This window comes from Macaca nemestrina, chromosome 2 (assembly GCF_043159975.1).
Source record: "Macaca nemestrina isolate mMacNem1 chromosome 2, mMacNem.hap1, whole genome shotgun sequence".
Lineage (NCBI taxonomy): Eukaryota > Metazoa > Chordata > Mammalia > Primates > Cercopithecidae > Macaca > Macaca nemestrina.
In genome coordinates this window covers 147,587,771-148,078,829 of record NC_092126.1, presented here as the reverse complement: position 1 = coordinate 148,078,829, position 491,059 = coordinate 147,587,771, and the positions used below count along the sequence as shown (strand labels likewise).

Below are 491,059 nucleotides of genomic sequence, written 5' to 3'. Positions count from 1 at the left end.
CAAACTCTTGGGCTTTGCCTACTGAGTCAGAAACTCAAAGGATGAGGCCCAGCCATCTGTGTTCTAACGGGCCCTCCAGGGGATTCTGATGCACGCTACAGTTTGAGAACCAAAGATCTATGTCATTATTTCTCAAAGTTTTAGATAGGAATGCAACAGTAGGTGATTCCAAGAGGTATCTGTTCAGCCTAAAAACAAAACAGAATCGCTATCAAGAAAGTAATTTCCTTTTCCAATCTCTCATGCCTTCTGTTAACAACATCATGGGAAAACACTCAGTTTGATCCTAGTAGGGCTTTAACGAGAAACAGCCATGTCTCCTCTTTTGGACAAACAGAAGAGACTCCGTTTAGTTTCTGGGCTTTGGCTGCAATAGAATTTAAGTCGAGTGTGATAATTTGGCTCATTCTCCCTTACATTTATTTTTACGGTTACCTTCTTTTTTTTGGCAAGTGAAACTGATTTTCCATTTGCTAAGGGGGTGTAAATTATTTTTTATGAAAACTTTATATAAAAATGTGATTCAATTTAAAGAAGAAAGGTAAATAGTAGTGCCAGTGGTATGTAGAAATGGAAAACATAATACAGACACTGAATGAATGGAGTTTGTGAAATATATTTAAGACAACAAATGTGTGTGTGTGTGTGTGTTTGGTGTTGATGCATGAATGGATGCATTTGTATTTGTCCTTGCTTATTGATTGTTTTTTTTGGGAGAATAGACCACAGATATATACACCACTGCAGCAAGTACAAGAGCAAGGAAAAAAGTATCCAAATAAAATGTGTTCCAGGCTACAACCTGTGACCTGTTGGTGGAAGCAGCGCTCACTATAACGAAATCCTATATAGCAAAGGGACTCATGTGGTACTTTGGGCCAGTTGTGCCAGGATTTTGTGATACCTTATCTCCTTAAATACAGGGCTGCTGAGATATAACGAGAGCTGGAACACAGGTTTTGTAATCTCTTCAGGCAAATAAGAAAACAGTTGTGGAATAGGTGACAATTCACAGCATGCTTTCACCATACCATGTTCATAGAAATGCTTTTCATCACTTTATTTTGAGTCAGAAAGTGCCAAGATTAATTGATGATGTATACACATCAGTGTGAGCCGGCATGCTACAGGAAGGGGTTATTCAGGGGTTGATTTTATTGCACTCCTTTTCCTCCCAATATTTTATTTATAGGTAAAGTGTGATTAAAAAGAATATAAAGGGCATCCTCCAAGGCAAGACCTCTCTTTTTTGACCTCAGCACATAAAACACATTTTATAGCTTAGCTCAGAACACACACACACACACGCACACACACACACCACCATCACCACCACCACCACCACAAAAGTTTTGTGAAACATCCTTATAGCAAGAGGTGCACTCTGAGAGTTTTCATTCTATTTTAGCTCATTAAAAATGATTTCCCATCTTGCTAGTGGTCTCATTAGCAGATAGGAAAGCATTGCTCTGACTCAAGGCTCTTGGAATTTAGTGTGCACAAGGTTTACCAGCAAGCTTGTTAAAATTCTGGGTCTTGAGAATTCCTCTCTTCTTACCCTCCCTCCCTGGGGATACTGATTCAGTAGGTTTGGGGTATAGCTTGGATCTGCAGGATTTGATAAGTGAGTTAGAGGATTCTGAGGAGGGTAGAACTTGGACCACACTTTGAGAAATACTACTTGAAAGGAAACAATAATATAAAAAACTTTATGCATCTTGTGATCTGAATTTGGAAGTACCTCCATTACCTACTGGATAAAGTTCGATGTCGAATGACATTCAGGGCCCCTCATTGCCTAGTCCCTACTGAGCTTTTCAGGTGTATCTCCATCTTCAATCTTGCTGTCCCCCCACGCTCCTGTCCTGTATAACCAAACAACATCAGACCGTTCATCATTTACACAGCACATACTTTGATGTGGACTTTCATTTCTTGCAGTATGGCACAAAAGATACCTTGACTTATCCTCCTGTTGTAAACAACTAAAAATTCTGGATAACATTTAAGACCATTAGAAAATACGTTTATGAGTGAGCAAGTTAAGGAATACTCAGAGGCCAAAAATGAAGAAAGGTAAGCAGAGCCCCAAACTGGCTTGTGTTTGCTTCATAGACACTTGCTGAACTCGGTGAAATTTTTTTTTTTTTTTTTTGAGACAGAGTCTTGCTCTCTTGCCCAGGCTGGAGTGCAGTGGCACAATCTCAGCTCACTGCAACCCCTGCCTCCTGAGTTCAAGCGATCCTCCTGTCTCAGCCTACTGAGTAGCTGGGACTACAGGCGTGTACCACCATGCCCGGCTAATTTTTGTATTTTTAGTAGAGACAGGGTTTCACCATGTTAGCCAGGCTGCTCTCAAACTTCTAACCTCAAGTGATCTGCCTGCCTCAGCCTCCCACAGTCCTGGTATTACAGGCGTGAGCCACCGTGCCCAGCCTGAACTGAGTGATTTTTGAGGTTTGGTTTTTTCATGGTCTCAAGGGGACAGAACGGGACATGTCTTCAGGGGACAGAAGATGAAGCCCAGAACCTGTCCAAGGTAAGAGTCTAATAGGACTCCTCCCATAAAGTTATGTCCTTAAATGATCAAGTGTAATGGTGATTTAGTGTGAGGGTGATTTGGAAATAAATCTGTCACCTAAAGGATAAAAACAATTGTCTATCTTGAACACGGGGGCTGGTTGTAGGGGACCCCAAAAAAATCTCTGAGAATTTGTAACCACAAGTAAACTGTTTTGAGGATCTATAACATGAATTCACACAACCAAAGTGATGTTCATGTTCTTAAGGTGCCTAGCAGAACCAAATGCATATTCCCATAGAAGAACTTGTCTGTTCCCAGATCTCAAGGAATTCTTTATGATGAAGTTTTAAGAGATTTCAGTTCATGATAAAAAATTACAAGGAAGCAAGGCAATAAGTATTGAGCCAGCAGAAACAACAGATAGCAGAATCAGATCCATGGAGACTGCAGATAGTATAATTATCAGTGACAGAATATAAAAGAAGTATTCAAATATGTTAAAAGAAATAAGAAATAAAATTGTGAATAAAGAATTAAACTAGGTAAACTAGGCCGGGGATGGTGGCTCACGCCTGTAATCCCCAGCACTTTGGGAGGCTGAGGTGGGTGGATCACTTGAGGTCAGGGGTTCTAGGGTACTGTGGTCAATGTGGTGAAACACCGTCTCTACTAAAAAAATACAAAAAATTAGCCAGGCGTGATGGTGCATGCCTGTAGTCCCAGCTACTCGCGAGGCTGAGGCAGGAGAATCGCTTGAACCCGGGAGGTGGAGGTTGTGGCGAGCCAAGATCGTGCCACTGAACTCCACCTTGGGTGACAGAGTGAGACTCCATCTGAAAAAAAGACAGAATTAAACTGGAAAAATGACAATGTGTGGCCGGGCATAGTGGCTCATACCTGTAATCCCAGCACTTTGGGAGGCTGAGGTAAGAGAATCACTTGAGCCCAGGAGTTCAAGGTCAGCCTGAGCAACATAGTGGGACCTCTGTCTCTACAAAAAATTAAAATAATTAGCTGGGTGTGGTGACATGCACTATAGTCCCAACTAATTGGGAGGCTGAGGCAGGAGGATTACTTGAGCCCAGGAGTTGGAGGCTGCAGTAAGCTATGATCACATACTGCATTCCAACTTGGGTGACAGAGTGAAACCTTGTCAAAAAAAAAAAAAAAAAAGACAAAGTGAATTTTAGGAAAATAACTTCTAGAAATGAAAAATTATAGATTCCACAGTTCATTAGACACGGTTGAGAAGATAATTCGTAACCTAGGGGAAAGTTTTGGAAAAATTATCTAGAGCTGTGGAAGATAGAATGAAACAAGGCTGGGTGTGGTGGCTCACGCCTGCAATCCCAGCACTTTGGGAGGCCAAGGTGGGCAGATCACCTGAGGTCAGGAGTTTGAGACTAGCCTGGCTAACATGGTGAAACCCATCTCTACTAAAAATCCAAAAATTAGCTGGGTGTGGTGGTGTGCGCCTGTAATCCCAGCTACTTGAGAGGCTGAGGCAGGAGAATCACTTGAACCCGGGAGGTGGAGGTTACAGTGAGCTGAGACTGTGCTATTGCACTCCAGCCTGGGCGACAAGAGCGAAACTCTGTCTCAAAAAAAAAAAAAAAAAAAAAAAAATAGAATGAAACAATTCAATATTGTTTTATTGAATATTGAAATGTATAATTAGTATTCCATAAGAAGAGGAGACAAAGAATAATGTGGAGATAATATTTGAACAGGTAGTGGTTAACGATTTTTCAGTATTGGTGAAAGATACCTGTCCATACATTCAGGAAGCCCTGTAAATCTCAAGCAAGATAAATAAAAAAAAAAAAAAAATTCACACCTACGTATGTCACAAATGAAACTGCAGAACATCAAGATGAAGAAAAGATCTTAAAGCAATCAGAGTGAAAGGCAGATGACCTTTAAAAAACGATGATTATTCTGACAACTGTCTTCTCAATGGCAATAATACAAACCACTAACATGTCTTTTAAAAAATTAAAATTTTCATGTATTTAGGGGGTACAAGTGCAGGTTTCTTGCATATATGTATTGCATAATGTTGGAGTCTGGGCTTTTAGTGTTTCCATCACTCGAATAGTGAACATCGTACCCAATAGGCAGTTTTTCAATGCTTACTGCACCTCACCCTCCCGTCTTTTATAGGCTCCACTGCCTATTATTTCACTCTGTGAGTCCATGTGTGGCCATTGTTTAGCTCCCTCTTCTAAGTGAGAACATGGGAGAAACCACTAAAATATCTTACATACGCTAAGGGAAAATCACTGTGAATGTAAGATTATATATGCAACAAAAATATTATTCACCAGGAAGAGGAAAAACGTTTTCAGCAAAATCTGAGAGAACTCATCACCAGTAGACTCTTTCCAAGTGAAATTCTAAAGAATGTACTTTAAGCAGAAAGAGGACTAAAATGCAAGAAGAAATGAGGATCAAAAGAGTGTTAATGTACTGGGTGTTGTGGTTCACGCCCGTCATCCCAGCAGTTCACGAGGGCCACGTGGGAGGATCGCTTGAGCCAAGGTGTTTGAGACCAGCCTGGGCAACATGGTGAAACGTTGTCTCTACTAAAAATACAAAAATTAGCCAGGCATGGTGGCACCTGCCTGTAGTCCCAACTAATCAGGAGGCTGAGGTGGGAAGATTGCTTGAGCCCAAGAGGTCGAGGCTGCAGTGAGCCATAAATGCGCTACTCCCATCCAGCCTGGGTGACAGAACACGACCCTGTCTCACACACACACACACACACACACACACACACACACAAAAAAAAAAAAAAAAAAAGAGTGTCAGTGTGTGGACAAGGCAAACGAGTATTATCTCTAGAAGATAATAACGATGTCTTGAAAGGTTAAAAAAACCAAGATAGGCTGGGCGTGGTGGCTCACGCCTGTAATCCCAGCACTTTGGGAGGCCGAGGCAGATGGATCACGAGGTCAGGAGATCCAGACCATCCTGGCTAACACGGTAAAACCCTATCTCTACTAAAAATATAAAAAATTAGCCAGGCATGGTGGCGGGCACCTGTAGTCCCAGCTACTCAGGAGGCTGAGGCAGGAGAATGGTGTGAACCCGGGAGGTGGAGCTAACAGTGAGCTGAGATCGCGCCACTGCACTCCAGCCTGGGTGACAGAGCAAGAGTCCGTCTCAAAAACAAAACAAAACAAAAAAAAACAAAGTGACTAAAGTTAAGAAGTCATAGTCTTTATTTTTAATGGGGGGTATCTTTAAGGTACTGATCAATCTTGGATTAAAAAAAAAAAAGATGGGGTCTTGCTATGTTGCCCAGGCTGGTCTGGAACTCCTGGCCTCAAGTGATCCTCCCACCTCAGCCTCCCAAAGTTCTGGGATTACAGGTGTAAGCCACCGTGCCCAGCCAACCTTGGATTTTGATATGTATCCATACTAACATTTCTAAAATAGTGTGTGTTGGGGGCATGCTGGAAGAAATCTTTCCTCACCCATTACCAGGTTCAAGGTTGAGGCCCCTATAACAAAAGACAAATGAATGAGAAAAAGGTATGCAAATCTATTCATTATAAGTGTTATGTGACACAGGAGCCTTCAGAAACGAAGACCAAGACACAGATAAACGTGTGTGTATGTGTGTGTGTGTGTGTGTGTGTATGAGAGATAGGGTCTTGCTTTGTCACCCAGGCTGGAGTGCACTGGCATGATCACAGCTCACTGCAGCCGTGATATCCCAGGTTCAAGTAATCTACTTACCTCAGCCTCCCAGTAGCTGGGACTACAGATGCACGCCACTAAGCTCAGCTAATTTTTAAACTTTGTTTTTAGTAGAGATGAGATCTCACTGTATTGCCCAGGCTGGTCTCTTGGGATTGAGTTTAATCGATCCTCCCACCTCAGCCTCCCAAAATGCTGAGATTATAGGAGTGAGCCACTGCACCTGGCCAACTTGTGTATTTTAATGCTTAGGTTTGATTTTCACTTAACAATTGTTTTTTTGAGATGGGGCCTCACTATGTTGCCCAGGCTGGACTTTGAAGAACTCCTAGGCTCAAGTAATCTGCCTGCCTCAGCCTCCTGAGTAGTTGGGACTACAGGCACATGCCACCACACCTGGTTTTACGCTTAGGTTTGATGAAGAGTGGACAGATATGGACAAGTATGATTGTGGGACAAGTAAGTGTGTGATCTAATGGTAATAAACTGGGGGGAACTTAGCAAGGCCTGTTTGTTCAGATTTTCCTCTGCATCCCTGTGTCTTCAGAGACGAGGACATTTCCTTCCTCCAGGTATAGGGAGGATGCCTCTCAAATATGAGCCTCCTCCTAGGTAGGTTGGGGAATTCTTTTATGGCCTGCTTTAGAGGAGAAAAGCAGGGGGTCAGAGAGAAGCTTCCTGCTTCTGCTGTTTTCTCAAATGCCAAGGTGTCATGTTTTAGAGTAGCGAGTTCTGAGCCCCATAATTCATCACTAAAACAATAGAATGGTGGCCATCTCTTCACTACACAGCCTGCCACTCTAACGCCAGTGGACCCTGCTGCTTCGGTCTGTGCTTCTGGACAGCAGGATAGTCTGTCCACATAGGGAGGAGTATTTTAGTCCTGGCTTTGTTGGGAATTGCCAGTAGGTGATAATAATAAAAGCATACAAACTTCTAGTGGATTTTGTCCTCTTCACTCCCCTAACTCCTGCACTGTTCCTAGATTTTCACTGATTACTTTTCTCTTTCCAAGTAGTGATCCCTGTGAGGTCTGATTATTCAATTTGCAGATGTCTGGCTCTTAGCTTCTTTTGCTTAATCTTCTTCAGGTCATTTCCTTAATCAACAACATTACCTTAGGGCAGTGGTTCTAAAAGTATGTGCCACAGACCCCTAGAGTTCCCCAAGGTCCTGTCAGGGTGTCCCCAAGGTCAGATCCTTTTTTTTTTTTTTTTTGAGACAGAGTCTCATTCTATTGCCTAGGCTGGAGTGCAGTGGTGTGATCTTGGCTCACTGCAGCCCCAGCTTCTCAGGCTCAAGCGATCCTCCTGCTTCAGTCTCCCGAATAGCTGGGACTACAGGTGCGTGACACCATGCCCAGATAATTTTTGTATTTTTTTGTAGTGATGGGGTTTTATCACGTTGTTCAGGCTGGTCTCAAACTCCTGAGCTCAAGTAATCCGTCCGATCAGCCTTTTAAATATTGGGATTACGGGCATGTACCACTACACCCGTTTCAGAACTATTTTTATATTAATACTAAGACCATCACTTGCCATTTCACTGTGTTGACTTTTGTGCTAGTGGTGCAAAAGCAATGGTAGCTAAAGCTTCTGGCACCTTAGACATCAAGGTGATGACACCAAACTTTACTAGTAGTCATCGTATTCTTTGCCACACACACGGTAAAACAAAACAAAAACCTAGTTTCACTTAAGAATGTCCTTGGCAAAGCAGTACACATTATTAATTTATTAAATCTCAACTTTTAGGCACACACCTTTTTGGTATTTTGTGTCATAAGAAATACACATAAAGCACTTGTGTGGCATACTGAAGTAGGATGGTTGTTTCAGGAAAAGCACTTGTGTGACTGTTGAGTTGTGAGCTCAACTACCAGCTTTTTTCATTAAACACCTTTTTTTTTTTTTTTTTTTTTAACTCGGGAGAATTAGTGACATACAACTCTAAAGGAAGATTTGTGCTTCGAAGGAAAACTGCATGGTTTGTTGAACATCCTTAGTTGATTCTGATTCTATGGGAGCTATTTTACAACTCTGTTAAGTTGTAGATAACTGATGGCAATGCAAAATAAATCTTGTCTATAAATGTTAGGCAAATGAATTTTGCCTGGTGGAGGGACTGCCCCTCCCCATCCAGTAAAAAAACCAGTCTTGTGTCCATGTGTACTTTCGTTTTAACCTTTCAAAATTCCTTAAGAATTTGTGATTGTTTGGTTTCTCCTTTGAACTGGTTTAAATATCTGTCTGGTTTCCTCATTATGAGTTTAAAAAAACTTTAACATGTTCATTTTGTGTCAGTATAAGAGTCATGGTTTTACTTTTTTTGTTTTTTTTAAAAAATTATCTTTTAATAAAGACTATAATTGCTCTAGCTTGGGTATTTAGCAGAAAATTTCTCAGAAATAATTAACGTGAGTCTGTCAAGGAAAACAACTGACAGTACTTGTTACTGAAGATCACATTCGAGCTTTCAAATGAAAATTAGAATATCCGCTGCGCTGAGCCTGACAGCTTCCCAGTACTTAAAAACTTAAATTATGAGGTTGGTGGTGACGTTAGTGAATGTGATGCTGGATAATAAAATGTGACAGTGTTTGGAAGATCTGCATAATTCAGTGAGCCAATATTTTCCAAATGACCAATGCATGATGTTACAAAATCTTGCATAAGAAAAAATCCATTCAAAGTACATGATAGGCCAATAGATTTTAATGTAACAGAGTATGAAAAGTTCATTGATATGGTTTCAGATTCTACATGCAACTATCCTTTAAGAAACTACCGGCCAGACGCAGTGGCTTATGCCTGTAATCCCAGCACTTTGGGAGGCCGAGGGGGGCGGATCACCTGAGGTCAGGAGTTCAAGACCAGCCTGGCCAACATGGTGAAACCCCATCTCTACAACAATACAAAAACTAGCCAGTATGATGGCGGGTGCCTGCAATCCCAGCTACTTGGGAGGCTGAGGTGGGAGAATTGCTTGAACCCACGAGGCAGACAGAGATTGCAGTGAACCGAGATCATGCCATTGCACTCCAGCCTGGGTGACAGGGTGAGACTCCATCTCAAAAAAAGCAAAAAAAGGAAACTATCACTTGCCGAATTTTGGTATAGTGTCAAAGTAGAAAATTCACAATTATCTGAAAAGACTATTACAATATTCCTTCCCTTTCCAACTATATCTGTCTGTATGAGATATTTTCTTCATACCCTTATTCAATCAAAACAATATATCTTGTCCGGGCACAGTGGCTCACGCCTATAATCCCAGCACTTTGGGAGGCTGAGGCGGGTGAATCACTTGAGGTCAGGAGTTCGAGACCAGCTTGGCCAACATGGTGAAACCCTGTCTCTACTAAAAATACAAAAATTAGCCAGGTGTGGTAGTTGGCACCTATAATCCCAGCTACTTGGGAGGCTGAGGCAGGAGAATCGCTTGAACCTGGGAGGCAGAGGTTGCAGTGAACTGAGATCTTACCACCACACTCCAGCCTGGGTGACAGAGTGAGACTCTGTCTCAAAAGAAAACAAAAACAAAAACAAAATATATCATAACAGCTTGAATGGAGAAGCATAAATGAGAATAAAGCTCTCCTCTATTAAGCCAGATATTGAAGAGATTTGCATAAATGTAAAACAATGCTATGCTTCTTATTAAATATACATTTTCTTAAATTTTGGAAGATAGTTATATTTTATAAAATATGTAATTGATGTTCACATGTAATGAGTTAATAATTGTTATCTTAAAGTAAACTAAGAAGCAGTTTTAAAAGTCTTAGTTTTAATTTTTAATTTGGTAACTATTGATACATAAAACCTGCATAAACAAAATCTTGGGAGTCTTCAATAATTTTTAAGTGTTGAAGTCCTGAGATCAAAATGTTTGAGAACTATGACCTTAGAGAAAAAGATTGTTAAATTTGAGCTGGTTGAATGGTCGGCTTATGTCAGAAGACAGGGTTTGGAAAGAGGTAGGATTATGGATTAAGGTAAAGTTGAATTCCCTCCCGTACTGTGCAGAAGTCATTGGCTTTGCCATTAATAATAATAACAGTATCAGGTCAAGTGCAGTGGCTCATGCCTGTAATCCCAGAACTTTGGGAGGCTGAAGCAGGCGGATCACTTGAGGTTTGAGACCAGCCTGGCCAACATGGCAAAACCCTGTCTCTACTAAAAATACAAAAATTAGCCAGGCTTGGTGGCGCATGCCTGTAGTCCCAGCTACTTGGGAGACTGAGGCATGAGAATCACTTGAACCCGGATGGCAGAGGTTGCAGTGGGCCCAGATCATGCCACTGCTCTCCAGCCTGGGCAACAGAGCAAGACCCTGTCTCAAACAAACAAACAAACAAACAAACAAAAGTATCTACTAATTTGGAGGCACCTATTGTGCGCTAATTACACTACATAAATTACTTTGTTTATTCTTACACCAAGAATAGGTTTGCCCTTTCATAGTAATAGTAATAATAATAATAATAATAAAAGTAAATACATCTAGGTTCAAAATAAACCCAGATTCAAAGAAGTTGAGTGACTTGCCCAGAGTCTAACAACCAAGAGGGAATCCTTATTTTGTTCTTCTCCATAGCCAGTAGCCTTAACCAGGAGTCTACATTATCTCCTGATTCTGAGTGGCTATGGTCAAGTCTAATTTTCCTGAGTCTGTTTTCCAATCTGTAAAACAAATGGGATCAGAAAGAGTTTCACCTACCACGGGCCAAGTCCTCAGCCCTGTATTGAGAGCATATTGCACATTCCCCTGCCTTCAGGAAGCTCCCAGTAGGATGTTCTTTAAATCTGGCCAAGCTCTCTGATACTGGAATTTTCATAACCCATATTCTTAATGCTATCACTGTGACTCCTAGGATGTCAGTGGCTTTGTGGTTGGAGAGTGAAGAAACCTAAGCAGAGAATGCAGAGATTGCCAGTTTATTAGTGTGGAGAGGCAAGATAACAATCCAGTAGTTAATTCATTTTGCCACTGAATCCTAGAGGCCGGGAACTAGAAACCTAAGCATAAAGCCTCCACTGCTGGAAGACTCCCACCCCCTGCCCCACAATTCAGGAATTGCTTTCAGCCAACATTACCTCTGCTTTCTGAGCACAAGCCAGGCTATTGTGCTGGAAATAATCGGTGTTAGTCTTACTGGAGTGGCTTGCGTTGCCATAGTTACTATTTGGGTTCTGTGCACCTAAAATTTCAAGTATTTAACAGGCAAAAAGAGTTAGCTTATTTTTCTCTTTTTGTCTTTGGAAAATCAGATTGGAGAGAAAGCAGATTCTACATCCTGTTAAATGTCTGTGTTGAGTGGGTACTGTCATATCCGGCATTGCAGAGTCATAGTTAACTCTCAAGCAGTGAAAAGCAGCTTGGCCATGGCCTTGAAAAATGGAGTTATCAGCATCCTGCTGAGGACCCACAGTTACTGCCTCCTGATGGATGGAAATGCAGATTGTCATTGCTGGTTGTGCAGCTAAAGAAATTGGGTGAGGCAGCTGGTTATTTATGACGGAGCAACACAGAGCTGGTCAGTAGTTTCCCCAGTTGCCACCACGCTGTGTACGTGGCAACCTGCCCCCCAGCACTGAAGGCTGGGACAGAAGTTTGCAAAGAGATGGGAAGGGGAGGTGGGGACGAACCGGTGTGTGCGTGGGGGTAGCAGCACAGCAGTAGCAGAAAGGGAGCAAACTTGGCCACTCAGCACCGAGAGTGTGCAACACATGAAGACTCTGCTTTCAAAGCCATCATGTTTATTCGTGCTGCCTGTTTGCCTGTCTGGTTCACAGGCTCTGAATCGGCCTACAGTGGTGCCTAGAAATAGTCCCCTTTGCTTGGTCGCCATGAGTCAGACTGGTCTTTATGTGGCTGTCTCCTAGGAACCCAAAGCTATGCCACATGGCTGGAAGCTGTGTTTACAAGCTTTTCATCCGTCTTCCTTAACTTGTGGTTGCTATGGTTTCCTTCGCCTGCTGGGCTGGCCCTTTAAGGGGGACAAGCTGTCCACTCAGCCAAATGCCAGAGGCACCGGCTCCAATAGCTTCGGTCTTTTGGCCATGGGCTCTACCATATCTCATCACCTGCTCATTCTGAGCCCCAGACTTCTCCCTCAGTGAGGCTGACCTTGACCTTTGCCCTGTCATGTGTCCATTGTGGGGTCTGCCACCTTACTGCCTGTCCTGGCACCCTCTGCATTTGCCACAGTCAGGGTGTTTGTGGCTGGGCGCAGTGGCTCACGCCTGTAATCCCAGCACTTTGGGAGGCCAAGGCGGGTGGATCAAGAGGTCAGGAGTTTGAGACCAGCCTGGTCAAGATGGTGAAACCCCATCTCTACTAAAAATAAAGAAAATTAGCTGGGCGTGGTGATTGGCGCCTGTAATCCCAGCTACTCGGGAGGCTGAGGCAGGAGAATTGCTTGAACCCGGGAGGTGGAGGTGGCTATGAGGTGAGATTGCGCCACTGCACTCCAACCTAGGCAACAGAATGAGACTCCATCTCAAAAAAAAAAAAAAAAGAAAAAAAGAAAAGAAAAAAAATCAGGGTGTTTGTTTTGCTTCCTCTTGGACTGACTTCTCAATAGCTTGGATTTTGCTCAGATAGAGAGCCCTGTCTCCTCTGCCATGGTTATAATGACTTACTTAGATACAGAGCTCGTGTTCACCTGGAGGTGCCATCCTATCCTCTGTTACTTTGTCATGGACACCTGTTTATCCCCTTTTCAGGTAATAGCACTTTGTGTTTGGTGGATCCACCCCATTCTCAGCTTATAGGTGTTTCTAGAGGGGCTTATCCCACCCCTCTTCAATGATTGGTGCAGGGATGAACCATAATCCAAGCCAGGCCAATGACAATTAATCTTGGAACTTTTGCTAGGAGAAATAAGTTTTTCTCTCTGTGGTTGTTTAGGGTATTGGATGTATCCTTTTTTTTTTTTTTTTTCCTGTTGCCCAGGGATGAGTGCAATGGTGCAATCTTGGCCTCCCGGGCTCAAGAGATTCTTGTGCTTCAGCCTCCTGAGTAGCTAGGATTACAGATGTGCACCACCACGTCTGGCCAGGGTATTGGATGTAATTCTGATGTGCTGGGTGATGTGGAGGTGGGGGCTACTATTTAAAAGAGAATTAATCAACACGCAGGAGAACAGGGCTAAGAGTTCAAAAGAGAGCCTGTGACTTGACATTGTTCACATGCCTCAACTGTAGTCCAGATACCTGAGTCAGAATAAACTCCCTTTTAATGCCAATGCCTATTGAGGTTGGGCTTTTTGTCACTTGCAACTGAAAGAGTCTGATACCTCCCCATTCATGAGGACACCAAGATTCAGAGAGTGAGGTAATCTACTCAGGATACCCAGCTGCTGTGATTTGACCCCGTTTCTCTTGGCTCCCATGACTATGTCTCTCCCACTATGCCTACTTTAAATAGTAATCTTACGTTTGTGACACATTTCACAAGACACAAAGCACTTTCTCATGACATACACCACCACACCAAATTCTACTGCTTTCACCGTGTGCTTCCAGCACAGGGCTATTATTATTATGATTAGACACACAGTATTATCAACCTCATTTTCCAGATGAGGGCATTGACAGTTGGTCACATGCACACTTGGCTGGTGAGTGGCAAGTGAGACTCTCTGCTTCAAGTTTGAGTTAATATTCATGCCATTTCCCTACATCACTTCCTGGGTATGCCATGGAGAGTAATTGCCTTAGCTGGTGGCCTCTTGTCCCTTGCTTTTCCCCCAGGGAGCCTTGATCAGTGCATATCTTGGAGGTAGTTGCTTTTGGAGGAGGCCTGACACAATGGAAAGGGCCTGAGACCTGGTGATCAAACAGACTGAAGTTTAGGTCTTGCTTCCCCCACTTACTGGCTTTGTAACTAACTTAGTCCACTTGGACTACTATAAGAAAATACCATAAACTGGGTGGCTAGTAAACAGCAACAATGTATTTCTCATAGCTCCTGAGGCTGGGAAGTCCAAGATCAAGATGCCCACAGATTCTGTGTCTGGTCTGGTTCATTGATGGCATCTTCCAGCTGTGTCCTCACATGGTGGAAGGGACAAGATAGCTTGGGCCTCTTTTATAAAGGCACTAATCCCATTCATGAGGGCTTCACCCCCTTGAGCTAATGTTTTCCTCAAAGTCCTATCTCCTAATACCATCATCTTATTAGGGGTGTTGGGATTTCAACATATACATTTTGGAGGGGACGCAAATATTTATTTATTTTTATTTTTGAAACAGAGTCTCACTCTGTCACCCAGGCTGCAGTGTAGTGGTGCCATGTCAGCTCACTGCAACCTTCACCTCCCGGGCTCAAGTGATTCTCCTGCCTTGGCCTCTCAAGTAGCTGGGATTACAGGTGTGTGCCACCACACCTGGCTAATTTTTTTTTCTTTTTGAGATGGCTTCTCACTCTGTCATCCAGGCTGGAGTGCAGTGGTGTGATCTCGGTTCACTGCAACCTCCGCCTCCCGGGTTCAAGCAATTCTCCTGCCTCAGCCTCCCAAGTAGCTGGGATTACAGTAGCGTACCACTATGCCCAGCTAATTTTTGTATTTTTTTTTTTTTTAGTAGAGATGGGGACTTGCCATGTTGGCCAAGCTGGTCTCCAACTCCTGACCTCAAGTGATCTGTTTGCCTTGGCCTCCCAAAGTGCTGGGATTACAGGCGTAAGCCACCACCCCCGGCCTGGTATACAGATATTTAGACCATAGCAGTAACCGTGGGCAAATTACTTACTTTATCTGAACTCCTGTTTCCTCTTCTGTAAAACCTACAAGTCAGAGAGAATAATGTCTTGCAAGGTTTTTGTGAGGATTAAATGAAGACAATGCATGTGAGTTGGAATAACATCCACAATTAACACTAGTTGAGCATTTATGACATGTATTGACTCACTTAACCCTCAAGCTAATCTTCTATAATAGGTATTATTCTTATCTTCATATGTTATATGAGAAAATGAGGCACACAGAGGTTAAGTGACTTGCCCAAGGCCACATTTCTTGTGAATGGCTGAGCAGTATTCAACCCAAACATGCTGGTTAAGAGCTCTGAAACACAGCATTGTGATGCACCTAGCTTAGTGCTGCTAAGCTGCTCACTGGTAAGTGCTCAGATAATGACAGACTCTTTTTCCATTCCAATTCCATTTCTTTGGAGACCTTAACCTCCAGTGTTTAGGACAGAATTGAAGCAGTGGAACTAGTGTGGAAGACGGACACATTTGATAGTACAGATTAGAGCAGGGCTGGAGGCCCAATCAGGGAGGTAATAATGGTCAAAAATCGGCCAGGCACGATGGTTCACGCCTGTAATCCTAGCACTTTGAGAGGCCAAGGTGGGCTGATCATGAGGTCAGGAGTTCAAGACCGGTCTGGTCAACATAGTGAAACCCTGTCTCTACTAAAAATACAAAAAATGAGCCGGGTGTGATGGTGTGAGCCTATAATCCCAACTACTCAGGAGCCTAAGTCAGGAGAATTGCATGAACCTCGGAGGCAGAAGTTGCAGTGAGCCGATATTGCGCCATTGCACTTTAGCCCGGGCAACAGTGGGAGAGCATCTGTGTTTTGATATTGACTAAGTCTTGATGGTGATAACCTTGATTCATTCATTCAGTACATGTTTATAAACCAATGGAGGCCCTTCCTTCCTTCCTTCCTTCCTTCCTTCCTTCCTTCCTTCCTTCCTTCCTTCCTTCCTTCCTTCTTTCCTTCTTTCCTTCCTTCTTTCCTTCCTCTTATTTTTTTGTAGAGACAGGGTCTCTCTGTGTTGCCCAGGCTTGTCTCAAACTCCTGGCTCCAGGTGATCCCCCTGCCTCAGCCTCTGGTAGTGTTGGGATTACACGTGTGAGGCATCATGACTGGCTGAGAAACTAATATTTCTAGCAGTAGATTCTACCCTCCCTTAGTGTCTGCCTCACCTTTCAGGAGACCTGTGGAGGTGGGCTGTATTAGTTTGTTTTTCATGCTGCTGATAAAGACATACCTGAGACTGGGTAATTTTTAATGCAAAAGAGGTTTAATGGACTCATAGTTGCACATGATGGGGGAGGCCTCACAATCATGACAGAGGGCAAAAGGCACATCTTACATGGCAGCAGGCAAGAGAGAATGAGAGCCAAGTGAAAGGGGAAAGAAATCCCTTATAAAACCATCAGATCTCATGAGACTTATTTACTACCAGGAGAACAGTAGGGGGGAAACTGCCCCCATGATTCAGTTATCTCCCACCACATCCCTCCCACAACATGTGGGAATTATGGGAGCTACAATTCAAAATGAGATTTGGGTGGGGACACAGCCAAACCATATCATGGGTGAAAATTTGAATCTGCTGCTTGGGTAAGAATGGGTGTGAGCTCCTGAGCGTTAGGTTTGAAGAGCAGATAGATGGTTGTACTCCATTAACCAGACACCAAGCTCTCATTTGGCTGAGTGGGTTGGCACTCTGAGGCTGAAAATGGAATCGTTTTGAGACAGTAGAACATATTTTTTAGAGGCTGAGATAGAGGGACAGGAAGAGAAGGAGGAAAAACAAAGTAGCTGGCAGAGAGAGGACTTTGAGGGAAAAGAAGAAAAATATTTAAAGGAACTTTTATGAAGTTCTCCCATGTTATGCACAATGTAAACTTTCTTTCTTGTCTCCCCAAGAATTTTTCAGTAAAATAGACATTTCTTGTTAATGTTGATAGGGACAAGAGGCAGGGAAACTCTGGGCAGAAGAGGGCAGGTCCCTGGTGAGGGCTCTACCCTCAAGCCTGGAACCTCAGCTCAAAGTGAGAACGTACATCCCTGTTTTCCTGCTTGAATGTTGCCTTTACCAAAACTGCCAATGGCCTGTCTCACCCCTCCATCCTGTGCCCATAAAATCCCCAGGCTCAGTTGGCAGAGAGAAGAGAAGCAGCTGGATATCAGAGACTATGGCTGGACATTAGAGAGAAGTGGCTTGAATTCAGAGGGACAGCTTGATGATGTAGCTTTGGAGAAGAGTTTGGCTGGGGATGGCCAGATTTCAGGGGAAGATTACCTTCCCAATCTGTCACCTTTTCAGCTCCCCTTCCCACTTAGAGACACTTTCATCAGCAATAAAATCCCCCTCATTTACTACCTTCAATTTGTTTGTGCAACCTCATTCCTTCTGGACGCCAGACAAGAAATTGGGTGCGGGTGTAAAAGGCTGTCACACTGACCCTCCACCGAGCTGTTAACACTTAAGCTGTCCTCAGACGACAAAGCTAAAAGGGCACTGTAACACTCCTTCTGGGGCTCAGGGGTCACAGGCACTTCCCCCTAGATGCTGCTGTGGGGCCGCATGAAGTTTTGCTTCTGTTGGTGCCCAAAAGTCCTTGCCCTGGCTCCTGCACCTACTCACCTGCGTGCTCCCCCTTCCGTGATGGGTGAAATCCAGCAGGTCTGAGTGAGTGGAATTCGCTCCTGTCAGTGCCGAAGCAGCTGGCTAGTTCCAGTGCCCCTGCACTCCAGTTCCCACCTGTGAAGGGGTCAGGGAAATATTCTGCTTCAGTGTTTTGTAGAGTTTAATTTCTTTTGAAGACACCTTGAAATACTTAGTGGGACTGGGATGAACACAAAGTCACCCACCAGGATTTTGCCATTTTGGGTCACATATTTTTGGGACACTTCCTATGTACCAGGCATGATGTCAGGTACTGAGGTGACAAAGATAGCTAGGACATGGTCTCTGCACTCAAGGAGTGTAAAGTGTTTTGGGAGAGCAGGTGTGGAAACAGATTAGAGTGGAAGACCTTTAATCTAGAAGACTGAACATCAGAGTTATTCTAAAAGAATATGAAAAGTGATCACTTGCATAAAGACAGACATATAGACTGTTGGAATACAATTGAGAGTCCAGAAATAAACACACACATATATGGCCTAATGATTTTCAACCAGGGTGCCAAGAACATTCAGTGAAGATAGAACAATCTTTTAACAAATGGTTTTGGAAAAGCTGGACATCCACATGCAAAAAAAAAAAAAAAAAAAAAAAAGAAGTTGAACCCTTACCTGACACTATATACAAAAATTAACTCCAAATAGTTGAAAGACTTCAATGTATGACCTAAAGCTATAAAACTCTTAGAGAAAATCAGGGGAAACCTTTATGACATTGGATTTTGCAGTCATTTCTTGGCCGTGACACCAAAATCACAGGCAGCAAAAGAAAAAATGAACTGGACTACATCAAAATTTAAAACTTTTGTGCATCAAAGGACATAATCAGAGTGAAAAGGCAATCATGGATTGGGGAAGATATTTGCAAATCATATATCTGAGAGGGGTTAATATCTGGTATATATAAAGAACGCCTAAAACTCAGCAATGACAAAAACAAACAACTGGATCAAAAATTGGGCAAAGGCCTTGGATAGACATTTTTCGAAAGAAGATATATAAATGGCCAATAAACACGTGAAAAGATGCTCAACATCACAAATCAATAGGGAAATGAAAATTAAAACCACAATAAGACAGGGTTCCCTAATCCTGTTAGGAACTGGGCCACAGAGCAGGAAGTGAGTGGCAGGTGGGTGAGCATTACCACCCAAGCTCCACCTCCTATCAGATCAGCCATGGCATTAGATTCTTATAGGAGCGCAAACCCTACTGTGAACTGCACATGTGAGGGATCTAGGTTGCGTGCCCCTTATCAGAATCTAACTAATGCATGATGATCTGAGGTGGAACAGTTTAATCCCAAAACCATCTCCCTGCAACCTCATCCTTGGAGAAGTTGTCTTCCATGAAACCCATCCCTGGTGCCAAAAAGGTTGGGAACCACTGCAATAAGATACAACCTTGCACGCATTAGGATGGGTACTATCCAAAACAAACAAACAGATACCCCCTTGTCCCAAAATAATAAGTGTTAGTGAGGAAGTGGAGAAATTGAAACTCTTATGTATTGTTAGTGTGAATATAAAATGGAGCAACCACTGTGGAAAAAAGTACTCAAGTTCCTAAAAAAAAAAAAAACCACAGAATTATTATATGATCCAGTAATTTCACTTCTGGGTATATACAAAAAATAATTTAAAGCAGAGACTCCAACAAATGGTTATATACCAATATTCATAGCAGCATTACTCATAATAGCCAAAAGGTAAAAGCAACTCAAGTGTCCATTGATGGATGAATGGAAAAAACAAAATTTGATACATCTATACATTAGAATATTATCCATCCTTAAAGAGGAAGGAAACTCTGACCCATGCTACCACATGGATGAACCTTATGGACATTGTGCTGAGTGAAATAAGCCAGTCACAAAAAGACGAATACTGTTAAGATTCCACACTCATATGAAATACCTAGAGTAGTCAAATTCATGGAAACAGAAAGTAGAATGGAGGCTACCAGGAGCTAGGGTAGGAAGGATGGGAAGTTTAGGGGATCCAGAGTTTCAGTTTTTTGATGAAAAACTTCCTGAGATGGATGGTGGTGCTGGCTGCACAACGATGTGAATGGCTTAATGCCACAGACCTGTACACTTAAAACATAATTAAGATGGTAAATCTTATGTGTATTTTACCACAAGTTTTAGAAATTTAAAAAACTTTAAAAAGTGATTACTCACTTAAAAATCACACCACTGTAATGACTGACAACATTTTGTACTATGAAGGGATGGTGCGATCCAGGGGGCTATGAATGACTGGTGGGTAAGGTCCTAGCTGCCCAGTAAAGGCAGATTGTAGTGGACAATGTCCAGACATTGCAACAGATTTGTGGCAACTGAAGTTGTAACTGGTTTTGGACATTCAACTGTTTTGGCGGGTCATATGACTTTAGTTTGATTGTTGTGGTCTTTTGTGATTAAGATAGCCATATTCCAGAATGACTATAATTCCAGAATGGAGCAGTTCTCAGATCTTCCATACACATTATTTCTGTTCTGATGACAACGTGAGAAATGCCATAAGAGATAGAGACAGGTGCAGGATACCTATTTGTTCATTCATTCTTGAGACAAGACAGAGGTGTAAATTACTGCTTCTTTGCTACATCCTCTGCCATGCTGTGCTTTTTTCTTAGTGCATCATGCTTTGGCTGTAGGGTTTTTTGTCTTATTAATGGGGCACTTTATGTTCAATGGGGAAGCTAATTTTCCTAGTTGGGTTTCCTAGGGGAACAGACCTCAGATTGCAGATTTGTGCACAGGTTTATGAGACACTTCTCAGCAACAACAACTGTGAGGGAGTGAGGGCGGCAGGCTTGGAAGAGGCCTCAGCCAATCCTATGGGAAGTTCTGAAACTGGAAGCGTCCTTCTGAATTATCCACAGGGAGGTAAGGGGTGGGATCTTCTGCCTCACGGTCCTCGGACACAGGCTGTCCTGGGGAGGGAGAATGATCTGGGGTGAGATAACGCTCCTTGGCTCAGGACAATGCTTGAGGAGTGTTTTAGCTACGAGTCCTCAATAGCTAACACTTTATTTATTTTTTTTGAGACAGGGTCTTGCTCTGTTGCCCAGGCTGGAGTGCAGTGGTGTAATCTCAGCTCACTGTAATCTCTGCCCTCCCGGTTCAGGTGATTCTTGTGCCTCAGCCTCCCAAGTAGCTGGGATTACAGGCACGTGCCACCATGCCTGGCCAATTTTTGTATTTTCAGGTAGAAATGGGATTTCACCATGTTTTCCAGGGTGTCTTGAACTCCTGGCCTCAAGTGATATGTGCGCCTTGGCCTCCCAAAGTGTTGGGATTACAGGCGTGAGCCACCGGGCCCGGCTGATAGCCAACACTTTAGGCATTTGAGGGAGGGTGTGCCTTAGTCCAAAAGCCCAGGCAATGAAAAAAAAAAACAAAACAAAAATCCTCTGCAGGGGGATCTGAGCAGCACAGCACACACATGTATGCTGTACCAGTCTTCCGCTTTTGTCTTCAGCCGTTATTGGTACCAGAAGTAAGACATTTCCTGGAAAGGTAGCACAAAACAATACCAGAAGCATGAATAGGAGTTGACTTAAAAAAAAAAAAATCTCGGCCAGCTGCGGTGGCTCACACCTGTAATTCCAGCACTTTGGGAGGCCGAGGCGGGTGGATCACGAGGTCAGGAGATCGAGACCATCTTGGCTAACATGGTGAAACCCTGTCTCTACTAAAAATACAAAAAATTAGCCGGGCGTGGTGGCAGGCACCTGTAGTCCCAATTACTTGGGAGGCTGAGGCAGGAGAATGGCAGGAGAAAGCTCCCGGGAGGCGGAGCTTGCAGTGAGCCGAGACCGCACCTGGGTGACAAAGTGAGGCTCCGTCTCAAAAAAAAAAAAAAAAAAAAAAAAAAAAAAAAAAAAAAAAAATCTCTTGCTTAAATAATAACAGTAAAAATGAAAAAAGTAAGTATGAAACTCCAACCTCCCTTCTGAATTACTTGTTTTCACTTGCTGTGTTATTATCTGGTCAATATCCATCTGTACATATCAATTTTACACAGTTATGATTATAGGTATTGTGTATATAATATTTGTATTATGTGTATGTATATAAAAACGGCACTTTTTTTGTTGATCACAGTGAGTTTGTTCGAGTTAAATTTGATAGAGAGAAACATGGATATTAAATGCACAAGTAGATTAGTTTTGATAAGTGTATGCACTTGGGTAACTACCATGCCAGTCAAGGTAAACATTTCCATTACTCCACATGGTTCCCTTGTGACCCTTTCTGGTCAATCTTCACCCCCATAGGCCACTACTGTTCTGATATCTATCACCATGGATTAGTGTTGTCTATTTTTGAATTTTAGATTAAAGGAAGCAGAGAGGATTGACTCTTTTGATACACATATATGTAAAGAACGACTTTTTTGTTTCCATAATACTACTAATGTGATTTTTCTAATTATAAAATACGTATGCTTTTATTATCAATATTACACAATGCAGAATAGTATTATGCAGCATTCAAAACAACTGTGCTCCGACCTATTTCCTATAGGTGACCACCGAATCTTGGTATATTTTCTTACAGTGGTTCTCAATGTCTAGTCTCCAGACCAGCCACCTCAGCAGAACCCAGAAATGCAAATTTTCAGCCCCACACTCCAGATCTACCGACTCGGAAACTCTGGGGTTGTAGACTAGCCATGTGGTTTAAGAAGCCCTCCAGATGTTCCTGATACAGCAGTATTTGAGAACCATTTCCTTATGATTTCCTTCCTTCCTTCCTTCCTTCCTTCCTTCCTTCCTTCCTTCCTTCCTTCCTTCTTTCCTTCCTCCCCCATCCCTTCCTTCTTCTTTCCTTCCTCCCTCTGTCCCTTCCTTCCTTCCTTCCTTCCTTCCTTCCTTCCTTCCTTCCTTCCTTCCTTCCTTCCTTCCTTCCTTCCTTCCTTCTTTCCTTCCTCCCCCATCCCTTCCTTCTTCTTTCCTTCCTCCCTCTGTCCCTTCCTTTCTTCCTTCCTTCCTTCCCACATTTTTGTATTCTACTTTTTCATATGACATGACAGCTTGTTAGGAACATTACTATGCCATGACAGGTAATGAGTTAATTTATTCAGAGTAGGAGAAACTGGTGTGGTATTCAAGTGTAGAAATGAGGGTAGATGTGGCCTCCTTGGGCTTTTGCCCTCTCTTGGGATAACTGTTTCTCAGCCTGGCCACATTTGTGGAAGGCCTCCTTACTCCCTCTCATCCCCACACAGCATGAGGATGCTGGAAATGTGTTTGGGTGGAGAGGTTCAATTGTATGTGGGAAGATTTACAAATAAACCTTGTCTCATTTATAGCAGGTGAATAAGAACTTTATCCAGGCAAATGACACAGAAGGCTGGCGCTTGTGGTTCCCAAATAAGAGTTGGTCTCGAGAAGTCTAGGTGGGCGGACATGGATGTGCCAGTGTTAGGGGAGACATCCTGAAGGAAAGATCACTATGTGGCTTTGTGGGAGACATTGTCTGGGTCCTTGGTTCTGGTTCTGGTTGAACAAGGACCCTCCTCTTGCCTCATAATACAGCACTTCTGGGGAGCACTGTGTCCACTGGTGGACTCCAGACTGGCAGGCGTGACTTTGGTCCTCCTTGGGAAGTGCCCATTGACTTTTCTTTCTTGCTCTTACATGACATTTGTTAGGCCGAAAGAGGAGAAGGGACTTTATCCACAAGCATATACTCCCCAGAGTATAGCCCTCCACACAAAGGCTTTCTATTCATCTTGCAAGAAATGACCTTTCAAGATGTAACCTGGGAGCATCCAGAGATTTGGGGAAGTGACTTGCCCAAGGTCACACAGTGGGCATGTTCTGTCAACACTGAGATTCCAGTCCTAATCACCTAACTCCAAATTCTGCCCTCTTTCCACTCTGTGGCGCTGCCTCCTGGAGCAGGCATGGTTCTGTTCTTCTTCATGGTGGACAGGGCAGTAGGAAAAGGGACAGTGCTGGACATCTCAGAGAGCAAGAGGCACCTATATCAGAACTTCTGGGGAAAAGGAAGGAAGAGAACATGAAATTCTGTGTGATGTAGCGCATAAATGAGTGGGTTCTGGGGCCAGTGTGACTTGATTTAGAATCAGAGCTGAGGTTCTTCCGGGTTGTGTGATGTATCAGTTATTGATTGCTGTGTAGCAAATTACCCTTAAACTCAGCAGCTTGAAAAAACCCACACATTTATTATCTCAGAGTTTCTGTGGATCAGGAATCCAGGTGTGCCTTACCTGGGTCCTCTGCTTGTGGGTTTCTTACAAGACTGCCTTTGATGTGTTGGCTGGTGCCTGGTGCTGAGGTCTCATATAAAGGCTTAACTAGAATGATCCTGTCTTAGTCTCCTGAGGCTCCTAAAACAAGATGTCATAGACTGGGTGGCTTAAAAAGCAGACATTTCTTTTGTTACAAGTTTGGAGCTTCTCAGTCTGAATTTAGAGGTCAGGGTGCCAGCATGGCCAGGTTCTGGTGAAGGCTGTCTCTTCCTGGTTTATAGACAATTGCCTCCTTACTGTGTCCTCATATGGCAGAGAGAGAGAGGGGGAAGGTGGGGGGAAGAGAGAGAGAGACAGACAGAGAGAGAGAGAGAGAGAGAGACTCTCCTCTCTGGTCTCTTCTTATAAGGGCACTAATCCCATCCTCAGGCTCCAACCTCATGACCTCATCTAACCTTGAGTATCTCCTGAAGACCCTGTCTCCAAATGCCATTACATTGGGAGTTACGGCTTCAACATGTGAATCTGGGGAGGATAAAGCTCTGTCCATGGCAGATCTGCTTCCAGGCTGACTCACATGGTTGGTGGCAGGATTCAGTTTTTCCTGGGTTGTTGGATAAGGGCCTCGGGTCCTTGCTTCCTGTTGGTCTGAGGCCATCCTTGCTTCCTTCCACAGGGGTCTCCCCAGCATGGCAGATGGTTTAACTCTTCTGTATCCCCTCAACCCTTTTTAACATGTAAAACGGCAATAGCTGTAGCTATCTTAGAGTTGTCATGGGGATTCCCTGAGGTAATGTAGAAAATGGCCTTGCACAGAAAACAGCACCTTGTTGGGGCTTCCTAAATGGCAACTATTATTCCAATTATTATAATTTTTAGGGCACCTGATATTCAGAAGCTTGTCTATTGTCCAGACAGCATATGGGGATATACCCCTGACCCCTGCTATAACACAAAGACTTCCCCAGTCTTTGTGCTTAGAAGGACATTGTCCTTAGAAGGACAATTTCTAAGCACCAGAGAAAATACATCTGAGACCACGTGACTGGCAGTTCTCAGAGGTGTGACCTGGGAAATACAATGGTTGCATTTATTGTCCCTTCATGATAAGAGCAGGACTTAGCTTCTCAGAGTAGGCCCCAAAGTGTTCTTCACATCCTCGGGAACAAACCCAACTGCAACCACTGCATGCGGAACAGCCCCAACTGCACCCACAGCATCCAGAACAGACCCCAACTGCACCCACTGCATGCGGAACAGCCCCCAACTACACCCACAGCATCCAGAACTGCCCCCAACTGCACCCACTGCGTCCAGAACAGCCCCCAACTGAACCCACAGCATCCAGAACAGACCCCAGCTACACTCACTGCATCCAGAACAGCCCCCAACTGCACCCACTGCATCCAGAACAGCCCCCAACTACAGCCACAGCATCCAGAACAGCCCCCAACTACACCCACTGCATCCAGAACAGCCCCCAACTGCACCCACTGCATCCAGAACAGCCCCCAACTACACCCACTGCATCCAGAACAGCCCCCAACTGCACCCACTGCGTCCAGAACAGCCCCCAACTGAACCCACAGCATCCAGAACAGACCCCAACTACACCCACTGCGTCCAGAACAGACCCCAACTACACCCACGGCATCCGGAACAGCCCCCAAATGAACCCACAGCATCCAGAACAGCCCCCAACTGCACCCACTGCATCCAGAACAGCCCCCAACTGCACCCACTGCATGCAGAACAGCCCCCAACTGCACCCACAGCATCCAGAACAGCCCCCAACTACACCCACAGCCTCCAGAACAGACCCCAGCTACACTCACTGCATCCAGAACAGCCCCCAACTGCACCCACTGCATCCGGAGCAGCCCCCAACTACACCCACAGCATCCAGAACAGACCCCAGCTACACTCACTGCATCCAGAACAGCCCCCAACTGCACCCACTGCATCCGGAACAGCCCCCAACTACACCCACGGCATCCAGAACAGCCCCCAACTGCACCCACAGCATCCAGAACAGCCCCCAACTGCACCCACTGCATCCGGAACAGCCCCCAACTGCACCCACAGCATCCAGAACAGCCCCCAACTGCACCCACAGCATCCGGAACAGCCCCCAAATGAACCCACTGCATCCAGAACAGACCCCAACTGAAACCACTGCATATGGCACAGCATGAACTCTCTGGGAAGTTCGACTTGAGCCACTTTTGTAGTTGACCTCATCTTTCAACCATCATTTCTGGTTTTTGTCCCATGTTTGTTAATATCTGAAAGCATCTCTGTCTGCTGTTTTCCCAACCAATCCTGGGCACAATTAACAAGGTATTTTCCAGAGGCCTTGGGAGCTATATCTTTCTCAGTCATCATTTGGGGCCATTACAGGGAGAAGTAGAAGTCTTATTGCTGTGGGATAATGTAGATATCCTAAATCCTCGCTAGGTAGAAACAAGACCAGACTGAATGTCTGTTCTGAATTATCTTTCTCTACTTAAATGGAGTCCAGGAGGAACCCTTACTTGCAAAATGTGTATTATTCAGCCCGATGCTGAGTTCATTTCCTAAAAGAGATTGGGTCCAAATAACACTTTAATTGAATTCAGTTTCTTGACCTAACACTGACTTGGTTCTCCCTTCTGTGCCTTCCAACATTACACAAAGGAGGAGGAGAGGAGGAGGAGGAATAGACAAAGCGATTCACATGGATTTATAGGCCAAGCCACTCACTTCCACATTCCATAAAGCCCAAATGACTGCATAGGAAACAGCTGCAGCATTTACTGGGGCCTGGTAAGGCCTCATTACCATCCCACCTCCTCACAGGGGGTATTGCCTCCAAATGGAGTGCAGTGGAGGGAGTAATTGACTCTGCTGCCCTGGCACCTGGTGTTTCTGCCAAATGCCTAAGGTCAGTGCTGAAAACAAAAACAAAAACCGGATGGAAGGAGGCCTCAGGGCCTCCAGTGAGAGTGGGGAGCAGAGCTGAGAGATGGTCAGAAGGGATTTCATTTGTTTGTATTTTTCTTCTCTCACATAAGGAATGTTTATTGATCACCTACTATATGTCAGGCATAGTTGTATGCACTGGGGATACAAGAACAGACACAGCTCCTGCTTAGAGCAGGTACTCTAGGTGGCTCTGCCTAAACAATGACCCCTTGCCACATATGACTATTTAGATTTTTAAAATTATTATTATACTTTAAGTTCTGGGATACATGTGCAGAACGTGCAAGTTTGTTATGTAGGTATACGTGTGCCATGGTGGTTTGCTGCACCCATCAACCTGTCATCTACATTAGGTATTTCTCCTAATGCTATCCCTCTCCTTGCCCCCCACCCCCTGACAGGCCCTGGTATGTGATGCTCCCCTCCCTGTGAACACCATGTGTTCTCTTTGTTCAACTCCCACTTATGAGTGAGAACACGTGGTGTTTGTTTTTCTGTTCCTGTGTTAGTTTGCTCAGAACGATGGTTTCCGCTTCATCCATGTCCCTGCAAAGGACATGAACTCATTCTTTTTTATGGCTGCATAGCATTCTATGGTATATATGTGCTACATTTTCTTTATCCAGTCTATCATTGATGGGCATTTGGGTTGGTTCCAAGTCTTTGCTACTGTGAATAGTGCTGCAATAAACATACGTATGTATGTGTCTTTATTGTAGAATGATTTATAATCCTTTAGGTATATACCCAGTAATGGAATTGCTGGGTTAAATGGTATTTCTGGATCTAGATCCTTGAGGAATCACCACACTGTCTTCCACAATGGTTGAACTAATTTGGATTCCCACCAACAGTGTAAAAGTGTTCTATTTCTCCACATCCTCTCCAGCATCTGTTGTTTCCTGAATTTTTAATGATCACCATTCTAACTGATGTGAAATGGTATCTCATTGTGGTTTTGATTTGCATTTCTCTAATGACCAGTGATGATGAGTGTTTTTTCATGTTTGTCGGCTGCATACATGTCCTCTTTTGAGAAGTGTCTGTTCATATCCTTTGCCCACTTTTTGATGGGGTTGTTCATTTTTTTCTTGTAAATTTGCTTAAGTTCCTTGTAGATTCTGGATATTAGCCCTTTGTCAGATGGGTAGATTGCAAAAATTTTCTCCCATTCTGTAGGTTGCCTGTTCACGCTGATGGTAGTTTCTTTTGCTGTGCAGAAGCTCTTTAGTTTAATTAGATTCCATTCATCAATTTTGGCTTTTGTTGCAAATACTTTTGGTGTTTTAGTCATGAAGTCTTTGCTTATGCCTATGTCCTGAATGGTATTGCCTAGGTTTTCTTGTAGGGTTTTAATGGTTTTATGTCTTACATTTAAGTCTGTGATCCATCTTGAGTTAATTTTTGTATAAGGTGTAAGGAAGGGGTCCAGTTTCAGTTTTCTGCATATGGCTAGCCAGTTTTCCCAACACCATTTATTACATAGGGAATCCTTTCCCCATTGCTTGTTTTTGTCAGGTTTGTCAAAGATCAGATGGTTGTAGATGTGTGGTGTTATTTCTGAGGCCTCTGTTCTGTTTCATTGGTCTATATATCTGTTTTGATACCATTACCATACTGTTTTGGTTACTGTAGCTTTGTAGTATAGTTTGAAGTCAGGTAACGTGATGCCTCCAGCTTTGTTCTTTTTACTTAGGATTGTCTTGGCTATACTAGCTCTTTTTTGGTTTCATATGAAATTTAAAGTATTTTTTTTTTCTAATTCTGTGAAGAAAGTCAATGGTAGCTTGATGGGAATAGCACTGAATCTATAAATTACTTTGGGGAGTATGGCCATTTTCATTATATTGGTTCTTCCTATCCATGAGCATGGAATGTTTTCCCATTTGTTTGTGTCCTCCCTTATTTCCTTGAGCAGTGGTTTGTAGTTTTCCTTGAAGAGGTCCTTCACATCCCTTGTAAGTTGTATTTCTAGGTATTTTATTCCCTTTGTAGCAATTGTGAATGGGTGTTCACTCATGATTTGGTTTTCTGTTTGTCTTTTTTTGGTGTATAGGAATGCTTGCGATTTTTTTCACATGGATTTTGTATCCTGAGACTTTGCTGAAGTTGCTTATCAGTTTAAGGAGTTTTTGGGATTGAGATGATGGGATTTTCTAAATATACAATCATGAAATCTGCAAACAGAGACAATCTGACTTCCTCTCTTTCTATTTGAATACCTTTTATTTCTTTCTTCTGCCTGATCACCCTGGCCAGAATTTCCAATACTATGTTGAATAGGAGTGGTGAGAGAGGGCATCCTTGTCTTGTGCAGGTTTTCAAAGGGAATGCTTCCGACTTTTGCCCATTCAGTATGATATTGGCTGTGGGTTTGTCATAAATAGCTCTTATTATTTTGATATACAGTCCATTAATATGTAGTTTATTGAGTGTTTTTAGCATGAAGGGATGTTGAATTTTATCAAAGGCCTTTTCTGCATCTATTGAGATAATCATGTGGTTTTTGTCATTGGTTCTGTTTATGTGATGGATTACATTGATTGATTTGCATATGTTGAACCACTCTTGCATCCCAGGGATGAAGCTGTCTTGATTGTGGTGGATAAGCTTTTGAATGTGCTGTTGGATTTGGTTTGCCAGTATTTTATTGAGGATTTTTGCATCTATGCTCATCAGGGATATTGGCCTGAAATTTTCTTTTTTTGCTGTGTCTCTGTCAGGTTTTGGTATCAGGATGATGCTGGCTTCATAAAATGAGTTAGGGAGGAGTCCCTCTTTTTCTATTGTTTGGAATAGTTTCAGAAGAAATGGTACCTGCTCCTCTTTGTACCTCTGGTAGAATTCAGCTGTGAATCTGTCTAGTCCTGGGCTTTTTTTGGTTGGTAGGCTGTTAATTACACCTCAATTTCAGAACTTGTTATTGGCCTATTCAGAAATTCGACTTTTTCCTGGTTGAGTCTTGGGAGGTTGTGTGTGTTTAGGAATGTATTCATTACTTCTAGATTTTCTAGTTTATTTGCATAGAGGTGTTTGTAGTATTCTCTGATGGTAGTTCATATTTCTCTGGGATCTGTGGTGATATCCTCTTTATCATTTTTTTTCTTGTGTCTATTTGATTCTTCTCTCTTTTCTTCTTTATTAGCCAGGCGAGCAGTCTATCTATTTTGTTAATTTTTTCAAAAAAAACCCAGCTCCTGGATTCATTGATTTTTTTGAAGGTTTTTTTGTGTCTCTATCTCCTTCAGTTCTGCTCTGATCTTATTTATTTCTTGTCTTCTGTTAGCTTTTGAATTTATTTGTTCTTGCTTCTCTAGTTCTTTTAATTGTGATATTAGGGTATCAATTTTAGATCTTTCCTGCTTTCTTCTGTGGGCATTTAGTGCTATAAATTTTCCTCTAAGCACTGCTTTAGCTGTGTCCCAGAGATCTGGTATGTTGTATCTTTGTTCTCATTGGTTTCAAAGAACTTATTTATTTTTGCCTTAATTTCATTATTTACCCAATAGTCATTCAGGAGCAGGTTGTTCAGTTTCCATGTAGTTGTATGGTTTTGAGTGAACTTCTTAATCCTGAGTTCTAATTTGATTGCACTGTGGTCTGAGAGATTGTTATGATTTCCGTCTTTGGCATTTGCTGAGGAATGTTCTACTTCCAATTATGTGGTCAATTTTAGAATAAGTGCTATGTGGTACAGAGAAGAATGTATATTCTGTTGATTTGGGGTGGAGAGTTCTGTAGATGTGTATTAGGTCTGCTTGGTCCAGAGGTGAGTTCAAGTCCTGAATATCCTTGTTAATTTTCTGTCTCATTGATCTGTCTAATATTGACAGTGGGGAGTTAAAGTCTCCCACTATTATTGTGTGGGAGTCTAAGTCTCTTTGTAGGTCTCTAAGAACTTGCTTTATGAATCTGGATTCTCCTGTATTGGGTGCATATATATTTAGGATAGTTAGCTCTTCTTGTTGCATTGATCCCTTTACCATTATGTAATGCCCTTCTTTTTCTTTTTTGATCTCTGTTGGTTTAAAGTCTATTTTATCAGAGACTAGGATTGCAACCACTGTTTTTTTTTGTTTGTTTGTTTTTTGCTTTCCATTTGCTTGGTAAATCTTCCTCCATCCCTTTATTTTGAGCCTATGTGTGTCTTTGCACGTGAGATGGGTCTCCTGAATACAGCACACCGATGAGTTTTGACTCTTTATCCAATTTGCCAGTCTGTGTCTTTTAATTGAGGCATTTAGTCCATTTACATTTAAAGTTAATATTGCTATGTGTTAATTTGATCCTGTCATTATGATGCTAGCTGGTTATTTTGCATATTGGTTGATGCAGTTTCTTCGTAGTGTTGATGGTCTTTACGTTTTGGTATGTTTTTGCAGTGGCTGGTACCAGTTTTTCCTTTCCATATTTAGTGTTTTCTTCAGGAACTCTTGTAAGGCAGGACTGGTGGTGACAAAATCTCTCAGCATTTGCTTGTCTGTAAAGGATTTTATTTCTCCTTCGCTTATGAAGTTTGGCTGGATGTGAAATTCTGGGTTGAAAATTTTTTTCTTTAAAAATGTTGAATATGCGCCCCCACTCTCTTCTGGCTTGTAGGATTTCTGCAGAGAGATCCACTGTTAGTCTGATGGGCTTCCCTTTGTGGGTAACCCGACCTTTCTCTATGGCTGCCCTTAACATTTTTTCCTTCATTTCAACCTTGGTGAATCTGACGATTATGTGACTTGGGGTTGCTCTTCTTGAGGAGTATCTTTGTGGTGGTCTCTGTATTTCCTGAATTTGAATGTTGGCCTGTCTTGCTAGGTTGGAGAAGTTCTCCTGGATAATATCCTGAAGTGTGTTTTCCAGCTTGGTTCCATTCTCCCTGTCACTTTCAGGTACACCAATCAAATGTAGGTTTGGTCTTTTCACATAGTCTCATATTTCTTGGGGGCTTTATTCATTCCTTTTCATTCTTTTTTCTCTAATCTTATCTTCATGCTTATTTCATTAAGTTCATCTTCAATGTCTGATATCCTTTCTTCCACTTGATTGATTTGGCTATTAATATTTGTGTATGCTTCACGAAGTTCTTGTGCTGTGTTTTTCAGCTCCATCAGGTTATTTATGTTCTTTTCTAAACTGGTTATTCTAGTTAGCAGTTCCTGTAACCTTTTATCAAGGTTCGTAGTTTCCTTGCATTTAGTTAGAACATGCGCCTTTAGCTCAGAGGAGTTTGTTATTACCCACCTTCTGAAGTCTACTTCTGTCAACTTGTCAAACTCATTTCCCATCCAGCTTTGTTCCCTTGCTTGTGAGGAGTTTTAATCCTTTGGAGGAGAAGAGACATTCTGGGTTTTGGAATTTTCAACCTTTTTGCTCTGGTTTTTCCTCATCTTCAAGGCTTTATCTACCTTTGGTCTTTGATGTTGGTGACCTTTGGGTGGAGTTTTTGCATGGGTGTCCTTTTTGTTGATGATGCTATTGCTTTCTGTTTGTTAGTTTTCCTTCTAACAGGCCCCTTTTCTGCAGGTCTGCTGGAGGTCCATTCCAGACCCTGTTTGCCTGGGTATCACCAGTGGAGGTGCAGAACAGCAAAGATTGCTGCCTGCTCCTTCCTCTGGAAGATTTGTCCCAGAGGGGCACCTGCCAGATGCCAGCTGGAGCTCTCCTATATAAGGTGTCTGTTAACCCCTGCGGGGAGGTGTCTCCCCATCAGGAGGCACAGGGGTCAGGGATCCACTTGAAGAGGCAGTCTGTCCCTTAGCAGAGCTCAAGCACTATGCTGGGAGAACCTCTGCTCTCTTCAGAGAGATTTCTCTGTGATTTCTTCACTTCAGAGCTGGCAGGCAAGAACGTTTAAGTCTGTTGAAGCTGCTCCCACAGTTGCCCCTTCCCCCAGGTGCTGTGTCCCAGGGAGATGGGAATTGTATCTATATGCCCCTGACTGGGGCTGCTGCCTTTCTTTCAGAGATGCCTTGCCCAGAGAGGAGGAATCTAGAGAGGCAGTCTGGCTACAGCGGTGTTGCCATGCTGCAGTGGGTTCTGCACCTAGTTTGAACTTCCCAGTGGCTTTGTTTACACTATGAGGGGAAAACCACCTACTCAAGCCTCTGTAGTGGTGGACGCCACTCCCCACACCAAGCCAACCTAAAAATTCAGTTTTGCAGTCACACTTGCCACATTTTAAGTGCTCAATGGCCACCTGGGGCTAATGACAATCGCATGACAGGTTGACTTTAGACTGATTTCAAGACAGTGAATCTTAGCTTGCTGAACTCCATGGGGGTGAAGTCCACTTAGCATGACCACTTGGCTCCCTGTCTTCAGCCCCCTTTCCATCGGAGTGAATGATTCTGTCTCTCTGGCATTCCAGGCACCACTGGGGCATGAAAAAAATCTGCTGCTGCTAGCTCAGTGTCTGCCCAAATGGCCACCCCGTTTTACGCTTGAATCCCAGGGCCCTGGTGTAGGCATCCAAGAGAATCTCCTGGACTGTGGGTTGCGAAGACCATGGGAAAAGCATAGTATCTGGGCTGGATAGCACTGTCCCTCATGGCACAGTTACTCATGACTTCCCTTGGCTAGGGGAGGGGGTTCCCTGACCCCTTGTGCTTCCCAGATAAGGCAACGCCCTACTCTGCCTCTGCTTGCCCTTTATGGGCTGCACCCACTGTCTAACCAGTCCCAGTGAGACGAACTGGGTACCTCAGTTGGAAATGCAGAAGTCACCCACCTTCTCAGTCTTGCTGGGAGCTGCAGATCAGAGCTGTTCCTGTTTGGCCATCTTGCCAGCCCTACCTCCGACCTCCAGCTATTTAGATTTAAACTCATTAAATGAAACCAACCTAAAAATTCAGTTCTGCAGTCACACTTGCCACATTTTAAGTGCTCAATGGCCACCTGGGGCTAGTGACAATCGTATTGGACAGTGCAGGTACAGAAAATTTTCACCAATACAGAATATTCTCTTAGATACATTGGTCTAGTGGAGGTGGGGTGTGGAGAGTCTGGAAATAGTCATTAAGTGAACAAACAAATATGTAGCTGGGCGTGGTGGCTCATGCCCGTAATCCCAGCATTTTGGAGGCTGAGGCAGGAAGATCACGTGAGCCCAGGCATTTGAGGCCAGCCTGAGCAATACAGTGAGACCACCGCCATCTCTACAAAAAAATAAAAAAATTAGCTGGGCACCTGGTGTTTCAGGTCACACCTGGTGTTTCAGTACGATCTGTAGTCCCAGCTACTTGGGAGGCTGAAGTGGGAGGATTGCTTGAGCCCAGGAGGTCCAGGCTGCAGAAGGCCGTGATCGTGTCACTTCATTCCAGCCTGGGTGACAGGACATGACCTTCTCTCTAAAAAAAAAGAAAAAATTACCCACTCCCCCCACCAAAAGTAAGTATATAAGATAACTTCAAATGTGGTAGCCCTATGAAAAAAATGAAACAGTGAAATGTGCTGGAGTTGTTTTTTGGACAGGGTGGTCTGGGTGGGCCTGTCTGAGAAGGCAACGCAGGAGCCAAGACCCGGGGAGGATCTGAATGAATAGAAAGTACTGGGAGCACTGCAGAAATATAAGTAGGTGAAGCATGGCCTGGAGTAGGGAGCAAGAGGGAGAGAAGCATGAGATGGGCTCAGGAGCGAGGCGGATGTGCAATCCCATGGCCTCATGGGGAGAAGCATGCATTCAACTCTAAGTGCAGGGAAGGCATCGTGGACTGCCCACAGGAAAGTGTTATGATCTGATTCACATGTGAAAAGCTCACTCTGGTTCCAGGGTTGATCGCAAATAGGAGGGAGGCACGAGCAGAGACAGAGGGACCAGTAGGGAGCTCCTAAAGCTGTTCAGGTGGGAGAAGACGGGGCCTTGGGATCACGGAGAAAAGGCAGTAGCTAACCCTAGAGGGAGGCAGTATTCATGTTGTAGCTCAGTTCTGCATCCGAAAATACAGGGGGCAATGATAGCACCTAGTATGTGGTGCCACCAATATGAGTATACAGAGAGCTAGTGTCTATAAAGTGCACAGTCTTTTCAGTACGATGGTATGTGGCATCATCTTGTCTAACCCACCTTTGTCTCTCAAAATATTTTCTAGCTCCTTTTCTTGCCTGTTCTAGTCTGGTTTCCACTCTACCACTAGAGTTGCCTTCCTCAAAGGCCAATCTGATGTCAGTTCCCTTCAGCACTCCTGGGGGAACACAGATGAAACTCCGAGCTTCTTAGTACAGCCTAGGAGGCTCCTCACGCTTCAGCCCATGTTACTGTCCAGCATCACCTCTCCCACTCTCCGCCTGGCACTCTGCTCCAGCTACACCAATTGTCCCGTTGGCTCATGCAGTTCCCTTAGCTAGGAATACTTTCCCTCCCCTACTTGGATGGGCTCTCTCCAACTCTGTGTTTCTAAGCTCAGCTTAGAAATTTTCACCTCCAAGAAACCGCTTCTGTGTTTCCAAGTCTAGGTCAAGTGCCCTTACATGACATCCCATGGGACCCTATACTTTTCCATCATTTTGAATTACAATTGCCTGTTTACTAGTCTCTTCCATTAAACTGAGGTCTTCGCAACAGTAGGGACTATTTCTGTCCAGTTCATGATTGTGTGTATCTCAATGCCTAGACTATACCAAGTGCTTAAGATATATTTTGTTCAGGCTGGGCACAGTGGCTCATGCCTATAATCCCAACACTTTGGGAGGCCAAGGCGGGTGGATCACAAGGTCACGAGTTCGAGACCAGCTTGACCAAGATGGTGAAACCCCGTCTCTACTAAAAATACAAAAATAAGCCAGGCGTGGTGGTGGGTGCCTGTAATCCCAGCTACTTGGGAGGCTGAGGCAGGAGAATTCCTTGAACCTGGGAGGTGGAGGTTGCAGTGAGCCGAGATCGTGCCACTGTACTCCAGCCTGGATGACAGAGTGAGATTCTGTCTTAAAAAAAAAAAGAAAAAAAGAAAAAAAAGATATATTTTGTTAATGAGCGAGTAAATGAATTCGTAAAAATCATCTATTCATAGCATTTGGTAGACCACTTTCTTTTCCTATGCCCTTCTTTTTCACATTGTTATTATTATTTTCAAACAACCATTCTTTAGGCTTCCTAACCTGAGTGCGTTAGCTCAGGGTGCCATAATAAAATACCACACACTTGGGGCTTAAAAATCAGAAATGTATTTTCTAACAGTTCTGGAGGGTGGAAATCTGAGATTAGGGTGCCAGCATGGTCAGGTTCTGGTGCAGTCTCTTTTCTTGGCTTTCAGATGACCATCTTCTCAGTGTGTCCTCATAGGGCAGAGAGAAAGAGAGAGAGCTTGCTTTGGTGTCTTCCTTCAAAGGGCACTAATCCCATCATAAGGGCCCCACCCTCATGACCTTATTTAACCCTAATTACCTCCCACAAAGCCATTTCCAAATAGCATCACATCGAGAGTAAGAACTTCAACCCATGAATTTTAGGGGGACATAAGCATTCAATCCATTGCATATCCCATGCCTTAGAATTAAAAAAATAAGGTGTAAATTCTTTTGTGTTGGACTTACATAGGGGCAATATATAACACCTTTCTTTCCCATTTACGTTCTGAACTAACTGAGAAATAGATAAAGGAAGTAGACATATGGAGATTTGTATTTAACAGATGCTTATGTGGCACTTACTGGGTGCCAGCTAACAACTTGCCCAGGGTCACACCGCTCATTGGTGGTGGAGCCAGGCTTTTTTTTTTTTTTTTTTGAGACGGAGTCTCGCTCTGTCGCCCAGGCTGGAGTGCAGTGGCTGGATCTCAGCTCACTGCAAGCTCCGCTTCCCGGGTTTACGCCATTCTCCTGCCTCAGCCTCCCAAGTAGCTGGGACTACAGGCGCCCGCCACCTCGCCCGGCTAGTTTTTTGTATTTTTAGTAGAGACGGGGTTTCACCATGTTAGCCAGGATGGTCTCGATCTCCTGACCTTGTGATCCGCCCATCTCGGCCTCCCAAAGTGCTGGGATTACAGGCTTGAGCCACCGCGCCCGGCCGGAGCCAGGCTTTAAACTCAGCTCTAGAATCTATTCTTGTTATTCTGTTTCTTAAAGTGTAAACTTTAAGCTAGATTGCAGGACATGGTTTAGGTATGTGTCCACTAGGCCAGCTAAGTCTCCATCACCAACTTAGACTCTCTCAGGCAGTTGAAAAACCAGAGGTCTCCTCCACAGGGGCAGAATGCAGGCAGAGCTGAAAAGAAGATTAATGTGTGAACTTAGTCTCTCCCAAATTTACCAATCAGCTAAGTCACTTTTTCTCCCCTGGGGAGGAGTGGATGAGGGATGGGGAGTGAATGGCTGGAAATGTGCATCAGATTAAGGTCTCATCAGAGGAACAAATGTTCCCTTAAACCCGGTGGAAGCCATCCTGCAAATATCAGCTCTAGAATCTGTTCTTGTTACTCTGCTTCTCAAAGTGTAAGCTTTAAGCTAGATTTTAAGATGTGGTTTAGGTGCATGTCCACAGGGCCAGCTAACTTTCCATCAGGGACCTAGACTCTCCCAGGCAGTTGCAGAGCCAGAGGTCTCCTCCACAGTGGGAGACATTTAAAGCCTTCCCTGTCATCATTGGAAATGAGCAAACTTTGCTAGCAATGTAGTCAAGGGCTTGGGTGTTTGAAGTCTTTCCTTCTGTTCTTGCAGAATTAGAATCTGGGGCTCAGCTGTGAATTGCTGTCACTGAAGCTGTTCAGTCCTTGGATGCACATGGGGACAGGTGGGCTGAGTAATGGGAATGTTCTTGGAAAGCCAGAGGACCTCTGCAGCATTGCCTAGCAGCTCAGTGACAGGTCCTGATGGCCAAGAGACTGATTTCCCATCCTTTCCTAAGGAAGTGGGGACTGATGAGCAGAGCATGTGTGAGGCCTATGAGGTTCCTGTGTGCTCTCGGTAGAGCCTGGTACCTGGGTGGATGAGAGAACAAACACCAGATGCAGGGTCAGGTGTCTTGATTTCTTGCCCAGCTCTCCCATTTGTTGTGAGCCATGGGATGCTGGAAAAGTCATTCAGCCTCCCTGTGCCTTCATTTCCTCATCTGTAAAATGGGAAAAATATAACCTATCTCAAAGGACTGTGTGAGGATCATGATACTAAATGACAAGATAAGCATCAAAGCTGGATAATTTCAAGTTGTTATTACTCCATCTTCCTTCTTTTCCACATTGTTTTTGTAGCAGACGCATGTTGACTTTGCCCAGCCTCCTCCTCCTGGAATAGCACCCTGATCCTCCTTTGAGAGCTCCTGGGGCTCACCTCTTAGGGCCGGATTGTTTGGGACTGACCCCATCCCAAAATGCCAGGGCAAGCCCACGCTCCAGGCCTGGCCAAGCAGAACATGCCTGGCTCCAGCGATTGGTTCAGGAATAGCTGGGGCCCCAGCAGGGGCCAGTTGACCATTCCAAAACTTTTGCTGGAACTTCTGGGAGAGGCTTTGCCTTCCTTGCCAGGATTGCCAACCTGTGAGAATGTAAGCTTGGGGGTTTTGGGGGCCATCTTTGCCATCTTACAGGGAGAGCCTGCCACCATACAGAGGCAGAATGGAGAGTGGGAGGAAGACACAGTGTCCTGTGGGCATTGTTAGAGCCCGTGTTTCCAGTCATGCCTGACTTATGTTCATTGTGAGTGAGGTGGGCTAACATTTCATGTGTATTCCCCTTTCTGTGAGCTGCTGTTTATATCTTTAACTGATTTTTCTACTGGGTTGTTGGCATTATTCTCATAGATTTGTAGAAACTTTCTTTTCTTTTAGTAGTTATTTTTTGTTGAGGTCAAATTCACATAACATAAAGTTTCCCATTTTAAAGTGTACAATTCAGTGGCATTTAGTCCATTCACAATGTTGTACAACTGTCACCTCTGTCTAGTTCCAAAACCTACCTACCTTTCTTTCTTTCTTTCTTTCCTTCCTTCCTTCCTTTCTTTCCCTTTCTTTGTCTCTCTCTCCCTTCCTTCCTTTCTTTCTTTCTCTTTCTCTCTTTCTTTTTTCCTTCCTCCCTCCTTCTTTCTTTCTTCTTTCTTTCCTTCCTTCCTTCTTTCTCTTCCTTTCTTTTCTCTTCCTTCCTTCCTTCTTTCTTTCTCTTTTTCTTTCTTTCTCTCTTTCCTTCTTTCCTTCTCTCTCTCTCTTTTCTTTCTTTCTTTCTCTCTCTTTCTTTTCCTTTCTTTCTTTCCTTTCTCTCTCCCACCTTCCTTCCTTCCTTCCTTCCTTCCTTCCTTCCTTCCTTCCTTCCTTCCTTCCTTCCTTCCTTTTCCTCTCTCTTTCTTTCTTTCTTTTTTCAGAGCCTTGCTCTGTTGCCCAGGCTGGAGTGCAGTGGCGCAACTGCTGTCACAGCTCACTGCACCCTCCACCTCTTGGGCTCAAGTCATTCTCCCACCTCAGCCTCCCAACTAGCTGGGACCGCAAGCATGGACCACCATGCTTGGCTAATTTTTGTTTTTTTGTAGCGAAGAGGTCTCTCTGTGATTCCTAGATTGGTCTCGAACTCCTGAGCTCAAGTGATCCTCCTGCCTTTGCTCCACAAAGTACTGGGATTACAGGTGTGAGCCACTCTCCCAGTCCCAAAACATTTTAATGATCACCAAATAAACTTGGTACTTCGTATTAGGCAGCTACTGCCTGTCATCTCTCTTTCTAGCCCCTGGCAACCACTCTTCTGTGACCATAGAGATGGAATTTTCTATGGATATATCTGTTCTGGGTATTTCATATAAATAGACTCATACAATCTGTGTATTTCTTTAACTTAGCATAATATTTTTAAGGTTCCTCCATACTGTAGCATGTATCGGTACTTCACTTCTCTTTATGGCTGAGTAATATTCCAGCATATGGATATACCATGTTTTGTTTATCCATTCATCCACTGATCACTGATGGACATTTGGGTTGTGTCTATCTTTTGGTTGTTGTGAATTGGGCTCCTGTGAATATTCACGTATGAGTATTTGTTTGAATTGATATTAGAAAAATTATTCCTTGGCCTATGATAGGTCTTGCAACTATTGTTTCTCAGCTTGCCATTGGTCTTTGACTTTGCTTTTGTCAAGCAGAATTTTGTAAGTATTGTTCTGTAGTTGAATTTGTCAGCTTTTCCAGCGAATGGGTTTTGTGACACAGTTGGAAAGGTCATCCTTACACTTGAGGTTATAAAACAACTGTACCATCAAAACCTCTGCTTATCCATGTATTTCCTTAGCAATGAAACAGGGATTGAAAACAGCCCTACTTGCCATTCTGTCCCCTCCCAGGGTTATCGTGAGGACCACAAACGACAAATGATATGAAAGAGCCTCACAAAATATAAAGCAATATACACACACTAGGCATGTTGTCGTCATCACTATTAATTCTATTAAAATCTGGCATCAACTAGCTGAGTTCTGCTTGTTGCTTTCATTTTGCAGAGCGGGGCTTGAAGGGCAGAATTCTTCACTGAGCTGCCCGAGGAGGCATTCGCTGGTAGCAATGTGGAGAATGTCACAAAATTAGTCATCTCGGCAAGGGGGAGGTGTTCATATTTGACCAGAAAAATAAAAGTACCTTAAACCAAAAACTATTCTGGCCACTTTTTCTTCAGATGAAGCCTTTTTTCTTTCTACCAGGAAAAGAAACCAGTTCAGTGAGTTTTGCATTGTTCAGCTGTGATTGTAATTTATGCCTCACCAGTGGTCACTTGTGACATGTTTTCCTTATATTTTTAACCCCAAATTCTTTTTTTAAATGGAAAACTTTATGTTGAACTCTGTATTGAAACAATGTAATTATAGGGAATGAAAAAAACAGGTTATTCCTTGATAGCAATTATTCCTATGCTGATTCCTCCGGGATAGAATCGTGCACTGTTTAAGTCCTTGGGCTCTGCTATGAGTCAGACCTGGGCTTCAGTGCAATTAAGTTACTGGCTAGCTTTATGATCTTGGGCAACTTGCTTCACTGCTCTGGGCCTCTGTTTACCCAACTTGAAAACAAGGATGATTTACAACACTGGACTCATGGGGCTGTAGCAAAAAAATCAGTGATAAAATCTACATAGAGTGCTTGGCCCTGTGCTTGTGTGGAGAGAGAACTTGATACATCCTAGCTATCAGTATCATTCAGGAATATCTAAAAGAATTCAGGAGGTGACCCCCAAGGAAATGGAATAAACACTTCCAGGGGCTCCTCTGTCCTTAGTGGGTGGCATAGATCAAATCACATGGTAGAGGCCCTCCCCTCACACCTACCACATTTATTTGGGGACAAATTTGGTTTCTGTTACTACTACGTGAAGAGTAAACATTGGGAATAGCAGTTGGTTCTCAGACAGCAAGAAAAAAGCGGCTTCGCAGAGGAGTAGTCACAGGAGGGCAGGAGGGCTGGGGTGAGCTGTGGGGAGGACTGGAAGGGTGAGCACCTGGTGCTTGGGGCCTGCCCAGGTCACACCCACGTCTTCTTGGAGATAGACGATTCCAGATGATGTGGGTTCATTGTGTGTGGTGATGGATTTTCAGGGGACACCGATCTTTTCCTCTTTTTTTTCCTCTCTTCCTTTTTCCAATCTGGGTATCTATAGAGCCCAAGCTATAGTTCTAGGTTCAGCTTGGCTGGGCCCTGATTTAGTCCATTTTGCATTGCGGTAAAGGAATACCTGGGGCTGGGTAATTAAAGAAAAAAGTTTTATTTGGTTGGGTGTGGTGGCTCACTCTGCAATCCCAGCACTTCGGGAGGCTGAGGTGGGAGAATTGCTTGAGACTAGCCTGACCAACATGGTGAGACCCCATCTTGAGAAAAAAAAAAAAGAGTTTTATTAGGCTCATGGTTCTGCAGGCTATACCAATATAACACCAGCATCTGCTTGGCTTCTGGTGAGGCTTCAGGAAGCTTCCAATCATGGTGGAAGGTGCAGGCATACCACATGGTGAGAGAGGGAGCAAGGAAGAGGAACGAGGTCTCAGACTTTTCAACAACCAGATCTCTTGTGAACCCATTACCGTGGGGTGGGCACCAAGCCATTCCTGAGGGATCCATCCGCATGATCCAAACACTAGCCCACCAGATCCCACCTCCAACATTGAGGACCACATTTCAACAGCCCTAAAAAAGAAATTGTGTCCGTGAGACTTCTGCTCTATGCCAGGCACTTTAAATCCATGATCATGTTGGATCGTGTGCCATGGGTGGATCACTATCCTATGACAGATGAGGAAACCAAGACTCAGAGAAGGTGTATTCCTCCATGAGCCCCCCACACAGCTGGTGCATAGTAAAGCCACACGGTAAACCACCATCTGACTTCCTCCAAACCCCAGCCTCTGTCAGGTGTCACCTCAGAGTGCTGCACCATCTTGGGCCTCAGTTTTATGTGGCTTTTTGTGACATTTCTGTGACATTTCCGTGGCTCAGAACCCTACACATGGGTCTCCTAGAACTATTTGTGGATTTTAAATTTTAATAATGGTGAAAATAGCTGACATTTACTGAGTTCCTGCCACCAGTGGGCACACAAGTAGGTTGAGCCACTTGCTCAAGTTCTCATGAGCTCAAGGCTTGTGGCAAAGCCAGGAGAGAATCCAGTCTGTCACACTCCAAGGCGTATGGTTTTAACTCTCATTTTTCTTGAAGAATCTAGGCTTGCAGCAGGGATGTTATTCTCTGTGCCTATCTTTCTCAGGTGACGTGGGTTTTTTGCAGGTTTGAACTAGTTAGAAGAGGATAGCAAAGGGCCTGAACATGTCCAGAGGAAGTGTGAAGCAGTGGGGTGACGGCAAGGGCTGCGGGCCAGTGGCATCTATTTCTGAACTTGGTGACCTCCTGCCTCCAGGCACGAGGCTATAATAAGCCCCGTGATTCACCAGTTGGACTTCTCCCTGTGGTTGCTCCAAGCAGGTCTTGTGCTTTGCCACCTGTGGGCCCCAGCTCACGCTGCGTGCTCCAGGAGAACATCCTGCCCCGCCTCACTCCCCTTGCCATGCCTGCCTAGGGACACCCAATGAAGCTGCCTAGGGACACCCAGTGAAGTCCTCCAGGAAGCCTCGATGGACTAACATGGATAACCTATTCATTTCTGAGCCCAAACCAAATCATTGATTATATACTCAGATAAAAGCAAATGGAAGACTATACCTATTTTGAGAAATTTGGGAACATTTATCTCAGGGGACACTCAGGGGCCAATACATGTTAGTGACAATCTTAGCATATGAAATTCCAGTGGTCAGCGACTCTTAAGTGCTTGATTCAATTTTTACAGAATGAATCTTATTCTACCTTAAGTCCACATGAAATGGGTTTGGTCCCCCTTGTAGGATGCAGGAGACTTTTAGCCTGAGTTGGAAGGCTGGTGACCTTGGGTAAGTCACTTCCCATATCCAAGCCTCTGCTCCTTTGTCTGTGAAAGGGTGGTGCTTATACCTTTGTTGTTGGGTTGTTGGGGGATATAAAAGGGTAATAACAATTGCTACTGTTTACTGAGTGCTTACTATGCACTAGACAGTGTGCTAAGCTTAGCTTTGCATTCTTCTTTGATCTTTTCAAGAGCTCCTCTCATTCCTGATGTCCCTTAACCTGCAATATTTTTTTCCCATAGTCCTTTACATTTTGTATGATATTATATAATATACTTATTATGCTTATTTTTGGTCTTCCTCTCCCAGGGCCTCTTGCCTCGTACAACTCCAGGGGGCACCATTCACAATGCATTCTACTCCAGCGGTGCTTTTTACTAAGAATATTAGCATGAATGGTGGAAACTCCTGGAGTTGTGTGATGTGGAGCCCTGGGAGCTTCAGAAGGTCAGGGATTTTTGTGTGTGCCAGTTCTGATCATTGCTGTACCCAGAATGGTGCTAGACCTATAGTAAGCATTCAGCAAATATCTGTTGAAAGAATGAATAACAAAGCCTCCAAAGAGATCTGATTTTACTGTCCAGGAAACTGAGGCTCAGTCTGACTTATGAATTTGCCCAGAGCCCCACAAGCCAGCGGCCCAGCTGTTCTGCCTCCAGTGTGCCTGCTCTGCATGGCTTTGCTAAGCTGCATGCCTTTAACTCCTGGCGTTGTCTCTGCCACCAAGTAACTGCTCAACAAATATTGATGCTTTTTCCTACATGGGTCAGGCCCTCTGCTAGACTCTCCCAGCAGAGTGACAAACCATCATATAGCTGTTGATTCCAGAAATTGAATTAAATTGCACAATGCAAAAAAAGGGAGGATCTTAAGTTTTTGGAAGAAAAATCCCTAACCCAAGTGCTAATGTTTGGAGTTTGCAGAAGCCTCTCAAGACTTACCAACCCGATTATTTTTCCTGCTGCCTTCCCTTTTGTGAGCGTTTCTTCCCCTTTTTGCTTGCAGTGAGTTCTGCTCTCCTGTAGGCTACAATGTGTCAGTTGTTATAAAATCCGGGAGGCGGAGTCTAGTGACGTGAGCAGTGGGGGAGAGCTCAGCCAGCCCTGCAGGGTGAGCAGTCCAGCCTTGGGTTCATCGGAGCTTAAGCCTTGCAGCAGGAAAACTTCCATCTCGTTCTCCTGGCTTTGATCCTCACTGGACATCAGACCAGAGGCACCAAAGGGAGGGAGGATGCGAGATGACCGGCCCTTTGGCAACCTGACCATCGACTTAGCAGAGCCTTCAAAAGCGAGCCCGGGGCTGGCTGCAGGACCGAGGAGGCGCCGCGCCTCTCGTGGATGTGTGTGTGTGAGTGATCCAGCGAGTGTGTGTGCGTGTGAGGGTGTGTGTGTATGCCTGTGTGCACAGCACAACTGTGTGCGTGTCCCGGTGAGTGTGCCTGTGCACGCGTGAGTGTGTGTATGTGTGCATGTGTGTATGAGTGCTCTTGGTTGTTATTATTATTTTTGGAAGAAAAATCTTTGAAAATCTGGGGCAGGTTACTGTGCTCCTAGGGTGATTCTTCTTTTGCAAGAGGAGCTGACCAGAGCAAGCTACTAGAGCCATTTCTCGGCAAGTAAAGAGATTTTTCCTCCCAGACGGAGAAGGATTTTTCTCCCTGCTCTGCAGCCAAGTGAAAGAGATTAGTCCCTAAACCTGTGAAATCGACCAGAGCTGTGTGATTACCAGGGCTTGAGAGAGGACTCGAAAAGAAAAGGAGAAATAAATCAAACAGCCTGTCAGTTCCTTTGGCCACGTCGGAAGATGTCATCTCAAACTAAGTTCAAGAAAGACAAAGAGATCATTGCTGAATATGAAGCCCAAATAAAAGGTGAGATGCGGGCTGGGAGAGTTTTCCTTCTCCTCCCCTTTTGTTTTTCTCTTATTCTGGTTCCCACCCCCCACGGCCCCCCGTTTTCCTTTCTGCCATTATGAAATGTTATGCATCAATAATCTTTTTGTGAGGAGGAACAGTGGCAGCCGCACAAGTCCGGACTGGTTTCAACTGCAGATAGCGCTGGGGCTGGGAGTGTGGATTATGGAATGGGCAGCAGTCTCTGCATTGCAGGTGTGTGAGAGGATCCTATGCCTGACTTTAGGAGTGTCGCCGATACTCCATCATCTTGGCGGTGACATGTCACTCTAAGGCCATTTTGATAGTCATTACCTCCACCCCTTCCCTGCCACGGTAAAAGCCCTTTAATATTGGGGTATATTTTTTACCATCTGCTCTTTTTTCCTCCCCCTTTTTGGTTTCTGTTGGTGGTGGTGGTTTTGCCTCCGCCTCTTTCTCTGGGCTGGAATTCACATGCATGTGCATAGCGAGGCAGCATCCCTGGGCGGCACTTCTTTGTCGGTGTCTCTGGGCTGGCCTGGGTTGCCATGGATTAACTGTTATGGGGCATATTGATCCAGACTAATGCAGGCATTTAGGCATAAAGAGGGAGCTTGGTGCAGAAAATGTATTATCTCGCGGTGTGCAGCCCAATCACTCTGTGCCCTGGTGTTTAGGGTCATCAGCTTTCATTCAAAGCCAACACCTCAGCATGCCGTTTGGGCTGGTCAGTGCTGCCTAGCTTCCGGGGTTCCAGGAGAAGCCTGCCGGGAGGGCGAGATGACCTCTGGCTGCTGGTTGCAGCTTCTGTGCCACCGGGTGTATACTTCTTTCAGAAGCCGCTCCCTAAATCCACGCTAGTTAGGCGAAAAAGGAAAGCGAACACAATTGCATGGCTAAATGCAGGCTTGCCGCATCCTCATTCAGGCCAGACTGGGGCTTTTCCCACCACTACACGTTCTAGGCTTAGCTTTGGCAAGGAAAATCTAAGAGCTCCATCCACCATGCTCCTCCTTTCTCTGAGGATGTGCCCTGTGGGAAGCCTGGGCCCGTGCCTCCTGGCGTCCGTCTTCTTTCTGCTCGTGGCTCTCCTTGCTGCGACACCGGGTGTGTTGTGGCCTCTCCTAGAAAGAGTAAGGACAAAATACATCTTCAGTGGACCTTGAGGCCTATCTTTGAGGTTATGCACAGGCTGTTGAGCAAGTTGGGTATTTGGGGCTCAAGTGACCTGAGGTTGCCACGCCTGCTTCTGGGCGCTGCTGCAGCTGAAGACTCAATGACCCAGGGAGCTGGGTGGCCTCCTTAAAAGCAGCAGGAAGGCCGGGCACTGCAGCTGCCCTACACGCTTCAGATGCTTGGGAAACTTTGGGAGTGGAGCAGCCACGGCGGGAGGGCTCTGTTTCTTTTCCAGTCTCACCAACAGTCTTTTTGCCTTTTAGTTCTGGTCAAAAACCCAGCGTGCTCATCACCTCTGGGCAGATCCTAGGGCAAGAGGAGCAGAAAACCCTGATCTTCCCTGGTCTCCTGTCTTCGGTTTTTCAGTTCAGTGTGGAAAACAGTGACTTGTGATGTCTCAGCCTTGCTGAAAATGTAGAAATAAGCCTTTTATTGGTCAGAGATTTGAATTCACCCAACTGCTCAACACGAAAGCCTAGTTTCAATCTTTGAATAGACTCTTTTTAGGGAGTTTATGTTTTATAAAATGAATTTGGCCAATTATTATTATTTTGTAAAAATTAAGGTTGCCATGAAAATGCCATGAGAGAGAAGGGGATGTTGAGTTTTGGACAGTTCAGGTTTTATAATCATTTTCTTGATAGGAAATGTGCTTATCTCATTTTGGAAGGATTGCTACTACTGGGCCAGTAAACTTTTCTTCAGGGCCAGTTAGGCATTAATTGCCCAGCTGATCCTTTTGCTTTTTACCTTTCATCTTTAACAACTAAGCAGCAAGTACCATGAGTTTTATCAGAAATGCACCAATTACCAGGCATTTCATCAGGAAATGTGTCCAAATGATCTTGTCTCTTCCAAATACTAAATTTTTTTGCATTCTGGTTAAAGGAGTTACATGTTATTCCTTTAGAATTGACACCCACAAGATTCAGGTCAGGATATGGCTGTACCTGAAACCCTCTGGAATCTTTTCTTTTAAAATTCTGTGTGTTAATCATCATCATAATTATTGATGTGTGTTCAGGGCCCTGCATTTTCTATGGCTAACTCCCAGACATCACTTACTCTTGGCCCACACACACAATGTACAGTAGGGTTAGTGTGAGCTCAGTTTCAGAGATAAGGAAACTGAGGCCCAGTTAATGTTAAATGACTTGCCCAAGGTCACAAGGCCGATTTTCTCCCAGGCTTGTTTTCCCTGACACATTGTTTGCCCGAAGCTGCCCCTTGAAGGATTGATGTCAGCAGCAGATGGCAGTTTTGTGGGGGGACTGGCAGCTTCTTGATGGAGTTCCATTGTTTACCCTCTTACTTTCATCCTGTTGCCTTTGTTGCATGCCTCTGAAGAACATTTGACCAGTCACCAAAAACAGTGCCCGAGACCAATTACCTTTCTCCCTGGGAATCATCTGGCCAGTGGGATGCAAACAGTCCACCTAGTCAGACAGATTTTGTGCTTTGTGAATTTTGTGAAGGGAAGTTCTGATTTTTAAAAACAGTGCTGAGTTCTTTGTTGACTTATTCCCTTTTATCTCTTTTTCAATAATTTACAGACCTAACAAAAAGGAATGTTTTAGAACAGTATTTTTTCTATTGTAAAATAGAAAGATTCATGCCTTCTCTTGCCTCATCAGATACTTGAAGCCCTTTGATTTTGAAGCAGTAATAAACCATATGCTTGCACATTTCTAGTGATGGGGAACTCACTACCTCCCAAGCCCACGTAGTCTGTCATCTTTGGACAGCTCTGGCTCTTGTAAGCATTTTTTCATTTTTCTTTTGAGACAGAGTCTCTCTGTGTCATCCAGGCTGGAGTGTAGTGACATAATCTTGACTCACTGCAACCTCCGTCTCTTGGGTTCAAGAGATTCTCCTCCCTCAGCCTCCCGAGTAGCTGGCATTATAGGCACGCGCCGCCACATGTGGCCAATTTTTGTATTTTTAGTAGAGACGGGGTTTCACCATGTTGGCCAGGCTGATCTCAAACTCCTAGCGTTAAGTGATCCACCCGCCTTGGCCTCCCAAAGTGCTAGGATCACAGGTGTGAGCCACGGTGCCTGACCCTTGTAAGCATTTTTTCTTATGTTGCATTAAATATGTCTCTCATCTACTTACTGGTTCTATAGTTCCTTTCCCTTTGGACTTCATATAATAAGACAGATGTGTCTTCCCTTGGATTGCCCACTGGGTCTGTGAAGCCCCTGACAATGATTATCCTCATATAATAGGATGGTTCATTACCACTTACCGTCTCCACTTTCCTTTGGCTCTGCTGCATCCTGGGTTGCAAACCTCAATGTCGTTGGGTGCTTGGCAGATAGAATAAATGGATAAAGGTGGCCATGTGAAACGATTTGTGGCAGCTGGCCCACCACCTCAGTGCAGGCAGTAGAAGAGGGGGTGGTGATGATTATGACGGACTTTAGAGTACATGTCCTGTCTAAATGGGCAGTCACTACTTAGGTTCAACCAGTTATTGCTATTTAGGAATGTAGGTCCAGCCAGATTTTTCAATTTTTCAACAGATGCCAGAAATCTGGAAGAAAGCATTATGTTTTTAAAGAGGTTTTGCCGAAAGGACCTCCAAAAGATTTTATTATCAGTATCCTATTTCAAGAGGGGCACTGAGTTCTAAATGTGATTCTTTAGATGTGGCCAAAGACAGAAAACAACTATCACCTCCTTTCTGCTGTCTGCAATACTACTATTAATATAGCCCAAGGGTTGAATTAGCCTTTGGTGCTGCTCGACCCCTCAGTGCACCATGTATATTATGTCTGCTGTGTTTCTCCAATACATTAGCCTAGGAGCCTTGTCAGAGAGAAGAAAATGAAATGAATTTAACGTGACTTGTTCTTCGTGAGCCCATGCTGGTGCCAAATGGACATTACTTCCTGTCCTAGGTGCTCATAAGTGTCCTTAACAAATGTGTTTAAGAACCTTGCCGGGAGTAATATCACATTATCTAGTCTGGAACTGGCAAACCATAACTTTTTTCCCCTTTTGAAAATCAGAACATTTGCCAGGCTTCAGCTTTTTGGCATCTATCCTATTCTCTACAATTCCCTCAAAGATCACTGATAAAATTCGGTGATCTTATTTGCAGGCTTTCTCAGTATCCCGGGGCTCTAATTCATCTTGCTGCCAGACATGATGATCAGTTCTGCATTTATTCAGAGTTCCTATTTCCATTGCAACCTGATAGAAAATTGAAACAGAATTGCAATGATTGACTTTGGTGCTTTATTATTATTATTATTTTTTGGTACATATTCATCCATCTTCTTAGTAGCAAAAGTCTAGCGTTTTGAGGAAGAAGGGCAGGTACGGAGGATGACCACAGAGGGGCATGTATTTATCCATTCATTTCTGGATTAATTCAACAAAAGTTGATTATCTACATTGTACCTAGTCTTGTGCTGAGTATTGTGAGAGACACAAAGTATATGATACATTCTTTGCTTTCTAAGAGTTTTCTTGGAATATGGTGATAAAAATGAGAGAAAGAAATCAAAAAATCCCAAACACAAAAAACTTCGAGAACCAGAATGAGCTGAATCTTAGAGCGTATATCATACAGTGATTAGAAGACCACCTTAGGAATGCTCGCTGATTTCAACAGGATTAAATGAAGAAAGCAGGCTGGATTGGGCAAACAGTGGGGAGTAGTGGGGACTGTGGCCAAGTGGGGAGTTCATCTAGAGAAGGCAGCTGCTGCTCCAGCCTGCCCTTCCTAGGCAGGAATGTGAGCCCAGAAAGGTCAGTTCCTTCAGTGTTTCAAGGGAATCTGGATTTTTAAGCAAAGTCTCTTGATTTTTAAATGGTGGCTTAAAAATTTAAAAACACTATGCTTCCTGAACAAACATGTTAGTAGAACAGTTTTAGCCTGTTGGGCCACCAGTTTCCAAAATCTGGTCTACAAGTTGAAGTCTGCACAAGGCCTTGGTGAGGGGCCTCAACCAATTTTCCTATTTCGTCTTCAGTCATTTTCTCTGTGATAGGCTTGTGCTCTTATAAACGCAAAAGACCAGTCCGTTCTTAATTTTTTTTTTCTCTCTCTCTCTCTTAATTTTTTTTTTTTTTTTTTTAGGCAGAATCTGTCTCTGTCACCCAGGCTGGAGTGCAGTGACACAATCTTGGCTCACTATTACCTCTGCCTCCCGCGTTCAAGCAATTCTTGTGCCTCAGCCTCCCGAGTAGTTGAGATTACAGGCACGCATCACTATGCCTGGCAAATTTTTGTATTTTCAGGAGAGACAGTGTTTCACCATGTTGGCCAGGCTGGACTTGAACTTCTGACCTCAAGTGATCTGCATGACTGGACCTCCCAAAATTCAAAATGCTGGGATTACAGAAGTGAGCCACCACGCCTGGCAACCAATCCCTTTTCTCTGAATCCTCCATACCCTTCCCCTCCTCCAGATCTTTCCCATTTGTGCCTTTACTCTCCTTAACCCCTGCCTCCCACTCTTATTTGCCTCAAATACTTCTGATTGCCCTACAATGTCTACTCAAATGATGCCTTCTTCCACTATGCCTTCCTAACATTCCTAGGCAGAATTAGTGGTTCCCCTCATAACTCCCCCTCTATTCCAAACCTTATAATCCTTAATTGAAATTTTATGTTTAGGTCTTTGGTCACGAACTCTTGAGGGCAGAGAGGCTTATGGTCATCTTTGTTTCCCCAACGTGCTTGGCATGTGGTTGGTTGAAGGAGTGGCTGATAAGTTACTAAAATAAGTTTAGGCTGGGCTCAGTGGTTCACGCCTGTAATCCCAGCACTTCGGGAGGCCAAGATGGGTGGATCACTTGAGCCCAGGAGTTTGAGACTAGCCTGGGCAACATGGCAAAACCCTGTCTCTACAAAAAATACAAAAATTAGCCAGGCCTGGTGATACATGCCTGTAATCCCAACTACTCAGGAGGTTGAGGTGGGACGATTATTTGAGCCCAGGAGTTCAAGGCTACAGTCAGCCATGATCATACCACTGTACTCCGGCTTGGGTGACAGAATGAGGCTGTCTCAAAAAAAGAAAAAGTTTCAATTTTTTCCTTTTTTTTTTTGAGATGGAGTCTGGCTCTGTCGCCCAGGCTGGAGTGCAGTGGCTGGATCTCAGTTCACTGCAAGCTCCGCCTCCCGGGTTTATGCCATTCTCCTGCCTCAGCTTCCCGAGTAGCTGGGACTACAGGCGCCCACCACCTCGCCTGGCTAGTTTTTTGTATTTTTTAGTAGAGACAGGGTTTCACCGTGTTAGCCAGGATGGTCTCAATCTCCTGACCTCATGATCCGCCCGTCTCAGCCTCCCGAAGTGCTGGGATTACAGGCTTGAGCCACCGCGCCTGGCCAAAAGTTTCAATCTTATAACTCATAGCTCAATATTTTTTTTGTTTGTTTGTTTTTTTAGATGGAATCTCACTCTGTCTTCCAGCCTGGAGTGCAGTGGTGTGATCTTGGCTCACTGCAACCTCCACCTTCTGGGTTCAATCAATTCTCCCGCCTCAGTCTCCCGAGTTTACAGGCACTTGTCACCATGCCCAGCTAATTTTCGCATTTTCAGTAGAGAGGGAGTTTCACCATGTTGCCCAGGCTGGTCTCAAACTCCTTACCTCAGGTGATCTGCTCACTTCGGCCTCCCAAAGTGCTGGGATTTCAGGCTTGAGCCACCGCGCCCGGCAGGAGAGGAAATATTCTTAATGGTTTGCTCGATTTCCTTGTATATCCTTGGTAGAGGAGATGTTTCTTAGTGGAGATTTGGTGAAAACTGTCATGTTGACAGCTGTCTCAGTGGGATGTGGTCTAGGGAGCACTTCCTTCCAGGCCCCTCCTGGTCTGGGGAAATTAATGGATCTGAGAGTTCATATTAGACATTTTTGGAGTTTTTACTACTAGAGTTTATATGTTGGGGATAACCTTTCCTTTCCAGAAACTCCTATTATTCATTCATTCAGTGACTTTGTAAGCCATGCTTCAGGCTATATAGCTTTATGTAGCAGTGGGAGGTAATTCATTTTTTTTTTTTTAGCTTCTATGTCTCAGTCATATATGGAGTATCTCGTTTTGTGATTCCTGTAACTCTGTGAGGTAGTCATTATTTTCATTTTATAGATTAAAGGCTGAAGTTCAGAGAAATAAAACAAATTGCACTGGCTTGCACAGTGAACAGTGGCAGATCTAGTTTTAAATCAGCATCTTCCTCACTTTCCAGGCTGCAGGAAAGCAACACGCATGCCAAGGCAACAAGGATCTGCAACCCGGGGGTTCCTTCAGTCGGGGAAGTCTGGGGTGGGTCTTAACCTTTGACTTCCTTCCCCTCCCGACACTTCCACCCTCCTGCTAATCCAGCCTCTCCTAGTTTGCACTTGATGCCACCGCGGTGTTGTCAGATCCCTTCAATCCCACCCCGGGAAGTCACCTTTGGGAAAGTGTCCACTGCAAAAGCCCCCGCACGGCTGTGATGCAGGCTGCCAGATCTGCCTCTCGCCAGCCAGCCCACTCCGCCACCAACCTGGAAATACGGAACTAGAAATTGTAGGTGTCTTCTAGTCCAACTCTATTTGTTTTTCAGATGTGGAAGTTATGATTGGAGAGGGGCTCTGGCTTTCAGATTACTTTTAGACCGTCTCTCCATGACGGTGGAAGGTTGATCTGCTTGGTTCATCGCTGTAGCGTAGTGCCCACCATCTAGTTGGTGATCCATACATTTTACTGAGTCGAATTGTTCTGGTGTGTGATGGTTGCCTGGGGAGGCAGAGCTGAGTAGTACCTTGGAAAGAAAGATGAGGCAAGGGTGTCTAGCAGGGTAAGGATTGGTGAGGTGAGGAGGGGATGCGTTTAGGTTGCTTCCTGAAATGGAGTCCTTTCCTTCACAGCTATTAGGAAGGGGATGGGGTTGACTTTTTACAGGTGCTGAGCTTGAGAACTTCTGGCTTAATACAGGGCCCAGGAAGCTGTCTTGGGCTTGATTTCACTTGGAAAAGATTCATTCTTGATGGCTTGTTGGTGTTCATAAAACATCTTGGCTGGCTAGTAATGGCACTTTAACTCTATTCGCTATTATGCTAGTTTATGTTTGGGATAATGTTCCCTAAGAGTATTCCATTAAATTGGATGTAAAGAGGTGTTGGGTGAAAAAAAAGTAGTTGTGTGCTCTAACAGATTTTGGAAGTTCTAGAATAAACAGAGTGAAATAAGCCTGCTTCCCTCAGGACTTCTGAGAATCTTGCTTGTGTTAAGTGTGAATTGCTGAGTAGGGCCCTTGGAGTTTCCTCAAACTTACTTGATTGTGTAGATCTTTTTTGTGGACCGGCTCACAAGACTCTGTTTTCTGAGTTACATTTTAGAATATGTCAGGCTGCACAATTCGTGGATTATCTGGGTGTTTTTTCTTTTTGCCTCTTGCTCAGTTCCCTAATGTTTTATACTTTTCTCAGAGGGCAGTTTGAAGAGGGGAAGAAGTAAAACAAATGCACATCTAGTTGAGCTAAGTGATATTAACGTTGTGCTTTGAGTTCACCTAGAAAATGTGGATTTTGACATTTCCAATTACAGAGTGCTCAACCATTGATTTAAGTGGTAATTTGGAAACAGTGCAGCCCTGATCAATATGCATTGTGTGTGCCCGTCTGTGCGTGACGGTAATGGGGTGCACGATGCTGCAGCAGAGTGTTCCAGGTTCCTTGAATGGACCTGGCTCTGCCCGCTGGGATTGCATAGCCAGTGCCAGGTGATAATGGCACAAATGAACACAGAGAAGCCCATGTCCCCTTGTGTCTCAGAGTGAACAAACCTCAGCTACAAACCCAGGTGCATAAGGGATACATTTTTCTTTCTTTCTTGGTGACTCAGTCTCCATTTCACATTTCTATTCTTTTTTTTTTTTTTTTTTTTTTTTTTTTAGACAGAGTCTTACTCTGTTGCCCAGACTGGAGTGCAGTGGTGCAATCTTGGCTCACTGCAACCTCCGCCTGTCAGGTTTAAGTGATTCTCCTGCCTCAGCCTCCCAAGTAGCTAGGATTACAGGTGCCAGCCACTATGCCCAGCTAATTTTTGTATTTTTAGTAGAGACGGGGTTTCACCATGTTGGCCAGGCTGGTTTAGAACTCCTGACCTCAAGTGATCCTTCCACCTTGGCCTCCCAAAATGCTGGGATTCTAGGTGTGAGCCACTGTGCCCAGCCTCACATCTTTATTCTGCTGGGGGTGACAGAAATAAGTATAAGTCAATTTGGGGTTTCCCTCCCTTTTCCTCCAGGGTTGTGCCCCAAGATCCAGAGGGACTTAGGCAGCACCAAGACCCTTGTGGGGACATCTGTTGTGGTTTATCGTCAATCTACTTCGGCAGCTACTGGGACATCCTCCTTCTTATTGAATCTTCGGTGGTTGGTCTGTGTCAGCAATCCTTCTTTGTTCCCTCATGTGTCCCCTTCTCCTTGGCTCCTTCCATGCAATTTGCAGGCACCAGAGGCCATTCTGCTGCTCACACACCACACTGGGCCGTGAGGGACCCTGTACATTTGTCTCAGGCCTGTCTTGGCCACACTCAGCACTTGCTTTTCCCCTGGTGCCTCCCTAGGGCTCTGCCTGGGGAAAGGATCTGGCTTCTCTCCTCTCTTAGATTCTGTGAATCTGTTTGGTGGTTCCCTCGTCACCTCCCTCCCTGCGCTTGTTCAGGATGAGTTGGGCAGGGTGCAGATTTTTTTCTTATAGATATTATAGATCCTTGTACCTACATACAGTTTGCTTTACTGCTTTACTCTCCACTTTGGTCTAGGAAATCTTTACCCATGTGCTCGTGTGGTGGGGTGGGGAACAAGGGTGATATCCTGGCTTTGTCATCAGACATCCTCTCAAAGCTGTTTTCCATAAATCTCACATTCTTTCTCTCTTCCCTAAGGACTTTTGAAAAAAAGCCAATAATTGACTCTTTTTCTGTATTATCCCTGAAGCAATGAACACAGAATGCCCTCCCTGACTGAGGAGGGGCCAAGGGGGTCAAGAAAATTTGGAGAAAAATGTTCAATATTTCAAAGTATTAACTATCGTGAATTTCCTTCCTTCTCCATCTCCTCCATCCTGGCCTAGCCTGCCATTACCTCCTGCTGGGACGAGTGCAACCCAAAGTTTCTCAAGGTCTCCTGACTCAGAGCTTCTCACCCACAGTCAACATTTTGGGCTGGATCATTTGTCATTGAAGGTGTGGTTCTGTACAATGTAGGATGTTTAGCAGCATTCCTGACCTGTACCCACTAGATGCCAGTAGCATCCCCGCTCCCAGTTGTGACAATAAAAAATGTCTCCAGACACAGCCAAATGTCCCCTGGGGACAAAATCACCCCTAGTTGAGAACTACAGTTCTAAGTGGTCTCCCTGCTTCTTCTCTTGTCCCATAGTCTACTCTCCCCACAGCAGCCAGCAGTAATCTGTACACTGTTTAAATCTGGCCATGTCACTTCCATGTTTAAAACCCTCCAGTAGCATTTCATTGCATGAGACTAGAATCTAAGCCCCTCAACTGAACTTACAAAGTCCTGTTTTGTTCACCTCTTTTCCTCCTCTGGTCACTCTCCCCTTGTCATTCTATCCAGCCATGCTGGCCTGTACTGGTTTCTGGACTTCTCCAAGTTTGTGCTTGCTTTGGGCCTTTGCACTTAGATTTTCCCTCTTTCTGGAATGCTTTTGCCCTGGATTGCCACTTGACTGGCCCCTTCTTGGTATTCTGCTTTGAGGTTGCATGCCACCTGCAGGCTGACCCATCTTAAGTAGCCGAACAGCAACTCTCTATTGGATCAGCTGACGTGAATTCTTAGCAGAGCACTAAAAGCTATATGATATTTTTCATGCTTTCTTTGTTTCTTCTCTTCACCAGGACTGAAACTCAGTAAGAGCATTAGTTTCTCTTGTTCATTAGTGTTTTTTGGCACCTAGAACACAATGTAGGATGTTTAGCAGCATTCCTGACCTGTACCTACTAGATGCCAGTAGCATCCCCGCTCTCAGTTGTGACAGTCAATGTCTCCAGACATAGCCAAATGTCCCCTGGGGGCGATGGGTGTTCTAGGTGCCAATGGTCACAATTTTTGTTGAATGAACGAATGATTATAGGTGTTCTTATGATGGACTTTGCATACAAGAACACATAGATATTATGTTTTGGGGAACATACTGAGGCAGATCCAGTCTTTCCCCAAACCCTGATTGAGAGGTAATTCAGGAAGATAAAAAATCCAGAGATGGGATAATTGTATCCATGCAGAGCCACCCAACGATGACTTAGAAGGAAATGAAGTGAACAGGTGGCTGATTGTAGGAATACTGCAGGGTATCTGGCATATATTCTATTAATCAAGTTCCTAGTATGTGTCTGAGATGGGGACAGAAAAATAGTTTCATAGTTTTAGGAAACTTATGAGTCTTATCAAAGATAAGAATGGGAACTATATTTCACTAATTTTTGTGTCCCCGTTTCAGACACATAGTTTTATGAAAAGACAGTGTTAATCCCTTCTTTCACTGCTATAAGGAAATACCTGAGACTGGGTAATTTATAAAGAAAAGAGGTTTAATTGGCTCACAATTCTGCAGGCTGTACAGGAAGCATGATGCTGGCATCTACTTGGGTTCTGGGGAGGCTTCAGGAAACTTACAATCATGGCAGAAGGTGAAGGGCAAGCAGGCACATCTTATATGGCAAGAGCAGGAAGAAGAGTTGGGGGAAGGTGCCACACACTTTTTTTTTTTTTTTTTTTTTGAGACACACACTTTTTTTTTTTTTTTTTTTTTGAGACGGAGTCTCGCTGTGCCGCCCAGGCTGGAGTGCAGTGGCCGGATCTCAGCTCACTGCAAGCTCCGCCTCCCGGGTTCACGCCATTCTCCTGCCTCAGCCTCCCAAGTAGCTGGGACTACAGGCGCCCGCCACCGCGCCCGGCTAGTTTTTTGTATTTTTTAGTAGAGACGGGGTTTCACCGTGTTAGCCAGGATGGTCTCGATCTCCTGACCTCGTGATCCGCCCATCTCGGCCTCCCAAAGTGCTAGGATTACAGGCTTGAGCCACCGCGCCCGGCCAAGTGCCACACACTTTTAAACAACCAGATCTCCTGAGAACTCACTCACCATCATGAGAACAGCACCAAAGGGATGGTGCCAAACCATTCATGAAGGATCTGTCCCCCTGATCCAATCACCTCCCACCAGGCCCCACCCCCAACACTGAGGATTACAATTTGACATGAGATTTGGGCGGGGACACAGATCCAAACTGTATCAGTTATAAAAATAGGTTAATAAATTATGACACAGTGGAGTAAGTACTGGGACAGTGGTGGAACCAGGTACTGTGGAAACTTAGAATGAAATTGTAGCTTTACCCGGGAGAGCTGGAGAAATTCTTATAGAAGAAGAATCTTTTGAGCAGGATCTTGAAGGATGACTAGAAGCTCTTCAGGTGGTGAAACGCATTACCTGAAGAGAAGACAGCATGTGCAAAGGTGTGGGGGTCACAAAAGGGTCAGGACACTTGAGAAATGGTGAGGAGTTTGAAGTGGCTAAAATTCTGAGTAGGTGGAATGGAGTGGTGGTGGGAGATGAGGCTGGAAAGGAGAAGAGGTTGAAGTTCCTGTCTGATCATCAGATCCTGTAAGTCTTTGACCTTGAAGATGGTATGGATGAGAGTCTTATTTATTTGTTGTGGTAAAATACACAAACACAAAATTTACCATCTTACCCATTTTTAATTGTGTGGCTCAGTGGTATTAAATGCATTCACATTAAATACCACTCATCTTCATAACTTTTTTCATCTTGTGAAATGCAACTCTGTACCCATTAAACAATAGCTCCTCATTTCCTCCTCGTCCCAACCCCTGGTAGCCACCATGCTACTCTTTGTGTGAATTTGACTATTCTAAGGAAAATATAAGAATCTAGAAGCCCTTACCTGAAATAAGTACTATAAACATTCAATGTATTTCCTTCCAGACTTCACGTCTCTATCAATCAAATTTGTTTTATATGTGTATATAATAAACAGGGGATTATAGATCTTTAATGCAGAGTTATAAAAATAAAGCCGATAGGAAAATAATCATAGGCCCATAGGCTGAGGGCTTGAAATAGACAGAGTATGGCCTAAAAATAAACAGTTTGTTAAGTAAGAATATCAATATGCGTGACCTCCCACGTCCATTTTGATGGTCCTTTAGGGAGGGGACACCACTCTCTTGTGGCCCCTGGCTTGTGTTGGCCACTTCTGTCTCAGGTCTTTGTGATTTGGGTAAAACTAGGGAGAACTGAGCTCACTCATCAAGAACTTGCCCCACTGCCACATTTGTCCCCGCAACTTTCAGCTAGAATTTCCCCCTTCCCATCCCTGACAGTCCCACTTCCCTGTTGGTCCTAGGCAGCAGTTTCTGTCTTTGGCAACAAGTGCTAAAGGGAGAAGCTTGTCTAGGGCAAAGGATTCATCCTCAGCAGCTGGAGACCCTCCTTGCTGGTACCTGTTCCCTGGTCTACCTTTCCTTTCCTCGTTGTTGCTCTCTGCTGGATTTCCTGACCATTGTGATACTTTTTGGATTCCGGATTGCTTGTCTGCCCCTTGCAGAGGTAGCCTGCCATCCCCTTGCTTCTGATTGCTGGTGAGAGCATTTTCAAAATACAGTTAATGTAGATCAGTAAGTTTTCCAACCATTTGTCAAATAGAAAGGCTTGGATTTCTGTAGGCGGGTAGAGTTCTCGCTGAGAGGTTCAAGTTTGGCAGGATGAGACAGTTCCTTAGGGGACCCTCTATAGCTTATAGTGCCTTAAGAGGGCCAGGGAAATGATATGAGAAGACTCTTACCAAGGAAACATCTCAGCCACCTTCAGGGATGTGAAAGAATGGATGTCATGTCTATGATTTAATTTGTACTAAAGAATGTGAACTGGCCAAGCAACATGGCTGTTCTCCAACTCAGCGTCTCGGTAGGACACTTCCAAGCAGAGTTGGCAGGCACAATGTCTTTACTTTGATCAGTGGCCTCTCCAGACAGGGTGTTTTGGATCTCCCAAAGATCTATTACCTTGGGGAAACTGAGGCAGAACAACAGTCATTCTCTGGCTTCTGATATCTTATAGTTGATTACTCCTTGACCTCTTGCTCTGACCATCTGAACCCTTGATCGTTTGCTTGATTGTGGTTGTTTGAATTTATTTGTCCTGTGACCCTCAGCTAATCTAGGGCTCCATTCTTGTCCTGATCCTCCAGGTTCAGGCCCCACCCTGAGCATCTCTGTCTTGCTGGATCTTGTATTTGGCATAATATCACCATTGAAACTCTGCTCCAAAAATGGCAGAGGCTCTACTGCTGTCTGCCAGAAACATAGAATTATGTTACTGGGAATTGTGTGAAAGAAATGCTGAGAATGTGGTGGGCCAGTTCACATAGATTTCGCTTAACAAATATTTATTGAGCTTCTACTATGTTTCCTGCCTGCATGGACTTTATAATTCTGTGGGGAAGACAAAGGATAATTTGTAATTACAAAAGTGTTGAGTGTTATGGAAGGAGTGGTGCAGCGTGCATGGGGGAATCTATAGCAAATGGATCTAAAGGACTGAAAATGCTGTGGGTGATTTTCTGATACTGATTTGTAAAGCTGAATTGTATTGGCTAAGCTTACCTCACCATCATTATTTCCTGAGCTCTTTAGGATCTAGACAGAACCATCTTTCCATTTAGAGAAGGGTCAGAAGTCATCAAAATATTTAAGGGGTTAGAAAGATCAGTGCTTCTAAGAGAAACACACAACTCCAGGTGTAAAAGATAAAAGTGGTTCCAGAAAGGGGATTTTATAATAGCTTTATTCAGGATGGTAAATACCATCGTGGGTAAGTGCTTTTTTTTTTTTTTTTGAGACGGAGTCTCTGCTGCCCGGGCTGGAGTGCAGTGGCCGGATCTCAGCTCACTGCAAGCTCCGCCTCCCGGGTTCACGCCATTCTCCTGCCTCAGCCTCCCGAGTAGCTGGGACTACAGGCGCCCGCCACCTCGCCCGGCTAGTTTTTTGTGTTTTTTAGTAGAGACGGGGTTTCACCGTGTTAGCCAGGATGGTCTCGATCTCCTGACCTCGTGATCCGCCCGTCTCGGGGGTAAGTGCTTTTAAGGTGAAATTAAAGCCAGGGAACAGCTGAAGAAGATTGAAACCCACCTTCACAGGACAGAATTAAGCTAAAGTCACAGAGGTAGATGAGACAAGAAAGTGGAATGTAATGTGGAAGGAGGCAGCTGTGATGCCCTGGGTGGAGTCACCCAGACCTGGGTTCAATCATGGCTCATGGTGAATCAGCTGAATGACCTTGGATGAAAAGTCATTAACTTTTCTAAGTTCCAGTTTCCTCATGTGAAAGAGGGACATAATAACACTTCACTGTGTGTGTGTGTAATTAATTGAAATAACATAAGTCAGAATTTCCAGCACAGGGCTTGGCACACAGTAGCATTAATTAAACGCTGGAAATGTTGGCTAAGCCAGTAAGTGGGGCACCAGCATTCAGAGTCCTGAACGGTGATTCTGAGCCAACAGGTGAAGCCATTGGTAAGTGCACCTGGTTGGGAAGGAGAGTAAGGTGGGGCAGTACTAAAAGACATCAGGAGACATGGAGTTGCCAGCATGGGTAGCTGGGAAAAGAAAATACTAGTAAGTTGTGGACAAGCATGACACTTTCTTTGCCTACTATGTGTGTGTTTCTCCCACTGTGGTTCCTGGACCACCTGCAGCAGAATGACCTTAGAGGAACTTGTAACAAATTCAAGGAGCTTGAATTCTAGGAACCGCCCCAGACCTATTGACTCAGAATCTCTGTTGGGGGGTGGTGGGTGGACCCTAGGAATCTGCATTTTACAAGTGCCCCGGATTTCATGAACTTAACGTTCTTGGCCCTGGTCTATAGTAAACTCACCAGTTTGGCTGTGTATCTTTTTTTTTGAAGGCAAAAGAACATTTAATAATTAAGTAGACTATTGCTGAGTGAGGTGGGAAAAACAACACCCAAAGTGTGTGTGTGTGTGTGTGTGTGTGTGTATGGGTATGTCTGTGTGTATTATAATTAAAAAATAAAAACCCTATGTCCTTACATAGTTAGATATGTATGAAAAGTGTCTTTGGTTTTTGACAACTGGTAATGAGGTTTACCCTTGGGGACGAGGGATGGAACGGGGTGGTAGTGTCAGTGGACAGTGGAAAGAAGACCTTTTAATCTTTATGCTGTTCAATTTTGATTGGCTTCTGGAAAAAATGAGCGTGTGTTCCTTTTCTGATTTAAAATTCCACAAGGTTGACAATAAGTAAGGACTTTGTTGGCAAAATTCCCGCTAGAGAGGATGCTCAGACATCAGCTGAACTGTAAAGGAAAGAAAGTGACACCTGCAAGAGCTATTTAAATTATACTGAACTTATTGTGGTGCTCATTACGTAGTGTAAGGATGATTGCCGAAATGAAATGTAGCATTTTACTGAATTATTCCCCCACATAGTGAGGAAAGTGTTTTTCCATACTCTGTCAGAACTTTGAAAGATGGGTAGAGGAGTGGAAAAGTTCAGCTTAACCTTTTAATTTACCGAGTTTCAGTCAGGAGCCACCGTGATGCTGTGGCCAGAGTCTGGGGTTTAGACTCATAAGACCCGACTTTCCATCTCTGATCTGTCTTTTGAGCGAGTCACATCTGCATTCTTCATTCTGCATCTTGGCTTCCTCATCTGTGAAATGAGGGCGTTATCTACCTTAAAGGGTAGTTACTGTGAGGATCAAATGAGGTGGTGTGTGAGAAAGTAAACTCTCAAGTGCTGCAGAAATGTTCATTATTTCTATTTTTTGTCCCACTCCTACCCTGGACATGCTGCTATTACAGTGGGGTTGTTTATGTGTCTGTCTCTCTGTGAGCTCGTTGAATGCAGAAGCCTTGTTTTATTCATTCCCGAATTCTTGTGCTTAGGGTCTGCCACACAGGAGGCATTCAAACAACTTCTGGAATAGCTATCAAGGAGAGAAAAATACACACACAGTTCGGTGTAGGCCTATAAAAATATTAAGATAGTCTTCCAGAAAACATTATCTTCCATTTCTATTTAAAGGAATTAAAAAAATGTATCCAAATCCACAACAGAAATTATATTGCTAGGAGAAAATAAAGAACTTCATTAAGGAAAATTTAATTGCCCAGTTTTCTAAAGAGACAGAACCGCATCCCTCCGTCCTCATTACGGCCAAATGGGTGACAGCCGTTTCCAAGGGGGGCAAGATGAATGACAAGGGATTGTGAGAAGGCAAATCCTGATACTCCTGGAGAAAAGTCTCCCAAGAAACGGGACTGCACCCCCGGATCACCAGTAACACTATTGTTTGTCAGAGCTGTGGAAGAAGCCTTCTCTGAGCTCCTTGGACAAAAGCCCTTTTTGGCTTCCACCCCAGACCTTGGCGGATAAACCACAAAGTCCCTATTTCCCCTGGAAGTGGGAAAACTTCCAGTGGCTTGACAAAACTGGAAGGATTATCTGAGATTCAATTTGGGGGGCTGTGGTACCTCCAAGACCCTGATAATTATCATCTGAATGGGCAGGGGGAGAATTGAAGCCAAATCTAGTAACAGAGCCCTGGGGTAGACCTGCAGTTAGAAGACAGGGGATTGATCTCAGCTTTGGCCCCTTTTCATGTCCTGCTACAAATGTGCACTTTTTTCTTTTCTTTTCTTTTTTCTTTTTTTTTTTTGAGATAGGGTCTCACTCAGGCTGGAATGCAGTGGCGCCATCATAACTCACTACAGCCTTGAACTGCTCAAGCAATCCTGCCTCAGACTCCTGCGTAGCTGGGACTATAGGTGCATGCCACCATGCCTGGCTAATTAAAAAAAAAAAAATTTGTAGAGACAGGGTCTTGTTATTTTGCCCAGGCTGCCTTAAACTCCTAGGCACAAGGGATCCTCCTGCCTTATCCTTCCAAAGTGCTGTGATTACAGGCATGAGCCACTGTGCCTGCCCAAATCCACACTTTCTTTTTCCCTCTCCCACACCAGTTCCCAAGCACAGACCAGCCAGATAGCACCATTAGATGTGTTCATAACTGTTTGAAGATGTGTTGATTCTGGCATGGAGGTACCATTGTCACCCTAGGTGAAGTCTCCAGTGGCATGCCAAAAGGCTCTCTCCTGTTCAGTGTTTTAATTACTTGGATGAGGATGTGAGCATGCTCATCCAGTTTGAGAATGTCAGGAAACCAAGGAAGGCAGGCTTAGTAATTGGGAACACAGTTGTTGGTATCGAACTGACCAGGGTTGGCAACCTTTTTGCCACTTTCTAGCCGTGTGGCTTTGGGCAAGTGTTTTCATCTCTTTGAGCCTCACTGTCATCATTTGTAATAATAGTAATCCAACCTCAAACAGTTATTGAGCAGGTTAAATGAGACAATGTGTGTAAAACCCTTAGCACAGTGCCTGGCACTCAGTCAATGTCACTGATTGTTATTAATAAACCACAACTGTAAGAGCTGCACTGCAGGCTCTGGAGTCTGGGTTTAAATTCTAGTGCTGCCAGTTATTAGTTGTGAATAAGTTGCTTAACTTCTCTGAGGCTCAGCCTCTTCCTCTGTAAAATAAGGACAATAATACTTACCTTGGGCATTGCTGTAAATAAAGCATTCAGGCCCGAATAGACACATAGCAGATACTCAATAAACCGAGGTTACCATTCAGAGAAAGAGTGAATCCTGTGGCAGAGAAAACCAGAAAGTAGAGCGCTTAGCAGGAGGGGATGGGGTATTGACTCTAAAAATGCAAAGTTTAATAGTATCTTTAGGAGAAAAACCACCCACTCATTGAAAGAAGCTAAACTTTTTTGGATCTTGAGCTCTGAGAAGAATTTCTCCTATAAATAGATAGAAATATGAATGGGGTAGGGACCAACTGGCATTTGGTTAGGATGCCAGACCTCAGGCCCTGACCCCATCCTGTCCCTTTTCCTGTGGCTTTTGGCCCCTCCCCAAGAGATTCTATTGAGATACGTGTGACAGAGGCTGCTGGCTAGGAAATGAAATCTTATCTCAAAGCTGTGGCTGAATGCAGAATTCTGGTGAGCTGTCCTCCATGTGGAGAACGCCTTTGACCTAGGGAGGTTGCCATACAGGCCTCCATCCAGGCCCATACCTGAATCTCAGCTCTATTGCTCCAGGGTAGAGGAAGCTGATCTGGAGTGTGTCAGCCCTGGGGGAGAGCTGGAGTATCCAACCCCTTTCCTATAGGGACCAGCTAGATGACTGCTCCTGCTTCTCTCCCCGGTGTGACCAGGCCTATCCAGCCACAGAAAGAAGAATGTCAAAAGTCTGGACCCACCCAGACTGAACCTTTGAGCTTCTTAGAAGTACAGTATCTGGGAAGTTTGGTCCGTGACTGTATCTTAGAACCTAGCTAGTCCATAATATCACCTTTCCTTCCAGTGGGTGGACTACTATGCCCTTAATAATAACGCTGATTTGGGGAGGAGTAAGTAGAGCTGACCTTTAGCTTCCTTGGTGTCAACATCACCCTCCCTCTTCAACCTTGTTGATCTTTCTTCTGTTGCCCCCAAGAACTTAACAGCCAAACCTATGACCAACTCAGGGTGTGGCTGTTAGCTGTCTCCTACTGCAGAAGAAATCAAGGAAGTCCAGGCTGCCTGCCCAGCACCCCTCCATAGAATGCCTGCTATGCAACCAGGAGCTGGTTAGTGTAGCCCCCAAGGATTTAAGAAGGCCTCTTTAGCTTCCCTCCTCTTCTCCGGATGTTTGAAGCAGTTCAGGACTCAATAGGAGAAAAATTCAACTTATTTTTTTTCTAGACCAACCCTGAGCACCAGTCAAGAAGTGGTCTGTCTATGCATTTGCCAGCATTGGCCAGTGGTGCATTTAGTTGAGATGCACAACAAAATTGGGCAACTTCATTTAAATATCTGCATTTCTGACCCTTTACAAGCAAATCGGATGATCTGGTGGCACTGGGTGCCTATTCCTATGTAGTAACCAATCAGCCAGAGCTGACTGGCAGCTATCTTTTTTAGACAAGGTGTGTGCTCTTGAGCCCCTACCCCTCCCTGTCCCAGAAGCTCTTGGGTCTCCACAACCCCCTTTTCTTACACCCATTGCTGCTGTCATTGGCCTAACCTGCCTGGTTTCTGCATGTGTTTGAGTTTGCCACCTTTGGATTAGGCCAAGAAGTTATGCTTTATTTTTCGTCTCAAACTGTGATCATCAGATTGGGTTGTACAATGAGAATTACATGACAGCGTGACAAGCCATCCAATGTCTGTGATGGAAAACCACCTCCAACTTACCATCATCCTTTCAAACTTCGCCATGGAGACTCCCTGTCATTACTTCCAGTGAAACCTTCGTCATCTCCTTAAGGATGAGTTTGAAGTTCTACTCAAGGGCAGGATGTTCTCCCCCAACAAGAAGTGCTGCTGTATTTGTCTCTGATTGTCCCCCAACCCCTGAGAGGAATGGAGGGAGGGGCATTCAGGTGCTAGAGGTCACTGAAGACCCAGTGATGTGTTAGATGGTGTCCTCAGTCATTCCTATCGTAGCCACCGTAATGCATTTTCAGTAGTTAAAAACACCGCAATGTAATTGGATAATTTTAACACCAAAGCACAATTCACAAGAAGCAATTCTGCCCAAACAGTGTGGCCCAAGGACTCTGCATTGGACTTGGAAGCCAGACAGATCTAGGACTGAATCCCAACACTGTCACTTACTAATTGCTTGACCGTGGGCAAGGCATCTCCCCTCTCCATTCCTCAGTTTCTTCCTCTTCCAAATGGGCACCACATTGGACTCTTGCAAGGATTAAATGACATAACCCATGCTTACCCAATGTCTGGAATGTGGGCCACACTCAATAAGTGCTCTCTGTTATTACTCTTACCCAGATTTTGAGGAGTTGATTCAATCCAAGAGTGAAATTTAGAACATTCATGGCAGAACGGATGACTTGCAGGCAAAGTTAGACCCACTAGTGTGTTTTATTTGGCCTTTGCAGCATTTACAAAAATGAATTCATCATTTCCAACATTTAAAAACCAAGAGAGTTAAAAAAAATCAGGGGAGTTCATGTAAAAATCCAGACTCCTGGCGGCTCTTAGAAAATGGGAAGAACTAGGAACACTGGGCCCTCGTTCTCAGAGGCAAAAATGGGCTGTTCCCTTCCAATGGGACGGGGGCTTGGACTTGTGCCAGTGCCCACCTGGCCCACTTCGCTCATTTCTGTTGCCTGCTTGGCTCTTGCGGGCATGTGAGCTTTTTTTTGATCTGGAGGAATGGATCAACCTTGAGCCAATCCTCCGTAAATATCATTTCCTGCAGATGGGGTTTGGAGAAGGTGAACAGCAGGTTGCATTTCCTGGCAGGGGCCCATGGTGCCATCTGTGTTATCGATGAAATGCAGAGCCATCAGCTTCAACAATTTGAGGGGCAGAGTTGGGGTCATGGTCCTCTGAAAAGCATCTGAGAAATTAACAGATTTGTAGCTGTGAATGGATGGCCACCTCATCACCCCATACAGGTGGGCTGAAATTTAATGAGGAAAAAGTGTAAAGTCTTGCCCTTATGTCTGAAAACCAGGCTGGCCAAGTACAGACTGGGGAGAGATGTGCTTAGCAGCAGCACTTGTGAAAAAGACTTAAGGTTCTCGTTGACAATGAGTTTTGGTATGAGTCACTGTGAGGCAGTTGCCAAAATACCTAATCTGATTCTGGGCTGCGTTTATAGAAGTCTAGTGTCTGGAAGACCTTTCTAACAATTAGAGCTGTCTTGAAGGAACAGGCAGGCAGTCTCCTAAGCCTTGATCTCCCAGGCGTAGGAGGTGCTTGAGGCTGGGTGATGAATCCCTGGAAGACATTGTCAGAGTGGGGATTTAGGCATCAGAGGGAGATTTGTTCTAGGTGACTTAGAAGGTCTCTGCCAATCCTGACATTCTCTGCTTTCTGCAGCCCAGTAGAGGAAAATAATTTCCATAACAAAAGTAAAACTCTTTCTGATAGAGGAAAGCAGGACTCCCTGAAGAGGCTCAAAATGGAAATGTAAACTTCCAGTTCTTACTAAGTAATGTGGACAAAAGATATCACTGCCCCTACCCCACCCCTGACCCCCTGCCTTATTTCTCAGAGTTGGGGGGTTGGGGGGTGTGGGGCAGGATCTGCTCTGCACATTACTGGTTATTTTTTTTTAAAGCTGAGCTTTTACGCAGAGCTTGCAGACTGATGGCACATGGGCCAGATTCAGCCTCAGGTATGTTTTATTTGGCCTGTACTGTGTCTTTTAAAAATGTGAGCTAGATGCCAACTTGTAAAAATGAGGAGATCTTGTATAAAATGTGGACTTCCCAGCACCTTTTTAAAAAGCCAGAAGGTCTGGCAGTGCTGGGCTCGTGTTCTGGGGATGAGCACCGATTGCCCTTCTGTGGCAGGACTTGAGCGCTCCCTTGGTCATGGTCCTAAACTCCCTACCTGATCTGCGTCACCTGTTCACCTGAACTGCCTGGCGCCAATACGTATTGGAGTTCGCCATCCCTGGTGTCATGGCTTGTTTTAAAGGCCCTGCACTGTTGTGACCCTTAAGGTGCCATTGTGGACTCTGCTTGGTCATCCCCTAGCAGAGGGGCGGGCAGCTGGGAGTCCGCGGGGGGATGGGTTTGGGCTAGAGGGAGTGGGAGCATAAATGCTTTTATAGCTGCTTTTAAAAAGTACCTGTGGCTCATATGCAGTCAGCTTCCAATTCTTTCATCTCAGTAAACACCCCCAGCTGTTCTATTGCATGGCTCCAAGGCCCCCAGTGGCTTTCCTTATAATGTCCCAAGTCTTCAGCTTGGTAACTTCCACACTGTGGGCCTGTTCTGGAGCTGTGCAGGACAGTGGCTTCCTCTTCCTCAGCAAAGCCTGCTAGATATTTGCAGACAGTAGTCTCCTGTCTCCCGGAAGCTGCTGACCATCCTGGCCCTGAGAAGACGGTGTTGGGTGCAGAGAGACCAGATGGATTTCCTGGAGGTGGTTGAGACAGAGCTGCTTTCAGGTTGGTCCTGAGCTGGGCAGTTTCTTCTTGGAAGCCCTCAGTGTCACATGAAGCACTGTCCCCTCCAAAGGTCCCTCACTCCAGGCCCAGAACATCTCTGTCATCTGCTGGGGAGAGACAGAGAACTGAATCTTTTTATGAAGTTTGGGGACTTGGTGGTGGAAACTGTAGGCACTTCCCCCAGAAGCAGGAATCTTTGACTGTTAGCTCTAATCTGTTGACTGCTACGAGTTGACGGGAGTGAGGCCTGCCTGAAGACCTCTTGGTTGCCCTACTCTGCAATAGAATTAGCTAGACTCCCACCCTGTTTGAGTCTGTCTCTCTGCTTTTTGGTTCTCAGGCTGAAATTGTCCATCCTGGCCCTTCACAACCTATAGGACACCCTCCGACACCACTTCCCTGCACAGCCAGCCCCTCCCTGTGTGGTTCCGCAGGCTTCTCACTTAGGAGATGCCCTGCTGTTCTGAGTTATTTCTAGTGTAGACATAGGGGTTTGTCTGGCCGTCCATGGTACAGCCATCTGGTGGCAGTTTCATGTTTTCACTGTGGTTGCCTCAGTGTATTCTTTTATTGAGTCATCCTTTGAGTTTCCTTTTTACTTTTCCCTTATCTCTCTTTTTAAGGACTCGCCCTTTCTTGGGGCCTTTCTCCCACAGATATGAAGGTATCTGTGAATTGTGGCACTTTCGGGAAGGTGGTATTTCTTGGGAATACCACCCGGCCAGTCATGGGGCAGGGTACCCCATGATTCCTCGACCTTTGGAAGATGCTGGAGTCTGCATGGGGGGAGAAGATGGGCAGGAACCCTCTGACCTACCTGAACAGGGTTAAGTGTTCAGGGTGGAGGAGGGGCGCGTGGTGTTCCCACACGTCCATCTCCCTTCACACTTTTCTCCCTCTATCCCCTTTTCCACACCACTTGTAAATGGCATGACATTTCAACATGAATGTCATGGCTGCTACCTAATTTGGGGTCCTGACCGGCTCAGCCTTCCCTGGGGGCTTCTAGAGGTCTGAGTCAGAAACAGCCAAGTCTTGTGTCTAAATGAGTTGTTCTATTAACTTGGCTTGGGTAGCTCTTGGTGACGAAATCTGACTGTTGCTGTAGGTATCATGTGGAAGGGTTGCGCGTATGGTGTATGCATATGTCTGTTGCAGGTGTGGGTGGAGAGGAGGGTCAGGCCTTCTTTTCTGCAGGGGCATCTGTTCTTCAGAGCCTCGTGGCTTGTGAAATGGTGTTGCACAAGGAAACAATCTATCTGGAGCCGATTCCACTCCTGTGTAGTGTGGGGAGCTAATCAAAACTTCGAGAGGAGAAGTGCCTGTCTTCCATCCAGAATCAAGATTAATTGATGTTCTTTAATGGAAACAAATCGAATCTCACAGCAACCCTTCCCATTAACCTTACAGTCATGCACTTTTCTATGAAGGCTGGGATGGTTCTTCAGAATCAGCAGGTTCTTGGAAACAGTTGACGCCTTGAAGCTATTTGTGTCTGTCCTCATAATGGCTGGTGGGAAACGAGGAGAAAATGCCTTTGGAACATCTGACGAGTGGCTGGAATGAAGGGATGATTCTTGTTTGCCTTGTGGCTTACACGGCACACTCATGTTGCATTGGATTTGATCTTCCTAGCAACCCCGTAATGCAGGTGGAGTTGGATTGAGTATCTTTAATTTACAGATGAGGAACTCCTCCTGCCTTTGGAGCACCAGTCCCTCAAGATGTCTGCTGAGTAAAGGGCTCTGTGTTCAAATAAGTGTATAAAACATTCTACTGCATCCCCTTCTTAAAGATTCATAGCTCACTTCTATGTATTAGAGGCTCTGATAAGTCCTGTAGAAAAAAAATCTATTTAATTCATTATTTCCTGAACTCATTAACCTATGTACTCTTTTTTTTTTTTTTTTTTTTTTTACAGTGTAATTATGGGCATCTTCTAGACCTACCGACATGTCCTGTAAAAACCAAATAATAAATATTCTAGGCTTTGTGGGCCATATAGTCTTTGTTGTAACCAATCAGCCATCCCTTTGTAGTGCAAAAACATCCACAGACAATAGAGAAATAAGTGGATGTGGCTATGTTCCAATAACACTTTATTTCCAAACATAGGCTGTGGGCCAGACTTGACTCATGGGCTGTAGTTTGCTGACCTCTGTTCTGGAAAAGCATCCTGCGGTGTATCTTTTTGGGAGATGGTGCTTTAAGTGTCCCGTGAGTACCACACAAGGACTGTACTCTCAGACCCTAGCACAGGTGGCATGGTGGCAATGTCTTGCGGAGTGTGGCTCAGAGGCTGAATGTCTTGCTCAGGGTATGTGACTGCTAAGTGCTGTCGCAGAGATGTCACCCAGGCTGTTGACCATAAAATCAATTTATTTTTCATTGTTCTCTTCTCTTTTGGAGTACAAGAAGGGGAAGGGGCAAAATGCTCCTGGGAAGGGGGCAAAATGCTCTGAGTGTCTGCTATGTAGAATCACAGTGATATACATGCTAGGTGCATGTGGATGTTTGTGCACAAGTTGGTATCAGTGTGACCATGATATTTGTGTTATGAAGCACAAATGTGGTTGATGGGCAAGTTATCCAGTTAGAGGCCTTTGTTTCAAAGCACTTAACAGAAGATGCTAAAAAGAAGATTCAAAGGGCAATTTGAATTGAGCTCTGTGGTGACAAATCATCAATAGACTCAGCAACATACAAGAGTTTACTAAACACCTAACATGTTCCCTTGCTTTAATCAGAACTTTGAATTGTAAGCAACAGAAATCAGCTAAAGCTGGTAGCAGTAGAAATACACGGATTTTGTTATAAAGATGCAGGGTATTTTGTAGAATCCAGGTGGGGAAATGCAGTTGGCCCCAGGCTGGCCTGGGACCAGGAAGGAGGGCCAGGGAGCCCTGGTTTGTTCCAGGAATCAGTAGTACACTTCCTCTCATTTTGTCTTCTCGCTGCACATCTGCTTCTTCCTTCCTTCTCAGGAAGTCAGTCATTTCTAGTACTTGAACTACATGACAGGTACACAGTGGTTGCCCATGGCTCCTAACTGTGTGTTTCAGGTGGAGGTAAACACATGGAAAGACTGTTGGCTGTCTTGCTCACTCGTATTCTCTCTCTCATTTGTCTGTGATGCCTCCTCCCCAACTCTGAAGGGCTCAGCCTAGGCCATTCCTGAACCAGTCACTGTGGCCAGTGGGATGGGATTGACAAAGAGATCTAGGTCAGCCGGACCCTACTCCTGTGGATGGGGCAGGCGGTTTCCAAAGGAGAGAGGCCTACTGCAGTCCTGCCCTGGCCAGGCGCTGAGCAGGCACAGAGTTAAGAAGAATCCTTTGATCCCCTGACATTTATAAATGAGTTGGGAAATAAAACCAATGCATAGTAGTAATGACAATGTCACATGTGCTAAGTTGTTTCGTTAGACAGTGGAGAAAATACTAGTATAAATAAGGCACTAGTTTGGCTGTATAGATGTTGAGCACCAAAAGATGGAGTCAGGAGAGGGTGTGTGGCCTGACCTTGTCAGGGAGGGCTGGCTTTCTGTAGCACAGAGACATTCTCTGAGGGTGGGTGGGAAGCAGAGTTCTGACTGGGAGATCAGCATGGACAAAGCCAGAATTGTAATATAAATGCAGTCTGGATGGGAGTGTTAAACTGGAAGGTTCTTTACCAAGAGAAGGGAAAGAACTGTATTTAACAATTTTTTTCATATTAAAATTTTTCTTTAAAAGATAGGGTCTCGCTCTGTTGCCCAGGCTGGAGTATGTTGGTGCCCTCATAGCTCACTGCAGCTTTGAACTCCAAGGTTCAAGCATTCCTCCTGTCTTAGCCTCCTGAGTAGCTGGGACTACAGGCGTGCACCACCACCAAGCCTGGCTAACTTTTAAAAATGTTTTTGTAGAGACAGGGTCTTGCTCTGCTGCCCAGGTTGGTCTCAAATACCTGGCCTCAAGTGAACCTCCTGCCCCAGCCTCCCAAAGTGCTGGAATGACAAGCATGAGCATGCCTGGCTGGAGATAACTTTAGAAAGCAGTGGGAAATATGTTGGGGGAAAGCAGGAAGCTTTGCTGAAGACCCAGTCCCCAGTGGTCTCTTAATTGTAGCAGGAGGGGCTGGAAGCTGGAACTGCTGTTCCTGGGGGGAAGGAGCAGTGCTGGGGAAAGACCCTCAGCTCTACACAGGGAAGGGGAAGTTCAGGCTGGCAGATGGATGTCCTGGCCATGGGGCTGGGACACTCAGGAATAAGACTCAGGCACTGGGGACTAAGGCAGATGCTGTCACCAGCGGGGTGGGACAGAGGTGGGACCTGAGAGGATGGGAGGTGGGATCTGCCCTAGGCTGTGAGGCAGCAGCAGGACTAGCAATGGGGATGGAGTTGCTTTGCCTTTCCTCAAGCCACCCTCTTCCCTGTCCTCTCATTAAAACTTTCCTGTGTGTGTCCCATTTGCTTGGGACCTCAAGGCCAATGACGAGCTAATCATCTAGGGAGCTTTAGGTGCTACCCAATTTTAGTGGCATTTGCATTGGGACAGATGCCTTAAATGCCTTGATCGAAAAGAATGACAGTGCCTGGGATTTTGGGACAAAGACACTAAGCCCAATGTCAAGGATCCCATCTGTGTCCCTTTGTGGAGAGTACTCTTGTTTGGGGATATAACGATCCAACAAGATGACTGCTGTCCAGCAGCATGGGAGCTGAGCCCTGTGCCTAAAACTTTTGGAGCAGCAGCTGTTGGACCATTGCATGACAATCTGGGCAGCATCTTTAGGGAGGAAAGAGCAGGCAGCAGAGGCACCATCTGAGGACCCAGGAGCTGCGGAGGAGGCTTCATCTTGATGTTTGCAGCCCCTCCTGGAGGTAGGTGGACTACATGCAGGACTTTGAATGATCTGGATATGAATTCTTTTTTAAAAATTGCTTTAATTGATGCATAAAAATTGCACATGTTTATGGGGTACCTGTGGTATTCTGATAGATGCATACAATATAGAGTGATCAAATCAGGATATTTAGAATTCCTATCACGTCAAACATTTATAATTTCTTTGTGCTGGGAACATTTGAAATCTTCTCTCCCAGCTAGTACGAAATAGCCAATATCTTGTTTTGAACCATAGTCACCCTACTGTGCTATTGAACGCTAGAATGTATTCCTTCTAGCTAAATATATGTTTGTACCCATTAACCAACCTCTTTTCCTCCCCGCCCCACCCTACCCTTCCCAGCCTCTGGTAATGATCAATCTAACTTCTACCTTCATGAGATCAACACTTTTAGCTCCCACATATGAGAGAGAACATGTAATATTTATCTTTTTGTGCCTGGCTTATTTCACTTAACATAATGACCTCCGATTCCATCCATGTTGCTACAAATGGCAGGATTTCATTCTTTTTTTTTTTTTTTTTTTTTTTTTTTTTTGAGACAGAGTCTCACTCTGTCGCCCAGGCTGGAGTGCAGTAACATCATCTCTGCTCACTGCAAGCTCCACCTCCTGGGTTCACACTATTCTCCTGCCTCAACCTCAAGAGTAGCTAGGACTACAGGCACCCACCACAATGCCCAGCTAATTTTTTTTGTGTTTTTAATAGCGATGGGGTTTCACTGTGTTAGCCAGGATAGTCTTGATCTTCTGACCTTGTGATCAGCCCACCTCAGCCTCCCAAACTGTTGGGATTACAGGCGTGAGCCACTGCCCCCGGCCAGGATTTCATTCTTTTTAAATGGCTGAATAGTATTCCATTCTGTAGATATGAATTCTTGATCTTCTGCTTTCTCGTGGGGTGAAGTTACTCAAGCCCCCTCATCTGTAAATAGGGGTGATAACCTGCGTGCCTGTTCCTGCCACATGTTATGTCTTAGTACATACCTGATTACACTGAACCTCAGGATTCACAGAATATGTCCTAACTCTCACCTGATGCAGGAATCCTCGACAACCGTGAGGCTTCTGATTGGAACTTCCTGTAGTAAGGGGCTGCCCACCTCAGAAACCAGACTATTTGCTTTGTTGGAAAGGCTTGCTAGGAAGGTCTTTCTTGAGTGGAACTGCAAGATGCCTCTCTCCTTTGGAACAATACAGACTAAGTCTAAGTTGGCTGCCTTATGGTAACACTTTCATCATTTGAAGACAGCTTTTGGGCAGGCATGATGGTTCACAGCTGTGATCCCAGCACTTTGGGAGGCCTAGGTGGGAGGACCACTTGAGGCCAGGAATTTGAGACTGCCTAGGGAACATAGTGAGATCCTGTATCTATTTGAAAAAATAAAATTAAAATAAGATAAAATAGGCTGGGTGTGGTGGCTCACGCCTGTAATCCCAACACTTTGGGAGGCCGAGGTGGGCGGATAACCTGAGGGTCAGGAGTTTGAGACCAGCCTTGCCAACATGGTGAAACCTCATCTCTACTGAAAATACAAAAATTAGCCAGGTGTGGTGGTTCACACCTGTATTCCCAGCTACTAGGGAGGCTGAGGTGGGAGGATCACTTGAACCCGGGAGGCTGAGGTTGCAGTGAGCCAAGCAGAGATTACAACACTGTACTCCAGCCTGGGCAACAGAGTGAGACTCCATCTCAAAAAATAAATAAATAAAAATAATAAAATAAATAATAAAGAGTAAAATTGAAAGATAAAAAATTAAATAAAATGGAATAAAATAAAGACAGCTTTCATGTACTTCTAAATCAGGGGTGGGAAATAGTTTCTGCCTGAGGTGCCAACTGTGCTGGATTGCAGTGACGGCTGGCGGGCTGTGTGGAGGAGTATGCTGAGGCTGTGTCAGGGTCAGCAGGAGAGTGTCAGATCCACCCTGGGCTTGGGGCTGGGCATGGTGTATGTGAGCAGTGTATTTATTTTCTCTGCTAAGCACTCATGCTTAGATTCTGCAGTCATGCTTCAGGTGACTTATGCCTTCACTCTCTGGTCTCTTTTTCTGGCCACACTTCAGCTTATCAACATTTAAAAAGCCATCTGGCTGCCATCTCTTCTCCCTAATTCGTTTCTAGGGTGGATTTGACCAATCTGGTTGGGCCAGCTGTGGTCTCTCCTAGAGCGTTGTTTCCTGCAATATCTTCCCAAATAGAGGAGGACCGTTTTTGGATCGCAGTCTGCTAATAAACCTTCCAAACTATTAACGGGTCTCTTAAAATCTGGAGCCCAAGCTAAGCACTGTCTTTCAGAAGTACTTTCAATGATTCGGAGGCTAGCAGGACTAATAATACATCCCTTGATCCTATTAATGCGGCTTAAAGGTTGTGTTAGCTTTTTCCCTGTGTTTGTAAAGCCAAAGCTGTAGTGCACCCCCTGCGTGGGATGGCGACGGCAGGAGAGCCAGATCCAGTGGGGGCAAGATCTCCTCCTGTCCCCTCCCTGCCTCTGTGACTCTTGGTGGCTTGGGGGGTCTGGGGCCTGCAGGGGTGACGTGTGGCCCCACCGAGGTCCAAAGGCCACAGGTCTCATTCTGTCACAATGAAGTTGTCTGCCCTAAAGGTCCCTGGATCACTGTCAGTCTTGATGCGGGAGCAACCTGAAAAAAATAAGGACAATATAGACATTTTCTCGTAAACCTAATGGCACATAATTCAAGACCTGCTCTTTATTATACAAATTGTGGTCTTCACTTCCTGTGTGTGGTGTGGTGTGTGTATGCGTGTGTCAGAAATTATCCTTTCTTAAACAATTGAGATAGTTCTTCTCCCTGCCCCGAATACCCTTTGAAAAGTTGGCCACCCTCTATAGACCCCCTTCCTTTTGCAGGGAGGAGGGAGTTTTACCAGGCTGTGAAAGGTGGTCTAAAAACCACAGCCTTGTCCAAGGTGAGGCCCATCAGAACTCGATGTGCCCCCTTGGAGGGTCTTGAAGAAGCAATCTGGCATCCCAATGAGGCCCCTGTGGCACAGGATTGGGTCATAGGTGACTTTATTAGTAGTTAAAGTAGTTAAATTTCTCACAGCCCAATTTATTGGAAAGGTAGCAATGTTTTCATTTAGACCCTAGGGGTGGGGTATAATTTAAGGAGAGTGGATTTTGATTTAGGAACTCGGTTAATGAGTGCCAGCCTTGTCAATTTTTTTTTATTGTGTCGAAAAGCACATCACATAAAATTTACTATCTTAACCATTTTAAATGCACAGTTCAATGATGTTAAATACATTCATAATGTTGTGCAACTGTCACCACCATCCATCTCCAGAACATTTTTCATCTTGTAGCACTGGAACTGCACCCGGTGAAGAGGAACTCCCCGTTCTTCCCCCATTCCCTGGCAATCACCAGTCTACTTTCTGCCTCTGTGATTTTGGCTCCTCTAGGCATCTCATGTGAGCAGACTCATACAGTATTTGTCCTCTGTGTCTGGTGTACTTTAGTTAGCATAATGCTTCAGGGTTCATCCGTGTTGTGGCGTGTGTCAGAATTCCCATCCTTTTTAAGGCGGAATAATGTCTCATTGTATGCGCATACGCCGCATCGTGTTCATCCACTCCTCTGGGGATGGATACTTGGGTGGCATCTGTGGTTTGGCTCATGTGCTGTGGTCTTGTCAATTTTTAGCCATGACTCAGGAAAGTGACTTAGCCCCTCAGTACCTCAGTTTCCTCATCCATTACATCGAACCTGCCCTCTGCGTGAGACTGAGGTAAGAATCGTTGTTTGTGACAATGCATAACTGCAACAGTCTATCGAGTTGAAGTTATTTCTGAGAGCATTCGGCTAGCATTTCTCAGGGTATCTGCTCTGTGGCCATTGGGCTTTGCCTGCCTGGAGTGTAGGAGGAAGGTGGGAGAGGGTTCAGAGAAGCGATACGGAGATGACTGGGATGGGGCTGCTCCACCGGGTGTTTCGGGTGGGGCAGTTCTTCACTGTGGGGACTGTCCCTTATATTGCAGATGCTTAGTACCTTGACCCCTGCCCATTAAATGCTGGTAGTACTCTCTGCAGTCATTGTGTTGACTTAAACATATGCCCATATTTTTGTATTCCCCTTGGGGGGATGGTCCTGCCTCCAGGTGAGAGGCAGGGCCTGAGTGTTTTAGAAGGGTCTGTGGAAGTAAGAAGAGGAAGCACAGAAGAGGGAAAGCATACGAGAGTGACCTGGTGGGCTGATACATCTGCAGTGTGCATTTTAACAGTTGGTGCTCAGGCCCTCTGAGTGTTTGTATTAGTCACGGTCCTCCAGATAGAACCAATTGGAAAGTATATATACATATATATACACACAGACACACGTGTGTATGTGTATGTATATATATGCATATCTATCTGTGTGTCTATCTACCTATCTGAGGGGATTTATTAGGGAGATTGGCTCACATGATAATGGAGGTTGGGAAGTCCCATACTAGGCCGTCTATAAGCTGGAGATCCAGGGAATCCAGGAGCGTTGGCCAATCTAAGTCTAAAAGTCTCAGAACCAGAGAAGCCAATGGTGCAGCTTTCAGTCTGAGGCCAGGCCTGAAAACTGAGGGGAGGCCGCTGGTTCAAGTCCTAGAGTCTAAAGGCTGGGGACCTGGAGTTCTGATGTCTAAGGGCAGGAGAAGAAGGATGTCCCAGCTCCAGGAAAGAGAGAAAAGCAATGTGCCTTTCCTCTGCCTTTATGTTCTATTCAGGGCCTCAGCTGATTGGCTAGTGCCAGCCCACACTGGTGATCTTCCTTACTCAGTCCACTGATTCACATGCCAATCTCTTCCAGAAGCACCCTCACAGACAGACCTAGGAATAATGCTTTACCAAAAATCTGGGTGTCCCTGCTTCCAGTCAAGTTGATACCTAAAATGAAGCATCAGCATTGAGCAGAGAGGAGCTTGGGTCACAGGAGGACCACAGCTCTGGGAGGGAGGCAGCCATGTGTGTTCAAACGCCAAACTTCCTCCCAACTAGTGAGGGAGTCTTGAGAATATCTTCTTCCACCTCTGGGCGCCATCTGTAAAGCGAGGGCATTGAAAAGGTGGTCATTTTCAACTCTGTGGCTCCAGGATTTGAAGGCCAAACAGCGTAGATTTCAGTGGGCCGAAAGTAAGGACTGCTCACTTCTGGGATTGGGTGGAAAAAGGTAAAATCTAACAAGGATGCTGGAGTGGGAAGAGCTGACCTGCTGAAATTGCGTCCTAGACCTTCTTATTCTCCTTCTTTTGATTGTTTGTTGAAATACAGTTCATTTTTTGAATATGTAAAATAGACATACACTATCATATTCAAAACATAAAAGGTATTATAAGTACAGTAAAAAGTAAATTTCCGCCCCCACCACTTAGCTTTCCTTCCTCAAAGGCCACCTCACTTTATCCTCCCAGGAATACTGGACTCTCATTTTCTTTGAACTAGGACTCAGAAGGTTGTTTGAAATGCAGCTTGGTTGTTATGCCTTTAACTTTCTGGTCTGAAGGGTGAGAAATTCGATCCTCCTGTAGCGTGTGGTTAGTTTCCTACAATGAATTTTCCTTATTAGTCATAGTTTCTTTTTGCAACTCTTGGATAGAGATACAGCCTTTTTCATCTCTCTTTTTATTCCTCTTACCCTCAAATTCCTGGTCCTTCATCTGAATCAAAGGATGCCACAAGCACAGATCAAAACTGAGATAGGACATCTGGATGCCTTCCAGCTTCTCCATCCATGGATTTCACAGGGGCTCATTTTACATAATTGTCTATTTTGATGATTTCTAAAATGGTTTCATAGCTTCATATTTTATTTTGTCTTGGAGTTTAACTTAGTCCTGCAAGTAACTGCTTTGCTCTTCATCTGGTGTTTAAAAGTTTTTGCTCAGTGACTGGGAAGCACTGTTGGATGTTAACAGTAAACTGAGGGAGGAACCCTGGACTCAGAGGCAGAAAGCCTGGGTTTGTGCAAAGCAAGCTTCTTTTTTACTGTGTGACCTTCGGCAAGCTCCTTGGGCTTTCTGAATCTCTGCTTCCTCATCTGTAAATGAGGGTTATGCTACCTGCCCCATATGACTGTTTCTGTTGTTAAATAAGGCAATGAATATGAGTATTCCTTGCAAACTGTTAAGGTCTTGCAATTATAATTATTGTAATTCCTTCAGAAAATATTTATTAAGCTTCTGTTGTGTTCTGGTTACCATCAATCCAGTGGGAAATGAGCTTATATTCTTTTGTGTGTGTGTGTGTGTGTGTTGGAGGTGGGCAGGGGTGATAGAAGACAGGGAGACTGTCAATAAAAGGGTTAAGTAACAAATAGGACCCATTCAGATAATGGTAACCATTACAAAGAAAATAAAACAGAGCAATGAAATAGAGGATGAGCGGAGGGGAATGGTTCCTGATAAGAAATCAGGAAACGTCTGTAAGCTGACATTGAACTGTCATGTGAAAAGCAGGTAAAGAGAATCCAGGCCAGGGAAGCAGCAAGTGCAAAGGCCCTGGGGTGGGAACAACAAGCTTAGGGAATTGGAAAAGAGAAAGGGCGGAGGAAACGGCAAGAAAGTATGTGCATCAGAAATGAACTGAGAACAAGGCAGAGAATGTCACAAGAAGAGGTGGGAGAGGTTGGCCAGGTCATGGTCATGGAGGGCCTTGTGGGCCCTGTTAAGAGTTTGTATTTTATTCTATGTGCAGTTGGAGATTTTAACAGGGAGGTCATGGGACCAATTTTCTGGTTGAGAAAGATCTCTCCTCCTAGAGTGTGGAGAACAGCTTGTTAGGCAAGGGGAAGAGTGAAACCAGTTGGGGGCTATTGCAGTAGCCTGGGCAAGGGAAGATGCCTTCACACCAGAAACAGCACGGACGAAACCACTCTTGGGGTTTGTGGCATGAAGCTCAGGGAGCTGCTTTCGTATGAAAAGGGCAGTCTTCTGGTGTAAAGGAGGATGCCTTCCGTTTTCCCTTTGCTCTTCTAGTTTCTTGCTCTTAGGAGTATGGAGGGAGTTGAGGAAGTGGGCAGGGGCAAATGTTGCATTTTTTTTTGTTTTTTTTCAGATGATGCAGGTTTTGGACTACAGGTGCCTATGATGAATCAACAAGCATTTATTGACTGGAGGAAGGTTTTTATAGGCCTTTGGTTTCCACTTCAGACCAGTCTTTCTGTGGACAAACTGGGCATCCTCCCAGAAGCCCAACAGAGAATAGACTCCATTATTTGTATCTCCAGTGTGCACAGGAGCAGCAGTGATCCCAGAGAGGGCCACCTGTATGGCTATGTAGGTTGTCCCCTACACAAGGGCACCAGGTTGAGAAGTGGGGCCCCAAATCCAGTTGAAGTTCTTCTCTCCAAGCAATTTGCCTGGGCATGGAGCTGCATCAGCAGGGGAAATGGGAGTCTTTTCCAATGGGCTCCAAGACACCATCTGGGCTGGCAGTAACTCTTCCCAGGCCCTGCAGATTTCTGCTTTGTGGCCTGGTTTCCTGGGAAGCTCTGTCTTCATCTACTTTATTCCAGTCAGTCAACATTTATTTTAGCAAATATTTATTGAGTAGCTACTGTATGCCAAGCAGTGGATTTACACTGATGAACAGGAAGACACTCATCCTGCCCTCATGAATTTATAGTCTAGCGGAAGTCATTCCAGCTTGCTTGCTTTCTTTTCTTTTTTCTTTTCTTTTCTTTTCTTTTCTCTTTTCTTTTCTTTTTCCTTCCTTCCTTCCTTCCTTCCTTCCTTCCTTCCTTCCTTCCTTCCTTCCTTCCTTCCTTCCTTCCTTCCTTCCTTCCTTCTTTCCTTCCTTCCTTCCTTTTTCTTTCTTTCTTTCTTTCTTTCTTTCTTTCTTTCTTTCTTTCTTTCTTTCAGCCAGGATGGTCTCGATCTCCTGACCTCGTGATCCGCCTGCTTCAGCCTCCCAAAGTGCTGGGATTGCAGGCGTGAGCCACTGCTCCTGGCCCCAGCTTTCTTTCTTCATGGCAACTGGAGAGAGATGTCTTTCTAGGCAAGACTGAGCTGATCTCAGCCCCTGTTCTTTGAGACATTAGCTATTACCACCTGACTTGGGAGCACCTCTTGGGGTTGGGAAACAATGACCACCATCTACTCTGCACACATACACCTTTGTCTAGAGTTTAGGGGAGCTGGGACCAGCGTGGTTTATGGACTGTTATCAGCTGAACTCCTTCATCCTCTACTTGGGAGCAGCACAAACTCACACACAAAGTGACACTGAGGTTTCCACTGGAAAAGGGGACAATTAATTACTGAGCCTTGAGTCTTCATAAAAACCCTCCTTAAACTAGGTATATTTTCTGTATACCTAGTTTTCTGTATTGCACTTCAACAAAAAGTTAAGAAAACACCGCTTAAGTTTGTCAAACTGCCAGGATCTGAGCTCAGAAAAATCAAGACAGGGCTGAGGCTGGGAGCGGTGGCTCACACCTGTAATCTCAGCACTTGGGGAGGCTGAGGTAGGAAAATCGCTTGAGGCCAGGAGTTTGAGACCAGCCAGGGCAACATAGTGAGACCTTATCTCTACAAAGAATAAAAAGATTAGCTGAGCATGTTGATGAGCACCTGTAGTCCCAGCTACTCAGGATGATGAGGTGAGAGGATGGCTTGAGCCCAGGAGGTTGAGGCTGCGAGGCTGCAGTGAGCCGTGATTGTGCCACTGCACTCCAGCCTGGGTGACAGAGCAAGAACTTATCTCAAAAAAAAAAAAAAAAAAGAAAGATGGGTCAGGCACATCCATCAGGCCTTCCTATTGTCTCTGCATCTTGATGGGATCCTCAGATCACTGGCCCATTTTTCAGCTTAACTAAGTAATCAGATTATTTTATCAGACTTTAAGGAATCCATAAGAAATTGCATTATAAACCGTGGTGTCCCTAGATACCACAAACACTGAGGTTCACACTGGGGGATACCCCTCTCTAGGGCCCTCTTTCTCCCCAGCTTCAAGGTGGTTGGGGAATAGAATTAGTCATAGCTTACTTGGGAAGCTTGGAATGAGAGAAAGTCAGAGTTGGGTGGTTTTCAGATGTTTTTTTCCAGGCTGCGGTGGAGCCGGGAGAATGAGAGATTCCATACATCTTGTGACCAGATGTGGTATCTGCAGCTGGGACTAGGCTGTATCAACAAAACAGAGTCAATTTTCAACCTTCCCTCTTTATGTACCTGTTTATTTTACTATTTACATTGTGTGTGTGTATCTTTCATTATAAAAATAATGCCCACTTCTCCCCCCTCAGCATCTTACTAAGAAAACGTTCAAACGTGTAGCAAAAATACCTAATTAAGAAAATCAGACCTACTGGAAGGGAACCATAAAGAAAGTGAAAGTTTCTGAAAACCCTATCTTCTGGAGAGAACATTGTCATTACTTGTTTGTTATATAATCCTCTAGATTTTTTGTTTTTAGTACGTACTAATGTATACTATTATGATTGCTTTAACAATCAGTTATTATTTATACTATTTTGCATCTTTAAAAAAATTTAACAATTTATCCTGGACACCTTTGCATATGTGAGAATTTATTTATTTATTTATTTTTTTGGTGACAGAGTGACACCCAGGCTGGAGTGCAGTGACTCCATCTCGGCTCACTGCATCCACCACCTCTTGTGTTTCAGAAGAGATTCTTCTGGCTCTGCTTCCCAAGTAGTTGGGACTACAGGCATGCGCCACCACCCCTGGCTAATTTTTTAAAAATATTTTTGGTAGAGATGGGGTTTCACCATGTTGGCCAAGATGGTCTCCAGCTCCTGATCTCATGTGATCTGCCCACCTCGGCCTCCCAAAGTGCTGGGATTATAGGTGTGAGCCACCATGCCCAGCCCATCATGTGAGAATTTATTGATCTACATTATTCTATTTTTTAACATTTTATTTTTAGAGACAGAGTCTCACTGTGTCACCTAGGCTGGAGTGCAGTGGTATGATTATAGCTCACTGCAGTCTCAAATTCCTGGGCCCAAGAGATATTCCAGCCTTGGCCTTCCAAATTCTGGGATTATAGGCATGAGCCACCACACCTGGATATTCTATTCTTAAAAGTTGTTCTACTGAAATGTGAATTATGTACCACAAAATTCACCCATTTTAAGTGTACAGTTCATTGACTTTGGTAAATTTTCAGAATTGTGCAGCTAACACCATAGTCCAATTTTAGAACATCTCCACCCCTAAAAGATTCCTTCTGCTCATTTGCAGTCACTCCCTGTTCTCATCCTTATCTCTAGGCAACCACAGTCTATTTTCTGCCTCTATAGATTTGCCTTTTATGGGCATTGCATATAAATGGAATCATACAACGTCTGTTTTTTTTTGTGTGTGTGTGTGTGTGTGTGTGTGTCTAGCTTCTTTTAATGAGCATAATGTTTTTGAGGTTCATCTACATTGTAACGTAGATCCATACTTTGTTCCTTTTCATTGCTGACTAATATTCCATTTTAGGATATAGCACATTTGGTTTATAGCACATTTGTCAGTTGGTAGACATTTGGATTGTTTCCAGTTTTTGGCTGTTGTGAATAATGCTGCTGTGGACATTTATGTGCAAATCTCTGTGTGTACATAGCCTTCATTCTTTTTGGTGCCTAGCTAGAGTTCCAATGTATGGCTCTACCATCATGCATTTAGCCAAATTCCATTGGTGGCAATTTACTTGGTTTTCAATTTTTTTTGGGATGATATAAATAGTGCTTTATCAGACATCTTTGTACATAAATCTTTGTATGTATGAGGGGCTGTTTTTGAAGGATATATATTTAGAAGGGAAAGTTCTGAATCAATGGCTATAAACCTTTGAAATTTCAATAGCTAATATCAAAGTGGTCTTCTAAGAGAAGTTGCCCCTAATTTATACTGCCACTGTTCTCAACACACTTGTCAATGTGGGCCGGAATTTATATTCTAATCTTATAAGTGAAAAGTCTCTCATTGTCATTTGAATGGGAATGTCTCTCATTATTAGAAAGGTTATTGACCATTTGTAAGTCCTTTTCTTAATTTTCTATTGGGTTGTTGATCTTTTCCTATGGCTTTGATATAACTATATTTTAGAAAATTGGCTCTTTGCTTATAAAATGTACTGTGAATTTTTTTTATTCATCAGTTTATCTTTTATTCCCCCAAAACTGTGTTCATGGCTGTTGTGCTGTACAGATGTTTTATGTTCTTAAGTAATCATGTGTGTTAGGAGAAAAACCCCTGCGAACATTTTACAGTATCACTTAGCTATTTATAATATCCCCAGAAGGAGGTGAGGAAGGTAAAATATTGGTGGGGAGAAACCTGAGGAATGTTATATGTGCTCCATCTACCAAACATCTGGATGATTAGGAGACATTTTTACCTCTCATATAGTTATGTTTGTGTCCTATAAGCCCAGCCTCCAAGTATTAGTGTGAAATCTGAGAACTGAATCTGGATTTTTTGGGGGCCTCCTGGCCCCTTGCTGGTAATAATACTGACAGACACTATTAATTGAGTGCATACTGTAGGCCATTTGTTCCAGTTAATCCTTGCAATAACGCTGGAGATAGGCAGTTATTTCCCCATGGAAAATGACACAGGAATTTGACAGCAACTTGCTCAAAATCATACATACAGCAAATGCTGGAGATGGGATTCAAACTCAGATTAGCCTGACACCCCAGCCCTGGGCTGAACTAGGACTCCCTTCATCCTCCCTTCCTGAAGCATTGAATGAGTTGGCCTAGCACTGACCAATAAGGGGATATTTCAACAGGGCTTTAGAAAAGGACAAGATCCCCAGGAAGGTAAATGTATGGTGAGAAGGCTACTGACTTGAGCATGGCTGGCAAGATCTGTGGGTCCTAGTTTACCCGCTGCCCAAACTCTTTTCTTGTAATAAGAGACAAGGCATGCGATTGCAACAGAGTCCGGGGAGTAAGAGCGGGAAAAGTGGATGGGTTCCTAAGACCTTTGTGGGTTTTCTGTTTGCTACGTGGCAGGAATTAGCTGACTCTTGGCAGTTGGATCTCAGTCTGGTGGAGAGACATCTGGGGCAGTGGGAGAAGAGACTTTCAGGCTCTAGCTCCAAAGTCAAAGTGGTTTCTAGATTCATATTGCTCTGCCTGGGATGTTTTGACACTGGGAGATGCTGTAGGGGGGTTGGCTAGACTGACTAGGACTAGAGATATGGAAGGCCTAGAAAGGTTATGGTCAAAACCCATAAACATCTTGGGGGTCTGGGAAAGGGTAGACATACTCTTGCTCATTCACTGCTTTCTCAGGAAGGCTACTGTGCCCAGTGCAACTGTGGGAGGGGGGGCACACAAAGATGAATGGTTTGTGGGGCCTGCACTCAAAGGACTCACTGTCTGGATAGGGAGATGGGATCTGTTCAGACATTGCTGGAAGTAAGGTCGAAGTGATAACACAAGAGCTTCAGGTAACAGAGCAGAAGGAGCTCAGACTCTGCAGTGAGATAGGCCTGGCCTTGAATTATGTTCCATAAGAGCAACAACAACAATATCCCTCGTGTGTTGCATGGTGCGGTAGACACAGAGTTCCCTCGTCAGGATTGAAGGACATATCCCCAGGTCCGGGGATTTACTGTGAGATGATAGCTCTCAGCTGCCTGCCCTCTTGGAAAACTGCTTCTGCTGAAGAGAGCTGCCTCACCCAAGATCACATCCCCTTCCCAAAGGCCCAGGTACCTCACCTCAACCTGGGACAACTGCAAAGGGCCAACCTCAGCTTCAGTGCTTCCCCGTGGAATCTGCTGAGGCCTTCACTGGCCCTGTGCTGTGGCCTGACTTCTCACTCAGCTCAGTCCTTCTTCCTTCTCCTCCCTCCCGCGGCTTTTGAAACTAACAGCAGACCCTAACACACTTCCTGTATGGTAGTCTGCATCCCCGAGTTTGCTTCCCAAGGAGCCCAATCTACAATACATAGATGATCATGATAGACCTCTGAGTTGGGATTACTTGCTTGATCTTACAGCTAAAGCACTTGAGATTTAGGACTCAATGGCTTGCCCAGAGTCAGCGGATAGCAGATCTCAGGTTCAACCCAAATCTAGTTATTCCCAAAGCCCTCTCTTTCTATATTGCCACTGTCTAGGTGTGTGACTCTAAACAGTAGAAACAATGGGGTTACAAAATTGGCTTGCAGGAACAGAACTCAAAGTTCATTTGGTTACAGCTCCTGTTCTTTAATCTCTGGATCTGAGTTTCCTCCTCTGTAAAACAGGGACAATAGTACTTAAAGCAAGGTGTTATGAGGATGGGGTGCTCAACTCATCCTGATTTGCCTGGGACTTTCCCAATTTCCCCACTGAAAACCTTATATCCTAGGAACCCCCTCCATCCCTAAGCCTTGATGGTGGCTCACCCTATGTGAGGATCAACTTCAGTTGATCCATAGAGTCATTCATTCATCAAATCTTTATTGAGCATCTACTATGTGCCAGGTGCCATTTTAGGATCTAGGGATACTGTATGAACAAAGCAAAGTCCCTGCCCTCCTGGAGTTACCTCAGGAGCGGGAGGCAGACTGTCATGAAATAGACAAATGAGGACATACTATGATGTTAAGCACTGATAGGTGTGATGAAGGAGATCGAAGAGAGTAGGGGGATGCAGGGTGCTGGGCTGGACGCTGGAGAGAATGTCCTGTTTTAGGGAGAGGGGACAAAGGAGGCCTCTGGGGTGAGGGGATCTTTGTGTTAAGACCTGATGAAGGGTGAGCTGGCCATGCAGATCTCAGTGGAAGTGAGGTGGGAGAAACAGTATGTGCCATGGCCCTGGGCATTTTTAGCAGGTTTAAGAAAGATTCAGGAGGCTGCTGTGTCAGGAGCACTATCAGCCAAGGGAGATAAGTAGAAGATGAGGTCAGAGAGGCATCAAGGGGCCATAACCATGCAGGACAGTGGCACAGTCAGGGGGACTTGTTACTGTTGTGCTGAGAATAGATCATGAGTCTATTTGAGGATCAGAGAAGTTTCATGGGGGAAGCCATATTGAAAACATGGGCTTGGGAATCAGACTCCCTGAGCTTCCACACCCGTCAGCTGTGGAACCACGAATTATTCGCTTACTGTGTTTAAGCCTTGGCTTCCTCAGTAGTAAAGCAGGGATAATACAGTACCTATTTTATGGAGTAGGTTTGTTGTGAGGGTGAAATGCAACAATGCACGTAGAGGTTAGCACAGAGCCTGCTTTTTTTTCTTTTCTTTTCTTTTCTTTCTTTTTTTTTTTTTTTACAGCTTTTCGTTGTGATAAAATTTACTTCATTGTTAATATTTATTTACAATATACTGAAGATAAAATGTACAGTTTTCACCATTTTTAAGTGTATGTTCAGTGGGATTGAGTTTGTTCACGTTGTTGTGTAACCGTCACCGCTATTCATCTCAGAACTTTTTCATCTTCCCCAAATGAAACTCTGCACCCATTAAATACTAGCTCCCCTTCTCCTCCACAACCCCCTAGCAACTCCTATTCTACTTCTGTCTCTGTGAATCTGACTACTCTAGGTACCCTGTATGAGTAGAATCATACACTGTTTGACCTTTTGTGACTGGTTTATTTCACTTGCATAATGTCCTCAAGGTTCATTCAAATTACAGTCAGAATTTCCTTTCTTTTTAAGGCTGAATACTATCTTATTATATGGATAGACCACATTTGTTTATTTATCTGTGATGGGCATTTGGGTTGCTTCCATCTCTTGGCTATCTGTATGATAATAATGCACCTGCATTTTGTAAGCACTGACTGGACTTACTTTTGCCATAGTTTTTATCCTGGTTTGCTCGAGCACAGGGAAATGATAGGCACATAGGACCAGGAGGCAGGAGATGTAGGTTCTAGATTTACGTGGGGCTGACTCATTTATTGAGTCTCAGCTGTGTCCTCTGTGAAACGGTGATGCAAATGCTTACTTCAGGAGGCTTGTTTTAAAGACCAATTAGATATACTCTGCAAACGTGATAGTTGTACCATCCAACATGGTAGCCACCAAGCCACATGTGGCTGTTGAGCATTTGAAATGTGGTTTGTCCCATGTGAGACGTGCTGCAAGGGCAAAATCCATGATGGACTCTGAGAACTTAATACAAATAAAAAGAATAAAAAATACCTTGTTAATAATTTTTTTATATTGATTACACATTAAAGTAATAGTATTTTGGATATATTGTATTAAAGAAAATATATCTTAACATTAATTTTACCCCTTTTTAATTTTTTAATGTGGCTACTAGAAAATTTAAAATTACACTTGTGACTTTGTGTTTTGATTGGACAGCGCTGGTGTAGAGTTCAGTGCGCATTTTCGAATCATAATCAGCAACTTTCTGGGTGCCCCTCCCTGGGTCTGGGATCTGAAGGGAGCTCTCTCCCAGAGCTCCAGGCTGACAAGTGATTTACATCACCAAGGTGCTGTAGTCTAAATGGTGATCAATGTTTATGGCCCATGGAAGCTTAAACAAGCCAAGAGTAGAATAGGCCTGGGCATTGCTGCCAGTAGCGTCCAGCCTTTAACGTGCAGTTCTTGGCTGCCTCCACAAAGGGCGGTTTTCAGCGTCACCGCTCTGCTGGGATTTGTGATTTAGCTCCGTGCTCCCCAGCGACAATAGATTTCTTCATTTCAAAGCCTAACTCCTACGAAGGCTGGGGCTGGGGGTGGGGAGGGCCTGCGATCGCCTGGCTTAGGCCTTCTGTGTATGGCTAATTGTATTACCACAGTTTCTTTAGGGAAAAATCATGCATTCACTTAGGACTTACAAAAGAAAAAAAGACCTTAGGGAGAGTCGGTACCTCGTTTGGGTGTAGAATGTTTTCCGCCTCTGGGGCAGAGGAGAAAAGAATTTCTATTTTGCAGCTGGGAGAAAGCTGTTGTGTACACACCCTCCCTCTTCCATTTTATCTCCCAACCGATAAGATCTGCAGGGAGCTGAGACAACCAGTGTTTGTCACAGAAACAGAGATCAGTTCAGAGCCCAAGGCCATGGAGGCAAAGGCATGTCTAGCCCAGGCCCAGGAGTGAGCGGGGTGGCAGTCAGGGAGGCCTGAGGAGTGGCCTGGTGACCTCTGAACTCTCTCCGTGCTCTGTCAACGCCAGGACTTCCTGGCTAAGGCTCTGTCCAAGGCTGTGTGCTCAGGGCTGTGTGTCCAGGCCGTGAGGCTGTCACTGCTGTGGCCTTTCTGGCAGGCCCTCTGCCTTCTCCAGCTTTTCTGAGGGTCACACAGGGACCTACTCCCTTGGAATTTTGTCACAAGAAATATTCTAACTTGGGGTCTAAGTAATTTCCAGGATGGGTTCCTGGTGTTTGATGGTTTCATTCATTCACTGCTGAGGTGTTGGTCCCTGAATAATGGAAACCACAGGGCTGGGAGTGGTGCTGGTGGAGACGAGCCCTTCCTAGGGTGTCAGACTATAGCAGTAAGATCTACATCCTGCTCTCATGTTTTGGTGGGGAAAGGGGAAATGGGCCAGAGATGCTGGCTTAGCAGGCCAAAGACCAGGCCCCATCAGTGGGTGAACCACTTAGGGCAGGGAAAATGGTTCCTGCCCTGCCTACTCTACAAGGTTGTTATGAGGATCAAATGAAATCCTAGGTATGAAAGCCATTTGCACATTGTAAAGGGCTGTGTGAACACAGTATTACCTTTGCTTTTTCTGTAGCACCTAGCTTTATTACTTAATTAGTTTGTTTCCAAATATTTTTGAAACTTTACTATGTTCCAGGTTCTGAGGTGGGCACAGGGGCATACAATATTGAATAAACACATTCCATCCCCTTATAGCTCATGGACCAGTATAAGGGAAAGACAAAAAGCAGGTAATTGCGATTTAGAAGGTAGCAGGTGCGGTAAGGGTGTGGGCAGAGGGTGCAGGAGCACAGAATAGTTCTCGATCTTGCCTTTGAGGGCTGTGGAGGGTTTCCTGGAGGAAGTGACATCTAGGCTAAGGTCTGAGGGATGGAAACAAACATGTGGTCGATTCTCAGTTAATAGTTGATAAATGAACAAGATAGTTTTAAATGGCTGTGAACTGTCAGGATAATTGCCCCAGTGCTTAGTTATCAGTTTATAGATAGGAAATTGATTCAGAGAGGTTAAGTGGTTTCCCAGGGTGCCCACCACCTAAGTGGCACTAGAATCCAAGTTCAAGGTTCAGGGTGATTCTCCTGAGCTTGGGAGAGGGGGTGATTGTTTTGGTTACAGTGACAAGCTGCAGCTGCAGAGACATAGCTGGTGGGGGCATGGGATACGGTGCCCTCCAGTTTGAAGTGGACAGAAATGTCTTTATGAGACTGGGTTCCTGAGAAACAGACTGGGAGTCAGAGACTTCCGTGCCATAGGTTCACTGAGGATTCCTCTTGGGATCGGTGTCTATGGAGGAAGGCAGAGGAGAAGCTGAACTGGGCTGCTGTCGCTTTGAAAGCCTCAGCTGATCCCACAAGGGTTGCTGAAGCTGGGGTGACCTTTGGAGTTGGCCCAACTTGGGGGGAAGTGGCTGAATTTTATGCCCTCCCATCAGCCAGTCACTGTAGTTGGTTTTCCCACAAAAGGAAAGGAAGGCAGCTTACTTCAGTCTATAGAGCATGTTCTGGAGAGGGGATCCGCTGGGAGCTGTCAGCCACCCACACTGTGGGCAGCTGGGGGAATGGTCCTGCCCTCCTGGCATGGGGCATAGACTCCAGCAGGGACAACACTAGAGGCCTCGACTGCGAGGCAGAGAGTCCCAGGCCTGTGGGAGATTCAGGCCCAGCATTAGCTCGGGGGTTCCCACAGAGTGGACAGAGGGTTTCCAGGGGGTGAGCAGAGATGTGGCAGGAATCCAGGAGAGGGCTCAAGGGTGGGGCAGACAGGCAGTTTCCATGTAGAGGTCTGTGCCTCGGCAGGGAAACTTCTTCTCCAGACAAGAGTTCACTGTTAGAGCGCAGGTCTTTGCTAGAGCAGGGCAGGCTAGTGAACGTCAGAGTGGTATCCTGTGCAGGAGCTGCCCCAGGAAGGTTTTCAGCTCCCTGGAGTTGGGGCTCAGAGGCTGATGAAGGCTTAGCTTGGTGTCTGGATAGGCTGTGTCTTGGGAGGGGGCTGAGCTTTCAGCTGGTCCAGCTGTGGAGACAGAAGAGGCCAAGGCTGGCAGATAACACGGGCACTGATACCACTCTTCCTTCATCAGTCCAACTGCCTCAAGGGCGAGCTAATTTGGCTGCTGCTCCCGCCATAGCTGTTTCTATGGATACATTTCAAGCCTCAGTCTGGTCATCTTCAAAAGCATCAAAGGCAGCAAACCCCATCCATGCATAATCTTTTGTTATAGCCCCACAAATAGCTTTTGTTATAACCCTTCCCCCGCCTCCCTCCCCCACATCCTCCAAACCAAAGAAACCGGCTTCGCTGTGGCACAGTCCTCTAGCAAAAGAAGCATTCGACTTTTTCTGGAAGTTGGAAGACCTGAGTTTGAAGCCCATCCTTGCCATTTGTAAAATGCAAATAGTAACACCCAAGGCACGGAGTTGTTGTAAAGATTCAATGGGATTCATGAATCTGAAAATGCACAGCACATTGCCCATTGGTGGGTCTTCATGTGATGTTAGTGTCTTTCCTTTCTCTTTATTTGTCAGTTGGGCAACTTAAGAATTACATCCCTCCAGTAGCACTCAAATCTCTGTACCGTGTCTCCTTGAGTGTTACATGCACTTGATACAGAAGAAGCTCTCCTTGATGTCAGTGTACTCTCCCTGATGGCAAACACCAAGTCCCATGATTGCAGCCTCACAGGGTGTCTCTTGACTGTTCTTTCTGCTGACTCCCTAGTTAGGAAGGAACCAGTTATAGGGTCCTGAAGGCAAATGGGCTGGTCTTTTTCTCCCTTGTCAAGGCCAGGCCTTTGCTGGGAGCAGGCAGAGAGGCACACAGGCTGGGGATGCTCCTTGCCTCTGGAGAGTCTGTTCCAGCAGATGGCTCTGCTGCAGCTCTGCTTAGGAGGTTAATGGATACCAGATGTCTCGTCAGGCAAGTTTTCATTTTCTCCTGGAACCACTTAATTTGGCTGAACATCTGCCTTGGCTTCCAGGCTTTTCTATCACCTGAGCTTCAACACTGGGTCGGTGGCCAGTGGATGTCGGAGGAGCTTACAGTCCCTTTTCCTCAACTTGGGTCTTGAGGGCTGGGGGTGCCAGCCTGATTTGTGGGTTAAAGGTGGTGGTTGAGAGGGCAAGAGTGGGACATGGTTGGCTTCCATCATTGTCCTTGTCTGGTCTGTTGTCACCGAGCCTTCCTATTGGAAAACCAATATTAAGCCAACAAAATGGTGTGTGCCTGATTGGGTAATATATCCATCTGGACCAGGATTGGCTGATTGTCAAGAGCAGAGGGAGGCCTATGGAATTGGCTTGAGGGAGGTGCCAACATGCTGACCCTCATCTGCTCCAGGGCCTCCCTCGGTGCATTTCCAAACCACTGGCAGCTGATCCTCTCTGGGTAGTCGTGACTTGAGTTTTGTTTGGAAAGTGTCATTCTGTTACTGGTACCGCTGATTTTTAAATGAGAGTGTGTGTCAGCCTGGCCTAAGGACCTTTAGTAAGCTGTAGATTGCTGGGCCCCACCATGGGATTCAATACGTCTGTGGTGGAGCTCGGGAATCTGCATTTGAAGCAGGCACCCCAGGTAATATTGATGTACGTAGTCTTTGGACTGCGCAGAACAATATTGCCTGGAACCCTGTCTTTTTGGGATCTGGAAATTTCTTCTGGTTTCTATCCCAGGGAGGCATACACGCGTTCATGGTCTTCCTTATTTGCCTGGGAAACTACTCATCCAGTAAGACCCAGGTCAAAAGTGGCTTCAGCTCTGAGACCTTTTCAGTCCATGCCTTTTTGGGGGCAGAATTACTTGCTTTCTCCTTATTGCTTTTATAACATTTTGTTAGGTACTTTTACAGGATGGCACTATTCACATTTACTATGGTTTTCTGTGTGTTCCTTTTTGGCTGGGAGCTTGTCTTTTTCATCTTTCTATTTGTCCTAGAATATAGCAAAATAGCATGTCATAGGCACCAACAAATACATATTGAGTGAATGAAAGAATCCTTGTCCAACCCCCTAAATATTAATAACATATTCTTACAGTATGTAGGATCTTTCTAAAGTTTATTCAAATGAGACAATTTTAGTTTTGATAATATAGCTTATTTATCTTAAAAACAAAGTATATTGGTGACATTTAAAGGACACATACTTTTTCTTTTTACAACTCATGGTACTAGTCCTCACAGGACACAGTTTACCTTCTTCTTGGCTGTAGCTATTCTCCCCTGCAAGCACACAAGCGATGCCTTGCATACAGCCACCATATTGTCAGCCTCTCCTTTAATCAACTTGCATTTAAATGCCGTTTTCCTGGTTACTAGCCAACCTACAGCCTGATAGTGTGTCTTGCAATTCATAAGGCCTTTCTGAAGGCTTGATTTTTTTTCTTAAGCATTTATACTGTTTTTTCATTTCTTTTTTTGTCATTGTTCCTTTATTTAAGAGTTCAATGGTGTCTGTCTCAATGGCAGATTTCCAGGGGACAGAGACCAAGTGTTTGTAAATCTTTTGGGATGGGGCTTGGCATGTCAAGTAAGAATGAATAATTGTAGAGTGCTCATATAGTTTATAAAGCACTTTCCCATCAGCCATGCTTTGAGTTAGAGAATACGATTGCTTCCCCTGTAGGGACTCAATAACTAGGAAGAGACACAGACAAAATTTGAATGCAGTTCTTTAAATCCTGTGCTCTTGAAAATGATCATTGCAGCACTATTTATAATAAAAAAAAACAAAAGCAAAAACCTATATAATAATGTTACAACTCTTTGATGGAATATTATACGACCATTAGAAATGAGGCCTCTGGAGGTGATGGAGCCACATGGAAGGTATTGCCATGGCAGTCATGTAAAGTCAACAAAGAAAAAAACAAAGGACATTGGAAACCATTTGATTGGCGGTGGGAGGTAAAATGCCATGGCTTAAAAAAAAATCTCAATCAGTGTTGCCAGCACATTGGTGTGATTGAAAAACAGGAACACAAAACCGAACCCTCCACCCCCATTTCTGCCAGTACACATTTGCATTTATGAATGCTTCTGAGGTGCTGATGAAGGGAGAACAACTTTCAGCTGGAGCAGAGAGGTAGCGCGTGTGAGTCGCGGGAGTGTGGTCTGATGCAGATGATTAAGCCCGTTGCAAATGCAGAATTAAGTAACTCTGATAACGGAGCCCTTGAGCATCCTTCTTGGAGATTAAACCTTTCAGGCTTTTAGCAGCTGAGAGGTGCTGGGGATTGGAGATAGCTGGCTTAAAAAGGATGGGAAGGGGGGCAGATATTGGATGGGGACAGGAAGGAAAATGCACCACATTCAGGTCAGGATTCTGTTCTGAAATTGGCTGTCGCTGCGAGAAGTGCTGGAAAATGTCCCATTATCTGGAGAGAGAGGACAGTGTGTCTGCTTGCTGCCCGTCTTTTCTTGCTTGTCTTTCTACAGGCTGGGGTTTTGATTTTCTGTGCTGGCCTGTTCCTCCAGTTTGTGTATGAGTTTTCATTCTTGTTTGGTGCCTGGGCCTGTTTTACATGTGAATGCCCTTTAGAAGAAAGGGCAGTCATTGCCTCGTTTGCTGGGGAGAGAAAGGACCAGGCCTCTGGGCCCTGCAACCTCTTCATTGCACCTATTGACCTATTCATCCCGTGCATATATAGTGTGCACCTTTCCTGTGCTAAACACAATGCCAGGTGCTAGGAGTAGGCAGACATAGTCTTTGCCTTCATGGAGCTTAACAATTAAACAGTGGTTGCTCAGGACTGGATACACAATATGCAGGGCCCTGTACAAATGAAAAGGTAAAGCCCCTTTTCAAAAATTAAGAGTTTCAAGACAGTGCTAGCAGAGCACCAAACCAAGCACTGGCTACTGAATGCTAGGTAGATTGTAAGCCCAGGAAGCTGGCCCTGTGGTTTCTTCAGGGAACCTTGTGTAAGGAGAGGGAGTTATTCCTTCCTTATTACCCCAATCTTCCTTATCATTGAATAGCCTCTGAAGAAGAAGGTATCTTCCTTGACTCAATGGGCCTATGTAAAGAAATAATAAAATACAGATAAAAGGCAAGACAAATATTAAATAAATACTGATTGCCTGAGACATGTAGCTAAGGCCATGTAGACATATAAAGAATGTTCAACCTTTTTGGAAACATCTGAACATAAATCAGATGTGATGACAGAAAGCCTTGTCATCCAATGTCTTGTCCCATGGAGCAAATAGGCTGTGACCAGTCTAATTGATACAGACTTGAAAGACAGTCTCTATAGAAAGGCCTGTGCCCTGTATGATAACACAGTTTACCAGTGTCTGTAAAGCAACAGACAACCTACCTGGAAGCCATAATAAAATGAAGAGTAACTACAATAGGATAGTTTTTGTATTTCCCTGGAATATTATTTTTAAGAGAAAGATTCTACCTAAATTGGGTAATTTGACAAATAAGTTTTGGAAAGACTCATATTCTATTCCCTCTTGGAGACAGACAATTCATATTAAAGTCCTTTGGCTGTGAAGGAAGCCCCTTAAGCTTTTAACACAATGTTATTTGATTATGACACCTCTTTTAGAAAGTAATAACCAATAACAATGTAGAGACCAGGAATTCTGAAGCATCTGCTTTGGAAAATGCCAAAGTATCTGCTTTGGAAAATGCCAAATGCTTTGGAAAAACTTCTAAGACGCATGATCTGGGATCACAGGATCTGGGTTTCAGAGCCACTCACAACTATGGGCAAGTTACATGGTCTTCTGGAGTCTGTTATCCAATCTGTTAAATAATAATACCCACACGACACAGTTGTGTGGTTTAAATGAGACACTACAAAATGAGAAGAAACATTTTGCAAACTATGAAGCTGTCAAGTGTTTAGTGATTATTGAACTGATATTGAAATAAACAGGAACTATTATCTCTGTTTGAAAGTGGGTAAACTGAGACCTGGAGTGATTAAGAAAGGAGGCTAGAGTTCCATAGCCATTTCGTGGCAGAGCCAATGTCCCAATTCACAGTTCTCAGCAGGATGACTTTTAAACCAACTTTGCTTGTAGATTTTAGTTTGGAAAACAGGCCACCTCTTTGACAGGCATGTCCTGTGGAACAGCTAGAGGCAGAGACTGGCATCAAAATGCCAACTTTTCTTTCCTTTCTAGCATTGACATCTGATGTTAGCAGAATGATGAATTCAGGGGTGACAGATTTCTAGAAGATTTGTGTCCTCTTTAGGCCAGTACACCCTGTCATCTATACGAATCCATTTTCTACCCTGAAAACCATCACTGAGGCTGATTTAAAAGGGAAGGTGGCTTTTCTTATCATGAGTGAAAAAGAACCTGGTATGTTCTCTGTTGCGCATCTTTGAATGGGGAGGACAAAAACTTTGGAGAGTTGTGTTTTAGAAAAGAATATGTTATTTTTCTTCCTTCTTTAAAATGAAAATTGTACCAGAGTGGAAAATGTAGAAATGGGAATTAGAAGACCTGGGTTTTAATCCTGTTTCTGCACCTAACTGGCTGCCTGACCTTTGGCTGTTCCCTTACTCTATCTGGGTGCAAGTTTGCTGTCTTAAAATAATAGTATTGGACTAGTTTGCAAAATTTAGGGTTTTTTGTGTCTTATCTTTGCAATTTTGCATGTTTATGTCATCACCTTTATTATTTTCTGCATATTTTTCTTTAAACTGATCCATCTATTCTGTACAAATTGTTTTGGAGGGAAACATAAACTTCTGCAAATAAAATTCAGCATCAATGCTGTATATTGGAGGTAACTCTAAGACAAAAGATAGGATGGTTCAGAGGGTACTTTTTTTGTTATATATATTTTGTCTCAATTAAAAAATTAAAAACAAAGCAAAAATAAGAGCAAAGAAAACATAAAACACAACTATTAAAATAAATATACTGTATTTACTCTTTTACAACTCAAAGCTTTCATCCATCAGTGGCAGTAGATGATCGGAAGACGACCTTCTGGCTTCAAAGGTTTTGGTACAGATGATGTTTCTAGTGCAAACTAGGACACCATACTGCCCTTGCCAGAGAGCCACACATCTTTCTTAATCACACCGTAGCCATGGAAACGCCCCCTCCTCCAACTTTGGCAGTCCTTAATGGGTGGTCCCCAGGGCTCATGGCTTGTCGCTAGGAAAACCCTGCCCCACCCGGCAGACGGACTGGTCAAATGCATGATTGTTGGTTTCACCTGGATTAAACTGCTCTGTCCATCTGGAGGGTTCCTGGCTTTCATTTCCAAATCAAAATCCTACCCACTCTTTGGATCCCACCTCCTGCAGAAAGGGTGCTGGGATTCCTCCAAAGCCACAATAATCTTTTCTACTTTCTCCCTAAATTTTCACTCTGTACAGGTATTTTCTATTGGGTTCTTTTCTTTTTTATTGTTTTTTTTGGAGACAGGGTCTTGCTCTCTCACCCAGGTTGGAGTGCAGTGGTATTATCATGGCTCACTGTAGCTTCAAACTCTTGGGCCCAAGTAATCCTCCTGCCTCAGCCTCACGATTAGCCAGGACTACAGGCGCACACCAGCACTCCTGGCTAATTTTTTAATTTTTTTGTAGAGATGGGGTCTTGCTGAGTTGCCCAGGCTGGTCTTAAATTCCTGGGCTCAACACCAACATGGCATGGGTATACATATGTAACAAACCTACACGTTGTGCACATGTACCCTAGAACTTAAAAAAAAAAAAAAAACAATTCCTGGACTCAAGTGATCCTCCCACCTTGACCTTCCAAACTGCTGGGATTACAGGTGTGAGCCACTGTGCATGGCTTAGGTTGAGTTTTTTAGAAATAGAGCCTGAGACGGGGCCTTGGGTGCATGCTGTTTATTGGTGTGCTTTTCTGGAAATACCTGTAAGGATGTGGCAACAGAAGGATAGGGGAGGGGGAGGAGCTGAGGGAGGAAGTGGCTCCGGTTAAGCCTAGTCTGGGCCTGATCCATGGGAGCTCTGGTATTAATCACACTACCACAAGTTGTTCCTCACCCCTAGATGAGATGAACAGCCAGCTTTTTGCATCCTCATGTCATCAGTCACTGGCCTCAGGCTGGCAGGGAGGGAGTGGGGGTAAACCAGTGTTGTGTTGGACCTGGCCCTTACGAGCTTGCGGTGGTCAAGTTTTTAGGAATGTTGTGAGCCACTATTAACAATTAAATCATATAAAGTTATAATTAAGTAAATAATGCTAAAACAATGGAAATACATATTCAAAAGTCATCACTTCTTAATTATTTTACTACAGTTTTAAAGATCTGTGCACTTGCAGTTATTGTTGGGTGTTGGATCTTTATGGTGGAAATACTATGTGATGGAGAGCTATGTGCATCTCTTCACAACTCCACCTTCAGTGATGTCTTGCTAGGAGCTTGGAGTCGGCCATAATGGGAATATTTACACCAGGGAAAGTGGCAAATACTCAAGCCAGGGCTCCCCCTACCCTATCTGAAAGTGGCTGCTAAACATTTGCCAACACAGCACTGGGTGTCATCTCCCTCATTAGCTGGGTGTGGAGGTGGCAATTCTCCAGAGCACAGGGCAGCTGTGAGCCACTGACAGCCGCCACTCAAAGCAGCCAAGGGATGGTACCTGGCCTGGGAATGGGGATCTGGACAGGGCACAGTGTTCTCTATGGCAAGTTATTTGAAATTTTATTCATGTCCTGACTTGTGGTGTCCTGTCATTAGGTTTTTATACGTTTCTTTGGAGAGGAAAGAACAATAGAAGCCTGGAGCCCTGGATTCTAGTGTTGACTTTGACACTATCTTGCTGTGTGACTTTGGGAGAAGGTCACTTTACATCTCTGTTTTCTCACCCATGAAAATAGTGGATCAGATGACCTCTCAGGAGGCTTTCAGCCCTGCACAGCCTCAGACTATGTGATCCTCTCAGCCATTCCCACCTGGGTTAGGAGCGTGAGTACAGAAACCATGTCTCACTGTACTACCTGCAGAACCCAGCACGTCAAACTTTCCTCCTTGATCTCCAGATTTAGAGACCCAGTCGTAAAAATAGATAACATTTATTGAGCCCCTACTGAATAGAAGACGTTTTAGATCTTAGCTCATCTAATCCGTATATCAACCTTATGACATAGATTTTTTTTTCTATTTTACAGATGAGAAAATTGAGGTTCAGCAATATGAAATTACTTGTCCAGTCACACAGCTAGTAAATGGCCCATTTGGATTCCAGCCCCGGTTGGCTTGTGCTTTCAACCATTTTCCACATTATCCTATTGGAAAAGGATTTAGAAGAGGCTCTTGCTACATCAGGGTCTCCATTTGGGATCTAGAGATTGCTTGGTTTAATCCCTGCTCCCACCTATTCTCTGTCTTGCTCAGTCTCAGTTCTCTTTCTTCTGGGTAGAATGGGTTGTAAGCCCCTTTGCAACTCAGGCCTTTGTAACTGTTGAATAGGCAAATGAAGGAGGAAGGCTCTGAGGATGGAAGCCAGCTGTGCACTTGGCTGATGGTCTGGGATGCACAGAGGTGGGATGGGGCGGGTGAGCAATGGAAGGCTGCTAATGAGCGTTTCCCACTGATGCCTCCGAGGGCGGCTGCAGCCTCTGTGCTGCTGTTTGGGTTGTTGGAGCCATCACAGCACAGCCAGGATTCGCCCTTAGGCTTAGTGACAGGTTGGATCACCTTCACTCAAAAGGCCTGGCCACTCTTTGCAATGTCTAGTCTGTGGTGTGGATGACGGCAGCTGACATGGACTCCTTACCACCTGGAAATGCATATAGTGCAGTTTAGCCCCAGGCTGAGGGGAGATATTCTGTGCAGCCCCCAGAGCCTTTGTTTCTCATGATTTCATTCAATCCTGCCCCCAACCCCCACCCAGCGTCACAGGGATCTTAGTCCCACCTCCCCAGGGTCTGGCCCAGGACCCCTCTCCCCCCACCAGAACTTGGTGTTTGAAACCTCCTCACGTAGCCGTGATTTATTTAGGCCTCTGCCACCCACCTGGGCACCTCCTCTGCCTGGCTCCTGATTTCACAGAAGGTGCTGATGCCTTTCTTGTGATTCTGCCAGCAGAGAAATTGAGGTCAGGGAGATTGGCCAAGCATACTTTTCAGTGGCTTTTAAGGAGGAGCGATCAGTTAGTGATCACTGCGGGCAGAGGGCTAAGGGGATGGCTTCAAGGAGAGAAAAAAGAGCAATTGGATGATTCCTGAATTGTAGAAATGAACACAGTGAAAGTACCAGACTGGGCTTGGGGGTCAGAACCTCCCTCAAGCACCTGAACATCAGCTTCCCCACTCAGGATTTCTCACTTCAATGACTGACTCCATCATCCCTCCAATTGCCGAGGCCCAGAAATCTGGGAGTCGTCCTTGACTTGTCTCCCTCACCCCACAGTCTAATTGGCTGGCAAGTCTTGTTGCATCTATTTTCTGGCTCTTGAGTTTAGTCCTTTGCTGTGGCCACTGCCCACTACCAAGGGCCCATCAGCTCTTACCTGGACTGGTTCAGCCATCTCTTTCCAGGCCTTGGTCTCCCTGCTTCATCTCTGCTCCCTCAGCTCCCCCATCCATTCCCATCTGTAGTCGGCAGTGTCTTTTAGAGGTGTACATTTGGCCTTATCATGTCAGCTCCAGGTTAGAGCCTGGAGTTACTGTGACGATTATCTCCAGGGCGAACTTCAGACTCATTAGCCTTCCAGGAAAAGCAGCTCTTCTTGCTCTGCTCCTGTTTGACTCTCTGTGATGGGGATCCCAAAACTACCTTAGGTTTGATGATTCACTTGAGGGACTCACAAAAATTAGAAAAGCTGTCATACTCATGGTTATGGTTCACTGCAGCAAAAGGAGACAGATTAAAATCATCCAAGAAAAAAGGTGCATAGGTCAGAGTCCAGGAAGACACCAGGCATAAATTTCCAGTTGTTCTCTCCCAGGGGAGTCACTTGGATAGCACTGAACTCTGCCAGCAATGATGTGTAACAAAACATAGCCGGGAAACCCAACTGCCCCTTGGTGTCCAGGGTTTTTGTTGGGAGAAGGGAATCAGTCACCGAGGTATGAGTCACCCATGTGATTGACCTTGGCTACTTAGTCTCTATGCAACCCCTGCACCCCTGGAATCAAACCGATACAGCGTGGGCTGGGACTCCAGGTAAACAAAAACAGGCCTTTATCATGAATGACACTGTTAGCATAAACTATGTGGGGTGGCCCAAAGCCCCGATGATACAAAGATACTCTATTCCATCAGGCATGATATTCCAAGGGCTCAGAGGTTATTTCCTGGGGGCTGGTCAAGGGTTAGTTATTTCTTTGGACCAAGCCAGTGGAGTTAACCCTTAATTGCATACCTCACATCCATGATTCTCTCCAGTATTAGGTCATTCTTGCATTGCTATAAAGGATATCTGAGACTGGATGATGTATAAAGAAAAGATATTTAATTGGTTCGTGATTCTGCAGGCTTTATAGGAAACATGGTGCCGACATCTTCTGGGGAGGCCTCAGGAAACTTACGATCATGGTGGAACCTGAAGGGGGAGTAGGCCTATCACATGGCAAAAACAGGAGTGAAAAACAGGAGTGAGAGAAAATGAGCGGGGAGATGCTACACACTTTTAAATAACCAGATCTCACAAGAACTCACTATCATGAGGACAGTACCAAGGGGGATGGTGCTAAACCATTCATGAGAAATCCGCCCCCATGATCCAATCACCTCTTACCAGGCCCCACCTCCAACATTGTGGATTATAGTTCAAAATAAGATTTGGGCGGCGACACACATCCAAATGATAACATCTCCCATGTATCCCACATTCCAGCCATATTATTTAGCTTGCACTTTCACATGACTCTGCCTTTGCATGTACTGCTCCTTCTGCCTGGAATTCCCTTCTGCCTCATCTTCCCTAGTCTAACTGGAGAGCTCTCACTCATCCCCTCCTGTGTGGAGCCTTCCCTGATGCCCCAGGCAGGCTGAGTTTCCTCTTTCCCGTGTACACAGGCACTGTCGATGCCTGCTGTAATTTGTGGATTCTTCAGCATCCTGTGGATGGGTTCAGATCTATTTTCCACACAATAGGAAACACTATTAGCTCCTTTAGCATGAGAAATATGCAGTCCATTAAAATGTTTATTTTATGTTTTTCCAATGATAAAAGCAATACTTGCTCATGGTAGAGAAATTTGGGCAGCATATTCCTTTTCATCTTTTTCTTTCCAATGCTTTCTGTGTGCAAATCATCATAATCCGGGAGACCACAGTGCTTGGGCCTGGGTTTGCTTCCCCAGGGCTGCTGATGTTGTTCCAGTCTCTCTAAGGTGGTGAATGAGGATGACTCCACACCTGTGCTCTCCCAGCCTCCAGAGACTTGTGGGATGGGCTGGGAACTGAGGACAGAGTGTGGAGGAGGGAGAGGAGAAACTTCTTTTTTCCTTTTGTAGGAAGAAGAGGTGGGGTAGGGATGGAGTAAGGGAAGACTTCCCAAAGAAGTTGACATTTGGGCCAGGACTTGAAGGAACTTTAGGATTTTGCTCAGGGATGGGAGGGAGGAGCTTTCCAGGCCAAGGTCATGGAACAAAGGGGTGACTGGCTGAGCTCAAGGCAGTGGGGCTCCCCGGCCCTGGGATGTGATGTACCACTTGACTTTCCTTTGATCCCACACAGGAGTTGTTTCCAGGGGGCAACCCTTACCAAGCTGCTGACCCCAAGTTCTGTTTTAGTCGCGGGGCTTCTTTGTTTGTTTTGTCATTTGGCTCTGGATGTGTGTGAAATCCTAATTCAGGCCCCAAATAGCTGGCTGACTAAAACCTAATGAAACAAAAAGATGGAGAAAATGTGCACTAAAACATTTGTCAAGTAACCCCAGGTAGCTTCAGTGCATGCCAGCTTTAAGCCTATAAATACATCGATGGGCACCTCTTTCTTTTCTGAAACAGCAAGCCCTAGGGATTGGAGCCAGCCGGTGATATTCCATTATACTACATTTTCAGTTTTAGGGAATCTTTTGAGCAAAATGGGACCTTTTGGGGCCAACCTGTCATACTCAAGACCATGGTGAAACCTATCTGTTCATGCCAAGAGCTCAGCGTCCTACCTGAGTCCTGCTGAATTACCTGTTCTCATCGCCTGCCTTCTAAATCACTCACTGGTGCTTCCTATCAGGGTAACTAGGACTTTCCACTCCTCATTCTGCAGCCTTTGACATCACCAGGGCTGAAAAAGATCACTGGGCCTTCATGGGGTATTTTTCCAATGCGAATTGACTTTGTATGTGTTGGTGAAATTACCAGAATCTTCCACTGCTTGTGTGAGGATGTTTCTAGACCCAGTTCTGTTCTTTTCTTGCCACGTGTCAATCTCTACTTTGTCACTTACTGGTCCTGGGATATTGGATGGGTTACTTGACCACTCTTGTGTGTCAGTTTCACCTGTTAAGTGGGGATGATTATTTCTCAGTGTTCTGGCAGGATTAAATGCGAGTATACATGAACAGCACTTAGGATAGTACCTGGCACATACTAAGCATTTAGAAATGGTTATAGTATTATGACTGTACTCTTAGATCCATCCCCTGTCTTAAACTCTGGATTATAGGAAAATAGGAGATTCAGGGAGAGCTGGATTCTTTTTATCAATTTACTCTGTGATGCGGAGTGTCAATTCTTCCTCTAAGGCCTTAATTTAGACACAGTGAAAATGACGGGTGGATTCAATCAGGAATGACAGAGATGCGAAGGACATGAAACTTCTGGATTTTCTCACCCATTTCCTACTGGTCCCAGGCATGCTCTCAGACTATTCTGAATATAGCCCTCCTGGCAGCCATTGTAAATGGATTAGAAGGCACTTGAGCTGAAATCTGTTTTCTGTCCCTGGATCACAGGAAGCATAGGGAATGTGGGGTGCATGGGAGATGATGTAGTTTGGATGTGTGTCCCTGCCCAAATCTTGTATTGATCTAATCATCTATGATCTTAAATAAAGGGATTGGGGGAGTCCAGTTTTCAGGCTCCACAGATACTTCATCTCCTTCCCATACAGCTCTACCCATTAAATATGACAATAGATAGAAACTGACTTCCAGAAGGGACTTGGGACAAACCATTTGATGGAGAATAAGCAGGGGCTTGCCTTACCAGCTGGAACATTTCCTGAACCTCAGTTTGTCCAGTTTTCTCTGCATAATATTCAAGACAGTTTTACTGAAGGTCTGAACACAATTTATCTCTGGCTTTGGATTTGTTTTTTAATTTGATTTAGCCAAGGAGCAGAAAGGAGACAAGATTGACTGGAGCTCAGGGTTTGTAGGAGAAAATCCTGAGTGGACAGGACCAAATTATGGTGGCTCCTTCTTGACTGTGATGATACGTCCTCCTCTGAATGTCAGAAATCTAGACAAGTGTTTTGTCTTTAGTGGAACATACAAAAAAAGGACAAAGACCCTGTAGCAGTCACTGGTCTGATTCTTTTAGCTTCTGTTTTTTCTTTCTGCCATCCTTTAATGAACCCAGTGGTCTGCTTAGGAATACCACCCTTTCTCAAGTTTCCTCAAATTCTTTCTTCAATAGTGTAAAGAGAATTCCCAATGTGAAGAGAATGGGCAGGGGAGCAGGGAGCAGTAGTTCTTAGGCCAACTTTGCATCTTTCCCTATTTGCATTTATTATCATGCACTAATTATTCACAGAGAGCCTTGCCCTTTGTGGGTTCGCATTAATTTAGATTGCTTTTGAAAAGCAATCAAGGAGGGAATGAAGTGATCACACATCAAAGGGAAAAAGATATGGCACCAAAGAGAGGCAATATGCTTTGCACAACTGGCCATGTCAGGCTGCTCTGAGCTTTCTCCAGCCCAGGGAATATCAGAAAGTCCATCTGAGCTCTCCTAGCCCTGGTGTGGCCCGATTCAGCTTTCTTCGTGTCCATTCTCTCAGTGGATAAGAAGGTGGAGAAGGCATAGGTGGCAGATGATTGCTGGGCAGAGACAGGACACTTTTCCTCGCTCAGCCTCAGCTTCCTCATCTAGAAAATGAAAAGGTGGATTAGATTATCTTTCGTGGCCTTCTCTCTAGGTCTACAACTCTCTGCCAAAGTTGGTTTGAAGACCTATAATTGTGTAACATGACAAATGGACACACTAATTACCTGCTCCTAATTCATAAGGTTCTCCTTGCTCAGTCTTCCCTTGGGCATTATTAGGAACAGAAAGGTGAACTAATATTTCTGTTATCTCTCTCCTGCTTCAGTTATCCGTGCTATTAACCTTGGTCATGAATTTTTCAGTTGTCAACCTTTTGTTTTATTTGGGTTCTTAAAAAAAAACTGTGTGATTGAAGTATAATGTACACATAGAAAAATGCACATTTGGTAAGGGTACAACTAGATCCTTGCTTTTTATGATCACTGTCTTGTATTCTTTCTCCCCTCACCCCCTCATTGTACTTCCTTCTAATTTGGGATGGGCACAGAAAGGGTCTAGGACCAGAGTCGCGTTCCAAATCTATTGATTCCATAGGCTTCTGGCAGAGGGTTGTTTGCTAAATGAGTTTGGGGGATTTGTTGTAAACCTGGTTTCTGTTTCTGTAGTCACTGTCAAGGGGGAATATGAAGAATTGCAGGTGTTCTGAGAGTGTCTTTGATGGGTATGAGTCACATCGTACATGGTCTTGTATGGGACACCCAGGGAATGAGCGTTCGGTGAAATGAGATGGAGGCTGAGGGTAGGACCCTGGTGGATTGAAGAAGTTGGCAGGGAAAAAGGAGGCAGGGCAGGAGAGTGAGGCAGAGTATGCCCTGTCAGCAAGGAGCAACACAGATGAAGCCACAGTAGGGTCTAGATTCACAGAAGCCAAGGGGGCTCGCAGTGTGCACAGAGGGGCAGCCGAGAAGAGACAGTGGCTGGCTTCTTAAGCTGTTCTTCCCAGGGGGAGAGGCCCAGGGCTGGGAAGGATTGCTGGATTTGTGATTAGGAGATTGGCGAAGACTGTGCTTCCTTGAGGAGGTGAAAGGTGCTGTGTGGAGAGAGAAAGGATGTGGAGCACTCAGCACAGCGTCTGGGCATGGGTTGGTACAGTTCTCCCCTACTCGCCCTTAATCACTGGACAGCAGTGATGAAATCCCACCCTGCCCCTTCCTCAGTTAGTCCACTGACTGTGCCCCCTCTCTGCAACTCTTCACCTTGGAGGCACGTTGCCTTTTAGAAAGATCACCATTACAGCTTTTTTTTCTTTTTTAAAATTATTATTATTATACTTTAAATTCTAGGGTACATGTGTACAACGTGCAGGTTTCTTACATATTTATACATGTGCCATGTTGGCGTGCTGCACCTGTTAACCCGTCATTTACATTAGATATATCTCCTAATGCTATCCCTCCCCACTCCGCCAACCCCACGACAGGCTCTGGCGTATGATGTTCCCCTCCTTGTGTCCATGTGTTCTCATTGTTCAATTCCCACCTATGAGTGAGAACATGCGGTGTTTGGTTTTCTGTTCTTGCGATAGTTTGCTCAGAATGATGGTTTCCAGCTTCATCCATGTCCCTACAAAGGACATGAACTCATCTTTCTTTATGACTGCATAGTATTCCATGGTGCATATGTGCCACATTTAGAAAGATCACCATTAAAACTTTTTGCTGAAGGGCAAACTAACACAAGAACAGAAAACCAAACACTGCATGTTCTCACTCATAAGAGGGAGTTGAACAATGAGAACACATGGACACAGGGAGGGGAATATCACACACCAGGGCCTGTTGAGGGGTGAGGGGCTAGGGGAGGGATAGCATTAGAAGAAATACCTAATGTAGATTATGGGTTGATGGGTGCAGCAACCCATCATGGCACTTATATACCTATGTGACAAACCTGCACGTTCTGCACATGTATCCCAGAATGTAAAGTATAATTAAAAAAAAATTTTTAAAAACCCACAAAAAACAAAAAACTTTTTGCTGAAGGAAAAGTAAGAATGTGGGGAGACTTCAGTGCCCACTGGCTATAGAAAGGGCTGTTAACCTTGCTTTGGTGCTGCCGAAATGACAAGCTGTTCCTCTGTAGAACAGCAGATGCCCCTGATGTTTATTCAGAGCAGCTTATCGATTGGTGGACTCAAACTGAGTAGATTTCAATAACTGGAAATAAACATTTACCTTGGACTGCCTAAGGACACAGCATGATTACTCCTGGGGTCAGACGTACATGCAGGGTTTGGGGAGGGCGGGAGTTGACCTGCTCAAGCTGGTTCGTTCTTTCATCTCACAGTTAGCTGAGGTTCTCTGAAGGTCAGGTTCCCTGTCTACAAGATGGGCTAAGTAATACTTCACTGGTGAGTTACATGAGGATTAAACAAGTTTCTGTTTCTCAAGTGCTTAGGGTAGTCCTTAGCGTGTGGTAGGCATTTCATAAAAGGTGATATTGATAATACTATCAGCAAGCATTTATTGAGCGTTCCAGGTGCTGTTATAGAATGAATAATACAGAACCCCTATTCTTGAGGAGCCGACAATGTAACAATAAAGAAAGATTTATACTACTCAGGAAGTAGTCACAAGGCAGTGTGATAAATATTGTAATAGAGGGACACTCAGAGTACTGTGAGAACATAGAACTCTTTGGGAGAGAAAGATAATGCTTCCCTGAAGGTTAAGTCAGATCTTGAAGGCAGAGGGCAGAGAAAAGCCTTCCAGGCATAGGAGACTCCAAGTTCAAAGGTAACAAGGTTTGAGACAATGTGGTGCTCTTTAAGGTAGCATAACTAGTGTGGTGTAGCATGAGCAAAAAGGGCTTTAGCAAGTATTTATAATAGTTTGTGGGTTTGAAGGGGTGACACGGTTGGAGAATGCTGAGTTGCTGGGTTTGGTTGGAAAGTGGAACTTTCCCAACACTTAGCAAGGTTATCCTTGCTAACCCTGTGTGCCTGCCCACTCCTGGCCTCTCCACCAAATCCTCCTGGGAGCATTTGGGGAACGATCAATCTTGGCATCTAAAGCTCATTACAGTCTGTTTCTAATCTTTTTTTCCTCTAATCTCGTACATCAAGACATCTCAATCAGGCGCAGTGGCTCATGTCTGTAATCATAGCACTTTGGGAGGCCGAGGTGGGAGGATCACTTATGCCCAGGAGTTTGAGACAAGCCTGAGCAACATAGTAAGACCTCGTCTCTTAAAAAAAAAAAAAAAAAAAAAAAAAAAATTAGTCAGGCATTAGTGTTACTTGAGCAGCCCACGCCCGTAGTCCCAGCTAGGCGGGGAGCTGAAGCAGGAGGATTGATTGAGCCCAGGAGATTGAGGCTGCCATGAGCTATAATCTTGCCACTGCACTCCAGCCTGGGTGACAGAGTGAGACCTTGTCTCCAAAAAAAAAAAAAAAAAAAAAAAAAAAGAAAGAAAGAAAGAAGGAAAGAAAGAAAAAACGACTTCTCAACATTTATCCAGTGCAGTGCAGTGCCCCCACCCCTGTACAAAGGAGTGCCATTGATATGCCTCTTTCCCACAGTCAGTCCAGTTCACAGATGGCTCCTTCTTCCTCTGAAACCCCTCTTTGACCACTCCAGTCCTGATCCTCCCTGCCCCTTCTTGGAGCTCAGGGTAGCTAGTGCGAGGGGGTGGAATCTGGCCTCGGTCAGGTAGGTAGGGGATAGAGAGGCTTAATGTGGAAAAGGCCTTGCATGGTGTCCAAGGGCACGCAGCCTGTCCATGGGAGGTTGGAATCCAGGTAGGCAAAGGGGTCTGTAGTGATTGTGAAACCACAGATGCCCCAGTCGGTGGATGGAATACTGCCAAGGGGACTCTGGTGCCTGTGACACTTGGGAATCATGTGGGAAGATCCTAATTTTTTATAGTTTTGGAGATGGGGTTTCACCATGTTGGCCAGGCTGGTCTTGAACTCCTAGTCTGGGGAGGGAGGATGGGAAGAACAAGGTACACTAGAGAGGCGACTAATACAACAGCCAGCCCAGGGCTTGGAAACAAGGTGGGATCCTGGTTGCAGCACTGGGGTTTACATTGTGGAAGCCACAGGGCGGGGTCCAAGCTGATTTATACCTTCTGAGCTGATTTATACCTGGATGGGATGGTTCTGGAGCTGGGGGAGGGAGGCTCTTGGGAGGAGGAGTGCAAGGATGAGGAGCCAGGCTGGAGTGGATAACCTCCCTCTTCTCATCTCTCCTGTAAAGCACCTACTTTGTTCTTTACCATTTGTTTGACCCTTAGCCTCCAAATGCCTTTTACATTGTGGCCAAGTCCTCATGGAACTTCCAAGTGGCTCTGCCTAATTCCCATACTAGGCTATAAATACCTTGAAGGCAGGATGTGTGTCTGCGTTTCTAATAATAATAATGACATTAACAACACCCATTTACTGAGCGTTTCCTTTGGATGCTAAGAGATTACATGGATAGTTGATTCCATCCTCCTGTTAAAACCTTGAGGTCATCTGTCAAATCTCTGTTTGACAGATGAAGAAACTGAGCCACAAAAGACCTTAACACCTGGTGTTGAAGGTCCCACAGCTAGTAACTGTGGCAGTTCAGATTCAAATTCAGTCTGAGGCAAAGTCTCTATGTCTAATCCCCATGCTATGCTGTGAAACAAAATCATTCCAACTCATCGAAGCAGGTTTTGTTAAAGGTCATGACTGTGCCGGGCAGTACCATGCTCCTTCCTTGCCATGGCCTCTGGCTTCACCTTGCCCAATATTAATTGATTGATTGAAATGGGAGGAAGTCGAGGGTGTGGGCAATGCAGGGACACCTGGCTTGGTGCCCTTTGCTTTCTTTTTTTTTTTTTTTTTTTTTTGAGACGGAGTCTCGCTGTGTCGCCCAGGGTGGAGTGCAGTGGCCGGATCTCAGCTCACTGCAAGCTCTGCCTCCCGGGTTTTTACGCCATTCTCCTGCCTCAGCCTCCCGAGTAGCCGGGACTACAGGCGCCCACCACCTCGCCCAGCTAGTTTTTTGTATTTTTTAGTAGAGACGGGGTTTCACCGTGTTAGCCAGGATGGTCTCGAACTCCTGACCTCGTGATCCGCCCGTCTCGGCCTCCCAAAGTGCTGGGATTACAGGCTTGAGCCACCGCGCCCGGCCACCCCTTTGCTTTCTTAAGCCCCTTTACAGAGGGGACTCCTGAGAGCAGATGGAATTGTCTGCAGGGAGTATTTTTTTCAAAGGGCCCCCAAAAGCATTCTGCCTAGCAACAAAGAGCCTTTCAGAATGCAGCTCCAAGAGGAGGCGAGGAGCTTGCAAGCTGAGAACCGGGAAGGGCTGGAGTCGCTGCTACATCTGGCTCCACAAAAGAGGCAAGCTGCAGAGGATTGAGTTTCATCTCGGGGTACAGCTGCAGGGGCTGAGGGGCCGGGGCTGGGGGTTAAGGCTAGGGAGACTGAGAAGGTTTTTAGGTGAACGTTACAGTGTGTGTGTGTGTGTGTGTGTGTGTGTGAGTGAGATAGCAAATTTGTGTTTTAGTACTATATATAACACAACCATGTGGAAGGACATGTTCAACTAGTTTCTTAGGGAGCCGTGTGTTCTTAATTAAGAATAGTTTTAAATTATAAAAGCAATGCATGCTTGTTATAAAATTATTCTAGAGGTATATAAAAATTGAAAGCCTTTGCCATCTACCCCAAGTAAGCACTGTTAACATTGTGCTGTGTATTCTCCCAGACTCATGTGTGTGTGTACAATGTTTTATACATGCATAATTAAACATCTGTATAATAGATATGCAATTATAATGACTAGGTTTTCTTGAATACCTACTATATTCCAGGCTCTGTAGTAAGTAAGTGCCAGGTATTCCATGTTTTCATGACCTTATTTAATTCTTGCATCTCTGTGAAGTTAGATATTGTATACATTTATAATCTGCTTACAAAGGGAGAGAGATGTGAGACTCAGTAAGGTGCAAAGAGGTAGAAGCAGGGTTTGACCCAGGCATCGTGGCTGCACCGTGCACACTCTTCCCTGCCAGCACTGGGCCTGCTGTTTATAACAATGTGGCATCAGATCAGCTGTTTTTGCAACTTGGCCATTTTCCTGGTCCCTTCCTGGGCCTCCTCTTTCAGATTCCCAGTGGATGGCTTTTCTCTCTGTTCAATGGGTCTGATAATGCCAAAGCGTTGAGGACTGATAGTCACTGGGTAAGTTTGGGAGACAGAAGAATGTTTCCCCAGACATACTGTGAACCTGTGAATGTTATTTCACACAACAAAAAGGGCTTTGCAGATATAATTAAAGTATTTGGGCTGGGCATGGTGGCTCTCACCTGTACTTCCAGCACTTTGGGAGGCTGAGGTGGGAAGATCACTTGAGTCCAGGAGTTCAAGACCAGCCTGGGCAACACAGTGAGACCTCCATCTCTATAAAAATATTAAAAAAAATTAACCACGCATGGTGGCACATGGTTGTAGTCCCAGCTACTTGGGAGGCTGAGGCAGGAGGATCACTTGAGCCCTAGAGTTCAAGACTGCAGTGAGCTGTGATTGTGCTGCTGTACTCCAGCATGGGTGATAGAGCAAGACCCTGTCTCTATAAAACAAACAAATAAAAATTTTAAAAATTAAAAAATAAATATTTGTATTAGTGTCCCAGGAGTGCTGTAACACAGCATCAAAAACTGGATGGCTTAATACCCACAGAAATGTATGGTCTCATGGTTTTGGAGGGTGGACGTCTGAAATCACTGTATCAGGAAGGCCTCACTCTCCCTGTTGGCTCTGGGGGAGAATCCTGCCTGGCCTTTTCTGGCTTCTGATGTTCCTTGGCTTGTAGATGCCTCGCTTTGGTTCCGTGGCTGTTTCCCCACTGTGTGTCTTCCCGTCACCTTCCCTCTGCGTCTCTGTCCAAATTTCACCTTTTTACAAGGATATCAGTCATATTGGATCAGGACATGCCCTAATGACCTCATTTTAACTCGACCTCTGTAAGACCCTTTTTATTTTTTATTTTATTTAATTAATTTATGTCCCCGAATTAGTAGATACTTTTTTGTTTGTATTTTTTGAGACAGAGTCTTGCTCTGTCACCCAGGCTAGAGTACAATGGCGCAATCTTGGCTCACTGCAACCTCTGCCTCCCAGGTTCAAGTGATTCTTGTGCCTCAGCCTCCTGAGTAGATGGCACTAGAGGCACATGCCACCATACCCAGCTAAATTTTTCTATTTTTAGTAGAGACGGGATTTCACCATGTTAGCCAGGCTGGTCTTGAACTACTGGCCTCAAGTGATCCGCCCGCCTTGGCCTCCCAAAGTACAGGGATTACAGGTGTGAGCCACCACCCCCAGCCCATGTAAGACCCTTTTTAAAATAAAGGTCACATTTTGAGTTATTGGGATGAGGATTCCAGTCTACCTCTTTGGAGGGTTACAGTTCAACCTATAACATTTTTTTTTTTTTTTTTTTGAGATGGAGTCTCGCTCTGTTGCCCAGGTTGGAGTGCAGTGGCACGATCTCCACTCACTGCAAGCTCCGCCTCCCAGGTTCACGCCATCCTCCTGCCTCAGCCTCCCCAGTAGCTGGGACTACAGGCACCCACCACCACGCCCGGTTCTTTTTTTTTTTCTGTATTTTTAGTAGAGACAGGATTTCACCATGTTAGCCAGGATGGTCTTGATCTCCTGACCTTGTGATCTGCCCGCCTCGGCCTCCCAAAGTGCTGGGGTTACAGACATGAGTCACCATGCCTGGCTAACCTGTAAAAATTTTAGAAGATGAAGATTATCCTGGATTATCTGGTGGGCCCAGTCTAATCATGTGAGCCCTTAAAAACAGAAAACTTTCTCTGGCTGGAGCCAGAAGAGCGGGGGCACCAGAAGGGAAAATCAGAAGGTTATGCGTTGTACCCTTCCTGGCTCTCAGACGTTTGTCCCACGCACAGAGACTGGAGAGGCCTGAGGAGCAGAGGACACCCCCTGCTGGCAGCTAGCCAGGAAACCTCAGTCCTACAATTGCAAGGAGTTTGATTCTGCCACAGCCACCATTCATGAAGAAGCAGATTTTTCCTAGAATCTTCCAATAAGAGCTCAGCCTGATAAGACTCTAAGCAAAAAAACCCCTGAGTCAGCCTGGACTTCTGAGCCACAGAACGGTGAGGTAATAAACTTGTGTTGTGTTAAGTAGCTAAGTTTGTGGAAATTTGTTTCACCAGCAAGAGAAAATGATTACCATTACCTTCCCGTTTGGCTGGCCCTTCAATGCCTTAAACCAAAGAAATGGCCTATGTTGGGGATTTCTTGGGGTCTCAAGTTTATCTTCTTGAGTTTTGAATAACGCCACCCACTGTGCAGCACATGACACTTCCTGGTGCATTTCACACATAATTTCATTCTCTCAGCAGCCCTGAGAAGTGTAGGTATATTATGCTTCTTATTTTACAAAGGAGGAAACTGAAATTTAAAGAAGTGATTTTGCTTGAGGCTTCACAGAACTGGAGTTGCAAGCCAGGTTTCCTGCTTCCAAATCACATGCACTTTTTTTGCTACTGCCCCTGGTTGCCTCTGTGTCTCCCGACATCTGTTGTCTGAACACAGTTTCTGCTGTCCAGGGGGCTGGACTTTCTTGTGAGATCATGAACTTTCGTTGCTAAGAAATGACTGAGCAAAGCCGGCGGACGGTGTACTTGGGACGCTGAGGAGAGACTCACTGGCATTTGCAGGAGGTGCTGGCAGGTGCCTCCTGATGCCATATGCAACTCAGGATCTACAATGGGAACTGGGATCTGCTCTTGGGGTTGCATTCAGACAGGGTAAAGCTCTCTGGGAATTGCCCTGGCCAGGGGACAGATTCACAGAGGAGATGAGGTCTGAGTGAGGGTTTGAAGAACACGTAGGACTTAGAGAGGATGCTTGTGTTTGGGTTTCTCGTGTGATTGCAGGGTACGGCTTTTGCCCACGCCTTCTACTCTGGTTGCTTTGGGGAAACTTGCCTGCAGGAACTGGACCAGACTTGAAGTCAGCCTCTGGGCCTGCCCTCCCCACCCTGCTCCCTGAGTTCATCTTGGTAGTTGAGGGTACACGATGCGGTAGCCTGCTTCTGCAGCCAAAAGAAAAGTGGTGGGAGAGGAGGGGGTAAGGGGAATACACAGGCTGAGAATAACTTCCTCCCAGCCTCACTTCCTGTGGCTTCCCGCTCACCCTGCTGTAACTCTTATTAACTCTCCGTGTCTTTCTGTGGATGGGAACCAAACAGCCTGTCTCGAGGGCAGCAGTCTGCATATTAAAAGTTCCCTAGCAATGGCCACTGTCCTTCCTGAGCCTTGGGTGTCCCCTCCTCAATCTTGTTCCCTGCACTGCCTAGGTGACTGACAATGTGTCCTCCCCAGGCCACACCTCTACTTGGCAGCTGTGAAAGGTGGTAGAAGCCATTCTGTCCCTCCCTTTCTCCTGAATGTCTTGGACTGCTGTTCAATTCAGGAGTTCCTTCTAACACATCACATGTCCCTGCACTGTGCCGAGTGCAATGGGGATGCCCCAGAAGTGTTAGCCTAGCAGGCTGCAGCCTGGGAGGCAGTGTGGCTCTGTAGAGAAAGAGAACTCGAGTATTTACCGGGCACCTGGTCCTGTGCTGGACCTCAGGGACACAGCACTGAACAGGACAGCCCAAAGTGGTGTGCAAGCCTTGATTCTGCTACTCGGTAGCTGTGTGGCCCTGGGCTAGTTGCTTGACCTCCACGTCTTCACAGTCAGGTCTTACATAGGCCAACATGGTGCTTTGTAAGTGTGTTGCAAACTGTAACACTCTGTGGAGATGACATTGTTAGGTGTTATGCCCTCAGTTGATTCTCTCAGTCTCCTTGTGAGAGAGGCCTGGAAGAGCTGTTATACCCATTGTACAGATGAGAAAGCAAAACCTTCAGGAGAGTGAAGAGCAGGTGCAGGAATGGGAACTAAATAGTCGAATTCTTGTTGTGACCTTACTCTATTTTATCATGTGGCTGTAACCACCAGGCATCCATTGGTGATGGCATCTGATGACATTTTCAACATCAGCAGCATTAATAACATTTGCCAGGTGCTTACTAAGTGCCAAGAACTAAGTTAAACCCTTTGATGCCTATTATTACCTCTGCTTTCCAGATGAAAAAAATGGAGACTCAGCAAGAATAAATAACTTGCCCAAGGTTGCTTTTCTAGGAAGAGGCAGAGCCAGGCTTCAAACTCAGGTATGCCTGATTCCACAACCTAGACTGGTAGCCTCGGTGGTACCTTCGCATCTCATCCAGGTGCACATCTCTACCTAACATACTTGAAACAACTAGAAATTACACAAGAGAGTAGGAAGGGGATACACTGGCAGGAGTCAGTCCTCCCAACCCCAAGAGGAGTGACCCAGGCAGCTGGGACTGTGCGCATCAAGAAGAGATGGTGTCCTGAAGCCTTGGTGTATGGTGTCCTGAAGTTACTGGGTGGATGGATCTTGTTCGATGGACAGGATTGGAAACTCAGAAGGACAGAAGCTTGTATGAACTGAACGGGGGATTTGGGGGAGGAAGGGGTCAGGTAAGATGGGCAGGGCCTCAGAGGACTGTCAGTGCAGCAAGGGAGGTGAAGTTTGTTTGGGCAACCGTTGCAGCTGTGGCCTGAGGGTTAGCTGAGCTGCCCACGTCCCGGCCACAGAAGGAAATTAGTACCCAGAGACATCTCCGGGTCTGGGGTGGAACGAAGATCCTGCCCTATTTGTTTTTCTTTCTGGGGCCTTGAGGTTAGAAGAGGGGCACAGCTGCTTCTCCCTAGGGCCTGAGAGGAGGAGGAAGGAAAAGGGAGGGGTCCAGGCCATGGGAGGCATTGGGAGCATCCGTCATGCTGTCGGCCTGCTGCAGGAGCACTGGCCTGGGAGTCTGCAGGCCCAGGTGCTGTGCTGCTGTCTGGCTTTGTGAAGTTGGATGATTAATTCCTCTCTGGATCTCAGTTTTTTAAACTTGTAACTGGAGAGATCTATCAGTAAAAACTGTTGGTTGCAAGTGTCAAAAACACAACTCAAACTGGCTGGAACTGGGCATTTATTGGCTCATGTGATTGGAAAATCCAGGGAGAGTCGTGATTATAGGAAGGCTTAGGTCCAGAGATTCACACAGTACCATCAGGGGTCTGTCTCTCTCCATTTCTCAGTGCCACTTTCCTCGGTGATGCCTTCTGTCACAGATAGCCTCAGTCTTTGAGATCTCAAGGTGACTGCCAGCTGCCCCAGGCTTACCTTCTTTTTTTTTATTTTTAATTTTTTTGAGACAGGATCTGGCTCTGTTGCCCAGGCTAGAGTGCAGTGGCATGATCTCATCTCATTGTAACCTCTGCCTCCCAGGCTCAAGTGATCCTCCCGCCTCATCTTCCCTAGTACCTAAGACTACAGGTGTGCGCCATCACACCCTGCTTGTTTTTGCATGTTTAGTAGAGACAGGGTTTCACCATGTTGTCCAGGCTGATCTCGAGCTCCTGGGCTCAAGTAATCTGCCCACCTCGGCCTCCCAAAGTGCTGGGATTACAGGTGTGAGCCACTACGCCCAGCCCCAAGCTTACCTTCTTCAGGCCTATCAACCCACAGAAGGAAAGCAGCTGCTAGTAGTTCCTGCAGAAGTCCTGGGGCAGATGCTTGCTGGTCCTGCTTGGTCTTGTGTCCGTCTCAGGGTCTATGCGTATTGCCAGGAGATGCCCTTCTCCTCTTGGCCAGACCAGGGCTGCATGATCTTCCCTAGAGTAGAAGTTAAAGTTAATTCCACAGAAGCTACAAGGAGTAAGAATGGGAGGGGGTGATTTCCCCTAAAGAAACACGCAAGTGTTGATGCCAGAAAAGAGAGAGTAAATATTGGACAGACGAAAGCTACAGATGCTGTCCTCAGCACCCAACGGCCGGTCTGACTGTCTTCAAATGAAGCCGGGGACCTGGGCCCCTGACAGTGGAGCTCCTCTCAACTGTATTAAGATTATGCAGACCTTTGAGTATACATGAAAGCCACGGACCCCCTTCCTAGAAAGGCACACAGGTCAGACTCTGTGGCATGGCCTCTGAGGGGCTGTACCATCTCTCCTGCCTCTCCCAGGACTGGCCTCCTCACTGCTTCTTGTACTCACCGTGCTTCCTCCCTCCAAAGGGCCTTGAACTTGCTGCTCCCTCTGACCTAGTTAATGCCTCCTTTACATATGTTCTAATTGTATCGTGAACCTCTTCATCCCTATTTCAACCGAAGTCGTAAATTTCTTATAGGATTATGTGGTTAGTATCTGTCTCTCTCACCAGAATGGAGACTCTGTAACAGGAGGGACCTGGCTTTGCTTCCTTTTGTGTCCACATCACCCAGTAGAGTGTCTGGCACATAGCTGGTGCCCAGTAGTTGGTGAGTGAATGTGTGCCCTTGAACACACGATTTTCTCTGAAGTTTTAGTTGCATACACTTCCCTAGAGTCAGTCTCTGAACTTCAGGTAAAGAACCTCAGGATAAAAAAAAAGAGGAAAATCAAGGCATTAGCAGCAAGGCCATTGCAAATGAGGACCTCTCAGGCCAGCTCTCCTGATAATCTCACTGCTACTGACTTATGTTTATGTCTTTTAAATGGAGTTGATATAGTTTGGATATTTGTCCCTGCCCAAATCTCATGTTGAAATGTGATCCCCACTGTTGGGCTAGGGCCTGGTGGGAAGAGTTTGGGTCGGGATGAGGGGGAGGAATCCCTCATGAAGGGCTTAGCCCATCTCCTTGGTGATGAGTGAGTGAGTTCTTGAGAGATACAGTTGTTTAAGAGTATGTGGCTCCTCCCTGCCCCCCACTTGCCTCTGCTTTTACAATGTGATGCACCTGCTCCTACTTTGCTTTCCACCATGATTGGAGCCTCCTGAGGCCTCCCCAGAAGCGGGTGCCACCATGCTTCCTGTACACCTGCGGAATCATGAGCGAATTAGACCTCTTTTCTTGTATATTACCCAACCTCAGACATTTCTTATAGCAGTGCAATAATGGACTAACACAGGAGTCCTATGGATGATTACTCGTGGGTAAAATCTGTGGTCAAATAAATCTGAGGAACACTGTCTAATCTGTGCTCCTTTTGGAGAGTCACAACATACACTAATAACAGTAGTATTTATTTTTTATGATCTTTAGTGTAACTGCCATTTATGAAGGGCTTCCTACATGGTAGGTACCCCATGAGGCCCTTCATATGCATTTTCACACCATCTCATCATAGCCTTGTGTGACAGATGCCATCATCACCCTGTGTTACAGAAGAGAAATGAACATGTGGAGGAATTAAGAATCCCAAGCTAGGCCAGGTGTCGTGGTTCACGCCTGTAATCCCAGCACTTTGGGAGGTCGAGGAGGGTGGATTATGAAGTCTGGAGTTTGAGACCAGCCTGGCCAACGCAGTGAAACCCCATCTCTACTAAAAATACAAAAATTAGCCAGGCGTGGTGGCCCGTGCCTGTAATCCCAGCTACTCCAGAGGCTGAGGTGGGAGAATCGCTTGAACCTGAGAGGCGGAGTTTGCAGTGAGCTGAGACCGCGCCATTGCACTCCAGCCTGGGTGACAGAGTGAGACTCCGCATAAAAAAAAAAAAAAAAAAGAATCCCAAGCTACCTTCTAGGAAACAGAAGATTTGGTGCTCAACCCCTGCCAATCTGATATGTGTCTATGCACTTTAATCCCTCAAGAGGTGGCAAATCACCTTTGCTGATAACGGAGCCCCTTTTCTCTCTAAACATGTAGAAGCATCCCAAGGACCACACCTGATTTGGGACATGCTGGTGAAGTGTTGATTTCTGTTAACTGGGTCTAGAACAGAAAGAATGTAGACCTGGCACAGGCTCAACTCCACAAATATTTCCTGTACCAGGCGTGGTGCTGGAAGTGCCAGGAACGCAGCACAAAGCTGCATCCTCATTGCCTGAGGGTACCCAGAGCCCCAGCTTTTCCCCATAGTGGACCAGCCTTGCCCTGTGCTGCCCTACCTTGAGGACTCCCCATGCTGGGTCCTCCTGGGACCATCCAGCTGTATCTTCCCTCAGGGGAATAGGGCTCTGTGTCGTGTTCATGATGAGTTCACAGCAAAATGCACATTCATTCTGCAAATGTTTATCCAGGAATTTCTGTGGCCCTGGCTTGTGCCCTGTCCATCTTACCTAGGAATTGGGGATACAGAGGCAAATAAAATGCTGTCTCTTTTTCTAGGACACCCAACGTCTAGTGGGGGAGACAGATCAGTGCAGAAGAAACCAAAAGAAATCAAAGTATAAGACAGATGAAGGGCCCTGTTAGAGACAGAAAGCAGCCTGCTGGGGGAGTTCTGAGATACGGACGAGTTCTTTCTTTCTTTTTTCAATTAACAGAATTATTTTGGCTTGGGATTTAAGCTAATGCTTAAATGATGTTGGAACATCTGGCCAGCAGGCAAGCCATTGTCAGCCTCCTAGGTGTTTGGCTGACAGGGCCTGTGTTCCTAAGCATCCTGGGGAGTTCCGGGTGTAGGGGGACTGTGGGAATGAGGCCCAGCAGTGCCTGCATGCACAGAGTGCCATCACCCCCGCTCCTGCACACAGTCCTCCCAGTCCACGGAAGGACGCCTTCCTGGTGTCTACCTTTGCCGAGCCGCTCCCATTTCTCACATGAGCCTCAGTCATTTGCATGAGCCTCAGGAACAAGCCTACGCTTGCTTTCTGCTGCCCTCAGTTTCCTTCTCTGTCAGCTGCGAGTAGTGATTCCTCCTTGGGAGGATCAAATGAGATGAAAAACATGGGGAGAGCTTTGCAAATGTCCCATATTGTTAAAGACCCAGAGGAGTGCCCCTGGAGGAGAAGTAGCATATTCCAGCCCCCTCACTCCCCTCTGGGTGCGACTTGCCTCTGAGGTGAGAAAGGGCAAGGTCAGGCAAGGCTGGAATTCCTTCATGGGTCCTGAAACTTTAGATGAACTCCTGCCTGTGGGTCTTTGCTGGTACATTCGGTGAGATGATCAATATGAAGCCTTCAGCGCAGTACCTGCCACAAAGTCAGTGCTTACTAAGTAGTGATAGCAGTGGTCTTTCTCCCTTCATTCCGCCTGCAGTCTCCTCCTCTCCTCCCTTATTCCCACCACCTTGCTTCCTCCCTCCCTGTTTCCTTCCTTCCTTCCATCTTCACTTCCTCATTTACTCATTTGTTAAACACTTCCCCCCTGTAAAAAATTATTTTAATTGTGATAGAAAACACATACCAGAAAATGTATCATCTTAACCATTTTATGACGTATAGTTCAGTGGCATTAAATCCATCACATTGCAGTGCAGCCATCACGACTGTCTGTCTCCGGAACTCTTTTCAACCTGCAAAACTGAAACTGTACAAATTAAACAATAACTCCTCATTCCCTCCTTCCCCTAGTCCCTGTCTATGAATCTGGCTCCTCTGGGTACATCATATAAGTGGATTCTTACAGGATTTGTCCTTTTGTGACTGGCTTGTTTCACTTAGCATACTGTCCCCAAGGTCCATCCATGTGGTAGCACTCAGCATTCTCTTCCTTTTGAAGACTGAGTTGTGCCCCACTGTGTGCCTAGACCGCATCTGGTTGACCCATCCATCCGTCGATGGACACATTGTGAATGGTGTTGCTGCGAACACTGTGTACCAATAAGTGCGTTTTGAGCGTGATCACATGCCTGGCATTGTGCTGGGCTGCAGTGGGGAATGAACTTGGTTCCCAAGTTCTGGGGGTAATGTTAAGAAGCAAACACCAATAGATGTTTACTAAGAGACTGTAATATGTCCTGTGATGGGAAAGAGCAGTGTTTGGGGAGAGAATTATGGCAGGAGTGGAGGTGGGTGACTGGGACGATGGTCAGATCTCAGGAAGTGGCCTTAAGAATGGGGAGGAGAGGTAGGCAGGGGTGGGGAGGGTCCAGGCAGAAGGAACAACATGTGTGAAGCTACTGGAGTGCGACAGAGTTGGTCAATTGGAAGGATTGGTGCTTAGATTGCGGCTTCAGTGTCTCCTTCTCCAGCAAGCATCCTGCCAGCCTCCAGGCCCAGCGCTCCCCGTCATCTTTTCCTCTCTACTCTTATTGTAGTTCATTCAAACTGCCTCTTTGCTCAGCTATTTCTCCCACTGGCCAGTGAGCGGCTTGAGTGCAGGAACTGTTTTATTTTATGTTTGGGCCTTCCTTGCATATCTTAGTAGATGTCAGTGACTCTCAAGCAGATACTGTCCTGAAGGAGGGCAGTGCTTTCATTGGCAATGCCCCAAGACCATCTAAGCAGGGAGCCTCCCATCATCTGGGGCCTGCCAGAGTCAGGCACAGCCCCGGCATTAGGACTTTGGGCTCAATATGTAAGCCCATCCTCTGTGCTTATGTGGGTGGTACACTAAGCACTTGCAAACATCTGTGTGCTGTGCTGCTCCTTTCGGCCTGCTGAGGCTTTCCTTCCCTGTTGCCTCCTAAGCAGGCAGTGTGGGAAGCGCCCAGCTCAGAGCTGGGCCAGATGTGGCCAAAGCTCCCGGCAGTGCAAGCAGCATCACTGCACCAGGCCAGCTGACTCGGCTGGCCCTGTTGCACAGTGCTTAGGGGCTTGTGGCTGCAAGCCATGCCCCACCACCTCTTCTGTTTGCCTTGGTAGCTTCCCAACTTCCTCTCACATGACTGTTTCTGTTTACTTTTCCCTCTGGCCTCCCTGCCTGCAGCGTCCCTGTGCCACCTAGAGTCTCATCTATTGCGCTAGACAGCCTCTGCAATGGCCCTGCACCAGGGCCTCCTTCCAGGGCATATCCTGTCTCTGTCTCAGCTTTCTAGTTTGCGCTCGCTCCTCTCACTCCCTAGCTCTCTCTATCACTGTGAGTGGAGGGTCTGTGCACTTTGTCATTTTGATCCTATGACGTTGTAGGTGCCCAGGAGAGGGCCAGATCCTGGGACCAAAAAGGGGTTAGTCTTGAAGTCTTGGGTTGGATATTTCACCGTTGCCAGCCCAGAGCTCGGCTGGAAACAGATGAGAGACAACATGTGAGGAGGCAGACAGGAGCTGGGGATCCAGGCTCTGAGCACCTGAGAGGTTTGGGGGAAGGTATTGGTAATGGATTGGATTGTGTCCTCCACCAAAAGATTTTCAAGTCCTAACCCCTGTACAGATGAATGTGGCCTTATTTGGAAATAACATCTTTACAGAGGTAATCAAGTTAAAATGAGGCCATTTGGGCAGTTGCAGTGGTTCATGCCTGTAATCCCAGCACTTTAGGAGGCTAAGGCGGGTGGATCATTTGAGTTCAAGACCAGCCTGGGCAACATGGTAAGACCCTGTCTCTACAAAAAATACAAAACATTTGCCATTAGGTGGGCATGGTGGCATGTGCCTGTAGTCCCAGTTACTCAGGAGGCTGAAGTGGCAGGATTGCTTGAGCCCAGGAGGCGGAGGTTACAGTGAGTGGAGACTGCACCACTGTATTCCAGCCTAGGCAACAGAGCGAGACCCTGTCTCAAAACAAAAAAAAAAAAAAGAAAAGAAAAAACAAAGTCATTTGGATAGGCCCTAATCTAACCAAATAAAAGGGAGAACTGGGACATAGGGACAGACATACACAAGGAGAAGGCCATGGGAGCATGAATCCAGAGATGCAGCAGGAGACGAGATTGCAGGCAGCCGGGACAGAGGCATAGAACAGATTCACCCTCATAGCCTTGGATGGGACCAGCCCCACCGACAAGCACCTTGATCTCTTCCGGCCTCCAGAACCGAGGCAATACATTTCGGCTGCTTAAGCCACTCAGTCCGAGATTCTATTGGGGCAGACCCTAGAAATGAATGCAGTATTTGGATCCCATCAGAGCCTGTCACCTCTGAGTATGGGTCAGTGTACTTTAGCTATCTGGTTCCTTCACATCATATTTAGTTTGGACACACAGGGGCTATTCTATATTTGCCTGCATCCAGGCAAAGATTTTAATAATAATAAAAACTTTTAATAAGACTTTATAAGAATTTTAATAAGGTTCTGATGAGAAACTCTTGGATGTCCTTCCAAGTCATGTAGAACCATGCGAGGGATAATAAGACTCATAATCCCACTCTATTTTTATAGGGCTTTCCAGTTCACAAAAAAAAAAGTCCTTCTCATTTATTATCCCACTTGACCCTCTGGGCAATCCTGTGTTGTTAGCGCTGTGGGCATTCCCGTTTTGGAGAGGAGAGAACTGAGGCTCACAGATGTTCCAGAATTGTCTTAAGTGGCAGAGCGGGGATTTAAACTCAGGCCTCTGACCCAGCCTCACTCTCTTCCCATGCGCTGGAGGCTGCCCCTGAACTTGGAGCAGGTTGGATGTTTCAACGGCAGCTTGGCCTTTGCCTGGGACCCAAGGAGTAACACGTTCTCTTAATTCTTTTCCAGGAGTGAGGGAGAGGGGACATCAGGTTTCCAAGACTTTTTCAGGTTCTCGTGGGGCTCTGTGGAGGCTGCTGGGGCCTCAGGGGTTCTTGGGTTTCCCTTCCACAATATTCTGTTGTGGGACCCAGGCCCCAAAGGCTCAGGTCATCTATAGCAGGGCACAGCTGGCAGAAGCTGACTGCCCAAGGCCAGGATTGGCACTCCTCAGATGCGTGTGCTATCCTGCTGCTGAGGGACAGAACAGGCCTGAATCCCATGGCTTTGTTCCGCCAGCAGGCTGGAGCGTGAGGGCGGTGTGTGGCCCAGGCCTCTTCATGGCTCCCCCAGCACCGAGACAGTGCTCATGACACACCAGCAAGTGAAGGGCTTGGGGAAGAGGAGCAGTGCTGAGCTGTGGTGTCTGAGGCCGGAGGGCAGGGCCTCTGTGGTGTGTGACCCTGGGCCTGTGCCCTCACCTCCATGGGCCTCAGACCCATGCCTGTGAAGTGGCTCCGTAAGAGCCTCTGCCTTGCTGGCTGAAGGTGCAGAGGAAAGGATATGCTGGGAGCATTTTGCAGTGGTTGATCTCAGCATCATTCGCAATCAGAACCACTGGGAATATCCATGAGTCTTCAGAGACCGTGTGCTAAAACCTTCTCCCCATTTGGAGCCATGAAGACCGTTTGAGTGCGACTTCCTAAAAAGCAGCCCACCTCTGCTCAGGTTGCCTCTCTTCTGTCGTGTGAGAGTGTGAGTCACATTCTTTTGCTGCTGGAGAGTTTCTTTCCCCTGGAACCCTCTGGCCCCCACCTCGCTGCTCCCCGCACTACCACTCTGAGGCTGTCATGTGAATGTTTTCCACGTTAAAAAAACACAGAAAGTTCATTCAAGCCAAATACAAAGACAGTGTTACCAAGTCTGAAGTGTATGGAGTTCATTGCACTGACCTGATGCAGGGCTTTGGCGGGCTCCAAAACCTCCCAAGTGTCAAAGAGTTTCGGTTTGTGGATTTGAGAGGTGTGAGACTGGGGGCTGTTTCTTCCACAGACATTCACCCACACATCCCACACACCAGCACTGTCTAAACGGCAGTGATCAAATCTTCTGTCATTTCTTCTGTGCTTCCTATGGGGCGGTGTCAGGTGCTTTACATAGATTAAATCCTCATTTTGTCTTCTTAACAAATGTCAACACAGGCCTGTCTGACTTTAAAGTCCAGGCTCTAAGCAGTTAGGTGTACTGTCTCCCAGTTTGAAGAAACTCCAGCCCAGCCCCCTTCATTTTACAGGAGAGGAAACTGAGGCACAGGAGAGGGGACAGTGACTTGCCTAGAAAGTAGGGCAGGAACCCAGGAACCCTGACTTCCAGGGCTTTCCCCCCTAACCCATCCCCCCCCTCAGAAAGCACTGATCTGCTTCCTTTATACCAGAGGGAACTCCAATTTAGAGATTCTCTAGCAAGCAGTAACATTCCAGGTCCAGGAGTAACCTGAGAAATGTGGTATTGGTTAATTCAAGGCCATTGTCAGCTTCACAAGACGCTGGCCTAACTGATGTCAAGTATGGCTACTTTGAGTTTCCCAAGTGTTGAGACTCATAAGTTTGGCACCTGGAGGGAATTATTTACTCGCTTATCGTGCACTTCAGCTTAGCAGAAATTCATAATTAGTAGTTAATAGCATGGGAACTTCTCACTGTTCCTGGAACATGCAACGACATGTAACTCCTCTACCTTTGTACATACTGTTCTCAAAGCCTTGAATAGTCTTCCTCCCATGCCCACCTTTTCTTTGCTGGTTGAATTCCTACTCACCCTTCAAGAGCAGTTTTCTCACTCACGTCCTGCTACCCCTACCTCCAACCCTGGGCATAAACAGATGTAATGTTTTTACAATCTGCCTCTCCCATCAGACTGTCAACTCCACAAGGGCAGGGGCTATGTCTCATACATAATGATTATAATCGTACTTACAAAGTGCTTCTTTGCAGTCAGGTTCTGTGCTAAGCACTTCCTATGCATTATTTTATTTCATCCTCCCCAATATTATAAGACAGATACTATTACTATCCTCACTTCCTAGATGAACGGATAGATCCACAGAGAGGCTCAGAAACTTGCCCAGGGTTACACAATAGCTGACAGAGCTGGGATTGAAATCAGTGCTACCATGTGCAGTTGTGCTGGCCATGCACTGCACAAAGGTCCACAAAGGTGGAAGGACCAGTTGAGGCTGAAATCTTGCTCTCACCTGGGTGCAGAGCTGTGACTGTTGGGAGGAAGGGACACCTTTCTCTAACTCCTAGACAGGCACCGCAGAGTCTGGCTCCAGAGTTCATGCTCCTAACCACTGCAACATATCAGAATATAGATATGCATATTCATATTGCCAGTCCGTGCCAGTCTGGCTGAGTAGGGGCCCAAAAAATGAATGAACGAGAGATTATGAATCAATAGGTTTTCCCTTTTTCTCCCTTCTCTCTTTCCTCATATCTGCAGGACCAGTTTGTTACTTAACAGCTTACTTGGTTTAAGAAACACATCTTTTAGTTGGCTTGCCTCCAAGCACGTACCAAGAGATGGCTGAAAACCCAGAAAGAGGTCTCCATTTGGAATGTCTTTTATTCTAAGTAATTTCATTCTGCCACCTTTGGGCCTCGGAAAGTTGTTAAACGGATGCTGAAAAGCGCAGGTGAATGGAAACAAAGGATTCATTCTGAAACCAGCTGCAGGAACTGCACGTCCTGCTCATGCATGATGTGCTGGGCCTTGGTTTCAGTGAGGGAGGGCATACACGCACTAGATTCTCCTGCAGGGCCTCAGTTCCGGTCCTGAGCGGAGTGGGGTTGCTTCTGACCAATCAGGTGACTTCTGAGCACACTTGGAGCAGTTGCTAACAGCAGAGCCGATGGTTGGGCTCCTGCCACTGGCAAAAATGGGGCTTTAGGATGAAATGTCTGAGTTTGTCCAGATTCAAGCAAAGGACTAGAGAAGGCCTGGGGCCAGGCTCTCTTTGATGAGCTCTTGGGTTAAGTCAAGACTGCATTTTAGACCTCACTTCTGACTTCGTTGCACTCCTGTTAACAAAGACATGCTGTCACTTGCTAGTTATACCCTTGGATGTGTCTCTTAACCTCTCCGGGTTTCCTTTTACTCCCCTGCAGAAGTGGGGAGAGTGTCACCTACTGCATAGACTTGTAGGGAGTCAAGAAGCTAATGTCTATGAAAAAAGCACTTTGTGAATTGGAAATGGCTGTACAAATGCTATAACTACCATTATTTGTCATTAGGTGGATTTACTTCTTGTTCCCCGGAGGTATTTTCTGCTTCTGCATGCACCCTGGAGAACACTTGGAGGCAGTATTGAGGGTGGAGTAGGGTGGAAAGAAAACAGCGAGGCATGCTGAGGACTGAAAGATATCTAGGCTGGGCTCTTGTGCAGAAGCAGAGAAAATAGTTTTTGCTTTCAATCTGAAGTGGGATGAGTTAATGGCCTTCAGCAGAGGCTGCAGAGTAGAGTTTAGGAGCTGGATTTTCCTCCTTCCTGAAGTTGCATCCTGGACATCTGGGGACGTTTCTTAAAACCAGCACATCCCAAAGACAGAGCCAGCCAAAAGCTAGGGGCTTGGGAAACGAATGCAGGTCCCAACTTCCTGCTCCCCCTTCTAGGTGTTGACAGTGGGGAATTCAGCCCCCAGAACTTAGGAGCAAGGTCAGTGGATGGTCCATGGATATGGGCATGTCAGCACATGTGCAAAGTGAGTCACAGGCCTGGGGAGGGTCGCTGCAGGGGAACACAGATATCAGTAGAGAAGAGGAAGAGAAATGACTCCTGGGGAGCAGCAAATGTCAGCTGTGTAAGTACAGAAGGGAACTAGCAATGGAGAATGAGAGACGGAGTGAAGAGGCAGTGAGGGGAAACCAGCAGGATGAGTCAGGGCCTCTGTGTCTTGATCCAAATTGGAATTGTGGGGAGAGTGAGCAGTCAAGGCAAGGCTACAGTGAGGGCAGGTAGGATGGAGGCTGAAAAAGCCACTGCAGGACCACCCTCAGCCCCGGAGGATCAATCCTCCCCCTTTCTCCTGCCCAGGAGAATCGCTGTCACAGGTGAGAGCCTCTGCTGATGGTGGGAGAGCATCATGTCTCTCAAGGCTGCTGGTTCGCAGAAGAGCCCAAGGACTAGGGGTCTCCAGGAGGCTGAGGAACAGGGATAGTTGAGTCAGGCAGAAACAGAGGAGTGAGAAGTTGTAGCTAGAAAGAGGGGTTTTCTAGTTGAGGATTTCAGAGGTAGGGCAGTTCCTGGGAGTTGACAAGGTCAGGGTGGGGTCATATGAGTAAGATCTAAGAAGGGATGGAATGGAAGACAGTTTGATTAGTGAGGATGAAGAAATGAAGTCAGGGTGATAATTGGTCATCAGCATGGATATTTTTGTGGCCCCGGATGACTGCAAGAGTGGAAGTGATGAGGAAGGCTGTGTGCTGGCAGCCAAGTTTACATTTTCTGTGACTCAGAGGTCAGTAAATAACAAGGTGTTAGTTAGAATAGAGACACCCCAAAGTGCTATGCTTGAATAGGATATAAGTCAATTTCTCTCTGGCTTAAGCTGTCATTGGAGGCTCTGCTCCATGAGGTCATTCAGAGACGTGGTTCCTTCTACATTGTTGCTCTGCCATTTTCCAGGATGTTTCATTCATCTACATGTTGAGGCTGGGTCACCATTACATCCACTCACATTCCACTGGAAAACTCTTAGTCACATGGGCACCCTTAGTTGCAAGGGAAGCTGGGGAATTTTTATTCTGGGGGCAGTGATGAGCCCAGCTAAAATTCTACCTTTGTGAACAAAGAGGAGAACCAAATTTGTAGGACCATCTAGCAATGTGGCCCAGATAGCTTTAAAGATGAGAAGTCATTAATTCAACAAACATTCATAGAACACTCCTGTGTTAGGTACTGGGGTTACAGAGGTGAAGGAAACGGGCATGATGCCAGCCTTCCTGGAGCTCAGACCTAGTGGGGAAGGTTTAACTGAAGTGGGTGGTCTTCCGAGGAGGAAGAAAGATTATAGACTGAACACATGAGAGCAAGGAGATAGAGATTCTTCACAGGCAAAGTCTGTGATGGGAATGGTGGTGTCAGGGAAGGCCTGGGTTTAGGGAATAGGGTAGAAGATTCATTCATTCACTACTTACTCACTCATTATTGTGTTCAACAAGTATTGATTGATGGTGATACAGTGATAAGTGAAAACAGATACAGTGCCCCCTCTCATGGGGTTTTCTTCCTCATTAATCAGATCATCACATGTATAAGATGTATGATTACAACCTGAGATAAGGCTCTGAAGGAGCAGAGTTCAGATCCGCGAGAGGATTTCACAAGGCATCTGACCTAACCGAGGGTTCAAGGGAGGAAAAATGGTGATTGGAAGCTGAGTGGGTGTTAGCCAGGTTAAAGGAATGCTGCAGACCAAGGCAACCGTGCATGCAAAGGCCCTGGAGTTGGAAAGACTGAAGAACGCAGCTGTGGCTGAGCAGGGTAGAGGTGGTGAGGAGGAGGAGCCTTGGGAGGTAATGGGGCAAGCGCACAGGCCTTGAGGGTTCTGCTGAGGATTTTGGCATTTATCCTAAGATCTAAGACAAGTCACAGATGGGTTTTAAGCAGGAGGGGTGACATGATCAGAACCCTGAAAAGAGCTAAGCCTACGTGGCAGTATCTTCACAGTAGAGGAGAAGAAACAGAAAGATCAGAAAGGAAGTAGAAAGAAAGGCTGAGAGAACTGGGAGGAAGGAATGACGCCTTGGTGGGGTTTGTGGCTCACAGGGATGATGGAGGGGGTTTAGGGGCAGAGAAGAGGGACAGGGAAGGGACTCATGCACTTCAGGTTTCTCTCCAGAGCTGGACATGAAGCTTGTGCTGGGGCCTTCCCTGGGAAGGGCCCTGTGGCTGCCTGACTTGCTGGCCAACATGGTGGGCATCTCGCTCCAGCACGGCTCTTTCCCAGACTCAGGTAGCGTGACCCTTCCTTCCTGGCAGGCGAAGACAGCAGGAAGATAGACCTCCACTGGGTGACCCCTTTTTTTCCTCTGAACGTGGCGCTGGAGACTGCCAGTGGACCCAGGCCCTGGGGCATCCTCCTGGCTCAAAGGCCTGACCTTCGACCTCTAGCTAAGCCCAGCTTGCCTCTGCAACCCCCAAGGGGAACCACAGGGCAGGTGCTGGCTCCAAAATATATGGGATCATGGGACTCCACTTACCTGGAGACCCAGAGACAGGGCAGGGAAACAGGCTGGGCTGGCATTGGGTTTGTAGCCATAGGAACCTTCCTACTGACTTATTTACCAAGCATGACTTTACCTGTTTTCTTATCTGTAAAAGGAGGATTTCTCTGTGGGTCAAAGGGAAGATCACCTAACCTCAAGGTGTGGTATGAATACTGTGGACGCCAACAATAGTAGAGACTATCTGAAGTACTGAGTGGCCGTGATATTTACCTGAAATACCTATATCATTTGTCAAGGAAGGTGATATGTGTTCAACCAGCAGGGAGACACTTAGCATGTGATATCAGATGACTCTGAGCTGTTTTTCAGAATAGCTGTGTGCATCTGTGAGTGTGTGTAAATTTTGTAAAATAGTCTGGGTGGGGCTGGGTGTGGTGGCTCACACCTATAACCCCAGCACTTTGGGAGGCTGAGGTGGGTGGATCACTTGAGGTCAGGAGTTCGAGACCAGCCTGGCCAACATGGTGAAAACCTGTCTCTGCTAAAAATACAAAAATTAGCTGGACATAGTGGTGCACACCTGTAGTCCCAGCTACTCTGGAGGCCGAGGCACAAGAATTGCTTGAACCTGGGAGGCGGAGTTGCAGTGAGCTGAGATCACACCATTGCACTCCTGCCTGGGCAATGGAGTGAGACTCCATCTCTAAATAAATAAATAAATAAATAAATAAATAAATAAATAAATAAAATAGTCTGGGTGTCAGGAGATTTGGGGTTCAAGCTCAGCATCAGCAGTAGTTGCTGAGTGACATTGAGCCATTAGGTCCCTCAGTTTATTATGTGATTGACTGCAGTGTTTAAATGCACGAGGTCCTAAAAATGATCTGCCTCGTTTCATATCCTGTCATGCCACTTGCCAGTTGTGTGGGTTGTAATTACAGAAAGAATAGTTTCTTTCTGTTGTGGCCAGGTGTGGTGACTTATGCCTGTACTCCCAGCACTTCGGGAGGCTGAGGTGGGCGGATCACCTGAGGTTGGGAGTTCGAAACCAGCCTGACCAACATGGAGAAACCTCGTCTCTACTGAAAATACAAAATTTGCCAGTCATGGTGGTGCATGCCTGTAATCCCAGCTACTCGGGAGGCTGAGACAGAATTGCTTGAACCTGGGAGGTGGAGGTGGCAGTGAGCCGAAACTGTGCCATTGCACTCCAGTCTGGGCAACAAGAGTGAAACTCTGTCCTCCCCCCTACCAAAAAAAAAAAAAAAAAAGAATAGTAGTTGCTGGGAGTATTAAAGGAGATGCTACATCTGAGGAGCTTCATATGGTGCCTGGAATAGTGGGTGCGCATTCAATGGAAACAATGGGTGCTAAGTCCCAACTTCCTCATCTCCAAGGAGTTGAGCTGAGTCTACCCCAGTGGTGACAATGACAGGGGTTTCCACTGGGAGTGTCAGTGTTTCCTATAGGAATGTTTCCCACTGGTGGAATCCCAGGGTCTCTGACTCACGCCGGCCCTGACTGTGCAGAGACCTTATTTCTACAACCTGTTGCAGCTAGGGGTATGGAGCAGAGATCCTTGCAGTGGTTCAGGCCAGGCTGATCCCAACATCTGGAAGCCCTTTGGGGTCTGCCACCTTTTTTCTCTGCACCCCACCTCCCCTGCCCCCTCTTCTTTGACAGCGGCAGACTTCCAGCTGGGCCTAAGCAGCCGCGTGGCTTAAATTTTGCCCCACTTCAGTGATGAGCCACAGACCAAGACCGAGGGGAAGGCCAAGGGGCAGCCACATTCAGAACGCCTTCGGTCAATATCAAAAGCTGAGCAAATGTCAGGCCAGTCAAGGGACCCACACCCTCTGCTTGTTTTTGAGGGAAGACTGGAAAACAATCTTATTTCCTTCTCTTCTACTTCCTTAGCTGGTTGAACTGCCCTGGAGGAGGCCCCAGGCCCTGCCGCCTTAGCTTGGAGCCGCAGGTTGGAAGTGATCTCTCCCACGAGAGTGGGCGCTGATGCCTGTGTTGGGTTTGGCTCAGACAGACCGGCCCCTGTCATGTGGCTCCATCCCTCTTGATCTCAGCCAGGGCTGCTGCTGTAGGCAGCCTGGGCAGACTGAGGCCTGGGCCAGATGATGCTAACAGTAATTGTTTATGTTTATTGAACACTGACTGTGTCCCAGGAATTGTTCTACCTGTATCAGCCCACATAGTCTTCATAATCACCTAAGAAGCAGGTACGACGACCTCCCTCTTTTTATGGGTGCAGAAAGTGAAGCACAGACAGGGCAAGTAACTTTCTCAAAATCACACAGCTGATAAGTGGCAGAGCTGAGACTGAAATTCAGCCTGCCTCCAAATCCCGACCTTCACCCACTGCCAGACACTGCCTCTGCCATACTGGCTTGTCCCTTTGGGAGTCATTTACACTATTTCAACTAAACCTCAAAACACCCTACAAGGTAAGTACTCCCATTGTTGTTCCCATTTCACAGATGTGGAAGCTGAGACTCAGCGAGGTTAATCGCTTGCCTAGGATCCAGCCATGCTGCTGGGCTCTAGAGCTCATGCTCCTCAGCCTTGCCCACCCTTGGTGCTTCACCGATGGCCAGTTCCCCACGCCGCGTGTGCCCCCACCTGCCAGGTCATCCTGGAACCCTTTTCCCTGTGTTGGAGGTGTTGCCTTCACTGTGGTTTATCTTGTGGGGCTTAATCCCAGGGGCCAGCAAGTGGAACAGAAGGAGCAAGGATCACTCAGGATTCAAAATTGTTGGCAGCAAGTTCCACAGGCAGATGTTGCTTCCAGAGCCCCAAATATTAGGATTGAAATTGCCCATGTACTCCTCAGGAAGGGGGATTCTTTGCAGTTATCTTGGGGGAAGGTGTGTAAAGGGGGCATCTTAATATCCCATTCTCTATTTTTGCTTCATCTTTGCATACACTGAGATTATTTTTATTTATTGAATTGTGGTATAACATAAAATTTGGCGTTTTGACCATTTTTAAGTGTGTAGTTCAGTGACATTAAGTACATTCACATTCTTGTGCAACTATCACCTACATCCATCTCCAGAACTTTTTTTTCTTCCCCAACTGAAACCCACTCCCCACTTTTCTCAGTCCCTGGCACCCAGCACTCCTCTCTCTGTCTCTATGAACTTGACGACTCTAGGTCCCTCATGTAAGTAGAGTCATACAGTATTTGTCTTTTGTGACTGGCTTATTTCACTTAGCATGTCTTCAAGTTCATTCATGTTGTGGCATATGACAGGATTTCCTGTCTCTGAAGGATGAAGACTATTCCACTATACGGATATAGCACACCTTGTTCATCCAGTCCATCTACCATTGGACACTTGGTTTGCTTCTACCTTTTGGCTGTTATGAATGATGCTACATTGAGGTTTTGACAAAGGGTTTGCTTGAAAAAAAATTTGGCTGCTAAAAGAAGTTCGAAAACCCCTGGCCCGGTCTAAAGCTGGGGCAGATGGAGACCCAGCCAGCATGAGTGAGGTCTCTGTGCATGAGGAGCAAAGCTGAAACTGCAACCTTTGGATTCGACATCTAGCTCTTTTCTCCCTCCTGTTGCTGGTACTAATATTTATCAAAGGAAAGGAGAATGCAGCTCTGTCCCAGGCAACTACCCTGCTTTCCCAGAAACCTCCTGGAGCTGCAGAAAGGACTCAATTGAGCATTTATTGAGTGCCCAGGGGAGCCAGTCCAATGTGGAGATAGAGCAGGGTTTATATCCTATCTCTGCCTCTTCCAGCCCATGTGGCCTTGGGCAAGTTGTTTCACTTCTCAGAGCTTAGAGGCAATGTGAAGATCCAATGAGATGACGCGTGTCTGGTGCTTTTTGGTACAGTGCCTGGCACCAGTGCCCAGGAACCAGGAGCTGCCGCTGCATAGGAACCACTGTTGGGGATAAAGCGATGAGCAAGAGAGGCTCTGGCCCATGGGAGTTCTTTTCAGTGCAGCGTATCAGCAGTCATGTGATGTTGATTTGTCCCATTACTGGTGATACTGACATTTATCAGTTGATTAAGGTGGTATCTGCCAGGTTTCTCTGTTGCAAAGTTAATTACCAAGTATTTTGTTCTCATTAATTAATTAGTATTTAATAAGCATTTTGTAGGCACTCCTTTGAGACTGCATATTCAGTTCCTCGTCAAACATTCACCCTCTGGTTTTAGCATTATGTTTTGTCAAATGGTGATTTTTATAATTTCATCATTCCTTCTACCTTTATCATTTGGAATTCTACTGCAAAATAGAGCTTTTACCTCTCCTTTATGTGTGTGTTTGTTTATCCATTCATTTATTCATTTATATCAGCGTGGACTCATTATTTTCTATTTTATTCAATGGTTTATATCCATTACAATCATTATTTATTTTGGTGCTGAAGTTGTATTTCTTTAAATTTTAAAATGTGTGATAAACTTGGGGAACAATACATAGCCTAGTATTATTATTATAAAATAATATTAAGCACTTTGTGTAAACCAGAAACTGTTCCAAGTCTCTATTAACTCTTTACATATATCAGTTCTTTGCATTTATGTAATATTTATTGCTGTGAAATAAATTATTCCAAAATGTACCCGTTTAAAATAACAGTGATACAGTTTCCATGGGTCAAGAATCAGGAATGTCTTAGTTGGATGGTTCTGGCTCAGGGTTTCTCATGAGCTTACAGTCAAGATCTTGCTAGGGTTGCAGTCAGCTAAAAACTTAACTGGGACTGGAGGATCAGGTTCCACAATGGCTGACTACATGGCTGTTGGCTGGAGGCCTGAGTTCCTCGCCACGTGAACCTCTCTATAGGGCTGCTTCAGCATCCTCAGCATGGCAGCTGGATTCCAGATTGAGTGCTCCCTCAGAGAAAGAATAAGGAGGAGTCCACCATGCCTTGTATGACCTAGGCTTGGAAGTCATACACTGTCACCTCTGCCGTATTCTATTCATTTGGAAGCAAGTCACTAAATACATCCCACCCTTAGCAGGAGGTGAAGGATGCTCTTAGGTCTCTTTTAAAGAGAGAAGGTCAAAGAATTTATGGCAGTATTATAAAACCACCACAACATATATTAACCCTTATTCACTCTTTAATCTGCACCATAACCCTGTGAGGTAGGTATTACTCTGAGCAATTAAATGACTTGCCCAAGGCCACAGGTTGCCAGTGGTAACACTGGGGTTTGAACCCAGGCAGCCTGGCTCCAGAGCCTACATTCTCAACCACTACCTGATCCGACAGGGCCTTGAATAGTTTTTTGGAAAGCATCCTGAAGCAGGCTGGAGGATGATAGGAGAGATGAGTGTCCATTCCTTCTCAGGTGGGCCTTATTGGCAGACTCCCTTCCTCCTTCTTCCACGTTCTGCTTTCCATATTCTCATTTTGCAATGTATACCATCATTTTTTAAAAAAAATGGGCAGGGTGGCAGTACTGGCCTCTTCTAGCAAGCACTGGGGAAAGGCTCCATGTGGAGCACCTGCAGTTGGGGGAGGCAAAGTGGGACAAGTGTGAGACACGGTTCTTACTCTCAGGGGCATATTGTCTATTTGGAAGGCAAGAATATAAACACCACATTATTATTATTATGATTTTAACTTTCATTTTAGGTTCAGGGGTATATATGCAGGTTTCTTATATGGGTAAACTGTGTGTCATAGGGTAAATACAAAACTGTTTGAGACCCAGGTTAGGTGACTTTAATTGTTGAGTGGTTATTTAGCCCAGGATCATGTCTTTGTTGCCCTTATCTCTCACTGATGTGGCGGCAGGGGGCCCCTGTTGTGCTTACTGATTATTTGTTAAGTGAAAGACAAATAGATACAACGATGGTGTCCTACAGTGGCCCAGGTGGCAGAGATAAGAAGGAGGTGGGTGGTGAGGCCGGGCGAGCTGGCGCGGGGGAGGTAAGTGATTTGAAGCATTGGTCCCAGAAGGCAGGTCCCATCAGGACAGTCAGGAGATGTGAAAAGCGAGAGGACATATCATCAGGTATCTACACAGACTGATGAGCACCGAGAAATGGGCCGAGGCTGGGAGGATACCAACAGTCAAGAGTTTGGTGGGATGGTGGGTGGTGGGGAGGGTTCTTGGGATAGGCAGGTGTTAGCACCTCGGATCTAGGTGGGCAGGCAAAGAGAGTGATGGTCCCAGGACCCCAGTACAGAACACGAGTTGGAACCTGGAGCAGATGCCCTTTGACCTTTGGTGCCCTTTGACCTTGTTTGGGCCAGAACTGGTATCAGAGGAGCTCCATCTCAGGCACATGAGCAGAGCAGAGACTAGGGTGGATTGGGGAGACTCTTTCTCCTCCGGCTGCCGACGGGCTGTCAGAGAGGCTTGGAGAGTGGGAGGGCGTTTCATTTGGGTCAGCCCACGGCTGTGTTTCCAGCAGGCAGCGGAGGCCTTCCCATGCCGGAGTTATGGGTCATGGTGCAGGTTAGAGTGAGAACTTACCTGCTGTCAAGGGATTTGTAGTGTTGAATCCCACAGGAGAGACTCAGACCTACACTGCAAATGGGATCTGAGGAACGAAACAACTGCGTTAGTCTGAAATTCTGTGTTTTCCCTACTGTGCAAAGAGAGAGAATAGCTTCTTAAACTTCTCTGCAGAGGTGATTTAAGTGAGTGATCTGAGCCCCAGCTTTGCCAGTTTCTGCCTGTGGGACCTGTAGGTGATATAGGATAATTTCCCATCTGGAACATGGGGATAATGAATACCTACGTCCTGGGGTTTTTTTGAGAATCAGTTCAATCACACAATCGAACATGATTGTTCAAACAGCAAAATGCTATGTGAACCTCGGGGAATATGACTGTGAAATAAACTCCACCGGTGACAGCTGAAAGGCCTTAATATTGACAGTGGATATGTCTAGTCACATTAACAGGGGGCTGCATGTGAATGAGCAACCGCCCTTCTCTGGCTTTTGAGCAAAACCTCAAGGAGAACCTGGCTAATAAGACCTCCAATCTGACTAGAATCCCTCCCCACCCACCTCTTTGTAAAGGACCGGCTTCTGTAATAGTATCCTACAGAACCCTCCCAGGTTTGAGTGGACAGGAGAGCCAGAGAGAATCCCTGATTTGGCCACATGGTCCTGCCTCAGTAGGAAACAGCTTTGCTCTTGTACAGTTTGTTAGAAGCCCGAGCAGGCCCTTGGAGCATGGCCTTGGGGTTGTCATGACAGTCCTGGTGGGCTCAGCCAGGGGCAGTATTTCTTGATAATACCTGAAAGGGTTATTTTAGGTGGACTTTCAGAGACAACAAAAAGGATTAGGTGAAAATAACAACAGCTGTTATTCACTGAGTAGTAAAAGAGAAACTTCTGAGTCTGAGTCTCCCCTTGAAGAATCTTCCCTCGAGCTGAAAACTATTCGTCTAGGATTACTTCCTGTGTCACATCATTAGTTGTCCCCCTGACTGTAGCAGTTTGTATTTTAACTGTGTGGCATCTACATATGAGTGGGTTATAGATGTATAAGTTGTCCTCAACTGTTTAGCCTGGGTTTCATTTTCCTCTTAGGGTTCTCTTTAATTCCTGGTATCCCCCAGCATAATTTAGAGAAGGCCGGTGGTATAGTGGTCAAGAGTAGGGGCTCTGGGGACAGACTGTATCATTACTCTGTCATTATCAACTGTGGGCCTTGGGCAAGCTACCGTTTCCTTTCCATAAAATAAGGATAACAGCATCCTGTTTTAAGGCTAAAAGTTGCTAATGTGTGTAAAGTGCTTAGACCGGTATCTCGTGTATAGTGAACACTCAACAAATACGTGTTATTATTATTATCTTTAAGTTGCACTTGCATATTTGATATGGTTGGGCTCTGTGTCCCCACCCTAATCTCATGTGGAATTGTAATTCCCAGTGTTGGAGGGGGACCTGGTGGGAGGTGATTGGATCATGGGGGTGGATTTCCCCCTTGCTGTTCTTGTGATAGTGGGTTCTCATGAGATCTGGGTTGTTTGAAAGTGCGTAGCACTTCCCCCTTCACTCTTTCTCTGCTGCCACCATGTGAAGACGTGCTTGCTTCCCCTACGCCCTTCTGCCATGATTGTATGTTTCTGGAGGCCTCCCAGTCATGCCTTCTGTGTAGCCTGTGCAACTGTGAGTCAATTATAAATTTTCTTTATAAATTACCCAGTCTCAGGTAGTTCTTTATAGTGGTATGAGAACAGACTAACACAGTATTCATTATGCTCAAGAAACATATACCCTACTACAAATAGAAACATCTTGAAAGGTTCAGATCAATCCATGGATCCATACTTGGAATATTAAAGAAAACTAGGGTGCTTAGGGGCTCAGAGTAGGGTCTTAATAAATATTTTTACTTATTTGGGAATGAAGAGTACAGGGGATGCCCCTTTGATGTCTAGGCCCTGCTCTGCTTGGCTGCCTCCTGTCTGTTGAAATACGTGCCCAGACTTTTCCTCACTGTCCTCCCAGAACTAGTCCAAGTCCCTTGGGAAATATGTTACTAGATCTTGCTTCCCTGCCAGTGCAGTTCTTCCCTGCACTGAGGCTCCTGGGCCAAAGCCTCAATGCTTTAGTGACAAGACCAAATGATAGCTTCTCAGGAATACATTAAGGGAAAGCAAATGGGTCTTCAAGTGCCCCTTGAGAGGCAGAGTCCCAAACCAGGCTTATTATTTGAAATTTGGGGTAGGACTTGGGTTCCCTGACCTGGGAAAGGAGGTTAGAAAAGAGCTTCTCTGGATTGATGTCTAAGGCTATGGCAAAGTAATGTACCAACACATGCTTATAGACAGTACCTGGCTAAGCCACCCAGCAGCTCAGTGGCAAGACCCACAATGTCACCAATGTCACCATGGAATTTAAGCCTGGAGCTGCCACAGGGTCTGGTTCTGCACTGGGAACTCTGCTGGGCCAAGACAAGCCAATTGCAAAATGGCAGAAAGCAAGAGAGCTAGAGAGTGAGAGAGAGAGTGAGAGAGAGAGAGTGAGATTGAGAGAGAATGCAACAAACACGAAACAAACCTCCCATTCAACAGAGCAAGACCATGTCTCAAAACAAACAAAACACACGCAAAAAGCCTCCCAACACCCTCCCAAACTTACTTCTGATGATAAGAAATAAGCTAAAGCTAATAATGACTTCAAAGCCTGTATACTGCGGATCCTGCAAGGGCTGAAGAAAGGAATGGCATCGACTGGGCATGGTGGCTCATGCCTGTAATCCCAGCACTTTGGGAGGCCGAGGTGGGTGGATCACGAGGTCAGGAGATCGAGACCATCCTAGCTAACATGGTGAAACCCCGTTTCTACTAAAAATACAAAAAATTAGCCAGGCGTGGTGGCAGGTGCCTGTAGTCCCAGCTACTCTGGAGGCTGAGGCAGGAGAATGGCGTGAACCTGGGAGGCGGAGCTTGCAGTGAGCCAAGATTGCGCCACTGCACTCCAGCCTGGGAGACAGAATGAGACTCCATCTCAAAAAAAAAAAAAAAAAAAAAAAAAAGAAAGAAAGAAAAAGAAAAAGGAATAAGAAATAATTAAAAGCAGGCAGAAACCAAACAAAAACACCGAATATAAAAATAATCAATTAGAAATCAGGAAATATAGAATATAGTTTTATATTTATATTTTTTACTAAAACCTCAATAGATGACATTGACTTGATACTGGATATAATTGAAGAATTAGTGAATTAAAAGCCAATGCTGAGGAATTCATCAGAGACCCAACCCAGGGCAATGAATAAAAATTATGAAAGATTAGTTAAGAGACACAGAAAATAGATGGAAAGATTCCAATATACGCCAAGCAGAGTTCCAGAAGAAGAGAATGGAGGGAATGAAGGACAAGCAATATTTGATAAGATACTGAATGCAGATTTTCCCATAATTGAAGAAAGACATGAGTTCTGGGATTGAAAAATCACCATGAGTGACAAAAATAAATCCACACCCAGACAGATTGTAGTGCAACTTCAAAATGCAGACCTCCAAAGACAGACTCTCAAAGGCTCCAGAGAGAAAAGACAAATTACCTACAAAGGGGCAACAGCTAGCCTGACAACATTCCCATCAGCAACAGCCAGCTGCCAAAAGGCCATTAGGAAGAATCCTGAAAATGCTGAGGGAGTCTAACTGTCAGCCAGAACTCCATGCTCAGCTAAACTAGCACTCGCGAGTGAGGATGCTATAAAGGCACTTTCAAATATACAAAAAGAAGACACTTTAATACACACAAAGGCCTGCTGAAAAAAATACTAAAGGATCAACTTCTTCTAGAAGAAAAGTGAATATTGAGATTAAAAAATAGGATGCAAAAAAAAAAAAAAAAACACCTCTGAGCCTGGAGATTGATGAAATATGTTGGTTGCAAATTTATATAACCATTGATTATAAAGAGAACAAAAGAAAAAAGCAAAACTAAACCTTTGTGCAAAAAAAAAAAAAGTTCTAGAGAGGGCAGTTTCTACTCCCTTTCATTGTTGCAATGTAGGAAGGCAGTTTGGTGTTTCTAGATCACTGGTTTTCTTCAAGATAATCCAGAAAGCCAGAGTTTTATGTGGAATGTCCTGACTTTTCAGAGCTTGCAACAGAAAATTTTAGCACCCTGAGCTCTGCAACACTTGATATGTTAAATAAAACTTCAGCTGGCCGCTCAGCCTGCAGTTGGTGACGCTTCATATCCCTTGGGCTCTCTGGTTTCTATCACACAAACAGGAAAGTCTTCACGGAGGAGGTGGTGCTTGTACTGGGAATTGAAGGAAGGATGGAATTTAACTAACTGGAGAGGAGTAGGGTAGGGCCTTGAGACGTAGAGGTAGGAATGAAGCTGCAGTGTCTTGGAAAACGGTGAACTTGATGAGGGTAGGGCTGAGCAGGGGGAGGCGAGGTGGACTGGGGCTGAGATATTTGAGTCTCGTCCTGTATCCTCAGGCTCTCTCTCCTGTAAGAGCTGGAAGCCAGTCTATTTTGAGTTATGTTGTTTAGCGTCTTACCTCATTCCCCAGGGGCGGCGGTGGTGAAGAAATGAACACTGTTTGGTGATGAGGGTGAGAACGCCAATGAAAAAGGCAAGGAGGAGAAATCCAGGGACATCTGGGAGAGTGTGTGGTGTGATGGGATGCTTCCCAAGGAGCTACGTCATGTGTCAGCCAGGGCTTTAATTAGAAACAGTGATCTGGAAAGCGGGGCTGCAGTGGGGTAATGCACGTGGATTTCTCAAGAGCTTGGGTCTCAGCTCTTGAATTTTCCTAAATGGCAGTGCTTCAGTGCTCAAAGCTGGCTTGGTTTTGTTGAAATCAAACCAGATAAACAAGTGGAGGGGACGCGGGTGGGAGTGGTGGAGGGAAGCTGGATCGTGAGTCAGGAGCCCCGGACTGCTGCCCTGTTCTTGCCGTCAGCTCCTTCAGAGGCAGATCCCATCTTACAGGGGTTTCAATTCCAAAGTCAGCCTGTTGGGCCACAGTCCCTAAAATTGCCCTTAGAATATAATGCACATGATTTAGTGCATACAACACTATATGATAACATGTGTATATGTATAATGTATATAATAATATGTCATAATTAGAATACATATAGCAAGATGTATTATTTAAAAGATATTTTTGTCACTCTCTTTCCCACCATGTATATATTTGGATTATGTTTGAGTTAAATGTTCCTACGTTACCACTGCATTGTATGACTTTGAACATTAAATTTAAAAATCATCCCTTTGGGTCTTAACAAAATAAAATGACTAACCTAGACAAATACAGGCCCCCATCCAGCTCAAAATCATTGACTCTTTCTTTGGCATTGTAGTTGAGTGTCCTTGTTGCAGGAGACAGGGTAGAATGTGGGTAAGGACACGTTGAGTGAATTGGGTTTTCATAATTGTGTGATGACTCTGAGAAGGTATGCCTCAGGTTTTTTTCTTTATGAATCTGTAAAATGGAGATAATAGTATTTGCCTCTCAAGGATGCTGTGAGGATTAAATGATCCTTGTAAAATGCTAGACAAATGCCTAGCATATGGTTTTTGCTCAGTAAATGTTACCTATTATTATTGCTATTGTTATTATTTGCGAAGCACTGTAGTGAGTGCTCTTGGGAAATAAAAAAAGAAGGAGTCACTGCAATTAAAATGGATTTTGCAAAAACTGTACCATCAGTCCAATCAAGGCTCACTCATGCTGGGTGAGGTAACAAGAGTTTATTGTAAGGATATAAAACACAATGTTAGGGCTGTCACAGGTGGGGTTCTGTGCTCCCTGGAAGGTGCTAAGATAGAAATTAGCATGTGGGGCATTTATTGTAGAGTTTGCTTGGGATCAATGACTGTGGAAGCCAGGCAAAGGCAGCAGGACTGGTCAGAGGGAGAAGCTGAGCTCTGATGCAGTCCAATGAAGGCCTCAGCTGACTCCACGGGACACTGTGGAACTTGGAGAGGCCCTTCAGAGTTGTCCCAAGTTATACAAGTTATACCCTCATGTTGATCAGTCGTGGATGTGGGCTGCCTCTGGAAGGCAATCTTTATAGAAGGCTGACAGCTAAGGACAGTCTTCTAGTGCCTGTCCCAGCAACTGGGGTATAAGGCCTTCCTTCCTGAAGGGGAATCTGGTGGCCCATCACAGAGACCATCGCAATGTCCAGGGACTGAGAACAGAGTTCAACCTGTCCTCCTGGTGATGGAACTGGAAGCTTGGGAATGGAGGCCACACTGCTCATCTCTCAGGGGTTATGCCAGGTTTGTCTCTGCTTCTGTCTGCTCCACTCTCCAGCCTCTGTCTCTGCAGACTGGCTTCCTGCCCCTGCTCACTTTGCACTTGGCCCAAGGTGGCCATCAGCTGGGCCTGCATGGCTCTAGGGCTCGTACCCATCGCACTGCCCTCAACTCTTGTGTCTTAGTTCAAATGTTAGAGAGACAGAGAAAGAGACAGATGGGCTGGCTGGGGCCAGTCTATGAGTGGACATCCTCTCCCACCTCTACCTTGGATCACCATCCATTCCTGGTCCAGTTGCTGGAGGGAAGGGGCTGAATCATGTTATGCCAACATGGCTGGCTACCCATACTTCCCCTTTCTAGAGGTTGTGGCCAAGTCAGGTACAAAACATGTGGATGGGACATTTAACAAGGATTTATTGAGTACCTATGATGTGCCAGGCAATGTTCTAGGTACAGGGGACACAGCAGTGAATCAAACAGACAATGATCCCTGCCCTCATGGAGAGTACATTCTACTCAGTGAGGCCCAGCTGTGCAGAAATAAATAAGACACCATTAAGGCAGAGGATGGGGATCTAGAACAGCATTTCCACAGGGCACATGGATGATGTGGGGAGGAGCAGGAGGGGCTCTGCTCAGGAACCCGGTTCTATCCTTGTCTCTTCTCTCCCTTGCAGCTTTGACAGTTCCCTTCCAACTGAATTCCCATTGCCTGCTTCTGCTTATCTCTGACCCTGTCCTGGGCTCTCTGGGCTTTCAAAGGTAGCAATACCTTTCCTTATTTTTGGCTCTCCCTTGAGCTCCTTGCTGGCCGCCCCTAGACAATTCAACCCTACCATGTCTGACAGCCACTTCTCTCCCACCTGCTGACCCTGTTGCCGGGAACTTCACAGTCATCCCTGCAAACTTGAAATGTTCGGATGCCCCTTGGCTCTGCTGTTTCTGTCCAGCCAGTTATCCAGTTGTATAGAGTCTGTTCCTCACATCTGTCTCTTCTTCTCTGACCAATTCTGGCAGGGTCTTCTTAATTGCTCCTCTTGGCTTCATTCTCTCCTTTCCAACCCATCTCATTAGTTGGCCAGATTAATATTCCTGAAATGCATCCCTGATGTCACATCCTCTGACTCATCATTGTCTTCAGGACAAAGTTCAACCTCTTCTCTTGGCATCTCGGAACTTCCTTGATCTGGTTCCAACCTGCCTCTCCAGCTGCCCTTCCACATTCTCTACATTGTTGATGGCTGCATGCCAAACGTCTAGAATGAGCCTCCAGTAAGTTCTGGGCTCCCCACCTCCTTGCCTTTGGACTGCTTCCTTCCCCTGTATGCTTTTCTCCCATTCTCCTCAGTCCTTGATTCATCTTTCTAGAAGCTTTGCCTGATGCATTCATCCAGATATGGCCCATCTTGCCGCCTTCTGGACCCCCTGGACTCCATTTGAATCTCTCTGCCACCTCACCACTGGCTGACTGTACTGCATGGCATTCTGTACCCTCCCCTCCCCAAGCCACCACAGGTAAAGACATAATGTAAGTGAAAATAGAGTCTCACTCTTCTCAACCAGCCTCAAGACAATTTCCCTAGTGTCTGCTTCCAAAAGATTACCACCTCTAAGCTCTGCTTACATAGAAAGTCTGGTATTGACCCAGTTTCTTCTAGACTGGCAAGTCTTTGAGGAAAGGACCGAGGTTCAACCATCATTCAGTCCTCCATAGCATGTGATCTGGGGCTTTCAAATATGGTCCATTAGGGAGTTCTTGGCTGAATGAATGAATGGATAAATGAATGAATGCCACAACACACAGCCTCCTTTGAGACATTCCTTTTCCCTTTTTTTTTTCTTCATAGAGGCGGAACATACTTTTGTTTGCCTCTAATGGGCTGCTTTAGCACAGGGTTGTAGATTTTAGTAGTAAACCTTCAATTCCTGTCTCAGTCCTTGTATGAGAAACAGCAGAGAATCTGCAGCTTTAGGTGGGTGGCAAATGTTCCTTACAGTGGGGCCCACTGTCTAGAACCCAAATGCAAGGGTTTCCCTTGCTGCCCTCAGAGGCTGTCCTGGGCCCTGCCCTTCTGAGTGTACACTGGAAGTGTTCTGTGGCCTTTGCCTTCCTTTCTCCATCTGTGCATGGAAAAAGCTTCTGTGATCTCTTCCGGGTTTAACTTGGCCTTGAAAATAAACATGGAAAAAGTACCTGGGATGAAGATTGGGTCTTCTTGGTGCTGGCCTCTCCAGACTCCCTTTTCCTCTCCCACCTTACTTCTGGACTCCAGCCAGATGGTCACTTGCCTCATCCAGCCTTTTCCCAGGGTGTCTTCTGCTGGGGACATTCTCCCTGACCCTCCTCTCCTCACCCCATAGCTCTTTTCCTCGCCCGCTCCTCTCCAGCCTTTAGATTTCAGCTGAGATGCCATTGCTTTCGGGACCCCCTCCTGATCTCCCTGGCACCCCACCCCTCATCTCATTAGGCTCACCTCCCTATGCCTGCCCTGTGCCCTGCATTTGCCCTATTCCAGTGTTCATCTCACTGGATTGCAGTTGCTTGTCAGTCCTCCTTCGTGGTCTGTCTACTCCATGAAGAAAGGGGCAGGTGTGTTCTTTGCCCACCACTGCTTCCCCAGCACCTGCACAGTGTTGGACACATGGGAGTCACTCAGCAAACACATGGTGAATGAATGGATGGAGCCATGGCTGGCTGGATGGGTGTATGAATGGATGGGGGAAACAGGTGGTAGGTGGTTTGAGCCTGTTAACTACTGCCATAGAATTGTGCATGACAACCATATCACCTCAGTGACATCAGTAACAGGTATTTATTGCTCACATGTCTGGAGTTATCTGGAGGTCAGCTAGGCAGCTCTGTTGAACTTGGCTGGGCTTACTCACATGCCTGAGGTAGGCTGATTGGCTAAGGTGACTAGGGCAATGCAGCGCCACTGCTTTTTCCCTTACCCTCCTGCAGGCCAGCCCAGGCATGTGCTGCTGGTGATGGCAGGGGTGCAAGAGCAAACAGAGACACTCAAGGCATCTCAGGGCCCGACTGGAGCTGGAGTAGCACATTCTATTGGGCAAAGCAAGTTATACAGCAGCTCTGTTTCAAGGAGTGGGGAACTAGATTTTGCCCCTTTAGTGAGAAAGGAATTGTAATCACATGGCAACGATTGTGGGTACAAGGAGAGATTGAAGAAGTGGGGCTATTAATGCAATCAACCTGCCTCATGGGGCATCGAAAGTCCTGGGTCATAGCTTAGGATTAGAAAACGCAGGTGCAGTTAATGAACTCGGCCAGCTCCCAACATGTGAGCTAGATGGGCTCTCTAGCTTCAGGTTTCTTTTCTTTTTTTTTTTTTTGAGACGGAGTCTCACTCTGTCACCTGGGCTGGAGTGCAGTGGCGCGATCTTGGCTCGCTGCAACCTCTGCCTCCCAGGTTCAAGTGATTCTCCTGCCTCAGCCTCCCGAGTAGCTGGGATTATAGGCGCCTGCCACCATGCCCAGCTAATTTTTTATATTTTTAGTAGAGACAGGGTTTCACTGTGTTGGCTGGGCTGGTCTCAAACTCCTGACCTTGTGATCTGCCCACCTTGGCATCCCAAAGTGCTGGGATTACAGGTGTGAGCCACCGCACCCAGCCTTCAGTTTCATTCCCTAGAAATAAGGGAATTATGTTGATGCTGCTCAACTCACATAATTTCAGGGAATCCATTCTTTCTTCAGCCCACTCTCAGATTTGGGGGAAGGATTATAAACTGTAAAGTGCTGTGTCATGGGAAGCAGAATTGCTCTTCCAGAAGCACTTGGCCCATAGAACTGGGGAGGAGCACGGGGTAGTGCAGAAACGATGGACTGTGAGATGAGGAACCTATCTGTAGGCCCCACGTCCCAGACTGCATGTCCCAGGCCCCACGTCCCAGGCTTCTGATATCTTAGGTTCTTCATTGTAAATTGGAGGCCCCGTGGGGTCAAATAAATAATGGGTGTAAATAGGTTTCAAAAAACAAAAAACATCAAGCATTCTGTGGTTGTAAGGTATTATTAGAAACGGGGATACCCTGTTTCAAATAATTGCCAAAGTAGCTATTTGACAAGTCTGGCTTCACCCCATGGCACTTCTTCTGTCTCCCCAGATGAGATGGTTGGGAGTCAACTGTTCTGAAAAGATGCTTCCAGAGTCCAAGAAAATGACAAGCAAGACTTCCTAGATGTTCTTTTCCTGCATGACACCATGAGGCACTGCCCAAAAAATTGCTGGTGCTTGTAGCACACATTCCTCTGCTTGTTGTCTGCCCGGCACAGAGAAATGCTGGGGTTGGTGGTTTTTCTGGGGCGTTTTATTCTTCCAGTCCTGCTCGATCAGCCCCTGAAATAAAAGCCGGTGTTTCTGGAGGAGAAGCAGGCATCTCTGCCCTCATCCCTTTATCCTCCTCCTTCTCTGGCTCCTCCTCCTCCCTCCCTGAAATTGATGCCCTTGGTGATTAGCATTGTCCTCCCTGAGATGCTAGTGGAGGTTCTCTTGGACACTTAAGCTAAACTGGATCCGTGGGTATTTCTCTCACTGGCTTTGGAGTTAGAAAACCAACAAAACAGCCCCTCCCTGGCTCTGGAGACAATCTCAGGGATGGGAGGTGAGGCTTAATGCCTTTCATTCCCAAACTTTGCAGAGGGGCTTCTGAAAGATGGGAGGGAGAGCCCGGAGTGTGGCCCACCATCTGAGGTTCCGGGCCCCATCACAGCCCTGGTGGACCTTGGCCTGCCCATGTCATCTGTTTTAGTGGCTCTGGCACAGGCTGCATTCCTTTCTCCTGGAGGCTTCACCTCTCTCCAGAGGCCACCACTCTGGACGGCTGTGTGGAAACACCTGGGCCAGAATGCATCCAATTCCCGCAGAGCAAAAGGAAGCGCTTGGATGCTTCTTGCTGCGAGCACATTGTTATTTTTCTTTCCTCTCTCATGAATCATTCTGCCTGGAATCTTCCCTGGAAGGGCTCATCTGGCTAATGATTCTGTGCCCAGAATCAGGGATTTTGACGCACTGATGAGCGACAAACAGAGGTGGCTGAGATTTAGGGGCAGAGGAGGCTTCAGTCTGGGCTCACCTAGTCCGGGGCTCAGGTTGTGGCTACAGCACCTGACAGCCGAGTTCATTAACTCAATCTCTGTTTCCCAGTCCTAGGCTCCTGTAGGTTTGTGGTCAGTATTAAATGAGATCAGGTGTGTGAAACTGCCTGGCACAGATGAGTTTTGAATCTGACTGGCGTATGATCAACCCTTGTGCCTACTGACCCCTTACCCCACTTCTCTGGTGGCTGCCACGACCCCATATTCTTGTCCTCTACAGTAGAAGAAATCAAGGTGGGGGCCCGGCAGGCTCTGACTTCCAGAAAGCATTCCTCTTGTTTTGTGTTTACTTCTGCAAAAGTAAGAAGTAAAACTGGGGGTGTGTCCTTGGGCAAGTTATTTAATCTCCCTGAACTTCAGCCTCCTTATCTCAACAGTGTGAATGGCCGGGCACGGTGGTTCAAGCCTGTAATCCCAGCACTTTGGGAGGCCGAGACGGGCGGATCACAAGGTCAGGAGATCGAGACCATCCTGGCTAACCCAGTGAAACCCCGTCTCTACTAAAAAATACAAAAAACTAGCCGGGCGAGGTGGCGGGTGCCTGTAGTCCCAGCTACTCGGGAGGCTGAGGCAGAAGAATGGTGTAAACCCGGGAGGCGGAGCTTGCAGTGAGCTGAGATCCGGCCACTGCACTCCAGCCTGGGCGACAGAGCGAGACTCCGTCTCAAACAAAAACAAAAACAAACAAAAAAAAACAACAACAAAAAAAAACAATGTGAATGGTATTGGGTGTTGTAGGGAAAGTTTTAGAAGTAACAGATGTAGAGTCGGGTATAGATTCAGTACTTGGTAAGTGCTAGCTGGATTAATTTCACATCCTGCATGTCTCTGGTCTTCCCAAACTGTGGGTGTGTGTGGAGGGGGTCCATTTCTGCCACTCATAGCCCACATTGCATCACAGCAGGCTGCCACCGCTGGATGTCAGGCCTCCAGAGGCATCTCACGTGTGCCATGAACAATTCTGCTCATGCTGTGGTTGATCTCTGCTTCCTGCCAAGCAGCCAAGAGGGACACATCGTCCTCGCGCCCTACAGGGTGTGCCTTGTGGGGTTCCCACTCCTCTTCCAGCACCTGGTCCTGGTGCTCTCTGGCTGTGTACCTTCGGATGCCCCGGTGTTCCCATCTGGAGTCTGTGTTGCTCCAGAACCATCCCTGTGCTAAGCCAAGGTGTGGAAGAAGCCCTTCCCTTAACTCTGCCAAGTTTTGTCATAAAAATCTCATGATTTCCCAAGAGACATCTGAATTGGGCCTTGAAGTATGAGTAGGAGTTCACCAGGTGAGGGGTAAATGTAAACTTATATTTCACTTAGAGGCCACTTCTTCTCACAGACTGACTTCCTTTTCATTAATTTTTGAAATCAGTTATGGAAATTGATGCTGGGGTTGCCTGTCTGCACCTCTGGTCTTGCTTGGGGCTATAAAGTCCCTGCTATTATAACAACAGCTTCACATCATTGCCACTCTCATCACCAACTACAGGTGGAGTGGGACTCTAAACTGGACACTCTAAGGGAAATGCTGTGTGTGAACTCCACTACAAGAACCTCTGCATTTGAGACGTGCCCTGTGGCACTGTATGCATGGGGCTCTTATACAAGTTAGCAAACCAGGATTTGTCAGTCAACACGTGGAATGCCTGCTTGATGGAAGGAGCTCAATCAATAAGTCTTAGTTGAGTCTCCCTGTCCCTACCTGTAGTATGGCAGTAGCCTTCTACCTGGTCTCTTCTACTGACCCACCTGCCTCTATGTTGCCCCCAGGTTTTCTATAACATTGACTATGGGGTAAGGTCTAAGCCTCTGAACATGGCCTTCAAGGCTATTCACCATGTGGCTACAAGGAGCCCTTTCTGCCTGAGTGTCTTCCATGCCCTGCTAAACTTCTTAACTTTTAGCCTTGTTGAACCCCTCACCAGTCCCTGAACAGGCCACATACTTCCAGACCTCAGGGCCTTTGCCCACTCACCATACTCCTCATGCCTTCTCTTCTCTCCTGTCACCTGGTGAATTCCTATCCAACCTTTGAGGCCAGGCATGCATGCCCAGTGAAACCTCCCTGGCCCTTTTGCTTCCTACCATCTCCCCTACTTCCTGGGTTCCTTTCCTTCTTGATGTTCTTCTTTTGTGTGTACCCGTGTTTTAGCTCATTGTAATGTTGTGATTTTTTGTATTTGTTAGTGTCTGCCGAAATCCTCAAGGGAAGCTCCTGAGTTTCTCCCAGGGTTGTACATCTTTTCCTAGCACAGAGCCTGGCAGATGCTAATAAATGTTGTATGAATCTGTAAATGATGACTGAATATGGAAATAGGGAGTTCAATATGAACTAGGTTAGCCATGTCTCATGAGGAAGGGGGATTTTGAGTATTTGAGTCAAACATAAAAACTTATATAAAACAGAGAGAAAGGAAGGCCAGGTGCAGTGTGGCTCATGCCTGTAATCCCAGCACTTTGGGAGGCTGAGGTGAGTGGATCACCTGAGGTCAGGAGTTCGAGAACAGCCTGGCTAACATGGTGAAACTCCGTCTCTACCAAAACTACAGAAATTAGCTGGGTGTGGTGGCATGCGCCTGTAATCCCAGCTACCTGGGAGGCTGAGGCAGGAGAGCCGCTTGAACCTGGGAGGCGGAGGTTGCAGTGAGCCAAGATCATGCCACTGACTCCAGCCTGGATGACAGAGTGAGACCCTGTCTGAAAATAAATAAATAAATAATAATAATAATAAAACAGAGAGAAAGGAAAGTATCCCTGAGATTTTACTTGCTAGAGTAGAAGAAAAAGATCCTTATATTAACTTAGAAAAAAGAGAGAGAAAGATTATATGGGCATGAATAACAATGGATTTTCAGATTTAAACATTTATAATGCACATGTAACCTTCATTGAATACTCAGGCACCATGCCAAGCACTTTACATGCATAATCTCATTTAATGCTCTTAGCAAAACCGTGGGGTAGTTATTCAATTTCCACAAATGTGAGTTTACCACAATTGAGATAAATAGGAGTTAGATAGGTGTATTAGTCCATTTTCACACTGCTGAAAATACATACCTGAGACTGGGAAGAAAAAGAGGTTTAATTGAACTTACAGTTCCACATGGCTGGGGAGGCCTCAGAATCATGGCGGGAGGCAAAAGGCACTTCTTACATGTTGGCGGCAAGAGAAAATGAGGAAGAAGCAAAAAGCAGAAAGCCCTGATAAACCCATCAGATCTCATGAGACTCACCTACCGTCACCAGAACAGCATGGGAAAGATAGGCCTCCATGATTCAACTACCTCCTCCTGGGTCCCTCCCACAACATGTGGGAATTCTGGGAGATACAGTCTAAGTTGAGATTTGGGTGGAGACACAGCCAAACCATATCAATAGGAGAGGGGCTGAGGTGGAGAGGAGAAGGGCATTCCAGGCAGAGGAATCTGCCTCGGTGCAAAGGCCCTGAGGCAGAAAAGAACTTGGTATGTTGAAGGGGAAGACAGAAGGCCAGGGGACTGAAAGATAGGGCACAAACAGCAAATGGGACAAGATGGAGCCATGGAGAGAGGTGGAGACCACACCACATAGGTCTTACAGGCCACATTAAGGACTTGGTCTGTTATCCTAAAAGCACATTAAGGTTTTGGTCTTTATCCTAAAAGCAACCATGATCCATTGAAGAAGTTTAGACTGGAGGTAGAGAGGGAGGAGAATAGGAACTTGCTAGTGGTAGCATGAAGTTGATTTTTGCGTTCTAAAGAAGAATTGATCTGAAAATATCAATTTTCAGAGGAAAAGTGATGTGGGGGCTAGTTTAGGAGGAGGCTGTTGTGGTTGTTCAAGTCAGAGACGATGGGGATTTTTAACTAGGATGGTGGCAGTGGAGATGGAGAGGAATTTGTGAATTTAGAAGAAGTGTTGGGCTGGTAGAATGGATAGGACACAGTGATGGGGTGGGATGGACATGGGGGAAGGCAAGGTTGGGGTGATGGCCAGTTTCTAGCTTGAATAGCGGGAAAATCAAGGTGTGGTCTCCTCAGGGAATACTGGGGCAGTGGTGGAGTTTCACGGTGGGAATGGGGGTAACTCGTGGGGATAGGGCTCTGTAGAAGCCTGCCATCATGTACCCTTCCTATGGGGGAGGGTGCTGTGGGCTCGCACCCTATCATGATCATGGTTTTGACAGTGCATCCCAACCTTTCAAACACAGACAATGAAAGGAATCAGCATCGCTGGCATTTGTGCCGCTCTTATATTCCTTGTTGATATTTTTATGTATTCTATTATGGAGTACTTTCAGGATCCAAAAGGCTTGGTCCTGGAAACTTCCCTGAAAAGCCAATCTACATCAGCCTCTTTCATTCAGACGGGAGAACATAAGAGAGTCAAAGCTAAGGGAACAGGCAGTGCAGCGGAAGTTAGAATCTGTTAAGTTGTGTTCTTGCCAGAGCAGACTGCACTAGGCAACCCAATTTGGTGCTGGGGAGAAATGTTTGGAGGTTGAGGGAAGAGGAATGGGGAAGAATTCCCCATTCCATTCAGGGAGGGCTGGAATTCATCTCCCTGTGATCTGGACAGGTAGTGGGCACCTTGGCCCAGAGGTGATTCCTATGGGACTGTTGAGCATATAACCTGATTTTTGGCAAAACAGGGAACGGAGGTGTGTTAGGTTAAGATATTGAGGCTAAGCATGGTGGCTCATGCCTGTAATCCTAGTAGTTTGGGAGACTGAGGCGGGAGGATCACTTGAGCCCAGGAGTTCACGACCAGCCTGGGCAACATAGTGAGACTGCATCTCTACCAAAAAATGAACAAAATTAGCCAGGTGTGGTGATGCATGCCTATAGTCCCAGCTACTTGAGAGGCTGAAGTGGGAGGATCACTTCAGCCTGGAAGGTCAAGGCTGCAGTGAGCCGAGATCATGCCACTACACTCCAGTCTGGGTGACAGAGAGAGACCCTTTCTCATTAAAAAAAAAAAAAAAAAAGGAAATTGCCCACCAACTTGGTTGACATGCAGTAGGCTCTTAGTGCTGGAATGGACCTCGATCCAACTACCTTGCTTTCTGCAGAATTTAAGTCCCAGAGCTTGGCTCATAGTGGGACCACAAAGGCAATCCACTGACCGACTGACCTAGAGTAGTGAAGAGACTTGCCCCAAGTCTCACAAAGAATTATTGCCTGAGCAGGGAACAGAAAGAACCCACTACATCATGCTGCCAAGTGACAAGCTAATAAACACGAGGTGTTTTTCCTCTTTGGTAATAGGACCCAAGACATGAACTATGAGCTTGGCAGAGAGTTTCACATTGCATTAAAAGGACAAATAGATTTATATAGGGGTAGTGAGTACTCACTCTGAGCCCAAGTGTGAATGAATGGATTCCAGCCTAACTATTGAAATTTGCTACGACATTGGGAGATGTGTCTACAAAGGGAGCTATAAGCTTTTTCATCTTTGGTTGATCTTGTGTGAATATTACAGGTAGTGAATGTGTGAGCAAGATTTTTTTGCTAATTCTCAGGCAGCAGAGTCTTATAAAGTAATACTAATCATACCAAGGAAAAGAATCTTGCCCATTTGCGTAACTTTTTACTGCTTACGGAACTCTTTCATATGTATGTATTAATATTACCTAATTTGAATTTACTGCAATTCTTAGGTAGGTTCCATTAATCCCAGTTTACGGATGAGGAAACAGATGAGGTTAATGCCTGAGGCAGGGCTGGAACTAACCCAGAACTCGTTTTTTCAAGTTGGAATTTCAGTATGAAATAGCCTTACTGGATCCAGGGTATGTGCATATTCCAGCATTATCTGCTTTCAGGCTTGCAATCCATTATTAAGCCATTAGGCAACGATAATGATTTTGTATTTTTTTCTGAGGCTTTTCCTAAAAGTTTGCTGGACTCAGCATTTGAGAAGGTGCTTTGCTGGAGCCCTTTTCTTATGTCTTGCCAGCCTCCATCTATCCTCAGAGGCAGAGAGGGTCTCCTGAAGAGTTTATGTGGAAACTTGACCAACTGACAACAGGAATTGATAGTGATGACCAAAAGGGGTTGCTTGATGTGCACCATAAAAATGAAACTCATTCAAACAACCAGGCCCTGCTCGCTGACCTCCTGGAAAATCTAATCTCGGTCCCTGTTGTGGAATGGATTGAGATTTGCTTTGAAAATCTTTGCAGAGTCTCACAAGGTTAAAAACAAAACAACACACGCACGCGTGCACGCGCGCACACACACACACACCCCCCTGAAGTCAGATCCTTCTTGTTTCTTTCTCTCTTTTCCAAAAATCAATTGGCAAGAATTTGCAAAGTTGCCAGAATGAGGTCATGGGTAATAACTCATGTGGTTTTCAGAAACATAAATCACGCAGCCTGATGTAGTGGCTTTCCATCCCGTGGCAAGTCTTACTAAGCAGTAGCTGCAATGTGCGTAAAATATTTGGACGGCATGGTGGCCTTGGATTTTCTTCCATGTGGCATTCTCGTCAGAAGGTCAAGGGAATTCATCCTGCATCCTATTAATGTCAGGTGAATGCACACATGGCCAGAGGCACCCTCTCAATGAAGATTTAGCAGCTCTTAGCGGCTCTGTCCCTGACTGGTCATTTCAGTGTGAGTTAATGGGGTCAAAGTGGAGACAGCTGTGGCAGAGTGGGGGCTGGCCTGCTCTGGGTTTGAATCCAGCAGGGCCAGCAGTAGCTAAAGTGAGATTTGCTGGGAAGGTTGCCAGAGTCATAAGCTGGAGGTGATATGGTTATTGTTTAGTATTAACATGAAAAAATGAATCTGGATATAATTTGTCAGATCTTGTGTTCTTCATATTGTTTTACACTGGGTCTCTAATCACATTTTTGCAACCTTCCTATCCCTGCCTAACCCCTGGGGAGAAATGAGGTTGCCACAACTAGAGGACATCTCACTGTAGTATGATCTAATAATCACTTTCCCGGGGCCAATAGATATTGAGTGTTTTTAAAAATTTACTGCCTCTCCCCTTATTAGAAGAGTAATGCCTATATGTAGAGTATTTGGAAAATATAGAAAAACACAGTGATTACTTAGTAGAGGAGTTGGCAACCTATGGCCCACAGGCCAACCTAGCCCTTTACCTGTTTTTGTAAATAAAGTTTTATTGGAACAGTTGTGTGCATTCATCTCTATATATGTATTCTATGACTACTCTTGTTGGATAATGATAGAGTTGAGTAGTTGTAATAGAGATGGTATGGCCTGCAAATGCTAAAATATTTACTATCTGGCCCCTTATGGAAAAAGTCTGCTAAGCCTTGGCTTAGCACATAGGTGTTTAGTGGATATTTACTGATGAAATTAATTTATCTGTAATCCTACCACCTAAAAATAACCATGATTAACATTTTGGTGTATATTCTTCTATCTCTTCTCTGTGTGTAGGTAGCTATAATTACATTTTAGGAGGACTAAACCCTACATCCTATTTTTGTAACTTACTTTTGTCATTTAACAATATATTATGGGCATTTTCCAAGGCTATTTGTATGCAACATGAATCTTACACCACATAGGAGTTTATTGCGTGGATGTGCCAGAATTATTTAACCAATCCTCTGCTGCTCCATAGTTATGCTGTATCCAAGTTTTCATTTCTATAGACAGTGCTGTGATAAGTCTCCCTGCACATTGTGTGTGTGTGTTTGTGTGTGTGTGTGTGTGTGTGTCTATGCCTCTGAGCCTAGAAGGAGAATTATTCCATTTCATACTACTAATTATTTTTTCACTTAGGCATGCCATACCATTGCACTACATTGGGATTTCCTTGAGGGCAAGTATGCTGTTGCATATGTATTTCTATCAGCTCCTCTTGCCCTCTAACACAGACATAGTAGGTGATCATTAAATGCTTGGGATGGTGGTGTATTATAGAATGGCCCTCTCCTTCTCTCTGCTGGTCTAGATCATGCAAGTCTTGCTTCACGAGGCCTCAGCTGACTCCTCTACAACCCATTGTCCTTCCTTCTTCTGGTCATCTTATATTCAATACCACTCCCCTTTTAGACTATACTGTATATTCTTCAGAGCTCTAGACTGTACTCTGTAATTCTTCGGAGCTTTCAGAGTGGCACAGTGTACATTATATTAGTTTCTAATGGCTGCTGTAGCAAATTGCCACACACTTGCTGACTTAAAACAACACACATTTATTTTCTCACAGTTTGGGAAGCGAGGAGTCTGCAATCAGCTTCACCAATCCAAAATCAAGGTGTGGCCAGAGCCACACTCCCTCCAGCAGCTCTAGGGGAGAACCTGTCCCTTGTCTCTTCCAGTTCCTGGTGGCTACCAGCATTCCTTGGCTTGTGGTTGCATCACTGCAATCTCTGCCTCCGTGGTCACACTGCTTCCTCCTCTTCTGTGACAAATCTCCTTTTTTTTCCCCTCTCTTTCCTGTAAGGACACTTGTAATTGCATTAGGGTCCACCCAGATGATCCAGGATAATCTCCTCAAGATCCTTAATTTTAATCACATCTGCAACATCCTTTTTTGCCATTGAAGGTAACATTCACAGGTTCTAGGGATTAGGAGCTGGATGTCTTTTGGGAGTCATTATTCAGCTTACCACATACATTTCATTTATTCATTTAAAAAGATTTGTGAGGAACCAACTTGGTGGCAGGCACTGATGTTGTGTTAGCTGCCTTTTGTAACAACAGGGCAGAAAGGATTTGCGTATGAAGAACTATGGACAAAAGGGTTGAGCACTGGCCAAGCAGCTGGGAGACACAGGTGCTGGTACAGCTTTGGGGTGTGGCTGTCTGTTCCTCAGTTTCTCCTCTTGTGAATTAAGAGGTTGGACCAATTACTGTTTCTTGAAGTTGAGGCATGAGCACTACTGATCGTACAGGTTGAGTATTCCTTATCTGAAATGCTTGGGACCAGAAGTGTTTCAATTTTGGAGTTTTTGCATTTTGCAATATTTGCCTATTCATAATAAGACATCTTGGAGATGGGGCCCAAGTCTAAACAGGAAATTCACTTGCTTCATATACACCTTTTACACATAGCCTGAAGGTAATTTCATACAATCTTTTAAATAACCTGTGTGTTGTGTATCTAAGTTTTGACTGTGACCTGTCCTATGAGGTCAAGTGTGGGATTTTCCACTTGTGGCATCATGTGAGTGCTCAAAAAGTTTGGATTTTGGATTTCAGGTTTTCAGATCAGGGATGCTCAATCTGTATATATACAGGATGATTTTAGGTGGTACACAGAGACAGAACTAAATAACATTAACTCACGACAACAGATAGTTCTTTTCTTTTCTTTTCTTTTCTTTTTTTTGAGACAGAGTCTCGCTCTGTCGCCCAGGCTGGAGTGCATGGCGCATCTTGGCTCACTGCAAGCTCCGCCTCCCGGGTTCATGCCATTCTCCTGCCTCAGCCTCCCATGTAGCTGGGACTACAGGTGCCCGCCACCACGCCTGGCTAATTTTTTGTATTTTTTTAGTAAAGACAGGGTTTCACCGTGTTAGCCAGGATGGTCTCGATCTCCTGGCCTCGTGATCTGCCTGCCTCAGCCTCCCAAAGTGCTGGGATTACAGGCGTGAGCCACCGCGCCCGGCCAGATAGTTATTTTCTTTTTAGTCCTCTTTCAACCCTTCCTGCCTTCAACCTTTTTGATTACCTCAATGAGAAAGTTGCTCTTAGGTGCTAGCATGTCTTCAACACTTGCTTGAATACTTGCTAAACTCCTTTTATATTAAAAAATTAGGTCTCAAACTGCAGAATCTAAGTAGAATTTAATAACATTATTTTGCGTTCATTGTGTTTATTTTTATAGTTATATTCCATTAGTGGCACATTTTTTTGGGGGGCAGGGTTCCATTTATGGTGGTACCATAAAGCATCCCAGGTAAAAAGTAAGATGATTTAAAGAAATATATTAGACAAATATACAGCAGGTAGTTTTTAGAAGGGGCACATTGTAAAGATGGCTGTGAGGTTTGGGAAAGATTTAGATGTTTCCAGCAGGCCCCCAGTTCTCTGACTTCTATTTTAGCTCTGGGAGGAAAGTATGATTAAAAACATAAAGAGAAACATCATCAGTCAGAGGACGCAGCTGGAAATTCAGCATTAATGAATTCTGATCTCTTCTCATTTAAATGGATCTGATCCTTCAGGGACCATTGGGCAGCAAAATCGTGAATATTAATCTCGTGTTGAAATTGATCACACCCAGCCAGCTTTAACTCAGAGCTTCTGGTAGTAGGCGGTGTGGCCTCACTCTGGCTGTTCTTTGCATTTCACTGAACATCTGGAAGGTGTGGAGGCAACTTCTGTCTGACTTCTTCATGAGAAGGAATGGCTATTATTTGGACACAGCACAGATGCTATGGGGAAACCCTCTCTCCCTCCTGTTCTGCTTTCTGCTGCCTGCTTCCTATTGAGGGGGACTGGTTTAGCAATCTGGGTAGGGGTGGTCAGGGGTCCGCAGAGCTGGATTTCAGCTTTCAGACCACTGTGGGAAGTGGGACTTCTTTCTTTAATTTCTTCAGCCATGCATGTATATCCAATGCTAATTCCCTAGTGTGTTGGGGACCTCATCATTTCCTCTTACATGGAAGAAAATTTTCCTGGTTGACAGCATCATCATTATTAAATAACTCCTATTTTTTTTTTCAAAATACTAGCCAATATACTGTGCTTCCTTTTTGGAGGAGCTGGTGGTGGTGAGAAACAGTGTGGGAGATGCCAGTCATTTCACCCAGCACTGCCTTCCCAGCATATGTGTTCCCCCATCCCCTACAAAGCTGCAAGCAGATAGAATTTGCTTCAGGGAAGCCTTTGGAGTTGATATGCTTTGATTCTCTGCACTAAGCCTGGCCTTTACTACCCTGAATAATCATAAGGTGGCGAAAGACAGAGCATAAAAACCTGGCTCACTTGGTATAGTACATATGGCAGGCTCTCATCTCTCTGGCAACGTGGTACAAGATTTGGGGCCAAAAGATTTCTTAATATTTACATGAAATTAGGCATGTCGCTTCACCTCTCTGTGGCTCAGTCTCCTCCTCTGCAAAACGGGATAATAGTAGTAACTCCCTCCTAAGGCTGTAGCATAGGTTCAAGGAGACAATTCCGGGAAGCACACAGCTTCAAAATGTCTGCTCTTACTTCCTCCATCCTGCAGATGGGAAAACCAAGGCCCAGAGAGGTTAACTGACTTGCTGAAGGTCACACAGCTAGCCAGCGTCAAGGTCAGGCTCTGAACTCAGCCAAGTCTGATCCCAGATCCAGCTCTTGGAACTGCAGCACCCAAAAGGCCTATTGATCAGGGCCAGCCTCCCCAGGAACCGTGGGGATCAGGGATAGACCCAGGAAGCGCCTGGCAGAGTCTCTGGTGGACTCTGGCATCAGACAGGCCCAGGTTCCAATCCTGTGATTCAGGCAGCCCCTTTCCCTTCTTTGGGCCTCAATTTCCTCATCTGTAAAAGGGCGTGACACCCACTGCCTCCTCTAACGTGGTATTATTTAATAATTGAGGATGGCCGCTGACTGGCCTGGCTCAATAAAGGTTAATAAAGGATGGCCTGATGTCACTGCTAGGGGTCGTTGGCCGAATACAGGAAGGGGAGAGGGAGAGAATACAGGGTGCCAGGAGCTTGCTCGCGTCTGTGAAGAGGGAATTCGAAGAGACGACTTAGGAGCTACCTCTCAGCCACCCCAGCGGCTGCACGTGGCGCGGGGCGGGGCGGGGCGCTCGGGGTCCCGGCGACGGTTGCCGCGGCAACGGCTCGCGGTGGCTGACCCCAGCCCTGCATCTGCTGCCCCCAACCCCGGCGCTGGGCGCACGGATCCCAGGGGCCCTCGGGGCCGTCCCGAAAGCCGACTCGCGGTGTACAGGGGACTAGGAGAAGGGCGGCAATGGGGAGCCCGTGCCCGGGCCGCTCACGAATCCTTTGTGCAGGGCCTAGAGAAGGAGCGAAACGCGGGCCAGGCCTGCGGAGAGGGCGGGCGGGGAAGGGGAACCCGCACAGAGAGGCTGGAAGAAGGTGGCTGGTGACACAGCCCTCCTTGCGGGACTGTGGACGCGGGGCGCGAGATGACGCTTGGGAAACACTTAGCTCGCTGCCCAGCGTGCCTGGTGCTCACGGTCCATGACTACAGCAGCCGTCATGGCTCATTTCTTGGTCCCTGCGGTGCCCCAGGCACCACGCGCATACCACCCCTCACCCTTTTAACAACCCCAGAGGGGAAGGTATTATTCCCTATTTTACAGATGAGAAAACAGAGACCGGGCTGAAGCCACTTCCCCAAAGTGGAGAAAACCAGATTTGGAACCTAGGCTGGCTGTCCTCAGAGCTTGTGTGCACATGCCCTTCCGCCGCGCCATTCCACCTCTGTATAGATGCTGTTCGCCTAGGGTCCACCAGGTGCCTGGCACATCATGTGCATTATTTCCAGTCTGATCCTGGCAACAACCCTGCAAGATGAGAATAGTTACTTGCCAAATCCGAAGACAGCTCAGAGAAGATACTGAGTTGACTGCCCGAGGCTTCACAATGTGGATCCGGCAGAGACAATAATCAGCCCTGTGAGAGTGGCTCCAGAGTCCAGGCTCTGCTGGGTGTATCCACTGGGTCACATCATCTCCGCTAGGGCTGGATTTGGAGGGCAAGGGACCCCACCAGGATGCTGGGTTTTGGGCTGAGAGCAAGGAGAGTGAGTCTCCATCATCATGTTTTCTTGAGGGGAGAGGTTCGAAGATTGCATTACACTGCTCTTGTTGGAGAGGTGGTGCACAAATTGGGAGTAATAAAACGTAGTGCCATCCCTGCCTTTCAGGACCATATTTTCCATTTAAGGAGATGAGAAATGTCCACAGAAATAAGTTATAATACATGGTAATTATAGCTAAACTTTTTGAAGCCTCTGATGCATGCTGTCTAATAGAAGTTTCTGCAATGATGGAAATATTCTGCACTGTCCAGGATGGTAGCCACAAGCCACATGTGTCTTTAGCACTTGAAATGTGGCAAGTGCAACAGAGGAATGAGTTTTTTATTTTAATTAAATGCAAATATCCACATGTGGCTAGTGTGTTGGACAATACAGTGCTAATATATGGAAAGCACTATGCCAGGAACTTCCTTTGCATTAACACATATCATTCTCACAACAATATGAGGTAGAGATTATTATCATTCCCATTTGACAGAGGAAACTGAGTCTCAAGTTGCCCACCTGAGCATGTGGCAGGGCCAGGATTTGAACTGGACGGATGAACCCAGAGCCCGCTACATTGCGCTATGAAGCTGAGATTTCTCTCCTCAGAGGAGGGCCTGAGGTCAGGGTCAGGATGTACTGGGATGCATATAATGACAGCCAAGCTGGTGCTCTGTGTGGATGGTACAGAGATGACCATGGTGGGTGGAGACAGGAGGTAGAACAGGACATGATCCTTGAAAGAAGAGGCAGCAGGACTGTCAGAGAAAGTACCCTGACCTGGGCATTGGGTGATGTTAGTTCCTGTCTGCCCTTTACTCTCAGTTTCATCCCTTGCTTTGCCACTTTCTTGGTGGTCCTGGGCAAGTCATTTCTCCTCCCTGAGTCTCAATTGCTTCATCCATAGAATATGAGTGGCAGTACTACCAGCCTCATAGGATGTCATGATAATCAGGCGTGATTGTGCATAGATGTGATGAGACATTGTTGGCTGTAACATACCGGGTGGTTCATCTTTATCAGCTTCTAAAAATTTACACTGGGAAGGTACCAGCTGCCCCTGTGGAGCAGAGGGTGCAAGTACTCCCTTGATCTTGGTTTTCAGGATGTATACAGACTGTGAGTGGTGCCTCTCCTTCCCAGGAGGTGCCAGAACAGTTACTGCATTTTCAGGACAGGGTCCAACGATTAGAATTGGGTGGGGTCTGGGAAGCTACATTTAAAATTGCTCTTTGTGGTCATACTCTCCCTCTTACTAACCCAGGAAAACCGTCTGCAGGCAAGGAACAGAGGCCTCCAAGGGCAAGTTTTGGCATTCCTAACAGGTCAGACCTGTTAACCAGAGCTGCAGGATTTGCATTGGTTTTATCTGCTTTTTCTCCCTTTTTTATGATGAAAAATTTCAAACATTCCAAAAGTAGAGAGAATAGTATAATAAGCCCTTCCTGCTATCTAGCACTAAACTTTAGTGATTAACTCAAGGCCAGTCTTATTTTACTTAAAACCCTACCACTCTCCATCTCCAAACCTAAGGCTCTTTTGGAGCAAATCCTAGCATGTCTGCTTCTAAATAGTTCCTACTCTGTCCTAAAGTTTTCGTCACAGTATAAACTGGTAAAATTTCAGGGGAGGGCAGTTTAGCAATCTTGATATCTTTATGCGATTTTACTTTAAGAACTTATTATATAGATGATATTCCTGCACATGTGCAGAATGAAGCCTGTGTGTGATTATTCATTCCAGCATTGTTGATGATAGTAAAAGATTATAAACAACCTAAATGTTCAGCAAAGGAGACTGGCTAAAAAAAATTTACGGTGGAATTCTAGTGTGCTGTAAAAGGAATGAGGAAGTTCTTTACATAATGATATGTACTGATCTCCATGATGTATTATTATTATTATTATTATTTTATTATTATTATTTTAGATAGAGCCTTGCTCTATTGCCCAGACTGGAGTGCAGTGGCACAATCTCAGCTCACTGCAACTTCCACCTCCCAGATTCAAGTGATTCTCCTGCTTTAGCCTGACAATTAGCTGGGATTACAGGTGTGCGCCATCATGCCCAGATAAGATTTTGTATTTTTAGTACAGACAGGGTTTCGCTATGTTGGCCAGGCTGGTCTCAAACTCCTGACCTCAAGTGATCCGCCTGCTTCGGCCTCTCAAAGTGCTGGGATTACGGGTGTGAGCCACTGCGTCCAGCCTCCAGGATGTATTATTAAGAGAAAAAGATAAGGTACAGAACACTGTGAATGGTATGCTCTAACATGTATAAAAACAGAGGAAAAATATATTTAACATTCTATATATGTAAATTCTATATATATTCTGTCTTATATACAGATATAGATCATATAATATAAATAACATATAATGTATATAATATGTTTTATATATATGCCATTATTTCTGGAATGATGTACACGATCATGGTAGTTCAGTCGTTTTGTGAGAGGGGAACTAGGTGGCTGATAGACAGAGGTGGGAGTGAAACTTTATATACCCTTTCTACCTTTTCAGTTTTGTACGTAATATTAAAAATCCCTATATTTCCTCTTTAAAAATAGAATTCCTTTTTTCTGTAAGTCAAAAACTGCTATAAAAATAAAGTCTATTAATTTCAAAAAGGATATTTACCCAAATGAATTGAAAACATGTCCACACAAAAACCTGCATGCAGATGTTCATAACAGCTTTATTCACAATTAGCAACCAACATGTCTTTCAATAGGTGAATGAATAAACAATCTGTCAACATTATTCCATAGCACAGAATATTATTTGGTGATAAAAAGGAGCTACAAAGCCACAAAAAGACACGGAAGAACCCTACATGCATACTGCTAGGTGAAAGAAATCACTCTAAAAAGTCAACATACTTTATGATTCCAGCTGTATAACATGCTGGGAAAGGCAAAACTATAGAGACAGTAAAAAGATTAGGGGTTGCCAAGGGTTGGCGTAAGCGAGAAGGGAGGATAAGGGGAGGTATAGGTGGAGCACGAGGATTTTTAGGGTGGCAAAACTATTCTGTATGATACTGTAATGGTGGACACATGACATTAGACATTTGTCAAAACCCAGAAATGTACAACAGAAACAGTGAGCCATAAGGTAAGTGACAGACTTTGGTGTATCAGTATTGGCTCTTCAATTGTAATAAATGCACTATGGAATGCAAGATGTTAATAATCGGAGAAACTGTGCAGGGGAGAGGGAATATATGGGAACTCTCTGTACTTTCTGGTCAATTTTTTGGTAAACCTAAAATGGCTCTAACAATAGCCTGTTAATTAAAAAAGAAAAAGACTTTGATCTGAAGAATCTCCCTACGATTGCTGGTGAGGTTGTGATTCTGAGGGACAGTGGGGAGTATGAGGAATCTTGCTGTCCATATGGTGGGTCACATGGGCTGTTTGCCACAGGTGGCAGCCTGGGTGCAGGCAAAGTGATCTTTAGTGAGACTGTTGCTTGGAGAGTGAGCAGGAGTGTTATGGGGATGGGTAGGCAGGCTGTGCATTCTTGGCCTTTGAATGTCAGAGGAGTTTGGCTTTGATCCTATAAGCAATGGGGAACCATGGAGAATTTCATCAGGAGGGTGACACAGGGAGATTGGTGCTTTAGGAGACCTGGACTGAAGAATTAATTCTTACGGCCAGGCACAGTGGCTTATGCCTGTAATCTCAGCACTTTGGGAGGCCGAGGTGGGTGGATTACTTGAGGTCGGGAGTTCAAGACCATCCTGGCCAACATGGTGAAACCCCCTTTCTACTAAAAATACAAAAATATTAGCTGGGCATGGTGGTGTGCACCTGTAGTCCCCAGCTACTTGGGAGGCTGAGGTGGGAGGATCACTAGAACTGGGAAGGCAGAGCTTGCAGTGAACTGAGATTGTGCCACTGCACTCCAGCCTGGGTGACAGAGTGAGACTCTGTCTCAAAAAAAAAAAAAAAAAAAAAAGAGAAAATGAGATCTTCCCCTTCTCTGGGCCTCATGCCGCTGTCTATAAAACCAGGAGACTACACCGCACAGTGAGGTCATCTTCAGCTTTCAGGTGTTGAGTTCAAAGCCTGTCCCACTTTCCAACCCCTTTCCCTCCCTGCCACATCCCCCTTTTAATTTTTCTGCCACTCAGCGCTGTGTTATGGCTAGAACTGTCCCCCGGTGGGGAAACGTCTGCTGAATGAAGTCTGTGCCTTGGGAACAATTCTGTTTTATTTTATTTTATTTTTCTCTCTTTGAAATCTTCAAGGAGAAAACCCAAATCCGTGCCAGCTCGTAGGCTCCTAGCAGCAACTTGGATGGGAATTAGAAAGAACGAGATGGGTAATCAAATGCCCTCAGGGTTCCAGATCAGGGTAGGCTGTGGAGGGTGCTCTGCCAGGGCCATTTCCTACTAGAAGGACTTGATTCTGAGCCCTGCAAACTGATGGAGGGTTCCATGCACAGCCCAGCCTGGGAGGCTGCAGCTGGTTGTGTGAACTGGGGGAGGTTGCTCTGCTCTTTCCAAATTGTCCGCTGTCATCACGATGTGATTTATGAGCTTTTCCTCTAAAATATGAGAACGTTGTCTCTTGATAATGCTCTGTAATGAGGAAGGCTGTGGCTGCAGCTTTTCTAAAAAATAATATCTCTTTAGATCACCATCTTGTTACAAAAAGAATGCAAGAGGTTGAATACAGAGGGATTAAAAGTGTCTTTTGTGTTTGTTTTGTTTTAATATGGAAAACAAGGATAATTCATGAAATGCAGACCAAGAAGTTCCTATAGGGGCCTCGGTCTAGCATCGTGTCAAGGGCATTGTGGTAAGCTTCTGAGGGACCTGGGTTTGACTGCTGGCTCTGCTCTGAACCAGCTGTTAGGAGTACAGGCTAGTGACTTCCTGCTGAGCTGCCACTTCCTTGTCTATGGGGAAAAAGTGGGAAAACACTAGTAGCACTCTCTGCATAGTTATATTTTTATGACTATGTGTTGATAGGACAAGGCTTGGTGTTGTGGGAGTGATGGCACCTCAGTACAGTTCAGTTCAACAGGTAGACCATCTAAGAGGGGACCTGTGTAGTTTGTTAGAGTTCAGAGGACAACGTGTGACCTTGGATGAGTCCCTGATCTTGGTTTACATAAAGCCTTGGTTTCTTCATTATTATAAATCCACGTTGAATGTATGTATGTGTGGGGGGTGAGTGGTGGTGTGTGTGGTATGTGTTGTGTGTTTTGTATGTATGTGTGGTGTGTGTGTGCCATATGTTTGTGTGTGTGTGTGTGTGTGTGTGAGCTGAAGCTTCCATAATCACAACACTTAATGTACTTGGTTAAAAGCATTTGCTAAACGGAAACAGTAGGCTGGTCGTGATAGCTCACACTTGTAATCCCAGCACTTTGGGAGGCTGAGGTGGGCAGATCACCTGAGGATGGGAGTTCGACACCAGCCTGGTCAACGTGGTGAAACCCTGTCTCTACTAAAAATACAAACATTAGTCAGATGTGGTGGCACACACCTGTAATCCCAACTACTTGGGAGGCTGAAGCAGGAGAATCCCTTGAACCTGGGAGATGGAGGTTGCAGTGAGACGAGATGGTGCCACTGCACTCCAGCTTGGGTGTCAGAGCGAGACTCTGTCTCAAAAAAAAAGGGAAATAGTAATTTGCTATACAGATATTGATATCCTGATGACCTATTATGTGCTGGGAGAATCTGCCCTCAGAGCTTAAATTTCATTTGAGGAGATAAGGCAGAGATGGCATGCACACATGAAAGAGTGAAAACTAACAAACAGGAAAACCCAAACAGAACAGCACTAGGCAATCTGAGATTTACTGTACGTGCCATGGGAGTTCAAAAGAGGGTCACCAGGCTGGCAGCCCAGGCCTTCCTGGGAGGAGCAGTGCTTTATGTGGGCTCTGAAGCAGTGGTTTTCAACTTTTTTTTTTTTGCTTACCTACCCTCTACATGAACTTTGGGAAGAAAAATATCTCTTCTGCTTCACACATTTTAAGTTGACATCTAAAATGTCTCATTCTTTAATTTGTGCTAAATAAAATAAAATAGAATATTTTATTCTAAGTTCGATTAGTTACAAAGGATATAATTTTGGCCATGTTTTAAATATTCACATTTTAGGGTAACATTATACCATACCACTGTCTTAAATCTGTATCAAAATGTTGTGGGGAGGGATGGGTGGGGGGACTTACCTCTTTAGTCCCAGCTACTTAGAAGGCCAAGGCAGGAGGATTGCTTGAGCCCAAGAGTTGAAGACCAGACTGGGTAACATAGAGACCCCGTCTCTACAAAAAAATTTTAAAAATGTATCAAATAGAAACTAACATAGCAATTTTTAATTTTGTCTTTTTGTTGAAGCCTCACTTTCATGTAGCAGAATGCACAGATCTTAAGTGAGCAGCTCAATTAATTTTTATCAGTGTCCCTACCACCCACACCAAGGTGTAGAACATCTCCAGTATTCAGAAGGCATGCTTGTTCCCTCTCTCCGTCAATACCCGTCAAACGTGACCACTTTTCTGACCTCTATCACCATAAACTAGTTTTGCACAACCTCATTGGTTCTGGCTTCTTTCAATAAACACAAGGTCTGTGGGTTTCAAACATGTTGCTGTGAGGAGCAGTAGCATTCCTTTTTCATTATTGTATATTATTCCACTCAATGAATAGCTCATATCCAAAAAAATCCATTCTATTCTTACTAGACATTTTGGGTCATTTCTAATATTTGGCTATAAAGATACTGTAAGTATTCTTGTATATATTTTTTGGTGATCATAAGCACTGATTTCTTTTGTGTATGTATCCATGAGTGAAATTTCCTGGTCATAGGATAAATACCATAATACATTGGTTTCTACAATCATCCATCAAAGTTACCTGAACAAGTCAAATGTTTTACACTGCTCCTTTCTTTACCTTTCTGAACTCCTAATTCCCTTTCACTTGCTTCATAACGTTTAATCTTAACATATTTTATGCTTGAAAGTTTTAAGATTATCATCTTCTTTAAAACTCTACTTATGTAAGCTGAAATGGGCATTTTAAATTTTTTCCTTTGAACTCTAAGATTCTTCCTTTTATAATGATTATGTATCATTATGTATCATTACAGTATCACTGTAATGTAATACACAATTTATCAAAATAACATTATTATTTTACACATTTGATAAATCATTAAACAAAGCATAACTTTGTATGGGAAATGGTTCTCATAATGAGATGGGCGGGATGGTAAATGGCAGTGCTTATCAAACTTTAAGGTGCACAAGGGCCACCTGGGAGAGCTTGATAAAATGCAGATTTTTTATTTGGATAGTATGGGCTGGGGCCTGAGACTTTATTCCGAAATTTTTTTTTTAGCTTTATTAAGGTATAATTGGAATGCCACCTAAATGCGCACATTTAATTTATTCATCTTGATGAGTTTGGATGATTCTGTATTTCTTCTCCCTTCCCTTCCCTTCCCTTCCCTCCCCTCCCCTCCCCTCCCCTCCCCTCCCCTCCCCTCCCCTCCCCTCCCCTTCTTTCCCCTCCCCTCTCCTCCTCTGTTCTTTTCTTTTCTTCTCTTTTCTTCTTACAGGAGTTCACTCTAAGCATCGTGGTATGGTCATGGCTCACTGAAGCTTTGAACTCCTGGGCCCAAGCAATCCTCCCACCTCAGCCTCCCAAGGAGTTGTGATTAGAGGCATGTGCTACCACACCCAGCTAATTTCTTTTTTAAATTTTTACTAGGCTGGGTGCGGTGGCTCACGTCTGTAATCCCAGCACTTTCTGAGGCTGAGGCGGGTGGATCACGAGGTCAAGAGATCAAGACCATCCTGGCCAACATAGTGAAACCTCGTCTCTACTAAAAATACAAAAAATTAGCTGGGCATGGTGGTGTGCACCTGTCATCCCAGCTATTCGAGAGACTGAGGCAGGAGGATCGCTTGAATACAGGAGGCAGAGACTGCAGTGAGTGGAGATCGGGCCTCTGCACTCCAGCCTGGCGACACAGCGAGACTCCATCTCAAAACACAAAACAAAACAGACAAAAAAAATTTTACTAGGCATGGGGTCTTGTTATATTGCCTAGGCTTCCGTATTTCTAAAAAGCCCATTGATGATGCTGATGCTGCTGGTCCATGGATCACATTTTCATTTTTTTGAGACAGGGTCTTGCTTTGTTGTATAGGCTGCAGTGCAGTGGCACAATCATAGTGCACTGCAGCCTGGACCTCCTGGGCTCAAGCAATCCTTCTGCCTCAGCCTCCTGAGTGGCTGGGAACACAAGCCCATGCCACTACACCTGGTTAATTTAAAACAGTTTTTTTTTAAGTTTTTATAGAGACAAGGTCTCCCTCTGTTGCCCAGGCTGGTCTTGAGCTCCTGACCTCAAGTGATTCTACTGCCTCAGCCTCTCAAAGTGCTGCGATTACAGGCGTGAGTCTCATGGACCACACTTTAAGTAGCAAGGGTTTATGATCCCTTGATTAAAGGAAGATTTGCAAATACCAACTTTTTAAAAATACTTTATATTATTTGAAGAGAATATAACTTTGTACATTTATTTATTTATGTATAAATTTATGGAGTACAAGTGTAATTTTGTTACATGCATAGATTGTGTGGTGGTGAAGCCAGGGTTTTTCGGGTACCCATGACACAAATAATGTACGTTGCACCCATTAAGTAATTTCTCATTATCCACCTCCCTCCCACCCCCTCACCCTTCTGAGTCTCTGTTGTCTACCATTCCACACTGTACGTCCATGTGCACACATTATTTAGGTCCTGCTTATAACTGAGAACATGTGTAACATGAACATTTTCGTTTCTTTCTTTCTCTTTCTTTCTTCCTTCCTTCCTTCCTTCCTTCCTTCCTTCCTTCCTTCCTTCCTTCCTTCCTTCCTTCCTTCCTTCCTTCCTTCCTTCCTTCCTTCCTTCTTCCTTCCTTCCTTCTTCCCTTCCCTTCCCTTCCCTTCCCTTCCCTTCCCTTCCCTTCCCCTCCCCTCCCCTCCCCTCCCCTCCCCTCCCCTCCCCTTCCCTTCCCTTCCTTTCCCTCTTTCTATTTTTTGAGACAGGGTCTCACTCTGTCACCCAGGCTGGAGTGCAGTGGCACGGTCTCGGCTCACTGCAACCTCCACCTTCTGGGTTCAAGTGATTCTCCTGCCTCAGCCTCCAGAGTAGCTGGGACTACAGGCGCCCGCCACCACGCCCAGCTGATTTTTTGTGTTTTTAGTAGAGACGGGGTTTCACTGTGTTAGCCAGGATGGTCTCGATCTCCTGACCTCGTGATCCACCCGCCTCAGCCTCCCAAAGTGCTGGGATTACAGGCATGAGCCACCACGCCTGGCCAACATGAACATTTTAAATGGTGTGTTTTTCCTTTTGGCATCCAGATGTCTCGACATTTTGGGACACTGCATCATAGATTCTGGACGAGTGAGCAGTTGCTCTTTTTCCTGTAAAGAGAGAACAGGACCATTGTGAAGAGGGGAGGTAGGAAAGGAGAGGGGTTGTGCGTCTAGACTGAGGCACATTGTCAGGGAGTGGGAATGGATGTGGAGGATCTCAGGTTGATTCCCTCTACCTCAGCTTGCATACCCTGTGGGGTGTCTTTGTGTACCCCAGAGTAGTTCTGCCCCAGTTTTGAGTCCAATTCTCTGAAGGATGCTGAAATGACGCTGGCCACCATTTCAGATGGGGCACACATTTAGGCAGGTGAGATCTGATATTCCAAGGAATGGCTTGAATGGTTTGGAGAGTCCACTGGGGTAAAGTCCTGAGAAATGAAATTTGGGACTGCGTGGTGGATGGTCTTGAATTCCATGCTGAGGAGTTGGATTAATACTCCGGCAGAGGGGCGCCGTGGGGTATTTTTGAGCAGGTTGCTGGTATGAGCAGAGTGCTTTGCAGGCTGATCTGTTGAGCAGCCCTTGGAATGGCCTGGAAAGAATCGATGCCTGGGGGCAGTGGCGGTGATAACCCCACAGGCTTGAAGATGAAAATGGCTGTGGTTACTGGCATTCAGCTGTGATTTTTAACTCCAGCTTCCAGCTTTTGAATTGTTGCCCTGGTTGCATAGACCTGGTTTGAGCAATCAGTATTTTCTGAAGTGTGGGATCTGAGAGGTTCATACATGGAATTCAAGGTGATATAAAGCAGGACACAGACATGGCCTTAAATAACACTGAAACCCAAGAGGGAAGAGCATGCCCTTCTCAGCCCTCTCTTAGTCTTGACTACACGTGGAGAAAGTCACACTGCCATTTTCCTTTGGTTGATAAAGAGCCAGCAGCTTAGGCTTAGAGCCTTTGGTAAACAATTGTCTCTAGATAGAATTTTACAATATTTTTGTTTTCATTGAATTATTTCCTATGTCCCAGGCTGTAAGGGGTCCTAGTGTTTCACTTTATTGTATTGATAGAAATCTTTGCATTTTAAACAAGATCATCTCTGTAGGAAAGTTGAGTCAATTTACTAGATCATGTGGAAGAAATAAGAATGCTTGGGGCATGTGAATATGGCAAAAATCATGGTGGTGACATGCAATGATTCAAGTTTTGGAAACATTTGGTTAGACCAATGGCAAAAACGAGCAAGAGTGGAATCTTTGTGCCAATGCTCTGCCAAGCAAGGTCTGGGCTCTGGCTGGGCTCAGAGAGGCTCTGGGTGGTGATAGGAGGGAGTTGCCTGAATTGCAGGGCCCGGGCCAGCAAAAGAGCAGGTCCCAGTGCCCCCGTCCCCACCACCAGTCTCATGCTCCCACCCTTGTGTGCCCGCAGAGATCCGCACACAGCTGGTGGAGCAGTTCAAATGTCTGGAGCAGCAATCAGAGTCGCGACTGCAGCTGCTTCAAGACCTCCAGGAGTTTTTCCGCCGGAAAGCTGAGATTGAGCTCGAGTACTCCCGCAGCCTGGAGAAGCTGGCCGAGCGCTTCTCCTCCAAAATCCGCAGCTCCCGGGAGCACCAGTTCAAGTAAGAAGTTGGGTGTGGGTGCACAGAGATGGGAGGCAGCACTGGAGTGGGCGGACAGTTGGTGGCAAAGCAGAAAGGAGGCCGACCTCGTTGGAGGCAGAGGGCGTGCCTTCAGGGCCCTGGGTCTGCAGGTTACTTATACCTCTAAGCCTCAGTCTTCCTCATGTGTAAAGGCAAGCTAGAAAGAGTTTCTCTGCAGAAGTTTCCTGAAGGGAATAAACGAGCAACCCAAGAAGAGTGTTTGTCACAGACAATAGGTGCTCGATCAATTGTTGTTGCTGTTATTATTATCCTACCAAGCACCGGCACTGAGCTAGCCTCCATTTGTGCCCTGATGAGACCCCTACCTCCCTTCAGGACATCCTGTCCCTATCCAGTTGTCCTTTATTTGGGTGTCAGCCAGCCTTCGTCTGAATTTCTTTAGCACAGTGAATTTCTTCTCCATGGAACTGATGCTCGAACATTCCTCTTCCTTGCTCCCCTGGAGGACCTCAGTGCCCTGGCTCTTTTCCTGCCTTATTTACTTATTTTCGATGCACAAACTGTCATGTGTCCTGATTTCTCATACCCCAAGCTCTGAGATCATGGAGGCCCCATCTGCTTGGGCACTGACTTGGCAGGTCCTGAATCTTCCAGCTACAAAACCTTCTGTGCTTAGAACTCCCTGGCTTCAGCTCATTAAATACAGGCAGGCAGGAAGCAGCAAGTCTCACTTGGACTGTGTCAACCATGAAAGGCTCCACTCAGCAGGCCCCCTGGCCAGCACTGTCTCTCCTTCAGCCATGCTTCCTGGACTCTCCCTTCTCCTTGGGTCATCTCTCCAGCCAGAGGCCCTCAACACCAGGAGATCAGCGACTTGCTTCATCTCACCTGACCTGATCCTTATCCCCCTTTCCCTGGGTCCTGTCCTGTTTCTCTCTCTCTCTTTCTCTCTCTGTGTGTGTATGTGTGTGTGTATGTATACACACATATATATATACACACACATACACACACACACACACACACACACACATATATATATATATATTTTATTTGTTTTTTGGAGACAGAGTCTCACTCTGTCACCCAGGTTGGAGTGCAGTGGCATGATCTCAGCTCACTGCAATCTCTACTTCCTGGGTTCAAGAGATTCTCCTGCCTCAGCCTCCTGAGTAGCTGAGATTACACGTGCACCACCAAGCCCAACTAATCTTTGTATTTTTAGTAGAGATGGGGTTTCACCATGTTGGCCAGACTGGTCTTGAACTCCTGACCTCAAGTGATCCACCTGCTTCAGCCTCCAGAGTGCTGGGATTACAGACGTGAGCCACCACCCCGGCCTCTTCATATATGTGTGTGTGTGTGTGTGTGTGTGTGTATATATATGTGTGTGTGTATATATATATAGTGACAAAGCACACATAATATAAAATTTACCATTTTCATCATTTTTAAATGAACAGTTCAGTGGCACTAAGCACATTCACATTGTTGTGCAACCATCACCACCATCCAACTCCAGTGCTTTTTACATCGTCCTCTACTGAAATTCTATCCGCTTTAAACACTAACTCCCCATTCCCTGCCACGCCTTCCACCTGCTGGCAACCACCATTCTACTTTGTGTCTTTGTGAATTCGACTGCTGTAGATATCTCATATTAGTGCAATTATACAATATTTGTCTCTTTGTGACTGGCTAATTTCACTTAGCATAATGTCTTCAAGGTTCATCCCTGTGGTAGCATGTGTCAGAATGTTCTTCCTTTTTAAGGCTGAATAATATGGTGCAGATAGACCACATTTTGTTTGTCCAGTCATCTGTTGGTGGACACTTGGGTTGCGTCCACCTTCCTGTCCACATTTTTTGCATTCCACACTGGCCAGGGAGCTCTCTTCCTTTAAACTCCCCTAAACACCTCCTTGAGTCCGTGCCACAGCATTTGAACACTCACTTATGTGCCTTCTTTTGGCATTTGGGGATAAGAAATTGGTATATTATACATTTGCAAATACCGTGCTTCTTTTTCTACCTGATCTTCTCTTTTTGTTTGTTTTTTTTTGAGATGGAGTCTCGCTCTGCCGCCCAGGCTGGAGTGCAGTGGTACGATCTCGGCTCACTGCAAGCTCCGCCTCCGGGGTTCAAGCGATTCTTCTGCCTCAGCTGGGACTACAGGTGCCTGTCACCACGCCGAGCTAATTTTTTGTATTTTTAGTAGAGACAAGGTGTCACCGTGTTAGCCAGGATAGTCTCCATCTCTTGACCTCGTGATCTGCCCACCTTGGCCTCCCAAAGTGCTGGGGTTAAAGGCGTGAGCCATCATGCTCGGCCACCCAATCTCTTCTATTCAAACTTTTGCTGCAGGAGGAAGCCTCTGTTAATAACATTTACCCAGGCACAGTCTAGACCCTTTCATACATATAATCTCATTTTTTAAAATTTATTTTTTGGAGAAAATTTGTGTTTTTTCAAACAACAAAGGTAAAATGCTCATTGTATACAATTTAGAAAGTACAGAAAAGAGAAAAATATCACTCATAGTCCCACTGCTCACAACCACTGCTCACATTTTGGAATCATTTCTCCCTTGTCTTTTAAGAATAAAACAAAGATAATGTATTGAACTGAGCACTTACTTTGGTGCCAGGTGGGTATTACTGCCCCATCGTAAAGATGAGGATGGTGAAGCTCTGAGAAAGCAGCTTGTCCAAACATGTCTATGAACCCACAATTGGAAAGACAGAATTGAACCTTCAACTCTTATTCTGCCTCCTTGGCCTGCGATAAGAAAGGGCCTAGGTGTAGCTTGAGAGTAGCCATGACATCTGGATCCTCCCTGGAACCACAGGCACAGCAGGCACAGACTCATAAACCCACAACTCTGGCTGAACGGCCACTGGAGCCACCGTATCTTGGGCTTTCCCCAGCTGCAGACAGGGCTGTGTGGTAGGGCTGGAGTGTCTCTTCTGTCCGCTTCTTCCCCTTGATTAGGAATCAGCTCTCTTCCCATTCTCAGTGTGCACATGGGAAGAGGAGAAAGGCAGGGATTGCGGATATGTGGGGGGGCACCCTATTCCCTTGTATCACCTATAATGAGCTCGGCCAGCCCCTCATGGGTTCATTAACTGAGGCCACCAGACGGAACGGGAGCCCCAGCTGGCAGCCGGGCCATGCAGGCTGCCTGACACACTATGAAAGTCTAATTAGGGTGCCGGCCCAGGCCAGTGCAGCTGGAGGGGGCCCTCTGCACGATGCTAATGTGATGGCAGAGCCATCTTCGCTTCTGGAAGTGGAGAGTCTCTAGGGGCAGGCTGGACTCACCCTTTGACCTCAGGGCACTGACTGGCCTCAGGCTGCCTATTCCTTGGAGCCCAGCACACAGGACCTGTGCTACTCTCTGTTCCCTTCATCTGGGCTGTTCCGAGAAGCCTTGTCTCGCCATGGTAAAGATTCTTGGTTTAATAATGTCCGTCTGCCTGCCAAGTAGCCCCTCAGTGCTTTGAGTGCAGAGCCCAGGACTTGTCATTTTATTCCCACTGCGGTGGGTCTGGTGCTTGGCAGAGCTGGGGGGTGTGTGCATGGGTGGCAGGGAGGAAGGTGGGAAGAAGACAGAAAGGAAGGAAGGGAGAGGATTGGTCTGGTCTATCCAGTCCACTTTGGCTGAGAGATTTGCCTCAGAGATGGAACTGATTTGCCTAAGATTTTACAGCAAATTAGGAGCAGAACTGGGATAGGAAATTAGGTCCTTTGGCTCCGAGTCTATTGCTCCTCCTTATGCTCCATGGGCCGTGTCTCCCTAAGGCCCCAGCCATTCCCTCCCTACCTGGGCAGTTGAAGAATGTGCTGCTGCCCAGGAACACACACTGTGCTGTGTTCAGGGCTAGACTCACCTGGGCTGAGTTCCATGTGGCACGTGATCCAAAGAAAGGCCCACATGATGGCTCTGAAGGTTTCCCTGGGACAGGTTAACATTTAGAGAAAAATATCATCATATTTCTTTTCTACAACACATATTCCAATTCTAACAAACCTCTTTCAAAGCACTCTGACATCCTTGCTCTCTTAAAAACCTGATAACAACCCAGGGAAGTAGAGAGGGAATCAATGGTTTTATGTCAAGCAAACTGAGCAACAGAAAAGCTGAGCCGCTTATTTTAACAAGGACGCAGAGCTGTCGAGCATGAAAACCCAGTGTTCTTGACTTCCAACTCAGGCTTCTCTCTCCAAGAAGCCATGTGGGACTTCATTTGTTTGAAATGTGTGCATTGAGGACCTCATATTTTCCTGGACTGTGCTCAGTGCTGAAGACACAAAGATAGATGAGGTGTGATTTCTGCTGCCAGATACTGAGAGACAGGAACACGGCTTGGGGAGGCCTGGTAGTTGGTATGGCTGGGGAGGCCCCAATCCCATGACTGTGCCCTTTGAGCCCTGCACCTGCGTGCCATCAGCCCGCAGCACTGAGATGTCACTTCTGCTGAAAAGCTTCCTTGATTCCCACCTGGTGCCTCCCTCTGTGTGCCCATCGTACTCTGATGTACTTATTTGCTTATTCCACCAATATTTATTGAGCACCCACCATGTGCCACACCCTGGGTTTACAGTGGTGAACAAGATAGACTTGGTTCCTGCTGTGGTGAAATTTACCATGAAGAATAAAACATTAGAAAGCAGCTAAAAGAAAGACCAGCTATAATCCAATGATTGCTATGATGGAAATAAATACACTATGGAGTATTCTGGTTCTCTCTCTTGTATAACTGCAATGCCCCCAAAATTAGTGTACCTTGTGATTTAATGGATCAAAGATTTGGACAGGACTCAGCTGGGTGATTTTTCTGCTGTATGTGGCATTGATGGCTCAGTGATATTCAGCTAGCAGAGGACCTGGTCTGGATGGTCCCAGAGAGCTTTACTTGCATGCCTGGTTCCTCCATGGGGACGGCTAGTAGGCTGGGCCCTGCTGGGCTGCCTCCCTCTCCATGTAGTGTCAGGGCCTCCTGCTTCAGCCAGGCATCAGACTTCTGACATAGTAGCTCGGGGCTTCCAGAGAGCAGGATGGCAGCTGCAGTTCTCTTAACTGCTAGGCCTGGAGCTGGCATAGCGTCACCCCCCACCCAGATGCTATTTGCCAAAGCTGTCTCAGCCCTAGCTCAGCTTCAGGAAAGGGGAAATAAAGCCCTCCTCTCATTAGAGGAGTGTCAAAGGGTTGGCAGCCCACACCAAGCTAGGACGATGATCAGGAAGGCATCTGGGGGAAGCGTGGTTTAAGCTGAGGCCTGAGAGATGAGAAGGAGCAGCGTGGGGCAGTGGAGGGGGACGGAGGCCAAGTGGCTGGAACTGGTGAGTGTGGGAGTGGGAAGAAGGGAATTGCATGATGTGATTTATATGTTTAAAAGACCACCAGGGTTGGAGGGTGGAGCCGAGGAGCCCATTCATGGGCGTGTGGGTGTAGCTCTCCGGGCAGGGGCAGTGATGGCCTGGGTGGGAACAGAGCAGATGATAGAAGTCAACAGATGCCAGAAAACCTCTCAGAGAGGAATGGAGGAAAAGAGAGGAAACAAGGATGTCTTCTGTTTCTGCCTTGAGACGGGAAGGACTTGGGGAGGAGGGTGAGGCAAGAGCTACAGCCCTGTATTGTCATCGTCTGTTTACTTGTCTGTCCTCCTTTGGACAACCACTGGGCTGCAAGCTCCGAGATGGCAGAGAGGGTGACTCCTGACCCGAGGTCCCTAGCACCTCTCACAGGGCTGACACCTGGTTGTTACTGAATGTCATTGACTAATGAACTAATGAATGAAAGTCAAGTGGTAATTAGATTTGTGTAGGGAGGACAGGGAAAGGGGGCATGTTTGTCTTCTGGCTGCCTTAGGAGCTCAGTGAGGCCATCTGGGTGAAGTGTCACTCACTCATGTGCCTGGCATGGGTCCTATATTGCTGAACGGAGAGTGTGGACTGTGCCATGGTCTCCCTGTTTGGGGAATGGGACCAGCAGCATTGGCATCTTGGCATCACATGGAGACCTGCTAGAAATGCAAGATCTGGGGTCTTTCCCGAGACCTGCTGGATCAGAATTTCTGGGGGTGGGGCCTGGCAATCTGCATTTAACAGGCTCCCCGCCGGCCCCCCACAGGGGAGTCTGATGGCAATTCACTTTGAAGAGGCAGTCTGATGCTTTTCTGGGTAATAAATGGTTTTCAACTCATTTTTGGGCTGTGCTGGCCTTCCCTCCTCTTCACTAGCATCAAATTCATAATCCACTGCCCTTTCCAAGCTAGGCCTAACCTGAGCTTGGCTTTTCCTTCTGAAGGCCTGGAACTGAGCCCTTCCTGAGTGGGACTGTGGTGTAGCGGGCAGCACATATGGGGTCCCCAAACCCGCCTCTCAGGGTAGGTGGATGGTCTTGTCCAAATGAATTTGGTGGCTCCATGAACACAGATGTTTCCTGGGAATGAGACTTTTTCTTCCTCCAGGAAAATGTTCTCTAAAACACCAATACTTTGAGATGTTTGAATGGGAGAGAGAGAAAGAGAGAGAGAGGAAGAGGAGGAAGAGAAGGAGGATAAGAAAGACTGACTTTTGTAATAATTAAGCCTGTTGACTTCTTTCTGAAAGCTGTTTGACCACAGAATTCCCTCTCCCTATTTATTTATTTATTTATTTATTTATTTATTTACATATTTACTTATTTTTGAGACAGAGTCTTGCCATGTCGCCCAAGCTGGAATGTAGTGGCGCGATCACAGCTCACTGCAGCCTCAAACTTGTGGGCTCAAGTGATCCTCCTGCCTCAGCCTCCCAAGTAACTGGGACTACAGGTGCATGCCACCACATCTGAAATTTGGAAAAAAAAATTAATTTTTTTTTTGTAGAGGCAGGGGTCTTGCTATGTTGTCCAGGCTGGACTTAAACTTCTGGACTCAAGCAATCCTCTTGCCTTAGCCGCCCAAAACACTGCGATTATAGGCAGAACCACCCACCACACCTGTCTCTCCCCATAATATTTATCAATATTTCACAAATTAGCACTTCTTGAGACCTAATTTGAAAATCCCTGTTCTAGACAAACGCTGGGGTTACCCTCTGTAGTAGCGACACTCCATGCAAGTAATGCCTTGTATTTGGGGTGACAGAGTCCCCTTCTATTCTAGCTTTCTCAGTTTTTGATACCCCTCACCTTCCAGGGGCTGTACCTGATGAAAATGCTCCATGCAGAGGGTTAAGTGCTGGTTGCTGCTAGTTTAACTGCTGTGAAAAAAAAGCAGCAGGGAGTTCTATTTAAATATGATTTAAACATTTGGGAAAAGCTAGAATTCGGGAAGTGCTGGGTGGCACTTGGCTAGTTAGGGAATAATATTCTATGCAGATATCCTGTGCAAAGGAGGTTTGGAGCATCTTTCAGCTTCACAGAGCAGTTGGGAGAGAGGATTCCTGTGAACAACTAACTTCATTTCCAAGAAAACACTTCTTAGTGGGGATAAAGCATCACAGGATTTTTTTCACAGATGTAGCATTTCTCTAAAGAGATGCTATAATTTAGACTTAGCCTTCTAGGCTATTCCTAAACAGAGAATCACTTTTGTTGCATATAGATTGAGCATATGAATGTGAAAAGGATTCAGAATTAAAATATTTGCTTAGAATGAGGTGGAGATGGAGAAAGCCCTCCAGTAGCGCTTGTGTCTCCATTCACAGCTATTACTATTAATGCAACTGGTATCAAGCTAGTAATGGCTTTCCAGGGTCATACTTTCCAGACCTGCTGTTCTCTCAGCACCGTCTTTCCTGATTGTTTGGTGCCTGTGCTGTGCAGGTCGTTTAATCTTCCAAGCACCCCGCACATCCACATCACTGTGGACCAAGTGCTGTACTGGATGTCTGATAGGCATCATCTCATTGCACCTTCATGGGAAATGTGGTCTGCGAGGAAGGGGCTATCTTTATCTTTCCAGGTGAAGATGCTGAGTTTTCCAGAAATTAAGTAATTTGCCTAGAGGGACATAGCTAGCACAGGTAAGTGGCAGAGCTAGGATTCCAATCTTTGTTTACCTGACTCCAAAATGCAAAACTGCATTTAGCTGCTGACTTTGTTCCTTCACCTTTCTGGGCTGGCTTTGAGCTTCCTGAGAATCACCCATCCATGTTGATCACATCCTCCTTGGATGAGCATCAGGGGTTTGCTATTATCCTCCTGGTCAACTCCTACACAGAGGCCAGCTCAGGGCTTGCCTCCTTGGTGAAGCCCCTGCTGTTGGTTGATCCCAAGTCTACAATCAGCTGCTCCTCTCACCTCCCATGTGAGTTGTGTGGGGCTTGCATCAGATTATCAAGGAGTGATCCAGTTCCTATATCTGGTTCACTCACTTCAGTCTGCCAGCTGCCTGAAGGCAAGGGACCATTTCTAGCCTCCCTCTCTCTGATATATAATTGATGCTTTATCAAAGTTTTTTCAGTGAATGGCCAAATTAACCAAGACACTACCAAATGCTTTCTTTAAATATATTTAACAAATAGACTTATTTTGTGTGGCTGCAGAAGGAGAGAAGTGATGTCCAAGGATAGCATTTTCAGAGAAGCAAACTTCAACTCAACATTAAGGACGTTCCAGTAGCCACAGCCGTCCACCAGTGAAAGGGTTGCCTGGGGAGGTAGTGAGTCCCCAGTGCACAGAGGTATACACACAAAGGCCAGGTATTTTAAGGGCATCATTTCTGTAATATGGATGATCAAAATGAAAGGGGATTCTTGATAACACAGGAACCATAAATATTGAATTATCTTTTCAATTCTCTTTCAAGGTTTCTGGTAGCCTGGAGGAGAAAGACTCAGTTTGGTACTAGTGTGTTATTAATGCCCCCCAATCTCCTTTTTAACAAATAGAGAACAGACCTCAAGATTGAAAATACTGTTTGGTTTTCATTGAATTTACTCTTTTGGTTACCTTCTATTTATAACAAATGATCCTTTTTTTTAAAAGCTGAAACTAGGGAAGTTCTTTGTAAATAAATTTAAGTTAAAAAAAAAAAGACATCAACAGGGAGATATTAAGTGTGGTGGTATGCAGGAATGGCAAAAATCCTGAGGCCAGCATCAAATCACTCTAAGTTCCATTCCAGTTCCTCCTGCGAAGTGAGCATCTTTCATCTTTACCTTCTTTATCCTCCATCATCTTTTTTTTTCCAACCAGGGGAAGGGATTTTAAGATAGGAGGCTCAGCCTGAAGAGTGGATTTTGCAATGGCTGAAGCTCCTTTATCTCCTTCCAATTTTTCCATCTGGCTCTTTCCCAGGTCCCACACCAAATTCCCTGGAATCCTCAGAGACTCTGATGAGCAACTACCAAAGAATTAACTAGGATGTGATTTCTTTATGCATGCATATGCTTTGATATACATATATACAGTTCTATCTATAGATAGAATTTACATATATAAATTTCTATATACATTTAATTTTATACTAAAAATGAAAAATAGATATATAAAATTATATATCTTTATATATTTCACTTTAGTGAAAATTAGATTTTCACTAAAAGTAATATGTACGGGTTTAGTTTTGACGCTATTCTATTAGGCAAATAGGATAATAATAACCTTCGAAGATTATATAGGACCTTACACTTTGCAAATTCCTTACCCAGCCCTTAGCTGCTTAAATCCTCCCAAGAACCCTGGTGAGAGTTGAAGGAGTCAAGGAAGGTGTTGTCGTCCCCAACTGATAGGCAAGGGACCCGAAGGCAAGGCAGGGTGAGCCCTAACTTCAGACCCACAGCTGACAGGTGAAAGAACTGACCAGGTTTTGCATTTTGGAGTCAGGTAAACCCAGATTGGAATGCTAGCTCTGCCACTTACCTGTGCTAGCCGTGTCCTTCTGGGAAAATGACTTAATTTCTCAAAAACTCAGTGTCTTCACCTAGAAAGATAAAAATAGCCCCTTCATTGCAGACCACATTTCCCATGAAGTTGCAATGAGATGATGCCTATCAGACATCCAGTACAGCACTTGGTTCACGGTGATGTGGATGTGTGGGGCTTAGAAGATTAAACGACCTGCACAGCACAGGCACCAAACAATCAGGAAGCCATGGATCAGGGTCTTTTCCTCTGCCTAGTGCTGCACATGCCACATGGTGCACCCATTCTGCAGGCAGATAAACCAAGGCAAAGGGGCTTGCAAGGAAAGAGATGAGGTTGACCAGGCGTTGCCTAGCGAGGCAGAAATTTTTGCTCTGGTACCAAGAATCCATCCGGAAAGTCAAAGGAGAGCTCAGAGATGCTGCTGGACACTAGACACCAACGTGTACCCTCATGCTGCAGTGTGAGGAATGGGATCCCAGAGGAAGCAGTGAGTCCGTGAATCATTCTGCCTTGCGATGGAGGGGGAGTCACAGGGACATTTCACTGGGCCTTGAAGTTCACATAAGAGTCTGCAGAAGGAGAAAGTAGTAATGGAGGAGGAAAACCAATATTTTTAGAACACTTATCATAGGCTGTTTGTCCATGTACATCAGTCCTTAGATCTTCCCAACAACTTATTGAGGTGCTAGTGGTAATAATGGTAATGACAATAAAAATTACTATTATATGCGGGGTTTGACACTAAGAGAATTGCATGTGTTGTGCCAGTTAGTCCTCCAAGCACCACTATGAGGTAGTTGTCACTTCATTTCACAGATAGGAAAGAGAAGATTTAACTATAATAACTTTCCAAGTTCACTTTGTTGGTGAGGGACAGAATTGGCATTTGAACCCCAGCCTCTTGACTCGATAGCACCCCAACTGATAAGCAGAGCTTGCTTTGGCCAGGGGACTCAATGGATGGAATTGGAACCCTTCAGGATGACTCTGTCTCAGGGCTGCCAAATAGTGCCAGAGCCAGGCCCTGGACTGCGCTCTCTGGCTCCCAGCGTGGCAGCCTCACACTCCTCGGGGAACTCCTGGTGGATGGGAGATAATAAAGTAAATATTTATAAAGTAATTTATAAAGAAAAGGGTTACTTAATGGACTCACAATTTTGCATGGCTGGGGAGGCCTCAGGAAACTTACAATCATGATGGAAGGCACCTCTTCACTGGGCAGCAGGGGAGAGAAAGAGTGCCCAGTGAAGAGGGAACCCCCTTATAAAACCATCAGATCTTGTGAGAACTCATTCACTATCACAAGAACAGCATGGGGGAAACCGCCCCCATGATTCAATTATCTCCACCTGGTCCCACCAATGACACATGGAGATTATAATACAATTCAAGATGAGATTTGGGTGGGGACACAGCCAAACCATATCAGGGTGGAATTGTGTCCCCTCAAAATTCCTATGCTGGCGTCCTAAACTCCAGTACCTCAAAATGTGACTTTATTTGGAAACAGGGTCTTTATAGAGATATTCAGGTAAGAATGAGGTCATTGGGAAGGCCCCTAATCCAGCATGACTGGTGTGTATCTTTACAAAAAAAGGAACTTTGGGCACAGAGACCAACACACAGGGAGAATGCCTTGGAAAGGTGAAGGCAGAGATTGGGGTGCTGTGTCTACACCAAGGACACCAAAGATCTCCAGCAACCCACCAGGAGCCAGGAGAGAGGTCTGGGACAAATCCTCCCTCACAGCCCTTGCAAGGAACCAACCCTGCCGACACCTTGATCTCAGGCTTCCAGCCTCCAGGACTGTGAGACAACACATACCTGTTGTCTGAGCCACTCAATGTTTGGTCCTATGTGACAGCACCTAGAAATCTAGTACACAGCCCTGTCGTTCTAGACGCAGCAGTATGCACATCTTGTCGTTCAGGACCCTGGCTGTGCTACATGTTCAGTCTTGTCTGACCCTCATCCAGTCCCTCTCTGCCCTCTGGCCACACTCACCTTCTGTCAGTTCTAGATGATGCCCGTGCCCATGAGACCTTCACACTTATTTCTGGGAATGCTCTTCCTTATCGCTGTGCTGTGTTAAAACCTACCCATCCTTCTAGTCTGAGCTCAGGGGGCACTTTTCACCTACTCAACAAATATTTTCTGAGAGTGCCTGTGTGCTCAGGCTGGCCTGGGCACCAGAGAAGCACTGATGAGTAGGACGGACATAAGCTGGAGAGGGGACAAAGACCACAAGTAAGAAGGAAAAGAACATGACAAGCATCTGGTGTGGAGTGCTGTAATGACAATGACATAGGGTGACGTAGGGTGTGTGGGTGGCCAGGGAGGGCATCCAGGAGGAGAAATAGCTCAGCTCAGGTCTCACTGATGAGAAGGACCCCAGGGTCCCCTGCTGCTCCCTTCCCTCTGCCTTCCCCAGGGGAGGGCAGCCCCTGTTAAAGACTCTCCAGGCTCCATGCATTTCTCCTTCAGAGCCCTTCTTCCTGCTGCCATTTTCTGTTGATTTTTGTGATTATCTGATTGTTATCTGAGACCCCCCCCCACTAGACTGTAAGGTCCACGAAGTAGGAAGTGTGGCTCATTTTGCATACCATTGTATTGTGTGTTCATACACAATAGTGTGTGAACAGGCACACACTATTGACTGAATTAATGATCCATGCTACAAGCAAGTGCAATTAATCCCGAATCCTGCTTGGGGCAGCTTAGGTAGCAGGAGATTACATGCACCTTTCTGACCATAGAACTGATTGAGGTAGCATTTCTGGGAGGAAAGCCCAGTGTGAGGCCTGAGAAGGTCCTGGAAGGGGGCAGCAAGCCTGAGCAGCAGCTTGCCTTCCTCCCAGAGGGACCCTGGTCCCAGGGCAGTGGCTTTGGATTCATCTGGAACATGGGGCTCTGCAAGCTTGGAAATGGGTTTTGTTTGCTAAGCGGAATTTTCCGGCCCTCAGCCGAGAAGCTGGAGAAACTGGCTCACTGCTAATTTCATTTTCCCAACTCACTAGCTTGGCAAGGCCTGGCTCCCCTAGCTGCAGTCTCCTGGAACCTCATATCCAGATCCCCTAGCCAAAGAAAGAAAGCTGTGACTCACCAGAAATGTTCATTGCTATTTTCTGGCCATAAAAAAAGAAAATATATACATACATATGCAAAAGTTCTAACGTGATGTCTTAGTTCAGCAGCTTCTGCCTGCTGGGTCGACACTTGCATGAAAGATCGGAGAAGCAGAAGGGTCGCTCTGAGTGCCTTGGCCGAGAGCACTGGCCCTCATTCGTTCTGACGTCTTCCAAAAATGAGGCTGCAGAAGACAAAAGTGGCTGCTGGCACAGAGAGCTGGATCTCAGGTCAAAGGGGTTCCGCTTTCAAAAGGGGCAAACAACCCCAGGAACAGAGAAGGCAGAGGCTCAAGTTTTCTTCAGCCTTGTGTCTGGCTCTGCCGTCCGCGGCCTTCGTGCTTCCTCCCTCCTGCAGTCCCAGTATGAGCCAGATGGGGACAGGATGGAGTGCATGAGACCCTGCAGGCCCCCTCCAGCCTCACTCTGCACCCTCTTCCTCCTCTGCCTTGCCTCACACTCCACCCAGCCTGTTCTTTACTTAGTTCCTTAAATGCCCCAAGCTCTGCGCCCAAGGCGCCTTTGCCCATTCTGTTCCCTCTGCCTGGAGCCTTCTCCCGCCAGCCTACCTGCCCAGCCCCTTTCACTAGCATCCTCCAACTCTTCCTTTGGAGCCCAACTTAATGACCCCTTCCTTGGGGACACTTCAGTGACCCAAAAATCAGGCCAGCCCCCTTGTTACAGGCACTCGTGGCACAGGCTCCCGTCTGTTCCAGCACATTCTGCACTTCTAACTCTACCCACATTATTGGGCTAGTGGTGGGTGTCTGTCTTTTCACCAGACTCTCTGCTCCATGAAGGCAGGAACTGTGTCTGCTGGGCTCAAGATTGTGTCCCTGGGGTCTGATCTGTATGAAATATTCAACAAAAATGTATGGAATGCATGAACTGCTGAAGAATGACTGCAGAGCTCTCTTCTGGCATTTAAGCCCAGAGTGACTCCATGGTGTGAGTGGCCAGGCCACAGGGGATAGGTGGCCTGCCCAGAGTCCACAGCTAGCATGGCAGACACTGGTGAACACCCATGCCCATTTCCAGGTGGCTTTCTGTCCTCTACTGCTGTGCTGAGTCCCACCTGTGGGCCTTCTTTCTTCTTTCAGTCATGGTGAGACCCTGCCTGGTACCACTGTGGCCAAGGCCACAGATACCAGCTTTCTACAGAGCGACTTTTGACCCTGGTCCTGGAGAGTTCAGCCCAGTCTTTTAGACTACAAATGACCTGCCCCACAGGAGGGAACCAGGGCTAGGAGAAGGTGGGGGTGCAGAACCAGCAGTTCCCATGCTGGGATGGACCTAGAGAACGGGCCGCTGATCGGATGGCAGGCCTGGGACAGCATCTCAGAGAAGGCTGGGCTGCACATTGTCTCATCTTGCCCTCTTTCAGGGAAGCAGGAGGGGAGGCGCTGCCGCGGCTTGGCCCTGCCCCAGCCCTTCGGCCACAACCTTGCCAGGCTTCCCGGGGATTGACCTCTTCTGCCATGTGGCCACAGCATTTGTAAAGCCTTCCTTGTTGTTCTGTGGTTTTAAATAGCATCCAACTCCTTGCTGCTGGCTTCCATGTTTGTCTCTCCAGCCCCAATAGCTCCATCTGGAGGCCCCACGGCCTTTTAAACTCGTCCTGTTCAACTTGAAGTCATCGTCCTCCCTCCCCGCCCCACCCTTGACCTGCTCCTCTTCATCTCCACAGAGGCTCCTTCTGCTCCTCCAGGTGCCCAAACCAGAAACTGGGGAGTCATCCTGGACATCTTTTGCTCTCTCCCAACTTCCAGCTCCAACTCCATCCCATCAATCTCCCTGTCCAGTCAATTTCCTACCTAAGCCTTTCTTGAATCCCTCAGTTTCTCTCCCGGCCCCCAGCTCTGCACAGCAGCCAGAGTGAGAGTTTGAAAGTGCAGTTTTACCCTTTCACTCCCCTCCTCTAAACACTTCAAGGGCTGCCTGCTGACCTCAGGATGGAGCTCGAACTCTAATGAGAGTTACAGGCCCTTTGCCAAGTGGCCCCTGCCTCAGTCTCCATGTTCACCTGCTGTCCTCACTCTCCTACCCCAGAATACCATGCTTGGGCCCTCTCCCTACCTGCTTCTCCCTCTCCTGCTCCTCCCTGGGCCTTTGCTCATCGCAAATGGGCCTTTGAAGGCTCCTCCCTGTGAAACTCCAGTCCAATCTTTAGTTCTGTCTAGAAAGTGTTTCCTCCAGGAAGCCATGCATGCCCACCTCACCACCAGATCTGGGAAGGAGGCTCCCCTCTGTTCCGTAGCCTCCTTCCCATGACAGCATTGATGAGGCTGCCTCACCACTTTCTGTTCCTTGTGAATCTCCTTACTCAAGTGGAAGACTTGTGGGGCAGGATCTTGCAGCCTTGGTTGCTATTGCACTCGCAGCACCTAGTCCTGCCGAGCACAGACACACAAATGCAAGGAGGGAATGAGGGCTGGAAGGAATCTTCGCAGCAGCTGCTCACTTCAACTTGAGTCTTCAGCTGCTTTGGGTAACATCCTCCTCCTTGCCTTGGCTCATTGTGCCTCCTGCAATTCTGTCTTAAAACACCACACTGCCTCCTGGCTTGCAGCTTCTGATAAGGACAGCGCTGTCCTCTCTGCCCTTCCTCTCATCTCATCTTTCTGGCTAAATGACCTAGTTAATGGTCCCCAAACTGTCCCAGCAGTTCCCCATCAGTTCCAGATCACTTGTCTTTTTCCTTCCCTCTGAAACTCACCTTCTGGCTGTGGCTTCCATAATTTTGCACATTTAATTCCCTGGTGCTGTTCACTTCTTGCCTCCCAGGTTCAGCTAAGCCCCTGAAGTAATTTAGGTAACAGCTCAATTATCCCATCTCTCTTTTAATCTTTCCATTTGCATCACCACCTAGGAAGCAGTGAAAATGAGACAAGCAATGCATTTTCTGTCCAAACCTACTGCTCCCCTTGCAGTTCTTATCTCAGTTCATGTCATCAGCATCTACCCAGTCGCCTGAGATCTGAGCCTCTGAATCACCTTCTGCTCCTTCCTCCTCTCTCTGCTCTTTCCAGGAAGTTTCCAAGAGGATCTGCTCTCCTGTTGAGAAGTCTCTCAAGTCCATCCTTCTTTGGCCACAAGCCACACCCAGGCCTCACCATCTCTCTTTTGAACCAAGATTACCTCCTGCCTGGTCCTCTTACCAAAAGCCCCATATCCCTGCTCAATCATCAACCCACCTACCCATCCATCCCTTCATCCTTCAATCTGCCTTCCATGATCATGCCAAAACACATGTTGGTTATATCCTACCTCTGCTGAAATAACTTCCATGACTCCCCACCGCCCATAGCAGACATTCTTATTTATTTTAGAAACCGGGTCTTGCCTATTACTCAGGCTAGAGTGCAGTGGCATGATCATAGCTCACTGCAGCTTCCACCTCCCGGGCTCCAGTGATCCTCCCACCTCAGTCTCCCAAGTAACTAGGACTATGGGTGTGTGCCACTACGCCTGGCTAATTTTTAAATTTTTTGTAGAGATGGAGTCTTGCTCTGTTGCCCAGGCTGGTCTTGAACTCCTGGACTCAAGTGATCCTCCTGCCTCAGCCTCCCAAAGCCCTGGGACTCAGGCGTGAGCCACTGCACCCGGCCTAATGCAGGCATTCTTAACTCTGGCTGCACATTAGGATCTTCTAGAGAGTATAAAAATATGAGTACCACGCGCTACCCTCAGATATACTGATTTTGTCTTGGATGGGGCCTGGGTCTTGGTGTTTTTTTTAAAAACTCCCCATGTGATTCTAGCGTACAGGACAGGTTGAGAACTACGTGGTCTAAAAGATAAGGGGTCCCACCCCCTTAGTCTGGCAGTGTCCCACACAATTGGGCCTTTAATCTGTATCCCCAGCCTCATGTCCTACAGTCCTCCACTAACAAACTCAGAATTCCAGCTCTTCTGAGCTACTTCACTATATTTGTACCCACTGTTCCTTGTACCCACAATTCCACCCTCTCTCTGACTTCTGACCATTTGAAAAACTCCTACCCATCCTTCAAGACCCAGCACAAATGCAACCTTTTTTCATGGGTCTCTCTTCCATAGCATCTGCTACATGGCAGGCACGTTGCTGGGTGCTGGACATGATGACACAATGGAAATGATCTCTGCTCTCAAAGAGCTCACAGTAGGATAAGGGGGAGAGATGGAAACTCCTTAAGTAGAAGTTCTCTAACTTGAGTATGCATCCAAGTCACCTTGAGGGCTTGTTAAAACACAGATTCTGGGCCCAGCCCTAGGGCTTCTGAGTACGTGGTTTGGGGCTGCCCTGAAAACTTGTATTTTCAAGTTCCTAAGTGATGCTGTTGCTGCTGGTTCAGGGGCCGCACTGAGAACCACTGCCTTAGCGTGTGGTCAGGGGAGTGTTCTCTAGGGAGGTATTATCTAAGTTGAACCTCCAGTAATAGAAACAGGCTTTCATGAGAAGAGCAGGGACTGTGGTATTCCAGATAGAGGGAAAAGCGTGAAGACTCCAGTGGGAATAGAAGGGGCCATGTTCCTGGTACCCAGAATGCACTAGAGAAGAACGATGCCTTTTGCAGCTTCTCCAGCAGAACCCATGCTCTGCGTGTGTCTCTGTTATAGACCGGAACCACCTTCCTCTCTAATTCTATTTTTCTGATGCAGCCACTCAGCAGTGAGCCCCTCCAAGGCAGAGTGTGCATCACGGCCACCTTTGGGTGCCCAGAGCCCACCCTAGACCTGACACAGTAGATGTTGAGGGATTCTTAGTTGGTGTCTAATTGTAGTGTCCTGGCTTTTTCTGTAGGCTATAAGCTAAGGAGAAATCCGTTTGTTTCACAGCAGTGTTTTAAATGCTTCATCGTCCCCCCTTTTCCTTAGATAGTTCCCGTCCTTTATCTAAATCTAATTTTCTTCTCTCAAATTTCTGCTGCCTAGATAGATTTTTAGCACATTTGGTGAGAAAAAGAAAAATTCCTTGAATTCAAGGTAGCCCTCCCCCACCTACCTTCCCAAGCCCCAGGAGATAGGGAGAGATGGGTGGTGGGGGTTGGGTGGGGACAGCAGTTCAGAGATCCTTCTGCTTGGCTTTGGGAAGGTGGATGTGGTCATAATGGGAGTCAGCAGAATTGCTGTATTAGTCCATTTTCATGCTGCTGATAAAGACATACACAAGATTGGGAAGAAAAAGAAGTTTAATTGGACTCACAGTCCCACATGGCGGGGGAGGCCTCAGAATCATGGTAGGAGGTGAAAGGCACTTCTTATATGGTGGTGGCAAGAGAAAATGAGGAGGAAGCAAAAGCAGAAACCCCTGATAAACCCTTCAGATCTCATGAAACGTATTCACTATCATGAGAATAGCACGGGAAAGACTGGCCCCCAAGACCATTCCCACAACATGTGGGAATTCTGGGAGATACAGTTCAAGTTGAGATTTGGGTGGGGACACAACCAAACCATATCAATTGCCTTCCTCAAAAACGCTAATAGTGGGAGGCTGTGTTTTCTGAGAGCAGAACCTTGGCCAGCTCCAGGAGGTGGTCCACACTCAGGACAGGGGTGGGACAAGGCAGGCCTGGGTGGCCCTTGAGCTGCCACCTTAGGTGGTGGGAGGGTCTCTCCCCTCACATCCTGCCTTTCCAACATCTCTCTCCACACTGGAAAGGAGTCAGGGAGAGACTCCAGGTCAGAGGACAAGAGCTTTAGCACACGTGCCCTGCGTGGCAGGAAAAGGTTGTTGGTTTGGTTTTGCTTTTGAATTGCCCTTTCTCTTCCTTCCTGGAGAATGGTGTATCCACCCTTTCCTGAGGCTCACAGAGGGGTCTTTACAAATGCAGATGGTCCTCAACTTGACCATGGGTCGACTTCGAATTTTGAGAATTTACAGTGTTTGAAAGTGATACACATTCAGTATAAACCATATTTTAAGTACACATAAAACCATTCTGTTTTTCACTTCCAGGATAGCAGTCAACTAATTACATGAGATATTCAACACTTTATTAGAAAATAGGCTTTGTGTGCAACGATTTTGCCCATCCGCAGGCTAATGTGTTCTGAGCACGTGTAAGGTAGGGTAGGCTAAACTATGATGTTCCATAGTTTGAGCTTACTAAATGCATTTTCAACTTAGGATATCTTCAACTTGTGATGGGTTTATTGGGATGTAGCCCCAAAGTAAGTTGAGGAGCATCTGCAGAGCCAAGAGACAGATTTTCTCTGGTCTCATTAGCATCCTGAGCTTTGGGAAACAATAGTGTAAGAATCTGTGTTTCTCAGACTTGAGTGAGTATCCGAATCCTCTGGAGGGCTTGTTAAAGCCCAGATTGCAGGCCCACCCCCAGAGTGCATGACTCAACAGGTCTGGAGTGGGACTGGAGAGTCTGCATTTCTAACCAGTCCCCAGGTCATGCTTTTGCTGCTGGTCTGGGAGCACACTTTGAGAACCCCTGCTTTAGCATCACACGCAGCTAGAGAGTGCTAATAACCTATCAGTCACTGCAGGACGAAGAGTTTATTTGTCTTGTAGGTACTTGCATTTTCCTTAACTTTTCCTCCTGAATACAGAATCTGAACCCTCTTAGCCCCTTTCCCAACAGCTCCATGGAGGGGCAAAGGCATGTGTTTCCAAGAGCCCAAGAGACAGAAGCCAATCCCTAGGGAAGAACAAATAAGTTAAGAACCCAAGAAAATTACAGGGGTTGAGGGAGGCAGAATGGGGGAGTGGAAGTATCTACTTTTTGTTCTTTCTATTGCATAGTCCCAGAAATCATACAAGTATAATATTTAAAACACAATTGGTTTAGTATTTCTTAGCCCCAGGGGAAGTAGCTTCTTCCCAGAAGGTAGAGGTACCTGGAGCAAGCACCATATTCAGTGGGAGAGTAGAACCGCATAGGCATCAAAGACCTGAGTTCTGGCCACAGTGCTGGTCTGTGACCTTGGAGGATCCCTTCAGCTGTTGCAGCCTGTTTCCCCAGCTGTATAATGTGTAACAACAAGACTGACCTTGAAGGGGCACCATGGCAGTCAAAAGAGCTGAGGTGGGTGACAGCATAAACCACTGTTTGATTACAGTTCCAATGTAGCCAACCTGAGCTTTCTTGGTTTCCACAGGAAGGACCAGTACCTCCTCTCGCCTGTGAACTGTTGGTATCTGGTTCTGCATCAGACCCGGCGGGAGAGCCGAGACCATGCCACCCTCAATGACATCTTCATGAACAATGTAATCGTCCGCCTCTCCCAGATCAGTGAGGATGTCATCAGACTCTTCAAAAAGGTGGGCAAGTAGGCTGCCCCACATGTCCCAGGTCTTTGCCCCAAGTTGGCCCATGGTAACACTATACCAGCCAGGGTGGGATGTGGTTTGGAGACAAGGGAACAGGAGGGGCAGGTGCATTGAAGGATGCAAGTGGCTGAGGGCTGAGCCCGTTTGAACCCTGGATGTACCTTTTAAAGAGTGTGTTGTCTTAGCCACTTCAGCAATCATTGCCACAAAAATAGAAACCTTTGCATGGCTAGGTAAGTAGTACATGTTCACTGTAGAAAATTTTAAAAAATGGAGATGAGCACACACACAAAAATTAAAATAACCTGAAATGGCATTGTTTGGAGATAATCACTTTGATATCCTATGTGTACAAATGCAAACACATTTTCTGAGAGTGCTTAAATGTGTATATATTCTAGTGTACATATGCATTTTTTCCAAGTCAGATCATAATGCATATATGATTTTACTACCTGCTTATGTCACCTAACAAATTACATAACACTATATTACATTTTCTCACATCAATAAGTATATTTCTATAACATTTTGAATGGTTACATAGTGTTTCATTATATAGATGTACCCTAATTTATTTAATCTCTTATTGTTGAGCACTTAAGTTTATTTCTGTTATTTTACTCTTATAAATAACACTGCTGTGAGCTTCTTTGTCACATTCTCTGTTACTTTCTTAGGATCAGTTTCTGCAGTGGGAATTTTAGAGTTGAAAGTATGCTCATTTTAAGGCTTTTGACAGTGTACCTTATTGCCTTCAGAAAGGTTTTACCCATATAAACAACCAGAAGCTGAGTGTGGAAGGAGCACTGAGGTCTCTGTATCCCATGTTCCTTGCACAGTGCCTGGCATATACAAGGTGCTATGCAAATGTTTGTAGAACTAAACTCACTTTTGTGGATGTCAGTTTCCTTGTCTGTAAAATGGGCAAGTTATTTAGCCTCTGTGAAACTCATCCTCTTTGTCTGTCCTGCAGGGTTAAGGTCAGCTACTTCCCAGGAGGGTGAGGGTTAAACAAATGGTGTGCAGGGAGAGTGGCATTATTACAAAGTGGTTTGGGATGTGGCCTCTGGGTCCAGAATTCTTAAGTTCTTGGGTTCATAATCCTGGTTCCATCATTTATTCGCTGTGTATTTTTGGGTTTGTTACTTCAATGCTCTGTGCCTCAGTTTCCTCATTTGTGAAATGGGGATAGAGATGAATACCCATGGGCAGATGGAAGGATTAACAGGCTTGTTGTTCCTGTGTACAGCGTGGAGAGCATCACCTGGCACTTAGTAAATGCTCACGAAAGCTGACTATTATTATGCAGATTTAAGGGACTATTATCACCAAAAGAATCTAGCTCATCTCTTCTTGCCAGGTGCCAGTTTCAGGGGTTTGGTGACCTGAGATTGCTAGAAGCACAAAGAAGGGGACGAGTTGATTGAAAATATAATCATGTCTCCATGGTCTGCGTTTGGATTGTCCACTCTGAGGATTACTTCTATAGCAAAATTGTAATCGCAGGCTAATTTTCTCCTGCCACACAATATGCTTCTGGTCTCCTTCTGGGGTTGTGTTTATGAAATGTGGGCTAAGTTTCATATTTGCATAAGCAAACATAATTAGGAAGGTAAATACAGTGCAAAGAAAAAAAAAATTACACAGTGCTTTGCAAAGCCAAACTGAAGTGATCCAGACGTCTGCAAGTTTGGGGTGGTGGTTCCATTCCCAGCCCCCGCCGGCTGCTGCTGTCACATCTTTTTTCCTGGGTGGGAGTGACTCACAGAGAAAGGGTCATCCAGGCCTTTAGGAAATGAAGGGTCTTTTTCCTGAGCTGAGCCCTGGGACAAGTGAGATAAATCTTTTCAGTTCTCATTTAGGCTGACAGCAGCCTGACTTGTGATGGAGGTTAACAGGGTGGAAAATAATGAAAAAAAATGTCTACAGCTGAGCTCCTGGCTGCCTTGTTACCAGGCCTGTGCCTGTGGAACAAAGGAAATAACCCAGCCCACAGGGGTTTGGAGAGAGGCGCGGACAGAGCCTGGCTGTCTGACTTTGCACAGCACGGCCCCTTTGTGTTGCATCAGTTATACCTAATTTCGGAACAGTGGCCGGCACTCTTTACATAATAATAGTTCCCGCAGACCTCAAAGCAACTATGGAGGCTGCTCTCTGGTCAGACTGGGGATCCTCACGCACTCCATTTTACAGGTGAGGAAGTAAAGTGTTGGGAGGCTGCAAGGAGAACCCAGACTTGGTTGCTTTGGGCCCCTTGTCATTACCAGCAGGAGGCAGCGTGGCTGGGCTTTTGGAGTTTGTTTCAGAACCGCCTATCACTGCACCCTGGGCAAGTCTCTCTGAGTCTCAGTTTTCTCATCTCGGAAATGGAGATGGTAACAATGCCAACTTCACAGGGGGCCGCTTTAATACATAGAGGTGGGCCAAGTATCCCCCAGGCCTGGTATCTAGTAGGTGCTTATTAAATGGTAGCTTGCCAGTGATCCCTAAGAACAGAAACCACTCCCCATGTCTGAGCTGGGGTCCTAGGGCTCTACCAAGCCACATTCTGGCAGTGAGGCTGCAGGAGATGGGAGCGGCTACTAGGCCAGGTGTCTGTCCTGTGCCTATCTTCTGGCCTGGGCAGCTGCCCCGCCTGCCAGCCTCTTACTGATGCGGGAGGTGGTTTGACTTCATAACTTACCTTTTCATGATTCTCTATTTCCCCTTTAGAAGTGGAGTCTGTTCTTATGACTAGAGGCAGCACTTCAAATTCCAGAAGCCCATGCACGTGGCCCTTGCTTTAAGTGTGAGATGTGGATCAGCCATAGTAAAATTAAACTGAATGAGATCCAGGAGGCCATCTTTAGTGATCAGGACTCTTACGGTGGCAGACAGCAGAAATGCAGCTTACCCTGCTTTAAGAGAAAAAGGGATCTTACTAGTCATAAGCCTGGCTTCAGGCATGGGGGGCTTCAGGGGAACAAAGGATGTTACTAGAATTCTCTCTGCAACTCTGCTCCTGTTTTCTCTGTTTCCCTTTTTTTGAGGGGGGGGAGGCTCGGGGCTCTTTCATAGTCAGCCCCCCGCCATGTGATAACCAGAGGCCCCTGGCATCTCCAGGCTTACATCCTCTCTGCTTCAAGTCCCTTTTCACAGAATGGGATTTTTTGGTCTCTGATTGGTCCAGCACGGGTCACGTGAGCACACCCTGGGCTGCTTCTGTGGCTGCGGCGCTGCAAGGCTCTGCCTCACCAGGCCAGGAAGCATACCCGTCCCTGAAGCCAGATGCACTCTCAGTTCCACCTGACCCATGGGACTAAGAATGGGTGAGGGGTGGTTCCCCAAGAAAAGTAGGAGTGCCTTTACAAGAAGAGGGGAGAAATAAAACAGGAGATGGCCACTGGACTCTCTTTTCCAGCCCTTTTATCATCCTCTACAGCAGCTGTACGCCTCTGCTAGATGTCCCTCAATAAAGAATGCTCCTTACCTCTCACAATAGCTCATTCCATGTGGGGACATCCGTGATCAATAGAAAATTCTCCCAAATGCCGAAATGGAATCTTGTAGTGTTTTCACTAACGGGTCCTGATCATCCCTAGAGGGCCAAACAGATCAGACCCACATCGAAACCTGTCAGTTGCTTGAAGGCAGGAATCATGGCCATCCACCGGTCCTTCCTGCCTGTGGGCAGATGTCTCAGGTTCCTTCCATCATCCTCCTGGAATTTGGCTTTGTGTTCTGTCCCCATATCAGTCGCTCTCCCTGAGTCATGCTTCAGGTCTCCTCTGACTGACAGAAGTTACTATTCAGAACCAGTCAGAATACTCTAGGAAGGTCTGAGCAGCTCAGGGCAGAGCAGGGCTGTCCAGTCACTTTATTTCTCATAATAAGACCCGTGAAAGTGTTTGCCTCTTTAATGATTGTTTTACCACATGATTGACACAGTGAACTCTCGGTCAGCAAAAAGTCCCAGGTATTTTTGTACCAATTGTTTTTTAACCTAGCCTTTGACTTCTGCTTTTGTGTTTCTTCATATTTACCCTTCTAAAACTTCGTTTTGTTAAATTCTGGTCAAATGGGATCAGTGTCCTTATTTGGGTGATTTTTCAAGCAGCAGGAGGGTAACTGCCAAGAGGTCCTAATTCCTCCTCTGTGGGAAAAGACTGTTTTGTAACTTCTCCATGTCTTCCTCCTCGGTGTCACCTTCTGTGTGTCAATTCTTTGGCCTCCTGTTTGATTCTTCTCTGTCTTCTTTGTGAGAGGTGGAAAGTGGGGCAAAGGGTTGAGAATAAATTCACAGTGAAAGTGCCCCTGGAGTTGGGTGTTGGCATATGAATAAGAGCCTGCTGAATGGGGAAAGGAGGTTGGGAGTTCAGGGTCTGGAGAAAGGCAAGAGCCAGTGCATAGAGTTTATTGTGATGAAGGTCGAAGGAAAAAACTCAGAACAGAGGCTGAAAAATGGCAGTGCACAACTGAGTTTGGCTCTGACGTATAATCGTCTTGGCCCATACTATGTTAAGAAAGATTAAGCTGACATTTAAGCATTTAAAGATTTCTCCTAAAATCACGATTTTGTGTTTCTTTTGCAAAATCAGAAGCTCTAACTATACCAGCCCCACGTGGACTCACACTTGGCATCAGCTGGCGGTAGCTGAGTGGCCGCCAGCCCCGCAGCCTGGGCACGCTGTCTCTGCCACTCCACTGACCCTGCTACCGCATTTTACCTCACGTGGTTCTTTGATTTTGATTCTCTGGCCCTTTGTACATTTGAGTTTGTGACCCCACCTTTAAACATTACCTAACTGTGGTTCTTAAATTCCAGCGTGCATCAGGATCACCTGGAGGCTTTATTAAATGCAGACTGCTGGGCCTCAGTCCCACAGTTTCCGATTCAGTAGGTTTAAGGTGGGGCCTCAGAACCTGCATTTCTAGCATATTCCCAGGTGATACTGATGCTTCTGGTCTGGGGACCATACATAGAGAATGAGTCCTAGTCCAACCTCCTTGTTTCACAGATGAGGAAACTGAGGTTCGTGTTTGGCAAATGCAGAGTCTGGCTCCAAACTCGGGTTTTCACCTCCAGCTCCAGGACTAAAGCCACTACCCCATGTGCTGCACCAGGTGGGAGGGTCAGTCCGCATCCCACTTGCTCTCCTTCTCCCCACTAACCGTTTCTGAAACTGGGTATTGAAGCCCATTCCATTTCCAGTCTCATTCTGTTTTCTTCAGCTTCCTTAACAATAGCCATCCATTATTCTATGCTCTGATGCCTGCGGAATCTAATTACTTGCCCCAGCCGTGATGTGAATTTGATGGTTGGAAGCTGTGGTGTTAGAAGGAAGCACTAATGAGGAAAGACTCTTTGCAGAGAAGAGAGGCCACGTGGGGCGCTTGTGTTTGAAAGCAGCCATTCACTGTGTGGCAACAAGGACTTGGTCTTGAGTGAGTTGGTCTTGAGTGAGTTTTCTCGTTCCCGCCTCGAAGATGTCCATCGCATTTCATAAATAAATCAGGGCTTTTTGTGTTCCATAATTGCCTTGCTTTGTAACTGAGATCAAAAGCACCAGTGGCCTTGGATTCAAAGCCAAGTTTATATTTTATTTTTTGGTTGCATGAGAGAGTAGAGTGAGGGTGTGCATGCTGGAGGGTCCAGCTATGAGGCCTGCATGGGGAAGGAGAGGGAGAGAGCAGAGTGGGCACGCTGCCAAGGGATGAGGCGCCTTCAGCCAATCTCCACCGTCTCCCAGGGAGATGAAGTCGCGAACGGTCACTCTGCCAGTAGAGCCTGCTAAGCCGGTCATCATCAGGCACTCCCAACTCATTTAATAAACATATATTAGCACTAGCATGACAGTAGGTAAACAATAATTATAGATAACAAACAGTGAGCAAATGCCTGCAGTGTGCCAGGCTCTGGGCTAAGCATTCTATACACATTTAACTCTTCAAACCTAAGAGGAAGATGCTGCCATTATCCCATTTTACAGATGAGGAAACTGATGCCAAGAAAGGTGAGGTTAGGGTGTGTCCAACCCCAGAGTCCATACTCAGATCCAGATGTGTCCAACCCCAGAGTTCATACTCAGTGGTAAAGGCAGGTGCCAAAGAAGATAGAGCCAGGTGCAGTGGCTCACACCTGTGATCCCAGCACTTTGGGAGGTTGAGGGGGAGGATTGCTTGAGCTCAGGTGTTTGAGACCAAAAACAGAGACACCCTGTCTCTACAAAAAATAAATTAGCCAGGCATGGTGACATGTGCCTGTGGTCCCAGCTACTCAGGAAGTTGAGGCAGGAGGATCATTTAAGCCCAGGAAGTTGAAACTGCTGTGAGCTGTGATCACTCTGTTGCACTGGGTGACAGAGTGAGACCATATCTCAAAAACATTAATTAAAAAAAACTAAAGTAGATAGATAAACGACTTAGACACAATGCCCTCCTCTCCCCCAAGGAGCTTCCAGTGCAGTCTGAAAGCAGAGACAGGTGTGAAGCGGTAACTCATTCAGATACAGCAGAAAGGGATGGTTATTGCCACAGAAGTTTGTTCAGAGGGAGGAGAACTTCTAACCTGGGATCGGGAAGGTTAGAGGTGGGGGAAGCAGCATTTGAAGCGGGCCCTTCAGAGTTGTCCTGAGCTACAGCGAGGAGGCTGAGCCTTTAAACCCTCATGTTGGGTAGTCATTGGATGTGGGTTCCCTCTAAAAGAGGTTGTGGGCTTGGGCAGATGATGCCTGTGCAACCAAGGCAGTTCCAAAGTGGCTGACACCTGAGGGTGTCCATTGGCAGCACTTTCCTGCATCTGGGGAATAGGTTCCCCAGGCCTGAAGGGGATCTGAGTGGTGTGTCACAGCGCCCACAGCAGATGTGCAGGATTTAGGGAAAGTGGGAGACGGAATCCACACCAAAGCAGAAGCCAGTGGGAGGAAAATCTGGGTCCTGGATCATGAAGAGGTGGGTAGTCTAGTGCAGTGGCCAAGGCTGGGGCCGGACTCTGATTTCATCTCTGTCTTGCCACTTTCCTGCTGTGTGAGCTCTGCCTAATCCCTTAAACTCTCTCAGTTTTGTCACTTTCAAAGTGGAGCTAATAATAGCCTCCATCAAAAGGTTGTTGTAAGGACTAAAAAATTATGTAAAATGTCTACCCGGTACACAATAAACAATCTATAAATAATATTATAGCTATTAGGCCAGGCATGGTGGCTTATATCTGTAACCCCAGAGCTTTGGGAGGCCGAGGTGGGAGGATTGCTTGAGACCAGGAGTTTGAGACCAACTTGGGCAACATAGCAATACCCCATCTCTACAGAAAAATTAAAAATTAGTCAGGTGTGATGGTTCATGCCTGTAGTCCAAGCTACTTGCGAGGCTGAGGCTGGAGGATTGCTTAAGGCTGGAGGATTGCTTAAGCCTGGGAGTTTGGGGCTGCAGCGAGCCAAGATGGTACCACTGTACTCCAGCCTGGGCAACAGAGAGAGACCCTGTCTCTAATATATATATAAAATATATAATTTATATCTAATATATCTAAAATATGTTATATATTTATATAATACATAATATATATTTATATATAAAATAATGTAAAAAATATATAATATATAATATATAATAATCTATTATATATAATTGATTATAAAATATATTAGCTATTATTGGGATGATTATTTGGACTTTGAGAAGAAATTTAATGAGAATGAGATTGGAGATGGGATGAAGGAAGATTTTTTCAGGGCATACAGGTTAAACAAAGGGTCAGAAATAAGAAAATATGCTCAGGAACCACTCACTAATTAGTTCTTTTTTTTTTTTTTTTTTTTTTTTTTTTGAGACGGAGTCTCGCTCTGTCACCCAGGCTGGAGTGCAGTGGCCGGATCTCAGCTCACTGCAAGCTCCGCCTCCCGGGTTTACGCCATTCTCCTGCCTCAGCCTCCCGAGTAGCTGGGACTACAGGCGCCCGCCACCTCGCCCGGCTAGTTTTTTGTATTTTTTTTAGTAGAGACGAGGTTTCACCGTGTTAACCAGGATGGTCTCGATCTTCTGACCTCGTGATCCGCCCGTCTCGGCCTCCCAAAGTGCTGGGATTACAGGCTTGAGCCGCCGCGCCCGGCCAATTAGTTCTAAATGATGGTAGTCTTGTCTCTCCTTTTATAACCTCTAATTTCTTTTTCTTGCCTTATTGTCTTGGCTAGGACCTTCATCCAGTACAGTGTGGAGGGAAGTGACACCCTTGACTCTTAAAAGGCATGCTTCTGATTTTTTATCATTTAAGACAAAAACTCTTAGCAAATTAGGAATAAATAGGAACTCCGCCTGATAAAAGGTATTATCAAAGCCAACAGCAAGTCACGCTTGCTGCTGAAGATAATTCAGCAAGATGGCTGCTTAAAGATTAATATACAAAAGTTAATAATGCTTCTGTGTGCCAGCTACATCCAATTAGAAAATGTCATTTAAATGTATACATTAGAAAACAAGAATAATTAAAAACTGATGCCATTGCGGCTACAAATTAGCTGTATCACAGAAGTTTTGATAAGTGATGCTGTCATTGTCATTCATATATAAATATTTCGTAATTTTCATTATAATTTCTTTGACTACAAATTATTCAGAATTAGGTTTGGGTTTTAAAAAAATTTCAAAGGTTTTGTTTTTAAAGGCTTCTTATTTTTAGTTTCTAAATTTATTGGATCATAAGAAAATTAAGACAATAGAAATTTATTTTTGTTTTTTGTGTTTTGTTTTGTTTGTTTATTTTTTGAGATGGGTTTCACTCTGTTGCCCAGGCTGGAGTGCAGTGGTGTGATCATAACTCACTGCAGCCTCGAACTCCTGGGCTCAAGAAATCCTCTTGCCTTAGCCTCCTGAGTAGCTGGGACTACAGGGGTATGCCACCACACCCTGCAATTTTTTTTTTCCAGTTTTTGTAGAGACAGGGTCTCACTTTGTTGCCCAGGCTGTTTTTGAACTGCTGGCCTCAAGCAATCCTCCCATCTCAGCCTCCCAAAGTGCTGGGATTACAGGCACGAGCCACCGCACCTCGCAAGGTTATGTGTTTTTTGGTATTTGTTGGAGCATTGGCCTTATCAGCTATCAAGTCTTCCTCTGGAGTGATAGTCAGACATTACTAGAGCAGGGCTAAACCAACTGATCAATTGGACTGAAAAGAGCCCAGAAACAGAGCCCTCCATATATGGAAACTCGGTCAACGACAGTGGTGCATTACGGATCAGAGGGAAAAGGATGACTACTTAGTACATGGGGCTGATTCAACTGATTGTTTGTCCTTTTCTTATTATTTGTAAGAGCTGATTTTATACATACATATACATATACATTCCTCATGTGGAAAAATATAAGGCCTTTACCTTAGTTTACAGAAATATATTCTGGAAAGCTTAAGGTGCTAAAGGTAAAAAGCAACACTTCAAGACTTTTGAAAGACAATGTAGATTACATTTAATATTTAAAACCTTGGTATGGGAAAAGGCTGCTTAAAGAAAGCATTAAAAAGCACAACCATAAAAGAAAATATTGATTAATTTCATTATATAAAAATAAAAAAATCTTCCATACAACAATAAATAAATAGAAAATATGGCCAAGACAAGGAGAAGATATTTGGCATACACAGAATCAATAAAAAGTTAATACCCAGAATATAAAATCAGCTCTTACAAATTAATAAGAAAAGGAAAAACAACCCAGTAGAAACATAGTTGTAAGTGACTCACACCTGTAATCTCAGCACTTCAGGGGCTGAGGTGGGAGGATTACTTGAGGCCAGGAGTTGAACACGAGCCTGGGCAATATAGGGAGACCCCGACTCTACAAATAATAATTTTTGTAAAATTAGCCAAGTGTGGTGGTGTGTGCTTGTGGTCTCAGCTACTCAGGAGGCTGAGGTGGGAGGATCTCCTGAGCCCAGGAGGTCGAGGCTGCAGTGAGCTATGATTATACTACTGCACTCCAGCCTGGGCAACTGAGCAAGACTCTGCCTAAAAAAAAATTAAAAAGTGAAACTTAAATGGTCAGTGATATAAGAAAAGATGCTCATAATTACTGGTAATCAGGAAAAGGTAAAAGAAAACAAAATGAGATACAATCTGACTCCCAGTTGGTAGGTAAAACAATCCTAAGTGCTGGCAAGAATGTGGAGCCTCAGGACCCTCATACATTCCCAGTAAACATGTAAATAAGTCCAGCTCCTTGAGAGAATAATCAGGCAGTATCTAGTAACAGGGCAGGAAGGGGTACAGACCTTTTGACCCGACAATTTTACTTCTAAATATAACCCAAAGATATTCTAGCATATCTGCACACACACAAAACTGTATGAGAATGTTTGCTGCAGTGGTGTTTCCAATAGAGAAACAGAAATAACCTAAATGTCCATCATTAGGGAAATGGTTAAATAGGCTGTGGGTAGTTGCATCATGGAATCTTATACGATAGTGAAGATGAGCTAGATCTACAAGTATCAATGTGAATAAAACTTGAAAACTTAATGTTGGGTGAAAAAAGTAAGGTACAGTATGATGTTTTTATAAAATTTGGAACACAGATGAATACTTTATATGGTTCATATGGTTAGACACCTGGCTGAAATAAAGCTATGCAAATGTAGAATGTGTAAGAATACGCAGCAGTCTCAGAATTGTAATTGAGGAAAGAGGGAGCAAGGAAGGAGACCAAGAACATTTCCAGTGTATCTGTAACATTTTGCTTCCTAAAAATAATTTTGAAGCAGAAATAGCAAAATGTTGTTATCTAATTTGAGTGGTGTGTTCCTGGGTGTTTGTTATTGTTCTCTCTCCTTTTCTGCATATTTTAGATGTTGGAAGACTGAAATTAAAGATAAAAATAAGGAAAGTGAGGTTGGAGACAGGTCGAGGACGCCTTTGGGTGTCAGAGTGAGAAGCTGGGGTTTATTTTCTAGACATTAGAGATCCACTGAAGGTTCTTGAATGGAGGGGTGAAATGATCAGAGACAAGTTGAAGGATGATTAATTTGATACGGTATGTTTAATGGCTTTGAAAAGAGATTTTGGATGGACGGTGCACGTTATTATACATATACACTTGTATATATACACTTGTGAAAGATAATGGGGCCTGGATCAGGGAGATTGATACAGGAATGCGAAGGAAGGAAGGAAAGGAAAAATGGATGAATGGATGAGTGGGTTGATGGATGGATGGATGGATGAATGAATGAATGGATGAGTGGATGAGTGGGTTGATGGGTAGACGGATGGTTAAAAGAAAGGATGGATGAATGCATGGGTAGGTTGATAGATAGATGGGTGGATGGATAAATGGATCAGTGGGTGAGTATATGGGTGATATGGGTGAATAGGCAAATGGGTGGAGAGGTGGATAGATGGGTGAATACATACATAGAGACATTTTTGAAATGCCAATGCAATCCTCATTTACATCCTGTCCACAAATAATTCAAGTGAAACAGAAGATCAGGTTATAAAATGACAAGGAGGTTAAAGTGATGTCTCAAGTCAGTGATTCAACGGTAATAAGTGATCAATAATGCTTTGAAACCAACAAATAAACCTAACAACATCCATAGTCATCTTGAAGATAAGTAGAGTGGGAGGAAGCAGCTCAAAACTGAGCAGCTTCAGGTTTTCATAGATACTGGCTTTTCAGGAAGACAGCCCTGTCACTTCCCATGACATGTATGCAGGCTTTCATCTTACCCTCAACCATAGCTCCTGATCTGTGAGTGACTCTTAGAGAGAGAGAGAGAGAGAGAGAGATTATATATATAAAATATAAAACATCGACGTCAGGAACACAATCAAGAAAGATTACTCCTGAGTATGTGAGTATGTTCTGGGCCCACAGAGATTCAGCCCAACTTTCCACACCATCCCCAGCTACCTCGGCTTGGAAGCCAGGGTGGGGCAGGATTGAGTAACAGATGACAGGAGATTCTGCAAGATGGCACAGGGCACTGTATGTTTTCTGACATTTATGATGATCTAAAGCAGAGCTGTGTAAATATCAATATGTTTTCTATACTAAGGCAGAAGAGTATTCATGTTTTATAATTATTTTTATAAGTTTAGGGAAAGAAGACCTTAAAGGTGCTTAGAGTGCTAACTTTCCGAATGGAGGCAACTCGGTTGAGAATATCACATTCACTAGCTCTATGGCCTTGGGCAAATTACTCACCCTTCCTGAGCGTCTGTGTTCTAATCTTCAAAATAGATTCAACAATTGTGCCTCGCATAAAGGGCTGATCTTAGGCTTACATGAGGTATTGTCTCATAAAGCAGTTAGCATTGTGCCTGGCACATGCCAAGAGATCAAGAAACAATAACTATTTTTTTTTTTTTTTTTTGAGACGGAGTCTCGCTCTGTCGCCCAGGCTGGAGTACAGTGGCCGGATCTCAGCTCACTGCAAGCTCCGCCTCCCGGGTTCGGGCCATTCTCCTGTCTCAGCCTCCCGAGTAGCTGGGACTACAGGCGCCCGCCACCTCGCCCGGCTAGTTTTTTTTTTGTATTTTTTAGTAGAGACGGGGTTTCACCGTGTTAGCCAGGATGGTCTCGATCTCCTGACCTAGTGATCCGCCCGTCTCGGCCTCCCAAAGTGCTGGGATTACAGGCTTGAGCCACCGCGCCCGGCCAAGAAACAATAACTATTATTGTTATTATCCACAATGGTATGTATTAAAAGTACATTAGTAGTAATTATACTAAGAATTATTATTAAGTATTATCATTATTAATAATATTTAGTATTATCAGTAGAGATCCAGAAACTTCTACCATGACCATGTCAGATCACTTTTCATAACCATTCCAAGGTATCCTTGGACTTCCTCAGGCCTGTTATGTAAAGCAGTTCTGAAAGTGAAGCTTTCAGCATAAACAGGGTCCCAAAGCAAGGCTGGGAGTAATTGCAGGGAAAGGAAATGCTGGCCACAGTGCTAGACTCACTGCCTCCGTGCATGCCTGGGCTCCTGGGTGTGCATGAGTGGGGCTCACCACTGCCAAGAATGTCCAAGTGGTTCCAGGGCCTTCCTGCTTCTTTGCAGTCTGATATCCCAGCCCTGGCAACAGTAGGAAGAGCTAAGGACTCGAATCTGCATTCTTAAAAAATGAGTAGATGACAACATTTGGAGTTCAGCAACAGGAGGCATAAATTAGTGTGGGAAGGGAAGGAGAATAGGGAGGAGTCCAGGAGCAGGGAAAGGAAGAAAATGGGAGGCAGAGGGAAAGAATAAAAGGATTAGGATAGAGGGTGGGCAGGAACCCGGCTAAGGAGGATGTTTGAAAGCAGAGGTTCGCACCCGGATGGAGAGCCGATGGCCCGGTTATTGGTAACCAAAGCCCTGGCTAGGAATGGGAGTGAGCCATTAGCTGTTGGAGCTGCTGTGTTCGGGGGCTGACCTTCCAGCACAGGCTGGAGAAGCCTGATCCTCTGAGACACGCCTTTTAAACCTTTGCTTTGGAAATAAAAACACAATCGCTTTGGGAGATGGCCCGTGCTTACATATATCATGTATTTAAATAGGGAACATCTGTGGGTCTCAAGTTTTGTGATTTGATGAGAAAACAAGCCAGAGTGTGGAGAAGCAGTGGGTAGGATCTGTCGGCATCTAGGACTGAAAGAGACAAAGGATTTTGTTGTTGTTGTTGTTGTTGAATTGTGTTTGTTTCCTGTTGTTGTTTTTGAATCCCAGAATTAGGAAAATCATGAAATGTCCCTAAGAGTAACCCAACATGAGAACATCTACTCAAGCAAAGAGTGAGAAAACAGAGACAGGGGCTGGCTGAAGTAGCGTTTGATGAGACAGGAGAAGAGCGGCCCAACACAGATAACTGAGAGTTAACAAAGGCCACCTGTCTTACTCCTGCATTACAATTTTCTAAAAGATTGTTTAGGATGGTCTCATTGGGAGAAATGAAAGGGGTATGTGTGTGTGTATGTGTGTGTGTGAGGTGTTGTTCTTAAAACCCAACATTTTAAGATGGTATTATATTTTAGACATAGAGAGTGACATTAGCTCTGGAAATGACCCATCTTTGAGTTAGTTTGAGGGAGATAGACACATGCCCTTTAAAAACAGAGTTTTTTAGGCCAGGTGTGGTGGCTGATGCCTGTAATCCCAGCACTTTGGGATGCTGAGGCAGGTGGATCACCTGAGGTCAGGAGTTCAAGACCAGCCTGGCCAACATGGTGAAAACCCGTCTCTACTAAAAAGACAAAAATTAGCTGGGCCTGGTGGTACATACCGGTAATCCCAGCTACTTGGGAGGCTGAGGCAGGAGAATCCCTTGAACCCGAGAGATGGAGGTTGCAGTGAGCTGAGATTGCACCACTGCACTCCAGCCTGGGTCTCAAAGCAAGACTCCATCTCAAAACAACAACAACAAAAGAAATAGAGCTTTTCGAATGTAACTCATAAAGTCCTAGGACCTACTATGAGGTTTTTGAGAGTTTTTCCTAAAAAGCATGATGATCCCTGCATTGAAACCAAAATCAAATCATACAGGGCAAGATTTTCATGGCAAAGGAATTGATTTAATTCAGAGCTGTGTGTGTCAAGAACTTTGTCAGCTGATTTCATCTTGACATGAATTAATATTTGCTTGATTTTTTTTTTCAAAGAAATAAGGGTCAGCGGTGACCATCCTTTACTCCTCTCTAGTTTCCTACTGCTCCTGCACAATGATGAGCTTATCCGCAGGCATTTACAGAGCGCTTTTTGTATGTAGGTGTTCGTAATCGGCATTGTGGGACATTCTCCGAAGCCAGGGTTCTGGTCTTTAGGGAGCATGTGCTCTAATTGTTGGGAAATTAGTCCTTTTGCAGGAACTCTTTGAAAACTGATGCTTGGTGGAGGGTTTTCAGAAGGCCGTCTCATTCAGTGGTCGTTTTGGTATCTACAGACTGACATAAGCATGGATTACCTTAGTATGCTTTCAAATAAGCAAAAATGAAAATGTATGGTATCCTGTAAACTGATGAAATACAGAAGTGAATCTTGTTTAGGCACCACTAGATCTAGGGACTGAAAGGCTCTGGCTGTCTGCCCTAGTGGGCCTGGTACTGCAGGCAGTGCAGTACTCCTGATGACCCCTTTAGCAACCCCAGGGGAGAGATGATCTGAGACTGTGGTTATGAGAAAGCTCCCAGGGATGATTCTTCATTGGCTTAGCCTGGAACACGTGTTTGTCTCTGATCTGATCACTGAAGGCAAGGAGCTGGAGCCTGGTCAGACCCTACCCCTGCCTGATGATCTTGTGTGGCCAGGCAAACAGGAGCCTGTTCCACCTACATCTCATCTTCTGTTAGCAGAAGAAGGAGGAAGGGAGAAGCAAGACATGGCCATCATGGCTGGTTTATTCCTAGCAGAGAAGGTGGGCTAAAGAGGATGAGATCTGCTTGTAAGTTGGGGCAAGGCCCAGAGATGCAGATTTCTGCGCAGGTGATGAGAAAGTGCGTTGGCCAGGTAGGTGATGTCTGGAGGGCAGGGCCTCCTTTGTATTTTCCTTGTGGTCTGGACTCATCTCCATTACAGCCTTGTGATGACTTTTTTTCACTGTGGGTCTGCATCTTGAACTAAGTCCTAAGGAAGTAGATCATAGTAAGTTGCTATGAGTGCCAACTTTGGAGTCAGACCAGTCAAAAAGCTGAATCTTGTCTCTGCGGCTTTCTAGCTGTGCAACCCTGGAGAAGTTGCTCAGCCCTTCTGAACCTCCAGCCCCCCCACCCTGCTTATCTGTCAAGTGGGAATAATTATAGCAGTTCCTGTAAATATTTAAATTAGATAATGCATGGGAGTGACATTGGATAGTATTCAACAAATGGAGTCAGGCGCTGTGGCTTATGCCTGTAATCCCGGCACCTTGGGAGGTTGAAGCAGGCCAATCACTTGAGCCCAGCCAGGAGTTCGAGACCAACCTAGGCAACATGGTGAGACTATCTCTACAAAATTAAAAATATTAGCCAGGCATGGTGGCATGTGCCTGTGGTTCTAGCTACTCGCGAGGCTGTGGTGGGAGGATCACTTGAGCCCAGGAGGTCGAGGCTGCAATGAGCTATGTTTGCACCACTCTACTCCAGCCTGGGTGACAGTGAGACCCTGTCTTTAAAAAAAAAAAAAAGAAAGAAAAAAAAGGAAAAATGCATTTTTTAAAAAACAAAACAAAACAAAACAAATGGGAAGTGCTCCATAAATGGTAACTGCTGTTGATAAAACAGTGCTTAAGAGGAGGGACCGTGTCTCATTTAGCTTTTTGTCATTAGTGCCTAGTTTAGGCTGGTATATACTGGGTAGTCAATAAACACCATGTAAATGGAATCAAAGCTAGTGAAACATGGACCGCAGAGGGACAAGAGGCCACCCCTTTCCTGAGAGGCCCCACTAGTGTCTGGTCATAAACTCAAATACCTCTGTGGGCTATACAGAGGACATGGCTGGGTGGAGGGAGAAGCTGGGCACTGTGGTCACCTGGACCAGCAGTAGCACAAACTCGGACCGAAGGGGCCACCATACTTGAAACAGGGGCTTGGCATTGCTGGATCTTCTAGCATTACCAGAGACACTGAAAATCAGGACTCGTGCAGGAAATTTCCTGAGTTTTCAACACTGGGAAAGCATCCAGATGTTCTGAAAGCACTGAATGGCCAAACAAAACATGTCTGCAGCCAGAGAAGCTGCCACTTGGAAGCCTTGGTCTAAGGCACTATTTCTCAATCGGCTAGGAGAGGGGGAGTTTTATCCCCCAGGGAACATTTGGCAATGTCTGGAGGTAATTTTGGTTGTCACACTGGGGGTTGGGGGTAGGGAATGCTACTGGCATCTCACGGGTGGAGGCCAGGGATGCTCCTAAACATCCTCCTATACACAGGACAGGGAATGCCTGGCCCTAAGGGAGCTGAACTGGCTTTAGCTACGGGCAAAGAGGCAAAGGAACTAGGCAGGGCTGGGGTTCCCTGCACTCATGGTGACTGGCCCTTGAGGTTGGTCAGCCTCATTTTACTGGCTTATTTGAGCATGAAAGACAGGGCTGTGCTCCATCAACCTGGGGGAGGCACAGCTACCACGGCTGAGCCCTCCTTGGCCCCATGTCACTGTTTTCCACTGTCCACATACTCCCTGTGCATGAAGGAAGCAGCCTGCCACCCCTACCCCTGCAGGCAGGAAAGTAATGTGGAAAATGTGGGCAGTGAGAGCGAATACATGATCACTTGGGTTCCTAAGGGCTGGGTGTGGTGTCTGCTGGAGATCACAGGGTTTGGGCTTCCTGTTATGGTGAAAAGTTTCATTTGAGTTCCTCATTCAGTAGTTTCTGGAACCATAGTTGAGAATATTTCCCTTCCCAATCAACCCCAGCCAAAAATAGAAAGAATGCCTTTGAGTCCTGTGCAATTGAATATTTACTCTGTGGCCAGCCCAGGGCTTGATGCTGGGGAGTTGGTGAGCAGAGAGGCCTGGGCAGGTTCCCTCTGGCGGCTTATAGTCCTGGGGAAGAGACACAAGAACCCGATCTCCAGCTCTTCCCATTCAACGCACCCTCCAATCACTGGTGTCTTCACCTTCCTGAAGCATAGCCCTGGTCATCTTAAACTTCTGCTCAACAACCCCCAGTGGCTCCCAGTCCTGCTCTGAAGGAAGCCTGCACTCTATCCACCTCTGTGATCTGACCCAACCTCTGTCTCAGGCTTATCTCCTGCTCACCTGTTGCCGATCTTCTCTCTTCATGAACCAGTCTTTTCACCATCCCCAATCTCCGTGCCCCCTGCCTAGAAGGCTGTCTCTGGCCATTCATGCAAGCTAAGAAGGCTCTGGAAGTATCCCCTCAATCCTCTTCATCACTTTATCTCACATCACATCATCATTAACTCTTGTATGGCCCTTTCCGCTTCCTGCCTTAGAATTGTGTTCTTGACTCTACCCCAGCAAACTGGGAGATTCTTAAGGGAAGAGTTGCTAAAAAATTCGATTCTATATTCCCTTCTCTGGGCAACTTCCTAGCCTTGTCCTTGGCATCTCGTGGGTGTTGATTCAGCCTGTACTGCTCTTTCCCCGGGACTTCATCTGTGCCCCATATGGTGCTAGGTGCTGCCATGTGTGTTATCTCTTTTCATGCTCATAGGGACTCCATGAGACCCATGACATCATCTCACTTTTACAGATAAGGAAACTAAGTCTTAGAGGAACTGTCACTTCCTTCATTCATAGATTCATTCAGCAAACACATATATATACACACACATATATATGCATATACATATAATATGTATTTTATATGTATATGTATATTACATATGTATAGCATATGTAATATACATATATGTATATGTGTATATATGTATAATATACACATACATATAATATGTATTCATATATGTATATGTATATATGTGGGTATATATGTGTATATATATGTACACACATATACATAAATATACACACATATACACATACATATATACACACACATATGTATGGGTTTTTTTTTTTTGAAACAGAATCTCATTCTGTCACCCAGGCTGGAGTGCAGTGGCATGACCTCAGCTCACTGCAATCTCTACCTACCGGGCTTAAACGATCCTCCCACCTCAGCCTCCCTAGTAGCTGGGAACACAGGTGTGTGCCACCACACCTGGCTAATTTTTTGTATGGTAGAGATGGGGTTTCACCATGTTGCCCAGGCTGGTCTCAAATCCTGGGCTCAGGTCATCTGCCTGCCTCAGTCTCTCAAAGTGCTGGGATTACAGGTGTGAGCCACCATGCCTGGCCAAGCAAACATATTTAATGAGCATGTACCATGTGGCAGGCTCTGTTGCATTGCAGAAATGCAGGAATAGAGGAATAAGATACTGCAGATTGGGTCCCCCAGGAAGCAGACCCTGGGACATCTGAATTTAGCTTCTAGGAGAATGATGAAGGAGTGTTCTCAGGATGAGCCACTTGGGAAGGCAGGTGAGGCAGCAAGGTGAGGTCGAGCTGTGATGCAGGCTGCCTTACTAGAAGTCCTAGCTAGCCCGGTGGGGAGCTTTTTTAAAACTTTTGTTTTCAGTTCAGGAGTACATGTACAGGATGTACAGATTTGTTACATAGGTAAACGTGTGTCATGGGGGTTTGTTATACCAATTATTTTATCACCTAGGTATTTAGCCTTGTATCCATTAGTTATATTTCCTAATCCTCTCCCTCCTCCCACCATCCATCCTCTGATAGGCCCCAGTGTGTGTTGTTCTCTTCTATGTGTCAATGTGTTCTCATTATTTAGCTCCCACTTATAAATAAGAACGTGTGGTATTTGGTTTTCTTTTACTGTGTTAGTTTGCTAAGGATAATGGCTTCCAGCTTCATCCATATTGTGAAGGACATTATCTCATTCTTTTTTATGGCTGCATAGTATTCCATGGTGTATATTGTACCATATTTTCTTTTTCTAATCTATCGTTGATGGGTATTTGGGTTGATTCCATGTCTTTGCTATTGTGAATAGTGCTACAATGAACATACACATGCATGTGTCTTTATAACAGAATGATTTATATTCCTTTGGGTATATACCCAGCAATGGGATTGCTGGGTTGAATGGTACTTCTCACTTTAGATCTTTGAGGAATCGCCACACTATCTTCCACAATGGTTGAACTAATTTACACTCCCACCAACAGTGTAGAAGCAGGGAGTTCTGAAGATGGAATGACTCCTCAGAGCTGTCTGAGTTGAGACAGGAAGAGGCTGACCTTGATGCCCCACAGTGGTCAGTCTTTGGGTAAGGGCCACACTCAGAAGGAGGTGTATACTGGTGCCATTTTGTCCTCTGAGGCCATCCCTGTAGGGTGCTCTCAGCTGAGGGCTGTCTGCCTGCAGCACTCCCAGCAGATGGAAAATCTGAGCATTCATTGCCAGAGAGAAAGTCTCTTTGCCCTTATGGGGCTGACATAGAAGCAGGGGAAACAAATGATAAATGAATGAACAAGTAAACAAACAAGATCATTTACAAGTGCAGAGAAGACATAACAAGGTGCTCATTTTACAGTCAGGAAAGCTAAGATGCCAAGAAGTTGAACGACTAAAAGCCCTGCCTCCAAACCAGGTCTCTGTGGCCCCCAAAGTCATCCCCTCTGCTACCCAACAGGCCTGTGCTAGTCATGTAGAGTTAGCTTGACTCAGAAGTCAAGCTAAGGAGCTGGGGCTTGATTCTATAGACGATGAGGAGGCTTTGGAGGAATAGGATAAGTCCATTTCCAGGAAATTTCACTGGCACAGGCCTGCAGAACAAGAGCTCAAAGAGACAAGAGCTAAGGATTTTGGTAAGAGGTGCCTCTTAACAAAGTGATCTGGATCTACAGTGATGATGTGCTTGCTATGGGAACTGGTGGTGGAAAATAGGACTGAATCCCTTAGGATGCTTTTGGCTGCAAGTAACAGAAAACCCCAGCTGAAAGTGACTTGATCAATAAAGCTACAGAAGTGGAAATTCACTGTGAGGCTGGCTCTGGGTTTTCAGTCCAATCAATTGTCCAGAAGGTCATTACTCCTAAGTCTGCTTCCTCTTTTGGTTCTAAGATGCCTGCTGGTAGCAACTGGGCTGCATGCATTTCCCCTTCCTTCCTTCCTTCTTTCCTTCCTTCCTTCCTTCCTTCCTTCCTTCCTTCCTTCCTTCCTTCCTTCCTTCCTTCCTTCCTTCCTTCCCTCCTTCCCTCCCTCCCTCCCTCCTTCCTTTCCTTCCTTCCTTCCTTCCTTCCTTCCTTCCTTCCTTCCTTCCTTCCTTCCTTCCTTCCTTTCTTTCCCTCCCTCCCTCCCTCCCTGCCTCCCTCCCTCCCTCCCTCCCTCCCTCCCTCCCTCCCTCCCTCCCTCCTTCCTTCTCTCGCCAGCACTCAGTAGAAAAGCTAAAACTTTTCATTTGACCATAGAAGTCTTTCTCTTCCATCCAGTTAAGTCACATACTCACCTTTGGACTAATAACACATACCAGAATCCACCATCTTGAGTTGAGATAGCCTCCAGCTTCCCTTGAAGAACTCTCCTGGAGGAATGAATTCCTGGGCAAATTCATGGCTCTCTTAGGAAGTAGGAAGGGCAAGAATGGATACTGGGAAGTGGGGAAGGCCAGCTTGCCTGCTATTCAGAACAAATAATTGGGCAGTTTGCAGGCAGGACCCAGTAACAGATTGGATTGAGAAGGAGGAATTAAAAAAAGTATCAAATAGAATTCCTAGGTATCCAGTGACAAGCCCAGGAAGATACTATCCCATTGACCAAAATCGAAGGGATGGGGGAATAGTTCATCTTTGGATAATTTGAGTTTGAGGGGATGAGGGGACATCTAGACCATACTGTTTTGCAGCAGCTAAGGATACAGGTCTTTGAGCTTGGGCTGAAGGTCTCCTGGGCAGGACAGAGTCCAGGAGAAAGGCCTGGGAGATTATGACATGGCTTCTGGTAACCAAGAAGTGGGAGCTGAAGTCAGGAGCATGTGAGGGAGCCAGCTGCAGCAGGGACCAAGAAGGGAAGGCTGGAGGGAATTCTGAAGACAGGACTCTTCCCAGCAGAACTGCCTCTAGGATGGGGTCCTGCCCATATGCACAGTGACAGCACACAAGGATGTTCACTGCATCAGTGTTTGAGATAATACGATACTAGAGGCAATGTAAATATCCATCCCTTAAAGAGCTGGCTAAATTAATTATGATGTTTCCGGTATGTGGAATCCCAAGCAGCTGTGCAAAAAAGGGGATATAAGAGTTACGTGATGGAAAAATCTGTCAGAGGTATCATTCAGTGAAAAAAGCAAGATGCAAAGGGTGTATGATATGCTCCCATTTGTGTTAAGAGAGAACATATGATATGCAAATGTATGCTTGTTTATTCATAGATTATTTCTGGAAAGTATCAGAAGAAATTTTTCATAACAGTTGCCTCTAGACAAGGAGGAGCTTGGGAGACCTATTCTTTCCATTTTACCTGCTGGCTGTTAGAATTTCTTTAACCATGTGCCTTTATTACCTATGTAAAAAGTTAGATCATAAAAATAAACACATAAGAAATAGGGTCTTGGGTATCAAAGGTGTTGGGAAGTTTGAGGACCACGAGGAGGCCACTGGAGAGTGTCAGAGAATCTGGAGTCAGCAGTGATGGGGAAACATCAGGGGGAGGAGCCACAGGGGAAACTGAGGCACTGATTGTTCACTTGAGAGAATCATGGAGAATAGGAAATGGGGATAGCTAATTGGGTTCATAGAGCCCACAGGACACTGTTGAAGGCCCATAGAAATCACAGGACACTGTTGAAGGCCCCCAGTGAGCTCTGCACAGAAGGTTCTGCACACCCTCTACTGCAGTTTTGCACTGGGTCACCTTTCTTTACCTCTCAAAGCTGGAGGGAGGTCTAAACAGGTCTCTGGAATTGCCTCCGAGGTTTCTGCTGTCTGTTAAGGGGTCTGGCACAAGCAGAGACCACCTTCAGAAAGGTGATTCTTGGCAAGCCAGGCCTGAAAGCTGAGAGAAAGGGCTGTGGGAGGTGAGGAGAAGGAGCCTGAGAAGGCATCATTCTGATACTAAGCCTTCATGAGCTACTGCTGGGTTCAGAGGCTTCTCACCTCTGCAAGGGTGGGAGGAAGACTGGTCTTTGCCCATCAGCAGCTGGTCCAGCTATGAGGCTGAAGGAGCTGGGAGGGAGAGCAGGAGGCTGCAGCTGCTCAGGGAGCCGAGATCATGGCTCCCATTTTCAATACAGAAACTTAACATGATGGTCTGGGCAAACAGGAAGAGTATCTTGGTACTTTTAGGTGGCTATAATGAAATACCATATACTGGGTGACTTATAAACAACAGAGATGTATTTCTGACAGTGCTAGAGCCTGGGAAATCTAAGAGCAAGGCACTGACAGATTTGATGTCTGGTGAGAGATTGCTTCCTGGTTCATAGAGGGCAACCTCTTGCTGTGTCTTCACATGGTGGAAGGGGCAAGGTAGCTCTCTTGGGTCTCTTTAAGGACATTGTATTAGTCTGTTCTTACATTGCTGTAAAGGAATACCTGAGGCTGGGTAATTTGTAAAGAAAAGAAGTTTAATTGGCTTACAGTTCTGCAGTCTGTACAGGAAGCATAGCACAGGCATCTGTTCCTGGTGAGATCTCAGGAAGCTTCCAATCACGGTAGAAAGTGAAGGTGGAGCAGGCATTTCATATGGCAGGAGTGGGAGCAACAGAGAGAAAGTGGGAGGTGCAGGTGCCACACACTTCAGAATACACCAAGGGGATGGCACTAAGCCATTCATGAGGGATCGACCCCCATGATCCAAACATCTCCCACCAGGCTCTGCCTCCAATGCTGGGAATTCCATTTCAACATGAGATTTGGCAGGGACAGAGGTTCAAACCATATCAGGCACTAGTCCCATTCCTGAGGGTTCCACCCTTATGACCTAATCACCTCCCAAAGACATCACCTCCTAATACCATCACATTGGGAGTTAGGATTTCAAAATAGGAATTTTGAGGGGGACACAAACATTCAGATTATAGCAGAGAATATTTACCAAAATCATAATCACAATCATAAATAAAATAACAAAGAATTCTAGACTTTTCAAGTTGCATGGAACCTAGAGATAATTTTCTTATTGTTTTCTGAATTGTGTCCTTAAATATCATGAAAGCCAATTCTGAATTGTGTCCTTAAATATCATGAAAACCACAGGACTGTGGTCAATGAAACTGCATACTACACCTCCTTCCTAGAAAATCTGCATGCAAGGAAGGACATTAAAGGCACTGAGAAGTCCTGCATTAAGAAAACTTGTCTACCTTTGTTCAACTAGCTTTTTTCCCAAATGCATGTAGTCTTAGAAGCTCCTGCCCCCCTTTTTTAGCATAGCATATAGCAGCGATCTTCAGACCATGCTTTGGAGAGTATTGTTTTAGTTTAAGCTTTTTATTTGATAAAAATAAAATAAAGGTGAGGTAGCTAAGGCTCAAAAGGGGAAGTGATTCTCCAAGGCTACACAGCCAGCTGGTAAAACAGTGGAAATGAGATGCTAGATCTTTTTCCTTGTGCCCCCAAGGCCTTTCTGCCAACCTGTAGTGCTCCTGTCCCTCATTGGAACAGACACCTTGACAGTGTGGACCTGCCACTGTGTCAGGATCCAGGCAGTGGTAAGACGAGATTAGGCAGACCAGGGGACCAGCACAGGTGAGGGCCAAGCTGAAATTTGAAGTCAAACTAAGGTTAGGGCATCTGTTGTAACCAGTCCTGGAAAGCTAAGAAGGCGATGTCCAAGTGGGTGCCAGCTGCTGATTCTCAGTCAAAGAAGACAATCCTTCAGGAAATGTCTTCTGGAGAGTGGTCCCCAACCTTTTTGGCACCAGGGACCAGTTTTGTGGAAAACAATTTTTCCTTGAATCAGGGTGGGGCAATGGTTTGGCATGATTGAAGCACATTACATTTATTGTGTATTTTATTTCTATATTATTGCATTGTAATATATAATGAAATAATTATGCAACTCACTGTAATGTAGAATCAGTTTGAGCCCTGAGCTTGTTTTCCTGCAACTACATGGTTTCATCTGGGGGTGATGGGAGACAGAGAGAGAGCATCCTGCATTAGATTTTCATAAGGAGCGTGCAACCTAGATCCCTCACATGCGCGGTTCACAACCGGGTTCAAGGACCTATGAGAATCTAATGCCACCACTGATCTGACAGGAGGTGGAGCTCAGGTGGAAATGCTCTCTTGGCCTCTACTCACCTCCTGCTGTGCGGCCTGGTTCTTAATGGGTCACGGACTGATCTGTGGCCTGAAGGCTGGAGACTCATGTTCTGGAGGACCTGAGATGTTTCCTGGAGGACTTGAGAATTATCGTTTACTCTCAAGAGGAATTGGGATGCCACATCATTGTTTCTCAAAGTGTGTTCTATGGAACCCTACTCTCTAGCCATTCATGAGGATTGTACAAGAAGCTCAGACTCCGGTTATACCAGCTTAGGACACATAGAATTAAAGAAAAATTCTGTGGGGCTTCCTCACATCTTTAGTATGCTGCTGTCACTGGGAGTCACTGTGGTAGGGAAGTGATGTGTAGGGTTCCCCAACTCATAGGACCAGGGAATCCCATGTGCAATGAACCTCTCTCTATGGGTTTGTTTCGTGGACATAAATTGAGGAATTTACATGTAGATCAATGAAATTTATGCTGATTTATGTACCCCTTCCAACTCCACCCGAAACATTCCTGACCTTTCCATTTTGAAAAGAGATTGGTAAATGTAGCCAGCAAACTTCTCCCCTGCTGACATTTGTTCTTCCATATTCCAGAGCAAGGAGATTGGCCTGCAGATGCACGAGGAGCTCCTGAAGGTGACCAACGAGCTCTACACAGTAAGTTCTGCCCAGGCTCACTGCTGTTTTGGGATTGGGTCTTCTGTCTTCATCACCAGAGCTGGAGGGAGGCAAAACAGAGGTCTGGAATGACCCCGGGCCTTTTTTGCTGTGTTTTATGCTGAGTGACAGTGGGTCATCATGTCAGGATGTAATGACTCACAGCCTCAGCTTCTGATTCTGTACATCTGGGGTAGGGCCTGGGCTTGTCTGGTTTGTCAAAGTTCACAAGAGATTCAAGCGACCTGCAGTTGTGGATGTGTTACCTGCAAGAACAGAGGGCACAAAGTCAAGGCCATGGGAGTGTGAGTGTGAAGGCTCCTGAAGGCGGGGATGTAGGTTTTGAAGTCAGGCAGCACAGGCTCCAGTGGAGGCCCTTCCTTACCGGCTGCGGGACCATAGGCAGGTGGGCAGTTTGTCTGGGTCTCAGTATTTGCATCTGCAAAATGGAGCACGGCTCCGAGGATCACGTGAGGCTATGGGGTGAGCCTGCCTTGCCATCTCCAAGGCATAATTTCAGAACATCACAGTGTGGTCCACAGCTGACCTTGTTACCTGTTTGGAGTCAGTATCTAACTGTGCTTGAGATGAGTTTTAGAATCCAAGAAGGTGAGTGAATGGGGACACAAACACATGAAGCGATGATGCAGGGACTTTCAGACTGTGCTCTGGGGAGCCTACGGCTTCCTCGAGAGGAGTGTGGGGACTCCATGGAGAGGTGTGGGGAGTGGGGTGGGTAGGCCTAGCAGGTAGAGCTCCAGGCCCCTCAACCCTACCCCAATCAGAACAGTGGAGAATGGTTATGTTTTAAATAGATAGGTGCCCTATATAGCATTTCATGAAAAGTGTGTTTGTGTGTTGGGGGGAATCTGCTGCTAAAATTGAATTTGAAATCCCTGGTATGAGGAGAAAGAACAGCAGGCTGTGAGAAGCCCCTTCTGTTCGGTTTTATTATCTTTCTATGTTTATATCCTGTGTGGCCAGCAGGTGGTAAATTCTTCAGAGGCACTGAGAGCCTTTGTGGGAGGGCCTGGACCTCAGGTCAGAAAGCCTGCCTCAGATCCCAGCATGCTACGGAACTCTAGGCAAGGCATTATTTTTCCTGGGTCTCAGTCTCCCAATCAGTAAAACAGGGGTGAGAGTTCTTAGGTAAAAGTTGAAACTTTTAATTCTGTGATTCCAAATTAAGGAGCAAAACTTGAGCTGTAGATAGTTTTTACTTGGGTCATTCTTAGGGTAAAGGAAGAATTGCTGCTTGAGAATACATATTGCTTTGCATCAGCTGGTCACTGGGGGGCAGAACAGCCTGTTGGGTTAAGGCACAGATTCTGAAGCTGGAGATCTGGGTTCAAATCCAGATGTTAAGTAGAAATACTAGTACCTGCTTAGTGCACATCCTTGTGAGAATTAAAGGAGATCCTATATGCGATGCATGCTCAGAACAAAGAGAAAAGAAGAGCATTCTGTATCAGAAGTTCTGAGCATCACTATCATCATCATCACCATCATTGGCTCCTCCTTGATGGCTGTGAAGTAGGCTGTTGTACATACGGTGGGGGGAAGGGTGGTGATAAATAATGCAAGCCTGGTAACTGAATGGGATTGTCCTGCTTAGAATTCTGCAGCGAATTTGGCTAGACCAGGTGCTCCCCAGTCTAAGTCCTTTTTATGTTCCTCAGGCTCCACTTTGGGTCACTTTCCTCCACAATGTCAAAACAACTTAGCCCCAATGTCCTGGGACCCCCCAGTCATCCCCACCTAGGTCTCTAACTTTTGCTGTGACCTCCAGCAGGGCTCCTCTTCTTGGTGCCCTCTGTTTACACCAAATACCTTCCCCCTCTGCTGCTTTTCCTCTGCAGTCCCTGCTGTCTATACCTACCTGTTAGTGTCACGCTCATTTTTCAAACTCAGACCAAACCCCACCACCTTCAGAATGTTGTTACTTCTCGGCTTCAAGTTCCTATGGCAGATGTACCAAAATCTCTTGTATCTTTATTGTCTATATCCCCTCTTCCAACATGTTGGAGTGTGAACTCCCCGGGAGTCAGGTCTTGGCTGAGAAACACTGCTTGAAAGGCCCAAAGGCTCCATTTGAACCCAACTGTGTGGCCTTGAGCAAGTCCCTTCACTTGTCGGTTTCACCTGTGACAAACGGGACTGGTCATCTTTCTGTGGTTTGTAGACTGGACAAGGCCAGGTGGTGGTCAGAGATCAGGAGGACAGTGTCATCTCTCTGTGTCCTTCGAGGTCCCAGTGCCCAGCACAGTGGCCTGAATCCAGCAGGTGCTCCATGCACACCTCCCTGTGCTGGCTGCAGGGCAGGATGGCTGGACGGAAATGCCGCTGGTATTGGAGACACAGGCCAGGCAGGATGGCTGAGGCCCCAGCAGGATGAGCCATGCCTTGCCATTTCCACAGCAGCCTGGTGAGGGTCACCAGGAGCTAGTGGAGGAGGAAGGGTCCCCAGCATTCTCCTTTGGCTGCACGTGGAAGAGTGGGATCCTCATGGTGCCAGCACACCCCCCGTGAAGATCATTTGTTGACTACACACAGAGTCTTCAGTAGTTACTCAGAAACTCAGTTAAATTCACGCATTTGGGTCCACATGCTGTGGGCCCAGAGCTGCAGTAGGGCACAGTGGGGGATCGTGAACATTTCAGAGTCTGCCTCTGTCAGAGTCTTGTACATCCTTGGTGCTTCCAGTGTGCTCGTTGAAGCAAAGGAGGGAGGAGGGAGGGATGAAAAACATGAAAGAAACTGGTCTTACTCCTAAGGAGTTTGGAACCTGGGCAGAGAGATAAGAGTAGTGTGTGATCCACCGGGGCCTGTCGGGGTGGGGGACTGGGAGAAGGATAGCATTAGGAGAAATACCTAATGTAAATGATGAGTTGATGGGTGTAGTAAACCAACATGGCACATGTATACCTATGTAACAAACCTGCATGTTATGCACATGTACCCTAGAAATGAAAGTATAATAATAATAATTTTAAAAAAGAGTAGTGTGTGAACTGTTGATACAACACAAGTCAGAGCCTAGTATGTGCTGGACACATGGGCTCACAGGGGAGGTACCTCTGGGCTTGGCTGTGTAACTTGCCCATGAGCTCTGTGGGGCTGGACCTTGTTCCCCACAGTGTGCCCAGAGCCCCTGGCCAGCCATGCACACACATAGGAGGAGATGGGTATGTATTAGTTGAGGGAGATGCACATGTGTGAGAGATGGATTGAGAAGAGGAGGGAGGAAGGGAGGGAGAACAAGAAGAAAAAAGATTCAGAAAAGTGGGCTACTGTGTTCCAGGGTGAGCTTTGAGCTTGGTGCCTTTGGATGGGTAGGAATTAAAGAAGCAGAGGGAATGAGAGGAAGAGAGAGGGAGTTCTCAACAGGGAAGGCATCGTAGGATCACAGCAGTGCACACTGATCACAGACAGACCTGGGTTTGAATTCCTGCTGTACCACTTACCAACTCGGCCAAGTCAATTAACCTCGTTGACTTTCCTTCTCTTTGTTGCCAAACAGGGATGATCCTAACATCTGTAACCACTTCATGAGTGCTTATGATGCATCTCACTCTGTATTAGGTATTGTATATATATTATTTAATTAACACTCTTACATTTTTACAGATAAAGAAATGGAGGCATAGGGAAGTGACTTACTTAAAGCCTTTGTATCAGTTATCAGTTGCTGCATAACAAACTACCTCAAAACTCAGTGACTTAGAACAACCACCATTTTCTGTGCTCATAATTCTGTGGGTCAGCAATTTGGGCAGGGTTTAATTGGGGCCACTCATGTGGTTGCAGTTTTCTGGTCAATTAAAAAAAGAAAAAGAGTCCAAAGTGAGCAAACCCCAATGTGCAAGCACTTTTCAAGCTTCTACTTGTGTCATATTTGCTAATATCCCATTGGCCAAAGCAAGTTACACAGCCAAGCCCAGAGTTCTGGGTTAGAAAAGCAAGCCCCCCTCCCCTTGCAGAGTCACAATGCGAAGGGCCATGCCTGCAGCCATGCCAGTAATGATCACAGTCCTCTTTGCAAACAGTTCACTCCAGCCACCCAGCTGCTGGCGGCACTATGTGTCCCAAATTCATGCTTCATTGCTAGGGATTTCTTTTGAGCACTTTCTAGTTACCATGTCTGGTTATACAAGTCTACAGTCCCCCTTCTCCCTCAGCCCCAGGGTCATTACCACAGTCACTGAGGAACAAATAATGCAGAGAAAGGATTTTCCAGTAAGCTCCGCTTTTTTTCTTCTTGAAGTTCTGTAAGGGAGGTGGTGGTGGTCTGTTCAGGGGGTCCTACAGGTGTAATGATGGTGGAGATAAATGCTAAAGGCCACCCATCACTTGCTTTAGAGAAAAGGCTTATCTCTCTCTGGGGCTAGGAAGGATGCAGAGGAGACTACAAGTCTGGGTATTTTGTTCATTCATTCATTCATTCACTCAATAAGCCTAGTCCTTATCACCGAGTCCTTATCTGCTCAGTCCTTAGCACCTTGAGGCTGCCTCCTTTCTAAAGCATGCTAGCATGAGTGTTTGTGCACACATGTGCACACATACACATTTGCATACATGCACGTGCAGTTTGGCATGGACCACACAGTAGCACATATGCACATTCACATGCATGCATGTACATACACATACATGCAAGCATGCACACACATGTATCCCACTCCACTTCTTTTCTCTCGAACTCCCATCAGCCTGACACAATATAGCTTTCGTTCATGTATTGGCCTGGGAGAGAAAAAGGGCAGAGGTGAAGAATGTGGACCAGTATGGCAATCCTTCTAGAAGAGGCAAATCAAAACAAAACAACTCACAAACTATAAACTCCACTGTGTTTTCACTATTTGGCTAAAAATGTGTTCAGATTTTCAGTATATCTCTAGATTATGAAATACATGTGTGTCAGTAACTGGTGAACATCCAGCATCCCCCCACCTATCTCTTCCTCTGTGTTCGGCAGCTCTGCTGCAAGCTGTGGGCCGGCCTTCCAAGTCCAGGGCTGCAGGAGAGGCCCAGTGACTTTGTTCTTTGCCATGTGGGGAGGGCCTGAGGAGTGTCCATTCGTACCTAGCGGCAGCTGGTCACAGGTAGACCCTAACTGGAGCCATGAATCACTTTACCTTTTACTTGTTCAAGCCTCGATTGATTTTGTGTGGGCTCAGGGATATGACATCAACTCTGGGCCAACAGGCAAGTTTTGGCAAAGGTGTCTCCCTCCTCATGACTGCCCTGAGACATGGGGGTGGTAGAGAGAGCTCAGACTGGACGCCCAGGAGCCCAAGTTCTGGTCCCAGCTCCACCCTGGGCTCACTGCTTGTCTTTCTAGGATGACATTCAGGTACAGCCCCACAGCTTCATCCTATCATGGGCCCTCTGTCATTTACTGAATATATTTCTTTAAGTTGACCTCCCCTCCCTTTTTAAGCTTCCCCAGTGTTAGGTAATTAGTGGAAAGCAGCCCTGTGTGCTGGAAGAGCACAGGTGTTAGAGTCAGCTGGGCCTGACTTGAAGGCCCTGCCACACAAACCCTCTGAGCCCAGTCCCTCCCTGGAACATGGGGTTGCTGCCAGTTCATTTGTCTGGATTATTCTGGGGAGAGTGATTGGCATAGAGTATAGCCCAGTGCCTAGCAAACCTAAGTCCTGAGTCATTGTGTCTTTTATGAAAAAATGAGGCATAAATATTTTTCCTACATAGTTCGGAATCTTTCTTCTCCATTCCCCATCTCCACTGGGCCAGCCAGAGCCCTAAGAATGTTTTGCTGGAAAACGTGAAACCACCTCCTCCTTCATTTCCCATCCTCCAGGCCTGCTGTCTGTGATGATGGCTGCATACTTGAACTGGACGACTTTCCTTTTTTAAAAAATTGTTTAATATTTAAATTTAGAAGTAGAAGATACATACTCTTGTTTAAAAAATAAATAAGATAGTAATTAAACAATAAAAGAAGGTACACAGGAAGAAGCATGTCTCCTGACTCTTCCTGCATCTCCATATAACCTCAGTTACTAGGTTACTAGTGTCTAGTTTAGCCATGTCTTCTTCCAGAGATCCTTTATCCATCAATCAGCACACACATTTGGGCATATCCCACACATTCCTGTTTTATGCAAGTGGTGGCAACTGTACTTATTATTCTGCATCTTGCTTTGCTTTTGTAGGTATATTTTGGAGATTGTTTCATCTCATGAATAACTAGAGCCTCCAATCACGTACAGTGCTTATTGAAGGCCAGGGGCTGGTCTAAATGCTTTGCATGTACTGGTCCATTTCATCCTCATCATAACCCTTTGAGGTAGGTGGCATTATGACCTCTTCCGTTCTGCTTAGGACCAGTTCCATCCCTGGATGACACTGCACGCATCCAAAAAATTAGCGAGGCATGTTAGCGGGTACCTATAGTCCCAGCTACCTGGGAGGCTGAGGTGGGAGGATTACCTGAGCCTGGGAGGTGAAGGCTGCAGTGAGCTGTGATTGCACTACTGCACTCCAGTCTGGGGGACAGAGTGAGACCCCATCTTAAAAAAATTAAAATTTCAAGTTAAAAAATAAACTACGAACCGGCATTTATTGTGGAAGGAAATGATACTTCACATTAGCAGATGAAACACAGTTTGGTATAAATAGAAGCGTTCTGTTAGTTAAGTGAAAATCAAGCAGTGTTGTGCATTCAAGCTTGTGCCTGCCGGAGTGGCAGGTGAGAAGCTCTGAAGATGTGTGGGCACCGACTGGTTTTTCCTCCTGATGTAATCAGAAGGATTCTCAGAGAGCTGAAAGGGGTTAATAAAAGTAAATAGTGCCAGAAGGTACACAGAGAGAAGTGTATCTCCTGACTCTTCCTCCATCCCCATATCACCTCGGTTGCTATGTTACTAGTGTCCAGTTTGGCAGTGTTTCCTTCCCAAGACACCGAAAGTTACCTTGCTATCACAAGTGGAAACACTGACCCAGTGCCAGATAGTGGGGCTCTGGCATTCGGTTTACGCTGTCTGTGGAATGAAGGTGTGGAGTTTGAGGAATACTGAGGCTCCTGCCAGGCTTTGATCTTCATGCCACTGTGCCCTGGAAGGGAGACCAGGGTCCTGGCTCAGACTCAGGGCAAGGCAGCTCTTCGGGGCTGTCACAGCCTGCCAGCCAGGGTGTGTGCACAGTGTCATCCAGGGATGGAACTGGTCCTAAGCAGAACGGAAGAGGTTTCCCTCTAGGTAACCTTCCTCTCTCTTTCTGCTGTCCTGCCCAGACACCCGTTCACTAAGAATACATGTATTGATCATCAGCATATCCAGACCATGAGATGTGGCTGAACACCATGATGGGTGTCTTAGTGGGGATACGACAGTGTGAGGGAACTTGGAAGAGGGGGTGATGGAATCTCCTGAGCATCAGGAAGGCGCCAGAGAAGAGATGGTATCTGATCAACAGTCGACAGTTCCTGGGTGCAGAGAGGGGCAGAAGGAGCAGCAGTTAGAGTGGTGAGAAGCAGCACCTGGGATGTGGGAGGGAGCCTCCGCCCAGTCAGCACTGCTCCTGAGTCACTGCACTGAGCCTGGCCGGTTGGGATCAGGACTGATATGGGTAGTTGGGAAGGCTCAAAGGGAAAGAAGTCTGCCTTTTAGGATTCATTTAGTGGCAAGGGACTGGAATCCAGTGCAAACTGGCTTAGATAAAAATGACACTCTATTGAATCACATGAACATGTCGCACAAGTCTAGCTGGATCCAGGGGCTCACACACTGATTTGTCTGTCTCACCAATACAGCATGTACTCTGTGAGACCAGAGACCCCATCTGTCTTCTATACTGTATTTTGACTGTAGTGCATTTGGTATAGTACCTGACACATAAATAAATATTTAATAATTGAAGGTGTAGCTGTTCTCCCCACCAATATACTCACTAGATCAAAGGCAGTAGAACTATGCCTCCCCCATTTTACCCCTTTCCCTCCTTCCCTCTCTTCCTACCTTCCTTCCCCACTCTTTCCAATCCATCCATCCATCCATCTATCTATCCATCCATCCATCCATCCATCCATCCATCCATCCATCCTCCATCCATCATCCATCATCCATCCATCCATCCATCCATCCATCCATCCATCCATCCATCCATCCATTTATCCACCTTTGGGAATCAGTCTCCCATTTCTGGTTTGTTTTCCTCTACATGGACTTCGTGATCTGGCAGGCTTCTCCCATGTGGTGACAAAGGTGGTCCCTAGTACTACAAATTCTCCTCCCATTAGCCTCTCCCCATCCTCCAGTGGAAAGAGAACACTCCCTTCCCAGTGTTTCCAGCAAAGCCCCAGGGTAGCATCTAATGGCCTAGCTGAGCTTCCTATTGTCAGATGAACATAAGTTTATGGATTGGCCAGGCCAGGGTCTCATGGCCACCCCAGGATTGCAGGGTGATGTCAGCTTCCCATGAACCACATGTACTGAGAATAGTGGAGGGGAATTTGGGGGATTTCCTCAAAATAAAATTAGGGGAGCTGTTCCCAAAGAAGGAAGACTGGATGAATCTGGGCAGAGAAAAACAACAGATGTCCACTGAGGGGGAGTCCCTGGGGGAGGATGAGGAAGTGGTTCCATTGGCTGGTGCTGAGACATACCTGGTGTTCCTCCAGCTATCAGCTGCTCCTCAGTCCTGTTTGCCTCCTGCTCCCCTGGGCTAATGCTCACTCTGCTCCCTTTGCCTGGGACACTCCACCCCCACCCCAAGCCCTGCTCACCCATCTAACAGCTACTCTTCCTGCAGTGTTCAGTTTAGATGTCACTTCCTCCAGGAAACCTTCCTATAGTGCCTAGGACTCCCTTCATCATTGCACTTATCACACCATGTGATCATCACTTGTACAATTGCCTGTATCTCTACTACAGTGTGGATCCTATGAGGGTGGCGACCTGCATGTCTTACACACTGTAGTTTTGCCTAGCATAGTACCTGGCACATAATGAACTGCTCAATAAATATTTAGTGATTGACAGTACAGCTATCTCCATACTTCCAATTATGCTCAGCAGAACAAAGGCAATAGAACTGTACCTCCCTTATTTTACCCTCCCTCCCTGCCTTCTTCTCTTCCTTTCTCCCTTTCATCCACTCTCCCTTCTATCTACCCATCCCTGCATTTATTCACCCACCCACCCATCTGTTCATCTGTCCATCCATCCATCTACCCATCCATTCAGCCATATTCATTGATCCATTGATCTTTTGATCTGTTGATCCAGCCAGTCCAGCCAGAGTCATTCATTCATGCAAATATATATTGATACTTGCTGGGTAACAGGCTCTGCTCTGGTACAGAGAATACTATCATGAACAAGATCCTGGCCTCAGGACTTTGCTTCTCTTTTCCTTCAAAGAGGTCTTGGTCATGCACTAGCCTAGGGTTTCACCCATACACAAATGCTGGAAGCAGAGAGCCACTGTGCCCAGGGACAGCCCTGTCTGCAGGGTGGAAGAAGCACACAGGGACTGCAACATTGAGAAGCTGTTTTCTAACAACTGATCCTTATCCTGCCCCAGGTGTCCCTTTATGGATGCTGTTAACTTCCAGATTCTGTTTGCCTTCTTTTGCATCTAAATGAGGGGCTGAAAGATGGTGCAGATAAAACTTTGCTGTTTTCAGAATCTGAGGATCAGGGAAGAGGCAAAAGGCAATGTGTGCAAAGCAAAAAGCAGTGTGATTACCAGAAGAGGCAATGCTTAGCGGGCAGCAGACCCGGCCTGCGGTCCCAGCTCTGCCTGGCTTTTTGTGTGACTTTGGACAGCACTCTTGCTCTTTTCTTTTCTTTTCTTTGTTTTCTTTTTGAGATAGAGTCTCGCTGTGTCGCTCAGGCTGGGGTGCAGTGGCACAATCTCGGTTCACTGTAACCTCTGCCTCCTGGGTTCAAACGATTCTCCTGCCTCAGCCTCCTGAGTAGCTAGGAGTACAGGCGCCCACCACCACGCCCAGCTAATTTTTGTATTTTTTTAGTAGAGACGGGGTTTCACTATGTTGGCCAGGCTGGTCCCAAACTCCTGACCTTGTGGTCCACCCGTCTTGGCCTCCCAAAGTGCTGGGATTACAGGCGTGAGCCACCACACTCAGCTCACTCTTGCTATTTCTGAGCCTCCATTTCCTTAAGTGAGGGGCTAGGACACCAAGAGTTATGGAGGACCTTTTGGCCCTTACATTCTGAGAACACATGCAACTGAACTGGGTCCAAGAATAGTGATCTTAAGTGACACGTCCCTACGAGGTCCTTCCCTAGACTCCCTGAATAGGGTCTGGAGGGCTGGAAAGTGAACCCATTAGCTGGCATCAGGCGGATGGGTACCTCTGAGGGGCCCTTCAGACATCCCCAGTTCGGTGATTTGGCCTCAGCTGAGCTCCTGCATCTGCCTCTGCCCCTTCCCAGCCCCAGGCACACTGCTGCTGGCAGTTGGTCACTTGACAATTTGCAGTTGACAGAGCACTTTCCCCATCTACCCCCTTCTGATCTTCACCAGGTGGGCACGGAAAGGACACGCCTCTCCACAGCCACCCAGCAAGTAGTGGGAAGGCCGAGTCTCAAAACCAAGTCTCCCTAATTCCAGTGGGCTGGAGGAGCCTTTCACCCCTGTTTTACAGTTGAGAAAGGGGTACAGGGGAAGCAAAACAAGCGTGTGTTCAGTAGGCCCAGGCTGTGGGGTCAGCCACCTTGGCTTTGAACCCTGACTCCACTTACCAGCTTTTCACCTAGAGAAACTTACTGACCTATTCTGGGCCATGGTTTTCTCATCTATAAAGCAGGGATCATAGGATGCCTATCTCATAGGGGTTTTGTGAGAAATAAATGAGTTAATATAGGTAAAGTGCATAAAGCAAGGCCTGGCATGTAATAAGTGCTCAATAGATGCTAGCTGCTATCATTGTTGTTACTGTCATCACACTGCCTCCCAGGTTTGGGGAAAGGACTCATTGAAATGCTCCTTCACTAGAAGGGCTCCTAGAAAGAGGTGTGCAAACTTTGAAGTAATAGATAAGGTTAAATATTATTTAATGCATCCTGGACTGGCAATATTGAGCCAACTGTTCTCATCTATTGAGCTAAGGACCATTCATGCTGAAGCCCATGTATCAGGTAATTAAATAAAAACATCTAGAGGATTCTGGGTACAAATAGAATCCTTTCAGAGAAACCTCCAGGTGAACTCTTTGGTGGCAGCTGTCTGTCATAAGTGACCCTGGGCAGTGGAGTTCACTGTTATTCTTGGAATCAGGAATCAAGTAGATCACGGGAGTTTGGCCCCAGGGTATTTGGGTTATCTTCTCCAAGCATGGGATTTTTGGAATGAAGTTTAGAGGCTATCCTGGGAAGTTTGGCCTGTCAGAGCGCAGGAAGAGTACTCCGTGGCTCAAGAAGAGTAGAAAATGATGTAAAGGGAGAGAAAATAAAAAAAGAAAACTAGGCAAAGGATATGTGCGAATTGAGAACACCCAGCTGGGCTGCTGACCTTGAGTGAGTGGATGGATGCATGGTGATTGGACAGGAAGATCTAGCTGTAAATAGAAAGGCTGTCTTTTCCCCTGAACTACCCAGCGCAGATGACAGATTCGTGGCGAGGCAGGCAGACTCAGAAGCCAAAATAGAAAAAGGAGATGTAGCAGGAATCGTTGAACGCAGACAGGGATGGGATCCAGACATGAAAAACACCAGCAATATGGTGGTGAGGCAAAGAAACCAGGGTTGTCTGTGGATGTGGAGGGACATGTCGAAGGGGGAAGGTGGGGTCCTGGAGACAGCTGCGACATGTGTTCCTACCCTTTAGCCACACCTGTTTTGTATTATTTTATTTCTTCTTTGCATTCCATCCATTTTTGCTCATTTGTAATCTCCCTAAAACTCCTAGAAACCCCCTTCCTGCTGATTTCATCCTCTCCGTATGCCAGTTCCACCAAGACCATATCCAAATGACTCAATGGACTCATTTATTTTATTTTTATTTTAAGTTCCAGGATACATGTGCAGGACACGCAGGTTTGTTACACAGGTAAACGTGTGCCATGGTGGTTTGCTGCACCTATCGGCCCATCACCTACATGCATTAGCTATTTATCCTGATGCTCTTCCTGCTGCCACCACCTCTGACAGGCCCCAGTGTCCTTTAAACCAAGGCATGAAGATCATCAAAATAGGCACCTGCTTTGATTATCTGCAAGTCTGCAGTCACCCCTTTTGGCCACTAGATGTCGAGAACGCATCAATATGGCACATTTTCTGGTCCGTTGAGTTATTTGGATGTGATCTTGGTGGAACTGGCATACAGAGAGGATGAAATCAGCAAGAAGGGGGTTTTTAGGAGTCTTAGAGAGATTGCAAATGAACAAAAATGGATGCAATGCAGAGAAGCAATCTTTCCACCAAGACCCACGAAGAAAAGTTGACTGCATTTTAAATCTTGGTATTGTTTTACAAGTTTGGGAGATTTTTAGGATAAAGGAAGAAAGGAGAAACATGGCTTAAAATATATATATATATATATATATATATATATATATATTTTACATTAGTTAATGTTCTCCAGAGCTTGTAAGCATTTCCAAGTGAGCATGTTTAAGGTTCTTAAACCCTGAGCCCAAATCAGGGATGATAATGATGATGATGATGGTGGTGGTAGCACCTGATAGATACCTCCATGGCTCTTACTATGTGGAAGGTATTGTTCTCAGCACTTGACAGAAACTGACTCATTTAGTGCTCACAAGCAGCCTAGGAAGTAAGTGCTATTATTATCCGTGTTTTACATATGAGGAAGCAGAGGTCAGAGAGGTTGTGTGACTTGTCCAAAGCCACACAGCTGGCGAGTGGGAGCATCAGGATTCAACCCAGACATTTGTCCATATTCCTACCTTCTATGATCTGCAGTAGATGTTGCCACATTGACTCCTGGGCTGTGGCAAAGAGAACTTTCTGAGCAATGAATCAGTGCTGTGATTTAATGATAAAAGTCACAGAGGCTGGGTACAGTGGCTCACACCTGTAATCCTAGCACTTTGGGAGGCCGAGGCGGGTGGATCACCTGAGATCAGGAGCTCAAGACCAGCCTGACAAACATGGTGAAACCTCATCTCTGCTAAAATATAAAAATTAGCCAGGTGTGGTGGCGGGCACCTGTAATCTCAGCTACTTGAGAGACTGAGGCAGGAGAATCACTTGAACCCAGAAGGTGGAGGTTGCAGTGAGCCGAGATCGTGCCACTGTACTCCAACCTGGGCAACAAGAGTGAAACTCTGTCTTTAAAAAAAGGCACAGAATTCCTCATTCTAATAAACTCACTTCACAGCACTTCAAATGACAAGGAATAAGATTTTAGGGTTGGCCAGGAATTCATTCTGAGTTCTCCGACTTACAGGGACTTACAGGGCTTGGTTAGATAGGAGCACATTTCATTCCCAGGGGGAAGCCTTTATTCTATTAGCTGTTATAGTAATCCAAACCACAGGAGAGAATGAACAAGGCCCAGGAGCCATGGATTTCAGAAGTTTCTTAGCATAGAAAGATGATCATACACTTGGCATTGCAAAAGAAAAGTACATTTCTAGTTGGGGACCAGCAAAAATGCTATTGGTATGGAGCAGCCCAGTCAGCGTTCAAGCTACTAAAAGTATTGATGCCTGCTCAGAAAGTGGTAATGAATTAAAGAAATTCATTAAGGGCTGGGTGTGGTGGTTCACACCTGTAATACCAGCACTTTGGGAGGCTGAGGCGGGAGGATCACGTGAGCCCAGGAGTTCGAGATGAGCTTGGACAACATGGCAAAACTCCATCTCTATTTATAAAAAAATGATACAGACAATCTAGGATGATCTGGTAGAAAAAGTAGTGGATTAAAAGTGAGAGTCCAGATGTCCAGTATGGTTAAATATGTGTTTACCATATGACCCTTCATCCCACCCCTGGGTATTTACCTAAGAAAAATGAAAATACATGTCCACACAAAGAAATGTACCTAAGCATTCATAGCAGCTTTATCCAAAATAGCTAAAACCTGTAAACACCTCGAGTAGCTATGGACATATGACTAAGTAAACAGATTGTGGCATAACCATGCAATGGAATACTTAGCCATAAAAAAGAAGTTCTGATATGTACAGCATCATCAGTGAATCTCAGAAAAATTATGCTGAGTAAAAAGAGGGCTGACCCAAAGGACTTTATATTGTATGATTCCATGGAACTGGATTCTGGAACACACGACAGAAGGCAAACCTATGATTGGGGCTGGAGTGGGGTCAGGTATTGGCTGCAAAGGGGCATGAGGGATCTTTCTGGTGTAGCAGAAGTTCTATATTTTGCTTGTGATCCTGGATACATGGATGTAAAGTTTGGTGTCTCTGTACTGATACTTGGTGATACTTGGCACTTCTGAGCCTCAGTTTCCCTGTTTGTCAAACTGAAAGGTTGTTGGGTTAGATGATGTCTAGAATTTCTTCTGGCTCAGAAATTTCCCCTGTAATAACAATATTCATTTTCTATTATGGAAGTAGAGTAGCAAAGTGCAATTTGCTTTATAGGAATTGTTTCCTTTTTTTTTTTTTTTTTTTTTGAGACGGAGTCTCGCTCTGTCACCCAGGCTGGAGTGTAGTGGCACGATCTCGGCTCATTGCAAGCTCCGCCTCCCTGGTTCGCGCCATTCTCCTGCCTCAGCCTCCCGAATAGCCAGGACTACAGGCGCCCGCCACCATGCCTGGCTAATTTTTTGTATTTTGTTTAGTAGAGACGGAGTTTCACCATGTTAGCCAGGATGGTCTTGATCTCCTGACTTCGTGATCCTCCCGCCTCAGCCTCCCAAAGTGCTGGGATTACAGGAGGAATTGTTTTTATAGGCAAGGATGAATTTATTCCAGAGAGCATAGAATATCTATTGGGTTACTTAATGTTACTCATTTTGGGTACAGAGCCATTTGCAGCCCATTGTACTTCAGGAAACAGCTGAGAAAATGATTTGTGTGTAAGAAGGATGTTCCCCATTCAATTCCCGTGGGTATGTGAGGAGGGGCTATCCCTGCGGCACTGGGAGGAGAGGGAGGGATGCCACAGTCACTGCTGGCAGGGCTAGAGAGGATAGCTGAGCAAGGGCTGGGCTTGCCTTGTCACTTCTGACAGTGCCCAGATGCTTGGAGCTATGGTTACCCTTTTAAATTTCCTCCTTATTTATTTATTTATTTATTTATTTATTTATTTATTTATTATTTTAAAATTTCTTCTTTACTAGCCCATGCCTGGCTCTTAGTTAGGGTTTAATGATGTTGTTGATGATATCCAGTCCTCAGAGAGTCTGTGCAAAAGTAAAGGAAAGCAGGTGCCCAGAGCGTGTTGTGGGACCAGGGCAGCGGCCAACTAGAGCGTAGAACTTGGTATGGAGCCAGGAGCAACAGGGAAGGCCATGGTGGGTCATAGCTGGGTGCTGATTTCCCCTACTTGTGCGCCCCCAGGTCATGAAAACCTACCACATGTACCATGCAGAGAGCATCAGTGCAGAAAGCAAGCTGAAGGAGGCTGAGAAGCAGGAGGAGAAGCAGTTCAATAAGTCAGGAGACCTCAGCATGAACCTGCTCCGGCACGAGGACCGGCCCCAGCGCCGCAGCTCTGTGAAGAAGATTGAGAAGATGAAGGAGAAGGCGAGTGGGGGCCCTGGGCTGGGAGCAACTGGGGACAGGGCACAAAGGGGAGGGCCGTGCTCTTGGCGGACAGCCTTAGACTTCCCCTTTTTCCCCATATCCCAGTGGGGTGGTGGTGGGTACGGGGGATGGGACAATGTAGCCAGTATCTCATCTTTTGGAGATTGGTGTTCTAGTGGAAGCAGGGCTGGACGTGCCCCTGCTAGCACTGGTTAGGCCTGGCTTAATGCTAAAGTCAGCAGGCAGACGAGGTGCTCAACTCACAAGTAAGCTGAACTGTGATGAGATTCACACCCAGCAAGCACCTTCTCAGATGACCTGGAATCACCAGGCATTAGTGGGAGCAGGGGCTTGTTCCAAAGGCCAATTTAATGGCCAAGGGTAAGGGCTGGGGGTGAGGTGGGAACTGATTACTGAATGTGTCTCAACAAGAGGGACCAGCGCCTGGAAACCTGGCGAAGGGCTCATTCCAAAATTTCCATTGCCAACTCAAAGATGAGAGAGTTAAAATCCTTGTGTATTGATTCTGGAAAAGTCCTTTAGTAGGGTGTGGTGGAAGGAATTCTAGCTTCGGAGTCAGATGGGCTGGGTTTTGAAAATGCCACTTTTATAACACCTCTCTGAGCTGCAGTTTTGAAATCTGACAGGAGTGGCAAATTCGTCTCATCTCTCATGTCAATTCTGATCAATTGCCCAGAGCGCTGGACTGAGAATCGTGAAACCCTATCCAGATTTAGTTAAAAACAGTGCTGTAGGTCTGGCCACGGTGGCTCATGCCTGTAATATCAGCACTTTGGGAGTCCAAGGCGGGAGTATTGTTTGAGCCCAGGAGTTCGAGACCAGCCTGGGTAAAATGGCAAAACTCCATCTCTATGGGGGAAAAAAAAAAAGGCAAAGAATTTGAATAGATGTTGCTCTTAAAAAAACATGTACGAGTGGCCAACAAGTACATGAAAATACTGTCTGGGCCAGGCATGGTGCTTCACTCCTCTAATCCTAACACTTTGGGAGGCCGAGGTGGGCAGATTGTTTGAGCTCAGGAGTTCGAGACCAGGTTGGGCAATATGGCAGAACCCCATCGCTACAAAAAATAGACAAATTAGGCAGGTGTGGTGTCATGTGCCTGTAGTCCCAGCTACTTGGGAGGCTGAGGTAGGAGGATTACCTGAGGAGGTCGAGGTGGCAGTGAGCCATGATCACATCACTGCACTCCAGCCTGGGCAACAGAGTGAGACCTTGTCTCAAAAAAAAAAAAAAAAAAAAGATTATCTCTATCATTAGTGATTAAGGAAATGCAAATCAAACTCAATGAAGTATCACTTCACACCCACAAGGATAGCTAGACTTAAAAAGGCAGACTAGGACCGGGCGTGGTGGCTCATGCCTGTAGTCCCAGCACTCTGGGAGGCCAAGGCGGGCGGATCACAAGGTCAGGAGATTGAGACCATCCTGGCTAACAAGGTGAAACCCCGTCTCTACCAAAAATATAAAAAATTACCCAGGCATGGTGGTGGGTGCCTGTAGTCCCAGCTACTCAGGAGGCTGAGGCAGGAGAATGGCGTGAACTCAGAAGGCAGAGCTTGCAGTGAGCCAAGATTGCGCCACTGCACTCCAGCCTGGGTGATAGAACAAGACTCTGTCAAAAAAAGAAAAAAAAAAAAGGCAGACTATAGGAAGTATTGGTAACAATGTGGAGAAATTGGAATCTTCACACACTACTAGAGGGAATGTACAATGATTCTATCACTTTGGAAAGCAATCTAAATGTTAAACATAGACTAAGTTACAATGTGACTCAACAATTTTATTCCTAGGTATCCACCCAAGAAAAATAAAAACATATGTCCATTCAAAGACTTGTACATGAATAGCAGTATTATTCATAATAGCCAAAAGATGGAAATGACTCAGATGTTCATCTGCTGATGAATGGTTGAATAAAATGAAATGTGGTATATCCATGTGATAGAATATTATTCAGCCATGAAAAGGAATGAAGTGCTGACACACACTGCAACATGGATGAACTTTGAAAACAGTGTGCTAAATGAAAGAAGTCGGTCACGAAAGGCCACATATTGTACAATTACATTTATGAAATGTCCAGCATAGACAAATCAATAGAAATAGAAAATAGATGATTGGTTTCCAGGGGCTAAGGAAGAGGAAAATGGGGAGTAACTGTGAATAGGTGCAGGGTTTCTTTCTGGGATGATGAAAATATTCTGAAGTTAGATAATGATAATGGTTGTCTGACTCTGTGAATATAGTAAAAATAAATAAAAATAAAATAAAATAACCAAGCAGGGAATGATAGGACTACAACACAGGGAGAAACAGAGAGGTAGAGTGAGTGCTGACTGGAAGTCCGGAGGCTGATTTTTAGTTCAGAGTTTTATTTTTAGTTCGATTAGCTACTTGGCTCTTGGGCAAGCCACTTCTCTCCAGTTCTTATTTCCTCACCTATAAAATAGATGAGTTTAATGAAAATACCTTTAACATCCTTCCTAGGTATAACATTTTATGAGTCTATGAAGGGCTAAACATGGTCTCAGGGTCACGGTCATAGTGGGCCACTGGAAATAGGCCAAGAATATCAAAACTCTCTGTGGGGGTTGGGTGCGTGGCTGGTGTAGGATGTAACTGCCACGACCCTGGAGAAAAGTTAGAGATCTCTGAAGAGAATTAAAAGGTTGAGAACTCACTGTGGAATAGGAAGGTGTAAGAATGTCTAGGCGAAGGAGGAAAACCATTTATTTACAGAGACCTGACTTTTACGCAGCAATGGGACTCATCAGTCTGCAAGGAGCAGGGGACAGCTCTGCAGCCCGCTTACTCTTTCCTGCTCCATTCCCAGGCTGGCCCAGAGAGGAGCAGCTCCCTGGGAGGCATTTGGGTCCCAGCTGAGATGGGCTGCTCTGGCTACCTCACCCCGCCTCTCCCCACCACTCCCATCCAGTCATCCTCCTCCCTCCTGTCCTCCAGTCACTGAAAATGACTGAATACCTACCCTGTGCAGGGACAGTTCTGGGTGCTCCAGACCTAGCAATGAACAAGGTAGATCAAGTCCCTAACCCCACTTATTTTCTAATGGGAGGTCACTGACAATCAACAAATAAATGAAAGGGTAGGGAAAAAAAACAAAAAACAACAATTTCAGGTGGTGGAAGTGCTTATAAAGAAAAGAGTCGGGCAGGGGTGGGCAGAGGGAGTGGGAGAGGTAGATGAGCTTGTTATTGAAGGCCAATCTGGCCTCAAAACCTTAGGCCAAGGCTGAGGGAACCATGAGTCTGAGGGCCTTGAGATAGGAATGAACTTGCCATCTTAAAGGATGAATCAAGGAGGCTGAGCAAGTGAGGGGGAGCATGGGGGAAGGTGGAGCTTGAGAAGTGGATGGGACCAGGCCATGGAGGGCTTCTCAGGCGCAAGCAACAGTTTGGTTCGTCACTGGAGGTTGCTGGGTAGGGGTCTTATTTATTGATTGATTGATTGAGACGGAGTCTCCTTCTGTCACTTAGACCTGGAGTGCAGCGGTGCAATCTCCACATACTGCAACCTCTGCCTCCTGGGTTCAAGTGATTCTCCTACCCCAGCCTCCCAAGTAGCTGGGACTACAGCTACGGGCCACCACACCCAGCTAATTTTTGTATTTTTAGTAGAGATAGGGTTTTGCCCTGTTGGCCAGGCTGGTCTTGATCTCCTAACCTCAGGTGATATGCCTGCCTTGGCCTCCCAAAGTGTTGGGATTACAGGCCAATGCTCCCGGTCAGGGATCTGATTTACACCCTACCCTAGCAAGGACAGTCGGAGGCTGCTGCTTATCTAGTGTCCTCATCGGCCATGCAGGTGCAATGTAAAGGGGCTGCCTGAGTCCAGGTCCAACCCTTACTCATCTAGCAGTTGGAGGTCTTCCATAGGTGTGTCTGTGCAGGGCTTGGGTGGCAGGAAGTTACTATAAAGAAAAAAAAATCACTGGGCCGGGCATTATGGCTCACGCCTGTAATCCCAACACTTGGGAAGCTGAGGTGAGAGGATGGCTTGAGGCCGGGAGTTCCAGACCAGCCTGGGCAACGTAGTGAGACCCCACTCTCTCCAAAAAACTTTAAAAACAAAAACTAGGCAGGTGTGATGACATGCATCTATAGTCCCAGCTACTCAGGAGGCTGAGGTGGGAGGATTGTTTGAGTCCAGGAGTTAAGGCTCAAGTGAGCTATGATCACACCACTGCACTCCAGCCTGGGTGACACAGCAACACCCTGTCTCTTAAAAAAAAAAAAAATCACAAATCCCGTCCTCTTAAATGGCTTTTTTTACGTCTACTCTTTTCTTCTTCCAGAGGCAGGCCAAGTACTCTGAAAACAAGCTGAAATGCACAAAGGCCCGGAATGACTACTTACTCAATCTGGCAGCCACCAACGCAGCTATAAGCAAATACTACATCCATGACGTCTCCGATCTGATCGATGTGAGCTCCCTGGGGAGTCTGGGACTGAGCAGGGCCCACATCTGGGCTGGCGCATGTCACTGGCTGAAGGAGGGGCTGGTCTTTGTCTTTAGCTGACATTCTGGGGTAGCCAGGGGTCTTTTGAGCCCTGCCGGAGGGGAGGGGCAGTGAATGTTTGGAAGCAGGAAAATGAGTGTTACCTCATGGTGTCTATTTTCATGAGTGGGACATGGGCCTCTGGTGGCCCCAGTGCAGTTGACTTGGGCAGTCGTATATCCAGTGCCAACTTCCCAAGTACCTTCCTGGACACCAGGTCCTTTGCTGGGTTTGAGGGATTCAGGGGTGAACCATACACAGTTCATGCCTTGGGGGATTTCCCAGTGTGGTAAAGGAGATGTTATTGGTAATATGTTTAGCGCCCCTAGGGCCACTCAGCCAGACACACATACATGCGAAAGAAAGTAGCGAATGAGGCAGACTTAATTATGCAGATCAGCTTTGTGTGGGGAGGTTATCTCGGGAGAAATCGGGCAGCTTAAGCAAATGGAGAATGGAACACTGACTCCCAAGTACCAGCTGTGCAGGACACACCACAGAGACAAGCAGACTGGGAGAAAGAACACTGTGAGCGGAGGCGCTGGGGAGGGCTTCTTTGTCATCTAAGTAGGAGCCAGGACTGTTTCTCTCGTGTCCCCCTTCCTGCACAGATGGGGGAGCTGGCCCTGTCCATGCTTAGTAAAGGCTCGGTATTGGTTGATGGGCTCTTTTCCTGGTGTATCCTGTCGGGAAGTCAGGGGGCTCCTGCTTTTCCCATGGCTCCAGAGGGAGACCCATTCTCAGCATCGCAAGGAGAGGGAGCTCCCAAATGGCCCAAGGACAGACCTTCCTCTTTCCTACTTTTCAACTTTCCTTTTTGCCCTTTCAGCCCTTTTACTGATTCATTTACCATATATTGATGGAGCACGTGCTGTTGTCTGGAACTTGAGGTGCAGGAGCCAGTGGGTTGGCCCTCGGGGAGCGCACCTTACCAAGGACATGTTGATAGATGATTTTGATACTAAGTGGCAGGGGTCACAGTGAGGGAGGTAGAGGGAAATGTGGACCCCTGGAGAAGGAACACCTGACCAACTCTGAGTGGGGAGAACATCAAGGAAGCCTTCCTGGAGGAAGTGACCTCTAAACTGATTTCTGAAAGAAGAGTATTCCAGGCAGAGGGGATGCATGCACACCACCCTAAAGAAGAGAAAGATGGGCCGGGAGCAGTGGCTCACGCTTGTGAACTTTGGGAGGCCGAGGCGGGTGGATCATGAGGTCCGGAGTTCGAGACCAACCGGGCCAACACAGTGAAACCCCCGTCTCTTAAAAATACAAAAATTAGCTGGGAGTGGTGGTGGGTACCTGTAATCCCAGCTGTTCGGGAGGCTGAGGCAGGAGAATAGCTTGAACCCGCAAGGCGGAGGTTGCAGTGAGCCGAGATCACGCCATTGCACTCCAGCCTGGGTGACAGAGCGAGACTCCATCTCAAAAAAAAAAAAAAAAAGAAAAAAGAAAAAAGAGAAAGATGGTGAATATAGGGAGCCTAGTTCTGCTATTGCGCAAATCTCAACCGCAACTCCCGCTGAGGGCCGTGGTGTGGTTTGTGCAGTAAGATTCCAAAGTGCCTTGGGGCCTCTGGGATGGAAGATTCAGCTGTGGAAAGGGAGGTAATTGTAAGTCATTGTGGTGGCCGGCGACCACCCCTCCACATCCTGGCTCTCACCTGTAACCTTCTGTTGTTGCCTCTCCCCAAGTGCTGTGATTTGGGCTTTCATGCCAGCCTGGCCCGCACCTTCCGGACCTATCTCTCAGCTGAATATAATCTGGAGACTTCTCGCCACGAGGGACTGGATGTCATCGAGAATGCAGTGGACAACCTGGATTCCCGAAGTGACAAGCACACAGTCATGGACATGTGCAATCAAGTCTTCTGCCCTCCACTCAAGTTCGAGTTCCAGCCCCACATGGGGGATGAGGTAGGCTTCCCCCTGGAGCCCGGGCTTGGGGCTGCCTCCCTCTGTTCCCCCATTTGCTCCAGAACATCAGCCCAGGTTGCACATACAGGAAGTTTCTATCCGAGGCCTGGGGTCAAGCTCCTGGTTCATGGGCTTCCCCAGCCGAGGAGTTTACCACTAATACCCTAATCTTACTCTCTCAAGTGCCCCCCATGCAGAATTGCAGCACCTTGGCTTCCTTTACAACCCCTCCCAGCTATGTCTAGAAGACTCCAAGGGAGCCCCAGTCTGCACACAGGCTCATGTTCTTCCCCCAGATGGCCAGGTGAGGTCCCTGGGAAGCCTGGGCCTCACTGTAGCCTCACCACAGCCATTCAGGCCGGTGCATTCCACCAGGGCACTCCCTTCCTCCAACACTACAAGCCTTTGATATGCCAGACAATCGAGTTTCCTTCAGTGCTTGTACTGCTCAGATCCTTGTTACAATCTGAAAAAACAAACAAACAAACAAACAAATGAAAAACAAATGGGAAGAAGGCCCTTGTGACTGGCTCCAACTAGTTACCCAAGGCTTACAAAATCCCTTATGCAAATAGTTGCCTGAGCTTATCTGTGTCACTGCTTCCTCTGGGCCTTGGGGGAACCCACTCCAACAGTGTCCCTGACCCAGCCAGCGTCTGGGTCCCAGTGAGGCTCAGCTGGGCCGTCCATGGCACCTGCTAGGAGGGGAGGGGCAAGGAGGCATCTGAGAAGATGGCATTTGCTAGACCCTCTGCATGGCTCTGCCCACTTGCTTCTGCAGGGCTGCACTGCTGTGCCTGCCCCATCCCTCTGCCGTCAGCTCCAACTCTTTCGATCCATCACCTGGACCTGAAAATGCGGGCCTCGTGGTGACCACTGGTGACCATAAACTTTGGGTTGCCCAGTCAGTGGCAAATAACTAATACTGTCCAGAGAGCCCTACTGTCCCTTGTGATCCTAGCTGTGATCCTGGAAGGGGTGAGGTGCACATGCCTGCCAGCAGCCTAACCCGCAGGTGATACTAGAGTCCCACATGAAAGGTGGAGGGCGGTGGCTCACGTCTGTAATCTCAGCACTTTGGGAGGCCGAGGCAGGTGGATCACTTGAAGTCAGGAATTCAAGACCAGCCTGGCCAACATAGTGAAACCCTGTCTCTGTTAAAAAAAAAAAAAAAAAAAAAATTAGATGGGCATGGTGGCAGGTGCCTGTAGTCCCAGCTACTTGGGGGGCTGAGGCAGGAGAATCGCTTGAACCTGGGAGGCGGAGGTTGCAGTGAGCCACGATGGCGCCACTGCATTCCAGCCTGGGTGACAGAGTGAGATCCTGTCTTAAACAAACAAAAAAAAGGCGGAGAGAGAACAGCATTTCTCAGGTGCTTCCCCTCCTCCAGCCCTCACCCAGTCAAGTGCTGGGGGATGAAGAGCTCTGAGCTGTGAGAGTGCATTGTCTCACAGCTGCCCTGCTGCAGCATCGTTCTGCGGCACAATGGGAGTGTGCCCTGATTGTTTCCCATTCAGGTTTTTTCCCATTGGCTTCTCTTAGGTGGTTGCTTTCTTGCCACAACTTCTTGCCTTGAAATTAACCAATTAATTTTGCTTAGTAAGATTATGTTAAGGCTCTTTGTAAACCTCCACTTGCTTCCCAAATGTAGATCATGACTGAAAGGCCACACCTGGCAATGGCAAGAGGGCAGACTGAGTAGGAAGGCCCTGGTTCTCATCTGGCATTGGTTGCCATGGCCACTTATGAGCTCTGTGACCTTGGGTAGGTCACTCAACCTTTCGGAGCCTGTTTCCTGGACTGTGATTGGGATGTTAATGGTAGCACCCCCACTCCTCTGCCCTAGCTCCACACAGGTGAGGAGGGCACAGGGCAACCACAGATGGTAGCTGTTATTCCTGCAGGTGTGCCAGGTCAGCGCTCAGCAGCCCGTCCAGACAGAACTGCTCATGCGGTATCACCAGCTGCAGTCCAGACTGGCCACCCTCAAGATAGAGAATGAGGAGGTGAGTGAGCCCCTCTGCCCTATAAGGGATTTCCTTTGGAAGGCCTGGCTTGTCCCAAGGAGTCCACTTGTACCACGGAATGCATAAGAAATGATAGTTCCACTTATAAGATGGAATAGTACACAATCATTAAAACCACACACACTAAGAATCATTAATAGCCTGGGGGAATGCTTATAAGATGTTAAATTGAAGAAAAACAAAAGGCAGGGGGCTGAGGCAAGAGAATTGCTTGAACCTAGGAGACAGAGGTTACAGTGAGCTGAGATCACGCCACTGCACTCCAGCCTGGATGACAGAGTGAGGCTCCATCTCAAAACAAACAAACAAACAAACAAAACACAAAAGGAAATAGGACTGTATGTTCAGTATTGCCATAACTGCAGTAAACTAAAGCATGTGTATATTCCTAGGCATAGAAAAAAGACTGGAGGGAAATGCTTAAATGTTATTAGTTGCTATGTTTGGGTTGTGGGGTGATAGGTGCTTTCTGTTTACTTCTTTGTGCTTTCTTCTATTTTCTGCAATGAATTTCTGTTTTATCATTAGAAATAACAGTAGGTATTTTAAATTACACAATGAAATAAACAACCCAGGGCACACTAAATGTGACATGGATTCTGAGCTCCAAGGAGCGGGTCAGTCTTACCAGGCCCAGCCTCCCTCCTCTGCAGCTGTGGGGCATAGGATTCTCAGCAAGTGGGTACAGATGGAAATACCAGTGCAGTGGCTCTATTCTGTGGACTGAAGAGGCCAGATGGGAAACATCCTTTTCCAACCTGGACTCCTCCTCCAAGGAGGATGTCAACGAACTGGAGGCCCCTGGAGAAAGGATACCAGGATGGAGGGAGTGACACTCGAGGTCATGGGCAGGTTTATTCTTGAAAGTGCAGTCACAGTGGGGAGGTGGGAAGACACAGTTCTGATCTTCAAATCTCAAGAGTGCTATCCTGGGCAGAGAGGGCAACTTTGCTTTTCAACTCCACAAAGGACATACCTAGGACAAATGTGAGACAGATTGGAGCTCAGGATGATAGCAAATCAGTGCAGTCCCCAGGGGGAGGTTGTATGGAGACAAATTATATATTTGTTTTTCAAACCTGGAAAGAGACAGGAGATGAACAGAGTGTTTTCTTTATTTATTTATGCCCTATATCTTCCCTCAAAGGATTTTAAATTGTTTACATGGAATAGCATATGGATCATAATGTTAATGGAATTTAAATTGGAAATCAGGGCCAAAGAAAGGAGAATGAAGCCAGTGTTCCTCTGTATGAGCTGCTAACGAGCTTGAATAGACTTAATTTTGAACCTCAGCTTCCTGTCATGCTGCATTAGAAAGAAGAATTGATTCATGTATTCATTCAACAATATTTATTCAAGTATTTATAGAGCGCATATTGTGTACCAAACATTGTTCTAGATAGAGAATAAAGTGAGTGAACACAGCACAACATAGCACCTCCTCTCCGGGAGGGAATATTCTAGTGAGAAAAGACAGATAATACTGCACTGATTTGCTATCATCGTGTTGACAAAGAGAGTCAAACTCTGTAAAATACTTGAAGAGATTTATTCTGAGCTAAATATGAGTGACCAATGGCCTGTAACATGGCCCTCAGGAGATACTGAAAACATGTACCCAAGGTGGTTGGGCCACAACTTGATTGTGTACATTTTAGGGAGATGTAAGGCATCAATCAATACATGTAAGATGTACTTGGTTTGGTCTGGAAAGGTGGAACAACTGGAAGCAGGGGCTTTCAGGTCATAGGCAGATTCAAAGATTTTCTGATTGGTGATTGGTTGAAACAGTTAAGTTATTGTCTAAAGAAAGGGTTAAGATAAGGGGTTGTGCAGACCAAGGTTTTATCATGGAGATGAAGCCTCCAGGTAATAGGCTTCAGAGGATAGACTGTAAACGTTTCTATCAGACTTAAAGAGTCTGTTCTAACAGTAATTCCAAAAAGGAGGAGGGTATAATGAGGTAGGTTTGCCGCCCCCTTCCCATCATGGCCTGAACTAGTTTTTCAGGTTAACATTGGAATGCCCTTGACTGAGAGGAGAGGTCCATTCAGATGGTTGGGGGCTTAGAATTTTATTTTTCATTTACAAAACACAAAAACAAGCCAAGAAATGAATGAGCTTGGAAAATATTAGACAGTAATAGACACTGAGTGAAGATATCGGGGGGGGGCCTGATGTCACCAGGAGGTGACATTTAAGCTGAGGTCTGAGTGACAAGAAATAGGCTTTGAGTGACAATAATTTTATAACAAACATTGGAGGCAGTTTTTCCAGGTACTATTTTTGGAACCAGCCTCCAAAGCAAAGAATCTGCCCTTTAGGCACAGTTCAGCAAAGGGGTGCTGTAAGGTCAGGGCCTGTGGACCCTGCTCATGCAGGCTTCTGGTGGTCCCATGAAATTCCAGAAGAAAAACTGGAGTCCTAACTGAACAATGTGTGTCTTCCTGGAGTTTTCCTTTTCTCAGCAGCTGTCTTCCTGGAGTTTTCCTTTTCTCAGCTGGGCTTTTGATAGGAGTCCAATAGCAGATACCTGGAGAGTTTGTTCACGAAGAATGGCTGCCCACCATTGTCAGCTTTGTCTCTACCCTTCTCTGAATGAAGAGAACTAGAGCGTGTCTAATGTTGTCTCTATTCAACTGACCACCTTGCATTGGAGGAGCTGGTTTGGAGTTACATAATTAGGCCAAGAGAAGCAAACCTAGAAACCTGGGTTCCTCATTTGTTGCAACATTCCTCAAGGTTCTCTCTGTCAGGAGCCATACATAGAATGTCTTCAAATTGGGCAACCTGGCTTCTCATCCCAGCCAGCTGTGTGATTTTGGGCTGGTGACTAATTTGTGTTTTCCACATTAATACAGTGAGAAGGATTATTTTTGTTCGGCCTATAATCCTAGGGATTTTACATGGAAGAAGTAAAGCGACAGTTGGGAAAGGGATTTTAAGGGTCAACAGCAGTATGAAAATACAGGATTTTTGTCAATCTGCTGTGTTTCTCCAGGTTAGGAAAACCCTGGATGCCACCATGCAGACATTACAGGACATGCTGACTGTGGAGGACTTTGATGTCTCCGATGCCTTCCAACACAGTCGATCAACAGAGTCTGTCAAGTCGGCTGCCTCTGAGACCTACATGAGCAAGATCAACATTGCCAAGAGGAGAGCCAACCAGCAGGAAACAGAAATGTTTTATTTTACAGTAAGTGGCATCCTGGGCCCAGAACCACAGTGTCTGTCAACCCACTGGCAGTGACTTTTCAGGAGCAACCCAAGCTACTGAGAACCAGAGAAACCACATGGACCTAAGACTGCACCACCATGCTTTTAAAATTAAGTTTCCTGGCTTGGTTTTCTGAAATGCAGAAAGTGAATTCCCAATGGATAGCACTGGCATTGATCTTGGGTGATGATTATTGACATTTTCTTGCTCTAGAAAAAAACCGAGACAGTTTTATTCAGTGGGGTGATAAGAAAATGGCTAACAGAGTCAGGTGCAAGTCCCAAGGAACAACCCTAAAATTATGTATATAGATTATCATGTTGAATTGTCTTAAATTTAGGTGTGAGCTTTGGAAAAAAATGCCCTAAAGAATCCAAGCAAATTGCTCTTTAGTTGCTTGCCCTTCACGTAAAATCCCATGTTAATTATCTTCCATTTGGATAGGGGCTGGGAGGAGCAAGGAGACAGGGACTGGGTTTATTCAACATGTGTCCAACATGTGTTTATTGAGCATAAAATATTAGGTTTGTAAGGGACCTTAAATCTTCCATGGGATGCTTGAGTCTGTTCAGCCATATCCCTGCCCAGAGGCCATCCTGACTCTGCCTGCTTGCTCCCAAGATTAAAAGCTCCCTTTTCCCCCAAACAGCCCTTTTGTTTGCATTGTGCCTGGCTTTTAGTATTATCATGTTTTCCTTTATCTTTGCTATCTTCAAAAATCTGCCTCACTGGGATTTCTTGGTTCTCTTTTCTGGGGCCACCCAGAGTGGAGGCTAATTCTACATGACAGTATTTCACATGGTTGCAGGGAACTGGGATTTCATTTCTCCAGGCCAAATGTATCTGATTCTTTCAGTCCTGCCTTATAAACTTTTGTTTTGAGTAGCCTCAGTATCCTAGTGACTCTCTCCTGAACATGTTCCATGTGCTGATGCCTCTTCTAAGGTGAGACTCCAAGCAGTGGTCTGCCCAACACAGAATTGAGCAAAATTGGCTGGGCGTGGTGGCTCACGCCTGTAATCCCAGCTCTTTGGGAGGCCAAGGCAGGCGGATTGCCTGAGCTCAGGAGTTCGAGACCAGCCTGGGCAACATGGTGAAAAGCTGTCTCTACTAAAATACAAAAAATTAGCTGGGTGTGGTAGTGTGCGCCTGTAGTCCCAGCTACTCGGGAGGCTGAAGCAGGAGAATTGCTTGAACCTGAGAAGCGGGGTTTGCAGTGAGCCAAGATTGTGCCACTGCCTCCAGCCTGGGAAACAGAGTGAGACTCTGTCTCAAAGAAAAAAAAAAAAAAAAGAATTGAGCAAAATGTTCACCCCTTCTATACCAGGTACTATGCTCCTATTCATACGTTCTAAGATCATATTCTTTTATTATTATTCTAAGGCTAAGTTAATATCAGTTATAGCTCTCTTCCCTGCACGCTACCATTAAGCAGGCCTCACTCTTCCTAAGGCTTTGTAGGGGATGTCTTGGGCAGGTCTTCTGTTTATCACCAGTTAGTTTTCCTCTTGATGAATTCAATTCGTGGTTTTAGTCAACATCCTGATCCAGTTACTCAGCATACATGCTGTCTCCTCAAACCTGTGTTTCCTGCAGATTCAGTGAGCATGGCTTCCAAAGTTTAATCAATTTAAAGACTAATGGATATACCAAGGCCAGGGCCAAAGACAGAGTTGTTAAAAATATGCAACTAGGGCCAGGCGCCATGGCTCATGCCTATAATCGTAGCACTTTGGGAGGCCGAGGTAGGAGGATCCCTTTAGCTCAGGAGTTTGAGACCAGCTTGGGCAACATAGGACAACTCCATTTCTACAAAGAAAAAAAAAAAAAAAAAGGCCTCACATGGTCCATATCTGTGGTCCCAGCTACTCAGGAGGGTGAGGTGGAAGGATTGCTTGAGCCTGGGAGGTTGAGACTGCGGTGAACTGTGATTGCACCACTGCACTCCAGGCTGAGTGACAGAGGGAGGCTGTCTCAAAAAAAAAAAAAAAGGAAAAAAAGAAAAGAAAAAAGAAAAGCAATGAGGCTAATATTGATTGGACTGTAGTCATTTAACCCATCACAAACCCACCCAATTCTAACCGAGCTCCATCTTATAACTGGCTTTGTCAAATCCCTGGTCAAAAACCAGTAGTCAACAGACACTGCATTTTCTCCAACACCCTTTGACCCTGTCAAGGAAGAAAACAAAGTAGAGCTTAGCGAAGCAGCCCACGCTGATTGCTGGCATTCGCCACTTCCATGGGGCCTACTGTGTTCACAAAGAGAATTTATGGTTACAACATGCATATGAATATTAATTCACTTTCGCAGTAGAAGCAAAGAAATCTGGGAAACAGAATTCAAGAAAGGGGTTCAGCCTACTCGAAGTTAGGAGGATTCTCCAGTATCTATGACTAAGGGTCATAAGATGTTATAGTTTATTCTTAATATTTAGTTTGTTAGCGTGGTTTCCTAGTATGCCTTCTCATGACTCATTATTTTAGGTCTTTTTAAGGACATCATAATCCTTTAAATACAAACATCAATACAATTTGATGGCATTCTTTATTTTGTGGACATTCGTTATTCTTCAGATGGTTGAAGTTTAAATGAGGCAGACAGAGATGGTTTACAAAGCCCCAGGCTGTAAATTGCACTAACCAGTGGATGACCTGTCAAGGCATGTGTTATGTGTTTGGGACTAGATCTTCAACTTCTTGGGGCAGTGAGACACGGTGAACAGAATATCAGCTTACCCCTCAGCTCTGCTTTTTTGGGGAATTCTTGGATAGGAGATAAAATGAGAGGACATTATTTTTGAAAGCATCTATAAAGAGCCTCTCAGACAGTAGTTACCAAACTGAAGTGTGCATTTGAACCATCTGGGAAGCTTGTTAAAAATGTAGGTTCTCAGCCAGGCATGGTGGCTCATGCCTGTAATCCCAACACTTTGGGAACCGAGGTGGGTAGATCACTTGAGCTCGTGAGTTCACGACCAACCTGGGCAACATGGCAAAACCCCATCTCTACAAGAAATACAAAAATTAGCTGGCCATGGTGGTGTGTGGCTGTAGTCCCAGCTACTTGGGAGGCTGAGGTCCCAGCTACTTGGGCTGCTGTGTGCCTGTAGTCCCAGCTACTTGGGAGGATGGCTTGAGCCGGGGAGGCAGAGGTTGCGATGAGCCAAGATTGTGCCACTGCACTGCAGCCTGGGCAATAGAGCCAGACCTTATCTTAAAAAAAAAAAAAAAGTAGGTTCTCAGACCACCACTCTCCCAAGATGGGCACCTGGAATTGTGAACACTTCTGGGCCTCACTGGTTCCTCCTTCAGTGTCAAATGAGGGGTTAGACTCAAGGTATTCTTGAACAGGAATCTGCGTGTTGACAGTCTCCCCAGCTGGTTACGAGCCCCTGGCCCTCTGCCCCACACTTGGAGAAACACTGAGTCTACTCTCAGTTCACACTGGGGAGGACATGGAAGCCCAGAAATGCACAATAATCTGCTGAGGTCACCCAGTGAGTGACCACAGCTCTGAGCTTCTGTTTCCTTCTGGGTAGAACAGGCCTGATGATGCTTTCCCCATTTACCGTCCAAGATTGTGATGAGGCTTAAACATACGTATGTGAAAACTGTCAGGTGCTCTGCGGATACAAAGGGGAGTGACTCTTAATGGCCACTAGGCCAGGTCCTGGGAGCCTAGGACCATGGAAAAAGAGAGAGGACACCACAACCTCCCACCAGCCCGTTCATTCCAGAACATCAAGGTGGTCCAGCATGAGGTGACCCCAGTCGTATTTGTGTATATGTCAGCCCCCACCCCAATGGGTCTTTCTCCCATGGCTGTCAATGGGAAGGTGGTGATCTTAGGGGCCCTCCTCTACAGTTGACTTGGGGGTGTCTGAGCCTCTGCAACTCACTTTTCTCTGCCCCCTTTTTTAGTGTGCTGGCTGGGACAATAGAGTGGGTTTCTCTTTGAGAAACTAGCAGGTAGATTTGGGGCAGTCACATCTACCTCCTTGACTTTATTATCAGAGCTCTTGCAATTATCATGCCCCTTGCTTACCAAACTCCTTCCTGCAGGTCTCCACGTGGCCCCCTTTCCACCTCCTTCAGGCCTTGGCTCAAATGTCCACTTTGCAGTGAGGTCTTCCTGGACTTCTAATCCACTGTTCACATTTTATTTTATTTATTTTATTTGTTATTTATTTATTTATATTTTGTAGAGATGGGGTCTCAGTCTGTTGCTCAGAATGGAGTGCAGTGGCATGAACATAGCTCACTGCAGCCTCAACCTCCTGGGCTCAAGTGATTCTCTCACCTTGGCCTCCTGAGTAGCTGGCACTACAGTACACGCCCCCAGGCCTAGCTAGTTTTTTAAACTTATTTTTTTAGAGACTTGGTCTTGCTATGTTGCCCAGGCTGGTCTTGAACTTCTGGCCTCCAGCAATCCTCTCACCTCAGCCTCCTGAGTAGCTGAAATTACAGGTGTGAGTCACCATGCTCAGCTCTGATTTCTTTTTATCCACAGCATTCACCACCACCTGACCGAGTGGTATTTTACTTATCTTTTTTGTTCATTTATTGTCTCCCTCCCCACTCCACCACATAAGCTTCAAGAGGGCAGGGATCCAGTGAAATTTCTCAGCACCTACTCTAAGCCAGTCACAGCTTTAGGCACTGGGGAGCCGGAGATGAGCTGGGTGTGGAGTCCACCCTCCAGCAGCTGGCCGTGCAGCAGAGGCATGCCCAGTGGGGCTCTGGGACTGTACAGGTAGGGGAAGCTGGTACCCGTGTAGAGGTGGCTGAGGCCCAGGCTGAGTTCAGGCGGGTAGGTGTGTTTCTATCCTGGCCTGTTCTCTGTCCTTCAGTGCCACTCTAAGGTACACTGCACTGGGCCAGGGCCCTGAACTAGGAAGCAGGTTGGGGCTGGGTGTGGCCCTCAGCTGACTTTCCATGGGAACTTGGACAGATCACTTCCTGGTGCAAGCTTCATTTTTCTTATCTGTAAAAAGAAGAAAATCCTATCACCAACTGCAATTTGGGTTATTTTAATGGGAAAGCCTCTCAGGGGACTGCAAGCCCTTCCTCCTTCAAAGCGGGGCCAGATGAAAGGAAGACTTGTTCCGAGGCTCCTCTGACAGATCCGATAAAGCTCTCTGGCCTCGGCTGCACGTGGCCCCTGGGATGGTTCCCATTTTTATTGCTCTTGGCACAGAAGCACAGTGGAGCTTTGATGAGGAAAGAGGCCCTTTGCTTTGTCTCCTTGTGGCCTTTACCTGACAAAGGCAGCTTTCACTGCTCCCATTCTCCCCTGGCTTGCTTTGTGTTCCTAACCCCTGACCTGAAAGGCCTAGAGCCCTCCAAGGGCCTGGCCACGGCATGGCAGCGCTGAAGATCTAGATGGAGGAAAGCAAAGACGCAGATGCAGAGGCCTCTCTGTTCCCTGCACCGGGGTCCCTGCGGGTGACATGATCTCTCTTCGGCTTCCCTGTCCCAGAGGTCAGTTGCAGAGGCATATATCCCATTACTCGGCCTTGCAATCTATAACTTCTTTGTGCCTTGTGTCTTACAGAAATTTAAAGAATATGTGAATGGCAGTAACCTCATCACCAAGCTGCAGGCCAAGCACGATTTACTCAAGCAGACCCTGGGCGAAGGTGAGTGAGGTGGCGGAGGCCCTCTGGGAGGTGCTCTGTTCCCCACTGGGTTTCACTGTGTCCCCCTGACGTGTTGAGCTGCCTAATCTTGAGACAGCAGGCATCTGGCAGAATGAACCTGGACTGACCAGGACTGGGCAGGCTGGGAAAATCACCTTAGTACAGATGCCTTGGGGGTCCAATCTGGCTATAGAAAATAAAGGGCGTGACTTGCTTTTTGATGAATAGAAAGAAAAAGTAAATAAAAAAAGAAAAAGAAAATAGAGGGCAACCACAAGTCTTAGTTTAGGTTGGCAGGGACAGTCCAAAGCAAACTGATAGAGGGGCACCCATCAGGTAGGGAATGGGAATCCAGGGCCTCAGAGGCCGGCACTGATGTTTTTCAGCAGACACTGTTTGCAAGGAATACTACTGGAGTGTCTGGCCAGGGTTCTAGGTCCAGAGAAGGAAAATCCATACATGTAAGTCAGGGTTTGGCCCTTGAGGGACCTAATGACCAGGCGTAAAGCCACTCAGTGCCTTCCAGTGGCAGTTGGAATAAAATGCCAGCTGCTGTCATGGCACATGAGGCCTTATAGCACTTAGCTTCTGCCTGCTTCCTTGACCTCGTCGGTCATTCTCCCTTTCCTTACTATGCTGCAGCCACACTGAGCAAATTTCTGCCCTTCAGGACTCACCAAGCTTGTTCCTGCCCCAGGGTCTTTGCATCTGCATGGGTAACCACCACCCAAATCAGGGGATAGAGCTTTTCAATTACACTCAAAAATTCCCTTGCGCTCCTTTGCAGTCAACCCCTCATGCTCTACTCTGATCTGATTTCTGTCCCTCCAGATTCGTTTTGTGTGTTCTAGGTAGTAAGAGCGGGGAAACTTTGGGTGCTGATGGAAATAAATGTTCCATATCCTGATTTGAGTTACATGGGGATAGACATTTGTTAAAAACTCATTGACTAGGGGATAGGAGTGGGGAAGACTTAGTTGCAATGAGCTTTTTCTTCATTCTTTCCCTTTAAATTTTACCCATCCCGACATTTCAGTATCAGGCCGGGGATAAAGGGGGTGTGGAGGAGTGTGGGTACCAAAAAGGGAAGAAAAACAGTGAGAATGGAGGAGAAAGGGAGAAAGTCCAAGAGTGGAGCTCAAGGTGTGGGTGCCATGGGGGCAGCTTCTAAGACTAGCATTAAAGAGGAGGGCCGGCATTTATAGGCACAGGTCAGGGGGCTGTTCCTCATGAGCCAGGTAACAAAAGGTAGGACCATATGAGTTGGTGGCTACTTGCATTTTTGAAATTAGATGCTGAATTTGGAAAACTAATCTTCTTTTAAAAAATAAGATCCTGGGTCTGGTGCAGTGGACTGCCCACGCTTTCTTGGCACAGAAGCACAGTGGAGCTTTAACGAATAAAGAGGCCCTTTGCTTTGTCTTCCCATCGCCCTTACCTGACAAAGGCAGCTTTCATTGCCGCCATTCCCAACTCAAATGATGATGATGATGATGATGATGATGATGATGATGATGATGACGGTCATCATCATTGTCATCATCATTATCACCATACTTAGTTTTGGTTGGCATAACTCCTGGTCCATTTGGTCCTCCAAGTTTATTTAGCCTTCAACTATGCCTTGCTCTAAGATTGCTCTACCAGTCCCTCTTCTGAGTTTTGAGCTGATTAGCAATAAAATAAAAAACTCCCGGAAAATGCGTTTTCAGAAGTAGAGGGGCAGCTAAGAAAAAGCCATCTGGAAGAATCTCTGTAATCTGTGTTTCAGTAAGCTGGCTGTGGAAAGGCTCACTGTGCTTCCTTTGACAACTGGATGGCTCTTGATAGACTGGTCAGTTCTAGAGAAGTTTTTTTTTTTTTTTTTTTTTTGAAGTAAATGTTCTATTTTAAAACAGTTTTAGAGCTACAGAAAAGTTGGGAAGATAGTATAAAGTTTTCATATACTCCATATCTAGTTTCATATACTCCACATCTAGTTAATGTTTATTAACATTTTACATTAGTATACTATATTTGTCAGCATTAATGAATACTGACACATGTTATTAACTGAAGTTAATAAATTACTGCATTACTGAAAAAGATGGAACCTGAATAAATCGAGACCAAATCTCCAGTCATTTTTATATAGCCACTACACGATAAAGATACATATAGATTCTCAGGGCACTGGGTGAAAGGGGAGAATTTGCACTGACCTAAATGATAAATTGGAAATTGCCCACTGGGTGAAGGAAGAAGAGAAAAAATTCAGCAGGCCAAAGAGAGCTCAGAATCTTAGCGAATTCATCCTTCTGAGTGTCAACTGGTGATTCACCTTTTCCTGAGTGTTTTGGTTCTTCTATTCAGTAGAATTCTCTTCTAAGAGTAGGGTAGTGTTACAGCTGCATCAGTGGCCTTTTTATGCCATATGAGGGCTATTTTGTAGTATCATGTCTAGTGCCTCAGTTTCTCTAAAGTACAGTAGCCCTCCTTTACGTGTGGTTTTGCTTTCCATGGTTTCAGTTGCTTGTGGTTATCTGTAGCCTGAAAATATGAAATGGAAAATTCCCAAAATAAACAATTCATAAGTTTTAAATTTCTCGCTGTTCTGAGTAGCATGATGAAATCTTATGCTGTCGTGCTCCATCTTTGCCAGATTGTGACTCCTCCCTCTGTCCTGCATATCCACTCTGGATACAGTACCCGCCCACTGGCCACTTAATAGCTGCCTTGGTTATCAGATTGAAAAAACAGAGGACATGTGGGATTTGGTGCTATCCACAGTTTCAGACATCCACTGGGGGTCTTGGAACATACTCCCCACAGATAAGTGGGGACTGCTGTACTCTTTTGACAGGATGGCTCAAGGAAACTACAAGTTAGATGAAACCCAAGGTCTTTGGGGTCAGCTTTACTTAGAAGCGGATTTGAGAACATGATTGACCCCAGACATACAAGTCAAAAAGCTTCCAGGTGCTTGGCAAATGGCATTCCCTGTTACAAAGGATGTCACTGGTGCTTCTTGGGAGCAAGAGCACACACCTTGGTTGTCGCTATGCCATTTTATTGGCCAGAGAATTCTCAGTTTATCATCATCTCTGAGTGTTAGACTTATGACCTTTTTATTGCTCTGGAGTGTATTCTGTAAGCTCCAGGGTTTACACTCAAGATGCAGTTGGTTTTTCAATTTCTGAAAGCGCCTCAAGCATGAATGAACAGTGTGCTGCCTATAAAAGGGAAGGAGCATAACCTTTTCCGGCCAAGATTTAATCACCCATCACAGAGCAAAATGGCCACCAGGCCCAGGCCATCTGACTTTCTAGAAAATGACTGAACCACCAACTATAAAATATATTTTTAAAATCCCAACAGGTTTCAGAAGGTAAAGGATGGGCATTTTTTGATTCCCCACATTTATGAGATATTGAGCCACCCGATTTCTAAAGATGTTGGTTGTGGGATTCTTGAGAGCAGGAATGTGAGTCTGAAGCTGATAGACAATGTATTAGATTCTGTGCCAGAGAAAAGTCTGCCTTGAGTATGTTCTGACATTCCACTCCACATCCTAAAACCTTTGATTTCTACCTGCCCCCATCTGTTCATTCATCTATCCAAGAGCACAGGCATTTTGTTTGGCCAGGCCTGGGGAGATAGTGGTACACAAGAAAGGTAAGGTTCCTGCCCTCATGGAAAAGAGAGACCTCAAATGGTAAACAAACTACTAAGAAAGTGTGATAGTTGAGCTGGGTGTGGTGATGGCCCTGTAGTCCCAGCTACTCAGGAGGCTGAGGCAGGAGAATCACTTGAGGCTAGGCAGTGGAGGCTGCAGTGAGCCAAGATCACGCCACTGCATTCCAGCCTGGGTGACAGAGCAAGTCTCTGTCTCTTAAAAAACAGAGAGGGTGGGGATTATAATTGTGTTAAGTGCCATGAATGAAAATTTTGGGCTGAGATACAGAACAATCATATATGTGTCGGGGAGAGATGGGGGGACCTGCTTTAGATAGGGTGATCAGAGAGGGTTCCTAGGGGAGTTGCTGTTTCAGCTGAAACTAAAGGATGAGAAAGTGTCAGCCAAGTGAAAAACCAAGGGAAGAGTTTCTGGGGAAGAGGGGACAACATTTGCAAATGCGGGAAATGTGGTGAGTTGGAAGAATTGAGAGAAGGGTATTGTAACTAGACCATGTGGAGTACATAGAAGAGTGGACAGTTTGGGAACCCAGAGAAGGAGGGATCTTTTCCTGGGGATGGAAATGTTTTCAAATTGAATTCTGGTGAGGGTTGCATAACTTTGAATAGTCACTAAAAATCACTGAATGATACACTCCAAATGGGTGAATTTTATGATATATAAATTATACCTCAATTATGCTATTTTTATAAAAGATGGCAATACATCTTAGTTTGGAATTCTAGGGAAGGGTAAGATCTAGACATAGAGTATGGAGTCCTTGGTAAGCACTTGCGGTCACTTAGAAAGGATGTGTAGAAAAGGAAAGCAGCCCTGGGTCTGTGTCCTGATGGCACTCCAACATTTCGAGGTTTGAGGTTGGGCAGAATGAGGAGGAGACAGAAAGAGAAACTGAGGAACCTATAGGGCAGGAAGAACACCTGGAAAGTGTGGAGTCATGAAAGTGAAGAGGAGAGAGCTTTGTAAGAAGGGAGTGGTGAACTGAGTAGAATGGTGCAGAGGTCAGGTACAATAAGGGCAGAGAAGACCATTGGATTCAGCCTGAAGGAGATCCTTTTTGACCTTAAGTGTTGACCTTGACAAGAGCAGTCTCAGCCCAGGGATGAGGACAGAAGCCTAGCTTCTGGGCAAAAGGGCGAGGAGGGAATAGGAGGGGAGGAAGCAGTAGTGCCTCCAGGCAGCTCCTTCAGGGAATTTTGCTGTAAACAAGAGCAGAGAAATGAGGATGTAGCTGGAAAGAGAAATGGGGTCAACAGAAGGGTTAAAAGCTAGGTTGTGCATATCCAGAACATGTAGATATGCTGCTGGAAATGGTCCAGAAGAGAGGAGATTGGTGATGCTAGGGAGAGGGGAGATACCTGCAGAAACTGAGGCCCCCAGAAGGGCAGAGCGGGTGGAACTAGGGCATAAGGAGAAGGTCTGGGCTTTGTCTGGCAAGTAGGTGGGAGGGCCTAATGGGGGCACACAGATGGAGAACCCATATTACTTGATTTTCTTTTCCAGTGAAGGAAATGAGAAGATCTTCAGCTGGGAATAAAGGTGGAGGCAGGGCAGCAGGGTGGAGGAGCACCAGCCTTATGGCTGGTATCCTTCAGTGCCAGGCGTATGACAGGGGCTCAGTCAGTCTTTGTTGCCATTAAACATTGCAGGAGTTTTCGAACTTTGGGAGGCATAGAAGTGATCACCAGGGGTGGTTGTTAAAATGCAGATTTCTGGGTTTTTATCTCAGAGATTCTGATTCAGAAGACCCATGAGAGAGTCAAGAAATCTGCACCTTTAACCAGATCCCCAGATGTTTCTGATGCAAGTAGCCAGAGGGCTGTAGTTTGAGAATCACTGAAAATGTCTGTGAACAATAACGTGTGTGTGAACACAGCCCTACAGATAGGAGGCTTTTAATAAAGAATTAATAAGACGCAGTTCTTTTCAACAGACCATACCTTAGGCATAATTAGATTTCATATTTCATAAATAATTAAGACTCATTGTGTGTTGTTTTTAGAAAAAGACGAAAGTTCTTTGGTTTAAAAAGAAAAGGCAATTAAACATTAATGTATACTTTTCTTTGCAGGGGAAAGAGCAGAATGCGGCACCACCAGGTGAGAGTGGGAGAGTCGTGTTTTCTTTCATCTGCTGCCCGAGGTGGGAGTGGGATGGGGCTGGGGAGGCCCTGCTGGGAGCTGAGAAGCAGGGATGGCTTCTTCACCAATGTCCCCACGGGCTGGTGTGGGTGTGCCCAGGTGAGGCACAGTTGCTGCTTCGCTTCTTCTAGCATTAGACTGACAAAGCCACGCCCCTCCAGGCTGGCAATGGAAGGGGCGCTTTGGGGGCTGCTGTGTGGCAGTGGGGCACCCTCCCTTTGCGCTGGCCATCGGGTGAGACAGTATTGTCTACTCAGAGTGGCTGAGGGCAGCCTGTAGGAGCCAGAGGCTGTGGGGTGGCTGTTGACCTCTCTTCCCACCTGCTACACCATGCTGAGCAAACTGCCCAGCCTTGCTGCGAGGACCAGCCTGGGGTCCCCATGTACCAAGGCTTTGGGTGAGGCTCAGATTGCGTGCAGCTGGGCATACGCATGCGCATAGATGTGCACAGACTCCCCCGCTGTCCACACCCTGGCTTGGACCTCATGGGCACTTGGATGGGCTGACGGAAAGTAACACACGGGCAACTTCTGCTTTCTCTTCAGCTCGTTCAACATTCCCTTTTGCGCTTTTCCCTGAGCAGACCAGAGCCAGTGAACACTTTCCACTCAGCAGCTGATAGCTGAGGGGCTGACTTTACTCCCCTTTCAGAAAGCTTAGATCCATAAGTGGCTCTGTCACTGGCCAGGTTGTTTGCTTAGAGCCTATTTCGTTTCTGCGTTCCCAGTAAGAGATATTGCACTGCCTAGCTGGAATTCAGCCAGTGGCCCAGAGGCCTGCACTTTTCCATCACATGGCAGTAGAGCGCTACTTTTTGCCTCACTTTCTGGGCCCAGGGACCTGAGGGCATTCTTTTCTTTCCCACAAATGCTTCCCAGTGGCCCCAAATCCTGAGAAACCGTCATGTTTGGCAAGAGCAAAGATGAACTCCCAACTCTCTCCTGCTCCTTGGGAAAGGAGTGGGGCAAAGTCTTGGAAAACTCTAGGGTTTTCAGTTTCCTGGGCTCAGGATGGGGAGACCGAGGGCTCGACAGAAGTTCAGCCCGTACAGCTGTTCCTCTGGGCTCTGGCAATTTGGAAGCATCAGGACGAGTCACACCAGGCGAGGCCCTTCCAGCACATGGGGCGGCAGATGTGCAGGGTCACTTTCGAAGAACCTTTTACAAACCTATTATAATTTTTTTTTTTTTTCCTGGCAAGAGAATGTTGTCATAGTCTCAAAACAACAGAAGCTGAATTTTACACCAAATTCTGCAAATAGTGAAACAGATGGGGGATGAATTGAGCTGTCCCTCACTTCCTCCTAATTCCTAGAACTCATGCAGAGAAGTTTGTTCCAGCAGAGTGTGGGAGAGGAGATCTGTAATCAAACCCTTGGCCAGGTCTCAGGGTCCTCCCTCAGTGGAAAGTTGAGGGTTTGTTTTTTTTGTTTGTTTTGTGTTTTAAATAAAGCCCTCTGAAGTCTTTCACACCCTCCTTGACCTAGGGCCTGGGAAATCCAAGCTGAGTTTATCAGACCTCCCACTTAGACACCCTGCATTCAACTACAGCTACCCTGCATTTAATTGCAGACATAGCCTTGTGTACTCTGGTTCCTGGTCAAGGTCAAAGTAAACTAAAGTCTTTGTTAGTAAACTAAAAGTCTTCCCTTACCTCCAAAATCATTATCTAACTTGTGGAAATTGTTGCTAACAATGTCTCTGTCCTATGGCTCTCTCTGTATCTTCCATGGACTCCCACACGAGGTGGATATCATTTTTGGATGGTTATTTGAGCACGATCTCCTCAGCCAAGTTGCTGTTGACCTTGTATAGAGGAACTGGTTTTGCATATGGGCTACAGTATATTTTTCTCACACTTCAGAACCTTATCTTAGAATAGACCAAATTTGTAAAAACCCTGTAATTCAGGATGGCCAGATGTGATAATGCACTTAAATTTAAAAGTGTATTGTAAATGTCGAAGCAAGATGCAAATATAAGGTTTGATTATTGTGATTCAAATGAACGTCTGGCTCCCCTTACCCACGTTGACATGCCCTCGTGGTCTGGATTAGAGATGAAATCACTCAAGATCTTGTTCAAGCAGATGCAACACAGTACACAGCCCATGCATAGCCTCCAAGGGCCCAACTGGCATTGCACTACAGCATTGCCACCATTTGGGATGTTGACCTCCAAGTCCATTAGCTTATCTAGGGGGATTTTTCATCACATCCCTTTAGTTGCAGGATAATTTTGAGGCAATTTCCTGTGTTGCCAACGTGTGTTAATTTTCATCTTGATTAAAAGGCAGAAAGGGGACATTGGTCTCTGGTTTCTCTTTCTTCCTCTCTGTGGCTTTCTCTGTTCCTGTTTTCCCTGCCTCTCTTTCTTTCTTTCTTTCCTTTTTGCTCTGCATCTGAGCAGCAGAAGAGATGGAAGGCTTAGGCTGCCCCACTTTCCTTGGCCGGGCTGCCCCCCTGCTCCCCACTTTGTGCCCCACCCAGCACTTCAGTAAGTCAATATAGATTTGATATTGTGCAAAGTTGGGATAGCTACGTTTCCTTGTCAGAGATTCCAGACAGTGCACAGAACACCACACAAAGAAAGAAATCCCTGTGTGATTCACGGAGTCCTTTGCTTTCTGGATTGGGCAGGAAAAATGGGAAAATATATCTTATTTTCCCTTTATTCCACTTTGTAAAATTTAAGAAAAAACAAAAAGCACTTAGGACTTTCTTTTAAGGAAACCCTCCAATTGGGCACCGTAGGTTTTTTGATATTGAGTGTCCAACACCTGCTTTAAGAGTCTGCTCTTCCTGGCCATGAGAATTTAACAGATAATTTAATGTTACTTCTGGATGTTCTATGATATGTTCTATGATACAATCACTTTCATACTCACACTAGAGCCTTGAGAGTAGGAAGAGCTGAATTTTACCACCAACCTCAATCACATTTTATTTGTGTGATCTTAGGCAAGTTTCTTCATCTTTTGTGGGCTCATTGACCTTGTATGTAAAGTGAATTGATATTTTTTCCCAACCTCACAGGGTTGTTGTGAGATTATCATGCAATGTGATAAGGAAATGATCTGGGAATGTTCAAAAACAAACCAAACACTATGAAAACAGGGTGACAGTGTTGCTATCATCAAGTTATTTCTAATCCCCAAACTTAAAACCTTTGGCCTTGTGTCACATTTTTGACACTCTCTTTTGCCTTTGGTATTTGAAAATTTAAGAGCAGATCTTGTGAGAAATCCCACCCCCACATACATACATCCTCAAAAAATAAGTAATTTTTGAAAAAGAAATGACATGGACTTAGCTAACCAAATTGACATAGATCCAAGATGGGCTTGAAATAATCTTGCCTGTTGTTTCTTTTCAAAATTTTGATCTGTGCTGTTATTTTGTTTCCGTTGTTTGGGTGGCATGATATTTGGATTCACCTGGTTTTTGCCCATGCATGTACTGGAGCTAGCAGCATTTGCTCAATACTCAAACACCTAGGAGAAGTTGGTTAGAGGTCCCTGGGGATGGCTGGCCTACTGAAGGAGACAGGTACAACAAGCCCAGTCAGCAGAGGCAGCATGAATCTCATTTATCCTGATTGGCTGCTTGGTCCAGAAGATTTCTTGCCCACTCACAGAAATCAATGAAGACTTGGGGGACCAGGTCTTTGCTTGTCATGTGTGGACATTATCTGTGCCTGGCTGAGTCCCCACTTGTTGCTACCCAAATTTCGAACCAAGCCATTTGAAAATGAACTGCCTCTCTTGGTTAGGGGCCCTCTTCCTAACCTTAAAAAGCCCTTTGCCCCAGAAGGCTGGCACCATTGAGTCAGGCCAACTTGTGTGGTGAAATGAGCAAATAAGCCAACACAGGTATATGCATGGTGAGCAATTCTGGAAACAGGTCCAGTGTTTGTGGCTGTTTCACTGGTGAACTGTGGTATGGTTACCCCTCCCTGTGGCCAAGAGTAGAGCATACTTTAGGAACGGAAATCCTAAAGTAAAGCAAGACACTTTCAACCTGGCAAAGGTTACTGGGGTAGATGAGTCCTTGGTTGGAAATAAAAAAGTGCCCTAAGGCTCCATGATGGTGGTCTGGTAGGAAAAACCCTGAACTTGGAACCAAAGAGTCCAGAGTTTGGGGTCCAGCTCTGTCAGTTCTCCTTCACAGGAGGCTTCAGTTTCTGCCTCTGTAAAATGGGGCCATATATACAGGGTTGAGGTGGCATTAAGTTTAATAATGGATTTGAAAGTGGTTTAATTGAAAATGTTCTTGAGGCTAGGTACAGAGGCTCATGCCTGTAATCCCAGCACTTTGGGAGGCCAAGGTGGGCAGATCATCAGGTCAGGAGTTCAAAGACCAGCCTGACCAGCCTGGTGAAACCCTGTCTCTACTAAAGATACAAAAATTAGCTGGGCGTGGTGGTGCATGCCTATAATCCCAGCTACTTGGGAGACTGAGGCAGGAGAATCGCTTGAACCTGGGAGGCAGAGGTTGCAGTGAGCTGAGATCATGCCATTGCACCCTAGCCTGGGTGACAAGGCAAGACTCTGTCTCAAAGAAAAAGAAAAAAAAGAAAGTGTACTTGACTAAAGAACAGGATATTACCATCATTCTGGGGTCACCCAGGGACCCCAAAGAAGTTGTAGCCTCACTCATGGTATCAGTTTCTTCATCTCTGAAATGAGAATAGTAATTGCCTGGCTCTTAGATCAATGAAATAAAGATTAGTCAAGTGCATTTGAAATGCCAAGAGGCATTAGGAAGATCAGTGCCCTGGTACATTGGGAGTTGAGACTTAGTGATAAATTTAAGCCAAAATAATGAAAATTAACCCTCACAATCATTTTTGAAAGTCTCTTGCTTTCTCAGGCTACAGATTACATCTCTCTCCCCTGATTCCCCCTCCATCTGGTCAGCTTTGCAGGATGTCAGCCTCTGATTGGAGTTTCAATGGTTTCTTGCACATGTCCTATTTTCCCCCTAAGATTTAGAATGCATTTGCGTCATGTAAGAGTTGCTCCTGCTTGGCATTGTGGGTAAATTAAGATCTCCTAAAACATGCAAAGGCCTTCAGATGGAACATTGGAAACCAATGTCTTGGCGGGGGTTCAGGGGCTTCCATTTACATTTTGTGTCCCCTTTAGTTGTGGGTTTTAAGAGCATCTTTCCCAGTTGTATGTTTATGTTGGTTGCTTTCTTGATTTCTTTTGTTCCGTTTTCCCCTAGGCCCCCCTGTCTTCCCCCTAAACCACAGAAAATGAGGAGACCTAGGCCTCTCTCAGTGTATAGCCATAAACTCTTTAACGGCAGTATGGAAGCATTCATTAAGGTACTTGCTGGGGAGCCATGGAGTCCGCGAATGCACCCAATGTAATGGCAGCCTCTGTCCTCCCGCCTCCCTGCCAGCAGACAGCCCTGTCCTTGGCCAGGCCCTGTGGAGCTAGTTCCTCGCTGCAGCCTCTCTTAGCTTCAGCAAGGACTTTTCACGGGAGCCGCTGTAGCCTCTAACTGGTTGCTCCTAAGTGCCCTGCACAATTCTCGGCCCTGGGGAGTAGGGATCAGATCATGACAGAACCCAGGGAAGTCCAAGTGGGGCTGAAATACCAGCGCAGTGGGCCCAGCCAGCCATGCTTCATTGCTTCAGCAACTGCAGTCCTAACACCTGAGGGACAGTCAGAGAAACCCCATTCCCTCACTTCACACCCACGTCTCCCAGGAGAAGCTGGATTGAAAGCAACACAGAGGAAATCCCTGTGGGTATCAGTGTGTTTTTATACATGTGAATTTTTTTTTAGTTGCATATATACCAGCAAAGGAAACACATACACTTTTTATAAGAGAAAATCCTCCCACCTAGTTTGCTTCCCATTAGGTGGTTTGGGAGAAGGGAGAAAAGTTGAGGTTGTCCCTTTTGAATTCTAGGTTAACCCTTTGTACCTTAAACTAAGTAGTTTAGCTAGGAGAGTTTCTCTTTTCTTTTCTCTTTGGTGTAAAGGATATGAGATTAAGTCATATCAGATATAATGACTCAAGGGAAATTAAGAAGATGATGGAGAAGCGAAGAGCAGCAGCTGGGGAGATACTTGAGGAAGGGGAGAAGCACTCTTAACATTACTTAGAGGAAGCAGGGAAGTCCCTGCAACTGATTTGAGAGCCCACTACCTTCTAATGAAGACACTCTCTGCAGAGAAGATGATAGGTATCAATCAGGAGAAAAAGCAAAGGCCTTGGGCTTTGCCAATGATTTGGGGGTTATGGAGGCTGCCTGTGCTCTGGCTCTCTACTCGTGATCCTCAGACAGGATCCAGCACAAGACTTGCAGGACAGCAAGAGACTGGACATGGGTTTGGCCTTAGACAGGGGAGGGGGTAAGCAGGACCATCCCGGGTCTCAGGACTGTCTCTCCCTGTGGGCTGAGTTCTGGGGAAGGGAGAGTAGGGAAAAGGGAAAGTGGAAGACCAGGGCCCAAGTTGGGACTGCCCAGGAGTGAGGGATGTCAAGGGCTGCTGTAGGATGCCTAAGAAGACCAAAGCGTAGAGGATTCCCAAAAGGAGGGGCCCATGGGTGTATCAGGAAGCAAGATCAGGAGGTGACCCAGAGGGAGTGGTTTATTGGGTCATGGGAGGGCGGGGCTGTGCCAAAGGAATCTTCTGTCTCCATCCTTCCTCCTCTCTCCTCCGAGACTTTCTTCTTTCACCCTTGCCCATAAAAGAGCCATGGTCCATGGCCGAGAGGGGACTAGTTACTCTCCCTTCCCTCAAGGAGCCAGTAGTGGAGCTTGGGAAATTTTAAACACAAAAGGCAGAAAGTGGAAGGTGATTTAGGATGAGCAACTGGTGAGTTATCCCTGCATAAACAAGTTTAGGATAGGTGCAGTGGCTCACACTTGTAATCCTAGAACTTTGGGAGGCTGAGGTAGGAGGACAGCTTGAGCCTGGGAGGTCAAGGCTGCAGTGAGCTACAGTTGTGCCACCACACTCCAGCCTCAGTGACAGAGCAAGACCCTGTCTCGAAAATAAACAACAACAAAAGAAGAATTGAGAGCAAAAAGAGCTATGAGCTCAAGCACAGTAGGCTTCTGGAGGGGCTTTGAAGGAAAGGTGGGCATGCAGAGGAGAATAAAAGGACAGAAGGAATTATTGAAAGGAAGAACAGAAGAAATGAAGGCTCAGAGACAGGGACATCCTCAGTGTGCTTAGGTCTTTGGAAATGGGTGATCAGTCAGGATACTTGGAAGGAATCAACTCTTATCTGACAGTATTTGACAAGCAGATGTTCTGTTGAGTTAAGTATTTTTGTAATAGAGAGGTCCTATATGTAAGATGTGACTATAAAGTAATCTGACTTTATTCCTTCTGACCAACACATCATAACCTAGTCAACCACATGAGTGTTTGCCCCTTTGAGGCAGTCATCTTGGGAAGCCACCTTCTTTCCTGAATGTGTTGGCATTGCTGCAGCTGCTTTGGTCAGTCTTCTTTAGAGCCTGGAGCATGGCCTTTACCAGTGGGGCCAAGACTATGTATTCAGATGGACACCTTGTCTTTGGAATAGAAAGCTCCGTTTGAAGCTGAGCTTTGCGATGCCATTGGAGGTGCAAAATGGCAAGAGGAATATGCTACAGTGGGGCTGTTCCACTGGCTCTGAAAAGAACACCCCAGCAGCGACAGCCCAGAGCACTTGAGCAGTAGCAGCACTGTTGGAATAAGTGCATCACCTCCTAAGCGGAAAAGTTGGAGGAACAATACTCATTTGACTGGGAAAAAAGGTGTGTTTGTTAAATACTATTTCATTCATTCATTCATTCATTCATTCATTCATTTATTGAGGCAGTCTCGCTGTGTCGCCCAGGCTGGAGTACAGTGGTACAATCATGGCTTACTGCAGCCTTGACCTCTTGGGCTCAAGTGATCCTCCCACCTCAACCTCCCGAGTAGCTGGGGCTACATGCATGCACCACCATGCTTGGCTAATTAAAACAATTTTTTTTTTTTTGTAGAGACAGGATCTTACTATGTTGCCCAGGCTTGTCTTGAACTCCTGGGCCCAAGGGATCCTTCTGGCTTGGCCTCCCAAAGTTCTGGGATTACAGGCATGCGCCACTGCACCTGGCCTTACTATTGCATTGCTTTATAGTCACACTGTACTCATCACATACCATCAGTGCAGTTCAACAAACTCATACTGTGCACCTACTATGAGCTAAGTGGACGATGTTTTACAGCACAGTTTGCTATGAAAGGTTATTAAGTTTCAGAGAATGAAAAGGCAGTATAATGTATTCAATCCTTCAACTATTGAGAATGGATTTTAATTTTCTATTATAATCCACATGCCATCTGAAAGAACATTGAACTAAGAGTCCCCAGCTTTGAAAAACCACACCTGTGAAAAGGTTTTTAATAAAATAACATCACTGGGACTTCACAATTATAATGGCTTAGAGGGACAAGGAAGCATCCCTGGGGTTAATAATCATAAGTAAATGTTGCTGGAGTTTGATTTATACATTTCTCAGATCCTACCTGAATAAACAAAAGCCTTTCAAAATCCTTGATGTTTTTTCCTCCTCCTCTTAGACAAAAGGAGAACTCATTTTTGTAAGAGCCAGTTTTGAAGCCTAGGAGGTTCACCTCTGGGACAAGGGGAGAATCCTCATCTTGTTTCTGTAAAATAAGCATGATAATTACCTACTTCATGATCCTTTGTGAGGAGGATTAAATGAGCCAATATATGTTATGTTTCTAGAGCACTGGATGGCACATGGTAAGCACTATGTATTACCTACGACTATTAGCATTAATTTTAGCATATTGCTCATAGAACCTGTTCGACCAGGCTGTTTACTCAGTTCTGGGATTCTGGTAGATTTAGTCAGCATGTCAGGTAGCAGACAGTTCCAGTTGTTGAGATGCTGAGAACTGGACAGATGACACTAACTAGAAAGCACACATCCTCCAGGAGCCTGGATGGAACAAGTGTTCACCCCAGAGACAGACCTGCTGCACAGTGGAAAGAGCTGATGGCACTCCCCTGAAAATGGGCATTATCAGTGGCTTTTAGTGAAAGTAAAGGCTTCCGTTCTCCCCCAAGCTCATGAAGGCATTCTGACTCAACTTCCCTTCCTCCTCCAGGCCTTTCTCAGCTTTTGTATTCCTTAGTGCCAGTGTAAGGGTCAAGAGGGGAGGAAGGAGAGCAAAGTCAAGTGGATACCCAAGAAAAGCAACTGAGGGTGTATGGCAGGGAAACATGGGAAGCTGTTTGGAATTTGGCATCAGGTGGAATCCTATGGGTCTCTATCCAAAGGGTACCTTGTAGACATGATCTCGTTAGAATTGAACTTTTTACCAACAATGAGGTTTCTTGAGCTGAATTCCAGGACATTGTTCCAGTAGACATAAAGGTGTATTTCTGTCCTTTTTGTGGGCAGCTGGACATACCTTATGGGGTCGTAGGTAGGCTTTTGTCCATGCGTGCATAAACAGTCCCTTTTGTTGAAGAGAAGCTAGGTACAGGAACGGGAATGGGTCCAGTCCACACAGTTGCTGCTCTTTCACAAGGACTGAAAGAGGCCCCCGTGTCAACTGGTGTCTGGGAGGGCAGCTAAGGCAGCCACATGGGAAGGCTGGCTGGGCGGCTTCCAGAAGTCCCATGAGGCTCCCAGGCTCGGGGATGACCCTCCCCACAGGCCGGCTGTTTGACAGGCTCCCCAGGACCTTGGCTGGCTGCCATTGCATTTCGGCGTTCACGGACTCTGAAGGATCTGCTTACTCTAACTGATCTTATTCCTGCATAATCTTTTCTTTTTCTCCTGCTCTGCTGCCTGTTTATTTTTTGTTATCAGAGGAAGAAGAAATGCTCGAACCAGGAACCAGGTATTTACTAGAAAGGCCCGTTAGCCCCATTCACCGTGATGGAAACTGTCTTTAGTGCTGACTTCCAGAACAGAGCCCACCTTGCCTGTTGCTGATGGGTCCATACTCTTGTCCTGTCTCTGGGCACAGTCAATCAAGGAAAGAATTCACAGGTGGGGTGTGGAGGAGCCAAGAACGTATCCAAATCCATGCTGTCTTCACAAGAGCATATTACATGTGCCTCATTGTTTACTCACCTTGTGAGAAGGCTAGGCCTTTGATTTGGCCCCTTTTAAAGAAAGTTTAAAAGAATTTGATGCTATTTAAGTGACCTGGAATAACAGAGAGGTCAACCAATAATGAAATCCAAAAGAAAATGTCTCCCCTCGCCATAATCATTTGTGGCTGTAGACCAGTCTAGGAAGATGTCATTGAAAATACATTCACATCCCAGGTGCCTGTGTTGAGAATTGCATCGTTTTCAGCCTTTTAGAGTAAGGTTGGCCCCTAGATCGCCAATGGCTGACATCGGCTGCCTCTAGAGCTTTTCCCTGTGACATATTTATTGTTAAATGCAGTATGCATCTGAGTGTTTAGTTGTGACTTCATGAGTAGAACTGGTCTTCCCTTCTTAGAGCTCAAAATTTCCACTGGGGGCCAGCCTTGCTTCTCCCGTGGTGTGCCCTTAATTCTGACATCAGGTAAATAGGATGAGGACTTGGTCCTTGAGCATTGAGAAAATAGTGTTGAGTTGGGACAAAGTGGAGGGGGAGGCAGAGAACTCTTCAAGGCCAAACTCCAGCAGCCTCCATGAGGTGGTTCCCTCTCCATTGCCCAAGTGGGCCTGCCAGGCCTCCTGAGCCCAGATTCCTTTCCAGTTGGATAAGAAGACAGAGCATTTCTTTAAAATGATCGTAGCTATGCCTTTTTGTGCACACAGCTGAAGACTCTCTGTTGTAACTGTCTGTGGAGACTTTAGGATTAGCAGTTCCTTGCTTGTTTTCCTACTAATCTGATGGTACTAATATTCTGGCTTGAGTCTGTAATCTGTGTTTGCAATGTCTTTTTCCTGTGGTGGTTGTCAAGTCCCATAAAACTCACGATTTTTCTTTTCTCAAGGATTCAGGACAAGCTATACCACTTGTAGTCGAGAGCTGCATCCGTTACATCAATTTATATGGTAAGCTGGATCTTGGGCCAGTGTTTTCAGCAATATGCAGAACAGGTGCTAGGCTGTTCTGATAGGAAATGAGACTCTAATTTGTCCTGGAAGATTTCCCGTCACAGCTCTGCTTTTGAGGGGGAAAGTACTGCACACAGCAGCTGCTCTTCTGAGTGCTGCTTTTGAGTGTGTTGGGGGATGGAGATCATGGTGAGAGGATCCAAGAACTAGGAAAACCGGAGAGTAGAAAGGGCATGGACAAGAGAACTCAAACCTGCAGCTCTGTGCTTTGAGCACCGAATGGAGTTTGCCAGTAAATCAGCTAATACTACTAGATTATAAGCTCCATGAAGGTGTTAGGTTAATGCCAATGTAATTGCGGCTTTTGAATGGGAAAAATCGCAATTACTTTTGCACCAACCTAGTAATGGTGTCTGGGATTTGTTAATTTAACCTCTCCCAAGTCCCAGCCAGAATGTACTCTAGAGTCTAGCTCTTCTTGAAGGCAGAACATGTCTGTGTACAGGGAAGGAAAGGTATTGATACAAAACTTCTTGTGGCCTTTTCCTTTAAGCTGAAACAGAAGATCACAGATTATGAAGCAGATGTGTCCCAGGATTTTGGCCAGCTGTACTTCACCGTGCAGGCCATTTTTGGAGACATTCATAGGGAACGACTCTGTTATAAAGAATCGGGGGAAGAAAGGGACAAGCAATGGGCAGAGTCACTGGTATTCCCAGTGGTCTAATGAACTCAAAGTCTCATGGATTTACTACTTCTTTTTCTGTATGTTTCTTTTTTAGGACTCCAGCAGCAGGGGATCTTCAGAGTGCCAGGATCTCAGGTGGAAGTCAATGACATCAAAAATTCCTTTGAGAGAGGTGGGTGCAGAGTGACCATCTTAAGCTTGTGTGTTAAGCTTGTGGCCAGGGGAAGCCAGGGTGAATGTTCACATGTGTCTCGGAGCCAGTGGTATGCAGAAGCTGGCCTGCAGTGGTTTGCAGGAGCTGATTGTGCACATCTCTTTCCAACTTCACAGTCAGTGACTTTGTCCTGGTACTTGGAATAAGCATGACTGGAATGTTTACACCACAGAAATTGGCAAAAACTAAGTTCTAATTGTTTCCTGCCAAAGAGCTAATTGTTTAACATTTACCTACCACCAGTACCAGCACCAGCACCAGCACCAGCACCAGCACCGCTACCAGTACTACAATTACTGCTACTACTGCTTTTACTACTATTACTGCTTATGGGTGACTCTCTCCAGTGGGCTGCACAGTGGTTGCTGGGAAAGGGTGCCTTGTAAAGAGCTCTGGAATATTTACGTGAATCTGTAAAGGATGCTACATTTTAGAATTGGAAGAACATAGAAAACACTGAGTGACTTTTAGAATATCCTAATTTTTAATTTTTTATGCGGTGTTTTTGGCAAGCCACACATTGGGAGGAAGAGATTATATACTCCCTCTACCCCTAGAGAGGTGACCTAGTTCCCATTTTGATTTAAGCAAGGATATGAAAGCTTATTAGAAGTGAGGTGGACCACTAGACCAGGACACATGTGATATATTTGGTGTAGCCTCTCTGGGCTTCAGAATCCCTGATAGGAACAGATGGCCAGTGACAGTGTCCAAGCCAAGTAAGGACTCACTGGGTCAGGAAATGCTCAATTCTTCTTACACCTCTGCCTTTGAATATTTAGTGCTTATCTCACTGCTACACTGAAATGGAAAATCCATGCATTTTCATTTGAGGAAATATTTTCAATCCTGCTCCCTGATTCTAGAACAAAACCTAGCATTAGCAAGTCCATAACCTCATCCCAGGGGAGGAAAGAAGAGTTGGAATATCGGTATCCCACATAATATATCTGCCTGCAGTTTTCCAGTATTTGAAAAGGTCATGTCTCCACAGTCCACCCCGTCTCAACTCTGATTTACTGCCTTCTCTGAGTGGTTCTGGCACTGAGGACCCCAATCCCATACCCCTTTACTAGCAGTACATCACATCCCAAAAGGTATGGTTTACCCCTGTTGGCTGTGCTCTGAGCAGGCCTCTCTGTGTGCTTCCACCCATAGAATTCTTCCTACTTATTACCTAGCTCCCCTCCCACCCCAAAGGAGCTGTCTCTTGAACAAATTCTCTGTTTCCCAGTCATCTCCATTCCATCTTGCGGTGGAGGAAGCATTCTGCAGCCCCAAGCAGTACTGCTATGGCCCCCAGGCACAGACCCTCTGTGGATGTAGGCACTCTGGCTTGGAACCATCTGGAGACAATGAGATTTGTCTGCATGTCATGCTCAGTGGCCTTCTAGGGTCTAGGGGAGCTTTGTTTCTGGAGCTTACTCGAGAATCTTGGGTGCTTAGAACCAGGAAGCCCCAGGACCCCCTTGCTCGAAGCTCCTACTCAGCCATGTATTCATTCACTCAACAAGCATGCACTGAACCCTATACCGTACAAGGTAATGGACTAGGACCTGAAAATGCAATATGAACAAAACACAGTCACTACTAGTAGGGGAGCCAGTTTAGCCAACAGCCAGTATAATCAGTGCAATGATGGAGTAAGCAATGGGGAGCATAGGAGCCCCTAGCCCAGCCTGGATGGAGTGGAGAGGAATAGCAAAGCCAGGGAAGGCTTCCTTGGGAAAAATGCCTAAACTGAGGCTTAAAGAGTAAGAGCCAGGGGAAGCAGGGGCAAAGAAAGGGCGTTCCAAACCAAGGAAACAGCATGTGCAAAATCCGCGTCCATGATGCAAGTATCATTTGCCATTACTCTGAGCCTCTCTTGGCAGCACTGGACAGTCCAATCCATAATGTTGCTTCTTAGTTTTCCCCAACTTCTTACACCCCTGCTGCCCTGTGTTCATTTACAATGAACAGAACTATAGTCTGGAATCTTTGCTGGTTCCTTCCTCCTGGGCTCATCCCATTATACAGAATGCCTTGTCACCCTGCCTTGAATCTCATGGGCAAACTCACTGCATGATGCCTCCAGCCTGGCAACCACTTTGCCTGGCATTTCCCTGCCTCTCCATATTCTATAGGTAACCTTGTTGCCACAGGCAATCCTACCCTTTCCCTACCCCGGTAGCACTGCTTTTTTCCTTCTTGAATGTGATTTTCTAAGGTCAGCACCTCCTGTCACTTGCTTTGGTGCTTTGCAGGGGTGATGTGCAATTTAAAAGAATTCTCTGCTCCTAACAAGCCTTGGATCGCCTCGGGCAGAGCCCAGCTGGGTGGAGAACACCTGAACTAAATCTCAGCTGCAAAAAATATTTTCTCCTTTTTCTTTCCCTCACGAACGCAGTTGGCCTCACTCCCTCTCCCCATCGTTCCAAAACGAATCTCATTCTCTCGCCAGCCTGGTCCTTCTGCTCCACCTGAGTCGACAATGAAGCATGCTATCTTCTAAAAGAATCGTTCTAGTATGTCTGTTTTATAAAAATCCTTTCCTGGATTTTCTGAGATGGCCAGTGCCAGATTTCTCACTATTCTTTTCTGTTCCTTGACATTCACCAAGCGTATGCCCTGGGTTTGGCTCCTAACCTGGCTGACACTCAGGGCCGCCTCCTCCCACCCCTCCCCAGACTAGGGTCTTCCCTCTTCCTGGCCCTCAGCCTGCTTATCTCCATGTTTCCCTGGCGACGGGGTGGCCCAAACCTGGGCCCAGCTCAATATTTCTCTTCTCGCCCACTCTTCACATCCCACATGGTTTAACTCGTGACTAAATTTCCTCTCCAAACCAGTATGCCATGTTTTTCCTTTCTTCCTGTATTTTATATATTTATTTGAGATGGAGTCTCCCTCTGTCACCAGGCTGGAGTGCAATGGCGGGATCTTGGCTGACTGCAACCTCCGCTTCCCAGGTTCAAGTGATTCTCTTGCCTCAGCCTCCTGAGTAGCTGGGACTACAGGCGTGTGCCACCTCACCTGGCTAATTTTTTATATTTTTAGTAGAGACACGGTTTCACCATGTTGGCTAGGATGGTCTCCATCTCCTGACCTCGTGATCCGCCGGTCTCAGCCTCCCAAAGTGCTGAGATTACAGGCATGAGCCACTGTGCCTGGCCAATTTATTTATTTTTTGAGACAGGGTCTCTGCCTCCCCCAGTTCAGGTGATCCTGCCACCTCAGCACCCTTCCATCCCACCAAGTAGCTGGGATTACAGGTGTGTGCCACCATGCCTGGCTAATTTTTGTATTTTTTGTAGAGATGGGCTTTCGCCATTGAACGCCTGGGCTCAAAGTGATGCACCAGACTCAACCTCCAGAAAAGCTGGGATTCCAGGCGTGAGCCACTGCCCCCAGCCTTTTCATTTTATTTTTAAAATTTAAATCCTCGAATCCCTGCAGGGTGCCCATTCTTCACCAGTTGTTAAAAGGGATATGGGTCTTGTTCTTCCTTGGCTCTGTTTTCCCTTCCCTGGGGAGAGGTCTTCCCAAGGTTCCTTGCGTAAGGCTGTTGAAAGGAGCGAGGTTTTCTTTAACTTAAGCTCCTGAAAACTGATGACATGTTGGAAATCCACTCCTGGCTTATTATTCCTAAATCTACTTTTTTTTTTCCTTCTCATATGATTCAACCGGAATTTTAGTTGAAATTCTTTTTGTTGTTGTCGTCAGTAAATCTTAAATTCACTGCTCAAGTTTTGAGCTTTCCCTATAAATCTTCTGGCAAAATGAAGGAGAGAAAAAAAAAACACACACACACACATCATGAAAAGGCAAGAATTAGCTGCTGAGCTGTGGAGTGAGCTGTGGTTTGCTCTTGTCTCCCAGAAGGTCCCCCACAAACCTCTCTAAGTGACCTCTTTGTATGCATAGATGGGAGTGCTGAGCTCTCTCCTTATGTGGAGGGGGTGCCTTGCCAAGGAGGCAATGGCTCTCTCCCCCTGTGCAGATCTACGCAGGGTTTGGATGTGGGGCTAAAGCCATGCCATGTAGGCTCTGGCACACTCTTGACTCTGGATCTGCCCCTTCTGAGATCTGGGTCCTGCCTCCAGAAGAGGGATGGAACCAGGAGATGCTGGGCAGGGTTGTCATGTCGAGGGGCTTAAGGACCTGTGGCCAGAGAGAACTGCCCTCGTGAGAGAGACTGACTCCAAGCTTCCAGCAGCAGGTCTGACAGAGCCTTTAAGCACACACTGTGTGCTCAGTCTCTGCCCTGGTCGCAGCCCTGTCTTAAAGCCTTTGGCAACGCCCAGGTGATCTGGGTAAAAGTAAGCTCCAGGCAGAGCAATTCAGTAACAATGCCACCTCCCCAGGACATTAGCTAGCCAAGTGTGAACATGTCTTTCCTTCAGATTTGCCTGGAATGTTAGCTCTAATTCTCCTCTTGGAGAAAGCCGTCATTCACAGGAACCATCCGGCTCATCTCCAGCTCTGGAATTCCATTCTCAGAGCCAAAACTGACTAGCTTGCAGAGAGCCAAAGTCCTGGGCTAGTTGAAAAGAATGTTTGGGCAGCTCAATTTATGGACTGAGGGCCTTGCAGGAGGAATGGCAAGAACTAATGGCGTATGTATGTGTATGTGTGCATATGTAAAGTCAATATACTAATCATGCTTAACAACGGGAGCTAGTACTAGGTAACATTGAGGAAAATATCCATGTGTTTTTGAATTATGAGACCACAGGAATGATGTGTGGAGCTAATAGGGAAACAGTTCAATATGGTACGGTTTTTGAATTCCTTAGGCTGCTACAGGAATAGAGAGGGAGGCTGAGGAGGTGAGGCTTGGACATCCCCCACCCCAGTTCAACTAAGACAGCTTTGTTCTATAAGTTGGGATTTCATAGGAACTTCTTTACTGAGAAAAAAAAGGTTGAGATTTTACTGTAAAGGATGAAAGGAAGGAAAGTAGGTAAATATATACCTACCTACATAAGCAGGCATACATACAGATAGACAGATCCAAAAATCACAGGTAGAAGAAAGCATATCTCTCAGGGATTATGAGACCTTGGAGCTGCCAGTGTCTGTTGTTGACTTTGTGATTGTGGGCACATTGCTTCATCTACCAGGGCCTCAGCTCTCCCACAGGAGAGAACAGTGGTATTGGAACCATGTCTCCCTTAGTGACATGCAATGCTGTTGTAAGGGTTAGGAGAGTTCGTATGTACAAATGTTCTTCTCACTTGAGAAGTGCTGTGTGAATACAGGCAATTTTTTGGTGTGTTTATTTTCTCTCTTCCTTCCCTACAAGGAAGTCTTATGGAGGCAGCATTCTCACCTCCTCCAGTGGGAACATTTGAGAAATTGACCTATCCAACACCAGTATCTGGGCCACCATGCATGGTTGTTCACACTGGACACTGCACAAGGCTGCCCAGCCAAGAGAACAGATGGGAACTGAACTCTGGCTCATGCTCTGTACACTGCAAGCCCTGGTGCAGGAAGGCAGGGGGACCATTCTCTAATTCATACTGAAGCATGTTGGGGCTAGGGAGGCCCTGGCAGTGACATGTATTCACTTCCCACGGAAGCAGAGTAAAGAGATCCAAGGATGAGTTTCCAGTTCTGCTTTTCGTTGCTTGCCAGCCCTGGAGGTGCTCTTAGCTGTTCAGGAGGAGGAGCATCCATTGTGCGGATGTCTCTGAACATCTCAGGAAAGCAGCAGAAGGCTCCCTGCTGCCTTTTACCACCCCCATGGAAATTCACAGTGGTGAACCTGCCTAGCAGCTCTGATTAAATTGAAAAGGGCTCCCTGAAATACCATTTGCCCTTGTCCAACTGGCAAAAATTCCAAACACTGACAATATGCCAGGGGCAGGGCTGTGGAAAACAACATTCTTGAGATGGTGTTGTTGGTAGGAATATAAAATGGCATAGCCCCATTGAAGAATTTGACTCTGTCTGATAAAACTGCGTATATGTCTACCCTATGACCCAGCCATTCCACTTCTGGGAACTGATCCCAGAGATCTGCCTCCATGCATACAAAAACACAGGAATATTCACTGTGGCAGTATTTATAATAACCAAATAGTGGAAAGAAGTCAAATGTTGACCCATAAGAGATTGATTGCATAAATTATGGTCTATCCATGAAGTAGAGTACTTTGCAGCCTTTAAAAAAAATAAATAGAGGAAGATCTCTGCGAACTAATGTGGAGGGATTTCCAGGATTTCTTGTTAGGTGAAGAAAGAAGTTTATTTAGAAGTATACTACATTCTATGTAAGAAATAAGAGGATATTAAAAATTGGCCTATGTATTTGCTTACACAGCAGGACTAACCAGAAACTAATGAAAATGGTTAAATACAAGGTGTGGAGGACAGAAGGATAAGGATAGGGCTTCTCTGAGTGCAACTTTTGACTTCTGGACCCTATAAATGCTTTGTGCATTCAAAACTGTAAATTTAAAAAAAGGATTTCTAAAAGAAATTTAATACCTAAAATACAAAGAAAACCAAGTATGCCACTTATCAAATTGATAACTACAGAGAGTAACTTTTGAACATGTACTCCGATCATACATTTTTAACAGCTTTATTGAATTACATACCGTAAGGCTCACCCATTTTTAAAAGTATACATTTCGTGCAAATCAAAACCATAAAGATCATCTCACCCCAGTTAAAATGGCCATTATTATGAAAGCAAACAATAACAGATGCTGATAAGGATGCAGGCAAAAGGGAACTCTTATATACTGTGGGTGGGAATGTAAATTAATACAGCCACTATGGAAAACAGCATGGAGATTTCGCAAAAAACTAAAAATAGAACTACCATACCATTCAGCAATCCCACTACTGGGTATTTATCTAAAGGAGAATAAATCAATATATCAAAAGGATATCTGCACTCCTATGTTTACTGCAGCACTATTCACAATAGCAAAGATACAGAAGCAACCTACGGGTCCACCAATACACAAATGGAAAAAGAAAATGTGGTGTATAATATATAGTGGAATACTATCCAGCCACAAAGAAGAATGAAATCATGTCATTTGCAGCAACACATATGGAACTGGAGGACATTATATCAAGTGAAATAAGCCAGGCTCAGAAAGAAGATTACTGCATGTTCTCACTCCTGTGTGGGAGCTAGAACACTTTATCTCATAGACACAGAGAATAGAATGATAGGTGCTAGATACCAGGAAGGGTGGGTGAGTGGGAGTGGAGAATGAAGAGAGGTTGGTTAGTGGGTACAGACATACAATTATATAGAAGAAATAAGTTCTCAGGTTTGATAGTAGAATAGGGTGATGATACTTAGCAACACTATTTTGTGTATTTCAAAGTAACTAGAAGAGAGGACTTGAAATGATACCAAAATATAGAAATGACAGATATTCAAGATGATGGATACCTCAAATACCCTGACTTGATCATTACACATTCTATGCATCTAACAGTTGCATGTACCCCATAAATATTTAAAATGTTATATATCAATAAAAGAAAAAATACATTTCAATGGTTTCTGTTATATTTACAGAGTTATGCAATCATTATAATGTTACTTCAGAACTTTTTCATCCTCCCCAAAAGGAACTTTGTACCCATTTGCAAGTCCCTCCCAATATCCTCCATACCCTGGCCACCAGCCCTAGGCAACCACTGATCTACTTTCTGTCTTGTGACCATATATCTCTTTAGTGGGATACACTTTGAAGATAAAAATACTAACCAATAACATAAACAAAAGCCCTGGAAAGAAATCTGAAATTGTGTGTAGCAGGTTTATTGTTAGTAGTAATATTGCTATTAAAACTGTTACACTATTGATTGTGTATTATAGGATAAGGCAGATGAATATATTTATTACTAATATTATTCAGAACCAAGATTTTTATGGTAAGAAAAAAATGTACAAATACAAAATAAGTGAAGGTAATGAAAACATTATTTTATGAATAAGAAACATCAATATGAACTCATGAAAAAAAAAATTCTAGTTCTATCCACTGAAAGGACCTGGAAGCTCTTTACGACTCTTCTGTAGCAATGAGCACACCTAATACCTAGATCTTGGTATCTCGATATAAGACACCATATTTGTTTGCTATGAAAAGCAAACAGAGCCTGCTGGAGAAATGTTTGATTCAAGATCTGGATCAAGGAAAGTAAAAAGTAATTGGGGATTTTTTTTTTTTTTTTTTTTTGTCCAGAAAGCAAGGAACTGCTCATTGGAGGTCACATTAAAAGGACACAAGAAAGTGTACTCTATGGCCAAATTTGGGACAATTTAAGTATTCTAAAAAATAGTGATGGTAATAGATAATCACAATTCAGTTAAAAATTACAAAAACAAGTTCGTAGAAATGTTAATAAAGGGGTAAGGGTGGGGGACATGAAGACAGCTCTTCTTTACAAAAGAATGCCTGCTGATACATGGAGAAGAAATGACAGAATTAGAAAATCACCATTTTGCAATCCCCAGTGGAACAATTGATTTGGGCAAAAGTCATCACTGGATGCTAAAACCACTGGGTGAAACATATTGGGCACTACATGCACACAGTCGTCTCAAAGCATCATCATGACACTTTGAGTACCATTTCACAGATCATACTTATTACAAAGTGGGAGAAGATACCTTCATAATGTAGAGATCTGGAGGCCAACACCTTGACCCAGTGATCAAGGTTGGCATCACCAGCAGCAGGACAGCCTGAGGTATGTGCCTTCTAATGGGATGCATTAAGGTGTCCATAACATCACCCATGTAGTGTTCTTGCCAAAAATATTTAATTGGAATCTAATCATGAGAAAACAGACAAATCCAGAGTGTGAGGCATTCTATAAGACAACTGGCCAGGGCTCTTCAGAAAGAGCCGATACTGTAAAAAACAAACTAGCAAACAAAAATATCAGGGCGTATTTTACATTTAAAGGACTCAAGAAAAATAACCACCAGATGAATTGTGTGAATGTTGATTAGATCTTGTCTTTTGAAAAAAGTTCTGTAAAAGACACCATGGGACAACTGGGGATGTCTGAATGTGGGCTGTATATGAGATGTTCTTTTTGAATGGTTAATTTTCTTAGGTGTAATAATGTGGTTATGTAGGAGAATATCCTTATTCTTAGGAGAAGTTTGTTGAAGTAGTTAGCAGTGGTGTGTTTTGATGTCTACAAAATAATCTCAAATAGTGGAGCAACAATAAATATAAATACAGAAAGAACAAGAAATCAAATATGGCAAGATGAGTGTAAGCAAAAGGTAATGGGTGTTCATTATTTTATTTTTACAACTCTTCTATAGATTTAAACAGTTTCAAATAAGAAGTTGCAGGGAGAACTTTAAACTTGCTGAAGTAGGGGGCCTCATATGTGGGGGAGACTTCTCCCATCTGCCTTTCCTGTGGTTCAGCCTGGGCCAGGTCATCTCTTCTGCCATCTGTACGTTCTCTGACTCCTTCCCAAGCTGAAACATCATCTCGTCTCTTGTTTCCACTCAGGTGAAGACCCCCTTGTGGACGATCAAAATGAACGAGATATCAATTCAGTCGCTGGTGTTTTAAAACTGTATTTCCGAGGACTGGAAAACCCACTCTTTCCTAAGGAAAGGTTTCAAGATTTGATATCTACTATTAGTAAGTATTTCCCAGGTGAAATGATCAGTTCTTTGACAAATCATTGTTGGAGTAGAGCTACAGGCTCATTGCTGTGCTAGGCATAGAGGAGGGATATTATGAAAGAGGAAGTGTGACCTGCATCCTCTTAGAACTGAAAGCAGAAATAAGAAGATGGTTTATAATGAAAGGGCTAATGGGCATGTCACACCCCCTGGTTAGAGAAGGAGCTCAGGGGAGAACCAGAGGAAGACTTGGTTTCGCAGATCAGAGCCAAGAGAGAGAGTGCTGGGAGCAGAGTGTTCCAGGAGGAATGGGCACAGGGGATCCTGAGAAGGGCTAGGGACATAGACCCAGTGGGACCAGCAGGAGGGTGTCCCAGCCTGTGCATGGCGCAAGAGGTTGGAAGGGGAAAATGGAGCAAGAGGGGGAAGACCTTGAATGCCTTGCAAACATTCCAGAGCTTTTCCCCTTGGGTGATGGGGAGCCGTGGAAGGTCTAGAGGTCAGGTCAGCAGCATGACCAGCAAGGGAAATGGTGACAGTAAGTTGACTGGGGATTTTCTCTGACATTGCTAGTTAGTTGAGAGAAACTGTTATGTTTCTGTGGATAAAATCAGGAGGAACCCAGTCTAGGGGGCTGATATCATGGTACCTTGACTCTGAGATACCCAAATCCAAAGTAACCTTTTGGAAATTTTTTTAAAAATTAAGCTTTCAACTTTAGAATATTAGAATTTTACTCATTTAGAATAAACTTTTAAATTTGATTCACAGAAAAGTTGCCCCACACCCAGTTTCATTTGGGGTGTTTCTCACAGTACTCTGAGAGATATTTGCAGTCAGTAAAGTGTTCCTGGAGATGGCAAGAGAAGAGGGAGGTTTGAGCTCTCTTTTATTGTGTGTGTAAAAGGCCCTTCTGTTCCCCCTTCCCTCCACACTATTCCCTGCTCATCCTTCCTGACCTTCATACTGCAAGCTCTATTCTAGACTGCAGAGGTCTGACCCTGTCTGAGCCCTGTATCACTTGCCCAGCCAGTGTTTCCAGAACCCCCAAAAATCCTGTTCCTGTGCAGGGCCCTGAGCAAATTTCAGGTCTAGGATGACCTGGAAACAGGGGTCAGAGATGAGATCCCAAGCATCTGCCAGACTTTGGCTGATAGGTAGTTTGAGAAGTGGTGATTTATTCCATGTTCATTTCCTGAGCAGCTACTATGTGTCAGACCTGTGCTGCAGCTGGTGTTTGTAAAGAGTTTAATAAAACATGGTCCCTGCCTGTGTCTGTCAGGACTCACAGGTAACAGAAACCCAGCTTAAACCTGCTTACTTCATAAAAGGGAATGGACTGTTTGGGTACCTGGAAAGCTTAGGTCCAGCTGGACTCAGACCTTCACACGGCATCAGCAGATATATGCCCCCTCCATCTCTATGCCAGCTTCACTCTTAGGTGGGATCCTCCTCTCGGGGGCCCCCACTGTGCTCCAGGCTTCCCTCTACCCAGGTCCAAGAGGGCACCTCCCTGTGGGTTTCTCACAACCAAAGTCCCAAGAGTCGACTCTGATTGGTTCTTGATTAGGCCACACCTCCAGCCCCTCCCTGTAGCCAGGGAGATGGATGCTCTGATTGGCCAGGCCAGGATCACCTATGATCCCCGGAATCAAGAGTAGAGCTATCTTCCCCCATCCACGTGGACTGATACAGGAGATGTGGCAAGCGAACATTTGCTGCTTTGCTCTCTGAGGATGAAAGGCACGCTGAAAAGCCCCTTTATATTACAGAACTGGAGAACCCAGCTGAGAGGGTGCACCAGATCCAACAAATTCTCGTCACCCTTCCCCGCGTGGTCATCGTGGTCATGAGATACCTCTTCGCTTTCCTTAACCAGTGAGTGTCTGGCCAAGGGGCCCCTTTTTGACTCAGGCCTGGCCTCCTTTGGGAGGGGGTATCTTGAGGCTTCTGCAGATGCTATTTTTAAAGGAGAACATGGAACCCTCCTGGATTTGTATAGAGTCCCCCAAAAGAAAAAAAAACATAGGGGGAGGACTTGCCTTTCCCAGATGACTTGTGGGTAACTCCTCTCTCCTAGCCTCTCCCAGTATAGCGACGAGAACATGATGGATCCCTACAACCTGGCCATCTGCTTCGGGCCTACCCTCATGCATATCCCTGATGGGCAGGACCCTGTGTCCTGCCAGGCACACATCAATGAAGTCATCAAAACCATCATCATCCATCATGAAGCCATCTTCCCCAGCCCCCGGGAGCTAGAGGGACCTGTGTATGAAAAATGCATGGCTGGAGGGGAAGAATATTGGTAAGATGCCATTCCTCTTAATATTATTATTATCATCATCATTGTTATTTCCATTGAACAGGAACAATAAGAAACGCTTCAGTTTTCTTACTGCTTGATAGTCAGTGCTTCCATATACATTTTCTCATCTGAGCTTCACAGCAGTCTTACATGAGAGATAGGTACATCAGTTAGGATTCTCTTGGTTACAAGGGACAGACATACAACTCAAATTGCCTTAAGCCAAATGGAACTTTATTGGTTTACTTAAGTAAAAAGTCTGGGGGTATATCTTCAGGTATAGCTTGATCCAGGGGCTCAACTATTACCGCAAGGACTTGGTTCTGCGGTCTCCATCTCTTGGCCCTGCTTTATTCTGTGTTGGCTTCATTCCTGGACAGCCATTTCCTTGGTGGTTCAAGCAGGCAACCAGCAACTCAAGATCTGTAACTCACTCTCTTAGTATCTTCAATAGAAAATACCCTTTCCTTCCCAAATGTTCCAAGACACGCTCAATAACTGTTTCATTGCTGAGGTTTGGGCCTGGTGAAGTAATCACCTTGGTAAGAAGATGCAATGCTTTAACTGGCCATGTGAGTCACAAGCCCAACTCAGGAAGCAGGGGAGTGAATTGTCCCCACCTCAACTTCATGAACTGAGTATGACACTTACCACCCTTGTTTCCTCTCACCTAGGAGTTCTCTTTTCCAGACAAAGTAGCTCAGTTTCTTTGTGTGTTCAACACCATGTCAACAATCACTAATTAGGGACCTCTGTGTGCCTGGTATACCTGGTACTACACTAGGTCTTAGGAGAAATATTTTAGAAGCTTTTCAAAGTCAGGGCTTTAAAAGCTTCGCCAGGCTAAGACCTTAAAATGTCAAGACAGGAAAAATGTTTAAATGTGGTGAAGACAGGAAATTCAGGACACTAAATGACAGAGACCAAAGCGTTTTTACTATTTCTTTATTTCCAATTCAAGAGAGCACACAGCTATATATTTAGGTATTACCCACGCTGCCTTCAGCCAGGTGCCTACAGGGGAGTTTGTTTTTTGATTGTCAAACGTTCTTGGACTTTTGAATTGCCTTAGTACTGTGAGCATATTTGGGCAGCTGCTTCAAAGAAGGAAGGTGTTCCAGCCTTTGTGTTTCCTTCCCACATGCCTCCCTGCATAGAGATACTGGGTCATAGTCATGTCTAATCACAACTCTCTAATCTCGTTTGAGGCACTAGGGTGCAAATCCATCCCTGTTCTGTAACAGAAACATTAAACAGCTGGCAAGCATAATTTCTGGACAAAGAGACTTGTCACACAGTTTTTGCAACCATTACCAGTTCTCTTTTCTTGCTGCAATATATATAATTAGTGTTCTGGGAAGGGACGCACAGATCTTCGTGTACTTATCAAAGAACAATATACAATAACCACACTTTTCTTAATCCTATTTGTTTCCCACAAGACTGTAAAACTATTAATTACATGGTAATTTTGGAGTTTTCACAACCAGAAGGGAGACTTGGCTGAGGGTCTCAGCACAGTAGACAACATTCATTCATTCAACAAATGGTTACCAAGCATCTATTGTGGGCTGGATTCTGTGCTGGGAGTCAGAGATGTAACCAAACAAGATTGGCCCCTGGCGCAGGAGCTCTGACGGAATAGGAAACAAACGGCTCCAGAAGTGGGGCTCCCTGAGCCAGTCTAGGGAAATCAGGAAGGGCTTCCTTGGGGAAGTACAGACTGAGCTGAGACTGCAGAATGAACTGGAGCCAGCCCAGTGAGGAGTGCACAAAGACCTGGAGCATTCAGTAGAATGAAAAGTAGTTCAGTGTGACCAGAACATAGCATGTGTGACAGGGGAATGGTGAAGGATGAGGCTCCACAGGTTGGATAGAGCCAGGCTGTGAAAAATCTTGGAAGCCACTGAGTTTGGTCCTGATTCAGGTGGCAGTGGAGAATTTTTCATAATAAAGTACATATTCCTTTAAATGGCATTGCCAATGTCACCTTTGAGAAGCCTTCCCTGTCCACTCTTTATAGGTCCTCTCTGCTGTTCTTGTCTCTGCCCATTTATTTCCTACCTAACACTACATAACATAACTTGCAACTGTCTTATTTAATGGCATATTGACTTCGGTGTTTTTCTTGCCCCTCTCCCTACGGTGTAAGCAACACGAGGCCAGGGACCTTGTCCGCCTTATCTATCATTGCATCCCTCCTACCAGCACACTGCCTGGCATATTATAACTCACTCAATGGCTCTATAAAAAAAAAAACAAACTGGCTGATTATGTGAATTAACCCTTGCCTCAAGAAGCTTATAATCTAGTAAGGGGGTAGTAGCTGGTGAAATTATACCAGCACATTAACAACTAAATCTGATGGACTGAATTACTCAGCCACCATGCCCACCGTAGTTGCCAGTCTACTCTCACTGCCTGCATCAATCGGGGCTTTTGCATGCAGAAAGACAGGGCAGCCCTCTTTAGCTTCATCTTACCTCCTGGGATATGTCACCTCAGCTATAAGACAGGAGAGTCAGGCCAGATGAAAGAACTCATAGTACTTCAAAGGGTTCTTTTTGTTCTGGCCTGTGGTCCTTCTGATGATAAATGCTGGGGTTTTACCACTGCCCTCTGGATCTTACAGAACATGTGAGCATTGACAGTCTTCACCAAGAAGACAGCTCAGCAAATTCCAGGGCTAGGAGGGCACTGGGGGAGATATTTGGGAAGCTTCACAAGGAGGAGGCTGGGAGTAGTTTTCTGATTAAGAATCTCCCAGGAGTGGTCAGATAGAAAAGACAGGATGATATGGGCCTGCATCTGAGCTGCAGGAGGGCCCAGAGGCCAACTGGACTGGCATGAGAGGCTGAAGATGCTGTGAGGGTAGATAACCCCCATAGTGAGTCCCCTTCCCATGTTTCCTTGCAGTGACAGCCCACACAGCGAGCCAGGGACCATCGATGAAGTTGACCATGACAATGGCACTGAACCTCATACCAGCGATGAAGGTGAGTGAGGGGTATCCTGGGGACAAGGGATTCTTCCTGGGGCCTCTCACGCTGACTTATGTCAGCCCAACCACAGGGCTGGCCTACGTAGACACGTAGACCTCTTCAGCTTTCCAAGTCAGCCATCTGTCCTTCAGAATAGATGAAGACCCAGAAAAACCTTCATGGCATGCCCCAAGTCCTGGCATGGGCCTGACACAGAGCAGATCCTCATAGGCTCATGCTGTGTGCATCACACCCCACACCTAGCCCACTTCATTCCTTAATGTGTCCTGCCTGGCCCAGGGACAAATCCTAAGTGACACGAGTTTCCTAAGTAGAAAGCAAGCTCTGTTCCTCCATCATTCCCCTGTCAGGGTCTACTCTGTGCCAAGCCTGTGCTGGGACTTGGGCACAGGAATGAACAAGATGTCGGTCCTCAAGGAACTCCCAGTCTGTCACCAGATCTTGGCAGGTTGGAAGTAGCTTCTCATGGTGCAAAGCGATAATGCCAGATTACAAGTGTGTCTGGTGCATTGGGCACCCTGGAGATGAAATCAAAGGGTGATGATCCTGGGAAGTGTATGGTGAGAGAGAGAGAGAAAAAAAGGCCAGTCAAGACCTTTCTCCAGATTCCTCCACCCTTTCCAGACAAGGAGAAGAGAGTCAGACTAGTCTCTAGGGAAACTGGACTGCATAGACAAGCAATCTGAACCACATGCCAGCTTATCCATCAGGCAGAGTGGGCACAGTGCCAAGGGCCCATGGTACTTGTAGAGGTCCACTAAAATGTTTTAATTTATTTTAAAATCAGAAAAAAATGAACACAATATCCAGTCTGGATTATATTTGTCTTTATACTAATGCAGTTGTAAAATATGATTTTTAACTTTTTTTTCTTTTGAATGGAGGAAGGAACCCATGCAGGCAAAAGTGCCTAGGACTCTTGAAAGTTAGAATATGGCCCAGGAGGCACCAAGCACCTGGGATAGTTTTCCTTTTTAAACGTCATGGCTTAGCAGTTCTCTTACTTGTCCTTTGTGTTTCTCTTGTGGGACCGGGTCATGTTGGCTACCACATTTGTCAGGAGAGCAGGGCAGGCACTCAGGTGACAGTTCTGGGAACTGGCAAAAGAGACAAGACTGACAGATGGGTTTTCACAGTCTAGTAGGACTATTTCAGTTGCTAATGACAGAACCCCCAACTCAAATCAACTTAAGCTTAAAAGGGAATAAGTTCCTATACCTGAAAAGTCCCAGAGTTGGCGTGGCTTCAGGCACAGCTGGATTCAGGAGCAAGGGTGATTTTGTCAGCACTTTGTCTGTCTTCTTGTTCTGCTTCCCTCTGTGCTGGTTTCATTCTCATGTAGGATCTTCCTGTGCAGTGGTCTCTGGCAATTCCAGACTTTCACCATCATCTTACCCAGAGTCTCAATGGAAAAGAGCTTCCTTTCTATAATGGTTCCAAGAGAGGTCCTGGGGTGGAGTCTCATTGGACTGCCTTGAGTCATGCACCCAGGCATGATCCAGTCCCCATGGCCTGAGAGGGAGCTAATGAGTCAGACCTGGGTCACAGGTACAGAAAAGCAAATCCAGATATCACGTTCAGCTTGATCAGGCTCCTGAGAGGCTAAAGTCATCCTAAACTGAGGAACGTGTCCTGCAGAGGCTTTGTTTGGAGATGTGAAGACTGCCACCTTCTGCTTATTCCTGGTGATTTGCTTTTCTCTTTCCTCCTTTTTTTCTTCTGCCGACCACCTCCAGTTCTCGCCCTCCCTCTATCCCTTTTAACAGCCCCCACCCCGTCCTCTCCATCTGTTGCTCTTTGTATTTCTGGATCTCTTTCTGTCTATCTCTTTCTCTGTCTCTCTAGCTTGCTCTGTCTCTATCTCTCTCCTACTCCTGACATTTCCTCTCCTTTGTCTTGACCAAAGCACCTGCCTTCCTGGGGGCTGAGGTCCCTGTCAGTCCCTTTGCTGGTTTTTCCACAGTTCCTTGGGCTGATGGGCAGAAGGCTGCTCTGAACACCAGGAATGAAGATGAGGAGGGACAGAGAGAATAGGTCTTGCTGGGTCCGTGAAGAAGCAGCCATGGGACTCACCCAGTGGGGCTTCATCCGTATAAGAACCACCCCCCAGAAAGTGCTATCTCCCCCTTCTCAGGGTAAAGATTCACAGTGGCTCCCAGAATGCATGAGTCAGAGCTTTAGTCCCCCTCCCAGAAGATCCTTCTTCCTTTTGTTCTTTGTGAGGCTGCTGGTATCTGGGAATGACAAAGGCAGGAAAAATCATCCTGGAAGGGAAGAAGCCACAGGCTGGGAGAGCCAGTTTCATGTTCCCTGAAGGCTCTCAAAGTATCCTGTGTGTATTAGTGAGGGGTATTGAATCAGGGCACTCTTTGGTGGAAAATCAATTTCATTTTCTAAATGTTACATTCATGCCGTCCCTGGCCAAACAGTGGCAGAATAGTGACCTGCAGAGACAGTCAAGGGGTCTCTGTGCTCAGAAAAGAGAGACCTGGAATTGAAGCACAGAGGGAGTTCTTATGGTCATGTAATCTGAGGGAAGCCACATCACCTCTGGCCTCTATTTCCTTGTGTATAAAATGGGAATGACAGCACCAAGCAAATTATGGCATGGGTTAAAATGTGGGTTAATATGTGAAGGAGCCTAGCACAGTGCCTGGGACAGGGAGGTAGATAAGAAACATCAATGGACTCTGTACCAAACAGACATCCTTCCTAATCCTGATAGAGAAACTGAGTCCTGGAGAATTTTCTTGACATAACTGGCATTGGCAGTTATCGGTCATTGGCAACCTAAACCTCCTGATTTGTTTACCTATTTCCTCTTAGACATTTCATTTAGGGGATCATCAATATCTGTCTTCTTTTCTCTTGACAGCACCCTGTATGAATGGAACCCAGCAGGCCTCTAAGGTCAAATCAGGCAGAGAACCATGAGTCCAGGTCTTTGTCGTACATGAATCAGCCAATGAATGCCAAATTGGAGGAACAATTTAGTTGTTTGGGTATCTGTTGCCTTTCTTGTCTCAAAGATTCTGTACCAGCTGGGCATGGTGGCTCACACCTGTAACCCCAACACTTTGGGAGGTTGAGGTGGTCAGATGGCTTGAGCCCAGGAATTCTAGACCAACCTGGGCAACATGGTGAAACTCCATCTCTGAAAAAAAAAATACAAAAATTAGCCAGGCATAGTGGCATATGCCTGTGGTCCCAGCAACTCAGAAGGTTGAAGTGGAAGAATTGCTTGAGCAATTGAGGTTAAGGATGTAGTGAGCCATGATCATGCCACTGCACTCCAGCCTGCGTGACAGAATGAGGCCCCGTCTCAAAGAAAAAAAAAAAAAAAGATTCTATACCTAACTGACGCCTATTCTCCTGTCTTGAGTCTGAGAAGTCTGGAAATTCCACAGTGCTTTCTCTTTGGTCTCCAAGATTTATATAAAGAAACCATGGTTAGGCCAAGAATCCTTGACTAAATGAAAAAATGAAGGCAGCCTGTCACTAACAACTTTATTAATTGGAAGCTAAATGAGAAACAAGATTGTTAGATTATAAAACCACTAAAATCAGTGACAGAGGCATGTTTTATGGGTGATATGTCCATATTCAATTATAATTGTGCCACCATTCTCTTACTGATATTTTCCTGAAATTTTTGAGGTTACCTTTGACTCCTCCCCCATTGGTCTGTTTACAATTTCATATAAATGGTGTTGTACAGAATAGAGTTGTTTGACTCTGTCCTCTTTCACTCTGCATAATATTCTGAGATTCATCCATGTCGTGAGTATTCAGGTGAGGTTTTTGATGGTATTAAAATGGGATTAGTCCATTTATGTACGAACACCCCAGTTCTCCTGGAACCTGAAATCATAGCCACTCCTTTTTCTTTCCTTTACTTTTTCTTCTCTTTCCTTCCTTCCTTCCTTCATTCCTCCCTTCCTCCTTTCCTCCCTTCCTCCCTTCCTCCCTTCCTTCCTTCCTTCCTTCCTTGACAGAGTCTCGCTCTGTCGCCAGGCTGTAGTAAAGTGGTGCAATCTTGGCTCACTGCAGCCTCTGACTCCCTGGTTCAAGTGATTCTCCTGCCTCAGCTTCCTGAGTAGCTGGGATTAGAGGCATGCGCCACCATGCCCAGCTAATTTTTGTATTTTTTAGTAGAGACCGGGTTTCACCATGTTGGCCAGGCTGGTCTCAATCTCCTGACCTCGTGATCTGCTTGCCTCAGCCTCCCAAAGTGCTGGGATTACAGGCATGAACCACTGTGCCCGGCCCACTCCTTTTCATAAGAAATTAAGAACAATAGAAAAAAAGAACAGCGGCCAATGTCTTATACTTGGTGTATGTTTCTAATCACTAGTAATAAACATGGTAAGCTGGCTCGCGGCATTTGGCTCAGGCCTTATACCTAAGAAGGACCCTGCCTTCTTTTTAAAACCACTTTATTGAGTTATAGATCACACACCACACAATTTACCCTTTTAAAGTGTACAACTGAGTGATTTTTTTGTATATTCACGGATATGTGCAACTATCACCATGGTCAATTTGAGAACATTTTCATCATCTTGAAAAGAAGCTCTGTACCCTTTAGCTATCACTCCTTACACCCTCCCATCCCTGCCCCCCACATTTCTCCCAGCCCTAGTCAATGCACCTGTAAATCTACCCACTGTCTCTATGGATTTGTCCATTCTGGACATTTTATATAAATAGAATTATATAATATGTGGCCTTTCTCTTAGCACACAGTTTTCTAGGTTCAGCCATGCTGTAGCATGAATCAGTACTTAGTTTTTGATGGCTGAATAATATTCCATCATATGAAAATGCCAGACTTTGTTTATCCATTTGTCAATTGATGGACATTTGGGTTGTTTCTACTTTCAGCTATTATGAATAATACTGCTGTAAACATGTGTGTGCAAGTTTTTGTACAGACAGAAGTTTTCATTTCTCTTGAGTATATACCCAGGAGTGGAATTGCTGGGTCATATGCTGACTCTATGTCAGTCATTTAAGGAAATGCCAGACTGTTTTCCAAAATGACCGCATCGTTTTGCAATATCATCAGCAGTGTATGAGGGTTCCAATTTATCCATATCCTTGCCAGCACTTGTTATTATCTGACTTTTTGATTCTTGCCATCCTAGTGCATGTGAAGTGGTATCTTACTGAGGTTTGGATTTGAATTTCTCTGATGACTGATAATGTTCATCATCTTTTCATGTGCTTTTTGATCACTTGTATATTTTTCTTCAGATCCTTTGCCCATTTTTAAATTTGGTTATTTGCCTTTTTATTATTGAATTGTAACAGCTCTTTATATATTCTAGATCTAAGTCCCTTATCAGATATACAATTTCCAAATATTTTCTCCCATTCTGTGGCTTGCCTTTTTATTGGTGATACCCTTTGAAGCACAAAAGTATTTAATTTTGATTGAGTTCCATTCATCTATTTTTTCTTTTGTTGTGCATGCTTTTGGTGTTATATCTAAGAGGCCTTTGCCAAATCCAAGTTCATGAAGATGTATTCCTGTATTTTCTTTTAAGAGTTTTAGAGTTTTAGGTCTAGATCTTTGATCTATTTTGAGTTAATTTTGGTATAAGGTAATGGTCAAACTTTATTCTTTTGTATGTGGCTCTCCAGTTGTCCCAGTACTATTAGTTGAAAAAAAATTATTCTTTTCCACGTTGAATGGTCTTAGCACCCTTGTAAAAAAAGTCCTTTGACTATAGTTGTATGGGTTTATTTTTGGACTTGCAATGCTGTTCCACTGACCTATATGTCTATCTCTGTGTTGGTACTATACTGTCTTCATTACCGTTGCTTTGTAGTAAGCTTTGAAATTGGGATGTTTAAGCCCTCCAACTTTGTCCTTTGTTTTCAAGATTGTTTTGACTATTATGGGTTTCTTGTGATTACATATGAAATTTAGAATCAGCTTGTCAATTTCTACAAAGAAGTTAGCCAGGATTCTGATAGGGATTGTGTTAAATCTGTCGATCAGTTGGGAATGTCACCCTCTTAGTAGTGTTAAGTCTTCTGATCCATAAACATAGGATGTTTTGCCAGTTATTTAGATGTTTAGTTTTTTTTAACAATGATTTATAGTTGCCAGAGTGGCAACTACAGAGTGCCTTTTATCCTTTTATCTTGAAAGGATATTAGATTTTGTCAGTGCTTTATTCCTCTGTATTTTATTCTTTTTTTATGCTAATGTAAGTGAAATTGTTTTCTTAATTTCACTTTTGAATTGTTCACTATGAGTGTATGGAAATGTAATTGATTTTAATATATTGCTCTTATATCCTGCAACCTTGCTGAGTTTATTCATCCACTCAAATAGTTTTTAGTGATTTCCTTATGATTTCTTAATATATGAAATTATATTGTCTATGAATAGATATATTTTTACTTCTTTTCCAATTTGAATACCTTTTATTTCTTTTTCTTGCCCAGTTGGCCCAGCTAGAATCTCTAGTACAACATTGAAGTGATGAGAGTGGATATCCTTGTCTAACTCCTGATCTTATGGGGAAAGCATCCAGAATTTCACCATTAAGTATGATGTTAGCTGTGGGTTTTTCATAGATGCCATTTGTCAGGTTGAGGAAGTTCCTTTCTATTCCTAGTTTGTTGAGTGTTTTATCTTGAAAGAATATTAGATTTTGTCAGTGCTTTTTCTTCATCTATTAAGATGATTGTGTGATTTTTGTTTTTTTATTTTACCGATAAGATGCATTACATTAATTAATGATTTTCAGATGTTAAACCAATTGGGCAGTCCTGGGATAAATTCCACTTGTGCATGGAGCATAGTTCTTTTTATGCTACTGCATTTAGCTTGCTAGTGATTTTTTTTTTTTTTTTTTTTTTTTTTGAGATGGAATCTCACTCTGTCACCCAGGCTGAAGTGCAGTGGCACAATCTTGGCTCACTGCAACCTCTGCCTCCTGGGTTCAAGTAATTCTCCTGCCTCAGCCTCCCTAGTAACTGGGATTACAGTGCCCGATACTACACCAGGCTAATTTTTTGTATTTTACACCAGGCTAATTTTTTGTATTTTTAGTAGAGACAGGATTTTGCCATATTGCAGGCTGATCTCAAACTCCTGATCTCAAGTTGTCCGCCCAGCTCTGCCTCCCAAAGTGCTGAGATTACAGGCATGAGCCACCATGCCTGGCCGGGTTTGCTAGCATTTTGTAGAGGATATTTGCATCCATATTCATAAGAAATACTGGTCTGTAGTTTTCTTGTGATAGCTTTGTCTGGTTTTGGTATCAGGGTAATACTTGCCTAGTGAAATTAGTTGAGCAGTATTCCTTTCTCTTGTAGTTTTTGGAAGACTTTATAAGGAATTATTATTAATTCTTTTTCAAATGTTTGGTAGAATTCAATAATGTAGCCATCTGGGCCTGGGCATTTATTTGTGCGTAGTTTTTGGATGATTGATTCAATCTCTTGTTATAAGTATATTCATATTTTTATTTCTTCTTAAGTCAGTTTTAATAGTTTCTTTCTTTCTACGAACTTATTAATTTCATCTAAGGTATCCAACTTGTTGGCATGTAATTGTTCATAGTATTTCTTTATGATCCTTTTTTTCCTGTAAAAAAGGAAAAAAGGTAGTAATGTCCCCTCTTTCATATCTGATTCAATAATTTGAGTCCTCTCTCTTGTTTTCTTGGTTTATTTAACTAATGGCTTGTCAATTTCATTGATCTTTTCAAAGAACCAGCTTTTGGTTTTATGATTTTATCTATTGTTTTTCTATTCTCTATTTTATTAATTTCTACACTAATCTTTATTATTTCCTCCGTTCTGCTAGCTTTAGGTTTAGTTTGCACTTTTTTCCCCCAGTGTTTTAAGGTGGAAGTTTAGGTTATTGATTTGAGGTTCGTTTGTTTTTCCTAATATAGGCATTTACAGTCATACATTTCCTTCTAAGCACTGCTTTAGCTGCATCCCATAAGTTTTGGTATGTTGTATCTTCATTTTCATTCATCTCAAAGGTTTCTCTTTTGATTTTTTTTTCTTCAACCATTAGTTATTTAGGAGTATGCTGTACAATTTTTGCCTATTTGTCAGCTTCCCAATTTTTTTCCTGCTATTGATTCCTACTTTAGAAGAAACTTCTTCTATAGAAGAAATCAATAATTTTATCCTACTGTGGTAGAAGAACACATTTTGTATTATTTGTATCATTTTGAATTATTGATGTTTGTTTTATGGACTAGCATAGGGCACACCCAAGAGAATGTTCCATGTGCAGTTAAAAAGAATGTATAGTCTCTTGCTGAGTGGTGTGTTCTATAGATGCCTGTTAGGTCTATTTGGTTTATAGTGTTAAGTCTTCTGTTTCCTCTTTTTTCTTCTGTCTAGTTGTTCTTTCCATTATTGAGAGTGGAGTATTGAAATCTCTAACAATTATTTTTGATTGTCTATTTCTTTCTTTGTTTTTGTCCATTTTTGCTTCATGTATTTTGCTGCTCTTTTATTAGGTACATTTTGTTTATAATTCTTTATATCTTGATAGACCAAAATTTTTATCATTATGAAATGCTGCTGTTTATCTCTAGCAATATTTTTAGTTTTAAAGTCTATTTTATCAATATTAGTATAGTCATTCTAGCTTTCCTGTGGTTCCAGTCTGCATAATATATTTTTCCATCCTTTCACTTTCACTCTAATTGTATCTTTGAATCTAAAGTGTGTCTTTTGTAGACAGCATAGTTAAATTATGTTATTTTATCCAGTCTGATAATCTCTGCATTTTAATTGGATTGTTTAATCCATTCACATTTAATATTATCACTTATATAGTTGGATTTATGTCTGCCATTTTACTTTTTGTTTTCTATGTGTCTCATATCTTTTTTGTTCCTCTATTCCTTCTTTACTGATTTCTTTTGCATATTTTCTAATATAGCATTTAGTGAATATTTTCTAAGATAGCATTTAAACTTCTTTAATGATGTTTTCACCGTATTTTAGAGTTATTTTTAACAGTTTTATTTAATTTTTGATGGACAGATAATTGGACATATTTATTGGATTCAATGTGATATTGCAATACATGCATACATTGTGTAATGATTAAATTCAGGTAAGCAGTATATTCATCATTTTATAAATATATTGTTTCTTTGTGGTGTGAACAATCAAAATCTCCTCTATTCCAGCTATTTTGAAACATACAATACGTTGTTGTTAACTATAGTCAACCTACTGTAAAATAGAACACCAGAACTTATTTATCCTAACTAACTCTAACATTGGACCTGTTGAGCAATCGCTCCCTATATACCCTCCCCTTCTTTCCTAGCCTCTGACAACCAGTATTCTGCTCTTACTATTTTTGAGTTAGTTTTTAGTAGCTTCTCTAAGGTTTACCATATACATCTTATTTGAATGAGCTTGTATTTATACTAGCTTAATTTCAGTGATATATGGAAATGTTACTCTGTGGGATGACAGTGGTTTTGGTAGGGTTCTCCTTCCCTGAGATGACAGTGGTTTTGGTAGAAGTCTCTTTCCCTGATCCTTTCTGGCTGTTAATCTCCACTAATTGCTGGATGGTTGCTATTCTTTCAACAGTACCCTTGGTCCTAAATTGCTCTACAAATTAATGCAGTCAAATTCTGTCCCCATTATAGGGATAGTTTCTGAAGTCAGTGTTTGATATTTCTTCTGATCCCAGGAGTACTTCTCCTGGCTGTCTTATTCCCCGGTTCTCCTCTGCTAACAATCTGCCTTATAGTCTAGCTTCTATATTCATTAAATTCATGAACCATCACTGGATTGCCCTTCAACACAACCTCCACTGTTCTTGAGAGTGCTCTTCGACTTGAACTTCTCCAAGCTCTGTTGCAACTGAAGTCAATTCCTTTGGGACAAGATTAGGAGCTGTCTGTTTTACGGGATGCTTCTCCCCCATGGGAAAATCTGAGCCAGGACTCTGAGACTGGGGATGGAGACAATGGCATCTTCTGAGTGATGTCCCCACTGAGTGCTTTGTGGAGGGGCAGCCAGAGATCCTCTTAACTTACTTCTCCTGCCATGCAACCACCACCTCACAAGCTGGGGCAAGATTGATAGAACACCCACATTTGCAGTGGTGCCATGCCCAAAATACAGCCACCATTCCATGAGTAGGGGTTGTGTGGAAGAATGAAGTCCTGGTCTCTCCACTCCACTCACCTGGGACTTCGCCTCAGCAACAGGTAGTGGGAGCAGGATGAGAATCACTGAGCTCCTGCTCCTTCCAGGAAGAAAGCCCTGTGACTAGAAGGTGGTAAAGGGAGAGGAAGCCCTGTGTTCTTGGCTGCAGTCGTCTGGATTGGAGCCTCCATCTCCCCAAGCTTGGAGCAGGAGTAGAGAGAGGGAGCAGTCTTGGTTCAAATACCAGAGATTTTTACCTTTCTCACTAAGTTTTTATAGATTTTCCTGAATAGATATTTCTTCATTTGCTTTTTGCCCTTAGGACCATTTCCAGGGGCTTGAAATGTTTTTTTTTTCCCTTTTACTTTTTATATTTTTTCATGAGTTTCCCTGGGGAGCTCTTCATGCCGTCATCCCAGAGGTCGGTCTCACTCCTTTCCTTTTAAATTAAATCTAAATCTCAGTATCAGCTGGTGCCACCACCAAATGCAAAGAAAGAATCCAAGGTCATGAGTGAGAAGGGGAGAAAAGAGGGACCCTGTAAACAGGCCCTGGCTTCTGTCATTACTCTCATCACAAGGAGGATGAGGGAGAAGAGAAGGTACACCCACATTCTCTGCCTTTGATACAGTGACTTGGCCTCTAGTAAACTGGTTGCATGAGATTAGTGTTCTCACTTCTGGGGATGAAGTAAGGGGTGGGGTGGGCAGAGGGACATGAAGTTGTATTGAGAGGAATGGAGCCATCCCCTCTTTCATGCAGGCAGGACTCATGACCTGTAACAGAGTTCTCTGGAATGGCATGGCTAGAGAGAGGAATTTGAGCTTCCTATTGAGTGATGGGTAGAGAAGGATAAATGTCCAACCTTCAGATTCTGAAATGAAAGCAAAGCTTCAACATGTCTTTTCATCTCCAGAAAAGCCCACGTCTAGCCCATGCTAGTCCAGAGGCTGGACCAGTGTAGCAGCCTCTGAAGCACTGCTGCCTCCAGCTTCTCCCCTCCAATCCTTCCACTGCTCTGCTTTGCCACTGGAGTGATTTTCTAAACTGTGACTTCAGCCAGGCCCCTACCGAAACAGTCTCAACCTCTCCTCTAGCTCAGGGGCTGGGCTGTTCATCTCTTCCCTCACTGTAGAGCGCATAGGGTTTTTACCTGGTACAATTAGCCTCTCAATACACAAGAGTTGAATTGCATCAAACATAGAGCATTGCATATCTATATAGTCACATTTACACTATACAGAAGCAAAGACCTTGTGGCAAGAATAAGCCTAGCACAATTCAAAAGCATCTAGAAGCCTCCATTAATGATGTCTGGGACCTGAGCTCAGATGTTAGCTCATCACTGTATCTACTGGTGTGACCTGAGCCTACGCCCATCATTCAACCCAGCTTCAGTTCCCTCATCATGAAATGAAGGTAGTGCCTCAAATGTTGTTATGGGATTAAATGTGATAATGTAAGTAGAACACCTGGTACCGGTAAAACTTGAATTTGTTCATGCAAGCAATAAATACATATTTGGTGCCTGTTTGTCCCAGGGTCTGTTCTAGGAGTCAGAATATAGTAGGTAAGAAAAGAAAATCTGTCCTAATGGTACCCACACTTTAGTAGGAAAGATTGATAGTAAAGTTTCAAAATTATGTGTGTGTACACATATGTATATGTGTATATATATATACTATATATATATACACACACACATACCACAAACATAAATACACACATCATACACACACACATAAATTTCAGGTTGTGGTAAGTGCCATGAAGAGAAATAAAGCAAGAGAAGGTGTTAGAAAGTGATTTGGCAGTTGGGACTCCTATAGTTGGGAGTGGCTGGGAAAGGCCTTGGTAAGGCAATGACATTTGAGTACAGACCTGAATGAAATTAGCAAATGACACATAGCATTAATAAATATTTGTTGAGTGTGGATGAATACAAAGATCTGGGAGAAAGACATCCCAGGGAGAAGCAATAGGAAGTACAAAGGTCCTGTAACAGGAAGACACTTGTCATGTTTTAAAAGCATCAAGAAGGCTCTGTAGCTGGGGGTGGTAGCTCAGGCCTGTAATCCCAGCACTTTGGGAGGCCAAGGCAGGAGGATCGCTCGAGTCCAGAAGTTTGAGACCAGCCTGGGCAACATAGTGAGACCCCCAATTGCTACAGAAAGTTAAAAAATTAGCTGGGCATGGAGGCATGTGCCTGCAGTCCCAGCTACTCAGGGGGCTGAGGTGGAAGAATTGCTTGATCTCAGGAGGTTCAGGCTGTAGTGAGTCGTGATTGCACCACTGCACTCCAGCCTGAGTGACAGAGTGAGAACCTGTCTCAAACAAACAAACAAACAAACAACTCTATGAATATTTATGCTGAAGTGTTTAGAGATAAAGTATACTGATGTTTATAACTTAATTTAAAAATCATTAAAAAATAAGATGGATAGATAGAGGAGTGGATAGATACATGATAAATCTAGCATTGTGGAATTTCATTGTGTTCCATGCATGTTCACTGTGAAATTCTTTCAATTGTACTTTGTGTTTGAAAAATGTCATACTGGGATGTTGGAGGAAAAACATCAAGAAGGTTAGTGAGGCAAGAGCAGATTGAGCTAGTGAAGGAGAGAGAGACAGAGAAGATGAGGTCTCAGAGGCCTCTGTGACCGAGATCCTGGAGGGCCTTATGAGCAGTGGAAAGACACTGAGGTTTTGTTCCAGGATCCATGGGAAGCCTTCTGAGGATTTTGAACAGGGGAGTTTTATGATCTGATTGTATGATTGTAAAGGACCCTCTAGGCTGCTGTGGGGAGAAGTGGCTCTACCTAAGCAAGTATGGAAGTGAAGAGGGTGTCATGGGAGGTGGTGAGCCATGGTCAGATCCAGGGGACAGCCTGAAGGAGTTGCTAATGGATGAGGTGTGCAGAGCCATGCCAGGGCATTGGCCTGGGTGAGCAGGTAGACAGTGGTTCTGTTTCCTGAGATGGGGAAGATGAGGGAATGAAGTAAGTTTGGGTAACAGAGTGTGGGAGAGTGATGAGGGGGAGAAACATATTCTGTTTCAGGCATGAAAAGCCCAAATAACAGACTTAGTAATAATCAATGGGAGCTGTTATTACTGTTTCCACCATACACACTTATGTAACGACGTCTGCAAACACACGTGCTTTCTCTGAGCTGGAGGTTCAGCCCTGTTCCTCCTGTTTTCTTTCCCTCACATTTTCTGCTCCCCTTGCTGCCCCACTCTTTCAACTTCAGGCTGCTGTCCAGTGACTGCTGGAGGCTCTGGTGATGGTAAAGGTAGAAACAAGGAACCAGAGGCAGCCCCTCTATGCCCCTCTGAGTATCAGAAAACCTCTGCTTAGGTCAGCACCTTTCTTAGTTTGGGGAATCTGGGTCAGAGGAAGTCCCTGGGTGAACCCAGGAGCACACAGCTGTCTGGGCTCAGCTCCTGCCCTTGCAAACCCTGCGGCCTTTCTGACTCTTGTAACGAGGCAGGCAGACGGGCTAGCAGGCAGTTCCAGCACACAGCTGGATGTGAGATTCAAAGATGCTGCAGAGAGAAGGACCAAGATCTCTGTCTGTTTTACTGAGGATGTGACTCTGAGTCAAGATCTGAGTTAATTTGACCCATTTAGTGGTGCTGTCACTTCCCCACCTCCTTCCCTCCTTCCTTCTCTCGCATCACCTTGGTTAGAATAGCATTTAAAGACATTTGTCAGGTAGCCAGCTGGGGAAGCTGATTTGACTGTTTGAGGCCTGCTCCCTGTAGAAGGCTGCCTCAGTCACTAAGAGCTAAATACATCCCAAAGCCACTGCATCTTACGGGGCCAGAAGCATGGTCTTCTTGAGCCAGTTGCTTTCAGAGGGGAGCCCTGGTGCATGTGTGTGGTGGGGAGTGATGCGGAGTGAACAAGGGAGTTTCCTCCTGCTGCTCTTTGATTTTCCATGCCATCCGTGGCCCTTGGAAGTGCACCAGCCTCTGGTAACAACATGTGCATAACTCTTATAGAGTACTATGTGCCAGACACTGTTGCAAGCACTTCATGTATATTAACTCACTTAATCCTTCTACTAACTCTGTAAGATAGGTTCTGTTTATTACCATTTCCATTTAACAGATGAGGAAACTGAGGCATAGAAAGAAAAACTAGGTATCCCAAGGTCGCACAACTAAAAAGTGATAAAGCCAAATATTCTGAGCTTAACTATGTGATGGACAGGTGGATGAACAGATCAATGAAGACAAGATTGTCCACAGTGAATGGAGCAGATAGCCCCAAGAAAGCTCAGCATGGGGAAGCTATCTGCAGGCTAGAGAGAGAGAGGGGTTGCTTTTGTTACTCTTTTGCTCTATTAAAATAAAAAAAGTAAGAATTATAATGTTAAACATCTTTGTGCTTGCTTTAAAATATTAAAACATTAATACCTGTACAAAATCAGTTTTCTACCACGTATGGACACTTCTTAGGGTAGAAACTATAAAACAGGTGGCATAAACTGTAGGCACAATCCCCTGCTCCCCAAAATGTCTCTTCCCCAAATATCACTAGCTGTATGGTCCTTAAACCATACAGTTTAAACCACTTAAACTCTCTGCAGTTTAACATCTCTTCTCTGGACCCATCCTATAGGCCAAATCCATTAATAATTATAATCACAGTCATGACAGCTGCTGTCAACTGAATACCTGATGAATGTCTGTACTAAGCTATGTGCTTTTGTACAAGAACTTTTGTTTATTTGCTTTGAGACAGGGTCTCGCCCTGTCACCCAAGCTGGAGTACAGCGGCATAATCATGGCTCACTGCATCCTTGACCTACCAGGCTCAAGTGATCTTCCTGCCTTGGGCCCTAGAGTAGCTGGCACCACAGGCACATGCTACCATGCCCAGCTAATTAAAAAAAATTTTTTTGGAGATGAGGTCTCACTATATTGCCCAGGCTGGTCTCAAACTCCTGGACTCAAGCGATCCTTCCGCCTCAGCCTCCCAAAGTGTTGGACTTATAGGCATGAGCCACCATGCCCAGCCTCTCTTCCTCTTATAAAGACACCAGCCCTAGGATTATGACCCCACCATTATGACCTCATTTAACTTTAATCACCACATTTACATTAATTAAAGCCTCTATCTTAAATACAGTCATGTTGGGGGTGAGGGCTTCAACATACAGATTTGAGGGAGACACAATTCAGTCCTTAACAATGAGCTTTGAAGAGTCTGGGTACCCTTAAAAATCCTGTATCGGATTTTGCACGGATGAGAGTCTGCATACATGATGTGGCCTCTCAAAAGATTAAAAATTACTAAAAGTATTATAAATGACAAAGAGGAAAAGGGCTCATAGAAAAGTAGAAATATTAATAGAACTTGTGTTAAGAGGTAGAAGAAAAAGAAAATTCTACAATATTGTCTTAATGAGCATTAAAAAGTAGAGAACAAGAAGGGCAGTGGAAAAGGAGGATGTATCAGCATCCTCTTTACATTTTGAGAGGTTTGATGGTTTGCCTGAGGTCACAGGGTGGAGGATGGATCTGAGTCTATGACCCCAGGATCCTGAGCCCCAGCCCACCAGGCGTTCTGTCCATGTTCTCACCAGCTGTGTGGTCTGTCCTTCCCCAGAGAAGCCAGGGCCATCTGAGTGAGGCTTTTGAGCTGCCGCTTTGCTGACCTCAGATATGCTCTTTCCCTTGCTTTCCTTCCAGAAGTGGAGCAGATCGAGGCTATTGCCAAGTTTGACTACATGGGGCGGTCCCCACGTGAGCTATCCTTCAAGAAGGGGGCCTCGCTGCTCCTGTACCACCGCGCCTCGGAGGACTGGTGGGAGGGCCGGCACAACGGCGTGGATGGACTCATCCCCCATCAGTACATAGTTGTACAGGACATGTGAGTGGAGTCGAGACTTCTGTGAAGAATGCTGAAATAGATTAGTGATGTCTGGAATGGGCACCATAGGGGAGTGCTAGCTTGTATGCCAGCGATTTGCTCTCCTTGATATCATGCGCTTGGTCTTCTGTGAGAATGGGTAATATCTAACTTCCCTTTAAATGGTGATCCACTTAACAGACATCCAAATTCCTCCTTCTGAGCACACAGAAACAGTGTTGTGTGCCCCTGGCCTACATCCTGATGCAGCTGACAGCCCCCAGGGCATCCATCACCCTGAATCAGTATCCAGGGGATCCTGCCATGTGCCTCCACCTCCTAGGCCTCCCCTGCCTACCGTTCTACACTCCAGAGGTAGCTGTCTTAGGGGATAGGCAGAAACATGCCCTTGTTTCTGATTAATAGGGTACTGTTTTTTAAAAAATAATTTCAGGGGTTAATAAAAAAGAGCCCTGCATCCCAAATGCGTAGTCCTACCACAAAAAGTCTGCACTTTCCATTCCTTTGAAAGCCATGGAAGCTTCCAGTGCACACATTCCTCGGGATCTCTGGTCAGGCTCGGCAGAACAGATTTACCATACATGCAGCCACCAAGCTGAGCCTCAAGGGAAGAGGATTAAAAGCCCACACTGTGATGGGAGAGAGGAGGTCTCAGCCAGAGAAAAGGCCAGGGCCAAGCAGACTGCCAGAGGAATGCCATAGTGGAGGGCCCTCGGCAGCCTCCCGATGCCCGCAGACCTCTGAGATCGGGGACAAGTCACCACAGCAGAGGGCCATGGAAGGAGGCCAGCAGGGCACCCCTAAAGCTTGTGAGCCATGGCACAGTGGCCCAAGCCCTGGGTGGGGAGGTGAGGGGCAGAGGCAGCTTCTTCCTCCCTTGCTTAGCCAGAAGCTATTTCTCATGGAGTCACACAGAGACTCAGTGCTCAGCCCTCGGTGCTCAGCCTGCAGACTCCATCCCCCCATTTCTCCAATACACGCTGCAACATTTAGTTTTTTCTAGCCTGGAGTTGCCCGGGAATGAACAAGCTAGAAGAGAAAAAAAGAGGAGGTAGGTGTGGGACAGAAGAGGGTCCCAGCTGCAGAAACTGACCAGGAGTGTTGCAATGGGCATGCATGGTAGGAAGGCACCCAGTGGGCAGTGGCCTAGCAAGCACTGTGGGCACAATGTAACCATAAGTTGTGTTAATTCAGCCCCTCAGACATGTATCAGGGAGCCCTGTATATGCTGGGTTCTCTGGGGCAAGGTGCCTCCAATTCATGTCTGTCTTCTCCCCAGGGATGATGCCTTCTCCGACAGCCTGAGCCAGAAGGCTGACAGCGAGGCCAGCAGTGGGCCACTGCTGGATGACAAGGCCTCCTCCAAAAACGACCTCCAGTCCCCCACGGAGCACATCTCGGATTACGGCTTTGGGGGGGTGATGGGCCGGTAGGATATGCGGATTCATTTTTTTCCTGCTAGTGTCAAGCCTGTTCATGTCTGATTTGGGAGAAGCACAAGGGCAGAGAGGAGAGAAGGAGCCTACTGCAGCCCCCTGTTCCCCACAAGATACGATGGGCACACTGGGCAGGCTGGCTGGCATTGGCCCAAGGCGGCCAGGTATAAAACAATCCAGCCTGTATTGCAGGGAGGAGGAGGAGGAAAGACATGTGTTGGGAACTCAGTGCTTTTTCGTTTAAAATAATAATAATGTGTGAGAGAGATACAAATTGGCAAGTATTTTTCCTACCTCTCTCCAGTTCCTGTACCTCCTTCCAGCTTTCTGTTGTAGAACTGAGTTGTTATATTTAAAAATGTAAAGTTCACATATTCCCTGAAATGCACTACATAAACAGAAAACTCACACCTACTCATGTGTTGAAGGAAATTGACACTCGACTCCACCCACTTATTTGGAGGGAGCAGTATTACCAATTTCTTCGCTCCCTATGTGTGGGCCAGGCTGTGTCACGTGACCTTTCTACCAGGCAAGGAGCAGTGCATGTCATTCTGAAAAACAGGTATAATCCAAAGTATATGATTATCTTAAAAAGTTAATGAGGAAATAAGAAGGAAAGAAAAGCAAAACTGACAGTTTCTCACTGCCTTTTTAGTCGCGGTCTCAAAATGTCATATTCTGTGTTTTTTCCAGTGGAGGGGTATGTGATCAACCCACACGTGTGGGTATTTGCAGATAGGCCCCCCAAAAAAATCAGTCGCAGTGGGAACACACAATTTCTGAACTTATTTCAGTAAAAATACTGATGCCTCTTTTCTGCAAATTCCACTCAGTTCAGCAGATAGCTCAGGGCACTATGGTAGAATTGGGAAGGGCAGGGAAGTAGAAGGCTGGGGTAGGTAGACAAAGAAGTTATGGTCCCCTGACTTCTAGGAGGACCATATCTTCTGCCTCTCTTTTCCTTTCCCTCGTCCCTCCCTCACCTCCTTCATTCTTGTTCTTTCTTTCTAAATACTGCTTCCTCTCCAATACCTATGCTTTGGTTCTGCTGGGGCACCCACAAGCACTGCTTAGCTCAGCTGGTGGCACTAGGATCTGAATCACTGCTGGTCCCTAGTCATAATCCATTCCCAACACACGGTCCCTCTTCCTCTCCCCTCACCACGTCTAGCCCTTCAGACTCTTGGTGACCTCTGTAGGATGCAGCAAAATCTCCTGTGTATAGAACCTCTTATCTTCAAGGTGCTTTCAAACCCACTTGAAGCAAAGGTAAAGGGTGGGCAAAGGATCTTACTTAGACCCACTTAACAGATTAATAAAGTGGGCTTGAGAGAGGACACAGGAAAGCATGCGGCAGACACACGGCAATAACTCACCCTCCTGAAACACACCCTAATCCCCTTTTCACTGCACCAGAGCCTCCCTGAAGTGGGAAAGGTATCCAAATGCACAAAAGGGCTGTCCAGCCATGCAGGGTTTACTCTTGAATGACTAGTTTTCAAAGATACAGAAAAGCCTCATAGAAGGAGCCCTCTTCTGGAGAGATTGGGGGTTGGGTGGCAACATTAGAGTGTCTTCAGTTCCCACGGGACCCCTCCTGTGCTTGCAGGGTGCTGGTAACTTTGGTACAGTCAAGCCTCAAAGCTTCGACCAATTAGAAGCCCCTCAGAATCATGGAAATGTCTGAACTTTTTCAGAGGGTATCATGAGCCCAACTAACCATCACCAAAGCGTTTCCAGGGTTGGAATCCTGTAGGCCTTGACTTAGCATGTAGACCAGATGCATTTTGCGGTTGGCAGCACAGCTATCTGTGGCCTGGAAGCGCTGTGCTCCAAATGCTTTTGTGTTTGCACATTAGACCTCCCCCTGCTGCTGAGCTGTGTGCTGAGCCAGGTCTTTCATTGTGGAATTATGGGGTCTGGCTGAATGAGGCTTTACTGTACCCGCTCCTTAGACTAGCGTGTAGTGTGTGGCATGGGGTTGACTCACCCATTCTGAGACTTGCCAGGCTTGACCTCTGCCCCATGCCCCTCGCCCCCTGGCTCCTTTGCAGAGTGCGGTTGCGATCTGACGGAGCGGCCATCCCCAGACGCCGAAGCGGGGGCGACACACACAGCCCGCCCCGGGGCCTGGGCCCCAGCATAGACACGCCACCCCGGGCCGCTGCCTGCCCCAGCAGCCCCCACAAAATCCCCCTCACCCGGGGGAGGATCGAGAGCCCTGAGAAGCGGAGGATGGCGACGTTCGGGAGCGCTGGCAGCATCAACTACCCTGACAAGAAGGCGCTCTCCGAAGGGCACTCGATGAGGTCGACCTGCGGTTCCACCAGGCACAGCAGCCTAGGGGACCACAAGTCCCTGGAGGCCGAGGCCCTGGCAGAAGTAAGGGCCAGCGGGAAGGCAGGCTGGGCAGCCAAATGCCCCAGAGGGCAGCGGGTGGGAATCCGTGGAGCGGAGAGCCACCTTGGCCTTTATGCCAGGCTCATGGCTAAGTCAGAGAACAGGAGAGTGAGTGGCTTCCCTGTCCCTTGCTGGGCTTCCCATGGGAATGGAGACTGGTTGGGAGCAGCCACTGCTGGGGTTCCTATAGAGACTGAACACCCCCAGTGTCCAGGGCTGGAGAGGGCATTGGCCAGATTATGGGGCTGGGGTAATGGCAGGTCACTACACAAAGTGATATGATTCAGTTTTTCACTCATTCATTCACTCATTCATTCATTTCTCTCTTCATTCATCTATTCATTGACAAATATTGATTGAGCATCTATCATGTGGCCATCACCATGCTAGCCACCAACAGTACAATGAAGACCTAAAATGGACTCAGGCACTGCCTACATGGAGCTTACAGTTTAAAGAAGAAAGAGACATCAACAAATACACACACATAGTTGTGAAATAGTTGTTTGATTGGGTGCCTTTAAGGAGTGGTCCAAAGTATTTTGAGAGCCTAAAATGTGAGGATTGCACCTAGGCACAGAGAGACTTCTCTTGGGAGGACTTGACCTGAGACCCAAAGGGTGGGCAGAACTAAATAGCTGAAGCTGCAAGAGAAGAATGTTCCAGGTTCTTCTCCAGTACTTAGAGAGTTGGCTTTTGTTTGTTTTGTATTTGGATGAAACAATCTATATGATTTTTACATTTGCCAAATGAATAGAACTGTGATTTGTTTAACAATCTGCATAGCTGGTTTCATGTGTTTTTTGACAGTTCGATCATATTTTGAGAAGTTTCCACTTTTTTGTCTCTGGAATTTGGGGTGGGGGCCCATTATGTACCCTCTCCCTAGTGTTCTCTCCCACATAAGGTAACAGAGACAATTGGAACCTTCTGGTCTGTGAGAATTTTACTGTGAAGAGGAAGGGCGGGGAGCCATGAGCTGTGTTCTAGAGGAGGCCAGGCAGGGTTCCCAGGGAATACCCAACACAGAAACAGCATACCTAGCAATGAGTACTCCTGTTCACACCAGCAGGCTCTAGTTTGGCCCCATGCCCACTCCCAGGGGTCCCTGAAGATCAGTGCCTTCCAAGGAGGCATGCCAGCTGCTGGTACCCCCATACTTTAGGAAACATGACCCTAGTACCCACCCATCATCTGGAAACTCTACCAGTCTAGAAAGTTCTACCAGTCTAGAAAGTTCTACCAGTTATGGTAGAGGATGGCCTGAGGCCTGCCCCAGGGCCCTTTACATTTATAAAGAATCAAATGTAGTCTAGAAAACTGTTTCTAAAAATAGCTGTCACAGCAGAGTAGTTCCACAGGATGCTAGGGAGTGGGTAGGGAATACATGTTCTGTGGTCATCAAGGTTTGGGGAATGCTGCCCTGACAAAGTTGAGTGGCTTCTCTGTGAGACTTCTTAAAAAACCTTTAAAGCCGGAGCCCCCAGCCCCCGGGCCATGGATGGATCTGTGGCCTGTTAGGAACCAGGCTGCACAGCAGGAGGTGAGCAGTGGGAGCCATTATTGTGTGAGCTCTGCCTCCTGTCAGATCAGCGGGAGTATTAAATCCTCATAGGCCGTGAACTGTATTGTGAACTGCGCATGTGAGGGATCTAGGCAATGCTCTCCTTAGGAGAATCTAATGCCTGATCTGAAGTAGAACAGTTTCATCCCGAAACCATCCTCCTGACCCCTGTCCGTGGAAAAATTGTCTTCCACGTAAACGGTGCCTGGTGCCATAAAGATTGAGGACTGCTACCTTAAAAGATATGCATTGTGAATCTCCAAGAAAGAAAACAGGGCATGCCCCATATCCCAGACTTCTTTGACCTTCATTCATGGAGCATGTTACAAGACCTGCCCCTAGAATGTACTTGGGGATTGCTGCATGTGTTCTCAGTTAGCAGACGGATCTGCACCCTCTCTAGTTTGACAGCTGCCATCCAAGACACCCTTTCACTAACAGAGGTCAAATAGGGAATTGTGGTAAATGATATGTAAATAGCCCACTGCCACTGGAGAGCTTCCAGCCTTGGCATTGGCTCTGATGAGCCCTTGGCTTTGCAGTCTGCAAAGGGGAGTGGCAGCTGAAGAACCCCAAGTAGTAGGTCGAGTGACCCAAATTTCTCTGGTCTCAAAATATCCCTTATGATTTAGATGTGAACCCACTTAAAAAGGCTCTTTGTGGAACTTGCAACATGACCATCCAAAGTGGAAAGATCGAATTGAGGAGGAGATGAAAAGCAATCGTGGTCCCCACTCTGTCCTCCAGGGCCTCTCTGCCGCTCAGCTCTGGAGACTCGCAGCATCACCTCTCGGACTAATGCAAGGCTGCAGCCTAAACAACTCAGCTGATCTTTCTCTGAGCTTTCTGTCTTTCCGCTCACTCTGCTGGGGTAGGGTGGTGGTGGGGGTGGTGGTGATGGTGGTAGAGGGGCAAAAATTACATTTTATTTATTAAAGTTTCACCTTGCAGCTCATGCTGGACTAGAGCAAATAGAGAGTAGTGAGGTCAACAGGGAGCTTCCTTCAAGCAGAGTGGTTGATGATTGGGTGACTCGGCTCCAGGAAAGTGGGCTGTGTCACTGCAGGGCTGGCACATAGCAGAGAGGGAGAGGGGTCTGCCTTCCCTCCCTTCCTGCAGAAAATTGCCCCCAAAGCACCTCCTTTTGAATAAGGCACAAAAGACCCTTTCTTAAAGTTGCCAGTGTTCTGAGGCAAGGGATGAAATATCGTGGAGAAACATACAAGCTAATATTAGCCATTAGCCAGACATCCATAGTCCCCTAAAAAAAGGATAGGCTGTGACAATGAGGGGAGTAAGAGCTCGGGACCCTGACCCCAGCCAGATTGAAGCCTGCCATGGGGCCTAGAGCAGGCAGGAAGCCACCTGCAGACAGGGGAAAGAGAATGTAAAAGACCAGGGTAGAGAAAGGGGCCGGCCCCAGTATCTCCAGGCTCCACCCCCACCATCTGTTTCACCAGACTCATACTTTTTATTTTTTTAAGGATGTGCAATAAAGCAAGCCTGTCTTAATAGTCATCATTCCTCCATGAGGTTATGCACAGCACCTACCAGTGGTGGCTTAGGCAGTATCCCTCACGGTGCCCTCGATCGCTAAGCCAGTTGGGATCTGGCCCAGCTGAGCCCGAGCAGCTCCTCTCACGTCTGTGGGATGCGGAGGCATCCCTGTCAACAGTCATGGGAACCCGTGGGGCTCTTGGGCTAGAAGGATTTTGTAAACCACCGTCTGGCAGTTTACAAAGCTTCATCACATCCATTATCTCACCCCATCTTCACAGTAAATGTCTGGGATTGTAATAGATGGACAAAATATGGTGCAGAGTGATCGAGATTTGCTCAGGGTCACATGGTCAGCAACTGGCCACAGAGTCTTTTTACTCAAAAGTCCGGGGCCCTGTGGCCTGTCCAAGGGCTCTTAGGTTAAATGCTGCCTACCAGCGACAGCACCACCTTGGGCATGAGGGGACGGGAGCTGAGGGAAGCTGCCCTGCGGCATGGTGAGCCCAGGCTGCCCTGGGCGGTGGGGAGCTCTCTCTCTTTGAGTTCTTCAGACTGCTGTCCTCCTGATGAGCTCTCAGATACTATAACATCCTCGGGAATTATGTAGGCAGAAGATTTTTCTTGCCTGTTAAAATTTCCACTTTTTAAAAAACAAAATTTTCTGATTATAATACAGAGAAAAGAGTAGCAGTCCCTCTATTCTGGGATGGGCACTGTGAACATTCTGATACATAATCTCCAAGAAATTTTTCTGTGACCAAGGATTTTTTTAAAAACTAAAAGTACTGAACTGCCTGGGTTCAGACTTGGGCTATGCTGCTAATTAGCTGTGTGACCTTGGGCAAGTTACTTAACCAGTCTGAGCTTCTGTTTCCTCACGTGTGACATGAGCATAAAGGTAGTTCCTACCTTAGAAGTGTGAAGATTAAATGAATTATTAGGGGACAGGGTTTGGATTGGTGCTTAGTGTTAGCTATTATTGCTACTGGTATTGTCATTAGTATTTTTGAGTGCTTACTCTGTGCCAGGGGTCACACCAGGCTCTTCACAGGGACTGTATCATTTAATGCACTCATCAACTCCCTGAGGTCCATATTATAATGATGTGCCATTTACAAATGAGGATTCTGGAGGCTCAGAGGGTGAGGGAACTTGCATAAGGTCACATAGCAAGGGAAGTGGTAGAGCCAGGATTTGAATCCGTGTCTGTCTGACTCCAGAGCCTGCCCTCTTTGTCAGTAGTGTGACCTGCCCTTATTAAATCTATTTCCTGTGCAAGGCAGCATGCAGGGGATATCCACATTGGTTCTCCCATGGGATTATAAGACATCCTGAGGACTTAATCTCCATCCCTGCCGCGAGGCTTCTGGGGAACCTCCCTAAGAAGGGAAGCTGCTTAGCAGACAGGAAGGACATGACTCCAGGTCTCCAGACTCTGCTGACCCCAGCTCTCTCTGTCCCCAGGACATCGAGAAGACCATGAGCACGGCTCTGCACGAGTTGCGGGAACTCGAGAGGCAGAACACGGTCAAGCAGGCACCAGATGTGGTGCTGGACACCCTGGAGCCCCTGAAGAACCCGCCAGGCCCCATCAGCTCGGAGCCCGCCAGTCCCCTTCACACCATCGTCATCCGCGACCCCGATGCCGCCATGCGCCGCAGCAGCAGCTCCTCCACCGAGATGATGACCACCTTCAAGCCAGCCCTGTCCGCCCGCCTGGCTGGCGCCCAGCTCCGCCCGCCCCCCATGCGGCCCGTGCGGCCGGTGGTCCAGCACCGGTCCAGCAGCAGCAGCAGCTCGGGCGTGGGCAGCCCGGCCGTGACGCCCACCGAGAAGATGTTCCCCAACAGCTCAGCGGACAAGTCAGGCACCATGTGACCTGCAGGATGGGCCGCACCGCCATGGCCCACTGTGGCTCGCCACGGCCCAGGGTGGCCTTGGTGGCTTCCATGTGCTTCCCAGTGACCCTGGCCTTGGAGGGCAGAGGTCAGTCTGGGAGGGTGTGTCTGTGCAGAGCTGAGGCCCAGGCACTGGCTGCAGCTCACGTCCAGCCATGGGAATCCTACAGACCTCTCGCGTGTCAACAGATACCCAGAGGAGTGCTGGAGCTGGAGCAGCCCCAGCCACAGCATTTCCTAACATGGAGGCAAAATACCACATGGCTTCTCCCGCATATCGTCACTGGAAACTTCCTCTCTCGACATTCTCTCTACATACCTATATGTGTGTGTATATTGACGTGTGCATATATACACATGTATATGTATGTATGTGTCTGTAGGTGTGTGTATATATATATATTTATGCATCTATATACATATACTAGATCTGGACACACACATACTAAGTGTATATAGTATCTCCTTTTTCTTTTTATGAAACTTAGATTTACCTCAGACCCATGCCACCAAACATCTCCCGCCGAGTTATTTGGTGGGATTTGCAGGGACTTTTCTGGGAGAACTTAGAGGCCCATAGTAACTGCAAATGAAGCAATATACCACTAACCTGCAGAAAAACACAAACGAAAACAGACTCCCACTGTCTCCAGAAGTCGTGGCCTTCCAGAACAGTCTGCCCCTCAAGGAAGGGTGAGGCAGGCAGTACCCCCAAGCAGTCTGCTCCCAGAGGTGGGGAACCCTTCATAGGAAACCCCCACCCCCGTCCACCCCAGAGACCCTGCCCTTCCACCCGGAGGCCAAAGGCCAACAGTACTCCCGAAGGCATGGGAGAAAGTTGGCGAGAAGACCCCTGACTACCACATCCTTGTGTTTGTGTGTAGAGGCAGGGGATAGTGAGAACCTAAGCCCCATCATAGCACAGTATTACATGTGGTTGGGAAAAAGGGAAAAATAAAAATACAGTGGTGTGGAATACTTCAAAACCTAGAAACGCTGTAGGAATAAATCTGTGGTAACTATAGAGGTTTAACTTATATCATTTTCAAACTATTTAATTTTTTCTTTTCCTGGTTCTACTAATTATACTGTGTCAGATTTGGAACTAAACAGGCAAGGAGACTTTGAGTCACATCGTTTTCATTTTAAATCAGGCTGTGACGCACTGTGGCTGGTGCCGTCTTGCATGAAACGCATGAGCCGTGAGCGCCCAGTTCAGACTGGGGCCAGGGAGGGGCAGTCTTTGACACTTTCTGTCCTAGAGGACACTGTCGGTTGAGTTAATACAAGTGACATAGCTTCCCTTCCCTCCCTCTTCACTCACTCCCTCCAGAACATTTAGTGTAGATGAAAATGTGGTGATAGAAATGGGTGCATGATCTTCATGTGTAACAGCAAGGCCTTTGCCTTTTGGCCGAGTAAAGCCCTTCTGGATCACTCTCCTTTGATTTCATTTTACCTCCTCTTCTGATCGCTTCCAGAGATGAGCTGTTTCTGGATAATGGCACATGGGCGAATCTGTGTGCCCTGTGGGCCACTGTTACTTACCCTCTCCTGCCAGACCCAGGGGCTTTTCCCTACTCTTCCCAAGCTTCCTCTCTCTCGAGGACAATGAAGTTTGAAGTCAAAAGGCCCAGAGTCTGAGTCCCAGCCCCAAGCACTTAGGAGCCTTGTGACTTAGGGTTTGTCACTTCACCTCATTGAGCCTGGCTTTTCTGCTCCATAAAATAGGGTAATAAAGGTCAAACAGCAGTGAGCAAGCTGTGTACACTGGAAAACACTGAATCAATACAATGCTCTTGTGATTGTCATTAGTAAGGTAAGTCTTAGATCAGAACCCTTCAGCCCTTCTATTTGAAACCTCCCAATGGTATTTCAGAAGTGAGCAGTGGAATTTTCCTGCCATCTTAATAAGAGCCCTGGATTCCATCATTAACATTTCAGCCCATTGGATTAAGTGGTGCCTTCTCCTCTGGTCCCTGACAAAAAGGTAAATACACCCAAAGGGAGGGACCTAGTTAAGTCACTGGCACCTAGATGTGTTAGGAGGGTAAAGCCACTCTACCTTGTCTGAAGGACTGGACTTGACACCCCACAATGGAAGGGAGCATCAGGAAAGGAACAGAAAAAGGATCTCAGGGAGAGGCCGGTGTCAAACTTGACCTCCCTTGTTTGGCCTAGGATGAACCCTTCTCTTTAGCTCCTGGATATGAAAGGCCATCTGCCTTGGAGCACAGAAAGCTATTGCCATTTTACAGCTTAAGAGAGTAAGGCCTTGGGCTATGCTGTGACCTGCCCAAAATTTGACACTGGTTAAGAGCAGAGGCTGCGTCAGGCTCTTAAAGTCATGTGTTCGCATGCTGGACGCTATACTGTCCAGCCAGGACAGAAGACTTCTGATTTCTACCCTCAAGATACTCCCAGATCCTAAATCCAGTAGCCTCCCAGGCAAAATATAGCAATCTCTGCCACAACTACCAGATTAAAAGCAACAATCAGAGTAGAAAAATCTGTTGCCTGATATACATAACACCAATCAGACCATGTGGATTTTTCTCTGAATTGACTGATTTTGTTTTTTTCTTACTGAAAATGGACCTGCCTTTCACTGAATTTTCTGAGGGCAGAGTCTTAGCTGTTTTCTTTAAGCACCTATTTTTTTTTCCATTGGGAAATGGCTGATGAGTTCACATTTAGGGATGTACACACGCAGATGGCAGACATCTCCTCACTCATCCAGCCCCAAATCTGAGCCTTGACGCAGGCCAAGTGGAAAAATACTTCCCCGCCCCCCTCCCCTGTTCCCACTTCCTCATCTGGCACTATGCATGTCTCAGTCACCCTCCACAGCACTCAGTGCCATCAACGTTCCCTGAACATTGGCTTTCTCTTTCTGACTCCTGCCTGTTTTAGTCCACTATATATTGCTGTATTTGCTTAAATGCTGGAAAGTAACTGTTAAAATGTGAAATTGTAATTTTTAAAAAGGCTACAATTAAATTTTAGCCAATGCCACTCACCAAATCTTTGCACCTAGTAGATAGATCAATGTAAAAACAAATACCTAACTGTACAGTGAGTGTGGGGGAAATGTAGTAACCTAGTTAGTAGTCTTCAATATAACCAATTGTACAAGGGGAAGTGGTGTTTACCTACTTGTTCATCACCATTATTGAAAGCCGTACTGATCAGTTAGTTGACAACGGGCATTTTTTTTTCTTTGCTTCATGGAATGATTTCTTTTCTTAACCTTCGACTTATCCTGAGGTCAAGCCTTTTGTCTTTATGTATAACCGATGTTCAATCTATTTTAGGAATGAACCAGCAAGTTGTTCATTTAAAACTGACCAAAGACAATTAATTCCTGGTCTAGTTTCCTGGGCCTTGTGGCTCAGTTGCCGCTAAAGAGCTTTCTGGATAAAATTGAGAACAAGCTGTGCTTCCTACCCCACTCTCCCCCTCCCCTTTTATTCCCTTTTCCTCTTAAAGAGCTGCTCTGAGCTGTGGGATTCTATGAAAAATTCTTGCCTTTCCTTGTTTCAGTGCTAACGATTTCTCACCTTGAAGCGCCTTTTGAACCCCGGACAGAGTGCACAATTGGAGGGAATTGCGAGCTTGGGAATTAGACTTTGGAGTCTTTTCTCTGAAGTCACCAGGCCAGGGGTCAGGAGAGAGATGGATTCCCAAGGGATGAAAGGTTTCTATTCAATGAAGAAATCGGAGTGGGAAGAGACACAGGGAAATTGAGCCATATTTTGGCTATCGGCTGGAACCAGCAGTTCAGAGATCTGCCTTATAAACACTTAAAACTGGTTTGTGGTACACAAAGAGGAGCCAGTGTGGGAAGGGGCCTTTATGTGGGGCTTTCTTCTCTGTTGGAGTCCCTTGGAGTGCCTTGTTGGGTATATTTCTTTGTCATTCAGGAGGCACGAATGTGGAGGACTTCTCGTGACCTGGTCGTGATATGGCACTCAGTGCATGTACACAGCTAATGGAAAAACATGAGGACTCGGGTAATGGTTCTTCCTCTCAGTCTTTCTATTCCTAACTTTTCACACATCCAGATGGTTCCACACTAGAGCAAATGCCTCACTCTCCTGAGAAACCCAGAAAGAAGAGTGGCTGGCTCACAACCATGGGGTTGGCCCCTGCTGGGCTGGGAGTGGGGGTGGTGGCCGGGAGGAAAGGCAGAAAGGGGTGAGCCGAGGTGTTGCCTAGCTGATTTTCTGCTGTGCAGAGCTAACGCTGACATTTCATGTCAACTTCCCCGGTTCTCTGGGGTCTCCTCTCCTCTGAGCAGCCACACAGAGCATTCCCCACATATCCAAAGCTGCCCAGGGGAGCCGAGAGAAGGGACTTTGCTGTCAGGTCCAAGCCCTCCTGAGCTCCCTGAGATTGATCTGCCAGTGTCCCACTGTCCCTCTGGGACTGGCCACATGGCCATTGCTGCCCCTTGTTGACACCTCCTTTCTGTGTGAACTGTCCCCGGCAAATAACAAAGCTGTTCCTTGAACCAGAACAACCAGAGTGCACTTTTCCTTCCTTAGACGGAAGTAGATCCTGGCTAGGGTTTCTGCCCAGGCCCTTGTTCCCGGCAGTGTGACTGTTTACATGGTTTGGCAATAGGTTTGATTCTGATTGCTTCAGAGTGGCTGGTCTATTTCGTTTCCTTTGGTTTCCTTCCTCCCCAAATTGTGACAGGAAAAACAAACCAAAACCACCCTAGGAAATTGCTGGTTGCCTGTCCCCACGTGATGATAAATGTTGCCCTCTTCTGGATATCGTTTCTCTACCTTACGACCAAACGCCCGTCCTATAGAGTGTCTGATTGGATCCTCTGTCGCGTATTCTGATGGTGCCTGCTGGTTTGACGTGGAGCTATCCTGTGAAATAAAACAGCTTAACTTTTCTCAAACATGCTCCAGTGGTTTTTGAAAGGGCGAGGTGGCGCATCAGGGGTGGAGAGGTCCTGGGGGGACTCCCCGTCCTCCAGTCCACACTGTCTGCCTGCTTCCCCTAGGAACCACCTTTGAAATGTCCATTAGCTCAGATCCAACAAGGTGAAGGTAAGGTTACAAGGAGGACCACTTCCATTGTAGAGCTAACTGAAGAAGGTAACTAACTGTAGGATGATTCCTGGGAAAAGAGGGTTTGGAAATGTCAAAGCAAAGGCAAGTTGGGAGTAGTAGCTGTCATCTGCAGAAAGTGTCTTCAAAAGTTTAAGATAAATTATCAGAGGCCACTGGGTACTGATGCATCAAGGCACATGCAACATTTTGATGTTCATTGTCTACAAATGTCATACAACCTCTTGGACTTTTGTTTTTTACCTGTGTGTGTTTGTGAACTGTTTATTGACCACTTATTTCTGTCCCAGCCACTATATTAAACCCTTTACCCGTATTTTCTCATTTAATTCTCAATACACCATTGAAGGTAAGTATCATTATTATACTATGTCCTGCAGATGAGGAAACCGAGGCTCTGAGAGACTAAACAGCTTGCCCAAGGTTAGGCTAGGAAGTGGAGAAGCCAGAATTTGAATTCAGTCTGCCTAACTCCAAAGCCATGCTCCTTATAAGTTTGTCATACTGCCTCTGATTTGAGCATTGTACTCATTATAGCAGGATTAGGGGCAGGATTTCATGATGAAGGTAGCTTGCTGCTTGTTGCAGTCAAGAAATACTTCAGGGCCTTTGCATCCTGCCAAGACTTGGCATCACGAAAGAATATAAGTTGCCCAAAGGAGATTGTGGGGCTGCCCATGAAAAATGATAAATGGTGATGGCTTTCAGTCTCTCTTTGTGATGAAACCTCTGCTGGGTCTTCATGGAAGGGTCTCTTTGCAGCCTCAGTGACTCATTCCCACCAAAAACATTCATCACTCAGTGATGGTCTCTTGCTAATTCCAGACTCCTCTGCTATGAAAATGTCTTAGTCTATTTTCTGTTGCTGTAACAGAATAGAACAGACTGGGTAATTCATAAAGAAAAACAGCTTATTTGGCTCACGGTTCTGGAGGCTGGAAAGTCCAAGAACATGACACTAGCATCTGGCTAGGGTCATCTCATGGTGGAAGGCAGAAGGGCAAAAGAGACAGTGTGAGGGGCAGACTCTTTTATAACCTTCTCTCATGATAATCCCACTCCCATGGCAATGACATTAATTGATTCATGAAGGTGGAACCCTCATGAACCAGTCACCTCGTATTAGGTGCCCTCTCCCAAGACTATTGCATTGGGTATTAAGTTTCCAACACATAAATTCGGGGGACATATTCAAACCCCTAACCTTCTAAGAGGCTAAACTTTGTATGTGTTCCATAATCTGTGTACTTGCTCATAGCAACAGTACGCATTTGAAAGCTTCAAATCAGGAGCCTTTCATTCATTCAACAAGCATGTATGAAGCACCTTTTTATGCAACTTGCCTCAAGTTAGCTGCTGGGGACACAGAATGATAAGCCCCGGTTCCTTTCCTCAAGTTGCATACAGTCCAATTGCACAAAATGATCACTCTAGAATTCTAAGATTGACTTTGACTCATTGATTAATAGAACAGTGTCTCTAACCCACAGAGGTACAAAGGGCAGATTTTAGCTGCCTGACTAGTTTGTCAGCCACAAAGCGTAGACCATTGCTGGATCATCCATTTCCTGGGCACATCTGTTTAGGAATTTTTTGTTTGCAAATGACAAACTATTCAACCCAAACAGCCCTAAGCAAAAGAGAATTTATTGGCTCACATGGATGGAAACTCCAGGCTAGAAATGGCTTCAAACCCAGGATGATGTGAGGATGTGAGTGTTGTCTCCGGGGTGCAGTTCTCTTCTTTCGGGTTGGCTCTACTTAGCTCTCTGGGTTGACTTTATGCTCAGACAGCTTGTCTGTTATTTTATGGTTGCCCAGTGGCTGCTGAAGATTCTGCTATCTGCACCTCCTCAGCTTCAGTAGTCTTGGGTCTGATTCTCACTGATCATAATTAAGCCACAGGTTTATCCCAAAAGCAGACCAAGGGGATAGAATAGACAAATGGCCTAAGCAACTTGTATTTTCAAGGGTGGTGTCAGTTCCACCAAGAGTCTGCATCAGGGAAGAATACAAGTTGCCCAAAGGAGATTGTGGGGCTTCCCATGAAAAATAACAAATGGCAATGGTTTTCAGTCTCTCAGTTTTAGTGGTTAGCTATGCAGCAAGAGCTAACTGATACACTAGAAAAATGCTCATGCAAATATGCTAGAATTTTGTCCTTGTCCATGGACTCTACGTTAACTTCACAATAATAAAGTTAATATCCATCAAGTGCATTCTGTATGTTGACACATTGACAAGCACTTCACATGCCTTGCCTCATTGAATTCTTACAAACAACTCGTGGGGGTAGATTCTGCTAGCACCCCTAGTTAATAAATGAGAAGACTGACCCTCAGGAAGTTTAAAATGTAGGGACTTTAAGCACTTTCAGGCCAGCAAGGATTCTGTGACCCCAAATGCCTAGCTGCAGGGAGGTCTGGTTGCCTTGACAACCACCTTAGAAGTAAGGTCTATCCCAGCTTCTCTCAGAAACCTATGATAACTCTGTTACTCATCTATTTCTTTTAAACCCTAACATTGAGAATACTTATTATCGATTCCTTGCATTAGTGCCACATGTGTCTTTACTGTTGTTGAGAACACTTTCTATTTTCCCATTTTTCCACCTCAACTCCCCCAAGAACATAGAGATTTATATTAGGTGGGATGTTCATTTTACAGATGGGGAAACTGAGGAACAGAGGAGATCCAGGGCTTGCCCCAAGTCCCAGGATCACAATGAGGGATATAAAGGGTCTCTGGCTTTCCTGGACCCTGACCCATGCTCCCTAGACCCCAGCCACTCTCCCTCCACCCACCCCAAGCATCTCCCACTCCCATGCCTCACACTTGCTGGGTAATTTGGATGAGCTTCAATCATGGGTGTAAGTGCAAAGGCTCTGGATTCAGACAGATCTCAGTGTGGATCCCAACACTGACTTCTATCAGCTGGTTGACCTTAGCAAGTGACAAAACCTCCTGGAGCCTCCATTTCCTCAGGAACACAGCGCTAAGAAGGCTCTCTCCACAGAGTTGTTTGCGGTCTGGAATGGATGATCTACGTAACATCCTGGACAATCCAGGCACTCAGCAAAGGCTGCTGTGTTCATCCATGGTTGCTTCTGCTCCTTAAAGAGTTTCTGCTTCATCTCCGTGCTCTGCAGACAGGAAGAGCAGGTTGTTGGGCATCTGATGAGTGACTGAACCAAAGGAGATCCAAGGAAAAAGCTTCAGTGGGATTCTGCCATTCATTGGCTACCAGATTTGGGGAATGTCTCTTCCCCTGTCTGGGCCTCAGTATCCTCATCTGTAAAACAAGGGGGTTGGGGAAGCTAATCTTATTTCCTCCAGCTCTGAGGGCTCACTTAGTGCCTTGGCAGAAGCACACAAGGGGGAGGGCAACCAGCCCCACCACACCCCCTCTGCTTTCTAAAGGGAGCTCCCTTGATGGCCATGTTTGGTATTGTGCTACCCCATCCACCCCCTGACTCCACTGGATTGAGCCAAGGATGGCAGCTGATGCAACAGCAGTTGATGGTAGATTGGTTAGTCACCATGGCCCTTGGCAAAGCTGGACCTGCAGATGACCTTTCTTGGGAAGCTTGACCCAGAAGTAACAAATGACAGGCCCTGTAAGCAGGAGGAGCAGAAGATGAGAGGCCACAATGATGAGGAGGTCAGAGGCAGAGAGGTGGCCCTTCTGCACCACAGGGAGGCTGAAGTCACTAGGGATGGGACTCCGTGAGCACAATGACAAAGCCAATGGGCAAAGCCAGTGGCAGAGATCACAGGCTCTGAGAACAAAACCACCCAGTTCCCAGAGAGAGCTGGAAGCCACAGCTGAGTACCTGCCCCAGTGCCTGTTCCTCACTGGGAGACCTTACATTCAACCCTCCTTACTTGATGTGACTTGAGTGGGATTTCTGCTTCTTGCAATTAAAAGGAAAAAGGGGCTCACGCCTGTAATCCCAGCACTTTGGGAGGTTGAGGCAGGGGGATTGTTTGAGGTCAGGAGTTCGAGACCAGCCTGGCCAACATGGAGAAACCCCAACTCTACAAAAAATAGAAAACTTAGCCAGGTGTAGTGGTACATGCCTGTAGTCCCAGCTACTTAGGAGACTGAGGCAGGAGAATCACTTGAACCCAGGGGGTGGAGGTTGCAGTGAGCTAAGATTGAGCACTGCATTCCAGTCTGGGCAACAGAGCGAGACTCTGTCTAAAACAAAAACAAAAAACAAAAAAAAAAGGAAAAAGTAGACAGAATGATAATAGCCAACCTGTTTGAGCACTTACTCTGTTCTAAGCCCCTTCACATATAAAGGCCAACTCATCAGTCCTCTCAACCACCCTTTAAAGCAGGTACTAATGTTACTCCAGCTTAACCTATGAGGAAATAGTACAGAGAGGTTAAGTAACTTGCCATAGGAGACACTACTTAGGCATCATGGAGCTGGGATTCAGAACTAGGCAGTCTCACTCTGGAGCTGGGCCTTCATTCTCTCTCTTAGGCCTGAGGATGAGGCAGGGCACGGGTGTGATCTGAAACAGAGAGCTCCACCGAACTGGGAGTGTTTGACCCAAGATACCTCACCCAGAGGGAGTTTGTGCGTCCTTGGCATGGGGGGTGTTGTGGTGGGGTAGGTGGTCATCGGCTGCACACACAGCCCCCAAAGAAGGAGCAAGGATGGATGCAGGGTTTCACCAGGCCATCCTGCCCCAGGTTGCAGCCAAGGGTCAGGTCCTGCCTCTAACACGAGGGAGCATTTTATGTTGGGAAATTCCCTAGAGAGAGAGGTGTGCGGGGGTTGGGGAAAGGCCTCCTAGGAACAGCCTGCCAGACAATTGCCTCCACCCCTAAGCAGGGAAGTCTAGAAAGGACCCCTCAGTGCAAGTAGCAAGGCATGGCCTTGGAGTAGCCTGAAGAGGAACTTTAGCAGTGGAGGGTTGTGGAGAAGGATGGGGGTGAGGTGGGAGTAAGAGACCCCCCAGGACTCCCCAACCCCCGACAGACACCTCACATCCTCCTCAACACGCCCCCACCACTGCCCCCTGGAAGTGGTAGAAGTGGCAGTTTTCTTTTGGGCAGTGAGCAGAGGTTTGTGTTTAAATAAAGGGATGCTAAGGAGAGGCAGAGAGAGGACAAGAACTTTCCAGGGCTTTTCAGCCACCCTAGAAAGCAGGTCAGCTCACACTGGAGGCCTGGGGCAGGCTCCATACTAGACCCCAGGCTGGGATTTGTGGGGTGGCTAAAGAGGCCTGGGACCTTCCTCTGATACCCGGAGAACCTAGTATCAGGTCTCCCAAGCACTCCTCCCTGCCTCAGAGACATCTCCCCTGACCTCCTTGCTTAAAGCAGTCACCATCGGGTTAATATGTTTTATTTTCTTCATTGCCCTTATCATCACTGGAATTGATTTGTTTCCTTATGTGTAGTCTGTCTCCCCCAACCCAGAATGTAAGCTCCAGAAAATCTGGGGTTTTGTCTATCTTGTCCATACTATCTCGAGATGGTAATAGGGTGTCCAGCACATAGTAGGTACTCAATAATTATTTATGGATGAAATGAATATTCAACCACACCTAGGGGGCAAGTGCTATTTCTGAGTGAGGTGGGCTTGGTAGCTAAACAAAGTCACATCTTTGCAGTCCATTCCCGCGTTTAACAAACAGTTCTTGAAACCTACTGTGCACCAAGTGTTGTTCTGGGTACTGGGGATGCAGCCTGGAACCAAGCAGACCAAGATCCCAGTGGAGTTTAGGCCAAATGCTGGAGACAGACAATGACAACCACAAAGCCAGAAACACTCAGGGCGTGGGGAGGAAGAATACTGGAATCTGCTTTAGACTGAGAGAGGTTGGGATGGCCTCTCTGAGGAGGGGAGTTTAAACTGGCAAAAGCCTGAGAAGGAGCCCACCATGCCAAGGGGTGACCAGGCAGGCACATGATGAGAAAGAGATTGGCACGGGAGAAGAATGGAGAAGGCCATGTGGCTGGAGCTGAGTGGGTGAGAGATGTGAGAACAGCTGTCTAGAAGAATACAGACAGGGCCTTTTGGGTCATGGTGACCATTTTGAAGTTATCCTAAGAACACTGAGAAGCCCTTGGAAGCTTGCAGTAGGGGCATTGCTTGATTCTACTTATTATTGTTAAAAAATTAACGGCTGGGTGTGGTGGCTCATGCTTGTAATCCCAGCACTTTGAGAGACCAAGTTGGGAGGATCTCTTGAGGCCAGGAGTTTGAGACCCGCCTGGTCAACAGAATGAGAACTTATCTCTACTAAAAAAAATAAAAATAAAAAATTAGCTAGGTGCGGTAGTGCGCGCCTGTAGTCCCAGCTACTTAGGAGGCAGAGGCAGGAAGATCACTTGAGCCCAGGAATTTAAGGCTGCAGTGAGCCAGTATTGTGCCACTGCCGTCCAGTCCGGGTGACAGTGAGACCTTGTCTAAAAATAATAATAATACTAGTAATTCATCATCTCTGGTTCTGGACCACAGCCACTTTTTAACAATGGAAGACTTGGCTGATAATTGAGGATTAAAGTGCTGCAGGGGGCCACAATGCTATGTCATGAATCCCAGATTACAGTGAACCTGCTTCTCTTTATCTGAGGGCTGATGCAAGAGGAAGAGGAGTATTATTATTATTATTATTATTATTATTATTATTTTCTTTTTTTGAGATGAAATCTAACTTTGTCACCCAGGCTAGAGTACAGTGGCGCAGTCTCGGCTCACTGCAACCTCTGCCTCCTGGGCCCAAGCAATTCTCCTGTCCTAGCCTCCCAAGTAGCTGGGATTACAGGTGACCATCCCCACGCCCAGCTAATTGTTTGTATTTTTAACAGAGACGAGTTTTCTTTTCTTTTCTTTCTTTCTTTTTTTTTTTGAGATGGAGTCTCGCTCTGTTGCTCAGGCTGGAGCGCAGTGGCCGGATCTCAGCTCTGCAAGCTCCGCCTTCCGGGTTTACGCCATTCTCCTGCCTCAGCCTCCCGAGTAGCTGGGACTACAGGCGCCGGCCACTTCGCCCGGCTAGTTTTTTGTATTTTTTAGTAGAGAAGGAGAGACAGGGTTTCACCGGGTTAGCCAGGTTGGTCTCGATCTCCTGACCTCGTGATCCGCTCGTCTGGGCCTCCCAAAGTGCTGGGATTACAGGCTTGAGCCACCGCGCCCATCCTAGAGACGAGTTTTCACCATGTTGGCCAAGCTGGTCTCGAACTCCTGATCTCAAGTGATCCGCCCGCCTCGACCTCCCAAAGTGCTGGGATTACAGGCGTGAGGCAGCGGGCCCAGCCAGGAGGAAGTATTATTATTAGTGTTTCTGAGCCTTGAGTGCCCCCATTCAGTGTTGTTTCCAGCTCTGCTTCCATTCTCCATCCAGACATCCACACATAGTCCGTCTGACCCTCTGAGAGATTGATTCAAATTCTTCCCAATATGGAGATCAATGGCCCCTGCATGCTGCAGAGCTGCAGACCTCCCTTCCCAGGCAACTCAAAGTCCTGTCATCTGTGGAACAAGATTTTCCTTCTTCATTTGTCAGTTATTGTAACTGAACATAGACTGGCGCTTAGAGGAGTTTAATCTTCTGATAAATAGCATGGCCCTTTTTGCTTTATACCATGCTGTCGAGAAATGTATTAAGGACTTGCTTGGTTACCAGTGACAACAACCCAACTTAGTCTGGTTTGTATCACAAGGCATGCTTTTTGCCCCATCTGTATGGAAAGTACAGAGATAAAAATGGATGCAGGCAGGCTGGGCCCAAGTATTCCAAGGATGTCAACAGGATTGGGTCTCTCCACTTCTCAGCCCTGCATTCCTTCACACTGCACTCTCAGGCTGACTCTTCTCAAGTGATGGCAAAGATGGCAAACAGCAGTTTTAGGCTTGCGTCCTAGCATTTGGCTACACCCCTAGAAAAAACTATATCTCTTTCCCAGTGAATGAGTCAGAGTCCCAGGATTGCCTCTGATTGGCCTAGCTTGAGTCACATGCTTACCATGAACCAATCACTGAGTGGAGGGTGGGTCTTACTGTAACTGATCAGATCTGGTTACTTGCCCAGTCTTGAGCCAGATTTGGGATCAGCCTTGCCTGACCACATGGTTGAGAGTAGGGTAAGGGCTGTTTCCCAAAAGGAATAGACGAGTTCTATGATTGGAAGAATGATGCTGGGGCCAGGTGTGGTGGCTCACTCCTATAATCCCAGCACTTTGGGAGGCCAGGGAGAGGTTCACTTGAGGGCAGGAGTTTGAGACCAGCCTGGGTAACACAGTGAGACTCTGTCACTATACACACACACACACGCACAAAATGAGGTAGGCATGCTGGCGTGAGCCTGTAATTCCTGCTACTTGGGAGACTGAGGTAGGAGGATCTCACTTGAGCCCAGGAGTTTGAGGCTGCACTGAGCCGTGATCACACCACTGCCCTCTAGTCTGGGCAGCATAGTGAGATCCTGCCTCTTGAAAGAAAGAAAGAAAGAAAGAAAGAAAGAAAGAAAGAAAGAAAGAACAAAGATGCTGAGCAGGCAAAGCCCAGAGAGCTTATCAAGAGCTCCAGTCTCCAGAGGACATTCTTGAGAAACACATTCATAGCACGGTGTTGGACATTCTCTCATCCCTTCCCCAGGTCCACAGGCCCCTGTCGACTGCAGGATGACACCCCTGTCTCCAGGTAAATGCTTTGTGTTTCCATAGCACCCATCCCCAAAAAGGAGTACAGCCACCCTGGTGGATATGAAGGAGGACTCCAAGGCCAGGCTGCCTGGGTTTAAATCCCAGCTTCCTTCCTTTCCAGCTGAAAGTCCTCAGGAAAGTTAACACTTCAGTTTTCTCATTTCTAAAGTAAGGACACTAACAGTCCTGCCTTTAGGCTTGCTGTTGGGCTAGAGAAACCTGCATCTGACATAGAGAAACCCTCAATAAATGTAGCTGCTATAGTTGTGATCTTGCCTTTTGGAAAGTCTTGATTCCAGTGCCCCAGTCCCAAAGCTGCATTCACCATTTTCTCCATATGTTCATTTTGAGCACTCACTGTGTGCTAGGCACTGTTTTAAGCAATTTTTCATAGACGGTCTCATCCTCTTGCAACAGACAGCTATAAGATAAAAACTATTATTAGTCCTGTGAGGTTCAGAGAGGTAAAGTAACTTGCCCAAGATCACAGTAGATAAGTGGTAAACCCTAATGCTTGCACATCAGCTCACACGAGTGTTCAGCTCCCTCCATTCTCCACATTAATTTCTTTGTTTCCAACATGGCTGGCCAAGGTCTCCATTCCAGTGATGCCAAACATAGAGACACCTGTGTTTCTTGTAGACCCAGCAGGAGGGAGGTTCCTGGTCACCATCCCTTCCTTGGCCTCCAGATACAGACATAATGTATGTGGCTGCAGGAGCCCAGATCGGGTGAATTCGACATTTTGTCCCCTATAGGCCCAGCACAGGACCCTGCACATAGTGCTTACTAAATGATGGGTTAGAAGAAAAGATGAGAAGTAAATAAATTATGCATGAGTGGGGTGATTGCCTATCTGCATTTCCCTCTCAAAGCGTGAGCCCGCATCCAGCCTGATACTCTGCTGCCCTCATGTGGTCATTTGTAAGATGGCAGGCAGGGTAAGCAACCTCTGATTTTTATAATGAAAAATTTCAAATTTACAGAATACAGAGAATCGCACAGTTAAACCATTCTATCTATCATCCAGTTTTTAAAATTATTCACATTTTTATGAGTTTGCCTTACTTCTTTTTCTGAATTTCAAAAAAAATCACTAACACCATGACCTTTTACCCTGAAACTTGTATGTCTCTAAAAATGACATTTTCCTGCATAATGACGATCCCATGACCACACAGAATATAACTAATGACAATTTCTCAATAAAATATATTACTTAATCCATATTCAATTTTCCTTGATTGTTCCAAAAATGTCTTTTAAATGTTGCTTTGTTCAAATCAGCATCCCGTCTAATGAGTATTGTCTCTTCATTTTTCTAGAGTATGCCCCGTCACGACCGACTGAGCTTGTTTTCTGGTGAAATGCTCCACAGTCAGCATTTGCCTGACTGCTTCCTTGAGTTGTCAATTCACAGGTTGCTGTCCTCCCCTGGATGTTTTTTATTTTATTCTTTTTTTTTTTTTAGACGGAGTGATGGAGTCTCACCTCTGTCGCCCAGGCTGGAGTGCTGTGGACCAATCTTGGCTCACTGCAAGGTTCGCCTCCTGGGTTCACGCCATTCTCCTGCCTCAGCCTCCCGAGTAGCTGGGACTACAGGCGCCTGCCACTAGGCCGGGCTAATTTTTTGTATTTTTAGTAGAGACGGGGTTTCACTGTGTTAGCCAGGATGGTCTCGATCTCCTGATCCCGTGATCCACCCGCCTCAGCCTCCCAAAGTGCTGGGATTACAGGCGTGAGTCACCGTGCCCGGCCTATTTTATTCTACTTATTTTTTTGAGATAGGGTGTCATTCCATCGCCCAGGCTGGAGTGCAGTGGTGCAATCACGGTTCACTGCAACCTTGCCTTTCTGGACTTAGGTGATTTTCCCACCTCAACCTCCTGAGTAGCCAGGACTACAGGTGTGCACCACCATGACTGATTAATTTTTTGTATATATGTGTGTGTGTGTGTGTGTGTGTGTGTGTGTGTGTGTATATATATATATTTTTTTTTTTAGAGACGGGAGGGGCTGAGTCTCACGATGTTGCCCAGGCTGGACTACAGGTGTGCACCACCATGACTGATTAATTTTTTGTATATATATGTGTGTGTGTGTGTGTGTGTGTGTGTGTGTGTATATATATATATATATATATATATATATATATATATATATATATTTTTTTTTAGAGACGGGTGGGGCTGAGTCTCACGATGTTGCCCAGGCTGGTCTCAAACTCCTGGGATCAAATTTGGCCTCCCAAAGTGCTGGGATTACAGGTGTGGGCCACCACGCCTGATCCTACTCTGTGTGTCTTTTAAACGGTAAGCTGGATCTAAACCTTTGATTAGATTAAGTTTCACTAGTTTTGGAGAGTACACTTCCTAGGCGACATGCACTTCATGTTACATCACATCAGGAGGTGCCCACTGCTTGGTGCCCACTTTTAGGAACAAAAATCTTGATGAATAAGTTCAGGTGGGTTCATCCTCATCTTTCTCTGTGAGTAACAAGTGAATTTGTTGGCCAGATAATTTGGGGACCTGATACATATCCAGTTCCCCAAGAACCACTCTTATAATTGTTTTATCACCCACTGGTGATCATTGCCTGAAACAATAATATTTCATTAGAATCTGCAAAATGGTGAGTTTCTAATTTTATCATTCCTTCTCTATGTTTTGCTATTAATAGAATACTTATCCACAAGAGCTAGTATTTCTCTAAACATAGCTCATTCTTAAAGGAGGAATAAATACTTAATTCTTTTCTATTATTTATCCACTTTCAGAGTAAGAAGCTGATACAATGACAACCCCCAATGGCAGTAAACGAAGGCTTTCCTTTGTTTTGCTGAGATTAATTATAACTTTCTGGATGTAAAAATATCCAGTGCATTTCAATCCATTGCAATTGATGTTCTTTTTATTGCTTAAGTACATAGGAGCAAGTTCAAAATGCCTCTTACATCCGCTGGTTTTCAACTTCTTTACTGGGGCACAATAAGATATTCTAGGCTCATCTTGTACCTGCCCTGCCCCAGACCTACAATGAAACATTTCTCCAAGACACACTAATTCCTTTTGGTGGGGATGGTATTTAGAGACCACACTCCACACACAGCAAGTGGGAGAGCTGAGATTTGGACCCACGCTGTCTGACTTCAGAGTTGGTGCTCTTAACCTTTGTACCCTCTGGGCAGCATATTTATTAGTGATGATAACAGTAACAATTACAACTATAACTCCCACTGCCATACGCAGCCATTCCCCATGTGACAGGTGCTCTGCTAGGTGCTGTCCAGCCTTTTTAAAAGACCTAATCCTTATAACAGCCCTCTAAGTTAGTCATTATTATTTCAGTCTTACAGAAGAGGAAAATAAGGCTCAGAGAAATGAGTGTCTTATCCGAGACCAGATGGTAAGTGACAGAGCATGGACTCAGATTTCTGTCTGTGTGACTCTAAATTATGTTCCCTTCGTTGCTGTAAACTATATCAATTGGTGACAATTCTGTCTCCTTTCAACGGTTCTTTGCTTGGCTCCCTGAGCCCTGGCACTCCTATGTCCCAGGGTCCCAGGTTCAGGCCTGTGTTTGGTGTCTTTCTGGGTAACTCACCCAGAGAACATTTTTTTGGGTCCCCACTACATTCATGGTGTCTTTCCAGTCACTCATGGCTGTGCTAGGGCACAGAGGAGCTGGGATGAGAAAGGCTGGTTCTGTCTCCTCCAGGAGCCCATGGTTTAGTGAGGGAGACTAAACAGGTGCAATTAGTGTGTTTGTGCTATAATATAAGAGGTATAACCTGCTTTCATTCCCCCAGAGGAGCAGTCAACTCTCCTATGGGGCTCTGGGAAACCACATAAACTTTAACAACCGAAAAACTGGGGCTGTCCGGACACCATGACGGATGGTGGGAGAGATTTTCTAGCACAAGACTCAGCTACACACCTTTCAAATAGTTGCAGGTTGGTGACTGCCTCTTTGTAAGGAAGAGTGGCTAGGAGCCTATGGAGGCAGGAGGAGTTGCATGGGCCAGCCCCTGACACTGCATAATCGGAATTATGCAGCAGAATGGAAGCAGAGCAGAGACAGGCACGGGGGTCTAACAGAGCAGGAGAGGATGCTGGGAGTTGGCTATGGGAAAGATGAAAGACCAGCAGGACTGGGGCTCCAGCCACTCTGTATCTGGGGGTTCCTGAGCCAGGCTCCAGCAAGTGGAAGACTCCTGTATAGGGTCACTGTGGTTTTTAATCACTGCATCAGTAAGCCATTGCTATGGAACAACCCAAGCCCAGACTTAGAGGCTTAAAAGAATAAATACCTATTATTTACTGTGATCCCGTGGGTATGTTGAGCAGTTTTCTGGTCAGGGTTGGCTGAGCTGTTCTCTGCAGTAAGCAGATGCTTTGGCTGGGGCTGGATAATCTAGGATGAGCTCACTCCTATATTGTAGGTGGCTTGATGTTGCTGGGGTGACAAAGATGACTTGGCCCTCTCTCTCTGATCACCCAGGAGGATCACAAGCTGGGGCTTATTCCCATGGTGGCTATTAGTGCACAAGCCTCTGCTTGGGTCACCCTTGTTAATGTCCTGTTGGCCAAAGCAAATCACAAGATCAACCCCAGATTCGAAGAGTGGAGCCACAGACCCACCTGTTGCTGGAAGGAGTCCCGTGGAAACAAAGTGTGGGTAGGCAGGGAAAGAATTTACAAGCATTTTTGCAATCTGCTTACTTGCAGGCACCCATTTCCTCTTTTTCTGTATGTCATACCCTGTTGTTCGTTTGGGGCATCACTCCCATTCCCAAACTCATACTTAGATAATCTGAGGCACAGCGATTGGTTCAAGGATGGGCACATGACCCAATTCTGGCCAATGAGACTTGGTCCTGGTGCTTTCGCTGAGACCTGTTGGGAATGAGGTCCGTCCTTTCTACTAAGGCAGCTATGCTAATGGAATATAGGCCTGGAGCTTCTGGAGCCATGTTGTCCTCTCATGGGGGGAGCCTGCATGAACATTAAGCCGACAATGAGGGAAGAAGATATAAGGCATTAAGAAAGAGTGATTGTGACCGGGCGCGGTGGCTCACACCTGTAATCCCAGCACTTTGGAAGCCTGAGGCAGGGAGATCACGAGGTCAGAAGTTCAAGACCAGCCTGACCAATATGGTAAAACCCCGTCTCTACTAAAAATACAAAAATTAGCTGGGGGCACACCTCTAGTCCCAGTTACCAGGGAGACTGAGGCGGGAGAATTGCTTGAACCCCGGGGTGGGTGGAGGTTGTAGTGAGCTGAGATCGCACCACTGCACTCCAGCATGGACGACATAGTGGGACTCTGTCTTAAAGAAAAAAAAAAAAAGAGTGATTGAGAGGGAAGAAGAGAGACCACTTGGATTAAGCCTCAGGACTTTTCAGTTACATGAGCTAACACGCTGACTTTCTTGCTTACGCCATTTTGAGTTGGCTTTCTAATTCAGCACTTTGAACCAAAAAGCTCTAATACAGTTCCCTCCCTTAAAAGTTCTTCCTCTCTGATCTCAAAGCTCTTCCCATCTGCAGACCTGGGCTTGGACTGGGCATTCCGCTGTCTAGTATACTTGTCACCTCTGCCTGGGCATATAGTAGGTGCTCAGTGAACACTTGTTTGAAGGATCAATAGGAAGGGTTGGGACTCCTACTAAGAAGAGGCTGTGGTGACAGACAGGTAGCTGGCCCCAGTGAGAAGCTCCCAGAGGTGATGGCGGTCTAACAGGCAGGTGGAGGGGGTAATGGGCACAGTCTGTAAGTGTAAACAAGACCTAGCTGTCCCAGGGCTGGGAGGGAGAGAATAAGGCAGGGTCCATGTCTGGGAGGAATCAAGTAGGGGCCTGGTCACAGGGACACAGCAAGGCCTTCTTCCTAGAACTGGGGTCCACAGTAAGCATGAGGTCCACAGCACTTTTACCTCCTCCGGACTGTGCCACCCAGGTTCAGCCCCTGTCACCTTCTTCTACTGTACACTTTCCACTCCCATCCTTTCTTCACCCAGCAGCTAGAATGACCTTTGGAAAATGTAAATTACACCTCTGCCTAAAGCATCTAAGGGCTTCCCACCTGTGCTTATAGCAACATAATATTAATGACAGCTGACACACAGGGCTTAGTAGTTGCCAGGCACCCTTCTAGGCATTATACCTACAATAACTCCTTTAATTATCACAACATCCCTACAAGGCAAATACTAATATTATCCCCACTTTACAGATGAGAAAATTGAGGCACAGAGAGGTCAACAACTTGCCCAAGTTAACATGGATTAAAATCTGAACTTTTTACTAAGGCATGGAACTCTCCATTTCTGGGGTCTTTGGGTCTTTGCATGGCTGCCTCTGTCTTATCAGTTGGGTCTCTGCACGTACTTCACTTCCTCAGAGGAAGCCTCCCGGATCATCCAATTTACAGTGTCCCCTCCTCTGTCTATTTCATCATCCTCTTTTATTGTTTTTACATTAGTTACTGTTTTATGCAATTATCTTACTCATTTTCTTACAAACTCTCTTTTTTTGTCCTGGTTCCACGCTCGCCCCCAGGCTGCCAGCTCCGAGAGAGCAGAGACCATATCTGTCTTATTCACCTCTGTATTCTAGCACCTGGCACAAGTGGGGAGTGGCTCAATAAACATTTGTTAAAATGAATGGAGGAAGGGAGAGAAGGAGGCAGGGAGGAAGGAAGAAAAAAATAAGGAAGGAAAGAAGGACAGAAGAAAGGAAGGAAGGAAGGAAGGAAGGCAGGAAGGAAGGAAGGAAGGAAGGAAGGAAGGAAGGAAGGAAGGAAGGAAGGAAGGAAGGGGAGAGAGGGAGCTCCTTTAATATCCCCTTTCCCATAACTAGAATGAGGAAGATGGGGCCTAGAGGAAGAGAGTGCTGGGCAGAGAGGAATAGGATGAAGAGAACCTGGAAAGGAGCTCAGGGGCCACAGGACATCCCCAGGTTAATCCAGGGCAGGTCCCACACTCAGTTGGGAGAATGCTTCCCTAATTAGGGTTGCCAGATTTGGCAAATAAAAATACAGGATGCCCAGTTAAATATTTGAATTTCAGCTAAACAACAAATAATTGGTTAATATGTTGTGTGCAGTATTTGGGACAGATTTACACTAAAATGTTGTGTGCTGTTCATCTGAAATTCAAATTTACTGGGCAACTTGTATTTTATCGGGCCATCCTATTCTGGCTCCTCACTGTGTGCTGTGTGCCACTGAAGATTGCACTAAACACTAGCCTGCTTTTATTTTACATGGAACATTTTGTTTTTAGTCCTGAATAAGGAAGTACAATCTCTTTATTGATCTAACAGAAGGAGAAAGTTCGTACAAACAGCAGCTTGTTAAGAGGAGAATGGCTCCCAGGGTTAGATAAACACCCAAGACAAATGCCTTCTCCTGAGCTCAAAGTGAGCTTGTGTTCTTGAACTTTCCTTCCTGGGCTCAGAGGTGGGCTAGATGGGATCTATCTCCCTGGGTGCTGCTGAAGATGGCAGGAAGAGGAACGCTCAGCCTGGGAGGAAAAGATTTATGGGAACGTGGGCTTAATGGGTGATTCATCCATTCATTCAGCCTCACCCAGCAGCTATTGGCAGACACTCAGAGATGAATGGCACCGGGTTCTGTCCTGGAGGCTCTCCATAAATAGGGAAATGAATTTTGGCCCCAGGACCAACAAGTACTGCCTTCTTCCAAATCTGTCTCCATGGTTGAATGCAAAGAGTACATTTTTGTCCCTGTCTTTTCTCTCTCTCCCTTTCTCCTTCCCCATTCTTTCTCTTTTTTCTCATCTCCTCTCTCTTCCTCTCTCACCTTTCCAGCCATTTGTCACCTTAAACCTAATTACCTTGTCCAACTAGTACTGTGAAAAAAACGATTACTGGTTTACTCAGGCCACGGACCTGGTCTTAGATGCTTTTCCCTTGTCTCTCCAAGACCCCACTTCTCCCGCATCCAGAACTATCCAACATTTTTCAGTTCAGCCTGGCATTTATTTGCATGCCGTTCTATGATTGGCTGATACAAAGCGGGGGGCGGGGGTGGGCACCGTTAACCTCCATTCCTCATCTTCCTGTTGGGAGTCCCACTAGGTCCAACAACCTCAGATTCTCAGACCTGGCTCTGCCCCTTGTCTTGGTTTGCTTAACTGTTTCTCCAAAAAAAAAAAAAAAAAAAAAAAAAAATCAATGGGTGATTTCATCTGGCTAGAGGTTAAAAGACCTAGGTTCAGTCCTGGACAATGCCACGCACAAACTGTGGTTTATGTGAGTCCCCTTGCCTCTCTGAGACTCAGTTCTAATGATGAAGGCCTTATGAGAATATTCTGTAGTGGTTAATATGGACTCTCGAGCCAGACTGCCTGAGTTCAAATATTTCATCTTCCACTACCAACAGGGTGCCCTGTGAATAAGTCAAATAAGTACATACGTGTAAAAAACTTAGAATGGCGCTTTGCATAACAAGGTCCTAATAAATGTCAGCTATTATTGTAGTGGCTATTAAAGTCCTTTCTCTAAATGCTATTAGTATTAATATGATTGCCCAGCAAGTATTTGGGCGCAAGCTGGGAAAAATCAATTTACTACAGCTTTGGCTCAGAGGCCAGAGGGTTCTTATGAAGAGAGCTCAGAGGAGTGAAGTCGTAAGCTCTCTGAACCTCAGTGTCCTCATCTGTAAGATGGCAATAACAATCTGATCTCTGCCTGTTTCCCAGGAAAGCTCAAGTGTCTGGCCCATTGTAAGCATTCAGAAAATATTTGTGAAATGAAGTAGTGAATGGACCACGTGGGGCGACAATGACATGGCAAGCTGCAGGGTTCTGCCCTGAGCCACATCTGTGCTACTTGCTGCCTGTAAGACTTGATGTAACAGAGGCCTACAGAAGGCAGTTGGTGAATGCTGAGTTGAACAGACAGGCTGAGTGGCGTGCTAATTAGTGCTTCACATTTGGAAACAAGCACTCTTATAATCTCTTGGTCAAAGTGCAAATGTATCAGTGTAGCCTTACTGGAGGACCATTTAGTGCTACCTATCACAGAGAGCACACAAACTGACCTATCAGTTCCATTTATAGAAAATCATCCCCAGATATCTTGACTCAAGTGTGCCAAGATTTATAGAGATAGCATGTTCACTGCAGCTCTTTGCAATAGCAAAAAGAACTAGAAACAACCTAAATGCCCCATAATACAGAACTACACAAATAAATTGTAGTACATCCATATTATGGTCTATCTAGCTATTAGAAGGAATGAGATAAATTTATATGTACAAACATGTAGAGGTCTCAAGAGGTATGGTGGTATGGTTAAGTAAACAAACAAAACCCTCAAGTTGGCAGAGCTATGCATTTAATATAACATGTATGAAAAAAAGTATCTATGTTTGTATCTTGTTTAAGAAAAAAATTGTCCAGTGATACTTGTTAAAGCACAATAAGGAAGACTTAATCAGGACAATTCAAGTAGGTATACAGACCACTGCAACTGGGTCTTGTAATTGTTGAAGACTGGGCTCAACTCTGAATACAACATGAGCAAATGGAAATTTATAGACAGGAAGCAGGGTGGGGAGCAGTGCATGAAAAATTACTAAGAGGAAACATCAGGGGTAACAGTAGATTCTTGCTGAAGAGGCCAGGGTGATCAGACATCAACTGGGGGACGGTGGAGGATGAGGAACCCATCAGATATCAAGGGTGATCACATATCAAAGGTGGGGATTCTTGGTAACTTGATTTAGCAGGGTTTTTTTTGCTAAAACTGGATTTTTTAAGGAAGTACACAGATTGGCCTAAGAGAAGGTTCAGGAGCCTGATTAAAGTTCGCTCAAGCAAAGAATGTTTGTCAATCTGCCTAGGAAGTATCTGGAAGGCTATATGCCAAAGTTAACAGTGCTTCTCTCTGAAGAAAAACTGTACATTAAAATTTTAATATTGTAGCAGGACGAGCCGCAGACAAAACTTCTCAGACACTGGTTAAAGAAGGAAGAGGTTTTTTATTCAGCCGGGAGCATCGGCAGATGCATGTCTTAAGAGCCGAGCTCGGCCGGGCGCGGTGGCTCAAACCTGTAATCCCAGCACTTTGGGAGGCCGAGGCGGGTGGATCACGAGGTCAGGAGATCGAGACCATCCTGGCTAACATGGTGAGACCCCGTCTCTACTAAAAAAAATACAAAAAACTAGCCGGGCGTGGTGGCGGGCGCCTGTAGTCCCAGCTACTCGGAGGCTGAGGCGGGAGAATGGCGAACCCGGGAGTTGGAGCTTGCAGTGAGCCGAGATCGGGCCACTGCACTCTAGCCTGGGCCACACAGCGAGACTCCGTCTCAAAAAAAAAAAAAAAAAAAAAAAAAAAAAAAAGAGCCGAGCTCCCCGAGAAAGAAATTCTTGGCCTTTTTAAAGGCTTACAACTTTAAGGGGTCCACATGAAAGGGTCGTGATAAATCAAGCAAGCGTGGAAACATGCCTGGGAGCTACGTGAATCAACTAACAGAACAAAAAGTTTTACAATGCTTTTTTCATACAGTGTCTGGAATTTACAGATAACAGAAGTAGTTTAGGCCAGGTTGATGTTATTATTATTACTTTTTTTTTTTTTTTAACTCTTAGGGCCGGATGGTGGTGCCAAGGTTGTCTGGCTATTTATCTTACTTTTGTTTCTTTCTAACTGTTTGCTTTCTCTCTTTTCTTCTGTCTTGTGAACCAGGCAAGGTGTGGGGAGGACGGCAGCAGGAGTAGTAGTGGTCTCCTTCCTTAATATGAATAAAAGCAAGAGCTCCCTTTTAAAGCCCAGATGTCTTATTTGGAATCTGACTCGAAACTCTGTCCTCTTTTTCGGGCGCAGCCTTCCTCTTGTGTAAACTGACAATGATAACACTTACCTCCCAGTGTTGTAAAATGGGAGAGAGAAAGTAATGGATATAAAAACTTCTGTTCAGAGCAGGGACGGATCGTCATTGCGATCAGGGTGGGCGACCCGAAGGGGGTCATGAGCTTAGACCTTGACAGATCTGTCGTGGTCTGGATTTGGTTTGATTCCTGGCTATCTTTTCTTAACATTCAACTGGCTCTAGGTTTTCTAACCCACTCACTTTCTTCAAGGTAAGTGTGGCAGAAGCCTGGCGCATGCGCAGTACAAGCACCGTAAGCGGCGCCCCGCCCACATACTACTACAACTTCCGGCAGGCTCCGCGCCTGCCTCAGGCGCGTCGCGGGTTGCTGACGTAATGCAGTAGCGCGGGGAATTTCGAGTGGTATTGGAGCGCCAGAGGCTAGTGGGTGGCGGACCCCTAGCATCTTCGGGAGAGACCATGGACTCCCTGGCCGAGCCTCAGTGGCCTCCGGGCCTGGCAGTCATGAAGGTGAGTGCTTCGGAGAGGTTGGGAGCTCCCGGGTGTCTGCGGGGGGAGGTCCCTCCCTTTGAGGAGGATGTCTTCGCCTTAAGGAGAAAGGATGAGGCGCGAGCGTAGCCCTGGGCCAGGGTACCCGGCTCTGCTCTGCCACTAGCCGACCGCGTGGCTCTGGGTCTCAGTTTACTCCTCTGATAAGTGCCAAGGACAAGCCTGGTGAGCTGAGGTTGGCAGTCTTATGGAACCAGATATTCTGCGATCCAATCCCAACAATAACTGGGAGAAGAGCAGTTATTCTAAACAGTGACATCGACAGCTGATCTTTACTGAAAGCTTACTTTGTGTCAAGCACTAAACAGTGACACCGGACATGGTTTTGGGTGGAAAGTTTATCAGATAACATGTATATAATCACGTAGCCGAGCAGGTAGTCTCCTTTACAGGCTCTTTCATTTATTCTGATTATTCTCAATAAACCTAGTGCTAGTTTGTTGTGACATGCTGCCCCAACTCCTCTCTAACACACCCTCACTCTTCTCTAACAATTGCTCGTCTCTCCGTCTTTTAAACAGAGATCAGGACTCAGGCCCAGCGCTGATCTTGCATTGCATCTAATGATTTCACTTAAATAACATTTATTTTTGTGGCCACTTTCGGTTTCAGCAAGGCATACCGGTTTCCATTTACAGTAGCGGTGGGCCCTGGATTTGCTCAAGAGCAGATGCACTTTGCTGTGCTGGCTAAAAATCAGTTGCTTAGTTTCTTCTTGCTCTGTGATTATTTCCGTTTCTGACAGTGGCTAAGGTAGCCTTCTTCTCTTCCTCAGTTTTGTAGACTTGGGGATTATAGTATCTGTCCCACTGACTCATAAATATGACTTTAGAATTAAGTGAAGGCTAAAGTAAGTAGGCCTTGTTCTTCTTGCTGTTATCAGTGACGTCTAGAGTGCTTGCGGACTTGAGATACCTGCATGACGAGAAGCTGACATTGTGAAATGATCCAGGAAAACTGTAGTTTTGAAGTTGTGGTGGGCTTGGTACCAGGATGCAGTGGAGAAGAGCACAGATATGAGTTCCAGTGGTCCTGAGTGAAATCTCCTCTCTGCCTCTTAACTGTGTGACCTTCAGTTAGTAACTTAACCTCTCTGAGCCTGAATTTCTTCAACTATAAATTAGAGACAAAAATAAACAGTTCATAGGATTGATTAAATAAATTAGTTGATGTATGTGGGCACAGATTCTGCTGTGTATTCACGTGCTTAATGCAGTGCCTGACACAAAGTGGGTGCTCAAATATTTGTTGCTTGATTGAAAGTATCTGGAATGTAGTAAGCATTCAATGAATGTATTTTATTATTATTAGCACGGTGTTGAGTGCTTCTCTCCCCTTTTAATTTGTTGTCATGAAGCTTGACTTGGATAAGGAAAGTAAAAGAGCTCTGTAACCTGTAAAGCTCCTGCTTTGTAGATTTAAGCATACTTTACATATTCCCACAATTTCAGTGTTCTTTAGAGGCGGGTTCCATGTCTTCTCTGACTTTGGTATCCCACCACAGCACTGAATGTAGAGTTTGGCACCACAGGGTGTTCAGTGAGTGTTCAACCAGAGAGTTGATTGAGCCCATATTTTTTGCTCACATTAGAATCATGGAATCTTAAGGTTAGAAAACCAGTCCCTTTCAGTATTTTAACCTCTTGTATAACACATCTGCCAATTTCTCACTTAATTTTTGCTTGAATTCTTCCAGGGACAAAGAACTATCAGATCCCAGAAGCAGATCTGACTGAAGTTACTTCTTTTATTGAATAGAAGTCTGACTCAGAATGCATGGTTGCTAACTTAGGATCCACCGAAAGACTTTGGAGTCTCAAGTTATTTGTAAAATTTTTGTATGTATATTTTTCTGAGAAGAGAGTCCATAGTTTTCATTCAATTTTCAAAGGAATCTGTAACCTCAAAAACTTAAAGAATATTTTTGTAATTATTACATTTTTCCACCTGTTTTCTACTTCTCTCTTTCACTTTCTCTCTCTCTAAAGTAAAGAAATTTTGGGGGATCTGCTGGCCACTCTCTATTTAGGCATCATTTTTTGTTTGGTTGGTTGAGGCACATGTGATATGCATGTTACTGTCTTGGAGTGACATGACCAGAAATTTTAACAGAAATAGCTTATCTGATGTAGTGTCAACTTCCACAAATTGTGCGCTACAGATCTTTCAGAATCATTCCTCCACCAGAAGAGGATGGCATAGATAAGAAAGTGTGATATGATAGACTAGTTCTGGCTTCTGGGCCTGCCTCTGCTCTTAATTTTTGTGTCTGTGACAGCTTACCATCCACAATAATGGAAGATTTTGGCAGGTTTTACTTTAACAAAAATTTACTGTTTTTGGCAGATCGTAAATGTAATATGTGTACACAGTAGAAAAAAATTAAAATTCAGAGTAAGATAAAGGAGAAAAATAAAACCATCCATGATTCTACCACCCAGAGAACCAGTGTTTACCATTTTACTTTATTTTCCTTTGGTTTTTATGCATTTAAAATTTGGGACCACTGTGGAGTCAACTTCTTGGGTTTGATCCAGCCAACTTAGGAACTCTGTAGGCTTTATTTTTAAAATTGGGATATTGATGCTGTGGACTTCGTAAGATTGCTCTGAAGATTAAACTGCAGAGTTGTTATGTATTATTGGCACAGATTTATTTTCTGATTTTTATTTTCCTATGGCATTAATTATCCTTTGAAAGCATGTTCTTTAATGACTGCCTAATATTTCATCATATGAACCGTTAGTGACATTAGTCTTTTTTTGTTTAAATTTTTAAAATTCAGGTAATAGGTTCACATGGTTCAAAATACACATAAAATAAAAAGTAAAAGTCTTCTTCTTACCATGTTCCTGGCCCTGATCATTATTTATGACTTCTTGTTTATATTCTCATAATTTATTTATATTTACGATGAAAACAGAATGCATTCTTTTTTCCTTTTTTTTCTTTTTTGAGATAGGGTCTCATTGTCGCCCATACTGGAGTGCAGTGACAATCACGGCTCACTGCAGCCTTGAACTCCTGGGCTAAAGCAATCCTTACACCTCAGCCTCCTGAGTAGCTGGGACTATAGGCATGCGTCACTACGCCCAACGAATTTTAAAATTTTTTATAGACATGGATTTTTGCTATTTTGCCCAGGCTGGTCTCGAACTCCTGGACTCAAACAATTCTCCTGCCTTGGCCTCCCAAAGTGCTAGGATTACAGGCAAGAGCCACCATGCTAGGCCTATTAAAATACATTCTTATTCACCTCTTCCTTTAAAAAAACGGTAGCATAGAATATGTACTGTCTGTACCTTATTTCCTTTATTCACTTATCTTGGCAATCTTTTCATACCAGTATGAAGGAGAGCATCGTCAGTTTCGCTCTGTCATGCAAGCTGGAGTACAGTGGTGTGGTGTGGGCTCACTGTAGCCTACGCCTCCTGGACTCAAGTGATCCTCCTGCCGAGAGCTTCCTCCTTTTAAAAAATATTTCCATTGAATGGAATACTATTTTAAACAATTTGAAAGATTTTAAGTTGCAAAAGTAGTTCCTTTCCTTTTGGATTGCATTCCAGGTTGGCACACATCTCTCTTTCCAAGTTGTCCACTTTCCCTTCCTCTGCTTTCACTGCCCCAGCTCTTTCCGGGCTTCCTCATTTGGCTCCATTGCGTGGTACCATGCAGAAAGCACTAGACTGCCAGAAGGGAGACAGGAATTTTGGTTTTGACTTGACTAATGCCTACTATTCTGTGCCTGCTCTTGATACCAGTTTCCTCTTTTGACTAGACAGTTTCTAGTGTTTGGCTTTAACATTCTTTGATTTGATTCTTAACCTGTGTGGTGGCAATGGCCACCTTTCACCCAATAGTGACTATAGGCTAAGTATTGGAATCCGAAGAGGAGGAGGCTTGGAGTAAGAGCTGGAAGTGCATTAGAAGTGGAACAGAAGTACAGTAGCCTTTATGTGAAGGGATGACAATATGGCACAAGAATCGGTACACCATCATCTTTAGCTGTCTAAAGCGATTTGGGCAACCTGAGACTGAATGTATAAGAGTCATATGAGAGAAATTTTTCTTTATTTGTCAAGATCCCTTGCAGTTTATCTGGAGTTAGCTTTTGAATTTGTGTATTTGACAAAGAATTTGAATTTTTTTTAGGGGATAGAGAAAAACTTTTGTGACAAGACTTCCAATTTTGATGTCTTTCTGATACGTATATATGCACATTTGCATTACAGACAATAGATGATTTGCTGCGGTGTGGAATTTGCTTCGAGTATTTCAACATTGCAATGATAATACCTCAGTGTTCACATAACTGTAAGTATGCTTTGTTCCTGTGAGTTAGTAAATTGTGATTTTTACATGAGGTAGTGTTAATTTAACACCAAAGATACGTGCACATATTTATGTTTCACCTTTAGCTCTTCTATCTTGTAGTTTTTCAGAAGGTCTTTTTCACTGCCTTCCTCTTGAATATTGAAGGTTTTTACAAGGCTTCTATATTTTCTACCTCGTTCCTCCTTGATATGTTTATGCCTTTTATAGCATTTATGGCAGTAAAATTTTTGGTCACAATAAGTGATTCTTTATTTGCCAAAGTGCTTTTTGATGTTAAGTTTCAGAATTTTTGTTTTTAACAGGGTAACAGATAGGTGGTTCCATCAAGTAGTACTTGATATAGAATTTCAAAGTTTAAAAATTCTGTAGCAGTATTTCCCCAGTGGGAGAATTCTATCACTGGCTTTATTACAGACAGTTTTATAACTTAACTGCTATGTGATGCTGGAAAGACTCACATTGGAATTTGTTTGTACTTCTCTTTATGAGTCTAGTATATAAGCATTTAAAAATATTGTACCTTGAGATATTTAGTGCATAGGGGTTACCCTGTCATTGTTGAGGAGGTAGACACACAGTTTATGGGTTATTTAGGATATTTAGGTTCATGGTCTTTCTTGTCCTCTATTTTTGATTTATCTTGGAAAGTTAAAAAACAGTCAACTTAGGCCTAAGAAATTGGTTTTAGTTGGTAGTAGCTTTGGTGAAAAAGTTTATGTAGAGAAGACATAATAAGAGGATAACAGTGATGGAAACACGGGCTTTAGAGACATCCTTGGGCTTGACTCTTGAAAATCTGGTGAGTAATTACTACTTCAGAAAATGTTTGTGAGAATTAAATGTGCAGAACTCACTGCACATTATGAGTCCTTAATAATGTTAGTTTTCTTCCAGACAAGATTCGCATTAAAACCAAGTTAAGTTTTGGAGATTGTTTTAAAATATATTTTAACATCATCTTTATTTGGGTATAATTTACATACAATAAAATACATCCATTTTAAGTGCGCATTAAAGTATAAAAGTGTTAATGAATTTTGACAAATGTGTATGCTGTGTAACGACTGCAATTAAGATACTGAACATTTTTATTATCTGATAAATTTCTCCGCATCTCAGTCAGTATGACCTCAGCTAGCCATCTGTAGTCTATTTCTGGACTTTTTTGTTCCATTGATCTTAGAAACTTTTTCACCAAAACTACTGCCCACTAAAACTATTTTTTTAGACCTAAGTTTACTGTTTTTTAGCTTTCCAAGATAAATCAACTTGAAAATAGAGGACAAGAAAGAGCATGAACCTAAATAATCTGTAAACTGTTTGTCTAGCTCCTGAACAATGATAGGATAACCCCTATTGCAGTAAATACCTCAAGGTACAATATTTTTAAATGCTTATATGTCTGTCCTTGTATCAGTATCACACTATCTTGATTACTGTGGCTTTGTAGTAAGTCTTGAAATCAGGCGTTGTAAGTCCTCCAACTTTTTTTTCTTTGGTTCTTTTAGGATCTTTGCATTTTAAATGCATTTTCCATATATAACTTAAAATCAGGTTGTCAGTTTCTACCAAAAGGCTGCTGGGATGTTCACTAGAATTGTATTGAATCTAGAGATCAATTTGGGAGAACTGACATCTTAACAATGTCGAGTCTTCAATGTGTGAATATGATATACTTCTCTATCTTTATTTCTCTCAACAGTGTTGTTTGATTTTCATTGCACAGACCTTGCACAAAGAAATATAACTTATATTGACCTTTCGTCTTCTGACTGCACTAAATTCACTTAATTCCGGCATATTTTTTGTTAATTCCTTAGAAATTTTTGCATACACAATCATGTCATTTGTGGGTAAAGACAGTTTTACTTCTTCCTTTCTGATCTATACGCCTTTGTATTTCTTTTTGTTACACAGGCTAGTACCTCAAGTACAGTGTTGGAAGTGGTGTGGATGGACATCCTGTCCTTACTCTTATTTTATGGGGAAAGCATTCAGTCTTTTACCATTAAGTATGATGTTAGCTGTAAGTTTTTTTATATTCTTAATATGTTTTCATAAACTTACCAAGTCGAGGCACTTCTCTACTCCTGGTTAGGTGAGAGAATTTTTTTTTTTTTAAATCATGAATGGGTGTTGAATTTTGTGAAGTATTTTCTGCATCTATGGAGATGCTCATATGATATTCTTCCTTTAGTTTGTAACATAGCTAATAACATTATTTTTGTTTTTTTGTTTTTGTTTTGTTTTGTTTGGGAGACAGGGCCTCACTCCCTCACAGTGGCTTTGTTACAGACTGGCTTTGTACTGTATTCCCCACTTATCTGTGGTTTCAGTTACCTGTGGTCAACTGCAGTCTGAAAATACTAAATGGGAAATTCTGAAAATAAGTAATTCATAAGTTTTAAATTGCACGATGTTCTAAGTAAAGCACTGATGAAATCTTGTGCCATCCTGCGCATGATGGAAATCATCCCTTTGTCAAGTGTATTCATGTTACATATGCCATCCACCGTTAATCGCTTAGTGACCATCCCAGTTATCAGATTGATTGTTGCAATATGGTAGTAATTGTAACTGTGTTGCAGAACACAGTAATTGTGTTCAAGTAGCCCTTATTTTACTTAATAGTAGCCCCAAAGCACACAAGTAGTGATGCTGGCAATTCAATATGACAAAGAGAAATCATAAAATGCTTCCTTTAAGTGAAAGATGAAAGTTCTTAACAAGGAAAGGAAAGAAAATTGTATGTTGCTAAGATCTACAGTACAATCTACAGTACCCCACAAGATATTTTGAGAGAAAGACCGCATTTACATAACTTTTGTTATAGTATATTGTTTTAATTCTATGTTATTAGTTATTGTTCCTAATCTCTTCCTGTGTCTTATTAATAAATTAAACTTTATCATAGGTAAGTATGTGTAGGAAAAAACGTAGTATAAATAGGATTCAGTACTGTCTGTGGTTTTAGGCATCCACTGTGGTTTATGGAATGTCTCTCCTGTGGATAAGTGGGCACTACCATGTAGAGAAAGCCCTTTACTAGTCAGCTTGACTGCAGATTCTAGGGGCCTCTTAAGCCTTTTCTGTGGATGTGTCTTCCCTGGACTTGTGATTATAAATTCCCAAGTAGAGAGCTTTGATCAGTTTTTTCATTAGCTGGTATTTTTCTCTCTCGTGTGTCTGTCCATGGTATTGCAGGTTCTCCAGAGTTGATGTAAGCCATTGACCTCTTTTTTGTTTTCAGCTGCCCTCAAGCATCTGAAGTATGCTGATCCAAACCATCCCAAGTTGAGTGAGACAGAAACCGTTCCCTTAGGCAGTCCTTTGAAAAGGTCAAATGTTGGTCGCACACTCCACTATTCTCTCCCTGCCTCCCCTCCCAAGATAAGCCACAGAGCTATATCAGCCTCTGTCTGCTGTACTATGGGTCCTCTGGATCAGTAGCAAGCTACCCAGCTCTTTTTTGTTCTTAGCAGACTGCATTCACCTAGAACATGCTGGGTTCATGCTTAGTGAGGTGAGACAGAAGCCAGTCCTATGGGCATCTCTTGAAAAAGCTAGAACATTGGACTGTGTTTCCCTTCTTTCTCCCCCCAGGCAGAAGGTTGGGGGTTTCTCTTCCTTGCTGAGCTGGGGGAGGCACAGTGGCCAGTGAGTGTGGTACTAGTCCAGACCTTTGCTTTTGTTCTCAGTGGCCCTCAACCAGGTTCCCTTTTCTGTCAGTGTGTAGATTCAGGCAGTTCAGAAACCAGTTTCTCAAGTAGCCCCCACAATGTAAGTGCTTGTCTTCTGTTTGCCTCCCTAGGGATATATGTTCTTTGCTCGCTTCTTCATGACTTATAGCTGTCACTTATGCCATTCTTTAAGAGGAAGTCAGTGGAGGAACATTTCAGTAATGATTTTTTTATTTTATGAGCACTTTTTTTTCACTTGTGAAGTCTCAATATTCAGTAGGCCTTTTCTGCTAAACACCAGTTGTCACAAGTCCCATCATGTCTAAAATTGGCTCTGGGTCTGTAGTGTTTTAATGACACAAAGCCCCCAGGGCTTTAGTAGAAGCCAGGTCTGTCATGTTCTGATATCATCTTGGATTGACTAGAATTGGTGATCCAGAATCCTAGGTATTTATTGCTGCTTCTTAGATTTTTCATGATTTACCATTTTTAAATCATCTTATTTTGTTTTGTTCTGTTTAGGTTTTTGGATATGAGTAATAAACACCACATTTGTAGTTCTGCAGGTACAAAGGTGTGAGTGGGTTGCCTTGGCAGAATGCAGGTCAATTAAATTGATCTAAATTTGTGCTATTAAAGAGTATTTTGGGGGCAAGAGGGGGCAGACCTACTCCAACCCATAAAACACCATTAAGTGAGAAATGGTCTTGCTAATAGACTGATATGCTCAAGTGCCAATTTTCTTTGCACTTGTATAATTTTTCTCACTTAATAATGGAAGATGATCAAAATATTTGCTCCTAGATGAAATAATTGGCTTGTGGACACTGATAAATTACCACTATTTAAAGCTTGGCCAGCAATCTTTTTTTTTCCCTTTTGTGGATTTTGACTCAAAAAATTAATCAAAGCTTGTGTAGGAGTAAAAAGCAATTTTATTTCATTTTTTTTAAAAAACTGAAATACGAAATGTTCCACTTACGAAACCTTTGCTAATTCAAGAGACAACGTAAGATTCTGTTAGGCATATAATAAACGTGTTTGTCTTCTTTTATATTCTCATGAAACAGCACTGTGAAACAAGACAGAGGAGAAGAGAAATAGTTACACATACAAAAGGGACATACAATTATGCAGAGCTGCACTTCTGGAAATTCTGAAATGCTAGTCTTTAGTTGGAGGGATGTTATTCTCTTATCAACTAACTGTCCCTTAACATTAGAACTGGAGGCAGATGCCAACCTTCTCAGCTTTCTTGGACCTCCTGTTCTTTTCACACTGGGAACTGGAGTTTTTGCTTTTAGATGTTTCTTTCTAAAACATTCCTTTTTTCATAAAGTCCTTAAGATTTCATACGACAAGGATTGATTTAAGTTTTAGAAATTTCCTTTTTACTGTTGAGATGCTAGGCTCTTTTGATGTTTGAAAGCCAACAGATTGCTGTATCTTGCTTGGGATTAGAGATGGCCCGTCTCCCAAAGCTTGGCTGTTTCTGTGAAACTACTGTTTAATTCACTGTTGTTATTATACCGTCTCCTACTCTACCCACACATCTTTTTTGGACTCTCTTGGATGGAAAGACAAACTTCATAGGTGATTTAAATGAAGCCCTCTGGGAATACATGAATTCAAAACTCTTCAGCTGTTCTCCCTTGAATGGAAGGGTTGTCATAGTTGCCCACTAGAAAATAAGTTATGCTGGTCTGCAGCTTACCAGTACATATTTGGTAGTAGTCTAGTAGACTGAAATTAAGCCTAGGGCTTGATCTACTCAGGACTCCATATCTGATTCTCTGCATTTCAAAAGAAAAGGAAAGGAAAGGAAACATATACAAGATTATGCAGAAGAGAAAGCAGCAGCCTTATTATAAAAATTAATTTAAAAGGCACATGTGACCTTATTAATTAAATATTATTTAATTGATATAAGTATACATAATATATAATATACTTATACTATATATAGGTACAATAGTAACATGTATATATAATATATATACACAATATGTTGTATAAGTATAATATAACTATACATAGTACATATTTATATACATATACATTATTTATAGTGTAAACGTACAGTATATATTTATTATAAACAAATATTTATAGATATAGTCAGTCCCTGACTTAACGATGATTTGACTTAGGATTTTTCAACTTTACGATGGTGTGAAAGTGATACACATTCAATAGAAACCATACTTTGAATTTTGAATTTTAATCTTTTCCCAGGTTAGAGATAGGTATATTAAATACATTTTGGCTTATGATATTTTCAATTTATGATGGGTTTATTGGGATGTAATCCCATGTTAAGTCAAGGAGCATCTGTAATTTTAAGTAAACATATTAAGAGTATGAACTGTATATTAAAAATATATATTAAAAGTATATTTTTAAAAAGTATATTAAAAAAGTATATTAAAAAATATATTAAGAGTATGGACTGTGGTGCTTGCCTTTGCCACATATTAGTTCTGTTATCTTTGGCAAGTTGGCTGAGCCCTGTGCTTCATTTTTCCTTCTTGTCAAATGTGACTAATATTGGTACCAACCTCAGGGTTGCTGTAAGGATCAAACTAGTTAATACATGTAAAGTGCTTAGAACGGAGCACATACTAAGTGCAGTGTTTGTTTGAACCACATGAAATTGCAATATTTGTCCATTTTTGACTTAACCAAAAATGTCAGTTTCATATAATTCAACTTAATAGTAACAACTTATTAATTTTTAAAAAATTATTGTTGTTGAATCAATATCACATATTAAGGATGTGATTTACTGACCAAAATCCACTGAATCACTGTGACTGGGGGTAGAGTCTGGGAAACTAAGTTAAAACCAACATGAATCTCCCTAGGTGACTGAGCTGAGCAGCCAGGTTTTAGGATTTCTTGACTTACAGTATTGCTCCGGAGACTCTTTTAGTATAAAGAGAATAGCATTGGTAATTAAGAGAATGAGTCTGGACAGGAATTTTTGCCTCAGGATGATTCATACCTTGAGTCTCATCCATATCTGATTTAGGTGATATTTAGATGAGACTTTAGATTTTAAACTTTAGAGTTGGTACTGGAATAAGTTGAAACTTTGGGGGCTGTTGAGATGGTATGGATGTATTTTGCATTTGAGAAGAACATGAATTTGGGAGGTTAAAGGTGGAATGCTATGGAGTGAATTTTATCCCCCCCTAAAGTCCTATGTCGAAGCCCCAACCCCAATGTGTTGGTGTTTGAAGATGAGGCCTTGGGGAGATAATTAGGTTTAAATTAGGTCATGAAAGTGGAGCTCTAGTGATGGGATTAGTGTCCGTATGAGAAGAGATACCAGAGCTTATGGACTCTCCCCACCCCCTCGTGGGAGGACGCAGTGAGAAGGTGGTTGTCTATAGACCAGAAAGACAGCTTGCAACATAAACTGACCATATTGGCACCTTGATCTTGGACTTTTAGCCTCCAGAACCATGAGAAAACAATTTCTGTTGTTTAAGCTACCCAGTCTGTGGTATTTTGTTATGGCAGCTCGAGCTAAGAAATTCTTTCCTCTAGTCTTTTGTACCATTGCTGTCATTCATTTCACTTATGCATAAGCATTCATAAGCATGCATTTTTATATATGTATATGTAATAAGCATCCATAATTGAATACTTTGTTATTATTTTTGTACAAACTGTTATCTGTTAAATTAACAAGAAAAAGTTCTTATTACAGTTTCACATATTCCTTCTCCAGTACTCTTCCTTTCTTTATGTAGATTGGAGTTTCTGACCTAAATTATTTTCCTCCTCTCTGAAGAATTTCTTTTAGCATTTCTTGCAAGGGAAGTCTACTGAAAACAGATTGCTTCAATTTGTATTTGTCTGAGAAAGTCCTTATTTCTCTTTGACTTTTGAGGGATAATTTCTCAGGATATAGTTTTAGGTTGGTGATGTTTTTCTCTCAACACTAAATATTTCACTGCACTCTCTGTGTGGTTTGTGAGAAGTCAAGTGTCATTCTTTGCTCCTCTGTAGGTAAGGCCCCCACTACAGCTTCTTTCAAGATTTCTTCTTTATCTTTGATTCTATGTAGTTTCAATTTGATTGGCTGAGGTGTCTATTTGTTTTGTTTTTGCGTTTATCCTGCTTAGTGTTCTCCGATCTTCCAGGATGAGTAGTTTAGTGTTTAACGTTAATTTGGATAAATTATTAGCCATTACTATTTCTTCTGTTCCTTTCATTCTTCTCTTTCTGGTATTCCCATTATGTGTATGTTACATCTTTTGTAGTTATTTTACAGTTCTTGGATATTCTATTCCATTTTTCCTGTCTTTTCTCTTTGCTTTTCAGTTTTGGAGGTTTCCATTGACATGTCCTAAAGCGCAGAGATTCTTTCCTCAGCTGTGTTCAATGTATTAATGAACCTATCAAAGGCATTCTGTTATAGTGGTTCTTTTGATCACTAGCATTCCTTTTTGATGCTTCCTTAGAATTTCCACCTCTCTGCTTATGTTACCGATCTGTTCTTGATGTTGTCTACTTTTTCCATTAGAGCCCTTAGCATATAATTTTTAAAAATTGCTGGTCCGATAATTTAACCATTTCTGGTATATCTGACTTTGGTTCTGATGCTTGCTCAGTTTCTTCAAACTGTGTGTTTTTCCTTGTGATTTTTTTCTTAATACTGGAAATGATGTACTGGGTAAAAGGAACTGCAGTAAATAGGCCTTTAGGTATGGGAAGAGGGGACACATTCTGTAGTCCTATGATTAGGTCTTTTAGCGAACTTTGCCCTGGACTGTGAATGTCACTAGTGCTCCTCAGTTTTCCCCTCCTTAGATGGGACAGGATAGAGGGCTGTCTGTCTGCAGTCTAGAGGGCTGCAGTTGTGTATTTCCTTTTTCCAAAGTCAGCTAGGCTCTGATAAAACTCCAGTAGATTAGGCTCTGGTAAAATAGTTTCTCCTGAGGGGGGGCTTTGTTAAGAACACACTACTCTGGGCCAGTGCAGTGGCTCACACCTGTAATCCCAGCCCTTTGGGAGACCGAGGTGGGCGATCACCTGAGGTCAGGAGTTTGAGACCAGCCTGGCCAATATGGCAAAACCCCATCTCTACTAAAAATACAAAAATTAGCTGGGTGTGGTGGCGCACACCTGTAATCCCAGCTACTTGGGAGGCTGAGGCAGGAGAATCACTTGAACCCAGGAGGTGGAGGTTGCACTGAGCCGAGATTGTGCCACTGTACTCCAGCCTGGGTGACAGAATTAGACTCCCTCTCGAAGGGAAAAAAAACAAAAACAAAAAAACAGACTACTCTGACTTATTTAGAAATGGTTACTTTTACCCTTCTACTCCTGGAATGACTAGGGGGTTTTTCTCCAATATTCACTGTGAAAACTTAGAAGAACTCCTGTAACTGAAACTCACAAAAGTATGAGGACATCCTCCCCACCTCTGCAATGACAGGTTCCCTGGAATTTTTAACGCTCAGACTTGCTCGCACTGAGCCGCCAGCAATTTGTCAATTACAGCTCAGGTTCTCCCACTCCAGCACTGGTTCCAGCACAGGTTTCTTCTCTGGTTCCCATGGAGGTTTCTGTTTGTGGGTTTCTGTTCCAGTAAGTTGTGATTCTCTGTATTACCTCTGTCTCTCCCCATTTCGGCGGGCAGCAGTTTGCCCTGTGACCCTGCTTTTCTGCTGGATCTAAGAAAAGTTGTTGGTTTTTCAGTTTGTTCAGCTTTTTACTGGTTGTTAGGACAGAGTGGTGACTTCTAAGCCCCTTACATGCCGAGTCGGTCCCCTGTATTCATCTTTGCTTCCTAAAAGAACTCAACCTGTTGTCTGTTTTATCCTTTTCATAATGTATTTCTTTGTTTTTCCTCGTGGGGTGCTCTTACTTAGGCTGGCAAGACTTGCTTATTTCCTGGATATCCGTACCATTGAAATTATATTGTCTCCTCCTCAACTAAACAGAATCCTGAATTTATACAGTATACTGAAATTATACTGTCTTCTCAACTAAACAGAATCCAGCTGAATTTGGGCTACTAGTAAATTAGCTTAGATAATTAGTAAGGTACCATTCTGTTAGTCACATCTGCTTTTTCTTTGACCGGAAGAATATTTTACACTGCCTTGAGTGTTGTGAATTTAGTTTGTGCCCATTTCCTGCTTAAATTGTTAGGCTATATTATGCTGAATTATGCTGTAATTGCTTCACTATTTTATTAGCTCCTTGAGGTCAAGAACCTTCCATTATATATATTGTTCTTAGTGCCTGCCACAAAAGTACTTGTTAAATGTGGGACAGAGGATATTATTTACAGAATTAAGATATAGACGTCCCTAATTTGATAACCTGGGTGTATATTTTTTCTTAATATGTTTATATATATTATTTCAAAATTTATATTTTCAAATGATAAGCAGTAGAGATACCTGGCAAGTTTATACAGTACCAAGCTCAAGTCTTGCACGTGTGTTTCCTGTATTTTGCAGATGGAGGACACAGAGTGATGTATGTTGCTTGTGTAGTTGTGGAAGGACTTACAATATTTGTGTTTTCCTTTCCTTAAAATGCTGTTTAATCACATGTATAAGTGTGCATAGAGTAGAGGTACTAGAAATTTAAGCTTATGATGATATACCTTAGATGATGGAAATAGTCTAGGGCTTAAGATTTTGTTAGAAGTCATATTCCTGTATTAGTATAACCTCGTTAACATTATGTTGCACTTTGTGTTTTGCAGACTGCTCTCTCTGTATAAGAAAATTTCTGTCCTATAAAACTCAGTGTCCAACTTGTTGTGTGGTGAGTTTTTGTTTCCTTTTTTGAAAACTTACTGACTACTGCAAGTGTTTTGCTTTGTGTATGTATAAAAGCCTGTGTATATGTAGGGTGATGTGTAGCTACTGAATTAAGCTATATGAAGACACTTTCGGAAAGGACGTCTAAAGTACGTGTAAGAAGAGCTGGGCTTTGTTCAGTTTTTTGTTAAGATTTCTGAAAACCTAAATGTATTTTAGGAAGTAAAAACTAATTTTGAGTTCAGGATGTAGCGCTTTTTAATTCTTATGACCCATGTTTTTATGGCTTCTAATTTTTAATAATTTCTCACTTTGGTAGAAACTCTGATGGTAGGATTATTCATTTGCAAAGAACTGGTCTAAGTATTTGTGCAGAAAAATATGCATGGCCGTTGGACTTAATCCAGCCTACCTGTTCCCTTAGGTCTTTCCCCTACCAGAGCTTCAGGGAAAACACTAGGAAGTTTGTTGTTATTGTTTCTGAAACTTTTCAGGTAGTGGGAACAGGTGGAAAAGCAGACTAAAAGGGTAATTAAACATAAGTGGGAATAAAGAAGAGACAGGTGAGGTCTGACAGAGCCGACGCTAGGACTAGGTAAGGAGTTTAGTTAGTTTTGCCTCTCTGGTAGGTATGTGGTGTCAGGGTGTCACTGAACCTTGCAAAACTGTTTCTCTATGTAAGAAATTTTGTGATTTGGCTCTCAAGTCTAAGATGTTTACAATATGTTACACTGCTTTTGTCAAGATGGTCTCATCACTAAAATAAACTGTGTACCATTCATACCAAATAAGTACTGGGTTTATCACTTTTCTCTTGCATTCCTGAAAACCATTCTTATTTTAAAATTCTCCTTGAACACTTAATGCCTCTCCCAATGTTAGTACTTAAAAGAACATTTCTCTTCTGCTTTTCCAGAGAAATTTTTGAGAAAGCTGAGTACTGGCATTTTGAAGAAAGATTCTTGCTTATATTAGGTTTGATTGTAGTCAGTACAGAATATATATGATTATAAGAGAAGCTTTGGAGAGCTTTTATCAGACTTCCAGTCAGCAGATACTGATTCACTGTTTTAAAATTTCATATTAGCATGAGATAAATGAACTTTATTTTGAGGCCGCCTTAGAAGACTTAGTGGGATGGCGAACCTCAGGAGGATGGGTCAGACATTTTCAAAAACAAGATTATGACAAGTTGATTATTGTTTTTGACCTTTTTCCGTCTGTTTTTTCTAGACTGTCACAGAGCCGGATCTGAAAAATAACCGCATATTAGATGAACTGGTAAAAAGCTTGAATTTTGCACGGTATGATTTAATTTTGTGACTAACCTCTAACTACTTTTGCCTTTTATATGTGTTCTCTCTTTACTTTCTGCACCTTTGGATTAGGGAATAAAGGGTTGCATATTTTATAGTCAAAGAAGGGAAGTAACAGTAGTCATTATTCACACATGGAAAATTTACTAGAGTAAGATTTTCTTCCTTTACTTAACAGAAATTCTCCTGTAGTATAGAATAATTAAGAGTTAAAATGCAGATTTGAGGGCTTCCTTACGTTTGGGTGCTCTAAAGATACTCCTTTTCCTGCCCAAGCTCTAGAATCAGCCATTTTTCCAAGGAGCTCCTCCTATTGGAGAATAGCATTGAGAGACCAGGATCTGGTGCTGGGTATGCTTGTTGCTACTGGGGTGTCATTGCTTCTAGGCCCTCTCAATGGGCAGAGCTAAGTAATATATGTATATTATGTATATGTATGTACTAACTCATGTATATACACATCTGTAATTGATTCTGTCTGCTATATATTAATCTATTCTTAATCCGATTTATTCAGCATGTATTAAATGGTATGGCATTTGAAATATGTAATTGCTTGTACTTTATAAAGCTCAGATATGCAACTTTACTTCCTAACTGTCAAATGCATGAATGTGTGAAAGTGAGTTTGGTCACCGAAAGGGATATGAAAAGCCATGTTTCAATATCTTGGATTACTTTTAGTTTTAATCATGCAAGTCAAGCAAGAATTTTTATGAAGGACATACTGTGTTTAGATAGTGGTCAGGTGCCCCTGTAGTTAAGTGTAATCATGTGTTGCTTAACAGGGATATGTTCTGAGAAATGTGTCATTAGGCAATTTGGTTGTTGTGTGAACATCATAGAGTGTACTTACACAAACCAACATGGTGTAGCCTACTACACTCCTAGTCTATATGGCAGGGCCTATTGCTCCTAGGTAACAAAACCGGTACAGCATGTTACTATAGCTAATATGGTAGGCAGTTGCAACTCAGTGGTACCTATTAGTGTATCTAAACATAGAAAAAGTACAGTGAAACTATGGTATAAAAGATAAAAAATGCCATACACCTTTATAGGGCATTTACTATGAATGGAGCTTTCAGGATTGGAAGTTACTCTGGATGTCAGTGAGTGAGTGACAAGTGAATGTGAAGGCTTAGGCCATTACTGTACACTACTGTAGACTTTATAAACCCTGTACACTTAGACTACACTAAATTTATAAAAAAGTTTCCTCAATAATTAACCTTACTGTAACTTTTACATTTTATAAACGTATACTTTTTTTAACTTTTTGACTCTTTTGTAATAACACGTAGCTTAAAACACAAACACATCATACAGCTGTAGAAGCATCTTTTTTAATATCCTTATTCTGTGAACTTTTTTCTAGTTTTAAACATTGTTATTATTTTTTCCTTTTAAAATTTTTTCTTAAAAATGAAGATGGAGGCCGGGCTCAGTGGCTCATGCCTGTAATACCAGCACTTTGGGAGGCTGAGGTGGGCAGATCATGAGGTCAGGAGTTTGAGACCATCCTGGCCAACATAGCGAAACCCTGTCTCTACTATAAATACAAAAATTCACTGGGTGTGGTGGCACATGCCTGTAATTCCAGCTACTTGGGAGGCTGAGGCAGGAGAATCGCTTGAACCAGGGAGTCAGAGGTTGCAGTCAGCCGAGATCATGCCACTGCACTCCAGCCTGGTGACAGAGCAAGACTCCGTCTCAAAAAAAAAAGATGGAAACACACACATTAGCCTAGGCCCACACAGGGTTAGGATTATCAAGATGTCACTTAGCAATGGGAATTTTTCAGCTCCATTATCATCTAATGAAACCATCACCATGTATTTGGTCTCTTGTTGAACAAAGCATCATTATATGGCTTGTGACCGGATGGGACTTCTAGGCTTGTTGGAACATTCTTGGAGGTACCTTATGTTGCTTTTAAAAATATAAACAGATTTCTTTCAATAGAATTGCACATTTCTTTATTGGTTTGCATTCTAAAAATGATCAAATTTGTACAGTTGTCGCTCAGTCAAGGGGATTGGTCCCAGGACCCTCGAGAATACCAAAATCTGTGGATGCTAAAGTCCCTGACATAAAATGGCATAGTATTTGCATATGGACATTCTCTCTTATACTTCAAATCACCTCTAGATTACTTATATTAGATTACCCTAATACAATGCTATATAAATCGTTGTCATACTGTGTTTTTAAAATTTATATATTTTTTATTGTTGTATTGTTACTTTTATTATTTTTTGAACATTTTTGCTCTGTGATTAGTTGAATCCACAGATGCGGAGCTGGCAGATGTGAAGGGCCGACTGTACTCTGAGCTAACTTCATGTACGTCCTAGAGATTGGCTGGTTAGTTATTTCCTTACGGAAAAAAAGAGGGTGTAGTTTTAAAAAGATGGCATACTTTCCTAGATTAAGAAACTTTAAAATTCTCTGATTTTCCCAATTAAAGCTACTTTTTTTCTTAGCATTTTTCACCAGTAAGTTTTTGAAATCTATGAGAGGAAGGGACCATGCCTTTAAAAGGGAATTGATTGCCTGTTTTTCTCAAGGCTTATTTTTTTCCTCAGCCAGTACTAAAAACATAACAACTTCCCTGCTAGGATAAAGGAAGCCTTGCATATAACAGCATCTGTTTGTTGAAGAGAAGTGATCAAGGTCTTTGGATTCACAGACCTTTTGGTGTAACTTAAAGGGAGGTCATGGAATGGTTGACCTCTCCTCTGTCCCTTCTCCTTCCCGAAAGGAATACATGATTTAATTATTATAGTGGGTGTGGTAGGGTGGGAAGCATTATTTGTAGAGTTGGGATGGTTTATATCGTTTGTTCCTCTCTCTGTTTGCCTTCTTGGAATTGCTGCTCTTCCTAGCATCATCCTTGTGGTGAACATTTGTCATGGGTAAAGTGTTGTGGTTCTTCATTTGCAAACTTAGGAGGGATGAAATTCAAGCTAGTCAATTTCATTACTTGTTTGAACTGTGGTTTAAGATTTATGAGGGAGGAAACTTAATCCTATGACCAAAATATAAGATATTTATATTGTCTGTCAATTTCATTTCTTGGCATTCTCATTTGTCATTGTCATTTTATGTGCCATTATGATTTTTAAATATTTAATATTCTAAATTTAATAATATAAAAAGGATATTGGAAATAATTTTAGAGGTTTTCAGATACAAGGCTGCATACAGCTCTTACATTTTCATCTGATCTTTTACTTTTATTTTCAAAGAACACATGATTTTTTCCTTGACTTAGTTTTATTTAAAATAATGTTCTTAACCTGTTGTTGAACATTTATTAGAATATTTTTGTGTAAGTGTAGCATCATTCTTGACTTAAGTGAATGCTGTTTCTCTGTTTTTGTAGTCAGTGTCCATCTCTTATTATTTTTACAAATTGAGAGTAGAGAGCATCATTTACTGCTTTTGTTTATCCACCATTAAGGGATAAGTTTTTCTGCAAATACTCCAAGTTTAAGAATTTAAACATTTTAGATGACAATTGAAGTAAAATTCCCTCAGCAACTCACAAAGAGGAAGTAGAATATAATTTCACCTTTTTTATTGTACAGTTTAAAGCATACTGATGTTGAATTCAGGCAGAACTGGGCATTGGTCTAGGCTCTATTAGTTCTAATGTGATTGTGATCAAGATGTTTAATCTCTTTGACTCCTGTTTCCTCATCTAAAAAGATGAGAATAATACTGTCGATGCCTTGAGGATTAGAAATGAAGAGCTATAGTAAAAGATATCTAGCATAATACCTAGAACAAAGGAACCTAAAAATATTCCTATTATTATTATTATTATTATATATTGCCTATATTTTCAATAGTGTTGATACCCTAAGATGCTATAAAAAGAATTTGTGTTTGGGTGGGCCTCTGCTTGTGTAGCCAAATGGTTCTAGACTGCTGTTTACATGTTTCTGATCAGAACTAGCATTGCGGGGACTTTAGTTACAGAAGTCTATGGAATTGATTGCATAGGTTTAATGGCTACTCATGTCTACCCAAAGGCCTATTTTGACTCTTGATTCTTAGCCCCATTCTGAAGAGGGAAGGTTATTGTATAGTTCACAGATGGACAAGACCTACCTTCCTTCCTTCCTTCCTTCCTTCCTTCCTTCCTTCCTTCCTTCCTTCCTTCCTTCCTCCCTCCCTCCCTCCCTCCCTCCCTTCCTCCTTTCCTTTCTCCCTCCCTCCTTTCCTTTCTCCCTCCCACCTCCTTTTTCCTTCCCCACGCTATTCCTCCTTCCCCCCCTCTATTCCTCCCACCCCTTCCTTCCCTTCCTCCCTTTCCTCCCTTCTTCTTGCTCTGTTGCCCAGACTGCAGTGCAGTGGTATGATCATGGTTCACTGTAACCTCAAACTCTTGGGCTCAAGGGATTCTCCTGCCTCTGCCTCCTAATTAGCTAGGACTATGGGCATGTGCCACCATGTCCACACTGAAGAAATATAGACAAAGCTTCCTTAAATATGTGGTAGAATTTACCAGTGAAGCCATCTGGGCTTGGAGTTTTCTTTGTGGAAAAGTTTTAAATTATAGCTTCAGTTTATTTAATAGATAATAAGGGCTCTTCAGGTTTTCTGTTTCTTTGTCAGTTTTGATGAATAGTGCCTTTCAAAGAATTTGTCCATTTTATCTAAAATTTAAAATTTGTTGTTTTAAAGTGTTCGTAATGTCCTCTAATTATCTTTTCTATAGGATTTGTAATTAGGTCTTTTAATTCTTTGTTTTGGTAATTTGTATTTTCTCATTTATTTCATGTTCGGTCTTAGTAGGGATTAATAATTTTGTTATTTTTTTCAAAGAACCAACATTTGGCTTTGCTTGTTTTCTCCTGATATCTCTTCTATTTCACTAGTATCTCTTATTAGTTCCTCCCTTCTTTGGGTTTAGTTTGCTGTTCATTTCCTAACCTTTTAAGTTGGAAGCTTAGAGTAGTGGCTTTTACTTTTTCTATTTTCAATAATTTTCCCTCCAGGGACAGTTTTGGCAACCTTTCATGCTATCATTCAGTTTAGAATATTTTCTAGTTTTCATTGTGATTTGACATGTGGGGTTATTTAGAAGTGTGGTGCTTTATTTCTTAACATTTGGAGATTTTCTAGTTATCTTTCTGTTGTTGAGTTTCATGTAAATTCTGTAGTGGTGGAATCTATGGGTTGATTTTTTTTTTCCATCAGATTTGAAAATTCTCAGCCATTGATTTTTCTAGTATTGCTGATTTTCCATTCTTTCTTTCTATTCCTCTGGGCTTCTACTTATGCCCAATATCTCATACTTTTTTGTGTCTGTCTTTTTCATTAATTTTTCTCTCTGTGCTTAGTTTGGATATTTTCTATTGACCTGCCTTCAAGTTTGTATTGTGTGTTGTTATACTCATCCAGTTTAGATAAGGTATTTTGCAATTGTAGAAGGTTCATTTTATTCTTTTCTTAATGGATTTTATTTGTCATAATGCGCTATCTTTTTATCCTTTTTCTTTTTCTTTCTTTCTTTTTTTTTTTTTATTTAACATGTTTATCATAGTTTGAAGTCCTTACCTAGAAATGCTATTCTTTGGATTACCTTTGGGTCTGCTTCTATTGAATATTTTATCTCTTGATTAGTGGCTACTTTTTCTGGCTTCTTTGCATGTTCAGTAATTTTAAAATGTGTGCTGAACATTGTGGTTGAAATGTTGTAGAAGCTGTGAATTGTCTTCTTTTGAAAGATGACACATTTTGTTCTAACAGGCAGTTGAATCACTAGCTCTTCATCTTTGTTCTTTCAAGGCCTGGTATAATGTTTTCTTAGGTTAGGTCTGTTTGAGCTTTGTTTATATTTCTTCAGTGTGGTCCATTTTTCTAAGGTGTGGCCTTTGTGGGATCTCACTTGAATGTCCATGATCTTCGCCAAGATTTCTCAGCTTTGGCTGAGAACAACTAACTTTCCAGCAATGACCTTTGGGATTTTAATTTACCAGTATCAGCCTCCTAGTGGGTCTCCTGTGTTTTTGTCTAATCATATGCAGCCCTGGAGATGAGCAGGAATGGATGTGAATATCTAAGCAGACTTCTGGCATTCCCTTTCAGTAGCTGCCGCATGTCAAAGCACTCTGACCCCTCAGTCCTGGCCAGCTTTGCCCAGAACTCTGATCTCTTATTTTCTCTACCAAGTAAGATCAATGTTTCCTGTTTAGACTTCACATTAATACCCAATTCCTAGAAAATGTTTCCAGGGTAAAGTCTTGGAGGAAATGTTGGATTACTTCATGTTTTCTTTTTCAGGCATTGCAGCCTTGTGTTGATTTCAGTCCAGTGCCTACAAAGAGTTGTTTTTTATGTGTGTTAGGCGTTCTTACATTGCTAAGTAATGTAAAGAATGCTAAAGTAAACTTGAGGCTGGGTAATTTACAAAGAAAAGAGGTTTAATTGGCTCATGGTTCTGCAGCTGTACAAACCATCTGCTTGGCTTCTAGTGAGGTCTTGGGCTGCTTACAATCACAGTGGAAAACAAAAGACAGGGGCAGCATATTACATAGTGAGAGCAAGAGAGAGAGGAGGGGAGGTGCCGCACACTTTTAAAACAGATCTCATGAGAACTCACTCACTATTACAAGGACAGCAGTAAGGGAATGGTGCTAAACCATTCATGAGAAATTCACCCTCATGATACAGTCACCTTCCACTAGGTCCCACCGCCAACACTGGGAATCCCATTTCAATGTGAGATTTGGTGGAGACAACATCCAGACTATATCCCTATATTTTGTTCAGATTTTAAAGTTACTTATGGTTGGAAATTAGGTCTCATATAAGCTATTCTCTGTGGCCGAAAGCTGATTTCGTTTCATTTTGTTTTATTGACACATTAACTGCTTTTTAAGTTAGATTTATTGCTTTGAGTTATACTAGAAGAAATGTTGGTTTGGTTGTCATTATAGTATAGGTCCTGTATTTCAGAAAACAAGGTTAATTGGGAAAACAGCTTATGTCAGTTAATTTATTGTATACAATTGGATATCTTAATCATCTGTTGTGTTTTTTGTTCTTCAAGGAATCATCTATTGCAGCTTGCTTTAGAGTCACCACCCAAATCTCCTGCTTCTTCCTCTTCAAAGAATCTTGCTGTCAAAGTATGTACTCCTGTAGCCTCCAGACAGTCTTTAAAGCAGGGGAGCAGGTTAATGGATAATTTCTTGATCAGAGAAATGAGTGGTTCTACATCAGAGTTGTTGATAAAAGAAAATAAAAGCAAATTCACCCCTCAAAAAGAGGCAAGCCCTGCTGCAAAGACCAAAGAGACACGTTCTGTAGAAGAGATGGCTCCAGATCCCTCAGAGGTTAAGCGTCCTGAGACACCCTCAACATCCACTTTGAAACACATTACTAAAGGTAGGAGGTTATTTTCATATGTGGAAATATGGAAATCTTTTCATCCACACGACATAAGAATAAATAGGCAGCATCTTTGAGGGGGAAGGAATGGTAAAGGACAAACAAGATTTTACTGTATCACAAACCTCAGACATTGTTGTAGGTATGTTTGTTCTCTTTCTCTCTCAGAAATAGGAATTCAGGCCGACTGCTACAAAAAGGAAACAGTTTTAATTAGTTCAGGCTTTCAGTATGGCAGTAGCTTTCTGTTTTCAGCTTTTAATCCTTCTTCCCCCCATTCAACATATATGTTGCCATTTAATCTTGAAGAGCTCTTTTTATCTTATTTTACCACCACTTGAATGCCTCCTCACTATTCTACCTGCCATGTAAAGCCTTTGACAATTTGAGCCCTACTCTAGTCATCCCGCTTTATTGCTCACCTCTCCCTCTCAGAAGTCCTGCTCTAGCCAAGCTGATATCCCCACTGTTCCTCCAGTACATTGAGGAATTGGCAAACTACAACTGGCAGAGCTAATCTGGCTTGCCACTTGTTTTTGTAAATAAAAGTTCACGTACCCATTTGTTTGCATATGTCTGTGGCTGCTTTCATGCTACAGTGGCAGAGTTGCATGGTTGTGACAGAGGCCATATGATCTGTAAAGTCTAAATTCTACCTGGCTCTTCACTACCTGGCCCTTCACTAAGAATGTTTGCCGGTCCCTGTTCTATACCTTTACAGACTATCCAGATCCTCACTATTCATTTGTTATGTTAGAAAACACTGTCTCACGTCACAAAAGTGCTATAACACTTGTTTTCTGGAGTGTTTTGTGTCCCATTTGCTTAACTGTTTGATGGATATGTCAGCTTGTTTAACCTTTTGTTTCTGTGTCTTCTTTCCAGTGAAGTTTAGAGCACCTTTTAGGCAGAAACTCTTAGACATCTTTGGTATACCCATACCACACACAGTGCAGAGATGTGAGTGTTTATTAAACTTAGATTGAAATTAGTTTATTAGTACTTAACGTGTTTACATCTTTTAAAGATATATAAATTACACTTATATTTTCTACTATGTCTATCCTTAGTTTTTTTACCAATTGACAGTTCTTATTGTAGTATTTTTTAGCTTGATGGTTAACTGTTTTTCCCCTAGCAGAACCTTTTTTCCCAAATGAAATTTTACAATAAACCATAACATATTAAAATAGATAAAACAGATTGTTCTGTTTCACCTGACCTCCTTCTGCCTGTTATCCATGGAGGTCTGTAGGCCCGAATTACCCCCACAGATCCCTGCAACTTTATGAAATAGTTTGAGAATGATTGTGTTCCTTACTTTTAACATTATGTATAGAATTATAAACGAGAGCTAAATTAACAAATTTGTTTAATTGACAAAATTGAACAGTAGTTGGCCCAACTCAATAAATTACTAAACTACCTTTCCTTCACCCAGCCCCTGGGCCAGATGTGTCTTAAGTTGTTACTATTGCTTCTATGCTAAACATGGATAGCTCCTAAGGCTTGGGAAAATTTAAGATTAGTTCTATAGTTTGGTCATACCTTGTTAGAAAAGATTTAACCGAAGCATTTTCTAATAAACAAACTTTCAAGCTTATTTGCAGTCTCTTTCTCTGGGACCAGGACTTCAATTGTGTGACTTCCCACAATTTAGCCATTACCCAGTAACCAGTCTGTCCCACTCCTGTTGTCCCGACGGGCCGTTCTTTTTCTTTTCTGCTTTTCTAAGTGCATGTTAAGTTGGGATTCTTTTTTACTTTACTTGCTGAAAAGATGCCAGTTTACATACTTTTTCCCCTTCTACAATTAATACTCTCTTTTTCTTTTTAAAAAATACAGTGGATTGTCCTGTTTGTGGGGTTAATATTCCAGAAAGTCACATTAATAAGCATTTAGACGGCTGTTTATCACGCGAAGAGAAGAAGGAAAGCCTCAGAAGGTAAGGACGTTGAGCAGAACCATTGAGCTACTTTAGCTGAGTGCCTCTTGTGCTTTATAAACTTGGGGGAAAATTACAGTATTCATTTTATCCTGGTAACCGTATTTCCTGCTCTTACTTGCTTTCTCCTTCACTCCTGTTGGCCACTTCTTCCAATCCCTCTCTGTTCTTTCTTCAACTCCCACTTTGCCAGATATGATTAGCTATGTTGAATATTTGAACTGCTACTAAATTTTGACTTAATAAGAAATTAATGACTTCAAATTCAATTCTTTTTAAACTTGTTTTTTTCTCTTAGAATTTTAAAACTACTAAAAAGCTTCTTGGCCAAAGAAAGCAAGATTAGACTCTGAATATAGAATATAGAAAATCTGTCTCTGATCTTTAGGATGCTCAGAAGTTTTAAAATTTAAAATTGAATTTTTCAAAAATTTTTGACTAGGAAATTATATAAATATATATGATATAAAAAGGTACAAAAATGCATATATGAAATGTAATGTCATACCCCACCCCACACCCACACCATCCAGGTATTGTTACTAATAAATTGTCAGCTCAATATTTGCATCTAAACAACTGTGCTATTCTACCTCCTTTGTACATGAAAATAACTGTAATTTCTTATACTAGTCCACTATTGTTAGACATATAAGTTGTTCAGGAATGAAATACTAGTCAAATTGCAAGGCATTAAGGAATCAGTGGATAATAAACAGAAGACACAATTTAGATGAGTCTGGTGATGAAGGGAGAAAGATGAGATGGTAGTTTGGAGAAGGAGTGAGTGGCATAAAGATCAAGGGATGTTATTTTTAAAAATAGGAGTTTAAGCCTTCAGTCTCTTTCCTTCCACTATTTCCAGGGAGAGAGCAGAGGATAAATGGAAGAAAGTGAGGAGCACAAGAGCCCAGTAATGAGGTTATCCTTGATATGCAGAAAGGACCCTTCTGAAACAGGAGGCAAGGGGAAGATAATAGGTGACAATTCAGAGAGATTTGGAAAAGAAGAGGAGGGAAGCTGAAGAAATTAATGGTATTTGGGAAGTGGGGATGAAAGAATGATTTGCTTCTATGTTCAGTCTGTTTTGAAGGACTTTGAAGAGTATTTTCCAAAAACCACGTTAATAAGACAGAGCCATAGTATTATTTTTTGTGATTAAAGAAAATACATCACTTAATTTTTATGAGTAAATTTGGAGTGAATGCAGATTTTGAGGGTCAAATTCATACTGTTATAACTTACAAAAGCTGACATATAAAACACAGTGTTGCTTTATTAAAAATGGTAGACATATTTGAGTCCAAACCTGGGGCAGTTTTGCATGCACAATACTGCCACCTAGTGGGTAAGTTTGTTGATGAGAATAAAATTTAGATTTTTAGGTTGCTTAGTTAGTGGCGATTTGGAGTAAATAAATAGTCCTAAGGGTTATTTCCCATAAGCCACGAGAGTTTGATGACCTGCTTTTCTCTTTAGAAATGCATGAGTTGGGAATATAGAAGCTGAGTATATTCTTTGAAGAATAAGGAATCTGCGCTGATTATCTTGCCTGGACTCCCCTTTTTCTAGATCCATCCATCAGTTCGAATACATTTCTGATACATCATTTTTGATGCTGTCAGTTTATTTAAAGACATACTCGTCCATGTGTAATTAAGTTCTAATAGTGGTTTAAATTCCTGCTTCAAAGAATGGTATAGTCCTGCCAGTGCTCTGTAGTGAACTTAAAAGCACCATCTCCTGGATCCCCCTCTTAGTGTATTAAAGGCTTTGAGAAGTCCTACATTAAGCGTAACTGTTAGGTTTTGTTTAATTCAGTAATTCCTAAATTTATTTGACTGCCAAGCCTTTCTGTCCTCATCATTTCCATCTTACAAAACTGGTGTTTGTGGAGATACTGAAGGCAACACTGGGCCATGTTGTTCTTTAGTTGTATCCTGGCCCCAGAGTCGGGTCATAGAGAAGAGGCCCTGTGAGTTTTCCTATCTCCTCCACAATATTCTGACAGGCCATCTGCTGAATGTGAGTGGCAGCCCTTAACCTTTCTATATAAAACCATGTCAGAACTGATCGCAGATGCACCCTTCCTTTGCTGTCCTCAGATTCTGAGGCCCCTTAAATGTGTTACTCAGTTCCACTAAATCACGGAAGAAAAATCAATGTCATTTTCGTGTTTGGGGAAACATTTATTGGGTTTCATGTTTTAAAATTCCTGATAGAAATTGATCTCTAGTGGTGCTTTTTATTGTAAATGCCAATGAACAGTACAGTTCCTCACTAGAATTTCACAGTCATAGTTTAATCATCTATCCTTGATAAAACAAATGTTTTAGATACAGACTTAATGAATCATCTCTCCCTGTGTGCTTCTGTAAACACAAAATGATTCAGCTGTTGCTACCTACTGAGATTTCATTTTGCTGTAATTTTATCAGTCTTGTAGAGTCTGATGGACTGTCATTGTAAGAAGAGCAATTTTCAGAAAAATATAATCTATCGAGAGTTTGCAGGTCTTTTCACATTTAATTAGTTATTTCTGGCTTTTAGACTTCATTAATACAGCATGAAAGACATAATTTATTTGGGGAATGGCCCTGTTGGTTAATAGAGAAATTTTTGATTGTTTTCAGTCTATACCTGACTGTAATATTTCTCTATTTGATTATCGGATTGTTTATATCAGATTTACTCTGGAGAACCTTGTTGAAAATAGAGATTTTAGATCTCCACTTCAGACCGAACCACAATTGGTGGACGGGGTGGAGAAGGGGATGGAGAATCTGCATTTTAAATGAACTCTTTAGGTGCTTCTTAGGTACACTAATGTTTGGGACAGCCTTGTGTGAGCTAGTTATATGCTAATCCTTTGTAAAAACTTGTTTTTTTGATAAACCTATTATTTCAAGTTTCTGTTAATTTTCACCTGAATCTTTGCTGTTCTTATTTTGAAATGATAGCAAGTGTAATGACCTCCTTGAGCACATTTTTGTTGAGCATCTAATTGCCATAAGGCTGAGCCAGGTAGAGAACCTGCTATAATCAGATAAAATGAATTAAAACTCACTAAAAGGTTCCTGTTTATGGAATTGTCTCAAGTCATTGGTACTTTTAGGTAGCTTGAATTTTAGCCCATCAGAATTTCTAGCATGCTTTAAAGAGGTGGAAAATTGAGTAGGTCTGTTTAAGTGTGATTCTAGATGAAGTCCTCATAGCATATTCCACAAGCCTTACATATCTGTCTTCTTAGTGTGCCTCTTTAGGTCTGACATCTTTTTGAGACCCAAGTCTCTCACTTCTGGTGGCACCTAGGCCCCTGTGTCTGAATATCTCACCAGCACCTGAGATGCATCATGTCAGACACTCAGCTTTATCTGCAAACTTGATTTTTCTCTCCCTTTTTTAATCTAATGGTTCTACTATTTTTCCAGGTACCCAGTTGTTCAATCAGAATGTGTTTGCTATTTTACATGAAAAGCATTTGATAATTCACAATAATCATCAGGGATCTTCCCCCCTTTTCAGTTCTGTTCACAAAAGGAAACCGCTGCCCAAAACTGTATATAATTTGCTCTCTGATCGTGATTTAAAGAAAAAGCTAAAAGAGCATGGATTATCTATTCAAGGAAATAAACAACAGCTCATTAAAAGGCACCAAGAATTTGTACACATGTACAATGCCCAGTGTGATGCTTTGCATCCTAAATCAGGTAAAGTAATAAAACAGTGAGTTATGCTTACCTTGTGGATAAAGCAATTTTGTATAAATCAGAAATTATAGACCATAGAAAAATATTGTAAATAAGTACTTTTTAGATAATAGATAAGACATGCAAATGTATTCCTTCAAAAGGTACCTAGAGTATGCTATGATAAGCCAGCCTTCCTCTCAGCCTGCCTTCTAATCCCCAGATCCCTTCTCAGAGGCACCCCATTGCCAGTTTCTCATGTGCCTATCTAGGGAGAGTGTGGTGGGGAAGAGTGGATCTGGAGAGCCTGGGTTACAGTGCCCGTTTTTCAGCTTTATGGCTTGGTGACCATGGGCATGTTACTTGATATCTCTGTACCTCAGTTTTCTCATTCATAAAATAAGGGTTAATAATACTACCTACTTCATAATGTGGAGTGGAATAAATGATAAAAGGCATGAAAAGTGCCTAGCACAGTACCTTAGCAAGTAGTTAGCTTTCAGTAAATGTTGCCATTATGATTATAGTACACAAACATATATCCTTTTCATTACTGTTTTTACAAAATGGTAGTATTCTGTGTAGTGCACTATTTAATGGTTGTTTCTTTTCATTAAACCACACACATATATTGGAGTTCTTTCTGTTAACATATAGAATTGTCTAATTTTTAAAAACTTGGAGAATAACATGCAAACATTAAAACACACAAATTTTAAGTATATTGTTTGGTGAATTATCACAAAGTAAATTTCCTAAAGTGAAATGTCATTGTAGCCCCTACTGAGATCACTACCAGCATCCGAAAAGCCCTGTCTGCCTCCTCCCATTCACTACTTCATTCTCACATTTGACCACTATCTTGACTTCTAACCCCATATGTTCATTTTGCCTATGTTTGATCTTTAAATAAATGGGACAATAGCTTATGTATTCTTTTGTGCCTGCCCTCATTTGTGCAACATTATAAGATTAATTCATGTTTTTTTATATGGTCGTGATTTTTTTCATTTTTGTTGCTATCTGGTATTCCATTGTATAAACGTATCATCTTATCCACTGAGTGTTTAGTAAACATTTCACTTTTTTCCCACTTTTTCTCTATTAACAATAATGCTGCTATGAATAGTCTTTTATATATCTTTTGGTGCACATAGGTGCATGTTGCTGTTGGATATATATATATACAGGAATGGAATTGGTGTTATATATTTGCAGATGTTCAGCTTTAATGGATACAGCCCCAAATTCAGTAGTCGTGTACACTTTCATCAGGAAGATATGAGGGTGTCAGTTATTCTGCACCCTTTACAACATCACCATTGTTAACTCTCCATTTTAGCCATTCTGGCGGGTCCATGGTAGTACCTTTTTGTTTTAATTTGCATTTCCTTAATGACATAATGTTCAGCACATTTTTATATGCTTGTTGGCCATCTGGATATCCTCTTTGGTGAAATACCTGTTTAAATCTATGTCCAATTCTTCTGTGCTGTGGGTCTATCTTTATTCTTATTTGTGGGAGTAACTGAAATTTCCTGGATAAAAATCTTTTGCTGTATGTATGTATATTTCTAATTTCACCTTTTCACTCTCTTAATGGCATCATTTGAAGAGTAGAAGTTCTTAAAATAGTCCAATTCATTACATTTTTCCTTTGTATCAGTGCTTTGCCTTAGCCTACTTCAAGATCATGTGGATCGTCTCTTATTTTCTTTTAAAATTTTATTGTTCTTTCTCCTAAATTTTGATGTACAGTTTATCTGGAATTGATTTTAGCATGTGTTGTGAGGTAGAGGACAAGATTGTCTTTTTTTTTCCCATATGAATAACCAATTGGTGCAGCACCACTTATGGACGTGCCATCCCTTCTCCCACTGAATTGCCAGAAGTCTTGACTCAGAATCAGCTAATTGTACATGTGTAGGCCTGGACATTGTTTCATTCCATTGGGCTATTATTTACCCTTGTGCAGGATAAATAATGTGTGTCTTAAGTACTTTATAAGTAATTTATGATAGGTCTTGCTGTCTGGTAATATAGTTCTTCCAGTTTCGTTTATTGAGGTTGCCTTGTTTTTTCTAGGCATTTTGTATTTCCATATAAGTTTTTAAATTGGGATTATATTGAATTTATAGATCAATTTTGGGATAGTTGATATCTGTACAGTATTTGAGTCTTCCAATTCATGAATAGGGTTTATCCCTTTTTTCGTCTTTGATTTTTATCAATGTTTTGCAGTTTTCAGTGTGAAGATCTCATACATCTTTTTAAAGAGTTATTCTTTGATATTTTTGATGCAGTTGTACATGATGTTTTGTTCTAAAAATGTCAGTTTTTATTAGTTGCTTGTATAGAAAAATACAACTGATTTTTGTATAGTTTCCTTATATTCAATGGCATGTCACTTTTTGTGTGTGCCCTTTTTATTGAGGTATAATTTACTTACAATGTAATACATCCTTTAAAAGTGTATAGTTAGGTGAATTTTGACAAATGTATATTGTCATTTAGCCATTGCTCTAATTGAAATGTAGAACATTTCCTTCATCAGCGAAAGTTCCAATGCCCCTTTGCTGTATATTCCGTCTTTTACTCTAAGACCTTAGGAAACACTGATCTCTTTTTTTGTCCCTATAATTTTACCTTTTCTATACTGTCACATAAATGAAATTACACAAATTGTATAGTATGTAGCCTTTTACATACGGCCTCTGTCACTTAGCATACTTTTGAGATTTTTCCATGTTGCTTTTACCAGTAGTGCATTTATTTTTTATTTTATTTATTTATTTATTTATTATTTATTTGAGACAGAGTCTCTGTGTCGGCCAGGCTGGAGTGCAATGGCATGATCTCAGCTCACTGTAACCTCAGCCTTCCAGGTTCAAGCGAATCGCCTCAGCCTCCCGAGTAGCTGGGACTACAGGTACCCACCACCATGCCGGGCTAAATTTTGTATTTTTATTAGAGACGGGGTTTCACCATATTGGCCAGGCTAGTCTCAAACTCCTGACCTTGTGATCCACCCGCCTCTGCCTCCCAAAGTGCTGGGATTACAGGCACGAGCCACCGTGCCTGGCCAGTGCATTTATTTTTTATTGCCAAGCAGTGTTCTGCTTTATAGCCATGCCACAATTTGTATATCCCTTTGCTTATTAATGGACAACTGGACTGTGTCCAGTTTTTTTATTATCAGTAAAGCTATTATGAACATGGGTTCACAGATCTTTATGTAACCATATGTTTTCATTTCTCTTGGGTGGAGTGGAATTGCTGGTCATACGGTAAATGTAACTATAAGAACCTGCCATACAGTTTTTCAAATGACTGAACCATTTTGCATTGTGAGAGTCCCACTTTTGCCACACCCTTCTAACACTTAGTATTTTCATTCTTCTTAATTTTAGCCATTCTAACCGATGTGTAGTAGTGGTATCTCATGATGGTTTTAATTTGCATGTTCCTGTGACTAGTGATGTCTCCTGTGTTTTGATATTTTTATTTGTTACTTATATATTTTATTTGATAAAGGCTTGGTTGAAATATTCTGCCCCTTAACTCTTTTTATTGATTTGTAAGTTATTTATATATTCTGGATACTGAATTTGTTAAATATATGTGTTGTGACTATTTTATCTTAGTATGTGGCTTACCTTGTCATTTTCTTAATGATGTCTTTGAAGAGCAGAGAGTTTTAATTTTGATGAAATTTAGTTTACTTTTTTTATGATTTATGCTTCTTGTGTATCATTTCATGATTTTTTTTTTTTTTTTTTTTTTTTGAGACGGAGTCTTGCTCTGTCGCCCAGGCTGGAGTGCAGTGGCTGGATCTCGGCTCACTGCAAGCTCCGCCTCCCGGGTTCACGCCATTCTCCTGCCTCAGCCTCCCAAGTAGCTGGGACTACAGGCTCCCGCCACCTCGCCCGGCTAGTTTTTTGTACTTTTTAGTAGAGACGGGGTTTCACCGTGTTAGCCAGGATGGTCTCGATCTCCTGACCTCGTGATCCACCTGTCTCGGCCTCCCAAAGTGCTGGGATTACAGGCTTGAGCCACCGCGCCCGGCCCTCATTTCATGATTTTTTATGTATACAGTTGTGTTGCATGTCAACAAAATATATGTTCATCCTAAGATCACAAAGATTTTCTCCTGTGTTATTTTCTAGGAGTTTTATAATTTTAGCTTTTATATTTAAATCTATGATCCATTTTCATTTAGTTTTTCTGTATGGTGGAAGGTAAATGTCAAGGTTTATTTAAAAAATATGTATATCTAGTTTTTCAGCACCGTTTGTTAAAAAGATTATCCTTTCCCCATTGAATTACTTTGCCACCATTGTTAAAAACCTGTCAGCCGTGTATATAGCATGTAAATCTATCTAGAATCTATTCTGTTCCACTGATCTAGGTATCTGTCCTCTCACTCATGACACACTCTTGATTTCTGTAACTTTATAGTAAGTCTTAAAATTATCAGGTGGTATAAGTCCTTCAACTGTGTTCTCAAAATTGTTCTAGGTCCTTTGCAATTCCATATAAATGTTAGACTCAGTTTTTTTTTTGTTGTTGTTTTTCCCCTAAGAAATGTCAGGCTATTATCCATTCTTGTTGTTCACTGTTTTCTGAACACTGAGTGTAGAAATAGCCACTTTCACTTTGCCCTGATGTTACAGGCATAGCAGAGCATCTGCATCTGTGCTGCTGGCAGGTCCAGGACAGCATCTGCAGGGCAGTTAGTTTATTAGTGTGTACCTTTTGGGATTTTGAGTGAGATTACATAGATCAGCTTAGAATTGATACCTTAACAATGTTAAGACTTTTAATGCACAGTCATGGTATGTCTCTTTAGGCCTCCTTTGATTTCTCTCAATAGTGCTGTCTAGTTTTTTATGTACATGTGTTCCATGTATTTTGTTAAATGTATCCTTAAATATTTCATGTCTTTTGGTGCTATTGTGAGTGGTTTTAAAATTTTTATTTCTCATTGTTTATTACTATTTTAAAGAGTCATGTTGATTTACTGATTTTTGTATATTTACTTGTATACTATTAACTAGTGAAACTCACATGTTTCTAATTGCTTTTTTATAGATTTCATAGGATTTTTATATACACAATCAAGTTGCATGCCAATAAAAACAGTTTTATTTATTTATTTTTTTCAGTCGATATGCCTTTTGTCTTTTTGTCTTTCTATCCTTGGTTAGTTGCATTGGTTAGAACCTCCAGTGCAATGTGAAATAAAAGTGGTGTGGGCAAATATCCTTTCCTTTCTCCAATCTTTTTTTTTTAATGAATTTTTTAAGAAAGGATCTCTAACTTTCCTCTGAGTTTTCAAGGTTCTGTCTCCCCAGAAGGAAGAATGATTGCCTTCAAAAATCATTTGAGTGATAATATTATTGCATCAATATATGTTCTTTTAATTCTGGAATACCCCAATCTTATAGGTAAAGCATTTAGTCTTTCACTATTAAGTGTGATAGGTTTTCATAGATGCCTTTTATGAGGTTGAGGACATTTCTTCCCTTCCTAGTTTATTGAGAATTATGAAGGTGTGTTGAATTGTCAATTTCTTATTCTGCATCTATTGAGATGATTATATTTTTTATTTATTCTGTGATATATTTATAACATTGAGTTTTATTCAGTTTATTGAAATATAATTAATATAATACTGAGATATAATTCCTACCCACCTAAAGTATGTATACAGTTCAGTGGTTTTCAGTATATTCACAGAGTTGTACAACTATCATCACATTAAATTTTAGAACATTTGTTATCCTGAAAAGAGCCCAGTATCCATTAGCATCATTTTCTGCCAACCCTTCCAGCCCTAGATAGCCACTAATTTACTTTCTGTCTCTATAGATTTGTCTGTTCTGGATGTTCCATTTAAGTGGAATCATATAACATGTGGCCTTTTATAAACTAACTTCTGTCACTTAGTGTAATGTTTTCAAGGTTTGTCTGTGGTCAGTACTCATTTATTTTTGTGCAGTGATCTGTAAATGTTATGTAAATTTGCTTGATAGTGTATTCAAGTCTTCAGCATCCTTGCTGATATTCTGTTTACTGATTCTATCAATTACTGACAAGCTTTTTGAAATATCCAACTATATTTATAGATTTTTCATTTTCCCTGTCAATATTTTCAGTTTTGTTATATTTTGAATCTCTTAGTATTATTATGTATCTTCTTGATTAGTTAGCCTGTTTATTATTATGGCATATATGTCTTTGTCTCTGGTAATATTCCTTGTCTCAAAAATTATCTGATATGAGTGTAGCAACTATTTTATTTCATTTTTCTTTAAATCTATTGTATCATTATATTTAAACTGTGTTTTATTATAAGCCATATATGGTTTGGATTTTCTTTTTTAACTTAATTTGACATGCTCTACCATTACATTGTAGGGTTTAAACTATTTTAATTTCATTTATTCTATTTGGTTTGGTTTATATCTGCCATCGTGCTTGTTTGCTATTCTATCATTCTTTTGTTTTTTCTTCATTTCCTGCTTTCTTTTAGATTAACTGAGTATTGTTTAGTTTTTTATGTTATCTTCATTTTATGAGCTATACTTCTTTTTTTTTTTTTTTTTGTAGGAGTGATTGTTCTAGTTTATTATATGCATTTTTAACTTAGTGTACCTTCAGTTAATAGTATACTACTTCATGTGTAATGGAAGGACCTTATGACTTTCATTCTTTGTACTATTGTTGTCATAAATTTTTCTTCTACGTATTTTAAACACTCTATAATACCTTGTTACTATTTTTGCTTTAAACTAAATAAAAATGGAAAAGAAGGTCTGTATTTACCTGCACATTTACCATTTTCAGCATTCTTTATTTCTTTGTGTCGATCTGGTTTTCATCTGGTGTCATTTTCTTTTGCCTGAAAAACTTCTTTTTTTTTTCTTGATTTCCACAGTGTTTGGACATTTCCTGAAAAACTTTATTCGTTCATTCTTTTTCTTTTTTTCTTTTTTTTTTAAGACAGGGTCTTGCTCTGTCACCCTGGCTGGAGTACAGTGGCGCAATGATAGTTCACTGCAGCCTCGGACTTCAGGAATCCTCCCGTTTCAGCCTGCCAAGTAGCTAGGACTACAAGCGCATGCCACCATGCCCAGCTAATTTTTGTTTGTTTTGTAGAGACAGGGTCTCGCTATGTTACCCGGGCTGATCTTGAACTCCTAGCCTCAAGAGATTCACCTGCTTTAGCCCCCCCAAAGTGCAGGGATTACAGGCATGAACCATCGTGCCTGGATTATTCAATATTTCTTGTAGTGCAGATGTGCTGTTGAGACAGATTCTCTCAGCTTCTGTTTGTCTGAAAAAGTCTTAATTTTGCATTCTTTTAAAAAACTTTCTATTTGGAAATTTATAGGAAAGTTGAAAGACCATCATAATCAATGCATAGACTATACCGTTTGTACAGATTCCCCTATTGTTAGCATTTTGCCTCATTTGCTTTATGAATTACTTTGTTCCTCTGTCTCTCTTTTTCTGTGAATGTATGTGTCCATATAATTACACACGTATTTTTTTCTTTGTCCGAGAATAAGTTATATAGTGTTTACTCTTTATTCCTAAATACATCCTTGTATTATTTCTTAAGAAAAAAAGATTCACTTTTTTTGCCACTGTAGTTAGTACTTGTAGTAAATTTAACTTTGTTATAATACTTTTGTTCATCTATTCAATTTTGTCAGTGGACCCCATAATAACATTTGTAGATTTTTTTTTCCTGCAGTACATGATCCAGTTTTGGAGCACATATTGCATTTAGTGGTAATATCTTTTCAATCTCTTTCAACCTGAAATAATTCCTCAGCCTTTGTCCTTTATGACACTGGCCTTTTAAAAGAATACAGTCTTTGTTGTGTGTGTGTGTGTTTTTCAAGTAAAATGTTCTCATTCTGGCAGAAAATTCAGATTATGTATTCCTGGCCAGAATACTATGTAAGTGATGTTTTGTCTTCAGAATATTACATCTGGAGCCATTTGACATCTGTGTACCCCTCATTTGTGATATCAGGCTTGATCACCTGGCCAGTTTCTCCCTCATTTATACTTTACATCTGCTGCCTTGCTACTAATAAGTCTGCAGAGACACTTCAACGCTATGTAGCTATTCTCTACCTTATTAAGATTTCACCCCTATATTTAGCATCCTTTGGTAATTTTTATCTAAACTAATCTTTTCTGTGATAGTTGCAAAATGATGATTTTTTCAACTTTAGCATTCCTTTCACACTTGCTAATTGATACTTGGCATGATTCTGAAAACAAGAACCCTTCCCTCTGCCTTATTGTTTTATTTGTCTCTTATGGATATAGATTCACAGATTTTTAACTCATTACTTCTCTTAATTAGTTTTGTGTTTGTATTTTTCCAGATTTGGCCAGCAGGAGCGTCTTCATTCTAATTCCTGTCCTCATGACATACCCCCGTTATTTTCATTGCCATTTTCTTATTTCTAACATAACAACATATTGCAGGCTTTTCTTGCTCTTCCATATCCCAACCCTGAAATCAACCATTTCTCTGAGGAGCTCTGGTCCTTTCTATTGGTGAAACCAAGATATGGCTACCAGCTATGCTCATATATATACATATGCACACATGGATACAAATATACATACACATGCATGTATGCATATGTATACATGTAAATCCATGTACACTTACATGTTTCAAGGCTTTCAAAAGTATTTCATACAGTAGCAGTTTTGTTTTGTCTCCAGAGCATTAACTGCCTGTTGGATCATTTTTATGATGGTAGGTTTAAAATTCTTGTCAGATGATTCCAGCAACTGGGTTGTCTCAGGTATTGGCATCCTGTCTTTTTTCATTCGAGTCATGATTTTCCTGATTCTTAGTTTGTCAAGTTTTTTTTCAATTGTATTCTGAGTATTTTTTGTATTCTAACGACATTCTAGGTTCTATTTAAAAATTCTAATTTAGCAGAAAGTCATCTTGTTTAAGTTTAGCATGCAGATCCTGGCCTGCTTTTGTAGGCTGTGGTTCTAGTGATGATTTAGTTCCCGGATCCCTTGAAATGTTATTTTGGTCCACTTTATTTAATTGCTACCTGGAGACTGTTGTGAATACCTGATATTCCACACTGTGGTTCAGTTTTCAAACCTTTTGGCATATTAATTGTAAACAATTTCACATGTTGGTTGGGGATGCTCTACACAGGCTGAAGGAATTCTTTCTCCAGGTTCCTTCTCTTTGATATTCTCTCCTCAGTTACTAGTTGAGAGGGTGCAGTTGTCACCTGCCATCATTGGATGGGGGGTAGAAGTCTGAACTCCTCACTAGACCGACACTGTTGCTATGGGAGGACATCCTGCACTAGGACCCCTTCCACCTCTGGTTAATGGGCAGAAGTCCACGCTCCCCACTTGCTCTCTGATAATACTGCAAAGGGCAGGGAGCATCAGCAGGGTTTTGCCTGGGTAGGTCAAGTATTATCAAGAAGGTTTCTGGGCACCCTCTTTTTCAGTCCTTTGCTTAGGAAGAGTAGATTTTTCTTGAAGCTTTTTTGTCTGTTCCTCTTGATGTCTCTGGGCTTTTCCAGAGCCTAGTCTATAAGATACAGAATACAAAGACACCTCAGGGAACTCACCACAGTGTCATTCCTCACATGCTGAGGTCTTAGCCAGTCCATCTTCCTCTTTCTACTTTCCAGAGTTCTCTTACAGTTGTCAGTTATATATCAGGGTTTTTAGTTGTACTTAGTGGAGAAATGAGTCTAATCCATCTTGTTTGAAACAAGAAATACTTTTTAATGTATTTTAAATTTCTGTTTTAGGAGCAAACACATTTAAGATTGTTATGTCTTCTTGGTAACTTGACCCTTTATCACGGTATAATTTCCCTCTTTTTTTTCTTTTTTTGAGACGGAGTTTCACTCTTGTTGCCCAGGCTGGAGTGCAATGGCACCATCTCAGCTCACTGCAATCTCCTCCTCCTGGATTCAAGTGATTCTCATGCCTCAGCCTCCCGAGCAGCTGGGACTGCAGGCATGAGCCACCATGCCCTGCTAATTTTTGTATTTTTAGTAGGGATGGGATTTCACCATGTTGGTCAGGCTGGTTTCGAATTCCTGACCTCAGGTGATCCACTTGCCTCGGCCTCCCAAACTGCTGGGATTACAGGCATGAGCCACTGCGCCCGGCCCCTCATTTCCTTCTTTATCCCTAATAACATTCATTGTTCTGGAGCTTGTTGTGCCTCATATTAATAAAGCTCCTCCAGGTTTCTTTTCATGACTGTTTACATGAGACATCTCTTTCCATACTTTTATTTTTAACCTATCTTTTTATTTAAAATGGGTTATTTTTGATAGTATATAGTTTGGTCTTGCTTTTTTATCCAATCTGACATTCTCTGCCTCTTAATTGGTGCTTTAAAACCATTTCTTTAATGAAATATTGATGCAGTAGGCTTTGAATTTAATATCTTGCTGTTTTTTTCTTTGTTCCATCTCCTTTTTGTTATCTTTTTTTGCTGTCTTTTGGATTGAGCATTTTTTATTATTATATTTTATTTCTATTATTGCCTTATTACTTTACCTCTTTTTCAAAAAATTTTAGTGGTCTCTCTAGGGTTTGCAGTGTACATCTTTCATTAGTTACAGTCAAGTAATTATACCGCCTCACTTGTAAGAAACTTTTAACAGTATACTCCCAACTCCTAATTATTTGTACTGTTATTGTCATGAACTCCTTTTACATATACTATTAACACAATACGTTGCTATTGTTTGTCCATTAAACAGTTATCTTTTAGAGTAGTTAAAAATAAGAAAAAAGTGTATTTCATACTTATCATCATGTTTACCATTTTCACCAGTTTTCATTTCTTAGGTAAGTTTCTCTCTGGTTCTACTTGAAGAACTTGTTTTAATACTTTTTGTAATGGAGGGCTGCTAATAATACTTTCTCTTAGCTTCAGAACGTTTTTGTCTTTCACTTTTGAGAGATATTTTCATTAGAATTCTGGATTGGGAGGCTTTTTTCCAATGCTTTAAAGATGTCACTCTATTGTTATCTGGCTTGAATAATTTCTGATGAGAAGTGTAATGTAATTCTTGATTTTTCTTTATATAATGTATCTTTTTCCTCTGATGGCTGCATGATTTTCTCTTTGTGTCTATGTGCATGTTGTTGTCATTTTTGGTTTATTTTTATATCTGTGTTGCTTGATCTTTGAGATTCTTGCATTTGTGGTTTGGTGTCTTTCTTATATTTGGCAAATTCTAGACATTAGTTCTTCAACAATTTCTTCTCTTCCCTTCTTTCTTCTTCTGTGATTTCTATTATGTGTATGTTATATTTCTTGATATTGTCCTATAGCTCTTAGAGGCGCTGTTCTGTTACAGTTTTTTTTTTTCCTTTTCCTTTTTTTTCTCTCTGTGTTTCAGATTGGATAATACCAATCCAATTTTAGGTTCACTGATTCTTTCCTTAGCTGAGTCAAGTTATCTGTTACTGTGTTGGTTTTATGTATCTCTATCTATATATCTAACATTTCCATATTATTCTTTCTAAAAGAAAGGATTTCTATTGAAGTAATTTCTACAGAAATGCCCTATCTGTTCATGTGTATTGATAAAGATGATCCTTTATCATCTTAATCATCATTTGCTTGCTTTTTCATGTTTAAGTTTTCCTTGAAAGCCAGACATTGTAGGTAAGAGTCTGAGGTGCCAGACTCTTTTTTTTTAATGTACCTATATATCACTCACAACTTAGGTTTTCCCTATGAGCCTGTGCCTCAGAGAGGGTCTCTCTCCATGTTCATTTCTCTCCTAGAAGTAGATTGCTGTTATGTATCACTTGGATCATGCTAGGTTTGTGGTAGGGAGAAAAGGAGGGTTCTCTGTTACTCTGATTTAGCTTCAGTCTCAGGCAGGTCTTTCAATCCTGCATCTCAGGGGTGGGGCTCTTTCAGCAATCCTGCCCCTCTCCCACTGCCAGAGGCAGAGATCCTCTACGGGGCAGGGCCCAGAATGGTTTCCTGGTCCTCCTGAGGGGTAGAGGGGGTTTTTTGTTTGTTTGTTTTTGTTTACTTCCCTCAGCAACCTATGCTCTGGGGATAACATTTTTGCTGACCTTTCGTCAGTGGCTTAATGCTTTTTTTCTTCAGGGATAAAGATGTGATTGGGGCTTCATGTCCGTCCTGCAGTGGGGATGATTCTCTTTTGCCAGAATTGGATCTGAAGGGAGATCTTTTCTAATTTCTTGCCCTTCCCCAGTGAGCTACAGAGAGATTGAGGACTCTTGTGAGTGCCCACTGAGGTCTGTAGAAAATAGCCTGCAAGGCCAGGCACGGTGGCTCACGCCTGTAATCCCAGCACTTTAGGAGGCCGAGGCGGGCAGATCATGAGGTCAGGAGATCGAGACCATCCTGGCTAACACGGTGAAACCTCGTCTCTACTAAAAATACAAAAAATTAGCTGGGCATGGTGGCGGGCGCCTGTAGTCCCAGCTACTTGGGAGGCTGACTCAGGAGAATGGCGTGAACCCAGAAGGCGGAGCTTGCAATGAGCCGAGATCGCGCCACTGCACTCCAGCGTGGGCGACAGAGCGAGACTCCGTCTCAAAAAATAAAGAAAAAAAAAGAAAAGAAAATAGCCTGCAAATGGACGTGATGCCCCTTGTGTCCAAGCCACCCAGGGTTTTTATATTTTCATGGTAGCTCACCCTTGGCCTTTTGCAGTTTATCAAAAAGTTTAGCTGAAATCTTACCCAGAGATAGAGTGGTACCAATTTTTCTCGTGTGTACTGCCCTATGTCAACCAGCGCTCATGATCCCCCTCTCCTCTAAGGCACTCATCTTTCTTTAGGTTTCAAGGTAGTTGATTGCCGTCTTACTTTAGCTCTGATGGATTCAAGAAAAATTATAGTTTTATAAATTATCCAGCTTTTTCTCGTCATTAGGGTTATAGCTAATTATTTATAGCTCTCTACAACCTAAACAGAATCAGAAATCTCCCTGAAAAAGATTTAAGCCACTAAATTCTACCCAATCCTAATATAGTTTTCTTAATATCTTAGAAGAGGATATGCCAGATGTTCTTTATCTTTAGTGATACTTGTATTAATGGATTGGATAGAATGCAGATGATCCCTGTGTTTTTCATGTTATTCCATGACTCATTTTGGAAAGGAGAGAACCACTAGCTGGTCATGTTCACAGGGAGATTGTTTACATTGTTTTTACTGGTTTTACAATATCAGGGAGGCAAAAGGTACCTCTCAGTGCTTGGAAAACATAAACTTTATATTGAGACAGTTGCATTCTTAAATGATCCTCATAAGGTCTGTGGTTTAAAAAAAAATAAAACTGTATAGGGGATTATTTCAAACATACAGAAATAGAGAGAAGAGTTTACTGATTTCCCCATATGCCTACTACGCAGCTTAAACAATTATCACACCATCTTAATGTTGTTTTATCTACCATTTACGCCCTTTTTTCCATGGATTATTTTGAAGCAAATTCCAGATATAATTTTTAAGTATAAATGAGTGTAAGGGATTGTAAATTTTTATTTCATACCATATGCATTTCAGTTTTAATGTATTGACTTTGGATGCAGAAAGATAGCATTTGCAAATTCTGTGCTGTTTGCATTCAAAGGCATTTAATGTGTGACAGGGTGTATTCCAGATCTCTTTTATGTGTGTAATTGGTAACCATACCTACAGACAAAGGTTCTGGAGGCAAGGACATTTTTCCTGGTATTTGTAGACCTTTCTCTCTCCCTGAACAGTAGCCTGTTGTACTGCATTTAGTACATTGGAATTTGAGCAGACATCCCCTAATAATTGAATTCACACTAAAAAATTAATTTTCATCTTTCATTGAGACTTCTGTTTAGACCTATATATTCAAAGGAGAAAGCAAAGTGACTTGACTTTACTCTTCTGGTTATACGTTGAACAACATGTGCATGTGTAAGAGTTCAGTGTTTTAACTTCATGGTTTTTTTTAACCTTTTGTTTTGAAATGGTAATTGATTCACAGAAAAATTGTAAAAATAGATCAGGGAGTTCACATATACCTGTCACCCATCTTCTAATGTTAATAACTTAAATAATTACTGTACAGTGATAAAAAAAAAAGTAGTTAACCTAGTGGTTATTTTCTTATTTTAACAGCTGCTGAAATAGTTCAAGAAATCGAAAATATGGAGAAGACTAGGATGCGTCTTGAAGCTAGTAAACTCAATGAAAGTGTATGTTAATGGGCTATTTCAGTATCTGGATAGAAATGAAGAAAGAAAGTTTAATACCCAACAAAAATTAAAGCAAACCATTATTAAATTTGTTCATTTACTAAAACATTTCCACTTAGTGTATTATGATTTACTTGCAACTCCTTTTAGGACAATATTTGATTGTACTTAGCAGTCTTCTAGTACAACATGCAATTCAAAGTAGAGTTTGTTCATGAGCTAGAGTTCTATAGAAAATGCCTATGCCTGTGCATCAGGCAGCTTTGATATTGGTCCTTTCTCTGCTGGTTGTGTTCGATAAACTGCCTCTAAGGACCTCTAAGCTACCGCTAGGGACCTCTATGATTCCTTGTTAGCTCTGGCATTCTGCAATTCTATGATTATACTTATGGACATGTTAAGTAATTGTAAGAGGATAAATTAAGTAATTTGAGGATGGAGTATTCTCTTGAGCTTTTGAGAGAATCAGAGACCTAAAATTCTTCACTGTTGCCTTCCACTAGCTTGATGGCCCCAAACTTGAAGACAGGATACCAGTGAAGAAAATAGTCATTGTGTCCTGTGACACTGGAGGAAGTGTTTTGGTCTCTTCCAAGTAGACTTCTTTTTTTTTGTAGGCCATCTGTAGTGTGTTTGTAAGGAAAGCAATGGTTACCTTAAGAAAGTAAGTTTATAGCCAAATAAGTAGGAACAAAAATGGAATTTACATTGACCCTATTATTACCTGTGTGCTAACTGTAAGATGAGAACTGTAGTGAATTATGGAAGTAGATTTCTGATCTTTTAAGTCTGAGGTTTAAAAAGTGGACCTAGAAATTTAACTTACTGTGTTTTGTATTATTGCATTTTCTATACATACTACTTTTCTATAATGACCTGGAGAAGTTAGGTTGGAAAGAGAGAAGGCAGACAAGAAGATCAGCCTTACTGATAGTCAGCTAAGTGTCATCAGTCTTCTGGTTTCAAATATTGCCTGTTGTATTAATGAATGTGGAAAATTAAATATTGAAAATAGAAAATTTATTATTTTGTTAATATATAATTGAATCATGTTGCATTTTCTACTGATAAGAAAAAATAATGAGTAAAATGTATACTGTTTCTGGTATTTAAGGGAAGTCCATAGGAATGATTCTTCCTAGGTCTATATAAAACAGATGACAGATCATTTTCCTCTATTTTAAACACTCACATTTGAGATTTGAAAGTTTGTAATATTTCCCTTTTTATCATTTTGGGGAGATTTTTATTCAGACTTTTTTTGATTATTTTAGGTAATGGTTTTTACAAAGGACCAAACAGAAAAGGAAATAGATGAAATTCACAGTAAATATCGTAAGTTGCGTGACTTTTTTTATTTGTAAAGAGCTTCGGTTGCTGTTTTTCATCTTAAGTAATTTTTTCAGGATAATGTTTTATATTAAGGTTCAATTCAAACTTTTGTTAACATTACTTAAGAGATTGAATTTTAATTGTGTGTTACTTAGTGACTTTTTTTGTATTTTATGTGCCTGCTTTTTTGTTTTTATGACTAGCATTCTACATTGAGCTTTGCAAATATTAATTAGCTGCTCTCAGAGCATCTCTGTGAGAAGAAGCCGGGTTTAAAATGGAAACATATGGAGGTTCTATCCTGTCCTCAGGCCACTCAGTAACAATACTTCTGTATAGGATTTCAACGCTTCTATATTTGTGCCAAAAATAGTTTTCATTTTATTGCTTGTTAGCAACCTCCCAACTTTATCACTTCCTTTTCCTTAAATGTCTTTGTGTATATCTTTCCTAGGGCTAACACATTACTGTTTTGTCAATTGGATAGCTGTTATTCTTTGTGTGATTGGTTGGTTTTTAGTTTAAATTTAAGTGCCTGACGAACAGTAGATGGTTAATAGATGTTCACTGAATCAGTATTCCCAGGCATGGTGTGTTTTAATTGAGGTAAGATAATTTTTTTCTCTCTTCATTTCTTAAACTCTGAAGGCCCAGGTTCTGTAGTGATGTATTGTGGGAAGGAGGATGAAGCACACCTGCACTGGATGTAGGTGTGATCGCCTGTGCCTTGGTAGAATAGGAAAAGGACCCTAGAGGAGTCTTGGATTATGGACTGAACAACAAAAGTCGCCATTATTCTGTTGCTAGACAGATAAGTATGATGTGAACCTCTTTGATCAACTTTTAGGATGCCAGAGTGATTTTTTTAGAAAGGAGAACAAAAGAGAATATCAAATGATCACACTGAATTGGCCTGTAAAAATAAAGCCTGTGAAAATAAGGAAACCAGAAAATTTGCATTGGGAGAAAGTAATTTAAATAACTGAAAGGGTGGCATCTAATAATTATCCCATATTAAGAAAAATTTGGACTGTATACAGTCAAGAAAATATTCATTGCCCACCACTTAGATATCTAAAAAGTAACTTTACTAAATAGATGGTATTAAATTAATTGATTTAACCTTAAAATAAACCTCAAAAGTCAAGTGCTTCACAAAGCTTAGATGCTTAGCCTTTTAGTTTATTCATACATTTTGATTTAGTGTCAGGTTCTAACTATACCGTTGATATATCTTCATCTTTTAAACATTTTATTAATGTTTTACATGTTGTTTTTTTAATCATTTACTTTTTATGAGGCTTATCATATAAAAGAGCAGTCTCTTGCTTCCTCCAACAACGTGCCTCTATTCCCATTCCCTAGAGGGAACAACTATGAAACCTTTTGGCGCTACTTTTGGTTATTACCTTACAATTTATAAAAAGGTATTATTTCTGCTATTTCTTGAAGCTTTTCAATTTCACATTAACTATTGATGTGCTAATATGAAAGGTGGAGATTTAGCTCATTTATGTATCCTGAGCCCTACCTTTGCTTCCTTTCCATCCTTTAAATATTATGTCATAAGTTTTTGTAAGATCAGTATTAAGTTAGATACACTGTTTATGGCTCAAGCCAGACAATTTGCATAAGATGGTTATAATTCGTTTCATCAAAACATTCTGTTTTTCTTTTTTTTCTTTTTTTTTTTGAGATGGAGTCTCACTCTGTCACCCAGGCTAGAGTGCAGTGGCGCGATCTTGGCTCACTGTAAGTTCTGCCTCCTGGGTTCATGCCATTCTCCTGCCTCAGCCTCCTGAGTAGCTGGGACTACAGGCTCCCACCACCACACCCAGCTAATTTTTTGTATTTTTAGTAGAGATGGGGTTTCACCGTGTTAGCCAGGATGGTCTTGATCTCCTGACCTCATGATCCTCCCGCCTCAGCCTCCCAGAGTGCTGGGATTACAGGCATGAGCCACTGCGCCCGGCCCTGTTTTTCTTATAATTAATAATTCTCTTTTATTTGTTTAACTATTTACCTAGTACTAATATATCTCGAAACCTTCCAACAGAAGTATAAATCACTTTCCAGTACATTTACACACATTGATTATAACTCATTATTTTCTCAAGAACTTCTCCCCTAGGGCCACCCCTAGTCTCTGTTGTCCTGTTCCAGTCTACTGTGCTTGCCCTTTATGCCTTCTATTAATACATGGCTGCTTCTCTGGAATTTATTGTCACCAGCTTTCTGGGAATTCTGCTCTCCTCCTTCCTGTGTTGGTTCACTTCTTCCAGGTTCCAAGTCTCCCTCTTCTCTTGCCTTGTTTTGGTAGAGTACATTTTCCAGGAAACTTCCTGAGAAAGGGTGTATGCAACCTTGTCCAAACTGCGGCCCGTGGGCCGCATGTGGCCCAGGATGGCCTTTGAATGCAGCCCAAAACAAATTTGTAAACTTTATTAAATACTGTGATAATTTTTTTTTCTTTTTTCTTTTTTTTTTTTTTTTTTTGGTCATCAGCTATTGTTAGTGTTAGTGTATTTTATGTGTGGCCCAAGACAATTCTCCTTCCAGTGTGGCCCAGGGAAGCCAAAAGATTAGACACCCCTGGTGTAGGGGAATTTCTTGAGATATATAACATTCCATACATAACAGGAAATAACACCTTTATTATTGATTGATAATTTGGCTGTTTGTAGAACTTTAGGTTGAAAAGATACTTTTCTCCAAATTTTCAAAGGTATCCTTCCATTGTTTTCTGCTTTCCAGCACTGTTGCTAATAACTAGCTTGCCATTCTGATTCTTTATCTTTCATTTATTACTTTTTTTTCTTGATCTGCCCATGTTCAGTTCACCATCAAGTTCTGTCAGTCTCTATCTTGTAAATATCCCCTGAGTCCATACACTTCTTATGTATCACTTTGCTTTCTTGTCATCCCCCATCTACTCTTGACCCTTCCTAATACTCAGAAGCCAAAACTGTCTTCCAGAACTGCTGAGTCTTCACATCATTGCCATTTCTGCCTTGCTGCCCTCCTGCCGTTATAAAGAATTCTTCAGTGGACTTTCCATTTCTCTTAAGCTAGAGTTTGTAAAGTCTGTTATTTCCTGTATCTGGACCTGCTGAGCTCTCTAGCCTTGCCTCTTCTCTTCCCCTTACTCCTTGTATTCCAGTCACTCTGGATATCTTTTACCTCCTTTACCAAGTCCTTCAGTGTTTTAGGGCATTTGTTACCCTCTTCTCTCTTTGTCTGGAACTATGTCTTTCTCTAATTGCTTCTGACCCCTATCTATACTACCTACTCTCAATCAGCTCAATTGTAGTTTCCCTGGGAAACCCTTTGTGATCTCAGACAAGGTAAGATTTTCTTTCTATATGTACTTACATTATCTTGTGTTTTTTCATAGTACTATTCCATTCGTTCAACCATCACAAGTTTTTCTAGTACTTAGCATGTGCCAGATGCTATGCTCAGAGCTGGGGATATAGGAATGAACAAGACAGACAAAAAGCCTACTCTGTTGGAGTTTATATCTTACTAGTATTTTAGAAAGTGATAAGTGAAAAAATAAAGCAAGGAAGAATATAAGAAAAGTTTAACTTTTTGATAAAATGGTCATAATCGTTATTTATTGTGCAGTTAGTTTCTTATTTCTAATTAATTTCTAATTAATGTGTTTTTATCAGTGTACTAGGGCTGCCCAAACAAAGTACTGCATGTAGACTGCATGGCTTAAATAACAAATTTATTGTCTCGTGGTTCTGGAAGGTAGAAGTCCAAGAGCAAGGTGTCAGCAGGGTTCTGGAGGCTAGAAGTCCAAGATCGAAGTGTCCTGAGCTTCTCAGGGCCGTGCAGGAAGGATCTGTTCTAGGCCTCTCTCCTTGGCTGTAGACGGCCATCTTCTCCCTATGTCTCTTGACATCATCTTCCCTCTATGTGTGTCTCTATGTCCAAATTTCCCCCTTTTATAAACATATCAGTTGTATTGGATTAGGGCTCATCCTAATGACCTCAGGGGTGGCTCCTCTGTCATTTCCCTATCATAAGCAAAGTCCTGAGGTTGGGGAAAAAACTGTCTCGCTTAGAAAAGAAAAAAAAGCTTAAAATGAATAGTGGGGGATTGGGGGTCTGGGATAAGAGCCTCTTGCTCTCTGGAAATGGTTTCCTTTAATCACTGTATCTCTACCCCAGTTCAGATCAGCTAGACCTCTATGAAGGGAAACAGAATCAACATTCCTTTTACCCAAAGGAAAGAGAGAGGTGGCAGGATCTTGGAAAAGAGATAGATCCAACAATTCCACATTTAGCTCACCCTTTGTCATATCCTGGATGAGCCCCCATATGATGGGATAGTTCCCTGGACCTTGACCCCCTTCGTGGGCGGGAACTGGAATAGATCCTTTCACTCAGCCCACTGCTGGCCACTCCTTGCAAGAGGGAACACATGCTGGAACCAGCCGGATGCTCCTCTCTGGTGGGAGCAGGCTCTGTGCAGGCCCCATAGCAGCGTCCTAGCCCCTGCCCTTTCAGCACGCGGGTTCTCGTCCTGCGTCTTAGAAAAATGAAGTTGCACAGATGGATTGGAGTGTAGTGTATGTGGAGGATTTTATTGGGTGATGGCTGGCAGCTGATGGAAGTTGGAAAGGGGATGATGTGGGAAGAAGGTGGTCTTTCCCTGAAGCTGCAGCATCTGAAGTTAGCTGCATTTGTCTGTAGTCTCCAGTGCTCAGCTGCTTGTATCCCCAATGCTCAGCAGCTTGCATCTCTGACTGCTTGCATCAGCTGCTTGTGTTGCTCTGCCAGCTGAAGTATTTTTATGGGCAAAGGATAGAAGCATGGCAGACCAAAAAGGCAATATTTGGGCGGCGAGATGGGGTCAGCTGTTTTCACTTAGGGATAAGGTCCCAGGCTTGAGGGTGGAGTTTAGCCAGGAGCCCAGCCATTCTGTATCTCAAGGACACCAAAGAGCTTTTGTTTATGTGGGTCATATCTATTAATATGTATCACATTATCAATTAAAACTTAGGGATGTCTGTTTCCAGCCATGGAATAGCTTCATTTACTCTCTTACCTAAAACAAGCAAAATGAATGTACAAAGTATATGAAATAGCAATTTTCAAGATACTGGCCATTGGGCACCAAAGGATAGGGATCCTTGAGAGGTAAGCAAAAAATGTGATGAGCCTTATACTAAAGTTTCCTGGCTATAGTGTGGGCAAGTGGGTATTCCAGGCAAAGCCTGGAGACTCTAAGTTAAGGAGAAAGAGCCGAGAGATCAGAGGAACCAAAGGAGTTAGAGTTTGCAGGACGGAGTACTGGAAGGAGAAACCCAGTGATCTGCAGAGAGTTCACCTTGAGTATTCATTTGGCATGCAAAATACATTCTCTGACCACAGTGAAATTAAATTAGAAATCAGTAACAAAGCCCTTGGGAAAGTCGCCAAATATTTGGAAGTTAAATAATCCATTTCAAAATAACCCATAGGTCAAAGAAGAAATTAAAACCAAGAAATTTCAAAAATATTAACAATGAACCCATTACATGTTAGCATAAATAACATACTTTGATTAAAAAAAAAAAAACTGTTTCCCCCTCTCCAAAAAATAAAAATAGAGATTTCTATTAGCCCAGACGGAATAACAGAGACTATATTTACTCTCCTCCATGAAAAAAAAAAAAAAAAGAAAAACCTAGAAAACCAGGTGAATGTTGAATGGTTTTTCAGATAATAGGAAACAAACAGGTAGCATAGGACTGTGATCTCTGAGATAGAGAGAAAACAAATCATGACTTAGGCCAAACGTTGCTGTGAACAGACAACATTACATTTCACAGAGATAGAAGGGAACAGGGGTTTCACAGCTTGGAAGCAGCAAACCTTGACAAGACCAGCCTCAGAAGTATTTAGAGGTCAGAAGTATTTAGAGTTGATTGAGACCAAATTGGAGGTGAGGAAATGAAACCATTAAGGTAGACACCTTTTTGGGGGAGGTTTTAGTGTAAAGGAAAGCAGAAAAATAGGGTCATAGCTGGAGGAGGGGTGTTGGGTCAAGGGAGGGTTTTGTTTGCTTTTTTTTTTTAAAGTTTATTATTTAAATTGGGAGATATTTAACTCAGTGGCTTTCTGATCTTTTTGACTACAACCCACAGTGAGAGATACATTTTATATCACTACTAACTGTATACATACACGTGACTGAAACAAAGGCTTCACAAAATGGTATTTGCCTTTTCCATTTTTAATGCATTCTGATACTTTTTATTATCTTTATTATTTCAATAAGAAAAAAATGCTGGTCTGGATTTACTGAGTTGTTTTCATAATTCACACTCTAGGTTCGAAGGCACAGTCTCTCTGTTCACAGCTTCATGATGGAATCCCGAACATAAGTTAGAGGTTAGCCTTTAATTATAGCAAGGACAGTTGTTTCATGGTAAGAACAAGGGAAATAGAGCATAAGTGCAGAGACAAGTTATACTGGTGCTTGAAAGATGACAGAGTTTCTGTTAGAATGATTCTATATTTTTCAAAGTAGTGCGAGACCAACTAAGAGGGGCCACATGGGGAGTGTTGAATATTTGAATGAAGAGAAGAAAGTGTAAGATAGATATTTTGGAGAATTGTAGAGAAAACTTTACTAGAGAAAGGTGCAAGAGTTGTATAGCAGTATTGAATGCCCATTTGAGAATTATGATCATGAAATTAAAGTGTCACTAGTCAGTTCAGGGCTAGATGAATAAGCCTGTAGTGAACATTAGCCATAACTGTTAAACTCTGTTTTTCATCCTCGGTTAGCTGGTTGGCTATAATAGGTGGTATGATGGTGAAAGAAATATATGGGATTTTACTTTGGCAAACACTGACTCCAAACTCATTTCTTGATTTAAAGTGGACGAAGTATCTCAGTGGCATCACTGTGGAAGGGTGTGAGTCTTTTCTACTCTTGAGAGAGCCTGCTTTTAGTCTTTTGTGCCACTGGGTTCTGGGTTCTTGGGCAGACCCAGAGACACTCTGACTGTAAGGGCTGGTCTGAAGAAGAGTAGTTAAAGTGATCAGGGAGTGAAGGGCTTGACTTGGTACTAAAAAAGATTACATTTAAACTTGGAGAGGAACTAAGGATGGAATGATCCAAGTATTCAAAATCGGGAAGAAAATGAGTTGGTTGAATGTGTACTTAGCCATGGACACTCCCACGACTAGCTGAGCCACTTAAAACTTCTAAGAGGTAAATTCAGGACATACACCCACCAGAACTGAGATTTTAAACTCTACAGTACTCCTTGCCAAATGGCAAATCTTCTAAAATGAAGTAAAGAGGTAAGTGGGAACAATGTTACTAGTCTTGATCTGTTGACATTTTTCATTTTCTGAGTAGGGGTTATTGGAATTCTCTGGCTAAAGCCAGAGTAGTGGCTGCCATTTACTTTTGGTTTCCAGCCTAGCTCTGGGGTAATTAGATTTAAATCTGGGATTTTATTACTTCAGAAGATAATAAGTCATTAAGCCTTCTTAACTGTTAATGCTATTATTTTAGCAAATTTCTTAACTAATTCTTAAATCTCCAGTCTTTATGTGTACAGTGGAGTGGCCTTAGTAGGAAAATAGCTTAGACCTGGTCTAACTAAATTATGTAGATCCCATAGTACTGTGTCACCCTAGCCTAATAGAAACTACATAATGATGGTGGTAGTGTTAGCCCATTGATTCCAAGGAGCCAGAGAAATACAGGATAGTTATCCTCAAGTGCGTAGAGTACTTAAAAGAAATCACCTAGCTTGTATCCTAGATAGGATCTTACTTGTTTCTAAAGAGTTAGTTTTTTTCCAGTAATCTTTACGTCCAGGATATATTTCTTTTGCTGACATTTTAATGAGTCTCTTATTTAAAATGTACCATACATTTTATAGCCCAACACATTAGTTTCACTAGAAGTTTTCATACATGTACCATACACATAAAAATATTGTAATTAGGAGCATTCTTTCCTGAATGTCTTTGCTGTGCCTGTCAATATTCACGTATAGGAATCCAACTATTTTCTTCCTTGTGCATCACAATTTAGTTTTTCTCTTTTCGTGTTAAAAGATAATTTTCAAAAACAAGTAACATCATTCTCATACGGATGTAAAATGAACATGTGTTTTTATTAAAGATTTAAGCTCATTAGTAGAGAGAGGGCTGATATTATGAGGTGATCAAAGAAGGAGCCAAAGAATCATCACATTTACAGATGAGGAACATTGAAATGAATGTATAATGGGCAAAAAAACTGGCTTCTTCCACATTGGAGGACGGAAGTCAGTTGAACCTCCACCCAACAGGATTTTGCATATCTATAGTCAAGAATTATTTTCCATTGCTCTCAGTTATCTACAACATATACCATAGCTCAAAGGCAGTGAATGTCTGGAATCCTGGGAGAGTAGATTTAGACAATGCCATAGTTCAACTGAAGCTCAGTTTTTTTCCCTACACCCAGTAAATTCCTTATGCCTTAGTATTGTGCTAAGGAAAATGGGAGAAACCAAGTGATAAAAAGTACATTGTTGATTTTTGTACGAAAACAGTGTCAAATTTTTGTTTTAACTATTTGTAGTATGGTTCTCTCTAAAAATTTTACAGGATTTATGACATTACTTTGGACTGTGGCCTAAGTGTTTAACATTGCTAGATAAGTAAACTGCAACCTCAGCTGCATGGTTCAGAATCACAAATACATGCCCTAAAGTCCATGCAGTAATGATGACTGGCTGCTCTTTATTGAACAAATTGATACATTAATAATGGTGATCTTGAGGTCAGGGTTAATTATATTCAAAGATGTTAAAATGGTAGTAAATAAAGATTCGAGTTAGTATAGTATCCTAAGATAAGGTAGAATTGGTTGGGAGAGGTCTTAGAATCTTAAAGGGGCTCGCTCTACTGGGAAACAGGCCAGAAATGTGAAGAAAAAAAAGAGCTGGAGTGGATATCCTTTGTTATTATGATTCAACTTTCCTAGAGGCTTCTATTTTAGATCCAGTGAATACTCTTAGTACTCTTGTATCTTGGAAGTTAGAATGGTATCATTTGTATATATTTAAGAAAGCGTGCATCTTTCTTGCTCTTATGATTATGTAAAAGCCTCTCTAGAGAATGGAGTTTGGGAAGAAATCTAGAGTAGCAAACTAGGAATATCATGTTTCCATATTTGTATTTGAGGAAGAGAGAAGATAAAAAGAATCTTCCATGACACTGCAGCCCTTTGTATTCTTATGCTTGGTAGCTTTTAAATTTATTGCAAGTGATTCCTATGGATGCTGTTCTTGAGCAGTCTGGTACACCTCTTTTTTTTTTTTCGAGACAGAGTCTCGCTCTGTTGCCCAGTCTGGAGTGCGGTGGTGTGATCTCGGGTCACCACAACCCCTGCCTCCCAGGTTCAAGTGACTCTTGTGCCTCAGCCTCCTAAGTAGCTGGGATTCTAGGCACACAATACCACACCTGGCTAATTTTTTTGTATTTTTAGTAGAGATAGGGTTTCACCATGTTGGTCAGGCTGGTCTCGAGCTCCTGACAAATGGTCCACCTACTTCAGCCTCCCAAAGTGCTGGGATTACAGGCGTGTGATACCACGCTCGGCTAATTTTTTTGTATTTTTAGTAGAGATGGGGTTTCACCTTGTTGGCCACGCTGGTCTTGAACTCCTGACAAGTGATCCATTCACTTCGGGCTCCCAAAGTGCTAGGATTACAGGCGTGAGCCACCACGCCCATCCCTTGTACACCTCTTGGTATTCATTTTGTCAGTTGTAGATGGTTAACTTTCATTGTCCTAGCTTTACTGTGAAGATCTTTTGAATTTCAGGTAAGAAACATAAATGTGAATTTCAGCTTCTGGTGGATCAGGCTAGAAAAGGATACAAGAAAATTGTTGGAATGTCACAAAAAACAGTAACAATAACAAAAGAAGATGAATCTACAGAAAAGCTATCTTCTGTATGCATGGGTAAGAAACTATAATTAAAAACAGACATATGTTGAATTTCATTATTTACTTTTAATATGAAAAGAAAATTAAACCAAGGAAATTTACTTTGGAGTTCCTACTTCTTTGAAATGAGGAAAAGTATTTTTAGACAAACTTCATGTAGCAGTTTGTAAACTAGATTTATTACTGTGCGGAAAATGGTTGGAAGAATGTCCTGAAGAAACAATCTCTTTTTGTCTATCATCCTTTCAGTTAATGACAAATCATAAATTTCTTAGTTATTTAAGCTTGAGGATGTTTTCTAGGTGTAGAATTTATTGGTGGAGATCCTGAGAGATCCTGTAAGAGAGTGAATTATTTTTGTGATAGAACACTGGTGTTTACTTTGGATGAAATGTTCTGCCAAACGGTCTAAAGCTAATATAGTGGTAGGCTAATACAGAGCACATTCCTTAACTTTGATCCATTTTAAAATTTGAAATTAATATTTTAATTCTATTGCCTGGGCTTTGGACCAGTGAACAAAAAAGAATCATAATGGGGGAAAGTGTGCAAGAAAATTCCTTATCATGTTTTTCTATACTGTGGCAAAATATATATAATACAATATTTATCTTTTTAACCCTTCATAAATGTATAAGTCATTGGCATTAAATACATTCACAATATTGTATAACTATCACCAATGTCTATATCCAAAACAATTTCATCATTCCCAGCACAAGCTCTGCACTCATGAAATAGCAACTCTTCCATCCCCTCTGCCTCATAGCCCTGGTAATAACGGTTCCACCTTTTGTGTCTATGAGTTTGCCCATTCCAGGTACCTCATATAAATGGAATTGTATAATATTTTCTTTGTGTGTTGACTTCTTTCTCTAAGCATAATGCTTTCAGAGTCCATCAGTGTTGTAGCATATTTTAAAATTTCTTACTATGATTAAACAGTATTCTGTAGTATGTATATGCCATATTTTGTTTATCCATTTATCTGTTATGGTTATTTCCACCTTTTGGTAATTATAAATAATGCTGCTATGAGCATTGATGCTCAAATATCTAAGTTTCAGCTTAGAGTGGGATTTCTGATTCATATACTGGTTCTATGTTTAACCTTTTGAGGAATTGTTAAACTTTTCCGTAGTGGCTGCATTATCTTACATTCCCACCAGCAAAGCATAAGGGTTCCAGTTTCTTCACATCCTTATCAACGCTTGTTATTTTCTGATTTTTAATTTTTTTTAAAATTGTAGATGTGAAATGGTATGTAATTGTGGTTTTGATTTGCATTTCCCTAGTGACTAATAAACAATTTGTGCATAAGGTGCTGCCTCAGTATGTAACTCATGGTCTTTGAACAAATCGAACTTGTTCATGCAATTGTGAAAGGATATTTCTAGAAACTAGTTTAGCACTTGAGAAAATCTGACTGAATATTTCCCATTAAGAAAACTTTTTTTTATTAGTTGAACCTCTCTTGAATATCATTGATGGCTTGTATGTATTTATGAACATCAGTATTACTCTTTCTGGGGTTCAAAGGTGATTGCTGCTTTTAGATTGCTGTGCATGAATGAGATGTCTGAGAGGGTAAGGAATGTGAGAGAGGTGAAGACAGACACAGACTGACTAAAAAGATGAATTTTGTATAGCATCATACAACCAATATAATTGTTGCTCTTTAGGACAAACATTGAAGTGCTCATGTAAGTGAACAAGTTGCATATTCTCTCAAGTGAAAACTTAGCCTGTTTTTGTTGTGTGTCTCTGGGGAGCTCTGATGTCTGAGCCTCACTCCTGAGGCTCTATTTTGAAGTCCTGCATTCTGAGATCTAAGGGCGGGTAGGAAGGATAACTTATTTTTTATGACTACAGATTATTGAATGCTGTTTGTCCCCAAGAAGGAATATATTGTCTAGAAGTGTATGTAAGAGTGGAAGAAGTAAGAAAAGAATACAGACAATGTGCAAAAATAAAAGATTGTTTTCAGTTGAATTCCTGTTCCCTGGTTTGCCAGCTTTTTTGCATGTGCCTCACTAGTTGAGTAATATAGTCCCTGGGTGAACCGAGTTGACTGGGGGATTGGCTCCTCTTAATGTGATCCTGGTATCTGTTTACAAGAGGAGTTCTTAGAGGTTCAGGATGGTCATCCTGGCTAACTTCTTTTTCTCTTTTCCAGATATACTTTAGAGGGTGCTGTTTTGTTTTGCTAATGATAGTTTATTGATAGCCAGATGACATTAGGAGCATATTTTTAGGAATTATACTCTTGTGAAGTATGCTGTTCTCCCGCTATAACAAAAACTTAGAACTATTTCTGAAAAAAATTTGACTGTGTGAACTTGGCAAGGTTTTTTGAAGAATGTGTTATGTTCTTTCCCCATAAATTCTCTCTGTATAACCAAACCTTGACAATTGTATTTTTATTGTGCTTCGTTGAAGACCACTTGCCTCTACAAGTGCTTGAGGAGTGATGTGTGAAAGCTCTGTTTCTCTGTGAGGAAACACATGGAAGGAGCTCTGTACTATTATTAGCACGTGTAGCTTGCATGCGAAAGTACCTCCTCAGTTCCTGAAAGTTAAGGACAGCACAGATGAAAATCCCAGCAGAGTTTATGATGAGTAGGAGAATCCTGGGCACTAAAGAATCTTTCACAGATATTCTTCTCGCTCATATTTGTAGAAAATTGGCCATTCCCATATGCCACATTTTTGTAAACACTGCATCCTTCCAGCTTTTTGGGGTCTTTATTTTTTTCTGCAATAAGAGACCTTAAAAGCTGAGAATATGACAAAGAATGCATGGAAATGTGATGTATATTGGATCAAATGGAAATATTCCTTATGTCTGATTAGTTGTCCTTTTCCATAGAGAATAATTAGATTCTATTTAACAGGTTTAGAAAAATGTCCAGATAGATTCACTATCATATAGTAGTGACAAATATTGTGGTTGTCTTATTAGTTGAATCTGTAGTCTTTTTTTTTTTGGTTATACATCTTACGTTGGTTTGTCAGTGTTCTCTGATCTATGAAATATGCAAGAATTCCTCAGTGATATGTTAATAGATGCCTCATTAGAATTACAAGATTCTTCCTGCTCCTGGTTTTAAAATAAATTTTATTTTTAAACTAATTAATCTTGGAAAAACATGGGCTGGATAGTATAAGTAGGTAGCACCATTGTAGTGTTAATTCTTGTTCTCTGGCTGTCACTAGAGTTCTGGAATCAATGTGACATATTCTTCAACTTTACTAAGTGCATATGGTAGTATTAAGTGTTGCAGAAGTAATAGGCGTACAGAAGTTGTAGATTTTAACGTACTCTTAAATTTATTTTTTCCTAGGACAGGAAGATAATATGACCTCAGTAATAAACCACTTTTCTCAATCAAAGCTGGTAACAAACCACTTTTCTCAATCAAAGCTGGACTCCGCAGAGGAATTGGAACCTGACAGAGAAGAGGATTCTTCTAGCTGTACTGATATTCAAGAAGCTCTTTCTTCACCAGAATCAGATTCATGCAATAGGTAAGAAACATGCAGGAGTTGATTATTTTAAATATCTACCTCATATGCACACATAGATAGTTAGGCAGAAATAATTAGAAAGTAGCTTTGAGGCATGGTATGGTGTGTCACTCTTACATTTCAGTCCCCTTTTACTGCTGGGTCATCTTCACAGTGGTAACAAGGCAGGATTTGGGAAGGAAGTACAGGGATCAGAGGGTGAGTTTGGTATAGGCTTTATATAGCCTTTTTATAGATATAAAAAGGCTCTATAGCCTTTTTATAGATATTTTTCCTACCGTTGGAAAAGAAAGCATGATAGGCAGTGAAATTTTTGTCAAGACAATGAGTGAAGGAGATAAAAACAACTGTATTGGAAAACAGAGATGATCAGAAAGACATGGCACATAGGAGAGTTAAGAAATGAAAAATTTAACTGAGTAAATAGATGGGGAAACTTTAAAAATGAGAAGTTTGGTAATGAGTCATTTTAAAAGATATTTTAAAAATATATAGGGTTTATTTTACACACACACATGCATGCACACATACCATTTTTTGTTCTGGTCTTTCACTTAATATTATGTCATAAATGTTAACATTTCTATAGGTTGGCACAAAAGTAATTGAAACCACAGTTAATTTTGCACCAACATAATACCTTATGTTTATAATTGTTATTTTTAAATGAGTACAGTATTTTGTTTTGTCTCTGTACCATAATTTACCAGACCCTTCAGTTTCTGTTAGAGCTCTGCATTTTTTCCAGTGTTCTACTTACGTGCCTGATGCTATGGTAAAGCTCTTCCTTTGTTCCTATTGAATACTTTTTTTTTTTTTTTTTTCATTTTTTCGAGATGGAGTTTTGCTCTGTTGCCCAGCCTGGAGTGCAGTGGCGCAATCTCAGCTCACTGCAATCTCTACCTCCCAGGTTCAAGCATTTCTCCTGCCTCAGCTTCCCAAGTGGCTGGGATTACAGGCCTGTGCCACCTCACCTGGCTAATTTTTTTTGGTATATTTAGTAGAGATGGGGTTTCACCGTGTTGGCCAGGCTGGTCTTGAACTCCTGACCTCAAGTGATCCACCCACCTCAGCCTCCCAAAGTGCTGGGATTATAGGCGTGAGCCACCGTGCCTGGCCACTTTTCTTACATTTATTATTCTGATAGGTAGGCATTGCCTTCCGAATGAATTGTACTGATTTAAAAAATGCTACCAGCAGTATGTCAATATGAGTGTGTCTTGGAAGTTATTTGATCTTTGATGTTAGTTTATTTAAAAATTAGTAACATTGCTGTAGAATGATAGACTATTTCTAATCTAACTAATGGAATTATTAGTACATTTTTTATTAGTATACCCAGTGACCCTCTGTTTTTGTAGGATACCTGGGAAACAGTTTCAAATTAGTCAGAATGAAGTATTAGGAAGGAGAAATCTTCCCATCTCATTCCAAAGATTTTCAAGATCAAAAAATTATATTTCTAGTTGACTGAGGGTAAAACATAGGGTTGCGTGATTTGTTATCGTAGATCAGGCCATTCCTGCAAGTCCAGTGCAGTATTTGTTTTTAAACACACATGTAGGAATACAGAAAAAAAAAAATCAGAGTCAGGGGAATAAGAGTTAGATTTTAACCATAGTCATTAGATGCTTGAATGTTTTGGAATGCCAGAATGATTTGGGACATTTGGGAATGGCAAAAACTGAAAGGGAAACGTGGGGCAGTCAGATGTCTTTATCTGGTTGTGAGAATATGGGAAGTGGGGCGAGTTTGTTGATGTCCTAGCCTCATTCAGACTTGTTGGCATCACTGAACTATGAGAGGACTATGGGAAAATGTCATTGCTTTTAGGTATACCATGGCCGAGGAACTAGGAGAGCAAGCAGTAGTCTCTGGGTTTAATAAAAAAGGTAAAGGAAATATGGCTGAGGGAAATATGGAGTAAACTTTATTGGGTCAATTTACTAAAATGGGTTAATCCAAAGGCTGATCATTGTAACTCATTACTCACTGAAAGAATTGAAAAGTACTTTCACACTTATCCCCAGTCACATATTGCTCCTGCTGCTACTTCATTAGGGGATTAGCCTTTTCTCATTATTTATCTTCCTACTGACCAAGATTCTGGGTAATACTATAAGTTTTACCATCTTTAATGATTTCCTCTTGATAGGAGTCATATGGGGTATCCTTATACTACATTGTGAGGTGATCCTTTTGTTAGCAACTGAACGTAAGTACAGTGATGCTAGATTAACTTTTGTTCTCTGTCCATCACAGGGTCTAACATTACACTATTGCACTCAGCCATTCAGCAAATATGTATTGTGTTCCAGGCACTATTCTAGACACAGCAGTTTATCAGGGATGAAACCATCAAATAATTTTTTAAAATGTAAGCACTTATATTCTACTTCACATTATAATTAGTTGATAATATATGTACATATTTCTGCATGCACACACACGTACATGGCTCAGTGGAAGTACACACTAATTACATATTTTAACAGTTTTATTGAGATACAATTCATATACCACACAGTTAACTATTTAAGAGTACAATTCAGTGGTATTTAGTATATTCACAGAGTTGTACAGCCATCATCACAATTTTATAACATTTTTATCACCCCACAGAGAAACGCTGCACCCATTAGCGGTTACTCTCCATTTCTTCCCAAACCTCCTGCTCCAAGCCCTAGACAACCACTGATCTTCTTTATGTCTCTATAGATTTGACTCTTGTGGACATTTTATGTAAATGGAATCATACAATATGTGGTCTTTTGAGATTAGCTTCTTTCACTTAGTTTGCTCTCAGAGTTCATCTGTGTTGTACATGTTTCAGTACTATATTACTTTTTATTGTCAAATATTTAATTTTATGGATATACATTTTATTTACTCATTTGTTAGTTGATGGACATTTGAGTTGTTTCCAGTTGCAATTTTAACAAGGAAAAAAATCACCAAGTTTGCTTGCACACTGTGGAAGCTTAGCTTTAGTGATGGTATGTAAGGATTTACTAGGCTTGCTTTGAGAAAGTGGGCAGTGTCTCCTCTAGTACTCATGTCTTAAATTGTACTACAATACTAAATATTTACTCATTGTAAATATTAAGTATGGTAATCTTTACATTTTTTATTTTATTTGGGTTCTTTTTTATATCTGTTTCTGAATCATTCTGCTGTTTTATCAATCCTAAGATCTTTAAGCTTAAAAGGTGGAGTCTATTTCTTGTATAAGACCTAGAAACTGAGGCTAAAGGGAAAGTGAGAAAGAAATGGACCTTAAATAATGGTGTTGGTTTAATATCAGGACAGACCACTTGGCAAATGATTCAAGAGTAGATTGTCAGAGTGAGCATACAGCAGGAAGCAGCTATGGGCTAGCAGGAAAAGTAGTTGGCTTTAAGTTGATGGATTACAGATCAAGTTCTGCCGGGTGATTTTTGATTCAGTCTTTTGAAGTCCATTTCCACATATCTTAGAGGAGCACATTAAAATATCTTATGTCTCAGATCTGTTGGGAAAATGAAATGAGATAATAGATGTGAGAGTCATTGATAAATATATGATTGTTATACCTTCATAAAACAAATCAACTAAATTTTCTTCCTAATTCAGGAAATTAGGACTTATGTCTGGACATTTTTTATTAAAAACTTTTTTTTTTTTCTTTACAGAGGTAACCAAGTTAAATGATTGGGCATTTAGAAGTGCTTTCACAGCCCTCATTTTATTCATTTTAAGACATACGTTTTCAGTTTTACATTTTAATATCTGAAATTGTGATATGTCTTATAATCAGCAATAACTTAAAATTGCTGATGACCTGGTTGTAGTCATGAGGTATTTGCCAATGGGTGTACGTCACAGCGCTTCATGGTATCATCATTGGATTGGGTTACATGTATTATTGGCATTCCATTAGTTAGTCACGTAATATGTCTTCAACAAAATAATGAAACCAAAAAAGTTATTATGCATGAAGAAAAGCGCAAAAATAGCAGCAAGATTTAAGTTTGATGTTAGGGAGGTAATGTTCATCATTGGGTGAATGATCTGAATTTTGTGTTTTCTTGAAAAACAGTCAAGTGCCTTACAGGATCTAGGAAAGAAAGATACCCACAAGTATATGAAGACATGTTACATTATGTGTGCAAAGAATTGCCTATTTGTTACATGACAGACTGAAGGCAAGAGAAATGGCCAAATCCCTTGGAATAAATGGAAGAAATTTCAAAGCAATAACAGCATAACTAATTCTGTTCAGCATGACTAATGCAAAAGAATATTGCTAAGGTTTATCAAGTGTCAATTTGTCAGACACTTCTCCTTTAACAGAAACTGCTTATCTGCCAACATATGCAATGTGATTGAGGAAACAAAGAAAATTATGACTTCAGTTTGCAGAATGTGGATGTCAGTGTTTTAGATCAAATTCCTGGAAACAATAGTCTAGTACATCTGAGAAATGCTGGTGCTCTTGGTGGTGCAGAGGATGAGTTTTTGTGGAAAAACTCAGTTATCAGAGATGCTGAGTCAAAATATGATGAAGTAGAGTTGGGGTCTGAATATGAAGACAGTTTAGGAATACTTTAGCCAATTTAACTCAGTTTTTACAAATATATGTACAACAATAGCATAAAGTAAAAACCTATGTCTATCTAAGTTTAACTCTCTGGATACGTACAAATTAAAAATTCTAAGTGAAAGTGAAATATTGTATCATAGTTGACTTCAATTTTTTGTCTTTTAGTGGCAGATAAAATAATGCTTCATCTTGCCATCAATGTTATCTTCAATTTTGTGATTAAGGTCCCTGACTTACTTCAAACATAATTTATATCATCTAGTTGGAAACTCATAAAGTGGCTTATAATACTGGTTGGTGGTAGCCTGACAGAAGACTGTCACAAAGTATTGTGAATCATTGCTTAGTGCCAGTGTTATTTAGTGACTCTGAAACTTAATCAAGAGAGACACCCATTTGATTCGGGTAACTAATACCATAGAAATTAGGAAAAGATTCAAAGTTAGAAGGGACCACCAGTCAAGACCAAATTCTTTTAGTAGAATCATAACATACTAGAAATATGTGGTATTTATTTATCTGGTCCAATTGGGCACTCTCAGGGTGGATTAATGAGTGTATTACATAGATTTGGCCTTGCTCTACTGAAGACATGCCAGTCTCCTCACCAGCTTCATACTCAACCCCTCAGTTTCTGTTATCAAGGAAGCTTGTAATCAAATTAAAGCTTAAGTGGTAGAGGAAATTTTCATTTTGGGGATGTTGCTTGTCTTTCATTTCTTTTTTCCTTGTGGGGTTCAGTGTTGTAAGCGATTTCTATTATCCCCCTGTATTTTATTATTTGATTTTTATTTGTATCAGTCATTTATACTACTGACAGTTGAAAGAATAAAAACAGAATGAAGCATCCTTATTTTGTTTCCCTGCCCGTTTAACTTGAGAGTTTGGTTTAGTGTCTAGTTGTAGCAGTGGATATTTTGCTAATTAAAAGAATTTTCCCTTGCATTAGACTCTCAGAGCGGATAATCTTTTGTTTCTTAAGTTTGTAAGTTAAATGTAAGCACAAATGTTTAATTCTCTTTTGAACTTGAATTTTTGTAGAGATCCAAGAGAACTCTAATATTTGGAACTAACCTCATGTTCTTATGTTTTTTTTTCCTTAAAAAAACATAGCACTTTACTTTTTATAAGAATTTAAAGTGATTGACTTAAAAGGAATGCATTCCCTCTCTCTTTTTCTACTATCTTTAATACAATGTTTCCTAACCCTTTTCTTCAGCACACATAGCAAATGATAGTATTTCTGTGGCATGCCAGGATAAAGAGATGATGTTGCCATGGGTTTCAGCCACCCTACATCTCACTGTGGGCTAGGGATTAATGCCTGGTGTCCAACTACCCTGTGGGGGAGGGGGAGAACACACGAATTAGGAAGCTTTGCTTTTAATATATGAACACACCGTTGAACAGTTGAATAGGTGGGACATACATAGACAAATAGGCTCATGGTGCTTCTGTAGTAGAAAGGACAGCAAGAGCATTTGAAGCACCCCTGTTTCCGGGCAGGTAAGGCAATGATTGAGTCAGTTGAAAAAGAAATTAAGTGACTTAATCTCATGATCCTAATGAATGGTAAAGCCAGTTTTCTGAATTCAGATGTAATGCTTTCTCCTGCTTGTTTTTGCTGTTCTCCAAATCTCAGAAGGCACTGAGGCCAGATTAAAAGTTAAATGAACAGGTGACACATTAAAGTTACAGGTTGATGAGTTTCCCCACTCCACTGTTTTCATGTAACTCCAGAACCTTAGAGGATAATGGAAGAAAAAGTCAGTCCAGTGCTATTTTTCAGAGTAGAATCTATCATGTTTTTAAAGTTAAAAATTATCAGTATACATATTAAATACAAGTTTTTCAGATTTAGAATTTGTTCTTCTGAAAATAAGAGTTCCAAATGTCTCCTGGACAGAAAACTCTGGTTCTGGGGGTTTTAGGATACAGAAGACAGCATGCCCAGATGGGCTTGGGTTAGTTCACTTGATTTGCTTGTGAAAGATGTGAGGGTACAGGAACTGTGTGGGTTGGGGTGGTCAGAAAAGAGGAAACAGATTTGGCTATAGCAGGAGAGAATTTTTGCAGGTTGTTTCTTAGGACTAGATCTAAACATTTTAAAATCAGCATTTCAACTAGGATTCCTGGATAATGGAAAAGTTCAGTGTTCAGAACAGCATGTATAGCGTGTGACCTCTTTTCTAAAAGGGGGAAGAATACTTATATTTGTTTGGCTTTGCATAAAGAAACACTAGAAGAATACACAACAAACTAATGAAAGTGATTGCATGTTGGAGACAAGAGAAAACAGGTTGGATGGGAACAAAGGAGGAAGTGGGCCAGCTCAGTATACATCTTTTATGTCATTTGATTTTGAACCATGTAAATATATTAATCTACTTTAAACAAACAAACAAACAAAAAGCAAGTACTGTTTAAACCTTACTCTTTAAAGTTTTGGAAATCATCTCATCAGTGTTAATCGTCATCATAAATTGGTTAATGAAGTTTGGTGGAGTAGGCAGTAAGAAAGACAAATATATTAATGAGATTTTGTAATTTAGAGGGTATTGGAATTGCTAGAAAAATTACTAAATAAGTGTTTATGTTTCTGGTCAAATTGAGAGAAAAAACATCAAACTAGTGGAACAATATCCTAAGTTGGAAGTATCTTACTGTAAGTCATTGATGGCTTTGTATTTTTTAAAATCTTCATAATTGCTATTGGAAGGTTGACATTATATTTCATTTTATAACTGTTAAATGTGACATTCAATGAATTTAATGTTGCCACAAAATCTTTTTCTACTAAAACTCATTACTGTGTGTATTTTATTATACACATTACTGTGTGTATCTTTTTTGTGGGAATATTTATGAACTTTAGAATACCCTGAAAGCTAAATGGTTCATTCTGTTTCAGGTGGTGAGTTGTTTTTTGTTGGAAGTTTCTAGAGAAAATGTGGGAACATGAAATTGTTCTTCAGTATCTTTTGCATTTTTCAAAGAGCTTAGGCCGGACACAGTGGCTCACACCTGTAGTCCTAGCACTTTGGGAGGCCGAGGCAGGTGGATCACCTGAAGTCAGGAAGACCAGCCTGGCCAACATGGTGAAACCCGGCCTTTACTAAAAATTCAAAAATTAGCCAGGCACGGTGGCATGTGCCTGTAATCCCAGCTACTCAGGATGCTGAGGCAGCAGAATTGCTTGAACCTGGGAGGCGGAGGTTGCTGTGAGCCAATACTGCGTCACTGTACTCCAGCCTGGGCGACAGAGCGAGACTCCATCTCAAAAAAAAAAAAAAAAAAAAAAGAAGAGAAAGAGCTTAAACTGGGTGTGGTGCATGAGACAGACCATCTTTTGGATGAATGAAACTTTTGTTTTAGGGGAATGTATCTTAGTCCAAGATACTGTAACATCAAGTCCTTGAAATGTGTATGACTCCTTGAGATCCATGTACCTAGCAGTCAGTCTTCTTTGTTTCATTGTGGGAGGATAGCTCAGCCATTGGCTTTATGACTCTGGAAAGGTGCCTGGCACGTGGGATTTTAAATTAATCTCCCAGAGTTTCACTTTCCTCATTGATAAAATGGAATAGCTTTTATTGTTTGTTTGTCCCTCTAACTTCCCTGGATGAGTCTACAAAGCAAATTAGATGATCATATATTGTGAATGCTTTGTAAATAGAACATAAACTTATTGTTGCTTGGTTTCATCTCTTATTAAGGATTTTGCATGTATTAAGTTATTTTTATTATTTTCTCTTATCTGGAGCTCTCTTCATTTTATCTTTTTTTAGTTCTAGTGGAGAGCAGTGAAACTCTTAGCCTTGTTTCTTCTAGAACTTTGTTGATGGTCGTGTGACAAACACCTTATTGATAAATAGGCAGGAGAGGGTATTCTTAACTCTGGTAAAATCAATAGCATTTGATTTTTCTGCTACCACTGTTGAAGCAGCACAGTGTGGCAAAAGAAGATGACTTTTGCATTCCCATTCCTGTTTTTCTACTTTAATTTCTCTCAGCCTTTGTCAAATGGGGAGAAAACTTAGGGTGCTTCTGTGAATTAAAGCTAATGTGAAGGCTGGACGTGGTGGCTCAACACCTGTAATCCCAGCACTTTGAGAGGCCAAGCAAGGTGGGAGGATCACTTGAGCCTAGGAGTTTGAAACTAGCCTGGGCAACACAGGGAGATGCCATCTCTACAAAATATTTAAAAATTAGCCAGACATGGTGGTATGTACCTGTAACTACTCAGGAGACTGTGGTGGGAGGATTCCTTGAGCCCAGGAGGTTGAGGCTACAGTGAGCTGTGATTGTACCACTACACTCCAGCCTGAGTGACAGAGCAACACCCTGTCTCAAAAAAAAAAAAAAAAAAAAAAAAAAAAAAGCTAATGTGTACAAAGTAATTATCACTGTGGCTTGTAGAGGTAGTTGCTCAGAACATGATAATTTTTGTCATTGTCATAATTGAATGAGTTTTTTTGGAAACTGGAACTTTACTATTCTAATATGTTGTCAGCCAACTGCTAAAATATTTGGCTTATAAACTATTGTTCATCTTACAGAACAGATTACTAAAAATAGGAGTTCAAGGAGAAGATTCATAGTAGCTGATAGAATTTATTTAAGTACCATTGTCTGGTCGGCATGTCATCCTGCATTGATCCTCCAGTGATCTATCCTTAAAGAGTTATTGTTTTAAACTGGATATACTCAACTGCATTCATATTAATGCCACAATTAAGGGAAGAAATGGCGGGGATGGGGGCGGTAACTACCAGATAATAGAAAAATTCCACTTGTAAGTAATCCTTAATCCTCAGGATTTTTATAGCAGATGTTTGCGTTTTTTCCTACCCCACAGTACCCTGTGTACCTGCCATGCTGGTTCTGATGAATTTGCACCCTGGTGTCATAGAAACAGTGGAAATAAAAGATTAAAATAGAGCACATAATCATCAGGTTTTCTCTGGCAAATTGGAGCATGGTGCTGAGGCAATTATTCAGATAATTCAGACCCAAATCTGTTTCATGAAAATGGAACTGACATTTGTTGAACATTTACTATGTACCAAGCTCTATGCTAAACATTTAGTGTGTTATATTGAATAAGCTTTTAAAAAACCCTAAGGAATACCTGTATCATTATCCTGATTTTATACTTGAGGATATTGACACAGAGGAAAGTTAAGTAACTTGCCCGAAATTACACGGTAAGTAACAGAAATGGGACCTCAACTTAACTTTGTCTGACACTGAAATCTGTGGGTTTTTTCTCTAACGTCAGTCATACATTTGCCAGAGGTATTTGACATCTTACTTTTCAGCTTCAGAAGTAAATTCTTTACTAGTAGAATGAAGTAAGATGCTACAAAAGGAATGTGTGAAGATAGTGTTTTCCTTTGCTGAAGAAGCTTTGCTACTTTCAGTCAGAGAATGACAAGAGTGAGATATTACAGGAAAACCCGCTTGGCCAAGGTGTGCATGTGTGTGTGCATGCACACACACAGAATTAGCTTACATTTCTGCAACTTTGACCTGAAAATGAGGCTAAAAGCTGACTAAAAGGTGTGAAAAATTAATTGCAGGTGTTCTAAATAAAACTGTTAACATCTTCCTGGACCAAGGTTTGGAATTCCATCGAATTCAAGATTCAATTTTGAATCTTTGCCAGTGAGTCTTTCTCATATGTAATCTCTATATTAATATCCACTGTAGCCTGGACCAGTGGGGACATCAGAGAGTGCCATTTGAATGCCCTTCCACAGGGCAGCTGTAACGTTCATGTACCAAACCTTATGTTCATCCAGCTTCTGGAAGCACGGCCTTCCAGAATGTTTCAAGACCAAATAGTAGACAAGCTGAAGCCTACTCTGAAAAAGTTCCTTGTTCTAGACTTCAAAGGTGTAGTTGTGTAGGCTTGTATATGCTCTGACCCCAGAAATATCAGAATGAGTAATTAATTTTCTCCTTTGGAGGATTTTTTAGATGTGTTGAAAGAATATTAAAGGAATTTTTGATCTTCAAGGCATATTAAAATGACTAAGACTTCAAAAATATTAATTGCTTTTATCCACAGGGAAGCGATCTGAGAGTGATAATTTTAGTAACACTGACTGCTATACCTAAGTGTCTTTTTGTAAAATCCTATTTGTGAAACTATGTTTAATTTTAGGAACGTGGTTTTTGAGCAGATACAGTAATAAGTACATTATTTTAAAAAGGAATGAGCAGTTCTGTCTGGTATTTTAATTGTATTAGCATCAACTCTATTTTTTAGTGGTGACTAGAATTGGAACAGCAGATATAGCAGATGATCCTGAAACTTCATTTTAGATAAAATTCTGAATCTCCCAAATTTTGTATCAGTCCATTTAGTGATCTGGTTATCATTCAGGTGAGTGCCTGAGGTGGGGTAGAAGGAAAGGTAATGGGAAGTGAAGACACCAGGGAGCTGTGCAGCCTGGCTGGGCAGTGACATTGAAGTCGCAGAGGAAGAGAAGATTGCAGGCAACTTCTGAGATGTGTTTTTTGTAAACCACCTCTACCATCTGTTTTCACTGAGGTAGCATAATAAAAACCTCTTAGGTTTATGTCATTAGTGTACTGCAAATATTTTACTTTAACAAATCAGTGATTTGTGCTGATGATTTGAAAACCCCTAGGTAAATTGATCACAGACTCTACTACGTTAGTTGACAGACTTGGCCATCCTCCTTTCTTAGCTGGACTAGTAGAGATGCTTCATAACCTTCCTGTTTAAAAACAATTGTGTGTGTTGTGGAGCATGGGGCGGGGGAAGGGGGCGGTGTTGGCAAGAAGCTGACTTTACTCTTTCTCCAACTCTGTGACCCCTGCCAGGCCCCAGAACTACATGATCCTCCCCTGCTCCCATTTCCCTAACTCATGGGTTTTCAGTAGGAGCAGTATCACCCCCAAAGGGTGGAATTTTGTTTTTCATGGGGGTGGGGAGTGGGTAAAAAGGTTACTCTGTATATGCATAAAACACAGATATATATATATACACACACACACACTCACATATATATATACACATACACACACACACATATCCATGCTTTATACATACACGTACATATACACATACACACAGAACACATGAACAAATAGACATCATATTTGTGGTATTAAAATGTCATGGGGTTAGGGGGAAATGTGTAAAAAGGCTCCTTAGGAAGATGATAGTTTTAAAAGCTTGAGAAACAGTACCTTAAGCACATCAGGTAAAGAAGAATGGATGACACTGGAGTAGAGAGAAGGGTAAGAAAAGGTTGGGTTAAAACAGCTTCAGCTTTGTTTAAAATTGGAGTCGTTCTCTCTGAGGTAAGGAGTAGCAGGAGCTGGGGTCTTGTGAATAGAAGGGTTTAGAACAACTTCTGTTGAAGTAGGGGTGGCAGGGAATCTCAGCCTCCCTGGCTAGTGGAAAATACTAAAGTTGGTAAAATCTGCCTCAGTGTTCTTCAGTGCTTTTGGCCTTTGCTCCCCGTCTCCTAATGGAAACTACATTTGGCTCTTTCTTTCCTTGCCCACCCCCACTCTCCCTCCTTTCTCTCACTGGTAACCATTTGTTTGCTTTCTTTCACTATAGACTCATTTGTTTTTTCTAGAATTTTATATAAATGGGACAATACAGTCTTCTTATTGTCTGTCAATACTGATGTACATATCCTTTTAGTTCCAGTTCAGACATCATAAGAGATCTTTTAGAAGAAGAGGAAGCCTGGGAAGCATCACATAAGTGAGTTCTCATAATCATGAATTAAACATGCACTTTGACCTGAGAAATTATACTTCTATGTAGCTGATTTTCAAACAAAATGATATTTGTGCTTTCTGGTTTAAAGGAGTAGTAATCCACGTGCAAGGTAAAGATTTTCGGTTTACTACTTGTTTCTATATATTTCTGCTAAGAAATGGAATCCTATATAACTGTAGTTATGTATCAGATGTTATTTCTGTATGGATAAATTGTTCCTATGGGCAATTAATACACTCATGTATCACTTAACAATGGGGATACATCCAGAGAAATGTGATTTCATTATTGTGGGAACATCAGAGTATACTTACCTAGATGGTATAGCCCACCATACAGCTGGGCTCTAGGGTATATAGCATATTGCTCCTAGGCTACAAACCTGTACAGCGTGTTACAGTTAGGCATTTGTAATGCAACGGTACCTGTTAGTGTATCTAAACCTAGAAAAGGTACAGTAAAAACATACGTAATTTCCACAATGCAGCTAGAGCCATCTTTTCAAAATGCAAATCTGATCACTGTTACTCATCCCTCTGCTCTCTGTTACTCATCCCTCTGCTCTAAAAGTCTTGAATGGCCTCTTGTTCGTTTTAGGTTCAAGAAGGGACTCTTTAATATGCCTAAAAGGTGCTAAATGATTGGATCTCTTTCTCCAGACTCGTCTCTTATTATTTACTTCATATTCATATTCTCTCTGCTTCATCATATAGACGTCTTAGGTCCTCTTGCATGAAAAGCTCTCTCCCACCACAGAGCCTTTGAACTTGTCCCTCTACCCAGAGTGTTCTTTATTTTTTCATCTAGTTTACACCCCTACTCACCAGCTCAGGTTCTTCCTGGATCCAGTCCTCCTACTGTAGGTGCTTACGGCACTGTGTGCATCTCTTTCCAGCACATTTGTATGATTGTTTGTTTGCCCATCACTCCTACTGGTCTATAAGTTAGGCATTTTAACCCCACTGTCAGCATGAGCCTAACTCATAGTAAATACATGTGTGATCTCATTTAAATATAGCACTATTATATACTGTTATCCCTGTTTTACAGTGAGGAAACTGAGGCTAAAAGGGGTAAGTCTCCAGCCCAAGGTCATATAGCAATAAGTAATAAGTGATGGAGATGAGATTCTAACCTAATTGTCAAAAGTCAGCGTCCTCAACTATTAAACTCTACTATCTTTCCAAAGGAGGAGAGGTTTGCTGTGCAGTTGACATTTTGTCGTTTCGTAGCTGAATCACTAGGAGAGTGGAAAAGTATGGTGTATCCAGGGGATACATGGGTTTATTATGAAATATTTGGTGGTTCAAGCAGTAGCATTTTATGTAAGTTTGAGATTTTGGCTGCATTACTGTCTCTCACCTAAGCATTATTTAACTTTGAGCTCTGGAAGAGGAGGCAACTCCTTAGCTAACTACTTTCCTCTGTACCTCTTCATGTTGAACTAACCCTGACACTAGTGACTACGATGAGCCCAGAGTTCCTGAGCCCAAGCCTGTTCTTGATAATGATGATTTCTTAAAGTCATTACTACCAGAAAGCACTTAGAAAACAAATTCCACCATTTCACTTTTTAAAGCGAGAAAGATACAAGAGCTTGTCTAGCCCCACCCATTTGTTTTATAGAGAAGGAAGCTGGGCTCCAGAGAGGTAAACGGACCCTTGGTCAAGGTCCGAGGACTAGTTAGTGATACCACCAGGATCAGAATCCAGGCCTCCTGATTTCAGCAGAATATAGAATAAACAGCCTCAGTTCCTTCTAAGGAAGAACTTATGCTGTGATGTAGTTTTAAAAGCAGAATCAGGAAAAGCCTCCAGAGCTTTACTTTTCAACAAAATGTTACAGTTCTACAAATGCCCCTCTTAAGCTTATAGGCATTTTTTTTGTAGTACCACAAGTGGCATATTTGAGATATTAGTCCTGGAACATACCATATCAGTTCCAACACATTCTCTTAATTCCACAAATGATTTAGAGGTTTTGTTAGCAACACATGGCTCCATATAAAGCAGTGTTTTCGTAAGCAGCAGGAAACTTATTTTCTACAAACTGGTCTTGGAGTCTTATATCTACATTTTGTATTCTTTTATGAGATGATCAGTCAGGTGTGGCCACAAGAAGAGACACAGGAGAGGCTCAGGAAAACAAGTTTCATTATACTCATAGGTCCTAGAGACAGGACATGGCATACCATGCAGGTCCACAAGGGAAAGACACTAGCGTGGTCAGGAGGCAGAAGACAGGAACAAGGGTTGCGCTTTAGGCTAGGTCCCTGATTGGGGTTTTCTCAGGAAAGGCAAGGCAGGGTGGGGTGAACAGTGCAGGCCTGGCTAGTTCGAATAATTTCAGTGGCTCCAAGCTATAGGAGTGGTCCCTAGTTACCTAGAACCTGGCCCTGGCATGATTAAGCCAGAGGACTATTGCCTCTTAGGGTGTTGGGGCCAGATAGAGGAGGTGTGACTCTGGATTGGTTAGTTTGCATGTCACAGCCATACTCCTGGCTGGGCCCGTTGCTTTCTCTGAGAATTGACCAGCCTCTCCTGATGCCAGCAGAGGCAGTCTCTCCCCAGCTAGAAAGGCTGTATTATGATGTCAAAACATCATAATATATAGGAAACACACACACAGAATTTTTACTTAGCCTGTCTGATAGTTCCCTGGAAGACTCTACTTGCAAGACTATCTTTACTTTACCTGACTTGGAGCTTGCTCAAAAAAGGCTTCGAAAAGCCTTTTTTCTAAAGATGTTTGTTGAAAGCAATTAGAGGCATTTGACTAGCTTTGCAGCTGTCTGAGGTGGTAGATAACAGTTGGGGCAAATGATGTGCTAACCAAAAAGCAACAACAACAAGCTACAAGATATATTTACATTGAACAGAATGAAAGTAGGAAGAAAATGGTCCTGGTGTTACTTCACATTTTGGGGTCTCAGTTTCTTTACACATAAATGTGGGTAAAATATATATGCTTCAGTGAGTCTAAGCCCTTTGCTCCAGATCTGCTCCTCCTCCGGTGTCCCCTCTTCTCAGTGAATGGTAGGATCATAGTCTTCCACACTGTTCAAGGCAGAACCTAGCAATTATTTTAAACTTCTCACTCTCCCTTACCACTTACCTGCAGTCACTTGCAAAGTCCTACAGATAAGTGGTTCTCAGACTTAAAATCACCTGGAGGACTTGTTAGACTACAGATTAGTGAACTCCACCCCTAGATATTCTGATTCAGTAGCTTTAGGAAGGGGCTTAATGATTGGCATTTTAACAAGCTCCTAGGTATAGCTGGGGCTGCCTCTGTACTGTCTCAGTCTCTTTGTGCCACTGCTTACTCCTGCAGGTCCTTTACTTTCCAGCTTGCAGCAACCGCTGTCCAGCTGTCTCTCTGCCTCGGTCTATTACTAGTTCATTTTGCCAGTGAAATGTAACATACAGGTGTTTTCCCCCTTAGACTTTAAAGTAGCTCTCCACCATCCAAGGCTTTTCATGTTCTGGCCGCAGCCTACCTGGCTGGCTCATGGAATTTTATTCCCTCACTTCCCCACCCCACGACTGTGGCTTCAGCCAAGCTGCCAAGCTGAACCACTCGCAGTTGCCTCATGAGTTATGCTGCCCTGCCCCTGGCCTTTGTACATGCTGCTGCTTCTGTCCAAATTGCCCTTTCCCCTTTCTTCATCTAGATAGCAATTGACATTCCTTTCTTCATACTCTGTTCAGAAGCCCCTGATTTTGCTCCAGCAGCACTCTCACCCTTTCTAGTGAGTAAGTACACTGGATTTTAAATCCCTAGCACCTAGCACCATGCCTGGGCAGCCCAGCATAGGCACTCAATAAATATGTGAATGAATGAATGTGTCTGGCAGTCAGTCAGTCAATCAGTGTTTATGGGATCTGAATGTATTCACTAGTAGATTCTATGTTCTTACTTGGCTTCAAGAACCTGTGAATGAATAAGGATCACCACTGTAAACTAAAAATAAAATTTTAAGCCATCAGCTGACTGAACAGACTCCCCTGTTGGCCAAGGGGACCCATAGAAACCTTAAAAACAGTCCCTGGCCATGACAGCACAGGAGATCAGACATGCTTCATCATACCTCCTCCCTTTTGCAGTGTAGACAAAACAACTGGCCAACATTAATGTTAGAATAGAGATCATAGGACTGACAGAACATATTTTTTTGTGGCAATAAAATACCAAATTATAGACAGGAGCTAAGGCTATTATACCTGCTCCCTTTTGCAGTGTAGACATAACAACTGGCCAACATTAATGTTAGAATAGAGATCGTAGGACTGACAGAACATATTTTTTTGTGACAATAAAATACCAAATTATAGACAGGACCTAAGGCCATGCGAAGCAAGGGTTAAGTAAATCACCCTACACTTAAAGAGTAATTATGTTCTAATTGCTACAAGGCTTTTCTTTTTTTCTAGCAGCTAAACAAGCACTGGCCTTGAGATAAACAATGTTAAAACAATTGTAGCACATCTACTGCCGGAAGCTGACTAACTGACCCTCTGTTCCACAAGCTATAACTATATAGCATTGGTTTGACAAGAGACTGATTTCAGTAACTTTCTTCTGATAAGAGACCACTGATCATGGACTGGTTCTGGCCAGTTTTATAGTGGCTGAGCAGTTGGGTGCCTTTGTGTCCTAAAAAGACCTTTTGACATATTTGGCCTAATTGTAATGTATTTAAATATTAAGTCTCCACCCCAGAATGAACATGGGTTGTGTGTAACATGCATGCATGCATTAGGACATGCATTAGAACCCCCCTTTATGAATAATCATAGCTCCTCCAGTAACGTGTTGAATATGTATGTTTGGGCCACACATTCACCATAAATCCCTTTTCCCTCTTCCTCTCCCTTACAGTACCTGTCTTTTGGGCTCTGCCGGAGTTAACACTTCTCAGCCTTGTCGGAGTGGTCACCTTACAGGCTGTAATTGTTTATAAGAAATAAAGGCTCCTTTCCAAATTTGTAAATTTGATTTTTAAGCTAACACCACTTAAAAACCTTGCTAACTCTTCGTGTCTATCTCATAGTGCCTTTAAAATAAAATTTTAGAAAATAACTTTCTCTAATCTTATAAAATCAGAAAAGGAAGAATTATTTTCTCTATTAATAGTCTACATTTCATCTTAAACCCATGAGAACTTGTTTGCATGCACTTATGAGCCTGTCATGTTTGTTAAATGATACAATTACTGTAATTGAAAGTACTTGCAGCAGGAAAACAGTGAATCTCATGTTTAAAAAAATGAATAAAAGGAAACTCAGGCCTGTTTACAGTGGTCCTTGATCTGACCACTCTCTCTATGATCAACATGAGGCAAGGAGAGCCACACACCAGGAGATTCTTTCTATGGACCTACCAAGAAGGAAAGTAGGTCATCCTGGAAATAATGTGTATTGGAAGCAGGTTAATAATGAATGGCTGGCTCTCCTAAGGCATGTTTTTGCATTCAATAGATTCAGTACTTTAACAGTAGATAGATTCAGTACTTTAACGGTAGATGCCTCACTGTGGCCCTCCCCAGGAATATCCTCTCATCTGGCTAACATGCTATTGTCAAATTTTACTAAAAGAAATTCATTAGTAATACCTGCTGGAGACCAAGAATTTTAAAACCTGCTGCACCTGTGAGATCTTACTAAGTGTTATTCCAGTAAGTCAATGTGTTACATGCATGGAAAAAAATATGGGTTGGGTTATTCTATTAGGATTCTTGCATCTTAGGGGATGAGGTGTTTTAGAGAGTGTTCTGGGAGTACCACTGAAATACTCCTTGCCAGGAACTCCCCTCCTAAGGAAGTGGAAGAAGTATAGATGACTTCTTCCGCTACCTCAATAGCTGTGTCTGTTGCCAGCTATCATAAAGGCAAATCAAAGAGGGGAAACATGGAAAGAAAATATTACTGAAAAATGTTAAAGGATTATTAAAAACAAGGTATGAGAATAAAGAGCAATAAAATAGAAGTTAAAAGTAAGGAGGAACATCCCACTAAATTTTAAGCCTTAAAAATAATCAGAAGTCAAATAAGTAAATGATAATAAAACATTAAGATAAAAAATTTGACATGGTGAAAGTTGAGAGATTTTTAAGAACATAAACTAAAACATGAAAAAAAGTAAAAATGATAAGAGTGATAGCAGAAATGGTGGAAATTCTCTGCTCCATAAATGCAGTAATAAAACTGCAAAAATTGTCGGATTCAACTTTTCGGAAAACTCTGAACATTAACCAAAGGCAGCAGCACTTTAGGGGGCATTTATTCATGAAAATGTCTGAATCTCAGTGAGAACAGTGAGTTTTGTGGTGATTCATCTGGTTTTGTTCTCATCCTTCTCTCTCTAGTTCCTCTGTGGCCTTGGGAGCCAACAGTCTGCAATCATGGTGAGGACCAGCAGGCTGACAGCCTGCAGAGAAGGCAGAGTAGGGTTGGAGCCCCTTTAAAGCCACATTCCTGGAGAATTTTTACTTAGCCTATCTAATGGTTCCCTGGAAGACTCTGCTTGCCAAGACTATCTTTACTTTACCTGACTTGGAGCTTGCTCACTTCAAAAAGCCTTTTCTCTAAGGGTATTTGTTGAATGCAGTTAGAGATGTTTGGCTAGCTTTGTAGCTGTCTGAGGTGGTACATAACAATTGGGGCAAATGATATGCTAACCAAAAAGCCTAATAGTAAAAGCTGAAAAGTAAGATTTCCATGGGGGTTTTGAACAGCTGTAAAATATTACTGGGAATCTAGAGGGTCACTCTCATTCATAGAGCTTCTGTGCATACTTAGGATAGACCTAAGGAAGCACTAAGCTTTCACCCCTGGTTAACCATGAGGCTGTGTGCAAGCAGGAAGTAGAGGCTAAGGCAGAGTTGTCCACTGAGTGTTGAGTGAATGTTGATTGCATGCCCCAGCATGCACACAGAGCCCCTCAGCAAAGACTGGTTTTGCTAAGAGTTTCTGAATGATACTGGTTCCAGAGGTCTAAGGAACTGTTCAATCATTAGTGGACTACAAAGCTAATCAAGCAGACACTTTTAGTTGCCATACACAACGAAGAATACGTATTTATAGGATTGGTTTAGAAACGTCACTAAACAATAATAGCAAACAGCAACAACAACAAATCCTGGAGAGATCTTATTGGTTGGTTGTTTATTTTTGGTATTTATCATGATTGGGGTTCTTTGACCAACTTTGATCTTGATTTGATGTGTTTCAAATTTTTAGAAAATCCACAGCCATATGTATTTACATACTTATTTTCCACAGTTCTTCCTCTCCTTTCTTCCAGGCATTCCAGTTACACACATATTATGCCATTTTTATTGTCTCACAGCTCTGGCTGCTCTATTCTATGTGCACACCCTCACACACTCCTTTTTCTCTTTGTATCTTAATCTGGATGGTTTTTATTGACATCTTCAAATTCACTAAGTCTTTTTATCAACTTTATGTATTACACTTAAAGCCTTTTGAAGGAATTTCCATCTCAAAATGGGTTTTTTTCCTTGCATTATTGTGTATCATACTTTTTGAATGCTGGCCATACAGTGAAGGACCATAGGGACTGAGGTCAATAGTGTTTGTGCCTAGAAATGGGTATCCTTCTATTGGGTCATTAGTGTTGGGAGTTGAGCCAGGTAATTCAGAGTTGACCTGGATTGGAGTTTCCTAGTGACTAATGTGACCTTCAGTGCATCCACTTCAAGTTACTCTAGCAGATGTCTGCTTTGACTTCTGCTTAGTGTTGGGGCTGGATTGCCAGAGGGTTTGTCTCACTGATTTTACTCCCATTTTCCTTTCCGTCATGCTTACTTGCCTGCACCCCATAGGGGCATATCTTCACCTTGTTCGTGTCTCTCCCTCAGCCATTTCCTGCTCCTGCTTATTGCTTGGTGCTACGCTCATGGTGGGAAACAGCCAGGGTTCACTGTTATCTCAGTCCAGCCTGAGTCTTAGGTAGGCCCTGTGAGCTTAGGGATGGGCCTTTCTCAGCACTTCTGCCTCCTCCCATGGTATCAGGCTACCTTGACCAAACCTCTGCTTGGTGTCAGTGTAAGGTCATCAGCTGGAGATGATTTTCTGCCCCTCCTGTAAGGTAGAGGTTTTAGTTTCTACATTTCCCCTGCCGCAGTGAATCTTTGCCTGCGTCCCTGCAAATGAGGTCATATGCCTCCCCTTGAGACAGACTGATTTCACCTCTGTTCCTTCTCCAGAGGCCATGGGTCTTTGCCAGAGCCCCAGAGTGAGTTTCCTATGTTTCCCTCAGCAATTGAAAAGCTTATGCTTCATGGGAGAGAAGCATTCAAGAAAGCAGGCAGGACTTCTTCTTGTCCCCAGTAGCCACTGAAGTGGCCCCTCTCCATTCTCCTGCCCTGCTCCCAGTCTTCTTGTGAGCACCTGACGGAGGCTCGTGGAAAAGAGCTGGCAAGTGTGTGCAGACTCTCCTTGTGTCAGTGGCCCGCAGTACTAGCCTGTACTTAAGAAATTAGGAAAATCTTAGCTGATTCTTCTTCCCTGTTTGTATGGTAGCCACCTCGTTCTCCAACACTCTGCCAAAAGTGAGAGACGTGTGGCCCATCTTTGGAGGGGCATATTTTTCTTTGGAATTTTGCTTTCTTAGTTCCTTTACAACCTCAGGTCTCTGAAGGATCAAGAAGAGTTAAGATTTTGTTAGACTGCCTGGCTTTTTCTTGTTAGGATGGGAGCAGCTTTTTGTTTACCTTTTCTTTTCCAGTCCTCTACATGCTAAACAGAAGCATAAAACTCCTAAATTTTAATTCAGCAAAAGGGACTATCTGTAATCCTTGCTAATTCACTAATTCATAAAGTGGAAATACTAATAATAACAATTATGAATTCATCCACAGAATAGAGGGTTATTTCGAGGTTTTAATGAAATAATACCTGTGGAAACACTTGTAAACTAGAAACTGCTGTAGAATAATAATCATTACTTTCTAAGATGCCATTTCTTTTTTCTGTCTTCAGAAACGATCTTCAAGACACAGAAATAAGTCCAAGACAGAATCGCCGCACAAGAGCCGCTGAAAGTGCTGAGATTGAACCAAGAAACAAGCGTAATAGGAATTAGTGTGGGCTTTTGCTGACTTTTCAAATGCAGTGATTAGAATAAGGTACTTTTGGTTGCCACAGACAGATTTCCTGTTTATAAATGCCCAAGGAAAGATGCTAAATTCTAAATATTATGGTTAGCTGATGTTCATTCTTTTCTGCTTTTCCAGAGGGGAAAAATATTACAAAGTATCTGTACTTGGTCAGTTGCCTCCTTCCTCTAAAACATCTCTATCTAAAAATACTGACATTTTACACAAGCACCAGCTTTGCAGAGTAGGCAGACTCTTTGGCACTTTGGCAGAGGGATTTGGTTTGGTTTGGTATGGTTTGGTTTGATATCTAAATTTCAGAATGTCCTTAGGCCATTCTCCTTCTCTTCCCTGGAGAATCCAACCTCACAAAAGGATTCTTTCAACCTCTTTATTACAAGAAACAGTTGAGTTAAATGTTTATGTTTTTGGAAAGGCAGGATGTCAGTTCACATCCTTGGTGTGTGTAAGTACCAATGCAGGCCACCACCATGCCTGTGGTACAGCAGCTCCATGATGGTTGTTGCCCGAGGTTAATGTAGTTGTTTGTTAGACCTGTGTCTTACACATTTCTCAGAGTAAGATATTAGTATTATAATTTAAAGCCACAACAGTCAGAAAGTCACAATAACTTAGAAACATTGCACATATTCTTCTGAAATAGCACTTAAAAATGATTAGTGTATTTTTTCACTTGGGTCAATCAAATCTGTAACACTGAATCCAAGCTATTAAACAAAAAAAATATGCAATGAATGAATTTTGTAAATGAATAGAGTGTATCAGTTTACAATAATGTTCTTAAAACAGGATCCTCTGGATAGCTGAGTATGGGTTAGAAATCATTGAAATGGATTGGTCAGAAATTGCTATCTGTGTGTAAAATGTCTACCAGTAGCCAGATGCTTCCGGAGTTCATAATGCCTCTCTGGCATTTCAGAGCCAGCATTCCCCAACTCCCACCCCTCTGCCACCACCCAACCCAAACACATCATCTTTCAAATGAGATGACAGCAAATGCAGCAATGTTAAGACAAGAAATTTGTAATTTGCCAGGTTCAACATTTATGACCTCCCCATTCCAAAGACTGTCTCTGTTGACCTTGGCTTTTTGATGTGCTTTGGGGTTTCTGATAATGTGCAGAGTCTCATTATGGCTGAGAGTTTAGTGTTTTCACAGTGAAGTCCAGACATTTGATTTCTTTATGAGTTCCTTGTGTTAGAAATGACTATAGAAAAATTTGTCATAATAATTTCATTTGCTTGAAATCCTTAATGGTGCATTAAGGAAACTAAAAGCACCACTTACCAAATCCATCAGCAGAACTGATGTGAGGTAAGTGAGCATGTCAAACAAAATTGGGGCTCACATGACTATATTTATGTCACTGAGTTGTCAGAAATTATGTCAAAATGAAAACTGCTTGTTTCATGACAAATTACACAGTCTGTAAATTAAACTGGAAGTAATTACTACTTTAACTGCAGCAAAAGGAGTTTGTGAGGGAGTGGTGAGACCCAAGACTGGGAAAGCAGGCACATGAGTTCATTCAGCAAATATTTAGTTATCTACTTAGTTATATATCTGTCACTGTACTGACACTGGGAATATAAAGGTGGCCAAAGATCAGCTAGAACAGTGGTTCCCAGTGGGGTGGGCAGAAAGATTTTGCCCCCCAGGAGATAGCTGGCAATGTGTGGAGACACTTTTGGAGGTGGAGGGTGGTGAGGGGTACTACCAGTATCAATGGGTGGAGGCCAGGGATGGTGCTAAACATCCAACCCTCACGTGTTAGTTTGCCAGGGCTGGCATCACAAAATACTACAGACTGGGAAGCTTAAACAACAATTCTGGAGGCTGGAAGTCCAAGATCAGTAGGGTTTCTTCTTCGGCCTCTCTCCTTGGCTTCCAAACAGTGGCCTTCTTCCGGCGTCCTTGCATGGTCTTTTCTCTGTGTGCACATGACTGTGCAGGACTGGTGTCCTGATTTCTTATAGGGACAGCAGTCATTGGATCAGGGCCCATGCATATGGCCTCATTTTACTTTAGTTACCTCTTTTTTAGGTAGAGGACCCTATCTCTCAATACCGTCACATTCTGAGATACTGACAGTTAAGACTTCCAGCATATTTAGTGGCAGGGGTTGGGGGGCACACTTTAGCCCAGAACACTCCACAGTAAAGAACTATCCAGTCTAAAATATCAGTTGTGCCAAGATTGAGAAACCTGTAATGTAAAGGAACTCCCAAGTCTACCTGAAAAATAAGGTCTAAAGAGCTTTTGTTGAGCACTATCTGTTAGCACTTAGCATATGTTTAATATTCATACATTGAAAGAAATGTATGTTTATATCCATCTGACAAAGATTAAGGAACTTAGAGTAAGTGGTAGATCCAGAATTGAAACTGATAAACTTCTGGTTCTAAAATTCACCTTTTGTGAAAATACAGTTCTCACCAAACTTACAGTAATTCACTGGTTATTAACTCTTTCTACCTCCTCACTCCCCTCAAAGTTATAACATCTCCCATCAACGTCAGCTCAGAATGGCAGTGATGCTTATGGTTTGTGGGGGTGCGGGTGAGCTGCTGGATGCATTTTAGATGGCCTAGTATGCCAAGCCATCCTTTCATCCTCTACACTCGTCTTTTTTTCGACCTAATGAAAGAATTCATACACGTAAGACCATGTATATAATATAGGGAGGTTCGCCTTTAAAAACAAAATCGTATGGTAAAGACTGATATGTCAACAGGAATAGACAAAATAGAGAAAGCTAGAACTGGGGAAAAAAACCCCATAAACAGTGAATTTCAAACTTCTTCGCATCCGATAAAAGAAAGTAGCAGTGATTCAAATGAGAAACACTTCTGTTATGTACATATTATAAAAGTATGAACATAAGAGGGAAAACCACAACCATTACATTTTTTTTTACCATTTCAATAATTTTTTTTTGGTTTTTAGTCTGTTTTTTAGACATCTTTAAGAACAACTATCTGAGGCTGTAAACGAGTATTTATATTAACACCCATGATACTGATTTTATGCTCCCTACCTGCACTGAGACCTTAAAGGGGGCATTTCTCCATTCCTTCTGTGTATTTCTGGGTATCCCCAGGTTCAGATATTCAGAATACAGATACAAGTCCATGCTTGCATATGTTGCTGCTCCCCTGACAGACTTCTACCAGCATCTGCCCTCCTTACTGCTGCTCTGTCACGTGCACTGCGGCTGGTCCTGCTGGAAAGTCCTACCTTGCCTAGGACACCATCCCCAATACAGCCCCAACATGCAAACCTGCCAAGTGCTAGGGCAGCCCTGCCTTCCTGTCCATTTCAGTCTCCTGGCCTTGCTGTGTTCCAAGTGGAAATGGGAGTGTGCTTTCCCGGTTTGCTAGTGTACTTACTGTCACCCGGACCACAGTGTCCTGTGCAAAAATTTGCTTCTTCTCTCTTCCCCTTTCCCTCTTTCTTCTTTCTCTCCCCCCACCCTTTTTTTTTCTTCTTTCCCCTTACCCTTCTTTCCTTTCTTCTCTTCCTCTCCTTCCTTCCTTCAACTATTAGGACTATATGTCAAGTAATATGCAAAACAAAGACAGGTCCTGCCCTGATGAAGCTTGTAGACCAGAAGGGAAGATGAGCATTAAGTAATTATATAGATTAATGTACAACTGTGATGAGTGCAACAAAAGAGAGGTTCATGGCACTATCAAACATACAGTGGAGGGATTTTGTTTTTGCCTATAAACTCTTGCCATAAAAAAGCTTGAAAATCAGTCCAGGGGGACAGTGTTAATCACCATGTTCTTTCCTTATCCTTGTCTCCCCCAAAATTCATGTGTTGAAACTTAACAAGAAGTGGGAACTTTAGGATGTGATTAAGTTGTGAGGGCAGAGCCCTTATAGATGGGGTCACGGTCCTTCTAAAAGGGGTTGAGGGAGTGGTTTTGTTTCCTTCCATCCCTTCCGCCACATGAGGACACAGTCTTCGTTCCCTCTGGTGGACTCAGCAGCAACGCACCATCTTGGAAGTAGAGAGCGGTCTTCACCAGACGCCGAATCTGGAATCTGCCAGTGCCTTGATCTTGGACTTCCCAGCCTCCATACCTGTGAGAAATAAATTTATATTGTCTATAAATTACCCAGTCTGTAGTATTTTCTTCTGGCAGTACGAATGGACACCCAGGAACTGATGTGTGCATCTTCTGACTCCTTTGGTTCTAAAATACAAAATATTGAAGTAAAATTATGGAAGTCAGCTCATGCTAGTAAGTGCCTGTGTGTCTGCCAACTTCCCAATAGTATCAAGAGAAGCTGGACAAGTCAGAATTTCGTATCACCTATCCAGGATCACCTCCATAAACACACACACACACACACACACACACAGTGCTTTAATTTGTCACAGATAGATTCCACAGTGCATTATCAATTCTATTTAATGATTGTATAACAATCCATCCGGATCGTGTGCCATTTGGCACAGACATTCTACTCTTGGACATTTAGGTTACTTCCAGTTTTTTCCAATTACAAATAATTTAGAAGGCATCATGGTGCATATAGTTTTTTCCATGTATATGATTACTTCCTTAGATTATATTCTCGGAACTAGAATTATTGGGACCTTAGCTTTTAATAAAATATATGGCCAGGTTTTCAAAACAGGATACCAAAGTATTCTGAAGGAGTTTTTTTCTCTGGGTCTTAATGGGTTTTAAGAATCACATTGGAGCTCATCAGTGTCAATGTCACAGCAAATGCAAGGCTTTCATTTAACTATCAAAGCTGAGAGTCCAAAATTGAAAGGGACTAAAACAAAACAATTCTATGGAATTATAAACAAACAAAGACCAACAATACTTTTCGTGTTCTAATGTAATAGAAAGTTAGATAGGTTCTAGTTATCTCTAGTTTCAAATTAGAGATATACAATAGGTTGTGTATCCTTAATTTGAAAATCTGAAATCGGAAATGCTCTGAAATTGGAAACTTTTTGAGTGCTGACATGACACTCAAACCCTCACTGGAGCATTTTGGATTTCAGATTTTTTGGATTAGGGATGCTTAACTGGTAATTATGATGCAAATATTCCAAAATGCATAATCTGAAACACTTTTTGGTCCCAAGCATTTTAGATAAGGGATACTCAACTTGTATTTAAGGTCTTTCAGGGGAATGGCTAAGAAATAACTTCTATAGTATTTCACACCCGGTCCTTGGATAGCAGCTGGATACATTTTCTGGCAAGATTCTAGAGCTGCTCTTACTCTAGTGCTCTCCAAAGAAGCCAGCTGGTTTGGTGTCAAATGAATAGACGGCAAGGCTGACATTCTATTGTAAATGTCTTTTCTTGAATGGGAGTCAGGTAGGCAGCAAGCAGGGAATTTTTTTGGTCCCCATAATATAACTTCGGAATTACAAGCACATAGTTGAAACCCCAGGATTCCACATGACGTTTGTTTCCATTTGGGTCACGTAAGAACTGCATCACGGTCTTAAAAGAATTGTATCATATCTTTTATGTAATAGCTGATTTTGAACAGCACTGACTTTCTCATGCCTAATAAGTCTTCACTGCAAAATGCACTTTCTAGGGAACATTACTGAATGAGCTATTTTAATATAACTATTTGAATGTTAAAGACTATCATCTACTGAAAACATTTTGGCAACATAAGTGATGAATTTCTGAAAGCATGACATCTACATAGAATAATTTGTCTCCTACTTGCAATACATGGTATTGTGTTACTTAGGTTAAAAACCTAAAGAAGGGGGTGGGGCTAAGAGAACCATTATGGTAGCATAATGTAAGGCCCAAATCTGATTGTCGAGAGACTATTCTTACCCACTTTGTCACAGTTTTGTAGAATACAGTCTTCATAGAAGCATATTTGTCTAGATGTATTTTGGGACCATTGCTGATTTCTATCCAGAAAGGGAAAATAGTTGAATAAATGCTAAAAGTCATAACCTGGTCAAGGGCTGGTTTTTTTTTTTTTTTTTTTTTTTTTTCCAAAGTAAAAGAATATCGTAGTGATGAACTGTGGGATGGTTCTGTTTTAAACCAGCTCAGCTTGTCCTTCATGCAAGATACATTCAGAGATCCAGATTTCTCTTTGTTAAGTTGTGATGGGCCAAAATACTTACTAAAGGGTGCTCTTTAGTAAGAATGGAATGGAACCCTGAAGAAAGGAGTGGTATACAAAAAGCAGTGGTGAGTAAATACGTTGGTAAACACACTGGTAAGTTTTAAGTAAATACAGATTTGGGGATGGGGAGTGGAGAGTGGTTAAAACAAGGTGGAAATAAAATAGTAGATAATCATGTGAGACATGGAAGATCAGAATATCAAGGTATTCTGAGGCTCTTGGTATTAGTATTGTTTGGGAGGCATCGACCTACTTTGAACTCTTAAGACTCCATTTTAAGGTTTTAAAGGCAACTCTTAGTGAACACCTGTTTCCAGAAAATGGGTTTCAGGAAAACTTGATAAAACCACTGAAGCAGAAAAGATTAGAAGAACAAGGAAAAGCATGGTGAATAGAAAATACGAAATAAGATGGTCCAATAACCCCAAGTGTATCAATAATCACTATCCCTGTAAATGATTAAACTGAACTCTTAAGAGTAGCCAGTGTTTATTAAGTGTGTAGTACATGCCAGGGCTAAGGGCTTTGCCAGTGTTAACTCAGTCATCGCAACAACCCTGTTGTACAGATAAGGAAACGAGACAAAGGTTAAGACGCGTTCCCACAATAATATGGGACAGTTTCTCAGGTTGGATTTTTAGGAAACAATCTAGCTTTATGCAGTTTACAAGAAACAATCACACAGAAAGCAAAAAGGCAGGAAAAGATACCAGCCAAAGCTAATTAAGTGTAGCAATGGTTGTAACAAATTCATGTGTATATTTTTTTCATTTTGCTCTGGATTTGTGGAAACTTGTTATGGGAAATTGGGACTTGGATTAGCTTTTAAGAAGAGATGCAGTTTCAGAAGAGATGCATTAGCAGAAGAGTACAGAGAATGCCGGAGATGTAAAATGACGTCAGGGTGAGGTAAGGAACAGTCATTGCTGGAGGGAACTAAGGGCTTGCTGTATAGGAATGTGGTGTGCTGCCACCTTCCCCTTCTCTTTCCTCTTGGTGTGCTCCTTTCACCAAATGCTGTCCTTCAACGGAAGGAGCCAAAGCTCCTCCTCTAATATAACTTTCTCTCACCCCATTTTCACCAAAATCTCCACTCAGTAAAGGAAAACAATGTCATTGCATGGATATTCATTTAATGAATACCGTGTTAGGATGTAATAATAAAGAATGTACAAGAAAGAAGCACTCCCTGCCCAGAGAGCTGCCTGTCTGACTAATCCAGTTCTAGGAGTGGGTCACTTTCCCTCCCCCGGCCCCTGCTCCCTCATCTTGATATAAAATAGGGCATTTGAACTAGACTCTAGACTATCAAGAGCTGGAGGGAGCCTCATCTATCATCTAGCTCAATCTCCTCTTTTAACAGATTGGAAAACAGATTCAGTGGGTGCCTAAGACATAGGGTGTCTTCTGGCTGTAATGTTTCAAGTACCTAAGGCTCAGGTGGAAGTTCTGGCCAAGACACTCCTGCATCAGTTGGAGGGATTAGTAGCCCTCTCTGTGTGCTCTGCCCACAAATAAGACCTGGACTTAGAGGGCGTCACAGAAGGCAGCAGGGGAAACCCACTGCTCCAGCCAAGGGGACAGGAAGGCAGCACTTGGATGTTTCTACATGGTGACTTTGAATACTCCTGAGACTAGAAATCCAGGGAAGTCAAGGCCCAGCCATCTGCTAGCTGTGGTGACCCTGCTCACTCCCTGGGTTGAGGGTCCAGGAACCTAGCAGCAGCCTCACCGAAGACAGGACTGTGCCCTCTCTTGCTTCTAAGGAGAGTCCATCCAGGCCTTGAGTTTCAGACAGGAAGTGTTGAGGGTGAGGGCAATTGACCAGCTTCAAACTCCTCAAGCCCCCTTAGGTGAAAAAGGATAATCCTTGTAAGGGGTGAGAAAGAGGGGTTTGTATTTCCAGGCCTTTCTATCCAGTGGATTCTTAAACCATTCACCACCCACCCCTTCCAAACCCAGGCCACCTGATTGTCAATCACTTTTCTCTTAAGAGGCGCTGTCTCACTATGTTGCCCAGGCTGGAGAGCAGTGGCGATTCACGGTGCCATCACAGTGTACTGCAGTCTCAAACTCCTGGGCTCTAGTAATCCTCCTGCCTCGGCCTCCTGAGTAGCTAGAACTGCAGGCAGGGGCCACCATGCCCAGCTCTTTGATCGCCTGTAACAGATTCTTTCCCCATCACACCTCCGTGCTGGCCCCCAGTCATGCTCTTGCCCTCCTGTACCACCACTGAATCCCTGCTTTAGGAGCTCTGACCTCCTATTCGTATCTGTCCCCACACCAACAACTCTTTGACCACCCCCCCTTCCAGTGACCTTCATTCCTGTAACCTTGCTACTTTTTCACTGTTCATCATCCCGGGCCCCACATACATGTCCTTACATCCATATTATCCAGTTCAGATTCCATGGCCCATCACAGCCATTCCCTTGCCTCTCCCCTCCACCACATTTGCCTGGTCCTCATGTTTTCCTGCCACCTATCTAGTTACTCTTTCTCAGTCTCCTTTGCTCAAGCCTCTTTCTCTGCTTGACTTCTAACCATGAATGAGAAGTGCCCCAGAGACTAGTCTCTGACTGTCTTCTCTAGCTATGTCTTCTCCCTAGTTGGTTTCATCTGGTCACGTGGCTTTAAGTTCTATCTCTATGCTAATGATTCTCAAAAGCATTCCGCTCTGTCTTTGACCTCTCACTTTCCTGTAAAGCCTGCTTCCCACTTCGGGGTCATTCGTTCTCCCTAATGCTTTACTCCTCCGCAAAATAATTGTCTACATTCCCCATCGTCCCCTCCACTCTTCTATGAAAATGAGTATTTTTTTTTAAAAAGTATTCCTCTCCCCTGAGTTTCAGACTGATTTGCCTGACATGTCCACTTGGCTTAGAGGCACCCCAACCTAACATGTCCAAAGGAGAACTCTTGATCTCCTTCCCTATCCCAAGCCTGCTTCTTCCCAAATCTTCCTATTTCAGTCCATCACACCCTCATTCACATAGTTGCTCAGGCCAAAAACTAAGTAATGAGTTGTTGAACAAACATCTGGGGTTTAATTAGGAAGCAACTATTTGTATCTCTTCATAGCCCTTCAAAATGTATTCAGGGGCTTATCTGCCCCTGGATGGAAATTCTTGTGGTCCCATGACTTTTGTGATCACTCTTAGGTAAAACAACAACAACAAAAAAATACCTATAGTCCAAAGTTAAAATACCCGATCTCATGTAGTGATAAAAGTCTGACCTTGATTTATAGTTTTCTCCCTACCCCAGCCAGAGCTTGCTGTAATCTGGCTTCTTGCAGTGGATGTGGCTGGCCGGTGGCCAGGGGCTTGCGCAGTTAGTTCTCTCCCTACCCTACTCTACTTTATGCTTTCACCCACCCTCCAGCATCTGGCAGTTGGTTCAGGTAGTGGAGAGAGAGAGGAGAAGCAGGGGAACAGGGAAGCTCTTTTCTGAAAGGTACTATCATAAGATGGCTCACCCGCTGGGCCCAGCAAGTAGTTAAAGCTGGCTGTCATGGTTCCAGCCCCACTGAGCAAGTTGTGCCACAGAGCTTATAACTCACGTGGGAATTTTCCTCCGAGTGGCAGCCCTTTTCTTCAACCTGTGGTTTTCTCTGGTCAATTCTACACAGACTCTAAGGATCCCATTGCTTTTCTGGCCAGTCCTCCTGAGGATTTACAGTGACCCCAGGCCAAATCTAGATCTAGATCTAGAACAGCTCTAGATTTCCAGCCTGGTGAGCTGAACCTCAGTTCCCTCTGCCCCCCATACTGCAGGGAATTTATATTAAGTTCTCTGAGTGGTCCTGCTGAAGGTCATTTCACTTCATTTAAAGTGAAGGGGCAAGTACCTCACACCCTCCTCTCTATGAAGAGAGGGATGTGGGACTCTCAATACAATTTATTTCAAAGAAATCACAATATCCACACACTTCAACCCTTTTAATACCTTCCTGGTGGTTGAAGCATTCACCAGGCAGCTGGTTTTTAGCTGAGTCATTTAGCAAGTCCTACCTGATTTGTCTCACAATTCCTTTTGGCATCTGACATTTATTTTCTTTCCTCCAAACCAAAACGTTTTAATATCCTGTTACACATAGAGCTCATCTTTGTTTCCATGAATTTGTCTGCTTTTGAATCTGCCTATACCTCATATAAGTTGAATCATACTGTCTTGTCTTTTCTGACTGGCCAATTTCACTTAGCATAATGTCCTCAAGGTTCATTCATATTGTAGCATATGACAGGATCTCCTTTTTTCTTTTTTCTTTTTTTTTTTTTTTGAGATGGAGTCTCTGTCACCGAGGCTGGAGTGCAGTGGTACGATCTCGGCACACTGCAACCTCCACCTCCTGGATTCAAGTGATTCTACTGCATCAGCCTCCTGAGTAGCTGGGACCACAGGCACCTGCCACCATGTCAGGCTAATTTTTGTATTTTTAACAGAGGCGGGGTTTCACCATATTGGCCAGGCTGGGCTCGAACTCCTGACCTTGTGATCCACTTGCCTTGGCCTCGCAAAGTGCTGGGGTTACAGGTGAGCCACCAAGCCCAGCTGACAAGATCTCTGTTTTTAAGGCTGAATAGTATTCCATTGTATGTATATGCCACATTTTCTTTGTTCATGTATTGGTGGACATTTGGGTTGCTTCTACCTCTTGGCTCTTGTGAATAATGCTGTAATGAACATAGAAGTGCAAATATCTCTTCAAGATCCTGTTTTGAAGTATTTGGGGAATATACCCAGAGGTGGGATGGCTGGATCATATGGTAATTCTACTTTTAATTTTTTGAGAAATCCTCTTACTGTTTTCCACAGAAGCTACACTATTTACATTTCCATCAGCAGTGCACAAGGGTTCCAATTTCTTCACATCCTCACCAGCACTTGTTATTTTCTGGGTTTTATTTATTTGTTTATTTGTTTTATAGTGGCCATTCTAATAGTGTGAGGTGATACCTCATTGTGGTTTTGATTTGCATTTCTCTAATGATTAGCGATATTAAGCATCTTTTAATATGCTTGTTGGCCATTCATTTATCTTCTTTGGAAACATATCTTTTCAAGTCCTGTACCCATTTTTTAATCAGGTTGTTTTTTTCATGTTGTTTTAGAACTCATCTTTGATCTCTTGTCTTTACCCAACACATCTTACCATCACCAGGATTCTTATTGGTGCAGCCTTCAGAATGTATCCTCTATCTCTCCCCTCCTTAGCCCCTCCAGCCCTACCATGTTTATTTCAGTCACCATCATCTTTCAATGATGCTACTGTTCTAGCTTCCTAATTAGTTTCTCTCTCCATCCACATTTATCCCACCATAGTTGATTCTTCCCCAACAGCCATCTTTCAGAAATGTAGATCAAATATTATTCTCCTCCTTCAAGTCCTCTAATGACTGCCCAATATATTTCAACTCAACCAAATTTCTTACTACGATGTAAATGTCCTGGATGGCCCAGACTCCATCCACCTCTCCAGCCTGTGCCCTTCCACTGTCTTGCTGTTTTCTGGGCTACAGCCACACGGCCCTTCTTACGGTTGCTAAACATGCTAGGCTTGCTCCTGTTTCAGGGCTTGACTCTCATGCTTCCTCGGTGTGGAATCGTCTTCTCTGGGATCTTCCCATGGCTGGCTGCTTCTCTTCATTTGAGAGCTGCACAAATGTCACCTTCTCATTAAAGCCTTCCTGGACCTGTCTTTCTAAAAGACTTCCTCACTCCTCCACGTCAATATCTGTTCCAGACTCTGTTTTCTTTTCTTCATTATATGCACTGTCCAGAGTTATTTATTTATTTATTGCTTTTCTTTCCCTACTGGAATGTAAACCCTGTGGTGGAAGGGACTCTGCCGTGTTTGCTACTGTCTGCCAGGCCTAAAATAGTGTCTGGTACACAGTAGGCATTCAAAAACTGTGAAAAGAAAAAACCAAAGGACTAATTGTTGATTGACTGTCTTCTCTCCCTGGAATGTGAAGTCTGTGAGATCAGGGACCTTGCTTGGGTGGTGTTCACCTCTCCATTCCAGTGCTCTGAACAACATCTGAGCATATTAGGTGAGCAGCAAATCACTGTGGAATGAATCCTCTCTGAGCAAAGAGATCTAATCAAGTGAGTCAGGGACCCACTGGAGCAATCTCCTCCTTTCTTCAGTTTCTGCTCTTCTCAGCTGCCCCAGAAATGCTTGGCTCAATCGGATGAAAATAACACCAACTGTATTAGTTGAACTACTCACTATTTTCTCCAATTCCTATAACTCAATGTATGCTTGTGTCTTCACTGAAGTGTACAATAATCTTTATTGTAGGCTTATTGGACACAAAACTAAATGCTTTGTCTGGATGAAATGTGTTACTTTTCTAGTATGGACATGCTCTCCCAACTAAAAAAATTGCTACAGGGACCATCGATAAGGACTTAAACTATGGGAATAATTTTCTATTTTCATTTAATACTTATCTTTTGTCTTATTTCTTTGGGCCTAAATTTAATTTTGATTTGGACCTTTGCTTTAAACCTCCATGTCAGAGGCACAACATCTTTAAATCTTCATTTGAAGATGACTAAGAGACTCAGTGCTTAAAAGCTATCACTCCATCTTCCTGGGTACCTTCACAGGTTTTGTATTAATAGCTTTCCTTTCTGTTGAACAGATTATCCTGCATCTCTGTGTCATGTTGAAGTGCTCAGCACTGACATCCCTTTTCTCAGGAGGCTTTACAACAAGAAGAGCAGAGGTTTTTGTTATGGATACAAAGCTCTGCTTTTGTGAGCATGTTGATTCATTCTCATCAGGGAACAGATGAGGGGTTGTGTGAAGGATTGGGGCAATTGTTATCAAGAAAGAAAAAAGAAGAAGAAGCCTGAGATACTGTTTTAGCTTTCTTGACCTAAAGTTCAAGATGTCATAAAATCAACCTTAAAGCCTACGTAGTACAGTGTTATTATTATATAGATGGGGACACTTAGTTCAGGGAGGAAAAGGGGTTCTCCCAAGACCACACAATTGAAACACAAAAGTCAGAGTCAAACTGAATTCCATCTGGATTTGTGAAGGGCTGATTACCAAAGTACAGTTAAAACTGTTAATGGCTTACTGTGGGATCTTGAATGAGTCCTCTCAACTTTCCATTTATGTTTTTAAATCTGTAAAATGGGCCTATCTGGAGAAAAGTCCAGATGAGTATTATAGTTATCACCAGATTATTTTTATTAGGTGTCCAATTGTATTTTGGCTCTTTTACAGCAACTGCAATAATATCATCATAATACCTTTACTTAGTTTATTTACGTGATAAAATATTTTATTTTTAAGCAATACATTATCATGGTTTATTATTCATAAGGCACAAAAGAATATACAGCAAAAAGTCTTCCTGCTGTCACAGCTTTAAAACCATTGAGTTCTTGGAGGCAACCAGTTTCTACCAATTCTTAGTGAAGTTTTCTAGAAATGTTTTATGCACATGCAAGAAAATATGCAGTCCTCTCTTTTTTTTTTTTTTAACAGAAATGGTAGCATACTATATACATTGTTCTGTGCTTAATTTTTCTCTTTTAACAGTTTATCTTTTTGTATATTTTTTTGTTTCCTTTTTTGTTTTTTAATGCTGAATAGGATTGTTCTGTATGGTTGTACATTGTTTGAACCAGTTTCCTACTGAGATATGTTTAGATTTCCAATCTTTTTCTGTTATAAATATTGCTAAAATAAACATACATGTGTATATATATGTATGCACATTGTGTATGTGTGTCTTTCTGTGTGTGTGAATCTGTAAGATAAATTCTTAAAAGTGAACTAGTGGGCCAAAGATTTTGATAGCGTGCACCACTTTAATGCCTTGGATTTAAATGCTGCTTTTGACTTTCCCTTTTTGAATGATTATTCCGTAGGCTCTGTCCTTTTGAATCAGAGGCTTAGGATCTGAGATAACAAAAACAGGTATGAGTATGTATCTGCATAATAAAAACAAGGGACAGAGAGTTCCAAGACCCACAACTTCGAAGGCTCTTCAGAAGAAAATAGGTGTTAAGGTGCTTGGAAGCCTGTGGGCAGCTCATGCTATCACTGAAGGTGGTCCTTGCTTCTGGAATGCCCACTTCCTGAGCCTCTAGAGGACTGGCAAACTGCAGAGGATGCCCTGCAGAACCCAAGCTGTATTGTAAAACCCTTGATCTGGGTTGTCTGTAAATGCCAAGGCAGGGTATAATAAAATTAGTATAAAAGCAGTAAATATTTGTTACATGAACGAATCTTTCTTAGGTACCTTCCTCTTAGACTCTTGGAACATCAGGGCTAGAAGGGTCCGTGGAGACCCTCTAGTCTACCATTTGAGAGGGTGGGAATGGTGCAGCTCTTACATCTAGTATTGGAACTATTGAACTTTGCCCCTACCACTCTATTTATGTGGAATTGTGTATTTGGTTATGAGTGCCACATTTTAGGGGGGAATGTAGGTGAAAAAGATCCTATCCAGCATGTGGGGAATAAATGAAAAACCCATATGTGTTAGGCTTGGGAGGGGAGAGGGAACTTTAGAAAGGGCATATACGTGGCACTTGTCTTCATAGCCTCACAGTGAAGAAAATATTCTAAGCACTTCAAGAACTATAACTAGAGCCAGTGGATAGAAGCTATAGGGGTATGGATTCAGCTTAGTATGGAACATCTTTCTAATAATCAAAGACACGTGAACTCCTGGTGATGTGGCCACATCCCAGCGGTAGCAGTGTTCAGGCAGAGGCCACATGGCCACCATGGGGAGATTAAGTTCAGGGGAAGGCCACACTCGGGGAGATCAGACCAACTCTCATCAGATCACCACCAATTCATATTCTGTGCTTAGATTAACATCCAAATGGAGCTTTGCCTTTAGTGTAAACCTCCGTTATTATACTTTATCAACTATATTTCTTTGTGGTTTTATTATACATGCTCCTTGACTTACGATGGGGCTATGACCCGGTAAACCCATCGTCAGTTGAAACTGCATCTAATACACCTAACCCCCCAAATGTTTTAGCTTAGCCTAGCCTGCCTTGAATGTGCTCAGAACACCGAGCAGTGCCATTTTAGCAGAAGGTAATTAGGTACAGGGACATTATTGTCTTAGTTTTCTGTAACTGCTCTAACAAATTACCACAAGCTTAGCGGCTTAAAGCAACACCTATTTATTACTTAGAGCTCCAGGAGTTACGAGTCCAACATGAGCCTCACTGTGCTAAAATCAAGGTGTGGGCAGGGCTGTGTTCCCTCTGGAGGCTCTAGAGGAGAATCTCGTTTCCTTGCTTTTTCTAGCTGCTAGGGGCTGCTCACATCCCTAAGCTGTAGCCCTTCCTTCATCTGCACAGCCAGCAACGACCAGCTGAGTTCTCATATCACCTCACTCTGACCTCCTCTTCTGCCTCTCTCTTCCACTTTAAGGATCTTGTGATTAAAATGGGGCCACCCAGATAGTCTAGGATAACCTTCCTATTCCATCTGCAGCCTTAATTTTTCTTTGCCATGCAACCTAATGTAATTATAGGTTCTGGGAATTAGGGCGTGGCCCCCTTTGGGGCTCATCATTCTGCCCACTTTAGTTATGCATTTGGTGTGTTATTTCCGTGCCCAGAGACAGGGATATGGGAGCATCATCTGCACTTGGGTTGCACCTCTTAGTGGCTTGCCCTTGGCTATGATCATATAGGAAGCTGGACCTGCCTTACTGACAGAATTTCTAGGGTCATGTTGGGGTTTTCTTAACCTTGGGCCTCTGCTGCTTCTGGGCTTGCCTTGTGAATGTATGTGCTCTATTTTAGCAGCCACTTCTTTGAATATTTGAGTTAGCACAGAACTTCACTGGACCCTGCCCTGACCAGTCCTGAGGGCATGTGCTACCAGTAAGAGGGTGAAGTGGGCTGTGCTGGGTGAGCTCCCATTAATCAACAAGAAACAGAACTGCGCACACACACACACACACATGCACACACATGCCCATATGCACACACACACACACACGCACATACACATACACATGTGCACACACACACACACACGTACACACACATATACACACACAGGCATTTCTGTATGATCATTACACACACAGACCATCAAATCACAACTACCAAGAAAATTGTTTATGTGTTTTGCTGGACTGTCCTTTCAACACCCCGTCCTGCCCTGGGGGTGGGTTTGGGGGTACTGTGGTGCAACCGCAGACATGGCCATTCTTCTAAGTATTTCAGGCCAGGCTCGGTGGCTCACGCCTGTAATCCCAGCACTTTGGGAGGCTGAGGTGGGAGGATCACTTGAGGCCAGGAGTTCAAGACCAGCCTGGTCAACATGGTGAAACCCTGTCTCTCCTAAAAGTGCAAAAATTAGCCGGGTGTGGTGGTGCGTGCCTGTAATCTCAGCTACTGGGGAGGCTGAGGCAGGAGAACTGCTTGAACCCAGGAGGCGGAGGTTGCAGTGAGCCAAGATTGCTCCACTGCACTCCAGCCTGGGTGATAGCCAGACTATGTCTCAAAAAATAAAGATAAATTTAAAAAATAAACATTTCTACTCTGACAAAACAAAGCCTAAAATGTGGACATTGAAAATTAAGGCCAAAACAAATGGAAAGAGACAAAGGAAAAGCAGTAAGTAGGCACTTAAACTCCGACTGAAGTTTTAGATTTCTCTGTAGCTAAGGCAAACTGGGAGCTGTGTAGGAATACTTCATTCTCACCAGCTAACTCTCCGCCGAGGTTTCGGTTTTAAGTTTCCAGTTTTCTATAGACATTACTTATGCAGTATCTCATTCTAGTTAAAGCCGTGGGATTTGATGGTCACAGATGAGTGGTTTTGTCACTGGGCTCTGTCCTTCAAGCCTGTCCCCTGTCACAGAACAGCTAATATTGGAAAGTGCCCCCTGTGGGAGGAGCAGGTGTGCCCACATTCTCACATCTACCCTCCGGTCATGCGTTGCAGGTCCTGACTCGGGCCTCGCTGGTGGCGGCCCCTCCTGACCCTCCTGTCAGCTGCTCACCCTTCCAAGGTGATGGTTTCATTGCTGAGGTCCCTTTTATGCCCCTCTTGTGGAAAAGGATGAACTTGAATTGGAATGACATGGCAGTCTTTTGGACTCAGTTTCCAGTTTCACTTCTCCAATCTCCTAATTGCCACCTGGTCATGGCCCGGGGCTTTTAGAATTGATTGGGCACCATGGCGTGGGATTGCCTCCGTGTAGATGCCATCTAGTCTGTGGTTCTGGGAGCTCGTGTGAGTTCCTTAAGGGAACTAATTACCAGGCAGCATTTCTTATTAGCATTTTCTCCCATCTGCCAGCCAAACTCATTTCTTTTACACCTTAGATAATGTAGTGTGTTTTAAAATCCAGCCCAGATATCCTACATTCTAACCATTTCAAACTGATGAGGAAGCCAAGTGTCACAGTCAGGAATGGGACGGTCAGGTCTTTTTGGGCAGAGCCGCCTCCCCCTGCCCTCCCTCGTGAATACCCCCAGTCATCACCCCCAACCCCTCTGCATCCTCTACATCAGTCCCAGTTCTTCCAGAGGCAGATGCCAAGATGAAATTAGACTGGTCAGAGATTTATTGAGAGAACATCTGTGTCGGACAAAAAGGAGGGAGCAGGAAAAGGTGGGGAGAGCCATTTTCAATGTCCACATTTTAGGCTTTGTTTTGTCAGAGTAGAAATGTTTATTTTTTAAATTTATCTTTATTTTTTGAGACATAGTCTGGCTGTCACCCAGGCTGGAGTGCAGTGGAGCAATCTTGGCTCACTGCAACCTCCGCCTCCTGGGTTCAACCACTTCTGCACCCCTGTGGAGAGAGAGAGGGAAGGGAGGGTCATGCATAGGAGGACCCTCGGGTGGTGGTGCAGCGCTGAGACAGCCTTGGCCAGATGGATGGGGAGTCTGGCAGTTACAGGGGCCCTTCCTTTCCTAGGTGCAAATTGTCTGTCCAGCAGCTTTATCTTCAGATGGGCTGACGCTGTCACTTCACACCTTATTGCTTCTCCGTTACCACCAACCAAACTCCCACAGAAGGGGAGGCCAAGACCCTGTGGGAGCAGATGCTGCATCCTCACAGCAAGCCTGTTCTATATGTGTTTTGCTGGACTCTCCTTTCAACACCCTATTCTGCCCCAGGGGTGGGTTTGGGGGTACTATGGTGCAACCCCAGATATGGCCATTCTTCTAAATATTTCAGGCTGGTCGCGGGTGCTGTCATCCCCAGTCCTCCCCCATGGGCCTGTAGCTCTGCTCACCCAGGGAACTGATAGTAGAATAGAAAGAGCCCTGGGTGTGGACAGAGTGAGAGCAGGGTTTGGACTCTAGCTCTGCCATTTGGTCTGGCACATTCATCCGGGGCTCCCACAGGCTGTGCCCCTTTCTAACACTAGGAATTTAAGGACAGCTCAAGCACAGCCCTGGCCCATGAGGAGCTCAGTCTGGAAGGGAGACCAGCAGCCTTGCAGCAAACACAAGGAGAGCAATGTGATGAGGACGTTGATGGACATACTGTGTGTTCTTCCTGTGTATGCTCACTGTGGCAGGAGCACAGCCTGGTATCTCTTGCCTCTGTTAAGTATAAGTGGAACCCTCGAATCAAGAAAAATGTTTTCAGTACCTGGCACCAAAGCAGAGGGAGGCAGCTGTTTCAGAACCAAAGGGCACACCATCATGGGGGTCCTCCCCCCTCAGGTTTGCCCGTGGAGCCTGAAGAGACCTAACATGGTCCCTGTGGACAGCCTCTTAGGAGCCCCCACTGGCCCCTGTGTACAATCAGAGGTCCTGAGAGGAAAATGACTGCTCCTGACATCCTGGCCCTGCTTTCCTGGTCCAGGGAGTCTCTGCTTTCCTTGTTCTGAGCTGGGGCAGGAAGGGAAAGAACCAGGAAGGGGCCCTTCTTCTGATAGAGGAGGACCCTGGCCTGTGTGGGCGTCTGAGGGAGGGGGACCGCTGGCCCATGTGGGCGTCTGAGGGAGGTGGAAGGCAGCCTCCTGCGTCCATTCTGTCCATGTTGGTAGCACAGCTGTCCTGAGCCCAGAAATGAGATATTTGCTCTACTTCCTCCGCAAGGGGTTGGTTAACTCATCTCAGGCTGGAGGGAACATGCCCACTTTGGAGGCAGGAGTCGCAGTGCCTTATGGAAGATTTGCTGAGGGAGATCTTAAGTGACTGTCACTCAGTCATTCAAGGCCTGAGCTTCCCCAGTCATAAAAGAAGGGTGAGTTGAGGGCTTTCTGAGTTCCTTTGAGCTCAGCCATCTAATGTCCTCACCTGGTCTAGCACTGCTGTAGGCTGGAGGTTGGGTGAAGGTGGTGGTCACAGCCTCCAGCAGGACTCTCTGAGCTGGAACCTACTACAGGCTTCTCTGTTGCTAGCATCGCTGGCTTCCTGTGTGTGCCTCCCTTGTGAAATGAGAGCTGGGGTCCAGCCCAGTTTCCAGCTGAGAGGGCTCCTGGGAGTCTCTGAGTACACCACCACACGTGGAAAAAGAGGAGCTCCCTCCCACTCGGCTGTCAGCCGGGAAGGGAACAGGCTCCAGGTGTTTCAGAGGCTGGACTGGAAACACGGTCTCTGAGGCTGGGCAGCTCAAAGGTGGGAAGAACCTCCTGAATGTTAAGAGAGATAAATAGCAATGGGGCTGGGTCAATAAATTTAAATTAAAGTCTCACACTGTCACCAAGACTGGAGTGCAATGGTGGGATCTCGGCTCACTGCAACCTCCACCTCCCAGGTTCACACAATTCTCTTGCCTCAGCCTCCCGAGTATCTGAGATAACAGGTGCACACCACCACACCTGGCTTATTTTCTGTATTTTTAGTAGAAATGGAGTTTCACTATATTGGCCAGACTGGTCTTGAACTCCTGACCTCATGATCCGCCTGCCTTGGTCTCCCAAAGTGCTGGGATTACAGACGTGAGCCACCACACCTGGCCCAGTAATTTTTTATTGGGTGCCAGCCATTGTGAATTTTACCTTGTCAGTAGCTGAATGTTTTGTGTTCTTATAATCTTGATCTTTGTTCTAGGACATAGTTGAGTTATTCAGAAACATTTTGAATCTTTAGAGTCTTGTTTTTAAGATTTTTTTGAAGTCTAGAACAAGGATCAGTTTAGGGCTAATTATACTCCACCATGGAGGCATGACCTTCCCAAATACTCTACTGAGTGCCCAGTGAATGGTGAGTTTTTGCAGTCTGGCTGGTGGGAACAGGCTGTGTCCAGCTGTGAGAATGCCCATTTTCCAGCTGTGTGTAAATACTAGACACTGTTACCTCTAATCCTTTCAAATGGTTCTTTTCCCTGCCTCCAGTAGTTTTCCTACATATGCTCATAGGTATTCTCCTGAAGACCCAAGAGAGACCTTCTGCTCGTCTCCAGGGTTTGCGTTCTCTGGGGAAATCTCCCCTCTGGTCCCTCTCCTGTCTCTCTAGCTGCCACAGTCTCTCTGGACTCTCAGCTGCATTTCCTCAACACAGTTCGCCAAGCTCTGCCTGGGTTCCCATCCCTGAGTCGTGACCTGGAGACTCTCTCGAGGCAGTGAGCTGGAAAATTGAAGGGCTGACTTGCCTTGCTGCTTTTCTGTCTCTTAGGGATCTGTCCTTCCTTGCCTGATGACCAGTTTCTTAGAAAATTGCTGTTGCACAAATTTTGAATGGTTTAAAAACTTTTTTTCCAGGTAGGAGAGTTTATTAGTCAGGGTTCTGCAGAGAAATAGAACAAATAGGATAGATGGATGGATGGATGGATGGATGGATGGATGGATGGATGGATGCATAGATAGATACATGGATGGATGGATAGATAGATGGATAGATAGATAGATAGATAGATAGACATAGATAGATAGATAGATAGATAGATAGATAGATAGATAGATGCTGAGATTCATTATAAGGAATTGGCTTGCATGATTATGGGGGCTGAGAAGTCCCATAATCTACCATTTGCAAGCTGATGACTCAGGAAAGCTGGTGTTAAAAATTCCAGGCTGAGCCTGAGGGTCTGAGAACCAGGGGAACTGATGGTGTAAGTCCCAGGCCAAGGGCAGGAAAAGACCAATGTCTCAGCTCACACCACTGGGTAGAGATAGAATTCAACTCTCCTCCACCCTTTTGTTGTATTTGAGCTCTGAACAGATTGGATGATGTCCACTCATACTGGGAACAGCAATCTGCTTTACTCAGTTCACTAAGTCAAATGTTAATCTCTTCCAGAGATACCTTAACAAATACACCTAGAAATAATGTGTAACCAGGTATCTGGCCCAGTAGAGTTGACACATAAAATGAACCTGCATGAGTCTATCCTTTGTCAACTTGGCACCCATAAGCATCTCTTTAAACCATACTTAATCTCCAGATAAAGAGAAGAACAAGTTCATAATTCCACCTAACATGATGCATCTCTCCTGCGTTCAATAAAAAATGCACTAGCGCTTTCCTAGAAATAAGGTAAAATCCTTGATATATTTCTCCTTGATATTGCCTAACTAAAAATACTATGATGTAAAATTAACAATCTTAAATACTATGATATTAAGTCAAATTTTCTTATGTTATATGCTAAGGGAATAAGAGAAGAAAGAAAACTAAGCTATTTGCTTTATATATATAATTAATTAATATAAATAATAAATACAATGCACACATATTCATAACACAGGAAGGAGGAAGTACTCATGATAATTACAATTCTTGTGTCTGTAACTGGTCACATGGCCATAGCAGGTATTTATAACTGCCTTCTTCCACTCTGTATTCTCTTTGCCTTTAGCAAGCATCCTAGTTGGTCATATTTATTTACCTAGGGGAGTGACCCAAATCTTCATTCCTGAAGAATCTCAGCCATTCGTAGCCCTGCCTCCATTGGGTTGTTGTAGTTATTCATTGACCTTAATTACAGGGCGTGGTGATACTAAAACATGCCCCAAGGGATTTTCTGTATTCCAGACAGAGTCTTCTTTACCTCCATTGTGGAGTAGTCATCCAATTTGTCCTTGATAGTCTGGAACAGCCATCCCGACTATCACTGTAACTCCCTCCTCACCTGTTCATTCACGGGCATGAAGAACCCAAAGTGGCCAGGTGGCAGTCTTAACTTCCAGCTCAATGAAATCATCGTTGTGATTCCTGGTGGAAGCATTCTCCCTCTGAAACTAAAACTTCTAGGAGAGTAGAGTATAAGGTCACAGGTACATGAAGTAAAACTTTTGCTAATAGATTGCTAAGGGTAATAGTGAGTGGTGCCACCCCCATTTCCACCTCTTGACTTCTGGATCCTTGAATCCTAACTATGGGAGAAAGAGCACCATATGTTGGATGCTGACTCAGAGCTATACAGGCTTCTGGAGAAACTTGCCTCCACCCTATAAAGTATTGCCACCTAGCTGACGCAGTAAATTAATCTGCAAAAGGCCATCACACTGTTCTACATATGCCACCTGCTTTAGGATGGTGGGGAACATGGTAACTTCAGTGAATTCCATGAACGCAGGCGCAGTGCTATACTTCTTTTGCTGTGAAGTGAGTTCCTCGGACAGAAGCAATCTATGTAAAATACCGTGACGGTGGATAAGCATTCTGTAATTCAGTGGGCGGTAGTTTTGGCAGAAGCATTGTGTGCAAGAAAGGCAAACCGATATCCAGAGCAAATGTCTATTCCATCAAAAACAAAATGCTGCCCCTTCCATGATAGAAGTGGTCCAATGTAATCCACCTGCTCCTAGGTAGCTGGCCGACCACCCCCAGGGAATTGTGCCATACTGGGAATTCAGTGTTGGTTTCTGCTTCCGGCAGATTGGACACTCAGTGGTTTTCATAGCCAGATCGACCCTGGGGTTTGGAAGTCCATGTTGCTGGGCCCATGTATAACCTTCATCCCCGCCATGAGTGCTGCTTTTTAAAATGAGCCCACTGGGCAGTGACAGAGTTATCTGAAAAAAGAGGCTGACTAAGCCGGGCGCGCTGGCACATGCCTGTAATCCTAGCACTGTGGGAGGCCGAGGCAGGCAGATCACTTGAGGGTGAGGAGTTTGAGACCAGCCTGGCCAATAGGGTGAAAATCTGTCTCTACCAAAAAATACAAAAAAAATTAGCTGGGTGTGGTGGCATGTGCCTGTAATCCCAGCTACTGGAGAGGCTGAGGCAAGAGAATTGCTTGAACCCAGGAGGTGGAGGTTGCAGTAAGCCGAGATCATACCATTGCACTCCAGCCTGGTGGCAGAATGAGACCCTGTCTCAAGAAAAATAAAATAAAATAAGAGGTTGACTAATATCTATAGAATGAGTCACCCTATTCACTTGATTATTAAAATTTGCCTCTTCTAATGTCACCCTTTGGTGAGCACTCACATGGGACACAAATCTCTTCATCTTTTGCACATTCAGAGAGGTTTATCCATATACCTCTTCCCCAGATTTTCCTTGTCACCAATTTTCCCATTGTGTTCTTTCCAAGTCCCTGATCATCCAGTTAAACATTGGCTACAGCCCATGAATCAGTATATTATCACATGTCTGGCCATTGGTCCTGCCAAGCAAAGTGCACTGCCAGGTGCACTGGCTGAAGTTCTGCCCACTGAGAAGATGTCCCTTCACCACAGTCCTTCAAGGATGTCCCAGAAAGGGGTTATAGTGCTGCAGCATCCACTTTTGGGTCGTGCCTGCATATCGTGCTGAACCATCTGTAAACCAGGCCTGAGTCTTCTCTTCCTCTGTCAGCTGATCTAGGGAACTCCCCATAAAGTCACAGGTACAGGCTGGGAGAAAGAAGGCAATGTAGCAGGAGTAGGAACCATGGGCACTTGGGTCACTTCTTCTTGTAACTTATTTGTGCCTTCACAATCTCCTCAGGCCTGCTCACAGATACCCCACTTCCATTTGATGGTTGAGTCTTGCTATGTCCACCCAACTTTATGGCTTGGTGGGTCAGATGACACCCAGCTCATGACAGGCAGCTCAAGTTGCAATGGTAATGGGATGGCCCATGGTCAAGCGTACAGTCTCTACTGAGGCCCGATAGAAGGCCAAGAGCTGTATCTCAGAAGGGGAGTAGTAATCTGCAAATTATGGCAGGGGCAGGCCCTTGCCATGAAATCCTAACAGTCTCCACTGTGATTCACCTATAGGGGCCTGCCAAAGCCTCCAAGCAGCATCCCTATCTGCCACTGACACTTTAAGCACCACTGGATCTGCTGGGTCATGTGGCCCAAAGGGCAGAGCAGCTTGCACAGCAGCCTGGACCTATTGCAGAGACTTATCTTATTCTGGGTTTCACTCAAAACGAGCAGCTTTGGGGGTTACTCAGTAAAGGGGAGAGACACACCAAAATGAAGAATACGTTGCCTCCAAAATCCAAAGCAGCGCATGGGGCTTATTTTGGTTGTAGAAATGGCCAGATGCAAAAACATATCCTTCACCCTAGAAGGGCTATCTTGACATACCCCATACCACTGGACGCTAGAAATTTCACTGAGGTAGAGGCCTCTGAATTTTAATCAGATTTGTTTTCCACCCTCTGACACATAAATGTTTTACTAATAAGTCTAGAGTAGTTGCTACTTCTTGCTCACTAGCATAATGTCATTGGTGTAATGGATCAGTGTGGTACCTTGTGGAAGGGAAAGGCAAACAAGATCCCTGCGAGCTAACTAATGGACATACGGCTGGAGAGTTGCTGTATCCCTGCTGCAAAATAATGAAGGTACATTTCTGGCATTGCCATCTGAAAGCAAACTGCTTCTGGTGGGTCTTATTAACAGGGGTGGAGAGAAGGCATTTGCCCTATCAATAGCTACACACCAGGTACCAGGGGCTATATTAATTTGCTCAAGAAATGAAACCACACCTGATACAGCAGCTGCAATTAGAGTTATTACTTACTTACAATAATCCACTGTCATTCTCCAAGATCTATCTGCCTTCTGCATGGGCCAAATAAGTGAGTTGAATGCAAATGTGGTGGGAATCACCACTCCTGTGTCCTTTATGTCCTTGATGGTGGCATCAATCTCTACACTCTCTCAAGGCAAGGCTTTTGGTTTACTATTTTCCTAAGTAGAGGCAGTCCTACTGGCTTCCACTTGACTTTTCTCAACATAATAGTTCTGATTCCACAGGTCAGGGAACCAATGTGGGGATTCTGCCACCTACCAAGTATGTCTATTCAAATTTTGCATTCTAGAAAAGGAGAAGTAACCACAGGATGAGTTCAGGGACCCACCAGGCTCACTGTGAGATGGAATTGAACTAAAACTCCATTGATCAGCTGACCTCCACAAGCCTCTCCTCTGACTCCTGGACCACAGTGACATTTTGGGCCTCCTGGAATCAGTGTGAGTTCAGAGCCAGTGCCCCCTAATCCCTGAAAGTTCTGATTATTTCTTTTTTCTCAATGTGTAGTGACCTCTATAAAAGGCTGTATGTAAGTCCCTTGGGGAAGGCTAGGAGAAAAATTAACAGGATAAATTTCAGGTATTATGCTGGGGTGGTTCCTGAAGGGGGCCCATCTTCCCCTTTATCCAAGGGGTTCTGGGGCTGTAAGCTGGCTCAAGTCTGGGAATTGATTGAGGGGCTATGACTCTCTGCTTCTACAATTCATGTTAGATTTTTTGTTCACTTAACCTAGAATTTTCCACTTATACACATCAAGTAAGAATTTGGTTGGCTTCCTATCTATTTGACTTCTAGGAACACCACGGTCAGCTAGCCAACACCACACACGCTCGCATACGCGTGCACACACACACACATGCACACACATTCCTGGGAATTTATAATTCTGAAGGAACATCTCCCTCAGCTGCTTCTGCCTGTCTGAGGGGAGCAGTGGGCATGGGGCTGGGGAGGGAGGGGCCGAGGCATGCATCTGCGTTACTGCAGACATCCATGTTACTGCAGACGTCCACGTTACTGCAGGTGTCCACGTTACTGCAGGCGTCCATGTTACTGCAGACGTCCATGTTACTGCAGGCGTCCACATTACTGCAGGTGCAGATTGGAGCCCCTGCCCTGACCCGCACCAGATGCTGCCATCTCCCCTGCTCAGTCCCGGGACAGTTATGCTCGGCTTTCCCGGGCACCTCCCTGTTCCCACCAGATGCGGGAGCACAGCTAGTTCCTGCTGCACAGCTCTCTCAGCTTCTGAGTCTTTAAACATTTGTTTTTAGAGATGAGGTCTTGCCATGTTGCCCAGGCTAGTCTTGAACTCCTGGCTTCAAGTCACTGGGGTCAGGCCCTGCAGGAAATTGGTACTGCTAGGATGGGGTCAGGCAAGGCAAGTCCCATCCGATAGACTGTGGCCCGCCCAGAGTATGCTCTGCACTTGGTATTTGGAATGACGAGGGGGCTGAGAACCATGGCATAAACTGGGAATATTTAACCTAGAAAGACTGTTCTTAGAGACATTGTTACGTTTGAGTAATAAAAGCTAGTACTTACTGGGCTCTAAGTTTATGCCAGGCATAGTGCTAAGTGTATTATGTGCTTAAAAAAATTCTCAAAGTCCCCATTTTACAAATGTGGAAACTGAAGCACAGGGAAGTGGAAAATCATTGTTACTCTACCACAGTGTGAACTCCCATGGGCAGGATCCACCAATGGATGCTGAAGTGAATGGGCAGAGCTAACTCACGGAGCTGGGGGTGGCAGGGCTAACATCTCAGCCCAGGTTTATCTGATTCCGACTTTTTAACTGCCACATATGGGGAAATAGATTTTTTTTTTTTTTTTACACCTAGTGGTAACATTTGGATCCACAGGTGGCAGCTACAGGGAGATGTGTTTTACCTCAGTATAAACAATATCTTTCTATTTCCACCATTTGAAAGTGGAGTAGGCAGGCAGCTTTAATGGGTAGTGAGTTCACCATCAGTGGTGGCAAACAAACTGAGCATGTGGCAGGGACACTACAGAGGGGATCCAGCATTGATTAGATGATCAGGATTGCAGAGTGACCTCTTAGGGGTCATTTAGAAAATGTGTGAGTGGAAGAAGGGAGGAAAGTACCGGCCAAGGGAGACTCTCTTCAGGACTAGACTTCACCCAGTCCTGGGCCAGATGCGTGCGCAGCGCCGTGGCGAAGTGCTCCAATGTCTCTTGCATTGTCTGGGTTGAAGGTGGTTCAAGACAGCTGTGGGCTCCAGTTAGTTCTTGTGGGTTCAGCCACAGTTGTCCTCTTGGGTTGCAGGATACCTATTGGGTCCCTGTTCGTCTAAAACCTGCGAGCAGAATGGCAAGCTATGATTGCTGAAACATTATGGTCACAGCCAGGGACTCTGGGCACTGCCAAAGATGGGGGGCTGTAAAGGGGCAGCATGTGACAAGGCGAAGAGTGGGCAGTTTTGGGATCAAGATCCCGAGGGGCACAACGTCTTTGTAAATCCTCCACAAAAGGCCTTCCACAGAAACTTTGTACTCCAAAATTCCAGCCCTGGTACGTCGTTCCCTTGGCTTCAGACTTTTGTCTTTGTTGAGATGGAAGTTGATTTGGGCTGAGTCAACTTAGCTAAGTGGGAGCCACATTTCCCATAGTTCCCTTCCCAATGTACTTCCATTTAGGGTTGGCTCTAAAGAGGAATATACATGAGATTTGGAAGGTGAAATGAAGAAACAGCAATTTTCAGGCTCTGAAGCCCAGCATAAGATACCAAACACTGTGACTGGTCATGGCTGTTGTGGTCCTGCTGCCTGGCCTCATTGACTTGGGCAGCACCCAAGCCCATATCACCTGTGGCTCCCTCCAGCCCTGCTACTCGGACTTCACCTAGTCCTGGGCCAGATGCGTGCGCAGCTCCGTAGCGAAGTGCTCCAATGTCTCTTGCATTGTCCAGGTTGAAGGTGGTTCAAGACAGCTGTGGGCTCCAGTTAGTTCTTGTGGGTTCAGCCACAATTGTCCTCTTGGGTTGCAGGACACCTATTGGGTCCCTGTTTTTCCTTACTCTCCTCTACCTCACACCCTGATTTCCCTCCTGATTGCCAGCCCGGCAGACCTATAATGCCTGCAGGCCCAACACCAGAAGCAAGGACCCCAGTTTTGCCCAGACTTCTCTTTTTTTAAATTTGTTCTGAGAGATGAGGTCTTGCCATGTTGCCCAGGCTAGTTTTGAACTCCTGGCTTCAAGTGCTTCTCCCACTGAAGCCTCCCCTGCATAGCCTTCTTAACCAGGTCTTACAGTTGCATAAGGCCTAATCCCTTTGTCAAATGCCTTGTTCTGTATCACTCATAACAATTCCGCTTCTCTGACTGAACTCTTTCCTAACTCACACATACCTGTCTTCCTCCACACACTGCCAATCTTGTCATTCTATTCTACCCTGGCATGTTACTGACTTTTATTAGTGCCTTGCCATTACCTAGAAAATCAAGTCCACATCCCTGAGGGCGGCATTCAAAGCCCTGCATCGGCTTCACCAAAGCCTATCCTCTTAGCTGCTACACTGAACTGCTTTCCGGAAGGCCTGGGAAGGAATCTGCCTCTGCCTCTTATTAGCTATGAAGCCTTGGTCTAGTCAATTTCCACTGAACATCAGTTTCCACATCTATAAAATGGCAAAACCATCCTGCAGGACTGATGTTCTGCCCACACCACAGTTGTTTACTGCCTGTGTATTCTCTGATGGGTTGGTGCCCATTTCTTGCCAGTTCTTAGATATTTTGAATATCACCCTGAATTATTTTTCTGTTGCTGCATAACAAATTGCCACAAACACAGTGATTGCACAATCATTTATTCTTTCACAGTTTCTATAGTTCAGAGTCTGGGAACAGCAGAGCTGGATTGCCTGTTCAGGGTCTCACAGGGCAACATCAAGGCATTGGCTGGGGCTCCATGTTGATCTAGAGGGTAGGGTCCTCCTCTGAGCTCATTTGGGATGTGGGCAGAATTCAGTTCCTTGTGTCTGTGGGGCGGAGTTCCCTGTATTCCTGCTGGCTCTCAGCTGGAGGTTGATCTCAGCCCCTAGAGGCAACCCTCAAGTCCTAGTCGTGTGGGCCTCTTCTAGCATGACAACACACCTCTCCAAAGCCAGCAGGAGAATCTCCAGCCTGCTAGGACAGAGTCTTACATGACACAACCCAATCAGGGGAGTGACTCCCCATCACATTCCCAGGGCCTGACCACAGGGGAGGACCCAAGGGGAGGAGATTTTACAGAGCATGTTCATCAGGAGCTGGGAATCTTGGGGCTACCTTAGAAATCTGTCCAGCACAAACCCCATTACCTCTCAGCACTGTGAGTTTAAAACAAACAAAAGGACTTAGCATACAGCCTGGCATGCTGGTTGTCTTTTATATATATTCATTAAATCTCTTTCTCTGACTTATTCATGATTACTTGAGGGCAAAGGATCCCACCTTGTTGTTTTCTTTGTGTCTCCAGCACCGGGCACATGGCACGCCCAGGACCGATAGTCCCCTGCAGGTGGAAGGACAGATACAAATGGAGACAGGTAAGGAGAAGACAAGGAGCAGGGTGGGAGCTGGAGGGCAGGCTCAGACATAAGCAGGCAGAGGGTATCTGTGATGATGGAAGGCACATCTTACCTCCGTCCGCTCTCTCAGATCCCAGGCGGTGTCACCCTCAGCCTCGGTTGCTGTTGCTACTAACAAATGAGCTGTTTTTGCCACCCCCACATGAGCCTCTGTAGAGGATCCTGGAAGAGCTGCTCCAGAAAGGAGGTGGGGCGCCGGGCACCTGCCCAATTAGCTGGGCAGCCTCTCTGGTGCAGAGGCTGTCTCCTCTCATCCTGTTCTTTCCCCCAGAGGGGCCCAGTGGGACAGTCCTGAAAAGGCGATGTAGAAATCCCAGCTGAGGTGCCCTCCAGAATCCAGGGCTCCAGCTGTGAATATGTCAGCAAGAAGGAGCCTTGTACCAGGGAAGGTCGGGTAGGGGGCGGGGCAGAATTGACAGGGCTGGTGTGAGGAATTAGGGCGCTTGGATGACCAGGTGCAAAGGGAGTTCTGCACCCACGCCTTTGCTTATGTCCTTCCCCCAGAGCCCAGTCCTTGCCCACCTCCTTCATGGTGCTTTTCTCCAACATCCCTGAATGAAAGCAGCCGGCTCTTCTTGTTCATGGGCAGTGGGTTTCAGTGAAGGGCTCTGGAGCAGGGTTCAGGACCCCCTAGGTCCTACCTTGTCTAGTAACATGCTGTGCGGATGGGGGCATGTCACTTACTTCCTCTAGGAATCAGATTTCTGTACCCTTTAAATGAAGAATCTGGAGTCCAGGACCTCTGGGGTGTCTGTCAGTTTCACATTTGGAGACACTTCAATTCCAAAGACCTTATTTTATCTTATTCTGGTATCTTGCTCTTGTCCCTTCTCCTGCTGGCCTTGAGCTAGGGCTGTGAATGGCCTCAGCGCTTCCATGTGGGCTGAATTTCATACCACAAATGTTTGCTGAATGAACATCATGCCTGGGGCTACTGGTTCTGTTTTTAGGAGTGTGCCGGAATTTCTAACCAGACTGTGAGCTTCCTGAGGTTAGGGTTTGGAGTGTGCCTCACCTCAGAACCCAGAGGAGACTGAGAAAGGACCCAGGGAACACTGGGGATGAAAACTTTCTATACACTGTCCATCTACATAACAAACAGAACTCATTCCTGCATTTTGGAAAACACAGACATCTGCATTCTGTCCCCAGAGATCCTGATTTAATTGGCCTATGGTTGGACCTGGGAGGTGATGTTATCTGGAAGCTCCCCTAGATGATTGAGCTGGGGTGAGAAGCCCTGGGCTCAGTTAATACCTGGGAGCAATTCCACCCCTGCCATTCTGTGATTCCTGCACTCACCATCTGTGCTGTTGGTACAGGGCAGAGGAGCCATATGTGTAAAAACAAGTTAGGGCTTTATATGTTTTACTGGTAATAGGAGTTGTGAATCTTATTTATGCAGCTCATATTTTATGCTTGGTTCTTTGTAGATATTCCCTTTTAATTGAGTCTTCATAGCAACTCTATGAGGTCAATTTCATGATTGCCGTCTTAGAGATGAGGACTCAAGAGCTCAGAGAGGGGACATGATCTGCACAACGTCACACAGCGAGCTAATAAGTGGCTGAGTTGGGATTTGAACCCCTATCTGTCTGACTTCAAACTCCATGCTCTTTTCAAACTGGAAAACTCAAGATAAGTAGTCATTTAGGTAGTTTTCTTGAAATATGCAATTTGGAGCTACTTCAGTACCTAACCAGGGAAAGAGAAGTCTCCCTCTTTTCTGTTTTGGTTATACATTATCCCTAATTCTGGTTCTGCTGCCTTTGACAAAAATGCTCTCTCCTTGAACCAAACTTTAGACCGGCTCCTCCGAACCTGCTTCTCAACTAGGCCTGGACACTTGTGCTTTTGCATTTGTCTCTATGTTGCCTTGAATGGTTAAAGAAAGTGTGGCATGGCTGGCCGCGGTGGCTCATGCCTGTAATCCCAGCACTTTGGGAGGCTGAGGCAGGCAGATCACGAGGTCAGGAGTTTGAGACCAGCTTGACCCACATGGTGAAACCCCGTCTCTACTAAAAATAACAAATTAGCCAGGTGTGATGGCATGTGCCTGAATATCAGATACTCAGGAGGCTGAGGCAGGAGAATTGCCTGAACCCGGGAGGCAGAGGTTGCAGTGAGCCGAGGCCACTGCACTCCAGCCTGGGTGACAGAGCAAGACTCTGTCAAAAAGAAAGAAGGAAGGAAGGAAGGAGAAGGAGAAGAAGAAGGAGAAGGAGAAGAAGAAGGGGAAGGAAAGGAAGTAGGAAGGAAAAGAAAGAAAGAAAGAGAAAAAAGAGTAAGAAAGAGAGAGAGAGAAAGTGTGGCATATATGCACAATGGAATATACCATTCGGTCTTAAGAGAGAAGGAAATCAATCCTATTGTTTTCAACAGCATGGATGAACCTGGAAGACACTATGCTAAGTGAAATAAGCCAGTCACAGAAACACAAATACTGCAAGACCCTGTTTATATGTGGAATCTAGAAAAGTTGAACTCATAAAAGCAGAGAGTAGAGTGTTGGTCACCGGAGGATGGAAGAGTGGGTGGATGAGGAATGGGGAGATATTGATCAAGGGGTGTGCAGTTTCAGTGAGATAAGAGAAATGAGTTTTACTGATCTATTATACAGAGTAGTGACTATAGTTAACAATAATGTATTGTGTATTTCAAAATTGCTATAGGAAGGCCAAGGCAGGAGGATTGCTTGAAGCCAGGAGTTTGAGACCAGCCTGGGCAATACAGCAAGACCCCCAGCTCTACCAAAAGAAAAAAAAAAGTTAGTCAGGTCTGGTGGCTCATGCCTATAGTCCTAGCTACTCAGGAGGCTGAGAGGATCACTTGAGCCCAAGAGTCTGAGGTTAGAGTGAGCTATGATCATGCCACTGCACTCTAGCATGAGTGACATAGCAAGACTGTCTCAAAAAACAAAACAAAACAAAACAAAAAAAACTAGATGAGTAGATTTTAAGTAATTTCATTACCCAAAGAATGTTAAGTATGTGAGGTGATGGATATGTTAATTAGCTTGATGGAATCGTTCTGCAATGTAAACATATATCAAAACATCAAGCCTGACCCACATAGGAAGACCCCATCTCTCCAAAGGAAAAAAAAAATACTGGGTGTGGTGGCATGCACCTGTGGTCCCAGCTACCTGAGCGGCTGAGGTGGTGGGATCACTGGGGCCCAAGAGATGGAGGCTGCAGTGAGCCGAGATTGCACTGCACTGCAGCCTGGGTGACAGAGCGAGACCCTGTCTCAAAAAAATAAATAAATAAAAATAAAAGCATCACATTGTACCCTATAAATATATACAATTATTGTTTGTCAATTAAAAACAAAATTTCAAAAATCTTACTAAGTCAGTTTAGTGAGAATTCCTCATACTTGGTATCTGATCAAATTCTTTATCCTTCACCCTCAGAATCTGATCATCCTGGCCTTCCTTCAGTGAGATGTCGAGTAGCTTTAGCCAGAATCCACCCCTACCCCTGATGTTTCCATTCACTGACTGTCCCCTCACAACGTGCTCCTTGGCTGTAAATCCTCACTTGTCCTTGCTGTATTTGGAATGGAGTCCAGTTCTAAGGTTCAAGAGTTCTAAGAGTCCTGAGGCCTCATGTCTCCTATCGAAATAGTTCCTGAATAAAATCTGCTTTTATGGCTCCAATTACTGTCTGGCTCTGGTTTTCTTTAACACTTATATTTGCAGAATGTTGACAAGCTAGAACGTTTTTGAATGAGTGAGGTCAGCCAGGAGACTGAGAGGATCCTGCTGTCCTGTGGAGAACCATGGAGGACTTACAGGCTTCAGTGCAGAAGAAGACAGGGAGGCAAGAGGGCTGTCTTCACATGCATCTGGCTGTGCAAGAGAGAGGAGTTCTAAAGCAAAGGATCTGGTCGTCCTGAATACTGTCAGGACTGCTCTTACCAAGTAGGAGTGAACAGGAACTGATTTATACTTAATTTTAAAGATGAAATCAATGCTAAGGAATGGGCCCCTTTCCTGCATGCTCTGTATGCTTCTGGGACATTTGCTGTGGGATGACCCTGGCCCTCTTCCAGTGGGAGGCTAGGGGAAACACTGCAGGGGATGCTCATGTGGCCCATGTGACCCATGGTGCTGCTCAGTAACATGTCAAGGATGCAGATTCTTTCTACGCATGCTTGAAACTAGCAGGCAAATGGAGTGCACAGCCTCCCAGCAAGCTAGGCACACATTTCGTGTTTCCTTAAACTGTTTGTTGGGTGTGCTAGATGGGTACTTGGATCTCACTTGATGCAAAAAACTCTGATGGTTTCAACTAAACAAATACAGAGCACCTATCAGGTGCTAGCTAGAGAGCCGGATGCTGGGAACCGGAACAGGAACTGGGCATATTGGCTGTCCCATAGAAGCTCACAGTTTGGTTTTGGGAAGATGAGAAATACATACTTGACTAAAAGAGGAGACTGACAGTGGCAAGTGTGACAGTGACGTGGGACACAGGACAGGATGGGGTCCTGACTGAGGAAGGAGTTCCCAGCAAGCTCCACAGACATGGTGATGTTCCCCAAGTAAGACCCACCTAACAAGAGAATTTCTTCTGCCTGCACAGACTGGAAAACAGACTCATTAAAAAGAGATTGTCATTCAGGTGGGGTAGGTGCTAAAGATCTAAAAGTGGTAGAGGTCAGGGATGTGTTTTTTGGTTGTAGGGGAAGGGAGTAATGTCAAGGTATGGGGTACCTAGGTGAGGCAATGCTTTCATTAAACCGTATATTCCTCTCTGCCTTTCTGATAGAACTCTGCTTCCATTTGGTTAATCTACCCTTCACATGGTCATGCCCTTCATGGCAGCATGGCTATTTCATTCCCTTCGGCAGTAACTAGTTTAGGCATGACCATTCAGTGCAACTATGGTCAAGGAGATGTGAGAAGAAGTGTTCTGGGGGCTTCTGGGAAAGGCTTTCTTATTGTTAAAAGGAGACAAACTCAAGGATGGAAAGTCTGTTCTTCTTCTAGACATCATTGTGCCTGGATGTGATGCTGCCAAGGAAGCAACCATCTTACTGCCTTGAAGGGAGTGAGTCCAAGGGCAGAGCCTCAGACTAGAGATGGCAGAGCACAAAGATGAAGAGAATCGCGTCCTTGAAGATGGCATTGAGCAGCTGAATTTGCTCATCTAGCTCTGGAATTCTTATGTTAAATAATATATGTCTTTGATGTTATTTTGAGATGGGGCTGTCTATTACATGCAGCTGAGAGCATCATACCCTAAACAAAGGAAACAGAGAGGACATTCAGAGGGGTATCACACACCCAGGACTTTTCCACTTTTCCTGAGTGTGAACCTCCCTCCTCAAAATGGATCCCTGCTAGTGGGACAGCCAGCCATCTTCTTCTACCCTCAAATGTTTTCTAGCCTAGGTCCAGATGGGGCGATCAACTGGAAACCTCTCTATTTTAGACAAATTCCCTTTTTTCTAAGACCAGCTGGAATTGCACAGGAGAATTATTAACTACCACTTAATGTATTAAAATCTGCTGCTACTCAGCCCAAGGTCTTCCTGCATAAAGCTGGCCAAGCAAGGAGCTGCTCTGTTACCAACCAACGCCTACAGGCAAAGTGTCTGCCTTTGAGACTTTAGATTTCGTGTTGATTTTTGAAAGCCCTCTGTCTCTTCCAGTGAGCAGCACACAAGCCTCTCATTGTAGCTTTGTTTTAGTTGGAAGATAACCATCTATATTTTCTGGAAGATAACCACCTATATTTTCCAGTTCCCTCTGGGGCCTCCAAGAGTGAATTCTGGGTAAACCAAGGAGCCTATATTTAATGTTGGGCCAGCCAACATACCCTTAACATTTAGTTTAAATTCATCAAACACTTAAAAAAACTACACTGTGGTTAAAAGACAAACTTACTTTTACTTAGAGGTATCTGGATGCTCAGAATTTCACCTTGAGAAATCATTTCCTTCTACACAGGACCTGGCTCCCAGAAGAGCCTTGAATATTTGTGTACTCCGTTTGCATGTCAATATCTCGACCACATGTAAATGCAGCCAATGGAGATCTTGTTTATTTCTAATTACTCACATTATTACAATCAGTAATTTTTTAACATTACAGAATTTTGGGAAATTGAAAAATAAAGTCAATCTTAATCACTTCATCCGATGCATCAATGAATTAATTTTATCCTGGCTTCTGATCTTCCAGTATTATCCACATACAAGTATATTTGTATGCTGCAATTCTAGTATGCATACATTTTTGTCTCTTGATTTTTTTATCTTATTAAATTAAAAACCGTCCATGTTGCCACAATGTGTTTATAATAATTTTAATACTTGCATAATAGGATCAGCAAATAAATGGAATGGAATAATGTAACTTTGTAAAAACACTGGTAGTAGTTTAGGGAACTGTTGTTTCTCTCCTCCTCCTTCTCTTCTGTTTTGTTGCCCATCTCTCCACTGGGAGCAAGAATTTAGGAATGAGTGAGCCCATCCCCAGCTCCAGGGGCAAGTTCTGACCGGTCTAAGCCCATCATGGTGGTTCCGTTCCCCTTGCTGGAGATTGGTTTAGGTGTCTACATGTGTTGCTAGTCTGCCAAGGGGCATGAGGGGGACTTCTGGGAAAAGTTTATCCTTGTAAAAAGGAACATGTGGGAAGAGATGTTCCCTCCTTCCACTGGACACCATTGCATCTGCATGTAGTGCCTGTAAATGTGGCAGGCAAATGTTACCCAACCGAATCAACTTTCTCTCCCGTTGGTAAACATTAAAGCCTATTGTAGGCTGTGGCTATAAAGCCTATTATTAGAAAAACCTCACTTTCTTGGCATTTGGGGTGCTTAGACCTGGAACGTTTTCTTGGACAGTAGGATTTCTCACCTTAGCAAAAGTGAGACACCAAACTCTGAGACACTTCTCCAGGGTCTTATCATAAATGTCCCATTTGTCATTGATATGAAAGGATGAGGAGTAAACCGGTTCAGCCAAGTTGCTATTTTTTTCTGTTGTCCCAAGTGAGTCAGGGCACAAACTGTCTGATCGCTGGGAACAAGCTGACAAGTGTGACTCAGAGCCAGAGACGTGGAAAGAGACAGGTGCTGGGTCCCTAAGATGCCCTAGAAAGAGCTTCATCCTGAAGGGCCAAGAGCCCATAGGAGATAATCCTCCTTAGTCTTCTCAGGTAAGGAACCCTTACTCTAGACCTAGGTTGCAGACTTGCACTCCTGTTTTTCTTTAGTGGACCCAGCTTTTGGATAGACTCCATTCAGACTCAGTTGACAACCCTTAGGCTCTTGTAAGACTATAAGATTTAGGCTAAGAGGACCTGGATTAAGATTCCAATTCTATTATTGGATCCATCTCAGGATAATTGTAATTTTGGGCTACCTTTTCTGATTTTCAATTTGTACAACTATAAAATGAAGTTAGTGGAAATACCTCTATCATAGAATTTTTGGGAATGTTAACTGACAGAATATGTATGAAACTGAGTGTAGCAACAGCAATTTATGGGCCACTTACCATGTGTTAGGCTCTGTGAATAAAAAGATAAGTAAGAATTATTTCTTGTTCTTAACAAGCTTATAGTCTAATGGAGAAAGGAGTTTATAAAGTATTGGCTATTATCACTACTCCCCAGGATCCACATATTTGAGGGTCAAGTGAGGATTTTCTTGGCATATGATTGTCTTAGTCAGTTTGTGCTGCTATAACAAAATACCACAGAAAATACAAAATTTCTATGCACAATACACATTTATTTCTCTCAATTGTGGAAGCTGGGAAGCCCAAGGTCAAGGTGCTCTCAGGTTTGTTATCTGATAAAGGCAGCTCTCTGCTTCCAACATGACGTCTTTTTGTTGCATCCTCTGGAGAGGACGAAGACTGTGTTCTCACATGGTGAAAGGTAGAAGGGCTCAAAGCAGATGAGGGCTGTGTGAAGCCTCTTATAAGGGCCTTAATCCTGTTCATAAGGGAAGAGTCCTCATGACCGAATCATCTCCGAATGGCCCCACCACTTAGTACTGTTGCATTGGAGATTAAGTTTTAATGTGAATTTTGGAGAGGATACAAACATTCAAACCATAGGTTACCTATTGCTGTCCTGCCAGGGCAAACAAGAATTCAATACTGCAAGAATGCAGATTGTAAGACCTCTGTGGGCTAGGACCTTATCTGCAGGGTTGCGTGGACATTTCTTTCATGACTTTGTTTTTAATGGCTAAGTTTGGGCAGTTTTAGTTTTGAGCTGAGGAGTGATGACATCCTATTTCTTATTTCCAAAGCTTCATATCTGGATTGACAAAAGCAGGAATTGATGAGGTTGCAGGAGTCTGGAGTCGATGGAGAGAGGTCACAGGTCCATCCCTTCATGGGCTACATAGACTCTGAAGGGATATGTGGCACCAAAGGGAAGCATCCTTCTTGATGACACCTTAGGTGTTAGCTCCTTTTCTTCCCACCAGCTGGAGACAAGCCCTCCCCCTTGATAAAGGAAGTATCAAGATTTATTTGTTTAGCAAAATGATCCAGTTAAGTTGTTTCAAACCATTTTGTTTTAAAAAGCAAAATCCATTTTTTCAGTGGAAACACCTGGACATGGAATATGTAAAATGGATAACCATGGAGTGCTCTTGTTTGATGCTAGTTTTGGGGAGCAGGATATCCTGCCCATTGAACCCACCCTCTCCACGAAAACCCTTCTCTCCATGGAGACCCTTCAGGCATCTTGGTGGAAGCCACAGGGCTCTGAAGAACACAGCTTGACTAACTTCAGCGAGATGGTGCAGGTACGGTCCCTGTGTATATCATACCTGGTATGAATTGGGAACTATTGAGGTTTCCCAGCCCTTGCCAGCCACCTATTAGGTGCCTAAAATTCTGTCTCTTGGGGGCTTTAGAGGTTTCTGGTCTTCACAAATATGCCCTCATAGAAATGTAAGCATTTCTGGAAAAACTACAACAAGCCCATGACCAATTTCTACTCACATTCACTCATCCATTCATTTATTCAATGAATATTTACTGCGTATCTACTAAGTGCCAGGTATTATTCTACATATTGGAGATATGATTCTGAGCAAAACAGACAAAAGACCTACCCTCTTGAAGTCTGCATTCCAGTAGAAGGACAGTCACAGACAGCTGGGCCCTAGGGGATTGGAGTACAATGCTGGAGGTAGACTATGCTCAGAACATGTTGCAGACATGCGGTGCTCATCTCCTTGCTGCTGGCCCTACTCAGCTGGAGCTAAACAATGTTCTGAGTTGAACCAGCTTGGCAGGACATTTTGGACAAACATTGGAGTCAGCTGGTTTGTACACTGTCTTGAAGTCCTTTGGGTTTGGTTGTAAGGACTCGGGGCCATTTTGGGGCACAGAAGAGAAGAGGTGGGAGGGGTAAGGAGAGGCCGCTGGGGACCTCACTTGGATCTAACTAAGGGCTTCTCACACTTTGCTGCACATTAGAACATCTTGGGAGTTCTCAGAAATCCAGACGCTGAGCTGATCTCAGACCTATTACATTAGGTTCTGTGGTGGTGGGTCCTGGGCCTCAGTAGTGCCAAAAACTCCTTGGGTGAGTACAGTGCACAACCAATATTAAGAACCCCTGAACTAACTTGTATAATTGGTCTATGTAAGGTTCTTCTCTTGTTGAATGTTCTCCTGGGCTATAAGCACATTTGGACAGTGTATTAGTTCATTCTCATGCTACTATAAAGAACTGCCCAAGTGTGGGTAATTTATAAAGAAAAGAGGTTTAATTGATTCACAGTTCTGCATGACTGGGGAGGCCTCAGGGAACCTACAATCATGGCAGAAGGTACCTCTTCACAGGGCAGCAGGAGAGAGAATGAGAGCCAAACAAAGGGGGAAGCGCCTTATAAAACCATCAGATCTCATGAGAACTCACTCACTATCATGAGAACAGCATGGGGGAAACCACCTCCATGATTCAATTATCTCCACCTGGTCCCACCCTTGACATGTGGGGATTATTACAATTCAAGGTGAGATTTGGGTGGGGACACAGAGCCAAACCATATCAGACAGTGTTCTCTATCTTTGGCCTATATTGGACTCATCTAGGGGAATTTGGTGAAAACAGGCCAAGCCTCTTTCTCCTACATCAATGAGCTGTGGGGCCTCTGAGTGCTTTATCTGCTCTCCAGGTGATTCAGGTACACATCAAAGTAAGAGAACGTCTGACAGCAGGGAGTACAAGGCTCACTGGCCAGAGGCAGCTCACTAATCTGTGACCTCTTGGGCCTAGAGCCAGGAAGGAAAATAAGTATTCCTATACAGGTTTCACTGTTGTGAAACTCTACATGCTACATTACTGCATTGCAACATAACGCCTTGTAAGGTATTATTGCCCCCATTTTACAGATGAGAAAACTGAGGCCCAAAGATAGAAAGTAACTTGCCTGAGGCCACATGGGATTCAAACCCTGATGTGCCTGACTTCAGATCCTGGGGAGACAGAGTTCTGGTTTCTCTTCTGTGACCTGGAATCTGTTACAAGAAGCACTAGAGAGTTCTGTTATCTCTTAGCTCAGATGATGCTCTCATTGTCCTTTAGAAGTGCTTCCAGAAGTTCATGCTGGGAGGCTATTTTGTGCTCACAGGAAACGGCTCTTTCATTCATGCCCCTTTTGTTCTCCTGAGTCAGGGATCTCAGCTCCCTCTTTTCTCCTGGAACCCTGCAATTAGCCTAATTGTAAATCGAATGAACAGATTTTTCAGTGACATAATGCAGTTTGGAACTATATGGACTGAGTCTATTTTCCCTTTCCAGTACCTCTGCAACTACAAAAATCCTATGTGGACTATAGAGATCATGTCACATTTCCTTTGGTTTGAAATTCTGTATGACCTAAGTACTTTAGGCAGTTATCTATGAACATCTACACTAAGAAATGGGGCAAAAGAGTGGAAGATTGTTCCCATTCCCATTAAAGAAGACATTCTCTTTTGTGTTTAACATGGGCAAAATAAAAGTCTGTTTGTTAGACTTCAAACACATGTTTTCAGAGCACATTTACTGCATGCAGCAAAGTTCAACTCTGCTTTGTGCCTGCTGTACATATAAGTATCAAAGGAAGAGAGGAAGAGCCTTCATTCCTAGTTCCTGACAAATATGAAATTGCTTTCAACAAAACACATGCAAAAGCAATTACGATTATGAATGGCTTTGACAGCCACCATCTTACATTATTAATTTTGTAATACAGTCCACCTCCTCTTCATTCATATTTGATAGGAAGCCTGTTTGGTCAAGAAGGAAGCCCAGTGCAGGATTTATGAAGTTGTTTGTAAGGTTCGAGACCCTGTGCTTGTTCTGCATTCAGGGTTGTACTTTTCCTGCCCTCCATGACCTTTCTTGCCTTTGAGATTACAACTGCTCTTTTGGGATTCATCAACAAGTATGATCAGTAACCGGCAGGGTGTTATCTAAAGGAAACAAAATAAGCTTTGAGCATCATTTGGAATCGGCCACATTTCCTCTGCAGTGGGAAGGTGCTGGGAGTACAGAGTATTCGTGGGAAAGGTTCTCTCCAATAGCCTCTGATGAGAAGGAAACACATCAGCCGCAATACTCAGCATTTATATCAAGGTCAAGCTCAAGCTCAAGCTCAAGCTTGATACCATTCACAAGGTGTTTCCAAACCTATAGTCCATTTGAACGTATGATAATCCTTAAGGTGGACAGGATGGCTATGATTAGATACCTTTTCCCAATGGAGAAAAGAACCTCAGAGAGGTTAAATGATATTTAGTCTTTTCGAGCCTCGTCTACACAATAATCCCTTCAGTCCCTTGCCCGCTGCTTACTCCCACAAGCAGCCCTTCTCCCGCCTTGTTCCCCAGGCCTCTACCCCATATTGCATTTTTAAAGGCCCTTGCATTTTGCCTGCGGCTGACCGGCACCTACCAGTGCATAACTTTGCCCTTCCTAGCTATGCTGAGGTGCCCAGGGTGCTGTTGGGAACTCACAGGAGCTCAGTGAGGTATTTTAAAATTTTGAGGGAAGCAAAGCAATGCCTGACATCTATCCAACCCCACATGAAAGAGGTAAACAGATCCCTCTACATTCCTTCAGATAATGTCATATCTTTGCAAAGCTAGGTTTTTAGTAATTGCAAGGATGAAAAAAAGTACTACTGAAAATCAACGTGGGACAGGAGTTGAGGGTGGCAATGTTCAATCTGATTGCAGGGCTGGAGAATTCTGCAATGCCCAACAGAGACACATGTTTTCTTAGGAAGTGATTGTGGCTCTTTAAGAGTGAAATAAAATAATATTTTCCTTTTAATTTATGTATACTATTTTTTGTGAATAAGGACACATTTATTAAGTTGCTTATACATAACTACTTGGTAAACGGAATTGTTAGGTATTTCTTTTGGCCTAAGGGCATTGTAAAAAACAAAAAATTCCTGAGATACCAAGGACACCATGAACCTAGCTTCTGGTGTAATGAAAATCCCTAAAGGTGTTGTTTTTCTTGCTTTTTTTTTTTTTTTTCCTTTGGATGACTTTATGAGATTTTATATTTGAAAGGCTTTTAAACCCCAAGACTGAACAACTGCAAGAGAGATTTTGCTGCTGTGACCAGATAGCTGGAGAGACACTTTCAGGTGGGGGTTTTCCTAGCTCTTCTGAGCCATAGTTGGTTGTCCATGTCCAGATTTGTCCCTGAATGCACGCAGGTTGGCCTGAAACAATAGGACAATGACTCACCTAAGAGTGAATAGTGAGTGAATCAGGCGTCTGTCATCTCCAGGCATCCAGGGGACAAAGTGACAACCCATGTAATCCATCTGTCTCTGACAGAGAAGACAAAGCATCAATCTCTGTTCAGTCTTTTCGCTCAAAGATCTTTCTTTTTTTTTTTTTTTGAGATGGAGTCTTGCTTTGTCGCCCAGGCTGGAGTGCAGTGGCCGGATCTCGGCTCACTGCAAGCTCCGCCTCCCGGGTTCACGCCATTCTCCTGGCTCAGCCTCCCGAGTAGCTGGGACTACAGGCGTCCGCCACCTCGCCTGGCTAGTTTTTTGTATTTTTTAGTAGAGACGGGGTTTCACTTTGTTAGCCGGGATGGTCTCGATCTCCTTACCTCGTGATCCGCCCATCTCGGCCTCCCAAAGTGCTGGGATTACAGGCTTGAGCCACCGCACCCAGCCTCAAAGATCTTTCTTTAGTGTCCCTCTACACACCTTGCCTCCAAGAAAAAATATGGAATAGTGGGTGAGACCCGGAATCTGTGTCAAATGCTGGCTGAGCTCCTCAATGACGCACACTCAGCTCCTTCCCGTTTCCTGGTGCTGTCCCACTCCAGAGATGCTCTGGAGTCCCTCCTTACTGGTCGCCATACTGAGATGATGGGGATCATGGATACTGGCCAATATTAAAGACATGTATGAGGTAAGAAGCACTTAGGGAAGTCTTAAGTGCCTGACATTTCCACATTTCCACCTAAGGAAGCAACCCCAGGGCCATCCCTTGGCATTGGTTGCCAGGCTGTGAGTGTTGGCTAATCCTGGTGGCCACAACAGGGGGACTCATGATTAGCCAGTTACTCCCTGCAAATGCTGGTTGGGACTAGAACCAACCACTTGCAGTGACATTGAGGTTTAGAGTCAGATATTCCTGGTTCAAATCCTGCCTCTACTTTGTACTAGCTGTGTGACTCTGGGAAAGTCATTTAACCTATCTAATATTTGTTTTCCTCACGTGTAATATGGAAATAATAATAAGCCACCTGTGACAATTCACTGGAAGTACTTGGCGTGGTGCCTAAATTAAGCCTTCCTTATATGGCAGCAAATGATCGCCATCATCATCACCATCTTAGTGGAAACAACCAACATGTGAAGTAGGATGAAGAGAGGTTCATCTTAATTCCCATTCTGTAGATGTGGAAACGGAGGCTCAAACAGGTTAAATCTGACATGCTTTGGATTACATACACAAGTACAGCTGGGACTTCAAACCTGGGTGTTCCTTAACCTGGCACCCCCTTGATTGCATCCTGCTGATCCCCACTTCATGGGCCTCTCCTTCCCATCTTCTGGCTCACTCGGACTATGGAGGTCGTAGGTAACCCTTACTAAGTTTATATGTATGTCCTGCTGCTCTCACCTCCTGGATCCTGCACAGCAGACAGCCGAGTGTAGGCTGGGACAGTTCCAAGCAGGAAAAGGGATGTTGGCTGGATGTGGTGGCTCATGCCTATAATCCCAGCACTCTGAGATGCCAAGGCAGAGGATTGCCTGAGCCCAGGAGTTCAAGACCAGCCTGGGGCAACATAGTGAGACCCTGTGTCTACAAAAAATAGAAAATTAGTCACATGCCTGTAGTCCCAGCTACTCATAAGGCTGAGGTGGGAGGATTACTTGAGCCCAGGAGGTCAAGGCTACAGTGAGCCATGATCACATCACTGCACTCTAGTCTGGGTGACAGAGTAAGAATCTGTCTAAAAAAGAAAAAGAAAGAAAGTAAAGAAAAAAAAAAAGCAAAAGAAAATGGGAAAGCCTTCTTGGTTTGGGTGTGTCTCCTGAGCCCATACATACTCGCCTTCCTGTTTTTGTGACCCTTGGCCATCCTGGAAAAATTGATTTTGTTTCAGCGCCTTGGCAGCCAGCATCCTGAGGAGTGAGACACATTTGTCCCTATGTAACCCCATTGCCATTTTCATCACCATGCATAGCATCAGCCAGTAGTAATGAGCAGCTATTTTGAGGGCGGGGGATAGCTGTTTCCCCTAACTTCCAGAGGGCTGGGATTCTGCATGCAGAGACTTCCCTTCCCATCTGTCTGTCATCCGACAGAATAGGCTGTGACTTGGTAATACCTTCTCCCCACCCCAAAATTGTCTTACTTTCACCCCTCACTCCACCAGGAGGGAGATGGAACATGCCTGGGACCAATCAGAGGCCAGTTTCGGGTCATCTTCTGCATCCATCTTTGCTGTATAACAGACCACTCCCAAACTCAGTGGCTTGAAACATCAATGATTTATTTCTCACCATTCTGCAGGTTGGTTGGATGGTGTTTCTGGTCCTCACTGGTTTGACTGGGACTGGATGGTCTGGAGTGCCTCGCTCACATGTCTGGGTCCTCAGCTGGGACAGTGTATTCATCATGCCTTTTTATTTTCTGTATTTTTGATGATTTGACATCTTGGAGTCTTCCTGACCCTGGAGAGACTGGTCCTTCTAGGGTTAGCCAATTCCTACAGATGGCAAATGACTCTCCCTTCCATATGCAAACTGAACAAGACAGAGCCCACAGCCCCAGCCACTCTGTTACGGAGCTCTGACACCCTGTGCCATTATTTTCCTACCCCAATCACCTTACAGCCAAGTACCAGACAACTAGAGAGAGCCCTTATACCTCAGAGCCCACTGAAATTATCCAAACTAGCCCATCTTAAACCTGCTTACCCTTCCTCACCTGTTCCTTCCCAGGAAACCAAAATAGAGGTTCTTGCCCCATTTTCCTCTCACTCCCTCTGCCCCTGGATTAACCCTGGTGCTTCCCCATGTGGTCTCCTGCAATGTAGGATGCTCTGTCTTTTGGGATCTGTGAATAACAAGCCATTTTTTTTCCAGTGGCAGTCATCTCCTGATCTGATACCCTCACCATCACTGAGTAATAATACAGCCAAATACAGCCAACATTTAAAACAGACAGCAGCTGGGATGGCTGCATCTTTCTCTCTACATGGCCTCTCATGCTCCAGGGAGCTAACCTGGGCTTCTCCCTATGTGATCTCCATGTTCCCAGCTCAAGAGAGGGCAAACCTCAATGTGTCAGCACTTTGAAAACTTCTGCCTGAGTCACACTTGCTAATGTTCTATGGGGCAGAGAATATCACATGGCTGAGCCCAGACTCGAAGAATGGAAAGCTATAGACTCCTCATCTTAATGAGAGGAATGGCAAAGTCCCATCAAAGGGATATGCATATAGATGGGAATAATTTGTTGTCATTTCATAAAGTCTACCATACGCTCTGCTCACTGTGTCTTTCGGCAAGTGGCTTCTTATTCCTTAACCTCATTTTCAGCAGCTTCATGACGGAAAGATAATCCCTGATCCTCACAGGGCTGCTGAGAGGGTCAAAACACCAAAACACCACAGTTCAGAGAGTGCCATGGTAATGTAAAGGTTTGCTGTTATCTGATATTCATAGCATAGATGTCACATTTTGAGTTAAGAAAGATCCAGGTGTTTGGATCTTAAGAAATGATTCTTCCAGCTGGGCAACATGGCAAAACCTCGTCTCTACACAAAATACAAAAATTAGCAGGGCATGGTGGCATGTGCCAGCTACTCAGGAGGCTGAGGCAAGCGGATTGATTGAGCCTGGGAGGTCGAGGCTGCAGTGAGCTGTGATCATGCCATGGCACTCCAGCCTGGGAGACAGAAAGAGACCCTGTTTAAAAAAAAAAAAGAAAAAAATATTTGTATTATCATAATCCTATAGCTTAGTTTTCTAAAATTTAGGTTGGAGAGATCCTGACAAGTGCTTGACAAGATGTCACCCATCTTTATAAGAATGTGTTCTAGATGAGAACACATATACTTAAGGTATTAGTTGAAGTTCTTAATCCTATCAGTGTCCCACTTCTAGATCCTGGGAAAGAAAATCTGGATGGCCAAGTTTGAAGCAAGTGGATAAACCTGGTCAAACCATGCCAATCAAAGGGGCATGCCATGGGTACCAAATGCTGTTTTAAGTCTGTATTGACTCTACTCCTTTAAGCCAGGTGGACACACTCATAATCATGCAACCAACGAACCATAAAAGCAAGTGGTCAATACCCACTCACAGTCTTCTTGCCCCAGACCTTTCTTGCTGCGTCCTGACTTGCTCTGACTTCCCTCCAGGTCCTGTCTAATTCCTGACTCCTGGCTCTCTTGCATTTGTTACCTTGCCCTTGTACCCTCCCACTTGATGTTTTTCCTCTGGAATTTCCAGAAGGCTTTTTGCTCACAGACACCTTCCAGCTCTTCTGGATTTGCTTGAGATTCGGAAAGGCTCCTTGGGACTTCACCTGTGGCCTTTGTCCTCCCACTCCACTATGAGATGCAGGGAGTTAGACCATCTACGTGTCTGTTTCTCTGATTAGACTAAAATCCCCTTGAGAGCAGGAAACATCTCTCTAAACAACCAGATACTACTTGTCACTTTGTTCCTTCATATAGAACTAAGGGAATCAAGTGAAACATAGAACCAAGATAGTCTAGATTTGGACTGGAATTTGTAATAGATGTGTGTTGTTTTGTGGCTCCCAGCCTTCCAAACTCCCGTTTTTCCGGAATCCTTTGTTGGTGACAGGCACAGTCCTGTCTCCCTCTTTAGAGTGCTAAGGGGGCCAGACATTCCCTTTTCTCAGTCCCTGGCCTCTTGGCCATATGTGACCTATGCTTGGCCAACCAGATTCTCCCACCTTGAACTTTGAATCTTAAGGGAGTCTCACAGAGACAAGGGCCAGATGAGAAATTCAGTGGTCATATGTGATTCCTGCAGGAGCCGTGGGTAAGCTGAAGGCTCAGCACAGGTCTCTAGCAGCAGCTGTGCCAGCATAAGTGATCTAACCCAGCTATTTTAGTGGCCCCATCTGGGGTCTGTATTGCCAGCTGGCCTCCTAGTTTCCTGACTACTTTTTTGAGCGTGGTTCTTCATTTTTCTGATAGATTCAGAGACCAGCGCAATATCCTATTAATAAATGCCTTCTTTTGGTGCAGCAAGTCAGAGTAAGTTTTCTGTTTTTTGTCTTTTTGTGTTTTGCAACTGAGAACCTGATTGATGCAGGCCACAAATAATAATAAACACTAGCTTCCACTCACCAGGGACATATCACATGCCAGATGGGGCACTGAGTACTTCGTATTGATGATATTTAATCCTCACCACAATCCTGGGTGGGAATTATTAGTCTTCTCAGTTTGCAAATCAGACTCAGAGGCTTTTATGAGTAATGTTCCTGTGAGTATTCTTGCATATGTCTTCCTGGCACTCATGTGAACGCATTTCTGTTGGGCGTATATTTAGGAATGGAACTCCCGAGTCATAAAGTACTGATATGTTTATCTTCATTAGCTAATGTTTAACTGTTTTCTAAAGTTTTTATTCCCACCAGCACTTGTGTAAATTCTGGTTTCAGTAGATGACTGGATCTTGGCCAATTCGATATTTTCTTTTAAATATTAGTCCCCATGGCAGGCGTTTAGTGGTATTTCTGTATAGCTTAATTTGTACTTCCATCATGCCCAATGAGGTTGAGCATCTTAAAAAATTTATTTAGGCTGGGTGCAGTGGCTCACACCTGTAATCCCAGCACTTTGGGAGGCCGAGACGGGTGGATCACCTGAGATCAAGAGTTCGAGACCAGCCTGGCCAACATGGCGAAACCCCGTCTCTACTAAAAATACAAAAATTATCTAGGTGTGGTGGCCCATGACCTAATCCCAGTTAGTCAGGAGGCTGAGGCAGGAATCACTTGAACCCAGGAGGCAGAGGTTGTAGTGAGCTGAGATCGCACTACTGCACTCCAGCCTGGGTCACAGAGCAAGACTCTGTCTCAAAAAAAAAAAAAAAAAAATATATATATATATATATATATATCTATAAAAATATATATATAAAATATATATAAATATATATAGATATATAAATTTAACAGTACAGAGAGTTCCCGTATACCCTCTCCTTCACACAACACAGTTTTTCCTATAACTAACATCTTGCATTGGTGTGCTACATTTGTTATAACTAATGAACCAATACTGATACATTACTATTAACTGAAGTTCACAATGTATATTAAGGTTCACTCTTTGTGAACCTTAATTTGTAAAATTCTATGGGTTTTACCCATGCATAATGTCATGTATTCACCATTATAACATCATGTAGAATAGTTTTACTGCTCTAAAAATCTGTGCATAATCTATCCATCCCTTTTCACATCCCCCAAATCTTTGGGAACAACTGATCTTTTCACATTCTATAGTTTTTCCTTCTTGGGAATGTTATATAGTTGGAGTCATACAGTAAGTAGACTTTTCAGATTGGCTTCTTTTACTTAGTAATATTTACTTAAGTTTCCTCTGTGTTTTTTTTTGTGTGTGTGACTTGATAATTTGTTTTTATCACTATTTTTATCATTTTTTAATAGTCTGTCATTTGGGTTAATATTCCACAGTTTGTTTATCCATTCACGTATTGAAGAACATCTTGTTTGCTTCCACTTTTTGGCAATTATGGGTAAAGCTACTATAAACATTCATGTGCAGGTTTTTGTGTGGATATAAGTTCTCGTCTCATTTGGGTAAATACCAGGAAGGGTCATTGTGGGGTCGTATGGTAAGAACATGAACAGTTTTTTAAGAAACTGCCAAACTGTCTTCCAAAGTGGCTGTACCGTTTTTCATTCCTATCAGCAATGAACGAGACTTCCTGGTACTGTCAGTTCGGGGATTTTAGCCTTTATAACATATGGTAGTGTATCTCATTGCTTTCATTTGAAGTACTCCAAGAACATAAAAATGTGAGCATCTTTTTATATGCTTATTTGCCATCTGTATATCTTCATTGATGAATTATTTGTTTAGATCTTTCTCTACTTTAAAATTGGGTTGTTTTCTTATTGTTGAGTTCAAGAGTCTTTTCTATATTTTGAATAAAAGTCTTTTATCTGATATGTCTTTTGCAATTCTTTTATTCCCCCACTCTGTGGCTTATCTTTTCATTCTCTTAACAGCAGCTTTTATAGAGCAGAAGTTTTTAATTTTAATGAGGTCCTACTTACAGATTTTTCTCCATAGATCTTACTTTTGATGTTGTATCTAAAACTCCATCACCAAGCTTAGATTTTCTCCTATGTTATCTTTTAGAAATTTTATAGTTTTGCATTTTATGTTTAGGTTTATGATTCATTTTGGGTTAACTTTTGTGCAAGGCGTAGGTCTGCATTTAGATTTATTTATGTTTTATTTTTGCATAGGGATGTCCAGTTGCTCCAGCACTGTTTGTTGAAACGTTATCCTTTCTTCATTAGGATTGCCTTTGCTCCTTTGTCAAGGATCAGTTGACTCTGTTTGTGTGGGTCTATTCCTTGGCTCTCTATTCTGTTGCATTGATCTATTTTTCTATTTTATTTTTCACCAAATACTACACTGTTTTTTTTTGTTTGTTTGTTTGTTTGTTTTTGTTTGTTTGTTTTTTTAGACAAGGTCTTGTCTCTGTTACCCAGGCTTAATGCAGTGGCATAATCTCAGTTCACTGCAATCTCTACCTCCCAGGCATAAACCATCCTCCCACCTCAGCCTCCCAAGTAGCTGGGACTACAGGCATGCACCACCACACCTGGCTAATTTTTGTGGAGATGGAGTTTCACCATATTGCCCAGGCTGCTCTCAAACTCAAGCAATCCACCAGCCTCTGCCTCCCAAAGTGCTGGGATTACAGGTGTGAGTCACTGCACCCAGCCCGCACTGTCTTGATTACTGTATCTCTATACTAAATCTTGAAGCCAGGCCATGTCAGTCCTCTCTTTCTCCTTCAATGCTGTGTTGGCTATTCTGGATCGTCAGCGTTTCCATATAAACTTTAGAATCCAGTTTGTCAGTACCCACAGTATACCTTGCCAGGATTTTGATTGGGAATGCATTGAATCTATAGATTAATTTGGAAGAATTGGCATTGCTGAGCACTTTTTGATTTATTTGCCATTTGGGTGTTCTTTTTTTGGGGGGCTGTGACATACATATTCCAAACTCTTGACCATTTTTATTTTTTTGTATTGATTTGTATACATTCTTTATATATTCTGCAAAAGAGTCATTTGTTCTTATATGTGTTACAAATATCATCTTTCATTCTGTGACTTGCCTTTTCAGTCTTCTGAATAATGTCTTTTGAAAAATAGAAGTTCTTATTTTAAGCTTTGCTCAATTCATCTTCCCGATTATATTTCGTGACCTGGTCAAGATCCCAAGATTACAAATAAATTCTCCCTGTTATCTTCTAGAGTAGAGGTATGCAAACTTTCACTGAAAAGGCTAAAATAGTAAATATTTTAGGCTTTGTGGGTCATATGATCTCTCTCACAACTACTCAACTCTGCCACTGCAGTGTAAAAGTAGCCATAAACAACATGTAAATGAATGGGTGTGCTGTATTCCAATAAAACTTTATCAAAACATCCAGTGGGCCATAGTTTGCTGAACTCTGTTTTAGATTGGTGCTCTCCCAATATAACTTTCTGTGATGATGGAAAGGTTCTGTATGTGTGGTAGCTAAGAGCCACATGTGGCTATTGTGTACTTGAAATGTCGCTAGTGCAACGGAGAAATCGCGCAACTTTTAACTGAGAAACTTTTAATTGTATTTAGTTTTGATTAATCTAAAAACTTAAATAGCTACATATGACTAGTGGCTACTATATAGGATAGTGCAGTTCTAGAAGCTTATTGCTTTATCTTTTCTTTAGAGCTATCATTCACTTGGAATTTATTTTCATGTGTGGTGGGAAGTAGGGAATAGGTGGCAATCCAGTTTACCCAAAACCATTTATTTTAAACAATGCTTTTTCCCTATAGCTCATCAGTGCCACCTTTGTCCCATATTAAGTATCTTACATGACTCATTATCTATGTGTATTTATCTATCCTTGTACCAATATCATAGTGTCTTTAATACTGAAGCTCAATCATGAGGAAGACTGGATGTCTGGTAGATTTAATCCTCCATTTTTTTTTCTTCTTCAAGAATATCTTAGCATCTTAAAATTGTTTTCATTTACATATAAATTTTATAATTAGCTTGTCAGTTTCCACACACACACACACACACCCCTACTTGAATTTTTACTGGAATTACATTGAACTTATAGATCAAATTGAAGAAAGTAAATGCCATAGAAAAATGCCATAGATATTGGATATATCTATAGCATTTAATTTTCTAATCCATGTACTTGATATAACAAATCTCCTTTAATTAGTTAATTAATTAATTGCTTTTTGAGACAGGGTCTTGCTCTATTGTAGTGCAGAGTCATGATCATGGCTCACTGCAGCCTTGACCTCCTGGGCCCAAATGATCCTCCCACCTCAGCCTCCAGAGTAGCTGGGACTACAGGATGTGCCACCATGCCCTGCAAATTTTTAATTTTTGTTTTGTAGAAATAATGTCTCACTATGTTGCCCAGGCTGGCCTCAAACTTCTGGGCTCAAAGATTCTCCTGCCTTGGCCTCCTAAACTGCTGGGATTACGGGTGTAAGCCACTGCATCTGGCCAGTCTTCTTTAATTTCTATCAATAACATTTTATAGTTTTTAGTGCAGGCATCTTCCGTATCTTTCTGTAGATTTATTCCTAGGTATTAAATACTTTTTGATGCTATTGTAAGTGATAGCTTTAAAAAATATTTTCTAATTGTTTGTGGCTGCTATATAAATATACATTTGATTTTTGACTGTTGACCCGTGTCCAAATCTTGCTCAATTCACTATGAGTGGTAATCATAATAGTTTATCCATAGATTCTTTTGGATTGTATATGCATAAAAACGTATAATTTGTGGATAAATACTTTTTTTTTTTTTTTGTGACAGAGTCTCACTCTGTTGTCCAGGCTGGAGTGCAGTGGCGCCATCTTAGCTCACTGCAACCTCTGCCTCCCAGGTTCCAGCAATTCTTGTGCCTCAGCCTCCTGAGTAGCTGGGACTACAGGCACGTGCCACCATGCCTGGCTAAATTTTTTTTTTTTGTATTTTTATTACTGATGGAGTCTCGCCATGTTGCCCAGGCTGGTCTCGAACTCCTGAGCTCAGGCAATCCACCTGCCTTGGCCTCCCAAATTTTTAGGATTACAGTCATGAGCTACTGTGCCTGGCCCATTGATATTTCTTTTGTCCTGTTTTTTTCCTTCTCTATATTTCCTTTTGTTGCATTGGCAAGAACCCCCAGCAAATGTTGAACAGAAGTGGTGATAGACAGCAGAGCAGACACTCTTATTTCATGTTCAGTCTCAGAGGGGAAACTTTCACCATGTTTGTTCCATGTTACCCTCTATCAATACATTTTAACTTATTGCTTTTCTAGCGTTACCCAAACTTGCATTGCTGTAGCACCCAACTTGATTGTGTAGCATTTTTCCTGACTCTTACTATTCTCACTGGATTAATTTTGCTAATACTTTGACTGTGATTTTTGTACCTATATTAATAAATAAGATTGGCCTATAATTTTCCTTTCTCGTATCTTTGTTGATTTTGAACTCAAAGTGATGCGAGTCTCATAAAACTAGTTAGGAAGAATTTCTTCTTTTCCTATTTTCTGGTAGTTCTTGTAATATCTGGCATTATTTCTTTCTTTAATCTTTGTCATAATTTACTCATAATTTTAGGATACTTTGGAATTTCTACTTCATCTTGAGTCAGCTTTTATAAGTTATATTTTTCTCTACTGTGTCCATTTTATATAAGTTTTCAAATTTATTGTTATAAAGTTATTAATACTATCTTTATGATTTTCAAGTGTCTCATGAATCTGTAGTGATGATCACTTTCATGTTCTCTAAATTATCTATTTATATATTCTCTCTTTATTTTAACTAGTTTCTCTGGGTTTTTCTTCAAAGAACCAACTTTGGCATGTTGATTTTCTATATCGTGCATTTGTTTTCTAATTTATTAAGTTCTTCTCTTATCTTATTTTCTTCCTTCTACTTTGCATTTAATTTTTTACTTACATAATGAAGTGTAGTATACCATAAAGATAAAAATGCACAAATAGTAAGCATACAATTAATGCATTTTCAGAAAATGAACATATCTACTTAAGAAATAGAACTTAACAATATAAGCCCCCCATTGTTCTCTGCAGTCATCGACCCCTTTCTGTCTCGAAGATAACCACTATCCTGCCTTCTAACACCATAGATTAGTTTTACCTATTTTTGAAACTTATACAAATGCAATCATATAGGTACTCATTTGTGTCTTGCTTCTTTCCCTGAACATTATGTTTATGAGATTAACCCATTTCATTATACATAACTAATACTTATTTTAATTCTGCAAAGAATGCCATTGTTTAAATATAACATAATTGGTTTGTGTCTTCTGTTATTGATGGACATTTAGGTTGATTCCAGTTTGAGGATATTATGAATAATGCTGCTATGAACATTGTTGTACACACTTTTTGAGTGCACAAATGTACACAGTACTATTGGGTACATAGCTAGGAGTGGAATTGCTGGATCCTAGGGTATACGTGTGTTCACTGCCAAATGGTCTTCCAGAATGGGTGTAAGAACCTTTCCTTAGTAGCAGTATATGAGTGTTCTTTTCTCCATGTCCTTGGCCAATACTAGGTATTGTCAATCTTTAATTTTAACCAATCTGGTGGGAGAATAATGGTACCTCATTATAGTTTTAATTAGCTTTATTTTAATGACTAATGAGATTGAGCATCTTTTCCTATTTTTATCGGACATTTGGATATCTTCTTTTGTGAAGTTCAAGTCCATTGCCTATTTTTTCCCCCATGGGTTGTCTGTTTCTCGTGGTTTGTATAGGTTCTTTATACACTTTAGATAAGAGTCTCCTAATTTTTATATGAGTTGGAAATATCTTCTGCTCTTGCCCTTTTCTTCCCTTTTTGTTGATTTTTGAACAGAACATTTTAATTTTAATATAGTTTACTTGATGAATCTTTTTCTTCATTGTTGATGCTTTTGGTGTCCTTTTTCATCAATCTTTACCTATCCCGAGGTCAAAAATATATTCCTGTATTACCATCTAAAAGTCTTTTTGCTTTACCTTTCCCATTTAGATCTACAGATGACCTTCAACTTAGGATGGTGCTACATCTTGATAAACCCACCCTAAGTTGAAAATATCATAAGTAAAAAACGCATTTAATACATCTAACTTACTGAACATCATAGCTTAGCCTAGCCTACTTTAAATGTGCTCAGAACACTTACATTAGCCCACAGTTGGGAAAAATCATTTAACACAAAGCCTATTTTGTGTTGAATATCTATTTGTTTTGTTGAATATCTATTTGTTTTGTTGAATATCTCATGTCATTTATTGAACACTGTACTGAAAGTGAAAAACAGAATGGTTGTATGAGTACTTAAAGCATACAATTTCTACTGAATGCATGCCACTCTCACACCGTTGTAAAGTCAGAAAATCCTAACTCAAACCAGAACCACGTCAGGGACCATCTGCATGAGGGATGTTCCAATGATGGAGCTGATTAGCAGAGGGTTTCTCAGTCTCTACACTCTGGACATTTTTGAGTGAATAATTCTTTGTTGTGGGGGCTCTCCTGTGCATTGTTGGATATTTAGCAGCATCCCTAGCTTCTACCTGCTAGATGCCAGTTGTGGCAATAAAAAATGTCTCTAGAATTGTCAAATGTTCCCTTATAGGGGTTGGGGAGGGGTTGCAAAATTCCTTTCAGTTGAGAATCAGTGATTTAACATATAGTGTAGAGGTCAAGTTTCATTTAGTTTCTCATATGTTGCTCAATTGAATTTTTTTTTTTTTTTTGAGATGGGGTTCCGCCATGTTGGCCAGCCTGGTCTCAAGCTCCTGACCTCAGCTGATCCGCCCACCTCGGCCTCCCAAAATTCTGGGATTACAGGCATGAGCCACGGTGCCCGGCCTGCTCAATTGATTTTATTTCTTCCTTTATCATCTTTATACCTTTTATTTGTTTTTCTTTATTGCACTGGCTTGAACCGCTAGTACAATGTTGAATAGAAATGACGATTGGGGAAAACTCCATCTTTCATCATAAGTTTAATTTTTTTACAGTAGTCTTGCTGAGAATATCCATTATCTCATTCAGAAAGTTACCTTCGATTCCTCATTTGTTAGGAGTTTTTTTTTTAACTAATTAATTGTTGACTTTTAAAAAATGCTTTTTTTGTATCTATGCAGATAATCACATGAATTCCCCTAAAGTTGATGTTGTATTGAAAAAATGTGTTATATTAATTGATTTTCCAACATAAACCCAATAACTAAGGTCTTGGATTATATTATCTTCTTCCTCCAGGGGAGTCCACCTGACTCACAAAAGTGTCAAGAGCACTGTTTGGACTCTCAGACTCTCAGCCTCCTCTTCCAGAATTAACAAATTACCCGGGGGGAAAGTAGCCCCAAACGCTTGGATTATATCATCTTTTAAAGCATGACCTGATCATCCTTTCTGCTTTATTAGTCCTCTAAAGGCTTCACATATTTTCTTTATTGAAACATTTATTAAAAAATAATTATTATTGTTGTCATCATTATTGTGTTCAGCTTTTGTAGCTGTTCTCAGTGGAGAGGTTGGTCTCAATGATCTAATCACTCATTACTAGAAATAGAAGTTTCTTTTCTTAGAGAAATAAATATCAAGTATACAAAGTACGCAAAGATAAAACACACACACATATATATATCCATCTGTACTATGATGTTTTATTATACATTACAATCAAACAACCTATGCATCACCACATAGGTTAAGAATGAAACATTTAATGGCATTGTAGTGAGCCAAGATCGTGCCACTGCATTCCAGCCTGGGTGACAGAGTGAGACCCCGTCTCAAAAAAGAAAAAAAAAATTTAAAAAATTTTTATTATCATTTCAAAATTGTTTTTATTTAAGAAAGAAGAAAATTATCACTTCTAAGAAGAAGCCTCTATGTGTCCCACTCTGATTACATTTTTCTTTCTCTGCCATCACTAACTTTTAGCTTCATTTTTGTGTTCAGCTTTCCTTGCTCTTCTTTACAGTTTTAGAACCTGTACTTTATTCCCAGTTATATTTAGTTTTGTCTGTTTTTGAGCAGCACATAAATGACATCCTCTAAGTGTATGCTTTTGTGTCTCCGTTTTTTTGCTCAAGTTTATATTTTTTAAGTTTATCCAAAATGACATTTATTTTCCCTGCTCCATAGTTTTCCACTGATATTCGGTGTATTTTTCCATTCTAGTGTAGATGGACATTTGTATTGTTTCTGGTTTTCATCTATTATAAACTATAGATACATATAATATAAACAATATAGTAGTGAATGTTTTTCTACACACTTCTCGGTGTGCAAGAAGGGTTATAGGATATACATATCTTCAATTTTACTTGATCATACAAGCTCTTTTCCAAAGTGATTGTACCAATTTACAATCTCAAAGCAGTGTGTGACTTTCTGTTGTGCTATAATATTGCCAACACTTGATATTGACTTTGCCAATATGGTGAGCATGACATAATTAGCTGATGGTTTTATACCAGTCTACGGGCAGGAGAAGACAGATGTCTCAGCTCAATCAGGCAGACGTTAAGCAAAACTTCCTCCTTCGTCTGCCTTTTTTGTTTATTTAGGCCCTCAATGGGTTGAATGATGCCCACCAACATTGAGGAGGCAATTTACTTTACTGAGTCCACTGATTCAAATACTAATCTTATCTTGGAAAACCCTCACAGACATGCTCAGAAACAATGTTTAGTCTGGGCACCCCATGGTACAGTCAAGTTGACACATAAAAACCATTGTGAGCTATTTGCTTTTTTTCTTAGTGATTCCTAGGAGCTGTTCTGTATTCTAGATGAGGGCTTCTCCCCAGAACTTTCTGTGATGATAGAAATGTTCTCTGTTTGCACTGTCCAGTATGGTAGCCACTAGTCGTACGCTATTGAGCACTTGAAAGCAGTGCAGCAGAGGAACTAAATTTTCAATATTATTTTTAGTGTGTTTATTTATTTATTTATTTATTTGAAGATGGAGTTTTGCTTTTGTTGCCCAGGCTGGAGTGCAGTGGTGCGATCTTGGCTCACTGCAACTTCTGCTTCCCGGGTTCAGGTGATTCACCTGCCTCAGCCTCCCAAGAAGCTAGGATTACAGAGGCATGCACCACGATGCCCGGCTAATTTTTGTATTTTTAGTAGATATGGGGTTTCACTATGTTGGTGAGGCTGGTCCCAAAATCCTGACCTCAAGTGGTCCGCCCACCTTGGCCTCCCAAAATGTTGGGATTACAGGCATGAGCCACTGCACCCAGTCTATTTTTAATTTTAATATCTACATGTCTAATAGCTGCCATCTTGGACAGCACAGGTCTAGGTAACAATTATTTGTTGGCTTTAAGTTTTGTAAATGTCTTCTCGAAGTTTGTGAACTGTCTTTTCACTCCTTTCAAGGTGCTTTTAATGAACAGAAGTCCTTAATTTTAATGTATTGAATATTATTAACCTTTTCCTTTATAGTTTGTTTATTTATATATCTTATTTATAAAATCCTTTCTTATACTTTCTTATCTTAGTATATTTTCTTGTATTGAGATCTGAGGAACTGATTTTTGTGTTTATAATTTTCTTCCCCCATCAGTCATCAGTTTTCCTAGCACAGTTTACTGAATGGGCCTTCCTTTCCTCACCAATCTGCAGGACTGGCTGTATCAATCAGAGTACTGGCAAGAAGCAGAAGGCACACTCAAACATTAACATTAAAGAGAGTTTAATAAAGGCACTATTGAACACTTTTACACTGTTGGTGGGACTGTAAACTAGTTCAACCATTGTGGAAAACAGTGTGGCGATTCCTCAAGGATCTAGAACTAGAAATACCATTTGACCCAGCCATCCCATTCCTGGGGATATACCCAAAGGATTATAAATCATCCTCCTATAAAGACACATGCACATGTATGTTTATTGTAGCACTATTCACAATAGCAAAGACTTGGAATCAACCCAAATGTCCATCAGTGACAGACTGGATTAAGAAAATGTGGCACATATACACCACGGAATACTATGCAGCCATAAGAAAGGATGAGTTCATGTCCTCTGTAGGGACATGGATGCGCCTGGAAACCATCATTCTCAGCAAACTATCTCAAGAACAGAAAACCAAACACCACATGTTCTCACTCATAGGTGGGAATTGAACAATGAGATCACTTGGACACAGGAAGGGGAACATCACACACCGGGGCCTGTTGTGGGGAGGAGGGAGGGAGGAGGGATAGCATTAGGAGAAATACCTAATGTAAATGACGAGTTAATGGTTGCAGCACACCAACATGGCACATGTATACATATGTAACAAACCTGCGCGTTGTGCACATGTACCCTAGAACTTAAAGCATAATAATAATAAATAAAAAATAAAGGCACTATTTACAAAGGAGAGGCTGAGGTAAGGGAAACTAGCAGGTGATGAAGCAACTTGAGGGTGGCAAGAGCTGAAACCCTTACCACTTCTAACCCTGAGAGTCAAGGAAAGGCAGGAGTTACTGGACCCAGAGGGAGGAATGGAGAAAGGCCTCCAAATAGACAGGGAGACTTCCACAGAGAAACATACAAATCACCTTGACCCAGGAGAGACAGAGTTGGCCAGAGGAATAAACACTGGTCTGCTCAACCTCATGCTGTCCCTCCTGTAGATTCGGTGCTAAACCCACCATAACCCAGCTGGAAGCCAGAGGGCAGGGAACCCATCAATGGAAGAGGTCTGTTCTGGGGTACAGAACTGAGTGGAGCAGGTTGGAGACTGCATCTGGGTGAACAAATAAACCATCAAGCACATCTGCATGGTTATAAATCTATTTTTCATAAATGCGTGGGTAGGTACAGGATTTCTCTCCATACTGTGCCACTGATCTATTTGTCTGCAGCACTCCACGCTGCTTTAAGTAATAAAGCTTTAAATATATTTTCATATTTGAGAGGGCAAGAATTGTCACCTTGTTTTTCCTCTTCAGGAATGTCTTGGCCATTCTTTGCCTTTTGTTCTTTCATTTATATTTCAGAATCAGCTTGCCAATATTCATGAAGAACTATATTGGAATTGTGATGGGACTTGCAATGAGTCTCTAGATCAATTGGAAGGGAGCTGACATATTTATAATTCCTTCCAAGGATAGGGTTTATGTCTCCACATACTTAGGTCTTATTTAATATATTTCTTAATAAGATTTTATCATATTCTCTATAAAGAGCTTCCATTTTTGCAAATTTTTTTCTAGGTACCTATTTTTGTTGCTATGGTAAATATCTTTTCTTAAAATAAAAAGTCACTTTTTGCCTGATGCTTGTATATAAAAATGAAATTATTTTTGTCTATTTTGGACTGAGCAACCTTACTAAATTACCTTAGTAATTCTAATGATTTACCTGAGAGTTCTTTGGAGTTTTCTTTGCAGACAGACATATTATCTGCAAATAATGATAGCGTAGTTTCTTCCTTTACAATCCATATATCTTTACTTTTTAATCTTCTGCACCGTAAGTGTAGAATAGAAGTTGGTATTAGCAGACATCCTTAACTTTCAGGCTTCTGATTTTCAGGGGAATGCTCTCAATATTTCAACATTAATTATAATGCCTTCTATAACTTCTTGTAGAAGCCCTTTATCACGTTAAGCAAATGCCCCCTTCTATTTCTAGGTTAAGTGTTTTTGTTTTCAACATGAAAGTAAGTCAAATTTTATCAAATGCTCTTACTGCATTAATGGGGTTATCATAGGAGTTTTCTTCCAACTGCATTTGGAACAGTCCAATTTCTAATTGCTAAATTCCTACCCAGTTTTCAAGGGTCCCCAAAGACCTCCCTGATCATCCACCACTCCCCATCATAAGGCATCCCTTCTCCTCTCCCTTCATTTCATAGTCCCTTTGTAGATGGAAATCATATATTCACTTATGCATCCCCCAATGCCCAGCACACAAGCACATAGTAAATGCTAACAAAATGTCGATTGAATTATGGAGCGAGTCATTCTTATGGCACTTTATAGCTTTGATTTTTATAGTTTCATGTCCATGTTTCTTTTCTCCCCTCTGGACTGGAAGCTTTCAAGGGCAGAGTTCACATCTGATTATTCTCATTATTCATCTAGGACTCAATCCAGGGCCTGATTCAGAGCCCTGTTCACCACTGGATGATTCCTTGCTTTCCTTAGCAAACTCCATCATCAAAACCATCCAACCAGTCTTCCAGGAGTAGCCAATCTCTCTTCATGGTCCCCTCTGCAGAGAGAGAGGTTTGCTTCACTCTCACCCTCAGGGAGCCAGGCCAGTTCTGATGACTAAGGGCAAAATAATTTGCCCTTTGCTGAGATTAATTTCTAAAAAATGGTTTTGCAATAACCTGGGCTTGACTGGCCAGGGGTGAAGGAAGGAGAAAGAAGCCATAAAGAGCATTCCTTCCCTCTAATGAAACTGAACCAAGGACAGGGCAATAAGCCAGGGAGTCAGCCATTGGTGGGTCTTTACTTAGCCCTTACTTTGTGCCCAGCTCTGTTGCTAGGCATTGTAGAGGTGGGAGAGACATGCTGGCCTCTTTCCTGAATGCTTAGAATTTATTTTTCACCTTGGAAACAGAAATTTCACATTTGACAAGTTAAACAATATGACAAGGCCATCTGTTTACTCATTCATCCATTTATTCTTCCATTCATTTATTCACATAGTATTTCAAAGTCTCTGCTATGTGGTGGGTGTTGTGCTAAGCACTGGGGAATTCAGGATTGAAGAGATGCCACCTCTGTCCTTAGGCTGAATAAGGGAGTTGGTTAATTAAACAGCTCTAGTACAATGTGATATATGTGGTGGTGAAGGTATGTTTTCAAGTGCTGAATTGGGGGACAACAGGATACAGGGACTCTCAGAGGAAGTAATGAATGGATTATCAGAGGACATGAATTTGGTGTAGAAGTTTATTATCAGGATAAGAGAGAAGGATATATGAAAAGTTGTGGAAACATGGAGAGCACGGGAAGTTTGGAAGATGATGACTGGCATGACTAGAGTTCAGGGACAGGATGGAGGATGAGAAGGAAGAAGGCCAGGAAGGTAGGCAGGGACCAGGTCCTTAACTCACAGTGAGAAGTTGTGGGAGCCTTCACCTCAGGGCATCAGAAGTCATTTAAATATTTCAGCAGGGAGTAATGTGATCTGATTTGTGTTTTAGGTTCCAAAAGGTCAGAGCAGAGAGAATGGATAGGGAGAGCAGAAACTGGAATGAGGGAGGCAAATGAAGAAGAGTGAGCTGAGCCTTGAAGGATGGGCAGGATTGACTAAGGATGAGAGGGTGTGGCATTCCAGGCAAAGGGGATGGCGAAAATTCCAGTATAGAAATTGGGAAGCAGTGGGAGATCAAGGGATCAGTAAAGAGATCTGGCTGACTGGAATCCAAGGAAGGTCATAAAGTTTGGAAGTGGGTGGCACACACTAGGGGAATATCTGGGGGCTCAGAAGCCTGTAGAACCAAGTGAAAAGGGGTCCAACAAAGACTCCAAAATCTTAAAAATTGGAGATATAGCAGAGGATAGTGGGAAGAGATTAGCTGGAGATGAAAAAAACCTAGATTCTAGACTCAGCTCTGCCACTAACTTGCTACATGAGTTTAAGCAAATTATTTCTCCTCTCTAGGTCTCAGTTTTCTCACTTATAAAATGAAAGCTCTGGCCTAGATCTCTTCTAGCACTGGTGATTTAGGATGCCAAGCACTAGCCTCTATCCTTCCATTCCCAAGTGTGTTTGCATTTGCCCCAGGCCATCCCAAACCATGCTCACTGCCTCACTGCAGCCTGCCAAGCTGCATCTCAGCCAGAGGAAGTAGAATTAGTGGATGAGACAAAACAAGACAAAAATACGCATAATATAAACCCTCAAAGAAGAAAGGAAGGCGATTAAAGCATGAGGCAGGGAGAAACAGTGATGAAGATGATATCAGAAAAGGAAAACCTAATTATTGGAATAACAGACTCAATATATAGATTGCACAACAGAAAGGAAAAGCTGAAGAATAATATATCTGTTAGATTTTGCTGTGTAACAAATCACTGCTAAACTTAGTGGCCATTTATTACTGCTCATTGTTCACATGTCACATAAGCACTGCTGTTGAGCTGGGTCAGACACAGTTGATCTCAGCCTTGCTCATGCATTTGTGGCCAGCTGGAAGGTCTGCTGGGGGCTAGCTGGTTTGGGATCATCTCATCCACATGTCTGACAATTGTCTGGATGTCAGCTGGGACAAAGGAGCTGACTGGGCCACATGTCTTTTAAGATTATTCAGTATGCACATCAGGGCTTGTCTACATGGTGCTGTGTTTGAATGTGTCCCCTCCAAAATTCATGTTGAAATTTGATCCCATTGTGGTGGTCTTATGAAGTAAGGCCTTTGGAAGTTGATTAGGCCATTAAGGCCCCACCCTCATCAATGGGTTAATGACCTTAGGAGAGAAGGTTTTAGAGAGTTTGCCTTCCAACAGATGAGGACAAACAGAAAGGTACCATCTTGAAAGCAGAGAGCAGCTCTCACCAGACACCAGTGGGGGCACCTTGATCTTGGACTTCCAGCTTCCAGAACTGTGAGACATAAATTTCTATTGTTTCTAAACTACCAAGTCTGTAGTATTTGTTGCAGCTTGAACAACTAAGACATATGGTGGTACCAGGATTCTAAGAGAGAGACTGGAAGTGTACAAATAGTCAAAATATGTCACAAGGCCAGCCAAGAGTCAAGGATGGGGAAATAGATTCCACTGGTGATGCAGAGTAACACTACAAAATGGCATAGACAGAGGAAGGAATGAGGGATTATGGAAATTTTTTTTCCCAATTTATTAAATTGAATTCTCTGGCCAGAGTGATTCACATTCTTCCCAAATGCAAATATGCCTACACCCATTCCAGTACCCCACAAAATTCTCACTGAACTATGACATCAAACTTGGAGTCAAGCTTGGATCTCATGATCTTTCTTAGTTTCCAATGAGACTTTTCAAATGTGGCTCCTCTTCACTTGAAGACCTCTGAATGAAGAAGATAAGTTACTTGACCCATACCTCACTAAAGCGCATTGGTGAGACAGGTAAAGTGTAGATGCAATGAAAACTTTTATTCAGAAGGGGGAAATAAGAAGCAAATAGCACTAATTGGTTCATAGCACTACTGAAATCCAGCTGGGCTAATATTAACAGGACTTCCTACTGAACAGTAGGAAATATTCCTTGATTAGACCTAAACTCTGCCCCCTGGGAGTGACTTCTCAGTCTGTTTTTTACCTCTGGCTTTCGAGGCCACTTTTTGGGATTCCCAAGACTGGCTTCATTTGCAGCCAGGTGGCTTTCTCAATTTTATTCTTCTCTGTAGAAAGCTGGGGACCAGAAGCCCTCTTATATTGGAACCACCTTAGATCTCAGTCCAGATCTTAATGTAGGCTGGTAGCACTTTTACATGTTCAGCTCCATTAAAAACCATGTGGGTTTCCTATAAATCTGATTCAAGTCCAACCTATTTGACAAAAGTCATGCCAGTTGTCTTTGAGATAGGACCCTCTCTTTAGACTTATTCACAGCTACTTTGGGTTTGTCCAGACAGCTGTAGGATAATGTCCTTAAAGTTCCTAGAATTTTTTTTTTTTTTTTCTAGAATAAAGGGTCTACTTAAGATGCAGTAACTTGATTCTGTTGATTTTAACAAAGGATGTCTGTAGTGAAAGTTTCACAAAGCTTCCCCTGGCTTGAAAACCACCTGCCTGGATCATGACAATTCCTTTGGTCATTACTAAGGAGCCATGGCATTCAAAGTAGGCTCTTCCTACGGACAGGCAGTGTAAGTATTGCCTATTAAGTGTGCTAAAAGAGGAACCAGGAAGATTCCACCTCAGACTCAAAAATCTTTTTTATTTCTCCCATTCTTTAAGTTCCTTCAATATAGACTGATTGCTTTTGGTCAATTGCATCAATTGCATTAATCTGTCACAGAGGATCTACCATGCATGGTCATTGTCATGGATAAAGCACGTTAATTACCTTGCTCAGTGCCTTGCCCTTAGTAAGTGCTCAGGATATCTTAGTTCCCTCCTCCCAGTTCATTCCTACTTTTCCTGAGGCTTCTCTCTTGCAATTTATGTTACACCACAGGAGGGAACAGAGTAAGGGTCTGTCATCTCCATGCAAGTGAGTTTGTTGGTTGGTTCCTTGAACAAATACTTATTGAGTGCCTACCCTGTGCCAGGCACTGTTCCAGGGACTGGGACTATATTCCTGAATAAAGTTCCTGCCTTTATGGAGCTTACAACCAAGTAGGGGGCAGATAGACAGAAAATAAGTCAACAACCTATAAGGTAATCACAGACTGTGATAACACTAGGATGGAAACAAGGTGAGGGGGCTGAGACTGGGCAGCTGGGGAACCCTGTATGACTGATGATAGCCAAGAATGAAGAGGAGGGAAGGGAAGGCTGGAGAGGAATGAGAAAAGGAGGCTGAGGACAAACAGGCTTCCTGTGCCTCCTCCACGATTTTGCCCCATGACTGCAGAAAGGACAATTAGTTCAAATAAACAGATAAATCTAGAGAAATATGATCTGTCATAGCAAATGCAACACATTTAGTCAAGATTCCCTCAAGGATTGGACAATAGACTTGGGTGTCAGGAGCCCTCAGTTCTAATGCTAGCATAGCCCCCAACTCCCTGTGTGTGTTTGAGAGAGTCCCCTCCCTTCTCTGGACTCCTGGATCCTGGAGTTTATACTGAGTGGGTGGGACTCAGTGCTGTCTGACTACCTACGGCTTGATGAAATGACCAGCACCTTCCATGAGAGTTTTAGCACAGCTCCAGACGGCTTATGGCTCTGTCATTCCTGCCCATAGCTGTTAGAATTCCTCCTTCTCTGCCCAGTCGTGCAATTATCTGCCTCACTTCATTGGGTTCCAGCTCTAGGCCATCTTTTCATTTAAGTGTTTAGTCAGAGCCCAGACAGTTGACAATTTACAGTGCCCCTGGTGCAATGATGATCTGGCCTGGATGCTGTTCCAGAAAGTCACTGATAACTCTTAGTTCAATCAAAATGCTTGGGAGTACCATGTTCTGTGCATTTAAAACATTCTCCTCCAAGAATAAGAACAAGCAATCACCACACACATTCAAAACAAAAGCCACCATTTATTTAGTGTCTACTATGTGTCAATGAGCTAAGATCAGTGCATTTCATCCTTACATCAGTCATAGGAAATTGCCACAATTTCATAGATTAGGAACCTAAGCTCAGAGACTTTAAGCCAGCCAGGGGTGGAGGCATGATCCTGATCCATGAACATCCAACTCTAGAAGTGCAGTCTCTACCATTATGCTGTTTTACAATTCTTTTTACCAGCTGCATGGAAGAACAGCAGGAAGGCCACGTAAAGGTGGGATCTGCCTCTGCCCGACTCTCCTTGTCTGAATCTTCCCTTTTTGCTGGGCTCCACCAGCAAAGGAGTGTTGCTATTTTGAGGTGACTTTCTCAAGCTCGCCTAGCAAGCACTCCTGGGAAAGTATTGCTCAACCGTGTCTGTGGTCACAACCTTGAAGCCGATATCTCCTTTCCACTTTCCTAAAGCCATCAAGTAAAGTAGAGACCCTGATCTTCACATAACTTCCTGTAAGTTGGTGACATAATCCATTTGAACTTCAGATACAGACCCTTAGATGGCACCATGGCCATGGGAGGCAAGAAGTGGGAACCAATGTTACAGATGTTAATGTGCCAGGTCCCTTTAGGAATAAACCTCCCAAGAGCAGGGATGTTCAGCCATCAGCCATCTCAATGATAAATAATTCCAGCAACACTATTATATTCATTTCTGCATCTACACCTTCAATCAGTCATATGTATATGTTATGGGGACAGGGCTCCCCAAGATATAGCCCTTTCAGCTCATGAGAATTGGATGTTGGGATATTTCAGTGACACAGAACCACACTAGAGGAAGTTGAGGGGCAGGACAGGGCTTGGGATTGGCTCTTCTAACAGCAGAACAATGTCTTCCAGCTCTGGAGTCACTCCACCTCTCCATTCTCTTAGCCCAATGTCAGCTGCATCCAAGGCTGGTTCTGCTCTTGGTCAAAGGACAGCGGCCAATGGCAGCAAGGGCTGAACTCTTAGAAGAGATACTTTGTTTTTCAAGGTTTTATATTAAGAGACTTTCTCAGAAATCCCCCAGGAAGCTTTTCCTTGGACTTCATTGACTGGAAGATGAATAGACTCTCCATCGTGGTTTACATCAATCAAAGCCCACACATCTTCCCTGAGTCACTCATGAGTGGTGTTGAGAGGTTAAGACCTGAACACATTCAGGCTTCGGTAAGGATGAAGTAAGATGGCTGCCAAGAGGCAGCCAACAGCGTCCACAGTTCGATTCCATGCTAGTCTAGTTACAGAAACTCCAAATTCCTGAACTTAGACTCTTTGGACCTGCATATGAACTTATTAATTAACCTGTGACTCTGTGGTGTGAGTGGCTTGTTCTGAAAGTTGGCTACAGGTGTGAGGGTCAGTTCACCATAGCCCAGGCAGATAGAGAGGAAATGACACGGTGAGCTGGGGCTTGGGACAATATCCAGGAGGGCAGGACAAGCACTTGGACACATTTTTCTCAAAGCTTAGGCCTTAGTTCATCTGAATTAGAATCACATGCCTATGGGGGCAGTGAGATGGGTGAAACAGACCTTACAATATAGATTCATAGACCTTTTGTTCGGACTCTCTGGGGTGAGGGTCCAGGAAGTTGCATGATGGACAAGCTCTCTGGGTGATTCTTAAGCACCCTGGACCAGAGCTTATGCTGAGCTGTAGAGACTGACTCTGGAAATATAACTAAGAGGGTGAGTCTAGGGCAGGAGCCTTCATCACAATTCATCAAATAGTTGGTATTTGGGGTCCAAGGTGAGGGAATTGGTCCCAATATAGTGACAAAGAATCTAAGCTGGGTTGAATTGTCCTGGGTCAAGCCAGGCAGTGAGCAATGAGATTTATTCATTGCATTTTTCAACCAACATTTTTTCAAGTCCCTTACGTGATAATCCCTGAAGTTATAGATCAAAAAGTCCCTGTTTCAAAGAGTCCCAGTGCAGTGTGTTGGGGAGATGTGGACATGTGGACAGGTATTCACATTACATGACAAGGGTCTTGGTGACACACAGGGGCTCTGGAAGCACTCAGGAGAGGCCTAGGGCTGCAGATTAGCAACTTATTACAAACCTGGTGGCATACAAATCACAGAATCTTATTCTCTTACACTTTTGGAGCCCAGATTCTGAAATCAGTTTCACTGGGTCAAAATCAAGGTGTCAGGCCTCTCTCCAGAGGCTCCAGGGGAGGATTCATTCCTTGCTCTTCCAGCTTCTGGAGAGGCCAGCACTCCTTGGCTTATGGCCACATCACTCCAGTCTCTGCCTCTGTGGTCACATTGCCCCCTCCTCTTCTGTGTCTACTCTTTTCCAGCTTCCTCTTATGTGAATACATGTAATTGCATTTATGGCCCAGGTGGGTAACCCAGGATAATCTCCCCATCACAAGACCCTTAATCACATCTGTAAAGCTCTTTTTGTCCTTTAAGGTGACATTTACAGGTCCAGGAATCAGGCACTAGATATCTTTAGGGGTTGTTATTTAGTCTGCCACTGGGGGCAAGGGGAAAGGAGGCTCTTGACATGAGTCAATAAGGAGAAGTAAGAGGTAGCCTAATGCAGTAGGTAGGAAAGAACATTCTAGAAAGAGCTAGAGCATGCACATAAGGACCCAGATCTGGGAACTGTGAATAGGTTTTACGAATAGAGGCTCACAGCACAGAGGAAGGGTGCTGAGGTGTGAGAAAAGGTGGAGGAGGTAGGCTAGGGTCAAAGGATGGAGGTCCTAGGGGGTGGGCTATGGTCCACAGATCATGGGGAGTCACCAAGGGTGTGTGAGCATATGAGTGACAGCTGCAGAGTTGCATTCTGGCAGTGCTGTGGAGAATGGATTCCAGGGGGACCATTCAGTAGGATATTGCAGTGTTGCTAAGTGGAGTATAGTTAGACCTGAACAAAGCAGGTGAATCAAGACAAGTGGAGGGATCTGATTGGTGGGAAGAGTGAGAGTAAGGGGAGAGGCAACACAAGACTCCCAGGTGTCTGAAATCCATGGATGAAAGGGGCCCTTGAGGGATCATCTGGGAGAGGAGGGGACAGATGAAGTCTTGGGCTCCCCTTTGAAGTGGTCATTATGGGTCACCAGGTGTCTGGGAAGCAGAAGAATATATGGGCCTGGAAACAAGGAGAGGAATCTGGGCTGGAGACTTGGATTTGGATGCTCACACATATAGGTGGTAAGTAAAGCTGTGGCTATGAATATGGTCATCTCAGAAGACAAGGAGTAAGGGGGCAGATGGACAAAAAAGGCCCTCACAAGGGAGACTGGAAAGATGCAGCCGTGGAGGCAGGAGAAGTCTCAGGACTTAGGGCTCAATACAGCTTGCATGGCTGGGATCTTTGCATTTTGAAGAGTGATTGCTTTGTAACACCAATAGTGCTAGCTTTGTAATGGTGAAATTTGGGGGCTTTCTGGGAGGAAGATAGGGTAACTGCCTATACGCATGACTTAGGCAGTTACCCTCTGTCTGTTTGCTGACCCAGCCAGCTGTCAGCTTGTTGGCAGCCTTTGTGATACCTGAGTGCCTGTTTGGGACTCAGGGAGACCCCAGTAGCATCAGGAAGCCAGCTGCTTTTGTTGTTGACTCTTAGCATGCATTATACACCACCAGCATGGCTGACGGAGAATCCAGGGTTGCGGGATGGGCAAGGAGAGAGCCATCTATGCTTCTCAAATGTCTTGTGGCTATTGGCCCTGTGAAGTAAGCCTCTTCCCAGAGTCCTCTGCTGTTTCTGCTCTTCCTTATCTCACAGGAATGTTGAGGAATTCAGAGATTCAGATTGCTAAAGCCCGTACTTAGGTGAGCAAACTGAGATCGAGAGGGTGGAAGCCCTTTCTTTCAGAGGAGCTGGTACTGATTATGTGACAGCCTAGAGTCCCCCCATTAGAGCCCACTGCTGCCTTTTTCAGGGTCTGGTCTCTCGTACTGAGATGATGATCACAATTGTTAACAACAACATACTTTCTTACCATCTTAGGAAGTTCTTTATACCTTCATATTTGTTCAATCTCCAAACCCATCTGATAAGTATGAAAAATGCTGTTTATAGCTGAAGAATCAGGCTCAGGACCAAGGATTTATCTAAGACCTAGGCCCAGAACCCAGGTCCTCTTGACTCTAAATCCCACGATCCTCCCCGTCCCTGTGCAGCTCCACCACAGGGTTGCAGGGCTCTGGGTTGCAAGGCCCAGTGCTGATGATGCCTGGATGGCTTGCTGGAGACTCCATAACCATGCTACAGGCTGCTGAGAACTGCTGGCCACTTGCCAGATGGCTCTATCAGAAAGCAGGGAAAGCCCCACAGAAAGGCAGTGAGGGGCCACAAACACAGATGACTTTCCAACTTTGTTTTGGACGGACTCTAGGCTATCTGAGCAGAATGCTTTGCTGCAGCTGAGAACATATTTCTTGACCTTAAGAAATAAGCTCTTAAGCTTTCAGGTTTTAAAAATGAAAAGCAAGTAATGCATTCAACAGACATCACCCCATCACTGAGGTCTTCCCTGTCATCCATCTCTAAATCTCAAACCATCCATTTTTGAGCCTCCATGGGGCCTGACCATTGCTTGCCCAAATCCTGAGCCTCAGCCTGGCACATACATAAACCCTTCCCTTACCCCTACCCAAAGATTAAGGCTCACTCTTCTTGTACCTTGTTCATTCTTCATCACAGACCTGATCTGTCCCTACCAATTCTTGAGCCTCATCCCAGCCTTGACACTAACTTCATCCCTCACCCAAATACTAAACCTCAGTCCATATCAGACACCATCTCATCCCTCACCCCATACCCAAATCTACCACCATCCCTAACACCAACAATCCATCCGTTACCAAAACCCAAAGACTTAACTTTACCCCCATTACTACTTCCTTTCATTCTTGAGCCTTGGGGCTAGGGGTGAAGGGGGTTATTGCAGACATCACCAGGAAAATTCATAAATGCTCAAAGGTTAATCATTTCTTTTTGAGGCTCTCAAAATAAGTGTGGTATCACTTTGTCCAAGAGTCAAAGTGGCTGCATCAAAACAACACTGCCCCAAACTGAGGCCAAGGTGTGAGATGATGCTGTGCAATCTCCCTTTGCAGTTCTGTTGTTCTCGGATCAGAAGGAGAGAATTGTTTTGCATTCAGGAAATTGAGCCACCACGTGAGTGCTACAAATGGAGCCTGAGACAAGTGCAGTCATTACTTTGTATAATGACATGGTGTTGGAGCCACCTCTGAGAAGGAAAATGCAGGAATGAACCATCCATCTTTTCAAGCAAACAAGAAAGGTTCATTTTTCAGGTCTGCTACTGTTCCTTAGGAACTTGGTATTTTCTATCCTTCCAGTTGCTCATTGGATTGTCTTCCCCATGCCTTTCTAAATGATTGACTTTCTAAAGTACTTTGGCTCCCTGAAAAACGAAAGGGGTCTGGAAATATCACGTGTGTTATAATTATCTCTGGCAGTACCATTGGGTAGGCCAGGTGACTCTCATCTCAACGTGTCTGCATTAACTCTAGTCATCTTTCTTTGGAAAAACATCAGCTTGATTAGAAATGGCTCCCACACTGAATTGGAGGAAAAAAACCCACCAGTCTTTATATTTTTTTAATGAATTTTTCTTTTTTTTGGTATCAGCCCCAAGTTAGAACTTTAATTTGCAGAAACTCCCAAGACATTTCAGCCAGTGTTGTAGTTAGACCAAAGCTTGATTTAGGTTGGCACACTAAAACTCACTCCTGCTTTTAAAGTGCTGTACACTTTCCAAAATAATGATGCTATCCATCCATCACAATATCCCTGTGTAGAAGGCACTGTTACCTGCTTTTCACAGATGAGGGCATGGAGGCTCAGGGGGTTCAGTGACTTGTCCAGATAGTGGAGGTTTTCTGGGGCCCCATCTCCTGGGCATGGGCCTGCACTCTTGCCAGCGTGGTGCTAACCACCCTGGGGAGGGCAGCTAAAGCCCAGGAAGACCTGGGTGACATGTCAGGTATGACTGCCCTGGAAGAGGCAATGAGGCAATGTAGATATCAGCCAGGACATGATGACAGACTTAGAAATTCAGATCATTTTGCTATTGCCAAATATCTAGAGGCTTCATGTGATATCAACTGAATATCCAGATTTTTGACCCACTCGTTTTTTTGTCTGGGTCATTGTTAATATGTGATCTTTTGTAACAGAAAGAGCCCCATGCTCGACCTCCATGATCTTGTTTAATTCTTGCAATAACACTTTGAGAGATAGATACAACTATCCTCATTTTACTAACAAGGAGTTAAATAACTTGCCTGAGATTGCACAACTTCGGGGCAGAGTCAGGATCTGAACCAAGATCTGGATTACTTTTATCCACCACAGTAAACCTAATCTCTGTAAGTCAGAAGAAAGTGGAATTCTAGTTTGAGCTTTTTCTTTTTAGTTCTGTGTCCTCAGATGAGTTAACAAATTCATTGAATATTTATTGAGTATACTTTTTTTTTTTTGGAAACTGGGTCTCACTCTGTCACTCAGGCTGGAGTGCAATGGCGCAATCTCAGTTCACTGCAATCTCCACCTTCTGGGCTCAAATGATCTCGTGTCTCAGCCTCCTGAGGGCTGGGACTAGAGGCGCATGCCACCATGCCCGGCTAATTTTTGTATTTTTTGGTAGAGACAGGGATTCACTATGTTGGCCAGGCTGGTCTTGAACTCTTGACCTCAAATGAGTCTGCCTCAGCCTCCCAAAGTGCTGGGGCTACAAGGGTGAGCCACCATGTCTGGCAGAGTATACATTTTTAAACAACAGATAAGCAAGCAACTCAGTTTTAATGACTGACAAACAAGTAAATTCCTTCATCTCGTGGATGAGAATCCATCCATAAACAAGCAAGTTTTTCTCAAAGGTTCTTTCTAGAGCTCATATAGTATGAATCTGTGATGTTGACAGTTTAGATTTGCAACAGAGTCATGCCCAAATCTCTCAGATGTGCATCTAGGTTTTCACAATGTCAAAGGTGATCTCTCCCACACTTCAGAGAGATTCCCCGAATTCACCACCTATGAGAAGTTGTTTATCTCCTCTATGTACTATTTTTATAAAGCCACCTGATTTAATTCCTAATACCAACAACTTGAGCTGTGTCATTACCATCTTAAAAATGAGAAGACGGAGGCTCAGTGATTATAGCCACTTGCACAATGTCATAGAACTAATACAAGGCAAAGCTGGGTCTTGACGTTAGAAGAATCAACACAACAGCTTCTGCAACCTAGCGTGCACCATGGGAATAGCTCAGGCCCCAGGAGAAGCTGGCTTAGCCTGAGAGTGCATCAAGATCATTCATCCAAGCTTCTAGAAGCATCATTCAGAGATGTTTGGTGGGGTCACAGATCACCTACCTCCCCACAGACTGTCTGACATTTGTCACACTAGATCTTTTTTATTCTCCTTGTGACCTTGTCTGTGAGTCAGCCCTTGTCATATGGTAAGACAGACTAGCATGAAATGGAGCTGTCCAGGTGATCTTTTGGAACCTCTGAGATTCCTGTTGCATGACACAAGGATACTCTGTCTCCCTGAAGCCCACCTGTCTCGGGCCAAGAAATGAGTGCAGCCTTCAGGAAACAAATGTCCCCACTACTTGAATGAGGTCACTTGTATTTCCTGAAGTGTGACAGCCTCTTGCTCCTGACAGGTGGTCATTATACCTCATCCTGGGCTACATCACTGTCCTTGTAAAGAAATGAGGTTGAAGCAAGTTTCTTCATTTCCACAGTCAAAGAACTTCCAGATAATATCTCTGCCGTGACTAAAACCATGCAGGGGAACAAAATAAGAGTTGATTTATCAAACATTAAGGTGGCTTTGTTTTCTGTTTGTAGCTGGAGGCCCAGAGGGAGGACCCTGAGCTCAAGAAGTGAGGACACTGGTAACATAGCATCACACAGGAAAGAATGGAAAGGCCAGGCATTATTATTATGGGTAACCCCTTTCATTTGTCCTTTTACTTTCAAACTTCTTTCTGCCTAACTTCCCCAGGAAAGTCTTTCCATTTTCCTTCACTGTGGATCAAGAAGCAATTGTAATCATGGTCAGCACATAGTATAATCATCAGGGTACAGACACTTACGAAGACAAGGGACGTGGCCATTTCAAAGTGAAATCAGGTAATTCCTGAAAGTTCCCAGACTTTCCTCTTAGAAACATTGCAAAAAAAAAATCTTCCTACTCATCCTACTTTAATTACACACAACACAGTTCTTCATCAAGTGGCAATATTTGTAAGTAGAAAATGCAGTCTTTTTCAACATTATTATGTTTCCAATGGATTTAGTTTCTACTGTGGTAAGAGCATTACTTTGCAAACATATTTGAACAAAATCCTATGGTATTTTGATGACCTTCTTCCTTCTAGATGTTGTGGGCTAGCTTGGGCATCTAATGGACATTTAGGACATTACTTCCTGTGGACACTGGGCTCTGCATTCAACCAGTCAATTTACAAATGATTCTTTGGAATATAGCTTGTCTGCTGTTGTGTATAGAAAAATAAAATTATCATCTCAGTTTCTCAGATGCAGAAATTAAGAAATAAAATCTGGAGTGTTGGAGTTCTTGTGCCAATGCAGTGGCAGCTATTTCTTTTCCCTTCTTTCTCTGGACACCAACAGGGAGAGGCCACCTGCCCATCTTTGCTGGTCTTCTCAGCCAGTTCTTGTGTCTTCACTGAGAAGGAGCTGTGACTGGAGGCAGAGGCCAGGCCCACTCACTGTTTTTAAATGGGAATATAACTTACAGCAAGTCATATACAATTGAAATGTATGACTCAATGACAATTTGCAAATTTATACAGCTATGTAACACAATCTACATCAAGACGTAGAATAACACACCACGGCAGCAGGCTTCCTCCTCAACCCCCTGCCAGTCAATACCCTTTGACCCAATGGTAGCCCACTATTCTGACTTCTTTTAACATAGATTAGTTTTTGGTCCACGTACTTAGACAACTTTCTTAGGTTGAGGTATAATTGAGAAACAATAAATTGTACAGATCTTAACTGTTAACTTTAATGAGTTGTGACAACATATACCTGTGTAACCACTGCCCAGAACAAAATGTAGAACATCTCCATCACCATAGACAATTCCAAATGCCCCTTCCAATAAATCCTCTTCCCTTTTTGTTTTGACAGGGTCTCACTCTGTCACCCAGGCTGGAGTGCAGTGGAGCAATGTGGGCTCACTGCAACCTCCACTTCCTGGGTTCAAGTGATTCTTATGACTTAGCCTCCTGAGTAGCTGGGATTATAAGCACCCACCACCACACCTGGCTCTTTTTTTTTTTTTTTTCTTATTTTTTTGTTTTCTTAGTAGAGACAGGGTTTCACCATGATATTGGCCAGGCTGGTCTCGAACTCTTGACCTCAAATGATCCATCCGCCTTGGCCTCCCAAGGTGCTGGGATTATAGGCATGAGCTCTTCCTTTTTTTAGCAACTACTTCCTGATTTCAAACACTGTATAGTAGTTGGGCTTGTTCTCAGATTTCATGTAAATAGAATCATCCAGCATGTGCTCTTTAGGGTCTGGCTTCATTCACTTGACATAGACACATATGTATTTTTTGGCTTCACCTACAGTGTTGCACATATCAGTAGTTAGTTCTTTTATTCTCACTAAAGAAAGTTTTATTGGCTCCATTTCTTAGATTCAGAAGCTAACACCACAATAACATAAATTTCAAATATATATAGTTTGACTCCAATTGTTTAAAAAAAGCTCAAATATACACACATACCACAGAGACAGGAAAAGATAAATACTATGTACTAAAAAGTGCTCCTGGTAGACTCTGGACAGTGAGAGATTATGGGTGATTGCTTTTCTTCTTTTTATTTTCTGAGTATTTCAGTTTCTACGTTAGCATTTTTTGCATTTTTATTTCTGGTAAAATACACATTTCAAGAATGTAATGTATAGTACCTATTTCTGGACTTGCTAGTCTTTTCTATTGATTTATTTACCTATCCTTACACCAACATCACCCTATCTTGATTATTGAAGTTTTACAATAAGTCTTAAAATCAGGTAGTCAAGAGACTTCCAAATTCGTTCTTCATTTTCAAAATTGTTTTGGCTATTTTAGATGACTTGCATGTCCATATACATTTTAGAACTAGTTTGTCTATTTCTTCAAAAGAGGTTGCTTATATGTGATACAGATTATGCTAAATCTATACATTAATTTAGGGAGAATGGAAATCCTAAACAACATTGAGTTTCCAATTTATGGACATGCTGTATCACTCCACTTAGGAATATTTTAATTTTGCAAAGGAATATTTTATAATTTTCAGTTTATAGATCTCACATACCTTTCTTTAGATTTATTCCTGGGTATTTTCTTTTGGCTAGTGTTTTGATGCTATTGTCAATGGTATTTGTTTTGGAATATAATTTTCCAATTCTTACTAGAATATTGAAATGTAATTTATTTTTGTACGTTGACATTATATCCTGAAACTTTGCTAAATTCACTTATTCTAGTAATTGTTTAATAGACTCTATATGATTTCTAAAACAGCTTGATTGAGACATAATTGACATACCATTTAATTCACCCATTTAAAGTGTAGTCTTATTATATTCCCAGAGCTGTGTGACTATCTCCACAATCCAGTTTTAGAACGTTTTCATCACCCCCAAAAGAAACCCTTTGTGATGAGGAGCAGTTACGTCTCATTCTCCTCTCATCTCCACCTCATGGCCCTGGACAATCACCAATCAACTCTTTGTCTCTATGGATTTCTCTATTCTGAACATTTCACATAAGTGCAATGATACAACATGTAGTCTTTTGGGGCATAATGTTTTCAAGGTTCCTACATGTTGTAGCATGTATCATTCATTTTTATAGCAGAATAACATTCCATTGTATAGATGGAACACATTTTATTTATGTATACATCAGTTGATAAGTAGTTGGGTTGTTTCCACTTTTTGGGTATTATGAATACTGTTGATATGAACATGCATGTACAGGTTTTTCTGTGGACATGTTTTTGCTTTCCTCATTTTTATCCTTTGAGAAACTGCCAGACTATTTTCCAAAGCAGCCATACTGTTTTGCATTCTCATTAGCAGTGTATGAGGTTCCAAATTTCTCCACATTCTTGCCAACACTTGTTATTATCTGTCTTTTTTTTACTATAGCTCTCCTAGTGGGTGTGAAGAGGCTTTCATTGTGCTTTTGAATACATTTCCTTGGTAGGTAATGATGTTGAGGATCCACTCATGTACTTTTTGGTCATTTGTATTTTTTTTGTAGAAATGTCTACTCATATGTTTTGCTCATTTTTAAAGTAGGTTATTTGCCTACTTATTATTGAGCTGTAAAAATTTTATTTTTTAAGAAGTATTCTGAAAGTTCCTTATCAGATATATGATTTGCAAATATAGTCTGTGGGTTGCCTTTTTACTTTCTTGATGATGCTCTTTGAAGCACAAAACTTTTAAATTTTGATGAAGTTCAATTTATCTATTTTTCTTGTTTGTGCTTTTGGTGTCATGTCTCAGAACCAAAGAGTTTTATACATATACAATATTGTTGTCTATGAATAAGGCAGTTTTACTTATTTTCCCAATACTTATACCTGTTATTTATTTTTTCTTGCTCACTTTCACTGTCTAGGACCTCTACTACAATGTAGAATAAAATCAATGAGAGCATATTCTTGCCTTATTACCAATCTTAGGGGAAAATACTTCAATATTTTATTAAGTGTGATGCTAACTGTGTGTCCTCTATCACACCGAGGAAGTTCCCTTCTAGTCTGGCTCGCTGAATGTTCTTTTCTTTTTTTAAATAGACTTTATCTTTTTAAAGATCAGTTTTAGTTTCACAGCAAAATTAAGAGAAATTTACACGATTTCCCGTATGTTCTTGCCTCGACACATGCATAGTCACCCCCACTGTCAACATCCCTCACCAGAGTGGTGCATTTGCTACAACTGATGACTCTACATTGACACATCATGATCACATTCAAAGACTATAGTTGGCATTAGGATTCAGTCTTGGAGCTGTACATTTTATGGATTTGTATAAATGAATAATAACATGTGTCCACTATTGAGGATAGTTTTCCTGCCCTAAATCCTCTATGATCTCTTCGCCCCTTTCTCCCTCTAACGTCTGGCCACTACTGATCTTTTTACTGTCTCCATAGTCTTGACTTTTCCAGAATGTCATATTCGAATCATACAGAATGTAGCTTGGAACTTCATTCATGTGGTAATATGCATCTAAGTTTCCTCTATGTTTTTTTTATTCCTTTTTAGTGCTAAATAATATTTCACTATCTGTGGTATATTTCACTATATCACATTTTATTTACCCATTCACTTACTGAAGAACATCTTGGTGGCTTTCAAGTTTTTGCAATTATGAATAAGGTGCTATAAACACCCATGTGCAGGTTTTTGTGAGGACATCTTTTCAGCTTCTTAAAGTAAATACCACGGAGCATGATTTCTGGATTATAGAGTTAGAGTATGTTTAGTTTTGTAAGAAACTGCCAAACTGTCTTACAAAGTAGTTGTACCATTTTGCTTTCCCACCAGCAATGGATGAGAGTTTCTTTTGCTCCACATCGTCACCAGCATTTGGCGTTTTCAGTGTTTTGGATTTTGGCCATTCTAACAGGTGTGTAATGACATGTCATTATTTTAATTTGCATTTAATTTGCATCGATGATGTATGATGTCGAGCATCATTTCAAATCCTTATTTGCCATCTATATATCTTCTTTGGTGAGGTGTCTGCTAAGGTCTTTGACCCATTTTTTAATTGAGTTTTTTTTTTATTTTATTGTTCACTTTTAAGAGTTCTTTGTGTATTCTCGACAACAGTCCTTTATCAGTTATGTCTTTTGCAAATATTTTCTGTAGCCTGTGGATTGCCTTTTTATTCTCTTGATAGTGTCTTTTGCAGAGCAGAAATACTAAATTTTAATAAAGGCTAGCTTATCAATTATTTCTTTTGTGGATTATACTTTTGGTGTCATATCTAAAAAGTCATTGCCAAACCCAGGATCAACTAGATTATGTCCTATGTTATCTTCGGGGATTTTTTTTTTTTTTTTTTTTTCTTTTTTTTTTTTTTGAGACGGAGTCTCACTGCTCTGTCGCCCGGGCTGG

General features: G+C 43.7%; 2 protein-coding genes, 3 long non-coding RNA genes and 1 other non-coding gene across 12 annotated transcripts; 2 read left to right on the top strand and 4 right to left on the bottom strand.

The window, feature by feature from the left end:
• Nucleotides 1-37,574: 37,574 nt before the first annotated feature.
• Nucleotides 37,575-44,202, bottom strand: LOC105477655 (uncharacterized). Its single transcript, XR_984869.2, has 3 exons — nucleotides 44,119-44,202; nucleotides 41,825-41,927; nucleotides 37,575-37,892 (listed from the first exon to the last, which is right to left on the bottom strand). It is a non-coding gene; the product is annotated as an uncharacterized lncRNA (long non-coding RNA).
• A 49-nt stretch (nucleotides 44,203-44,251) lies between these two features.
• On the top strand, nucleotides 44,252-312,273 carry LOC105477657 (SLIT-ROBO Rho GTPase activating protein 3). Of its 5 annotated transcripts, XM_011734247.2 has the most exons (23): nucleotides 44,252-45,047; nucleotides 171,026-171,218; nucleotides 191,280-191,442; nucleotides 216,752-216,814; nucleotides 232,296-232,481; nucleotides 236,818-236,946; nucleotides 238,716-238,937; nucleotides 240,842-240,943; nucleotides 243,969-244,166; nucleotides 249,744-249,828; nucleotides 255,576-255,603; nucleotides 258,054-258,140; nucleotides 265,491-265,521; nucleotides 266,620-266,680; nucleotides 267,466-267,543; nucleotides 277,083-277,217; nucleotides 278,974-279,079; nucleotides 279,282-279,509; nucleotides 282,426-282,505; nucleotides 298,377-298,557; nucleotides 299,837-299,986; nucleotides 302,051-302,378; nucleotides 306,925-312,273. In XM_011734247.2, the coding sequence occupies exons 1-23, from the start codon at nucleotides 44,981-44,983 to the stop codon at nucleotides 307,336-307,338; spliced, it is 3,315 nt and encodes a 1,104-aa protein (XP_011732549.1). In that variant the 5' UTR covers nucleotides 44,252-44,980; the 3' UTR covers nucleotides 307,339-312,273. The 5 variants fall into 5 exon arrangements, with proteins under 5 accessions (XP_011732549.1, XP_011732551.1, XP_011732550.1 ...); XM_011734249.2 differs by lacking the exon at nucleotides 258,054-258,140; XM_011734248.2 differs by lacking the exons at nucleotides 258,054-258,140; nucleotides 265,491-265,521 and adding an exon at nucleotides 260,873-260,975.
• On the bottom strand, nucleotides 191,436-195,306 carry LOC139362004 (uncharacterized). Its single transcript, XR_011620216.1, has 3 exons — nucleotides 194,924-195,306; nucleotides 194,138-194,351; nucleotides 191,436-193,277 (listed from the first exon to the last, which is right to left on the bottom strand). It is a non-coding gene; the product is annotated as an uncharacterized lncRNA (long non-coding RNA).
• Nucleotides 312,274-321,404: 9,131 nt separating the features above from the next.
• On the bottom strand, nucleotides 321,405-332,202 carry LOC105477659 (uncharacterized). Its single transcript, XR_984872.3, has 3 exons — nucleotides 332,003-332,202; nucleotides 325,423-325,691; nucleotides 321,405-321,531 (listed from the first exon to the last, which is right to left on the bottom strand). It is a non-coding gene; the product is annotated as an uncharacterized lncRNA (long non-coding RNA).
• A 132-nt stretch (nucleotides 332,203-332,334) lies between these two features.
• Nucleotides 332,335-414,709, top strand: LOC105477646 (RAD18 E3 ubiquitin protein ligase). Of its 3 annotated transcripts, none has more exons than XM_011734210.2 (14): nucleotides 332,335-332,482; nucleotides 336,754-336,835; nucleotides 347,270-347,331; nucleotides 348,561-348,631; nucleotides 355,710-356,047; nucleotides 356,936-357,010; nucleotides 357,896-357,995; nucleotides 361,521-361,705; nucleotides 375,872-375,948; nucleotides 377,223-377,283; nucleotides 387,115-387,255; nucleotides 390,585-390,768; nucleotides 403,041-403,103; nucleotides 412,128-414,709. In XM_011734210.2, exons 1-14 carry the CDS (start codon nucleotides 332,432-332,434, stop codon nucleotides 412,228-412,230), a joined length of 1,593 nt encoding a protein of 530 aa, XP_011732512.1. In that variant the 5' UTR covers nucleotides 332,335-332,431; the 3' UTR covers nucleotides 412,231-414,709. The 3 variants fall into 3 exon arrangements, with proteins under 3 accessions (XP_011732512.1, XP_011732514.1, XP_070948226.1); XM_071092125.1 differs by lacking the exon at nucleotides 332,335-332,482 and adding an exon at nucleotides 338,774-338,882 and having other exon boundaries at nucleotides 336,752-336,835; XM_011734212.2 differs by lacking the exon at nucleotides 356,936-357,010.
• LOC112425937 (small nucleolar RNA SNORA43) lies at nucleotides 366,267-366,404 on the bottom strand. Its single transcript, XR_003017144.1, has one exon. It is a non-coding gene; the product is annotated as a small nucleolar RNA SNORA43 (small nucleolar RNA).
• Nucleotides 414,710-491,059: the final 76,350 nt, after the last annotated feature.

Coding starts and splice junctions, on each gene's coding strand:
- LOC105477657 (XM_011734247.2), top strand. CDS start 44,981: ATGTCATCTCAAACTAAGTTCAAGAAAGACAAAGAGATCATTGCTGAA. Junction 265,522..266,619: donor ATGCTCGAACCAGGAACCAG/GTATTTACTAGA, acceptor TCTTTTCTCAAG/GATTCAGGACAAGCTATACC. Junction 302,379..306,924: donor AGGCCGAGGCCCTGGCAGAA/GTAAGGGCCAGC, acceptor CTCTGTCCCCAG/GACATCGAGAAGACCATGAG.
- LOC105477646 (XM_011734210.2), top strand. CDS start 332,432: ATGGACTCCCTGGCCGAGCCTCAGTGGCCTCCGGGCCTGGCAGTCATG. Junction 375,949..377,222: donor CTAGTAAACTCAATGAAAGT/GTATGTTAATGG, acceptor TGATTATTTTAG/GTAATGGTTTTTACAAAGGA. Junction 390,769..403,040: donor GAATCAGATTCATGCAATAG/GTAAGAAACATG, acceptor ATATCCTTTTAG/TTCCAGTTCAGACATCATAA.